Source organism: Ovis aries, chromosome X (genome assembly GCF_016772045.2).
Source record: "Ovis aries strain OAR_USU_Benz2616 breed Rambouillet chromosome X, ARS-UI_Ramb_v3.0, whole genome shotgun sequence".
NCBI classification, from domain to species: domain Eukaryota; kingdom Metazoa; phylum Chordata; class Mammalia; order Artiodactyla; family Bovidae; genus Ovis; species Ovis aries.
Genome location: NC_056080.1, coordinates 68,385,727 through 68,937,337, shown reverse-complemented (window position 1 = coordinate 68,937,337; position 551,611 = coordinate 68,385,727). Strand labels below are relative to the sequence as shown.

The window sequence follows — 551,611 nt, the reverse complement described above, 5'->3', positions numbered from 1 at the left end:
TTAATGTTAGACTAGTCATCAAAAACATCAACTTCAAGACGGTGTTCAGAGGCTTGAGCTTGTATCTCGCTCCACACTAGCCAGTACTTTCTGTTCCCTCCAGACTTCTTTTCTTTCATTTTTTGTTTCCTATTACTACCTACTGTTTAATTTTGAATTTTGGAATGATTTCAAGTTATGAGGAACGTTGCAAGAACAGTAAAAGGAATTCTCAATACATAGAAAAATCTGTAATAAAGCAAATTTAACAAATTGTTGATCATAGAATCTTGGCTGTGTGTGTTCAGAATACAATTATTTCAATATTTCTGTATGTTTCGACATTTTCATAATAAAATATTATCAAAACCGTGTCTCTTATATCTCCTGCATGGCAAGCGGTTGCCACCTTTAGTCTCCTATAAAACTGAAGAGTTCCTCCGCCTTTCTTTGTCTTTCATGATATTAATTTTTTTCTTAATTTTCAGTTCAGTTCAGTCGTTCAGTCGTGTCTGACTCCTTGCGACCCCATGGACTGCAGCACGCCAGGCCTCCTTGTCCATCACCAACTGCCGGAGCTTTCTTAAATTCCTGTCCATTGAGTCAGTGATGCCATCCAACCATCTCATTCTCTGTCGTCCCCTTCTCCTGCCTTCAATCTTTCCCAGCATCAGGGTCTTTTCAAATGACTCAGTCCTTCGTATCAGGTGGCCAAAGTATTGGAGTTTCAGCTTCAGCATCAGTCTTTCCAGTGAATATTCAGGACTGATCTCCTTTAGGATAGACTGGCTGGATCTCCTTGCAGTCCAAGGGACTCTCAAGAGTCTTCTCCAGCACTACAGTTCAAAAGCAACAATTCTTCACCACTCAGCTTTCTTTATGGTCCAACTCTCACATCCATACGTGACTACTGGAAAAACCATAGCTTTGACTAGACAGACCTTTGTTGGCAAAGTAATGTCTCTGCTTTTGAATATGCTATCTAGTTTGGTCATAGCTTTTCTTCCAAGGAGAAAGCATCTTTTAATTTCATGACTGCAGTCAGCATGTGCAGCGATTTTGGAGCCCCCAAAATAAAGTCTCTCACTGTTTCCATTGTTTCCACATCTATTTTCCATGAAATGATGGGACTGGATGCCATGATCTTAGTTTTTTGAATGTTGCGTTTTAAGCCAGCTTTTTTACCCTTCTCTTTCACTTTCATCAAGAGGCTCTGTAGTTCCTCTTCACCTTCACTTTCTGCCATAAGTGAAATGTCATCTGCATATCTGAGGTTACTGATATTTCTCCTGGCAATCTTGATTCTAGCTTGTGCTTCATGCAGCCTGGCATTTCACATGATGTACCCTGGTGGCTCAGATGGTAAAGAAGCTGCCTGCAATGCAGGAGACCCAGGTTCGATCCCTGGGTCAGGAAGATGCCCTGCAGAAGGTAATGGGAACCCACTCTAGTATTCTTGCCTGGAGATTTCCATGGACAGAGGAGCCTGGTGGGCTACAGTCCATGGGGCTGCAAAGAGTCGGACATGACTGAGCAATATTTACTTACTCACTTACTCTGCATATAAGTTAAATAAGCAGGGTGACAATGTACAGCCTTGTCATACTCCTTTTCCAGTTTGGAACCAGTCTGTTGTTCCATGTACATGTTCTAACTGTTGCTTTGTCACTTGCATTTCTCAGGAGGCAGGTAAAGTGATGTGGTATTCCCCTCTCTTTAAGAATTTTCCACAGTTTGTTGTGATTTGGTCAAAGGCTTTGGCGTAGTCAATAAAGCAGAAGTAGATATCTTTCTGGAACTCTCTTGCTTTTTCGACGATCCAACGGATGTTGGCAATTTGACCTCTGGTTCTCTGCCTTTTCTAAGTCCAGCTGGAACACCTGGAAGTTCTCAGGTACATACCATTGAAGCCTCGCTTGAAGGATTTGGAGCATTACTTTGCTAGCATGTGAGATGAGTGCAATTGTATCATAGTTTGAACTTGCTTTGTCATTGCCTTTCTTTGGGATTGGAATGAAAACTGACCTTTTCCAGCTTTGTGGCCACTGCTGAGTTTTCCAAATTTGCTGGCATATTGAGTGCAGCACTTTAAAAGCATTATTTTCTTACTATAGGTAAGCTTATTCTCCCTATTTTACATATGAAGGAAGTGAGTACAGTATCAAGATTAGGTGATTTTAAGCAACAGAACGGGTAATGGACCTTTTGACTATACAAGTTTATGCTCTGTAATATATTTGAAGAGTACAGGCCAGTTATTTTCTAACAGTTCCCTCAACTTTTGTGTACTTGACGTTTTCTTATAATTACTGCTACTGCTAAGTCACTTCAGTCGTGTCCGACTCTGTGCGACCCCGTAAACGGCAGCCCACCAGGCTCCTCCGTTCCTGGGATTCTCCAGGCAAGAACACTGGAGTGGGTTGCCATTTCCTTCTCCAATGCATGAAAGTGAAAAGTGAAAGGGAAGTCACTCAGTCGTGTCCGACTTTAGCGACCCAATGGACTGCAGCCTACCAGGCTTCTCCGCCTATGGGATTTTCCAGGCAAGAGTACTGGAGTGGGGTGCCATTGCCTTCTCCGTTAGATTCAGTTAAAGCACTTCTAACGGAAATACTACATAACAAGTGTGTTTTTTTAGGGTATCTTATCAGTAAGCCTATATATAATATTATTTTGTCTCATTTTTTAATTTTAATTTTCTTTTTTTTTATTTTTGGCTGTGCTGGATCTTTAATGCTGTGCATAGGCTTTAGTCTCGGCGAGTGAGGTTGAATGGGAACTACTGTAGTTGTGGTGCACATGCTTCTCATTGTGGTGCCTTCTCTTACTGCAGAGGGCTCTAGGGCACTCAGGTTTCAGTAGGACAGCACTGGCTTAGTTGTCCAGGGGCAAGTAAAATCTTCCCCAAGCAGGGGCGGAACCCATGTCCTCTGAATTGGTAGGTGGATACTTAACCATTGGATGACCTGGGAAGTCTTTGTCTCATTATTGATAATGCCAACTTTAATCATATGGTGAAAAGTGTGGCCTCCAAGTTTTTATACTAAAAAGTTACTGTTTCCCTCTTTCTAATTAATAAGTAGTATGAGAATACATTGAGACTATGTGTATATCCTATTCTTTATCGAACTTCTACCCACTAGTTTTTGTATTCATCGACAATTTTTCATCGTGGATGAAGCACCATCTGGAATCAAGATTGCCGGGAGAAATATCAATAACCTCAGATACACAGATGATACCACTCTTATGGCAGAAAGCAAAGAACTAAAGAGCCTCTTGATGAAAGTGAAAGAGGAGAGTGACAAAGCTGGCTTAAAACTCAACATTCAGAAAACTAAGATCATAGCATCTAGTCCCATTACTTCATGGAAAATAGATGGGGGAACAATGGAAACCGTGAGACACTTTATTTTCTTGGGCTCCAAAATCACTGCAGATGGTGACTGCAGCCATGAAATTAAAAGATGCTTGCTCCTTGGAAGAAAAGCTATGACTAACTTAGACACAGCATACTAAAAAGCAGAGACATTGCCAACAAAGGTCTGTCTAGTCAAAGCTATGGTTTTTCCAGTGGTCATGTATGGATGTGAGAGTTGGGCTATAAGTTCGATACAGGGTGCAGGATGCTGGGGGCTGGTGCACTGGGGTGGGAGGGGGGGTTCGGGATTGGGAACACACGTACACCTGTGGCAGATTCATGTTGATGTGTGGCAAAACAAATACAATATTGTAAAGTAAAAAAAATAGTAATAATAAATAATTTTAAAAAATCAAAAGAAAGAAAGAAAGAAAGCTGAGTGCTGAAGAATTGATGCTTTTGAACTGTGGTTTTAGAGAAGACTCTTGAGAGTCCCTTGGACTGCAAGGAGATCCAACCAGTCAATCCTAAAGGAAATCAGTCCTGAATATTCATTGGAAGAACTGATGCTGAAGCTGAAACTCCAATGCTTTGGCCACCCAATGCGAAGAACTGGCTCATTGGAAAAGACCCTGATGCTGGGAAAGATTGAAGGCGGGAGGAGAAAGGGTCAACAGAGGATGAGGTGGTTGGATGGCATCACTGACTCGATGGAAATGAGTTTGATCAAGCTTTAGGAATTGGGATGGACAGGGAAGCCTGGCGTGCTGCAGTCCACGGGGTCTCAAAGAGTCAGACGCGACTGAGTGACGGAACTGAACTGATGCTTTTTGCCTAAAAGAATTATTAGTATGAAAGTTGCAAAATGATGATTTTTCTAACTCTATCATTTCTTCCATATTTAACACTAGGTATTTTACTACAAGGAGAAATTTTATCTTCTTCCCTATTTATTTGTTTATTATCAGTTTGGATTCATGGATTCCAAAGGTTATAATCCATTGCTATCATGATTTGTTTTAAGGCTCAGTAGTCTCAGATGTAGTCAGTAGGATTCTCTTCTGACTTATATGCCTTATATAAGACATATTGCTTCAAACTGCTTAATCTTGATAGTGTGCTCACTTCCTTCATATGTAAAATGCAGAGAATAAGCTTACCTATAGTAAGGCTTATATGTCTTTTTTTTTAGGTCTCCATCATTTTATTTTTTTGAGGACTTCTTTATTTTCTGACATAAGGCTCACCTTGTACTTTCTTTACCCCAGCACTGGAATCTATCTTCCTAAGGAGCCTTGATTTCTTTTAGGGATGGCATTTATCAACCTACATTTGGCATTAGGTTTGCACATTTGTACTGGAGTGTCATTGCTTCTAGTCATTTCAGTGAACAGAGCTAGAAATATATGTTATGAATGATAAATTTATGCAAATACTGCCAATTCCAGTCCAACCCCCAAAAGTTCTTTTTCACTTTTCCTTATTTCATATTTGTATCTCCCTTATTACAGTGAGAATCCTAGCTCTCAACGTCAATGTTTTTACATATTACATTATACAAAATATAATTCCAGATTGTTATCTACGAAAAACAAATCTACTTAGTAGAGTTTAAAATTTGCTTGTAGTTATTTTTTTCTTTAGACTAATAGTATATAATTAAAGTAGTGTGTTCATAAATTATTCAGATTAGTTCTATTTTCTTTAGTGCAGTTGTTTTTCTTTTGAAATAGAGTTGCGCTCCCTTTTTTCTGTTTTGTATCAATTTCAGCTTTTTAACCCATTCTTACTGATGTCATTTTAAAATGTTTAACTTATTTTTAATTGTGGTAAAACATACATGACATAAAACTTACCCTTTTAACCTTTTTAAAGGATACAGTTCAGTGATATTAAGTACATTCAGATTTTTGTACAACTATCACTAACATTCATCTCCAGAACTTTTTTCATCTTGCAAAACCACATGATTTGCTCTTATATTTTATTTTAAAACCATTACCATTATTCGGAAAGTCAAAATTATACAAAATGGTATACTTAGAGAAGTGTCATTCCCTTCCTTAACTGTTTCAATCCATTGCCTCCAACTCCCGTAGGAAACCAATTTCATTAGTTTCTGATTTAAGCTTTCTGTGTTTCCTTTTGCGAAAATGGTAAAACATATATATTTTTTTCTTATTTCCTCTTCTATTTCATACAAATGTAGCATAATATGTACATACTTTTGCATTGGGCTTTTTCATTTTAAAAATAGATCTTGAAAATCCATATCATTTATACAGCTCTTCCTCATTTCTTTTCCTTAGAGTTGTGAAAAACTCCAAGGTATCTATGTTCTATAGTCATTCTCCTACATTTGAACGTTTAAGTGGTTTTGATAATATTTCAATTAGAGATAGCACTGAAATGAATAATTTTGTGCACATATATCTTATTATTGGAGTATATCCCCAAAAGCGGGATTGCTGAATCAAAGGATAAATGTATTAGATATTGTTAGGTTATCCTCCATTTTGCATAGCTACCAGCAATGTTTGAGGGTGCCTGCTTCCTCAAAGACTCAATAACAGCACGTATCGAATTTTTGCCAAAATGGTAGTTGAGATTTCTCTGTGTACTTTAAAACCTTAATTTTTTATTTGTTAAATTTACACGCAGTAAATTTCACGTTTTTTAAGTGTAATATTCTGAGTTTTGACAAATGCAAACAGTATGTAACCACTCCAACAATTAAGGAGAGAAAGGTTGCACCCTCGCAAAAAAAATCTCCTTGTGTGGCCCTTTTGTAGTCAATCCCTCTCCCCACCTCCAGTCCCTGATAGCTACTAATCTGTTCACTTTCTAGAATGTCACATAAATGGAATGATATGGCATATCCAACTGTTTTTTTTGTATTTTTCATATTAGTGTCTCTTAACATTTTAATTTCTTTTCACCTCTCTTATCAAATCAAATCTCTTCAGAACCAGTTCTTTTCCCTTTCATGCCCATCTCTGTCTCTCTAGCTTAATGAAATTATTTTCCTCTGTGTGTGTGTGTGTGTGTGTGTGTGTGTGTGTGTGTGTCCCACCAGGGCCTAAAAGAATGGTCATATGATATTAAAACGCATGAAAATAAATCCAAATTACAGGCGATTGATTTTGTTGCTGCTTTTCCTCTTGAATATATTATTCTTCTTCAATAAAAATTCCAGTTTTATAACTCACTATGATACCCACATAGTGGAGAAGGAAATGGCAACCCACTCCAGTGTTCTTGCCTGGAGAATCCCATGGACGGAGGAGTTTGGTGGGCTACAGTCCGCGGGTCACAAAGAGTCAGACACGACTGAGTGACTTCACTATGATACACACAAGACCTTTTAGAAGAAACACCCAAAAAAGATGTCCTTTTCATTATAGGGGACTGGAATGCAAAAGTAGGAAGTCAAGAAACACCTGGAGTAACAGGCAAATTTGGCCTTGGAATACAGAATGAAGCAGGGCAAAGGCTAATAGAATTTTGCCAAGAGAATGCACTGGTCATAGCAAACACCCTCTTCCAACAACACAAGAGAAGACTCTACACATGGACATCACCAGATGGTCAACACCGAAATCAGATTGATTATATTCTTTGCAGCCAAAGATGGGGATGCTCTATATAGTCAGCAAAAAAAGACTGGGAGCTGACTGTGGCTCAGATCATGAGCTCCTTATTACCAAATTCAGACTTAAATTGAAGAAAATAGGGAAAACCGCTAGACCATTCAGGTATGACCTAAATCAAATCCCTTATGACTATACAGTGGAAGTCAGAAATAGACTTAAGGGACCAGATCTGACAGAGTGCCTGATGACCTATGGACGGAGGTTCATGACATTGTAGAGGAGACAGGGATCAAGACCATCCCCATGGAAAAGAAATGCATAAAAGCAAAATGGCTGTCTGGGGAGGCCTTACAAATAGCTGTGAAAAGAAGAGAAAGTGAAGTCGCTCAGTCGTGTCCCACTCTTTGCGACTCGTGGACTGTAGCCCACCAAGCTCCTCCGTCCATGGGATTCTCCAGGCAAGAATACTGGAGTGGATTGCCATTTCCTTCTCCAGAAAAGAAGAGAAGTGAAAAGCAAACGAGAAAAGGAAAGATATCTGAATGCAGAGTTCCAAAGAATAGCAAGAAGAGATAAGAAAGCCTTCCTCAGTGATCAATGCAAGGAAATAGAGGAAAACAACAGAATGGGAAAGACTAGAGATCTCTTCAAGAAAATTAGAGATACCATGGGAACATTTCATGCAAAGATGGGCTCGATAAAGGACAGAAATGGTATGGACCTAACAGAAGCAGAAGATATTAAGAAGAAGTGGCAAGAATACACAGAAGAACTGTACAAAAAGATCTTCACAACCAAGATAATCACGATGGTATGATCACTCACCTAGAGCCAGACATCCTGGAATGTGAAGTCAAGTGGGCCTTAGGAAGTATCACTATGAACAAAGCTAGTGGAGGTGATGGCATTCCAGTTGAGCTGTTTCAAATCCTGACAGATGATGCTGTGAAAGTGCTGCACTCAATATGCCAGCAAATTTGGAAAACTCAGCAGTGGCCACAGGACTGGAAAAGGTCAGTTTTCATTCGAATCCCAAAGAAAGGCATGCCAAAGAATGCTCAGACTACTGCACAATTGCACTCATCTCACACGCCAGTAAAGTAATGCTCAAAATTCTCCAAGCCAGGCTTCAGCAATACATGAACCATGACCCTCCAGATGTTCAAGCTGGTTTTAGAAAAGGCAGAGGAACCAGAGGTCAAATTGCCAACATCTGCTGGATCATGGAAAAAGCAAGAGAGTTCCAGAACAACATCTATTTCTGCTTTATTGACTATGCCAAAGCCTTTGACTGTGTGGATCACAAGAAACTGTGGGAAATTCTGAGAGACATGGGAATATCAGACCACCTGACCTGCCTCTTGAAAAATCTGTATGCAGGTCAGGAAGCAACAGTTAGAACTGGACATGGAACAACAGACTGGTTCCAAATAGGAAAAGGAGTATGTCAAGGCTGTATATTGTCGCCCTGCCTATTTAACTTCTATGCAGAGTACATCATGAGAAACGCTGGGCTGGAAGAAGCACAAACTGGAATCAAGATTGCCGGGAGAAATATCAATAACGTCAGATATGCAGATGACACCACCCTTATGGCAGAAAGTGAAGAGGAAATAAAAGCCTCTTGATGAAAGTGAAAGAGGAGAGTGAACAAGTTGGCTTAAAGCTCAACATATAGAAAACTAAGATCATGGCATCTGGTCCCATCACTTCATGGGAAATCGATGGGAAAACAGTGTCAGACTTTATTTTTCTGGCCTCCCAAATCACTGCAGATGGTGACTGCAGCCATGAAATTAAAAGACACTTACTCCTTGGAAGAAAAGTTATGGCCAACCTAGATAGCATATTGAAAAGCAGAGACATTACTTTGCCAACAAAGGTCCATCTACTTGAGGCTATGGTTTTTCCAGTTGGTCATATATGGATGTGGGAGTTGGATTGTAAAGAAAGCTGAGCACCGAAGAATTGATGCTTTTGAACTGTGGTGTTGGAAAAGACTCTTGAGAGTCCCTTGGATTGCAAGGAGATCCAACCAGTTCATTCTGAAGGAGATCAGCCCTGGGTGTTCTTTGGAAGGAATGATGCTAAAGCTGAAACTCCAGTACTTTGGCCACCTCATGCGAAGAGTTGACTCATTGGAAAAGACAATGCTGGGAGGAATTGGGGGGTCAGGAAGAAAAGGGGACGACAGAGGATGAGATTGCTGGATGGCATCACCGACTCGATGGAAGTGACTTTGCCTGATCTCCAGGAGTTGGTGATGGACAGGGAGGCCTGGCCTGCTGCGATTCATGGGGTCGCAAAGAGTCGGACACGACTGAGCAATTGAACTGAACTGAACTGATGATAAACACAACTGGGACAAATAAAGGGAAAGTTCTGCTATGTAGGATTTTTGTTATTTTTTAGGAAAGGGATTTGGATATTTAAGGTAACCGATTATGAAACAGAAACTTAAAAAAGACCTAAGTGCTTTCTTACGACCTTAGTGTGCCATCCACCCCTCAAACTAATGACAAGTAAAAAAAAAAAACAAACAAAACAAAAAACCTTTGCTGTCTATAATCAAATTTAAATTTGCTGTCTTAAATCAAATTTAAGTCCTTGTTGGTGTCCGCCTCATACATCTAAAAGATTGCCATGAATAAGCACTTTAGAAAATAACTTTTGACATGTGCTCTGTTCAGCACACGTGGCACCGTCTTAAAAAAATTCTCTTTCAGCAATATTGTTTTTCCTTTCTTGCCTTTTTTACCTTTTTTGCATTTGAAACACTTTGGAGGCCAAACGACAGGCTCGGGATAGGTCTTATCAGTTACATGGCTAAGTAAAATTTTTCTAGAATAGTACACGAAAGAGGTGGGTTTCTTTTTTTGAAATTAATTTAGTTTTTTATATTCTTTTGGCTAGTCTGAGTCTTTGTGTCTCCCTTCCTGGGCTGGGGGAGGGGGGGAGGTATCGCGGTGGTGGTGGAAAGGGCGGGGTTGTCCGGCAGTTTCTCTGGTTAAGCGGAGAGAAGCTACTCTCTAAATGCGATGCCCGTTTTCTCATTATGGTGGCCTCTGTTGCTCTGGAGCACGGACTCTAGGGCCCGCTGGCTCGGTAGTTGTGGCCTGGGGCTTAGTTGCCCTCGCAGCATGTGGAATATTCCCAGACGGAGTAAGATCAAACAATGTCCCCTGCATTGGCAGGCGATTTCTTAAGCATTGGACCACCAGTGAAGTCCGGTCGATTTCAAAGACTTCTAAAAGTATCTGAGGAGAAAATATCCTGTTTTAGTAACCTTAGGCCATCTCCAACACTGAAAAGCCGCAATGCTTCACAACTGCGCAGGCGCGTTTAAAGAGCCTACACCCGCCATCTTTACGTTTAACGAAAGGGGTGGTCCATCATCCTTAGCGGACCAATGTAAAACCTCCAGATTATCGTTTTTGTATTGGCTAACGGAGACCAATTAGAAGTGAGCCGTCTTTTAGCGGGCCTTTGGCAGTACAGCGTCGTGACGTTTTGTGAGGGGACTACCGACAGGGCTGAGCTGGGCCAATGAGAAGGGGAGAGGGGGCTGGTTTGCCTGTTCTCACGCCCAACCAACCCTCAGACCCAGCCCTAGGAAAGTTTCCCTTCTAGGCGGGAGAGAAGACGAACATGGCAGCGCGTTGGTGGCGTTGGTGTGTCTTTGCAATCATGGCGGTGGCACTGCTGCTCGTTTTTGGGGTTCCCTCAGCCTCTGCCCAGAGAAAGAAGGAGGTGAGGACGCTGTTTCCAGCAACACGGGCTTTTCCGAACGAGAGGGGCTTGAGAGAATCTGTTTTTTTTTTCTTCCCGATCCCTTTCCCCGTCAGTTCTGTGTCTTTGGTGGCTTCAGTTCTGCCGTTTTTAGAATTGTGGGATTCGCAAGAGAAGAAACCGTAACACTTTTCCTTCTGGGATTGTCGAGTCTGATAGTGATGCGGAGTAGGTGACAGCCTGGCTTCTGTAGGCGTGTAGATAAACAAAACTACGAGTTTTGACACTTATTTGAATATGGGCCCCATCAGGTGGTGGAGGGAAGTTCGACTTTAGGTTCAAGGGGTAGAATATCTGACGCTGCTGTCAATAGAGGTAACTTCCTTTTAGACGTGTAAGAACTATATTATGTAGCATTTTCACTTCAGGAATGAGGATTAAACAGAAGAGCGGAGCTATGCCAAGTTTATTTCATTGTCCAAAAAATTGATTGAAAGCAATTTCAGTTCAGTTGCTCAGTCCTGTCCGACTCGTTGTGACCCCATGGACTGTAGCACGCCAGGTTTCCCTGTCCATCACCAACTCCCGGAGCTTACTCAAACTTACGTTCATAGATTTGGTGATGCTATCCAACCATCTCATCCTTTGTCGTCCCCTTCTCCTCCTGCCTTCAATCTTTCCCAGCACCAGGATCTTTTCCATTAAGTCAGTTCTTCGCATCAGGTGGCCAAAGTATTGGAGTTTCAGCTTTAGCGTCAGTCCTTCCAATATTCAGGACTGATTTGCTTTAGGATGGACTGGTTGGATCTCCTTGCCGTCCAAGGGACTCTCAAGAGTCTTCTCCAAAACCACAGTTCAAAAGTATCAATTCTTCCGGGCTCAGCTTTCTTTATTTACGGGAGTGAAGTTCTTAACCCATTTTCAACCATTTACCAAATATCAAGCGTGCCAGCCATTGTTCTGGGAACTTAGTATACATAAGTGAACAAAACTAAGGTCCATCCTTGTGGAATTTACTGGCTTTGACAAGTGGAGGAGATACAATGTTCTTTACTCACTGTTAAGCAATCCAAGGTGAGGATTTTTTAACATTATTGTTTTGAAACATTTGTGACTTAGAGCCGTTTGCTCTTAAGAGCTTTACAAATTACTAGCAATTGTTTATGCGCTCTAATTTTATAAATGAGGAAACCTAAGTCCTAAGCTTACACGGTTAACCATTGAAGAACGAAGACTAAGATCTTTGGTTAGTCTTATGCTATTTTCTGTACATTTTGTGCTTCCTTTTGTACACAATACCTATGTGTTCGTGCCTCCTAAGTCGCTTTAGTCGTGTCTGACTCTTTGTGACCCCATGGACTGTAGCCCACCAGGCTCCTCTGTCCGTGGAATTCTCCAGGCAGGAATACTGGAGTGGGTTGCCATGCCCTCCTCCAGGGGGTCTTCCCCACCCAGGTATTGGACCCCTCATCTAACATGCACTTTAAAAATGCTATTTAATCGGCTCAGATGCTTGTCAACTTGAGCTGAATTTTAAAAGAACCTGCCTTCTCTGTTGCTGAATATTTGTCCTATTCCATAAAAAAAGGTAGCATATTAAAATGAGTTACATATTAGATTGGCAAAAAGTGAAGTTAAAAATATACAAAGTGTACAAAATGAACAAGCACCTATACTGGAACTAGAAATCGATGGGCTTTTTAAGGAGGATTCCAAGCTATTTTTTACGTGGAAAACAAGATGTAGAGCAATACATAGTTTTATATTCTGGAGACCTTTTATGTTTAAAAAAAAATACAAGTTAGGTAGGTATACATAGAAAGAAACCTTTGTAAGAATATAGAACAGTGGCTACCTCTGGATATTTGGGATTGTTCATTAGGGGAAAACTTTAACTTTTTGCCTTGTATGCTGGTATTGTCTAAATTTCTACAACCACCACTTACCCTTTTTAAGTAAAAAAGTGTAGATTTTTAATAACCAGTATTTCTGCTAATTAAATTATTTATTCATTTGGCCTCTCACTAAACTAGCAGGGGTTAAAGTACTTTTAAAAGGGATCAGCAATGAATTGTGCACTTTAAAATTGTTAACACAGATTTTATGTTATGTGAATTTTATCTCAATAAAATATTTTAAGGAATCAGATTCTAACTCCCCTCTCACCATGCCCACTGTTCAAGACTGTTATGCTCTTGCAAATTTATTGCCATAACTGTCTAACTGATCGTCCTTGAACTCATCCTTCATAGTGTTGCCAGAGATGGTAAGGAGAAAAACTGAAAACCAAAAGGTTAAAAAAATGTATTTTGCAAAGTACAAAAGAACTTATATAATCTGTTTCTTCGCAGACTCATCTCAATTCAAGCTCCTCCCTATACTAGCTGCAAGTCATGTGGGATCTTAGTTCCCTGACCAGGGATCAAACCTGGGCCCCATGAGTGAAAGCACTGAATCCAAACCTATGGGCTGCCAGGGAATTCCCTGGAAAAGAGTCAATGCATGAAGCATACCGAAACATTAAAAAATGGTCTTAATAATACTAGGATGGCAGATAAAGTTTTCCCTCCGTTTACTCAGTTTTCAAAATATTGTGTAAAATTTTAAATAGCATATATGTTAATGCAATCCAGGTGATCTTTAGCCAGTTACTCTGAGTCTCATTTTCCTTAAAGTAGAATGGGAAAATGCCTATTTCTTTTCATATTGTGAAAATTAAAGGAGATGGACCCTGAAAAGTGCCTAATATATCTGGCATGTAGATGACATTAGATGAATATTATAAAATAAAATTGTGTTTCTCTGCAGTATACATTTTTTAGAAATTTATTTGGCTGTGTTGGGTCTTAGTTGTGGCCTGTGTGTTATGTGGGATCTTTCATTGAGGCAAATGGACTCTCTAGTTGTGGGAGCTGGCTCAGTAGTTGTGGCACATGGGGCCAGTTGCTCCACAACATGTAGGGTCTTAGTTCCCCAACCAGGGATCGAACCCACATCCCCTCCATTGCAAGGTGTACTGTTAATCACTGGACCACCAGGGAAATCCCAATATAAAATATTTTTCAATTGATCTTTTTGTGTCAAGATTTTATGAAGATTATTCAGAAAATAAAATTATCTGCATATTTTGGCAAGTCAGGCAATACTGAAAAAACTTCTATATTCTCTGACATTGCTTTGAGAACTGATACATAAAAATGTCACATGCAAAAAACCCCAGCAATTACTTAGAAAATACCTTATTACCAAGAACCAAAGACTCAGTAGCATTGCAAAACAAGCAAATTGAGACATCCTCCAAAAATAAAACATCAAGAAGAAGGGATAGTGGAATATTTTAGCCCTATCCAGGAAATGTGTAAACTGAGAATAGACCAGATAGCATTTAAGAATTACAAATACTCTCTTCTCTGTTTACTGTCTTTCTCCTTCAATCATTATCTACCAATTATGTTTCCAGATCTGTTAAGTCTCACTCTTAATTTAAGGATAGAATTGGAAATTTATTCCTTAACCAGGAGTTTTCTAAACTAACACTTGTAGACTAGTGGATTATCAGGAAAGCTAAAAATCAAGAATTTTTATGAATAAACCATGATGGTCTAGAACACAGATACAATGAAGTAAGTTTTGAGGGAAAAGGAGGTGCATTTTAGAGGAATTCAGACCAGTGATGCTTAGCTTTATTCTGAAATTTAAAAGTAATCTTAATGGCAGAATCAGAATTTAAATGATAGTGAATTCTTATATGCTATCTTTGATAAGTGATATTCATTGATAGAATTTGTAATTGTTAAAGCTTAATCTACTTTGCTAGAGCTAATTGAGATATTATGCAAGGAAATAGAATAAAATTAAACTGTTGTCACTGCAATTTCTTATATTCCTAAAAGATTCATCATACTTGATTATTACTAACAGAATTAGAGATATTAATTGACTTCCTGTTAGCAGGATTATTTTGTGGCTATACTAATTTATGTGTTTCAAGAGGAGAGAAAGACTTTAAGCTTACTACTTAACTTTGTTGGTATTATATTTTGATTGTGAATATTATCAGTCTTCTTTTTGTTTTATTTGAGTACTTGAAAGTAATGTACTCCAAGAAGGGGAGAAATAAATCTAATGTTTTTTCATAGTAAACTTTTGTTTTGAATAAATATATCCAGAGCACATTTTAAAACTGGATGGATATATTTTCTCAAATTTTTTTTAAAACAATTAGTGGAAAAAGTATTTGAAATAAAGTTGGTTCCAAATTAACTATTACTTTGAGTTGCTGAGTTCGGTTGATAAATCTCTTACCTTCATGTACTATCATCCTTGGAAAGTGTGTTTCTTACTAATAACTTTAAAGTATTGAATAGTAAGTCGGAGGACCTGAAGGGCGCAGGTGACATTTTAACTGTTTACGTTTTAAATATATATATGTGTGTGTATATATATATTTTTTTCTTTTTTTTTTCCTTTTTTTTTTTTTTTTTTTTTTGCTGTACTGAGTCTTTGTTGCTGCTTGGACTTTTTCTCAAGTTGTGGAGAGTGGGGGCTACTCTCTAGTTGTGGTGTGTTGGCTTGTCATTGCAGTGGATTCTCTTTATAGAGCACAGGCTCTAGGGTGCACAGGCTTCAGGAGTTGTGGCAAGTGGACTCAGTAGTTACAGCTCCTGGACTCTAGAGCACAAGCTCAATAACTGGTGCACAGGCTTAGGTGCTCCCTGGCACGTGGGATCTTGCCAGACCAGAGATCAAACCCGTGCCTCCTGCATTGGCAGGGTGGATTCTTTACCACTGAGCCACTAGGAAAGCCCCTTAACCCTTTACTTTTGATTATTATGACTTTGTAAGATAAAGGAATATCTAGAGAGTGATTAGTGGGACTTAATGTAGAGGCTATAGGAAAATGAAACTTTTGTTTCTGAGCCATAGCTTTCAGAAACAAAGGGCTCTTAACAATGGATGAGAAGCACCCCTAAATAAGAAGTTTCTTCATTACTAGAGATTTACTCCAATGAAGAAAACTTTTAACTCAAATATTAAGAGAAGAGAAATTCTTTTATAAAATCAGAAAAGACGATAGGAGTAGTAAAAGAAGTGTCTAGGAATTATTAAGGTATTATATGTGTTATATTTGAGTTATCTTGAATATATCACATTCATCAACCATTTCAGAAACATGTGGAGGTTTATTTTTAGGAATGGTGTATTTTTTCCTGTTGTTTATAACTTAAATTGCTTAATGCTTATTTAATTTCTGTATATAATTGCATATAAATTATATAACATGGGGTCCTTGCTCATAATAATTTTTTAAATATAAATTTATTTATTTTAATTGGAGGCTAATTACAGGCTAAATTCTGTAAAAGAATTTCTCTTTTCTTTACAATATTGTAGTGATTTTGCCATACATTGACACGAATCTGCCATGGGTGTACATGTGTTCCCCATCCTGAAACCCCCTCCCACCTCCCTCCCCATCCCATCCTTCGGGGTCATGCCAGTGCACCAGCCCTTAGCACACTGTCTCATGCGTCGAACCTGGACTGGCGATTTGTTTCACATATGATAATATACATGTTTCAATGCCATTCTCCCAAATCATCCCACCCTCACCCTCTCCCACAGAGTCCAAAAGACTGTTCTATACATCTGTGTCTCTTTTGCTGTCTCGCTTATAGGGTTATCATTACCATCTTTCTAAATTCTATATGTATGTGTTAGTATACTGTATTGGTGTTTTTCTTTCTGGCTTACTTCACTCTGTATAATCAGCTCCAGTTTCATCCACCTCATTAGAGTTGATTCAAATGTATTCTTTTTAATGGCTGAGTAATACTCCATTGTGTATATGTACCACAGCTTTCTTATCCATTCATCTGCTGATGGACATCTAGGTTGTTTCCATGTCCTGTCTATTATAAACAGTGCTGTGATGAACACTTGGGTACATGTGTCTTTGAATTCTGGTTTCCTCGGTGTGTATTCCCAGTAGTGTGGGATTGCTGGGTCATATGGCAGTTCTATTTCCAGTTTTTTAAGGAATCTCCACACTGTTCTCCATAATGGTTGTACTAGTTTGCATTCCCACCAACAGTGTAAGAGGGTTCCCTTTTCTCCGCACCCTCTCTGGCATTTATTGCTTGTAGACTTTTGGATAGCGACCATCCTGACCAGCATGAGATGGTACCTCATTGTGGTTTTGATTTGCATTTTTCTGATAATGAGAGATGTTGAGCATCTTTTCATGTGTTTGTTAGCCATCTGTATGTCTTCTTTGGAGAAATGTCTGTTTAGTTCTTTGGCCCATTTTTTGATTGGGTCATTTATTTTTCTGGAATTGAGCTGCAGGAGTTGCTTGTATATTTTTGAGATTAATTCTTTGTCAGTTGCTTCATTTGCTATTATAGTCTCCCATTCTGAAGGCTGTCTTTTCAACTTGCTTATAGTTTCCTTTGTTGTGCAGAAGCTTTTAACTTTAATTAGGTCCCATTTGTTTATTTTTGCTTTTATTTCCAATTTTCTATGAGGTGGGTCATAGAGGATCCTGCTGTGATTGATGTCAGAGAGTGTTTTGCCTCTGTTTTCCTCTAGGAGTTTTATAGTTTCTGGTCTTATGTTCAGATCTTCAATCCATTTTGAGTTTATTTTTGTGTATGGTGTTAGAAAGTGTTCTAGTTTCATTCTCTTACAAGTGGTTGACCAGTTTTCCCAGCACCACTGGGAAAGAGATTGTTAAAGAGATTGTCTTTTCTCCATAGTGTATTCTTGCCTCCTTTGTCAAAGATAAGGTGTCCATAGGTGCGTGGATTTATCTCTGGGCTTTCTATTTTGTTCCATTGATCTATATTTCTGTCTTTGTGCCAGTACCATACTGTCTTGATGACTTGCTCATAAGAATTAAAATGTAGAACAGCAATACTGAAACTTCAATGCATACAAAATCACTTTGGGTTTATGTTAAAACTCCACATTCTTGGAATCCACCAGAAGCTTAAGAACCGCCCCTTCCCCCAGAAAGAAAATGGGAAATCACAGCCTTGATTAAAGACTTAAAGGCATCAGAGATGGTAAGTGATGTAGTATCTTAGCCCTTAATGCCAGTTAAAAAAAAAAGACTTAACAGGAACTGAAGTCTTATAGCAGCTTATTAGCAGCTGATTGCAACTGTTGCTCCCAGACATTGTGACTGCAACTAAATCCATTTCATAGTCTGATGACAGGTGCTATACAGTCTTAGACATCACTAACACCTTCTTGTGCCATCTTACTGACATGTGAGGATCAAGGTCCGTTCATATTCAGGTAGCAAGGCCTCCTATATATGTTTATAGTCTCCCCTGCGAGTACCGAAGCTCTTCTGCCATTTGCTACTAGTTGGTGAGTCAGGATTTAGCATAAGTTCCTCTCCCTTTCCATGTTTAAAGAGTTCACTATATGGATGATGCCTTCTTGGCAAATAAAAGCCTCAGTCTCAGTGACTGATGGTGGTGCTATCTTACCATAGAGGTAGCCAGGAGCAGTAACTGATAAACCCGACAAAATTCAGCAACCTGCTCACCAAGCAGTTTCTTAGAAGTAAGTGAATGGATTTATAACACTCAATTCGTATTGGGTTCATGGAAAAACATCTGTGTTTTTGGCCCGCCAAACCAGACAGGAAACCCAGCACATTATTGGACAGACAATATGTCTTAATCAGGCATGCTGCTAGGTCTTTTATATCAGCTAACCTGCTAATCAGCATCCTTTGAGTGGAGTTTATGTAGATCTACTGAATCAGATTTACTGGAGGATGAAACCTAGAAGTCTGTACTTTTAATAGGCTCCTTTACATTAGCCACACTTTGGGAAACACAGGCCTAGGAATTTTATTATCTATCGTGCTAACGGCTTTCTCCAGGAAGTTTTTACTTACTTTTACTACCAAATCTTTCTTTTACATTGTGTTCTGATCAGTAATTAATACAAATATTTTTGAATACATAATAAAATTATAAAAGCTTGAGTTGAGCTGTTAAAATCCTTTTCAGTTTAGAACAATGTTTCTCAATGAGGGAGTGAAGAATTTTACTTCCCAAGGATTACCTGGCAGTGTATGGAGACATTTTTTGTTGGTGGTAGCTGGTGATGGTACAGACATCCAACAGGTAGAGGTCAGGGATGCTGCTTAGTAAGCAATGTGCCAGACAGCTCCCCACAACAAAGAATTACCTGGTCCAACATGTTAGTAATGCTGCTATTGCTTGATTTAGAATGATCTGTTTGAATCCTAGCTTTGTGTCTTACTAACTGTGACACTTTGTCCAAGTTACTTAACCTCTCTGATCCTGTTTACTCAACATTTAAATGAAATAAAAATAGAGTATTTAACCTTACTGTGTTCTTGTAGGAATTTGTGACCCCATGGATTGTAGCTCCCCAGGCTCCTCTGTCCATGGAATTCTCCAGGCAAGAATACTGGAGTGGTGGGTAGCCATTCCCTTCTCCAAGGGATCTTCCCAACCTAGGGATAGAATCTGGGTCTCCTGCATTGCAGGCAGATTCTTTACTTGTCTGAGCCACCAGGGAAGCCTCCCATTGAATTGAATGTTCATTCTGTAAGAAGAGAAGTTGCTACCTGACACATACATGGAAGGCATTCCAAATAGTAGCTTATATTTTCTCAATAAAACCAATTCAAGATGGGCTTACCATCTTGAGACATATTAAAATTTTAAAGGTTAGATCATTGTGAATAAGGATTATAACTTTTAATTATCATGCTCTGAGCTATGTTTATGTACTTTTTTTTGTAAAAGTTTAAAACTAGTTCACATTTTGTTGTGATCTGTCTTCAGTTCATTTGTCAAAAATGAACTCAGAAAGTAATTAATTGCCTCTGTATTAAGCAGTGTTTTGAGGTGATAATCCCATTTTGTTGTTGTTGTTGTTCAGTCGATGAGTTATGTCTGACTCTTTGGGAACCCATGGACTGCAGCATGCCAGGCTCCTCTGTCCTCCACTATCTCCCCAAATTCATGTCGGTTGAGTTGGTGATGCTATCTAACCATCTTATCCTCTGTTGCCCTCTTTTCCTTTTGCCTTCAATCTTTCCCAGAATCAGGGTCTCTTCAGTGAGTCAGCTCTTTGCATCAGTTGGCAAAAGTATTGGAGTTTCAGCTTTGGCACCAGTCCTTCCAATGAATGTTCAGGACTGATTCCCTTTAGGATTGACTGGTTTGATCTCCTTGCAGTCAAAAGGGATTCTCAAGAGTCTTTTCCAGCACCACAGTTCAAAAGCATCAATTCTTTGGCACTCAGCCTTCCTTATGGACCAACTCTCACAACCATACACGACTACGGAAAAAAACATAGCTTTGACCAGATTGACCTTTGTTGGCAAAGTGATGTCTCTGCTTCTTAATACTGTTTAGGTTTTTTCGTAACCTTCTTTCTAAGGAGCAAGCATCTTTTAATTTCATGGTGGCAGTCACCATCTGCAGTGATTTGAGAGCCGAAGAAAATAAAATCTGTCACTGCCTCCACTTTTCTCCTTCTATTTGCCATGAAGTGATGGGACCAGATGCCATGATCTTAATTTTTTGAATGTTGAGTTCAAGGCAGCTTTTTCACTATTCTCTTACCCTCATCAAGAGGCTCTTTGGTTCCTCTTTGCTTTCTGCCATTAGGGTGGTATCATCTGCATATCTGAGGTTGCTGATATTTCTCCTGGCAGTCTTGATTACAGCTTGTGATTAATCTAGTCCTGCATTTGGCATGATGTACTCTTCATGTAACTTAAATAAGCAGGGTGACAATATATAGCCTTGACAAACTCCTTTTTCAATTTTGAAATAGTCAGTTTTTCCATGTCTGGTTCTAACTGTTGCTTCTTGACCAGCATACAGGTTTCTCAGGAGACATAAGGTGGTCTGGTATTCGTATCTCTTAAAGAATTTTCCACAGTTTGTTATGATTTGATCCATACAGTCAAAGGCTTCAGTGTAGTCAGTGAAGCAGAACTAGATGTTTTTCTGGAATTCCTTTACTTTTTCTATGATCCAACGAATGTTGGCAATTTGATCTCTGGTTCCTCTGTCTTTTTAAACCTAGCTTACATCTGGAAGTTTTCGGTTCAACTACTGTTGAAGTCTAGCTTGAACGATTTTGAGTATTACCTTGCTAGCATGTGAAATGAGTGCAATTGTATGCTAGTTGGAACATTCTTTGGCATTGTCCTTCTTTGGGATTAGAATGAAAACTGACCTTTTCCAGTCCTGTGGCCACTGATAAGTTTCCCAGATTTGCTGACATATTGAGTGTAGTACTTTCACAGGATCATCTTTTAGGATTTGAAATAGCTCAGCTGGAATTCCATCACCTCCACTAGCTTTGTTTGTACTAATGCTTTCTAAGGCCCACGTGACTTCACACTCCAGGTTGTCCATCTCCAGGTGAGTGACCACACCATCATGATTATCTGGGTCATTAAGACCTTTCTTGTGTAGTTCTTCAGAGTTTTAAAGTGTCTGTAATTCCTTTGAACTAATCTCTTCTACTTGGTAAGTTACTTAGGGATTGTATGGCCAGAAATCTGGTCTCTCCAGTTATAAACAGAAAGAGGGATATCACAAAATTTTACCCAGACCTATTTGAGATTTTGTTTAACGAGACTCCAACTGTTTATCACTAATTCAAAGCATATTTATTTGTTTTGTTGGAATGATCATGTATTTATATGACTGAATAGAGATAGACTATGTGAAACTATATCTGCTGTTGCTTTACTTTTTCTTTTCTAAAATAGCTCCAAATAGAATCTGTAGTTAAAGTTAATAAAATAGCCAAGTTATGTTTCAATTTGCTGGTAACTGTCAAATTTAATTTGAAATATAAAGAAATTGATGACTGCTTTAGAATATTGAATGTGTATTTTTAAACTGTGAACTAATATTGTTCTCTCAGCTAAGAGGATCATTAATTCTGTGTCAGATAACAATTCATTTGTTTTGAAAAACTGAGTTTAATCTATGCAGCCTTATTTTAAATCAAATATTCTGTTCTTGACAATTTTTCGTAACTAATTCTATTGTTGAACTAGACTCCACCACTTGTTCCTTATCCTGTCTGCCTTCTGTTTCACTCTCTTCTACTGTCTTTACCACCAACCTGTTTCATTTTTTTAAAAAAAATTAAGTATAGTCGATTTACAATGTTGTGTTTTAGGTGTACAGCAAATTCCTAATTTATCCCTCCCTCACAGCCTGTTTCCTTAGTATCATTCATTGTTCCACAAGTCTTGTTAATTATTTGTTATACCAGTCTTTTGAGAGTGTATATATTTCTCTGTGGGCTTGTTAAAGACTATATTCATTTTTCCACATGTGACATATTCATTTTGAGACTCCTACTGGAATTATCTTTTATCTGCTACAAAACTATTTTCATTAAAATTTATTTATTTATTTTTACTGTACCGGGTCTTCTCTAGTTGTGACAAGTGGGGATTACTTTCTCATTGTGGTATATAGACTTCTCATTGCCCTGACTTCTCTTATGGAGCATGAACTCTAGGGTGCACAGTTTTCACTAGTTGTGGTGCATGGGTTTGCCCCATGGCATATGGAATCTTCCTGGACCAGGGGTCAAATTGAACTTGTGTCCCCTGCATTGGCAGGCAAATTTTTAACCACTGGACCGTCAGGGAAGTCCCAGCTGCAAAACTATCTTTCTATGCTATCTTTCTCTATTGTTCATAAAAGTGTACTCAGGAAATAAATACTTTTTTCAGTATTGGTTGAATTCAGACATGCTTTAAAGGTCAGTCCAGTTGCTCACTTGTGTCCAATTCTTTGTGGCCCCATGGACTGCAGCACACCAAGCTTCCCTGTCCATCACCAACTCCCGGAGCTTTCTCAAACTCATGTCCATCAAGTCAATGATGCCATCCAACCATCTCATTCTCTGTCGTCCCCTTCTCTTCCTGCCTTCAATCTTTCCCAGCATCAGGGTCTTTTCTGATGAGTCAGTTCTTCATATCAGGTGGCCAAAGTATTGGAGCTTCAGCTTCAGCATCTGTCCTTCCAATGAATATTCAGAACTGATTTCCTTTAGGATGGACTGGTTTTATCTCCTTGCAGCCCAAGGGACTCTGAAGAGTCTTCTCCAACACCACAGTTCAAAAGCATCAATTCTTCAGCATTCAACTTTCTTTATGGTCTGACTCTCACATCCATACATGACAACTCGAAAAACCATAGCTTTGACTAGATGGACCTCTGTTGGCAAAGTAATGTCTCTGCTTTTTAATATGCTGAAGTGACTTAGCAGGCATACAGTGACATCTGTCTTTCAAAGAATGCTGTTTCTCTATTAGATTCCTGATCTACTTTCAAAGTGAAAAGGCACATCCTAACATCTGTTCCTTGATGATTGAGTTTAAAGGGAAGGAATTGATTTTACAGTTTGAATGCCAGTGCCCTGGCCAAAGTTTAGTGTAAATAATGGGAAATGTAATTGGTCAGATGCTTCTGAATAGTGTACCACTCCATGATTTACCAACCATTAACAAACATACCCCTGTCTTGTAAAGAAGAACAAAACCATGAATTAGCATTAACCTTGCACTGAGATTCTTGTCTTCTGCACTTCTTTTTTATCTTTTCCCTTTTTAATACTTTTGCAAAGTTTGAACATAAGGGTAGAGGTGAGAGGAATGATAAATTAATATGATTGCATTTATTTCAAACTGAAATTCTCATTGACTAACCATGCTTCTTTTCCATTGCCTCATGATGACTGACTTATAAAAAGGAACAAACAAAATTTAGCTCTTTCTTTGTACAGACATACATTTTCATTTCTCTGAGATGTATGTTTGGGAATGCAGTTGCTGGATTATATGGTTAGTTCCCTGATAGCTCTGTTGGTAAAGAATCCACCTGCAATGCAGGAGACCATGGTTTGATTCCTGGGTTGGGAAGATCCTCTGGAGAAGGCATAGGCTACCCACTCCAGTTTTCTTGGGCTTCCCTTGTGGCTCAGTTGGTAAAGAATCCATCTGCAATGCAGGAGACCTGGGTTCGATCCCTGGGTTGGGATGATCCCATGGAGAAAGAAATGGCTACCCACTCCAGTATTCTGGCCTGGAAAAATCCATGGATTGTATAGTCCATGGGGTTGCAAAGAGTCGGACACGACTGAGCGACTTTCACTTTCACAGGTCACTTGCTTAATTTTTTAAAGAAACTGCCAAACTCTTTTTCAAAGACTGACCATGGTATATTCCTACCACCAATGTAGGAGAGGCCCAGTTTCTCTACATCCTTGCCAGCATTTGGTATTGTGACTATATTTTATTTTAGTAACAGATATGTGTTGATGGCTCATTGTGCCCTTAATTTGCATTTTAGTAATGACTGATGTTGAACATCTTTTTGTGTGTTTATTTGTCATCTGTAGATCATCTTTGATGAAGTCTCTTGATGTCTTGTCTATTTTGTTTGTTTTTCTGAATTTTGATGGTTTTAAAATATATTCAAACTACTAATCTGTTTTAGGTGTGTAGTTTCAAAATATTTTCTCCCACTCTATAGCTTGTCTTCATATCCTCCTTACAGGGTCTTTCACAGAACAAAAGTTTTTAATTTTGATGAGGTCCAGTTTATCTTTGTTTTTTCTTTTTTGAATTATGCTTTTGTTGTCAGCTTAAGAGCTCTTTGCCTACTCATTGATCCTGAATATTTTCTCCTAATTTTTAATACTTTTCATTTTTACATTTAATTTTGTGATCCATTTTTAAATTAATTTTGTATAAGGTGTGAAGTTCTGTTTGAGGTTCTTACTTTTGACTATGGATATCCAGTTGTTTCAGTACTGTTTATTGAAAAGGCTGAGTTGATCTTGCACCTTTGGCTATAATTGTGTAGGTCTATTTCAAGGTCTTATTTCTGTTCCATTGATCTATGTATCTATCCTTTTATCAGTATCACCCTGCCTTGCTTACTGAAGCTGAATAATAAGCCTTAGAATTAGATAGAATAGCTCTTCCCACATTCTTTGGAATCATTGGCCAATGAAAATTTTTATGATTTTATCTTATTTTATTTATTAGGAAATAAGTCATGCACATAAAAATGTAGTATATGTTTAAATCTCATCATGAAATAATATAATTTTAAGAATAATTATCATCATCAGGCCCAAGTACAAAATTTAATTTTTAGTTCTCTTATATTTTTTATGTACCTCTGCTTATTAGCTTGGTTTTCAGTGGCCTAGTTAAAAAAAACTTTAAATTCCAGGTTGAGAGTATTAATGGCATTCTTTATCTTTTTCTTAGATGGTGTTGTCTGAAAAGGTTAGTCAACTGATGGAATGGACCAATAAAAGGCCTGTAATAAGAATGAATGGAGACAAGTTCCGTCGCCTTGTTAAAGCCCCACCGAGAAACTACTCCGTTATTGTCATGTTCACTGCTCTCCAACTTCATAGACAATGTGTCGTGTGCAAGTATGAACTTTCAACTACACTTTAAAAATTAAAAAACTCAAAAGATTTTAACCATTTTTCAATCCCAGAAGAATGAGTTTAGTTCAGTGGGTACATAAACAATGAATGTGTATACCTTACTTAGTGTGTCTGTAGTAACACATAATGTGCTGTGCTTAGTTGCTAAGTCATGTCCAACTCTTTGTGACCCCATGAATTGCAGCCCATCAGGCTCCCCTGTCTATGGGGATTCTCCAGGCAAGAATACTGGAGTGGTTTGCCATCCCCTTCTCACTAACACATAATAGTACTACTCTTTTATAGTCTTTTTTTTTTTTAAGGTTTTGTTTATTTATTCATTTTGGCTGCACTGGGTCTTCATTGCAGCACACGAGCTTTTCTCTATTTGTGGTGTGCAGGCTTGGTAGCCCTGAAGCATGTAGCATCTTAGTTCCTTGACCAGGGATTGAACCTGCCTCCCCTGCATTGGACGGGAGATTCTCAAGCACTGGACCACCAAGGAAGTCCCCAGTCTTTGTCCGTATTAGTGGGGGAGGGACAAAAAGCAAGGATAAAGTATCATGGTAACCATCATAGAAATAACAGAAAATCTAAAAATCATAAATTGATACCAAGTTCTATAAATGCATGTTGATAGCATTGATGTAGTACTTTTGTGCTCTTGTTTTATGACAACAGTCCCAGAAGTTACGTAAAACAAATCTTTCATTTTTGGAAGAAACAGTTTCCAGTGTTTTAAATGCTATACTGAAAGCTAGAGATATTTATTAATGCAATAATGGTGACTGCATCCAAAATTTGGAATTACAGGAGAACTTTTAAAGAAAACAAAGATTCATGATGTAGAGGTATTTCTTTTTTCTAGATTATTTTGTAGTAATTTTAAACCTTAGAAATGGAGACTGATCTCACTTAAACTTTGATCAAACAATGCTTAGTTGATTTGATTTTACTATTTCTGAATGCTTTTAGGAAAAAAGGTATTTCTTTAAACAAAAACATTATAGATAATTAAAAATAGTGGATACTAAAAAATAAAATAGCTTTTGCTTTTTGTTATTCATTTACTTATATTTTTAGATCATATGTGTAGTCTGGGAAATCACTTTAAAGGAAATGATACAGCTACCCTGTGAAAAACTAGTAAAATCTTGAGAGGTTTTTCCAAATTCTGATAGCCTGAGCCCATGTGAAGGAATAGACAGCCTTCTTTCAGAATAATGTGTTACGCTTCCCCAAGCCTCTATAACACTTCTTAAAAGATTTCCTCCCCAGAGGTAGGAGATAGGCCAGATATTTGGTCCCAGAGTGCTGTTCTTCTTTTTCAGGCATGGGATTATGCTGAATATAAATTGAAAATAGGTAGAAGAAGGAAAAATAATAGTAAGTATTAACTATGAATAAACTTAAACTCTGCAATTACTCATAATTCAGTCAGTTTACTCACTGGCAATCATGAGTATACAAAAATGTCAGAAAACAAAGTCCTTCATAATTATACATTGAATGCAAATTAATGGAATTCTTAATGTTTTTAATAGTATCTTTTTACAAGACCGAATTTTAAATTAGCTCACATTTTCCTAAATTCATTCAAATAACTAAAATTAAGTAACAGTAATTAGTATAATACTATGTAGTTGGTGCTCTTAGGATGAGAAGTATAAGAGTGCTTGATCCCAGAGTGCTGTTCACTCTTATCATCTGGCTAGGGTAATGAGTTCCACATATGAAAATTTAGCTGTCAAAATGAGACAGTTTATGATTAAGTACTAAATGAATTGTGTACATAATAAATGCTATAAAATTTCAGGAAGGACATATAACAGGAATGGTTAGGTTTGGCCTAATAGAGAAGGTAGGACTTGTACTAGGGCTAGACAGACGGATCAGATTTATATGACGGTAGGATATTCTGTTTGGAAGTAATGATGTGTGGAAAGGTACAGAGATAGGAGTAAAGTGCTGGAATTAAGAGATCCTGTTTGAGATTGAGTAATACCAACCTAGACAGAGGCATTAGAAGGCAGAGACATTACTTTGCTAACAAAGATCCATCTAGTAGGCTATGGTTTTTCCAGTAGTCATGTGTGGATGTGAGAGTTGTACCATAAAGAAAGCTGAGCACCAAAGAATTGATGCTTTTGAACTGTGGTTTTGGAGAAGACTCTTGAGAGTCCCTTGGACTGCAAGGAGATCCAACCAGTCCATCCTAAAGGAAATCAGTCCTGAATATTCACTGGAAGGACTGATGCTGAAGCTGAAACTCCAATACTTTGGCCACCTGATACGAAGGACTGAGTCATTTGAAAAGACCCTGATGCTGGGAAAGATTGAAGGTGGGAGGAGAAGGGGTTGACAGAAGGTGAGATGGTTGTATGGCATCACTGACTCAATGGACGTGAATTTGAGTCAACTCCGGGAGTTGGTGATGGACAGGAAGGCCTAGTGTGCTGCAGTCCATGGCGTCGCAAAGAGTTGGACATGACTGAGCGACCGAACTGACTGAAGGTTGTGTAAAAGCTAGATGAATTATTTGGAAATAGATGATAAAGAACCTTGAATAACCAGTGAAAGAGCTTGGAGATTGTGTTCTGAAGGTAATAAAAAAGCACCAATGGTTTCTGAGAAGAGGAAGAGTATCAAGAAATAACTATTTAGAAAGATTGAGGTATATTGCAGTGTTTAAGGATTGGAGGAGGAGAAAGTAAAGAATGTTAATATTCAAATGTCAGATATTAAAGATCTAACTTTAGGTGACAGCAATGAAAATAAATGTGGAGGGATAGAATTAAAAGATAATCACACCCTGGAGAAGGAAATGGCTATGCACTCTGATATCTTGCCTGGGAAATCTCATGGATAGTGGAGCCTGGCAGGCTACAGTCCATGGAGTCGCAAAGAGTCAGACATGACTTAGCGACTAAAACAACAAACAACAATTGGAAACTGTAGAATAAACTTTAAGGTTTATTTCACAATCATGTAAATTCCATTTTGAGGGGGGAAAGCTGTTTTCTTATCTATTAGAATTCAGTGAAAATATTTTTTCTTATACTGTTACTCATCTCTTCACTTAATCTAATATTATGATTCCTATTTACACTCCTTAATCTTTCAGTTAACTTGTAACTGTCATTGCCAGTTGTTAGTGTTACCATATTTATGAAGTGAAAATGTATGATACTATTAAATTCAAATTTAAGATAAACCAAAAAAAGATAATCACAGATGAAAAAATGTCAGCTCTTTGAATTAAAAGCATATGGGAAATCAGGAAAAGTAAAATATAGCTTGAGCTTTCAACTAATCTCAATTCTTTGTCTTTGAACTCTTAGAAGTAATTTAGCCTATTACAAATTGTAGCTAGATTTTTTCCAGTGAATTTAGAAGGAGCTTTTTGATAAGAAACAGGCACAAAGTATGAAGCAGAGTCAGATAATCACTACTTCTTGTTGAAATCCCCAACTCTTGATATAAGATTTCTCATGCCAAAACAGTGGCAATGTTTTCCAAGGTTTGTCCTAACCCTATCAACAGAGCCTGACTTGCACTAGATTGTTCTTAAAAATGTTTTATATGTTATCTTTACAAATCCAATTGCATCCAGGCAAGCTGATGAAGAATTCCAGATTCTTGCAAACTCCTGGCGATATTCCAGTGCATTTACCAACAGGATATTTTTTGCTATGGTGGATTTTGATGAAGGCTCTGATGTATTTCAGATGGTAAGTTATTTGGTTATTCTGGTAAATAGAAATAGGTAAACTATATATAATGTGGAATACCTCTTTTTCAATGGCTGCAAGATGTTAAATAGGACTTGTCTTGTGTAAGATCTAGAGTAGTTGGTGAAATAAAAGCTGAACTTAAGCTAAACATGAATATGGTGGTAAATACTAACTTCTTAGAATATGGACATTGGGTAGAAATCATGTAAACTTATATATATATAAGTTTATATGTATATATTATGGTAAAATATAATAAAAAATGTACCACTTTGTTTTTAAGTGAACAATTTATCAAGTAACTTTTTGATTCAGAACAAGAATCCCACTATTGTGTAATAGTGGCAAGAATACACAGAAGAACTGTCCAAAAAAGACCTTCATGACCCGGATAATCACGATGGTGTGATCGCTCATCTAGAGCCAGACATCATGGAATGTGAAGTCAAGTGGGCCTTAGAAAGCATCACTACAAACAAAGCTAGTGGAGGCGATGGCATTCTAGTTGAGCTATTTCAAATCCTGAAAGATGATGCTGTGAAAGTGCTGCACTCAATATGCCAGCAAATTTGGAAAACTCAGCAGTGGCCACAGGACTGGAAAAGGTCAGTTTTCATTCCAGTTCCAAAGAAAGGCAATACCAAAGAATGCTCAAACTACTGCACAGTTGCACTCATCTCACATGCTAGTAAAGTAATGCTCAAAATTCTCCAAGCCAGGCTTCAGCAATACATGAACCGTGAACTTCCTGATGTTCAAGCTGGTTTTAGAAAAGGCAGAGGAACCAGAGATCAAATTGCCAACATCCTCTGGATCATGGAAAAAGCAAGAGAGTTCCAGAAAAAAATCTATTTCTGCTTTATTGACTATGCCAAAGCCTTTGACTGTGTGCATCACAATAAACTGTGGAAAATTCTGAGAGACATGGGAATACCAAACCACCTGACCTGCCTCTTGAGATTTCTGTATGCAGGTCAGGAAGTAACAGTTAGAACTGGACATGGAACAACAGACTGGTTCCAAATAGGAAAAGGAGTATGTCAAGGCTGTATATTGTCACCCTGCTTCTTTAACTTCTATGCAGAGTACATCATGAGAAATGCTGGACTGGAAGAAACAAGCTGGAATCAAGATTGCTGGGAGAAATATCAATAACCTCAGATATTCAGATGACACCACCCTTATGGCAGAAAGTGAAGAGGAACTCAAAAGCCTCTTGATGAAAGTGAAAGCGGAGAGTGAAAAAGTTGGCTTAAAGCTCAACATTCAGAAAATGAAGATCATGGCATCTGGTCCCATCACTTCATGGGAAATAGATGGGAAACAGTGGAAACAGTGTCAGACTTTATTTTTTGGGCTCCAAAATCACTGCAGATGGTGACTGCAGCCATGAAATTAAAAGACACTTACTCCTTGGAAGGAAAGCTATGATCAACCTAGATAGCATATTCAAAACCGGAGACATTACTTTGCTGACTAAGGTCTGTCTAGTCAAGGCTATGGTTTTCCAGTAGTCATGTATGGATGTGAGAGTTGGACTGTGAAGAAAGCTGAGCACCGAAGAATTGATGCTTTTGAACTGTGGTGTTGGAGAAGACTCTTGAGAGTCCCTTGGACTGCAAGGAGATCCAACTAGTCCATTCTGAAGGAGATCAGCCCTGGGTGTTCTTTGGAAGGAATGATGCTAAAGCTGAAACTCCAATACTTTGGCCACCTCATGAGAAGAGTCGACTCCTTGGAAAAGACTTTGATGCTGGGAGGGATTGGGGGCAGGAGGAGAAGGGGACGACCGAGGATGAGATGGCTGGATGGCATCACGGACTCGATGGACATGAGTCTGAGTGAACTCTGGGAGTTGGTGATGGACATGGAGGCCTGGCGTGCTGCGATTCATGGGGTTGCAAAGAGTCGGACATGACTGCGACTGAACTGACTGATAGTGTAATACTGTAGTTCTTGGTAAGAGCTAGGTACTTGCCTTTAACTTCTTGCAGCTTGTCTTAGTGAAAAGGATCCTTCTTGTTCAACACTTAACTTTTTCCTGTGCCCTATATCCCATACCACTGGCTCTATCAATCATGACCTCTCTTACCTGTGTTTTTTTAAATTAAAACTATTCTTTGAGGAGCTTATGGTTCACAGCAAATTGAGAGGTAGATACAAAGTTTTCATGTTATGTCTTATGCCCCTGCACATGAATAATAGCCTCTCCATTATCAACATCCCCCACCAGAATGGTATGTTTGTTACAGTTGGTGAACCTCCATTAATACATCATAATCACCCAATGTGCATAGTTTATATAGTAGTTCACTCTTGGTCTTGTACATTCTGCTGATTTGGACAAATGTATAGTGAGATGTATCCATCAATATGTATTCATAAATAGTATTTTCACTGCCCTAAAATTCTCTGTACTCTACTAATTCCTCCCTCCACACTAACCCTTGGTAATCACTGATCTTTTAGCTGTGTCCACAGTTTGGCCTTTTCCAGAATGTCATATACTTGGAATCATACAGTATGTAGACTTTTCAGATTGACTTCTTTCACTTAGTAATATGAATGTAAAGTTCCTCCGTGTATTTTCATGGCTTGATAGCGCATTTCTTTTAAGAGCTAAATAATATCCTATTGTCTGGATATACCAGATTTTGTTTATTCATTCATGTACTGAAGAAATCTTGGTTGCTTCCAAGTTTTAGCAGTTATGAATAAAACTGTTATAAACACCTGTATGCAGGTTTTTATGCAGACACAAGTTTTAACTCCTTTGCATAAATACCAAAGAGCACAGTTGCTGGATCATATAATATATTAAGGGCTTCCCTTGTAGCTCAGTTGATAAAGAATCTGCCTGCAATGCAGGAGACCTGAGTTCGATTGCTGGAGAAGGAAACGGCAACCCACTCCACTATTCTTGCCTGGAGAATCCCATGGACAAGGGAATCTGGCAGGTTACATAGAATCTATGGGATCACAAGAGTCAGACATGACTGAGCAACTAAGCAGTTATTTCTATCATACATTGTGTCTTTGATGTTGTATCTAAAAAATCATCACTATATCTGACGTCATCTAGATTTTCTACTATGTTATCTCTTAGGAACTTTATATTTTGTCTTTTACTAAGGCGTTTGATCCATTTTGAGTTATTTTCTTTTTTCTGTTTTTGACCATGCTTTGCAGCATGCGGGATCTTATTCCCCAACCAGGGATTCAACCCATGTCTCCTGCATTGGAAGCGCAGAGTCCTAACCACTGGACTGCCAGGAAAGTCCCATTTTGAGTTATTTTTTGTGAGCAGGATAAGGTCTGTGTCTAGGTTTTGTGGGGTTTTTTTGGTCTGTTTTGTTTTTTTTTTTTTTTTTGGCTCATGGATATCTAGTTATTTTAACACCATTTGTTAAAACTGTACTTTCTCCACGTAATTGCTTTTTCTCTTTTGTTGACAATCAGATGACTATATGTGGTTCTACTTCTGGGCTTTTTATTCTGTTCATTTGGATACCACACTGTTTTGATTGTTGTCCAGTTGCTAAGTCAAGTCTCACTCTTTGCGACCCCATGAACTGCAGCACACCAGGCTTCTCTGTCTTCACTGTCTCCTGGAGTTTGCTCATTTCTGTCATTCATTTCACTTATATATAGGTACATATGCACATACAGTTGAATACATTGCTGCTATTATTTTGAACAAACTGTTATATGTTAATTAAGAATAAGAAAAACAAGTTTTTATTTTACCTTCACTTATTCCCTTTTCAGTCCCTTTCTTTCTTTATGTAGATTCAAGTTTCCAGCCTACCTTATTTCCCTTTACTCTAAAGAACTTCTTTTAACATTTCTTGCAAGGGATTCCCTCAAGCTTTGTTTGTCTGAAAGTCTTTATTTCTCCTTCACTTTTTGGGGGAAGAAGTTTTTTTTTTTTAAATTTTTAACTGTGCTAGGTCTTCATTGCAGCACATAGGCTCTTTGTTGTGGTGTGCAGGCTTTCTCCAGTCACAGTGTGAGAGGGCTTCTCTAGTTGTGGCACATGGGCTTTAGAGTGTACAGGTTCAGTAGTTGCTGCACACAGGCTTAGTTGCCCTGCAGCATGTGGGATCTTAGTTTCCCGACTAGGGATTGAACCTGGATCCCATGCATTGGAACGTGGATTCTTAATCACTGGCCCACCAGGGAAGTCCCTCTCACTTTTGAAGAATAATTTCACAGAGTATTTTTTTCCTCTCAACACTTTAAATATTTCACTCCACTTTCTTCCTGTTTGCATGGTTTCTGAAAAGAAGTTGGATGTAATTCTTATCTCTCTTACTTTATGGGTAAAGCATTTTATTCCTCTGACTTCTTTAAGAGTTTTTTCTTTATCTCTGATTTCTTTGAGTTAAATTATATGCGTGGGTATAATGTTGTTGGCATTTATCCACTACTTATTCTTAGAGCTTTCTGAATCTGTGATTTAGAGTTTGACATTACTTTGGGAAATTTCTCAGTCATTAATATTTCTTCTGTTCCTCTCTCTTTCTTCTGGTATTCCCATTATGTATATGCTACACCTTTTGTATACCCACAGTCCCTGGATATTCTGTTTTGTTTTGTTTTTGTCTTTGTTCTCTTTACTTTTCAGTTTTCAAGGATTCTATTGATAGATCCTCTAGCTCAGAGATTTCACAGCCATGTCCTGTATACTGAGTCCATCAAAGGCATTCTTCATTTCTGTTACAGTGGTTTTCATCTCTGGTATTTCTTTTTGGTTCTTTTTAGGATTTCCATCTCTCATGTTATTCATCTATTTTTGCTTGCTGTCTACTTTATCCTTCAGCCCTAGTGTTGCTTGACAGCCCTTCTTAGAGTATACTTACTTATGGACAGAGCCAGTATCTTGTAGCTATTAGTGCTAAGCACATAATAGATGTTCAAGTAAATGTCAAACAAATGGCTTAATGTTCCATTTTACAGTATGTTACTGTGCTGGTCATATTCTAGTCTCACACAGCGCCATAAATCAAAATCAGTGTATTCATAAAACATGCTGCAACCTAAAAGATTAGTGCATTTAGGCTTTTTTAGACCAAAGGAAACAGTTTTTAGAGTTTAAGAAATTGCTTTCTCATTCTCTACTATTCAAGCAAGGATTGTTTTGGAAATTAAACATTGTAATTTCACTTATTTTACCAAGATACACATAAAGTTTTCTTCTACATCAAACACCTTTTAATATCAATGACCATTTTAGAGCTATATTTAGAGTTAGTGGTATAAGGATGTTAGTGTGTCCATCTGTGGAATAAATTCAAATCTTTCTCCAAAGAATATTGTTATATGCCACAGCATACAAAAGCCATGCATGGATAAAAAGTGATAAGCTACCAAAAACCATACATCTTATTTTGGCTCTTTAACATCTAAGGATTGTCAAAGCCTATAAGATTTAAAAACAAATTTTAATTGTGAGAAAATATATGTGTGTGCATGCTAAGTTGCTTTAGTCGTGTGTGGCTCTTTGTGATCCTATGAAATATAGCCATCAGGCTCCTCTGTCCACAGGATTCACCAGGCAAGAATACTGGAGTGGGTTGCCATGTCCTCCAGGGGATCTTCCCAACCCAGAGATTGAACCTGCATTTCTTGTATCTCTGGTATTGGCAGGCAGGTTCTTTACCACTAGTGCTGAAATGTACTATCTTAACCATTCTTGAATGTAGTTCAGTAGTATTTAGTACGTTCACATTTCTGTATAACCAATCTCCAGAACTTTTTTCACCTTGTACAATGAAACTGAAACTCTTTACACATCAAATAACTCTTTATTCCCTCTTCCCCCAGCCCTTGGAAACTACCATTCTGCTTTCTATCTCAGTGAATTTGACTGTTGTCAGTACCTCATATAAGTCAAATCATACATACTTGTCTTTTTGTGACTGTCTTATTTCACTTAGTGTACTGTCCTCGAAGTTGATCCATGTTGTTGCATGCATCCAAATTGTCTTGCTTTTGGGACTGCCCTAATGTGTCTCAGGGACTTCCCCAGTGGCTAAGACTCCACGCCCCCAATGCAGGGAGACTGAGTTTGATCCCTGGTTGGTAAAGTAGATCTCACATGCCACAACTAAAACTCAGAGCAGCCAAATAAATAAATAAATATTAAAAAATTTTTTTCCTTGCTTTGAAAGGCTCAATAATGTTGCATTGTATGCATATACCACATTTATTTATTCATTCATCTGTTGATGGACACTTGGGTTGCTTCCACCTTTTGGCTATTGTGAACAATGCTGCTATCAACATAGGTATGCAGATACCTCTTCAAGACCCTGCTTTTAGTTCTTTTAGATTTAAACTCACAGGTGGAATTACTAGCTCATATGGTAGTTCTATTTTTCATTTTTTTAGTAACATTCATATTGTTTTCCATAGCAGCTGCACCATTTTGCATTATTTTTTGATAGTAGTTATCCTAATGAGTGTGAGATGGTATCTCATTGTGGTTTTGATTTGTAATTCTTTAATGATTAGATGTAGAATATCTTTTCATGTGCTTGTTGGCAATTTGTATATCTTTTTTGAGAAATGTCTATCCATATCTGTTGCCCAATTAAAAAAAATTATTTGTTTATTTTTAGTTATGATGGGTCTTCATTGCTTTGTGTGGGCTTTCTCTAGTTGCGGTGAATGGGGGCTACTCTTTGTTGTGGTGTGTGGATTTCTCATTGTGGTGCTTCTCATTGCAGAGCACAGGCTCTAGGCACACGGGCTTTAGTAGTTGTAGCACATGGGCTCAGTAGTTGTGGCTCCCAGGTTCTAGAGCACTGGCTCAATAGTTTTGGCTCATGGGCTTAGTTGCTCCGTGGCATGTAGAACTTCCCAGATCAGGAATCAAACCTGTGTTCCCTGCACTACAAGGCAAATTCTTATCTACTGTGCCACCAGGGAAGTCCCTTTGTCCAACTTTTCTTTTCCTGTGCCCAGTTTTTAGTAAATGTGTTTTTTAGTTGTAGTTCTTTATGTTGTCTCAATATTAGCCCCTTATCAGATATATTATTTTTTTTAACCATTGCTTTTTCACTGTTGATTGTGTCTATAGATTACAAAATACTTTTAAAGAGCTGATTTGGTGTAAAGATGTTATACTAGTAATCATGGAAATACAAACTATAATAATGGTGTTATTATATAAATTATATAGTATATAAATGTTGTTATATAATTATATGTATTATATAAGTTAAATTATATATATTATTACAATATTTACCCATTAGATCAACTTTTGGCAAGAATGTAAGGAAACATACCTTCCTGTGTTGCTGGGTAGGAATGTTAATTGGTACAGCCACTTTTGAAGGCATGTTGGCTCTATCCATCTTCATTTAAAATGTTTCTGCTCTATGAACTAATTATTCCATTTCTAGAGAAACATTTTCACATATATACAGGAAAATATGTACACGACTATTTCTTAAAACATCCTTTTTGATTGGGAAAAAAGGAAAAAACTAAATTGCCAACAATAGCATAATTACTTAGTAAACTATGAGAGCATACATATATATGTATGTATACCAACCTCAACATATATATATATATATATATATATATATATATATATATATATATATATATGCATGCTGTGCTTAGTCACACAGTTGTGTCCAACTCTTTGTGTCCCCATGGACTGTAGCCCTCCAGGCTCCTCTGTCCATGGGGATTCTCCAGGCAAGAATGTTGGAGTGGGTTGCCATGCCCTCCTCCAGGGGATCTTCCCAACCCAGGGATTTAACCCAGGTCTCCTGCATTGCAGGCGGATCCTTTACCATCTGAGCCACCCATATTATATGGGGCTTCCCTGGTGTGTGTGTGTATATATGTGTGTCTGTGTGTGTGTATATATATATATATATATATATATATACACACACACACACTGTTATGGATAGATCTCAAACACGGTTCAATAAAAAAAGCAAAATGAAAGGTAGAATATTTAAGTTAATGTGATACCATTTTTGTTAAATAAGGCAGACACAAAACAATATTATGTTTTCTGCTAGTATATACACATGTATGTGAATAAATTCAGAAAGGTCTATAAATGGTAATAGTGGCTGGCAGAATGGACTGGAGTTGGTCCTTATAACCCTGTAATTTTTTGTTTTTAATTTCATACAGGAAATGGATTTCATATATTACATAGGTCTTTTAGACACATATGTATATATGTATATTTTAAATCCAAAGGTGGTATAGTAGTCCCTGCTTATCCACAGGGGATACATTCTGAGACTCTGAAACTGCAAATAGTACTGAACCCTATATGTAACTATATTTTTTCCTATACGTACATATGTACATACCTACCTATGATAAAGTTTAACTTATAAATTAAGCACAGTAAGAGTAGCAATAATAATAACAAAATAGAAGAGTTAAAACAATATAGGCTCAGATGGTAAAGCAGGTGCTTGCACTGCAAGAGACCCAGGTTTGATCCCTTGGTTGGGAAAATCCCCTGGAGAAGGGAATGACAACCTACTCCAGTATTCTTGCCTGGGAAATCCCAAGAACAGAGGAAGCTGATGGTCTACAGTCCATGGGGTCGTAAAGAGTCTGGGTGACTGAGAGACTAACAGATTCACTGTAATGAAAGTTATGTGAGTGTGGTCTCTCTCACAATATCTTATTATACAAATTTATCTTTTCTATCTTGATTAAGCACTTATCACTTACCGTAATTTTTTCAGTGGAACAGCAAAGTTAGCAGATTTCTTTTCCTTTACAATTTCACGAAGATAGCAACCTCAGCAAGTGATTTTTTTTCTGTCCTTATTGAGAGCTTTCACCTTTCCACTTAAAGGAAGCACTTCATGGCTTCTCTTTGGCATATCTCATTGCCAGCATCACTACTCTTGTGTTTTGGGGCATTATTAAGTAAAATAAGGGTTACTTGAGTACAAGCATTGTGATATCACAACAGTTGATCTGAAAACCAAGACAGCTACTAAATGACTAATGGGTGGGATATGCTGGACAAAGGGATCATTCACATCCTGGGTAAGATGGTGAGAGATTTCATCACACTGCTCAGAATGGCTGCAATTTAAAATTTTTGAATTGTTTGTTTCTGGAATTCTCCACTTAGTATTTTCAGACTGCAGTTGACCACAGATAACTTAAACTTTAGAAAGTGAAACTGTGGACAAGTGGGGACCACCATATAAATAAACAACTATTGAAGAGTTTGGCCTAAAATTTGGGAAGCACTTTGGCAGCATGAACACTATTCAGGTCTTAGTTTTGTGGACTCAAACTGAATTTTTAACAGCGTAGCCAGAATTTATCTAGCTCTGCAGACTTTGTGTACACTCGCCAAACCCTAAAAATCCATGGACATTGGTAATCAAAGAGCTAAATTTTTAAATTCACTAATTCAGCATCTTTTACTGCCAAGAAGGCCAAACTAATCATATACCTAATCGGTATACCCTCTCCCCTTATAGGAAAGTTAAAAAAAAAACTACTCTTAGAAGGGTTACTCTTAAGTATAGAATCAAAGCAAGGGAGTGGGTTATTTTATTGGTTGATGTCTTTAAAGTGAAAGTGAAGTCGCTCAGTCATGTCCGACTCTTTGCAACCCCGTGGACTGTAGCCTACCAGCCTCCTCATCCATGACATTCCCCAGGCAAGAGTACTAGAGTGGGTTGCCATTTCCTTCTTCAGGGGATCTTCCCAACCCAGGAATTGAACCTGGGTCTCCTGCATTGGAGGTAGACGCTTTAACCTCTGAGCCACCAGGGAAGCCCAAAATATTTCTTTGAGCCCCTTTTTGTTGGTGGGAGGCAAGAATACTGGAGTGGGTTGCCATTCCCTTCTCCAGGAGATCTTCCCTATTCAGGGATTGAACCTGGGTCTCCCACACTGTAGGCAGACGCTTTACCGTCTGAGCCACCAGGGAAGTCTTTAAGTTATAGTTACTTTATACAAGCCAATGTCTGTTAAAGGGTTACCTGCTGAGGGTACCTGAATGCTTGCATCTGTTGGTGATCATCTTTTCCCTGGACTTAACATTTTCTATTTTCTGCAAGTATTATCACATCAGGAAAGATACAATGCAAATGAGTAGGTCTTAGATTCTTTACCTTAGCAATTCCAGTGTTATCTTAAGAATATCATGGTCTCATGACAGAGAAATGTTATGCTTATCACTAAATACTTATGAACGTTTTAAATTGACTATTTCTGCTGATTGGTTACCATTTTGTATTGGTTTTCCCTACAATAAAGTACTCTCTTACCTGATCTTTCCTCCACATTGAGAATGTGCTCTATTTGAAGCTTACCTAAGCTGCGGCTGCTGCTGCTAAGTCACTTTAGTGGTGTCCAACTCTGGGCAACTCCATAGACGGCAGCCCACCAGGCTCCCCCCGTCTCTGGGATTCTCCAGGCAAGAATACTGGAGTGGGTTGCCATTTCCTTCTCCAATGCATGAAAGTGAAAAGTGAAAGTGAAGTTGCTCAGTCATGTCCAACTCTTTGTGACCCCACGAACTGCAGCCTACCAGGCTTCTCCATCCATGAGATTTTCCGGGCAAGAGTACTGGAGTGGGGTGCCATTGCCTTCTCCTATTACCTAAGCTACATGAGAATTTTAGTTCTCATAAATGTATTCTTTTTTTGCATAATGTCGGAACAGATTAATTGTGGTATGGGAAATTTTCCATTTTAAAGGAGTAAAATGTAGGTTTCTTAGCTAGGAATTTATATTTTGTCAGTAAAGTGTACTAGTTAAGGTCACAAGCAGCCTTGGGTTTGACTCTTGGATCACTTACCACTTTCCTTAGATGAATCACTTAACCCACCTAAACCTGGGCTTATTTGTCTTTGTAAAATGCCTAAATTTCAAGATATTTGCTGTTAAGATTTTTTTTTTTTTGGTAATTTGTATTCTCATGGACTACTTTTTATTCAGCTAAACATGAATTCAGCTCCAACTTTCATCAACTTTCCTGCAAAAGGGAAGCCCAAGCGGGGTGATACATATGAGTTGCAGGTGCGTGGATTTTCAGCTGAGCAAATTGCCCGGTGGATTGCTGACAGAACTGATGTCAATGTAAGTTTCCTTGCTTTGTAGAAAGTTACTTTGTCATTATCCACCTATTCTTCTGGGAGGTCCTAATTGGTCTCATCCTTAGATCACTGAGATGGTGATAGTTTGTCAGTCCCTTTATCAGTAGCATTTAACAGAATCATCCTGATGAAAGAGTGACGTTAAAACATACTCTATTACTTAGTCAATTCAGCATGGAAACCACTCTTTCGTCCTCATTAAATCCATGGAGTATCTAGTTGTACTTGGCAATACTTAGTAATACTTAGTAAATACTTAGTAATACTTCTTAATCTAAAAGATGTATATGTGTGCTCAGTCACTTCAGTCATGTCCAACTCTTTGCAACACCATGGACTGTAGCCCACTACGCTCCCCTGCCCGTGGGATTCTCCAGGCAGGAATACTGGAGTGGGTTGCCGTTTTCTCCCCCAGGGGATCTTTACAACCCAGAGATCAAACCTTTGTCTCCTGCATCTCCTGCCTTGTCAGGTGGATTCTTTACCACTAGCGCCACCTGGGAATTCCCTAAAAGATGTTATGTTGTGGTTAAAAAGAATATTGCATCCATACCGTTTTAGGATACATTGTAGGCTATTTTAATTAGGATGAAAAGAAAAAGTGTAATTTTTTCATGAAAGTAACCATACTAATTTTGATTTTCATTTCAAATTATTTTGATCTATATACTTAATGAATAAATTTCATATTTTAAAATGTTTTTCTCTCCTTTTCATTAGATTAGAGTAATTAGACCCCCAAATTATGCTGGTCCCCTTATGTTGGGATTGCTTTTGGCTGTTATTGGTGGACTTGTGTATCTTCGAAGGAGCAATATGGAATTTCTCTTTAATAAAACTGGATGGGCTTTTGCTGCTCTGGTGAGTGAATGTTGGAAGAAAAATTGTTTAGATAAAACTCCTAATATTACATTGTTAGGTGGCATTTTGTTTCTTTCTTATCTGTGGGAAAAGATTTTATATATTGATATTTTTATTTTTTACCGTAAAATCAGTTTGTTTCCTCCATTATCTCATTAGTAGCTTGTACCTAGTTTTTATTCAACCTGAAAGACTGTCACCCCTATGAAAATCTCCATTCTTTAAATTCTTCTAAAAGGCTTTTCAGTATTCAATTTTAAACTTGTATCAGTTTATTTGTAGTTTTAAAACAGTGCTTTCCTTTCAAAGTAAATATTGATTCTTGTGATCCTTATGATGAAATATAAGCTTTTTTGTCATTTATGGAAAATTTTTTTTCATGTATTACTTGAGAGGTATACTTTTCATATACCTGTTAATTTAATTAAAGTGGGACCATACCATATTATATGAGTATTTCATTTTTTTTTTGTTTCCTAGTGTTTTGTGCTTGCTATGACATCTGGTCAAATGTGGAACCATATAAGAGGACCACCGTATGCTCATAAGAATCCCCACACAGGACATGTGGTAAGGGAAGTCCAGAATTTCTTTACATTATCTACCAAAGTTAACCTTAATGATTAATATCCTGTTAGATCAGTGCTAGTATATGAAGGAACTCGATTTAGTTTTGACTTTTCAATCGCTCTGTATTAATGAACTTCGATTGCTAAAAAGACTATGCCATACTCTTAAAACGGGGAAGTTTTTTTTTAATCCTTTTTGATGAGTTCTTTTGAGTAAGCTGGCTAAGAATGAAAGTCAGTCTTCAACTAAATAGAATAATTGATCAAGTACTTGACCATTTACTGTTTCTAGGCAATGTACTAGGTATTATTAGATAGAGTGATACAAAAAATGTAGTCCCTGTTTTCATGGAGTTTATATTATTTTACCTCATGGTCTTGTACACTAAAATACTAGTTTTCTCATTTGTTGAAAACATAGTATAAGTATAATGAATAAGTACAAATAAATATAAGTATGAATAAATAATAAATAACACAGAGATAGCTTTTATTTTAGTCAAACTTTTTACAGGTGAATTCTACAGATCCAGTGTTTATATACATCAGATGAATTAATAATTTCATAGTATTTAAAAATAGCCAATTTTAGGATTACATTACCAAATTTTAACATTTATTTAAAGATTAAATTTTGTCTTTTTTTTTCCCCCAGAATTATATCCATGGAAGCAGCCAAGCTCAATTTGTAGCTGAAACACACATTGTTCTTCTGTTCAGTATCCTCTTTATAATAAGTTCTTGGTGCCACATTTTAATTTGTCTATTTTCTCACATTCCAGTATTTTCTCTGTAGCGTTTGGTTGAGGTTGCTGTCTTATTAATGCAAGGCATAATATCTTTGGAATTTTATTACTGTATTACTTGCCCTAGCCTTATCAGCTGAAGACCTCTAGGGACAAACCTGCAGTCTGATAAAGCCAAGTTTATTGGATCATTGCTACAAGGGAAACTAAATCAGAGGAACCATGGGATTTCTTATCTAAGGAAAGATAGAGTTGTTATAGGACTTAAGGAAAGATAGTGCTTAGATGAAATGTAAATGAAGCAATGTTTTGATGAGCTCAAAGCAAAGCCAGGCTAAGTGTAAAGAGGTCAGTGTCAAGTCTGGACTGAAGTGGATCCAGAATTTTGTTTCCTGGAAACTACAAAGTTCAGATAAATGTACAGTTTGTTTTCAGAAACTCCTTTTTTGAAGCTCTGTCACTTTGGTTCTGAATTGAGGCTACTTAGAAATTGTACTTGTAGATCGAGTGACTTAAATCCTCCAGGTAAGAATGGAATATTTCCTTCTTACTTATGTAGTTTGAATCAGTTTATTATTTTAGATTACAGTGTTCCTCATTGAGTAGGAAAGCAGTAGTTACTCAAAGATGGAGTTTGTTTTGACATTTACAGCTGCAGCATGTCCTAGGGAGAAATATTATTTCCTGTGAACTATGCAGCTACTTTATATGTGTGTTTTCCTGTTCTCTGTCCCATAGGACAGATTTTTACTTTCTCACATCTGAAAATAGATGTCTCTGTAAGCTGCAAGGGTAGATAACAGTGATATCAGATAGGTAAGAATATACATTTCTTAGTATTACTGAGTATAGTTTACCTACCTGAATGCATAAGCAGTGACTCTATGAAACAAATCAACAAGGTGAACAGATGTCATGTTCTTTTAGGTTGTGCTTCTCAGGCAAGGAGTCCTGATATTGACATATTGAAATCAGTTGTAGCCCAGACAGTTAGAGAATCTGCTCAGTGGCTTGATGGTAATGTTATTTGCCCTCCTTTGTGTCATCTGGATGATTTAGAGGAATTCCATATTTTGTATTTATAGATATACTTTTCATACAGTTTAGTTTTTTAATGTATTATAAGCATTTACTAAATTGTGTATGGCCTTCGTAGTTATGAAATGCATGATAATTATAGAAAAATAAGAAAATATAAGCAAGGAAAAGGAAAACAGTCACCATTAGCAAATGTCCTCCAGGGGATCTTCCCAACCCAGGAATCAAACCCAGGTCTCTCGCATTATGGGTAGATTCTTTACTATCTGAGCCACCAGGGAAGTCCATAATAGATATGTCATAATTCAGTTATTCTCTATTGGTGAATATTGCAAAAAATATTTTCTTGCACATAAAAATAATTGATGGACTTCCCTGGCAGTTCAGTGGTTAAGACTCTGTGCTTCCATTGCAGGGGGCACAGGCTTCATCCCTGACCAGGAAACTAAGATCCCACATACCTCACAGCACAGCCACCCCCCAATAGAGGGTAGGGAAATACATATGTGCCAGAAATACGTATGTACTCTGCTACCCCTGGCAAATCCTAATTATTGTTATGCATTATTTTTTAAAACTGCTTTTTCAGTAGGAAAAGAAATTGTTTAAATATAGTTTGGACAATAATAATCAAAGTAACTTAAACATTTCTTTAGAATTCTGTAAGTATGCTTTATTTTATACAAATATCTTTGTCTTTATCGTCTATGATACACTTTATTTTACTGGCTCTATATTTTTTATTGAGGTATCATTGAGTTATAATATTGTGTTGGTTTCAGGTATACAGGTAGTGATTCAGGTTTTTTTAGGTTATATTCCATTATAGGTTATTACAGGATATTGAATATAATAAATCCTTGTTGTTTATCTATTTTATAGATAGTAGTTTGTATTTGTTAATCCTGTACCCCTAATTTTTCCTTCCCTCCCTCTCCCCTTTCATAATGAAGTTTGTTTTCTATGCCTATGAGCCTGTTTCTGTTTCATACATGGATTTATATATATATATTATGTACCATGCTCATGCTTAGTTGCTCAGTTGTTTGTGACTCTTTTTGCGACCCCACAGACTGTAGCCTACCAGGCTTCCCTGTCCATGGGATTCTCCAGGCAGGAATACTGGATTGGGTAACCATTCCCTTCTCCAGAAGATCTTGATCCAGAGATTAAACCTGGATCTCCTGCATTGCAGGCAGATTCTTTACTATCTGAGTCACCAGGGAAGCCCTTTTTATGTGTGTGTGTGTGTGTGTGTGTGTATGTGTGTGTGTGTATATATATATGTATTCATATATGTGCATATACTCCCCTCCCCCACATTTTGTGATTTTGATGTCCTGTTTTACATCTTCATGCTCATCCTTTTACTGTTTATTTTAGTTATAATCACTTTTACAATTTTTACATTGTTTTTTAAATCCATTTACTGGTTTATTTAAGTGACCTTAAATCCTATATATTTGCCTTTCTTAATGTGACTGTTTCCCTTTCCCATATATACTTGCTTCTTTTCTATTTAGAAAAGACATGTCAATATTTCTTTTAGGGTAGGTTTAGTATTGCTGAATTCTTTTAGCTTTCACTTGTCTGAGAAGTTGTTTCTTTCTCCTTCTATTCTAAATGATAATCTTGCTGAGTATTGTACCCTAGGTTTCAGGTTTTTCCCTCACAGTACTTTGAATATATCATCCCACTCCCTTCTAGCAGTGTTTCTACAAAGAAATCAGCTGATAGCCTTATTGACATTCTCTTGTAACTGACCCTCTTTTTCCCTCTTGCTACCTTTAGAATCTTCTCTTTATCTAGTTCCCTGTTATAATGATCTGGATTTCTATCCATCATCTTTCAGTTCTTTTTATTACCACCTTTTTGAACTCGGGGTCTAGTAGACTGGTGAGCTCTATTTCATTATTTTTTCTTTCAGGGGATTTCTGCCGTTCTTTAATTGGAAGTAGTTCCTCTGCCTTGGGGTTTTTTGTGTGTGTGTGTGTGTGGTTTTTTTTGGCCGCACTTGCTGCATGCAGGATCTTAGTTCCCTGGCTAGGGATCAAACCTGTGCCCCCTGAAGTAGAAATTTGAAGTCTTAACCATTGGAATTTGCCTTTTAGTTTTACTTATCTTTCTCTGTCTCTATGACTTTAGGAGAAAAAATTATCTACTGTGATGTTAAAGGGATATTTTTAAGTGGGAGTATCCCTGTATAGACTGAGTATGTTCAGTGTTTCTGCTGCAAGGTAGTTTTGGTATGGACGCCAGCCACGTCTTCCCTCAGGGTGTGCTGGCCATTGTCCCCTTGATAGGGGATGTGATTGGTGTTGGAGTTTCTGGAGCCTGTGCTAGACTGAGGTGGAGCTTCCTCCCTGCTCTGTGGTTGTCACTGTCCTGTCAGGGATAGGTCTGCTCCTCAGTTGTTGGAGTAGAAGCCCTGAAGGTCAGGTTCAATCAGGCTCTATTGCCCTTGAATGCATGCCCTGCCCCAGAAGAGGTGATTGCTGAAGCAAGTGAGGCCTGTGCAGTCACAGAGGACTTATATGCTGTCTGTGTAAGTGTCTATGGTTCCACTCAAAGGCAGCAAAAGATTGTGTCCCTTGGTTGTGTTTGTCCCAGATCTAGTGCAAGGCTGTGGTGAGGAATAGGCTGGGGACTGGGGCATTGTGGCTGCAGGAATTGAGATGGCTGCACTGCCACAAGAGATCTGGGCTACCTCTGTGGCAGTCTTCTCCCAGGACCTGTCTGTCTCAGATCAAGAGCTAAGCTGGGGTGTGGAGTGGGTAGAGGCTGAGCGCAGCTGGGATAGAACCACTGTGTACACCCAGACCACACCCCAGGCCCTCCAGTCTGTCCTACATGAGTCCTGTCCCTGAGTCTCTCTGCTTGGTATTTCAGCACTTAGCTGCTGCCTGTTCTTGTAGTACCACCCCAGGCAATGTGATATGTCTCTGTATAGTTAGACCGAGTCTTTGCCCAGGTCTCATGCCAGGCTGTGGTGTGGAGTGAGCACAGCCAGGGTCTTCTCCGCCCCTTCAGTTTGGAGTCGTGGTTAGGTGACAGCCAGCAGTGCAAGGCTCTGTCCGCTCTGCCATCATGTGTGTGCTCCTTGCAAGTAGAGTCTAGGCTCCTCTTGCCCTTTTGTCTGCACCAGTGGATTTCCCAGAAGGCAAAGACTGGGATACTCAGATTGTGGCTCCACGTGATCGCCCCACCCCCCACCCCGAGTGAAGATCTGCCTGTGTGGACCTTCTCTTCCTTACAGATCCCTCTGAGGTGGGTAGGTCCTAAGCTGACACTGCTGGTTACATGGAGATCTTTCTTGCAATTTTGGTTGTATAGGATTTTTTCTACCAGTAACCAGTTAGTTTTCCATGAGAATTATTCCAGTATAGATGTATTTTTGGCATGTGTGTTGTGGAGAGGTGAGCTTTACATTCTCCTTCCTACTCTGCCACCTTGAACCACAAATCTACTAGCTTGTTTAATAGCCTAGTTCCTGTTTGTTATATAATAACACCTCCTCTATTTTCTATTCAGTTCTCTCAGGGTAAGATGATTATGTAATTATTTACTATTTGTTGTTTGTATCCCCTACTAGAGTGTAAACTTGTTCAAGGAATGGTCTATATTTCCTCTAACTTTGTGACTCCAACTAATAGTGCCTGCCTATAATAAAAGTAAAAGTTTAAAGAGTCTATAAATGAAATAAAGCAATACATATGGAAGTGCATCATAGCTCTTCATAGCTAAGAACAACAGCCCACAAAAACCTTGATGGTATAGTGTAAGATGGAAAGCTCTAGACCATGATACAGAAGCAAACTAGTCCAAAAACAAGTCTCGACCGTTAATCAGAGTGTCTATGGCCAGAGCCTTTAGAAATGATCAATCTCCATGCATGTGCATGTATTAGTAGCTCAGTTGTGTCCAATTCTTTGTGATGCCCACCAGGCTCCTCTGTCCATGGGGATTATCCAGGCAAGAATACTGGAGTGGGTTGTCATGCCCTCCTCCAGGGGATCTTCCCAACCCAGGGATCGAACGCAGGTCTCCCACATTGCAGGCAAATTCTTTACCAGCTGAGCCACCAGGGAAGCCCAAGAATACCACAGTGGGTAGCCTACCCCTTCTCCAGGCCATCTTCCCAACCCAGGAATCGACCTGGGGTCTCCTTCATTGTAGGCAGATTCTTAACCAGCTGAGCTACCAGGGAAGCCCATCTTTATGCATACCTGCATACAGGTATGCATCAGTTCAGTTCAATTCAATTCAGTTGCTCAGTCGTGTCCACCTCTTTGCGACCCCATGAATTGCAGCACGCCAGGCCTCCCTGTCCATCACCAACTCCTGGAGTTTACCCAAACTCATGTCCATTGAGTCGGTGATGCCATCCAGCCATCTCATCCTCAGTCGTCCCCTTCTCCTCCTGCCCCCCCATCCCTCCCAGCACCAGGGTCTTTTCCAGTGAGTCAACTCTTCGCATGAGGTGGCCAAAGTACTGGAGTTTCAGCTTCAGCATCAGTCCTTACAATGAACACCTAGGACTGATCTCCTTTAGGATGGACTGGTTGGATCTCCTTGCAGTCCAGGGGACTCTCAAGAGTCTTCTCCAACACCACAGTTCAAAAGCATCAATTCTTCAGCACTCAGCTTTCTTTATAGTCCAACTCTCACATCCATACATGACCATTGGAAAAACCATAGCCTTGACTAGACGGACCTTTTTTGGCAAAGTAATGTCTGCTTTTTAACATGCTCTCTAGGTTAGTCATCGGAGAAGGCAATGGCACCCCACCCCAGTACTCTTGCATGCAAAATTCCATGGACGGAGGAGCCTGGAAGGCTGCAGTCCATGGGGTCGCGAAGAGTCGGACACGACTGAGCGACTTCACTTTCACTTTTCACTTTCATACATTGGAGAAGGAAATGGCAACCCACTCCAGTGTTCTTGCCTGGAGAATCCCAGGGGCAGAGCCTGGTAGGCTGCTGTCTATGGGGTCGCACAAAGTTGGACATGACTGAAGCGACTTAGCAGCAGCAGCTAGGTTAGTCATAGCTTTCCTTCCAAGGAGTAAGCATCTGTTAATTGCATGGCTGCAGTCTCCATCTGCAGTGATTTTGGAGCCCAAAATAATAAAGTCATCACTGTATGCATAGGTGTATAATATACAGAATACTAGTAAGGTGTATAATAAAGAATCCTAGTAAGAAAAAAAAGATAACTGAAAAAAACAAATTAGCTAAGCAACAAAACTATGAATGAGTATCATCCCTAAAAAGAGACTATTAAGAAGAGTGTGTAAAATGGAAATGAAAGGATGAACAGACAAATTTAGAGCCAATTATAAATTCAGGCCTTATTTGAATACCTATTTTTCCCTTTCTGCTTATTTTTACCTACATGAGATAGCATACAATGTGCATGTGTATATGAATAATTAATATGAGCATTTTAAATTAATCTTTGTATTCACCAAACTGCAGGGTAAATCTGTCTTTTCTACTTGAACACATTCTATTTTGTTTCAGAATTTGATTTTTCTTATTTTACTGTTCAACCAAGCCATGTACTATCTATTTGCAAGAGTACATCTATTTTGTATTTATGTAGCTTCTATATTAAGGTGAATAAAAGTGAAGTCATGGCTCATAGGATTTTCTTTTTTTATTAAAATAGGACAATTTAAGTAGTTTAGTAGTAATTTGTGCTTTGAGGTTAATTGTTGAAATTCTAAAAAATATTTGTTAAGTTATTTTTCAAATAAAAGTTAGTTGATGTTCTCTGTAAATCATGTACATTTCAAATGTGTTCTTTTTTGGCAAGTAGTTGAAATATTCAAAATGGCTACTTAATTTATTTTAATGTATACAAAATTGACTCAATAATTGGAAGAATGTTTCAGAAGTTTATTTCAAAGTACAATTTTAGAGGAAAATTCATGTTTTATCTATAAGTTATATTGGGACATTTGTTTAAAATATCAGTTTTTATTTGTATAAATGAAGTAATTTTCTAACCTTAATTTTTTATTATATTTTCATAGTAAATAATTGTCATACTATATAGGCACATGATTACTTGGTTATTGGGAGGATAAATTGGAAGATTGAGATTGACATATACACACTACTATATATAAAATAGATAATAGGGACCTACTGTATAGCACTGTATGGGCTTCCCTGGTGGCTCAGCTGGTAAATAATCTGCCTGTAATAAAAGGAGACCTGGGTTTGATTTCTGGGTTGAGAAGATCCCCTGGAGAAGGGAAAGGCTACCCACTCCAATATTTTGGCCTGGAGAATTCCATGGACTATACAGTCCACGGGGTCACAAAGAAGCAGATGTGACTGAGGGACTTTCACTTTCACTGTATAGCACAAAGAGCTCTACTCAATGCCCTGTAGTGGCCTATATGTGAAAAAAGAATCTGAAAAAGAGTGGATATATGTATAACAGATTCACTTTGCTGCATACCTGAAACTACCACAACATTGTAAATCAGTTCTACCCAAATACAATTTTTTAAATTACTTAGTTTTTATAATTGAAGGTTTATATATTTATTCATTCTGTATTACTTTAGGAATATTAAAGTTTGTGTTATTTCTCTCTGAATTTTTCCTTAAATGATTTTTCTAAGATGGTGGGGTTACCTTAGGGATGGTGCTTTTATGTGAAGCTGCTACATCTGACATGGATATTGGAAAGCGAAAGAGTAAGTCATATCATATGCCAAGATGTAGCAGTTCTGCCTTTATACAGAAAAAAGCAATGTCCTCTTAATCACTTCTCCTCTTAGTTATATTATTTTACTTCACTATTATAAAAGTAATATGTGCTCATTGTAGAAAGTGTTGGAGGAAATAAGAGAATGAAACATTTGGAGGTAGAGTTACCCATTATTCCACCATTAAAAAGCTAATAATTTTAGCATTGTAATACAAGTTTCTTCTATTTCTAAAAACATCTTTTCAACTGTATGTATAATATTTTGAATCTTAATACCCCCTTTTTTAATTGGAGTTAAAATATTTCACTAATATTTTCCCACACATAATTTTTAATTTATTGTTTATGCTATTTGTTTAACCATTCTGGTTTTGTTAAACATTTAGTTTTTTCCTTTCATTATAATGAATAGTTATTTAGTGACTATTATGGTATATATTAAACTTTATCCTCTTTTCATATTAATTCCTTAAAGTAGTGTGACTGTGTGGTCCTGTGTATGAGTGTTTTCAGTTATCTTGATGTTTTAAGCTGATGATACCAAATTCTTTACCCAAATGTTTAATAGTTTAGATTCCTACCAGTGACATTTCAGAATGCTTGTTTTCACTGTAACTTTTTATCAACATTAGAGAACTTTATTTAAAATATGTATGCAAGTGTATATTTGCTTATCAGATAAAGGGGAGATGTTATATTATTTTGTACTTCTTTGTTTATTACTGTAGTTGAATATTTTCTTAGATGTTTATTAGCTGTTTTGTTTTCCTTTGTCTAAAATACCTTTTTGTCTTTTGCCATTTATGTATTAGAATGTTACTCCTTTTCCCATTGGTTTGCATGGACTTTTTATATATTAGAATTTTCATATGCTAATATTTGTTACAAAAAATGCTAACAATGTACTTTGCTTAACATGAAATCAGTTTGAGTTCTTATTTTATGGTTAAAGAGTTAAATGTCATCAAAATTAACCTAGGTTAATAAATCTATCTACTTTTTCCTTCTAGAAAAAAAGATGATATTGGATTTTAAATTTGGAAGATAATTTTTCTGTTGCATTGAAATGAAGTTTTACATATTAGAAAAATAGAGCTAATGCAGCAATTTTTTATCCAGTCAATATACATCCTTTAATTCATGACTTTTGAAAAAATGCCTATTTCACTATTCATTTTTGGAGAAAGGCCATCTGGGTGCTACTGCAGTGCTGGGATGAATTTAAGTTGTAAAACATTTTGGTGACATATATTAAGTTAGTCACAATTTGATCTATTTATAAGATTCTAATCTAATGAGATGATCACAAATATTACTAATAAATATTTCTTTAGCACTTATTATGTATCAAGAACTTTCCTAAGCACTTTTAGATATGTGAAAAAATTAGAATACAAATATATATTCTGGGTGAAGCTATATATACATGTATATGTGCATTTGATTAAGAAGAAAAAAAGACTTCTACAAAGAGCATGTGTTAATACTCATTAAAAAATTGTTTAAGATTTAAATTTTTGGCCCCTAATCATATTGTGTGAGAATTGTAAAGGGAAAATGGATTATTCTCTAAATATAACAAAACTAAAAATTGTCTTTAGTATTGTCCAATAAATATGTTTCCCTGAAGCTTCCATGCTTTTCCACACCTACCTCTCTGCTTCTTAGCCAGTCTTAGTCCAGGGATTTAAAAATCCTCATGTTATGGGAATCATACTTGAGCATTGTAGGGTCGTCATCTAGGGCTAAGGTTGGTAACTGCTATGCTGAACCAGAGCATGTGGGATTAATGGAGAGAGCTATGAATTTAGGGCTAGGAGTCAGGGGTTTTATCCCCTCATAATTCAAATAAGGAATCTGTGTTGAAGGATTTCCTCATACAAGCAGTGTTGATGAATAAAGTACTTTCAACTAAGGCTGTCAGAATGATATTACCAGATGTCTTTAAGTCAATATTTATCAATAATACAATAAGGCCATACATAATAAGGACTTAAAAGAAGTTGAAAAAGTGAGTTATATTAAAGCAATTATCCTTTGATTAAAAAACAAATTGTTTTAAAAGAGTGAGTTATTTTCTTGTTAGTTGTAAAACTGTTTCTAACACTAAATTCTGTGGTGATGTTTAATGGAATTCATTATTTCACACAATTAAATTACACAAGTATGTAAATATTATAGTGTTCAGTTCAGTACAGTTGCTCAGTCATGTCCGACCCTCTGCTACTCCATGGACTGCAGCACACCAGCCTTCCCAGTCCATCACCATCTCCCAGAACTTGCTCAAATTCATGTCCATTGAGTCTGTGATGCCATCCAGCCATCTCATCTTCTGTCATCCCCTTCTCCTCCTCCCATCAATCTTTCCCAGCATCAGGGTCTTTTCCAGTGAGTCAGTTCTTCACATCACGTGGGCAAGGTATTGGAGCTTCCACCTTAGTCCTTCCAATGAATATTCATGACTGATTTCCTTTAGGATTGACTGGTTGGATCTTGCATTCCAAGGGACTCTCAAGAGTCCTCCAACACCACAGTTCAGAAGCATCAATTCTTTGGCACTCAGCTTTCTTTATAGTCCAACTCTCACATCCATACATGACTAGTGGGAAAATCATACCTTTGACTAGATGGACCTTTGTCGGCAAAGTAATGACTCTGTTTTAATGTGCTGTCTAGGTTGGTCATAGCTTTTCTTCAAGGAGCAAGTGTCTTTTAATTTCTTGGCTGCAGTCACAATCTGCAGTGATTTTGGAGCCCAAGAAAATAAAGGCCTGTCACTGTTTCCATTGTTTCCCCATCTATTTGCCATGAAGTGATGGAACTGGATGTTCTTCTGTGTATTCTTGCCACCTCTTATTATCTTCTGCTTCTGTTAGGTCCATAAGGTTTCTGTCTATTATTGTGCCCATCTTTACATGAAATGTTCCCTTGGCAGCTCTAATTTTCTTGAAGAGATCTCTAGTCTTTCCCATTCTGTTTCCTCTATTTCTTTGCATTGATTGCTGAGGAAGGCTTTCTTAATCTCTCTTTGCTATTTGGAACTCTGCATTCAGATGGGTATATCTTTCCTTTTCTCCTTTTCCTTTAGCTTCTCTTCTTTTCTCAGCTATTTGTAAGGGCCTCCTCAGACAATCATTTTGCCTTTTTACATTTGTTTTTCTTGGGGATGGTCTTGATCACTGCCTCCAGTACAATGTCATGAACCTCTGTCCATAGTTCTTCAGGCACTCTGTCTATCAGATCTTATCCCTTGAATCTGTTTCTTACTTCCACTGTATAAATTGTAAGGGATTTGACTTACATCATACCTGGATGGTCTAGTGGTTTCCCCTACTTTCTTCAGTTTAAGTCTGAATTTGGCAATAAGGAGTTCATGATCTGAGCCACAGTCCGCTCCCCAGTCTTCTTTTTGCTGACTTTATAGAGCTTCTCCATCTTTGGCTGCAAAGAATATAGTCAATCTGATTTTGTTATTGACCATCTGGTAATGTCCATGTGTAGAGTTTTCTTTTCTGTTGTTGGAAGAGGTGTTTGCTATGACCAGTGTGTTCCCTTGGCAGAACTCTTTTAGCCTTTGCCTTGCTTCATTTTGTACTCCAAGGCCAAACTTGCCTGTTACACCAGGTGTTTCTTGACTTCCTACATTTGCATTCCAGTCCCCTATGATGAAAAGGGCATCTTTTTTGGTATTAGTTCTAGAAGGTCTTGTAGATCCTCATAGAACTGTTCAACTTTAGCTTCTTCAGCACTAGTGTTTGGGGCATAGACTTGGATTACTATGATACTGAATGGTTTGCCTTGGACATGAACAGAGATCATTCTTTCATTTTTGAGATTGCACACAAGTACTGCATTTCAGACTTCTTTGTTGACTATGAGGGCTACTCCATTTCTTATAAGGGATTCTTGTACCCATAGTAGTAGATGTAATGGTCATCTGAATTAAATTTGCCCTTTCCGGTCCATTTTAGTTCACTTATTCCTAAAATGTTGCTGTTCACTCTTGGCATCTCCTGTTGGAAGTGGCATCATCCACTTCCAATTTGCCTTGATTCATGGACCTAACATTCCAGGTTTCTATGCAATATTGTTCTTTACAGCATTGGACTTTACTTCCATCACCAGTCACATCCACAACTGGAGTTGTGTTTGCTTTATCTCTTCATTGTTTCTGGCGTTATTCCTCCACTCTTCTCCAGTAGCATACTGGGCACCTACCAACCTGGGGAGTTCATCTTTCAGTGTCATAATCTTTTTGTCTTTTCATACTGTCTATGAGGTTCTCAAGGCAAGAATACTGAAGTGGTTTGTCATTTCCTTCTTCAGTGGACCACATTTTGTCAGAACTCTCCACCATGACCTGTCCATCTTGGTTGGCCCTACTCAGCATGGCTAATAGTTTCATTGAGTTAGACAAGGCTGTGGTCCATGTGATCAGTTTGGTTAGTTTTCTGGATTGTGGTTTTCATTCTGTCTGTCCTCCAATGAATAAGGATAAGAGGCTTCCCGAAGCTTCCTGATGGGAGAGACTGACTGTGGGGGAAACTGTGTCTTGTTCTGATGGATGGGTCCAGTAAATCTTTAATCAAGTTTTCTGTTGATGGGTGGGGCTGTGTTTCTTTACTGTTGTTTGAGGCCAAACTGTCAACTGTGCCGCCACTGGAGACTCCTGGACACTCACAGGCAAGTCTGATTCAGTCTCTTATGGTCTCACTGCTTTCTCCTGGCTCCTGGTGTGCACAAGGTTTTGTTTGTGCCCTCCAAGAGTCTGCTCCATTATAGTGTAATAGAGCAAATTAAAGGTGAAGGCAGACTCCTGAAGATATAAAAATGGGAATGAAATTTGTTGTAGTTTAGATTTACCAGTAGATATAGCCCTTGCATTTTACTCTTAGTAGTGTAGCCTAAAATTTATGTTCTTACTCTTTACTATGTTTAACATGCTCATTTTACTCTCCTTTTATTTTTCTGCAGTAATGTGTGTGGCTGGTATTGGACTTGTTGTATTATTCTTCAGTTGGATGCTCTCTATTTTCAGATCTAAGTATCACGGATATCCATATAGGTATTATTTTTCATTTGTATAGTGATTACCTATGCTTTCAATGATTAGAGTTGATGTGCTTTATAATTTTTTTTTACTTTACCTCCAGATTACTCTAGTTTCTGACATAGAGATAGGCTTTAATTGAGTTATGTTGCATATAGAAATTATAGTAATTATGATATAGTGAATAAAACTATGTGATTTCTCAGGAAAATCATTCAGGACTATTCTGACATCACTTAATTTAACCTAGAAATCTATCAAACACATAATGATTAGAACATTTTATACCCTCGCACAGTTCCATATTTGCATACTTTATATCTTTTTGAGGACAAATTATTTTTTTAATGTTTTTTCCAAAACTTTTCACTCTACTTTTCAGGCTGTTTAGGTAGAATAAACAGAACATTTGAATTGAATCCAATTTGTAGACTGTAGAATAAGAGTGTTTAAGAAGGTCTAATTGACTTGAAATATTCTTAGTGATCTCTAAAGCTCAGAGAAGAAATTATTCTCCTAGTTATAACTTCTTGATTTTATTCTGTTAATAGCCAAAAGAAATGTACCTGTACATAACAGGCAATATCATGAGTTAGTTTTATAATCTGAGTGCCATTTACTACAATTCTAGCTTTAATACAACCTTGCCCTGTTTTATAAAGGACCATGAACACTAACGTAAAGTATATCAAGTGGTATTTTTGAGACACAAATTCATTTTTCGTATTTTCAACAGAAGTTTTTAATAGATAATTTTGAATAACTCCCTGGCCAGTTCATTATATTGTAACATTTCTAAATGTAGTTTAATCACTGAACAACTTAAATTAATCTCCTTTTGCATTTCTTGCAAACTTGTTTAATTCTGAAGATTTAAACCTATTAGAACTTTGATCCTTGACTAATAATACTCCAGCTCTATACTTTCATTCTTCTGTCTATATGTATTTTAAAATAATTTATTCCCTATAGAATACTAACTGGGATGCAAGGGTAATCTTTCTGGTACTTCTATTACTTATTTGATCGCTGTGGTTGATTCAGTTATTAATTGGTATCTCTTCAGGAGATATTTTAATTTGAGTTTATTTCTACTTCCTTTTCTCCTAAGACTACCTCAGCATCTCAGTGTCTCTTACTTTTTGTTATTGGTACTCAAAGTTTATTATACATGTACCCAGATGTTCTTTGATCTGATATGATAAAATCAAGATATTTATTAGAGGTAAAGACTGTTTTTCTTTCAGGTATTAATAGACTGGTATATATTTTTGTTTCAGCTTTCTGATGAGTTAAAAAGGATTCCGGAGATATGTAGACACTGGAGTAATGGAAATTGAAAAATGAAAAATATGTGTGTGAAAAGAAGAATGCAATTTATGTATTTTGGATTACCTCTTTTTTTTCCATGTGATTAAAATAGTTGATCATTTAACCAAAGAAGATGTATAGTGCCTTAACAAGCAATTTTCATAAAGTATTTGGATACAATTCTTCTCTTAACCTTCCCTTCCCAGTAAACTCTCTGGAACATTTAATTTAGTGGAATTTTATAAAAAATTTAAAACTACTACATTTAATTAGAACAAGGTTCAAAACTGTGTTGCTTAACTTTTGGCCATGTGGTTTTTTAATCTCATCCAAAGGTAGTTGGGACTGGTGACCAGGTGTTCTTGCATATGCCTGTTACTGATAACAGCGTCAGGAATCCATTCTTAGCTTTTCCATTGTTGCATGGATGTGTATACTTCACACACCTTTCCTTTTGAGCAGATAAATCATATATGCTATGTGTCTTCTGAAAATGGAACACCATTCTTCAGAGTTCACATCTAGACTTTAGAAAAAGATCACAAGCCAGTCCTCCATCTTCCCTCCTGAAATTCTGTGCAGACTATGTTTCTTGGTAGCTGTAGACATTAAGAAGTATTCCTAAATACAAGATTATGATTTCTTCATGAGTGTGGTGTTAGCTGCCTATATTTGGAATGATTTCAGGCTCATTCTGTTTACCTAATTTATTTAAGATGGGCCACTCTCTAATAAAAATGTAGCTTAGTATTAAAGTCAGTGTAAATTTAGAATGGACCAAAATGTTTCTGCAACTCAGAGATGATCACTTATTTCATTTGTACCTAAGAGAAAAAAATGGATTTATCTGGTTAAATCAATTTCTGTATTACAGTGACAACATATTTTATTAACCCTTGTATTTAGGAAAAGGACTCCCTTAGACTGGGAAAATAAAATGAAACGTTGTTGCTTATGAATAGAAAGTAAATTTTTCCTGTAAACTGTTCTGTTTTGTTGCTATTATTTTAACCTTAGTCTTCTCACTTTATGTGGAGAAACAAAGTAATAATTTGAAGAAGTTCTATTTGAATTTGATCTTTTCTCTGTCAGTGAAAATAAGCATATGTGCTAACCAAATTTCTGTGAAGAATAAAAGTTGATGGTTATCAGTAGATACAGCTATAATCTCCTCCATGACTGTAAAGAGTATCTGGAAATGCCACTATTATAGAAATATACAAATTCCAATTGTGAAAAATTTTTAAGAAATCTTAGAAGTATTACATTAAGATAATGTTGTGACTGCCTGCTACTATTTACCATCTAATAACTTTCCCTCAAGGTCTAGAAATCTTACATAATAGACGTTTGAAGAAGAGATGAATATAGTTGCCTAAGAAGAAATGTTCTATGTGGGGCTTTTTGGTGTTTGTTTTTTTTTTTAAGTAGATTTGGTGGGTGAGGTGATATTTACTCTCTACTGAAGCCCATTTTTGTTATTCCACTGTAACTTGCTTGATTCTAGATTCCTTATCTGCTGTTTTTGTACTTGTCTCAGGCCAAATAAATTTACGCTGTGATTCTTATGAGACTTGTATGAATATGCCCTGATGTGTACAGACTAACCAGGGGAATATTACTGCCATGTAACCTATAGCTCCAGATAATTTGCAATGAGCATTGAAGAATGACAGTTCTTTGTATTTTTTGTGTCTCTCTTAAGAGCACATTCTTCTTCTTTAAGGAGATAAGTTGTGTTCTGGCTAAACTCTGTAGAGGGCAGATTTACTATAATTAGAATAGTGTTACTTTTGTGGAAATGTTGAAAGTAGATTTCATCTAAACTGCCTTAAGTAGATTCTTAAATTTACTTTTCTAGTATTGATTTAAATATTATTTGTTATGCATTTTAAAATACTATTCAAAATTATACATTGTAGTGGCTGAGATAACCAAATGTCTGGCTGTTTGCTTTTTGATCATATCAATAAACTTTTACAATCTAAATTCTGAGTTTTTGGTTAACATCTAAAGAAGGGTGAATTGAAAACACTACGCTAGAAGTATAATATTAGGATATTCCATTTTGAAATTATAATTAAATATACTATTATCCTAATGGCAGTAAATTTGGTAGGCCAATTTACTTAGGCATTTCTCAATTTAAATAAGTTCTTCCAGGATTCTATTCATTATCCTTTATTAATGCTGTCACCCTCTAGATTAGTCACAACAATCAAGATATGTAAATGAATGACTGTTTCAATGGTTTGTTACATTTTGTCCTAGTCAGTAAATATTGTGACTAGATAACAGAATGGGAAAGACTAGAGATCTCTTCAAGAAAATTAGAGATACCGAGGGAACAATTCATGCAAAGATGGGCTCGATAAAAGATAGAAATGGTATGGACCTAACAGAAGCAGAAGATATTAAGAAGAGGTGGCAAGAATACATAGAGGAACTATATAAAAAAGATCATGACGCAGATAATCATGAAGCTGCGATCACTCACACTCACCTGGAGCCAGACATCCTGGAATGTGAAGTCAGGTGGGCCTTAGCAAGCATCACTACGAACAAAGCTAGTGGAGATGATGGAATTCCAGTTGAGCTATTTCAAAACCTAAAAGATGATGCTATGAAAGTGCTGCACTCAATATGCCAGCAAATTTGGAAAACTCAGCAGTGGCCACGGGACTGGAAAAGGTCAGTTTTCATTCCAATCCCAAAGAAAGGCAATGCCAAAGAATGCTCAAACTACTGCACAATTGCACTCATCTCACACGCTAGTAAAGTAATGCTAAAAATTCTCCAAGCCAGACTTCAGCAATACGTGAACTGTGAACTTCCAGATGTTCAAGCTGGTTTAGACAAGGCAGAGGAACCAGAGATCAAATTGCCAACATCTGCTGGGTCGTGGAAAAAGCAAGAGAGTTCCAGAAAACATCTATTTCTGCTTTATTGACTATGCCAAAGCCTTTGACTTTGTGGATCACAATAAACTGTGGAAAATTCTGAAAGAGATGGGAATACCAGACCACCTGACCTGCCTCTGGAGAAACCTGTATGCAGGTCAGGAAGCAACAGTTAGAACTGGACATGGAACAACACACTGGTTCCAAATAGGAAAAGGAGTACGTCAAGGCTGTATATTGTCACCCTGCTTCTTTAACTTATATGCAGAGCACATCATGAGAAAAGCTGGGCTGGAGGAAGCACAAGCTGGAATTAGGATTGCAGAGAGAAATATCAATCACCTCAGATATGCAGATGACACCACCCTTATGGCAGAAAGTGAAGAAGAACTAAAACCTTCTTGATGAATGTGGAAGAGGAGAGTGAAAAAGTTGGCTTAAAGCTCAACATTCAGAAAACTAAGATCATGGCATATGGTCCCATCACTTCATGGCAAATAAATGGGGAAACAGTGGCTGACTTTTTTTTCTGGGCTCCAAAATCACTACAGATGATGATTGCAGCCATGAAATTAAAACTGCACTGAGCTGAATTCCCTTTTGATACTAACTAATTTGAAACAGTTACCCAGAGAGATTCAGTTCACTTCAGTCAGTCAGTCGTGTCCGACTCCTCGCGACCCCATGAATTGCAGCACACCAGGCCTTCCTGTCCATTACCAACTCCTGGAGTTCACCTAAACTCCTGTCCATCGAGTCAGTGATGCCATCCAGCCATCTCATCCTCTGTCGTCCCCTTCTCTTCCTGCCCCCAATCCCTCCCAGCATCAGAGTCTTTTCCAATGAGTCAACTCTTCGCATGAGGTGGCCAAAGTATTGGAGTTTCAGCTTTAGCATCAGTCCTTCCAAATAACACCCAAGACTGATTTCCTTTAGAATGAACTGGTTGGATCTCCTTGCAGTCCAAGGGACCCTCAAGAGTCTTCTCCAACACCACAGTTCAAAAGCATCAATTCTTCGGCGCTCAGCCTTCTTTATAGCCCAACTCTCACATTCCTACATGACCACTGGAAAAACCATAGCCTTGTCTAGACGGACCTTTGTTAGCAAAGTAATGTCTCTGCTTTTGAATATGCTATCTAGGTTAGTCATAACTTTCCTTCCAAGGAGTAAGCATCTTAATTTCATGGCTGCAGTCAACATCTGCAGTGATTTTGGACCCCAAAAAGATAAAGTCTGACACTGTTTCCACTGTTTCCCCATCTATTTCCCATGAAGTGATGGGACCGGATGCCATGATCTTCGTTTTCTGAATGTTGAGCTTTAAGCCAACTTGTTCACTCTCCACTTTCACATTCATCAAGAGGCTTTTTAGCTCCTCTTCACTTTCTGCCATAAGGGTGGTGTCATCTGCATATCTGAGGTGATTGATATTTCTCTCTGCAATCTTGATTCCAGCTTGTGCTTCCTCCAGCCCAGCGTTTCTCATGATGTATTCTGCATGTAAGTTAAATAAGCAGGGTGACAATATACAGCCTTGCCATACTCCTTTTCCTATTTGGAACCAGTATGTTGTTCCATGTCCAGTTCTAACTGTTGCTTCCTGACCTGCATATAGGTTTCTCAAGAGGAAGGTCGGGTGGTCTGGTATTCCCATCTCTTTCAGAATTTTCCACAGTTTATTGTGATCCACAAAGTCAAAGGCTTTGGCATAGTCAATGAAGCAGAAATAGATGTTTTCTGGAACTCTCTTGCTTTTCCATGATCCAGCGGATGTTGGCAATTTGATCTCTGGTTCCTCTGCCTTTTCTAAAACCAGCTTGAACATCTAGAGGTTCACGGTTCATGTATTGTTGAAGCCTAGCTTGGAGAATTTTGAGCATTACTTTACTAGCATGTGAGGTGAGTGCAATTGTGCAGTAGTTTGAGCATTCTTTGGCATTGCCTTTCTTTGGGATTGGAATGAAAACTGACCTTTTCCAGTCCCGTGGCCACTGCTGAGTTTTCCAAATTTGCTGGCATATTGAGTGCAGCACTTTCACAGCATCATCTTTCAGGATTTGAAACAGCTCAACTGGAATTCCATCACCTCCACTAGCTTTGTTTGTAGTGATGCTTGCTAAGGCCCACTTGACTTCACATTCTAGGATGTCTGGCTCTAGGTGAGTGATCACACCATCGTGATTATCTGGGTCATGAAGATCTTTTTTGTACAGTTCTGAGTATTCTTGCCACCTCTTCTTAACATCTTCTGCTTCTGTTAGGTCCTTAGTATTTCTGTCCTTTATCGAGCCCATCTTTGTATGAAATGTTCCCTTGATGTCTCTAATTTTCTTGAAGAGCTCTCTAGTCCTTCACATTCTGTTGTTGCTCTCTATTTCTTTGCATTGATCGCTGAGGAAGGCTTTCTTATCTCCTTGCTATTGTTTTGAATTCTGCATTCAAATGCTTATATCTTTCCTTTTCTCGTTTGCTTTTTTCTTCTCTCCTTTTCACAGCTATTTGACAGCCATTTTGCTTTTTTACGTTTCTTTTCCATGGGGAAGGTCTTGATCCCTGTCTCCTGTACAGCGTCACGAACCTCTGTCCATAGTTTAACAGGCACTCTATATATCAGATCTAGTCAGGTTATATAAGACTGGGCCGCATACACTTGAAACATGGAGTAGAAACACTGGATAGGAAGTAAGGAAATCTGGCTTTTAAACATCTTTTAGTCCTTTGAACTAAATCTCCCTGACCACAGGCAAAACAGTGAGCCTCTAGACCTATTTCTTTATTCTGATGTGAGTGCATTGGATTAAATCACCTCACTCACTTCTAGCACTGCTCTTCCATGATGTAAAATATTAAAGATGCATTTAAATCTCACTGGGTATCATTTGTGATCATCAGAGTTGGTGCTGAATTAAATCAATTGAGATGTAGGATGGTTTGTAGTCAGATTTCTGAAGATGCTGTGAAGTGCTTGTGGGGGCCATTATATCTGAAAGCTTTAATAATATGCACTGAAATATTTTAGAAAGAATAAACTTGACATGATTATGGTAATATCAGATCTTGATTTAAGTTGGTTCTATTTAATTTTTAGCAAGAATGAGATGAACAAGTGTAATAGTATGCTAATATTATATAATATCAAAACCAAGGGGACCTTAGATACCATTCAATCATTACATCAAAAGCAAGGGGACCTTAGATACCATTCAATCATTACCTTCCTTTGACTACTAAAGAATACCTGCCCTAGAGAGGTGAAATGATTTCCTGAAGGTTATTCCAAGGAAATGCCTACAGGTTTCCTATTTTGTTGCCTATTCCCTGTGGATTGAATTTCAATTCAGGATGCATATTACTCCCTGACAAAATGGGAACCATAGTGAGTCTATCTTGATTGCTTCCTGATATCTAGGTTGTAGGGACTTGGGGAAGGGGGAATGGGAGCTGTTTATAATTAAGAGTTTCAGTTTTGCAAGATGAAAAGAATTCTGAAGGTTGGTCATACAACAGTGTGAATGAACTTAACAGTACTGAACTGTGCATTTAAAAATGGTAAAAAAGTATATTTTATGTATATTTTACTACAACTCAAAATGAAAACGTGTGCTAATGCCTTGGTGCCAATGTCATATTGACATATCCTTACTGACACCACTTTTTATTTGATCATTGTCCTGAAAATTGAGTACAGCTGAACAGAATGTGGCTCATCGTAGAAATGTTGAAATATGGTCTTTAGACTCTTTGGGTGACATTTTTAAGGACATACAGGTAAACTCTGAATGAAGAATCAGTGATTAGTATATTCCAATGAGTGCTCCTTAAACAATGACTTTCAGCTGGGGAAAAAAAAAAAAAAAACCCTCAAAGATATGTTGACTCCACCAAAACTTCCAGATTCAGAAATAATGCATTTGGTCTGAACCTTCCAACTTATTAATGTGCCTGGCTGTGGCTCCGTGGTCCGCAATTGTACCTAGAAAAGTTTGGGTCTGAAGTTCTTTTTATGATCTTCAAGTAAATGCAGTGTTTTCTCTATTCCAAACACAGCTCAAAAATTATTATTTCCAGGAAGCTTTCCTGACTTCCCAGTTTGAGTTTTATGCTGCTCTTTTTTTCTTTGGTGCATCTCTGTTATCCTATCTTGTAATTGCCCTGTCCCTCCCATAAACTGTAAGTTCCTTGGAAATGGAGGTGTTGTCTTATTCATGTTTGTATGTTCCTTTTAGAAAATACATGCAGAGTACACATGTGGTAAATTTTCACTGATTGAATAAAGAAGAAAAAACCTTTACTCTCAAGGTGTTTGCAGTCTTGTGATGAAAACAAGCATATAACCAAATGTAATCCCAGTAGGGAAAATCTGTGTTGTATCATGGATACAGAGAAGGGTTTGATCACTTTTTTGAGGTTAGGAGGTAGAGGAAGGGAGAGATTTAGGTACCAAAATGCCAAATTATTCTTATCAGTCTAGTATCATTTTGTTGTTCAGTCACTAAGTCATGTCTGACTTAGCATGTCTCTTCCAAAGAAAGCACAGCAGACCTTGTTCTCAAGAAATTGTTTGTTTTGACCTGTCTGTGGATTCCCTAACAAATGACACAGAGGCTTGCCTTAGTTTTGTCTAACTCAGAAGTCATTCAGGGCAGGAAAGCAGCTGTTCACACAGCATGTTCCTCAAAAACATTAAAAGACAAATGGACAAGCCACTGCTGCTTAGGTCAAAACATTGCTATTGTGGTACATAATAGATGTGTCAAAAGTGTGGGAGCAAAAGCTTGAGGAGAGACTTAACTTTGGGAAACAAAAGCTTTGTATCCCCATAATAGGATGCATGCCCAGAATAGACTTGATAGTTTTATAAGCTTTCACCTCTAATATTTATGCTCAGTTCTAGCAGGAAGTGAAAGCTAAGGCAGAGTTGTAAACAGACTGACTGTGTTACAGGACTGTACCAAAACAGGGCCAATCTACAAAGACTGAAAGACATTTTTTTGTTTTGCCTCCACGTGTTTAAGGAAATCACTCTCATATCATTAGATGACTGCTAAGCTAGTGAAACAGATTTCAGTGTCCACATATGATGAAGAATACAGTCTTTACAAAAATAGTTTAGGAAGTTCAGTAAGCAAAGCCTATAACTTGCAACATGCAGAAACACAATGGGAAAGAAGAATCTGATTTCAAGAGTTATCACATTATAATACTCAAAATGTGCAATTTTCAACAATAAAAAATTATGAGATAGATGAAGGAATAAGACAGTATGGCCTATTCACAGGGAAAAAAAGGGAATTAATAAAAACTATACCTGAAGAAGCCCAGACAATCAATGGACATACAAGAAAAGTATTTTAAATCAGCTACCTAAAATATGTTCAAAAAGCTAAAGCAAATCATGTCCAAAAAACTAAAGGAAACAAGGTAAACAATGTCTGATGAAACAGAATATCAGTAAAGAAATAGAAATAACAGCAAAATGGTAGTTATGCGAGATAGAGGATGTGTTAACCTTATTGTGGTATTTCATAATATATGTGTGTATATCAAATAATCATGTTGTACACCTTAAACTTACACAACATTATCTGTCAATTATATCAATAAAGCTGGAAAAAGTAGAACACATTCCTCTTGAGGAAAAAAGATGTAAAAAATAGAAATTCTTGGTCTGAAAGATACATTAATGAAAAACAATTTACTAGAGGGATTCAAAAACACATTTATGCTGACAGAAGAAATAAATAGTGAACATGAATATGAGTCAATTACAATTATCCTGTCAGAGAAACAGAATTAAAAAACAAGAATGAAGAAAATGGACAGAACCAAGAGACCTAAGGGACAACATCAAATACACCAGTATGCAAATAATTGAGAGTCACAGCACGAGAGAGAGAAAAGGCAGAACAAAAGAAATGATGGCCAAAACCTTCCAAAATTTGATGGAAGACATGAATTTACACATCTAAGAAGTTCATCAAACTAAGTAAAATAAACACAGAGATCCATACCAAGAAAGAGAATCTTGAAAGTACCAAGGGAGAAGTGATTTTTCACTTAGATCCTCAAGAAGATTAATAGCCAATTTCTCACATGAATAGATGTTCAGCATTGCTAATTATTAGAGAAATGCAAATCAAAACTACAATGAGATATCACCTCACACCAGTGAGAATGGCTATCAGCAAAAAATTCACAATAAATGCTGGAGAGGACATGGATAGATGAGAACCTTTCTACACTGTTGGTGGGATTGTAAATTGGTACAGCCACTATGGAGAATAGTATGCAAGTTCCTTTAAAAACTAAGATCTACCATATGACCCTGCAGTCCCACTCCTGGGCATATATCCAGAGAAAAACATGATCCTAAAGGACACATGCACCCCAATATTCACTGCAGCACTGTTTACAATAGCCAAGACACAGAAGCAACCTAAATGTCCATCGAAAGAGGAATGCTAAAGAAGGTATGCATATATACAATGGAATATTGTTGTTTTAGTTGCTAAGTAATGTCTGAATCTTGTAGCCCGCCAGGCTCCTCTGTCCCTGGGGTTTCCCAGGCAAGAATACTGGAGTGGGTTGCCATTTCCTCCTTCAGGGGATCTTCCTGACCCAGGATCGAGGATCCTGACCCAGGACCCAGGATCTTCCTGACCCAGATCCTGACCCATGTCTCCTGCATTGGCAGGCAGATTCCTTATACTGAGCCACCAGAGAAGCCCAATGGAATATTACTCAGCCATTTGAAAGAATGAAATAATGCCACTTGCAGCAACATCGATGGACATACCTAGGGATTGTCATACTGACTGAAGTAAGTCTGACAGAGAAGGAGAAATATCATATGACATCCCTTATATGTGGAATCTAGAAAGAGATGATACAAATGAACTTACAAAGCAGAAAGAGACTCACAGACTTAGAGAACGAACTTATGGTAACCGGTGGGACATATGAGGGGAAGGGATAGTTTGAGAGTTTGGAATGAACATGTACACACTGCTATATTTAAAATGGATAACCAACAAGGACCTACTTTATAGCACATGGGACTCTGCTCAATGTTATGTGGCAGCCTGGATGACAGGGAAGTTTGGGGGAAAATGGATACATGTATATATAAGGCCAAATCCCTTCTCTGTTCACCTAAAATTATCAGAACATGGTTAATCAGCTATATCTATAGAAAATAAAAAGTTTAAAGAAAAAAAAGATTAACAGCCAATTTCTCATTACAAACCAAGGAAGTCAGAAAGCAGTGAGATGACATATTTAAAGTGCTGAAAGAAAAAGATATTATATATCTGGCATAATAATCTTTTTAAAAATATTTATTTATTGACTGATTTACTGATTTGGCAGCATTGGATCCCAGTGGCGGCAGGGGAGATCATTACATCACGTGGATTTTTCACTACAGCACAAGGACTTTCTAGTTGCCTTGCATGGGCTTCAGTAGTTACAGCACACAGGCATAGTTACTTCCCAACATGTGGGATCTTAGTTCCCCAAACAGGGATCAAACCTGCCTCCCCTGCATTGCAAGGCGGATTCTTAGGCTCTGTACCCCTAGGGAAGTACCCCCTTAACAATCTTTTAAAAATGAAAGAAAGAACTTCCCTGGTAGTCCAAGTGGGTATGACTCAGTGCTTCCACTGCAGAGTGCATGGGTTTAATCTCTGGTCTGAGAACTAAGATCTCACATGCCACAAGGTGCAGCCCCCCAAAAAATAATTAAATGAAGGAAAAATGAAGACACTGGCAGATAAAGAAAAGCTGAGAAAGTTGATTTCCAGTAGATTTGTCCAACAAGACTTGTTAAAAAGAAAGCCTTCAGGCTGAAATTAAAGTATACTAGACTAACTCAAAGCCATTTGAGGAAATAAAGGACACTGATACACAGGTAATTATAAAAGCCAATATTATTGCATTCTTGGTCAATAACTATTTTATTATATGATTTAAAAGAATGTGCATAAAACAAAAATTAGTTAATGTGCATAAAATAAATTAGTTAATGAACACAAAGTTTAAAGATGTAAGTTTGATGGTAACAACATAAAAGGGGAAAAATGGAGCTGTATGGGATCAGTTTTACGTACTGTTGAAGTTAAGCTTCACTCTTATGGCAGAAAGTGAAGAGGAACTAAAAACCCTCTTGATGAAAGGGAAAGTGGAGAGTGAAAAAGTTGGCTTAAAGCTCAACATTCAGAAAACAAACATCATGGCGTCCGGTCCCATCACTTCATGGGAAGTAGATGGGGAAACAGTGGAAGCAGTGTCAGACTTTATTTTTTTGGGCTCCAAACTCACTGCAGATGGTGACTGCAGCCATGAAATTAAAAGACGCTTACTCCTTGGAAGAAAAGTTATGACCAACCTAGATAGTATATTCAAAAGCAGAGACATTACTTTGCCGACTAAGTTCCATCTAGTCAAGCCTGTGGTTTTTCCTGTGGTCATGTACGGATGTGAGAGTTGAACTGTGAAGAAGGCTGAGCGCCGAAGAATTGATGCTTTTGAACTGTGGTGTTGGAGAAGACTCTTGAGGGTCCCTTGGACTGCAAGGAGATCCAACCAGTCCATTCTGAAGGAGATCAGCCCTGGGATTTCTTTGGAAGGAATGATGCTAAAGCTGAAACTCCAGTACTTGGCCACTTCATGCGAAGAGTTGACTCATTGGAAAAGACTCTGATGCTGGGAGAGATTGGGGGCAGGAGGAGAAGAGGACGACAGAGGATGAGATGGTTGGATGGCATCACTGACACAATGGATGTGAGTCTGACTGAACTCCGGGAGTTGGTGATGGACAGGGAGGCCTGGCATGCTGTGATTTATGGGGTCACAAAGAGTCGGACACGACTGAGCGACTGAACTGAACTGAAGTTAAGCTGGCATTCATTCACACTGCTGCTGCTGCTGCTAAGTCGCTTCAGTCGTGTTCGACTCTGTGCAACCCCATAGACGGCAGCCCACCAGCCTCCCTGGTCCCTGGGATTCTCCAGGCAAGAACACTGGAGTGGGTTGCCATTTCCTTCTCCAATGCATCACTTTCACTTTCATTCACACTGGATTGTATAAATTTCAGAGATTTATTGTAGTTCCCAGGGCAACCACTATGAAAATAATGTAGAAGTATAAAGAAAAGGAAATGACAAAGAATTAAAATGATGCACTCCAAAAAAAAATCAATTAAATGCAAAACTAAGAAGTAATGGAGGAACTGAAGAAAAGAGTATATATGACATATAGAAAACAAATAGCAAAATAGCAGAAGTTAGTTTTTCCTTACCACTAATTGCTTAAATGTAGGACTTCCCTGGCGATCTAGCAGTTATGTATCTGCTTAGTAATTCAGGTTAGGGTTAGGTTTAGAGTTCAATTCCTGGTCTGGAAAGATTGTATATTCTGTGGGGCAACTAAGCCTGTGTGCCACAACTACTCAGCCCATGCTTTAGAGCCCACATTCTGCAGGTACTGAAGCCCACGTTCCTTAAAACCCTCACTCTGCAATGAGAAGCCATTGCAGTGAGAAGCTTGAGCACTACAACTAGAGAGTAGTCCTCACTCACCACAACTAGAGAAAGCCCATGAGCAGCAATGAAGACCCAGCGCAGCCAAAAATAAATAAATTTAATAACAACAACAAAGCCCACTATCCAAATATAGGCTGTCTACAAGAGACTCATTTTTTTCTTCATTGAGGTATAGTTGCTATACAACATTATATGTTGTTGTTATTGTTGAGTCTTTAAGTCATGTCTGACTGTTTATTACTCTGTGGACTGTAGCACACCAGGCTCCTCTGTCCTCCACTGTCTCCTGGAGTTTGATCAAATTCATGTCCATTGAGTCGATGATGTTATCTAACCATCTCATCCTCTGCCTCCCCCTTCTCCTTTTGTCTATGATTCCTCCTAGCATCAGGGTCTTTTCCAATAAGCCGGCTCTTTGTATCAGGTGGCCAAAGTATTGGAGCCTCAGCTTCAGCATCAGTCCTTCCAATGAATATTCAGGATGATTTCCTTTAGGATTGACTGATTTGATCTCCTTGCTGTCCAAGGGACTCTCAAGAGTCTTCTCCAGCACCACAATTTGAAAGCATCAATTCTTCAACACTCAGCCTTCTTTATGGTCCAACTCACATCTGTACATCTGTACATGACTCCTGGAAAAACCATAGCTTTGATTATATGAACTTTTGCTGCCATTGTGATGTCTCTGTTTCTTAATACTGTCTATGTTTGTCATAGCTTTCCTTCCAAGGAGCAAGTGTCTTTTAATTTCATGGCTGCAGTCACTGTCTACAGTGATTTTGGAGCCTAAGAAATTAAAATCTATCACTGCTTCCACTTTTTCCCCATCCATTTTCCATGAAGTGATGGGACTGGATGCCATGATCTTCGTTTTTCAAATGCTGAGTTTCAAGCCAGCTTTTTCACTCTTCTTTCACCCTCATCAAGAGGCTCTTTAGTTCCTCTTCTCTTTCTGCCATTAGTGGTGTTATTTGCATATCTGAGGTTGTTGATGTTTCTCCTGGAAATCTTGACTTTAGCTTGTGAGTCATTCAGCCTGGCATTTCCCAATGATGTACTCTGCATATAAGTTAAATAAGCAGGGTAACAATATACAGCCTTGTCGTACCCCTTTCCCAATTTTGAACTAGTCAGTTGTTCCGTGCCTGGTTCTAATGGTTGCTTCTTGACCCGCATGCAGCTTTCTCAGAAGACAGGTAAGGTCGTCTGGTATTCCCATCTCTATTACAGGTGTGTAGAATATAGTGATTCACAACTGTTAATGATTATACTCTATTTATAGTTATTGTAAAATATTTGCTATATTCCCCAAGTTGTAAAATATATTCTTGTAGCTTATTTCATACAGAATAGCTTATACCTCTTAATTCCCTAGCCTTGAAGTTCCCCTTTCAGCTTCTTTCTCCCCACTGGTAACCACTAGTTTGTTCTCTATATCTGTGAGAAGAGACTCTATTTATTTATTTTTCTGAACTTTAAACTTCCTATTAATATTTTGTATTTGTGTATAGCAAATTAAAAATATTGTGTTAGTTTCAGGTGAACAGCGAAGGGACTCAGCCATACATATACATGTGTTAGGGGAAGTACACTGACTGAAACTGTTCACCCCGGCCAGGCACCATAGTTACCACGTGCATGACTTGTTTTACGACAGGAGGTCCTGGTAAGGAACATGAAACTAATAAGCCACCACCAACTGGAAGAGTTCAGGAAGGGTCAAAAAGTGACACCACGTGTCCATCCACCTCTCAGAATCCTTCTCGCTGGCGTCCATCTTGGCTGAGCAATGTGTGGGCCACCAGGAAGGCCTCTGAATGAGAGTGATTGGCCAAAGACAACCTGGAAACTAATCCCATCACCATAAAACCCAAGACTGTGAGCCATGTGGCACAGACATGGCTCACAGAACTGCCAGAGCAGTTCTCCTGGGATCCCTGACCCTACTGCTCTCTGCCTGGGTGCCCTTCCCCAATAAAATCTCTTGCTTTGTCAGCACATGTGTCTCCTTGGACAATTCATTTCTGAGTGAGCTTTTGGGCCCTGGAAGGGGCCCCCTTCCTACAACAAATGTATCCATTCTCCCCCCAAATCCCTCTCCTATCCAGGCTGCCACATAACATTGAATAGAGTTCCACGTGCTATATGATAAGTCCTTTTTGGTTATCCATTTTAAGTATAGCAGTGTGTACATGAGCTTGTCAAAGTATATAATTATCCCTTCCTTCTTGCAACCATAAGTTCTTTTTCTAAGTCTGTGAGGAGAAGACTCACTTTATTTTAAAAATTAATTTATTTTTAATTGAAGGATAATTGCCATATATCAACATGAATTAGCTATCAGCATATGTATGTCCTCTCCCTTGAGATTCGCTTTAGATGCAGACACAAATAGATCAAAAATTAAAGGATGGAAAAAGATATTCCGTGTAAAATATAGTAACCAAAGGGAGCTGGTATAGCTGTATTGATATCAGGAAAAATAGACTTTAAATCAAAAATTGTTATGAGACAAAAAATGACATTATGTATTGATTAAGGGGTCATTTCAACAAGACAGTATAGTAATAATAAACATAAATTTTAAAGATTGAAATCATACTAAATATCTTCCATGATTACAGTATAACAAAACCAGAAATTAATAACAAAAGAAAATTTGTAAAATTCATGAATATGTAGAATAGTATTAATAGTATAATATTAAACAATCAATGAGTCAAGAAGAAACCACAAAGGAAATTAGAAAATACTTTGAGATGAGTGAAAACAAGAACATACAAAAACATGGAATACAGTGAAAGCATGACAGAGGGAAAATTATATCTGTAAATGCCTACATTAAAAAGAGGAAAAATATCAAATCAATCTGAAATCAATAACCTAACATTACAACTTCTAGAAAAGAGGATATAATTTGACACAAGTTAGCGAGTGGACAACAACAAAGAAATTAAGAAACTATAGGTATAGTAGAAACTAGATATAAAAGATTTATAGAAGAAGTTATACCCAAATTTAGCAGAAGGAAAGAAATGCTAAAGATTAGATTAGAATGAAGATACACAAAATAGAGAATAGAAAAACAACAGAGAAAATCAGCAAATAATATATTAGCTTTTTTAAGACACCAACAAATTATTAAATTGCCTTAAGTTTAGATTCTTCATAAAATATTGCACAATTTATTCAACTCCCATTGGTTTATGAGAAAGAAACATTATTTCATTTGGAGCTATAAGATTAATCTTGTCTGGTAGACTTCTTAAAATTAAGGTAAAACTGACATATGATGTTAGTTTCAGGTGAACAATATGATTTGATATTTTGGGATATCGTAAAATGATCACCACAATAAGTCTAATTGGTATCCATCAACATATGTAGTTACCATTTCTTTTCACTTGATGAGAACTTTCAAGATTTAGCAAGCTTCAAATATGCAATACAGTATTATGAACTATAGTCATCATGGTATACATTACAACTCCATGACTCATTTATTTTATAACTGGAAGATTGTCCCTGGTTTACTTTTAAATATTCTGTTCTTCCATATAATTTTCATAATGTGAATGAAGAGGTTATTTTAATTTATGTTAAAAAAAAATGAAAAACAAAAACTAGACAGGGGTTTCTCTAGTGGCTCAGTGGTAAACAATTTGCCTACCAATGCAGGAGACACATGTTCAATCCTTAGTCCTAGAAGATCCCACATGTCGAGGAGCAACTAAGCCCATGCACCGCAACTACTGAGCCTATGCTATGCTGCTGCTGCTGCTAAGTCGCTTCAGTCGTGTCCGATTCTGTGTGACCCTGTAGACGGCAGCCTACCAGGCTCCTCCATCCTTGGAATTCTCCAGGCAAGAACCCTGGAGTGGGTTGCCATTTCCTTCTCAAATGCATGAAAGTGAAAAGTAAAAGTAAAGTTGCTCAGTCATGTCTGACTCTTCGCAACCCCATGGACTGCAGCCTCCCAGGCTCCTCCATCCGTCAGAGTTTCCAGGCAAGAGTACTGGAGTGGGTTGCCATTGCCTTCTTTGAGCCTATGCTATAAGTCACCACAATAAGACTGCACACCACAACTAGAGAGTACCCCCTGCTGACCACAACTAGAGAAAAACTTATGCAGCAACAAAAACCAAGCACAGCCAAAAATAAATAATAAAAAACTAGACAGATCTATGAGAAAAAAAGAATTGCTATTTTATGATTTTTAATTATATTCATTTTAAATGGAATTTATTTTTCAAGCAGTTTTAGTTTTACAGGAAAACAGAGCTTTGTCATACATCACCTTATCCCCTCCCCCAGTTTCTCCTATTATTATTTGAATTAGTGTGATATTCTTGTGATAGTTGATAAACCTACATTGACACATCATTATCACCCAGAATCCATAGTTACATTAGGGTTCACTCCTGGTGTTGTACATTCTATGGGTTTGAACAAATGTATAATGACATGTATCTACTATTATAGTCAGTTCAGTTCAGTTACTCAGTTGTGTCCAGCGCTTTGCGACCCCATGGATTGCAGCACGCCAGGCCTCCCTGTCCATTACCAACTTCTGGAGTTTACTCAAACTCATGTCCATTAAGTCGGTGATGCCATTAAACCATCTCATCCTCTGTCATCCCCTTCTCCGCCTTCAATCTTTTCCAGCATCAGTGTCTTTTCAAATGAGTCAGTTCTTTGCATCAGGTGGCCAAAGTATTGGAGTTTCAGCTTTAGCATCAGTCCTTCCAACGAATATTCAGGACTGATTTCCTTTAGGATGGACTGGTTGGATCTCCCTGCAGTCCAAGGGACTCTCAAGAGTCTTCTCCAACACCACAGTTCAAAAGCATCAATTCTTCGGCATTCAGCTTTCTTTATAGCCCAACTCTCACATCCATACATAGCCTTGACTAGACAGACCTTTGTTGGCAAAGTAATGTCTCTGCTTTTTAATATGCTATCTAGGCTGGTCATAACTTTTCTTCCAAGGAGTAAGCGTCTTTGAATTTCATGTCTGCAGTCACCATCTGCAGTGATTTTGGAACCCCCCAAAATAAAGTCTCTCACTCTTTCCATTGTTATCCCATCTATTTGCCACGAAGTGCTGGGGCCATATGTTACAATCAAAGTGTTCTGAATGTTGAGTTTTAAGCCAACTTTTTCACTCTCCTCTTTCACTTTCATCAAGAAGCTCTTTAGTTCTTCTTCACTTTCTGCCATAAGGGTGGTGTCATCTGCATATCTGAGGTTATTGATATTTCTCTTAGCAACGTTGATTCCAGCTTATGCTTCATCCAGCCCAGCATTTCTCATGATGTACTCTGCATAGAAATTACATAAGCAGGGTGACAATATACAGCCTTGATGTACTCCTTTTCCTGTTTGGAACCAGTCTGTTGTTCCATGTCCAGTTCTAAGTGTTGCTTCCTGACCTGCATACAGATTTCTCAAGAGGCAGGTCAGGTGGTCTGCACCATCTCTTAAAGAATTTTCCACGGTTTGTTGTGATTCACACAGTCAAAGGCTTTGGCATAGTCAATAAAGCAGAAATGGATGTTTTTCTGAAACTCTCTTGCTTTTTCGATGATCCAGTAGGTGTTGGCAATTTGATCTCTGGTTCCTCTGCCTTTTCTAAAACCAGATTGAACATCTGGAAGTTCACGGTTCATATACTGTTGAAACCTGGCTTGGAGAATTTTGAGCATGACTTTCCTACCATGTGAGATGAGTACAATTGTACAGTAGTTTGAGCATTCTTTGGCATTACCTTTCTTTGGAATTGGAATGAAAACTGACCTTTTCCAGTCCTGTGGCCACTGCTGAGTTTTCCAAATTTGCTGGCATATTGAGGGCAGTACTTTCACAGCATCATCTTTCAGGATTTGAAATAGCTCAACTGGAATTCCATCACCTCCACTAGCTTTGTTCATAGTGATGCTTCCTAAGGCCCACTTGACTTCACATTCCAGGATGTCTGGCTCTAGGTGAGTGATTACACCATCATGAATATCTGGGTCGTGAAGATCTTTTTTGTATAGTTCTGTGTATTCTTGCCAGCTCTTCTTAATATCTTCTGCTTCTGTTAGGTCCATACCACTTCTGTCCTTTATTGAGCTTTATTTCATCTTTGCATGAAATGTTCCCTTGGTATCTTTAATTTTCTTAAAGAGATCTCTAGTCTTTCCCAGTCTATTGTTTTCCTCTATTTCTTTGCACTATAGTACTATACCAAATATTTTCATTGCTCTGAAAATCCTCTGTGGTCTTCCTATTCATATATCCCTCTGCCAACAACCCCTGACAACCACTGATCCTTTTATTGTCTCCACAGTTTTTCCTTTTTTAGAATATCAGATAGTTGGAATCATACAGTATATAGCCTTTATATTTTTTTATAATTTTTAGACAGTTAAAAATGTTTTAATTTTTGTTTTTCATTGTTTTATTTGGCTATGGCCCAAGGCATGTGGGATCTTAATTTCCCAACCAAAGATTAAACCCATGGCCCCTGCATTGGAAGCATGGAGTCTTAACTATCAGACTACCAGGGATGTCCCAGTATATAGCCTTTCCAGATTGGCTTCTTTCCCTTAGTAATAAGCTTTTATGTTTCCTCCATGTATTTTCATTGCTTGATATCTAATTTCTTTCAGGACTGAATGATATACCCCTGTATTTTGCACCACAGGCTAGTGAAGGACATCTTGGTTGCTTCCAGGTTTTGGCAACTATGAATAAAGTTGGTATAAACATATGTGTGCAGGTTTTTGTCTGGATGTCAGTTTTCAATTCATTCATGCATTCATTCTTGCAAGTATGGGGCCATACGGTAAAAGTATTTTTTACTTTAATTCTAGTAAGAAACTTCCAAAGTGGTTGCACCATTTTCCATGAATGCGAGAGTTTCTGTTGCTCCATGTTGTCATTAGCTTTTGGTGTAATCAGTGTTTTGGATTTTAGCCATTCTAATAACTGTGTAGTGGTATCACATTGTTCTTTTAATTTGCAATTCCCTAAGGCTATGGTTTTTCCAGTGGTCATGTATGGATGTGAGAGTTGGACTGTGAAGAGAGCTGAGCGCCGAAGAATTGATGCTTTTGAACTGTGGTGTTGGAGAAGACTCTTGAGAGTCCCTTGGACTGCAAGGAGATCCAGCCAGTCCATCCTAAAGGAGATCAGCCCTGGGTGTTCTTTGGAAGGAATGATGCTAAAGCTGAAACTTTGACCACCTCATGTGAAGAGTTGACTCATTAGAAAAGACTCTGATGCTGGGAAGGATTGGGGGCAGGAGGAAAAGGGGACAGCAGAGGCTGAGATGGCTGGATGGCATCACCGACTTGATGGATGTGAGTTTGAGTGAACTCCAGGAGTTGGTGATGGACAGGGAGGCCTGGCGTCTGCGATTCATGGGGTTGCAAAGAGTCGGACACGAGTGAGTGACTGAACTGAACTGAATGTTATGTAATGTTGAGCATTTTTTCATAAGTTTATTTGCTATCATTATATCTTCTTTGATGAGGGGTCTCTTTGATTCTTTTGAACATTTTAAAATTAGGACTTTGTTTTCTTGCTGTTGAATTGTAAGATTTCTTTGTGTATTTTGGATATCAGTCCTTTATCAGATATGTTTTGCAAATATTTACTCCCAGTCTGTGGCTAATTTTTTCATTCTCTTAGCAGTGTCTTTTGAGGCATAGAAGTTTTTAGTTATAATAAAGTCCAAGTAACCAATTTTTCTTTCATGAATCATACTTTTTCTGTTGTATTTACGAAGTCATTGCCAAACTCATGGTCACCTAGAGTTTCTATTTTATCTTATAGACATTTGATAGTTTTGTGCTTTTAATTTACATTTATGATCTACTTTGAGTTCATTCTTGTGAAATTTGTGAGATCTGTGTCTAGACTCATTTACTTTGCATATGGATGTTCAACTCTGCTAGATCCTTTTGTTGAAGACTTTTCTTTCTTCCATTGCATTGCCTTTGGTCCTTTGTCGTATATCGATTGACTCTTCTTGTGTGGGATTATTTCTAGGCTCTTTATTCCTCCATTGATCTATTTGTCTGTTCTTTTACCAATATCACACTGTCTTCATTTTCAATTAACATTCATTTTTTGAACAGGAAATATACCCACACATAGTGATAAAATATAAAGGCATAAAGAGTATATAGTGAAGTATAGTGAAGTTTCATCCTGTCCTGTTCCCCCTGCTCCCAGATTACCTTCCCCAGGTAATCACTATTATTAAGTATAATTTTCATTCTTTCAGAGTTATTTTGCTTCTTATCCTCTCTCACTGTCACTCTGTGGCTCTTTCTCTTCCTCTCACGTTCGTGCATGCATGCTAAGTCACTTCAGTTGTGTCCAATTCTTTGCAACCCTATGGACTGTAGCCTGCCAGGCTGCTCTGTCCATGGAATTCTCCAGGGAAGAATACTGGAGTAGGTTGCTGTGTCCTCCTCCAGGGGATCTTCCCGAGTGAGGGATCTAACCCACTTCTCTTGTCTCCTGCATTGGCCGGCAGGTTCATTACCACTAGTGCTACCTGGGAATCCCCCTCACTCTCCAACACAAGTATTAAAATACATCGTTATGCAACTTGCTTTTTTTTTTAAATTTAACAATATAACTAGAAAAAATCACATGTATGTGCGTGTATATCTGTCTTTTTAAAAAAGTATTTATTGTGGTTTAAAAGCATAGAATATTAAATTTACCATTTTAAGTGTAGCATTCAGCAGTGTTGAGTATACTTAAATTGTTGTGATCTCTAGGACTATTTAACCTTGAAAGATTGAAACATTATACCCATTAAAAACGAATGCCCCTCTCTCCTACCCATCTCCCTAATCCTTTCAATCACCTTTCTACATTCTATTTATTTGATTTGACTATTTAAAATACTTCATATGGAACTTCCCTGGTGGTCCAGTGGTTAAGACTCCATGATTCCTCTGCAGGGGACGCTAGTTCAATCTCTGCTTGAGGAACTTAGATCCCACATGCCAAGTAGTGTGACAAAAAAATAAAATGAAAAAAGAAATTTAAATACTTCATATGAGTGGAATCACACAGTGTTTGACCTTTATGACTGACATTTTGCTTAGCATAATATCCTCAAGGTTCATCTATGCAGGGTATGAAAAAAATTTCCTTTTTAAGGGTGCATAATATTCCATATTCTTTATCCATTCATGTGCATTTGCATTGCTTCACACCCCCTAACTAATGTGAATAATGCTACAGTGAATATCAGTGGGTATTTATCTGTTCAAGATCCTGTTGATTATTTTGGATATATACCCAGAAGTGAAATTGTTGGATCATATGGTAATTCTCTTTTAAACTTTTTGAGGAACCTCCATATTGTTTTCAACAGCAGCTTCACCATTTTATATTCCCAGTAACAATGCACAAGGAGGATCTTTATACCACATCCTTACCAGCATTTTTTTTTAAAGGAGTTTTGACTATACTTACAACATTTTTTATTTATTTGTTTTCACCTGGTCTTTTAGTTTCAGCGTGTGAGATCCAGTTCTCTGACTAAAAATTGAACTTGGGGCCCCTCTGTTGGGAACACAGAGTCCTAGCCACTATACCATCTGGGAAATCCCTTGAATTTCTCTTATGATTAGTGGTGTTGAGTGTGTTTTCCTGTTTGTTGGCCATTTGTATATCTTCTTTAGAAAATCGCCTATTAAATTCCTTTGTTGTTCATTTGCCAAGTTGTGTCTGACTCTTTGCATCTCTATGGACTGCAGCATGCCAGGCTTTCCTGTCTCTCACCACCTCCTGGAATTTGACCAAGTTCATGTTCATTGCATCGGTGGTGCCTTCCAGCTATCTCATTCTTTATTGCCCTCTTTTTCTGCTTTCAATCTTTGCCAGCATCAAGGTCTTTTCTAATGAGTCAGCTGTTTGTATCAGATGGCCAAGGTATTGGAGCTTCAGCTTCAGCATCAGTCCTTCCAATGAGTTCAGGGTTGATTTCCTTTAAAATTGACTGGTTTGGTCTCCTTGCAGTCCAAGGGACTCTGAAGAGTCTTCTCCAGCACGACAGTTCAGAAGCATCAGTTCTTCAGTGCTCTGCCTTCTTCATGGTCCAGTTCCCACAACCGTACATGACTACTGGAAAGACCACAGCCTTGACTATATAGACCTTTGTCTGCCAAGTGATGTCTTTGCTTTTTAACACACTGTCTAAGTTTGTCATAGCTTTCCTGCCAAGAAGAAATCATCTCCTAATTTCATGGCTGTACTCACCCATCTGTAGTGATTTTAGAGTCCAAGAAGAGGAAATCTGTCACTGCTTCTACATTTTCCCCTTCTATTTGCCATGAAGAAATGGGGCTGGATGTCATGATCTTAATTTTTTTTTAATGTTTAGTTTTATGCTGGCTTTTTCATGCTCTTCCTTCAGCTTCATCAAGAGGCTCTTTAGTTCGTCTTCACTTTCTGTTGTTAGAGTGGTATCATCTGCATATCTGAGTTTGTTGATATTTCTCCTGGCAATCTTGATTCCAGCTTGTAACTCATCCAGCCCAGCATTTCTCATAATGTGCTCTGTGTATAAGTTAAATAAACAGGGTGACAATAAAAATAGCCTTGTTATACTCTTTTGTCAATCCTGAACCAGTTGTTCCATACAGGACTCAAATTGTTGCTTCTTGACCCACACACAAGTTTCACAGGAGACAGGTGAGATGGTCTGGTATTTCCATCTCTTTGTCTTTCACTTCTCTTCTTTTCTCAGCTATTTGTAATGCCTCCTCAGACAACCACTTTGCCTTCTTGCATTTCTTATTTTGGGGGATGGTTTTGATCACTGCTTCCTGTACAATGTTACAAACATGAAATTAAAAGATGCTAGCTCCTTGGATGAAAAGCTATGGCAAGCCTAGACAGCATAGTAAAAAGCAGAGATATTACTTTACTGACAAAGGTCCATCTAGTCAAAGCGATCAGGAGTCGTGTATGGATGTGAGAGTTGGACCATAAAGAAATCTGAGTGCCAAAGAATTGATGCTTTTGAATTGTGATGTTGGAGAAGACTATTGAGAGTCCCTTGGACTGCAAGGAGATCAAACCAGTCTATCCTGAAGGAAATCAATCCTGAATATTCATTGGAAGGACAGATGCTGAAGCTGAAGCTCTAATACTTTGGCCATCTGATATGAAGAATGGATTCATTGGAAAATACTCTGATGCTCGGAAAGATTGAAGGCAGGAGGAGAAGGGGATAACAGAAGATAAGATGGTTGGATGGCATCACTGACATGAGTCTGAGCAAGCTCCAGGGGTTGATGATGGACAGGGGAGCCTGGCGTGCTGTAGTCCATGGAGTCTCAAAGAGTTGGACATGACTGAATGACTGAACTGAAATGATTCCTATCTCTTACTGAGAGTTTTCCACAGTTTGTTATGATTCAGTCAAAGGCTTTAGTGTAGTCAATGAAACAGAGGTAGATGATCCACATAGTCAAAGGCTTTAGTGTAGTCAATGAAACAGAACTAGATGTTTTTCTGGCATTCCCTTGCTTTCTCTATGATTCAGTGAATGTTGGTAATTTGATCTCTGATTTCTCTGCCTTTTCTAAAGCAAGGTTGGACATCTGAAAGTTGTCAGTCCACATAATGCTGAAGCCTAGCATGTAGGATTTTGAACATAACCTTACCAGCATGGGAAATGGGTCAACTGTCCGGTGGTTTGAACATTCTTTAGTACTGCCCTTCTTGGGAATTGGGATGAGGACTGGCCTTTTCCAGTCCTGTGGCCACTGCTGGGTTTTTCAAATTTGCTGATATATTGAGTGCAGCACTTTGATAGTATCATCTTTTAGGATATTAAATAGCTCTGCTGGGATTACATTGCCTTCATTAGCTTTATTGACAGCAGTGCTTTCTAAGGCCCACTTGACTTCACACTCCAGAATGTCTGGCTCTGCGTGAGTGACCGCACCATCATGGTTATACAAGTCATTAAAACTTTTTTTTGTACAGTTTTTCTGTGTATTTTCTCAGTCTCTTCTTGATTTCTTCTGCTTTTATTATCTTTATTATCTTTACTTTTTCTGTCCTTTACTGTGCCCATCTTTGATTAAATTTTCCTTTGATATTTCCAATTTTCTTGAAGAGATCTCTAGTCTTTCCCTTTCTGTTGTTTCCCTCTATTTCTTTGCATTGTTTATTGAAGAAGGCCTTCTTGTCTTTCCTTGCTATTCTCAATTCCTTTGACCATTTTTTAAAAAGTTTTTTTAAAAACCACTTTATTGGATATGATTGACATACGAAAGGCTGTACATATTTAATGTATACAAACTCAGCAAGTTTGGAGATAAACATACAACTGTGAGACTAAAATTAAAGCCATAAACTTATTCATCACCTATAAAAGTTTCCTTTTGTGTCTCCCACCCCACTTTTTTTCCAAATAAAAATGTTTTTGCAGCAAGAGCACATAACTAAGATCTACCCTCTTAGCAAAATTTAAAGTATATAATACACTACCATTAACTATATTCTTCTGAGTACTTAAAGTCTAATTCTCCAATCCCCCCCTCAAAAAAAAACCCCACTAAATGTCCCTCTGGTCACATAAGCACTACACAGCAATTCCAGGTAATTGTGACTCAGAGAGCTGGGAACAATCAAAAGATTTGGTTGGCCAAAAGTGGATGAGAAAGAATATAAAAAGTTTAAAATGTTGACCATCTATACAAAAAAGAAAGATAAATTTGTGCATAGTGCTTCTTGTCTTTGCTCTACTTCCTGTACTGTTACATTTCCTCACATATTAAAAATGAAAGTATACATGTAGATGTGTCTAGCACATGCCCAACAGAGTAGAAATTTAATAAATGTGAGCTGCCCCAGCACTGCCTTACCTCCTTCCCCTTTACTCAGAGGATGATGAGTAGCTGCAAGTAATATTTAAGGTAGTTACATAACTTTGTAATCTCATCATAATGTCACTGTATCAATAAATTTCTTCCACCTTCACAAGTTCCAGTTAGAACAGAAAGGTACAAATCTAATTTATGTTATTTCTCATTTTGAATAATAAAGATTAAAATGCACATAAATTACAATTCTTTGCTATAAGATCTCCACACTACCAGGAATAAAACAGTTATGTGTGCCTGTGTGCTCAGTCACTCCATTGTGTCTGATTCTTTGCGACCCCATGGACTGTAGCCTGCCGGGCTTCTCTGTCCATGGAATTTTCCAGGCAAGAATACTGGAGTGGGTTGCTTTTTCCTCCTCCATCCTTTGAAATTTTAAAATTTTTTATTTGTTGTTATTGTTTAGTTGTAAAAGTTCCTTACATATTCTGACTATTAAACCCTTATTGCATATAGGATTTGCAAATATTTTCTTCCATTCTGTAGGTTGCCATTTCACACTGTTGACAGTTTCCTTTGATGTGCATAAATTTTAAAATCTGATATAGTCCTATTTATCTATTTTACTTGTATTGCTTGTGTTTTGCTGTCACATTTAAGAAGTCAGTTGCTGAATCTAATGACCTGAAGCTTCCCCCCTATGTTTTCTTTTAAGAATTTTACAAGTTTAAGTCTTTAAGCCATTTTGAGATAATCTTTGTATATTTTTTAAGTTAAGGGTACTACCTCACTTTTTGCTACTGGATATCTTATTTTCCCAACACCGTTTATTGAAGAGACTGTCCTTTCTTAGTTGTGTCTTTCTTAGTCTTGGCACCTTTATTGAAAATCATTTGGCCAGTAATTCACCACATTAACAAATTGAAAAATAAAAACCATATATTATCTCAATAGATGCAGAGAAGGCCTTTGACAAAATTCAACATCCATTTATGATAAAAACTCTCCAGAAAGCAGGAATAGAAGGAACATACCTCAACATAATAAAAGCTATCTATGACAAACCCACAGCAAACATTATCCTCAATGGTGAAAAATTGAAAGCATTTCCCCTAAAGTCAGGAACAAGACAAGGGGGCCCACTTTCACCGCTACTATTCAACATAGTTTTGGAAGTTTTGGCCACCGCAATCAGAGCAGAAAAAGAAATAAAGGGAATCCAAATTGGAAAAGAAGAAGTAAAACTTTCACTGTTTGCAGATGACATGATCCTCTACATAGAAAACCCTAAAGACTCCACCAGAAAATTACTAGAGCTAATCAATGAATATAGTAAAGTTGCAGGATATAAAATCAATACACAGAAATCCCTTGCATTCCTATACACTAATAATGAGAAAGTCGAAAAAGAAATTAAGGAAACAATTCCATTCACCATTGCAACAAAAAGAATAAAATACTTAGGAATATATCTACCTAGAGAAACTAAAGACCTATATATAGAAAACTATAAAACACTGGTGAAAGAAATCAAAGAGCACACTAATAGATGGAGAAATACACCATGTTCATGGATCGGAAGAATCAATATAGTGAAAATGAGTATACTACCGAAAGCAATTTACAAATTCAACACAATCCCTATTAAGCTACCAGCCATATTTTTCACAGAACTAGAACAAATAATTTCAAGATTTGTATGGAAATACAAAAAATCTCGAATAGCCAAAGCAATCTTGAGAAAGAAGAATGGAACTGGAGGAATCAACTTGCCTGACTTCAGGCTCTACTACAAAGCCACAGTCATCAAGACAGTATGGTACTGGCACAAAGACAGACATATAGATCAATGGAACAAAATAGAAAGCCCAGAGATAAATCCACACACATATGGACACCTTATCTTTGACAAAGGAGGCAAGAATATACAATGGAGTAAAGACAGTCTCTTTAACAAGTGGTGCTGGGAAAACTGGTCAACTACTTGAAAAGAATGAAACTAGATCACTTTCTAACACCGCACACAAAAATAAACTCAAAATGGATTAAAGATCTAAATGTAAGACCAGAAACTATAAAACTCCTAGAGGAACACATAGGCAAAACACTCTCAGACATAAATCACAGAAGGATCCTCTATGATCCACCTCCCAGAATACTGGAAATAAAAGCAAAAATAAACAAATGGGATCTAATTAAAATTAAAAGCTTCTACACAACAAAGGAAAATATAAGCAAAGTGAAAAGACAGCCTTCTGAATGGGAGAAAATAATAGCAAATGAAGCAACTGACAAACAACTAATCTCAAAAATATACAAGCAACTCCTGCAGCTCAATTCCAGAAAAATAAACGACCCAATCAAAAAATGGGCCAAAGAACTAAATAGACACTTCTCCAAAGAAGACATATGGATGGCTAACAAACACATGAAAAGATGCTCAACATCACTCATTATTAGAGAAATGCAAATCAAAACCACAATGAGGTACCACTTCACACCAGTCAGAATGTCTGCAATCCAAAAATCTGCAAGCAATAAATGCTGGAGAGGGTGTGGAGAAAAGGGAACCCTCCTACACTGTTGGTGGGAATGCAAACTAGTACAGCCACTATGGAGAACAGTGTGGAGATTCCTTAAAAAATTGCAAATAGAACTACCTTATGACCCAGCAATCCCACTGCTGGGCATACACACCGAGGAAACCAGAATTGAAAGAGACACATGTACCCCAATGTTCATCGCAGCACTGTTTACAATAGCCAGGACATGGAAACAACCTAGATGTCCATCAGCAGATGAATGGATAAGAAAGCTGTGGTACATATACACAATGGAGTATTACTCAGCTGTTAAAAAGAATGCATTTGAATCAGTTCTGATGAGATGGATGAAACTGGAGCCGATTATACAGAGTGAAGTAAGCCAGAAAGAAAAACACCAATACAATATACTAACACATATATATGGAATTTAGAAAGATGGCAATGACGACCCTGTATGCAAGACAGCAAAAAGACACAGATGTGTATAATGGACTTTTGGACTCAGAGGAAGAGGGAGAGGGTGGGATGATGTGGGAGAATTGCATTGTAACCTGTATACTATCATGTAGGAATCGAATCGCCAGTCTATGTCCGATGCAGGATACAGCATGCTTGGGGCTGGTGCACAGTGATGATCCAGAGAGATGTTATGGGGAGGGAGGTGGGAGGGGGGTTCATGTTTGGGAACGCATGTACACCCGTGGTGGATTCATGTCAATGTATGGCAAAACCAATACAGTATTGTAAATTAAAATAAAGTAAAAAAATAAAAATAAAAAAATAAATAGAAAAAAAGAAAAAGAAAAAGAAAATCATTTGGCCGTACATGCAAGGGTTTATTTCTGGGCCTTCTTTTCTGTTCCATTTTCTATATACTTATACCAATACCATAGATGGGGAAACAGTGGAAACAGTGGCTGATTTTATTTTCCTGGGCTCCAAAATCACTGCAGATGGCGATTGCAGCCATGAAATTAAAAGATGCTTACTCCTTGGAAGGAAAGTTATGACCAACCTATACAGCATATTAAAAAGCAGAGACATTACTTTGCCAACAAAGGTTCATCTAGTCAAGGCTATGGTTTTTCCCGTAGTCATGTATGGATGTGAGAGTTGGACTATAAAGAAAGCTGAGCACTGAAGAATTGATGCTTTTGAACTGCGGTGTTGGAGAAGACTCTTGAGAGTCCCTTGGATAGCAAGGAGATCCAACCAGTCCATTCTAAAGGAGATCAGTCCATAGGACTGGAAAAGGTCAGTTTTCATTCCAATACCATAAAAAGGCAATGCCAAAGAATGTTCAAACTACCACACAGTTGCACTCATCTCACATACTAGCAAAGTAATGCTCAAAATTCCCCAAGCCAGACCTCAGCAGGTTGTGAACTGAGAACTTCCAGATGTTCAAGCTGGATTTACAAAAGGCACAGAAACCAGAGATCAAATTACCAACATCCTTTGGAGCATAGGAAAAGCAATAGAATCCCAGAAAAACATCTCTTCTGCTTCATTGATGTTAAAGCCTTTGACTGTGTGGAGCACAATAAACTGTGGAAAATTCTTAAAGAGATGGGAATACCAGACCACCTTACTTGCCTCCTGAGAAATCTGTATGCAGGTCAAGAAACTACAGTTAGAATCAGAAATGGAACAACAGGCTGGTTCCAAATTGGGAAAGGCATATGCAAAGGCTATATGTTGTCATCTTGCTTATTTAACTTATATGCAGAGTACATCATGTGAAATGCCAGACTGGATGAGACACAAGCTGGAATCAAGATTGCAGGCAGAAATATCAATAACCTCAGATATGCAGATGACACCACCTTTATGGGAGAAAGAGAAGAGGAACTAGGAGCCTAGTCACGAAAGTGATAGAGGAGAGTGAAAAAGTTGGCTTAAAACTCAACATTCCTAAAAAGAAGATCATGGCATCTGGTTCCATCGCTTAATGGCAAATAGATGGGAAAACAATGTAAACATTTTCTTGGGCCCCAAAATCTCTGCAGATGGTGACTGCAGTCATGAAATTAAGAGACGCTTGCTCCCTGGAAAAGAAGTTATGACAAACCTAGACAGCATATTAAAAAGCAGAGATATTACTTTTACGACAAAGGTTCATCTATTCCCAGCCATGGTTCTTCCAGTAGTCAGGTATGGATGTGAGAGTTGGACTATAAAGAAAGCTGAGTGCCGAAGAATTGATGCATTTGCATTGTGGTGTTGAAGAAGCCTCTTGAAAGTCCCTTGGACTGCAAGGAGATTCAACCAGTCAATCCTAAAGGAAAACAGTCCTGGATATTCATTGGAAGGAAGCTGAAGCTGAAGCGCCAATACTTTGGCCATCTGATGCAAAGAACTGGTTCACTGGAAAAGACCCTAACGCTGGGAAAGCAGGAGGAGAAGGGGATGACAGAGGATGAGATGGTTGGATGGCATCACCGACTGGATGGACATGAGTTTGAGTAAACTCCAGGAGTTGGTGATGGACAGGGAATCCTGGTGTGGTGAAGTCCATGGGGTCACAGACTCAGACACAACTGAACCACTGAACTGAACTGATAGTGCTGGGTGCTCAGACAATAACTAATCTGATTGCAATGCTGGAGACCCAGGTTCTATCCCTGCGTTAGGAGGATCCCCTGGAGCAGGATAAGGCAACCTACTCCAGTATTCTTGCCTGGAGAATTCCATCGACAGAGGTGACAGGCAGGCTCCAGTGCACGGGCTCGCAGAATCCCACATGACCCAGGGACTAACACACATAGTGTGGGTATATATTAAACGCTCAATAAACATATGTTGTTGTTATTGTTTTGTCAATATGTCAGGGAAAAGAGGATGGATTAAAAAGCATTTTCACAATAAAGTCAAAATACGTCACTAGCACTTTTCAAGTCAATGGGACTGAATTAGACCCCCAATGAAAAGGCGGAGGGGATCAAATGACGTAGACCCCCTTAGCAACAGGCCCCCAAAGAAGGTGAATTTCTGTAGCCAATAAGAATCTGCACTGCAGATAAGATAGCCAATGGGTGACTGAAAGAGGAAGAGGGAGGACGCGCCAATTCTGCTGCCTGAGCCTCGGCCCAACAAAATGGCGGCGGCGGCAGCGTCGCTTTGTTTCCGCGGCTCCTGCGGCGGTGGCAGCGGTGCCGGCCTTTGAGCTGTGGGGAGGATCCAGCGCCAGATCTAGTGACGACTAAGGGTCCAGTGCATTCTACCCTAACTGCGCGCCGGGGAGGGCAGAGTCGCGCCCTACGGTCGCTGAATCCTACAGGGCGTAGAAGCGAAAACATGACCGCTGAGCCCATGAGGTAAAACACAACTCCGTCTCACAGGTCCCAGCTGTCTCGGCCTACGCGTTTTCTAAACCTGGTGTTTGGGAAAGCTTTGGCTTGGTGGGTTAGGCCTGTGTTTTGCTGAGCGGAAAGAGGCATCGTTTTCTCTTTAGGTGAGGAGGGTTCGGAAGTAGGCTCCAGTCCGCGGTGTGGGGGGGTAGGGGTTGACTGGGGGCGCGGCCTGGTTTGTCGGGCGCTTTCTCAAGCCTCTCCAAACCCGCGGAGCTTAGGTGAATTCCTCTGTTTATTCTTCGCTGCCTGTGGAACTGAAACCCCCAAGTGGGAGGCGGTTTTTGGTATCCTGATAATTCTTCCTAATCTTTGGGCCTAGAAACCGCGTGGGTAAGAAGAGAGGGTAGGGGGTAGGCAGAAGAGGGGCGAGAGGTGGGAGGAGGGGGAGGGGCGGTGGGGAGGATGTGAAATCCTGGGAAGACCCAGTGGCGTTTGTACTGCTGGAGACGGGAATACCCCGGCCTTGCGGGAATTTTATTTTTTTCTGCAAACCCTGGGGACAAGCCCATTTTGGGGGGTGAATGGGTGGGTCTTGCCAGGGTTCCTTCTCTATTCCAGATCCTGAGGAGTAGCCCTGGATTTATCTTGAAGGCAAAGGGGTAATAACGCAGGGTTTTGCTTCCAGAGGACCCCAGTGTACTACTTTTTGTGTGGTCCAGCTTTAATGGGTGGTAAGGCAGTCATCAGATGTGTCTCCATTTTATGGGCAAATTTTGAGCAAAAATAATTAGGCCTTATTTTTGTTTATTTATTTATTCCAAGAGGGATGGGGAACACGTTAACTTGGTTTGATGGGAAATAAAATCTATTCCAAGGAAGCGGTGACTGGCAGGCCATCTCTTACTAATCAAGCACGTTTATTATTAGGTTGAGGCTGCTTTTCTCTTGTGCTTCTAATTTGGCTCTTGATAGTGTCTAAAAATATGGGTTGTTAATATGAAATGTATACCACTTTTACACAGGTGAATGGCTTGCTTTTCAGGCAGTTGATATTTGACTTTTCATCCCTTGTGAATACAGTAATTTTTTCACTGTTGTATTCTTGGCTCCTAATGGCAAAGTAAAATTACAGGGAGCATAGATCAGAAGTTCATATGTAGTTGGCAAAATGTGATTTTGAGTAACTATTAGGATCGTATATATTTATGTATGTGTATATATGTGTGTGTATGTATCCACCATCTTAATAGTATACAGGTATGTATGTTTTTATTTCCTTGGTGGCTCAGATGGCAAAGCATATGCCTACAATGCAGGAGACCTGGGTTTGATGCTTGGGTCGGGAAGATCCTCTGGAGAAGGAAATGGCAACCCACTCCAGTGCTCTTGCCTGGAAATCCCATGGACGGAGGAGCCTGGTAGGCTATAGTCCATGGGGTCGCAAAGAGTTGGACACGACTGAGCGACTTCACTTTATCTTTTTATGTATGTTTTTGGGCTTCCCAGGTGGCGCTAGTTGTAAAGAACCTGTCTGCTAATGCAGCAGACATAAGAGACGCTGGTTCAATCCCTGGATGAGGAAGATCCCCTGGAGGAGGGCATGGCAACCCACTCCAGTATTCTTGCCTGGAGAATCCCATGGGCAGAGGAGCCTGGTGGGCTACAGTCCAAAGGGTCGCAAGAGTCGGACGCGACTGAAGCCAGTTAGCACACACACATGCATGTATGTTTTTAGAGCATTTTAGCTAGTGTATAGAATTTGGTAATGAACCTATGATACTTATATGTCTATTTTCTGCATTAACAAGCAGTAGATGGAAGATGTGTTCCTTCCTTTGAGGGGGAAAAAATGGACTTTAGTTCTCAGATTGTAGATCCCTAGTTGTGTAAAGATTGTGGCTTTGTTTTCTGACTTTGTGTTCATTGTTCTGAGTGCAGTAAGCCTTTATTTAATTGATATTGGGCACATTAGAGGTACCCAGTACAACTTGTTCGCTAGTTATTATCAGGTGCCCATGTTGCTATACATGAAGGGTGTACCTTACAGTTAAATAGAGATTCTCCAGGCAAGAACACTGGAGTGGGTTGCCATTGCCTTCTCCAAAATATGACCTTTAGGTTTTACTAAATCTCAGAAAGTCTGCATTTAAAATTGTAGGTTGAACTTGGATTTTCTCCCTTTCTTTTAGGGTGAACAAATTAATTATGTATAAACATTCTGAATAGAATTAGTTTATGTGAGGGTCAGTTTTTCTTATGGGCCTTGAATTTTTGTATATATTGGTGTAAGAATAATAATCATAACTAAAATTGAGTGCTTATTGTTGACCTTTACCTTTGTAATTTTAATTAATTTTCAAAACAGCTCTATGGAATAAGTACTTGGTGTTCCCTGTTTTACAGATGAGAAAAGTGAGGCATAGAGAGAGCAAAGAAATTGATCAGTTATATAAATTGTAATCGATGGAGCTGGAATTGAACTGAGTCTTGACTCCAGAGCTTATGTTCTTAACCACAAGACATTAATACCTCCTTGAGCTACCAGAAAGAACGTGATTATGACCATTTTAATTTAGTTCAAGTATTACAATGGAAGAAGTTCATGTTAGCTGCTATTGTCATTTGTTGTAGGTCTTTGAGTTTGTAGGTGTTTATAATATTTTGCCTTTTATGTTCATATGAAATAGTAAGATAACTGAAACATTTAATTTCAGGAGAATCTTAAGCTATGTGAAAACCCCCTTGCAAAGAATACATATAATAGATATAAAGAATTAATTTTAAAAAGTGTGATGCTCTCTGATTATTTACTATGAAAGAGATCCAAGTGGGTGTTCAGAACTGTCTCAGTATGAAGTGTTATTCATCTCAAGTCATAATCATAGGTGAAGGATAATCTGACAGGTAATGCTTGAGTGAGTTAAATCCACAATACCACTCTTTTTAAAAAAAAACTTTTATTAGAGTATAGTTGATTTACAATGTTGTGTTAGTTTCAGGTGTACAGGAAAGTGAATCATTTATACATATACATATATCCACTCTTTTTTAAAGATTATTTTCCCATATCAGCCATTACAGAGAATTGAGTAGAGTTCCCTGTTCCTTACAGCAGGTTCTTATTAGTTATCTATTTTATATCTTAAATCATTCTTGATTTTCTTATATGTGAGGCAGAAATAATATGAACAATTCTATACATTGTCATTAATGTTATTTTAGGGAATTGTTCCAGATTTTCTCTTTTATCAGATCCTTTGGCACTTAAAAATAGGAGCAAAGATTAGTTTCTGATTTTTACTTACATTTTATAAAAAGGAACATTTCTGGGATTCTGTGGTGAAAAAATAGCCAAAAGGCAAGAGGGAGGAACATGAATTGGTGATTTGGCTAAATCTTATGTTGGGACTTCCCTGGTGACTCAGACGGTAAAGCGTCTGTCTACAATGTGGAGGACCTGGGTTTGATCCCTGGGTTGGGAAGATTCCCTGGAGAAAGAAACGGCAACCTACTCCAGGACTCTTGCCTAGAAAATCCCATGGATGGAGGAGCTTGGTGCAGGCTACTGTCCATGGGGTCGCAAAGAGTCAGGCACAACTGAGCCACTTCACTTCACTTCACTTCACTGTGTTCCTCCATTCAGTACTGGGGATTTCAGTCTGTGGTTGGTTGAATCCCAGGATGCAAAACTGAGGATATGGAGGGCTGACTATGGGACTTGAGCATCTTCATATTTTGGTATCTATGGTGGATCTTGGAATCAAGATACCCTGTGTGGATACCGAAGGACAAATATACATTGAAAAATCAGTGGCTCAGTAAAATTTTTGTTACTGTTTTTAAATAATTTTTTATTTGTTTTTGTTTTCAATAAGATTGTTTCTTCATTTTTTTGACCTGAAAGATCAGCCTCTTATTGACAGATAAACTTTCATTTATTTTCATGTAAAGATCTTAGAGATTTGATAGACTTGTCATTCTGAACCGTATGGCAATTTCTTACTTGAAAAGCTGAAAGCAGTATAACTAGTCATTGGTCTTAAATTTTAAAAAGTAGAAGTTGTCTAAATTGAGAGATGTTGAGAAAATGACTTAGAAAGTGTCTGTTATTGTGATAGTCTACAATCAGTTGCATACTAGCCTAATTTTTTAAAAATGTTATCTGTGAAATATGTGCATTCCCACTCTGCGGAAAGCATTAAGCCAGGCCTGTGGCAGGGGAGTACATGCAAATTTTATAAAGGGTTTAAACAATTTTTTAAATTAATTTTTTATGAAGTATAGTTGCTTTACAATGTTGTATTAGTTTCTAAGTGAATCAGTTATACATATATCCACTCTTCTTAAGATTTCTTTCCTATCTAGGTCACCATAGAGCATTGAGTAGTGTTCCCTGTGCTAATGAAAAGTATTGTAAATGTCAGTTCTTTGGTTATGTTATTGCTGGGGGTGAAAAGAAAGACTTTTTAAATTTTAATTGTGATCAGACCACTGCCCATTATTGGCATCTCTTGGCACAGTTGATCATGAGCTTTCAGTTTTATATTTAATTTCTAGAGATAAGATAAGTATAGTACTTAAAGGTATTTGTAGATAGATTTAGGTATGTGAAATAATTTTTTTGGTAAGAAATTGTGTTTATGTGCCTATTTCAGTTTTGAAATCTGAATAAGTTTAGATTGGGTGACAGAATACAGGCAGTTCTTGGATTTGCAAGAAGTCTGTTTTCTCCAGACCTTTTATGTTATCTTTGGACATTGGCAGAAGCTGTTCAGATGGGTTAAGCCATGGGAAATGAAATATAGATCTTCCTTTAGGAATGCTGAATATAACAGGGCAGTAAAAGGAGTGTCTAAGTAGGATCTCTCTGCACATGGTCATAACAGCGGTTCTTACAAGACAATAGACTAAAGGCTCTTTGGGGATCTTTGTTAATTTTTAAGTGTTTTAGGAGTGTAAAGAGTTCCTGAGACTAGATCTGCTGGTTGTGGAGGAATGAATGCTTAACTCTGAGCCAAACCTAGGTTTTCTAGTTGCAGCTCTATTGCTCAACTGATTGTAAACAAATCATGTATCCTTTCTAGGCCTCTGCTTTATCATTTGCAGAATGAATTTGTACTAGATGGTCCATAAAGTTATTAAAAGTCCTATTTATGTTAGTGTCTATCATTTTTTGACTTTGCCTTTTTGGGAGTAGGGAGAAGTAATGAGGGAAAATATCTTTCTTGAATTTGTTTGCCTTAAAACTTACGATTTTAAGATGTACGGTAGCCATTCTTGGTATCAATAGTCCAGTTTTCTTGTTAAGTGTTACATATAATATTTGTTTAAGAAATCACTGTATGGCAATGGTATTCATGTGTATATACCCTATGCTCCATTTTTTTGGGGGGGGTGCTTTATTCATTGATCAATGTGAGTATCAACTAGGTGCTAGGCACTGTTCTAGCATATGCAAAGGGTAAAAGACAAAATTCCTGCCCCCTTAAAGCATTTTTAACCTAAGGAGGGAAATAGTAAATAAACATTTACAGAGCAATGCTAAAATGGAGATCTATTGGTTGTGCTAGGGATCAGAATGAAGAAAAGCCTAATTTGGGGGATGTCTAGCAAAATTTTGCAGAGGAGATGATATCTGTATTGGGTCTTGAAGATAAGTTAGCAGTTAGGCATTGACTATGAAAAAGGGCAGTCCAACAGGGGGATTAGTATGGCTAAAGATTAGTCTTATTTTCTACATAGCAGAGGAAATAAGATATGTTCACAAATAAATTTGAAGCAGGATATAAAGGGCTAAATGCTGCGTTGGGTAAAAACTTAGTTGCTGTGGGAGTTTAAAGTAGGAAGACATTTCTAATGGGGTCCAGGAAAGGCTTAGAGATAGTATTTCAATGTGCTCTTGGAGGATACATACATTTTTGACAAAGAAGACTGGAGAAGGATTTCAGATGTGAGGTATAGCAGCTTGAGCAAAGAAATGTTATGTATATTAGAGTTTTCTAACTGAAAGGAGGTAAACTTAGAATCTTTAACTCAATTCCTGGGCAAATAATTGTATAACTAGTTGGCAACTAGTATTTTTTTCCAGCTTTATTGAGATATAATTGACATACAGCATTGTGTAAATTTAAGGTATACAGTGTGATGTTATGTTATGCATATATACTTTGAAGTGACTGCTACAATAATTACCTTTTTTAAAATTATTGTTGTGGAGAGAACATTTAAGATCTACTCTTTGGCAACTTTCAAGGATATAATACAGTGTTGTTATCTAGAGTCACCATGCTGTATACTGTATATCAGATCTTTAGAACTTATCTTATAGTGAAGTTTGTATGTTAACTTTTATGGCTTGATGATCTTATAAAAGCTTGTGACTGAGCCTGATAATTTTAGTTCAGCAGAGCTGTTAAAAGCATAACCCATTTTTCTTAAAGATTGTGTAGAATTTAGTGCACAGATTTTGAATGACAAGCATTCAAAATGTATCATTAGTTGTCTTTATTTTGGTCATTTGTCAGTTGACTTTTGGGTAACATTTGATTTCTAAAATCCAAAATCAAAAATAGTTTTTTTTTAATTTTTTAGTAATATTGGATTTATTTTGCTTATTTGAATATATCAGTTATTTTTTGGTTTATTTGATAGCATTCCAAATTTAGCTCTGCTATAATGTTTGTTTTGAAAAAAAAAAAGTTCATTTGTTCCAACAAGATTGATACAGTGGGTAACAATTTGAGCATAAGACAAAATTTGTATTTGCTTATTCAGGATTTTGTTTACAGGGTCAAGGTTCAGCAAACTATGGCCACCACAGTGACCTGTTTTTGTAAATAAAGTTTTGTTGGAACACACCAAACTCATTTGTTTACATTGTCCTGTGGCTGTTTTTATAGCAGAGTCTCAGAATTGGATAGTTGCAACAGAGACCCAATGGCCCACAAAGCCTAAAATATTTACTCTCTGGCCCTTTATAGAAAGTTTGCCCTAGGTAAATGCAGGAAGCTGAACTGAGCTGCATTAAAATACATGCATATATAGGCACATGCCTCAGACCTCTATCAGCTACCTCAGTTCACCCCTTGTGTTATGAGCCACACCCATCCACATCTATTGTTACAATTTTCCATCCGATTTCAGATAACCCTCCTTCCATCACTTCACAATAATTCATGAGCTGCAACCCTTCTGATGCCCACTTCCACAAGCAAACTTCAGGTCTTTTTCAAGGTAAAGTGCCATATTTATTGTTGTACTTGTGTATTTCTTAATCACTTAATGTATGTAAACTGTGTAAAATTGTGCTACTATTTCTATTAGGTTTTTGTCTTTTTTAAAATATGTGTCACTGATGAAGTTTTTGGAGTGTTGTGCTTCTAATCCCATTTCCTCCCAGAGTCCTATGGTGTTCATTGTATAATTTTGCATTACCTGGTGATTTTTAGGAGCTCATGTCATTGCAGAATTGACTAATTGTCATCCTGCAAAAAGTATTGATTCATTCCCCAAATATTTCTTGGACTGTGTGAAGTTTAAGTGAGTTAGTGGACCCAAAACACTTAGGTTAGTGTGACATGATAATTACTCAAAAATTAGTTGTTAATAATTACTATTACCATGTGCCAGGAACTGTTCTAAGTACTGCTTATGTGTACAAGACAAGTTAAGGCACCCCATGGACCTTACTTTATACTTAAAAAAAATCTGTACTAATTTGCATTTTCGCTTGTAGTCCCCCCCCCGCTCAAAAAAGATGTTTTGATGTTTTTATAAATGATATTTTAAAAATGTCTATCCATGAATCAAAGATACTTAAAATAACTTTCTAGTCAATATATTATTCATCTCCTGTACTGTTTCATTGAATGATTTTTTGAAATGTTTTTTATAACTATAACCTTGGGTGATGAATTTGATCCTACCTTCAACCAGATAAAGAATAATCATTGCCTTTTTACTATATTTCAAAATTAAAAGTTTCCCCCAAATAGGAATATTCTTCTATATAACCTCATTATAATTAGCAAAGTTAGAAATTAACTTTGATACAATACTATTTCTAACCTACAGACCTTACTCACATTTTGCCAGTTGATTCTTAATGTCTGTCATAGTGAAAAACAACGATTTCTTTTTTCTGGTCCAGGATCCAGTTCTGGAACAGGCATTGCATTTTGTTTTCATGTTTCTTTAATCTTTTTAAATCTGGAGCAGTTCACTTTACCTTTTTATCCCTTTCTATCCCATTTTTTGAAGAACACTGGCCAGTAAATTTGGGTTTGTCTGATGTTTCCCTGTGGCCGTGTATTTTGCTAGAAATAGTATGAAGTGATATGCTTTTCTTGGCACATTTTATCAGGGGGCACATCTTTGCTTTTACTGGATTTTAAAATGTTTTTACTTTTAACACTAATATTATCAGCCCAATTTAGAGATTTTAAAGCTAGGTTTGGTTAATTTCTATAGAGTTAGAGAGAATTTGCCCACCTTTTATTTTTTTGCCTTTCCCATTTCTAACTTTCCTCAGGTACCCCCAGCATTCAAATCAAAACACCCTATTTATGAATTTTCACTGTGTTTTCTGAGTATCTACAAGAATTAAGAATGAATGTTTCATATTAAAGTGACTGGACCTGTTAAGTATATGAAATAATACACTTCTTCCGAAGGCTGAATGTAGAGCATCCAAGAGAGCTTATTGAATATTTCAGTTTAGAGATAGAAGAAAAATATTTTATGGTACTAAATGACTTCAGAGCTTTTAAAAAATACTCAACAAACCACTATTCTTTTCTTTTAAGGAATCCCTGAGCAAGCATTATCATCATTTACATAAACATTTAGTATTCCTCTGTTCAAGGCAATTTGTTTTTTTTCTCATAAAGAAAAAAAGAGATGAACTCAGACCAGTTTCCTTCTTTGAGGAGTTTACACTCCAGTAGGGAGTACTCTTGGGTTTTAAAGAAGAAATTATAAGGAGAATGTGTTGCTGTTAAAGAGAAGTAAAAGAATGTTCAGTGGGTGAAGAGGGGAAAGAGAACCTTCTTTGAGGTAAGAGTTGTGGTTAGATAAGATTGGAAAGTCATGTGTGAATTATTTTGCAGAAAGCTTCAAATTCTTGCTTAGGGGTTTGTACCTTATCCTTATTTATAAACATGGGAAGCCTCTGAATATTTTGAGCATGGGGGTGACAGATACTTGAATCCATGCTCAGTTATGCCAAATCTGTGGATTCTGCATCAGCAGATTTAAACAAACTCGATTGAAAATATTTGGGGAAAAAATTTCAGAGTACCAAAGAGCAAAACTTGAATTTGAAACACATAGGCAATTACTTAGATACCAATTATATTATATTAGGCATTATAAATATTCTAGATAAGTTTTAAAGTATAGGTGAAGAAGATCATAGGTTATATGCAAATACTTTGCCATTTTATATAAGGGTCTTAGGCATCCTCAGATTTTGGTAATGGGGGAGTCCTGGAACCAATCCCCATAGTTACTGAGGAATGACTGTAAATTTAGGAGAATATAGTCATATACCTCTAACTCCCACCTCTTACCCCCTAAAATAATAGCACAAGCTAAGTATCAACTGAGACATTATAGGTATGATAATATAGTAGTTTAGTACTTGAATTGAAGTAGAATGAACTTGGGCAAAGATGGAATTTCAAGGCAGATAATAATGACTTTTAGGTATACTTCCCCCCCTTCCCCATTCCAAATATAATATTAAAAGATTTAAATAACTTTTATTTGTTAAGTATTGCCATCCACTTAATACCGTTTTCCGTGATTTGTCTCTCAAATCTGAATTCTAAACATTCACCTGATTATTCTGGATGGGAGCTAGGGCTACTTGACTTGAAGAATGAATTCTGGAATCGGGTCTGATTTTCTGATGTTCTGCCTGTAAAACCTAAACTTTTAAAAATTGTAACTTTTCCTTTTGCAGAGAGAGAGAATGCCAGTTCTCTCCTAAAGACCCTTTTCTTGTAACCGCTCACAACAGAATAAAACTTTTTGCTTTACTTTCTTGCTCTTACCACATTTTTTGCCTTCTGTCTCCATTTGAAGACTCTGCTGTTGAATGGGGATTGGATATGGCATATTGATGAAATGGACTGTATTTAATCACTGTGCCAAACAGAAGGAAGCATTTCTTGAAGTTCCTACTGGGAATTACTGGTTTGGCCCACATGAATGTAGTTATTGCAATTAAAAATCTTTGAATGTTTCTTAGAGATCACCATTTATACATATTAAGGTAAAATGTAGGTCTTGTTCAAATGTTGCTGCTTTATTACTCAGATTTATAACTTTTATCTGCATTAGAGCATTTGTATCTTTGTATTTAAAACAATAGGTCATAATTTGTTAAGTCCTCCATTCTTTCTTAAATATTTTAACATTTTAACCACTCAAGAGTGTATAATTTAGTGACATTAAGTACAGTGTTGTGCAACCATCATTATCTAATTCCCAAACATTTCTTTTACCCCCCACAAAGGAACCATATATCTGCCAATACTACTTCTCCATTCCCCTTGCAAACACTAATGTACTTTCTTTCTAGCTCGATGGATTTGGGTATTCTGAAGTTTTCATATAGGAGAAACTGTATAATATGAAGATTTATCCATATTGAATCATGTATCAATACTTAATTCCTTTTTTATGCCTGAATAATATTTTATTAGGATATCCTACATTTGTTTACCTGTTCGTCAGTTGATAGGCTTTTAGATTGTTTTTACCTTTTGGATGTTGTAAGTAGTGCTACTGTGAATATTTCGGTATATGTTTTTATTTGGACATGTGTGTTCATATCTCTTGGGTATATACCAAGGAGTAGAATTTGCTGAGCTATTTGGCTGCTCTCTGTTTAACTTACTGAGGAAAGCCAAACTATTTTCTACAGTGGCACATCTTAACATTTCTACCACAATGTATGAAAGTTTTAATTTTGCCACATCCTTGGCAGCATGTGTTATTTTCTGTTTTATTTAAAAAATTATGACCGCTATAATGAGTGATATATATTAAAGTGATATCTCACTGTGGTTTATTTTATTTTTTTTTATTTAAGCAAGTTTATTTGGAATCTGTTTAAAAATATTTTGGTCTTGTTTAAAAAGACCAAGCAGGTCAAGAAGGCAGTTAGAATTGGACATGGAACAACTCACTGGTTCAAAATTGGGCAAGGAGTACGTCAACACTGTATATTGTCACCCTGCTTATTTAACTTATATGCAGAGTACACCATGCAAACTGCCAGGCTGGATGAAGCACAAGCTGGAATCAAGATTGCCAGGAGAAATATCAACAACCTCAGATTTGCAGGTGATACCACCCTTATGGCAGAAAGTGACAAAGAGCTATAGGACTTCTTGATGAAGGTAAAAGGTGAGAGTGAAAAAGCTGGCTTGAAACTCAGCATTCAAAAAATGAAGATCATGGCATCCACTTCCATCACTTCATGGCAAATAGATGGGGAAACAATGGAAACAGTGAGAGACTTTATTTTCTTGGGCTACAAAATCACTATGAATGGTGACTACAGCCGTGAAATTAAAAGACGCTTGCTCTTTGGAAGAAAAGCTATGACAAGCCTAGACAGTATATTAAAAAGCAGAGACATCACTTTGCTGACAAAGGTCCATATAGTCAAAGCTATGGTTTTTCCAGTAGTCATGTATGGATATTAGAGTTGGACCATGAAGAAGGCTGAGTGCTGAAGAATTGATGCTTTTGAACTGTAGTGTTGGAGAAGACTCTTGAGAGTCCCTTTGACTGCAAGGAAGTCAAACCATCAATCCTAAAGGAAACCAACCCTGAATATTAATTGGAAGGACTGATGCAGAATCTGAAGCTCCAATACTTTGGCTATTTGATGTGGAGAACCAACTTATTGGAAGAGACCCTGATGCTGGGAAAGTTTGAGGTCAGGAGGAAAAGGGGGTGACAGAGGACAAGATGGTTGGATGGCATCACGGACTCAATGGACATGAATTTGAACAAACTCTGGGAGATGATGAAGGATAGGGAAGCCTGGTGTGCCACAGTTCATGGGGTTGCAAAGAGTCAGACACGACTTAGTAACTGAACAACTACTCAATATAAAAAAATAGATCCAACCAAGACATTTTTAGTATTAGATTATAAACTGTGTAAAATATGATTAGGGACAGGAGATGAATATGAGAAATAATTTCTTTACTAATAGTGAATAAAGTTTACTATGTACTGTTAATTCGTTTTGTGGATTCTTCTACACATTTGCAAGTATCTGCACTACGGAGAATACAGCTCTGTCATAGCATAAAAGTCAGTATTGCTTAATGGTAAGAAATACTTTGTTAAAATCTTAACTCAATTCCATGCTTACTTTGGAAACTTGCTTAGTCTCTCTGAATCTTGATGATTACCTTCTGAAAAATGGATGTTAAAAGTAGAAGAAATTGAATCAGTCAACATTAAATAAGATGCCATTTCCATTTTAAGTATTCAGTGTTATTGATCAAGGCAAATGCCCTAAGGTGGAACATTAAAATTTTTTACAAGACTCTATCCTAGTAGGAGGGAAGGCCATTCAAAAAACAGGGGCTAAGATCTTGTAGGACCTGCAATAAAACCTCAAGATTTTGGCTTTATTTAATTGTGATAAAATTGACAAACTGTACTAATTTAACCATGAACGGTGGTGTTGGAGAAGACTCTTGAGAGTCCCTTGGACTGCAAGGAGATCCAACCAGTCCATTCTAAAGGAGATCAGCCCTGGGTGTTCTTTTGGAAGGAATGATGCCAAAGCTGAAACTCCAGTACTTTGGCCATCTTATGTGAAGAGTTGACTCATTGGAAAATACTCTGATGCTGGGAGGGATTGGGGGCAGGAGGAGAAGGGGACGACAGAGGATGAGATGGCTGGATGGCATCACTGACTTGATGGGTGTGAGTCTGAGTGAACTCTGGGAGTTGGTGATGGACAGGGAGGCCTGGCGTTCTGCTATTCATGGGGTCGCAAAGAGTTGGACATGACTGAGCGACTGAACTGAACTGAAATGTACAATTTAGTGGCCTTACATAAATCACATTGTTGTACAAACATCACCACTATCTGCAGATCTTTTCATCATCTCAAACTAAAACTCCATATGTATTAAACAATTCCCCAGTCCCCTTTCCCTTAAACCTTGGTACTACTGTTCTACTTTCTGTGTGAATTTGACTCTTCTTGATACCTCTGAATAAGTGGAATTGTACAATATTTTTCCTTTTTTGTTTGGCTTATTTCACTTAGCATAGTGTCCTTATTTATCCATTTTGCAGCATGTATCAGAATTTCATTTCTTTTTAAGGCCAAATAAGATTCCATTCATTATATGTATGTACCACATTTAGTTTATCTGTTTATATGTTGATAGGCATTTGGGATGTTTCTTATCTTTTGGCCATTGTGCATAATGCTAATGTAAACTTCAGTGTGCAAATGTGTGTTTGAATCCCTGTTTTTAGTTCTTTCAGGCATATACCTTGAAGTGTATTTCTATCTTTAATCTCTTGGGGAACTACCAAACTGTTTTTCTCTGTGGCTGCACTATTTTACATTCCTGCCTGCAACGTATAAGGGTTCTAATTTCTCTAGATTCTTTCAAAAAATGGCTTTTATTTAAAATTTTTTTTGATAGCAGTCATCCTAATGGATGTGAAGTGTTTTTTCATTGTGGTTTTGCTTTGTATTTCCCTAATACAGATCATCTTTTAACATGTGCTTATTGGCCCTTTGTTTGTCTTCTTTGGACAAATGTCTATTGAAGTCTTCTGCACATTTTATGATTTTTTTTTAGTTGTTCAGTCACTCAGTCGTGTCCAACTCTTTGTGACCATGTGGACTGCAGCATGCCAGGCTTCCTTGTCCTTCACCATCTCCCAGAGCTTGCTCAAACTCATGTCCATTGAATTGGTGATACCATCTAACCATTGTGTTCTCTGTCATCCCCTTCTCTTCCTGCCATCAATCTTGCCTAGCATCGGGGTCTTTTCTAATGATAATTCTTGATAGTAACCCCTTGTTGTTCAGTCACTCAGTCATGTCCAAGTCTTTGCAACCCCATGGACTGCAGCATGCTAGGCTTCCCTGTACTTCACTATCTCCTGGAATTTGCTCAGACTCATGTCCATTGAGTTGACGATGCCATTCAACCATCTTATCATGTGTGGCCCTCTTCTCCTGCCCTCAGTCTTTCCCAGCATATCAGGGTCTTTTCCAGTGAGTCTCTTCCAGTAACTCCTTATTAGATATAAAGTTTGTGAATGCTTTCCCCCATTTTATGGATTGCCTTTTCACTCTCTTGGTAGTGTTCTTTGATACACAAAAGTTTTGACTTTTAATAAAGTCCAAGTTATCTATTTTTGCTTTTGTTGTATGTTTTTGGTACCATCCAAGAAATCATTGCCAAATCTAAAGTCATAAAGTTTTATCTCTCTGCTTTCTTCTTTTATTTTTAAAACTTTGTTTATATACTTTTGGTGTGCTGGGTCTTTGTTGCCACACACATGATTTCTCTGATTGTGGCTAGTGAGAGCTACTCTCTAGTTGTGGTGTGTGGGCTTATTGTTGCAGTGGCTTCTCTTGTTGCAGAGCACAGGTCTAGGCACGTGGGCTCAGTAGTTGTGGTGCGCTGGCCTAGTTGTTCCATGACATGTGAAATTTTCCTGGATTAGGGATGAAACTTGTGTTCCCTGCACTGACAGCCAAATTCTTATCCCCTGTAGTACCAAGGAAGTCCTTTGGAATGTTTTTGATTGTCAGTTCAAGTAAGGAGATTGACTAATTGCCCCCACTCCCTCCATTTGCTGAATGCTATCTTTGGCATTTAACCATGTATTAACTTTTACCATTGTTTATTTTGTACTGTAGCTCTGAGTTATACTGTGGTGTTCTTTTATTTCAGCCTAATGGACTCTGTTTAGCAGGTATGCCAGCAGTGAATTCACTCAGCTTTTGTTTTTTTGGCACATTTCTTTTGCATTTTTCAAAGATACCTTTACTAGATATAGAATTCTTGGTTGACATTTTTTTCCACAGCGTGTGAAATATGTTATCTCACTCTTCTCTGGTTTCCGTGGTATTTAACTATTTTGTTAATGAAAACCCTGTGTCTTGTTGATTTCAAGCTTTTCTTTGACTTTTGACAGTTTAATTATGTTTTGTCTCAGTATGGATCTCTGTCTATCCTGCTTGGAGTTAACTGAGCTTTTTGGATTCATGTATTTCATGAAATTTGGTAAGTTTTTGGCAGTTATTTCTTTAAATATTCATTCCATTCTTTTTTCTCTATCCTCTCCATCTGTGACTCTCATTATGAATGTGTTGGTAGGCCTGATGGTGTCTTAAAGGTCTCTCATACTCTTTTCATTTTTCTTTATCCTATTTTGTTTCAGCGTCTCATACTAGGTAATCTCAATGGGGCTTTATTTAAGTTTACTGAATTTTTCTTCTCTCTATTCAGATGATCTGCTCAATCTCTATAGTGGGTTTTTCACTATTGTACTTTTTCAGTCCCAAAATTTTATTTGGTTATGTTTTGTAGTTATTTTTCTGAATATTCTTTCCCTGGTAAGACTGTTTTCCTTTAATTCTTTTCTTCTTCTTTTTTTGCCATGCTGCGAGGTGTGGGGATCTTATTTCCTTGAACAGAGTTTGAACCTGTGCCCCTGCATTGGGAGTGTGGAGTCTTAACCATTGGGCTGCTAGGGAAGTCCCTCCTTTATTTATTTATTTTTTTTGTTCATGGTTTTCTTTAACTCTGTGAGTATATTTAGGACAGTTGTTTTAACATCTTTGCCTACTAAATCCAGCATCTGGGCTTCCTTAGGAGCAATTCTGTTACTATCTTCTTTTTCCTCTGTGAATGGGCTGTACTTTATTTCTTTGCATGCTTGTAACTTTTTGTTGAAAATGGACATTTTGAATATTGTAACGTGGTAACTTCGGAAAACATTCTTTCTTCTCCACAGGATTTGTTCTTGCTGTTTGTTATGGATTGTAGTTTTTGCTTAGGGAATTTTATAACCTATTTTTATTATGACTATTCTTTGTCAAGTGTGGACACTGAAGTGTTTGTTCTGGTAGATTATTCGTCAGTTAGTGGTTTGACTGAACTTCCATAAATGCACCAAAGCAAAAAATACAGACAAAACCCCAAATCCAGACAAAACTACTCTCTCAGTCTTTGGAGATTGACTTGGCATTGGGGCACTTCTCAGTGCTTGGCCATTTCATTTAAAACTCTTGCCTAGCCCTCCCTGCCTGATTGTGTGGAGGCTAAAGGTCAGCCATAGATGAACACTTATGGCCCTCTGTCTTTTCTGAGCATGTGTCCAGCCCTGGGTGTGTGTGGCCTTTCAAATTCCCTGCTATGTAGGAGCTTTTCAGAGTCCCTATTCCTTCTATGTATGTCTTTCTGTGTCCAGCTTTTTCTTTCTTATCCTTTTATGTCTGTCTAGTGTCTGGCCCGCTTGTTATTCCTTGCCCCAGGTGACTGTGGATAGTATATTTTCCTTTAAATGCTTTGTATAAAAGTTGCTCATTTCAGGAACTTGTTCTTCCTCCTGAGGTGGGTGAAAGAAATGGAAACCTGTGATGCAGTATGCCAGGTAACCACCAAACAGGTGAGAACACACAACTACCATTCTTTAAGAATAAGGTCTGTATTATTCCTTTTGACATCTGCAGGTTGTGCTAGAATTGTAGGCCACTGTCTTCATGGCCACCACCTAACTGAGGAATGAGGCATGGTAGGTGCATAAAATAAAATACCACAGTGCTCTCATTTCAAAGTTCAGCAGCTTTTTCTATTAAGTGCTCCCCTGGTGGTTATAGTGGTTTGATTACAAGATTCTAAAGTTCCAAAAAAGTTGATTCTGATGACAGTCTTTACCAGCATAATTGTTGCCACAGTAGAGGGACACAATTTTGGAGTTACTCACTCCACCATTGTGTATAATGTTCTTGGTCTGTCTGTTTTAATCCCTATGCAATGGCACATTTTCTTTAAAATTAATTTTTTTTAAATTGAAGTGTTGGGCTTCTCCAGTTGCTCAGTGGGTAAAGAATCTACCTGCATTGCCAGGAGACACAGGAGATGTGGGTTCGATCTCTCAGTCAGAAATATCTCTAAGAGAAGGGAATGGCAACCCACTCCAGTATTCTTGCCTGGGAAATCCCATGGACAGAGGAGCCTGGTGGGCTGCAGTCTATGGGATCTAAAAAGAGTTGAATATGACTCAGCATGAGCAAGGACAGATGGATAGTTGATTTATAGTGTTGTATTTTCAGGTGTATAACAAAATGATTCAGTTATCTATCTATATTTATTTTCAGATTCTTTTCCCATATGAGTTATTACAAAATATTGAGTATAGTCCCCTGTGCTATAGTAGTGTGTATATATTAATCCCAGACTCCTAATTTATCCCTCCTGCCACATTTTCTTAATAAGTGTAGCTTTTTATGAAGTCTTGATATCTACTAGGGCCTGAGTGCCCACATTGTTCATACTATCTTGGTTATTCTTATACTGTTCCATGTTATGTATCTTTTTCTTGTATTTCTAAATGCTTTGATTGGTGTTTAATTCTATTTTGATAAACACTTTGGAGGCCTACTGTGAGCCAAGCATTGTTTTAGATCAACTTTTCTCAAACTTGGCATTATAAACATTTTGGTCCAGGTAGTTATTTGTTGTGGGAGGCTGTCCTGTGTGTGCATGGACTCTCTGTTCTCTACCAATAGATACCAGTAACAACACCCCCTTCCCCACCCTTCACCAGTTGTGACAAGCAAAAATGTTTAGAGATGTTGTCAGATAGTTCCTGTGGGAGGTGATGGTATGGGGGTGACACAGTCCTCCCACTTGAGAACTACTATTCTAGATGATAGGGATTCACAGATAATTAATACTGAGCTAAGGGGAGGAGTAAATGGCTGAAATATTCTGTGATATGGTTAAGTATGTATATGAACCAAGAAATGTTAACAAACAGTAAAAATTGCCATGGAGTTGGGTCTTAATGCTAGATAGTGATGTTTTTTAGGAAGGGAGATGTTCTAGGTGGTAAGAAGTCTAGAGACTTGGTAAAAGGACGCTTACTTGAGCCTTGAGAGCAGAAAGAAATTATGTGATTGGAGAGGATATGGAATGTAGACTTGAAAAGGATGGGAGTTGGGGTCAGATTTGAAAAGGCTTTCTGTTTAATTTTTTTGTCTTTTCATTATAGAAAACCAACAAATACTTTAATGTTTTTAGAGTAATATGTTCAACTTTTGAAGCAACAATAATGAAATGATAAAAAGCATATGGTGAATGTTAAACTCAAGAAGATAACACTAAAAAGGGAATACTTGTACACTGTTGATGGGGATGTAAATTGGTGCAGCTACTGTGGAAAACAGTGTTGAGCTTACTTGAAAAGTAAAAATAGAACTATCATCCAGCAATTCTACCTTTGAGTATATATCTAGAAAAAAATAAGATGAAAGTGCATATCAGCAGACTGTTCGATTAAGAAGATATGTGTGTGTGCATGTGTGTGTGTGATGAAATATTACTCAACCATGTAAAAGGTTGAAATATGGCCATTTGCAGCAACTTGGATGGACCTACATAATATGATACTTAGTGAAATAAGTCAGAGAAAGACAATACTATATGATATTGTTTATATGTGGAATCTAAAAAAATAATAATACAAACTAATATATATAGCAAAAGAGAAAGCAGATTCAAACAGAAAACAAACTAGTTGTTACCAATTAGGAGTATGGGATTAACAAATACAAACTACAGTATTTAAAATAGATAACAAAGATATACTGTATAGCACAGGGAATTGTATCCATTATCATGTAATAATCTATAATTGAATATAATCTGCAAAAATACTGAATCACTATGCTGTGTGCCCTAAACTAACACAGTATTGTAAATCAGCTGTTTGTTGTTGTTCAGTCGCTAAGTAGTGTCCGACTCTGCGACCCCGTGGACTGCAGCATGCCAGGCTCCCCTGTCCTTCATTATCTCCCAGAGTTTGCTCAAATTCATGTCTGTTGAGTCAGTGATGCTATCTAACCATCTCATGCTCTGCTGCCCGCTTCTCCTTTTGCCTTCAATTTTTCCCGGCATCAGAGTCTTTTCCAGTGAGTTGGCTCTTCCCATCATGAGGCCAAAGTATGGGAGCTTCAGCTTCAGCATCAGTCCTTCCAGTGAATATTTTAGGGTTGATTTCCTATAGGATTGACTGGTTTGGTCTCTTTGCAGTCGGGAACTCTCAATAGTCTTCTCTAGCACCACAATTCAAAAGCATTAATTCTTCGGCACTCAGCCTTCTTTATGGTCTGACCCTCACAGCCATACATGACTACTGAAAAAACCATAGCAGCTTTGATTATATAGATCTTTGTCGGCAAAGTGATGTCTCTGCTATTCAATTTGCTGTTTAGGGCTTCCAGGTGGCACTAGTGGTAAAGAATGCGCCTGCTAATGCAGGAGACATAAGAGACCTGTGTTCGAGCCTTGGGTCAGGGAGATCCCCCAGAGGAGGGCACAGTGACCCGCTCTACTATTCTTGCCTAGAGAATCCTATGGACAGAGGAGCCTGGCAGGCTAGAGTCCATAGGATCTCAGAGTCCAACATGACTGAAGTAACTTACCATGCATGTACAGGTTTGTCATAGCTTTTCTTCCAAGGAGTAAGTGTCTTTTAATTTCATGGCTGTAGTCACGGTCTGCAGTGATTTTGGAGCCTAAGAAAGTCAAAACTCACCATTTCCATTTTTCCCCCCTTCTATTTGCCATGAAGTGATGGGACCAGATGCCATGATGCTAGTTTTTTAAATGTTGATCTTCAAGCTAGCTTTTTCACTCCCTCTTTCACCCTCATCAAGAGGCTCTTTAGTTACTCTTCACTTTATGCCAGTAGAGTGGTATCATCTCCATATCTGAGGTTGTTGATACTTCTCTAGCGTCTTGATTCCAGCTTGTGATTCATCCAGCCCAGCATTTTGCATGATATACTCTGCACAGAAGTTAAACAAGCTGGTGACAATATACAGACTTGTCATACTCATTTTCCAATTTTGAACCAGTCCACTGTTCCATGTCCAGTTCTAACGGTTGCTTCTTGACCCATATACAGGTTTCTCAGGAGACAGGTAAGGTGGTCTGATATTCCCAACTCTTTAAGAATTTTCTACAGTTTGTTGTGATCCACACAGTCAAAGGCTTCAGTGTAGTCAATGAAGCAGAAGGAGATACTTTCCTGGAACTCCCTTGCTTTCTCCATTATCCAACGAATGTTGGCAATTTGATCTTCTAGTTCCTCTGCCTCTTCAAAACCCAACTTGTACATCTGGAACTTCTTGGATCACATGCTGGTGAAGCCTGATTTGAAGAATTTTGAGCATAACCTTGTTAGCATGGGAAATGAGCACAGTTGTATGGTAGTTTGAAAATTCTTTGCATTACCCTTATTTAGGATTGGAGTGAAAACTGACCTATGCCAGTCCTGTGGCCACTGCTGAGTTTTCCAAATTTGCTTACATAATTGAGTGCAGCACTTTAACAGTATCCTTTTTAAGGATCTGAAATAGCTCAGCTGGAATTCCATCACCTCCACTAGCTTTGTCATAGTAAAACTTCCTAAGGCCCACTTGACTTCACACTGCAGGATGTCCGGCTCTAGGTGAGTGATAACACCATCATGGTTATCTGGGTCATTAAGACCATATATATATATATATATATATACATATATATATATACATATATATATATATATATATATATATTCTGTATTCTTCTGTATATTCTTTCCACCTGGTTTTTTTTTTTTTTTTGCTATAAAAATAGTAAGTTTATTGATTAAGAAGAATACTGTATTTGAAAAGTACCTTCCTTCTGGGATTTTCAAATAAATTTGCAGATATCATTTTATTCATCCACACAGCAGAAACTCTGGAAACAGGAAAATGGAAAAAAAGTATGGCTTTTTATACATTTAATGCTGTACAACCAGTTTAACTATTTCCTCATCTGGTGACTATGAGAATACAAAGGAACCATTTACTCTCTTCCCTTCTGGCATCACTCCTCCTCTTGGGGAAATTTATGGTAGGTGACTGTGGCTTCTTGGTCATATGATTCCTAGGGACAGGACAGGAATTCAGTGAGGGAGTTTAAAATGTTTCAGATAACTGCCAACATTCCATGGTTACCACCTCTTTTTTAATTTCTTCTGCTTCCATTAGGTCCTTACCATTTCTGTCCTTTATCATGCCCATCCCATCCTTGCATGAAATGTTCCTGGATATCTCCAATTTTCTTGAAGAGATATCTAGTCTTTTCCATTCTCTTTTTTTCCCCTCTATTTCTTTGCATTATTTATTTAAGAAGGCTTTCTTTTCTCTCCTTGCTATTCTCTGGAACTTTGCATTCAGTTGGGTATGTCTTTCCCTTTCTCCCTTCCCTTTCACTTCTCTTCTTTCCTGAGCTATTTGTAAAGCCTCCTAAGGCAACCACTTTGCCTTCTTGCATTTCTTTTTCTTTGGGATAATTTTGGTTTCCACCTCCTGCACAATGTTACGAACCTCCATCCATAGTTCTTTAGACCCTCTGTCTACCAGATCTAACCCCTTGAATGTATTTTAGTCACCTCCACTGTGTAGTTGTAAGGGATTTGATTTAAGTGAAAAGTGAAAGTGAAGTCACTCAGTTGCGTCTTGACTCTTTGCGACCCCATGAACTGTAGCCTACCAGGCTCCTCCCTCCATGGGATTTTCCAGGCAAGAATACTGGAGTGGGTTGCCATTTCCTTCTCCAGGAGATCTTCCCGACCCAGGGATTGAACCCAGGTCTCCTGCATTGTAAGCAGATGCTTTACCGTTTGAGCCACCAGGGAAGTCACACCTGAATGGCCTAGTGGTTTTCACTACTTTTTTCAAGTTAACCCTGAATTTTGCAATAAGGAGCTCATGATCCAAGCCATTGTTAGCTCCAGTTCTTGTTTTTGCTGACTGTGTAGAGCTTCTCCATCTTTGGCTGCAAAGAATATAGTCAATGTGATTTTGATATTGACCATTTGGTGATGTCCATCTGAGAGTCATCTCTTGAGTTCTTGGAAAAAAGTGTTTGCTATGACAGCATGTTCTCTTGGTAAAACTATGTTAGCCTTTGTCCTGCTTCACTTTGCACTCCAAGGCCAAACTTGCCTGTTATTCTGAGTATCTCTTGACTTCCTACTTTTGTATTCCAATCTGCTGTGATGAAAATGCATCATTTTTTGGTGTTAGTTCTAGAAGGCCTTGTAATTCTTCATAGAACTGGTAACTTCAGCTTCTTTGGCATTAGCGGTTGAGGCATAGACTTGGATTACTGTGATATTTAATGGTTTGCCTTGGAAAGAAACAGATCATTTTGTCATTTTGGAGATTGCCTTTAAGTACTGCATTTCAGATTCTACTACTCTTCTGCTGACCATGAGGGCTACTACATTTCTTCTAAGGGATTCTTGCCCATAGCTGTAGATATAATAATGGTCATTTAAAACAAAAACTGAATTAAAAAATATTGATTTATTTGGTTGCATTGGGTTTTAATTGCCACATGCCAGCTCTCCATTGTGGCGCATTGATTTAGTTGTCCCAAGGCATGTGGAATCTTAGTTCCTGGATGAGGGATTGAACCCACGTTCCCTGCGTTGTGGATTCTTAACCACTGGACCACCAGAAAAGTCCTGGTCATCTGAATTAAACTTGCCCATTCCCTTTCCATTTTAATTCACTGATTCCTAAGATGTTCAATCTTGCCATCTTCTGTGTGACCACATCCAATTTACCTTGATTCATGTACCTAACATTATATGTTCCTATGCAATATTGTTGTTTATAGCATGGGATTTTACTTTCACCACCAGACCCATCCATAACTGAACATTGTTTCTGCTTTGGCTCAGCCATTTCATTCTTTGTGGAGCTATTAGTAATTGCCCTCCACTCTTCCCCAGTAGCATATTGAACAGCTTCTGACTTGCGGGACTCATCTTCCCATGTCATACTTTTTCCCATTTTAATACTGTCCATATGTGCCCTGAATGGCATGGCTCATAGGTTCATTGAGTTATGCAAACCCCTTCGCCACAACAAGGCTGTGATCCATGAAGGAGAAATGAAGGTAATAGTACATATTTGAGGTTGTTCTGAGGATTAAATGAGATCATGCATAATAAGCATTTAGAAATAGCGCTTGGGAAATAATAGATGCTCAGTAAATGTTAGCTATGTTTTTTGTTTATATCAACATGTGTGTATATTAATCATGGTTGAATCTTCTGTGGGAACACCTAGTGAGGTGTCAGGGCAAGGGACACTTAAATGAATGCCTTGGGTGTGTTTATGAAGTGAATTCATAAATAAGCATTAATCCATTTTTCATTGTATATAACCAGAAGTGAGTTTAAACTCCAGATTTTTTTGTTGTTTTTTAACTGAAGTATAATTGATGTACTTCTTACTACTGTTGTAAATACTTATATACAAATTTGAGTCTTTATTGTCTACAGGCCACTTTTCTAAGGTATGACCCTGAACTGGGTATTAAAGTAATAGTCTCTATATATTTAACTTCTTTTGTTTTGGACAGTTGCAAGCATATTCAAAAGGAAGAAAATAGAACCGTCTAAGTATGTGATACCATCTTCAGTAGTTATCATCTCATGGTTAATTGAATTTTCTATTTCTGTTTAATACATACTGACCTAAGTACCCCCTTGCTGGATTAGTTTTAAACAAATTCTGGATGTCACATTATTGTATTGAAGTTAAAAAAAAAAAAACTATACTATGATGTATTTCCCTGAAACCAACTAGTATTTGCAAATGACAAGTGGATGCTTTTTTCTTTTGATACTAACACAAAAATCAGATTGCCTTCCTGACTTCTGTTAGATGATAGCATTTTAGATGTTTGGAGTCCATCCATACTTGAAGTTTAGAAGCTAGTATACTCTCACATTATTAAGGTATACAATTTTCAACATTTTCTTCTGAAATATTTCAGACTTTCAGGAATGATTTTACATATATTCACCACCTAGATTCTACCTTTAACATTTTACTACACTTGTTTTATCACATATTTTCCATGTATCTAACTCTAATGCAGCAGTCCATCTTGTTTTTTTTACTCATTTCAAAGTAAATTCCAACAATCAGTATAATTGAAGTTCAATTTTTAAAGCTGTTTTTTCAACTGTTTTTTTTTTTCAGATTTCTTTTTGTGTAAACTTTATTTTTGTGAATGATCTAAAGTTCTGAATTGTGGCTGCTCATAGTCTCTGTGGTTTCAGTGCTTCTCATTTTGAACTTTGCTTTCATATACTGTGAACCTTTATTAGAATATTTAGGTTACGTACCAGTAATTCATATTTAACCAAAACTAAAGTAGCATGAATAATGAGAATTTTGCATATGTGTTTTCACTGGTCTTAAATTATTTTAGGAAATAATTGTGTGTCCCATTGTGGTACATTAAACTAATATGTAATTTTAGTAATCTCTTTAAAATTTTTCTATTTAACAGTTACTGTCAGGGTCAGATCCCCTGGAGGAGGGCATGGCAACAACTCTAGTATACTTGCCTGGAGAATCCCATGGACAGAGGAGTCTGGTGGGCTACAGTCCATGGGGTCACTGAGAGTCGGACATGACTCAAGTGACTGAGCACACACGGAGGGCCATAAGTCACTGTTTTAGTGTTTAGCTCTTTTTCTTTGATCTTGGTATTCTGTCAAGTGTGTAAATATTGTTTGTTCTCCATATGACCTCATGACTTGTGACAGAAAAATCTTTTTACCACATTATGAACTTTCTGAATGCTCATAATAGCCACGTGGGGCTTCCTAGGTGGTGCAGTGGAAAAGAATTTGCCTGCCAAAGACGCAGGGTATGCCGGTTTGATCCCTGGGTCAGGAAGATTCCTTGAAATAGGAAATGGCCATCTGCTCCAGTATTCTTGCCTGGAGAATTCCACAAAGGAGCCTGGAGGGCTACAGTCCATGGGTTTGCAAAGACTTGGACACAACTGAATACACATTCAATAGCTGTATAGTAAATGCTGTTGAGCAAATAAATGAGATAATTTTATCAATTCATACCTTAAATTTGTTGAAGTTTTTCTTACCTTTTATTATCAAACTTACTGCATAAAGGACAGAAGGATGTTTTTGCTCTGTGTATATCAAAGTGAAGTATGACGTTTACATTCTAAATACTTCATTAGCATATTTCAGACTTAAGTGATTGAATGTAAATAGAAATAAGAAAGGAGAGTTTTGGAACATGCATATTCCAAATTAATTATAATTTGGAAACATTTCAGATAAGATTATAGTATGAACGAACACCTCTGCATCTATTACATTACTTTATGAAATCTTCTGTCATGTTTGTTTCAGATTTCTTTTAAAAAAGTAAAACAAAAAACAGCCAAACAAAAAAAGAAATAAAACATTAAAGGTAGAGGTGAGGTCTCATAGAATTTTAAATATTTTCTATGTAATATATATGTATGCATATATGTAGATAAGTTTCTACATATCCTTAGGCAGAAACATTATTTAGAATTTTTAGCTTGATAGGTTATTTAAGTGATAGCATATAGCACATATGATTTTGCAACTTTGCTTTTTTGGTTCAGTATTTTGGGGATTTTGAGGTAGCTTTAGATATACACTGTTCAGTACAATAGCCATTAACTGTGGATATTGAGCACCTGAAATGTGGCCAGTGTGCATTGAGATGTGCTGGAAGTGTATTTGCACACAGTTTGAAGACTTACTATGAAAGTAAAATATCTCATTATTAATTATTTTATATTAATTATATATTGAAATGATAATTTGGATATATTGGACTAAATAAGATTAAAATTAATTTCACCTGCATTTTTTAAAAAGTGACTTCTGCTGCTAAGTCACTTCAGTTGTGTCTGACTCTGTGCAACCCCATAGACGGCAGCCCACCAGGCTCCTCTGTCCCTGGGATTCTCCAGGCAGGAATACTGGAGTGGGTTGCCATTTCCTTCTCCAAAATGGCTTCTAGAAAATTTTAAATTATATTTCTGGCTTACATTATACCTCTGTTAAACAGTACTGATCTGGATTGCTCATTTTTCATTTCATTAGTTTTCAGTTGAATGGGTATACTACAATTTATCTGTATACCATTGGTGGATATTTAGAATATTTTTCTATTTTGGTACTGTTAAAAAATGTTACTGAGAACATTCTTAGATGTTTCTCTGCACATGTGCTAGAGCTTCTTTAGGAGGTCAGTTCTGTTTTTTATTATAAGATAATTGCCAAATTAGTATCCATAATGGTTTTACTAATTTACACTTCCATTGGCAATTTGAGAATTTTCTTATTCTATATTTCTTCATCCTGGCCAATGTGTTTTTATAGACAATTGTAACTTAACCCTTAAATTAACAGCTTAAGCAAGCAATGGTAATTCTTTAAGTTTCTCTTAGTGAATCTTTTGTAATAGTCACTGCACATAGCCCTTTTTTCTGTACTACTTATGTTCTGAATAAATAAAAATTGATTTTAAAATTTTGCAGCCATAATACAGACCCTATTAGTAGGCAGCTACAGTTCTTGCAACAAAAGTATATCTATCTTTTTAAGTGCTGTTAGCCTGAGGAAAAGATTCTGGCATCTTTCTTTACATGATGGGATACTATACTGACATTAAAAATTGTTTTAGAAAATAATAATGCAGAACATTATTTACTGTATATTAATGGAGAGGAAAGGTTGCAAAACAGTAAAGTAACCATTCAGTTTTGTTAAAAAAAAATAACCTGAACATGTATGCTAACATCAGCTGACATTATATTGTGTACTTCGTACTTTTTCATATTCCATTTTCTCTAGTGGACTTACTAGGGACAGAGGATGTGGAGGGTGTCCTTGGCAACAATAAGCTAAAACTTCCACACCTGGAATAATATTATAGGCTAGAGAGAGTGACTAAATGTGCTGTAATTGTTCCCATTTTAAATATTAAATATCAGGCTTTCCTTAAGGTATAAATGGACCCAAACTATATTATTCTTTACCTGTTGTTTTTTCAATATTAGAGAAACTTTTCCAAGAATTAGAAATGATCATTTAACTTCAATAAGAAGTCTATTTGCATTTGATGTTTTATATTTTTGGGGAAACAAAATAGTGGAAAATGGATTAATCTTCAGTCCTTTGGAATAAAATTTAGACGGTTTGAGCTCTGGTCTCAAATTAGTTTCATTTGGAATTACCTGATAAAAGGTTAGATTTGGGTTCACAGCCAGTTCTGTAACCTTTGAAAAGTTACCCAACAACCAAGTTGTTCTTTCACTTATATAGTGAACATGGTAATACCTACATGAAAATCTTTATCAGCTGCCTAGCATAGTGTAAACAGTTAATAAAATTGAGTTGCTTTATCTCTTCCTTTTCTGTTTTTCAGAGTAGGTACAATTAATAGCTGGAGACAGAATTGATTAGGTATCAGTTTCATGAAAAGAACTATGAATAGTTTTGATGTACATATCAAAAAAATAGAGACGTTACTATGTAAGTTGATTCTGATTTTTTATACCTTCCCCTCAGTTATCTATCACCTGGAGTATTGAGTTCATTACATTCTAACGATAAGCCAAACACTGTGTTTTCAAAGATGATCTCATCTGTTTATATATCTTTTGCTTCTGGAATGATAGCTTTGCTCTTGTAAGAAAGTTAATGCTATCTCAGACCTTAATGAGCAGTTATAAAAACTCCTTTTAGCTAGTGCTTGCATTGTAGATTTTATCTGATTCCATTTTTATTGATTAGGAACATAAGCTATATCTGTTTTTATTGATTAGGAACATAAGCTATATACTTTATCTGGAGAAATTTGCTATAACTCCCCCAGAATTGAATTGGAGTCCACAAACTAAATGATTGCCCTAATAGGTTGTAGATAGATTTTGTTAAAGCACTGAATATTTAGTTATAAATACAGGAATGTGTATGTGGCTTTGTCTTTTCTCAGAAAACCTGAATTTTGTTTTTCTCCTCTTTCCTCTTTACCAAAAGAGAAATGAGAATTTTATTTAAACTAAGTTTCAGTATTGTTTGCATTACAATATATAGGGATATAGATTTACTCTGATTCAAGTTCTAGGGGAAAATAGGTTTTGTTAAAATGGGCAAAGTAAAATTGCATTTCTGCTTTATCAGAGGATAGTTTGTATTTTATCCTACTTAAATCTAAATTCATTCCCTTTGAGCTACAATATACTTAATCTTGATAAAAACCTTCCAAAGGTTTCTTCTTTTGAAAGAATTAGTATGTTTTTTCTTAGAAAATACAGTGATACTTGTACTTATTTTTCTGTTACAGTGAATAGAATATATTGAATTTAAATAGATGTACCTTGAGTGGAGTAAATTTAAGCTTTTCAAATATTTATGCATATTTCTTATCCTCAACTGTTCTTTATTTTCTCTTGATTCTGTATAAAAGCATTACAATTTTCTCTTTTAATAAACATCCATGGTTCAGTGTTTGTTTTCCAAGGTATCCATCAGGAAATTCCTGATTCTATAGCAAAATTTGCTTTTTAAAATAGAGGTTAGCAGGTATTGGAAACAAGGTTAAGAGTTTTCACTCTAAAGGAACCTATAAAAAATTAGGTGGAAAATAATTACACATAGTAGAGATTTAAAAGTATTAGGAAATTCACAGTTATAAGCATGTTTCCCCTTTCTTCCATAGATTATTCCTGGGATATAGAACAGCCTTTTTCTCTGCCATTAGAGTTTGAATCCCTTAAGGTCATGTCTTATGTATTTATTTTTTATTGCAGTACTAAGTACTCAGAATATATTCAGCATTTGGTAAATATTATAAAATGAAATATGTGAATCTTATTCCTCATGAATAAAAAGTGAAGTCTGACTGATTTATGTTTAAAACTCTTTATGTCAGTTTGGGAAGAGTTTAAATGGAAGTTTTTTAGGCAAGAAGTATTTGTGAAGCTAACCTGAATAACCTTTGTACCTTTAATATATCTTGTTTTGGGACTCGTAGAGAAGGTCTTGTATTTTACTAGTGTCTTGGTTGTTGTAGTGCATTTTGGATACTATTTTCAGGAAAATAAAATTTGTTTTATAAGATGATTATTCTATGATGTCAGTGATAGATATGACCTGTCATCTCATATACTTAATTTTTACATCCTTAGATTGCTGGGAGGCCTGAGTGATTTTTTGAGATGATATAAAAGAGATACCAGTGTTATTTCCTGTTTTAGTATTTTTTGTTCACCTCCATTTTTTTGGTAATGTAACAGATCTACTACTGTGGGCAAGAATCCCTTAGAAGGAATGGAGTAGCCATCGTAGTCAACAAAAGAGTCCAAAATGTAGTACTTGGATGCAGTCTCAAAAATGACAGAATGATCTCTGTTCATTTCCAAGGCAAACCATTCAATATCACAGTAATCCAAGTCTATTCCCCAACCAGTAATGCTGAAGAAGTTGAAGTTGAATGGTTCTATGAAGACCTACAAGACCTTCTAGAACTAACACCCCCAAAAGATGTCCTTTTCATTATAGGGGACTGAAATGCAAAAGTAGGAAGTTAAGAAATACCTGGAGTAACAGGCAAATTTGGCCTTTGAGTACAGAATGAAGCAGGTTAATGGCTAATAGAGTTTTGCCAAGAGAACATGCTGGTCATAGCAAACACTGTCTTCCAATTAAGAGGGTAGATAGCATTTAATTCCCGTATTTGTGGCACAAGATTTTTACCAGACTGTGTGATACATTGATCCTTCCTATGTCCACTATAAAATTACTATTAAAAAGTAATCTTAAATAGAAAGAATAATAAAATAATAAGATTCAGGTAGGAGTCAACCAAAAAATATCTTATCATAGAGAATAGAGATTGTAAAACCCTATTGTAAAACTTTGTGCTCTGTGTGGACATAAAATGTGGACACTTGATTTTTTTTCTTAATAGTAAATGTGGAATTTTTCATAAAGCAGAGCTTCATGAAAGGCTTGATATTCTAGTGTGAGATCCTGGGTAGAGGAAACTTGTGCTTTTTCTACCTCATTTTTAATATTGTCAATCCTTGTTCACTGCTACTTGGCCTCAAAAGCACCGAAGTAATTATCTGGTTTGACAGATATAGTTTAAAAAAGGTATAGTTGAGAGATTTAATTTCTGTTTCCATCCCATAGTTTTATAATCTGTGCTGAACCAAAGAATTCAAGCATTAACATATTGATTACTTTCTAATCACTGCTTTTAAAGCTAAAGAAATTGAAGTAATATCCTCAGATCATGTTAAAATTTCTAGTGAGTCAGTTTTTTTCCTAGTTTTTGTTCAGGTTAAAAATTATATGAAAGGTCTAAATTCTAGTGCAATTGTTGTTAGAAGATCTCTTAAACAACTCAGTCAGTGTCCAAGTCACTTTTTAAAAGATAAAAAATTTATTGATATAAATCACATACTACAGTCCATTCATTTAAAGAGTACAATTTGGTGGTTTTAGTGTACTGTCAGATCTGTATAGCCTTCACTACAATATTCATCACTTCAACAGAAATCCTCTGCCAATTAGTGGTTACTCCTCATTTTCCCTTATATCCCTACCCCAGATCCTGTCAACCACTATTTTACTTTCTTTCACTATGGATTTGTGTATTTTGAACATTTCCTATGAAAGGAACCGTACAGGATATGATATTTCATGACTGAATACATTTATTTAGCATATTTTCAAGGTATATCCATATTGTAGCATGACTCAGAACTTTATTCATTAATATTGCTGAAAAATATTCACTTATTTAATGGATAAGTAGTTTCTATTTTTTGGTTATTATGAATCATGCTGCTGTCAACATTTGCATATAAATTTTTGTATGTTTAACTTTCTGAGGAGCTGTCAAAACTTTTTCAGTTTTGTATTATTTCACAGAGTATACTGTTTATCTGTTTTATATTTACATCAGTAGTGTATGAGGGTTCCAATGTTTCCACATCTTCACTCAGTTCAGTTCAGTCGCTCAGTTGTGTCTGACTCTTTGCGACCTTATGAATCGCAGCACGCCAGGCCTCCCTGTCCATCACCAACTCCCGTAGTTCACTTAGACTCACGTTCATCGAGTCAGTGATGTCGTCCAGCCATCTCATCCTCAGTTGTCCCTTCTCCTCCTGCCCCCAATCCCTCCCAGCATCAGAGTCTTTTCCAATGAGTCAACTCTTCGCATGAGGTGGCCAAAGTACTGGAGTTTCAGCTTTAGCATCATTCCTTCCAAAGAAATCCCAGGGCTGATCTCCTTCAGAATGGACTGGTTGGATCTCCTTGCAGTCCAAGGGACTCTCAAGAGTCTTCTCCAACACCACAGTTCAAAAGCATCAATTCTTCGGCGCTCAGCTTTCTTCACAGTCCAACTCTCACATCCATACATGACCACGGGAAAAACCATAGCCTTGATTAGACAGACCTTAGTTGGCAAAGTATGTCTCTGCTTTTGAATATGCTATCTAGGTTGGTCATAACTTTTCTTCCAAGGAGTAATTATCTTAATTTCATGGCTGTAGTCACCATCTGCAGTGATTTTCGAGCCCCCAAAAATAAAGTCTGACAGTTTGCACTGTTTCCCCATCTATTTCCCATGAAGTGATGGGACCAGATGCCATGATCTTCATTTTCTGAATGTTGAGCTTTAAGCCAATTTTTTCACTCTCCTCTTTCACTTTCATCAAGAGGCTTTTTAGTTCCTCTTCACTTTCTGCCATAAGGATGGTGTCATTTGCATATCTGAGGTTATTGATATTTCTCCCGGCAATCTTGATTCCAGCTTGTGTTTCCTCCAGCCCAGCATTTCTCATGATGTACTCTGCATATAAGTTAAATAAGCAGCGTGACAATATACAACCTCGACGTACTCCTTTTCTTATCTGGAACAATTCTGTTGTTCCATGTCCAGTTCTAACTGTTGCTTCCTGACCTGTATACAGGTTTCTCAACAGACAGGTCAGGTGGTCTGGTATTCCCATCTCCTTTAGAATTTTCCACAGTTTATTGTGATCCACACAGTTAAAGACTTTGGCATAGTCAATAAAGCAGAAATAGATGTTTTCCTGAAATTCCCTTGCTTTTTTGATGATCCAACAGATGTTGAAAATCTGATCTCTGGTTCCTCTGCCTTTTCTAAATCCAACTTGAACGTCAGGAAGTTCATGGTCCACGTACTGTTTAAGCCTGGTTTGGAATACTTTGAGCATTGCTTTGATAGCATGTGAGATGAGTGCAGTTGTGTGGTTTTTGAACATTCTTTGGCATTGCCTTTCTTTGGGATTGGAATGAAAATTGACCTTTTCCAGTCCTATGGCCACTGCTGAATTTTCCAAATTTGCTGGCATATTGAGCACAGTATTTTCACAGCATCATCTTTTAGAATTTGAAATAGCTGAACTGGAATTCCATCACCTCCACCAGCTTTGTTCGTAGTGATGCTTCCTAAGGCCCACTTGACTTCACATTCCAGGATGTCTGGCTCTAAGTGAGGGTGAGTGATTACACCATCGTGATTATCTTGGTTGTGAAGATCTTTTTTGCATAATTCTTCTGAGCATTCTTGCCACCTCTTAATATCTTCTGCTTCTTTATACCATTTCTGTTCTTTATTGTGCCCATCTTTGCATGAAATGTTCCCTTGGTATCTCTGATTTTCTTGAAGAGAGCTCTGGTCTTTCCCATTCTGTTGTTTTCCTCTACTTCTTTGCATTGATTACTGAGGAAGGCTTTCTTATCTCTCCTTGCTATTCTTTAGAACTCTGCATTCAAACGGGTATATCTTTCCTTTTCTCCTTTGCTTTTTACTCCTCTTCTTTTCACAGCTATTTGTAAGGCCTCCTCAGTCAGCCACTTTGCTTTTTTGCATTTCTTTTTCTTGGGAATAGTCTTGATTACTGTCTCCTGTGCAATTTCACAAATCTCCATCCATAGTTCATCAGGCACTCTGTCTATCAGATCTAGACCCTTTAATCTATTTCTTACTTCCACTGTATAGTCATAAAGGATTTGATTTAGGTCATACCTGAATGGTTTAGTAGTTTTCCTCACTTTCTTCAATTTAAGTCTGAATATGGCAATAAGGAGTTTATGATCTGAGCCACAGTCAGCTCTCGGTCTTGTTTTTGCTGACTGTATAGAGCCCATCAGTGTCTCTAAATAAGATGCTAAAAACAGAGGCAAGAAAAGAAAAATAGATAATATGGACCTCATTAAAATTAAAAATTTGTGGATTAAAGCACAGTCTCCAGAGTGAGAAGACAATCCACACAAAAAATGTTTGCAAATCATTTATTTGACAAGTGTTCAATTTCCAGAATATATAAAGAAATTTTACAACTCAGCAGCAAAAACACAACTCAGTTAGAAAGTGTACCAAGGACTTGGATAGACATCCATTTACTGTTTTAAAAAAATGTGATAAGGTACACATAAAGTATACATTTCAATAGTGTTATGTACATTTTTGCCATTTTTAGATTGTTGTACAGCCAATCTCCAGATCTTTTTCATCTTGCAAAACTGAACCTCTATACCCTATAAAGAATAACTCCGTATTTCCCTTAGCTTCCCTTTATTTATAGTCAATGTCTTTAAAGTGGTGTCTTTAAATATATATAAAGACAACATATATATGGGTCTTGGTTTAGTCAACTCTGACATCTTACTATATCCACCTCATGTTCTTGACATTCTCTGACTCTTAGTTGGTGAATTTAGATCATTCACATTTAAAGCGAATTCTGATGTAATTGGTTTAATACCTGCCATGTTTATAATTTTGTTCCTTGTGCTCGTTTTCTTCTTTATCTTCTTTTTTGTCTTTTGGTTTTAATTGAGCATTTCTATGATTTCATTTTCTTTCCTCTTATAAATTATACTTCTTTAAACATTTTATTGATTGCCTTATAGTTTGCAGTATACATTTATAACTAGGCTCAGCCCATTTTTAAATAACACTATACCACTTCACGAGAAGGGCATGGCAACCTACTCCAGTATTTTGTATAGAATCTAATGACAGAGGAGCCTGGCGGCATATAGTTCATAGGGTCACAAAGAGTCGGATATGACTAAAGTGACTTAGCACACACGCATACCCCTTCACAAGTAGTGTAGATCCCTTATAACAGTATTTCCAATTCCTCTTCTTATCCATAAGCTATAATCCCCCAATGCATTTTTTGCTATTACTAGTTTGGACAGTTGACTATTAAATCAGTTAAGGGTAAGAAACATGAGAGATGTTCTTTTACCTTCACTTATTTGTCGTCTAATGCTCTTCTTTTCTTTATGTAGGTGTGTACTTCTGACCTGTCTAATTTTCTTTCTCTTTGTAGAACTTCTTTCAACATTTCTTGCAGGGAAAAGCTACTGTCAACAAATGCCTTTGGTTTTTGTTTGAGAAAGTCTATTTTTCTTTTACTTTTAAAGAATCACTTTACTGGATACATTATTCTAGCTTGGTGAGGTATTTCATTCTGCTTTCTTCCTGCTTGCATGGTTTTGGGCAACACGTAAGATCGAATGCTTATCCTTGATCTTCTATAGGCAATATTTTTTTTCCTGGCTTTTTAAAAGATTTTTCTATTTGGCTTTGTTTTTCTGCTGTTTGCATATGAGAAAACTAGATGTAGATATTTAGTATTTGCACTGCTTGATATCCTTTTTCTCTGATATCTGTCATTAATTTTGGAAGCTTTTCCACCATTCTTTTATTTCAAACATTTCTTCTGCTGTTTTCATTCTTCTCTGTATTTCAGTTATATTTATGCTACAACTTCCGTAACTGTCCTACAGTTATTAGTTTTTCTGTTCCCTTTTGTTTTTTCTCTTTGCATTTCCGTTCAAAAGGTTTATATTGACATATTATCCTCACTGTTTCCTCTTCAGCCTCATTGATTCTTTCACTGGCCGTGTCCATCAAAGGCATTCTTTTTTATATAGTGTGTTGGATTTGTAGCATTTTCTTTTCTTTATTTTTCACCTTTGCTTACATTACACATCTATTCTTGCAAGCTGCTCACTTTATCCCTTAAGAATCCTTATTGTATTAGTTATAGTTATTTAAAATTTACCTATCTGATAATTCCAAAACTCTTTGTCTTCTCTGAGTCTGGTTCTAATGCTCTCTTTGTGACTTTAGATTGTGTTTTTTCTTGCCTTTTAGTAGGACTTGTAATTTTTTGAAAGCTGTATGTATACCGCTTTTACACAGGTGAATGGCTTGCTTTTCAGGCAGGTTGATATTTGACTTTTCATCCCTTGTGAATACAGTAATTTTTTCACTGTTGTATTCTTGGCTCCTAATGGCAAAGTAAAATTACAGGGAGCATAGATCAGAAGTTCATTTGTAGTTGGAAAAATGTGATTTTGAGTAACTATTAGGATCATATATATTTATATATGTGTATATATATGTGTGTGTGTATCCACCATCTTAACAGTATGCAGGTATGTATGTTTTTATTTCCTTGGTGGCTCAGATGGCAAAGCATATGCCTACAATGCAGGAGACCTGGGTTTGATCCTTGGGTTGAAAAGATCCTCTGGAGAAGGAAATGGCAACCCACTCCAGTGCTCTTGCCTGGAAACCCCATGGACGGAGGAGCCTGGTAGGCTCCATGGGGTCGCAAAGAGTCAGACATGACTGAGCGACTTCACTTTATCTTTATCACTTTATGTAATAAGAAATGAGGTAGTCAGGCTTTTAGTGTGAGCTTTTATGTTAACATGGCAAGGAATGAGGCTGTGTTTAAAGTTTGCTGTAGCTGTTTATGCCAGAGCCTTTATTTCTTCTAGTTTCCTCGTTTTAGGGTTTTTTTTTTTTTTTCCTTCCCTTTTGTCTTTGGGTATTCTTAAGAATTCCTTCTTAAACAGAATTCGTATCTTATAGCTTTCCCATTTGTAATTCTATTTTATTATATTAAATCCCAGGAGTTGGAGAGGGAAGCAGATCTTATGAATCATGTTTTTTTTTTTTTTTAAAGTAGGCCCTTGTCCCTGGGCTGTGACCTTCAGAAATGTTTCTTAGCCCTTCCCCTCCCTGCTTAGGCGAGGTAGGAAAGCTGGAGGAGGCTGAGGTTGTCTAATTGCTCTTCCACCAGGTAGAGAATGCTGTGGTGTAGTAGTTTACCTTGAGAGCATGACTTTGTTAAAAAGAGAATGTTCTGGGCATATTTTAATATGGTTACTTTCTCCTCCTCCTACTTAAGGTGCAGTACGATTTTTTTTCCCCTCAGATCTTTCTCATGAAAACCTGAAAACCTTTTGGGACTCCTGTAGGTAAAACCCAGCAAAGTGTGCCTCCCATTCCAACTGGGAACCCAGGATTGTTTTTTTAACTCTCAGGCTAATCCTTTTTGGCCTCCCGTAATTCATCAGTTACTGTTGACGTGTTCTCACTTTAGATAAAAATGTGATTTTCTGTATCTGCCTGTTTTCCATTTTTTTTTTCTTTTTTGGCGATTTGTTCTGTGTACTTGGGCTTCCCTGGTGGCTCAGCAGTAAAGAATCTGCCTGCCAATGCACGAGACACAGATTCAATCTTCAGGTGGGGAAGATCTCCTGGGAAAGGAAATGGCAACCCACTCCAGTATTCTTGCGGGAAAATTACATGGACAGAGGAGCCTGGCAGTCTACAGTCCATGCCGTTGCAAAAGAGATACAACTTAGTAACTAAACAGCAACCTGTGACCTCATTTCTATAATGGATCTAAGAAAACTTAGTGATTTTCAATTTATCTTTTTTCTTGTTGTGAGTATAGTAGTGAGACTTCTAAGCTGCTTACTTTTGGTAGCTCACTGGTTTTTTTCTGTTTGTTTTTGGCTTTTTAAAATAAATGAACCCATGTGAAATAATGTAACTGTGGCTTTTCCGGATGCTCTCCTTTGTTTAGAATGCTTGTGTAACATCTTTCTGGGCTTGATCTTTCTGAAAATCAGGTTCCAATTTCAGTTGGAAGTTTTAGAAATTGAGTTTAAAACGATTTGTTTTTCTTACTGTTAGCACCTTATGTTTAATTGCTGCTGCATCCAAATAAGGCTAGTATGGTAAGCTCAGTGGATTAATCATGCATAGTAAAACTAAAGAACTTAGGTAATTTAATGTATTCATAGTGTTTTTATTAAAAATTAAATGAAAAATTAATATATGCAAAATAATAAAGTAATGAACAAAGATGAAAAATTTTGGAGAAGTATGCTGTAGTAATTGAAGGTATCAATACTTTCGTGGACATCTTAGTTTATCCTTAGTCCTTTGAAATATTCTGAGTTTTGAGAATTATCTATTAACATAACTACTTTTCCTGTTCATTAAGTTAATTAGTCACTATGCCTTCACTTCTCTTAAAGAATGCAGTATAGGGTTGGCTTTGATTAGAGATAGAATTCCTGATTTTCCATTACAAGTGCAAGTTATTTAATTTGCTTTTACTAAATGCTTACTGCATTTTTTTTTTGTATCAGACAGACTTTTTTACACATATTTCAAGCAATGACCTGGAAAGAGTCCTGTCTGTGGAATCACCATTTAACAAGATGATTATTCTTTGGTGCCATAGGCATGGTGCTAACCTCCACTTTTCTTTGGTTGGTTTTGCTTTCTGGGGTTTGAGGATGGTGTAGTTTGCATGCATGTGTACTGATCTGACAGGAAGAGACACAGAACTTTGAAGATCTGGAAGCATCAAGGAATGGTCTGTAGGCCAAGTTAATCCATTCTTCTCTATTGGATGAATATTATGGCTCCTAGTTTGTTACTCTCATGGTGTCCAAATCCACTAGCATTTACTGATGTCAGTATATCTGGATGGCTCTTCTAGGTTCTGGTCATTCATATCAGCAGGAACAATCTGTAGGCCAGTGTTGCCTCTACAAAAGGTTTTGGTAACTGGCCTCTGAACTGTGATGGAACGAACTGAAGCTGCCAATTATTGGGTAGAAGGAAGCTGCTGGGAAATCTATACCATTTTTTTTCCTTTACAGACATTAACAGGTTGGCCTTCTGGGACAGTGTGGATGGTTGGGTCTGTGGCAGTTCAGTAAAATTCTGGATACAAATCAAGGAGCCCATAATACCTTCTGAACAGTGCCACAGAACAGGAAGAAGGTAAGAGTCTAAACAGGAAGAGTGTTCCTAACCCAGCCAATTTGATGTCAAACAGTATCATGCTCTAGGCGGTATTGCTGAACCACGAAGTGATAACATTTCAGAAGTGCAGAAAGTGTGATAGCACCACAGGGACATATAAATGGATATACAGGGAAGAGAACTCTCTCCTCTTTATGAGGCTGGATGAAGAAAATTATAAATGAAATATACATTGGAACCAAGTTTTAAGTTGCATAGTCGTGTCTGACATTGCGACCCCATGGACTGTAGCCCGCCAGGCTCCTCTGTCCATGGGATTTTTCAGGCAAGAATACTAGAGTGGGTTGTTATGTTCTCCTCCAGGGGATCTTCCCAACCCAGGAATCAAACCCATGTCATCTGTGTCTCCTGCATTATAGCTGGATTCTTTGCCAACTGAGCCACCAGGTAAGCCAGTGTCAGTTTCCTAAATTCTGATCATGAAATCTCTGCAGTAGGTATTCTGTAAAAAATGTCAGTGAGCGAAGACTACAATAAAATTCAGAAATTCATTAATTAAATAAAAATACCAGAAGTCTGTACCATAAAGATCAGGTCCATGAAGAGTAAAGACATTATACAAAACAATGTTGAGTGGTGCAGTCACCAAGTTTCTGTGATAGTAGCTGTCAGTGACTACCACAGTCACCAGAAAGAGCATTAGAGCAACCAACAACCAATGAAAGAAACTTCCAACCTGTTTCATGACCAGCAAATCAGAGGCAATAGGTAAACCAAAAGCTACACTGAATGGCCAGCCTAAGATAGCCCCAGTTGCTAATCCAAGTATGTTAATGGAAGTTTGTCCATATACCAGCCAGTCATAACTATCAAGGTAATGTACAAACAGAAACTTCTAGGAAGGAATGCTGATAATGAGCAAAAGATGTCAGTGCTGAGAACCAAGAAGGCTAACATTTGATGCACATGCAGCCCAAACTTCTTACACACAGCTTTGTAAAAGTAAAGTTCACATATATAGCTCACAAAAGCTAGTAGACATTATAAAATGTAAAATACAAGAATCTTAAAGTGAAATCACTCAGTCGTGTCCAACTCTTTGTGACCCCATGGACTGTAGCCTACCAGATTCCTCCGTTCATGGGATTTTCCAGGCAAGAGTACTGGAGTGGGTTGCCACTGCCTTCTCCAATAAGAATCTTAAAGATAAGCTGGAGAATATTCCCAAGCCTGAAACCCCTTCCCATAGATGAGGTAGTGTGTTGGTTCCCAGTAGTTGAGTGTTTCATCACAGTCAGAGATGTTGCTCTGGAGAGCAGCACATAACCTTGTTGAGAGCAGATACTTGAAAGCAGTAGATCCTTCTGGTACCCAGACTTGTCCTGCTTTATTCCCATATGTCCTGTACTCTAGGGTTTCTTCACTAGCAAAATGAGACCTGAGCTGGGGCATCTATTTAAGTCTGGTGAAGATCCAACATCCACCCACCCTGGTAGTGCAGAAGGAGCAGGGTGAAGAGGCTGTGGGCACTCCTGGCTGGAAGACTGGGCCAGGCACAGCCCCTCACTGTACAGGTATAAGCGCCTTTCTGAGCCTTGGTTCCCTGTAGTAAAGTTTTCATGAAGTTTAAATCAGGCCAGTGTGTATAAAATGGATGTTAAAATTTGTCATGGTTATGTAAGGAAACCCGAGACAGTGTGGGCTAAGAAAAATTCACCGTTTACCCTAATGTTTGATTTTCCATTGATTGGTATTCATTGGCATAGCAGCAACCTGTTTGGACCTTTATCACATTTGAGAGTAAAATCAAGGCATACAAAGTTTATAGAAAATTAGGCTTTATTTTATATGTTTACATAGTTAATATTTGCCAGCTGTTGAAAGGACTTCTTATAATTTTACTTGAATAAGGACATAAGTTAGTAGACATACTTGAATGAATAGTAAACTTGTAGTAAATGAAGTGTGGAAAATCTGTTGGATCAGTGAAAAGTCAATTGTGAATTACTATTTAATTTAAAACCTATATCTCCATGCACTTAGGAGTAATGCAATGAATTTATAATATTACAAAAATGTAGAAGAAAAAGTATCACGTACAATTTTATCATACAGGTAACATTAATATTTTTAGTGTACTTTTTTGCAAGATTTTTATTTAGTTTGAAAAATAGTTGTGATTATACTTCATGTTCAGTTCTTTTTTTTTGTTAAACATTGTATCATGAAGTATTTTTTATATTGTAATTGAACTTTTTGGAATTTAAATAGCTGGTATGATATTGTATGACTTAGGCATGACTGTTTAGCCATTATTATACTTTTAAGTATTCATAGTTTTTTTTAACTATTGTAAATAGCTCATAGATCAATGTCTTGTGATTAAAGTTATTTCTTTAGAATTATTTGTGTAGATAAAAAGATGCAGAATTATTCAAGAGAATATCAAAGACTTATTGCTAAGTTGTTTTCTAAATCCTTGTATTACCATTGGCCATGTATGATAATGTATATTTCATAGCATATTATTCTACAATGAATAGTCATTTTTCCATTGAATATTTGATAGATTAAAAAGAGGTATTGCATTTAACACTTAAAAAATTTTATTTATTTATATTAATTTTTGGCTGTGCTAGGTCCTTGTTGCTGCTTGGGCTTTTCTCTAGTTGTGGTCAGTGCTCGGGTTTCTCATTGCTTTGGCTTCTCTTGTGGAGTATGGCTCTATAGCACTCTATAATGTCAACTCTAGAGCACAGGCTCAGTAGTTGTGGTGCAGAGACGTAGCTGCTCTGGGGCATGTGGCATCCTCCCAGATCAGGGATCCAACCTGTGTCTCCTACATTGGCAGCGGACTCTTCACTGCTGAGCCATCAGGGAAGCCCCATTTAACACTTTTTATAGCATCTAGTAAGTTGCACTGTCGTGTTTATTTCTTTATGCATTTTGCTTACTTTTTAAAGGAAAATGTTCACAATTTTTTCAAGTTTCTATAAGGGAAATGGAGCAAAGTACTATATTTTGCATTGTTTTATTTATTTTTTGTTAGCTATAAATACATTTATCTACTAACCAAAGGAATGTTCCTGTTTTTGTCTTATTGAAGTATAGTTGATTTATAGCTTCCCTGGTGACTCAGTGGTAAGGAATCCACCTGCCAATGCAGGAGATGTGGGTTCAATCCCTGGGTTGGGAAGGTCCCCTGGAGAAGGAAATGGCAATACACTTCAGTATTCTTGCCTGGGAAATTCCATGGACAGAGGAGCCTTGCGGGCTACAGTCCATGGGGTCACAAAAGTCGGACACAGTGACTAAACAACAACAACATATTTGATTTATAATGTTGTGCCAGTCTCTGCTGTACAACAAAGTGACTCAGTTATACTCATATGTACATATTTTTTAAAAAGTTAATTAATTTGACTGCTTCAGGTCTTAGTTGCAGCAGGTGGGATCTTTGTTGCATCATGCAGGATCTTTCCTTATGGCTTGTGGACTCTTAGTTGTGGCACACAGACTCAGTGGTTGTAACTTGTGGGTTCCAGAGTGTGCAGGCTTCAGTAGTTGTGGCACGTGTGTTCTCTAGTAGTGGCTCATGGGCTCTTTAGCACTTGGGCTTAGTAGTTTTGGTTTGTGGGCTTAGTTGCTCCCTGCCATGTGGGGTCTTAGTTCTCTGACCAGGGATTGAACCTGTGTCCCCTGCATTGCAGGGTGAATTCTTACCACTGGACCACCAGGGAGTTCATATACATGCTTTCAAAATGTTCTTTTCCATTATGGTTTATGTCAGGAGATTAGGTATAGTTCTTTCTTCTAAACAGTAGAATCTTGTTGTTTATCCATTCTAAATGTAATAGTTTGCATCTACCAACCCCAAGTTCCCCTTGCATCCTTCTCACTCCTGTTCCCCCCAGCCTTGGCAACCAGAAGTCTGATCTCTGTGCCTATGAGTTTGTTTCTGTTTTGTAGATAGGTTCATTTGTGCCATATTTTAGATTCCTTATATAAGTGATATGATAAGATATTGTCTTTCTCTTTCTGACTTCACTTAGTATGATAATCTCTACTTGCATCCATGTTGCTGCAAAAGGCATTAATTTGTTCTTTTTTATGACTAAGTAGTATTCCATTGTATATATGTACCATGTCTTCTTTCTTCATTCATGGGTCAGTGGACCTTTAGGTTGTTTCCATGTTTTGGCTATTGTAAATAGTGGTGCTATGAACATAGGGGTGCATGTATCTCTTTGAATTATAGTTTTGTCTGGGTATATGCCCAGGAGTGGGATTGCTAGATCATATGGTGATTTTAATGTTAATCTTCTGATGAACTTTCATATTGTTTTCCATAGTGGCTGTACTAACTTACATTCCCAGCAACAATGTAGAAGGGTTCCCTTTTCTCCACACACTCTCTAGCATTTATTGTTTCTAGATGTTTAATGATGGCCATTCTGACTGGCATGAGGTGATATCTCATTTTAGTTTTGATTTGCATTTCTCTAATAATTAGTGATGTTGAACGTCTTTTCATGTGCTGTTTGACCATCTGTATGTCTTCTTTGGAGAATGGCTATTAAGGGTTTCTGCCCATTTTTTAAATTGGGTAGCTTTTTTTGTTGTTGAATTGTATGTGCTGTTTGTATATTTTGGAGGTTAAGCCCTTGTTGGTCGTATCAGTTGGAAATATTTTCTCCCATTCCATAGTTTTTTAAATTTTTTAAAAATAGTTGTAGGTCCCATTTATTTATTTTTTCTATTGCCTTGGGAGACTTATATTAAAGTCTTTAGGCTATTTGAATTTATTTTTGTGCATGGTCCGAGTGTGTGTTCTAAATTTATTGAAATACATGCAGCTGTCCAACTTTACCGGCAACACTTGCTGAAGATATTTTTCTTCCCATTTTATAATCTTGACTCCTTTGTCAAAGATTAATTGACTATAACTGTGTAGACTTCTGGGCTCTATATTCTGTTATTTTTATTTGTATGTCTGGTTTTGTACCAATACCATACTGTTTTTTTAATTACTGCAGCTTTGTAGTATTGTTTGAAGTATGGAAGAGTTATGCCTCCTGTTTTGTTTTCATTCCTTAGGATTGATTTTGTGGTTTGGGGTCCTTTTTGGTTCCATATAAGTTTTTGGATTATGTTCTAGTTCTGTGGAAAATATCATGGGTAATTTGATAGAGATCACATTAAATATGTAGATTGCTTTGGCTAGTCTTGGCCATTTTAACAATATTAATTCTCCCAATCCAAAAGCATGGCATATCTTTCCATTTCATTGAATCCTCTTTAATTTTCTATATTAATGTTTTATAGTTCTCAATGTATAAATCTTTCACTTTGTTAAGTTTATTCCTAGATATTTTATTATTTTTTGTTGCAAGTTTAAAGCAACTTTTTTTTCCATTCCATTTCTGACATTTCATTGTTCATGTAAAGAAATGCAAACAATTTCTGGATGTTAATCTTGTATCCTATTACTTAGCTGAATTCATTGATTAGATCTAGTAGTTTTTGTGTGGAGTCCTTAGGGTTTTCTATATATTCTATCATATCATCTTTATGTAGTGACACTTTTACCTCTTCCCTTCCAAATTGGATACCTTTTATTTCTTGTCTGATTGCTGTGACTAAGACTTCCAGTGCTATGTTGATTAGAAGTGGGATCCTTGTCTTGTTCCAGATTTTAGCAGAAAGGCATTTTGGCTCTTCCCATTGTATATTTTATTGGCTGTGGGTTTGTCATAAATAGCTTTTATTGTGTTGAGATATGTTCCCTATATACTCACTTTGCTAAGAGTTTTTTTCATGAATGGATGCTGAATTTGTCAAATGCTTTTTCTGCGCCTATTGAGATGATCATGTCGTTTATGACTCCAGATTTTTGTTAATGTGGTATATTATATTGACTGATTTGCATATGTTGAACCATCCTTGTGCTCTTAGGATGAATCCCACATAGTCATGGTGTATGACCTTTTTTTTTTTAACAGGTTATTTATTTATATTTATTTTTGACTGCACTGGATGTTTATTGTTGCACTTGAGCTTTCTCTAGTTATGCCAGTAGAGAAACTTCCTTGTGGTGTGCTGCCTTCTAATTGAGGTGGCTTCTCTTGTTGTAGAGCACAGGCTCTAGGGCATGTGGGCTCAGCAGTTGTGGCATGTGGGTTCAGTTGTGGTACATAGGCTTGGTTGCTCCATGGCATGTGAAATCTTCCCAGGCCAGGGATCAAACCTGTATCCCTTGCATTGACAGGCAGAGTGTCAGTCACTGGACCTCCAGGGAAGTCTCTGTATGGCAGTTTCTTATGTGCTGTTGGATTCAGTTTGCTAACATTTGTTGAGAATTTTTTCACCTATATTCATAAAAAATCAGTTCAGTTGCTCAGTCGTGTCCGACTCTTTGTGACCCCATGAATTGCAGCATGCCAGGCCTCCCTGTCCATCACCAACTCCCGTAGTTCACTCAGATTCACGTCCATCGAGTCCGTGATGCCATTCAGCCATCTCATCCTCTGTCGTCCCCTTCTCCTCCTGCCCCCAATCCCTCCCAGCATCAGAGTCTTTTCCAATGAGTCAACTCTTCGCATGAGGTGGCCAAAGTACTGGAGGTTCAGCTTTAGCATCATTCCTTCCAAAGAACACCCAGGGCTGATCTCCTTCAGAATGGACTGGTTGGATCTCCTTGCAGTCCAAGGGACTCTCAAGAGTCTTCTCCAACACCACAGTTCAAAAGCATCAATTCTTTGGTGCTCAGCTTTCTTCACAGTCCAACTCTCGCATCCATACATGACCACTGGAAAAACCGGTGTGGGCGGCTGTGACTGCGTGGTCGAGAGGAGCTACCCCACATCCGAGGTCAGGGGCAGCGGCCGAGAGTGCCAGGCTACGACGGCGCAGGAACGGCGGAGAGGAGCTACCCCGCGTCCGAGGTCCGGGGCGGTGGCCGGGAGGAGCTACCCCATGTCTGAGTTCAGGGGCGGCAGCCGGGAGGAGCAACCCCACGCCCGAGGAGTGGTGGCTTCGCGGGTGCAGGAGGGCCTGGAGAAGCTAGTCCACGTTCATAAAAAATATTGGCCTGTAATTTTCTTTTTTGGTGGTGTCTTTGTCTGGTTTTGGAATCAGTGTGATGGTGGCTTCATAGAATTATTTTGGTATTGTTTCCTCCCCTACAGCCTTTTTAGTAGAGTTTGAGAAGAATTGATATAAGTTTTTTGTGTATTTGGTAGAATTTGCCTGTAAAGCTGTCTGGTCCTGGACCTTTGTTTGTAGGGGATTTTTTTTTTTAAGTGGCAGATTCTGTTTCACTTCTAGTTATCAATCTGTTCAAATTATCTATTTCTTCCTTATTCAGTTTTGGTGGGCTGTATATTTCTGGAAAGTTGTCCATTTCTTCTGAGGTTTCAAATTAAAATTTTTTTCAGTTGATTTTAATCTAAGTTTTTATTATATGTGGACTTCTTAACCCTTCTTATTTATTTATTTATTTTTGGCTGTGCTGGTTTATTGTTGCTGCTTGGGCTTTCTTCTTGTGGTGACTGTGGCTTCTCTTGTTGCCAAGCACAGGCTCTAGAGTGTGTGGGCTCAGTAGTTGCAGCTCCTGGGCTCTATAGCACAGGCTATAGTTCTGGCATGTGGGATTAGTTGCTCCACCACATGTGGGATCTTCCCAGATGAGGGATTGAACCTGTGTCTCTTCCATTGGTGGGCGGATTCGTTAACACTGAGCCACCAGGGAAGCCATAACCCTTCTGTTTTGTAAAAAAATTATTAATTTATCTGTACTGGCTCTTAATTGTAGTAGTAGGATCTTCAGTCTTCATTTTGGCATGAGGGATCTTTAGTTTCGACTTGAAAGCTCTTCGTTGGAGCATGTGAACCCTTGCAGCCTGTGGGATGTAGTTCCCACAGAGATTGAACCTGGGCTCCCTGCATTGGGAGCACAGAGTCTTAGCTACTGGACCACCAGGGAAGTTCCTTGGTTGTCCAATTTGTTGGCATATAATTATTCATAATATTCTCTTATGTCTTTTTGTATTTCTGCAGTATCACTTGAGATTTCTCCTTTTTCATTCCTTATTTTGTTTATTTGGTTTCTCTCTCTTTTCTTCTTGGTGAGCCTGGCCAGAATCTTGTCAATTTTGTTTACTTTTTGAAAGAACTAGTCCTTGGTTTTGTTGATTATTTTCTATTTTTTAAATCTCTCTTTTTCTTATGTCCTGCCTGATCTTTATTATTTCCTTCTGTTGACTTCAGGTTTTGTTTCTTCTTTTTCTAATTTTTTTAGATGGTTAGGTTAAATTGTTTGTTTGAGATTTTTCTTATGTTTTTGAATAAGGCCTGTATTGCTTTGAACTTCCCATTTCTTTTCCTCTGGTTGATTGCTAGTTTCATTCCTTTGTGGTCAGAGATGTGATTGAAATAATTTGTGTATTCTTAAATTTGTTGAGGTTAGTTTTGTGCCGTAGTATGTGGCCAATCTTAGAGCTTGTCCCATGTATTTTGAAAAGAATATGTATTTTGTGTTTCTTTTTGAATGTAGTTTCCTGAAAATATCAATTAAGTGGTTTGTTGTATCATTTAGGATCTCTGTTGCATATTTTCTGTCTATAGTATCTGTTTATTGATGTGTATGGGTGTTAAAAGTTTCTTCTTATTATTGTTATTCCCATCAGTTTCTCCCTTATGTTTGTTAGTATTTGTTTTATGTATTTGGGTGCTCTTGCATTACATGTATATATGTTGACGAGTGCAAAACTCTTTTCTTGTATTGGTCTTTTTATCATTATATAGTTTCCTTGTTTTTCTTTATAATAGTTGGTTTAAACTATATTTTGTCTGATATGAGTATTGCAACTCCCACTTACTTTTCATTTCTGTTTGCATGAAATATCTTTATTCATTCCTTCACTTTCAATCTGTGTATGTTCTTTGCCCTAAGGTGGGTCTCTTGTAGGCAGCATATTGTAGGCTGTTTTTTAATCTAGTCTACCACTCTATGTCTTTTGATAGGAACATTTAGTCCATTGAGATTTAAGGTAATTTTTGATGCATATTTATTGTTATATTAAGCCTTGTTTTCTCGTTGATTCTTTGTTTCTTTTGTTCCCTTTTTCTTTCTGTTTTTCTTTTTGTGGTTTGATGATTTCCTTTTATCTTGATTCTTGTGTTCTCTTGTTTTTGGTTTTTGTGAATCTGCTGTATGTTTTTTAATTTGTGGTTACCTTGTTTTTCAAGTATCTTAACTCCTTCCTGTATCTGCTTGCTTTAGACATATAGGTTAAACACATTCTGAAAAAAAAGAATGTATTTTCTTACTCTTTCCCCACATTTTATTATTTTGATGTCCTTTTTTACATTTTCATGTTTATCCTGTTGCTCTTCCTTGTGTTTACCATTACTTTCACTAATAGGTGTTTTATTCTCTCTTTTTGATATATGTACTGGCTAATTTAAGTGATTTATTTTCAAATTTTGATTTCCTCCTTCTTATATCTTCTTGCTTCTTTTCTATTTAGAGAAGATTTTTCAATATTTCTTTTAAGATAGATTTAGTATTTCTGTAGACTTTCAGTTTTTGCTTGTCTGAGAAATTCTTTATTTCCCTACTGTTCTAAATGACTATCTATCTTGCTTGGTAGAGTATTCTAGGTTGCAGGCTTTTCCCTTTCAAAACTGAATATATTTTATCACTTCCTTCTGGCCTGCATTGTTTCTGTAGCGAAGTCCATTGATAGCCTTATGGGGATTCCCTTTAAGTACCTATGTTTTTCTCTTGCAGCTTTTAGAATTCTTTGTTTATCTTTAACTTTTGCCATTTTTATTATCATATGTCTTGGTGTGGGTCTTTTGGATTCATTTGTTTGGGATCCTCTGTGCTTCCTATATCTGGATATCTGTTTCCTTTAGGTTTGGGGAATTTTCAGCCACAATTTCTTCAAATACATGTTCAACCCCCTTTTTCTTCTAGAAATCCTAGTATGCATAGATTGGGATGGTTTATATTATCCTGTAGGTTTCTTATACCACTTTCCTTTTTTTTTTCATTTGACTTTGTGAATGTTATTTTGCTTCGGTGATTTCTATTATTATGTCTTTCAGGTCACTTATTCTTTCTTCTGCATTATTCATTGAATTATTCATTGCTTTTAGTTCAGTTTTCATCTCAGCAAATGAATTTTCTAATTTTTCTTGGTTCCTCCTCATACTTTCTAGCTCCTTTTTACAATAATCTGCATTTCTGTCAATAACCTTTCTTAATTCCTTCAGTATTTCCGTTACTTCCATTTTTCTTGGAGGGGAGGGCCTGTGGCATGCAGGATCTTAGTTACCTGACCAGGGATCAAAATGGTATGCTCTGCATTGGGAGTGCAGAGTCTCAACCACTGGATCACCAGGGAAATCCCATTACCTCCTATTAGAATAAAAAAGAATCTGTTTGTTTGTTCCTTCCAGGTAATTTTCTTGGTCTTTTAACTGAGAGTGGTTCATCTGCTTTTTCATCTTCCTTTTATTTATCTTATTCTGTGAGTTTAAGAGAAGCAGTCTTGGAGTGCTGTTATATGCTGGAGCATTCCTGTGTAGCTTGTGTGGGGTTAATGATTTTTTGGCATGAGGGAAGTTTTTGGTTTGGATGTTTGCCACCGCTTTCCTCAACATGTGCTGGCCATTATCCCCTTGATAGAGGGTGTGCAGTTGTGTTACCCATGCATGCTTCCAGGAAGGCATGGGCTGTGGTTGGCTCCCAGTTGTGGGATGCTTCGCAGCAGTGGTCTGTGTTTGCCTCTGGGGTCTGAGGTAGATAATGCCTGTTTCTAGAGCTCATATAGGCCACCTGAGAGTTTATCTGTGAGACAGCTGATTCTTAGATAGGTTGATAAGGAGTCCATGGTTCTCAAGGAGGAAAAAAGGAGCAAATGTTTTTTTTCTATATTGCTTTAGCTTAGTCAAGTAAGATGCTTTTTCTTAAACTCTTGAGTTGTTATGAAAACAGTCTTTAATACTAACTTTCTTTAAGCCCAGAGCTAATAATTACACAACAAAACAACTCATCTTGCTCAAGGGTGTGTTTTTCCTTAAGTTCTGTACTGATTATGTAATAACAATGTATCTTGCTGACTCTTTTGAAAAGACTCTGATGCTGGGAAAAATTGAGGGCAGGAGGGGAAGGGGACAACAGAGGATGAGATGGTTGGATGGTATCACCGACTCAGTGGACATGAGTTTGAGCAAACTCCAGGAGTTGATGATGGACAGGGAGGCTTGGCATGCTGCTGTTCATGGGGTTGCAAAGAAACTGAGCAACAGAACTGAACTGATCTTGCTTGAGGACATATTTCTCCTTCTTAACAGGAACCTTCCTTCTGACTAATCCTGTTATCTTAAAATATGTTATGTGGGTCTGGTAAGACCTTTCTATTGTTCTAATCTTGTTAATTTAAGATGTATGTTGTGGAAGTGATCTGGTAAAAGTATATAAGGCCTTGATAAGACTAGGTAGATAAGACTAGGTAGTGGGGCACTCTCTGTCCCCCTTCCTTTTTCACTGTAATAAAACTTCTGTCATGCAAAAGTTCTGAGTAATCAAGCCTGATCCCTGATGCCAAAACTAAATCTTTTTTTGAGATTATGAATTCGACACCATTCACTGTAAGCTATCACCTGGAGAGTGGCTGTTTTCTTGCATGCCCCCTGACAGTGGTGCCCTGACTCTTTGGCAGGTCCAGGCCTCCTTCCACAGTATCCTTATAGCCCCTCAGCCCCTCCATGCAGCCAACCCTAGTCCTCTCCCTTGGGTCTGATCTCTGAAGCTCTAGCCTTGGCACCCAGTGCCTGCCTTTTCCAGTCCCTTGCAGTGTCTCAGACTGGGAAGTGCTGGGTGGCCATCACCATCTGTGCAGATCTCTCTCTGCTGTGTTCTTAAAGCAATTCCTGCACTCTCTTCTGAGGCTCTGAATCTCCCCCTCTGTCCTGCTTGATCTCCCTGCCAAGTGAGTGGTATTTCTAGTGTGGAGACATTTCTTCTTTCACAGTTCCCTCTCAGGGTCACGGGTCCTGTCCCAATTACTTTTTCTCTTTCTTTTTCTATTTTCTTTTGCCCTACTGAGTTATGTGGATATTTTCCTGCCTCTTTGGAAGTCTGAGGTCTTTTGCCTGTGTTTTGTAGCTGTTATATGAGAATTGTTCCACATGTAGATATATTTTTGATATGTTTGTCAGAGAATGTGAGCTCCATGTCCTAATCCTTCGCCATCTTGATCTAGTCTCTGTTTCTAGTTTTTTTAATTGAATTATGATTGATTTATAGTCATATTAGTTTTAAGTATGCAGAATAGTGATTCACAGTTTTTATAGATTATGCTCCATTTAAAGTTGCTGTAGGGACTTCCCTTGTAGTCCGGTGACTAAGACTGTGCTCCCAATGCAGGGGCCCTGTGTTCAATCCCTGGTCAGGGAACTAGATCCACATGCCACAACTAAGACCTGGCACAATTAAATACATTAAAAATACATATGCAAAAAAGTTATTATAAAATATTGCCTATATTTCCTGTGCTATGTAATATGTCCTGCAGTTTAATTATTTTATATATATAGTAGATGTTACTTCTTAATCCTCACACCTATTTTGTCCCTCTTCTTTGCCTCTGGTAACTACTAGTTTGTTGTCTTTATCTGTGAGTCTGTTTTGTTTTATTCATTCATTTCATTTTTTTGGATTCCACATATAAGTGACAACATACAATGCTTGTCTTTCTCTGACTTATTTCAGTAAGCATAATACCTCCAGGTTCATCCATGTCTTTGCAGACAGCAAAAATTTCATTATTTCTTATGGCTGAGTAATATTCCATTGTGTAATATATATCATGTTTTCTTTATACATTCATCTATTGATGGATATTAGGTTGCTTCCGTATCCTTGCTATTGTTAAGTAATATTACTGTGAATGCTGAGATGCATGTATTCCTTCAAATTCATGTTTTTGTTTTCTTTGAATATATTCCCAGTCTTGGAATTGCGGGATGATATAGTAGTTCTAGTTTTAGTTTTCTGCAGAATCTTCATACTGCTTTTTATACTGGCTGCACCGATTTACATTCTCACCAACAGTGTACTAGGGTCCCCTTTTTTCCACATCCTTTCCAACATTGTGTTATTTGTAGACTTTTTCATGATAGCCATTTTACAGGTGTGAGATAATATCTCATTGTAGTTTTGATTTGCATTTCTCTGGTGATTAGTGATGTTGAGCATTTTTTCATGTGCTTGTTAGTCACCTAAATATCTTTGGAAAAATTTCTATTCAGGTTTTCTACCCATTTTTTGTCTTTTTTAAGAGAAATATTGAGTTGTATGTGAGCTGTTTATATATTTTAGATATTAACCCCGTATCAGTCATATCATTTGCAAATATTTTCTCCCATTTCATAAGTTGTCTTTTGTTGATGTTTCCTTTGTTGTGCAAAAAGTATTATGTTTAATTAGGTCCTATTTATTTTTGCTTTTGTTTCTTTGCCTTAGGAGACAGATCTAGAAAATATTGCTAGTGTTTATGTCAAAGAATGTGTTTTCTTTTAAGAGTTTTATGGTTTCCATCCTTACATTTAGGTTTTTAATCCATTTTACATTTACTTTTGTATATGTTGTGAGAAAATGTTCTGATTCTGTTCTTTTTGCATGTTGTTTCTCCAGTTTCCTGTATTACTTATTGAAGAGAATCATTTTTCTATTGCATGTTCTTTCCTTCTTTGTGATATAGTCATTAATCTTAAGTGCATGGGTTTACTTTTGGGATGTTTATTCTATCCATTGATTTCTGTGTCTTATTTGGTTATTACCATACTGGTTTGATTACTGTAGCTTTGTGGTATAGTCTGAAGTCAGAGAGTGTGATACCTCCAGCTTTGTTCTTCTTTATCAAGATTGCTTTGGTTATTCCAGGACTTTCATACTTACATACAAAGTAAGATTGTTTTTGTTCTAGTTCTGAAACCATTTACAACAGATTGGGACTTAAGCCAAGCCAAAACCCTGCTTGGGACTTGAACCCACGTGACTGGGACTCAAACCCAGCCAAAACCCACAGTTCCTGGTTTCTGGACCTAATGAAGCTCAGGTTCTTATTGTCTCATTGCAGAAAGAATTCAGTAAGAGACAAAGTGATAGGTAAGAAGTGGATTTATTCAGATACAGACAGAAGCACACTCCACAGACAGAGTGTGGGCCATCACAGAGGGTGAGTGCAGCCATGAAATGTGGTGGGGTTAGTTTTGATAGACTGGGTAATTTAATAGGCTAATGAGTGGGAGGATTATTCCAGCTACTTTTGGGAAGGGGCCGAGATTTCCAGGATTTGGGTGACTGCCCATTCCTTGGTCTTTTAACAGTGCCTTGGAACTGTCATGGCACTTCTGGGTGTGTCATTATACAGATCAGATTGAAGACCAAGGTCTAGTCTTATCTGCAATCTTGGTCCCTTTTGATTCTAATCATTTACGTCATGGCCTTGGGTGATGTTATTCTTTCAAAAGTTTTGTCCGGCCCCTTTCCCTCCTGTTACAGTTCTGTGAATAATGTCTTTGGTATTTTGATAGGGATTTCATTGAATATGTAGATTGCCTTGGGTAACATTGTCATTTTTTTCTCCAGTCCATAAACATGATATATCTTTCCATCTGTTTGTGTCATATTTTTCTTTCATCAGTGTTTCACAGTTTTCAGAGTACAAGTCTTTTACCTCTTAGTGAGATTTTTGGTGTGGTGGTAATTGGGATTGTTTTTTAAAGCTCCCTTTCTGATAGTTCATGTTATTTTACAGAAATACAGTAGATAGTTGTATCCCGTATCTTTACCAAATTGATGAGGTCCAGTAATATTTTTGGTGTGTTTTTAGGATTTTATATGTAGGGATGATCCTAATTAAGTCAGTGCTTGGAAATAGTTGTGTATAAAATATGTGTGATAGAGATACTAGAACACAGTGATGAAAAATAGTATTGTGGAGATTCAGCGAATTGAGCTTGTTTATTTTAATAGCTTGTTCCTCTAAAACGATGTTGGAATTTTTGTAATACCTTTTCATAGATCCTGGTACAGGTGACATTGTTCATAACACATTCTCAGTTGAAGACAGTTTGAGTTTTTCTACCAACAGCTGTGGTTTCTTCAAACTTCTCTTCTAGCTTTCAAGAAAACTGTGTTTTCAAAGATGCATTCAGTTTTTATAGTGAGAGATTGGCTGTCAGAAGTGATGACACAATCTGGCTTGACCATTGCATCCATTTTTCACAATGCCAGTCCCACTCATACTGCTTTTTTATATCCCTCAACATCTTTACTCATCCTTTATATATTCATCAAAGCCATTTTCCTATTAGCTGCTGAATGATAACTATGGTTGGCCTTGGGAACAAGGTCCTGTGTGGGAAGTAGGGCACTTGGTCCTGGGAGGTGTGCTTTACCTAACCCCTTTGTAACTGCTGGCCCCCATTCCCCTGAGCCACGAGGTGCAAACTAGCTCCCCTCAGGACTTCTCATGTCCTTTCTGCAAGATAAGTTGCTTTATTATTAAAATAATTTACTTATTAAATTATAGTTCTTTCACACTTTAAATTGTTAGAACATTGTAGCTAATGCTTAAGTTCCATTTAAACTATTTTTTGATGTAGTTTGATTAATATAGCACTAGTTCAACTGGTAAAATCTGTCATGTAAATGTATAATCTGTCCTTCCTGTTTTTTATGGTTAATTAGGTAATTTCCAAATTTTTTTCTGACACAAATAATACTGCAGTTTGTACATGTCCTCATTCGTAGATTTGTGGCCACATTCAATACCAGCTTTCTTTTAATATTTGTCTGATATATCAAATATCTTTTAAAAAATTACTATTTTAACTATTTTTAAGTTTACAGTTCAGTACCATTAAGTACAGTGGCAGTCTTTTGTAACCATTGTTACTCTCCATTTCTAGATCTCTTTCATCTCCAAAACAGAAACTCTGTACCCATTAAACAATAACTCTGCATTCCTTACCTCCTTCCAGCCCTATTCCACTTTCTATGAATTTGACTGCTCTAGGACCTTCATCTAAGTCAAAGTATACAGTGTTTCTCCTTTTGTTGTGCAGTGGCTTATTTAGTTAGTATAATGTTTTCAAAGTTCATCTGTGGTGTAGAATGTATCAGAAATTCATTCCTTTTTAGGGAGTATCATTCCTTTTGTACAGTACCATTTGTATATTACATTTTACTTATCCATTCACCTGTTATTATGGACATATTAATTATTTCCACCTTTTTGGCTCTTGTGAATCATACAGGTATGAACCTTGATGTATAAATTTCTGTTTGGGTGCCAGCTTTCATTTCTTTTGGTATATACTCAGAAGTGAAATTGCTGGATCATATGGCAATTGAGAAAAGGAAAAATATACCCATTTGAATGAAGAGTTCTAAAGAATAGCAAGGAAAGATAAGAAAGCCTTCCTCAGTGATCAGTGCAAAGAAATAAAGGAAAACAACAGAATGGAAAAGTCTAGAGATCTCTGCAAGAAAATTAGAGATACGAAGGGAACATTTCATGCAAAGATGGGCATAATAAAAGACAGAAATGGTATAGACCTAACAGAAGTAGAAGATATTAAGAAGACGTGGCAAGAATACGCAGAAGAACTATGCAAAAAAAATCTTCATGACCCAGATAATCACAATGGTGGGATCATCAGCCTATAGCCAGACATCCTGGAATGTGAAGTCAAGTGGGCCTTAAGAAGCATCACTACAAACAACGCTAGTGGAAGTAATGGAATTCCAGTTCAGCTATTTCAAATCCTAAAAGATGATGCTGTGAAAATACTGTGCTCAATGTGCAAGCAAATTTGGAAAACTCAGCAGTGGCCACAGGACTGGAAAAGGTCAGTTTTCATTCCAATCCAAAAGAAAGTCAATGCCAAAGAATGTTCAGAAACCGCACAACTGCACTCATCTCACATGCTATCAAAGTAATGCTGAAAATTTTCCAAGCCCGGCTTCAACAGTACATGTACCATGAACTTCCTGATGTTCAAGCTGGTTTTAGAAAAGTCAGAGGAACCAGAGATCAAACTGCCAACATCCGTTGGATCATCGAAAAACCAAGAGAGTTCTAGAAAAACATGTACTTCTGCTTTATTGACTACTCCAAAGCCTTTGACTGTGTGGACCACAACAAACTGGAAACTTCTGAAAGAGATGGGAATACCAGACCACCTCACCTGCCTCTTGAGAAATCTTTATGCAGGTCAGAATGCAACAGTTAGAACTGGACATGCAAAAACAGACTGGTTCTAGATAGGGAAAGGAGTAAGTCAAGGCTGTATATTGTCACCCTGCTTATTTACCTTATATGCGGAGTACATCATGAGAAATGCTGGGCTGGATGAAGCACAAGCTGGAATCAAGATTGCTGGGAGAAATATCAATAACCTCAGATATGCAGATGACACCACCTTTATGGCACAAAGCAAAGAAGAACTAAAGAGCCTCTTGATGAAAGAGAAATAGGAGAGCCAAAAAGAATTTTGGCTTAAAACTCAACGTTCAGACAACTAAGATCATGGCATCTGGTCCCATCAGTTCATGGCAATTAGATGGGGAAACAGCAGAAACTGTGACAGACTCTTTTTTGGGGCTTCAAAATCACTGTAGATGGTGACTGCAGCCATGAAATTAAAAGACGCTTGCTCCTTGGAAGAAAAGCTATGACCACCCTAGACAGCGTATTAAAAAGCTGAGACTATTAGTTTGCCAACAAAGATCTGTCTAGTCAAGGCTATGGTTTTTCCAGTAGTCATGTATGGATGTGAGAGTTGGACTATAAAGAAAGCTGAGTGACAAAGAATTGATGCTTTTAAACTGTGATGGTGGGAAAGACTTGAGAGTCCCTTGGACTGCAAGGAGATCCAACTAGTCCATCCTAATGGAAATCAGTCCTGAATATTCATTGGAAGGACTGATGCTGAAGCTGAAGCTGCACTACTTTGGACACCTGTTGTGGAGAACTGCCTCATTTGAAAAGACCCTGATTCTGGGAAAGATTGAAGGCAAGAACAAAAGGGGATGACAGAAGATGAGATGGTTGGATGGCATCACTCACTCAATGGACATGAGTTTGAGTAAACTCCACGAGTTGGCGATGGACAGGGAGGCCTGGCGTGCTGCAGTCCATGGGGTTGCAAAGAGTTGGACACGACTGAGGGACTGCACTGAACTGAACTATACTGTTTTTTCACAGTAAATGCACTATTTGATATTTCTAACAGCGTTACTCTCATGGTTTCAGTTACTTCCTTACCTACACTTGTTATTTTCCTTACTTTTTTTGAAAGGGCATAATAGGCTCCTAACAGGTGTGAAGTGTTACCTCTTTACAGTTTTGATTTTATTTCTCAATGACTAGTGATGTAGAGCATCCTTTTGTGTGCTTATGGATATTTTTATGTCCTCTTTGGAGAAATGTCTGTTCAGGTCCTTTGCCCATTACATTTTTTTTTTTTTTTTTTTTGCTGAATTGAATATTTTACATTTTTTAATTGAAGTATAGTTGATTTACAATATTGTATTTCTTTCAGGTATACAGAAAAGTTATTCAGTTATACATACTTATTTATATACACTTAGCATATATGTGTATACATATATATTATTTAAAGATTCTTTTGTATTATAATTTATTAGAATATACTGAATATAATTCCATGTTAATGTCAGTGCTTAGTCGCTCAATTGTGTCTGACTCTTTGTGACCCCATGGACTGTAGCTCGCCAGGCTCCTCTGTCCATGGGATTTTCCAAGCAAGAATATTGGAGTGGGTTGCCATTTCCTACTCCAGGGGATCTTCCCAAACCAGGGATCAGACCCACAACTCCTGTGTCTCCTGCATTACAGGCAGATTCTTTACCACTGAGCCATTGAGGATGCCCATAATTCCGTGTGCTATACAGTAAATCCTTGTTGTTTGTTTTATGTATAGTGATATGTATCTTGTTATCCCACACTTCTAATTTATTCTTTCCCCTTACCCTTTGGTAACCATAAGTTTATTTTCTAGGTCTGTGAGTTTGTTTCTATTTTGTACTTAGATTCATTTGTATTATTTTTTAGATTTCCCATAAAAGTAGAACAGTTAGTCCCCTACATACAAATGAGTTCCATTCAGAGAGTGTACTTGTAAGTCCAGTTTGTTCGTAAATCCAACAGTTATCCTAGGTATCCAACTAACACAATCGACTCTATACTGCTATACTGTAATAGGTTTGGAATAGATTCACATCTTTGAAAGTTCACAACTTGAAGGTTCATATGTAGGGGATGTGCTGTATTAAATAATATTTCTTTCTGTTTCTCACCTAACTTCAATCGGCATGATAATCTCTAGGTCTGTCTATGTTGCTGCAAATGGCATTATTTCATTCTCTTTTGTAGCTGAGTAATATTCCATTGTGTATATATACCGTATCTTCTGTATGTGTTCATCTGTTGATGGATAGTTAGATTGCTTCCATATCTTGGCTGTTGTAAATAGTCTTGCTATGAACATTGTGGTTCATATATTTTTCCAAATTATTGGGTTTTTGTGTTTTCTGGATATATGCCCAGGAGTGGGATTGCTGGATTGTATGGTAATTCTAGTTTTTATTTTTGAAGGAACCTCCATACTGTTTTTTATAATGGCTGCACTAGTTTACATTCTCACCATCAGTATAGGTGAGACTCACACCTTCTCCAGCATTTTTACTTGTGGGTTTTTTGGTGAGGGCCATTTTGATTGGTGTGAGGTGATACCTCATTGATTTGCATTTCTCTAGTAATCAGTGATGTAGAGCATCTTTTCATGTGCCTGTTGTCCATTTATTTTTTCAAGAAATGTCTTTTGGTCTTCTCATTTTTTCGATTGGGTATTTTTTTTCTATATTGAATTGTAATCCTATGTCAGTGACATCATGTGCAGATATTTCCTACCATTTCTTTTCCTTTTGTTTATGGCTTCCTTGCTGTGTAAAAGCTTTTAAGTTTGATTAGGTCCCATTTGTTTATTTTTTTTTCCAGAAGAGTCTTTTATTGAAACTGGGTGATATCGATAAGGGGACAGTACAAAAAAAATTTTGGTCCATGAAAAAAACATAATAATTCAGTTAATAAAAACAGTTATCTTCAACATGGACACTAGGAGTGCTGAGCTTCCTTTTCATGGTTCCAGCCCCAGGGATAGAGGTTGTCCAGTGTCACTCTGGGGAGAACCTTTCAGGGAGTGGGGGGATAATGACTGGAAGGAGAAGATGGGGAGAAAGTCCTGTTGTCCTCAGCATGGAACAGTCAGGGATACAGGGCTGGGGGATGTGCTCACAGGAGTCTTGAGGAAGGGGTGGGGAAGCAGGGGCTTTGTCAGTTCTGCAGGTTTACAGCCCATGCTGAATAGAATTTCCCGTCTGTGCCCAGGTGTCTCCCACCCTGCTGTGTTGAGTCTCTGAGCCTGGGATATGCTAACTTGGGGGTGATACAACCTGGAAGAATCTGAGACTCTCCTGGAAAGATACGAAACCATCTCAGTTCCAAGGGGCCAAGATTGCAGAGTAAGGTCCTGCTGCTAGCTGAGGGGTCTGAAGCTTTGAGGGTGCTGGCTGGGGAGTCACAATCCTGTGAGGCAGGGAGAAAGATGAGTCACAAACCCAAGTCAGAGCTCTCTCTATTCCTAGGCACTTTCACTCCTCAGTGCCCTAGAAGTCACCAGTGGGTGTCAGCTGGGCAGACAAGGGACAGAAAGACTGGGATGGTCCAGGGCTTTTACCTATTTGATTGCAGGGCTGTTTCTCCATGAAAGGATGGAGGAGGCAGGGTGGAGTGAATGAATGAGTCACACCTCCACGCAGGAAGGAACATCCTCTGCTGGCAATGACAGCACCCTAGGTTAGGTTTCCAGGGCTCTGACAGGGAAAGGCAAGATTCCCCCACCTGAATGCCCTTGGTTAGGACAGACAGGAGGAAATCCTTAACAGCAGCTACAGGAGTGTGCTGGGAGGGAGCAATACTACAGGAACAAACTCCGATACTGATGTGGGCCCCCCTCTGAGGAAGTGGAGAAGCACTGAGACAGCAGGCCCATCTGGAGGGCTGCAGACTGACCTGGGGCCAGGGTTCCTTTAGTGCTAGAGGGCATCAAGTGAAGGGAGAGTTTGCTCAAAACCCATGGAGGGAAGGAAGGAAATTGGATTCTGTTATCAGGAGATCCAAGATCAGCTAGCTTATAGAGTACCCCCAGGCCTGAGTTGTGGAGAAGGGGCTACAGCTCCTTACTCCTCGGTCTCTGAAGGGCAGGATCAGTGTAGTTGGTCCCCTTGAGGACCACTTGGCCTTAGGCCCAGTCCATTCACTGCACTAATTATCAAACTATGGGTTTTCTCTCTAATACTATCTAGAGATAGTATTCTCTCTATCTAATACTATCTATGCAGACCAGGGGAGGGGAGCAGACATGGGAAATTTGTGGGGCATAGGGAAGCTGGGGACAGGAAGGAATGGGGTGGGAGAAGAGGATAACTGCTGTCATGTGATATCCTCTTCATTCTGGTGTTGTCCTAGAACTGACAGCATCCCCTGGAAGGCCCCTGGCAATAGTATGAGGCACACAGCACAGGGCCCAAATAAAGAAATTGGTGCAGCCAAATCAGGGCTTTGTGGGTGAAGCCCTATGAATTTCAGATTCCCAGGGCTTGCTCTAATTTTTGTCATCTCTGCTGCACCTTGGAGTAGAAATATTGGCACACAGTCTCCTGGGTCCAAGGCTGGAAGTAGAACTCTGCTCAGTATTCCTCCTCTGGGTTACCCACCACATCAGTCATGGTCTTGAGGTCCTGGTACTGGGACTGAAGCCAGTCATTGATGAAACCTTGAGGGTCTCTGGCAAAGCTCAGCAAGAACTTTTGCTGGGTCTTCAGCAGATTGATCATTTCTGTTGTCTCATGGATCTTGTTGTTTAGAGTAGCAGTCTCCTGCTGGCTAGCATTAGACAGCAGAAAAGAATTCATCTGGTCTTCAAGGTGTCATCCACTTTCACATCAGTGTCATAACAAGCTGTCTTTTTCTGATTGTTTGGGTCAACACTGATGACATGATTAATGATGATGGGCTCAGGTGTCATAAGCAAGGCATGGAGCTGTTGGGGGACCTCTGAAAACTTCATAGGTTGAGAATCAAAGATCTGCTGGAGGCACTTGTCAGAGATGACAAACTCCCGCTCATGTCAGTCCTGGAGCTTATATGTCTTAATATATTGCCACAGTGCTTGAATGATCACTGGACGGGTCTGGGTGTGGATGCCAAGCCAGACAAGGGTCTAACTTAAACTGAGAAGGCTGGTAATTCAGTATCAGCAGGACAGTACACCGTACATTCACATCTCCTTGCTAGTTCACCTGGAAGCCATCCGTCTCCTGGGTAGTGGTGGTCCTGTGCCATTCTACCATATGGTTGTCTGGTCCATACAAGTCTTTGTCTAGTTCGATTACCAAGGACTTAAAAGAAGAGAACTTCCTCTTTTGTTTGGTGGCATCATATTTGGACAAGGCTGAATCCTCCAGGAGCTGTCCTTCTACCTGAAGCTCCCAGAAAGCCACTGTCCCTTCCCCATCCTTGGCATCTGATTTAGCCAGATTGAAAGTGTTAGAAATGAAAATTCACAGCTTTTGTTTTTGCTTGATGGGACGTTTCAAGGCTTCCTGGATATCTAGCCGTTTGCTCATGATAGTCTGGTCTAGTTTCCTTTCAAAAGCCAAGAGATCTATATAGGCTTAGGATTCTGGTACCATTTCACGAATCTTTTGAGATAGAATTTTGTCAGCCATTGTTTTTTTTCCAGTGTGATTCCGATTTTGGACTGCCTGCTGCTGGACCTGCTAGATCTTCTGAGGCGCAGGTCTCTTGCAGAACTGGTCCATCCCTGCCTGAGCCAGGCCAGGTCAGACTGAAGGGTTCCCCCATAGCCAGGGGGTCCCAAGGAGGGTCCCTGAAGTGTCATTTGGCTGCCTGGTAGCATACCTGGTCTCGGACAGGCTGCTTTGGGCACCCAGGAGCGGTACAGCCCTTGACTCTGGTGCTGGGACCATATGCACCAGACCCCCCAGTGCCCTGCCTAGGCCCAGGGCAGCCACCATGCCCACCCCTCCCTGAGGCTCCTAGGCCCCACTGGGAGCCACAGATTGGAAACCCGCCCAGGCTGCCATCTTCCCCAGAGCTGCTGCTGAAGCTGCACAAAGAGCTGAACTAGAACTCCTATTTTTATTTCTATTGCTTTGGGAGACTGACTTAAGAAAACGCTGATACAATTTATGTCAGAGAATGTTTGCCTATGCTTTTTTTAGGAGTTTTACGGTGTCATGACTATGTTTAAGTCTTCAAATCATTTTGTGTTTATTTTTCTATGTGGTATGAGGGAGTGTTCTAACTTCACTGATTTACCACTGATGAGGTTGTCTAGCTTTCCCATTGCCACTTGTTGAAGAGACTGGCATTTCTCCATTGTTTATTCTTGCTTTCTTTGTTGAAGATTATTTAACTGTAGATGTTTGAGTTTATTGTTGAGCTCTCTATTTTGTCCTGTTCTTCTATATGTCTGTTTTTGTGCCAGTGGCATGCTGTTTTATTACTGTAACTTTATACTATTGTCTGAAGTCTGGGAGGGTTATGCCTCCTGCTTTGTTCTTTTCCCTCAGGATTGCTTTGGCAGTTCTGGATCTTTTGTGGTTCTATGTTAATCATGATTATTTGTTCTAGTTCTTTGAAAAATGTTATAGGTAGTTTGATAGGGATTGTATTAAGTCTGTAGATTGCTTTGGATAGTATGACCATTTTACCAATATTCTTCCAATCCAAGAGCATGGGATATCTTTCCATCTCTCTGAATCATCTTCAGCTTTCTTTTTCACTGTTTTATAGTTCTCAATGTATAGCTATTTTACCTCATTGGTTAGGTTTATTCCTAGGTATTTTATGTTTTTGGATTCTATTATACTATTTATTAAAATTATTTTTATATTTATTTATTTATTTGGCTACACCATGTGGTTTGCAGGAACTTAGTTTTTAGAACAGGTATTGGACCCCTGTCCCAGCAGTAAAAGCACCAAATCCTAACCACTGGAACTCCAGGGAACTCCTTGGATGCTATTTTAAAGGGGATTCTTTTTACTTTCTCTTTATGAGATTTCATTGTTAGTATAAAGATATGCAACATATTCTGTATATTAATCTTATATTCTTTTTTTTACCTTGCTAAATTCATTTATTAGTTAATAGTTTTTGTGTGGAGTCCTTAGGAATTTCTGTATAGTATGTCATATGCATATAGTCACAGTTTTATCTCTCCTTTCCAATTTGAATATGTTTTGTTTCATTTTCTTTTTTGATTGCTGTGCCTTTGCTCAGTTTTGAATTTGGTTGTTTGGTTTCTTCCTAGTTGAATTGTAAGATTTCTTTATGTTTCCTGACTATCAGTACCGTTTCTGATATATAATTTAGAAATATTTTCCCCATTTTGTGGGTTGTCTTTTTATCCTCTTGATAATAGCATTTGATGCACAAAATGTTTACATGTTGGTGAAATCCAGTTTATTTTTTGTTGTTGTTGCCTGTGCTTTTGGTATCATATTCAAGAAAGCATAGCCAAATCCGATATCATGAAGATTCCCCTTCTATTTTCTGTAGAGTTTAATGGATGGTTTTAGCTACTCTTTTTAGGTCTTTGATGAATTTTGAGTTAATTTTTGTATGTGGTGTAAGACAAGGGTCCAATTCAATTTTTTTGCATGTGGATGTCCAGTTTTTTCCACATTGTCCTTTTCCTGTTGTATATTGTTGATACCCTTCTTGAAAATCAGTTGACACATATATGCAAGGCTTTATTTCTAGGTTCTATACTCCATTGTTCTATATGTTCTTCTGCCAGTACTACAATGTTTTAATTATTTTAGCTCTGCATTTAGATTTTTTAAGTTTACTTGATTTACTGTATTGTGTTTTATATATATATATATATATGTATGTTATATACATCAAAGTGATTCAGTTATGCATATAGATTTTCCACATTATTTTCCAGTATAGGTTATTGCATGATATTAAGTGTAGTTCCCTTTGTTATATGGTAAATTCTGTTGGTTTAGTAGTTAGTTTTGAAATTAGGAATTGTGAGTTCTTTAATTTTGTACTTTTTCATAATTGTTTTGGCTATTCAAAATTCCTCAATAATTTTAGAATTGATTTTTCTGTTTCTGCAAAAATATCTTGTGATTTTGTTAGGAGTTGAAAAGAATCTGTAGACCACTTTGAGTAGTATTGCCATCTTAAAAATATTTGTGTTTTTAACTTTTTCCAGCTGTGAAAAGATTGCTGTTTTGCAGCTTACCAGAAGTCTTTCACCTCCTTGGTTAAATTTATTACTAAATATTTAATTCTTTCTGGTGCTATTGTAAATGTAATTGTTTTGCCAGTTTCCATTTTGGATTGTTGGTTGTTAGTATAGAGAAATGCAGTTGATTTTTGTGTTTGAATTTTGTATCCACCAGCTTCAGTTTGTTTATTAACTGTGTTAAGAGTTTTTGTTACAAATTCTATTAAGATTTCCTACATGTAAGTTGTCATCTATGGACAGAGATAAGTTTACTCTTCCTTTCCAGTTTGGGTTATAATATGCTACTTTAAACAGTTGTTAAGTGAACATGAACATTTACCTCAGATTGGGACTTGACCTGATTTGGATAGGACTCAAACCCAGCCAAAACCCATGGTACTGGTTTCAGGGCCAGATAAAGCTCAGGTTCTTGATGTCTCATCACAGAAAGAATTCAGTGAGAGACAAAGTGATAGGTAAGAAGTAGATTTATTCAGATCCTGAGAGAAGCACACTCCATAGATAGAGTGTGGACCATTGCAGAGTGCTTGTGGGGCTGCAAAATGTGGCATGGTTAGTTTTTATAGGCTGGGTAATTTAATATGCTAATGAGTTGGAGTACTATTCCAACTATTTTTGGGAAGGGATGGAGATTTCCAGGATGTGGGGCACTGCCCACTCCTTGGTCTTTTAACAGTGCCTTGGAACTGTCATGGTACCTCTGGGTGTGTCATGTCACTTACTGATTGAGGACCAAGGTCTAGTCTTTGTCTGCCATCTTGGTCCCACTTGATTCTAATCGACTTACGTTATGTCCTTCAGTTCAGTTCAGTCACTCAGTCATGTCTTACTCTTTGTGACCTCATAGACTGCAGGCTTCCCTGTCCATCACCAACTCCTGGAGCTTGTTCAAACTCATGTCCATTGAGTTGGTGATGCCATCCAACCATCTCATCCTCTGTCACCTCATTCTCCTCCTGCCTTCAATCTTTCCCAGCATCAGTGTCTTTTCAAATGAACCAGTTCTTTGCAACAGGTGGCCACTGTATTAGAGCTTCAGCTTCAGCATCAGTCCTTCCAATGAATATTCAGGACTGATTTCCTTTAGGATTGACTGGTTTGAGCTCCTTGCAATCCAAGGGACTCTCAAGAGTCTTCTCCAACACCACAGTTCAAAAGCATCAATTCTTTGGCACTCAGCTTTCCTTATAGTTCAGCTCTCACATCCGTACATGACTACTGGGTAAACCATAACTTAGACTAGATGGACATTTGTCGGCAAAGTAATATCTCTGCTTTTTAATATGCTGTCTAGGTTGGTCACAGCTTTTCTTCCAAGGAGCAAGCATCTTTTAATTTCATGGCTGCAGTCACCATCTGCAATGATTTTGGAGCCCAAGAAAAAAAAAGTCTCTCACTGTTTCCATTGTTTCCTCATTTATTTGCCATGAAGTGATGGGACCAGATGCCATGATCTTCGTTTTCTGAATGTTGAGTTTTAAGCCACATTTTTCATTCTCTTCTTTCACTTTCATCAAGAGGCTCTTTAGTTCTTCGCTTTCTGCTATAAGGGTGGTGTCACTTGCGTATCTGAGGTTATTGATACTTCTCCCAGCAATCTTGATTCCAGCTTGGGCTTCATCCAGCCTGGCATTTCTCATGATGTACTCTGCATATAAGTTAAATAAGCAGGGTGACAAAATACAGCTTTGACGTACTCCTTTCCCAATTCGGAACCAGTCTGTTGTTCCATGTCCAGTTGTAAATGTTGCTTCTTGGCCTGCATACAGATTTCTCATGAGTCAGGTAAGGTGGTATGGTATTCCCATCTCTTTCAGAATTTTCTACAGTTTGTTGTGATCCACACAGTCAAAGGCTTTGGCGTAGTCAATAAAGCAGAAGTAGATGTTTTTCTGGAATTTTCTTGCCTTTTTGATGATCCAGCAGATGGTGGCAATTTGATCTCTGGTTCCTCTGACTTTTCTAAATCCAGCTTGAGCATCTGAAAGTTCATGGTTCACATACTGTTGAAACCTGGCTTGGAGAATTTTGAGTATTACTTTGCGTGTGAGATGAGTGCAGTTGTGCGGTTTCTGAACATTCTTTGGCATTGCCTTTCTTTGGGATTGGAATGAAAGCTGGCCTGTTCCAGTCCTCTGGCCACTGCTTAGTTTTCCAAATTTGCTGACATTTTGAGTGCAGCACCTTCACAGCATCATCTTTCAGGATCTGAAATAGCTCAACTGGAATTTCATCATCTCCACTAGCTTTGCCTGTAGTGATGCTTCCGAATGCCCACTAGACTTCACATTCCAGGGTGTCTGGCACTAGGTGGGTGATCACTCCATTGTGATTGTCTAGGTTGTGAAGATCTTTTTTGTACAGTAGTTCTGTGTATTTTTGCCACCTCTTAATATCTTCTGCTTCTGTTAGGTCCATACCATTTCTGTCCTTTACTGTGCCCATTTTTGCATGAAATGTTCCCTTGGTATATGTAACTTTCTTGAAGAGATCTCGAGTTTTTCCCACTCTGTTGTTTTCCTCTATTTCTTTACATTGATCACTGAGGAAGGCTTTCTTATCTCTCCTTGCTATTCTTTAGAACTCTGCATTCAAATAGCTATATCCTTCCTTTTCTCCCTTGCCTTTAGATTCTCTTTTCTCAGCTATTTGTAAGGCCTCTTCAGACAACCATTTTGCCTTTCTTTTTCTTAGGAGTGGTCTTGATCACTGCCTCTTGTACAATGTCATGAACCTTCGCCCATAGTTCTTCAGGTTCTCTGTCTGTCAGGTCTAATCCCTTGAATCTATTTCTTACTTTCACTGTATATTCGTAAGGAATTTGATTTAGGTCATACCTGAATGGTGTAGTGGGCTATGTCATTCTTTCAAAAGTTGTGCCCTGTACCTTTCCCTCTGGTTACAAGTAGATATTTAATTACCAACGATTTGTTTATAAAAAGACCAGTTTTGGTCACTATATTCATGATTCAGTTCAGTGCAGTTGCTCAGTCGTGTCCGACTCTTTGAGACCCCATGAACCTTGGCACACCAGGCCTCCCTGTCAATCACCAACTTCCGGAGTCCATCCAGACTCATGCCCATTGAGTTGATGATGCCATCCAACCATCTCATCCTCTGTTGCCCCAGGCTCCTCCTGACTTCAATCTTTCCCAGCATCAGGGTCTTTTCCACTGAGTCAGCCCTTGGCATCAGGTGGCCAAAGTACTGGAGTTTCAGCTTCAGCATCAGTCCTTCCAATGAACACCCAGGACTGATCTGCTTTAGGATGGACTGGTTGGACCTCCTTGCAGTCCAAGGGACTCTCAAGAGTCTTCTCTAACACCACAGTTCAAAAGCATCAATCCTTTGGTGCTCAGCTTTCTTTATAGTCCCACTCACATCCATACATGACCACTGGAAAAACCATAGCCTTGAGGAAATGGACCTTTGTTGTCAAAGTAATGTGTCTGCTTTTTATTTTATTTTTTTATTTTTTGCTTTTTAATATGATGTATAGGTTGGTCATAACTTCCCTTCCAAGGAGTAAGTGTCTTTTAATTTCATGGCTGCAGTTACCATCTGCAGTGATTTTGTAGCCCAGAAAAATAAAGTCAGCCACTGTTTCCCCATTTGTTTGCCATGAAGTGATGGAACCAGATGCCATGATCTTAGTTTTCTTAATATTGAGCTTTAAGCCAACATTTTTGCTTTCCTTTTTCACTTTCATCAAGAGGCTCTTTAGTTCTTCACTTTCTGTCATAAGGGTGTTGTCATCTGCATATTGGAGGTTATTGATATTTCCAAATTTCAGGCATACTGTGTGATCCATTGCTGTGTTTTAAAAATAGCTGCTTATCTGTTGGAGCAAGTAGGTGAATGGGTGAAAATTAAAAATAAGGGTTTTGGTTTTTATTTTGTGTTGTCTTTTGGCCATACCATGAGGCTTGTTAGTTCCCTAACAAGGTATTGAACCCAAGCCCATGGCATTGTGAGCACAGAGTTCCAACCAGTGGACCACAGGGAATTCCCAGTATATAGTGTTAGATGTTTCCATTGTGAAATACTAGGTAACACATACACAGAATCTTTCTTTCAACTACATGTAAATCTGTAAATATCTCAAAATGAAAAGTTTAATTTAAAAAAGGCTAGCTCTTTTACACATATGCTTATCCAATTAATAATGCAAAATGGTGAAGCACTAGTAATTTTTAGAACTCCTGAGTTCCTCATGGAAAAAAAAGTTGTAAAACATTCAAGGTAAAGAACATGGCCCATAGTTCAAAACACTGATATTAGAACTTAAAACTTGGTCTGAGATTCAGTCAGGTATGATATGGTTATCTTACATTAGCACTTTAGATTTTTATTTTGGTTTGCTTGAAGATAGATAGATTAGATCTTACTGGTTATTTACATCAAGCCCATGTTAACTGTGAATCTGTAAGTATAAAGGGTGATCACATTGGTCTAAAATAGATTTTTAACTGCTCTTTTTTTTAAGGTTTATTTATTTATTTTTGGTTGTGATAAGTCTTTGTTGCTTTACTCGGGCCTTTTCTAGTTGCAGTGAGTGTGGGCTACTCTTAGTTATAGTACGTGGGCTTCTCATTGTGGTGGCTTCTCTTTTTGTGGAGCACAGGGTCTAGGGTGTGCAGGCTTCAGTAGTTGCAGCTCTTGGGCTCAGTAGTTAGGGCTTGCAGGCTCTAGAGTGCAGGTTCAGTGGTTGTGATGCACAGGCTTAGCTGTTCTGCAGCATGTGGAATCTTCCCAGACCAGAGATCAACCTTGTGTCCCCTGCATTGGCAGGCAAATTCTTATACATTGTTCCACCAAGAAAGTCCTTTACTCTTAAAGGATCATTTTAAGGATATTTATCTAGTACCTTGAATGATATAATGTTTAGTACTGGGTAAGTTTCCCATTTTGGCAGAGGAGTAATAGAATGACAACCACATCTGGATTTAATAAAAATAACTTAAAATAGTTCACAGTTATAAAACTGATAAGTTAATGCTCGATAAAGGACACAAATGGTATGGACCTAACAGAAGCAGAAGATATTAAGAAGACGTGACAAGAATACACGGAAGAACTGTACAAAAAAGATCTTCATGACCCAGATAATCATGATGATGTGATCACTCACCTAGAGCCAGACATCTTGGAAAGTGAAGTCAAGTGGGCCTTAGAAAGCATCAATATGAACAAAGCTAGTGGAGGTGATGGAATTCCAGTTGAGCTGTTTCAAATCCTGAAAGATGATGCTGTGAAAGTGCTGCACTCAATATGCCAGCAAATTTGGAAAACTCAGCAGTGGCCACAGGACTGGAAAAGGTCAGTTTTCATTCCAATCCCAAAGAAAGGCAATACCAAAGAATGCTCAAACTGCTGCACAATTGCACTCATCTCACATGCTAGTAAAGTAATGCTCAAAATTCTCTAAGCCAGGCTTCAGCAATTCGTGAACCGTGAACTCCCTGATGTTCCAGCTGGTTTTAGAAAAGGCAGAGGAACCAGAGATCAAATTGCCAACATCCGCTGGATCGTGGAAAAATCAAGAGAGTTCCAGCAAAACATCTATTTCTTCTTTATTGACTATGCCAAAGCCTTTGACTTTGTGGATCACAATAAACTGTGGAAAGTTCTGAAAGAGATGGGAATACAGACCACCTGACCTGCCTCTTGAGAAATCTGTATGCAGGTCAGGAAGCAACAGTTAGAACTGGACATGGAACAACAGACTGGTTCCAAATAGGAAAAGGAGTACGTCAAGGCTGTATATTGTCACCCTGCTTATTTAACTTCTATGTAGAGTACATCATGAGAAACGCTGGACTGGAAGAAACACAAGCTGGAATCAAGATTGACAGGAGAAATATCAATCACCTCAGATATGCAGATGACACCACCCTTACGGCAGAAAGTGAAGAGGAAATAAAAGCCTCTTGATGAAAGTGAAAGAGGAGAGCGAAAAAGTTGGCTTAAAGCTCAACATTCAGAAAATGAAGATCATGGCATACGGTACCATCACTTAATGGGAAATAGATGGGGAAACAGTGTCAGACTTTATTTTTTTGGGCTCCAAAATCACTGTAGATGGTGATCGCAGCCATGAAATTAAAAGACGCTTACTCCTTGGAAGAAAAGTTATGACCAACCTAGATAGTATATTCAAAAGTAGAGATATTACTTTGCCGACTAAGGTCCGTCTAGTCAAGGCTATGGTTTTTCCAGTAGTCCTGTATGGATGTGAGAGTTGGACTGTGAAGAATGCTGAGTGCCGAAGAATTGATGCTTTTGAACTGTGGTGTTGGAGAAGATTCTTGAGAGTCCCTTGGACTGCAAGGAGATCCAACCAGTCCATTCTGAAGGAGATCAACCCTGGGATTTCTTTGGAAGGAATGATACTAAAGCTGAACCTCCAGTACTTTGGCCACCTCATGCGAAGAGTTGACTCATTGGAAAAGACTCTGATGCTGGGAGGAATTGGGGGCAGGAGGAGAAGGGGACAACTGAGGATGAGATGGCTGGATGGAATCACGGACTTGATGGACATGAGTCTGAGTGAACTCCAGGAGATGGTGATGGATAGTGAGGCCTGGCGTGCTGCGATTCATGGGGTCGCAAAGAGTCGGACATGACTGAGCGACTAAACTGAACTGAAGTGAATGCATGCAGTTTTGCCTCAGGAAAAGATCTTTCAATTTACGAAAGGGTTGATGTCGTGTTAGTTTCTACTATACAGCAAAGTGAATCAGTTATACATATACATATAGCCCCTCATTTTTGTATTTTCTTCCCATTTAGGCTAACACAGAGCACTTAGTTTAGTTCCTGTGCTATACAGTAGGTTTTCATCAGTTATCTATTTTATACATAGTACTGATAGTGTATATATGTCAGTCCCAATCTCTCAATTCATCCCACCACCCTCTTCCCCCTTGGTATCCATTTTGTTCTGTAAGTCTGTGTCTCTGTTTCTACTTTGTAAATAAGATTGTCTATACCATTTTTTTTCAGATTACACGTATATGTGTTAATATGGTGTTTATCTTTTTGACTTCACTCTTTAATGCTTCTGAAAAATTAAGAAGATATTCAAGAAAATAAATCTTAAGCAATACTATGGAATTTGTCAAAAACTAATGTTAGTGCACCTGAAAGTTTTTCATACTTTACTCTAAATGATGTTTGTCTAATTCCAAAATTCACATCTGCCCTTATAGAGAAAATTTTTCAAATGAATGGGCAAAATTTTTAAGTATCAATATTTTCTCACTATTGGACTTCTGGCTGGTCTTGTAATTCAGGCTCTTCTGTCAATGGGATTCTCCAGGCAATAATACTGGAATGGGTTGCCCTTTCTTTCTCCAGGGGATCTTCCCGAACCAGTAATTGAACCCACATCTCTTATGGCTTCTGCATTGACAGGCAGGTTCTTTACTCACTGAGCCATCAGGAAAACCCTAGTTTATAATATGACACAGATATGTTTATAGCTAAGAATGCCATCCTTCACAAAACAAAAAAGTTCTCCTGATTGTGTCCTCTTTAATTTTTACATATAATCATATTGTTAATGAGTTGCATTGATTTATCCCTAGTCTTGACATTGTTCAGCTACAGCATGAATTCATGTGATAGCCGGTTTTGTGGTTGGACTGCTGTGAGTTCTAGGAATGAACAGGATAATCATCATTATGCTGTATCATTTCTACATCATTTGCTATACTACTTTCATTTCTAAAGTACAGCTTTTTCAGTGTTTGCTAATCTGTAGATGGAACAAGATGTAGAATGACATTGTGCCTTCTTGTCTTGTCTTCTGGTTCCATTCTCTAGTTGAAGATTTAAGGACACTGAGTGACTTGATAATATTTTTGGACATCTGACTTATTTCCAAAGAAAGGTTATGGCAAAAATAGAAGCCATACCATCTTGATATCTATATTCTAGAGTCAAGTTTGTTTAAAGATTTTTTAAAACAGCCCTCTCCACCAACAACCAAATCTCACACAAGATCTCTAGTTGCCTGTTACAAGAACTGTAACTGCCTATTACAGTTCATTTCTTTTTCATTCCTTAAATATCTTGGATCTTCCCAAGCAACATAGAAGACTGGTACAGAGGGGCCACTGGCCTTGGAGTCCAGCACCCTGCTTGAATCTGGGAGGTGTCTGGCTTATGAAGGCCTCAGAGATATTACCTGATTTCTAGTGGCTTTTTCTTAAAGTCTTTTATTTATTTATTTTTGGCTCTGCTGGGTCTTTGTTGCTGAGCTTTTTCTAGTTGTGGAGAGTAGGGACTACTGTTTGTTGTGGTGGCAGGCTTCTGGTTGCAGTGATTTCTTCTGTTGCAGAGCACAGGCTCTAGGCACAGGACTTCAGTGGCCGTGGTACGTGGACTCAGTAGTTGAGGCTCGCAGACTCCAGAGCTCAGGCTCAGTAGGTGTGGTGCATGGGCTTAGTTACCCCGTGGCACATGGGATCATCTTGGACTAGGGGTCAAACCTGTGTCCCCTGCATTGCAAGGCAGATTCTTAACCAGTGAACCACCAGAGAAGCTCCACCTTAGTGTTTTAATGTACATTCTTTTGATGATTAGTGAGATTGGAGTGCTTTTCTCCCATTTTTTTTAACAGAGTTATATTCCATTAAAAATTTTTTTTGTCTTTTATTCATTTATATACTCATCGTGTCACTCAGTTGTGTCTGACTCGTGCGACCCCATGAGATTGGAGTACTTTTTCTCCCAGTTCTTTTTTTACATAGTTATATTCCATTAAAAAAAATTGTCTTTTGTTCATTTATATACTAGGAATTTATTATTATTATTTTTGGTCACACTGTATGGCATATGAAATCTTAGTTCCCTGACCAGGGATTGAATCCATGCCCTCTGCAATGGAGGCCTGGAGTCCTAACCATTGGACCATCAGGGATTCCCAGTTTTATTTAATATAATAAAAATCTTTTTATTTTCAGATGATTTTGCCAACTAAATTTTATTTATGGATTTTTTTGGGGAGGTGTGTGCACAAGTTCTATGTCTTACGTTTTATTACATACATTCTTAAATTCCATCCTCTACTTTTTATTTTCTATTGAGGTAAAATTCACATAAAACAGAATTTACCATTTAAAATCATTTTAGTATATAATTCAGTTAATTTTTTTTACTAACTTCACAATATTGTACAACTGTTACCACTTTCTAAAATTAGAATATTTTCATTGTCCCCAAAGATAACCCATACCTCCCAATTTCCCCCTTCCTCCATCCCCTAGGTACCCACTAATCTACTTTCTCCCTCTGTAGATTTGCCTACTTAGAAATTTTACATATATAAATAGAATCATCCAATATGTAGGAATTTGTGTCTACCTTTTTTTATCATAAAGTTTCCAAGGTTCATCCATGTTTAGTATGGATGAATATTTCATTCCCTTTTATTGGGGTATAATACCCTGTTGCTTATTTATCAGTTGATGGATATTTGGATACTCTTTGCTTTTGGCATTTATAAATATTGCTGCTATGAACTTTGTACAGTTTTTTGATCATGGGCATATGTTTTCATTCTCTTGGGTATATGTCTAGGAGTGGAATTGCTGACCACTAAAATGTTTTTCATACTGACTGTCCCATTTTACATTTCCATCATCAGTGTATATAGGTTCCAATTTCTTTACATCCTTGCCAACCCTTTAGTTTTAAAATACAATGATCATATTCATCATAATGTGTATAAAATAATATCTCATTGTGGTTTTGATTTATATTTTGTTCTAATGACTAATAATCTTGAGCATTTTTTCATGTGCTTCCTGGCCATTGTATTCTTTGCAGAATTATATATCTGAGTTCTTTTTTTAATTGAAGTATAGTTGATTTACAACTTAGTGTTGTATTAATTTCTGCTCTACAACAAAGTGGTTCAGTTATATATACATTCTTTAAAAAATATTCTTTTCCATTGTGATTTATCATAGAATATTGAATATAGTTCTCTTTCCTATGCAGTAGGACCTCGTTGTTTATCCATTCTGTATATAAAAGCTTAAATCTGCTACCTCCAGTTTCCCACTCTAGCCCCCCTCCTACTCCCCCGCCCCATTTAGCAAACAACAGTCTGCTCTCTAGAGCTGATTCTGTTTCTGTTTAATAGGTTCATTTGTGTCATATTTTAGATTAAACATATGGATGATATGTGGTATTTGTCTTTCTCTTTCTGAGTTACTTCCCTAGTATGATAATCTCTCGTTGGATCCATGTTGCTGCAAATGGCATTTTTTCATTCTTTTTATAGCTGAGTGATATTTCAGTCTGTGTGTGTGTACCATATCTTCTTTTTAAAATTTTTACTTATTTTTAATTGAAGGATAATTGCTTTACAATATTGTGTTGGTTTCCACCATACATCAACATGAATCAGTCATAGGTATACGTATGCCTCTCTCTCTCTTGAGCTTCCCTCCCACCTCTCACCCTATCCCAGCCCTCTAAGTTGTTTCAGAGTACAAGTTTGAGCTCCCTGAGTCATAGCTCAAATTTCCAGTGGCTATCTATTTTACATATGGTGATGTGTATAGATATACCACATCTTTATTCATTTGTCAGTGACCATTTAAGTTGTTTCCATGTTTTGGCTATTGTGAATAGGGTTGTTATGAACATTGTGGTGCATGTATCTTTTTGAATGCCCAGGTGTGGGATTGCTAAATCAAATGGTAATTCTGTTTTGTTTGAGGAGGAACCTCCACAGTGGCTGCACCAACTTACATTCCCACCAACAGTATAGGAGAGGTCCTTTTTCTCTACACTCTCTTTAGCATTTGTTATTTGTAGACTTTTTAATGATGACCTTTCTGACTGGTATGGTATTTCATTGTAGTTTTGGTTTGATTTCTCTAGTAATTAGAAATGTTGAACATCTTTTTTTTGTGCCTATTGCCCATCTATATGCCTTCTTTGGAATACTGTCTATTTAGGTCTTCTGCCCATTTTTTGATTGGGTTTTTTGTTGTTGAGTTGTTGTATATCTGAGTTCTTTAAAACTCATTTTACAGTTGGGTTTGCTTTTTATTGTTTAATTGTAAGAAGTCTTTATATTATTAAAAGGATATATATTATATAAAAGGATATTAATGCCTTTTCAGATACATGATTTGAAAATAGTTGTCCCCAGTTAAATGGGTTGTCTCTTCACTTTCTTGATGGTATCTTTTGATACACAGAGGGTTTGAATTTTTTGCATTTTAAACTTTTATTCTTTTGTAACCCTGTTGGATTACAGATGCACTTATTATTTATATACTGTAATAATACACATATAAATATTTCCATGGGAATCTGTGAGCTCTAAATCCCATTCTATGTTTTATTCATCCTTGTGTTTGTCATTTATAAAATTTCTCTCTTCTAAGCAGAAAATAAGAGTAATAAACAAAAAGCTACTGAAGGCTTCCAGAGAGTAAGTGCTCAGGAAATATATTTGAAAAATGAATGAATTATTATTGTAAATGATGTAAAGCAGAATCTCATACTATTAATATTTTCCTTGAATTATACTTTTTTATTTTAAAAATATTTTATTCATGTATAGAGTTTTAAATTTCTGTCATACAGCTCAGTGATACAGCTCAGTGATTCAGATATATATATATACACACACATATTCTTTTTCACATTATTTTCCATAATGGTTTATCACAGTCCTTAAATTATACTTTGTAGATAAGGGTACATGTAGAGTTTGTTATTCATGTTTTCATATCCTCAGTGAAATAAAGAAAACATATTTTAAGTTTTATTTTATTTGTTTCAGACCACTTACAGTGTAGATAGATTTTCAGTTTACTAAACTATGTATTTAATTCAATATATGACCTGGTAAATAAGGATATTCTTAAAACTTTTATTTTAACAGCGAAAGCAAGTTGAATACATTGGTGCAGAAGCTTCATGACTTTCTGGCACACTCATCAGAGGAATCTGAAGAAACAAGTTCTCCTCCAAGACTTGTGATGAACCAAAGCACAGGTAAATTGGAAAAAAAATTGCAATATCTTCTAGTCTTATTTATCTTTTATTTTTGAAGAGCTGAAGTTATTAAAGTTTTTAATAGCCCCTGTGTTTCTAGGAGTTAGATAATATCTGATACTATAGATTTTGATTCAGATAAGTAAAAAATGTAACGTTTTATGGTTTTAGGTGCTTAGAGAAGCATACACTGAAGATTTTATTTGTAATGGAAATGTTTTATAGAAGTGGGTGATGAATGTTAACTTTAAAATAGATAGGAGTGGGAGCAGTACAGAAATATGTTATTCTAAAAGTTATTCATGTATTATGAGTTATGTTTTTATGTTGTTTGATAATTCTTCAGCATAGATTTGGTCTATACATTTTTAAAATACAAAACAACATCTCCTTTCTACCTCCCTTTTTCCTTTTTAAGAGTATATTATATCATGTGATGATTACCATCATTTGTTTTCAAGTTTTTAAGGGTAGGCACATATAGAAGAGGTGGACATGCACATAGATGTGCACGTGCGCACACACACAAACATACACAGGCCTATTTGCACACAAACACAATATGTACAAGAAGTATGAAGAGTGGTAGATCACAGTGAAAAGTTCAACCGTATGTATAATTAGAGTCCCAGAAGGAAAGAAGAGAGAGAATGGTTCAGAATCTGAGTTTGAGGAGATACCCGCTGAGCATTTCCTAAAAGTGAAGGACATCGTGTAGATTCATGAAACACTGTGAACCTCAAACAGGATAAATGGAAAGAAAACTACAATTAAAAAATCATAATAAACTCCTAAAGAACAAAAACCAAGAGAAAAATCTTAGGAGCAGCTGGAGGAAAACAGTCATTGCTTTTTTAATGTTGAATGTTTTTGAACAATAACACTGATAGCTCATTTGACAACAGTAATGTTAGAAGCTGGATGATAAATAAATGATTTACTTAAAGGGCCAAGTGAAAATAATTGCTAGCACAGCCTGCTCAGTGAAAACATCTTTCACAAGTGAAGGTGGATAAAACTTTGTAGTTTTCCTGACAGTCCATTGGTTAAGACTCTGCCCTTCTACTGCAGGGGACATGGGTTTGATGCCTGATCAGGGAACTAAGATTCAGCATGCCATGAGGCATGGCCAAAAAAAAAAAAAAAAAAAAAGAAAGAAAGAATGATGTCAGCATATGTACACTAGGGGAAATACCAAAGGGTTTTCTTAAATCAGAAGGAAAATAATTTGAAATGGCAGCATCAAAATACAGGAAGTTATGAATAACAATGGGATCGATAAATAGGTGGAAAAATGAAATATGTACTTTTATCTAATCCACAATCTCTAGTCTTAATTCATAAATTGCCCAACAGTGTTTTCATAGGTAAGTCCTTTACCCTCCCAAGACCAGGATCCCGTTGAAGAGCCCACACTGTATATGTTACTTGGTCTTTAGCATTTTCAAATCTCAAAACAAGCTGGAACCATGGCATTTTTCAGATGTATAGATATATTATTTTGGTGATTGTCCCTCAGTGTATATTTGTCTGATCAGTTATAAAATTAGATTGAGGTTTTGAATTTTTGGCAGGATTGCTGTGTAAGTGGTGTATGTTGTTGTCCATACATCATAACACAAAGCACATGATGAAGTTTCCTCCTTTATTGGTGATGTTAACTTAGGTTATTTGGTTATGGCTGTTTTTCTAGATTAAACCACTGTAAAGTTATGATTTATTCTTTTGTACCTACGTAAAAAGTAATTTGTTGAAGATTACTTTGAAACTGCTTAGGTATTCTTTTCATCATCAAAAATTAGCTTTTTGTAAAATTGCAAATTATCACAAACTTGGCAGCTTAAGACAACCCAAATTTATTATCTCATGGTTCTGTGCATCTGGAGTCCAGGTGGGCTTTGCTGAGGTCTGCTCAGGGAATCACAAGGGCTAAGTCAAAGTGATAGTAAGACTGTGTTCCTTTCTATAGAATCTGGAAGAATCCATTTTCATGTTCATTCAGGTTGTTGGCAGAATTCAGTTCATTGTGCTTGTAGGTCTGAGGCCCTCATTTCATGCTAACTATTGGCCAGGATCCTCCCAGCTCCTTAATTTCCTCTCGCATGGCCCCTTCCAACTTCAAAGCCAGCAGTAGCGCATTGTGTCATTCTCATGCTTTGAGTTTCTCTGACTTAGCCTTTTGCTTGCTTCTTTTGCATCTTCTGCCATGAACTAAGGAGAAGGCAATGGGACCCCACTCCAGTACTCTTGCCTGGAAAATCCTATGAATGGAGGAGCCTGGTAGGCTGCAGTCCATGGGGTTGCTAAGAGTTGGACACGACTGAGCAACTTCACTTTCACCTTTCACTTTCATGCACTGGAGAAGGAAATGGCAACCCACTTCAGTGTTCTTGCCTGGAGAATCCCAGGGACGAAAGAGCCTGGTGGGCTGCCGTCTCTGGGGTCGCACAGAGTCAGACATGACTGAAGTGACTTAGCACTAGCAGTAGCCATGAACTAGAGACATTTTTCTATTTTAAGGGACCCATGTGATTAGATTAGGTCCCTTCCTTCTCACCTCTCCCAAATGAGCTCCCATTTTTTAAAGTCACCTGTGCCATTTCATGTAGCAAACAATGGGAGTGTTATTTCCTCACATTCACAGGTTTTGGTGATTCAGTTCAGTTCAGTCGCTCAGTTGTGTCTGACTCTTTGCGACCCCATGAATCGCAGCACGCCAGGCCTCCCTGTCCAGCACCAACTTCCAGAGTTCACCCAAAGTCCTGTCCATCGAGTCGATGATGCCATCCAGGCATCTCATCCTCTGTCGTCCCCTTCTCCTTTTGCCCCCAATCCCTCCCAGCATCAGGGTCTTTTCCAATGAGTCAGCTCTTCGCATGAGGTGGACAAAATATTGGAGTTTCAGCTTTAGCATCATTCCTTCCAAAGAACACCCAGGGCTGATCTCCTTCAGAATGGACTGGTTGAATCTCCTTGCAGTCCAAGGGAGTCAAGAGTCTTCTCCAACGTCACAGTTCAAAAGCATCAAAAGCATCAGATGCCATGATCTTCATCTTCTGAATTTTGAGCTTTAAGTCAACTTTTTCACTCTCCTCTTTCACTTTCATCAAGAGGCTCTTTAGTTCCTCTTCACTTTCTGCCATAAGGGTGGTGTCATCTGCATATCTGAGGTTATTGATATTTCTCCCGGCAATCTTGATTTCTGCTTGTGCTTCTTCCAGTCCAGCGTTTCTCATGATGTACTCTGCATATAAATTAAATAAGCAGGGTGACAATATACAGCCTTGACGTACTCCTTTTCCTGTCTGGAACAACTCTGTTGTTCCATGTCCAGTTCTAACTGTTGCTTCCTGACCTGCATACAGATTTCTCAAGAGGGAAGTCAGGTGGTCTGGTATTCCCATCTCTTTCAGAATTTTCCACAGTTTATTGTGATCCACACAGTCAAAGGCTTTGGCATAGTCAATAAAGCAGAAATAGATGTTTTTCTGGAACTCTCTTGCTTTTTCCATGATCCAGCGGATGTTGGCAATTTGATCTCTGGTTTCTCTGCCTTTTCTAAAACCAATTTGAACATCAGGGAGTTCACGGTTCACGTATTGTTGAAGCCTGGCTTGGAGAATTTTGAGCATTACTTTCTGGTGATTAGGGGGCATGAAATCTTGGGGGCCATTCCTAGAAATTCTGCCTGTCACCACATCCATTTATGATTCTTGGCTCAATGGTATGTTACTATGATGGTTCAAAATGGTGATGTCCTATCATTACTTCTGTCTTTTCTGTAAGGGAGATGTTTACATTTCTATGCTCTCTATTTATTTGTTTATGTTAGTGTATGCTAGCATTTTTTTCTTTTTCCATGAACATTTTCTTACTGTCATTATTTTAATATTCAAGTTATACCAATATTGGCTAGTGGGAACCCCTTTTGTATGGCTCTTATAGACATTTCCATAAGTCTTCATCAACCTTGAGCACTTTTCTTACTTTCTGCCCTCACAAGATGTTCATTGTTTACTTTGCACTGTCTGTTCCCCAGCCCTGGAATCAGTTATTTCTCCAAGAAGTTCTGATTCCTTTTAGTGGGGTATACTATTTAGAAAGCAATATCTGGGTGTATGATGTGCTCATTGCTGTTAGGATGTCTTCGCTTCCAGGCTCTTTAGCACGGAAAGCCAATATATGTGATGCATTTTCATGTGTTGATATTGATACTTTTAGTTTTACTTTGGACTGTAGACATCATTCTGATCTTCCTCTTTTCATATTTTAACTTCTTACTGCAACAGAGAGAAAGGTGGTTCCCATTATCCTCAGTTTATGTACTCAGTTACTTAGTCTTCATTGTGTCCACAGTTTCAACTTTGCATGCTAAATTATCACAATAAAGAAACCTAACTAGTGGTAAATACTTATTTAAAGTTCTGTCTTTAGACTGATATTATATTGTTACAGTTCTAAATTCAGTAGTTAGTTAGTTGGGGGAATTTTGCTTCTAGTCGTGGCAGAGTAGCTTTTTGGATAAGCAGATTATCTCCCACAGATACCAATTATAAATTCTGGCCAAAATACTGAAAACAATGATGAAGGAACTGATTAGTGGCACAAACCAGACACACACTGGAATAGAGTCAGCATATGGAAGAAAGTATTCTTTGCTTAATTCCCAATTGTTGAGCCTTTTTCTTTAGGACAGGTGCCAGTTAGCTCCAGCAGTGGAATTTCAGATTTGGATAGCCCTCTTCTGGATATGGTGTGTGAGCTTGCAGCCCTATTAATTTTGATAGCCTCCTTGTGACTAAGATTTAACCAGCATAAAACTTAGCATTTGGTCCAAGGTGGCGGTATAGGAATACCATGATCTCACCTTCACCCACTGCTGCTGCTGCTAAGTTGCTCCAGTCATGTCTGACTCTGTGCTATCCCATCGATGGCAGCCCACCAGGCTCCCCCACAGACACGCTGAATTTACAGCTATGTAAAGAGCAGTTCCTTCTACAGAAGAACTGAGGTGTGATTAAACAGCTTCTGCACAACAAACAGTACAGGTACCACATAGAGATTGGTAGAGAGAGACACAGTACTGATGAGAACCCCACTTCAATGTGGTATACAGCAGTGGAGAGGGATCACTAAGGGGCCTGTGTGCACACTTGCCTGCTCTGGGGCACAGAGATAAAAACAGTGGTTTAAAAGGGACCTAGACTATGCATGAAGGAAATCCTCTTACTATCCCTACCTAGAGTGTCTGCTAAATGGGCAGAGAACTGCTGGAAGTCTCTTCAGTGTTGAAGGTGCTAGAGAGCACCATTTTTTGTGTTCTCCCGTCACCTTGATGAGGTCTTCCCCTCATAGCTCAATCGGTAAAGAATATACCTGTAATGCAGGAGACCTGGGTTCAATTCCTGGGTCAGGAAGATCTTCTGGAGAAGGAAGATCTTCTGGAGAAGGAAGATCTTCTGGCTACCTACTTCAGTATTCTTCCCTAGAGAATCCATAGACAGAGGAGGCTGGCAGGCTACAATCCATGATATCGCAAGAGTCGGACATGACTTAGTGACTAAACCACCACCATCACCTTGATGAGATGAGTGGAATGTAGTCCAGGTTCTCTAGTTGGCCTGCCAAGGCACTTCAGCATGCTCCTGGCCCACACAGGGTATAGCCATAGTGCCAGGGCAGCGCAAGTGTGCAGTGCCCTAGGATCCCCCTGGCTGATGATATATTAGGCTTCAGCTGACCTACCAAAACTGCCTGACACATTCAGACTACACAGGAGATGCTCTTAGCAGAGATTATGCCTTCAAGACCAAGAGAGGTACCTGTTTTGCCAGATGTATAGCATGAAATACAAAGTCAAACAGAATGGGGACAGAAGAGTATATTCCAAATGAAAGAGCAAGATAATACTTTAGAAAAAATCTTAACAAAATGGAGATAAGTAATTTATCTGATAAATAATTGAAAGAAATTGTCATAAAGGCTTTCTATACTAGGGAGAAGAATGGAGGAATATAGTGAGAACTTCAACAAAGAGTTCGAAAATATAAGAAAGAACCAATTAGTACTGAAGAATAACTGAAATGACAAATAGAGACAATTGATAGCAAATTAGATGGTATAGTAGGACACATCAGCCATCTGGAACACAGAATAGTGGAAATCACCCAGTCAGAATAGAAAAAAAGAATTTTTAAAAATGAGAGTTTAAGGGAACTCTATGACATCAGGAGTACTAACATTCTCATAGTAGGGGTAGGGGGATTGCAGATGGAGAAAAGAGGGAGAGAAGGGGACAGAGACTTACTTAAAGAAATGTTTGAAAACTTCTCTAATCTGGAAAATGAAACAGACATCTAGGTACAGGAAGCACAGAGTCCCCCCCAAAATGAACCCACAGAGATGTACACCAAGACATGTATATAGAATGGCAAAAGATGAAGACAATTTTATAGACAGCAGGAGAAAAACAACGAATCATATACAAGGAAAACCACATAAGATTACTTGCTAATTTTTCAACAGAAGCTCTGCAAGCCAGAATGGAGTGGCATTATACATTTAAAGTACTGAATGTAAAAAACTTCCAACCAAGGATACTCTACCTGGTGAGTTTATCATTGAGAATTGAAGGAAAGATAGAGTTTCCCAGACAAGCACAAAACTAAAGGAGTTTAACACCATTAAAATGGCCTACAAGAAATGTTCAAGGGTCTTCTCAAGGTAGAAAAGCAAAAGCAATAGCTTGTTGTTGTTCAGTCTATGTGTCAATAAGTAGTGTCCGACTATTTGCGATCCATGGACTGCAGCATGCCAGGCTTCCCTGTCTTCCACTATCTCCCAGAGTTTGTGCAAACTCATGTCCATTGATGTCTAAACATCTCACCCTTTGCCACCTCTTTCTCCTTTTGCCTTCAGTCTTTCCCAGCATCAGGGTCTTTTCCAGTGAGTCAAGTCTTCTCATCTGGTGGCCAAAGTATTGGAGCTTCAGCTTCAGCATCAGTACTTCCAAAGAATAGTCAGGGTTGATTTCCTTTAGGATTGACTGGTGTGATCTCCTTGCAGTCCAAGGGACTCTAAAAGTCTTCTACGACATCACAGTTCCAAAGCATCAATTCTTTGGTGCTCAGCCTTCTTTATGGTCCAACTGTCACATCCATACATGACTATTGGAAAACCATAGCTTTGGCTGGACAGACCTTTCTCAGCAAGGTAATGTCTCAGCTTTTTAATATGCGGTCTAAATTTGTCATAACTTTCCTTCCAAGGAGCAAGGAACTTTTAATTTTGTGGCTGCAGTTACTGTCAGCAGTGATTTTAGAGCCCAAGAAAATAAAATCTGTCACTGTTTCCACTTTTACCCCTTCAATTTGCAATGAAGTGATAGGAGAGATGCCATGATCTTAGTTTTTTGAATGTTGAGTTTCAAGCCAGCTTTTTCTCTCTTCTCTCTCACTTCCATCAAGAGGCTCTTTAATTCCTCTTCATTTTCTGCCATTAGTATGGTATTATCTGCATATCTCAGGATGTTGATATTTCTCCTGGCAGTCTTGATTCCAGCTTGTGATTTATCCAGTGTGGTATTCCTCATGATGTACTCTGCATAGAAGTTAAGTAAGTGGAGTGACAATATACAGCTTTGTCACACTCCTTTCCCAGTTTTGAACCAGTTCATTGTTCTATGTCCAGTTCTTACTGCCGCTTCTTGACGTACATGTAGGTTTCTCAGGAGATAGGTAAGGTGGTCTTGATATTCCCATCTCTTTAAGAATTTTCCAGAGTTTGTTGTGATCGACGCAGTCAAAGGCTTTAGCATAGTCAATGAAGCAGAAGTAGATGTTTTTCTGGAATTCTCTTCCTTTTTCTATGATCCAACAAATGTTGGCAGTTTGCTCTCTGTTTCCTCTGCCTTTTCTAAACCCAGCTTCTCAATTCACATACAGCTGAAGCCTAACTTGAAGAATTTTGAGCATAACCTTACTAGCATGTGAAATGAGCACAATTGTATGGTAGTTGGAATATTCTTTGGCCTTGGAACTGACCTTGGAATTCCATCACCTATGCTAACTTTGTTCGTAGTAATTCTTCCTAAGGCCCATTTGACTTCACACTCCAGGATGTCTGGCACTAGGTGAGTGACCACCCCTTTGTGGTTATCCAGATCATTAAGACCTTTTTTGTATAGTTCTTCTATATATTCTTTGCCACCTCTTAGCTAGAAATAAGAAAATATATGAAAAAAATCTCAGTGGTAAAGGTAAATATATGGTAATGACAGTGTATCAGCCACATATAAAGCTAGTAGGAAGGTTAAAAGACAAAAAATCAACTATAAGTAAAGTAAGTAGTTAAGAAATGCATAAAGTTGTAAAATAATGTCAGAAAAAAAAATTGGGAGGGGTAGTAAAAATGTACTTTAGAATATATATGAACTTTACTAACCTGGTAGCTCAGATGGTAAAGTGTCTGCCTACAATGCAGAAGACCTGGGTTCAATCCCTGGGTCAGGAAGATCCTCTGGAGAAGGAAATGGCAACCCACTCCAGTATTCTTGCCTGGAAAATCCCATGGATGGAGGAGCCTGGTAGGCTATAGTCCATGGGGTCGCAAAGAGTCAGACACGACTGAGTGACATCACTCACTCACTCCTCAAGCAGCTATCAGCCTATATTAAATCATTGTTTGTGGGGTTCAACCTAATAGTAACTGCAAACCCAAAACCTGCTATAGATAAACAAAAAATAAAGAGAGAAAGGAGCCCAAACATAAAGAAAGCCATCAGACTGCAAGAGAAGAAAGGAACAGAGAAGAACTATAAAAACAAGTAGAAAATAATTAACAATATTGCAATAGGTACATAGTTAGCAATAACCACTTTAAATGAAAATTTACTAAATGCTTTAATCAAAATAGAGATGACTGAATGAATAGAAAAATAAGACCCATTTATATGCTGCCTACAAGAGACTCACTTCCAATCTAAAGATAGATTGATATTAAAGGGATGGAAAAATATATTCCGTGCAAAAAGAAACAAAAAAAGAAAGCTGAAGTAGTAAATAAAATGCTACAAAACCAGTGCATCAGGGAAGAAATCAAAGACGAAATTCAAAAATACCTTGAGACACATGAAAATGGTAACACAACTTCCCAATATCTATGACCGACTCTTTATAACCCCATGGACTAGTCTGCTAGGCTCCTCTGTCCCTGGGATTCTCCAGGCAAGGATACTGGAGTGGGTTGCCGTGCCCTTCTCCAAGGGGTCTTCTCCACTCAGGGATCGAACCCACATCTCTTACATTTCCTGCATTGGCAGGTGGGTTCTTACCACTAGTGCCACCTAGAAAGCCCTCTAATATCTATGAGATGCAGCAAAAGCGGTTCTCAGAGGGACGATCATAGTGAAACAGGCCTACCTCACAAAACAAGAAAATTCTCAAATTGAAAAAGAAAACAAAACTTTATACTTAAAGGAGCTATAAAAAGAGGAACAAAACAAGCGCAAACTTGGTAAAAGGAAGTTAATAATAAAGGTCAGACTGGAAATAATGAAACTGCTAGCTTGTCTTCTTCCTCTTGTCAGGGTCTTTCGCAGAGTAAAAGTTTCAAATTTTGAGCAAGTCCAATTTACAGATTTCCTTTGGAGGACATGCTTTTCTCCTTTATAAAGGAACCAGAAGAAGAACAAACCAAACTCTAGGTTACTAGAAAGACATAAACCATAAAGATCAGGGCAGAAATAAATGAAATAGAGAGTGAAAAAAAATACTAGAAAAGATCAGTGAAACTTATGAATGAATTTTTTAAAAAAATATGAACAAAATTGAAAAACTTTAAGTAAATGAGAAATGAAAGAGGAGATTTATCAACTTGTCTTATACCAGTGCAAGGAATCATAACAGACTGCTGTGCCAACAATGGGGGCTTCCCTGGTGGCTCAGTGGTAAAGAATCCACCTGCCAATGTAGGAGACGTGGGTTCAATCCCTGGGTTGGGAAGATCCCCTAGAAAAGGAAATGGCAACCCACTCCAGTATTCTTGCCTGGAAAATTCCATGGGCAGAGGAGCCTGGAGGGGTATTGTCCATGGGATCACAAACAGTCAGACATGACTTAGCGACTGAGCACCCACCATGCTAACAGTGGAGAACATCAAAGAAATGGATAAATTCCTAGAAACATACAATCTTTTAAGAATGAATCATGGAGAAATGCAAAATCTGACTGATTACTAATAAAATTCAATCGGTAGTGAAAAAGCTTCCAACACATAAAAATCAAACACCAGATTGCTTCATAGGTGAATTCTTTCAAACATTAAAGAAGAATTATACCCAACAATATTACAATAATTTTATATGGTGACAGATGGTAACTAGCCTTGTAGTCGTGAACATTTTGCAACATATAAAATATTGAATCACTATGTTGTTCACCTAAAAAGAATACATTGTCAATTTTATGTCAAAATGAAAGATTTGGATAGAAATCTGCATTCTTGATGAGGCATAACGGAATTTAAGAGATCCCAGTAGGTTTTGTAAAACGGATAAGGACATCCCACTTAGAAGAGAGCTACAGCTTGGGAGCTCCAGGACCTGCAAAAATTCTTACCATATCTGCTTGTATTACAAGTGCAGGCCAGTTAGGGCTAAAAGAACAGAATAAAGTTTTCAGCTGCCTACACCAGAGGGTATATATTAATATTTTGGGGTTTGATTTCAGCTGAATTAACTATCTGCTATTAACAGAATCATCAACTAGAATGGCATGCAGTGTTTTCACTATATTTTAAAATATGTCCAGTATCCAGTGTGAAATACTGGATTAGATATAAAGAGGAAACTGTGACCCATGCTGAAAAGGAAAGGCAATCAATAGAGACAATCCAAATGTCTTAAATTTTGAAATTAGCAAACAAGAATATTAAAGCAGCTATTGCAACCTTATTAACAAAGGCACTAATTTGCTTTAGTATAATAAAGCAAATAGGCCTGACGTGCTGCAATTCATGGGGTCGCAAAGAGTTGGACACGACTGAGCGACTGAACTGAACTGAATAAAGCAAATACATTTGTGAAGAGTGGACAGATGGAAAATCTCAGTACAAACATAGAAAATGAGAAAAAGGACCAACTTGAAATTCTAGAATTGAAAAATGTAATTTCTGAATAACAAATGATTGTACTTAACAGGAGAATAGAGATAGCTGTAGTAGTGTCAGTGAAGTTAATGATATTCTAACAGAAATCATCCAATCGGAGAATAGAAAAAATTGAAAAATAAAAAGCGAATAGAACACATGCTCTTCAGATCCTTTCCACAATTAATTTGTATAGTTATCAATCAAATACCTGAAGGTTAGGAATGCTTCAGTTCAGTCGCTTAGTCGTGTCTGACTCTTTGCTACCCCGTAAATTGCAGCACGCCAGGCCTCCCTGTCCATCACCAATCCTCGGAGTTCACTCAAACTCACGTCCATTGAGTCGATGATGCTATCCAGCCATCTCATCCTCTGTCGTCCCCTTCTCCTCCTGCCCCCAATCCCTCCCAGCATCAGAGTTTTTTCCAATGAGTCAACTCTTCACATGAGGTGGACAAAGTACTGGAGTTTCAGCTTTAGCGTCATTCCTTCCAAAGAACACCCAGGACTGATCTCTTTTAGAATGGACTGATTGGATCTCCTTGCAGTCCAAGGGACTCTGAAGAGTCTTCTCCAACACCGCAGTTCAAAAGCATCAATTCTTTGGTGCTCAGCTTTCTTCACAGTCCAACTCTCACATCCATACATGACTACTGGAAAAACCATGGCTTTGACTAGATGGACCTTTGTTGGCAAAGTAATGTCTCTGCTTTTGAGTATGCCATCTAGGTTGGTCATAACCTTTCTTCCAAGGAGTAAGTGTCTTTTAATTTCATGGCTGCAGTCACCATCTGCAGTGATTTTGGAGCCCCCCAAAATAAAGTCTTACAGTGTTTCCACTGTTTCCCCATCTATTTCCCATGAAGTGATGGGACCAGATGCCATGATCTTTGTTTTCTGAATGTTGAGCTTTAAGTCAACTTTTCGCTCTCCTCTTTCACTTTCATCAAGAGGCTCTTTAGTTCCTCTTCACTTTCTGCCATAAGGGTGGTGTCATCTGCATATCTGAGGTTATTGATATTTCTCCTGGCAATCTTGATTCCAGCTTGTGTTTCTTCCAGTCCAGCGTTTCTCATGATGTACTCTGCATATAAATTAAATAAGCAGGGTGACAATATACAGCCTTGATGTACTCCTTTTCCTATTTGGAACCAGTCTGTTGTTCCATGTCCAGTTCTAACTGTTGCTTCCTGACCTGCATATAGGTTTCTCAAGAGGGAAGTCAGGTGGTCTGGTATTCCCATCTCTTTCAGAATTTTCCACAGTTTATTGTGATCCACACAGTCAAAGGCTTTGGCATAGTCAATAAAGCAGAAATAGATGTTTTTCTGGAACTCTCTTGCTTTTTCCATGATCCAGCGGATGTTGGCAATTTGATCTCTGGTTCCTCTACCTTTTCTAAACCGGCTTGATCATCAGGAGGTTCATGGTTCACGTATTGCTGAAGCCCGGCTTGGAGAATTTGGAGCATTACTTTACTAGCGTGTGAGATGAGTGCAAATGTGCAGTAGTTTGAGCATTCTTTGGCATTGCCTTTCTTAGGGATTGAAATGAAAACTGACCTTTTCCAGTCCTGTGGCCACTGCTGAGTTTTCCAAATTTGTTGACATTTTGAGTGCAGCATTTTCATAGCATCATCTTTCAGGATTTGAAGTAGCTTAACTGGAATTCTATCAGCCTCCACTAGCTTTGTTCATAGTGATGCTTTCTAAGGCCCACTTAACTTCACATTCCAGGATGTCTGGCTCTCAGTGAGTGATCACACCGTGATTATCTTGGTCGTGAAGATCCTTTTTGTACAGTTCTTCCGTGTATTCTTGCCATCTCTTCTTAATATCTTCTGCTTCTGTTAGGTCCATACCATTTCTGTCCTTTATTGAGCCCATCTTTGCATGAAATATTCCCTTGGTATCTCTCATTTTCTTGAAGAGATCTCTAGTCTTCCCCATTGTATTGTTTTCCTCTATTTCTTTTGCATTGATTGCTGAGGAAGGCTTTCTTATCTCTCCTTGCTATTCTTTGGAACTCTGTATTCAGATGCTTATATCTTTCCTTTTTTCCTTCGCTTTTTGCTTCTCTTCTTTTCACAGCTATTTGTAAGGCCTCCCCAGACAGCCATTTTGCTTTTTTGCATTTCTTTTTCAAGAGGATGGTCTTGATCCCTGTCTCCTATACAATGTCATGAACCTCTGTCCATAGTTCATCAGGCACTCTGTCTATCAGATCTATTCCCTTAAATCTATTCCTCACTTCCACTGTATAATCATACAGTGTGGACCTTAGGAATGCTTAACAGTAGAGAAAAAAGTGCTGATAGAAACTCTCAGTTGGCCTAGTGTTTTATAGTTTTTGTTGTAGTGACTTTTGTTGTTAGCCATATACAAATTTGTTACATTTTTATCAAATTACTTCATTTTGGGGGTGCTATTTTAAATTCCCTGGGTTTTAATTCTCAAGTTCTAATTGTTCATTGCAATAACTCAGTTATGTTTTTTATGTTGACCTTGTATTTTGTGAACGTGCTCTAGGTAGCTTCTTTTTCATCTTTCAGATTTATTGAAATTTTCTACCTAATCCGGTTGTCTGCAAATAGGGTCATGTTTATTTCTTACTTTCCATCGTATGGCTTTTAATTCCTATTCTTGTCTCATTATCCTGGGTAGGACTTTCTATATTTTCTGTTATTATGTTGAAGAATGATAATAGACATCCTCTTGGTATTTCTGATATCAGTGGGAAAGCATTGAACTATTTCACCATTAAGTATGATGGTTCCTGTATAAGACTTTTGTAAATATTCTATCAAGTTGAGAAAGTACCCCCCCCTTACTTTCTAAGTTTTCTTTCCTAAGGTGATATTTTTACTGAGATAGATGTAGATTCACATGCAGTTCTAATATATGCACAGCTCTTTTGTACTTTGCCCAGTTTCTCACAATATCAGTGTTTTACAGAAGTATATTATCAATTAGCCATGTCACTGATATCTACCAATATGACTCAGTTTTCCTCAGTTTTATTGTACTTTGTATTTGTGTTAACTTCTACACAGTTTATTACAAACATGAGTTGGTTCATGTTTGCATCACCACAGTCAACATGCAGATTTCTCATCTTGCCCTTTTGTTATCATGTTCAGCTCTCTACCTGTATTCCTACCTGTGCCTAATACCTGGAAATCACTAATTTATCCTCGATTTCTAAAATTTTTTTCATTTTTAACATGTTCTATAAATGGAATCCAGAGAAGGCGATGGCACCCCACTCCAGTACTCTTGCCTGGAAAATCCCATGGACAGAGGAGCCTGGTAGGCTGCATTCCTTGGAGTGTCTAGGAATCAAACACGACTGAGCTACTTCACTTTAACTTTTCACTTTCTTGCATTGGAGAAGGAAATGGCAACCCACTCCAGTGTTCTTGCCTGGAGAAAACCAGGGATGGGGGAGTCTGGTAGGCTGCTGTCTATGGGGTCACATACTGTCGAACACAACTGAAGCGACTTAGCAGCGCCAGCATTAATGGAATCGTATAGTTTGGGATTAGACATTTTGGGATTGTGTTTTTTCACTTAGCATGATTTCCTTGGGATTCACCCAGGTCATTGCATGTGTCAATAGTTCTCTCCTTTTTATTGCAAGGTAGTGTTCTATGGTATGGATATACTACAGTTGGTTTAACCATTTACTTGTTAAAGGACATCTTGGATAATCCCAGATTTGGGCTATTACAAATGAGGGTGCCAATAAACATTTGTGTACAGGTTTTTGTGTCAGTGAAAATTTCATTTCTCTGGGATTAATGCTCAGGAGTATTTGGTGGGTCATTATAATGGTTGTATTTTTTTAAAAAAACACTCCTAAACGGTTTTCCAAACGGTTTTCCAGTCTCACAGCAATTTAAGAATGATCCATTTTTTTGTATTCTCTCCAGCATTTGATTTTACCATTGTTTAAAAAAATTAAAAAACAAATTAGACTTTCTGATAGAGACCTAGTTATAACTCAGTGTGGTTCTAATTTTCATTTCCCCAGTGACTAATAAAAATTTTAACACCATTATTGAGATAAAAATCATGAGTTTACAGTGTATAGTTCAGTAGTTTCTAATATGTTCACAGATACATGCAGCCATCATGACAGAAAATTTTATAATATTATTACCTGAAAAAGAAACCCCGTATTCTTTAGTTATCACCGTCTATGAGCAGCCTTAAGCAACCAGTAATCTACTTTCTTATGGTTTTCCCTGTTTCAGGCTTTCTTGTAAATGTCATTCTATTACATGCGGTACTTTGTGACTGGCTTCTTTCATTTAGTATAAAGTGTTCAAGGTATATTTATGTTGTAGTGTATATTAGTATTTCATTTCTTTTTATGACCAAATAACATTGTTTTATATAGATATATCACATTGGTTGTTTTGTTGATGGCCAATCTTGTTTCTGCCTTTGGCTATTATGAATAATGCTAATATGAACATTTGTGAACAAGTTTGTGTGTGGCCATATGTTTTCATTTCTCTTGGTTATATATATAGGGGTAGAATTGCTGAGTTATATAGTAACTCTGTTAAATCCTTTGAGGAAATATCAAACTGTTTCCCAAAGTGGCTACACCTTTGCATGTTCTACCCAACAGTGTATGAGGATTCTGATTTCTCTGCATCCATGCCAACAGTGGTTGTTATCTGACTTTTGATTTTAATTTTAGTCAGCCTAGTACATGTGAGGTTGAGTCTTATTATGATTTTAGTTTTCATTTTGCTTGATGGCTAAGGACGTTAGTATCTCTTCATATACTTATTGGTAGTTTGTATATATTCCTTGGAGAATTATCTACTTAGATCCTTTGCTCAGTTTTAATTGGGTATTTTGTCTTTTTTATCATTGACTGATAAGGATTCTTTATATCTTCTAGACTTCTATTAAGATAAAATAAAAATATATATAATGTAAAGGTTACTCTTTCAACTAATTTTTAATATACAATTCTTTGGCATTAAGTATATTCACATTGCTGTGTGTGTGTGAATCACTACCATCCATCTCCAGAACTTTTTCATCTTCTCCAACTGAAACTCTGTACCCTTTAAAGTCACTAACTTCCAAATCCCCTTTACCCCTAGTGCCTGTTGGCCACTATTGTACATTCTGTCTTTATGAATATGACTACTTTTGGAACCTCACATATGTGGAATCTACAGTATTTGTCCTTTTATGTCTGTCTTATTTTACTTGGCATATTGCCTTCAAAGTTATAGGCAGTGTTATAGCATAGATCAAAATTGTCTTCCCTTTTAAGAGTGGATAGCATTCAGTTGTGTAGATGTATGTGTTTCTTTAATTTTCTTGATGATTTCCTTTGAAGCACAAATGCTTTTAGTTTTTAAATGTCCACTGAATCTATTTTTGTTTTTGTTGCTTATACTTATGGTGTCATGTATAAGAATCTACTTCTAAATCTGGGGTCAGAAAGATTTACCTCAGTGTTGTTTTCTAAGAGTTTTTTTAGTTTTAGCTCTTATGTTTAGCTCTTTGATAACTTGAGTTAATTTTTGTATGTGGTGTAAGACAGGTCTCTAACTTAAGTTTTTGAATGTGAATACATAATTGTTCCAGTGCCATTTGTTGAAAAGACTATTTTCTCCTTATTAAATGGTTGTAGCATCCTGTTGAAAATCATTTGACCATAGATATAGGGGTTTATTTCTGAACTTTCAGATCTTTTCAGCTGATTCTTATGTCTGTCCTTTTGCCAGTACCACACTATACTGACTATAGTTGTTTTACACTAAGTTTTAAAATCTCTAAGTGTGAGTCTTCCTATTTTGTTTTGACTATCCTGGGTTCATTTTAATTGTACATGAATTTTAGAATTAGCTTATCAGTTTCTGCAAAAAATCCAGTGGGATTCTGACATGGATTGCCTTTTTTAAAATTGTAGATTCATTTGGGGAGTATTGCTGTCTTAATGTTGCTTTCTATTTAATGAGCATGCATTGTTTTTGCCATTGATTTAAATCTTTAATTTATTTCAATGATGTTTTGTAGTTTTCAGAGTATAAGTTTTAAACTTCTTTAAGTTTTTTCCTAAGCATTTTATTCTTTTTGATGCCATTATATAAATGGATTGTTTTCTTAATTTTATTTTCAGATCATTCTTCGCAATGTATAGAAATGTAATTGACTTTTATTTTTCTCATATCCTTCAACCTTTCTGAACTCTTATTAGTTCTACTATTTTTTAGTGGATTCCTTAGGACTTCTATATGCAAGATATATTGTCTCCAAAGACAAATAGTTCTACCTCTTCCTTTTCAGTCTTCTTGCCTTTTATTTCTTTAACTCGTGATTACTTGTTCTGGCTGGAATCTCCATTACAGTGTTGAATGGAAGTGTCAAGAGAGGATTTCCTTCTCTCATTCTGCCCTTAGGTGGAATGCATTCAGTCTTTTACCATTGAGTATGATATTGCTACTGCTGCTGCTGCTAAGTCACTTCAGTCGTGTCCGACTCTGTGCGACCCCATTGACGGCAGCCCACCAGGCTCCCCTGTCCCTGGGATTCTCCAGACAAGAACGCTGGAGTGGGTTGCCGTTTCCTTCTCCAATGCATGAAAGTGAAAAGTGAAAGGGAAGTCACTCAGTCGTGTTCGACTCCTAGCCACCCCATGGACTGCAGCCTACCAGGCTCCTCCATCCATGGGACTTTTTGTAGGTAGTTGAGGAAGTTCCGTTTGTTAAGTTTTTAAAAATAAATTTTATTTTTTAGAGCGGTTTTAGCTGCACAAAAAAATTGAGTAGAATGTACAGAAATTTCCTATTATGCACCCCCACACATGCACAGCCTCCCCCAGTGTGAACTTCCTGTACCACAGATAAACATTTGTTACAGTTGATGAATCTACAGTGACAGTCATTATCATCCAAACCCATAGTTTGCATTAGATTTTACTTTTGGTGTTGTAGGGATTTTGACAGATGTATGATGATATCTATCTATCATTATAGTATCATACAGGTTAGTTTAGCTGTGAAACTGTATACCCCAGATTGGGACTTGAAACCATTCCCACCTCAGATGGGACTCAAACCCAGTGATGCCTGTAGGTCCAGTTGGAACTTGGACCTACAATCTCTGACTTAGGAGAGAACTCGGACCTCCCAACCTGAAACCACACACCTGGTGTCAGAACTCAGTGAAACTCAATTTTTTTATGTCTCAGCACAGATGGAATTCAGCAAGAGGCAAAGTGATAGACAAGAACTGGATTTGTTAATATAGGATGTTTGTAAAGGGTACAAGCAGGCAGGCAAGAGGGCTTTGCCCTAGATCTTAGTGTATGACGTTTTTAAAAATCAAAGGAAAAGTGAGGAGAGAGAGAAGACCACCTTCTTCTGCTACTTTGTAAAGATGTTGCAGGAAAATGGAATACGAGAGGATGGTCACATCCCAGGTCTTAGGTAAGTTGCCAAGTGAGCTGGGATGAGCTGCTAAGTGAGGGTCCTTGGCTTTGCACAGGAAAGAATTCAAGAGTGAACTGTAGTTAAGTGAAAGCAGGTTTATTGAGAGAGATACACATTCCATAGGTGAGAGCGGCCCTGGGAGATAACACACTCCATTAGAGTGTGGTCCATCACAGAAGCTGAAAGGCTCTGGGGTGTGAGGGTGGTTTGTTTTTATGGGCTTGGTAATTTCATAGACTAACAATATTATTCCAACTATTTTGGTGCAGGGTGGGGATTTCTAGGAATTGAGCCATCATCACTTTTTGGCCTTTTATGGTTAGCCTAAGAACTCTTATGATGCCTGTAGGTGTGTCATGTAGCATGCTAATATATTACAATGAGTGTATAATGAGACTCAAGGTCTACTGGAAGTCAAGTTTTCCACCATCTTGGGCCTGGATGGTTCTTACCAGTTTTTGTTGTATCCTCAATGGCAGTGTCATTCTTTTAAATGGTTGTTCCTTACCACCTTCCCTCCTATCTCAACTTCATCGACACTAAAAATCCTCTGTTCCATTTTTCCATTCTTCCCATCCCCCAAATCCTTGGCAACCATTGATCTTATTACTCTCTCCATAGTTTTGTCTTTTCCCGAATGTTATGTAGTTGGACTCATACAGCATTTAACTTTTTGAAATTGGCTTTTTTCACATCAGTCAGTTCAGTTCAGTCACTCAGTCGTGTCCAACTCTTTGTGAACCCATGAACCGCAGCACGCCAGGCCTCCCTGTCCATCACCAACTCCCGGAGTCCACCCAAACCCATGTCCATCGAGTCAGTGATACCATCCAGCCATCTCATCCTCTGTCGTCCCCTTCTCCTCCTGCCCTCAATCTTTCCCAGCATCAGGGTCTTTTCAAATGAGTCAGCTCTTCGCATCAGGTGGCCAAAGTATTGGAGTTTCAGCTTCAACATCAGTCCTTCCAATGAACACCCAGGACTGATGTCCTTTAGAATGGACTGGTTGGCTCTCCTTGCAGTCCAAGGGACTTTCAAGAGTCTTCTCCAACACTACAGTTATAAAGCATCAATTCTTTGGCACTCAGCTTTCTTTACAGTCCAACTCTCACATCCACACATGACCACTGGAAAAACCATAACCTTGACTAGACGGACCTTTGTTGGCAAAGTAATGTCTCTGCTTTTGAATATGCTGTGTAGGTTGGTCATAACTTTCCTTCCAAGGAGTAAGCGTCTTTTAATTTCATGGCTGCAGTCACCATCTGCAGTAATTTTGGAGCCCAGAAAAATAAAGTCAGCCACTGTTTCCACTGTTTGCCCATTTATTTTCCATGAAGTGGTGGGACTAGATGCCATGATCTTAGTTTTTCACATAGTAATATAAATTTAAAGTTCCTCCATGTCTTTTCATGGCTTGCTAGCTCATTCCTTGTTAAAGCTGAATATTCCATTGTCTGGATGTACCACAGGTAGTTTATCCAATTTACCTTTTGAAGAATATCTTAGTGTTTTCACATTTTGGCAATTATGGAAAAAGCTACTTATGAAGGTGTTGATATAAATAAAAAATACTTATAAACATCATCAGTGTGCAGTTTTTTGAATGGACTTTGTTTTCAGCTTATTATGTTAAATTTCAAGGAATGTGATTGTTGGATCAGGTGGTAAGAGTTTGGTTAATTTTGTAAGATATTGCCAAAAGTGGGTGGATCATTTCCCATTCCTACCAACTGTGAATAGTTCCCGTTATTCCACATCTGTACCAGCATTTAGTATAGTCAGTGTTCTGTATTTCGTCCATTTTAATAGGTGTAGGGTGTTATTTTCCTGTTTTAATTTCTGATCCCCTAATGAGATATGATGATGTGGAGCATCTTTTCATATGCTCATTTATCATTTATATATGTTCTTTGGTAAAATGTCTTCACATCTTTTGCCTGTTTTTAATCATGTTATTTATTTTATTATTCTTGAATTTTTAGTTTTTAAAATTTATTTTAGATAATAATTCTTCATTAGATATATCTTTTGCCAGTATTTTTTTCTCAGTTTGTAGCAAAAATACATGTCTTATTCTTTTGAAGTTTGCTAGTATTTTATTAAGGACTTTCACATTTGTATTCATAAGTGGTATTGGTCTGTAGATTTCTCTTTTTATGGTATCTTTTCTGATTTGATATGATACTGGTCTCATTGAATGAGTTGAGATGTAGTTCCTCCATTTTTATTAGAAGACTTTATGAAAAAAATGGAGTTAATTCTTTTTTTCTTTTTTGAATGTTTGGTGTAATTTTGTGGTTAAACCATCTGGACGTTTGCTTATCTTTGTGGGTAGATTTTTTATTACTAATTCAGTCTTTTCAGTTACAGATCTGTTCACGTTTATTGATTCTTGTGTCAACTTCAGTAATTTATGTGTGTTTAAAAATTTGTCCATTTCATTTAGGTTATCTAAGTTTTTGGCATATAATTGTTCATGATATTCCTTTATAATCTTTTAATTTCTTTAAGGTAAACAGCAACATCTCCTTTTAACTTCTCGTCTGTGTCCTTTTTTCTTGGTCCATGTAGCCTAAGTTTTTTTTTTTTCCAGTTTTTCTCATCTTTTTAAAGAACTTATTTTGATTTCGTTGATTTTCCTCTATTGTTTTTCTGTTCCCTGGTTCACTAATTTCTGTTCTAATCTTTATTATTTCCTTTCCTCTGCTTTCTTTAGGTTTAATCTACTAAAGTCTTTACTGATAAAGGGAAATATATTGGGTTTGCCAAAAAGTTCATTTGGGTTTTTCTGGAAGATGTTATGGGGAAACCTGAATGAACTTTTTGGCCAACTCAGTGCAATTAGTTAATAGTATGTTTTTATTTTTAGTAGAAGATGGAATTTAAGTTTTCTTTTAAGAGAAAATCTTTAAAAGGTTACAATAGGAAATGTTTTGATTACGTACTGCTCCTTTCAGAAATGCCTTTTATAAAGGAATTGGTGTGTGTCAAAAGGGTGATTATAGGCAGAAAACATTTTTTAACCAAAGCAATATATTAAAAATATTTTTACTGGAGTATAGTTGATAGAAAACTCTTATATTTTTATGTGAGTAAAGTGTTACCAATACTGCCACACAGCATAGATTGAAAAATGGATTCACAGAATTGTAGGTATTGGTGTTCTGTTTGATAATGCACCAAAGAGATAAATAATGTTTTCATTTCTTGTCTTTTAAGATAAAGTCAGTGGGTCTGGCAATAACTCTGATATGATGGAAAACAGCAGGGAAGAGGTAAGAATAACTTGGAGCATTTAAAAGATATTTATTGCATACTACTAACCAACTAGAGTAGGTGTCATCAGTTTGCTTTTATTTAATATATGCATGCGTTTGAGTTTACTGTTATAACCAAGTATTATTATGATAACTTTATTTTCAGTAATTGTTCACTTTTTGATGGTGTTTACTGTTTTTGTTAGTGCTGTGGTTTGCTTCACCTAAAGTCAGACTACTGAACCTAGCTAACATGTATTTGAATGTTATTATATTGTAACAGTGGTGCTCAAGGTGGTTGTTATGGGCATAACCTTATGGTTCTGAGATGGATATTCAGAATCTCTTCAGCATTATTATCAGATCCCATCCTGAGGTCCTTCACCTGATAATGCCAGCCTACACTGTGTTTTAGGATTCTTTCTATCAAGTGTGAAAAATTGAATCCAATAAAATATACTGATTATATTGGCAAAATGGAGGTAAATTTAGTATCTCCGAGAAAATTGTAGAAGGTACTCTGTGCCATATATTAGGATAGAGAAAATGACACATTTTTAGATTCTTAAAACTGTCTATTGAGATCTGGTTACCTGTACATCTTCATTTTGTGTTTGTCAGCATAGGCCAAGATCGTGGTATACAGCAGTGTGTCATTTTCTATTCCTGAAAATTCAACAGTAATAATTTAACAAAAAGAGATAGTCTTGAATCAAGGAAACCTTGAGAGTAAATGAGAATTAGTTATTGATGTTTCTTTTAGAAAAATGTTTTAGGCATATAAATTATGTCTCATTCTACTATTATATTATAGATGTTGGTATAGGAAAATACTTGTAGGGATGTTTCTCAGAGTTTTACTCACTTTTGTACTTATTTCTTGCATTTAGGGAGCTAGCTCTGCAGAAAAATCCAAATCGTCAGGATCCTCACGATCAAAGAGGTTGGTTGATACTGGAGGGAAAAAAGTTACTTTCTTTTTCAGGTTGTTTTATTTCCTTTTTATTAGAATAATCTGTTTTTTTTCCTAAACTTCAAGCACTGTTGTTCTAAGTAAACTAATTTATACAAGCGTATATATTTTAAAAAGGGCTGTGTAATATAATGAATCCTCTTGTATCTATCACTTGACTTTTAATTTTAACTAAAATTTTCCCAGGAGAGGATTTATTATGTACTAGTGGCCCTGGCAGTATATAGGTAATTCCTTTCAGATAATATATATGCTTTAAAAAAAAAGAGAAAAGGAAAAATGAAATGTTAAATGTCTCATGAGGCAATATGAGTTTTTTAGGGTTATACGAAATTGTCTAGGATGGGAAATGGTAGCCATAATAGTTATAAGGAAGTTATAAGAAGATCAAAGAGTGGTTAAAATACTTATCTGTGTTAAATTGTCAAAGTGAATTGTACATAAAGACTGAAATTACTTCTAAGCATAATGTAATATGTAATATACTATGAAATATAGTTTTTATTAGAAGTTTGCTGTTTATTCTATTGGACTGTTTTTAAAAACTAATGGAAATAAATGTCTTTTAATAATCACAGTTTGTTTGTTATTTACTTATTCCCTAAAGTAGTGGTTCTTAAATAGGAGTTCCCCTCTAAATACTCTTTACTTTTTTTAGAATGCGCATGCCCTGGTCCTGCTGAAGACCTTCTAAATTGTAATGTGGTATAGAGATGTATGCTTCCCTAGGTGATTCTGATATGTATCCCTGGTTAAGAGCCACTGCTTAATCTAAACATGTTATTTATGTTATTTGGGTGTTTTTCAATTGTCAGAAATGTCTGTAATTCTATGGACTTAATTTTTTCATAGGAAACCTTCAATTGTAACAAAGTATGTAGAATCTGATGATGAAAAACCTTTGGATGAAACTGTAAATGAAGATGCTTCTAATGAAAATTCAGAAAATGATATTACTATGCAAAGCTTGCCAAAAGGTAAAGTGTATTAATTTTTTATATGAAGTTAAAGTTGAAAAATATCTTTAAATGTCATTACTGTAAAATTAGAAATTTATTATTGTAAGCTGTGTGTCAAGGACCAAACCTGACATTTTAGTAGCAGTGGTTTGGAAATGTATTAGTATGGTAACGATAATGTGTGTTCCTGAGGTTAAATATTTAGAATATATAGTCAGGTTTGAAAAGAAAACTTAGTGTCTCTTTCCATTGGCTTCTAGTTTCCAAATTATACTGGAATGTGGAAGTTGGTTTAAATGTTTAGTATGTTAAGTTTTGGTTCAGTGAATTTTAATATGCTTGCTTTATGAAAAACATAATGAATACTCTGAAAACGTCTTAAAAACATTTAAAGTTTAATTTATTCTTACTGCATTCTTAAATTCCCTAAGATTCAAAGTGAAGTTATGTGTTAAATTTGATTTGGATATATTTCTTGTAATTATCCTTTTTTAAAATGCCTTGTCACATTTCCTCTCAACTGTTATGTTTCTAATCTTAAAAGTTTCATTGATTAGATTGGGGCCAGGGCAGGGTTGATAGGGGAGAAGCCAAATGAAAATCTTGGACTTTTCATAGCTCAGGCCTAAGAGCAGTGTGATTACATGATGAGAGAATGACATGGATCTTGGTAATTTCATGGTGTTTCAGAATCAAAAGTTTTGATTTGTTTCTTTATTGAATAATATGTTCAAGGCTCTTAGATTTTTCAGATTTGTTATCACTGATCATTTGCAGCAATGTTTACTACTTTATTCTCTGTCTCTACTTATGTTTATGTGACACATATTTTGATTATGGAAGTTTAAAAAATGATGAGTAGGAGGATAATACATTTCTTGACTAGGAAAAATTAGGAGTTACAATAGATAAGAAATGAATGAGGAAAATAAATGAATGAGAGGAGGAAGAAAGAAGAAAAATTAATGGGCCTACCATTTACTTGGCTTTGAAAATCATTTTGTGTAATGGTTTTGGTGGCCTAAGGCAGAAACAGCTAACATGGCAGTCTGAGTTTCATAGGTAGTGATTCACTTTGGATTATTATATTCTCAGTGGTTGTTACTTGAAGTGCTTATGATGGCCACTGGGTGAGCTAAGAACTAGGTGTTCCAATCTTTCTTTTAGTGACATTATGGAAGAAAGTTAGTATGGGATGTTACTAACCTGAACTAAGGGTAATTCTCTTCCACCAAACCAAAATAGACCTGTTTCATAAGGTCAAAGTTGGTTGATTATCATTATTGTTATAATACTGAATATGTATAAGTACTGGACTCTTTAAAAATTAACTCATTTAATTCTCAAAGCAATGCTGTAAGGTATGAAGGAACAAATGCAGAGCTCAAGGAACTTTTTCAGCTTTAAATTGAAAAGCTAAGATTTGAACTCAGGTCTGCCTGAATCCAAAGCTAGTGAGTGCTCTTTCCACTCTGCTGCTTTGCTTTAATTTATAGAAGAATCTTCATAAAGAAATCTTTTTTTCCCCCCTGTGTGTGTGTGTGTGTGTGTGTGTGTGTGTGTGTGTGGGGGGGGTGGGTGGGGGGAGGATTATCTGTAAATCTTTAGCTTTTTTCAAATGCCAGGGCTTCTCTGAGAGTATATATGTGAAACGGTTGTTGTGAATAAAGGTTTTTTTTGTGTGTGTGGTATTACTTATATTTACCAGCTTGTAAAAATACTCAATCCTTTGTGCCCTATTTCCCCGTGTTTTTTCAGAGACTCAGAAATTCATTTAACCTCGGTTAAACCTCACTGCTGACTAACATAGACCTATGTTTCAGGGAAGCAGCCCCTGACAACTACCAGGTTTTACAGTTCACCCTCCATATCCGTGGGTTCTGCCTCTGCAGATTCAACCAACCTCAGATCAGAAATATCTGGGGAAAAAATTGTGGAGAGTTCCAAAAAGCAAAACTTGAGATTGTCATTTGGCAGCCGTTTATATAGGGTTTACATTGTGTTGGGTATTGTAAGTAATCTAGAGATGATTTAAAGTATACAGAAAAATGTGCATAGGTTATAGGCTATTTTATATAAAGGACTTGAGCATCCACGGAATTTGGTATCCAAGGGGTCCTGGAACAAATCCCCCATGGATACTGAGGGACAGTTATACTTTATTAATTTTTGTCAGTAATGCCCAGTTGGGCTTTTCTGGTGGCTCAGTGATAAAGGATCTGCCTGCCAACACAGGAGAAGTAGGTTCAATCCCTGGATCGGGAAGATCGCCTGGAAAAGAAGATGGCAACTCACTCCAGTATTCTTTCCTGGGAAATCCCATGGACAGAGGGGCCTGGTGGGCTACAGTCCTTGGGTTCGCAAGAGTCAGACACGAGTTAGTGACTAAACAACAACAATGCCTAATTACTAAGCCCAGCAATATAGGTAAAGTGAGACCTAGACCCTTTTTACCATGCCTCTACTTTATTTTCTCTTGAGAGATTAAAATGAAAAATTAGCAACCTCTCTCCTCAGTTCACATGTTTTATGGCTAAGAGAGTACATTCTTTCTAAAAGATTTTATAGGGACCAACAATTGATTTCATTCTGCAATTTATTGTTATAGCACTTGAGCTTAAGTACCTAAGGCAATATTTGTTTAAAACTCTGTAAGGACTTTCAGGGTACTGAATCTTTGACTTAACTATTTAGGAAATGGTACAGAATAGTACAGCAGTAATAGAATATAAAACAACATTTAAGAATATTTTGCTGCCTTTATGGTTTAGCTTATGAGAAGAATAAGATGTCTTTAAAGCTTTCTTTTCTGATCCTTTTATTTTTTAAACTGTGGAACTTAGCGTAGATGTTCATAGTCAGAAAAGCTTTTGTGATAGGCAGTATAAAAATTGAGAACTGGGCTAAAGATTTTTAACTTTATTCACACATTTCTGTTACAAATCAGTTCATAATACTTCCCCCCTCACCACCATTTTTTATGAACTATGTTCCAACAAGTAATTTGATTGTTGACACCTGGCCCTTTTACTATTTCCCTGTTTTATTTATTCTTGAGAGGTCCTTATATAAATATTGAAAGCTTGAAAGAAACAAAACTATGTTCCAGCAATGTTGGCTTTATCTGGAGTCTTGTACTTCACTTGCACATTTAATATGTGTAATGGTTTTTTAAATGAAATCATTCTAGGTACAGTGATTGTACAACCAGAGCCAGTGCTGAATGAAGACAAAGATGATTTTAAAGGGCCTGAATTTAGAAGCAGAAGTAAAATGAAAACTGAAAATCTCAAAAAACGCGGAGGTAAATACAAGTGAAAATGAAAACATGAGTTTAAATTGCTGTTTATGACCATATTGGAAAATCTGATGTGCTTACTAAAAATACCTCCACTTTTCTGCCCATTGTTTTTTAAAAGCACTACTTAAAAATAACTTCTGTTTCTTTCTGAGCTCTGAAGCAGAAAAGGTTAAACACCATTGATTAAAATACCTTTGCCTTCAGTGGCTATTAAGTTATCTCAAGAAGCTTAGTATTTCCTTCTTACACATGTTAGTTCTGAAATGCTTACATGCCAGAATACCATGTGTTCCCTCTCACATGAAAGAATTTTAGATTTGGACAAAGTCTTCCACGTGGCCTTCAGATAACTTTAGACATATCTAAAACATTGTTTCATAGAGTGATGGACATCTGCTTTAGTGTCACCTTGAGTGCTTATATTAAAAATGCAATTCCCTTGACTCCACTCATGACAATTTAGAATTTCTGGGGATGATGTCAAGACCCTGGTCCAGTTTGTTGTTATGTGCATTAAAGTCAGACATCTGTTGGCTTAAGGATATCAGTGTAGATATGCATAGAAAGGAGAAGGGAACTAGAGCTAGGGACCTTCCCTTCATCTGTCTCAGTCACCTCTTCCTTTGTCTGTCCACCCTCACTTATACACACAACCATTGGCTAGTCATCTGTAGAAAGTGAGCATGAGGAAGATTCATTTAAAAATTCACTGCAGTGAAGTTTGTGTCCTACTTGTTTGTGTGTGAGTTTAAAGTAGTGCCTGTATGTATTTTTGGGGCATATTAACAGAGCTAGAATCCGTTATGATAGAAAGAATGAGTCTCTAAAAGATAGAAATGACACAAAATTTCTAAATAGGAGTGTAACGGAAGCCTGTCTGTTTAATATTTATCATTTTAATTGTGAAATTATAGAGTAGTTCTTATTTTGCTGAAATTTTGTGTAGATTTTATTCCAGTGCTATATGATATCTTGGTGGTACCAGTAAAATATATCTGTACAGTAGTATATCGTATTAGATGTGTGTATAAATATATATGTAAATTTTCAGATTGAATTCATTATGTTTAGAGATCAAGAAAATGTAGTTTAGTCTTTTGTCCACCAGGGGGTGTTCTACCTCTTTCAAGCATAAGGAAGATTTTTTGAGACTAATTCATAGTTGGGAAACTGCCATAGCAGCAACAGAGCTCACCAAAGCTAAGTAGTAGTCTTTAAAATAAGAGAATCATCAAGTAGAAGATGATGATAAGGACCAGCAGTAAGAGTTTTCTTTCTTCTTATTTCTGATTATGGATCCTCTAGGAAGACAGATAACTAAGTATACTGTGCTGTGTCAAAATTAATATCTAGTGGTGTCTTTTGGGGAGGGACTCTGGAGTAGTCAGTGCCTCAGATATGGATAATGGCTAAAAGGAGAATAAAAAAGAGCTACAATTATTGGGGAGGGTGATTTCAGTGCTAATTTACTATGCTGCTGGTATTTGGTCTGAGCTGATACGTCTGTGGAACATTTTATTGAGTGTTCTGTGTAAGGATGTTTATATTGTGCTTAAGGGAATATGTGTGTTTATAGCCATATGATAGCTAAATCTTTCTTGTTAATTTTTGTCTTAATAATTTGCTACATCTTTAAGCTGTTGGAAATCACACAGGATTTTAACTATTTTTACCTATATACACATGTGTGAATGAACTAGTGATACAAGGTACTGAACTGTTAGTTAATATTCAAACTTCCTAGGAAGTTAGTTCTAAAATTGAAGTCTAATTTAGGAAACTGTCAAGAAGGTAAACTTTATACATAAAATAGTCTTATAATGATTTGAAACAAAATTAAATGCAAAGATATTGACCATTTAAGGAGCCATTGTTTTTTTTTTAATACCATAGCCGATTTTGACATCCTTTCCCTAGTTCACTTGTTAGAAAACATATTTTACATTTAATTTTTCTATATGACAGAATAATTCTCTCCTTAAGATTGATAAAATGTATTGAGGTCAGAAATGAAAATGCCTCTTTTCCATTTATATGCTGTATTATAACCATTATGATATTTCATAGCTAAAAAAATAAAACATACATCCATAGAAACAAGTATGTCTAGTAAAGTACCACTTAAACAGTTTACAATATTTGCTTCAGATCTCATTTAAATAAAGTATTGGTTTATTCCTATTTCCTCTTCTTTTTCACTTCAGGTTGTGATTATTTGAAGTTTGTGTGCATATGTGCTGTTTGCATGCATGTTTTTATATTTTTTTTTACCTAATTTTGCTCAAAAAGTATTTGTTTTTCATTTAAAAATATACAAAGTAGTATCTGTAGATATCCTTTTGCAACATTTTTTATTCAATTTTGATTTTGAAATGTATTCATATCAGTAAATGTATAATCAGTTTTTTACGTTTCACTGTTCTATAGAATTCAGTTATATAATTAAATCACTATCCATTTCCTAAATGTGAAATTATTTCTAATTTTTTGTTTTCAAATTTTTCCCAATTGCTAGTTAGTACTTCAGTGAATATCTTTTATGATTCTTTATGCACATTTGGGGAAAATTCTCCATTGGATCACCTAGCTTTTTAAAATTCTTGAGTGATATATATGCAAAAGCATAAAGAATATGCTTAATATTATCTAACATTGGATGAACATTCAGACTCTAGCTTTTCATTACTTTGTTAGCTTACATGAATGTAATCATTATTTGATATGAAAACACACTGTAAATTTATTTGTGTTTAAAGTACAGAATATATGAATACTCACAATCAAATGCTAATCCAGGATGGTATGATTTAAAATAAAATATAAGCAGCTTTATAGAGTGTGATGGTGCCCTTATACTTCAGTTAACCTTTTTTAACTTCTGCAAGTAAAAATATTTGTGCTGATACTTGGGTCCCTGGTGCTTTGGACCTTAAAACTAATAATAACACAAAATAGAAATTTAAAAGGTGAGAAATACATGTGTTGTTTTGTCTTTTTGTTAGTGATAGAGACAATTTTTTTTCCTTTTTTTTTTTTAAGTCTTAGTCCCCCCCCCCCTTTTTTTTCCTTCAGTGAATGCAGGCATTTTCACTGGCCTCTTTTGAGTCATATTCTGCCATCTTATTTGGGTAAGAGTTGTTTACACATCAGAGTCACCTGTAAAACTTTCAGTGGGTTAGGGATGGGAATGGCTGTCCCTATTTTTAAAAGATTCTTTGTCTGATTCAAATTTTCAGTTCAGATTGTGAAGCACTGTATAGAACTAGAGATGAGGGTGAGGCAAAAGTTCCTTTTGTTCTTGTGTAGGTTATCTTCAATCTGTTTTTCTACAAAAACCGTGGCATGGGGCTCTGTCAAAACCCAGCCATTCTGAGGTTTTCCTGCCAAGATAGATATAACTGCAAATCTTATTTGTCCATATTTGGAAATAGTGGATAGTGCTGATATGGACTTGACAATGGAGTAAATATAGAAAAAAGGCAGGTTAATGGGGATTGTGGATAGCATTGAAGGGACTCTGAGGAAGGAAATTGGTAACATAAAGTTGTCAGGTTTTTACATATTTTTGAAAGGATCTGTATAGAAAATTCCATTTTGAGAATAAAAATTTTATGGCATACCTAACTAAAGTATAGGGTTCCAAAAGAATCTATTCTATGTATTTCACTTGCTTCTCCATTCTTTAAGAACTGATGCTGAATTTATTTGTGAAGCAGTAGCAAAATGAAAAGAGCTCTTGATACCTATTTTTAGAACTTCTTTTATGGAATCTCTTCATGTTATATCAAGTTGTTGTGAGAAATAGGGTCTGCATCTGTAAAAGGGAACAAGGTAGCTCTGCAATTTGTCAAGGCTGTCATGTTTTTAGTAAGTCCATAAAATTATTAACCTTTTTATTTGTATCCAAAATGTCATTTTCCCAAGGATTATGAAGTATTTAATTTTCAATTTGAATGTTGGAAAATGCTAACTAAAATATATGTCTTTTTATATGTGTGTCTATGTGTGAATAATGGTCACTCTTTTCTTCTAGAAGATGGGCTTCATGGGATTGTGAGCTGTACAGCTTGTGGACAACAGGTCAATCATTTTCAAAAAGATTCCATTTATAGACATCCTTCACTGCAAGTACTTATTTGTAAGGTATGTAATGATCTGTTGATAATTCCACAGATATCTGAATGCTTAACATGTGTCAGACTTTTGATGCAGTGATGAAAATGGAAATGGTTTCTGCCATTGGAGGGCATATACTGGTAGTGGGGAAGACAGCCATGAAAGGGCCAATAAGTGCTACGATAGGGGGGATACTGTGTACTTTGGGAACACATGAGAAGCCATTGTAATTTGAAGTTGATATATAATGGAGATGATACAGCTGATGTCTGAAATATAAATAGGAATTAGCTTGGTAAAGTGGGATTGGTTCAGTATATTTTAGGCCAGAGGCAACATGATATTCAAAGACTCATAGGTGAGGGACAATGTGGTGTGTTGGAGAATTGCAGAGTATATGTGTATGCACACATATGTTTTATAACCTTTTCTCTTTACATACTCTAATTACTCAAATCTAAATTCTCCATGTAGAGTAGTGTTTTGATTTAATTTGGAGATTGTAGATTTAAAAAAAAATATTTTATATGTATTGAAGATAATTTTAACAGTCTATGTAAACTTTTTTATAAGTAATACCTTAGAATTAATTTTAAATATCTACTTTATCAAGCATATCATTTCCCTAACTCATGTTACTGCTAAATTAATCCTGTAGTAGTTTGTTTCCCAGTAAAATATCTACTTGAATTGTAGGGGCAGACCAGACTTTACTTAATTAGAGTTCCATTTGTAGATCTTGCATGAATTTTTGATAGATGTAGACCAACTGAGCGACTTCACTTTCCCTTTTCACTTTCATGCATTGGAGAAGGAAATAGCAGCCCACTCCAGTGTTCTTGCCTGGAGAATCCCAGAGATGGGGGAGCCTGGTGGACTGCCGTCTGTAGGGTCGCACAGAGTCAGACACGGCTGAAGTGACTTAGCAGCAGCAGCAGACCAACTTAAGCTAAATTTACTGCCTAAGAGGCAGTAATTTGTGTCCTTCCTTTTCTTGAATTCAGTTCAGTCAGGCTTCTAGTTTTAAATTGTGACAGCTGAATTTTGCATCTATTGGATTTGTAATGTGCATTCCTTTCTTCTTGTATATGTGATTGTTTTCTTTTTCAAAGGCCAGTCTGTTGAGCCCAGGTCAGTAATCAGTAGTTGTTATCAGTGGTCATGGAACCTTCCCTTTTCTTCTATTCCAGTGAGAAGGAATTTAAAGTCAGTCAGATTTGGATTTGAATATCAGTTTTGCCTTTGTAATTGTATGACTTTTGGAGATTTATTTACATATTAATGAACCAAAGCCTTGTCTCTCAAATTGGGCAGTAATAGTGCCTATCTTACACAGTAGGTATTGGAGATTTAAAGATAGCATAGAGCAGAAAAGGATACTATTGCTAAGCTCTACACACAGTAGCTGTTTATATATGATGACTATTAAATTAGTATTAAGTAACAACAAACCTAATATATTTTTATGTAGATCTTTGGTAGCTAGCCATATGAGATCAGAAATTTGCCTTAAAAATCTTCTATCAATTTTTATATAAGGAACAGTGGTACTTGATGATATAGAAGTCTGTTTTAATTTCTTAAGCTATTCCTGTGTCTCTAAAGTACTAGTTGGGGTGGTACAGTGTTTTTGTTTTGATTCTCTAAAACACACATACACATACACACATAGATGCATTCCCATTACTTTTTTAATGACTTAAAAATGAAGTTTTTCTCCTTTATGAATATTAAAAGTTTTGAATAAATTTCCCCTTTCTCTCTCTTTTTTTAATAGAATTGCTTTAAATATTATATGAGTGATGATATTAGCCGTGACTCAGATGGAATGGATGAACAGTGTAGGTAGGTAATAAATCAAGATGAACTAAAATTCAGTGTTGTCTACTTGAGGGAAAATTCTTATATAGTCTGTTATTAAATCTTTTTTTTTGTGGTATCATCATTGATATCTTCAATGGAAGGTTGTTCTTTTCCACATAGCCCTTGATTTATATCTTAATTTTCTAACAAAGAATAAGTAAATTACCTAAATTACTTTGCTATTAAAATTGTTGGCAAGAAATTTTAATTGGTTTAGTACTATAAAGATTTAAAATGAGTTTCATGTTTGAATAATATTTTAATCTTTAAATAATTGCAGATGGTGTGCAGAAGGTGGAAACTTAATTTGTTGTGACTTTTGCCATAATGCCTTCTGTAAGAAGTGCATTCTTCGCAACCTTGGTCGAAAGGAGCTGTCTACAATAATGGATGAAAACAACCAATGGTATTGCTACATTTGCCACCCAGAGCCTTTGTTGGACTTGGTCACGGCATGTAACAGCGTATTTGAAAACTTAGAACAGTTGTTGCAACAAAATAAGAAGAAGATAAAAGTTGACAATGAAAAGACTAGTAAAGTATATGAGCATGCACCCAGATTTTCTCCAAAGAAAAACAGTTCAAATTGTAATGGAGAAGAAAAGAAGTTAGATGATTCATATTCTGGTTCTGTAACCTACTCTTATTCAGCACTAATTGTGCCCAAGGACATGATTAAGAAGGCAAAAAAACTGATTGAGACTACTGCCAACATGAATTCCAGTTACATTAAATTTTTGAAGCAGGCAACAGATAATTCAGAAATCAATTCTGCTACAAAGTTACGTCAGCTTAAGGCTTTTAAGTCTGTGTTGGCTGATATCAAGAAAGCTCATCTTGCATTAGAAGAAGATTTGAATTCAGAGATTCAAGCTTTGGATGCTGTAAACAAAGAGAAAAATACCGAAGAGCATAAAGTCATAGATGCTAAGTCTGAAACAAAAGTAAGAAAAGGAGAAAAACCTTGTGTTTTGGAAAGGAAGGATATTTCAAAATCAGAAGGTAAACTGTCAAGAAAGCAGGTAGATAGTGAGCATATAGGTCAGAGTGTTGCAGTAGAGGAACAAAGAGCACATAAAAATGCCAGTACTGAACATAAGAAATCTGATAAAAAAGAACCTCAGTATGAACCTACTAACACTGCCGAAGACTTAGACATGGATATTGTGTCTGTTCCTTCCTCAGTTCCAGAAGACATTTTTGAAAATCTTGAGACTGCTATGGAAGTTCAGAGTTCATCAGAGTATCAGGGAGATGGCAACAGTGGAACTGAACAAGAACTGGAGACTTCTATAAAATTAAATATTACTTCAAAAGACAACAGAGGAGGTATTAAATCAAAAACAACAGCTAAAGTAACAAAAGAATTATATGTTAAACTCACCCCTGTTTCCCTTTCTATTTCCCCAATTAAAGGTGCTGATTGTCAGGAAGTTCCACAAGATAAAGATAGCTATAAAAGTTCTTGTCTGAACCCTAAGCCAGAGAACTGTGAACTTGAACAGGAAAAGAATGATAATGAGCATTTGGCTAAAAGTGAAGTTCCGTTACTTTCAGAAGAATCTGATCTTCGAAGATCCCCGCGTGTAAAGACTACACCTTTGAGGCGACAGACAGAAACCAACCGTACAACATCTAATTCAGATGAAGAAAATAATGAAACAGTTAAGGAGCAACAAAAACTTACAGTTCCAATGAGAAAAAAGGATAAGCGGAATTCTTCTGACAGTGCTATAGATAATCCTAAACCTAATAAATTGCCTAAATCTAAGCAGTCAGAGATTGTGGATCACATTTCAGATTCTGAAGAAATGCTGGCAATCCTCAAAGACGTGCCCAGTATGAGTCACAGTTCTTCAGATACTGATATTAATGAACCTCATACAAATAACAAGAAGACTTTTTACTCAGAGATTCAAAGAGGGAAAGATGATAAAAGAAAAAGGAAACGAAAAAGTTCTACTTCTGGCTCAGATTTTGATATTAAGAAAGGTAAATCAGTTAAAAAGTCTATAATTTCTAAAAAGAAACGGCAAAACCAGTCTGAATCTTCTAATTATGACTCAGAATTAGAAAAAGAGATAAAGAGAATGAGTAAAATTGGGACTGCCAGAACAACCAAAAAAAGAGTTCCAAATAAAGAAGATTATGATTCTTCTGAAGATGAAAAACACAACAAACAAGGAATGGATAATCAAGGTCATAAAAGTTTGAGGACTGCACAGGAAGGATCATCTGATGATGCTGAAAGGAAACAAGAGAGAGAGAATTTCTCTTCAGCAGAAGGCACAGTTGATAAAGACAAGACCAACATGGAATTGAGAGATTGCCTCTCTAAGAAGCAGCAGCCTGATGTTTCCTCAGAGAGTGCTGATAAGCTTTGTTCTGGGAAAGAGGAGAGTTTTAATTCTCCAGAAGATAAAAAGTTTGCTGAATCTAAAGGAAAGAGTAAGCACCAGCGAACCAGAATGTGTAAGAAAATACTGGGTGGCTTATGTGATGTTGCTGAGAAGTTCTCAGAGAAAGAACAGAGTGATGAATCCTCTGAAGATGATAACGAGCAGAGCAAAAAGGAAATTGAAGAAAAAGAAAAGAAGACTGCAGACTTGAGTGAAAAAGTGATGGAACAAGAGTATGAATCATCATCTGATACTACTGAGAAATTACCTGAGGGAGAAGAAATTTGTCACTTTCCTAAAAGGATAAAACAAAATAAGAGCTCAGCTGATGGGGAAAAGAAATGCAAAAAAAGAAAAGATAAAGCTTCTAAAAAGAAGGGTGAATTATCTGATAATTCTGAGAAGTTACCAGGGAAAAGAGAAAGTTGTGATTCTTCAGAAGATAAGAGGAGTAAGAATGGAACATCGAGTAGAGAGAAGAAAAGGTTCAACTTGCCTGAAAAGAGTTCGAGGAAGAGACAGGATTGTTCATCATCTGATACTGAAAAATATTCCATGAAGGAAGATGGCTGTGATTTTTCTGATAAGAGACCAAAAAGAATAGAATTAAGGGAAAGAAGGAATTTAAATTCAAATAGAAATAGCAAGGAAGTACAAAGTGGCTCATCATCTTCTGATGTTGAGGAAAGTTCTGAAGATAATAAAAACCTGAAGAAACAAAGAACTTCAGCTAAAAAGAAGGCAGGCAGTATGAAGGAGAAAATGAGAAACTCCTTGAGAACAAGCACTAAAAGGAAGCAGGCTGACATTACTTCCTCATCTTCTTCTGATATAGGAGATGATGATCAGAAATCTGTAGGTGAGGGGAGCAGTGATGAGCAGAAAATTAAGCCTGTGACTGAAAATTTAGTGCTGTCGTCACATACTGGATTTTGTCAATCTTCAGGTATGGGAAAACAAATAGAAAATTTATACTTTTCCCCTCTTGAATAACTACATTGTTTATTTTCTCTGTAGTCAGCCAAATGCAAGGTTACTTATTGTGTAGGAAAACACCATTTAAAAAATTTTTAGAGATTTTCTAGAACCTCTTTCTCCAATTTCTTTTGTCACCATTGGGAGGTATTTGAAACATTATTAGTGTTCTGTATCATGTGTACCAAATTTGTTGGGTAAATTTCTTTATTAATGTTTAATGCTTTTCTTTGGAGTAATGAAAAGTAATTTATGAAGGAAAATCAGACTGTTGATAGTAGTTCAGTGGACATTTACTCATGTAATGGAGATGAGTGCTTGTTATGAGTATGACATGTTATGTGAAAGTTTTAACTGCTTTGCCATGCATCTGACATTTTTTTTAAATTTAATTGGAGGCTAATTACTTTACAATATTATGGTGGTTTTTGCCATATATTCACATGAATCAGCCCTGATTTTTAAATTGGGCACATTAACTTTGTGTCTATGAAATCCTCTGAAAAATTTAAATTTACTTTATTGAAACCTATTGCTGATGCTCATCATTTTTTTTCTAATAACATGAACAGATGTTTCCATTTTTAACATTAACAAAATAAAAAAAGAAAAAACTCCAGAAAGTACATGGATTACTCTACCCTGATGAGATAGAGCACTAGGACAATAAGGGTATGGGTCAATGATACCCCTCAAAAAATTAAAAATATTTATCATTATGGCAGTTCTTTAAAAAATAGTTGTATACTAAATGTACGCTTGTTGCTCTTATTGTCTTTTTTTAAGTCAATAAAACCTGTCAGTTAACCAAGGACACTTCAAATTTATTTAAAAATTTTTGTGAAGGAGATTGCACTTACTATTGTGTTCCAGCAGAACATACGAACATTTGCATGTAAGAGGAATAAGCAGTTCAGATTAGATATTGCTGCCAAGTAAACTTTGGTACCACCTTACAAAATTTTTAATTTTGAGAATTTCTTAGATTTTTAAATTGCATATGAGATTGTGAATTTGTATTCAAAATATAATATAATGGTTGCTTTGATATCAATTCAATGTTTTGGTTATCAGGTAGGTTGAAAAAACTCTCATTAGGATTAGAGTGTGAGAATAATAAATTACATGGAGTATTCTCATTTGCAAATTCTAGACTGTTGGACTAATCAAACTTTGTAAAACTGATTTCCATGACAAAACAGCTTCCCTAGTGAAATCTGCATGTTTGATTTCAGATACTAATTTTCGTCTCCCCAAATCTCACTTGACACATATGAGAGTTTCTATGAGAATTACAATTCTCATGCTTAGAACTGTTAATAACTATTTTAATAAGTAATATGCATTGATTAGGTCTTAATAAGAGATGGCAACATATGGCTAATACTTAAGAGGGTTCATTTCCCTTTTATCGTGTTTATATCCAGAAAAGCCTTGAGAATTCTGCACTTCAGGCAAGATGCCAGTCTCTCAACTGTTGGAAGGAATAAAATTTGTTGTTCAAATTTTCTTCACTCTGGGTATTTCTTGGACTGATTATACTTTTAGATGTAGAAAAGGAGGACAAATTTGCTAGGGAATGAACTCATCTAACAATTGGACATTGTCAACTATACTTCAATAAAAAATTAAAATAAATAAAAATTGGACTTTGTTGGTAGAAATACTTAGTCAGAAAAAAATATTCGGGGAATTGCAAATAAGCACTATGTTAAAAGCACTGATTTCCAAGATAAGTTTGGGTGTGAGTCAATGATAGTGGCATTCCTTAAGAATTTGCTTGCCTGTATACAAAGCATGCTAAATTTATCTATTCTCCTAATACATCAGCTTAATTCAGGTGACAATTTTTATGAGCTCTTAAAAAGCCTACCCTGCTCCCATGAATTTAGAGGATTCCTATTTATTCAGCAATAGTTGGGAATCTATTACAGTGTACACCATTTTCTAGTTGGTCTCGGGAATGGCATGACTAACCATGATGAGGAACATGGTCCTAGGAGATTGCAGTCCAGTGAGCAAGATAGACATAGATAAGTCATTATTTGTTTTAAAAAAAAGAATACCAGGAGAAAGATGTAAAACTAAAATGAGTCTGTGTGATAAATAGTAGGTGAGCCAGTTATCCAGATATTGGAGGAAGACTTAAAAGAACAGATAGTATTTGAACTCAGATTTGAAGGATGGGTCAAATTTTCAAAGATGTGGTAAGGAGGAACAGCAGTAATATCGCTAGTAATATTTAATTTGAGGATTGAACTGTTTGAATGAAGTATTTATTGTGAGTTTGCTAAGGTTAATTGGAAGATTTACTTTTGTCTTTCTACAGTTAGCATATTTCTATCCTGCACCTGTAGGTATCTGTGTTCCTAGTGAATTTTTTTCTTCAACATTTTCTCCCAGTATTTTTTTATGAAAAAATGTTAAATATATGGAGGAATTTCTGCTGTTAACATTGTACTATATTTGCTTTATCACATACTTTAATTTATATATCCTATCTATCCATCAATGAACCTAACTTTTGCCCCCTCTTTTATTTTGAAATAATTATAAATTCATAGGAAGTTGAAAGAAAGTATACAGAAGGTCTTGGATGTCTTTCATTAATTTCCTCCAATGGTATCAATCTTTCATAATTATAGTACAGTGTCATAACCAGGAAACTGATGATTTATTCAGATTTCATCAGTTTTACATGCACTCCTTCATTTGTGTGTATGTGTGGTTGTGTGTGTGTAAGTATAATTCTGCGCAAAATTTGTATCATGTGTAGCTTTGTATAGCTACCACAACAACCAATATATTGAACTGTTTCATTACCACAAGGTTCCCTTGTGCTACCTCTATACACACTTCCTTCCATATCCCCATTCTTAACCTGTGGCAACTGTTAATCTGATTTCCATCTCTGTAATTCTGTTATTTTGAGATGGAATCATGAAGTGTATAGCCTTTCGAAATTGTCTTTCTTCACTCAGTGTTATTAATGCCCTTGAAATTTTTGATGCATTTGAATAATTCTCCCTGATTACTTCAGCATTTATAGTGTTAACTAGGGTACAGTGTTTGTTTCTGAGGCAAAATTTATATCCAATGAAATGTACAAATTTTCTTAATCTCTTTATGCTGCTGCTGCTGCTGCTGCTAAGTCGCTTCAGTCATGTCCGACTCTGTGCGACCCCATAGACGGCAGCCCACCAGGCTCCTCTGTCCCTGGGATTCTCCAGGCAAGAATACTGGAGTGGGTTGCCATTTCATTTTCCAATGCATGCATGCATGCTAAGTCGCTTCAGTCATGTCTGACTCTGTGCGACCCCATGGACAGCATCCCACCAGGCTCCTCTGTCCACGGGATTCTTCAGGCAAGAAAACTGGAGTGGGTTGCCATTTCCTTCTCCTAATCACTCTATAGTTTTAATCAAAAGATAGAAATGTTACTTTTTGTAAGGAAATAAGTTTTACTGTACTTTAATATATCTCTGGGTGATTCTACCCATGAGCACCATACAAATTCAAGTATATTTTACAAATTCAAGTATCACCAAGTATTGGTAGCATTTTAAAAAATTCTTCAATGATACAGAAAAAGTTAGACATCTGTTAACTTTAAATGGGTCAGTACAAAGCCTACTTCAGTGAGAAACTTATGCTAATATGATGGTGAATGATAAAATATTTGTTACTAGGAAGGATTGAGTTTTAAAATTCTTGTGCTGTGGGAAGAAACTTTGAAATATATAAGATCCAACTATTTATTATTTTGCTGCTGACACTTCTTAAATTCCACATTGTACTTTCCTTATAAATTATTTTTATTCATGTTTTGGATCCCAGAGCATAGTTTAGGACTCACTAGTTATTTTAAAATTTTTGGCTTTCAGTTTTATTTTACATGATTTTACTTATGTAGATAATTTTAAGTACACTTTTATTCCCTCAAGGAGACGAAGCCTTATCTAAATCAGTGCCTGTCACAGTGGATGATGACGACGATGACAATGATCCTGAAAATAGGTATGATTCCGTCTGTAAGGACCTTAAAAAGATTATAACACACCCTAGGCATGGGCACAAAGAGCAGCATCGGAATCGCAAGCAAGTTGTACAAACCAGGAGTGCCAGCTTTAGAAAGACTAACTCGCAGTCTTCCTCCATGTTTCAAAGAAAGGCCAAAAAAATGGGGTAACTCTGAAACCTTAAGAGAAAATAAATATAAATATCAACACATCCAGCATAGGGTGTGTTATAAATACAACACTGTCAATTTTTATGTTTCATGTAAACTGTGATAAGTTTTTGAGAATATTTTAATTTTGACAGATTATTTATTAGTGAAAGTGAATCATGTCTCAAAAATTGTTGACAGCAGAAATCTCTATCCTCAATATTGATTATTGTTTTAAATTGCCATCCAATGTGATGATCCTATTCATTAAAACCTGTTCAAAGTGAAAAAAGGAGACTGGTCAGATGATTAAGAAATTGCTTTCAAAATAAGTATCTATTTGCATAGTGTCTAGACTGATTTAGATTTTAACAGCTTTTCAAATAAAATAGAAGTAGACAGTTTGATAGTGTTAACATTAATAATACTTATATAATAGGTTTAAATGTGAACATTGTAGTCTGTACAGATTGACTTAACTAAGGGATAGCAGGGAGAAGAAAAAAAATAAAGATACACCCATATCTTAGCAATGAGGAATAAAGAAAGTAGAGATATTCAAAAATTTATGTTTTTTATATATCTTTTAAACCCTTCCTGAACTAGAAGATCCCACATACTCATAATCTTCATGGAGACAGTGTGGTGTAATGGATGGAATTTGGGGATAATGGGCATAAGATTATCTGACTTCTAGTTCTGACTTTTCTGTGTGATCTTGGAAAAGTGATTTTTGCCACAATTTTCTGTTTTCTAAAATGAAAAGATTGGATGAAATGTTCTCTGATCAATTCTGGCACCAAAAATATATGATAGACTTGAGATTTTACTATAGAGTACAATATTAATATCCATTTATTCCTAATAGTAAGCTCTAATAACTAAGAAAGCATGAAGATAAACATTAATTTTTGTGTCATAATTTTGTAAGGAATTAACTGAGTTATTAAAAGCTATGGGGCCAGCTGTCACTATAGTTTTGTTATGTCTTGTTGTTGCTGACAGGTTTTTCTGTTTCAAAGATCAGCATTCTCCTAATTACTAGGACAGCATTTTTATTAAGGTGAATGAACAATAATTTTTATTTTGTAGTTTTGAATAGAGCTTCAGCTCAGTTGCTCAGTCGTGTCCGACTCTTTGCGACCCCATGAATCGCAGCACGCCAGGCCTCCCTTTCCATCACCAATTCCCGGAGTCCACCCAAACCCATGTCCATGGAGTTGGTGATGCCATCCAACCATCTCATCCTCTGTCGTCCCCTTCTCCTCCTGCCCTCAATCTTTCCCAGCATCAGGGTCTTTTCAAATGAGTCAGCTTTCCGTATCAGGTGGCCAAAGTATTAGAGTTTTAGCTTCAACATCAGTCCTTCCAGTGAATACCCAGGACTGATCTCCTTTAGGATGGACTGGTTGGATCTCCTTGCAGTCCAAGGGACTCTCAAGAGTCTTCTCCAACACCACAGTTCAAAAGCATCAATTCTTCTGTGCTCAGCTTTCTTTACAGTCCAACCCTCACATCCATACATGACCACTGGAAAAACCGTAGCCTTGACTAGATGGACCTTTGTTGACAAAGTAATGTCTCTCTGCTTTTTAATATGCTGTCTAGGTTGGTCATAACTTTCCTTCCAAGGAGTAAGCGTCTTTTAATTTCATGGCTGCAGTCACCATCTGCAGTGATTTTGGAGCCCCCCCAAATAAAGTCTGCCACTGTTTCCACTGTTTCCCCATCTATTTCCCATGAAGTGATGGGACCAGATGCCATGATCTTCATTTTCTGAATGTTGAGCTTTAAGCCATTTTTTTCACTCTCCTCTTTCATTAAGAGGCTCTTCAGTTCTTCTCCACTTTCTGCCATAAGGGTGGTGTCATCTGCATATCTGAGGTTATTGATATTTCTCCCAGCAATCTTGATTCTAGCTTGTGCTTCCTCCAGCCCAGCGTTTCTCATGATGTACTCTGCATATAAGTTAAATAAGCAAGGTGACAATATACAGCCTTGTCATACTCCTTTTCCTATTTGGAACCAGTCTGTTGTTCCACGTCCAGTTCTAACTGTTGCTTCCTGACCTGCATATAGGTTTCTCAAGAGAAGGTCAGGTGATCTGGTATTCCCATCTCTTTCAGAATTTTCCACAGTTTCTTGTGATCCACACAGTCACACGGCTTTGGCATAGTCAATAAAGAAGAAGTAGATGTTTTTCTGGAACTCTCTTGCTTTTTTGATGATCCAGCAGGTGTTGGCAGTTTGATCTCTGGTTTCTTTACCTTTTCTAAAACCAGCTTGAACATCTTGAAGTTCATGGTTCATATATTGCCAAAGCCTGGCTTGGAGCATTTTGAGCATTACTTTGCTAGAGTGTGAGATGAGTGCAATTGTGTGGTACTTTGAGCATTCTTTGGCATTGCCTTTCTTTGGGATTGGAATGAAAACTGACCTTTTCCAGTCCTGAGGCCACTGCTGTGTTTTCCAAATTTGCTGACACTGAGTGCAGTACTTTCACAGTATCATCTTTCAGGATTTGAAATAACTCAGCTGGAATTCCATCACCTCCACTAGCTTTGTTCTAGTGGAGATTAGTCATAGATAAACTCAGGTGCTGTCATCTGCTTATTTTTTGATTAAACATATATATCCAGTTTTTTTCAAATTTCATTAAATTTTATGTTACAGGCATTTAAATTTTATTCTTTTTTAGCATGCTTTAATTCCTCTTCATTTATTTATGTTATTTGTTTTCTTGTAAATTATATGGTCTCAAATGTTATTGAAAGGCTAATAATGTTTAAAACTTGCTATATCCTAATTTACTTATGGGTTATGAACCTTAATTTCATATTTAACCACCAAATAAGTGTTATTAGGGTGCAATAATTTTTGTGTTAGAGCTTGTCAAAATATAAGTATACTTTTTATCTTTAAAGTTACTTGATCATATCTCTCTGTAACTGGCAGGTATTTTATTGAAAGGCATCTTTAATTCCATCGTTTATTTGTGATTTAAAAAGTACAACCATGTTGAGTACTTTCAAGAAGAATTTTATTTTGAGCATGTTTTTCTTTATATCCAGTTTAGTGTACTTTTATAAAATATGCCATTAATAACTTGTTTCATATGCAGTATACCAAAGAGGTATCTAATATCCATGTGTTATCTAATGATGGGGATATAATACCTTTTAAAATTATTTTAGTATAGACAGTGTACTTGAGCATATTTGAATATGTGCTAAGCAAGTTTTAAAAGTTTGCTTTTCAGATCATGAGAACGTCTTGGAGTTATTTTTTACCTTTTACATTTTTGAGTTGGATATATTTTAGTAGACAGCATATTGTAATGATGTATAAATTTGTACACAATTGTGTATAAATTTCATATGCTTTGCCTTTTTAGCAGTATTGTAACACATTTTTACTGTTGATATTTATGGACAGGTAAATAGTGTATTAATGCAAATAGTTAATTATTTGGATGCAATAAATGTCTGTAAAACTTTTCTCTTGTTCAAGCATTTAATTTTTATTATAATCGCTCTTTTCATGAGAGTTGAAACAATTTGGTAGAACCAAGATATGCAAGCTAGTTTGTAGTCAACTAAGTTTTGATATTTCTGAAATTGAGGAAGTGAATACTTTATAATTCTTTAAACATATGTTCTTATATATAACATATATATTTACCTATGTGTGTGAAAATTTTATGACAGATTTCATTACAATTTATCATTTTCATTTTAAAGTCATAATAGGTTTTGAGGTAATTTAAAGAACTTAGTCTTGTCCTGAATATTTTAGTAGGTGTGAAATAAAATAAGTTATTTTAGCATGCTATTATGTAGTATCATTCGTATTTGAAAGTAAATGTATGCTATTGTGAGATAGAGTGGTCTAACTTGTAAAATAATTTCTATTTAATTACCTTTAGTAAACAGTGATAAAAATTATAGGTTGAGCAGCAGTTTAACTTTTATAATTTTTGTTTCAGGTTTTTTGAAAAAATATAAATAGACTAACTTTATATTTTGAATTTGTATAACAATTTAATTCAGATTTTATAACAGGCTTTATATACTTTTTGGAAGGGAAAATGATATCAGTTTGTCAGATTATTTAAATTATACATGTAATTTTAAGGTCATTTATTTGAATTGTCCATTATGTTAATGTTTCCTTTCAAATATCTGTTTTGTTTTAAATTGATTCTTTCATTAAAAGGATATTTAATGTTTATTTTAATACCTGCACTGTGAATTAGCCTCAGTCATAACATAGTAGTGTATTTAAGTTCAGTAGTGATGGTGTTGAGGATTATTAAATCAGGTTTTTCTTCAGAGGTTGCATGTTAAACTATCACTGAAGAATCCAGCCCCTCCAGAAGTATTCAGAATATTCTTTATTTGTAATTTTTACAGGGTGTGGAAAATATTTAAAACTGAGCTTTTAAAGGAAAAAAACTAGATTGTCAGAATTTTTCCTAAATCTGCAATTTTAAAAATCCAAACTTAGCTTAAATTGAGGCTTTTTATATGTATATCCTTTATGGCCACACATATTAATATTTACTTTATAGTAGAAAAATGCTTAGTTAGGTTGACTAATATTGCATAGTTTTTCTCATAATTTCTGTCTCAGTGGGGCTAATTTTTTTTCATAGAAGTGAAATTTGATGTGGAGATTGCTTAAAGAAATTGCCCATTGTTAATAGAATTTGTGGGACTACGTTGTAGCCTTTGTTTTCCAGTTGTTATATCATTTGGTACTACTTTGCTTTTCAGACTGGAAAACATACAAATGATTATTTTTTTCCCCTACTAGTTTGGTGTATTCTGTTGATGCAGGCTCTGTGCTATTAATCAAGCATATTTTTGGAAGTGATTAATGAATGATTCCTGGATGTTTTTCATTCTAATAAAGATATTTGATGATTGTTTACTTGGTTTCAGCAAAGATTATTGGCTTGAATATATGTCAAGTCCCTTTGACATATGACTTTGGTTTCTTAAGCACGTTTACAAGTGTTCATCTTCTATATATGTCTTTAGCTGTTCTTTACAAATTTGCTAAACTGCAGTAATTTTTTTCTGTGAATTTTTTTTCATATTTGATTTGCAAAATTGATTTAGGTTTCACTGAGCTTTAAAAAGAAACATAGGTTTTAAATGAGTATTTTACTTGTTTCATGTTTGAATAAGGGTTTTAAATATCTGGCAATTTTAAGGCAATTGTTTTTCAATTTCCTTTGTCTTTCCAGTGCAGGTAAGTATTGAAAGTCAAGTATAATACAGGTGATCTAGCCACTGATATAATCTACCTGAGATATAAACATTATGTTCAGCCTTTTCCCCCTATTTTCTATTGTTTGGTGATAGTAGGACTTTGAGAAAATGAGAAAAAGCTCCCATCCCCACTCCCCAAAAAAGAGAGTGTTTTGAGTTTCTAGGGTGAGCAAAAAAGGTTGATTTTTATGACTATATAGTCTTTGGATTTTGAAAATAAAATTAAGGCAAATTCTTTTTTTTTCAAATTCTTTGATTTTACTTTTCAAGTATTAAATATTAAAAAATTGAACTAGTTCTTTAGTATGATCAAATTTCCTAAATTAATATCAATGTTAATAAATTTCTTATTAAAAGTTTCTCTAAAATTGGCTTAGATTTTTACATAAAATCAGGGAATACACATTTTGTAATTTGAGCCCATGCATAAATTGTTAATAAACTTTGAGTTCTTAATTTCATACAGCTTTTATCTTTCTACTCCTAAGATTTTTTTAAAAGTTATTTGATACTAATTTTCAGTAAACGGTGATGTTTTTTATTAAGTGCAAACATTATAGAACATGTGACTAAAATATTTCAAGGTGGTGTTTGGCTTTTTGGTTATTTAGTGACTTCATCATTATCTCATGAATAGCACTCTCTTCATTATGCCTTGGTTATATTTTTTTCATAGAAAGGGTCATATCAAGTTACTGGGTTGGTCAAAAAGTTCATTCAAGTTTAACCCAGTATCAATTTTGGAGCCTTCCCTGGTGGTCCAGTGGTTAGGACTCTGTTTCCACTGCAGTGGAGTTGGATTTGATCCAAGCTTAGCCAAGTGACCAAAAAAAACACAAAAACTAATTTTGAACCAGAGTTTAAAAAAATACTAATACAGATTTTGAAGATGAGGAATTCCTTTGTAGTTTTATGCAGTGTTTATCTTTTATTCTCAACCTGAAGTATATAATACTTGTTAAAACAAAGCGTCCCTCCATACTAGAGGGTTATGTGTCCCTCACCCTGTTCTCAAAAAAATTTTTATTGTGAGAAATTTTATTTATTCAACATTTTTGACTGTAGTTATTTGAATTGTTTTATAGATCAACCTTTTATATATGGTGTATTGTTTTAGTATTACATTTACTTAGTTGTTTTTTATCTCTAAAACTATAATCTTATTCAGAATTCTCTGTTTTAACTATTCTTTTGTGATATTATGCACAGAATGCAAAAAAAATTAATTTGTCACCTTTGTGTATGGAGCCACACTATTTTGGCTTTCTAAAAATGTGGTTTCATTTAGTAATTTTCTTCAACCCTGTTTTCAGAATCTCTTGAAAGATAAAGACAGTAGATTGTTGGGGATATCTGAAATGGTCTATCAGTATTTTAGCGATAGTGCATACTAGGTGAAAGATGTTTACAACTCTTTTTTTAAAAATCTTTAAAAATGAAAGCTTGAATTCTTTCATTTCTAAATACATAATCTTAAAAATCAATGAAATACAGATATCTTTAAGAATGTGACTTTAGTGTATTGCCCTAAGCACTCATTAATTAGCACAGTAGCAATGAATGAGTAGAGAATATAGGACTAACATAGTAAAATTAGTAGCAGATTGGGATTTAGGAGCTTAGATTGTACTTCTGGCTTTGCCACTTACTAGCTTTGTTTCTTTGGCCAAGTCATTTCCCCTTTTTAAGCCTGTTTCCTCATCTGTGAAATGACAAACTTGGACTCTGAGGTCCTTTCTTCAGCTCTAATATTTTGTGTTGCTTTTGTAATGACTGTTTCTCTAAAATTCCCTGGTGGAAGAGATTCTCTTGATTATTCCTTTTTTAAGAAACTGAGTATTTTGAATTATCGATTTTTCTACCAGCCAAGAGGTGGTTTACTTTCTTTTCCTGTTTGAGTGCTTAAACAAGAGGCATTACTGATTTCCTTTCTAGGAAGGATCAGAATTACTAAAGGCTTTCTTGTCTCGCTTGCTCTCTGTGTGATTGCTCATTTGTCTTTGCATTGTTGGCCTCATTCCTTATTTTATTTTTGCTTTATTTTAGTAGCTGATGGTGCAAGGATAATAAGGCATTATCTTATCTTGGTATTCATTATGTGATTTAGCTTGTTTGAGTTTTGAGGTTCTATTACTCTTTCATGCTACCACTTCTGATCATTGTTTGTGGGTTTTTATCCTCCTTTCCATATTGTTTTGCTTTCTTCCCCTCTCCTTTCCTTCCCTTTCAGGAAAATGGAGAAGTGGCTCCATTACTTCTGGTTCTGCCAGGTTTTCTGCCACAAGGTTGGCACAACTAGTGCCTCTGATGCTTCTGGTAGAGTTGTGACTGCTTTGAATGCTGTACCTGCCCCAAGATGTAATGCTGAGCATTGAGATTCTAGGGGCAGTACCTTGTTGCCTGGATGATTTTCTCAGAAACATCCTGGAAAACCTCAAGAAAGGAAACTTCAGAGCAAACAGAATCAACTAGGAATCATGACTATACATCCATCACATGCATTCCAGCATGGGTCCAGCTGAGGCCTCCAAAATGACGCTTTCCCAGCCTGAGCTGGTTCTCAAGTGATGATGTCCTTGAAGTTTCTGTGACCCGTGACTCAAGAGTTAATGTAGTGGAGTTTCCCTTGAAGAATCTCACTGCAGGCTTTGTAGATGGGACACCTCTCACCTCAACATGTTTGAATACTCAGGTTGAAGGTCAGCCTCAGCACTTAGGTCTTTCAAATTAAGTTCTAACTTTGAGTTGTATGTTATGTGATGGGCTAATTGTATGATACATTAAGTCTTTGACCTATTGGACTTGAGCCATCAGCCATTATTTATGCAAAATTATTTTACTTTATTATTCTTTTTAGGGCTTAATGTATATGGGTATTCATTAGGCTTTCTTTTGCTCAAAAGGGCAAATCTAAAACATCTTAGTGAGGTAAAGCTTAGGGAATCTCCATTATTCTGTATAACTTTCAGTTTGGAGAAAAATGAGCATTCACTTCTAAAGTGTCTGTGATTGTTCTGTATATTATGACTTTATTGAGGGTTGTTGATAAATCAAGTAATTCTTCAGTGTGTGGATCTCATTTCATTTTTTATGATTTATTGTGTGATTTTTCATGTGGTATAGAATCTTATTATCTTACATATTTTATGTTAGTTTCCTCATGACAGCCTAGAATTTTAGTATTTATAAGTTTACATGTTTTGACTTTTCATTTAGTAGACTAATTAGGAATCTAGAGTTCGAAAGAAGAAATATGTGGTTTCCTAAAATTAACAACCAAGTCTTCATAGATTATATGGAGTTTATGACATTTTTTAAACTTGTAAATGCAAACTAAAATCACGTGATTGAACTAACCTTTAGAGTAACTAAATTAATAATTGTGTTCTTATTTGCTATTATTATACCACTCAAATGGTGATATAAGATCTTGTAACTGCACGTAACTGTTTTTCTATTTGTAACCTAGTATCCAGTGCTTAATATTATATGTACACACACATGCACATACACTTATTCATTCCAAATCTGTGTTTTTACTCAAATTGGCTTGAAAAAGTCATTCCTTGTTCATGGGAAATGATGATGTGGTATGTATAAAAGATAATTTTAGAGAGTTTTTCCAGAAGGATGCTTTTAATTCATTTAAAGAGCCACCCTTTATTTTGAAACTGTTTCCTAATTTGTGGAGGGGTATGTTCATACTTTATAAAATGATGAAATAAATGATATTTGGGTTTAATTTTTTTTCTTGGCGAAATGTAAGTTGTCCCCATCTTAAAAACCTTTACTATGTATAGTTCAAACCATGTACAGTTAGGAAACCACTGATGTAGAAGTTTAAAGGTAGTATCTCTCAGTTGTGTCCAACTCTCTGTGATCTCATGGACTGTAGCCCGCCAGGCTCCTTGGTCCAAGGGATTTTTCAATCAAGAATACTGGAGTGGATTGCCATTCCCCTCTCCAGGGGATCTTCCCAACCCAGGGGTTGAACCCAGGTCATCTGCATTGCATGTGGATTCTTTGCCATCTGAGCCACCAATGCAGCTCTTGTAGGATTTGAATTGGAATGATCTAATCTCCACTTCATTAAAATGCATATCAAGTTAGAAATCCTCAGAAAAGCTAACTCATCTGTGGTTTCCTCTTGTAATTTGTAGCTCTCTGTGTTTTCTAAATGTTCCTTATCTATCTGTTTAGGAAGGAAGGACCAAAGGGCATATCAGCATTTATGAAAGTGATTAGCTGTTTTGTTTGCTTTAGTTTGTCTAGGTGCCTTTGCTATATATCTTTGAATATAAATTGCAATGAGCAATCTATATTTCAAATAAAATTAAAAAAACATTAACATACATTAACACCTCCTACCATTGAATGAATTCTTGATTTAATGTGAGTTCATGTTAATGAATAAAAATAATTTCAAATTTAAAAACAACAAAAGTCTCCTAATTCCAGCTCCAAGATTTTGACTGAGCTAGAGTCATTCATGATTACAGAGTAGATGTTTATCCATATAGAAGCTAGTTCAGGGAAAACCAAGAATCATGTCAACTTTTGAGCCTTTTTATAAGGTTTTGCTTTGTTATTGTGATTTATGAATTTATATCTAAAGGTGAAAATTACCTCATCTTACACAAAAACTGTTTTTATCTTACACTTCTTGATATCTTCCTTTAGTGCAAAGATGAAAATTTATTAGGAATATAGTAGCCATCGTGGTCAACAAGAGTCTGAAATGCAGTACTTGGATGCAATCTCAAAAACGACAGAATGATCTCTGTTCGTCTCTAAGGCAAACCATTCAATATCACAGTTATCCAAGTCTATGCCCTAACCAGTAATGCTGAAGAAGCTGAAGTTGAATGGTTCTATGAAGACCTACAAGACCTTTTAGAACTAACACCCAAAAAAGATGTCCTTTTCATTATAGGGGACTGGAATGAAAAAGTAGGAAGCCAAGAAACACCTGGAGTAACAGGCAAATTTGGCCTTGGAATGCACAATCAAGCAGGGCAAAGGCTAATAGAGTTTTGCCAAGAGAATACACTGGTCATAGCAAATACCCTCTTCCAACAACACAAGAGAAGACTCTACACATGGACATCACTAGATGGTCAACACCGAAATCAGATTGATTACATTCTTTGCAGCCAAAGATGGAGAAGCTCTATACAGTAAGACCAGGAGCTGACTGTGACTCAGATCATGAACTCCTTATTGCCAAATTCAGACTCAAATTGAAGAAAGTAGGGAAAACGAAAACCGCTATACCATTCAGGTATGACCTAAATCAAATCCCTTATGATTATACAGTGGAAGTGAGAAATAGATTTAAGGGCCTAGATCTGATAGATAGAGTGCCTGATGAACTACGGAATGAGGTTTGTGACATTGTACAGGAGACAGGGATCAAGACCATCCCCATGGAAAAGAAATGCAAAAAAGCAAAATGGCTGTCTGGGGAGGCCTTACAAATAGCTGTGAAAAGAAGAGAAGCGAAAAGCAAAGGAAAAAGGGAAAGATACAAGCATCTGAATGCAGAGTTCCAAAGAATAGCAAGAAGAGATACGAAAGCCTTCTTCAGTGATCAATGCAAAGAAATAGAGGAAAAGAACAGAATGGGAAAGACTAGAGATCTCTTTAAGAAAATTAGAGATACGAAGGGAACATTTCATGCAAAGATGGGCTCAATAAAGGACAGAAATGGTATGGACCTAACAGAAGCAGAAGATATTAAGAAGAGGTGGCAAGAATACACGGAAGAACTGTACAAAAAAGATCTTCACGACCCAGATAATCATGGTGATGTGATCACTAATCTAGAGCCAGACATTTTGGAATGTGAAGTCAAGTGGGCCTTAGAAAGCATCACTATGAACAAAGCTAGTGGAGGTGATGGAATTCCAGTTGAGCTGTTTGAAATCCTGAAAGATGATGCTGTGAAAGTGCTGCACTCAGTATGCCAACAAATTTGGAAAACTCAGCAGTGGCCACAGGAATGGAAAAGTTCAGTTTTCATTCCAATCCCAAAGAAAGGCAATGCCAAAGAATGCTCAAACTACCACACAGTTGCACTCATCTCACATGCTAGTAAAGTAATGCTCAAAATTCTCCAAACCAGGTTTCAGCAATTCGTGAACCGTGAACTCCCTGACGTTCAAGCTGGTTTTAGAAAAGGCAGAGGAACCAGAGATCAAATTGCCAGCATCCGCTGGATCATGGAAAAAGCAAGAGAGTTCCAGAAAAACATCTAGTTCTGCTTTATTGACTATGCCAAAGCCCTTGACTGTGTGGATCACAATAAACTGTGAAATTCTGAAAGAGATGGGAATACAGACCACCTGACCTGCCTCTTGAGAAATCTGTATGCAGGTCAGGAAGCAACAGTTAGAACTGGACATGGAACAACAGACTGGTTCCAAATAGGGAAAGGAGTACATCAAGGCTGTATATTGTCACCCTGCTTATTTAACTTATATGCAGAGTGCATCATGGGAAACACTGGGCTGGAAGAAACACAAGCTGGAATCAAGATTGCTGGGAGAAATATCAATCACCTCAGATATGCAGATGACACCACCCTTATGGCAGAAAGTGAAGAAGAACTAAAAGCCTCTTGATGAAAGTGAAAGAGGAGAGTGAAAATGTTGGCTGAAAGCTCAACATTCAGAAAACGAAGATTGTGGCATCCGGTCCCATCACTTCATGGGACATAGATGGGGAAACAGTGGAAACAGTACCAGACTTCATCTTTTTGGGCTCCAAAATCACTGCAGATGGTAACTGCAGCCATGAAATTAAAAGACTCTTACTCCTTGGAAGCAAAGTTAAGACCAACCTAGATAGTATATTCAAAAGCAGAGACATTACTTTGCCAAGTAAGATCTGTCTAGTCAAGGCTATGGTTTTTCCTGTGGTCATGTATGGATGTGAGAGTTGGACTGTGAAGAATGCTGAGTGCTGAAGAATTGATGCTTTTGAACTGTGGTGTTGGAGAAGACCCTTGAGAGTCCCTTGGACTGCAAGGAGATCCAACCAGTCCATTCTGAAGGAGATCAGCCCTGGGATTTCTTTGGAAGGAATGATGCTAAAGCTGAAACTCCAGTACTTTGGCCACTTCATGCGAATAGTTGACTCATCCGAAAAGGCTCCGATGCTGGGAGGGATTGGGGGCAGGAGGAGAAGGGGACAACCAAGGATAAAATGGCTGGATGGCATCATGGACTCGATGGACGTGAGTCTGAGTCAACTCTGGGAGATGGTGATGGACAGGGTGGCCTGGCATGCTGGGATTCCTGGGGTCGCAAATAGCCAGAGACGACTGAGCGACTGAACTGAACTGAACTGATATTTTAACATAAGATAGTATTAAATATTTTCTCATGGTTTGAACAGTTTATTTTTTCATTGGCAAATTAGTCTTTGAGGAGCATCTGGAAAAATTTTGGTATGCTTTAGGCTAATGCATTATCTACTTTTTTGGAAAGTAAAAACTTTTTGAAAGTAATTTGTGTTCTTTAACTATGTACATAGTAAATAGCACTCTTGCCCCTTTTCTGCCTTAGTTTGAATATTATTAGGGATTTTTTTATTGCTTTAGTATTTTAATATATGTTGTATATTTTCATTTGATTGGAAGAATTTATGCAGTAAATTGAAATATAAGAGCCAAAAATGTTATTTACTTGTTATAGGCACTGTTTCACATTAGTGGTTTATTAGACACTGATTTTCTAAGAATATGTTTTACTGTTGAATAAATACTTTCATGTGGAATTTTGTGTAGAAATACCATTTGTTTGAAGGAATTGATTTACTATTGTGGGCCTGTCTGATACTGTAGTTGTCAGATGGTGGCAGCAGAGCAAGTAAAAGATTGGAAGGATATCCAGCATGAAGTTGCAATTGGTGAAAATAGTAGAAACATCCCTGAGATTTTTCAGTATATTGTGAAATTGAATAGAACTGGGGGAAAATCAGTGCTAAGAGCATTTTCAAAAGTTTTGGTTAGTACTTTAAATTAAAATAGACTTTGATAGACATATTTATAATAAAATCTATTGACAAATTATTTCTATTTTGATACATATAATTCCGTTTGTTTTTAATTTGTAATACACCATCAAATATATAGTTTTTATTGTCTTTTTACTCTTGAGAATTGCCAAGAAGATGCTTTTAGAAGAAATTAAAGCCAATCTTTCCTCCGATGAGGATGGATCTTCAGATGAGTCAGAAGAAGGGAAGAAAAGAACTGGAAAACACAATGAAGAAAACCCTGGAGATGAGGGTGAGTTCCCCAGGGAGAAGTGTGAAGTGAAATGAAGTGAAGTGAAGTGAAGTGAAGTGAAGTGAAGTGAAATGAGTAGTTGCAGTCGTGTCTGACTCTGTGACCCCATGGACTGTAGCCTGCCAGGCTCCTCTGTCCATGGGATTCTCCATGCAAGAATACTGGAGTGGGTTGCCATTTCCTTCTCCAGGGTCTTCCGAACCCAGTGCTTGAACCCAGGTCTCCCACACTGCAGTCAGATTCTTTACTGTCTGAGCCACCAGGGAAGCCAGAGAGAAGTATAGTATGTCATAATTTGGTTGTTTGACCAGTTCAGTCTTTGAAGACTGTCTGAGCATGAAATCTCTTAATATATATGTTTGAAGTTTATTAAAACATTGCTACCATTAATCATTTTGAATATCTGGTAATAATTGTGCAAATTTTGTCAGTCACTGCCAATAAATAGATGGGTTATAAAGCAAAATATTTTTTACCTTTTAAAAATCTATAAATATATATTGGTGATATTTCATTGCTACTTAATGATAGTAATAGATCAAGTGTGATGTATGAGATTGCTTGTTATCAACAATTTAACAAGGTTAGTATGCAGCTCTGATCAGTTCCATAAATCATGATAATTATCTACAAACAATACGTAGGTGTACAACATTTTAAAGGAAAAAAGGCTGAAGGTTTTAATGATTTGTTTTCTCCATTTAGAAGTAAAAAATCAAGCCATTTCTGAATCAGATTCAGATTCTGAAGAATCTAAGAAGCCAAGATACAGACATAGGCTTTTGAGACACAAGCTGAGTCTGAGTGATGGAGAATCTGGAGAAGAAAAAAAGATGAAGCCTAAAGAGCACAAAGAAGCCAAAAGCAGAAATAGAAGGAAGGGTAAGACATTTTAATTTTGATAGTGAACAACGTACTGGTTCATACTGGTAAAGAACATATCTAGTCCAACAATTGACCACCTATAGTAGGTGAGTATCTGCACACTGAGAACAGCTATTCTGAGAGTAAAATAAAGAATTTAGAGTGGGAAGGTAACCCAGAAACTTGAAAGATGACAAAGAATATTTTTGACCTTTAGTAGTCATATACATCTAGATTAAAAAGATAAATATGACAATAAATAAAATATGCATAAGGTCATATGGAACATATAAGACTGCCTATAACTATAGGAAGAAATAATGCTTTCCTGAGGAAAGATAGAAGATATAGTTAATTTGGATAGATTTATGCAAGCTTACGTTTAAAACTTATATGTACCCAGGTTAAATTTTTATTACATTAAATTCTGTGTCTTTCTGCACTGAGTCAGTTACATGTTTCCAACATCATGGTGAACATTGAGGATATAAATGAATAAAGAAATCACTGTTTTATATGATAGTTTTCAACCTGGCTACACTTGCAGATCACTTGTGGGATTTAAAAATATACCTTCCTATGGCAGGGCTCCACCTTGAGCCAGTTGAAGCATAATTGATGGTGGTGGGAACCTAGGTATCCATATGTATTAAAAGCATCTCTGAAATGATTTTGATATGTAGCCAGTTTTGGCAGTCAGGTTTAATAAGAATTACTGACATTAGTATTATAAGAACTTGTAGTACCATGAGGGTTGTCTTGTGTAACAAATGTAAGTTAAGGTGTGGCATAAAGAGGATTTCTTTAGCTTCTTGAGGGGTGGAGGTTATCAACAGAGAAGACTTGACAAAGATGGAGAGTTTCATTCAGCAGATAAAGTTCTAAATGGGGAAAAAGTAGATTTGTTGTTAAAATTTATAATATAAGCAGGGAAAAAGTTTTAAAAACCTCTGCAAATTGTTTAGCTCATGGTGGAGGGGATGCAATTCATGTGGTTTGGCTGGAGTATAGAAGGGAGTAAGGAAAGGAACAGCAGGAAATTAGGCTGGACCAATAAGACAGAGATCAGATACTGTAGATCCTTGTAAGCCTGTTCCTCAAATTGGAGTACTTGACTGTGGACTCATGAGTGCATGAGGCTGTAGAGTGAATATGGTACATCTCTTTGGTGTGTTCATTTTACTTGAGAGTTGGTGGAGAGCATTCTTATATTAAATAATACTGAGCAATTAAATATGAACTTTTTCTGAGGATTTTGGCTAACAAGAAGGTCAAAGAAAGTTTTTTCTTCTTTGGGACAGACTTTGAAGACTTTATTACCCAATTCTTGTCAGGCAGATTAACTCTTCTTTGTGCCACTAGGAATAAGAAAGCATTTTTGGAAATATCTGAGAAGTACATTGGCTCTATAGAATGGAGAGCCATTGAAAAGTTAATTTTTTTTTAATTTTAAAAATTATTTTTATAGCTGTATTGAGACATAATTTTAAAATAATACAGTTTACTTGCTTACAGTGTACAGTTTGTTTTCAGTATATTCACAGAGAGGTGCCACTATTTAAAAAGCTGTTTAAGGTATATATATATACAGAAAAGCATATATTTCATAAGTGGACAGCTTTTAGAAAAATTGTTTATTTATTTGGTTGCACTGGGTTTTAGTTGTGGCAAGCAGTTTTTTTCTGGTTGCAGCATTTGGACTCTTAGTTGTGGCATGTGGGATCTAGTTCCCTGATCACGGATAGAACCCAGGCCCCCTGCATTGGGAACATAGAGTCTTAGCCACTGGACCATCAGGGAAGTCTCTGTAAGTGGAAATCTAGATGAACATGTTCAGCACCTAGATAAAGGCACAAGACATTTATTAGCAGCATTCAACATCTATAACTTCAGTACAACCACTCATTGTTCCATTGAAAGGTTTCAACTAAGGCTGTAATATGGTCAGATTAGTTGCCTGTTAAACTGTGAGACTGAGGGCTTTGATCCGATAACCAGGAGAAATATCAATAACCGCAGATACACAGATGATACCACCCTTATTGCAGAAAGCGAAGAGAGGGTAAAGAGCCTCTTGATGAAAGAGGAGAGTGAAAAAGCTGGGTTAAAGCTCAACATTCAAAAAACTTACATCATGACATCCAGTTCCATCACTTCATGGCAAATAGATGGGGAAATGATGGAAACCATGACAGAGTTTATTTTCTTGGGCTCCAAAATCACTACAGATGGTGACTGCAGCCATGAAATTAAATGACGCTTGCTCCTTGGAAGAAAAGCTATGACCAACCTAGACATCATATTAAAAAGCAGAGACATTACTTTCCTGACAAAGGTCCATCTTGTCAAAGCTGTGGTTTTTCCAGTACATGTATGCATGTGAGAGTTGGACCATAAAGAAAGCTGAGCAGTGGAGAATTGATGCTTTTGAATTGTGTTGTTGGAGAAGACGTTTGAGAGTCCCTTGGACTACAGGGGGATCCAACCAGTCCATCTTAAAGGAAATCAGTCCTGGGTATTCATTGGAAGGACTGATGCTGAAGTTGAAACTCCGATACTTTGGCCATCTGATGCAAAGAGCTAACTCATTTGAAAAGACCCTGATGCTGGGAAAGATTGAGGGCAGGAGGAGAAGGGGATGACAGGATGAGATGGTTGGATGGCATCACCGACTCAATGGACATGAGTTTGAGGAAGCTCTGGGAGTTGGTGATGGACAGGGAAGGCTGGCGTGCTGCAGTCCATGGGGTCACAAAGAGTCGGACACGACTGAGCGGCTGAACTGAACTGAAGGCTTTGAATCTATTTGGAGCATATTGCCATAGTTGATGTCAGGTTCAGTTGTCATAGTATATGTATAATAATGAGATTACCCAGCAGAGGTATAATATTGTGCAAATAGAAGGCTAGGGAAAGAATATTGGAATCCTAAGCATTTAAAGGGCTATGGGACAACAGCTATCCGTTAAAGAAGAGGAGGAAGGTACCCCTTCCCCACACATGCATATACTTAATATGCCTTGGACATTTTCATGTAAAGAAATAAATAATAGTACCTCATTTTGTGAATGCATTTTTCATAAATTTCTTTGCAACATGACTGCAAGCTGGTCTTTCAGATTCTATAAAGGAACTGAGTGATTTAACATATTAGAAAGCAGCATGATTTCCTATGCATCTTCAAGAGGAGAAATACTAATTTTGCCTCTTAGGCTTATTAGCTCAGGAATATAGAGTCCTTTACTAGGCCAAATAGGACTTACCTGGTGGTTCAGTGGTAAAGAACCCGTTTGCCAAGCAGGAGACATGAGTGTGATCCCTGGGTCGGGAAGATACCCTGGAGAAGGAAATGGCAACCCACTCTAGTATTCTTGCCTGGGAAATCCCATAGATAAAAGAGCCTGGTGGGTTATAGTCCATGGCTTCACAGAGTCAGACACGGCTTAGCAACTAAATAGTAGCGTTGCCAGCAGCTGTGGGCCAAATACATTTGAAATGTTTTATTGAATCCCAAGTTATCTGTGACCTGTGTTTCCACTGTCCTTTTCTGTGGGTTGCTTATAATCCAACTATTTTTTTTTTTTGGTCTGTTTGTGTAGAAGAAAGTAAACTAAAATTCCATCTTATTTATGTTTCTAATAAAGATGAATGTAATAGTGATTGATACTACATTCAGAATTGCACCATTTTCCAAGTTTTGCAAACTCTCGTGTCTCTATATTGTCTGGAAACTTATAATGGGCAATAGGGAAAAATCAGAAGCTAATAGCTTAAGTATTAAATGAAGTGTAGCATGTGAACATTTTCACCTGAATTTGAAAAAACTTGTAAAAGTTATTTTCGCGGTAATTTCAAGAATGCATTGATTGCATTTATAGTAGATTATATTAGTTCATGTTATTTTTCTCGTGTATTATCAGTCAGTCAGTTCACTTGCTCAGTTGTGTCTGACTCTTTGCGATCCCATGAACTGCAGCACGCCAGGCCTCCCTGTCCATCACCAACTTCTGGAGTTCACTCAAACTCATGTCCATCGAGTTGGTGATGCCATCCAACCATCTCATCCTCTGTCCTCCCCTGCTCCTCCTGCCCCCAATCCCTCCCAGCATCAAAGTCTTTTCCAATGACTCAGTGCTTCACATCAGTGGCCATAGTACTGGAGTTTCAGCTTTAGCATCAGTCCTTCCAATGAACACCCAGGACTGATCTCCTTTAGAATGGACTGGTTGGAACTCCGTGTGGTCCAAGGGACTCTCAAAAGTTTTCTCCAACACCACAGTTCAGAATCATCAATTCTTTGGTGCTCAGGTTTCTTCACAGTCCAACTCTCACATCCATACATGACCACTGGAAAAACCATAGCCTTGACTAGACGGACCTTTGTTGGCAAAGTAATGTCTCTGCTTTTGAATATGCTATCTAGGTTGGTCATAACTTTTCTTACAAGGAGTAAGCGTGGCTGCAGTCACGCTGTTTCCAGTGTTTCCCCATCTATTTCCCATGAAGTGATGGGACCAGATGCCATGATCTTCATTTTCTGAATGTTGAGCTTTAAGCCAACTTTTTCACTCTCCTCTTTCACTTTCATCAAGAGGCTTTTTAGTTCCTCTTCACTTTCTGCCATAAGGGTGGTGCCATCTGCATATCTGAGGTGATTGATATTTCTCTTGGCAATCTTGATTCCAGCTTGTGCTTCCTCCATCCAAATGTTTCTCATGATGTACTCTCCATAGAAGTTAAATAAGCAGGGTGACAATATACAGCCTTGACGTACTCCTTTTCCTATTTGGACTGAGTCTGTTGTTCCATGTCCAGTTCTAACTGTTGCTGCTTAACCTGGATACAGGTTTCTCAAGGAGCAGGTCAGTGGTCTAGTATTCCCATCTCTTTAAGAATTTTCCACAGTTTATTGTGATCCACACAATGAGAGGCTTTGGCATGGTCAATAAAGCAGAAATAGAAGTTTTTCTGGAACTCTCTTGCTTTTTCGATGATCCAGGAGATGTTGGCGATTTGATCTCTGTTTCCTCTGCCTTTTCTAAAACCAGCTTAAACATCTGGAAGTCCACGGTGCATGTATCGCTAAAGACTGGCTTGGAGAATTTTGAGCATTACTTTACCAGCATGTGAGATGAGTGCAATTGTGTGGTAGTTTGATCATTCTTTGGCATTGCCTTTCTTTGGGATTGGAATGAAAACTGACCTTTTCCATTCCTATGGCCACTGCTGAGTTTTCCAAATTTGCTGGCATATTCCGTGCAGCACTTTCACAGCATCATCTTTCAGGATTTGAAATAGCTCAACTGGAATTCCATTACGTGCACCAGCTTTATTCATAGTGATGCTTTCTAAGGCCCACTTGACTTCACACTCCAGGATGTCTGGCTCTAGGTGAGTGATCACACCATCGTGATTATCTGGGTCATGAAGATCTTTTTTGTACAGTTCTTCCATATATTCTTGCCACCTCTTCTTAATATCTTCTGCTCCTGTTAGGTCCATACCATTTCTGTCCTTTATTGAGCCCATCTTTGCATGAAATGTTCCCTTGGTATCTCTCATTTTCTTGAAGAGATTTCTAGTCTTTCCCATTCTGTTGCATTTGATTTCTTTGCATTGATTTCTTTTGCATTGATTGCTGAGGAAGGCTTTCTTATCTCTTCTTGCTATTCTTGGAACTCTGCATTCAGATGCTTATATCTTTCCTTTTCTGCTTTGCTTTCGCTTCTCTTCTTTTCACAGCTATTTGTAAGGTCTCCCCAGACAGCCATTTTGGTTTTTTGCATTTCTTTTCATGGAGATGGTCTTGATCCCTGTCTCCTGTACAATGTCATGAACCTCCATCCATAGTTCATCAGGCAATCTATCTATCAGATCTCATCCCTTAAATCTATTTCTCACTTGCACTCTATAATCATAAGGAATTTTATTTACATCATGCCTGAATGGTCTAGTGGTTTTCCCTACTTTCTTCAATTTACGTCTGAATTTGGCAGTAAAGAGTTCATGATCTGAGCCACAGTCAGCTCCCGGTCTTGTTTTTGCGGACTATATAGAGCTTCTCCATCTTCGGCTGCAAAGAATATAATCAGTCTGGTTTCATTGTTGACCATCTGGTGATGTCCATGTGTAGAGTCTTCTCTTGTATTGTTGGAAGAAAGTGTTTGCTATGGCCAGTGCAATCTCTTGTCAAAACTCTATTTGCCTTTGCCCTGCTTTCATTCCGTATTCCAAGGCCAAATTTGCCTATTATCCCAGGTGTTTCTTGACTTCCTACTTTTGCATTCTAGTCCTCTATAATGAAAAGGACATCTTTTTTTGGGTGTTATTTCTAAAAGGTCTTGTAACCGTTCAGCTTCAGCTTCTTCAGCATTACTGTTTGGGGCATAGAGTTGGATTACTGTGGTTTGCCTTGGAAACGAACAGAGATCATTCTGTCATTTTGAGACTGCATCCAAGTACTGGATTTTGGACTGTTTTCTTGACCATGACGGCTACTCTATTTCTTCTGTGGGATTCCTGCCCACAGTGGTAGATATAATGGTCATCTGAGTTAAATTTACCCATTCCAGTCCATTTTAGTTCGCTGATTCCTAGATTGTCGATGTTCACTCTTGTCATGTCCTGTTCGACCACTTCCAATTTGCCTTGATTCATGGACCGAACATTCCACGTTCCTATGCAATATTGCTTTTTACAGCATCGGACCTTGCTCATGTATTATAATGATATTTAATTATGTAGGATAGTGCCCTTATACTTAAGGGTGAAGTGTCATGGTACCATCACGTAATTTCAAATGGTTCAGGGCAAAAAAGGGTATGCATATATTTAGACAGAAATAAAGCAAATGTGGTAAAGCAAATCTACTTTAAGTGGATTTAGGAGAAGGGATACAGTTGTTCATTTGGCGATTCTTTGCAATTTTTGGTAGGTGTGAACATTTTCAAAACAACATATTTGATGAAAACTTAATACTAGGCTTAAAATTGCATTTAATCACAGAATTTGTGTGTGCCTGTGGACATCTTGTTCTCCCAAATTCCCAGTTGCTTAGCTGTTCTTTTTTTTAATAATATTTTTATTTATGTATCTGGTTGCAGCAGGTCTTACTTATGGCACCCAGGATCTTCGATCTTCTTTCCAGCATGTGAAATCTTTATTTGTGGCATGTGAACTCTTGGTTGTGGTATGTGGGATCTAGTTCACTGATGAGAGTTGAATCTGGGCCCCCTGCACTGGGAGTGTGGTATCAGCCACTGGACAACCAGAGAACTCCTTTATTGTTTTTTTGTTTGTTTTTTTACTGTGGCAAAATACACATAACATAATTTTTAACCATTTTTAACTGTTTGAAGCAATTCCGTGGCATTAATATATTTGCATTATTTGGCAACTATCAACACTCTCTGTCTCCAGAATTCTTTGATCATCCCAAACTGAAACTAAACAGTAACTCTTCACTCTCCTCTTCTTCCATAACCAATCTTTTTATTATTTATGCTTATCTATGTTTTTAAAGATAGACCAGACCTTTGATTTTGATGTCAGATCATAATAGTTATTCTAAAAATATTTTATTTTGAAGTAATTTTAGATTTATAGAAATGTCACAAAAATACCCTTTACCTAGCTCTCCTAATTTAACACCTTATACTTATTATAGCACAATAATCAGAATCAGGAAGTTAACATTGATACAATACTATTAATTCAGCCAGTGTTTGATAAACTACACCTGAAGGCTAAATCTGACCTTCATGGTTTTATAAATAGTTTTATTGGTGCACTGTGATAGTTACTCAGTTATTGCTTTCATGAGTTTACAGTGAGAAAGTTGAGTAGTGGCTGCAACATTGACGTTACAGCCTACAAAGTTGAAAATACCATCAGATCTCTGACCTCTGATGTAAATTATAGATTTTATATGGTTATCATTATTTTTCCCACTTGTGTTCTTTTTCCACTTTGGAATCTAGTCTAGGATCCTGCATTGCATTCAGTTGTGGCCTTAATCTACTTCTGTCTGTGACAGTTTCTTTGTCTTTTCTTTCATGACCTTGATACTTTTGAAGAGTGTTGATCAGTTATTTTCTAGACTGTCGATCTGTATGTATTTGTTTAGTGTTTTCTTATGGTTAGATTTAGGTTATTAGACATTGTGACAAGAATACTGCAAAAGTTATATTGAATCCTTCTTGATGTGTTATACTGAGTGTGTATGATAACAGTTTGTTTCTTACTATTGGTATTGTTAACCTGATTAAGTTACTGAAGTTGGTAACTGCTGACTTTTTCTACTGTTAACCCCTATTTTTTGTTCATATTTAATGAATATCTTATAGAGAGATAATTTGAGACAATGCAGATATTCCATTTCTCATCATACTTCTACCCACTAATTTTAGCATCCAACTGCCTAAGCAGTTTTTATTGTGTTGTATGTTTAAATGGTGATTTACAATTTGTTTCATTAATTCTAGGAAGAGTTGTTCCCCCCTATTTATCTATTTATCACATTACTTATATTGATATGGACATATAGGTGTTTTATTTTATTTTGAATTACAGTCCAGGTTTTCATTTTATTGCTCAGATTGTTCTACCTTTGGTTGCTGGGAGCTTCTTCAAGTTACATCATGTATCCTTCTAACATATCCCCATCAGTTTTTGGGAAATGCTTTACTTTCTGGTACCGCAAGATAGTCCAGGGTTATCTTGTATTTCCCCTGCTTGCCTTCCTCTGACCAGAAAAATACAGGTATTCTCTTGGGGTTTTAGATGCCTGTGTTTTACTGGCAATTTTGGTACAGAAAAATAAAATTTTGGAGAGAAAAAATAAAATTAGCTATTCATCTTATTTTCTTGGGATAGGCATGACTCAGCTCCTTTTTCCCAGTTCTATGGCTAGAAATGAGGTTCTCCCAGAGTTTTGCAGTCAGCACCCTTTGCATAATGTGCAATTCAGCCCGCCTTCCTGTCAAAACCAGGAAAGGAGTGGGGAAAAAAAACCCCCATGATTTTCATCCTCCCACACAATTTAATGAGGATTATTATTTAAGTTTTGATTTCAGTCCCCAATCTGCGTACTCTTATTCCCTTTGCAGAGTCCTTAGGTTGTTTATTTATATATTCTGTACATAGTTTTCAGTTGTTATAAGTGGCAAAGAATCTGTAATCACCCTTAAAAAATAACCAGAATCCTTGTATTGACTGATAATTTTTCATTTTGTCAGTTTACATACAGTTAATATACTTATATTTTAATGTAGAATCAGTTTTATAACCATTCTTGGTTTTCACTTGGATTTTTATAAATAGCAATTGAGTCATTAACTGGTCTAATGTATATGATGTCATATGTACTAGAGATATTATTCTCATAATACTCATAAGTGTTAATGTGATGTTATTGACAAAGTAAGCAAATTGAATTTGTATTAGAAAGCACTTAATAACCTTTAATATTTTTTATTCAAGTGAGTAGTGAAGATTCTGAAGATTCTGATTTTCAGGAATCTGGAGTTAGTGAAGAAGTTAGTGAATCTGAAGATGAACAACGGCCCAGAACAAGGTAAATAGATTATTTTTTCAAAAATTTTAGGAATTAATAACCATGCTTCAAATTATTCGTAGAAAGTTTGCTGTTATTAATAGTGAAAATCACTCCGTCGTGTTAGACTCTTTGCGACCCCATGAACTATAGCCCACCATGCTCCTCTGTCCATCAGATTCTCCAGGCAAGAATACTGGGAGTGGGTTGCCATTCTGTTCTCCAGGGGATCTTCCTCGCCCAGGGACCGAGCCCAGGTCTCCTGCATTGCAGGCATATCCTTTACCTTCTGAACCACCAGGGCATAGTAGTTAAGTAAAATATTTAACATTTTGATGTGAAACTATTAAAATTATTTATTTAAAAATAATAATAAACATTATATATAGTTGAATTGTATGTTCTGAAGTAGGTGGACTTTCAGTGTGCAAAAACACCTTTTAAAAAAAATTATATATTTGACTGTATCAGGTCTTAGTTGCCGCATGTGGGATCTTCATTGCAGCATGCGAGATCTTTCCTTGCAGTGTGCACAGGCGTCTCTCTAGTTATAACACATGGGCTGTAGTATGCACAGCCTCAATAGTTGCCCTGTGGCATGTGGGATCTTAGTTTCCTGATCAAGGATTGAACCCATGTTTCCTCCACTGCCTGCCATTGAAAGGCAGATTGTTAATAACTGGACCACGAGGGAACTGTAATATTTCATTGCTGTGGTGGAAAATTGTAGTGTAGTAGTTACAAGGCTCTGTAGACCAATTGCCTCAATCTAACTCCTAGCTTTACTATACTTCCTAGTTGTATGAATACTCTGTGGCTCAGTTTCATCAACTGTAAAAGAGGAAATTAACATTATTATTTCCCTTATTGATTATTGTGGGCATTAAATGAGATTAAAGGGCTTATAAAATAAAGCCTATTTTGGAGATAGTAAGTGCTCTGTGAATGCTAACTGTTATTGTTTCATAACACTACTAAATAGGACTTGGCCATGGAACAAAAACAACACTACTAGTATTCTATTAATTAAGATGTGTTTGTTCTTTCAGTATGCATAGATAACTGATCTAGATTACCAGCTGATTAAAATTTTGCTTCCTTCTTAGCATAGTATTTAATAATTCTGACCATTCTAAGAAGATTTTTATTTCCTCTGGAATAATATGATATGTCCATCAATTTGTGTTTGTGTGAGTGTGTATATGTATAATCTATATGGGTGTTTGCATGTGTAAATTTTAAAACATTTGAGATTGTTTTAGCTTAATAATTGTCAGGTTGTACCTGGCGTATAGCAGCATATTGTACTTTGAGTTCAGTCAGTCGCTTAATCGTGTCCGAATCTTTGCGACATCATGCACAGCAGCATGCCAGGCTTCACTGTCCATCACCAGCTCCCGGAGTCCACCCAAACCCATGTCCGTTGAGTCAGTGATGCCATCCAACCATCTCATCCTCTGTCGTCCCCTTCTCTTCCTGCCCTCAATCTTTCCTAGCATCAGGGTCTTTTCAAATGAGTCAGGTCTTCGCATCTGGTGGCCAAAGTATTGGAGTTTCAACTTCAGCATCAGTCCTTCTAATGAATACCTAGGACTGATCTCCATTACGATGGACTGGTTGGATCTCCTTGCAGTCCAGGGGACTCGAAAGAGTCTTCTCCAATACCACAGTTCAGAAGCATCAATTCTTTGGCACTCAGCTTTCTTCATAGTCCAACTCTCACATCCATACATGACTAATGGAAAAACCATAGCCTTGAGTAGACGGACCTTTGTTGGCAAAGTAATGTCTCTGCTTTTGAATATGCTATCTAGTTTGGTCATAACTTTCCTTCCAAGGAGTAAGTGTCTTTTAATTTCATGGCTGCAATCACCATCTGCAGTGATTTTGGAGCCCAGAAGAAAAATTCAGCCATTGTTTCTACTGTTTCCCCCTCTATTTCCCATGAAGAGATGGGACCAGATGCCATGATCTTCGCTTTCTGAATGTTGAGCTTTCAGCCAACTTTTTCATTCTCCTCTTTCACTTTCATCAAGACGCTCTTTAGTTCTTCACTTTCTGCCATAAGGGTGGTGTCATCTGCATATCTGAGATTCTTGATAATTCAGCCGGAAATCTTGATTCCAGCTTGTACTTCCTCCAGCCCAAGTGTTTCTCATGATGTACACTGTATATAAGTTAAATAAGCAGGGTGACAATATAAAGCCTTGACATACTCCTTTTCCTATTTGGAACCAGTCTGTTGTTCCGTGTCCAGTTCTAACTGTTGCTTCCTGACCTGCATATAGGTTTCTCAAGAGGCAGGTGGTATGTCCATCTCTTTCAGAATTTTCCACAGTTTCTTGTGATCCACACAGTCAAAGGCTTTGGCATAGTCAATAAAGCAGAAATAGATGTTTTTCTGGAACTCTCTTGCTTTTTCCATGATCCAGCAGATGTTGGCAATTTGATCTCTGGTTCCTCTACCTTTTCTAAAACCAGCTTGAACATCTGGAAGTTCATGGTTCATGTATTGCTGAAGCCTGGCTTGGAGAATTTTAAGCATCGCTTTACTAGCGTGTGAGATGAGTGCAATTGTGCGGTAGTTTGAGCATTCTTTGACATTGCCTTTCTTTGGGATTGGAATGAAAACTGACCTTTTCTGGTCTTGTGGCCACTGCTGAGTTTTCCAAATTTGCTGGCATATTGAATACAGCACTTTCTCAGCATCATCTTTCAGGATTTGAAAAAGTTTAGCTGGAATTCCATCACCTCCACTAGCTTTGTTCGTAGTGATGCTTCCTAAGGCCCACTTGACTTCCCCTTCCAGGATGTCTGGCTCTAGGTGAGTGATCACACTATCATGATTATCTGGGTCATGAAGATCATTTTTGTACAGTTCTTTTGTGGATTCTTGCTACCTCCTCTTAACATCTTCTGCTTCTGTTAAATCGTTTCTGTCCTTTATTGAGCTCATCTTTGCATGAAATATTCCTGTGGTATCTCTTATTTTCTTGAAGAGATCTCTAGTCTTTCCCATTCTGTTCTTTCCCTCTATTTCTTTGCGTTGATCGCTGAGGAAGGCTTTTTTTAAATCTCTCTTTGCTATTCTTTGGAATTCTGCATTCAAATCAGTATATCTTTCCTTTTCTCCTTTGTTTTTCACTTCGCTTCTTTTACAGCTATCTGTAAGGCCTCTTCAGACAGCCAATTTTCTGTTTTGCATTTCTTTTCCATGGGGATGGTCTTGATCCCTGTCTGCTGTACAAGGTCATGAACCTCTGTCCATACTTCATCAGGCACTCTATCTATCAGATCTAGTCCCTTAAATCTATTTCTGACTTCCACTGTATAGTCATAAGGGATTTGATTTAGGTCATATCTGAATGGTCTAATGGCTTTCCCCACTTTCTTCAGTTTAAGTCTTAATTCAGCAATAAGGAGTTCATGATCTGATCCGCATCAGCTCCCTGTCTTGTTTTTTCTTAATGTATAGAGCTTCTCCATCTTTGGCTGCAAAGAATAGAATCAATCTGATTTTGTTGTTGACCATCTGGTGATGTCCATGTGTAGAGTCTTCTCTTGTGTTATTGGAAGCGGGCGTTTGCTATGACCAGTGTGTTCTCTTGGCAGAACTGTATTAGCCTTTGACCTGCTTCATTCTGTACTCGAAGGCCAAATTTTCCTGTTGCTCCCGGTGATTCTTGACTTCCTACGTTTGCATTCCAGTCCCCTATAAAGAAAAGGACAACTTTTTTGGATGTTAGTTCTAGAAAGTCTTGTAGGTCTTCATAGAACCATTCACCTTCAGCTTCTACAGTGTTACTGGTCGGTGCATAGACTGGGATTACTGTGATATTGAGTGGTTTGCCATGGAAATGAACAGAGATCATTTTGTCTTTTTTGAAATTGCATCCAAATACTGCATTTTGGACTCATTTGTTGCCTATGATGGCCACTCCATTTTTTCTATGGGATTCCTGCCCACAGTAGTTGATTTAATGGTCATCTGAGTTAAATTCACCCATTCTGTTCGATCTTATCTTAGTTCGTGGATGCCTAGAATGTCGATGTTCACTCTTTTTATCTCCTGTTTGACCACTTCCAATTTGCCTTGATTCATGGACCTAAAATTTCAGGTAGCTATGCAATATTGCTCTTCACAGCATCGAAGCTTGCTTCTATCACCAGTCCCATCTACAACTGGGTGCTGTTTTTGCTTTGGCTCCATCCCTTCATTCTTTGTGGAGTTATTTCTCCACTGATCTCCAGCAGCATATTAGGCACCTACTGACCTGGGGAGTTCGTCTTTCAGTGTCCTAGCTTTTTGCCTTTTCATGGGGTTCTCAAGGCAAGAATACTGAAGTGGTTTGCCATTCCCTTCTCCAGTGGACCACATTCTGTCAGATCTCTCCAGCATGACTCTCCCACTTTGGGTGGCCCCACATGGCATGGCTTAGTTTCATTGAGTTAGACAAGGCTGTGGTCTGTGTGATCAGATTGGCCTGTTGTCTGTGATTGTGGTTTCAGTCTGTCTGCTCTCTGATGCCCTCTCCCAGTGCCTACCATCTTACTGGGGTTTCTCATACCTTGGATGTGGGGTATCTCTTCACAGCTGCTCCACCAAAGTGCAGCCCTGCTCTGTATCTTGGACATGGGTTAGCTCCTCTTAGCCGCTGCCCCCGGCCTCGGACCTGGGGTAGTTCCTCTCTGCGTCGCCTGTGCATCGTTGCTGCTGACAAGCTTTCAGTTCAGTTCAGTTTAGTCGCTCAGTCGTGTCCGGCTCGTTGCGACGCCGTGAATTGCAGCATGCCAGGCCTCCCTGTCCATCACCAACTCACAGAGTTTATTCAAAGTCATGTCCATCGAGTCGGTGATGTCATCCAGCCATCTCGTCCTCTGTCGTCCCCTTCTCTTCCTGCCCTCAATCCCTCCCAGCATCAGGGTCTTTTCCAGTGAGTCAACTCTTTGCATGAGGTGGCCAAAGTGTTGAAGTTTCAGCTTTAGCATCAGTGCTTCCAGTGAACACCCCAGAATGATCTCCTTTAGAATGGACTGGTTGGATCTCCTTGCAGTCCAAGGGACTCAAGAGTCTTCTCCAACACCACAGTTCAAAAGCATCAATTCTTTGGCGCTCAGCTTTCTTCACAGTCCAACTCTCACATCCATACATGACTACTGGAAAAACCATAGGCTTGACCAGCCGGACCTGTGTTGGCAAAGTCATGTCTCTGCTTTTTAATATGCTATCTAGGTTGGTCATAACTTTTCTTCCAAGGGGTAATCGTCTTTTAATTTCATGGCTGCAATCATCATCTGCAGTGATTTTGGAGCCCCCCAAAAATAAAGTCTGACACTGTTTCCACTGTTTCCCCATCTATTTGCCATAAAGAGATGGGACCAGATGCCATGATCTTCGTTTTCTGAATGTTGAGCTTTAGGCCACACTTTAGGGAAATATAAAATAACAATAGGATATAATGCGAATTTTAAAGAACTGAGATAGAATTCAGGTAACACAAAATTCACCATATAAAAGTGTAAAATATAGGGGACTTTTAGAATATTCACAAAGTTGTTCATTTACTACCACTATCTAATATCAGAACATTTCCATTATTTCAGAAAGGAACCCTATGGCCCTTGGTCATTTCCCGTTTTTCCTGTGTCTCATTCCCTGGCAAAAACTCATCTGCCTTGTGTATGGATTTGCCTATTCTGAACATTTCATATGAAAAGATTTGTAAATATGTGTCTTATTATGAATGGAATCTTTCAGTTAGCGTGTTTTCAATTTTGATCCATGTTGTAGCTTGTTTCTGTACTTAAATCATTTTTTAAAAACTTCATTGAAATTTAGTATATTTACAGAATACGTACAGAATAAATTTAGTATATTTACAGAAATTGTGTTAATTTGTGATATATAGCAAAGTGATTCAGTTATACATATTTATGTTGTTCTTTATATTCTTTCATTATGGTTTATAACGGCATTGAATATGGTTCCCTGTGCTGTACAATAGGGCCTTGTTTTTTACCCATCTGATATATATATATAAGATCCTTTGAGTCTGCTAATCTCAAACTCGCAATCCTTTTTTCCTTTACTGCTCCTTCCCCCTTTAGAACTAGAAATTTCTCTCTGTGAGTCTGTTTCTGTTTCATAGATATGTTCATTTGTGTTGTATTCTATATTCCACATGTAAGTGATATATGATATTTGTCTTTCTCTTTCTGACTTAGATCAGTAGTATAATCTTTGGGTCCATTCAAGTTGCTGCAAATGGAATTATTTCATTCTTTTTATGACGAATATTCCATTGTGTACACGTGTAGAACATTTTTATCCATTCATCTCTTAGTGGACATTTAGATTGTTTCCATGTCTTGTCTGTTGTAAATAGTTCTGTTGTGAATATAGGGATGCATGTATCTTTTTGAATTTTAGTTTTGTTTGAGTATATGCACAGGAATGGAATTGTGTATCATTTGGTAACTCTACTTTTAGTTTTTTGAGCACACTCCATACTGTTTTCCATTGTTTCAATTTATATTTTTACCAGCAGTGTATGAGGGTTCTCTTTTCTCTACCCCATCTCCAGCATTAATTGTTCATAGAATTTTTGATGCTGACCATTCTGATGGTTTTGAGGTGGTACCTTATTGTAGTTTTGATTTGTGTTTCGCTGATTATTAATGAATATGATTATCTTTTCATGTGCTTTTTGGCTTTCTGTATGTTTTTGAATTAATGTCTGCTTAGATTTCCTGTCCATTTTCTTGATTTTGTTGTTGTTGTTATCGAGCTGCAGTGAGCTCTTTGTATATTTTAGAATTTAATCCCATGTCAGTTGCACTGTTTGTAAATATTTTCTCTCATTCTGTGGGTTGTCTTTTTATTTTGTTTGTTGTTTCCTTTGCTGTTGAAAAGCTTTTTGGTTTAATTAGGTCCCATTTGTTTATTTCTGTTTTTATTTTCATTACTCTATGAGGTAGATACAAAAAGATATTTCTATGATTTATGTCCAAGAGTGTTCTGCCTGTGTTTTCCTTTAACAGTTTTATAGTGTCTGGTGTTACATTTAGGTATTTAATCCATTTTGAGTTTATTTTTTGTATGGTGTTATCGTGGAGAAGGAAATGGCAACCCACTCCAGTACTCTTGCCTGGAGAATCCTGTGGACGGAGGAACCTGATGGGCTACAGTCCATGGAGTCTCAAAGAGTCGGATACGACTCAGCGACTTCACTTCACTCACTTCATACTTTATCACTGGTGAAGGAAATGGCAACCCACTCTAGTATTATTGCCTGGAGAACCCCATGGACAGAGGAGCTTGGCTGTACATGGTCCTTGGTGTCGTAGAGAGTCGGACATGATTGAAGTCACTTAGCATGCATGGTGTTATTGAATGTTCTAATTTCATTTTTACAAGTAGCTGTCTAGTTTTACCAGCACCATTCAATGAAGATATTGTCTTTTCTCCATTGTATGTTTTTGCTTCCTTTGTCATGGGCTGACTGATCATAAGTGCTTGAGTTTGTTTCTGGGCTTTTTATTCTGTTCCATTGATTTATATTTCTTTTTTTGTGTCAGTACCATACTTTTTTGATTACTGTAGCTTTGTAGTATTGTCTGAAGCCAGGACACCTGATTCCTCTAGCTTTGTTTTTCTTTCTCAGTATCGCTTTGGTTATTCAGGGTCTTTTGTTTTTCTATACAAATTGTAAATTTTCTTGTTATACTTCTATTAAAAATACCATTGGTGATTTGATAGGGATTGCATTGAATCTGTAGATTGACTTGAGTAGTACAGTCACTTTGAAAATATTGATTCTTCCAGTCCAAGAACACAGTATATCTTTCCATCTGTTTCTGTCATTTTTGATTTCTTTCATCAATATCTCTCGTCGTTTGCCAGTTACCTTTAGTGTTGTGTTTGGATTGCTTTTTCTTTTTTGTGTCTGAATCGTTGATTTTTAGTTTGTGGTTCCCATGAGGTTTTGGTACACCAGTCTGTGTATTAACAGAATTGTTTTAAATTGCTGGCCTCTTAATTTCCAATCATTTCCAATAACCTGCATTTGTACTCTTCTCATAATTTCTGATTTGATACCATATTTGGGTGTGGATGATTTCCTACATTTACTTTATATTTGCCTTTACCAGTGAGGCTTTCCATTTATAATCTTCTTGTTTCTGGTTGTTTCCTTTTCTGCCTAGAAAAGTTCCTTCATTATTTGTTATAAAGCTGGTTTCACTGTGTTGAATTCCGTTAGCTTTTGCTTGTCTGTAAAGCTGTTGATAGCTGTGTTGAATCTGAACGCGAGTCTTACTGGGTAAAATATTCTTGGTTATGTGTGTTTCCCTTTCATCACTTTAAATATATCATGCCACTCCCTTCGGGCCAGAAAGGTATCTGATGATAAATCAGCTGATGCCTTATTGGGATTCCACTGTATGTTATTTGTTGCTTTTCTGTTGTTGGTTTTAAAATTTTCTTTGTCTTTAATTTTTGTCAGTTTGAATTGTATGTGTCTCATTGTGTTCCTCCTTGGTTTCATACTACATGGGACTCTCTGTACTTCCTGGACTTGAGTGAGTGTTCCCTTTCCTATGTTAGGGGAATTTTCAGCTCTTACCTCTTCTGATCTTTTCTCATGCCCTTTCTCTCTCCTTTCTCCTTCTGGGATTCATATAATGTGCACGTTGGTACATTTAATATTGTCCCTAAGGTCTCTGAGACTGTCCTCCTTTCTTTTCTTTCTTTTTCCTTTATGTAGTTCTGTGTCAGTGATTTACACCAATTTGTGTTTTAGCTCACTTATTCATTATTTTGCCTCATTTATTCTGCTACTGATTCTTTTGAGGATATTTATTATTTTTGTTATTGTGTTGTTCATTTGTTTATTTAAATCTTGTAGTTCTTTGTTAAACTTCTCTTGTATCTTCTTGATCTGTGTCTTCATTCTTATGTTTTCATTCTTCATTCTTGTCTTCATTCTTAGATCATCTTTGCTATCTTTACTCTAATTTTTTTCAGGTACATTGCCTAACTCCAATTCACTTGTACTTTTGAGGTTTTATCTTGTTCCTTAATTTGGAACATACTTCTCTGCCAGCTCATATTGTCTAACTTTCTGTGTTTATGTTCTCCATTTCACAGGCTGCAGAACTATAGTTCTTTTGCTCTGGTGTCTGCTTCTTGGTGGTTGAGGTTGGTCCAGGGACTTGTGCAGCTTTGCTGTTGGACAAGACTGGTGCCTGCCCACTGGTGGTTGGAGCGTAACCTTGTCTCTGGTGGGGAAGACCAAGTCAAGGGGTGTGTTTTAGAGTGGTTGTGGGCAAAGGAGGACTTTAAGCAGCCTGTCTGCTGATGACTGGGTCTCTATTCCCATCTTGTTTGTTTGGCCTGAGGCATCTGAACATTGAAGCCTGCAGACTGTTGGGTGGGACCAGTTGTTGTTTGCCCAAACGGCAACCTCTCCAGAGCTCTTGCTGATGAACATTCCCTGAGACCTCTGCCACCAGTGTCCTTGCCCCTACAGTGAGCCACAGCTGACTCCTACCTCCCCAGTTGACCCTGCAATACTCACAGGTTTATCTGGCCCAGGCTCCTATGGAGTCACTGCTTTGCCTTGCAGCCCAGTGCATGTGAAACCATGTATGTGCCCTCCAAGAGTGGAAATCTGTTTCCGCCCAGTCCTATGGAGCTCTTAAACCCAATCTCCATTGGCCTTCAAAGCCAAATGTTATCCCCAGGCTGATGAGCTTGATGAGGGTCTCAGAAGTCTCACTCCTGTGGGAAAACTTTTGTAATGTAATCATTTTCTAGTATGTGGGTCACCTTCCCTTTCATTATGGAATTTGATTATATGGTGAAAGCACCCCTTCTGCTGTCTCAGTTGTGGCTTCTTTGTCTTTGAATACAGAATATTTCTTGTAGTTTCTAGTGTTTTTTGTTGATGGTTGTTCAGCAGTTCGTTGTGATTTTGATGTTTTCTTGAGAGGAGGTGAGCTCAAGTCCTACTGTGCCATCTTGTCTCCTCCCTCATACCTAAATCCTAGAGTAAATTTCTAAAAATTACATTATTGGGTTAAAGTTAACACAGTTTTAGGACCTTTCATATATATTTTCACACTTACAGAGCTGAACATGTAAATGGCCATTGTCTCACTGGTTCAGCAATAAAGCAATGAGCAATCTGTTAATTAGAACACATGTTGGGGGAACTGCAATCCATTTTAGTTAATTTTTTAATATGTTTTAAGATAGGGGTTCAGATTCATCCTTTTGCATGTAGATATCCAGTAGTCTAAGTATTATTTGTGAAGACTGTTGTCCCTATTGAATGTCTTGACCATGTGGAAAATCAATTGACTATAAATGTAAAGTTTTATTTCTGGGTTTTAATTTCTCTGCTGTTGATTTTCATGTTTGTCCTTTATGTAGGAACATATTGTCTTATTTAATGTAAGCTTATATACCAATTTCTAGCCACATAAGTATTCTCACTACAAATTATTACTATTTTTTTTTTACTTTGTGTGTACTGATATGATGAAAATTGTATCTAACTTTTATAATCTATTTTTTTAAAGAGATAGTGAATAATTTTCATGTGTATATTGGCCAGTTATATTTCTGAAGGTGCTCCATCCATCTTATTACTCATATGCTAAACCTCCCTCTTGAATAACTTAAAATGTTGATCACTGAGTTTATTTTTTATTTTTTTTATTCACTGGATTTCAAATTAAGGGTTCTCCTTTTTGAACCCAGTGAAGATTTTTTGCTTTTTGTTTTTTCCTTTATCATTTTATTAAAGAATGTATGTAAAAGTGAAACAGTTCTAAAATAGTACATAATTCATGTAAGGAAGTTTATCATAAAGTATTTTATTTTGCATTTTAAATATTCTTTAGATCTACGAAGAAAGCAGAGTTGGAAGAAAATCAGAGAAGTTACAAACAGAAGAAGAAAAGGCGACGCATTAAGGTTCAAGAAGACTCATCTAGTGAAAACAAGGTAATAAATAATGAGAATTACTATGTACTTGGATTTATCACTGGTATAGTAGACCATAGTAAATATGTTATTACCTCATCTGTACTCTGTTCATAAGTTGAATTCTACTAGTTGATTTACATTTTAAGCTTTGTGGAAGAATTGACTAATTATTGAATATATAAGTATGCAGAAGTGTGAAGTTTAGTATATTATCAATTTTTTTTCTTTTCCTTCACTGAATTTGATGGAAAGTTTAAGCTTTCTAATTCATTATTTATATTCTTAGTGCTATAGAACTGATATGAAGTGTTCTGTTTAATTACATAAAACATAATAACTCATTAAATGAATAAATTTCTTCTAGCAGTGAAAGTAGTCAATTTCAGTTTCTTGTATATAAGCAGAATTATTCAGAGTACAAATTCTCCATAATTTTTTATCAATTCTATTCTTTTAGAAGAGTTCTGTTTTGTAATGACCCTTTTCACCATTTCTAATGTACAATGCAATGGCCTTAATTACATTCATAATTAGGAATTCTGTGCCCATTAAACAGTAACTCCCCATTCCTGCCTATCTGCAGCTCCTTGGTGACGTCTAATTCTAATTTCTGTGCCTATAAATTTGCCGATATTGGGTATCTCTTATGAATGAAGTCACACAATATTTGTCCTTTCTTTCTGGCTTATTTCATTGATATAATGTTTTCAAGGTTCATCCACCTTTTAGCATATATCAGAATTTCTTTTATTTTTAAGGTTGGATAATGTTCCAGTGTATGTATGATAACATGCTGTGTTTATCCATTCATCTTTTGATGGACATTTGAATTCTTTCTACTTTTGGCTATTTAGAATAACGTTGTTGTGTACATCGGTATACAAATGTCTTTTTGAGTCCCTGCTTTTCTTTTATGTGCATAATCTTTATTTTTTGCCAGTTTAGTTTTTTTAATTGAAGGATAATTGCTTTAGAATTTTGTTCTTTTCAATCATACATCAAGAATCAGCCATAGGTACACCCATGTCCCCTCCCTCCCAACCCTCCCTCCCATCACCCTCCCCTTCCCTTCCTTCTAGATTTGTCACAGAGCTCCTATTTGAGTTTCCATACAGCAAATTCCTGTTGGCTATCTATTTTGCATATGGTATTGTAAATTTCTGTGTTACTCTTCCCATACATCTCACCCTCTTCCTCCTCCCCTACCCCCGTGTCCATAGATTTTTTCTTTTTGTCTGTTTCTCCATTGCTGCCCTGAAAATGAATTCATCAGTACCGTTGTTCCAGATTCCATATCTGTGCATCAGTGTATGATATTTATTTCTCTTTCTGACTTACTTCACTCCATATAATAGGCTCTGCGTTCATACACCTCATTAGAACTGACTCAAATGCGTTCCTTTTTATGGCTGAGTAGTATTCTGTTGTATATATGAACCACAGCTTCTTTATCCATTCATCTGTTGATGGACATCTAGGTTGCTTCCATATTCTAGCTATTGTAAATAGCACTGCAGTGAACATTTGGATACATGTGTGCTTTTTAATTTTGCTTTCCTCATGATCTATGCCTAGTGGTGGGATTGCTGGGTCATATAGTGGTTTTATTCTTGGTTTTTTAAGGAATCTCAATACTGTCTTCCATAGTGGCTGTATCAGTTTACATTCCCACCAAGAGTGCAAGAGGGTTCCCTTTTCTATACACCCTTTCCAGCATTTATTGTTTGTAGACTTTTTGATGATGCTATTCTGACCACTGTGAGGTGATATCTCATTGTAGTTTTGATTTGCATTTCTCTAATAATGAGTGATGTTGAGCATTTTTTCGTGTGTTTGTTAGCCATCCGTATCTCTTTAGTGAAATGTCTGTTTAGGTCTTTTTCCCACTTTTTGATTGGGTTGTTTGTTTTTCTGGTATTGAGTTGTATGAGTTGCTTCTGTATTTTGGAAATTAATTCTTTGTCAGTTCTTTCTTTTGCTATTATTTATGCTCATTCTTAGAGTTGTCTTTTCACCTTGTTTGTAGTTTCCTTTGCTATGCAAAAGCTTTTGAATTTAATTAGGTTCTGCTTGTTAATTTTTGTTTTTATTTCTATTACCCTAGGAGGTGGGTCATAGAAGATCTCGCTTGATTTATGTCATCAAGTGTTCTGCCTATGTTTTCCTCTAAGAGTTTTATAGTTTGTGATCTTACATTTACATTGTTAATCCATTTTGAGTTTATCTTTTTGTATGGTGTTAGGAAGTGTTCTAATTTCATTCTTTTGCATGTAGCTCTCAAGTTTTCCCAGCACCACTTATTGAAGAGGCTATATTTGCCCCATTGTATATTCTTGCCTGCTTTGTCAAAAATAAGGTACCCATATGTGCAAGGGATTGTCTCTGGGCTTTCTGTCTTGTTTTTATCTCCTTCTATCTCTGGGCTTTCTATCTTCTATCTTTTTCCATTGGTCTGTATTTCTGCTTTTGTGCCAGTACCATACTGTCTTGATGACTGTAGCTTTGTAGCATAGTCTGAAGTCGGGAAGGTTGATTCCTCCAGCTCCATTCTTCTTTCTCAAGATGGCTTTGGCTTTTCGGGGTCTTTTGTATTTCCATATGAATTGTGAAATGTTTTTGTTCTGTGAAAAATGTCATTGGTAATTTTATAAGGATTGCATTGAATCTGTAGATTGCATTTGGTGAAAGAAGTGAAAGTGTTAGTCATTTAGTTGTATCTGACTCTTTGTGACTCCATGAACTGTAGCCTGCCAGGCTCCTCAGTCCATGGGATTCTCCAGGCAAGAATACTAGAATGGGTTGCCATTCCCTTCTCTGGGGATCTTCCCAACCCAAGGATTTGACCCTAGTCTCCGACATTGCAGACAGAGTCTTTACTGTTTGAGCCACGAGGGAAGCCCTTATATTTGATAGTATAGTCATTTTCAGAATATTGATTCTTTCTACCCAAGAACATGTACTATCTCTCCATCTGTTTATGTCATCTTTGATTTCTTTCATTAGTGTCTTATAATTTCCCATATACAGTTCTTTTGTCTCCTTACATAGGTTTATTCCTAGATATTTAATGGGATTGATTCCTTAATTTCTCTTTCTGATTTTTCATTGTTACTATATAGGAATGCAAGTGAGTCAATGCTTTTAATACTTTTGGTTGTAATCTGAGATGTGCAATTGCTTGATTACATGGTAATTCTGTGTTGAACTTTTTGAGAGAGTTACACTATTTTCCCAGTGCCCCAGCCTTCTAGTTTTTCCCCATCCTCACCAACACTTGTTATTTTCTGTTTTTTTTTCCAAAGGTATCATAATGGGTGTGAGATAGTATCTCATTTGTGGTGTTGATTTAAATTTCCCTAATAAGAAGTGATGTTCAGTGTCCTTTTATTTGCTTATTTGACATTTCTGTGTCTCCTTTGGAGAATTTTCTGTTTTGTCCTTTGCCCCCTTTTTAGAGTTCTTTTCGTAAAATACTGTTCTATATTGTAAAGTGTAATTCTGAAGCTTTTTAGTATGTCTTCTTCTACCTTTTCTTGGCATATTAATTGGAGTGAGAAATGGAGAAATCAGAAAACTTTGTATTGTAGTATTAATGTTTTGATCATTTAAATTCCGTAGAGTAATTCTGAAGAAGATAAAGAAGAAGATGAAGAAGAAGATGAAGAAGAAGATGAAAATGATGATTCGAAGTCTCCTGGAAAAGGCAGAAAGAAAATTCGGAAGATTCTTAAAGATGATAAGCTAAGAACAGAAACACAAAATGCTCTTAAGGAAGAAGAAGAGAGGCGAAAACGTATTGCTGAGAGAGAGCGAGAGCGAGAAAAATTGAGAGAGGTACACCACATTTTATTTATAATTTCTTTTTAATGTATGACTTTCATAGATTCACAGATTATAGTTCAGTTGTCCAAGAAGAGGATCTTGTAATCAACCAGATATTTTTTGTAAGTTACTTTTTTCTATTGGCAGTATTTTATGCAACTTAAAAATCTTCATCAGGTAATATTAATAGAATTAGGTACATGGGAAGGATTTAGATTGTTGAATGATCACCAGAGTGATTGTTTTTTATTTGAGGTAGAAAAACATTAAAAAATTATTGCTTAAATCCATGAACGATTTCAATGTTTTGAATAAACTTTTCATTATAAAATAAAGGTCCATCTAGTCAAAGCTATGGTTTTTCTAGTAGTCGTGTATGGATGTGAGAGTTGGATCGTAAAGAATGCTGAGTGCCAAAGAATTGATGCTTTTGAACTGTGATGTTGGAGAAATCTCTTGAGAGTCCGTTGGGCTGCCGGGAGATCAAACCAGTCAATCCTAAAGGAAATCAGTCCTGAATCTTCAATGGAAGGACTGATGCTAAAGCTGAAACTCCAGTACTTTGGCCACCTGATGCGAAGAACTGACTCATTTGAAAAGACCCTGATGCTGGGAAAGATTGAAGGCAGGAGAAGGGGACGATAGAGGATGAGATGGTTGGATGGCATCACCAACGTGATGGACATGAGTTTGAGCAAGCTCCAGGAGTTGGTGATGGACAGGGAAGCCTAACATGCTGCAGTCCATGGAGTTGCAAAGAGTTAGACACAACTGAGTGACTGAACTGAGCTGAACAGGCAGAAGAAATAGTATTATAAATCTCCATCTGTACAATACCCACCTTCAATAATTACCAACATATTCTGGAGATGGAAATGGCAACCCACTCCAGTATTCTTGCCTGGAAAGTCCCATGGACAGAGGAGCCTGGCAGGCTATAGTCCATGACGTCTCAAAGAGTCAGACACAACTTAGTGACTATACAGCAAATGGCAATTTAGCATTTTGTAGAAGGAAAAGCAAGGAAAGGAAGAAGAGAGATTCTGTTGGCACTGTAGGAGTGAGAGAGGAAGGGGCAAATACAAATAAGCTGGAACTTTGACTGACACACATGTAAAACAGCTTGCTCTGAACTAGTCAGTGTGTTGCAATTCAGTTACTGACTATGGTCTATTTTTCTGACTTTTGAATGACCAGGGCCAATCTTCATTTCTCATTGTGCTCAATTCGTTTATTCAAGAATTATTACATATCAGTCAGTAATTGTGGTCTTTATTTTGTCAAGTGGTATAGGAAGAAAAGACTAGATACATATTCACATTCAGATGTTTTAATTCTTTGACCCAAAGCAGTTTACCTCGGAGAAGGCAATGGCGCCCCACTCCAATACTCTTGCCTGGAAAATCCCATGGATGGAGGAGCCTGGAAGGCTGTAGTCCATGGGGTCGCTGAGGGTCGGACACGACTGAGTGACGTCACTTTCACTTTTCACTTTCATGCATTGGAGAAGGAAATGGCATCCCACTCCAGTGTTCTTGCCTGGAGAATCCCAGGGATGGGGGAGCCTGGTGGGCTACCGTCTATGGGGTCGCACAGAGTCAGACATGACTGAAGCGACTTAGCAGCAGCAGCAGTTTACCTAATCCTTCAAATCTCTTTACTCATGTGTGAAATAAGGCAAATTATATCTTCCTTATATGAGTGGTCAAAAGATTTAATGAAATAATCCACATTAAACATTTAGCACAATACCAGGCATATGGTAATAAAAAAGTAATTGTAGATTTTAGATGTTGATGATGATGTTATGTGGTTAGGGATTGCAAATAAATAATTTACTGAACTTTCAAAAAAAATTAGCAACACATGACTAGTTTTTTTTTTCATCTGTTTTCTGAACTGAACTGGACTGAACTGAACTTGTTCAATTGCTCAGTCATGTCCGACTCTTTGCAATCCCATGGACTGCAGCCCACCAGACTTCCCTGTCCTTCACCATCTCCTGGAGCTTGGTCAGACTCATGTCCATTGAGTTAATGATGCCATCTAACTGCCTTGTCCTCAGTCGTCCCCTTCTCCTCGTGCCTTCTGTCTTTCCCAGCATCACGGCTAGTTTTTTTTTTTTTTCATCTATTCTCTTACCTTCACAATATTTTTGATAAGTCTCAGATATCATATCATTTTGATTATATATGGTTCAGAATATATTGTTGAAAGATAACTTTTAAACATTACCACAGTATCATTATTACACTTAAACATTAACAATAATTTCATAATGTCAAATGTCTAGTTAATATTAACAATTCTTTCATTTACCTCACAAGCATAATAGTGGTTTATAAAAATATTTGTTATGAATCAGGAACCTAAAAAGGTCTCACTGTGTGTTGTGTTACATTTGGATACTTAGGTTTATCGTTAAGCTATTCCTACAGTGCCTGATTACTGTAACCTTATAGTAATTCTTGGAATGAGATACTGTAGTTTCTACAACTTGGTTCCACATTTTTAGAGTTGTTTTGGTATACTCCGTTATTCATATTTCCATATTAATTTTAGTATCCTTCCTGTCAATTTTTAATAAGAATCTTCCTGGAACTTTTATGGGGATTTTGTTGGATCTCTAGTGACATCTTAACAGATTTTGTTTACATTTAGGTAAATGTCGTATATTTCCCATTTATTTATCTCTTCTTTGATTTCTCTTAGCAGCATTTTATGGTTTTCATTGTACATAACTAGCATGTATTTTTCTAAATTTATCCTTAAGTAATCTATGTTTTCTGTTGTCATGGTAAGTGAAATTTCAAATGATTTAATGACCTTGTGTTCTGTGAGCTTACTATATTCTCCTACTAGTTCTAGTAACCTTTTTAGTAGATCCCTAAAGATTTTCTACATATTCAATCATGTTGTCTACCATCACCACCAGAAGGATGGTTAATTTCTTCAAATGCATCTTAATGTATCTGTGGAATGATCTAGAAAATGTCTTGAACTGCTAGGATAAGCCTTACTGGTCATCTTATATTACTCTTTTTATACATTGTTGTATTTCTTTTCTTATATTGTTTCACCAGGAGTTTTACCTCACTTTTAAGTAGGCATGTTGGGTTATAAATTGCTTTACTTGTGTATCTTTCTGGGTTTTTTATTACAGTAATACTGTTCTCATGTAAAATGAAACGGGAAATGCTCCTGTCTCCTCTACTTATAAGTATTTTTATAATATAGGTAGTATTTCACTCTTAAATGTTTGCTAGAATTCTCCAGTAAAGGTACTCTCCTGAGTTTTCTGAGTTTTTTAAATTTTTAGACAGATTGTATTTAATAAGTTATTACTGTTACTTTAATAAGTAGATGATCTGTTCTCTTTTGATCTCTTTTGGTAAATTTTTCTTTGAGATATTTGTCCATTTCATTTAAGTAGTCAAATGTATTGTTTCAAATAAATTTGTTTATGATATTCCTTTTTTAATGTTTTTGTTTTTTTGTAGACCCTGTTATGATAGCTCATCTTTCATTTCTGTCAATGATAATTTATCTTTTTTTCTTGATTAGTCTCTTTAGAGGTTTAGAGATTGTATTATCCTTTCAAAAAAACCAGCTTTAGATTTAATGATTTTTTTTCTTATTATTTTACCTTTTGCTATTTCATTGGTTTTTACTCTGATTTTATGTTGTCACTTTTTCTCTGGGTATAATTTGCTTTTTTAAAATAGCTATTTAAGGTGGCTTTTGGATGTTGATTCTTTTTTAATCTATAAATAATATAAAATTCCCCAATGTGCATACTATTTTAAATGTTGAACTGTATGAATTTTGATGTTTTGTGTTTTGCTTTTTACTCTTTCTGTTTTTCTTATGACCAAGAAAATGATGGTCCATGCAAATATTTTACTGTTGTGGTGTGAAATATTCTATAAATTTCAGTTAGGTTATGTTGATTTATTACATTCACATCCTTTATATTCTTAATGATATTTTGTCTCATAGAGCAAAGTTGAGGTCTGCAAGTTTAATTGTCAGTTTGTCATTTTCTCATTGCACTTCTCTGTTTTTTCTCATAGTTTGTTAAAGCTCTGCTAGGTACATCTACTTGTGGGATTATTATGTCTTTCTCATGAATTGATCCATTATCAGTATGTAAAGTCCCTTTTTAACACTGCTAATTTTTCATCTGAAATCTACTCTGTTTGAGTATGGTGTAGTCATACCATCTTACTTTTCAAGCATTTTGCTATGAAAAGTTCCAGCATTCTGCTAGCTTTACAGAATTTCACAGTAATTTCCCATAAACTCATGTCCTACATTCTTCTGTTGATATTTCACTATACTTGGTTATATAACATTTCTATTTATTTACTAAGCTCTCTATCCTTCATTATATTTTTATGCATTTGAAAGTCAGTTGCAAACATTATTTCACTTAACCTAAATGCTTTAGGTTGCATATCGTTAATTAGAATTGATATTTATTTAAAATTTTTCTTTTTATGAAACATTTACTTAGAGTGAAATATACCAATCTTAAGTTTACATTTTGGTTTTGACATACCATGTAATTGGGGAATGTATATATTTTCATGGTTTTCTTCACCTTGCCTTTTTTTCTTTTTACTTAATATTTGGAGAGTGTTCTTTCCTCAGTAGCTTGTGTCTGCCCTTAACTGTGGCAAAACTTATCTGTTGAATGGACTTATCACTGTCATCTTTGCCTTCCCCAAATCTTCTTTTGAGGTACAGTTAGGTTGTTTCAAGGTTTTCACTAGACTGGAGTATCCTGTTACATATTGGAATGACTTATTTTGTTTGTGCTTCTTTGGGTTCTTTTAAAAAATTTTCTTATTATTTTAACTATTTTTAAATACACAGGTCAGTGAAATACATGTGTAATCATCATCACCATCCTTTTCATTGCCTTTTTCATCATTCCAAACAGAAATTCTGTACCCATTTAAAACTAGACCCCATCCCCTTTTCCCACTAGTCTCTTATAACCTCTCTTCTACTTTCTGTCTCTTATGAATTTGCCTATTTATTTACCTCTTATAAGTGGATTTATTCAGTATGTTTTCAAGATTCATTCATGTTGTACCAACTATCAGAATTTCATTTGTTTTTAAGGATGAACATTGCATTGTATGCATATACCACATTTTGTTTATTCATTCATCTGTTTTTTTAAAAAATTGTGTATTTTAATTTTAAATTTGTTTATTTTTAAATTGGAAGATAATTACTTTACAGGATTGTGTTGGTTTCTGCCAGTCATTAATATAAATCACCCATAGGTAGACGTATGTCCTCTCTCTTTTGACCTTCTTTCCCATCTCCCTCCACATTCCACCCCTCCCCAGTTTGAGTTTTCATTGTCATATAACAAATTCCAATTGGCTTTCTATTTTATATCTGGTAATATAATTTTTCATGTTACTCTCTCCGTACATCCCACCCTATCCTCCCCACCCCCCTTGGTGATCCATAAGCCTTTCTCTGTGTCTGTGTCTCCATTGCTGCCCTGCAAGTAATTTCATCAGTACCATCTTTCTAGATTCCATATATATACATTAGTATACAGTATTTGTTTTTGTTTTTCTGACTTACTTCACTCCATATAATAGGCTCTGCATTCATCTACCTTATTAGAACTGACTCAAATGCATTCCTTTTTATGGCTGAGTAGTATTCTGTTGTATATATGAACCACAGCTTCTTTATCCATTCATCTGTTGACATCTGGGTTGCTTCCATGTTCTAGCTATTGTAAACAGTGCTGTTCTAGCTACTGGAATACATGTATCTTTTTCAGTTTTGGTTTCCTATGGTTTATGCCTAGTCGTGAGATTGCTGGTCATATGGTGGTTTTATTCGTAGTTTTAATAAAGAATCTCAATACTGTCTTATATAGTGGCTGTATCAATTTACATTCCCACCAAGAGCACAAGAGGGTTCCCTTTTCTCCACACCCTTTCTATCTGGGCTCACAGAATCACTGGGTTCCCTGTGTTATATAGCCACTTCCCACTAGCCCTCTATTTTATACATGATGATGCATATATGGCAGTGCTACTTTCTTAATTTGTCCTACCTTCTCCTTCCCCTGCTGTGTGCACAATTCCACTCTACATCTGGGTATTCATTCATCTGTTGATGGATATTTTAGGTTTCTTACACTTTCTGGCTGTTGGGAATAATAGTGCTAGGAACATGGATATATAATATCTCTTCAAGTTCCTGCTTTCCATGCTTCTAGATATATATGTTCAAAAGTGGAATGATGGAACATTGAGGAGTCATCACATCGTTTCCTCAACAGCTGCACCATTTTACATTTCCACCAGCAATGCATACAGGTTCCAATTTCTATACATCTTTACAACATTTCTTTTTTTTTTCTTTTCCTTTCTCTTCTTTCTTACCTTTTCCTGCCCCCCCACCCCATTTGTAATAGCCACCGTTATAGACGTGAAGTGGTATTTCATTATGGTTTTGTTTTTTAAGAAGTTAAATTTTATTTGGGGCAAAATTAGGACTGCACTGAGGGATACAGCACCTCAGATAGCTCTGAGACACTGCTCTAAGAGGTGGTGGGGGAAGGTGGTGAAGGGAAACTGAAATCAAGAACTTATCTTACAAAAAGTTTTTCTGCTTATCATGAGGAGATGATGTCACTATGAAGGAGTTTAGTGCTTTTCTAGATAAGACGAGATGCAAAAATTTGGATAATTAAGGTTTTGATTTGTATCTCCTTAATGGAAAAGGTCAGTTTTCATTCCAATCCCAAAGAAAGGCAATGCCAAAGAATGCTCAAACTACCACACAATTGCACTCATCTCACATGCTAGTGAAGTAATGCTCAAAATTCTTCAAGCCAGGCTTCAGCAATATGTGAACTGTGAACTGATGTTCAAGCTGATTTTAGAAAAGACAGAGGAACCAGAGATCAAATTTCCAACATCTGCTGGATCATGGAAAAATCAACAGAGTTCTAGGAAAACATCTATTTCTGCTCTCTTGACTATGCCAAAGCCTTTGACTGTGTGGATCACAATAAACTGTGGAAAACTTTCAAAGAGATGGGAATACCAGACCACCTGATCTGCCTCTTGAGAAACTGATATGCAGGTCAGGAAGCAACAGTTAGACCTGGACTTGGAACAACAGACTGGTTCCAAATAGGAAAAGGAGTACATCAAGGCTGTATACTGTCACCCTGCTAATTTAATTTATATGCAGAGTACATCATGAGAAACGCTAGACTGGAAGAAACACAAGCTGGAATCAAGATTGCCATGAGAAATATCAATAACCTCAGATATGCAGATGACACCACTCTTATGGCAGAAACGGAAGAGGAACTAAAAAGCCTCTTGATGAAAGTGAAAGAGGAGAGTGAAAAAGTTAGCTTAAAGCTCAACATTCAGAAAACGAAGATCATGGCATCTGGTCCCATCCATCACTCCATGGCAAATAGATGGGGAAACAGTGGAAACAGTGTCAGACTTTATTTTGGGGGGCTCCAAAATCAGTGCAGATGGTGACTGCAGCCATGAAATTAAAAGACGCTTACTCCTTGGAAGGAAAGTTATGACCAACCTAGATAGCATATTCAAAAGGAGAGACATTATTTTGCCGACTAAGGTCTGTCTAGTCAAGGCTATGGTTTTTTCAGTAGTCGTGTATGGATGTGAGAGTTGGACTGTGAAGAAAGCTGAGCACCGAAGAAGTGACGCGTTTGAACTGTGGTGTTGGAGAAGACTCTTGAGAGTCCCTTGGACTGCAAGGAGATCCAACCAGTCCATTCTGAAGGAGATCAGCCCTGGGATTTCTTTGGGGGGAATGATGCTGAAGCTCAGTACTTTGGCCACCTCATGCGAAGAGTTGACTCATTGGAAAAGACTCTGATGCTGGGAGGGATTGGGGGCAGGAGCAGAAGGGGTCGACAGAGGATGAGATGGCTGGATGGCATCACTGACTCGATGGACGAGAGTCTGAGTGAACTCCGGGAGTTGGTGATGGACATGGAGGCCTAGCGTGCTGTGATTCATGGGGTCACAAAGAGTCGGACATGACTGAGCGACTGAACTGAACTGAAGTGAATGACTAGTGATGTTGAGCATCTTTTCATGTGTGTATTGACCAGTTGTATATCTTTGGAGAAATGTCTATTCAAATCCTTTGCACATTTAAAAATTGTGTTGTTTTTGTTATTGTTGTATTGTAGGGGTTCTATATGTATCTGGATATCAATCTGTTATCAGATATGTGATTCGCAACTATATTCCTCCATCTCATGGATTATCTTTATTTCTGCTGATAAGTATCCCTTGCATAAAAGTTTGAAATTTTGATGAAGTCCAGTTGATCTATTTTTTTTTCATTGCGTGTGCTTTTTTATGTTTTATTTAAGGCATTGTTGCCAAATCCTGTGTCATAACAGTCTCTTTCTTTGCCATTTTGTATAATCCTGTGTAATATATACTGTTGAATTTTGTTTGCTTGTACTTTGTGGAATAATTTTGAGTCTGTATTCACAGAGAATCTATAGTTTTCTTATAGTTTATCTTTTAAATTTTAAATTAGGGTAATGCTGGTCTCATTGATTGAATTAGAAAATATTCCCTCCTCTTTAGTTTTCTTGAAGAGTTTGAGAAAAATTGGCATTATTATTATGTCTTCTTTGGAGAAATGTCTGTTTAAGTCTTATGCCCATTTTTTGGTTGGGTTGTTTGTTTTCTGATGTTGAACTTCATGACCTGCTTGTATATTTTGGAGATTAATCTATTGGCAGTTGTCTCATTTGCAATTATTTTCTCCCATTCTGAGGATTGTCTTTTCATCTTGTTTATGGTTTCTTTTGCTGTTCAAAAGCTTTAAGTTTAATTAGGTTCCATTTGTTTATTTTTGTTTTTATTTCCATTACTCTAGGAAGTGGGTCATAGAAAGACTTTCTTTCATTTATGCCAGAAAGTATTCTAGGTTTTCCTCTAAGAGTTTTATAGTTTGTCGTCTTACATTTAGGTTTTTAACCCATTTTGAGTTTATCTTTGTGTATGATATTCGAAAGTGTTCTAATTTGATTCTTTTGCATGTAGCTGTCCAGTTTTCCTGTCTTTTCTCCATTGTATAGTCTTTCCTTCTTTGTCGAAGATAAGGTGCCCATAGGTATATGGGTTTATCTTTGGGCTTTCTGTCATGTTTCACTGGTCTATATTTCTGTTTTTGTGGCAGTAGCATACTTTGTTGACCACCAGCTTTGTAGTATAGTCTGAAGTTAGGAAGGTTGATTCCTTCAGCTGTATTCTTCTTTCTCAAGATTGCTTTTTCTGTTCGGGTCCTTTTGTGTATCCACACAAATTCTGGAATTTTTTGTCCTAGTTCTGTGAAAAATACCATTGGCAATTCGATAGGGATTGCATTGACTCTGGAAGTTGCTTTGGGTAATATATTAATTTTCACAATGTTGATTCTTCCAATTCAGCAACATGGTATATCTCTCCAACTATTTGTGTAGTCCTTGATTTCTTTCAAAAATGTCTTATAGTTTTCTGTATATGCCTCTTTTCTCTCCTTGAAGCTCTATACAGTCATCAAGAACAAGACCTGGAGCTGAAGGCTCTAATTGAAGAAAGTAGGGAAAACCACTAGGCCATTCAAGTATGACTTAGATCAAATCCCTTTTGATTATACAGTGGAGGTGATTTATAGATTTAAGAGATTAGATTTGGTAGACAAGTGCCTGAAGATCCATTTTGATTTTAGGTTCATAACTTTGTATAGTAGACAGTGCCAAGAAGGCAAAGCATTTCTCTAAGGAGGCTTTAGAAGTTGCTGAGGAAAGAAGAGAAGTGAGAGGCAAGGAAGAAAGGAGAAAATATACCCAACTGAATGCAGAGTTCCAGAGACTAGCAAGAAGAGATAAGATCTTAAATGAACAATACAAAGAAATATAGGAAAAGAACAGAATGGAAAATACTACAGGTCTCTTCCAGAAAATTGGAAATATCAATGGAACATTTCATGGAAGGATGGGTATGATAAAGGACAGAAATGGTGACCTGACAGAAGCTGAAGAGATTAAGTAGAGGTGGCTGGAGTACACAGATGTATACAAAAATGGTATTAATGACCTGGATAACCACAAAGGTGTGGTCGCTCACCTAGTGCTAGACATCCTGAAGTGCAAAGTCAGATGGGCCTTAGGAAGAATTACTATGAGCAAAGCTATTGCAGGTGATGGATTTCCAGCTGAGTTATTTCAAATCATAAAAGATTATGCTTTTAAAGTGCTGTACTCAATATGCTGGCAAATTTGGAAAACTCAGCAGTGGCCACAGGACAGGAAAAGGTCAACTTTCTTTCCAGTCCCAAAGAATGGCAATGCCATAGAATGTTCAAACTACCGTACAATTGCTGTCATTTCACATGCTAGTAAGTTTATGCTCAGAATCCTTCAAGCTAGGCTTCAACAGTATGTGAATCAAGAACTTCCATATGTACAAGCTGGATTTAGAAGAGGCAGAGGAAGCAGAGATCAAATTGCCAGCATTTGTTTGATTATGGGGAAAGCAAGGGAATTCCAGAAAAACATCTGCTTCTGCTTCATTGACTACACTGAAGCCTTTGACTATGTGGATCATAACAAAGTATGGAAAATTCTTAAAGAGATGGGAATACCAGACCACCTTACTTATCTCCTGAGAAACTTGTATGCAGGTAAGAAACCAAGTTAGAACTGGATGTGGAACAACAAACGGGTTCAAAATTGGGAAAGGAGTATGAGTAGGATGTATATTGTCACCCTGCTTATTTACCTTCTCTACAGAGTTACCTCACGTGAAATCCTGGGCTGGATGAATCAGAAGCTAGAATCAAGATTGCCAGGTGGAACATCAACAACCTCAGATATGCAGATGATACCACTGTAATGACAGAAAGTGAAGAGGACCTAAAGAGCCTCTTGATGAGGGTGAAACAGGAGCATGAAAAAGCTGGCTTAAAACTCAACATTCAAAAAACTAAGATTATGGCATGCAGTCCCCTCACTTCATGGCAAATAGAAGGGGAAAAGGTGAAAGTAGTGACAGATTTTATTTTGGGGGGCTTCAAAATCACTGCCGCCAGTGATTGTAGCCATGAAATTAAAAGATGCTTGCTCCTTGGAAGGAATGCTGTGACAAATCTAGACAGAGTATTAAAAATCAGAGATATCACTTTGACAATAAAGGTCCATAAATAAAAGCTATTATTTTCCAGTAGTCACTTACAGATGTGAGGGCTGGACCATAAATAAGGCTGCATGCTGAAGAATTGATGCTTTCACATTGTGGTGTTGGAAAAGATTCTTGAAATTCCTTGTACAGCAGAAAGATCAACCCAGTCAATCCAAAAGGAAATCAACCCTGAATATTCATTGGAAGGATTGATGCTAAATCTGAAGATCCAGTACTTTGGCCACCTGGTGCAAAGAGCTGATTTATTGGATAAGACCCTGATGATCAGAAAGATTGAAAGCAAAAGGAGCAGGGGGCAGCAGAGTATGAGATGTTTAGATATTGTCACCAACTCAGTGGAGATTAATTTGGGTTAACTCCAGGAGATAGTGAGGGCAGAGCTGCAGTATCTGCTGCAGTCCATGGCGTTGCAACAATTAGGACCCAGTTTACCCCTGTTGAACAATAACAACAACAACAACACTGCCCTTGTTTTCCTTAAGTACATTCATTCCTAGGTATTTTATCTTTCTGTTTCAGTGGTGACTGGGATTGTTTCCTTAATTTCTTTCTGAGTTTTCATTGTTAGTGTATAGGAATGAAAGAGATTTCTATGTATTTATTTTGTATCCTGCAACTTACTAAATTCACTGGTTAGCTTTAGTAATTTTCTGATAGCATCTTTAGGGCTTTCTATTTATAGTATAATATCTCGAAACAGTGATAATTTTACTTCTTTTCTAATCCCTGAATTCCACAACCTTTAGTATTCTATTTTTATTTTAATTTGAAGGTGTTTTCTAATGTCTCTTGTGATTTCTTATTTGACCTTTTTGTTATTTAAGAGTGTCATGTTTAAATTATGCATATTTGCATTTTTCCCACTGTCCTTCTGTTACTGATTTCTAGTTTCATTCTATTGCGATTGGAGATTTTAAGTATTTATTTTTTTAAATTTTTTAATAAGTTAGTAAACTTTTTCATTTAATTTTAATTTTCTTTTATTTGAAGTGTTGTTAATTTTATGTTTTGGATGTTTTAAAATTTATTAAGGCTTGTTTTGTGCCCTATTATGTCTGTCCTTAAGAAGTGTTACATTAAGTTGAGAAAATTTGTACTCTGCTGTTGTTGAATGGAGTGTTCTCTTTGATAGGACTTACTGGTTGACATTGTCGTTCAAGTTCTGTGTTTCCGTCTTCAGTTGACTTATTCTGTTTTTTACTGAAAGTAGGGTATTATGTCTCCAAACTATTTTTGTAGAACAGTCTATTATTTCTCCTTTCAATTCTGTCAGTGTTTGCTTCATATAATTTGGGACTCTGATTTTGGTATATTTATCTTTATGATTGTTATATCTTCTTGGTAATCTATAGATGTTTTCTTTGTAGTTAACATGGGATGAGATGTAACCTCCTAAAATCATAATGTTATAGTTTGAATTTAATGAATTTAACTTCAATCATGTAGAAAAATACTGTAAATGTATTATACAGCCCCATTTCCCCTTGCATATAATTCGTGTTACACATTTTGTTTTTATATATATTTATGCCCCAGTAACATATAGTTACTTTTTATGGTTTGTCTTTTTAATTCTATAGAAAGTAAACTTGGAGTTACAAACCAAAATGTCAATAATATTGGGTTTTGTGTTTGTTCGTGTGTGTTTTCCATACATATGGATAGTTCTTTATCCATTTTTCAGTATTCTTTCATTTCAGCCCAAAGGCTTCACTTTAGCATTTCTTGTTGCGTAGGTCTATTTTTAATGAACTGTCTTGGTTTAAGAATGTATTAGTTTCTGCCTCTATTTTGAATGATACTTTTGTTTAATATAAAATTCTCAGGTGACAGTTACTTTCTTTCAGTAGTTTAAAATATATCATTGCACTGCCTTTTGATCTTCAAGTTTCTGATGAGAAATAAACTGATAATGTTATTGATGGTCCCTGTTGGTGATAGATCACTTCTCTCTTGATACTTTCAAGATTCTTTCTGTGTTTGTACTGTGAAGGTGTAACTATAATGTGGTTAGTCTGAGTCTCTTAGTTTATCTCAGTTCACGTTTGTTATGCTTCTTGGATTTGTAGATCCTGGTCTTTACTCAAATTTGGGAGTTTTGGCCATTATTTCCTCAAATAACCTTTTGCCTGTATTTTTCTTCTCCTTTGTCTCTCATAATATGTGTATTGGTCTGCTTGATGATATCCCACAAGTCCCTTGGTCTGTCACTTTTCTTAATTCTATTTTCTTTCTGCTACTTAGACTTGATAATTTCAGTTGACACCTTCATGTTTAATGATTCTTCTTCCTGCTCTTTTTCCTGCTTTTTTCTTTTTCAGTTCCAGATTTTCTGTTTGGTTCTTGTTTGTAATTTCTACTTTGTTGGTATTCCCCATTTTGTATCTTTTCTTGATCTTTTTTTTAGATTGTGCCCAGTTTTGCTTTGTGTAATGAGTCCATTGTTGAGTACCTCTTAGGGATGTTTTCTGTTATTTTAATTTCTTCTTTTGAATTGCCCATGTTTTCCTGTTTCATTGTTTGGTTTGTGCGTTTTTTTTTTTTTAATCACCATTGGGGGTTTAGCTATTATAATGTGATAACTCTGGAAGTTAAGTTCTCTCCCTTCCCAAGGATTTTTTTGTATTTTTTTCTTTAGCTGTTACTGGCTGATTGTTATGAGACTCTTCTCATTTAATTTTACAAAGTTTGTTTATTGTTGTACATCATTATGGAATGCTATTTTCCTTTCACTAGTGTTCTGTTAATATTTTGAGAGAGATTTCCTTGAATGCTGATTTATTCCCAGTCTTTTTAGATTAGCTCTGTACTGGGATACATCCCTAGTACTTAACTAGGCTTGCAGTTAAGCTAAGGATCCCTCTGAGGTTAAAACTTGAGGTTTGCTCAGTTTTGTTTTGTTTTTTTTTTCCCTGGGGAAACATGGCTTTTTAAATTATTCTGTATGTTTTGTTAGTTTCAGATGCCTTAAATTCCAAGAGTCTTATCCTAGCTTCTTTTCTGGGCCTTAGATGGTCAGTTGTATTTCTCCATGTATCATGTCTTGGCCCTGGCATCTGTGGGTTTACAATTGCCTTGTAACTATTTTTTTTCTTTTTGAGCATTTCCTTCTGTTTCTCCCATTAGAATTTAAGTTAGGTGAAATAGTAGTAAGAATTTTATGTCATTCCTTCAGTTACCCTCTGGCAGGTTTGAATAGCTATACACAATAACTAGCAAATAATTAATACTGTACTCCCTCTGGTTTGAGGGAAGAAACTGTCCACAAGGCTACTGCTGCTTCAAGAATAAGACTATCACTTCACTAAGAGGTAGTGGGGTAAGAGCAAGTAAAAATACTATAAAACTTTACTACCATTTAAAAAATGGCCTTTTCTTGATTGGTCATTTATTTGGTAGCTATAAACCTTTGACTGTTTTCCAGAACTCTGACAAAGTTGGTTCAAACAGTTTCTGATTTTTAAGTTTTTTCCTTTTTCATTTGTTTTTATATTTCTGTGCAAAAACAGGAGCTTAGAGCTTGTTTCTTGTCATTTTGCTGACATCTTACTTTTCCCTTAGTTTTTGAATGTTATAATCCATGAGTATAGAATTATAAGTTATTAGCTTTTTCTTTCATCTGTGTAAAGATGTTGCTTCTTCATGACATGTTGTTTCTTGTCTTTATTTTTGCCCCTCACCCACCCATGTGTATGTAATGTGTCTTTTTTTCTTTTTTTAAATGATTAGATGTTTTAATGGTTTGTGAAAAATTATCTATTTATCACCGACTTTCAGGAATTGATGGTTGTGATTTTCTTAGTTTTTATTCTGCCTGGTGCTCCTTTAAGTTGCTGGTTCTATGGACTTATAGTTTCTATAAAAATTTTTGAAAGTTTTGACCATTATTTCTTCAGACAAGGTTTTCTGTTCTTTGCCTATATGAGACTCTAATTACATATGTATTAGATTGCTGGGCATTTTCCCAGTAGTTTCTTCAATTCCTCCCCCTGCCTCCTCCCCCCTGTTTCATTGTAGGTAGTTTCTCTTGCTTTGTCTTCAAGCAAGATCTTTTCTTCTTTTCCATTATGATGCTAAATCTCATTCAGTGAGTTTTTCATATTAAATATTTATTTTTTACATTTTTATTATATAGAAATTACGTTTGGTTCTTTCTTATAGCTTGTATTTCTTTTCCCACTGTGTTCACATCTTCCTTTCAGTATTGGAACACATTTTACATCTGCTTTATTGTGTTTGTCTGCCAATTTGAACATCTCTGTCATTTCTTACCATTTTTGTTAAGTGACTTTTCTCTTGATTATTGTTCATATTTTTTTCTTGATGTGTCTAATAATGTTTTATTAAAAACTGCTGCTGCCGCTAAGTCACTTCAGTTGTGTCCGACTCTATGCGACCCCACAGATGGCAGCCCACCAGGCTCTGCCGTCCCTGGGATTCTCCAGGCAAGAACACTGGAGTGGGTTGCCATTTCCTTCTCCAGTGCATGAAATTGAAAAGTGAAAGTGAAGTCCCTCAGTTGTGTCTGACCTTCGTAAGCCCATGGACTGCAGCCCACTAGGCTCCTTTGTCCATGGGATTTTCCAGGCAAGAGTAGTAGAGTGGGTTGCCATTGCCTTCTCCTGTTAAAAACTAGACATTGTAAATTGGGTATTGTTGAGTGTATGTTGTATTCTATTGGAGAGTGCTGGCATTGTTCTGTATAGATATTTAAGGTACTTATTAGTTCAGTTTAATTATTCTTTTTAATTTTTGGCTGTGCTGGGTCTTCACTGCTCTGTGTGGGCTTTCTCTAGTTGTAGCGAGCAGGGGCTACTCTCTAGCTGTGGTGTGTGGGCTTCTTATTGCCGTGGCTTCTCTTGTTGTAGAGCATGAGTTGTAGGCTCACAGCCTTCAGTAGTTGCAGCATGTAGGCTCAGTAGTTGCAGCACAAGGGCTCTAGAGCATGGGCTCAGTAGTTGTGGTGCGCAGGTTTAGTTGCTCTATACATAACATGTAGGATCCTTCCAGATCAGGGATGGAACCCATGTCCCCTGCATTGGCAGGTGCATTCTTAACCTCTGTAGCAGTAGGGAAGTCCCCAGTTTAATTATTTTGATATTAAAAAAAAAAAACTCTTAAGGTGTGTCCCTGTAGTTTATGGATGGTTTTGCCCCACTGCCAAATGTGTGGCCTTTGTCTGGTTTCTACAGAATGCCCTGGGTTAGTATGAAGATCATACTCTACCTTGTTTAAAACTGAATGCCTTCCAGACCTATATGATCACTGGGGACTATTTACCTCATGACTTCTTGGTCACAATTTGTCTGGCTTTGTGGAATTTCATTCTTCATGTGCATTGTAATACTCAGCTAAGACTGAAGTGACTCCCATTTTGATTTCTGGAGGTCTTTTTGTATAGCTCTTTTCTCTCTGTAGTTTCTCTGTATTTTTTCCAGCTCTCTGAGCTTGACCTCTGTTTCCCCAACTCAGCACAACTCCAGAGTTCTGCTTGGGTTATCTTAAATTCTGAAATGTACCTTCTGGCAGCAATCAAGAGGGATTAGGGTCCTCCTTGTTGATTTTTCTTCTCTCAGGTATCAGTGTCCTGTTGGTTCCTATAATCCAAAGTCCAGAAATGTTTGTTTCATATGTTTTGTCTACTTTTCTAATTGATTACAGCAGGAAGACAGATTTGTTCCCTAATATTCCATCATGTATCAAGCTACTTAATCTCCATCAGCAGAAATGGGGCTCAGCCTTTTCAGTGTGTTGCTTAAATGATTTTGTATTCATGTTTTCTTTTCCTTTTTCAATTCAGACATGGGATGCATGTCCTTATTTATTCCTTACTATAGCTTAATTTATTTCTCCTAAATTCTCTCATTTCATTCCTGTCTGTCTATTATTAGTTAAATAAACTTTCCTTAAGTTGTACCTTTAGTGCATAAACACATGTACTTAGTCACAGATAAGTAGACCATTTCTTTGTAAATTATCTTCTCCATTCAGGTTGAAGATTCATTCATCTCTAATCCCAAAGATAGTGCTTAATAGCTAAAATGTCATCCATATCACATGAGCATATAGTTCAGAAGTCTTGGTTAAAGCCTTATATATTAGTTTTCTACTGTGCATTAAAAAACTATCACAGCTTAGCTAAAAACAAAGCAAAGTTATTATCTCACAGTTCAATAAATCAGGAATTTGAGAGTGGCTTAGCTGAGCCTGACTCTGCTGGGTCTTCTGCTCAATTTCTCACTAAGTTGAAATTGAAGATGTTCACCAGAGCTGCAATTTTCATCTAAGACTTTGTGCTTTTTTCTAGCTCACATGTTGGCAGAATTAAGTTCCTTGTGATTCTGGCAATGAGGTTCTTAAGTACTGTAGACTTCTCTATAGTGTGGCAGTTTGCTTGTCTTGGAGACCAGTAAGAGAACATCTCTTACAGATCAGCCTTTTAAAGGGCTTACCTTGCTTAAGCCTACCTCATCTAAGGGAATCTCCCTTTTGATTATGTCAAATCAACTGATTAGTTGCCCAGTTACGGGAATGATTATAGTTACAGATCTCAGTCACCCCCAAGGGAATGAAGTTATATAGAATGTTTACAGCAGAGGATTGGAATCTTGGAGGCCATTTTAGGGTTCTGCCCACCACACCTTGCTAACAGGACAAGACATTCAGATAATTTTCCATTTTGGCTTATGTCTTTGGCACAGCAGTATGAAGCTGGGATACATCCAAGCTAGAACACAATAAATATTTGTTGAATACTTAGTCTGTGCCTGATACTTTGTATTCTTTGCCTCATTTAATCGCCACAACAACCTCATGAGAGTTATTTATAAGCTTTCCTAGTTTCCACACGGACAAACTGGTTTCCACACGGACAAACTGAAGCTAAGAGAGTTTAAGTAAGTTGTTGAAATGGAGCTGGAATCTAAATAACCAGTGCTATTTATACTCTACCACATCTGGATTTGTATATAATTTTAGTTTTATCAAGGTAATATATTACAAATTTGTGACTTGTTTAAATAATTTTTACATATAATAATGATACTATAGTTATGATTTTAAAGAGAGAGAATGTCCTTTTAAAGAGACATTCTAAAACATTTACAGATGAAATAATATACTTGCTTGGGTTTGCTTCAGAATCATTTATGGGATCAGAAGAGTTGGAGAATGGGTGAGAGGCTGCCAGTGAAACAACTGGCCAGAGGTTGATAATTTTTGAAGCTGAATACTGGGTGATAGGGCTCATTATACTATTCTATATACTTCTGTTCATGTTTGGAAATGTCTATAGTGAGTATCAAGTAATCATTCATTCCTAGTTACAGTTCTAAATAAGGAAAAAAGTACCAGCTAAAATTTTATTCTTAAACATCATAATGTCCATAGTTTAAAGTCATGACTCTTTATTGATTTTCATGGAACCATAAACCTGTTCATATAAAATTTTCTTTATTAAACTATTAATGCATAGTGGTTAAGTTCATGGACTATGGAGCCTAGCCCTCTTGGTATAAGTCCTAGTATTGTGTTACTTAAGAGTTGCATGACCTTGTATAAGTTATTTAACTTCTCAGTCTCTTAGGATTTTTTTTTTAAATTTGTAAAATGGCAGTACTTGTACCTAGCTTATACAGTTCTTGAGTATACTATGTAATTGGGATGTAATTGGGATGAGACAGCAAAGAAATATATTCAGACACGTGTATTTGTATTTATGTATATGTATTTAAGTTTTCTTTCAAATAATAAACTTGAGGTGATTGTTTCCCTTTTGCAATTAAAGGGTGTTATATATTCTTGTTATGCTTTTGAGCCTGAGGTTCTCATACCAGTGTTTCTGAAAATTTTTCCCTTTCACAACACATATTTACAGTGGTTTTCAGTGGGAGCCTTTTGGAATCTTGGGTGGGACAGTTCTTGTTTGGGACTGTCTTCATTCACATTGTAAAACATTTATATTTACCTTCACTACTGCCTGAATTAAATACTAGTCATGACCAGTCATTGTGGTAACCATAAGTTTCCTTGCACATTTTCACGTCTTCTAGAAGAATATGAAGCGAGTGAAGCAAGTGAAGCTTGCTCAGTCGTGTCCGACTCTTTGTGACCCCATGGACTGTAGCCTACCATGCTCCTCCGTCTGTGGGATTCTCCAGGCAAGAATACTGGAGTGGGTTGTCATTTCCTTCTCCAGGAGATCTTCCCAACCCAGGGATCGAACCCGGGTCTCCCACATTGCAGGCAGAGGCTTTACCATCTGAGCCACCAGGGAAACTCTAGAAGAATAGAATCCCACATAATGGTGAATTTTAATGATGATGTCATAGGTTAATTTAGAGTGCTCCTTTTCTCACATCTCTACCTATCATGTGTTAAGGTGTTCAAGGTGAAAACCAATGAGCTATTAATAAATTACCAACATTACCACAGTGATTCAGAGTCTTGTAGAGGTTTTTTTTTTATTTTAGAAAACTTGTAAACTAATGATCCATCCTGGTCTTACTGAACAAAAATTACTGGATTTTAGTATGGAAGTAGACATGTCTGTATTTTGGAAAACTTCTTTTAGTAAGGTTCATATTCCACCATTGCTTAAAAGGTTTCTTTGAGCTTAACTATCTATAATTCCCTTTCTTATAGGTGATAGAAATTGAAGATGCTTCACCGACTAAGTGTCCAATAACAACGAAGTTGGTTTTAGATGAAGATGAAGAAACCAAAGAACCTTTAGTGCAGGTTCATAGAAATATGGTTATCAAATTGAAACCACATCAAGTAGATGGTAAGAAACCATTAGATGGTTAAAGTGTTTTTAGTTAAATTTTACCGATATTTGATGGCCCCAGTGTGCCTCAGGTTTCTGCTAAGACCTGGAGTTACTTTTACTGGTGAGCATAACAGATATGATCTCTGCCCTTATGGAGTGCATAAGCAAATGAGGAAGAACAAAATTGAACATTGCACAGAAAATGAGTTTTGTGAAATGGGAAGTGTGTGCCACTCATAAATGGGTATGTATAGCAAGTGGATTTCACCTAATCTGCAATGGTTAGCTAAGGGCAGCGGTGTGGTAGGGAAAGGTACAGTTAGCTAAAAGCCTTCTTTAGGAAATGCTTTTTCAAGTATTTTTGTTAATAATATTCCTTTATTGGTTTTGGAAAGATATCCAATTATCCCTATCTGCTTTGTCTGAGCAGAATCAATAAGTCAATTTTGAGGGTGTATGTGAATGAATACATTAAGCAAATTCTGTAGTTCCTACTTCTTAGGAAGCAAGCCCATTTCTTGTTGAGTTTTTAGTGTTGAATAAAGGGAGAAATGATAACTTAGCTCCTGAGGTTTCCCCTCCCGCCCTGGATTGACTCAATAAATCTGAAAGTATATTTGATAGGGATTTATTCTCTTTGGATAAAGTTTCTATTAGATTATTTATCTGTCTCTTTGGATCATCCCAGGGAATGGAGAAAAGGTCTGCTGTGATACCTGAGAGGAATGAAAGTTACCCTGTTGTGTGCCTGTGTTCACATTTTTTCTAATAAACCTTAGCGGTGGGTAGGGGGATTGTGTGTAAAACAAATCTCATTTACATTAAGAGATTTTTGTCTCTTTCTTTTTAAAAAATTCTGTTTCTTAGAAGTTTTAGTTATGTTTATGATGTATTTATGAAGGAAGATTTTTTAACTTGCACCTTTAAATTTGAACTTAACAAAGATATTATTTTTAGGTGTTCAATTTATGTGGGATTGCTGCTGTGAGTCTGTTAAAAAAACAAAGAAATCTCCAGGTTCAGGATGCATTCTTGCCCACTGCATGGGCCTTGGTAAGACTTTACAGGTAAGAACATGAAGGTATTCTGTTCTTGTGCATTCATGAATTAAAAAATGTATACTATGTTCTGTTAGGTTCCAGATGTGGTTGTAGGGGCTGGAGATAAAGCAGTGGATAACAAGATTTCTCCCCCAAGAAGCTTATATTCTGGTGGGTGAGAGAGATTTTATTCAAATGAAATAAGAAATATGTACTTTCAGATAATGTTAAGGAAGCATAGAGAGGTAAAGCATTTTTTAGGAAGCGATGTTTGAACAGAGACCCTAATGAAGTGAAGCAGTGGGATTATAGGCATAGCCAGTAAAACTGCAAAGATTCTGAGGTGGAAATGAACTTCCTTTACAATTTTCTTTTTGTCGTGCTGTGTGGCTTCTGAGATCTTAGTTCCTCTATCAGGGATTGAACCAATGTCCTCGGCATGAAAGCACAGTCCTAACCAGGGGATTCCTGACTTTAATAGTCTGTGATCCTGTAGTAATGAGAACATAATGTATTTTCACTATTAAAACACTACATTTCTGAATGCAGGAAGTTGCAGGAAGACTGCAGGAATTGTAGCAGAGTTGTGGAATTAGTGAAAAGATACATATATATATATATATATAATATATGTATCAAAATATATATGTTATATATATCTATATATATATGTAATTCCAAGCCATAAGACAGTAGATTCAGTGAGTCAGAACACTTTGCAGTGGGAAAATACTCTATGATATAATTCTCTTCTAAATGGGAAGTGGTATTTTCTAAAGATCATAGGAATGTTCTCTGGGGACTAAGGACTTAGTAGCTATTTTGCTGTGGTTATTGTTTATTATATTCATATTATTACTGATCATAAAATAATGGAGCTTTAGAGTTGGAAGGACGTTATGTATCATCTAGTTGAATTTCTGCCTTTTACATGTTATATCTCTTTGTACTTTTCCTCGTTTGGAAATTGTGACCTTTGCCTGGTTGCTTTATTGTTTAAACAGCAAAAAAAAAAAAAAAAAAAAAAATCCCAACTATTATAAGTTTGCTCAATTTATTTACTTTTTGAAGATATTTAAATGAAGGTGGCAACTTAATTTGTTTTCTTGTAGGTGGTAAGTTTTCTTCATACAGTTCTTTTGTGTGACAAATTGGATTTCAGCACAGCTTTGGTGGTTTGTCCTCTTAATACTGCTTTGAATTGGATGAATGAATTTGAGAAGTGGCAGGAGGGATTAAAAGATGATGAGAAGCTTGAGGTATATTTAAAATATTTTCTATTATGAAAATAACTGCATAAAATTCATATAGTAAAAAATAAGATTTTTAATTGTCAGTGATGCATGTTTCAGTGGGGATATTTAGTATTTATGCATTCCTACCTTTAAAAATCTTTATTTTCCCACCAAAGGTCTCTGAATTAGCAACTGTGAAACGTCCTCAAGAAAGAAGCTACATGCTACAGAGGTGGCAAGAAGATGGTGGTGTTATGATCATAGGCTATGAGATGTACAGAAATCTTGCTCAAGGAAGGAATGTGAAGAGTAGGAAACTTAAAGAAATATTTAACAAAGCATTGGTTGATCCAGGTAAGATATTAACAGACACTGAGATAACAAAGCAAGTTGAATGAAAAATGTGCTTATTATGTTTTATTTAACAAATACTAATTGACCAACTATTAAGTAGCTGGCTATTGTTTATCATTCAGGTTTTTGCTTTCTGTTTGTTTCTTAGTATAATTTCATTAAGATGAAATCATCCTTAATATTGCCAGATGTTCAGAATTCACTTGCTGAGTCTGAAAATGTTTGAGGTTTTCAATAAATAAGCAATTAAAAATGTACCAGGTATGTCACAATTGCAAATTCCTCTGACTGAATATTAGACAATCATGAGAGCTCTCTCCATTCTCTGAAAACACTTCTTTATGTTTCTTTTCCAACTTTATGTCATTAGAAGAATTGCTGCATTTTTCCTTTTTTTAAATGGTCATCACTGTGGAAGGTTAATATTTACAGTGGTGTTGACAATATCCTCATGATGCAAGATCCAAATATTTAATCCCTATTTGTGACTTGGAAAAGCAGCAAGTTGTACTGTCCCAGAGCCAATAAATATTTAGTTATTTGTATTCTATATTTTTTTCTTTTCAAACTTTATCTTGTTATATCTAATTACTTTAAGACACTGTTGAGGCTTTAGATGTTTGTTGAGAAAGTCTAATTTTTCACTGCCAAAATAATAGTATTATTTTGAATAGAATGATTTGAATAGAATAATTTGAATTTGAATAATAGAATCATTTGAATAGAATCCGTGGCTTTGCCCCTTTTAAATTTTATTTTTAATTTATTTTTTCAGCTTATTGAGGTTTATTTGAGAAGTAAAATTGTAACAGTTAAAATGTATAATGTAATCATTTGATACATGTATACATTGTGAAAGGGTAACCCCCTTTGTGTTATACATCCATTATCTCATGTAGTTTTCTTTTTCTTTTTGGTCATGACATTTATGCTCTACTCATTTTCAGATTTCAGTTATAGAGTGCATTGTTATCATCTATCGTCACCTTGTTATCACCATGTTGTTTATACATTAGATCCTCAGACCTTATTCATTTTATAACTGAAAGTCTGTGTTATTTTGCCTTTTTTTGGTAATGATGTAATCAACATGTACCAAACTAACTGCCATTATAAATGTTAAGTTTGTCCTTTTCTCATGACTAAAATAGTTGTCTAAAAGTCCTGTGGTGGTTTTGTTGTCAGAGAGGTATAAGCTAGTGAATAGTATTGCAGCATATTTTTCAGAAGGTTTCCTTGAAACAGTTTAAAACAAGTTTCAGATGTTTAATGTGATCATGAGGAAATAAATTAAAAAGAAATGAAAGCTTATAACATAATTAGTAGTGTTTGTTTTTCTATATAAGCTATTTAGTGACATTAAAAAAGCATTATTTTGAAATTTTTGTTTGTTTGTTTACAGACAAGTTAAAATGACAGTAAAGAAAGCTCCTATTTATCCTGGACCCAAATCCTCCATTGTTCATCTTACATTGCCATGGTAGATTTGTCAAAACTAAGAAATTGATATATTAGTAACTAGACTCCAAACCATATTTGAATTTTACCAGTTTAATATTACCATCCACTTTCTGTTCCAGGATCCCATCCAGGGTACCACATAGCGTTTGTCATGTCTCCACATTCTTCTCTGGTCTATGACAGTTTATTAGTCTTTCTTTTATTTTATGTTATCTTGTCAGTCTTGAGGAGTGTTATTAAAGTATCCTGTAGGATGTTCACTGGTGTCTGTTGTTTTTCTTGTGATTAGACTAGTGTTATAGTGACAGTATATGTGGAATATTGCCAAACAGGCGTATTCATCCGAGCCTTGGTGTCTGAAGTTTGGGCTTGGTCACATAGACATGGTTGACCACTCATGTGGGTCATCTTAGTTTCTAGTCCCTCCAGAAGTTGAGAAGATGCTACATGCCCAGAGCTGATCTCCCTTCAGCCCCATCACCTTGTTAGCATAGACTATCTCTAATGTTTCCCAAGCCATCTAGGTAAAGAAATTTTTATCAAGTTAGACATTACTGGAATTTAGAGGTTACTGCCCTAGAGCTGGAGGCAAAGGCTAAACTTTTTTTGGGGCCAGGTTAATCCTCTACTTCACTACATCTATGTGTACATAGATAAAAATTACCCTGTTTGAGGTGGTTATTTAAATAAAATGGGATCATAATGTAAATTTTGAATCTCTCTTCCTTTTGTTTAGTAACAACACATTTGACATATCTTTGAAGGATAGTACAAAGAAATGTACATCATTAATTTTAAGTACTGCAACATTCCATCATAGCATAGTTTTATGAACCCCTTTGACCAAGCTTTTAAGTTGTTTCAATTTTCTACCGTAACAATGCTTCAGAGAATATTTCATGTATCTTATGATACTTGTGGAAGTATATCTTTAGGATAAATTCCCGGAAGCTGAAATTTGGGTTAAGGGTACAACATATTTTATATTTTAGTAGATATTATGAAATTGTCTTCCACAGTGTTTGATTAACAGCTTGTGAAAAGTGAAAGTGTTAGTCGCTGTGTTGTGTCCAGTTCTTTGCAACCTCATGGACTATAGCCCACCAGTCTTCTCTGTCCATGAAATTCTCCAGGCAAGAATAGTGGAGTGGGTAGCCATTCCCTTCTCCAGGGGATTTTCCTGACCCAGGGATTGAACCCAGGTCTCCTGCATTGCAGGCAAATTCTTTACCATCTGAGCCACCAGGGAAGCCCCATTGATACTACCTTAGACTTCTACAAAGAATGTATGAGTACCTAATTCACCACACCCTCATGAACATGTAATATTAGATAGTAAAAATCATTTTAATCACTTGTATAAAAGATAATTTTTATATTTAGATAACTTTTAGGATTCAAAATAAATAATAAGTTTTTACATATAAAGCAAGATACTTATTTTCATTTTAAAAAAGTTGATTAGTTTAAAAATAACTCTCTTATTCTTCATGTAGCTCCATCTGAACATTGAATAGCAATTGTGTTTTTTGATCAATCATACTGAAGGAGTTACTTCTGAAATCATGTAGAAGATGCATTTTCTGTAATGCCTAAAATACAGGGGATGATTCGACAATTGCTGTTGTTTAAATCAGTGTTTAAGTAATTTATGTGTATATTAGCTCAGTTCAGTTCAGTTGCTCAGTCATGTCCAGCTCTTTGCAACCCCATGAACTGCAGCATGCCAGGCCTCCCGGTCCATCACCAACTCCCGGAGTTTACCCAACCCATGTCCATTGAGTCGGTGATGCCATCCAACCATCTTATCCTCTGTCATCCCCTTTTCTTCCTGCCTTCAATCTTTCCCAACATCAAAGTCTTTTCAAATGAGTCAGCTCTTTGCATCAGGTGGCCAAAATATTGGAGTTTCAGCTTCAACATCAGTCCTTCCAATGAACACCCAGGACTGATCTCCTTTAGGATGGACTGGTTGGATCTTCTTGCAGTCCAAGGGACTCTCAAGAGTCTTCTCCAACACCACAGTTCAAAAGCATCAATTCTTTGGCACTCAGCTTTGTTTATAGTCCAACTCTCACATCCATACATGACCACTGGAAAAAACATAGCCTTCGCTAGATGGACCTTTGTTGGCAAAGTAATGTCTCTGCTTTTATATTAATATGCTGTCTAGGTTGGTCATAACTTTCCTTCAAAGGAGTAAGCGTCTTTTATTTTCATTGCTGCAATCACCATCTGCAGTGATTTTGGAGCCCAGAAAAATAAAGTCAGCCATTGTTTCCACTGTTTCCCATCTATTTCCCATGAAGTGATGGGACCAGATGCCATGATCTTAGTTTTCTGAATGTTGAGCTTTAAGCCAACTTTTTCACTCTCCTCTTTGAACTTTCATCAAGGGGCTCTTTAGTTCTTCTTTACTTTCTGCCATAAGGGTGGTATCATCTGCATATCGGAGGTTATTGATATTTCTCCTGGCAATCTTGGTTCCAGCTTGTGCTTCCTCCAGTCCTGTGTTTCTCATGACATACTCTGCATATAAGTTAAATAAGCAGGGTGACAATATACAGCCTTGATGTACTCCTTATGAGAAGGCAAGAAGATAGGACATGGAAAGATGAACTCCATAGGTCTGTAGCTGCCCAGTATGCTACTGGAGATCAGTGGAGAAATACTCTAGAAAGAATGAAGGGATAGAGCCAAAGCAAAAACAACACCCAGTTGTGAATGGGACTGGTGATGGAAGCAGGGTTCGATGCTATAAAGAGCAATATTCCATAGGAACCTGGAATGTCAGGTCCATGAATCAAGGCAAAGTTGAAGTGGTCAAACAGGAGATGGCAATTGTGAACATCAACATTCTAGAAATCAGTGAATTAAGATGTACGGGAATGGGTGAATTTAACTCAGGTGAGCATTATGTCTACTACTTTGGGCAGGAATACCTTTGAAGAAATGGAATAGCCATCATAGTCAACAAAAGAGTCCAAAATGTAGTACTTGGATGCAATCTCAAAAATGACAGAATGGTCTCTGTTTGTTTCCAAGGCAACCATTCAATATCACGGTAATCCAAGTCTATGCCCCAACCAGTAACACTGAAGAAGCTGAAATTGAACAGTTCTATGAAGACCTACAGGACCTTCTAGAACTAACACCCCCAAAATATGTCATTTTCATTATAGGGGACTGGAATGCAAAAGTAGGAAGTCAAGAAACACCTGGAGTAACAGGCAAATTTTACCTTGGAGTACAGAATGTAGCAGGGCAAAGGCTAATAGAGTTGTGCCAAGAGAACGCACTGGTCATAGCACACACCCTCTTCCAACAACACAAGAGAAGACTCTACACGTGAACATCCCCAGATGGTCAACAAAGAAATCATATTGATTAGATTCTTTTAAGCCAATGATGGAGAAGCTCTATACAGTCAGCAAAAACAAGAATGGGAGCTGACTGTGGCTCGGATCGTGAACTTACTGCCAAATTCAGACTGAAATTGAAGAAAGTGGAGAAAACCACTAGACCATTGAAGTATGACCTAAATCAATCCCTTATGACTATATAGTGGAAGTGAGAAATAGATTTAAGGGACTGGATCTGATAGACAGAGTACCTGATGAAGTATGGATGGAGGTATGTGACATTGTACAGGAGATAGGAATCAAGACCATCCCCAAGGTAAAGAAATGTAAAAAAGCAAAATGGCTGTCTGAGGAGGCCTTACAAATAGCTGTGAAAAGAAAGGAAGTGAAAAGCAAAGGAGAAAAGGAAAGATATACCCACTTGAATGCAGAGTTCCAAAGAATAGCAAGGAGAGATAAGAAAGCCTTCTTCAGTGATCAGTACAAAGAAATAGAGGGAAACAACAGAATGGGGAAGACTACATATCTCTTCAAGAAAATTAGAGATACCAAGGGAACATTTCATGCAAAGATGGGCTCGATAAAGGATAGAAATGGTATAACAGAAGCAGAAGATATTAAGAAGAGGTGGCAAGAATACACAAAAAAGATCTTCATGACCCAGATAATCAGGATGGTGTGATGACTCGCCTATAGCCAGACATCCTGAAATGGGAAGTCAAGTGGGCCTTAGGAAGCATCACTATGAACAAAGGTAGTGGAAGGTGATGGAATTCCAGTTGAGCTATTGCAAATCCTGAAAGATGACGCTGTGAAAAAATGTCAACAAATTTGGAAAACTCAGCAGTGGCCACAGGACTGGAACAGGTCAGTTTTCATTCCAATCCCAAAGAAAGGCAATGCCAAAGAATGCTCAAAGTACCACATAATTGCACTCATCTCACACGCTAGTAAAGTAATGATTAAAATTCTCCAAGCCAGGCTTCAGCAATACATGAACCGTGAACTTCCATATGTTCAAGCTGGTTTTAGAAAAGGCAGAGGAACCAGAGATGAAATTGCCAACATCCACTGGATCATTGAAAAAGCTAGAGAGTTCCAGAAAAACACCTATTTCTGCTTTATTGACTATACCAAAACCTTTGACTGTGTTTATCAGAATAAACTGTGGAAAATTCTGAAAGAGACGGGAATACCAGACTACCTGACCTGCCTCTTGAGAAACCTGTATGCAGGTCACGGAGCAACAGTTAGAACTGGACATGGAACAACAGACTGGTTCCAAATAGGAAAAGGAGTACATCAAGGCTGTGTATATTAACCTGCAAGCAATTTGTGTTTATAGGATACTTTACCCAAGAGTGCATATGGTTATTTTTATAGAAAAAATCATATATATTTCTTTTGAAAGAGCCACTCTCTGGTATGAGATCTGTAGCCTGGACCATGTTTTTCTTCCTACCTCCATACCCATGTAACAGTCAGTTTAGCTGTCCTTTATCAGTTAAATTTTTTCCCAGCAATGACTACTAGTTATGTGAAGTAAGTCAAATGGGAAGTACTACTTGGTCTGTTGTGATTTCTATAGTGTTTCTTTAAATGTAGCTTTAGTAATTTGTCTTTTCTCGTATATATAAGTTACTCTTCGTCTCAAGTGGTAGTTTTAACTTATATTGTACTCTTATTCAGAGGCCCTTAAGTACCATCATAATAGCACTTTAATAAGATTAATACTGTTAGTACCACATTAACTAAATACAGCAACAGATAAAATATAACTGTTCTTATCAGGATGTTGTTTCCACAGCATCTTTCCATAAGAGCAGCACTGAAAAGTGATTAACTTTACCTAAATGGATTTTTCTTTTAATTTTATTATGTATTAAATGTTGTTTTTCTAGGACCTGACTTTGTTGTTTGTGATGAAGGCCATATTCTAAAAAATGAAGCATCTGCTGTTTCAAAAGCTATGAATTCTATACGATCAAGGAGGAGAATTATTTTAACAGGAACACCACTTCAAAATAACCTAATTGAGTGTGAGTCAATGTGTAAAAGAATGTATCCAGTTTTGGAGGAGTTACTGTTAGGAACTTGGAAAGAAATGCTGTGCTAAATGAAAGTTTTAGGAAGGTGGAGACTGGAGGAAAGTTGTGTTGAATTGATGTCAGGATACAGTTTGCTGAGGCTGAGGATAAATGATGAGAACCCAAAGAAGTGACTTGTGAGTTTCCCTCATTTTCATATGTGTGTGGTGACACTAAAGAGGGAACATGAGTTACGCAGCAAATAACAAATTGAAATATCCCATTGTAATCTGTTCTAATTGTTTTTTGTTATTTTTATGTTATTTCCATTCTCTTAGTATTTTTATAGTTACTGTTTTCTGTTTTATTATTTGTAATACTGGTTACTGTTTCACTTTATCTTTCTTTATATTTATCTATACTATATATTTTATCTTTAGTTTTGTCTGTTCCAGTTTCCCCTTTTTTCTTTCCCCATTTATAGAATGTTGCCCTGTTTCACATTGTGGTCCTGTATAGCATAGGGCAACTATTTAGGACTTCTTGAACTAAAATTAGTTAATTCAAAATTTGATCTAGTTGCTTATTAATTGATTTTATTATTTTGGTTCAGTATCTATGTTGTTTTCACATGATACCCTTGCTGATCATAAAGTCATGGGTAGAATTACAGAGCAGTTGTTGTGTACTCAATATGTATTATAAAGACTAGTGAGTTAGAATAAAATGTTCTAGGTGTTTTTCCTAAACAGTCTAGAATTTTGGATTGAGTTTTATTTGAATTTCTCATCTGGTTTAGGTAATCCAGTTCTAGATCAAACTGATAAACCAGTGTTTAGTCTACACTCAGTTTGGTGTTCTTTCTTTGTATCTTGATTCTAATGCTGCCATGGCATGCGTTTTTGACATGAGCTTTATGTCAGAGAATTTTTCTCAGTTCTTTTAGCTGTTACTGTTGTTAATGCACTAATATCTTCTTTCTTAGATCATTGCATGGTTAACTTTATCAAAGAAAATTTGCTTGGATCCATTAAGGAATTCAGGAATCGGTTTATAAATCCAATCCAAAATGGTCAGTGTGCAGATTCTACCATGGTAGATGTCAGAGTAATGAAAAAACGAGCTCACATTCTCTATGAAATGTTAGCTGGATGTGTTCAGGTACAAGTACATTCCACAGTAATAATATATTGTTACTTTTTTATATTGTAATCTTAAAATGTTTTCTGAATTTTAACTTGAATTATTTTGTGTTTTCTGTCTCCTTCTTTCAGTAGTTTTACAGTTAAATTTTCTTGCACTCTTTTCCAAAGTTTATTTAGTATTGAACTTTTAAAAATTTGCATTGAGAAGTTTAGAAAATACTTAATTAATTCATTTGCTGGATGTATAGCTTTATATGGTTATATGTTAATGTTTAGATTTTTTTCATCCTCAAGATAGGGGATGTGTAAAAGGACCACAGCTATTATGATTAGGAAATTTCTGTGCTCACCAGAATTTATAGTATAATATTCCAGACCTCATTTGTTTGAAATGGTTGTAAGAAAGGCACTTATGAATTATGAAAGAAGTAATCCTGAAGAAACAGTTTTATTAATTCCAAGTACATACAATAACTTTAATGGACTAATAGTGTTCTTTCCACACAGATCTTCAGTAAACCATTGTTAATGAGTAGATAAGTATTTAGAGACTAAGCAAGCAGTTAATAGATCTCAGTTCTTTATTTTTCTTAAGACACCAGCTATTAATGGATATAACAGATGAGATAGGCTGTCCTTTTGACTGACTGTACTACCGTTATATAAGGTAAAGTCTTTCTGTTTGTTTAGGTTACCCACAGGTACTTACTAGCAGGTACTCTTATTTCTGTATTACTGCTACTACCTAGGTGGCATTTTTCTGATTTAGGTAGTCATTTGTATCTATCACATTAGTGTTCTTTCTTTCCTGTTCCTATATTAAGAATGCCTATACATGGCTTGTTTTCTCAATTGGACAAACATTCCCCCTGATGTTATATGTTATCCTCTGGCATGTTGACACACTTTACCCAAAGGATAACCCAGACTGCATTGGACTTTGATTCATCCGTTTTACTGTATGATTAAAGCAATTCTTTTTGCTAGCACTACCTACTGTATCCCCTCCCCACCTTTTTTTTCTTTTCTTTTTTTCTATATAGAGGAGACCATTTGAAAACCTAAATTGCTCACTTGGTAGTATGGCCACTTCAATTTAAAACCTGCCTGGTGTGTTGCAGTATCTTTTTACCAGTGAGTCATACTATGTAGTCACATGAAATACATTAACTACAATTAAATGGGATCATTGTATGATTAAAGAGGGTAAATATATTTAAGTAAATGTTTTCTTATATGTCTGGTACCTTTTATTTGTGTGCACTTTTTAGTTGCAAGCAGTGATGATTCTTAGAGCAGTTAATTCCTGTCATATATTTAACTAATTTTCATTCTGTTTATTATTAATTACAGAGGAAAGATTATACAGCATTAACAAAGTTTTTGCCTCCAAAGCATGAGTATGTTTTAGCTGTGAGAATGACTCCTATTCAGTGCAAACTCTATCAATACTACTTAGATCACTTAACAGGTAACAAATAGACTTAGTTTATTGTTTTTTTCTTTCTTAAGACATTTCTGAAGAATGCTATCATGGTAATTTTACCACATCAGTTGTTCTTTTGCAATTTTGGATTTGTGTAAAATGGTATGTTTATATTATAAAAACAAAAAATATTTCTAATTAAAAAGCTAATATTCTCAAAATAAAATTAAGGAACAAATTAGTGAAAAAATATATAGAATATATCAATAATGCCTCAATTTGTAAAGAGCTTTTATTTCATAAAATATTATATATTTTACTAAATCCATAAAAGAAGATACAGAAAATTCCATTGTATTATTAAAAAATATCCAACCACATTAATAAAAGACCTATAAGTCAGACTAATGAAATTGCCTTTTAGGTATCAAATTGACAAATGTTGAAGTGAAAAAAGGGCAAAATACAAAGCAGGGCATATATTATGTCCCAGTGTTACAATAAAAATACACAGAAATGCCTAAAATACACAAATATGTTAATACCAGGTTATTTTCTGAGTGATTACATTATGAGGAACTTATACTCTTTTTCATATGCTTTTTTAAAATTGTTATTTAAACTTACTTATTTTTTTTTATCTTTGACTATATTGGATCTTAGCTGCGGCATGTAATATCTTTTGTTGCAGCACACAGGCTTCTCTTTACTTGTGGCATGTGAGTTCCAGAGTATGTGGGCTCTGTAGTTGCAGCATGCTGGCTTTTCTCTAGTTGTGGCATGTGGGCTGAGTTGCCCCACAGCATGTGGGATCTTAGTTCCTGGACCAGGGATTGAACCCATGTCCCCTGCATTGAAGGCAGATCTTAACCACTGGTCTACTAGGAAAGTCACTCTATGTGCTTTAAAAACATATAGCAGATAGATACTGTTTCATCATCAATAAATTCAGGTGTTTGTATGTGTGTTTGTCCAAGGTTGTCACCATTCACAGAGCAAAACGTTAGTTTCTGTTTGGTCTGGAGTGAAATTTTTTACTTGTTGGTCACTTTATTCTGGTACCTTTCCCCAGTGGATGTGCCAGATTTATTTAGGGGCTATAGGTTAGAAGGTGCTCTTCAGCTATTTTCAATACAAGTGATCAAAAAAAAAAATAGAGAGTGGAGATTTATACACACACATTACAGTGATGCTTCATATTAGTAGTTGAAATAACACTCTTTGTGACAGATAATTTCTATTTTAGAAAATAGAATAATGATTATGGTCCTGAACAGTTGTTCTACTTTGGGGAAAACAGGTTTCGAATGTTTGTATTTTATAGAGATTTTTTTGCTTTATTTTTAAAACAATTTTCTGACTGACTTTTGAAAGGAGATCATTTCTATTAAGTCACACATTTTCATTTGTATATTAATCATAAGCTATTAGACTTATTGTACCATGTGGACTTGAATGACAAAAAGTACAGACATCATTAACTAAATATAGTCATTCCAGTGAGAAAGAGAGGGATGTTGAGACCTGTCTTTCATTAATCTCTGAATAATAAAAGGTGCTAAATTTGGTCACTTAGTATTTTCTCCAAAATATTTAAAATTTTGTTTCATTGTGGGGAATGTACTGTTTAAAAATATTAAAGAATCAGTTGTGTTTAATAACCAACATCAAAATGTTAATATAGCTCATGTATAGATATTAAAACATATTCTTTCTAAGAGCAGTACAATATTTAAGATTTAAGGGGGTCTCATTTTTTATGACTTCAAGTGATAGGAGTAAATATCTAAAGTACTAACTGCTATAGCTTCTTAACTAAGAAAGGTATGGTTGTTAATTTATCTGGTGCCATGAATCTTTCAGTCATGAGAATGTCTTGGAATTTCCCCCTTACTAAATGTGATGTTTTATTTTCCTTAAAGTAGAATAACCTGAGTTAATAACCCCTTGAAAAAAACTCTCATAAAAGGCCAAATGGATTATATTAAAAGCTGCTTTATCTTGATTCTCACTAGAAACCATCAAAGTGTTTCTCCCAAAATGTCACCTGTCTCACTTGCAGTTAAAATCTTTGATACTTTATTGATTACATAGTCCAAAAATACTTTTGTTTCTTTGACTCTTTTTATATTCAACTTAGCTTTAAGAAGTTCATATAAATTCTTCTTTTAATGCTAGCAACAATTTGATGGTAATTTTAGTAGTAATAATTTATCATATATTTAATATTTGCAGAATTAAAGTCATAAGAGACTAAATTTAATGAATTTCAAGAAAATTAGTATCTTCTTAATTTTCCTTCATTCTCTAAAAAATACAGTTCTTTTCCTTCCTTTTTACCATCAAATTCTCTGGTGGCTCAGACAGTGAAGAATCTGCCTGCAGTGTGAGAGATGCAGGTTTGATTCTTGGATCAGGAATTTCCCCTGGAGGAGGGCATGACAACCCACTCCAGTATTCTTGCCTGGAGAATTCCATGGAGAGAAACCTGGTGGGCTACAGTCCATGGTGTCACAAAGAGTCAGACACAACCAAGGAGCTAAAACTTTGACTTTCCATCAGAAGTTTCAATTTACATGTAAGCCTCTGCTTTCAGTAGACAACTTTAGGTTTTATAAGTGTGAATACTTAGTTTTAAAACAGCCTGATTTTTAGCTTAAATCACTATTAAAATCCATACATTGTCTTAGGCATGCAGAAATGGAGCACATACAAAAACAGTCTACAGAATGGAAGAAAATATTTGTAAGTCATTTTCCTAAAAGGGATTAATATCCAGAACATAAAAAGAACTCTTACAACTTCTGTGTGTGCATGTGGTCATTTGCTTCAGTCATGTCTGACTCTTTGCGACCCTGTGCACTGTAGCCTGCTAGGCTCCTCTGTCCATGGGATTCTCCAGGCAAGTGGGTTGCCTTGCCCTCCTCCAGGGGATCTTCCGGTCCTAGGGATCCAACCTGGGTTTCTTATGTCTTCTGCATTAGCAGGCGGGTTCTTTGCCACTAGCGCCACCTGGTGAGCCCCTTACAACCTAACAACAACAAAAAAACAACAAAATTAAAAAATGGACTTAGGGGTTTTCAATAGACATTTTTCCAAAAAAGATATACAAGTGACTGATAAGCACATTAAAGATGCTCTACATTATCACTATTCAAGAAATACAAATAAAACCAAGAGATATCACATCACACCCAATAGGATGACTCTCAGATAAAGAAAGATAATAAGTGTTGGAAGTGATATGGAGGAATTAGAACACTTGTGTAGCTGCTGTGACAAAAGTGTGGTAGTTCCTCAAAGGGTTAAGCAGAGAATTACCATGTGATACAGCAATTGTACTTCTAGGTAAAATTCTACTTTCAAAATAATTGTAAGCAAGAATTCAAAACAGATACTTACCAATTCATGTTTATATAGCAGCATTATTCATAATAGCCAAAAACATGGAAGCAATCAATGTGTCCATCAAATAATGAACAGATTAACAAAATATGATATATGCAAACAATGGAATATTACAATCTTTTAAAGAAATTCTGACGTGAATGGTACTTGGAGACCTCATGTTAAGTAAAATAAGTCGAAACAAAAGGACAAATACTGTGTGATTACATTTAGAATTGACTAGAAGAATCAGATTCATTTAACGGGTACAGAGTTTCTGTTAACAATGATGGAAAAAGTTTTAGAAATGGAATGTGCTGATGGTTGTACAACATTTTGATTATACTTAATGCCACTGAATTGTACTCTTATAAATAGAAAACAATAAACTCCTGTTATCTTACAGGTTGATTCAATGGTTCTAGAGTAGGGCTTAGGCAGCTGCATTTTTATAATTCCTCTGGGTGATTCTGATGTACCCTCTGCCTGAGAATCACCTCTCTAAATGTTATTCAATATGATTAGCCATCAGGGAAATGTAAATCAAAACCAGAACAAGATATAGGCATACCTTAGCCTCTTTAAGTGTTCAGGTGAAAAGAAGACTCATTTATGTCTTTGTAGAAATAAAAGGATTATAAGGGAATGCTATCAAGAAATTAGATGCCTCATTTTCACAGCAATGATTTCTATCATACACAGTGGCAATACCTCTAATCAGGCAAAATAGCGAGTACTGGATTTTTATGCTTTTTTATTCATATTTCATATCATTACTGAATATACATCTTGTCCCTCATGTGTGGACAGAAAAATGTTATTGTTTAAATACTGTTCTTTTAAAAGATCAACTTTGTTCTTTTGTATTTTACCCCCTTGATAATTTTGTCATCTTAATGAAATGTGCATTCATTTTGTTTTTACTTCATTTTCATATAAAAATATATTGTTGAAGTTTCTCTGGGCAAAATAAATAATTTTTTTAACTTGAAAAACACTTTTTATAAATGCTGGGTTTTTGACGAGTTTTGCTTAAGTACTGCATACAGAGAGTGGCTTTATCTAAAGCAGGAATTTGTAATCTAGAGCACACGGATAGAATCTAGGACCTGAATAAGAAAATACTGCCTATTTTCACTAACCTTTATCAAAAATATGGCATTTTCCAGTTATTAAACCATAGTAGTATTAGTGATAGCTGTGACTTTGTTACCAATAGAAATAAGAAATATTTCTACATATTATTGTTGTTACTGATATCTCAAACTTATTTACCTTTATCAGTACTTCAAAATTTCAGGCCATTGTTAAACTTACTACTATATTTTGTTATTTAATGTATTAATAAGGTTGCATATCATTATACCACAAGTGTTTTTTTGTAGCATTTTGATGATTTCTGTATGTTAGATTTCTTTTGCAGTCCTGTTTATGTGTTTTGAAATAGTCTAAAAGTGAGGGCCTATTAGCTTCTCTACAGGGCCAGAGTATTCTGATGCACAGATCAAGCTAAGGTCCTAATACAGAAACACCTTAGTTGAACTAGAGAATTCTTATGTCTTAATGTTAGCTCTTTATTTGTTTTTTTCTTTTGATCAGGTGTAGGTAATAGCAGTGAAGGCGGAAGAGGAAAGGCCGGTGCAAAACTTTTCCAAGATTTTCAAATGTTAAGTAGAATCTGGACTCACCCATGGTGTTTGCAGCTGGACTACATTAGTAAAGAAAATAAGGTAAATTAACTAACCTAAAATTGATCAAAAGGTGTCTGTAGTAAGTAGAATAACTTTGGGAAAAGGTTGATCTATATAGACTTACTGTATATTCAGATTTCTTTTTCTTTGTGGTACAGTACTTCAGCCTATTTTATTTCTAGTTAATTACTCAGTGTTTAAATGAATTGTGATTATGGAAGGAGTGTTAAATGTTAATCTTTTAAAAAAATTTTAGTGGCATATAGTTGATTTACAATGTTGTGTTACTTTCTGTTGTATAGCAAAGTGAATCAGTTCTACGTATATCCACTCTGTTTTAGATTCTCTTCCCATATAGATCATTACTGAGTATTGAGTAGAGTTCCTTCTGCTATACAGTAGGTCTTTATTATAGTATTGTGTATATGTCAATTCCAATCCCCTATTTCCTTCCTGATGGTAACAATAAGATTGTTTTCTACACCTGTGACTCTATTTTTGTTGCTTAAATAAGTTCACTTGTACCCTTTTTTTAGATTCCACATATAAGCAATATCATACAATATTTGTCCTTCTCTGTTTGACTTCACTCAGAATGATAATCTCTAGATCCATCCATGTTGCTGCAAATGGCATCATTTCATTTTTTTATGGCTGAATAATATCCGTAGTATATATATATATATATATATATACACCACATATTCTTTATCCATTTCTCTGTCAGTGGACATTTAGGTTGCTTCCATGTCCTGACTATTGTACACTTGTTGAATTACAGTTTTTTCCCAGGTATATTCCCAGGACTGGGGTTGCTAGATTATGTGGCAACTCTACTTTTAGTTTTTTAAGGAACCTCCATACTGTTCTCCATACTGGCTATTCCAATTTACATTCTCACTAACAAGGCTTCCCTGGTGGCTCAGACGGTAAAGAATCCACCTGCAATGTGGGAGACCTGGGTTAGATCCCTGGGTTGGGAAGATCCCTTGGAGGAGGGCCTGGCCACCCACTCCAGTTTTCTTGCCTGGAGAATTCCCATGGACAGAGAAACCTGGCGGGCTACAATCCATGAGGTCACAAAGAGTCAGACACGATTGAGCGACTTAGCACACACACACCAACAGTATAAAGGGTTCCCCTTTCTCCACACCTCTCTAGTATATATTATTTGTAGAGTTTTGATGATTGTCATTCTAACCAGTGTGGCATAGTACCTCATTTTTGTCTCTGGTTTCCTTTGCTTTGCAAAAGCTTTTTAAATTTTAATTAAGTCTCATTTGTTTATTTTTGTTTCTATCTTCATTACTCTCAGAGGTAAGTCAAAAAAGATCTTGCTGCAATTTATGTCAGAGAGTGTTCTGCCTATGTTTTCCTATAAGGGTTTTATAGTACCCAGCCTTACGTTTAAGTCTTTAATCCGTTTTGAGTTTATTTTTGTGTATAGTGTTAGGGAATGTTCAAATTTCATTTTTACATATAGCTGTCCAGTTTTCCCGGCACCACATAATAAAGAGACTATTTTTTTTCAATTGTATGTTCTTGTCTCTTCTGTCATAGATTAACATCTTGAATAACCATAGTAAAATAGTCAAAATTAAGAAATTCACATAAGTACTAGTAACTAAACTTAGAGGTTAATTGGATTTCATCAGTTTTTGTATTTACATCCCTTTTCTTTTTCATGAGTCAATCTAAGACTTCATGTTGCATATATTAGTCATATTGTGATATTTCCTTTATTTTTTCTAATATATTATAGTTCTTCAGTTCTTTCTTATCTCATAACAATGAACTTATCCTTAAATGAAATAGACATCATCATTATGATTTCCAGTTTAAATTGAAATAAATTCTTAAACTGTTCATTTTTTTTCCTAGGGATATTTTGATGAAGACAGTATGGATGAATTTATAGCTTCAGATTCCGATGAAACCTCCATGAGTTTAAGCTCTGATGATTATACAAAGTAAATTGAATACTTTTTGTGCCCTGTGTTGACATGTTTAAAATCCCAACTTGCTGATTGTCCTCTAATAATTGGCACTTGTATTTTTCCTGTGTTTCCCTAACCATTTGAATTTGTTCTGTTTTTTAGAAAGAAAAAAGCAAAGGGGAAAAAGGGAAAAAAAGATAGTAGCTCAAGTGGAAGTGGCAGTGACAATGATGTTGAAGTGATTAAAGTCTGGAATTCAAGATCTCGAGGAGGTGGTGAAGGAAATGTGGATGAAACAGGAAACAATCCCTCAGTTTCTTTAAAACTGGAAGAAAGTGAGTCTAAAAATTCTTACATATATCATGGAACACTGATTTTAAAAATATGTCATTGTAAAGTCATGCTTCTTTCCAGTTATTATCCTCACCAATGGGCTCAAAGGAATATCTTTCCACAATTGGTAAGCATCTAGGATAATCATATACACATAATAGCAACAAATGTTTAATGAATGTTGAAGTAGAAGCAAACCATTGTCTCTCTGGTATTTAAGAAGGGAAAAAAGAAAAGCTAACATTTATTTACACGTATATGCCTGAAGTCTATATTATTTTTACTCTATGTGTTATCTAACTTAATTCTTGAACAGCCTCACAATATTATTATATCTTTATAAATGATCGGTAGAAGAGGATTCAGACCTAGATATATCCTATTTTAAACCCACCATGGTGATTTCACTTAACTACATATAAGTAACTGTAAGCGTTTCAGGTAATAAACAATGATTGTCATTCATTTTATACAGTAAAGCTAGTTTTGATGTTTTAGTCTTATTCCTTTGTAATTCTTCAGAATCTGTATTTATTGTCTACTTTAGATTTCCCTTGTATCAGGTACAGTTGTGTCATCTACTTCGCTTTCTTTTTCTTTCTCTTGTGCATGGGTATAAACTCAGTGAAAGTCTTCCATTGATCTTCCCAGTGGCTTAAGTTCTCTTTACTCATTTCTACATTTGAAGGATGAGTAGTCAGGCTGCACATTCTCCTAGAGCAGTCTGACTAGATGTTTAGAAACTCGAGTGCTAGGAACAGATAGCTGAATATTTAAAATATCTAGAGACACAACAGTATAAATAACTCTAAATATGTGGCATTTGTGAATCGTGGAGCAAAGTATAGACCATCTGTGAAGAGAAGGGAGTTGTGGCTGCCAGTTCAGTGAATGATCCTAAGAACAGACAGGCCTCCAGCTGAACAAATTTGGTGAATCCCTGATAAACATTTCTCTCTTCAGTACCTCCTTAGAATAGACAGATGGCAGCCTAACAATAGACCTTGGATTACTTCTCTGAGAAACCAGGGGAGTAGTATAAATTAAATTACAAAATTTCTTTTCTTCTTATTTTTAAAATTTAGTTAATTTTTTTTTTATTTTTGGTGAAATTGGGTCTTAGTTGCGGCACCTGGGCTCTGTAGTTGTGGTGTGCAGGCTTAGTTGCCCTGCAGCATGTAGGAACCTAGTTTCCTGATTAGGGCTTGAACCCATGTCCCCTGCACTGGGAGGTAGACTCCCAACTACTGGACCACCAAAGCAGTTCCTCTTTTCTTGTTTTTGTCCCCTGCTATCCCATAAAGATAGCTTAACAGTGTTCATCTTCCAGTTAGATTTAAAGTATACTTAAAGGAATGGTTAAAGTTTAAGGTAGTGGGAATCTCCTGCTATTTTCTCCTCTGGTCTCCTGATCTGCATTTCACTTAAATTTTCCTTAGTCTCTCATAATTAGAAATAAATAGCTCATAATTTATGTGTTCCTGGGAATGATTTTTCCTAAAATACTCTTGTTGAAGTTTTTCTTATAACTTATGGTTAAGAGATGGAGAAGGCAATGGCACCCCACTCCAGTACTCTTGCCTGGAAAATCCCATGGACGGAGGGAGGAGCATGGCAGGCTGCAGTTCATGAGGTCGCAAAGAGTTGGACATGACTGAGCAACTTCACTTTCACTTTTTACTTTCATGCATTGGAGAAGGAAATGGCAACCCACTCCAGTGTTCTTGCCTGGAGAATCCCAGGGACAGGGGAGCCTGGTGGGCTGCCGTCTATGGGATCGCACAGAGTCGGATACGACTGAAGTGACTTAGCAGCAGCATGGTTAAGAGAAGAGAGAGTAGACTAACCAGTATGTATCATACTGTGCTCCATATGGGTTGCATAAAAGTATGTTGAGGTATAGATCCCTTCATCAGTTGGAAGTACACATGGGGTCTAATGCAGCTGGGTTGCTTTCAGAAATGAGGAGCTTCTTCCAGTTTTCCTGTTGTGCAATTAAAAGTATTAGGTTGGCACAAATGTAATTAGTGGTTTCAGACAGTGAATTTTAAATCATTATAACAGGGCTCAAACATATTTTTATTAATCAAAATAGGAACCATTGAAATCAATGCAGTTTTGCCAACGAGAAATAAGTTTGCTTATTCCTGTAACATAAAAATCCATGCTTTGGGATTCGACAATCTCTTGGAAAGCATTTTCTGCCTCCTGCTGGTTGTGGAAACATTTTCCCTGGAAAAGTTGTTGAGATGCTGGAAGAAGTAGTAGTCTCTTGGCAAGAGGTCAGGTGAATGTGATGGATGAGAGAAAAACCTCATAGCCCAATTCATTCAACTTTTGAAGCATTGGTTGTGCAATGTGCAGTTGGGCATTGTCATGGAGAATTGGGTCATTTCTGTTAATCAATGCTACCTGTAAGCATTGCAGGTTTCGGTGCATGTCATAGATTTGCTGAGCATACTTCACAGGTGTAAATGATTTCTTTGGTATTCAGAAAGCTGTAGTGGATCAGATGTGCAGTAGACTGCCAGTCAGTAATCATGACATTTTTTTGGTGCAAGTTTGACTTTGGGAAGTGCTTTGGAGCTATTTCTTGGTCCAGCTGCTGAGCTGGTCATTGTCAGTTGTCATACAAAATCCAGTTTTTGTCACATATCACAATCTGTTTGATTAATGGTTTGCTGTCGTTGCATAGAATAAGAGAAGATGACACTTCAAAACGATGTTTTTTTTGATTTTCGGTCAGCTCATGAGGCACCCACTTATCGAGCTTTTTCACCTTTCCAATTTGCTTCAAATGATGAACGACCATAGAATGGTCGACGGTGAGTTCTTTGGCAACTTCTTACATAGTTGAAAGAGGATTGGCTTCAGTGATCCTCTCAGTTGTTCATTGTCAACTTCTGATGGCCACAGTGTTCCTCATCTTCAAGGCTCTCGTCTCGTTTGCAAAACTTCTTGAACCACCACTGTACTGTGCGTTCATTATCAGTTCCTGAGCCAGATGTGTTGTTGATGTTGTGAGTTGTCTCCACTGCTTTATGCCTCATTTTGAACTCAAATAAGAACACCGCTTGAATTTGCTTTTTGTCTAACACCATTTCCCTAGTCTAAAATAAATATAAAATAGTAAGTCATAACTCATTAGCAAAAAAGCATAAAGCAAGAAATGCACATTAAAATGATGACCACATTTATTTAGAATGCATTCCAGTATCAAACGGAGAAGGCGATGGCACCCCACTCCAGTACTCTTGGAAAATCCCATGGACAGAGGAGCCTGGTAGGTTGCAGTCCATGGGGTCACAAAGAGTCAGACATGACTGAGTGACTTCACTTTCAGTTTTCACTTTCATGCATTGGAGAAGGAAATGTCAACCCACTCCAGTGTTCTTGCCTGGAGAATCCCAGGGACAGGGGAGCCTGGTGGACTGCTGTCTATGGGGTCGCACTGAGTCGAACACGACTGAAGTGACTTAGCAGCAGCAGCAGCAGCAGCAGCAGCAGCAGCCAGTATCAAAAGGCAGATTTCAACAATGCAAAAACTGTAATTAACTTTTGCACCAACCTAATACTATCACTTGCCATATTTGCTGAAATATGGAAAAGACTATAAAGAACTGGAGCAAAGAGTAGGTTGTTACATGTTATGAACATAAAGGCAGACAGGGAAAGCTGTGGGTTACAAATGATGAACTTCACCTATTCCTCTAGTGTGTAGCTCTCTGTGGTCAAAAAGAAGTCATTCATATATGGATATATTTCAGTTTTTGCAGCTCTCTGCATGTATAGTTGATCAGAAACATTTTTTAGAACAAATCTGTTTTTGTTATTTAGATCTAAATCTATATAAGGCTGAGTAGATCACAGCATATGGTCATATATACCTGGTATATATTATTTATTTATTGTCCATGCTTTGTGGCTTGCAGGATCTTAGTTTCCAGACCAGGGATCCAACCTGGGCCCTGGCACTGAAAGTGCCAAGTCCTAACCACTGGACTGCCAGGAAATTTCCCCCCCAAATCACTTTCTTATAGTAAATGTAAAACCTGAATTGGAAGTATTAAGGAACCAACATGTTGCACCTGGAAATTGAAATGGATACTATTAATAAATAAGTAATGGCTGTAACTGAACTATCATTTTTCACTACATATTTCACTTTCCTTTAAAGAATTGATATCTAATTTATTTGCATTAGCTTTCTGGTCTTTTTGAGAAACAGGATCTTGAATAAGTCATTTACGTTTACCTTACAGCATCTATATCTTTGTGTTTTAGTTTAGTATCATATTAGGTTGTTTGTGAGGAGGAAATGACTGTATATAAACTACTTCAAAATATTTGATTTATTATTATTTCACAGCAAGCATACCTTGTTTTATTGTACTTCACAGATACTGTGTTTTCACAAAATGAAGTTTGGTGGCAAACCTATGTTGAGCACATCTATTGGCACCATTTTTCCAATATTTGTTCACTTTGTATCTGTGTGTCACAATTTGGCAATTCTCACAATATTTCAAACTCTTTGGTTACTATTAGGTTTGTTATAGTGCTCTGTGATCAGTGATCTTTGATGTTACGATTGTAATTGTTTTGGGGAGCCATGAGCCGCACCCAGGTAAGACAGGCAACTTCATTGATAAATATTGCACTGTTGCCGTTCTGAATGACCTACCAAATGGCCTTTCCCCTGTGTCTTTCCCTCTCCTCAGGTCTCCCTATCCACTAAGACACAAAGTATTGCAATCAGGCCAATTAATAACCCTACAATGGCCTCTAAATGTTCAAGTGAAAGAAAGACTCTTTTGTGTCTTACTTTAAATAAAAAGCTACAGATGATTAAGTTTAATGAGGAAGACATGTCGAAAGCCAAGATAAGCCAAAACTAGGCCTCTTGCACCAAACAGCTAGTAGCCAGGTTGTAAATTCAAATGCACAGTTCTTGAAGGAAATTAAAAGTGCTACTCCACTGAACACATGAATGATAAGAAAGTGAAACAGGCTAGTTGCTGATATGGAGAAAGTTGTAGTGGTCTGGATAGAAGATCAAACCAGCCATAACACTCTCTTAAGCTAAAAAGTCTAATCCAGGGCATGACTCTAACTCTCTTCAATTGTAAGAAGTGTGAGAGAGACAAGGAAGCTACAGCAGAAAAATTTGTAGCTAGCAGAGGCTGGTTCAGAGGTTTAAGGAAAGTAGCCATCTGTATAACATAACAGGACAAGGTGAAGCAGCAAGTGGTGATACAGAAACTGCAGCAAGGCATCCAGGGGATCTAGTGAAGATAGTTCATGAAGGTGGCTGCACTAAACGAAAGGCTTTCAGTGGAGACAAAATGATGTTCTATTGGAAGAAGATGCCACCTAGAGCTTTCATAGCTAGAGAGGAGAACTGGATGTCCAGCTTCAAAGTGCCAAAGAACAGGCTGACTTTTATTAGGAGCTAATGCAGCTGGTGACTTCAAATTGAAGACAGTACATTCTGAAAATCTTAGGCCCCTTAAGAATTTTGCTAAACCTACTCTGCCTGTGTTCTGTAAATGGAACAAAACCTGCATAACCTCACATCTGTTATCATTTACTGAGTATTTTAAGCTCACTGTTGAGACCGACTGGTCAGAAAAAAAGATTCCTCTGAAAATATTACTGCTCTTGGTCACCTAGGAGCTCTGATGGAGATGTACAATGAGATTAATGTTGTTTTCAAGCCTGCTAATGCAGCATTCTTTCTGCAGCGCATTGACCAGGGAGTCATTTCGACTCTCAAGTCTTATTATTTAAGGAGTACCCTTTGTAAGTCTATAACTACCATAGATAGTGATTCCTCTGATGGATCTGGGCAGTCAGTTGAAAACCACCTGGAAAGTACTTACCATTATAGGTACCGTTAAGAACATTTGTAACTCATGGAAAGGGTCCAAAATATGAACATTAACAGGAGTTGGGAAGAAGTTGATTCCAACCCTCATGGATGCCTTTGAGGAGTTCAAGACTTCAGTGGAGGAAGTCACTGCTGATGTGGAAATATTATAGCAAGATAATTAGAATTAGAATTGGAGCCTGAAGATGTGACTGAATTGCTGCAATCTCATTATAAAACTTTAAGAGATGAAGAGTTGCTTTTTGTGGATGAGCAAAAAGTGGTTTCTTGAGATGGAATATGCTCCTGATGAAGATGCTGTGAAGATAGTGGAAATGACAACAGAGACTTCAGAACCTTTCTTAAACTTAGTTGATAAATCTGTAGCGGGGTTTGAGAGGATTGACTGCAATTTTGAAAGAAGGTCTACTGTGATAAAATGGTGTCACACGGCATCACATGCTACAAAGAGATCATTCATGGAAGGAAGAGCTAATATTGATGCAGCAAACTTCATTTTTTAAGGAATTGCCACAGCCACCCCATTATCAGGAACCTGACTGTCAGCAGCCATCAACATGGAGGCAAGACTCTCCACCAGCTAGAGCGATTATGACTCGCTTCAGTGAGATGAAGTTTAGCATTTTTTAGCAATAACTACTTTTTAATTAAGGTATGTGCATTGTTTTTTTAAGAGAGAATAGTATTGCATACTTACAGACTACAGGATAGTATATAAGGGCTTCCTAGGTGGAGCTAGTGGTAAAGAACCCATCTGCCAGTGCAGGAGACGTAAGAGATGCAGGTTTAATCCCTGAGTCAGGAAGATCCCGTAGAGGAGGGCATGACAACTCACTCTAGAATTCTTGCATGGAAAATCCCACAGATAGAGGAGCCTGGTGGGCTATGATCTATAGGTTTGCACAGTCAGACACGACTGAAGTGACTGACGTAGCAAGCAAGCATAGTATATAAACATAACTTTTACAAGTGCTGGGAAACCATGAAGCCATGTGACTCACTTTATTGTGCTATTTGCTTTATTGTGATGATCTGGAACTGAACATGCAGTATCTTTGAGTTATGCACTTGTTTTCAGAGTAAGCTTTATCAGTGAGCATTTATATTTGAAAACATAAAGCAGATTGAGGAATATGGTGGCACACGAAGACCCTGTCTTTACCTACTCCCCTGAGCACACTGATCTACACCTACATATAGCACACTTCTTCTTGAAGAAGATCTGAGGGCCCAATATGCTGGTGCTGCCAATCGAAGATCCACATAGAAACTAGCAGCAAAGTCAGAGACACAGTATCCATGGGAATCTCTCCTCTTTCAGGATGATCTACAGTAGAAAGATATATTGCTGAGGCATCCAAATGCAGACACACTCACTCTGTGACACAGTGAAAAAACTTTAAAGGCACCTAGAGTATATGTAAAGGAACTATGTTTACTCACCCTGAAGTTGCTGCCAGAATGACAGGGAACTGCTGGAGGTCTGGCTTGGGTAAGAGGCACTGATGATCACCATTGTCTGGAGTTGCCTCCCAGGACTCCTCCTGGCCTATGACTGCTCTACCTCCAGCTGCCCCATCAAGGTAGCCTACAGCCCAGCACTCTTCAGGGGTTGCTCCTGGACCATGTCCTCTCCAGCTCCAGCTATCCTTCTAAGGCAGCCTTATACACAGTACTTCCCAGGGGGCTGCCCCTGGACTGGGCCTGCTTCAGGCTCTTTGGTCCCACCACTGCAGTATTGGGCATATTGTTCCCCAGGGATTAACCCCTGTTGGTGCCCACTGCAGCTCCAGCCAGCCTGCAAAAGCCTTTAGGCCCAAGTGGTCTACACAGGGAATGCTCCCATACAAGGCCTCTTCAAGATTAGGAGAGGTAGTTGTTTCTCTTAATTTATAGAAATGTAAAGGAAATAAAAATAATGAGATAGAGGAATGTGGTCTAAATGAAAGAACAAAATAAAACCTCAGGAAAAAATAAACCCCAGTGAAACAGATATAAGTAGTTTACCTGATAAAAGATTTGAAAGAAACTGTCCTAATGGTGCTCACCAAACTCAGGAAAAGATTGGAGGAACTCATTGAAAGCTTTAACAAAGACTTAGAAAATACAAGAAAGAATCAATCAGAGCTCAATACTGTAACTGAAATAAAAAACGTTACACTTTATGGAATCAGAAGCAGATGAGACGACATAAAGGGACAAGCAATCTGATAGATAAAATAGTAGAAATTACCCCCATATGAATAGCAATAAGAAGGAAAGGATTTTTAAAAAATGAGAGTATATGAGCCATCTGTGAAACATCAACCATATTCACATTATGGGGTTCCCAGAAGGAAAGAAAGTAACAGAAAACTTACTTGAGAAATAATGGTGGAAAATATCCGTACCTAGGGAAGGAAACAGATACCCAGGTATAGGAAACAAAGATCCCAAATAAGATGAACCCAAAGAGACTCATACCAAGGTACATCATATTTAAAATGGAAAAAGGTTAAGATAAAAAAGAGAATTTTAAAGACAAGAGAAAAACAGCTAATCATATATCAATTGAAGGGAACTCCCATACCAACATATGTCATATTTAAAATGGCAAAAGTTTAAGATAAAAAGGGAACTTTAAAGACAAGAGAAAAACAGCTAATCGTATATCAATAGAAGGGGACTCCTATAAGCCTATAAGCTGATTTTAATGCAGAAACTTTGCAGTCCAGAAGGGAGTGCCAGGATGTATTTAAAGTGCTGAAAGAATAAAAGTTTATAATCAAGAATACTCCACCTAACAAGGTTATGATTCAGGCTTGAAGGGGGTGATAAGGAGTTTTTCAGACAAGCAAACAACTCTAAAGAAGTCCATAACCAGTAAACTGGCCTTAAATATTAAAGGGTCACTTTTAAGGGTAAAGGAAAAGGTCACAACTAGAAATAAAATATATGAAAGAAAAAAAAAATCACTGGTGATGGAAAATATATGTTAAAGGAATTAGATCAGTCACTTTAAAAAACTAGTAGGAAAGTTCAAAGAAAAAGTAGTAAAAAGAATATCAGGTATCAGGTATAAGTAAGTAGTTACGGGATACACAAAAAGAAATTAAATATAGCAACAAAAAATAAAATGTGACAGGCAAGTGAAAATGGAGGTTTTTTTTTTTTGGATTGATTGATTGACAGACTGAAAAGAGGATTTAATGGTGGGCTTGAACAAGCAGTGGAGAACGCCAAGGCTGTTGTGATTCTGTGACCTGCCATTTGTCCAGGGGGCCATAATTAATGATGTATTTGACCCCACAGCCAAGTGGGATGAGTTGCTTTTCTGCCACCATCTGTTCAAATTCATTGACTTTAAACTTAGTAAATCCTCACCTTTTGGACAGGTGAACCTTCTCTTGGCCAGAGAACTAGAACTTGGCCCTCTGTAGGGCCTCAGTCATGTGTTCCTTATTCTTCAGCTTGGTGCTAATGGACATGATGACTTGACCAATGTGTACTGTGGCCACTGTGTCCTGGGGTGTTCCAAAGGCACCCGACATATCTTCTTAGAGCTTGTCAGCCTTGGCACAGGACACTGTCCTGTTGATGCAGATGTTGTGAAAGGGTGATGTGTTTGGACGTGGAAACCATCTTTGACATCGCTTTTCACTGTGTACTTAGCACAAGTAGGGGCAGCCTCCAATGCTGCTCATACTCATCTGACACCACATGACCACAGAGTGGGAACTTTTGCCTCATGGTAACCACAAATCAAAAATAAATACAATGGGTACACACAAAAATAAAAGAATCCAAATGTGAAACTAGAGAAATCCATCAAAAAACAAGGGAAGAAACAGAGTAAGACTGGAACAGAGAAGAACTGAAAACATAACCAGAAAACAAGTACCAAAATGGCAATAACTACATGCCTGCCATAATTATTTTAAATGTAAATTGACTAAACGCTTCAATCAAAAGACATAGGGTAGCTGAATGGATAAAAAAGTATGACACATCTCTATATGCAGCCTGTAGCAGACTCTTCAGATCTGAAGACACACATAAACCAAAAAAGAAGAGATTAAAAAAAGATACTCCATGCAAATGGAAAAGTAAAGAATGCTGGAATGGTAATACTTATATCAGACAAAATAGACTTTAAAACAAAAACTATAAGAAAAGACAAGGAAGGGCGTGCCATTGTGAGGTCGATCCAGAGAGAGGATATAAAATTTATAATTATTCATATACCCAACATAGGAGTATGTAAATATATAAAGAAAATATTGATAGAAATAAAGGGAGAAATATACAGTAATACAGTAATAGAGGACTTTAATACTTCAATGGATAGACCATCTAGACTCTAAATTGGTAAAGGACATATTCAGCAAGATGTATTTAATCAATATGGATCATTTCATTCAACAGCAACAAAATACACATTCTTTTCAAGTATACATGGAATGTTTCTCAGGACAGATCATATATTATGTCAAAAAGCCTTAAATGCTGGAGAGGGTGTGGAGAAAAGGGAACCCTCTTACACTGTTGGTGGGAATGCAAACTAGTACAGCCACTATGGAGAACAGTGTGGAGATTTCTTAAAAAACTGGAAATAGAACTGCCTTATGACCCAGCAATCCCACTGCTAGGCATACACACCAAAGAAACCAGAATTGAAAGAGACACGTGTACCCCAGTGTTCATTGCAGCACTGTTTATAATAGCCAAGACATGGAAGCAGCCTAGATGTCCATCACCAAATGAATGGATAAGAAAGCTGTGGTACATATACACAATGGAATATTACTCAGCCATTAAGAAGAATACATTTGAATCAGTTCTAATGAGGTGGATGAAACTGGAGCCTATTATACAGAGTGAAGCAAGCCAGAAAGAAAAACACCAATACAGTATACTAACACATATATATGGAATTTAGAAAGATGGTAATGATAACCCTATATGCGAGACAGCAAAAGAGACACAGATGTATAGAACATTCTTTTGGACTCTGTGGGAGAGGGTGAGGGTGGGATGATTTGGGAGAATGGCATTGAAACATGTATAATATCATACATGAAACGAATCACCAGTCCAGGTTCGATGCATGATATTGGATGCTTGGGGCTGGTGCACTGAGACAACCCAGAGGTGTGAAATGGGGAGGGAGGAGGAAGGGGGTTTCAGGATGGGGAACACGTGTATAGTTGTGGCGGATTCACGTTGATGTATGGCAAAACCAACTCTTTGCATGAGGTGGCCAAAGTACTGGAGTTTCAGCTTTAACATCATTCCTTCCAAAGAAATTCCAGGGTTGATTTCCTTCAGAATGGACTGGTTGGATCTCCTTGCAGCCCAAGGGACTCTCAAGAGTCTTCTCCAACACCGCAGTTCAAAAGCATCAATTCTTCAGCACTCAGCCTTCTTCACAGTCCAACTCTCACATCCATACATGCTGGGAGGGATTGGGGGCAGGAGAGGAAGGGGACGACAGAGGATGAGATGGCCGAATGGCATCACTGACTCAATGAACGTGAGTCTGGGTGAACTCGAGGAGTTGGTGATGGACAGGGAGCCCTGGCGTGCTGAGATTCATGGGGTCGCAAAGAGTTGGGACACAACTGAGCGACTGAACTGAACTGAACTGATGGCAAAACCAATACAATATTTTAAAGTAATTAACCTCCAATTAAAAGAAATAAATTTATTTAAAATAAAAATGGAAAAAAAGCCTTAATAAATTTAAGAAGATTGAAATCATATCAAGCATCTTTTTAGATCACAGTGGTATGAAACTAGCAGTCACGTAGAAGAAGAAAACTAGAGAAAAACAGTAACATATGGAGGTTAAAAAACATGCTAATAAACAGGTAGTGGATCAACAAAGAAACCAAAGAGGTATTTCAAAAATGCATTGAGACAAATGGAAATGGAAACAAAACATTACAAAATCTATGGGATGAAGCAAAAGCAATGCTAAGAGAAAAGTTCATAGTGGCACAGGCCTACTAGAAGAAATAAGAAAAATGTCAAATAAATCATGTAAATATACATTTAAAGGAACAAGAAAAAGGACAGGCAAAGCCCAGTGTTTCTGGAAGGAATGAAATAATAAAGATTAGAGTGGAAAGAATGGAATTTGAGACTAAAAAAGTAAAATTCAATGAAATTGAGTGTTGTTTCTTTGAAAAAATAAACAAAATCAAACATTTAGCCAGAATTATAAAAAATGAGAGCCCAAATAAATAAGAAATGAAAAGAGAAGTTACAAGTAACATCAACAAAATAAAAAGAATAATGAGAGAGTACTAAATTGCGTGGCAACAAATTAGACAACCTAGGAGAAATGGATAAATTTCTAGAATTGCACAATCTTCTAAGACTGAATCATGAAGAGATAGAAAGTCTGAATAGACCTTATACTAGTAACAATATTTAACCTATAGTTTAAAAACAAAAGTCCAGGTACAGATGGCATCACAGGTGAATTTGTGGGTTTGATCGCTGGGTCGAAAAGATCCCATGAAGGAATGCATGACAACCAACTCCAGTATTCTTGCCTGGAGAATCCCATGGATAGAGGAACCCTATGGCTATAGTCCATAGGGTCACAAAGAGTTGGAAGCAACTTAGAACAACAACAACAACAAATGGTAATTTTACTTTTTTTCTTTGAGGAACCTCCATTCTGTTCTACACAGTGACTGAAACAGTTTACATTCCCACCAACAGTTCAAGAGGTGATCCTTTTCTTCCCAACATCTCCAGCATTTACTGTTTATAGATTTTTTGATGATGACCGTTCTGACTGGTGTGAGGTTGTACCTTATTGTCATTTTGATCTGCATTTCTCTAATAATTAGCAGTGTTGAATATCTTTTCATATGTCTATTGGACACATGTATTTCTTCTTTGGGAAAATGTCTATTTATGTCTTCCACCCATTTTTTGATTGACTTGTTTGTTTTTTGATATTGAGCTCTATGAGTTATTTGTGTAGTTTGGAGATTAATCCTTTGCAAAGAGCATTGGGGTGTGTATATCATTCTGAATTAATTTTATTTGGATATATCCCCAGAAGTAGGATTTGAGAGCCATCACTATGAACAAAGTTAGTGGAGGTGATGGAATTCCAGTTGAGCTATTTCAAATCGTGAAAGATGATGCTGTGAAAGTGCTGCACTCAATATGCCAGCAAATTTGGAAAACTCAGCAGTGGCCATAGGCCTGGAAAAGGTCAGTTTTCATTCCAGTCCCAAAGAAAGGCAATGCCAAAGAATGCTCAAAGTACTGTACAATTGCACTCATCTCACACGCTAGTAAAGCGATGCTTAAAATTCTCCAAGCCAGGCTTCAGCAATACGTGAACTGTGAACTTCTAGATGTTCAACCTGGCTTTAGAGAAGGCCGAGGAACCAGAGATCAAATTGCCAACATCCACTGGATCATTGAAAAAGCAAGAGAGTTTCAGAAAAACATCTATTTCAGTTTTATTGACTATGCCAAAGCTTTTGACTGTGTGGGTCACAATAAACTGTGGAAAATTCTAAAAGAGATGGGAATACCAGACCACCTGACCTGCCTCTTGAGAAACCTGTATGCAGGTCAGGAAGCAATAGTTAGAACTGGACATGGAACAACAGACTGGTTTCAAATAGGAAAAGGAGTACATCAAGACTGTATATTGTCACCCTGCTTATTTAACTTCTGTGCAGAGTACATCATGAGAAATGCTGGGCTGGAGGAAAGACAAGCTGGAATCAAGATTGCCAGGAGAAATATCAATAACCTCAGATATGCAGATGACACCACCCTTACGGCAGAAAGTGAGAAAGAACTAAAGAGCCTCTTGATGAAAGTGAAAGAGGAGAGTGAAAAAGTTGGCTTAAAGCTCAACATTCAGAAAACAAAGATCATGACATCTGGTCCCATCACTTCATGGCAGGTAGATGGGGAAACAGTGGCTGACTTTATTTTGTGGGGCTCCAAAATCAGTGTAGATGTTGATTGCAGCCATGAAATTAAAAGACGCTTACTCCTTGGAAGGAAAGTTATGACCAACCTACACAGCATATTAAAAAGCAGAGATATTACTTTGCTAACAGAGGTCCATCTAGTCAAGGCTATGCTTTTTCCAGTGGTCATGTATGGATGTGAGAGTTGGACAGTAAAGAAAGCTGAGCGCTGAAGAATTGATGCTTTTGAACTGTGGTGTTGGAGAAGCCTCTTGAGATTCCCTTGGACTGCAAGGAGATCCAACCAGTCCATCGTAAAGGAGATCAGTCCTGGGTGTTCATTGGAAGGACTGATGTTGAAGCTGAAACTCCAATATTTTGAGCACCTGATGCGAAGAGATGTCTCATTTGAAAAGACCCTGATGTTGGGAAAGATTGAAGGCAGGAGGAGAAGTGGACGAGAGAGGGTGAGATGGTTAGATGGCATCACCGACTCAATGGACATGAGTTTGGGTAAACTCTAGGAGCAGGTGATGGACAGGGAGGCCTGGTGTGCTCCAATTCATGGGGTCGCAAAGAGTCGGACACAACTGGGCAACTGAACTGAACTGGACTGAGTGACTGACATACTGTTCTCCTTAGTCTCTGTACCAATTTACATTTCCACCTACAGTGTATAGGAGGGTTACCTTTTCTACACACCCTCTACAGCATTCATTTTTTAATTTTTAAAAAGAAAATGTAGATTCTGTTGATTTTTAATGATCGTCTTTTATATATTATTTGACTTATTGATTGATTTTTGACTGTACTGCGTCTTCGTTGCTGCTCATGGTCTTTCTCTAGTTACGGCAAGCAGGGGCTACTTTCTAGTTGCAATGTGTGGTTTTCTCATATCATTCGCTTGTTTTGCTGTGGAGCACAGGCTCTACTAGCACAGGCTCCAGTATTTTTGGCTGGCAGGCTCTCAAGCACAGGCTCACTGGTTATGGTTTACAGGCTTAGTTGCCCCATAGCATGTGTAATCCTCCTGGACCTCCAGGGATCGAACCTGTGTGCCCTGCATTGGCAGGCAGACTCTCAACCACTGGACTGTAAGGGAAGTCCTCTAGCATTTATTGTTTGTAGATTTTTTGATGCCAGCCATTCTGAGAAGTGTGGGGTGATATAAATTGTAGTTGTGATTTGCATTTCTTGAAAATGAGTGATGTTGAGCATCTTTTCACATGTTTGTGGGTTGTCTGTGTATTTTCTTTAGATTAATGTCTGCTTAGGTCTTCCACCCATTTGTTGGTAGGGTCGTTTGTTTGTTTTTTATTTTGAGCTGCATGAACTACTTGTGTATTTTTAAGATTAATCCTTTCTCAGTTGATTCATTTGCAAATATTTTCTCCCATTCTGACGGTTGTCTTTTCATCTTGTTTTTGGTTTCCTTTCCTATGCAAAAGCTTTTATGTTTAATTAGGCCCCATTTGTTTATTTTCATTACTCTAGGAGATAGAGTCTTGCTGTGATTTATGTCAAAGACTGTTCTGGCTATGTTTTCTTCTAAGTTTTTAATAGTGGCTTTGCATTTAGGTCTTTAATTCATTTTGTGTACGCTGTTAGGGAGTGTTCCAATTTTATTCTTTTACACATAGCTGTTCAGATTTCCCAGCACCACTTACTGAATAGACTGTTTTCTCCGTGGTATATACTTTCCTTGTTTGTCATAGATTAGGTGACCATAGGTGCATGGATTTATTTCTGGGCTTTCTATTCTGTTCCATTAATCTATATTTCTGTTTTTGTGTTAGTATGATAATACCTTGATTACTGTAACTTTGTAGTATAGTCTAAAGTTGGGGAGCCGCATTTCTCTGGCTCTGTTTTTCTTTTTCAAGATTCCTTTGTTTATTCGGGGTCTTTTGTGTCTCCATACAAATTTTGAATTATGTGGAAAATGCCATTGGTAATTTGATAGAGACTTCATTGAATCTGTAGATTGCCTTGAGTAGTATAGGAATTTTCACAATATTGATTCTTCTAATCTAAGAACATTGTATATCTCTCCCATCTGTTTGTGTCGTCTTTGATTTCATCAGTGTCTTGTGTATTTTGCATACAAGTCTTTTGCCTCCTTGCTGTGCTGTGTACTGTGCTTAGTCACTCAGTTGTGTCTGACTCTTTGTGACCCCATGGACTGTATGTAGCCTGCCAGGCTCCTCTGTCCATAGGGATTCTTCAGGCAAGAATACTGGAGTGGGTTGTGATGTCCTCCTCCAGGGGATCTTCCCAGCCCAGGGATCGAACCCGGGTCTCCCACATTGCAGGTGGATTCTTTACTGACTGAGCCACCAGGGAAGCCCTTTGAGTCCTTAGGTATGTTTATTCCTAGGTACTTGATTCTTTTTGTTGTGATGGTAAATGGGATTGTTTCCTTAATTTCTCCTTTTGATCCTTCATTATTAGTATAAAGGAATGCAAGAGATTTCTGTGCATTAATTTTGTATCCTGCAACTTTAATAACTCATTGGTTACCTCTAGTAATGTTCTGGTGGCATCTTGATGATTTTCCATGTATGTTATCTGTACACAGTGACAGTTTTACTACTTCTTTTCCAATTTGAATTCCTTTCATTTTTCTTCTGTGATTAGTATCGCTGTGACTTCCAAAACTATGTTGAAGAATAGGGACAAGTGTTGACACCCTCATTACCTTCTTTATCTTAGAGGAAATACTTTCAGTTTTTCACTATTGCATATAATGTTTGCAGTGGGTTTGTCATATGTGGACTTTATTATCTTGCAGTAGCTTCACTCTATGCCTACTTTTGGAGAGTTTTAATCAGAAATGAATATTAAATTTTATCAGTAACTTTTTCTGCATCTATTGAGATTTCAATTTGTTAATATAGTATATTGCATTGATTGATTTGTATATCAAAGAATCCTTGCATCCCTGGAAAACCCTACTTGATTGTGATGTGTGATTCTTTTAATGTGTTTGATTCTGTTGGCTAGTATTTTGTTGAGGAGTTTTGCATCTATGTTCTTCAGTGATCCTGGCCTGCAATTTTCTTTTTTTGTGATCTTTGTCTGGTTTTGGTATCAGGTTGATGGTGGCCTCATAGAATGAGTTTAGGAATATTGGAGCACCTCTGTACATAAGGCAAATGCTAACAGCTATAAAAGGGGAAATCGACAGTAACATAGTAATGGTGGGGAACTTTAACACCACACTTATACCAGTGGCCATATAATCCAGACAGTTCATAAGGAAACACAAGCCTTAAATGAGGCATTAGAGCATTTAGAACTTAATTGGTATTTATAGGACACTCCATCAAAAAGCAGCCAAATACACTTTCATCTCAAGTGCACACAGAACATTCTTCAGGATAGATCACATTTTGGGTCACTAATCAAGCATCAGTAAATGTATGAAAACTGAAGTTGTATCAAGCATCTTTTCCAACCACAATGCTATGAGATTAGTTATAAATTACAGGCAAAAAACTGTAAAAAAAAGAAAAAAAAACCAACACAAACACATGGAGGCTAAATAATATGCTCCCAGCTAACCAAGATATTACTGAAGAAATCAAACAGGAAATCAGAGAATACCTAGCAACAAATGACAACAAAAACATGACAACACCAAATGTATGGGACACAGCAAAGGCAATTCTAAGAGGGACATTTATGCAATATAATCCTACCTTAAGGAAATAGAAAAATCTCAAATGAACAACCTACCTTACATGCAAAGCAATTAGAGAAATAAGAACAAAAAACCCCTGAAGTTAGTAGAAGGAAAGAAATCATAAAGAGCAGAGTGGAAATAAATGAAGAAAAAAATGAAGAAAATAATAGCAAAGATCAATAAAACTGAAGGCGCATTCTTTGAGAAGATAAACAAAATTAATAAAACATTAGCCAAACTCATCAAGAAAAAAAAGCAGAGAACTCAAATCAATTAAAATTAGAAATGAAAAAGGAGAAGTTATCACTGATACTGCAGAAATACAATAAAATCATAAGAGATTACTGCAAGCAAATATATGCCTATAAAATTGGCAACCTGGAAGAAATGGACAAATATTTAGAAAGATACAACCTGGTCTTCCAGGACTGAACCAGGAAGAAATAGAAAATATGATGAGACTAATCAGAACCAGGGAAATTGAAATTGTGATAAAAAATCTCCCAGCAAACAAAAGTCCAGGGCCAGATGGCTTCACAGGGAAATTCTGTCAAACATTTAGAGAAGAGCTAACATCTTTCCTTCTCAAATTCTTCAAAAATTGCAAAGGGAGGAATATTCCCAATGGCATTTTTAGACTGAACTAGAACAATCCTAAAACTTGTATAGAACCAGGAATGTACTGAACAGCCAAAGCAATCTTGAGAAGAATTACAAAGCTGAAGATAACATGATTCCAGACTTATAAAATTATACTACAAAGCTTTAGTAATCAAAACAAGATAGTAGTAGCACAAAATCCAAGACATAGATCATTAGAACACAATAGGGAATTCAGAAAAAAAACTCAACCAAGCCTCTATATCCCATTATCTACAACAAAGGGAACAGGAACATCCACTGGGCAAAAGATAGTCTCTTGGTAAGATGTTGTTAGGAAAATTGGACAGCTATCTGCAAAAGAATGAAACTGGACCAGTTTCTTATACCACATACAAAAATAAACTCAAAATGGATTATAGACTTAATAAGACCTTAAATTTTAAAATTCTTGAAAGAAAGCATAGGCAGTAAGCTTTGTGACATGGGTCTTAGAAATTTGTTTTTGGATCTGTTTCCTTAGGCAAGGGCAATGGAAGTGAAATTAAAGAAATGAGACTACATCAAAGTAAAAAGATTTTCTACAGTGGAAGAAACCACCAACAAAATCCAAGGCAACTTACTGAATGGGAGAGCATATTGCATATGATATACCCTATAAGGGGTTAATATCCACAGTATATATAGAAGTCATACAACTCAATATCAAAAAACAATTAAAAACTGATTAAAAACTGGCCAGAGGACCTGAATTGATGTTTTTCCAAAGAAAACATACGGACAGTTGAGAAGAACATGGAATGGAAAAAAAAAAAAAAAGAACATGGAATGACCCTCAATATCACAAATTATCAGCAGAATGCAAATCAAAAGCACAGTGAGATTCCACCACACACCTGTCAGAATGGCTGTTATCAAAAATCAAGATACAGCAAGTGTTGGTGAATATGTGGAGAAAAGAAAACTGTTGTGCAGTGCTGGTGGGAATGTAAAGTGATGCAACCATTATGAAAATATGAAGGTTGTCCCCAAAATTAAAAGAACTAACATTCACCACAAGATCGAGCATTTCCATTTCTGAAGAATACAGAGACTAAATAAAAAATACATATGTAGCCCATGTTCACTGCAGCACTATTTGCAATAGCCAGGATATGGAAGCACATAAGTGTCTATCAGTTGATGAATGGATAAAGATGGTGTATGTGTGTGTCTGTGTCTGTGTGTGTGTGATGGGATACTATTCAGCCATAAAAAGTGAAATCTTGTCATTTTCGCAACATGAATAGACCTACAGGGCAAATGAAATAAGTCAGAGAAAGAAAAAAAATACTCTGTGATTTCACTTATATGTGGAATGTAAAAAGCAAAACTAACAAGCAAACAAAACTAATTAAGAACAAGATACTCATAGATATCTAGAGCAAACCGGTGGTTTCCAGAGGGAGGTACATCATGAGGGTGTGGATGAAATAGGTAAAGGGAATTAAGAGGTACAAAGAGATACAAACTTCCTGCTATAAAATGAGTAATTCATACGGATTTAATGTACACCTAGGGAATATAGTCAGTAATATTATAGCAACTTTGTACTGTGATGGATGGTAACTAGTCTTATTGTGGTTATCATTTCATAATGTATAAAACATTTCATCCCTGTTGTACACCTAAAAGCTAATTATAAGTCAATTAAAAGCAAAATGTCTATAATTTATTGTATGGGTATATTCTTTGTATATGATGTAATATCATAATGTTAGCAGTAACAGCACATTTATTCATTCAACAAATGCATATTGTATTCTTACTATGTGCCTGGTACTGCTCAATAAGCTTGGTTATATCAATGTACAAAATACACTTACAGAGTTTACCATTCTATTAGTACTGTTATTTATACATATAATATTTTAATGATATCCCACCTTTATTTCTAAGATTACAATGTAGCTTTTTAAGGAATATCCTTACTGTTCTTCATAGCGGCTATACTAATTTACATTGCCACCGGCAGTATAGGAAGGTTCTTTTTCAAACCCTCTCTAGCATTTATGGTTTGTAGACTTTTTGATGATTCCCATTCTCACCAGTGTGAGGTGATGGAGGTTCCATAAAAATCTAAAAACATATGATCTTACAATCCCAGCCCTGCACATATATCAGGAGAAAAACCATAATTTGCAAAGATATGTGCACCTCAGTGTTCATTGTGACACAATTTGCAATAGCCAACACATGAAAGCAACCTAAATGTTGATAAATGGATAAAGATGTGGTGTGTATATGTGTATGTTGTTGTTTAGTTGTTTAGTCAGTTGTTTAGTCGCTTAGTGTTGTCTGACTCTTTTGCAACCCCATGGACCATAGCCCACGAGGCTCCTCTGTCCCTGGGATTTCCATGCAAGGTAGAATACCGGAGTGGGTTGCCATTTCCTTCTCCAGGGTATCTTCCTGACCCAGTGATCAAACCTGCGTCTTCTGGATTGGCAAGCAGATTATTTACCACTGAGCCACCAGGCAATCCCATATATGTATATATAGTAGAATATTACTAAGCCATAAAAATTCATGAAATAATGCCATTTGCAGCAACATGAATGGACCTAGAGATTATCATACAGAGTGAAGTAAGTCAGAAAGACAAATACCATCTGATATAATTTATATCTGGAAACTAAGAAAAGAAAAATAATACAAATGAACATATGCAAAACAGAAATAGACCTACAGACATATAAAACAAACTTGTGGTTACCAAAACAGAAAGGGGGGTAAATTAGGAGTTGCGGATTAACATATACTTACTGCTGCTGCTGCTAACTCGCTTCAGTCATGTCCGATTTTGTCTAACCCCACTTTGAAGATGATGATGATGACTGATTGATAGATGAATTTATAGCCTAATTCTTCCAATCATTCTCTAGAATAAAAAATATATGGTGTATATCTAATATGCTGATACCAGGAATCAAAAGATAAGCAAAGGGGCCTGGTCTTCAGGGATGCTTAGTCTGGTAGGGAATATTCTTCACTAGACTGACAAATATGTTGCTTTTCCAATAGAACCACTGAGTATAGTAAGCGTAGAAACACTTGTGCTATCAAAACGGGATGGAGAGAGTATTCTTTAAGTTGCATTTAACAATAATCTACATTTCCAATGACTTCTCCCAATATTCATGTGTAGTAGAATTCTGGTATAAAATTAAATTCTAAAGAAAAAAAACAACTATAGTGTATCTTGCTGCAGATATGGTGTTTAAATACATATTTGCATTGCTTCAAGAAATTAGAGGTAAAAGTTTTGCTTTCTATTTGTATTTCCTTTGTACCATACCTTGTAAGCATGTTTTTGATATCCAAGGTGGATATTTAGGAATGGCTTTGATTTATTAATTCACTGTTAATTGTCATGTATGCCTATACAATATAAAATTATAACAGAAGGAATGATTATTCTATGTCGATGAAATACAAATATTCTGCATGTAGTATCTATTTGTAGGTTTTAATTATATATTCAGGATAATTATTAACTGGAGTATCCCATGTTTTGGGGGCCAGTTTTAATTTTTAGAGATTAAATATTGTCATTATATCCAATAGAATTAAAATTAGTATGAATCTGTTGTCTTTGCACAGAAATTTTCACCTGTGCTAAGTTTTGAGACTTCTTATTTTCTGCCACGTTTGAACCAGCTTTTTAATTTAATTGTTGACACTTTTACCATATATAAATTGCTTTTATTGAATTGGGTAACCATTGCTGAAGTTGTTTGCACATCTGTCAAAATGTAAAATTCCCAAAGGCACTGATTATTTGCCAGTTGACTAATGGTAGAAAGGAATTTTAGTCAACATATGCTTGATAAGCTATGTGTTAGGAGTCTTCCAAACCACCCCCAGGTTTGGTAACTCATAGGACTTAGCAGATACTCATATTCAGGACTATGGTTTGTTACAGCAAAAGGGCATAAAGCAAAATCAGGAAAGGGAAAAGGCATATATGGATCAAAGTCCAGAGGAAAACAGGCATAATCTTCCAAGAGTCCTCTTCTAGTGGAGTCACAGTCAGTTCAGTTCAGTTCAGTGGCTCAGTCGTGTCCGACTCTTTGTGACTCCATGAATCGCAGCACGGCAGGCCTCCCTGTCCCCACCAACTCCCAGAGTTCACTCAGACTCACGTCCATCGAGTCAGTGATGCCATCCAGCCATCTCATCCTCTGTCGTCCCCTTCTCCTCCTGCCCCCAATCCCTCCCAGTATCAGAGTCTTTTCTAATGAGTCAACTCTTCATGTGAGGTGGCCAAAGTACTGGAGTTTCAGCTTCAGCATCATTCCCTCCAAAGAAATACCAGGGCTGATCTCCTTCACACTGGATGTACTAATTTCTGCAGTAACATTTTATGGGAGTATGTGTGAAGTGTTGTCTACCAGAGGAGATCATTAAAAGTACCCAAGGATTTTTATTGGGGCCTGGTGACAACAGCACTGTCTGCCTGGCTTTTAGCAAATACCAGACTCCTGGAACAAAAATAGGTGTTTTTTTTTCTAGAAGCCTAGGGTCAGTGATCCCTTCGTTTTCAGGGAAAATTTTACGTTAGTACAAGGGACTGTTTACCATTCAAGTTCCCAGATGATAGACAAGGGTTACTCTCCTAAGAAGGCTGTTCTAAGATGCAAGTTTTGTTGACACTTGAAGGACACTAAAATATACATGGAAGTTTGTCAAGAAAAGAGGGAGGAATATAGTATAAGATACTCAAGGCATAGAATCATATTAAATATGTGACATATTAGGTAGTAGTTTATTGTGGTTTAAAGATAAATGCATAATGAGGTCTGTAAAAGTAATGGGAATGCCAAAGAATGTTCAAACTACTGCACAATTGCATTTATTTCACATGCTTACAAGGTAATGCTCAAAATCCTCCAAGCTAGGCTTCAACAGTATATGAACTGAGACCTTCCGGGTGTACAAGCTGGATTAGAAAAGACAGAGGAATAGAGATGAAATTGCCAACATCCCTTGGATCACAGAAGTAAGAGAATTCCAGAAAAGCATCTACTTCTGCTTCATTGACTACTCTAAAGCCTTTGACTCTGTGGATCACAACAAACTGTGGAAAATTCTTAAAGAGATGGGAATACCAGACCACCTTACCTGCCTCCTGAGAAGCCTATATGCAGGTCAAGAAGCAACAGTTAGAACCAGACATGGAACAACAGACTGGTTCCAAATTGGGAAAGGAGTACATCAGGGCTGTATATTGTCACCTTGCTTATTTAACTTATATGTAGAGTACAACATGAGAAATGCCAGGCTAGATGAAGCACAAGCTGGCATCAAGATTGCTGGGAAAAATATCAATAACCTCAGATATGCAGATGACAGCACTTCTGTGGCAAAAAGAGAAGAGGAACTAAAGAGGTGAAAGAGAAGAGTGAAAAGGCTGGCTTAAAACTCAGCATTCAGAAAACTAAGATCATGACATCCAGTCTCATCACTGCATGGCAAATAGATGGGGAAACAATGGAAACAGTGACAGATTTTATTCTCTTGGGTTCCAAGATCACTGCAGATGGTGACTGCAGCCATGAAATTAAGATATTTCTTGGAAGAAAACCTATGACAAACTTAGCTTATTAAAAGGCAAAGGCATTACTTTGCCAACAAAAGTCTGAATAGTTAAAGCTATGTTTTTTCCATTAGTCATGTATGGATGTGAGAGTTGGACCATAAAGAAGACTGAGTACCAAAGAACTGATGCTTTTGGAGTGTGGTGTTGGCGAAGACTCTTGAGAGTCCCTTGGACTGCAAGGAGATCCAACCAGTCAATCCGAAGGGAAATCAACCCTGAGTATTCATTGGGAGGCCTACTGTGGAAGCTGAAGCTTCAATAGTTTGACCACCTGATGTGAAGAAACAATTCATCAGAAATGACCCTATGCTGGGAAAGATTGAAAGCAGGAGGAGAAGGGAATGACAGAGGATGAGATGGTTGGATGGCATCACCAACTCAATGGACTTGAGTTTGAGCAAGCTCCAGGAGATGGTAAAGGACAGGGAAACCTGATGTGCTGCAGTGCGTTGGGTTGCAAAGAGTTGGAGATGACTTAACGACTGGACAACAATAACAACGAAAGTAATGGAAATTACTAGGACCCAGACAAAAAGAAGAAACTGAATTTAAACAGTAAGGTCAAGAAGATATGCTATGGAAGCTCTGGGGAGGGGCTAGTCTTGAGAGTAATTTTGGTTTTTACCTATCCAGGGTAAGATTCAAGCCCTCTATGAGGTGGAAAGTTCTTAGAACTCAGATTAAAGCTGAATCTATTTAAAGGATATTTACTCCATAGAAGAATAGGATACAAAAAAATTTGCCCATCAGTTCAGGGAGATGGCAAGAAATCTTATCTGTGTCACCCTGGGCTATGAGATTCAAAAGTAGTTCCCTTGGATTCATAATCACGGGCTTTCCCTCACATAGTTTATGGTTTCAGTTTATATTATCTATATAGTCTAAACATTTCAAGCTGAAATACTAATCTCAAAAGTAGTTCTGGGTTGGTGATCCTCTTGGAAGACCTTACAGATGCAGATGCAGAATCACTGTGGAATTGTATGATGTTAACCCAGGCTTAACATCGCCCATTCCAGTCCATTTTAGTTCACTGATTCCTAAAATGTCGATGTTCAGTCTTGCCATCTCCTGTTGACCACTTTCAATTTACCTTGATTCATAGACCTAACAGTATTCCAGGTTTCTATGCAATACAGTTCTTCGTAGCATTGGACTTTACTTCTGTCGCCAGTCACATCCACAACTGGGCATTGTTTTCGCTTTGGCTCTGTCTCTTCATTCTTTCTGGAGTTACTTCTCTACTCTTCTCCAGTAGCTTATTGGGCACCTACTGACCTGGGGACTTCATCTTTCAGTGTCATATCTTTTTGCCTTTTCATACTATTCATAGGGTTCTCAAGAAAAGAATACTGAAGTGGTTTGCCTTTTCCTTCTCCAGTGGACCACGTTTTGTCAGAACTCTCCATAATGACCTGTTCATCTTGGGTGGCCCTACATGGCATGGCTCATAGCTTCATTGAGTTAGACAAGACTGTGGTCCATGTGATTAGTTTGGTTAGTTTTTCATGATTGTGGTTTTCATTCTGTCTGTCCTCTGAGGGATAAGGAGAAGAGACTTATGGAAGCTTCCTGATGGGAGAGACTGACTGAGGGGGAAACTGCATCTTGTTCTGATGGGCAGGACTGTGCACAGTAAATCTTATATCTAATTTGCTGTTGAGGGGCATAGTTGTGTTCCCTCCTTATTGTTTGGCCTGAGGCCAAGCTGTTGACTCCTGCCTCCACTCACAGGCGAGTCTGGCTCAGTTTCCCACTGGCCTGTGAAGTCAAATTCCCTGGGTGTTCTTAGTCCCTTTGCGAGATCTCCAGGTTGGGAAATCTCTTGTGGGTCGTAGAACTTTCTTAATAGTGGGAGAATTTCTTTGGTATAATTGTTCTGCAGTTTGTGTGTCCTTTGCTCGGAGCTATATGGTGGGGGCTAGTGGCGACCTCCTCCTAGAGGGCTTATGGCACATGCTGTGTGACCCAGGTCTGCTGCAGCCAGAGCCCCTGTCCCCACGGCAGGCCACTGTTGACCTGTGCCTCCACAGGAGACACTCAAACACTCACAGGCAGGTCTTACTCAGTCTCTGAGGGGCCTCTGGGTCCTGGTGCACTCAAGGTTTTGTTTGAGCCCTTCAAGTGTCTCTGGCGGGTGTGGGGTCTGATTCTAAACATGATTTCGCCCCTCCTACCATCTTGTTGGGGCTTCTCCTTTCCGCTTGGATGTGGGGTATCTTTTTTTGGTCGGGTCCAACATTCTCCTGTCAGTGGTTATTCAGCACTGAATTGCAATTTTGGAGTTCTTGCAGAAAAAGATGAGCACCCATCCTTTTACTCTGCCATCTTGCTGTCAGGAAACTGGAAAAGGTCAGTTTTCATTCCAGTCCCAAAGAAAGGCAATGTGAAAGTATGTTCAGACTACTGCACAATTGCCCTCATCTCACACACTAGCAAAGTAATGCTCAAAATTCTCCAAGTGAAGCTTCAACAGTACGTGAACTGAGAAGTTCCAGATGTTCAAGCTAGATTTAGAAGAGGCCGAGGAACCAGAGATCAAATTGCCAACGTCTGCTGTATCATAGAAAAGGCAAAGGAGTTCCAGAAAAACATCTATTTCTGCTTTATTGACTACGCCAAAGCCTTTGACTCTGTGGATAAGAACAAACTGTGGAAAATTCTTAAAGAGATGGGAATACTGACCTTACCTGCCACCTGTGAAATCTGTATACAGGTCAAGAAGCAGCAGTTGGAACCATGGAACAACAGACTGTTTCCAAATTGGGAAAGGAGTACATCAAGGATGTATATTGCTTATTTAACTTATATGCAGAATACATCATGCAAAATGCTGATGTGGATGAAACACAAGCTGGAATCAAGATTGCCAGAACAAATATCAATAACCTCAGATGTGCAGATGACGTCACCCTTATGGTAGAAACCAAATAGGAACTGAAGAGCCTCTTGAAAGTGAAAGAGGAGAGTAGAAAAAGGTGGCTTAAAATTCAACATTCAAAAAATGAAGATCATGCCTTCTGGTCCCATCACTTCATGGCAAATAGACAGGGAAACAATGAAAACAGTGACAGACTATTTTCTTGGGCTCCAAAATCACTGCAGATGGTGACTGCAGCCGTGAAATTAAATATGCTTGCTCCTTGGAAGGAAAGCTATGCCAAATGTAGACAGCATGTTAAAAAGCAGAGACATTACTTTGCCAACAAAGGTCTATCTAATCAAAGCTATGGTCCTTCCTGTAGTCATGTATGGATGTGAGAGTTGGAGCATAAAGTAAGTTGAGTGCTGAAGAATTGATGCTTTTGAACTGTGGTGTTGGAGAAGCCTCTTGAGAGTCCCTTGGACTGCAAGGGGATCAAACCAGTCAATCCTAAAGGAAATCAGCCCTGAATATTCATTGGAAGGACTAATGCTGAACCTGAAGCTCCAATACTTTGCCCACCTGATGTGAAGAACTATATCATTGGAAAAGATCCTGATGCTGGGAAAGATTGAAGGTGGGAGAGGGGGACGACAGAGGATGAGATATTTGGATAGCATCACCAACTCGATGGACATAAGTTAGAGCAAGCTCCCTGGGAGCTTGGTGATGGGAGTTGGTGATGGACAGGATAGCCTGGCATGCTGCAGTCCATGGTGTCACAAAGAGTTGGACAGGACTAAGCGAGTGAACTGACTGAACTGAACCCAGGCTACCAACGATTCTCACATATTCCAGCCACATTAAAAGTGACATGACAGTAAAAAGTTATAGAATGCCTGAAGAAACAATCAACATTAGGAAAAGTTAGCAACAAAAATTATTAGTTAACCTGACAAAGTTAACACAAAAATCAAACAGCATGATCAGAATGTCAAGAACCTGAGATAGTAAACAATTTATAAAGTAGTAATGTTTAATGTAATATTTTATAAATCATAAGCATAACTTTATACCAGAAAATTTTAAACTTATATGAGATCTATACATTCTAGAAAAATAGAATACTGATAGGTTTATTGCAGTTATTTCATAGTATCCAAAAATGAAAAAGAACCTAAATGTCTGTGATCAGGAGAACTAAAAAATTATAATATAGTGATGCAGTAGAATACCATATATGGCAGAATTATTGAATCAGTCTCACTTTGAATGGAAAATGAAAACTATATTCAGTGAAAAAGTATATTCAGTATAAAAGTATGTATCTGTTCAGTTCAGTCTCTCATTCGTGTCCGATTCTTTGCAACCCCATGGACTGCAGCACACCAGGCCTCCCTGTCCATCACCAGCTCCCAGAGTTTACTCAAACTCAATGTCCGTCAATTCGGTGATGCCATCTAACCATCGCATCCTCTGTCGTCCCCTTCTCCTCCTGCCTTCAATCTTTCCCAGCATCAAGAAAGCATCTTTTTCAGTGAGTCAGTTCTTCACATCAGGTGGCCAAAGTACAACTATACATATATAGTTATACATATGTTCCATTTGCATCTAGTTTAAAAACATGAAGTATAATATACAGTTTGGTGACGTACCAGGGAGGGAGAGGAGTTCAGGATGGGGAACACGTGTATACCTGTGGTGGATTCATGTTGATGTATGGCAAAACCAATACAATATTGCATTAAATGGCATCTGAGAAGGCACAGAAATATGTTAAACCTGTACATCCTGTATTTGAAACTTAACTGTTTATCTTTCATAGCTATTTTGTTACTTGCTTCTCATACCTTTTTATAGTCAAAGTTTATGGGGAAAATAAGAGCAAAATAGTGTTTTCTTCTTTTTTTAAAGAGCAAAATGATTTACCACGAGATGATGATGCTGGGAACAATCCTTGTTTGAGTTTTCCAGAATTCTAGCACAGTGAAAGTTTTCCTGTCCCTAAAGAGCGTTTCTCTCTTGATCTCCAAGTCAGTCTCTCTTCCCTTCTCTCCCTCTCTCTTTGGGTCTCTCGGCCTTTTCTCCTGGTCCCTGTCTGTTAGGGTGTGCTTTGGGATTATACTGTCTCAGGGCCTGGGAGACTTAATTTCTTTGGGTCTCTATCTTTCTGAACCCCTCCCCCCACCCCAAATGCTGTTTCTCATACTTCCACTTTCTCAAGGTCTGTCTCTTGCTTACTCTGTATTTGGAGGCCCTCCCCCGTGTCTGTGTGCATATGTGTGTGTGTTTATGTGCCTTTGTATATGTCTGATTTTCTGTCTCTTTATTTTCTTTTCCCGCAATCCTCTCTGCCTCACCTCCCCCACCTCTTGTCTTTCTCTTAGAGTGTAGAGGTCTTTCTCTCCTATGGTTGTCTTTTTTCCTCTCTCTCCCTACCAGTCTCTTTCTTTCTCAGTCTCTCCCTGAATTGGTTGGTCTATATCTGTTTCTCTTAATCTCTTTCTTAATCCCACTCTGGAGTCTTTCAGTTTCTTCTCTTATTTGCCTACTTATTTATATTTCATTTATTTTGTTTAGGTAAAGCTACTTCCTCTTCTAATCCAAGCAGCCCAGCTCCAGACTGGTACAAAGATTTTGTTACAGATGCTGATGCTGAGGTTTTAGAGCATTCTGGAAAAATGGTACTTCTCTTTGAAATTCTTCGAATGGCAGAGGAAATTGGGGATAAAGTGTAAGTTCTTTCCTATTTCCTATTTTTATTATATTAAACAAATTTTTGATAACCTTTTTATTGTTTGAAATACTTAAATCTGTTTTGTTTTCTTCTTTTTTAAAGATGTAATTTCTTGGTTAGTTTAGTGACAACTATCTTCCTTCTAAGCCACTATTTCTGAGTGCATATTCTGGATGTTCCTTCAGTGCCATTTTCCCCTTCTGGCTGTAGAATCTTGAACTTATTTCCTTGAGCCAAGTCTCTACTTGGTATCTATATTTCATCATTTTCAGAATCATTTTTCAATCCATACAGTGTGGTTTCTACACTGTTACTTTACTGAGATTTCCCCCCACCCTCAAAGTCATTTTGTTGTTTTTATTGTTTAGTTGTTAAGTTGTGTCTGACTCTTTTGCACCCCCATAGACTATAACCTCCTGGCTCCTCTGTCCATGGGATTTCCCAGGCAAGAATACTGGAGTGCATTACCATTTCCTTCTCCAGTGGATCATCCCAACCCAGGGATCCACCCTGCATCTCCTGCATTGGCAGGTGGATTCCTTACTGATGAGCCACCAGGGAAGCCCTTTAATGTCACCTATTGACCTTCTAATTTCCAAATCTAGTGGATACCTCTCAGACTTTATTTTACCCCTTTTTGATTACTCTCTATAATTTCTCCTTTGTTTTTTTTTTCCTGTTTGTTTTACTTCTAGCATTTGTGCCCCAATTCCTTTCCCTAGATTCCATCCCCCAATCTTATCCTTCATTTTATTATTTAAAAATGTGCTTTTAAAATTTTGAACCATGCTTATCGTTTAGGCTTTTATAAGGCCCTATGTTCTGGTCATAAAATATTTTTAAAATATAATGCTTGTAATATAAGAATTTTTTGTTAAAAACTTTAAGCACTTTAACATAAGGCTGAAATAAAACAAATCTTCTATCTTAAAAAATCTAATTTACTTTCTTTAACTTTTCATACCACCTTTTAATGTACTTCTACTTTACTCTTAACACATTCTAATGTATTTATTTTTTTGCTAGACAGTGAGTTGTTTGAGTTAATCATTAATTATAAAAATATTGATTTTTATTAACCACTGTACATCACACCAAGTAAGTACTCACTGCAAGTTATTTTAGTTATAAATTGCCACTTACACAGAAACAAGTAGTTCAGATAAGGGAGGATATTGGCGTGGAATGGAATGGTAGTAGTGGAGATAAAGAGTGTGTTTTGGGGTAGAGAAACAATACTTGGTAGATTAAATGCAGGACAGTAAGATAGAGTAGTCAAAGATGACTCCCAGGCTTTCCCCCTAAGTGCCTGTGAATTATGTTGTTATTTACTAAAATGGAGAAGTCTAAGGGAGAACTAAGTTTATTACAGGTAGTAAAGAGTTCTACTGTGGTTTTGTTAAGTTTCCAAGGCATATTATATGTCCACGAGAGATGTCAAGTAGAAAGTAGATATTTGAGCTCCAAGTTCCTGAAGGGTCAGAAGAGACTGATGATTTAGACATGCTTATGCCTTTTTTTTTTCTATTAACTTTTATAGTTTAATGTTAATTTTTATTGGATACCATATAAGAATATTATGAGTGTATAGGAGATTTTTAGTAGTCTTTTAATTTTTCCTAACAAGGAATATCTTCTACCATGTTCATCATAGATGCTCTTCTAGTTTCTCCTGAGTAGAATATTTTCCATTTCAGAAGGCTCCCAAGAGTTGAATACTTCAAAGTGTTAGAAAATGTATGCTTATCTTTAGTTTGTACTGTATTCTTATAGCTATTTTCCCCTGGTCTAAAATAGAATATATCTATTGCTTTTTAAAAATACTGTTATAATGATCATTTTTAGTTATTAACCCAAGTGATAAATGTTATCAACATTAAGACATAAAGCTGTGCATTTCTGAAATTGTGATTACCACTATTCTTTGTCCAGTGTTTCATTATGGAAATTTTCAAACATAAAAAGCAGAAAGAATAAATAGAGTGAATACCTACATACCTGTTACCTAGAATCTATACTATACTTTATTATACTTTATTATATACCTATCTATCCATCCCTCTGTCCATCTTATTTTCCTGATACTTTTCAAAGTAGGTTGCAGACATCACTACTACTATTTCAATTGTCTCCTCTTCAGATAATGATGGGTTTATCTCTTGTCACTGTAAGCTTTTTTCTTCTCAGTTGATTGTTCTATTTGTATGGCTTAATTTCAGTCCTGACAATGGTCTTGAATATGCTTCAGTTTTTAGCACTCATCTCAAAATATGGTCACAGTAAACAAAACACTTCAGCTGAGTTTCTATTAACACATAATTATAGTGAGTCTGGTTATTATTTACTCTGGATCCTGTCATTCCATTCCTACAGTCTGATAGAATGGTTTTCCAACATCTAAACAACATTATTGCTTCATATTGACTTATGGTCAGTTAAGATTTTTTTTCTTTTAAAGAAAAACTTGTCAAATTAGATTCTTCTGTTCCCTATTTATGCAGCTGAGGCTTAGACAGAAATTTGTTTTTTAGCATATGAACGTCCAGTTTTGCCAAGACTATTGTTGAAAAGACTTCTTTCCATTGAGTTGCTTTTGCCTCTTGTCAAAAACTAGTTAAATGTAATGTGGCTTTATATCTGGATTATATTCTGTTCCATTGATTTGTGTTGGTTTCTTTGTCAGTGCTATACTATTTTGATTATACTAGCTTTGTGCTGAAATCATGTAGAGTTATGCCTCCAACTTTTTTCCTTTCGAAATTGTTTTGGCTACTCTATGTGCTTGGCATATCCATATAAACTTTAGAATCAGCTTGTTAATTTCTACCAAAAAAGTCCTACTGACGTTTTGATTAGAAATGTGTTGAGTTTGTTATTCATTTAATCTATGAATGCTGATTTGTTTTTCAGCCTTGTTTTCAGCCAATCTCTCATATCTCTGGACTTGATTGAAGATTTTCTTGAATTGGCTAGTAGAGAAAAGACAGAAGATAAAGATAAGCCTCTTATTTATAAAGGTGAGTTATGTTGTATATCATAATTTTTAAAATGTTCATTCAGACATGTAAACATTTTAACAATAGAAGAAAAAAATTACCTGGACTCACAACCTTTATGTATTTTTTCTGCACTTTCTTTTTGTCCTTTTCCCTATAAATATGGTCTTTGTTGCTGTTGTTGTAGCAAATTTTTTGTTTGTTTTTTTAAACAGTGTTGTTGAGATATACTTCACATAACATGCAATTTACCTACTTAAGGTGTACAGTTCAATGGTTTTTAGTATATTTTCAGAGTTGTACAACTATCACCATAGTCAATTTTTGAACATATTAATCACCAAAGAAGCACTGTACCCTTTAGCTATCACTCTGCTAACCTCCTTTCTACCACTTTACCCTTAAGCAATCACTAATCTACCTTCTCTTTTTATATAAATTGAGATAGACTTATTCTGGACCTTTCATATAAATAGAGTCATATAATATTTGGTCTTTTGTGACTGACTTCTTTTGCATAGCATGTTTTTAAGGTTCATCCAAGTTGTAGCAAGTGTCACTGCTTTATTCCTAATAACCTAATAACAAATTCTGTTTTATGGTTAATACCCACATTTTGATTATCCATTCATTAATTCATAGATAAAGTTGTTTTCTCTTTTTGGCTATTGTGATTAGTGCAGCTACGAGTGTTTGTATACAAGTTTTTATTTCTTTCTGTTTTATGGTTAATACCCACATTTTGATTATCCATTCATTAATTCATAGATATAAGTTGTTTTCTCTTTTTGGCTATTGTGATTAGTGCAGCTACGAGTGTTTGTATACAAGTTTTTATTTCTTTAAAATCTGTTTTTACCTGTTTGGGATATATTGGATAGTTACGAATGGAACTGTTGTGTCATATGCAATTCTAAGTTTAATGTATTGAAGATCGACCAAACTGTTTGCTATACTGGCTGCACTCAAGAAGCATTGTACAACAGTTTTCATTTCTCCACATCTTTATCAACATTTGTTTTCTGTTGTTGAATTATAGTCATCCTAGTGGCCCTGAAATGGTATCTCATTGTGATTTTGATTTGTATTTCTCTAGTGACTAATGATTTTGACCATTGTTTCATGGCCATCTGTATTTCTTCTTTGGAAAAATGATTATTTGGGTCCTTTGCTCATTTGAAAGACCTTTTAAAAAAAAATTTAAAAAAAATATTCTGTTCAGGAGGCCATTTTCAGATATATGCTTTGTAAATATTTTCTCTCATTCTTTTGGTTGTCTTTTTTACTTTCTAGGTAGTATTTCATTTTTATGAAGTCTAATTTACATTTTTTTCTTTTGTTACTTATGCTTTTAATGTCATACTTAAGAAACCATTGCCAAATCCAAGTTCATGAATATTTACTCCTATGCTTCCTTCAAAGAATCATAGTTTTAGCTCTTTTGGTTAGGTCTTTGATGCATTAATTGGTTAGAATTTTGATACATTAATTTTTATATATGCTATGAGGTTAAAGATCCAACTTCAGTCTTATGCTGTGGCTATCCAGTTGTCAAACACTATTTATTGAGAAGACTGTTCTTTCTCCATTCATCATTTCTGGGCACCCTTATTGAAAATTAGTTGACCAAAGAGACAGATTTATTTTTTGACTCCCCAAGTTTTGTTCCATTTATCTATATGTCAGTCCCCATGCCAGTAGCACACTGTTCTGATTACGTTTGCTTTGAAAGTAAGTTTTGAAATTGTGATTCCTCCTACATTGTTTCTGTTCAACATTTTTTTTTCTGGGGGGCTATTCTGGATCCCTTGCAATTCCATATGAATTTTAGAATTAGCTTGTAAAGTTTACAAAGATGTCAGCTTGAATTCTGATAGAATTGCATTGAACTTGTAAGTTCATTTTAGGAAGTATTGCCTTCTTAACAATATTAAGTCTTCTGATCTATGAACATGGGATGTTTTAACATTTACTTAAATGTTGAATTTCTTTCACCAGTGTTTTAGTTTTCAGTGTATGCATTTTGCATTTCTTATGTTAAATTTATTTTATTCTTTTTGATAATATTATGAGTGGAATTGTGTTCTTACTTTCAGTTTTGAATTTTCATTGCAAATGTATGAATTAAGTTTTGCGTATTAAATAATTTATTAGTTCCAGTAGTTTTTTGTGGATTTTAAAGGATTTTCCTTGTGCAAGATCATGTCATCTGCAAATAATGATTTACTTCTTCCTTTCCAATATAGATTACTTTTATTTCTTTTTCTTGACTATTTCCCTCCTTAGAACTTCTAGTACAGTGTTGAATTAATCTGACATAACCGGACATCCTTTTCTTGTTCCTAATCTTAAAGGGAAAGCATCTGATCTTTCACTATTCTGTATAATGTTATTTATATTTTTTAGTAGATAGCATATATGATGTTGAGGAAATTCTCTTCTATTTCCAGTTTTTTGAGTGTGTTTTTCTTGTCATGAATGTGTATTGAGTATTATCAGGTGATTTCTTACTGTCTATTGAGATGATCATGTGGGATTTTTAAAATTAATTTGTTAATTTTAAATTTTTCCCTAGGAATAATGTATTCTTATATACCTTAAGATGTGGAGCTTCCCACTTGGCTCAGTGGTCAAAGAATCCGCCTGCAAATGCAGGAGATGTGGATTGGGGAGATCCCCTGGAGGAGGAAGTGGCAACCCACTCCAGTATTCTTGCCTGGAAAATCCCAAGGACAGAGGAGCCAGGCAGGCTCCAGTCCATGGGGTTGCAAAGAATAGGACACCACTGAGTGACTGAGCATGCATACACCTTAAGATATATCCTAAGACTTTTAAACTTTTAATGTTATTTAATAATTAAACAACTAGGGGTTCAGGATTGGGAACATTTGTACACCCTTGGCAGATTCATGTTGATGTATGGCAAAACTAATACAGTATTGTAAAGTAAAATAAAGTAAAAAAAAAAAATTAAACAACTAAGGATTTCCCTGCCAATGCAGGGGACATGGATTTGATCCCTGGTCCTGGAAGATTCCACATGTGGTGGAGCAACTAAGCCCATGTGCCACAACAACTGAAGCCCATATGCCTTAGAGCCTGTGCTCCACAACAAGAGAAGCCACCACAATGAGAAGCCTGCATGCTGCAATGAAGTGTAGCTGCAACTGTAGAAAGCCCACACAAAAACAACAAAGACCCAGTGCAGCCAAAAATAAAGAAACACATCCTATTTGTGGGAATCATTAATATAGCTAGATCATTTATTCTAGACATCCTTAATATTTGAATCTTGTAGGATATTACAGTCCTTAGAACATAAATAAAATTTCACTTGATGAGACATACTTTGTCCTTTTGTTTTAGTCTAAATTCTCAAAGGAATGGATGTGTTAATTTTTTTAACACTGTATTAATTTTCGTTTTGGGTCTCTGGTTTGGCAAGATCCCCTGGAGAAGGAAATGGCAGCCCACTCCAGTATTCTTGCCTGGAGAATTCCGTGGACAGAGGAGCCTGGTAGGCTACAGCCCATGGGTTCACAAAGAGTCAGACATAACTGAGCGACTAACACACTTTTATACAGCATAGTGATTCAGTAGTTTTGCAGATTATACACCACTAAAAGTTTTAGAAAATAATGACTGTTATTCCCTGTGTTATACAATATACCCTTTTTAAAAAATCTATTTTATACATAGTAGTTGGTATCTTTTAATCCCTTACCTCTCTCTTACCCCTCTCCTCTTCCTCTCCCCCTTGGTAACCACTAGTTTGTTTTCTGTATCTCTGAGTCTGTTTCTGTTTTGTTATATACCTTTGTATGGGTAATTTTTTTGTATTTTACATGTAAGTGATACAGCGTCTGTCTTTTCTCTATCTGAATTATCTCACTAAGTAGAATATTTCCTGGGTTCATCCATATTGCTGAAAATGGAAGAATCTCACTCTTTTTTTTTTAATTGCTGAGTAATATTCATATGTCTGTGTTTGAGTGTATACCACAAATTTTTAATCATTTGTCTGTTGATGGACTTTTGAGTTGCTCCCATATCTTGACTATTCCTGTGTACATTGGGGTGCATGTATGTGTTTGAATTAGTGTTTTCAGACTTTCTGGATATATACCCAGGAGTGGAATTGCGAGATGTTGCTGCTGCTGCTGCTAAATTGTTTTAGTCATGTTCAACTCTGTGCGACCTCAGAGATGGCAGCCTACCAGACTCCCCCGTCCCTGAGATTCTCCTGGCAAGAACACTGTAGTGGGTTGCCATTGCCTTCTCCATGCTGGATGTTATGGTAGTTCTATTTTTAGTTTTTTTGAGAAACTTCCATACTGTTCTCCATAGTGGCTGAACCAGTTTACATTCCCACCAACAGGGTAAAAGGGTTTCTTTTTCTCCACATCTTCACCAACATTTGTTATTTGTAGATTTTTTGATGATAGCCATTTTGGCAGGTAGGAAAGGATATTATGGTTTCATTTGCATTTCTTTAATAATTAGTCAATTATTAAATTAAAAGATGCTCGCTCCTTGGAAGAAAAGCTATGACAAACCTAGACAGCATATTGAAAAGCAGAGATATTACTTTGCCTACAAAGGTCTGTCTTGTCAAAACTATATGGTTTTCCCAGTGGTCATGTATGGATGTGAGAGTTGGATCATAAAACTGAGTGCTGAAGATCTGTTGCTTTTGAACAGTGGTGGTGGAAAAGCCTCTTGAGAGTCCTTTGAACTACAAGGATATCAAACCAGTCAATCCTAAAGGTAATCAGTCCTAAATATTCATTGGATGGACTGATGCTGAAGCTGAAGCTCCAATACTTTGCCCACCTGATGCAAAGAACTGACTAATTGGAAAAGACCCTGATGCTCAGAAAGATTGAGGGCAGCAGGTGAAGGTGATGACAGAGGATAAGATGGTTGGGTGGCATCACTGACTTGATGGATATGAGTTTGAGCAAGCTCCAGGAGTTGATGATGGACAGGGGAGCCTGGTGTGCTGTAGTCCATGGGGTCCCAAAGCATCAAACATTACTGAGCAACTGAACCGAATAATTAGTGATGTCAAACATCTTTTAATGTCCCCATCAGCTCGTACAGTTGTACTCATCTCCCATGATAGTAAGGTCATGCTTAAAATCTTGCATGCTAGGCATGAACCAAGAACTTCCAGGCATCCAAGCTAGATTTAGAAAAGGCAGAGGAACCAGACATCAAACTGCCAACATTTGCTGGATCATAGAGAAAGCAAGGGAATTCCAGAAAAACATCTACCTCTCTTTTATCAACTACACTAAAGCCTTTGACTGTGTGAGTCATTACAAACTGTGGAAAACTCTTTAAAGAGATGGGAATACCAGACCATCTTACCTGTCTCCTGAGAAACGTGTATGCAGGTCAAGAAGCAACAGTTAAAACCCTCTATGGAACAACTGATTGGTTCAAGATTGAGAAAGGAGTGTGACAGGGCTGTCTTGTTTGTCACCCTGTTTATTTAACCTATATGCTGAGCACATCATGAAGAATGCCAGGCTGGATGAAGCACAAGCTGGAATCAAGATAGGCAGGAGAAACATTAACAACCTCAGATATACAGATGATACCACTTTAACAGTAGAAAGCAAAGAGAAACTAAAGAACCTGTTGATCAGGATGAAGGAGGAGAGTCAAAAACCTGATTTAAAACTAAATATTAAAAAAACTAAGATGATGGCATCCAGCTCCATTATTTTGTGGCAAATAGAAGGGAAAAAGGTGAAAGCAATGACAGATTTTGTCTTCTTGGGCTCTAAAATTACTGCAGATGGTGACTGCAGCCATGAAATCAGAAGATGATTGCTTCTTGGCAGGAAAGCTGTGACAAACCTAGACAGTGTGTTGAAAAGCAGAGACATTGCTCTGCTGACAGAGGCCCATATAACCAAGGCTATGGTCTTCACAGAGGTCATATAAGGTTGTGAAACATGGACTCTGAAGAAGGCAGAGGGCCAAAGAATTGATGCCTTCAAACTGTGGTGCTAGAGAAGACTGTTGAGAGTCCATTGGACAGCAAGGAGATCAAACCCATCAATCTTAAAGGAAATCAACCCTGAATACTCATTGGAATGACTGATGGTGATGCTGAAGCTCCAGTATTTTGGTTATCTGATGCAAACAGCTGAATCATTGAAAAAGTCCCTGATGCTGGGAAAGATTTAGAGCAGAAGGGGAAGAGGGCATCAGAGGATAAGATGGCTGGATGGCATCACTGTTTCAAAGGACGTGACCTTGGGCAAACTTCCGGAGATGGTGAGGGACAGGGAGGCCTGGCATGCTGCGGATCCTGGAGTCATAATGAGTTGGACATGACTGGGTGACTGAACAACAACAATGCCCTCTTTGGAAAAAATATCTGTTCAGGTCTCCCCATTTTCTGATAGTACTGTTTGTTGATATTTAGCTATATGAACTGTTTGTATATTTTGGATATTAACTCCTTGTTGGTCATATTGTTTGTGAATATTATCTCCCATTCCATGGATTTTCTTTTCATTTTGTTAGTGGTTTCCTTTGCAGTGCAAGAGCTTTTACATTTAATTAGGTCCCATTGATTTATTTTTGCTTTTATTTATTTCACCTTAGTAGATGATAGTATGTTTTTTGGCATATAAATAAGTATTCAGTCATTATTTGTTCAGTGAATGAATAAATGCATTCTATGTCTTTGATTTTTATCTCTTTAGTATCAACTTGTTAATAACAAAGGGGGAAAGCTTGTCATTTTTAGACAATTAAAAAGAATTTTCATGCAGCTTAAGTTTTTTTGGATTCTAATCAAGGATGAAATTTACATGTAGGTGAAATAGTTTTGAGAATACCTTTGCTATTCAATATGTGTTAGAAGGAAATCTGTGGTAAATTGTACTAGTAATACAATGTTATCTCTTGAATAAAAATTTGTCTTGCTCTGCAAATAGAGTATATATAAATAGCTCTTAAATGGCAAGCAAAAAAGATAAATTTTTTACTACTAGGATAATATATATATATATATATATATATCTTTTTTCTTGTTGAATTTTCAGGTGAAGGGAAGTGGCTCAGAAACATTGATTATTATCGTTTAGATGGCTCTACAACTGCTCAGTCAAGGAAAAAATGGGCTGAAGAATTTAATGATGAAACTAATGTGAGGTAAGAATCATTTTCTGAATGTATAATTTTTAAAAAATCATTCTAAATCTGCAGATAATAAAATTTACTCTTTTATTGTCTACTACTATAATTTTTGCCAAATACAAGATAAAGTCCAGATATAAAATGGTTTCATCATCCTTTAGGAAATTCACTCATGGGATCATGCAGTTTGTAGCTTTTTGAATCTTACTTTTTTCATTTAGCAAAATGCATTTGAGCTTCATCCTCATTGCTGCATGTTAATAGTTCCTTTTTATTGTTGAGTTGTATTTCATTATACTATTCTGTTGTGTGGGTATAAAGTTTGTTACCATAGTTTTCATTGTTTGAATATGTTCATTGTATGGATGAGTGGTTTGTTTAATCACTTCTGTTTGAGAGATCTTGGAGTTGCTTCCAGATTTTGAAATTAAAATTGAAGCTGTTTTAAAGATTCATGTGTAAGTTTTGTGTGAGTGTAGATATTTGTCCAAGTGAAATGCAAATCTAGGAGTGCAGTTGCTGGGCTACATGGTAAATTTATGTTTAACTTTGTAGGAAACTGCCAAACAGTTTTCCGAAGTAATTGTATAGTTTTGCATTCCCACCAGCAGTGTATGAGAGTTCTAGTTGTTCTACGTCCTTGGTATGATAGTTAAAAATAAAAATTTACCCATTCTAATAGGTGTGTAATGGAACCTTACATGGTTTTAATTTGCATTTCCCTAATGAGAAGCATCTTTTCATGTGTTTATCATCTTTGGAGACACAGCTGTTAAAGTTAAGAAGGTATCCTTGATCTCTTTATTATAGAAACTTGAATAATATACTTCAAACCACTGTAGGTAGAGGTTGTGTTATATATGTGTTACTGATGTTGCTTTTTTTTAAATATAAATTTATTTTTTTTAATTGGAGGTTAATTACTTTACAATATTGTATTGGTTTTGCCATACCTGATGTTGCTTTTAACTGTTAGCAATTAATATACTTGAACTGAATTTGTAAGAGAAAAATTTATGTGTATATGTACGTATAAATATTTGCACACACACACGTGTGTGTATGAAAACATTGCCTTTAAGAAAGTAATGAAGAGATGGGATTAGCTTTTTCTTAACTTTTGTTTTGTATTGGAGTATAGCCAATTAATGGGGCTTCCCTAGTGGCTCATGTGATAAAGAATCTGCCTGCAGTATGGGAGACCCAGGTTCAATCCCTGCTTTGGGAAGATCTGGAGAAGGGAATGGCAACCCACTCCAGTATTCTTGCCTAGAGAATTCCATGGACAGAGAAGCCTGGTGAGCTACAGTTCATGAGGTCTCAAAGAGTTGAACACAACTTAGCAACTAACACTCACACATAGTCAATTAACAGTGTTTCAAGTGGACAGCAAAGGGCCTGATGAGATTAGTTGAATGTAAAGATGGCTGATATATGCCTTAATAAATGTTCTAAAGTTTGAGAGGTAGTATATTGTGTGTAAAACATGTTTTAATTTTAGCAGAGTCCTAAACTACGTGTGTGCGTGCTATGTTGTTTCAGTCGTGTCTGACTCTGTGACCCTATGGACTATAGCTTGCCAGGCTCCTCTGTCCATGGGATTCTCCATGCAAGAATACTCGAGTGCATTGCCATGCCCTCCTCCAGGGTATCTTTCCGATCCAGGGATTGAACCTGCCACTCCTGCATTGCAGGCAGATTCATTGCAGGTAGCACACTGAGCTACCAGGGAAGCCCATCCTGAACTACACCTAGGGTTATAACTAGGGAAATTCCAGTTAGACCCTAGGAAAGAGTATATTTTTATTAGGTATTTAAAATCTGTAGAGTCTGGAAAGCTTACAAAGGGATTGAGTACAGTAAAGTTATGTTTTAATGGTTATATAACTATATAAAGATAAGTACATTTTGTATTCTGTTTGCCATGTTTTAAAAAGTTATTATTTGTGCATGAGTGTGAAGAAAGAATTCTGAGTAATCCTACTCTTGTCAAATTTAATCTGAACCTTTGACTTACTCAGTTTCCCAAATTTGTAAATGTCATAATAGCATATGATTTGTCCCATAAGAGTCATATTTGATAACTAGTTGCAGATGGTGACTGCAGCCATGAAATTAAAAGACACTTACTCCTTGGAAGAAAAGTTATGACCAACCTAGACAGCATATTCAAAAGCAGAGACATTACTTTGCCAACAAAGGTCCATCTTGTCAAGGCTATGGTTTTTCCAGTAGTCATGTATGGATGTGAGAGTTGGACGGTAAAGAAGGCTGAGCACCAAAGAATTGATGCGTTTAAACTGTGGTGTTGGAGAAGACTCTTGCGAGTCCCTTGGACTGCAAGGAGATCCAGCCAGTCCATTCTGAAGGAGATCAGCCCTGGGTGTTCTTTGGAGGGAATGATGCTAAAGCTGAAACTCCAGTACTTTGGCCACCTCATGTGAAGCATTGACTCATTGGAAAAAACTCTGAAACTGGGAGGGATTGGGGGCAGGAGGAGAAGGGGACGACCGAGGATGAGATGGCTGGGTGGCATCACGGACTCGATGGACGTGAGTCTGGGTGAACTCCGGGAGATGGTGATGGACAGGGAGGCCTGGCGTGCTGCGATTCATGGGGTCGCAAAGAGTCGGACACGACTAGTGAGTGAACTGAACTGATCTGAGCTGCAGTCAGCTCCCGGTCTTGATTTTGTTACCATATGGAGCTTCTCCATCTTTGGCTGCAAAGAATATAATCGATCTGATTTCAGTGTTGACCATCTGGTGATGTCCATGTGTAGAGTCTTCTCTTGTTTTGTTGAAATAGGGTGTTGGCGATGACCAGTGCATTCTCTTGGCAAAACTCTTATTAGCCTTTGCCCTGCTTCATTCCGTATATCAAGGTCAAATTTGCCTGTTACTCCAGGTGTTTCTTGACTACCTACTTTTGCATTCCAGTCCCCTATAATGAAAAGAACATCTTTTTGGGGTGTTAGTTCTTAAAGGTCTTGTAGATCTTTATAGAATCGTTCAGCTTCATCTTCAGCATTTCTGGTTGGGGCATAGACTTGGATTACTGTGATATTGAATGGCTTGCCTTGGAAACAAACAGAGATCATTCTTTCATTTTTGAGATTGCATCCAAGTACTGCATTTCAGACTCTTGTTGACCATGATGGCTACTCCATTTCTTCTAAGGGATTCCTGCCTACAGTAGTAGATATAATGGTCATCTGAGTTAAATTCACCCATTCCAGTCCATTTTAGTTCACTGATTCCTAGAATGTCAACGTTCACTCTTGCCATCCCCTCTTTGACCACTTCCAATTTGCCTGGATTCATGGACCTAACATTCCAGATTCCTGTGCAATATTGCCGTTTCCAACATCAGACCTTGCTTCTGTCACCCGTCACGTCCACAAGTGGGTATTGTTTTGCTTTGGCTCCATCCCTTCATTCTTTCTGGAGTTATTTCTCCACTGATCTCCAGTAGCATATTGGGCACCTACCGACCTGTGGAGTTCCTCTTTCATGCTATCATTTTGCCTTTTCATACTGTTCATGGGGTTTTCAAGGCAGGAATACTGAAGTGGTTTGCCATTCCCTTCTCCCGTGGACCACATTCTGTCAGACCTCTCCACCATGACCCGTCCGTCTTGGGTGCCTCCACAGGGCATGGCTTAGTTTTATTGAGTTAGACAAGGCTGTGGTCCTAATGTGATTAGAATGACTAGTTTTCTGTGATTATGGTTTCAATGTGTCTGCCCTCTGATGCCCTCATGCAATTCCTACCGTCTTACTTGGGTTTCTCTTACCTTGGACATGGGGCATGTCTTCACAGCTGCTCCAGCACTGAACACATTTTTTGAATTATATGTACATTTTCTACATTTACTGAGATATCTATAAATAAATATCTTGACTACACTGTAAACATGTGATTTCCATATTTATCTTTATTCCTATATCAGACTATCTCATGTTACAGCACTACAGTTCTTTTGGGGCGTATAAATCGTAACTCCAACTCCTTAGACTTGTCCTTTTCTTCAGTAAGCAAGTAATGAATTCTCTGAACTCATGATTGTTCAAAAAACTGCCTTAGAATTAAAAAGTCATATCATAAGTAAAATATCTGTTAATCACTCATCTCTAAACATTTTTTTATGTGTTTTCATTTTCAGAGGGCGATTATTTATCATTTCTACCAAAGCAGGATCTCTTGGAATTAATCTGGTAGCTGCTAATCGAGTGATTATATTTGATGCTTCTTGGAATCCATCTTATGACATCCAGAGTATATTCAGAGTTTATCGCTTTGGACAAACTAAACCTGTCTATGTATATAGGTTCTTAGCTCAGGTGGGCTTGTAATTTATATTCTCTTTTTCATATTGAAAGATTGGGTGAAACTGACAATATTTTTGAAATTCAGACTATACATGCATTGTAGAGAGGCAAACAAAGTTGAAAATATCATTCCTGTTCTTAAAGCAATATAAGTTAATTTTTACCTCTCATGATTTTCTATTTTGTAGTTTGTCTGGGTCTCTGATTTCTCAGATTGAGATGAATTTGCATGGGTATACAGATTTAGCAATTTCATGCTAGTTTAAGAAAGTTAAACATTTATAATTCTTTTACTTACTATGCATGGAAAAGCCAGTAACTAAATCTAATTTGCTTATAGATGTGAAGGTCAAATGATCATTGTTTTCAGTGGCACCAGATGATCTCTTAGTTTGAAGAGTGTGGTTAAATAAGAAGAAACAATGTATTATAATAACAAAGAATCATTATAAAGAATATTTAATATTTCTAGTCAAGAATATTAATTTCTTTAAAATATAAACTCAGGTATTAAGAAACAGAAACTGAAATTTAAGGAAAGGAAATGAAATCAAAGAAGTGGATGTAGTTCAATGTTATACAGGTTTATAGAATCAAGTTGCTCTTTTAACTGTTACATCTTCTTTGGGAACAGATGCTACCTTCTCTACCATCCTCCAAATCTGGGCTTCTCAACCAGAGACTGGGTTTTATTGGTAGATCTTTGGTCATACATAAGAGTACATAATATAGTTGGTAAACTACACTGTAAACTCTTTCCTGTTATTTAAGAGCTACTTTACATTCTACTTCAGAATGTTATATAGAATATATAATAGATATGGCATTATAGTTATTAATTTTTTGTCCTGAAGTTATAGGAAGTAAGACTTTACATAAAGTTAGTTTATAGTGATTGTTGAGAGCATGTTATATTCCACTGAAAAAGAATTAAACTGCCCTGTTGGATTCTTACATCAATAACCCCCTATAGTTTGATTTCATGTACTCTTATTCTGTTTACCTTGGTATCTGACTGCTCTCGTTCTTTCACCAAGTATGGAAATATATAAAGCAATACATGAATGCATATTGGTCAGAAATTTTAGGATGATTACCAGTAATATAGTTTTATTTCTCATCAACATAAACTACTCTGAAGAGTAAATAAAGTCTCATGAATTAAGCAACATTGCTCATAAAATTTGCTTCATGGCAGTATATTGCTATCAAGTTTTGCTATTTCATATAAATCAATAACTATATTTCTTCTTGATTAAGTTTCATGTTTACAAAATTTGTGTATTGTTCATTCTTTTTTACGAAGGGAACCATGGAAGATAAGATTTATGATCGGCAAGTAACTAAGCAGTCACTGTCTTTTCGAGTTGTTGATCAACAGCAAGTTGAACGTCATTTTACCATGAATGAGCTGACTGAACTTTATACCTTTGAGCCAGACTTGTTAGATGACCCTAATTCAGAAAAGAAGAAGAAAAGGGATACTCCCATGCTGCCAAAGGTAAACATCTTAGAATATTAGCTTAAAAAAAAGCTTAATATAGATCAAGGAAATTTTATTACTACTATGAAAGTTATTCATCTGACTAAGGCTATATTTCAGAATTTTTCAAAGAGAATAAAATTGTATTTAAATGAGAGATCAGTTCTCCACATAGTACCACAAAAGATAGTGTAATCTGAAATACATATTTTATGCCAAATAAAAAATTCAGCCCTGCAGAAAAGGATTTCTGAGTAGAAACCTTAAAGACATAGTATGGTTCTCTTTTAATAATCTTCAGTAGAGGGCATACATAATTTTAATAATATATATGAGATTTAATTGTCTCTTCCTTAACATTTTTTGTTGTCATATAACAATTAAGAATCAGCAAATGAGTGTCTCTTACTTGATATTTTTCACTGTCATAACACAAGACTTTCATACTTAGAAAAGAGACCTCATTTTATAGATGGAGAAACTTAGTGTCAGAGGCATTCAGTGACTTTCCTAGTTTTCAGCTAATAAGTGACAAAGCCAGGAACAGTATCTACATCTCTTTTCTGGTCCACTGTTCTTAGATAAGAGCCTGTTACACACTAGAGAAAACCATATGTTTTATATGTATTTAAACCTGGCTCAGACGGTAAAGCATCCGTCTACAGTGAGGGAGATCCGGGTTTGATCCCTGAGTCAGGAAGATGCCCTGGAGAAGGAAATGGCAATCCACTCCAGTACTATTGCCTGGAAAATCCCGTGGCTGGAGCAGCCTGATAGACTACAGTCCATGGGGTCTCAAAGAGTCAGACATGACTGAGCAACTTCCCTCACACTCACTCACTCAAACCTATTCTGATTGTCTAAAATGTCATTTCAGGGGGGATTATTAGGGGAGGTTCTTTTCCTATTGTCTTGGTTTCAAATTTAAGCATGTAAAGTTCCATATAGCTGTTAGGGGGTTCATGTTTGGGAATGCATGTAAGAATTAAAGATTTTAAAATTTAAAAAATAAAAAAATAAAAAAAAAATTAAAAAAAAAAAACACAAAGAGAATTGGGAAAGCAGCTAACAGGTTATAGTGTCTCTTTACCAAAGTCACTTCAATCATTTGTAAAAAAAAAAAAAAAAACAGGCAAATACTCAACAGTGTCTTAGTTCTTCATATGACTTGACCAGTTTCATTTAAAAAGGTAATAGGAATAAATATTTTGAATGTTAATATAAATCAGTGATTTCTTCAGTTAATTCTCAGTGTATATATGTCAGTTAAAATAACATGAATATTAAGCATTTAGGAAAATTTTAGTGACCTTTGTCTATATTAACAAATGTTTTGTTTTTTGTCTTTTTTTTTTTTGAATGGCCAAGTTGTACAGCATGTGGGACCTTAGTTTCCCAACCAGGGATCGAATCCATGCTCCCTGTAGTGGGAGCATGGAGTCTTAACCACTGGACTGCCAGGGTAGTCCCAGTATTTTGTTTTTCTAATCAGTGAGCTGTTTTTCCACTTAAAGTTCACTGATGGAGCATTTAGGAAAGAGTTTTTATGACAGTCTCTATCAAATCTCTTTGATAATAGCTTAGGGCCTCATGGGCTTCCCTGGTGACTCAGGTGGTAAAAGTCCGCCTGCAGTGCAGGAGACCCAGGTTCAATCCCTGGGTCAGATAGGTCCCCTGGAGAAGGAAATGGCAACCCACTCGAGTATTCTTGCCTGGAGAATTCCATGGACAGAGGAACCTGGTGGGCTACAGTCCATGGGTTGCAAAGAGTGAGACACTACTGAGCGACTTTGACTTGACTTCACTTTGCTTAGGACCACATGAAGGTTAAATCTATCATTTTTTTAATACTTTAAAGAATCATTTCAATTTCCATGTTATAGTATATTAAATTGATAGCAGTTTGGCTTCCTTTGTTAATTATATAACAGAATGTGAGTAGGGATATTGAATAGTCTTTGGAAAATTTTCTGTGTACAAACAGGTTTGTATATCTTTAAAAACACACAAACTCAAATGAACTCATACCATACACACTCTTTTGCAACTTGCTCTTTTCACCTAGATGTTTCTTGCAGATCTTTCCATATTGGAACATACACCTTTACTTTTAAAAAAAAAATTGCATAGTGTGTACTTGCCTTGTTTTATTTAACTTATATCCCTTTTCTATCAGGTACATAATTTTGTGTGACAAAGAGTATTCTTTTAAGGACTTGCACATATTTATGTTTATAATTTTAAAGATAGTGAAGTTTCCCTTTTCAGTTGACTTCATGTTTAATTAGCATTTTTCCTAGAATTACACTTTAACTTTAATTTTTTTGAGAAATAGCCCATGATTAGCAGTATTTCTCATAGGAAGCCACCATTCCAATTTGTAAAGGGATAGTTGCTTTGAAATTATTTGTTATGTGGTAAATTTCTGATTGTAGGAAATCTGTTTAATTTGATAAACATTTACTGATGACGTTGAAGTACATGGGGAGAGTGTATTTAAAAGGACAAGACAAAAAAGAAATGCTATTTAATTGTTATAGGATGTCTGGAAAGAAACCATCTGTTTTATAACTTGGCATGCTGAGTTGTGAAAGGTGTCATGTTTTTTCATCTACATTTTACTTATTGTGTTTTGTTTTTAGTGGTATGACCCTTTGCCCAAGAAAAAAAAGTAATGCTACTTTAATGCAAAGTGCTTCAACTCTCCCACAGCTCTTCCCAAGGGAGAATAATAGTTAACTTACTGGGTTTCATACTCTACTAAATAATTTTGTTCAGATTATTTTTCTTAGTCTAGCAGCAACTAAAAAGTTGATAGTGCTGTTTTCATTTTTCTAGATGAGGAAATTAAGGCTTGGAGAGAATTATGTAACTTATCCAAGTTTACTCACCTAATTAGTACTAAAGCTGGTCTTCAAGTCTGCCCAACTCAAAAACATATCCTTTAATCATTACACTTTATTGCCCCCAAATCAAGATTAAAAAGTTAATTCTAAGTACAAGAAACAAGGAAGAGGACCTGGGGTTCCCAGAATTGAATGATATTTAGAATGCTTTATTTTATTTTAAATAAAGCTGGATTTTAAAATATAGAATGCTTTCACAGTCAGTACCATTATGTCATGCAACTATTGTTAACATTGTATAATATAACCAGTTTAACTCATGGCTTGCAAAATAGTAAATTACTCATTTACATATATGGCCTTCAAGTTTACAAAGGCTTTTCTCATGCATATTCATTATCTTGGGAAACTGAAGCTTAGAGAGTCTGTGATTACCTTAGGATACGTGGCCAATAAGTGTCAGAGCTAGAACTTGACACAGTAGTTTTCAAATTGTATTCCAAGGAGCCCCAGAAGATTTACAGAGGTGTTCCAGGGCTACCCCGTGGCTAAGCGAGTAGGGGAAGGCCAGACAGGCAGCACTCTAAGCCCTATGCCTCATTTCAGAGTCCCTCCCTCCCCTTTTATTGCTTTTATGTATTGGGCTGTCACATAAGATTTTATTTAAAGAGAGGATGTTTTTTAGTTTAAAAAATGCTTTGGAAAATTTTTTTAAAACTGTACCGTATTATGATGGCTTGCTATCACAGTAACTAAGACTTGTCAGGGATCTGAAAGGAAATATAATAAGATGTATATATGATTTACCTGAAGGAAATGATAGTCTACTTGGGGAGAAAAAGTAACATTCTTAAAAGCAAAAGTGCTGATGTGACTGGTACTGAATGTATTTGATTTAAAAATGAAGGGGAAAGCATTCGGGTAAAGTTTAATGGAAAAAAAAAATAGACTGATTGGCCTATAAATGATGGTTAATATTTAATTGCATTAGGTAAGAATAAGGTATGAATGTGGGATGAAACAGTTGGGGTGAAAGTAAAGGTGAGAATTTAAGTGCCAGACTCACGATATGATGAAGAAATGGACCAGATGAAATTGGATTGAAATTGGATAGATAAAGGTAGGGCCAGCTTATGGAGAACCATTAAAGGCAAACAGAGGCATTTGGATTTAAAATATCATTCACTATAAGTTCGTGGATGGGGTTTTGTATGATGAATGTGGGCTTTTGGAAAGTCAGTGTGGCATTAAAATGCAGGATGAGGACTTATAATAGGGTGATGATTGTGGAGTTAAACAGACATTTCAAGTAAATGATGGGACTCAGTTACTGATGATCGACTGTAGCTTTTGGTAGACTGTGAAAAAGCTTTTTAACCTAAATAATGAAGCGTATTCATTAATTAGTTAAAATCTTTGCAAGTATCTGCAACATGCCAATCATTATGCTGGTTAGTAAGGATACACTGATAAATAAGACTAGGTTCCTGCTCCCAAGGAGTCTACAGTTTAATAAGCATTTTTTTTTGCTTGTTTGTATAGTCACTGAGTCGTGTCTGACTCTTTTTGCAGCCCCATGGACTATAGCCCACCAGGCTCTTCTGCCCATGGGACTTCCCAGGCAAGAATTCTGGAGTGGGTTGCCATTTCTTTCTCCAGGGGATCTTCCCAACCCAGAGGTAGAACCCTCATCTCCTGCATTGCAGTTTCATTCTTTACTGCTGAGTCCCCAGGAAGCCCCTAATAAGCATATCCTCACAATAAAGAAAATATTTATGTATTTATTATATATTGTATATACATATATTTATTATACATATGTAATAAATATATATATATATTTATTTATATATTGGGGCTTCCCTGGTGGCTTAGATGGTAAACTGTCTGCTTGCAATGTGGGAGACCTGGGTTCGATCCCTGGGTGGGAAAGATCCCCTGGAGAAGGAAATGGCAACCCATTCCAGTACTCTTGCCTGGAAAATCCCATGGACAGAGGAGTTCATGGGGTCACAGAGAGTTGGACACGACTGAGCGACTTTACTTTCACAATAAAAATTATGGATCCCGTAATAGAAATCTGTATAGGCACCCTGTACCATCCATTTCAAAGGATGGAGTATTCAGTTCTTTCTTGGAAAAGTTGGGGATGGGGAGTTGACATTAGGAGGATTTCAACTGATATTGAAAATAGACGTGGTAGCTGTTTGCATTGCTGTGAGGGCAAAAGACGAAGGCTTTTCAAGAGGATGAGCAGGAAAAAACAAACGCATGCATAAATCAGCATTGCAAATTTCAGGAACATCAGGTAGTTAAAAATAAATGGAGTGTAAAGAGAGAGTAGTATAAAGTAAGGGTGGTCATGGGAAGAGGTGAGAGAAAAGACTGGAAAGGAGGATGGGACTCAGGTCATAGAAGTTAAGAGAGTTTGGACATTGTGTTATAGGCTGTGGGATCTATTTAGTAATTCTAAACAAAAGACCAACATCAAATTTTCATTTAAGAAAAATCATTTTGGGTGTCAGTGTGCAGGATGGATAGGAGAAAAGAAAATGAATGTTAATGTGTAAAATAGATAGCTAATGGGAGGTTGTGGTATAGCACATGGAGACCAGCCTGGTGCTCTGTGACAATCTAGAGCAGAGGGATGGGATGGGAAGTGGGAGGGAGGTTCAAGAGGGAGGGGACATGTGTATACCTATGGCTGATTCATGCTGAGGCATGGCAGAAACTGACACAACATTGTAAAGCAATTGTCCTCCAATTAAAAACAAATAAATTTTAGAAAAAGGATGTTAAGATACCTGTTACCGTGCAGTGATCCAGATGAGAGAGTTAATGTAGGCCTGAAGTAAGGTGGTAGCAATGGGGGTAGAGAAGTACCAGGCATAATGTGGTTACTCAATAAATGTTAACTTTGTTCTGTGGGCTTGTAGTTTGAATTTCATTTAACTTTGTGCACTACTGTTTGGTTTTCCTTTAACAGGATTTTGAAAATTACTCCTCTCTGAACTGGGTACAAGTAGGTGTTTTTTATATTTGCAGTAGTGTTTGAACCTGCTCTTATTAAAAACATTTCAAAGTTGGTTCCTACTATATTATAGTACAATTGCAAACACCTGTCTTTATATATATATATATATATATGATGAAAGACTACTAAAAATGATACATTTTCATTTCCCCTTCAAATTACTATTATCTAACTGATGATTAAATTGTATGCCTTTTTGAGTTAACTTTTCTTTGTCCTTTGGTAGTTCTGTAAGTGGTCACTTTCAACTTACTTGATATGGGATTATTACATCTCTTTCTGCCTCATCACTTCCTCTAAGTCAATAATAACTCCTTTTCTGTATTTCTGTTCTTGTTTACTTTCTTTTACTTCTTCACTTTCTAATTAGATTTACTATTTCAGTTTATTAACCACCAGATTTTTTCTTGTCTTTTTATCTCTGCAGTTCTTTAAAGGCAAGAACTGTATTTTCTCCTTTCATCTGTAGTGAATAAAACAGTATTAATACTTTTATATGGTCTTTTTTGAAACTCTAGTCACCTTTATAGTGATATTTAACTGTATTTTTATCATTCCATATTGATCCATATATCGTTGAAAATCCATGTTAGAATTTGCCTTAACTTTCGCAAGCAGTAAAAATGAAATGAAGCAGGTGTGTGAAAGGAGGAAACTTAGAGCTTTAATTCATGTCTTCAGTTCTATATTCAATCAGCTACCTTAGTCAGCTCTATTCATCACCTCATCCCATGGATTATATTCTGTTAAATACCCTGATTGATTTATTGCTGTTGTTGGTACTGCTGGTTTTTCCTTTTTGAAATATAATGGTCTTGTAGTTCTGTGGAACCATTTTTAAAATATATTGATTTTAGAGTCTGCTGTGTCACGTCTACCAATGCATTTCTTAAGTTGTTCAGAGTAATAGTGTTCCTCAGACATTTTGCAACTTCATAATGATCTAAACCTATAAATCCTTTAACACAAGTTTCTAGTGATAAAGATTTGTTCACTGATTCTTTTTTTTAATTTATTTTTTAATTGGAGGAAAATAGTTTTACAATGTTGTGTTGATTGATTCTTAACTGTTTGTTTTTTGAATATCAGAGTAATATCTGACCTCTGTAAATGTTTATGTAAATTATATTAGGGGAAAGTACCTTTCCTGGTAATAAACTTATGAATTATATAGATATCAGAAATTAAAAATCTTGATTAAGGTCATATTTCATAATATTCTTCAGTGGATATACAGCCTAAGCTCTGTACCCTTTATTAAGAAAACAAAAGACAGTAAAACTGGCATAGAAATTTTTTTGCACTTCCCTTTTCCAGCATTTGCTACCTATGTCTTTTTAAATATGGACTGCATGTTGATAATTATAGGGAAAATAAAATGGGGATTTAAAGTAAAGTACTGAAAGTGAGGCTTTACTTCCTCTACGCTGGTGTTGTGTACAATTTTCTCCCTTTGTCTTTAGTCCTTTATTCAAGTTTTAATACCTCAAAGCATAGTTTTCTGAACAGAGATGTTATTGTGCAGTTTTATCAGCCAGCAGATGGTAATATAAGGTTTTACCTTAGTCATTTCTAACATTAGAGAGAAATATACTCTATTAAAATAATTTGATGTGAAGTGTAAAATAGCTAATTTACTGATTTCAGGAACTTGCTTGCATTTACCCTTTGAGAATAAAGGTTCAAAAGGACCCATTTAATTGTAGAGCAAGTATTAGTAACCTGTAGCATATTAACCGCATGTATGCACATGAATGCAGTTTTTGTTGACATGTACCTCTATGGGATCTTCCCAGGTGGCACTAGTGGTAAAGAAGCCACCTGCCAATGCAGGAGACATAATGAGATGCAGGTTTGACCCCTGGGTGGGGAAGAGCCCCTGGAGGAGGGTATCATGGCAGCCCACTCCAGTGTTGTTTCCTGGAGAATCCCATGGACAGAGGAGCCTTGTGGGCTACAGTCCATGGGTTTGCAAAGAGTCAGACACAACTGAAGCAACGTAGCACACGTGCACATACCTCTAAGGAGCCATGTTCATAATTAGCACATATATGAGCTTTGATGTCATTATCTCCTACTTTGCTGCCTCTTTGATCACAAGTGTAGTATGTTTCTTATTTAATACAGCAAATTTTAATTTTTTTTCTATATTTGTATTCACTGGCATAAAATTATTATTATTCATCTGTATAAGAGCAGACAACCAAAAATCATAATAAACTATAGAAAAATTGTTGTAATTTTACCATTTCTTTGTAGGTTGTAATAGTCTCCCACTCAGTGTTTGCTGGGATAGTTGATGCCCAGTAAAAAGAGCAAATGGTTTAAGCCCCGTCCCTTTTGCAAGTAATGTGCCAATCACCCTTTTGAGGTGTAATTTTAGGCAAGCCGCATATGTTTTCCAAGCCCTGCTTCCCTTAAGAAAGTAAGAAAATAGTAGTACATGCCTCACAGAAGAGATAATCCATGTAAAGCTCTCTGCCTAGCACATAGTAAGCACTCAAATGTTAGCTGCTATTTTTGCTTCTATAATTGTCATTAATAATGCCATTATACTGGTTCATTTTTCTGAAACAAGTATAGACTTAAATTTTTGAAATTTTAGAGAAGTCATATGAGATTTTGATCCTTAGAAGATTTAGCTTGACATATGACAGATCAGTAGAAGACTAAAAACATTTAGAGAGCAGAGGCAATAATCTCAGCTAGACTGCAGAAGAGATGAGTATTTGAGGCTTTAACTCCCCTAGAGATCAGTTATAATCTAGAAGAGATTATATAATAATATTTAATTACTAAACACTGATAATCACATCCCATGATGCTGTCATGCATTTGACTACAAACTATTACTCTAACACTCAAGGATTTCCCCCCCCTAAATAATACATACAACTTTAAAGGAATTGTCTACCTTATAGCCAGCTGTGACACCAGTGTAGTAGTAATTTTTAAAAATGAAGGTATGTTTCTAGTATTCTTTTACTAATACAAACTACAAAATAAATACATGTTAATAGACTGATCATTTTTTTTAAAAAAACAGTGCTGCTTTGTATCCTACTTTCACCTTATAACAAAAAAAAACTAAGGAGCCAAAGTCAACCAGCATTTTAGGGGAAACATTTGGATTAAAGAGATCATGATACCAATGATGTCCCTAAATGGCAACCTCCCTACTCTAGCAAGCTGTCTTACAAATCACTACAAATGGAAACATCAACAACTTACTGGCACAGTTGAGGGTGGAATGTGAAATTCCATTGGAAGTGAAGGGTGGGGATTGGGGGCAAACTTCCAGAAATGTCTCCTTTTGAAGCACTAGAAATACCTACCACTGTGGGTTTCCCTGTAGCTCAAGTGGTAAAGAATCTGCCTGCAGTGCAGGAGAGCCGGGTTCGATCCCTGGGTTGGGAAGATTCCTTAGAGAAGGAAATGGCAACCCACTCCAGTATCCTTGCCTGGAAAATCCCATGGACAGAGGAGCCTGGTGGGCTGCAGCCCATGGGGTCGCAAAGAGTCGGGCACAACCGAGTGACTAGCACTAACACTATGGATCATGGAAATTCTGAAATTGAAAATGCCAGGTTTGCATCTAGTAAATGTGAATTAAGTGGTACAACCTCTTTGGATTTATATACAAGTTAAAAGATACATCTGTTCTCTCTAGGTTATGTGCTTCTTACTAGCCTATGTGGGCAGGGATTGTATCAGTGTATGTTTATCACTGTATCCCCAGTACCTGGCATAATACCTAGCATATAGCATGTATTCAATAAAAGTGTGACAATGAACAAATACATTTTTGTCCTAAGCTAAGGCAATGGTTGACATGCCTTGAACTAACCTGCATCAGAATCGCCTGACAGCTTGATAAAAATGCAGATTCCTGGCTTATCCAAGACTGACTGAATCAGGGACTTCGTGGTGGTCCAGCAGTTAAGACTTTGTACTTCCACTGTAGGGGTACAGGTTCGATCCCTGGTGGGTAAACTATGCTTCCACCTGCCATGTGGCACATCTCTCCCCAACTCCACCACCACCACAAAAAAGCCAATGGTCAGACTTCCCTGGTAATACAGTGGATAAGAATCTGCCTTGCAATGCAGGCGACACTGGTTGGATCCCTGGTCAGGAAGATTACACATGCCTCAGGCAGCTAGGCCCATGCACTCTAGGGCCCACGAGCCACAACTACTGAAGCCTGTGTGCCTATGGCCTGTGCTCTGCAACAAGAGAAGCCACTGCAATGAGAAGCCCGTGCACCACAAATAGAGAAAAGCCCACAGGCAGGCAGTGGCTAGTGCAACCAAAAATAAATACTTTTTTTTTTAAGCCAATGGTCAAGACTTACTAAATCAATTTCTGGGTGTTGGACCTGTATTTTTAACAAGGTCCACTGCTGTTGTGAGTACAAGGTATATAGGAGTATGATTCACCTAGTTATTATCAGCTAAACTTTTGATTTAAGAATAATAAAGAACAGTAACAAATGTTTATTGAGTGTTTTTTATACCAAGTATTTTTTTACATAAAAATTTTACTTTTATTATTGCTTCCAATGTCAATTAAACATGGAAATTTTGAAAATAGATTGAGCACAATTTTTACGTAAATCATCAAAAACAAAGGCATTTTAATCTGATGGCTGGCATTTTTAAAAGGCATTCCTTCCCCTCCTACCAACTAAGGAAAAAGTCCTTCCACTACTAGATCAGGGGCAGTGTTTCTGAACTTGCGACATTTGCCCTTAATTTAGTTAAAAGTGAGAACAAATTAATTCACGGTTCCTTAATTCCAAACAAAGATGTGAAGCAGGCTGGTGACTATTTAATGCCTAGATCTAGGTTGGAATTTTTTAAAATTAGGCAGAAGGTGGGTGTGTGTTCATCTAATCTGTCTTAAAGAGCCTGAGTTATTCCCAGCTTTCAGAAATTATGAAAGAAGCTAGTGAAAACACAGTTTAAACCCTCTATTCATAGGATAAGAGGAGGGAGGGAGGAAGCTGACTTTTATTCACTTCCCCAAAATGTATTCTGTACCTATTATGTGCCAGGCACTGTTCAACATCCTGGGGTTACAGCAACACATAAAGCAGACAAAAAGCCCTGCTCTTATGAAGCTTCCATTGCAGTGTGAGTGGGGAGAGATGATAAAGAAGGTATTAATAAAGACATGGAGAAGGAAATGGCAACCCACTCCAGTATTCCTGCCTGGAGAATCCCATGGACAGAGGAGCCTGGCAGGCTACAGTCCATGGGGTTGCAGGAGTTGGACATGACTTAGCATCTAAACCACCACCAATAAATACATAAAATGTAAAGTATGACAGTGATCAATGCTATGAGAAGAAAAATAGGTACATGGTTCTGAAATGAGTGTATGTCAGAGTTTTTATTTATTTTCTATTGAAGTATAGTTGATTTACAATATTAGTTTCAGGTGCACAAAGTAGTGATTGAGAGATATATACACACACACACACACATAAGTATACGTGTTCCTTTTCAGATTTTTTTCCCTTGTAGGATAGATTATTATAAAATATTGAGTATAGTTCCCTGTGATATACAGTAGATCCTTGTTGGTTACCTATTTTGTATATAGTTATCTATATATGTTAGACCCAGTCTCCTAATTTATCCCTTCCCTGGTCCCCCTTTTCACTTTGGTAAACATAAGTTTGTGTTTTAAATCTTTGAGTCTCCTTCTGTTTTGTAAATAAGTTCATTTGTATCATTTTTTTTTTAGATTCCACAAATAAGTGGTATATATTTGTCTTTCTCTGCCTGGTTTAGTTCACTTAGTATAATCTCTAGCTCCTTCCATGTTGCTGCAAATGGCACTACTTCATTCTTTTTATGGCTGAATAATATTCGTGTGTGTGTGTGTGTGTGTGTGTGTGTGTGTGTGTGTGTGTGTGTGACATCTTTATCCATTCATCTGTCAGTGAATGGTTAGGTTGCTTCCATGTCTTGGCTGTTGTGAACAGTGCTACAGTGAACAGTAGGGTGTGTGTATCTTTTCGAATTATGGTTTTCTCTCCAGGAGTGGAATTGCAGGATCATATAACAGCTCCATTTTTAGTTGTTTAAGGAATATCCATACTGTTCTTCATAGGAACTGTACCAGTTTACATTCCCATCAACAGTATAGGAGAGTTTCTTTTTTCCCGCATCCTCTCCAGCATTTATTGCTTGCGGATTATTTGATGATAGCCATTCTGACCAGTGTTAGGTGATACCTCATTGTAATTTTGATTTGCATTTTTCTAGTAATTAGCAGTGTTGAGCATCTTTTCATGTGCTTTTCGGCTATCTGTATGTCTTCTTTGGAGAAATGTTTATTTAGAACTTTTGCTTATTTTTTGATCGAGTTGTTTGTTTTTTGATGTTAAGCTATATAAGCTGTTTGTATATTTTGGAGATTAATACCTTGTTGGTTGCATCATTTGCAAGTATTTTCTCCCTGTCTGTATGTTGTCTTCATTTTGTTTATGGTTTCCTTTGCTGTGCAAAAGCTTCTAAGTTTAATTAGGTCCCATTTGGTTCATTCTTATTTCCATTGCTCCCAGAGACAAATCCAAAAAGATTTTGCTCTGATTTCTGTCAAAGAGTGTCCTGTCTGTATTTACCTCTAGGAGTTTTATAGCATCTGGTCTTAACATTTAAGCCATTAATCCATTTTGAGCGCATTGTGCATGGTGTTAGAGAATGTTCTAATTTCATTCTTTAAACACATAGTTGTACAGTTTTCCCAGCAGCAAGGTACTGTATTAAGGGCTTTACTAGCATTGAATTCTTATAGCCATCTTACAAAGCTGGTAGAGTTTATTTCTGTTTATAGGTGATGAAATTATGACAGAGAGAAGTGGTTTCACCTGCATTTGATCTCAGTGTAGTGACTCTAGACCCCATACCCTTTAACTACCACACTGTGCTGTGCTCCATATGTTACATAAGTAACTTGTGAAAATATAGTGAATTGGGGCACTCTACATTGATAGGACATCACACTTCTTTTATCCTTCTTTTTTATATCTGGCTTTTTCCCATTGAGATATGATTGATATATAAATTTATGTTAGTTTCAGATGTACAACATAATGATTTGATATATGTGTATCTTGCAGAATGATCACTGCAATAAGTCTAGTTAACATCCATTATCGCACATAGTTAGATTTTTTAAAGAGAAGTTTTAAGATCTTCTCTCCTAGCAACTTTCAAATATACAATACAGTATTATTAACTATGTCCTTTTATACACTTCATGAGGTTCTAACAGCAAGTATAGTGGAGTGGTTTGCCATTCCCTCCTCCATTGGATCACATTTTGCTAGAACTCTCCACTATGACTCGTCCATCTCGGGTGGCCCTACACTATTCAGTTCAGTTGCTCAGTCGTGTCCGACTCTTTGCGACCCCATGAACTGCAGCATGTCAGGCCTCCCTGTCCATCACCAACTGCTGGACTCTACCCAGACCCATGTCCATTGAGTCAGTGATGCTATCCAACCATCTCATCCTCTGTCGTCCCCTATTCCTGCTGCCCTCAATCTTTCCCGGCATCAGGGTCTTTTCAAATGAGTTAGCTCTTCCCATCAGGTGGCCAAAGTATTGGAGCTTCAGCTTCAGCATCAGTCCTTCCAATGAACACTCAGGACTGATTTCCTTTAGGATGGACTGGTTGGATCTCCTTGAAGTCCAAGGGACTCTCAAGAGTCTTCTCCAACACCACAGTTCAAAAGCATCAATTCTTCAGCGCTCAGCTTTCTTTATAGTCCAACTCTCACATCTATACATGACTACTGGAAAACCATAGCCTTGACTAGACAGACCTTTGTTGTCAGAGTAATGCCTCTCCTTTTGTATATGCTATCTAGGTTGGTCATAACTTTCCTTCCAAGGAGTAAGCGTCTTTTAATTTCATGGCTGAAGTCACCATCTGCAGTGATTTTGGAGCCCCCCAAAAATAAAGACAGCCACTGTTTCCACTGTTTCTGAATCTGTTTGCCAAGAAGTGATGGGACAGATGCCATGATCTTCGTTTTCTGAATGTTGAGCTTTAAGCCAACTTTTTCACTCTCCTGTTTCACTTTCATCAAGAGGCTCTTTAGTTCTTCACTTTCTGCCATAAGGGTGGTGTCATCTGCATATCTGAGGTTATTGATATTTCTCCCGGCCATCTTGATTCCAGCTTGTGCTTCCTCCAGTCCAGCGTTTCTCATGATGTACTCTGCATATAAGTTAAATAAGCAGGGTGACAGTATACAGCCTTGACATACTCCTTTTCCAATTTGGAACCAGTCTGTGGTTCCATGTCCAGTTGTAACTGTTACTTCCTGACCTGCATACAAGTTTCTCAAGAGGCAGGTCAGGTGGTTTGGTATTCTCATCACTTGAAGAATTTTCCACAGTTTATTGTGATCCACACAGTCAAAGGCTTTGACATAAGTCAATAAAACAGAAATAGATGTTTTTCTGGAACTCTCACACCATCGTAGTTATCTGGGTCGTGAAGATCTTTCTTGTACAGTTCTTCTGTGTATTCTTGCCACCTCTTCTTAATATCTTCTGCTTCTGTTCAGTCCATACAATTTCTGTCCTTTATGTCCTTTCATGCCCATCTTTGCATGAAATGTTCCCTTGGTGTCTCTAATTTTCTTGAAGAGATCTCTAGTCTTTCCCATTCTGTTCTTTTCCTCTATTTCTTTACATTGATGGCTGAGGAAGGCTTTCTTATCTCTCCTTACTATTCTTTGGAACTCTGCATTCAGATGCTTATATCTTTCCTTTTCTCCTTTGCTTTTCACTTCTCTTCTTTTCACAGCTATTTTTAAGGCCTCCTCAGACAGCCATTTTGCTTTTTGGCGTTTCTTTTTCTTGGGGATGGTCTTTTTCTTTTTTTTTTTTCTTTTTTTACTTTACAATACTGTATTGGTTTTGCCATACATTGACATGAATCCACCACAGAAAGGGAAGAGAAATTAAAGAGCCTCTTGATTAGGTTGAAGGAGGAAAGTGAAAGAGCTGGCTTAAAACTAAGTATTAAAAAAACTTAAGATCATGGCATCTGGCCCCATTACTTCATGGCAAGTAGAAGGGGAAAGGTGGAAGTAGTGACGTATTTCCTCTTCTTGGGCTCTAAAATCACTGCAAATGGTGACAGCAGCCATGAAATCAGAAGATGATTGCTTCTTGGCAGGAAAGCCATGACAAACCTAGACAGTATGTTGAAAAGCAGAGACATTGTTCTGCCAGCAAAAGTTGGCATAGTCAAGGAAGGTTATGGTTTTCTCAGTGGTCACGTATGGTTGTGAGAGCTGGGCCATAAAGAAGACAGAATGCCAAAGAATCAATGCCTTCGAAGTGTGGTGCTGGAGAAGACTCCTGAGAGTCCCTGGGACAGCAAGGAGATCAAACTAGTCAATCTTAAGAGAAATCAACCATGAATACTCGGTGGAAAGAGTGATGCTCAACCTGATGCTCCAGTATTTTGGTAATCTGATGTGAATAGCTGACTCATTGGAAAAGTTCCTGATGCTGGGAAAGATTGAAGACAGAAGAAGAGGACGTCAGAGGATGAGATGGCTGGATGGCATCACTGATCAATGGACATGAACTTGGGGAAACTTTGGGAGATGGTGAGGACAGGGAGGCCTGGCGTGCTGCAGTCCATGGGGTTGCAAAGATTCGGACACAACTGGGCCACTGAACAACAGCAGCAACATTATTAACTGTGGCCAATACACTGTACAGTATATCACCAGAACTTGCTCAACAGCTTATAACTGTAAATGTGTACCCTTTGGCAAACATCTCTCCATTTCACATACACTTCAGCTTCTTGTAGCCATCATTCTACTCTGTTTCTATAATTACAGCTTTTTTATATTCCACATAAAGTGAGGTTGTACAATATTTTTCTTTCTCAGTTAGCATATTTTTATAGCATATTTCACTTAGCATAATGACTTCACCACCCATCCATGTTGTTACAAATGGCAGGATTTTCTTTTTTTTTGTTCAGCAATATTCAATTGTGTGCACCATTGTATATACCCATTTTTTTAATTCATTCATCCATGGATTATACTTAGGTTGTTTCCATGTCTTGGCTGTTATAAGCAATGCTGCATTAAAGTTGGATTTGCAAATATCTTTTTGAGTTAGTATTTTAGTTTTCTTTGGATAAATACCCAGGAGTGAAATTGCTGGATCGTATATATGGTAGTTTTATTTTTAATTTTTTCAGGACACTCCATACTGTTATCCATAGTGGTTGCACCAATTTACTTCCCACCAACAGTGCAAAAGGGTTCCCTTTTCTCTACTTCATCACCTTTCTTCTTAATACTGTGAATTTATGGAAAGGCATTTGCAGTGTTATAGAGGTGTGTAAGAAGCACAAGCTGGAATCAAGATTGCCCGGAGAAATATCAATAACCTCAGATATGCAGATGACACCACCCTTATGGCAGAAAGTGAAGAGGAACTAAAAAGCCTCCTGATGAAAGTGAAAGAGGCAAGTGAAAAAGTTGGCTTAAAGCTCAACATTCAGAAAACGAACATCATGGCATCTGGCCCCATCACTTCATGGGAAATAGATGGGAAAATAGAGAAAACAGTGTCAGACTTTAATTTTTTGGGCTCCAAAATCACTGCAGGTGATGAGTGCAGCTATGAAATTAAAAGACGTTTACTCCTTGGAAGGAAAGTTATAACCAACCTAGACAGCATATTGAAAAGCAGAGATATTACTTTGCCAACAAAGGTCCATCTAGTCAAGGCTATGGTTTTTCTTGTGGTCATGTATGGATGTGAGAGTTGGACTGTGAAGAAAGCTGAGTGCGGAAAAATTGATGCTTTTGAACTGTGGTGTTGGAGAAGACTCTTGTGAGTCCCTTGGACTGCAAGGAGATCCAACCAATCTATTCTGAAGGAGATCAGCCCTGGGTGTTCTTTGGAAGGACTGATGTTGAAGCTGAACCTCCAGTACTTCGGCCACCTCATGCGAAGAGTTGACTCATTGGAAAAGACTCTGATGCTGGGAGGGATTGGGGGTAGGAAAAGGGGTCGACAGAGGATGAGATGGCTGGATGGCATCACGGACTCGATGGACGTGAGTTTGAGTGAACTCCGGGAGATGGTGACGGACAGGGAGGCCTGGCATGCTGCGATTCATGGGGTCGCAAAGAGTTGGACACGACTGAGCGACTGAACTGAACTGAACTAAGAGGTGTGTAATAGTGGAGAGTATAGATTTTATCTTTTAGTTACTGCAAAATCCTAAAGTGGCACAGCTAATTCCAATCCTCCTTAATTATCTTTGATGCTGAATATATTGATCTTCCGTACTGAGTCACTATAGCATGGTGGTTAAGGTCAAGAGCTCTCAGGCAAGACTGAGGTTTGAATCTTGACCATATCAAGTTACTTGACTTCTCTGTGCCTCATTTTCTTGATCTGTCATTCTGGGAAATTAGTATCTACTATAAAAAACTCATTCTCTCCATTTTTATTTGCATCTCCTTCTGAGACTGTTTCGGAGAAGGCAATGGCAACCCACTCCAGTACTCTTGCCTGGAAAATCCCATGGACGGAGGAGCCTGGCAGGCTACAGTCCATGGGGTCACAAAGAGTCAGACACTACTGAGTGACTTCACTTTCTGAGACTGTTATTACACTTTCAGCTTCCATATCTTTTAGCTTTTCTTGTGCATTTCCTATTTCTTTATCCTTTCCTGCTATCTTCTGTGAAAGTGTCTCAGTATGATCTCCTAGCTAAGTTAGTCTTCTGCTGTACTTCTCCTGATACTTAAACTATCCATTGAGTTATTTATTTCAGTGATTATTTTTTATCTGAAATACTTCATTTGACACTTCTAAGATATGTTTTATTTCAATTTTGTATTGCTAATATCTTCCCTTATCATGCTTACTCTGAATTATTTTTTTAATAGATCTGCCTCAGGTGGCATATGATGCCCATTTTGTCACCCTCGTGATGTTGCACACACACGTGTATCTCTCTAAGTTCCTGGACTACATGTTTCATTTTACCTTCTGTAGTTTTTCCTGTAGGTTGATTGTCAGGAAGGGAACCAGCACCCCATGCTGAAATATGATCTTAGATTTTGCATCAGTCAATAAGGGGGTTAAAAATAGCGTGTACTTCATAGAGTTATTGTGACTAATTTGATAATTCATATGAAGTTCTTAGAACAGCGTCATCATGCATTTATGTATTCGGTTTAGGTTTTTCAAACATGTGTAGAGAGGTAACTTGGAGGAAACTTATTTGCTAAAATAGCGAGCTAACTAAGGCTAAAATGCATACAGATCCGCCTTTCCAACTTTGGGCTGTCCCAGAATTCTGCCATATAGTCTACTGTTTACCTTATTACAGAGAAAATATGTTTAGAAAGTTAATTAAAAATTATTCCTATTGTGAAATTTTCAAACCAGAAAAATGTAATGTATACCCATATACCCATCACCTAGATTTAATAGTTGTTAATATTTCACCACATTTGCCTCTATTTTTCTAAAAATTTTAAATTATAAGAATATATTTTAGTTGTAAATATTTTACTATAAATCTCTAAATTATGATCACAATACCATAAAATTAATCATTCTTAATTTCCTAGCATCATCAAATGCCACATCCATATTAATAGTCAGATTAACCAACTTGTCTTAAAAATGTTTGTTACAGTTTCTTTGTTCAAACCAGGATCCACTCAAGGCGTACTGTACTTGGTTGTGGTGTCTCTCTATATATTTCTTTAATTTAGTGCAGTCACCTTCCCTCCCTCTATTCTGGATTTATTTCCTAATGGTGAATTTGAAGTTCTAAATCTTATATATTCTGTAAACTGAAAATTAGATCCAAAAGTTTGATTAGATTCATGGCAGATGTTTTCTGGCAAGAATGTTTCATAGATGGTGTGTAAAATGAGATTAATATTCTTTAAAAAAAGATAAGGCAAGTTATGGGGAAAAGGAAGTAATGCATATGAAGTGCTTGTGCTATGTTCCTTTCAAAAACATAATCTCTTTTAATCCTTACAATAATCCTGTGAGTTTCAGGTGGTATTACCCCTTTGTAGTAAGGGAATTGGTTCTGAGAGATTACCCAGTTATTAAGGAGCAAAGTTAGAATTTCAAAAGAGGTTTCTTAGAAAACTAAAAATGGAACTACCAGATGACCCAGCAATTATACTTTTGGGTATATATCCCAAAAAATGAAAATAGCAATTCAAAAACTAGGTGCACCCCTGTGTTCATAGCAGCATTACTTACAATAGCCAAGATATGGAAGCATCCTAGGTGTTTATCAACAGATAAATGAATAAACAAGATGTGGTAATTTATATATACAATGGAATACTGCTCAGCCATAAAAAATGAAATTTTACCATTTGCAATAACATAGATAGGCTTGAAGGCTATTTTGCTTAGTGAAATAAGTCAGCCAGAGAAAGACAAATACTGTAGGATGTCACTTACATGTGGAATCTAAAAATATACCAGGCTAGTGAATATAACAGAAACAGACTCACAGATGTAGAAAATGAACTAGTGGTTACAAGTGAGGAGCTGGAAGGGAGGAGGAGCAAGATAAAGGTAGGGGGTTAAGAGGTACAAACTATTATGTATAAAATAAGTTACAAGGATATATTGTATAAGTGAAAGTGAAAGTGAAGTCGCTCAGTCGTGTCCAACTCTTTGTGACCCCGTGGACTGTAGCCCTCCAGGCTCCTCCGTCCATGGGATTCTCCAGACAAGAATACTGGAGTGGTTGCCATTTCCTTCTCCAGAGGATCTTCCCGACCCAGGGATCGAACCCAGGTCTCCCGCATTGCAGGCAGACGCTTTAACCTCTGAGCCACCAGGGAAGCCATATATTGTATAGTGCAGGGAATATAGACAGTATTTTATCATTATAAATGGAGTATAACCTTTAAAAATTGTGAATCACTACGTTGCACACTTGAAACATATGATATTGTATATCAGCTATACCACAATAATAATAATGAAATTAAAATTCTTTTAAAGAGAGAAGGGAAAAAATTCAACAAGGTACTTTAAATAAGCATAAGAAATTTTACTAACAATCATTTGCTCTTTGTGCTTCAGTCTCTGGTAAAACAAGAGCAATAAGTTGATTAGATCCTCACATAAATAAATTGCTTTGGCTTATTATGCTTTCTTTGTAGGTAATGAGAAGTATCCTTTAAGCATCAGCTAAAATTTATTTACATATGTATGTTCTTAGAACAGGTAATAACTTACTGGTCCTTCTATAATTATGACAGCCATATATCTAGAATTTTCTAGGACAATTCTGACATCAGATAATTTGTCTTGTCGATCTTGTCCAATGAATTTGTCATTAGAAAGACATGGTTAAGGTGTAAAAACTACTCTCTGTGTATGGGAATACATTGTTAATTTTTTTTAATTGAGAGTCTGCTTTAGACCTTTAGAAAAGGTATTGAATATAAGAGAAAGTGGTAAATAAAACCTGATAAGAGTCTTTTATTGATCCCAGTTAACTGACCAAGGAAAAAATATTAAAATCTTAGTTTCTCAGACACATTAGTCACTTTTCAAGTGCTCAGAGGCTACATGTGCCATTGCCTTCTCTGACATGTGACTAGTGGCTACCAAATCAGACAGTGCAGACACAGCACATTCCATCATTGCCCAGAATGCTGTTGGAGCAGTACTCTAGACCCTGTGACCCTTTACTACTACATGTAAAGCCTCCCAATTGAAAAAGTTATATAACTGTGTGTGTGTGTACACACATGCACAACACACACATATATGTTGTTTAGTTGCTAGGTCATGTCTGACTCTTTCATGACCCCATGAACTGTAGCCCACCAGGCTCCTCTGTCCATGGTATTTTCCAGGCAAGAATACTGGAATGGGTTGCCATTTCCTTCTCTGGGGGATCTTGATGACCCAGGGATTGAACTCGTGTCTCCTGCATTGCAGGTAGATTCTTCACTATTCTGCAATTAAACTTTCCTCTAAAAAGGCTGTCTTTTTCTTTTAATCAAATCAGTTGATTCCTGCAAAATTATACTGATGTTTATACATAAAATTGTTGTAGAGAGAAACATGGTAAGCAAGGCTATATGTCTGCTCAGTTTTTTTTTTTTTTCATTTTCATTTAGAGGAGTTCAGAAGGATATAACTAACATGTTGAAATGACAGTGATTGTGAATTACTCTAGATAACTTGAGTGCCACAGTATTTTAATACCCTAAAATATGTTATTGAGGTTGATTGGTTCAAATGTGTCTTGTAACACTTCCAGGAATAGGGACAGTGGAAAACTGAAACTGTAATACTTATAGGGAAATTAAGTAGGTGAATATCTCTTCATTGACTAAGGTTTTCATGACTAAGCTTTTTGTATCAAATTTATTACCTTAGAACCTTAAAAGGAGTATAAATTATGGGAGAGATTTGATCAAAATAAGATTCACTAGTTGATCTTACACCGTTTTTTAAACCATTTTAACATTTTAATGTTTTCTTTCTTTAAATGTAATTTGAACTGCCAAAAAAACTACTTTCCCTCCTATTTTCATATACTTTTTATAGCACGCCTATGGTTGAGTTAGAGGATGTAACACTGTTAATAAACTAAAGAAATGATGTGAACTCCAGATTGTATAATATAAGAATTGAGTTCCAATTCAGGCTCTTCTTGGAAAGCTGCAACCTCTAGAAAGTCACTCAGTTCAGTTCAGTCGCTCAGTCATGTCCGACTCTTTGCAACCCATGAATCACAGCACGCCAGGCCTCCCTGGCCATCACCACCTCCCAGAGTTCACTCAGATTCACGTACATCGAGTCAGTGATGCCATCCAGCCATCTCATCCTCTGTCGTCCCCTTCTCTTCCTGCTCCCAATCCCTCCCAGCATCAAAGTGTTTTCCAATGAGTCAGCTCTTCGCATGAGGTGGCCAAAGTACTGGAGTTTCAGCTTTAGCATCATTCCTTCCAAAGAACACCGAGGGCTGATCTCCTTCAGAATGGACTGGTTGGATCTCCTTGCAGTCCAAGGGACTCTCAAGAGTCTTCTCCAACACCACAGTTCACTACAGTCATATGAAAATATAGAATGGCACTCTTTACCTCACAGTGAATGGCCTATGTCATGTATAAGAATTGTAATGGATAACCAAATTTTAAAGGTTAAATGCTAAATATAGTATCTAGTTCTTTAAATGTTAATTGAGTATCAAACATTCTTATCAAAGGAGATTCTAGCTTTTAATCTCTACTGGTTTGATCCCTGGGTCAGGAAGATCCCCTAGAGAGGGAGATGGCAAAACACTCCAGTATCTTTGCCTGGAGAATCCCATGTACATAGGAGCCTGGTGGGCTACAGTCCATGGCATGACAAAGAGCTGGGCTCGACTAAGCAACTAAAAAGGACAAGGAAGTGTCAGTTTGGCAGGCCTGCCTTTTCTTTCCTTGAAAGTTACAAGTTCTACAGTTGTCACTTATTCTTACCTACAATTTGAGAATCTGGATTATATTTATAAATACTCTTTGTAAGGTTTATGTGGTGTTGGAGAAGACTCTTGAGAGTCCCTTGGACTGCAAGGAGATCCAACCAGTCCATTCTGAAGGAGATCAACCCTGGGATTTCTTTGGAAGGAATGATGCCAAAGCTGAAACTCCAGTACTTTGGCCACCTCATGCGAAGAGTTGACTCATTGGAAAAGACTCTGATGCTGGGAGGGATTGGGGGCAGGAGAAGAAGGGGATGACCAAGGATGAGATGGCTGGATGGCATCACTGACTCAATGGACCTGAATCTGAGTGAACTCTGGGAGTTGGTGATGGACAGGGAGGCCTGGCATGCTGTGATTCATGGGGTTGCGAAGAGTCGGACACGACTGAGCGACTGAAGTGAACTGAACTGACCTCAAAATCTGATATGAGGTGGTATGTGAACTTCATTTAATAGCTCTCTGCTGCTGCTGCTTAGGCTAAGTCGCTTCAGTCGTGTCTGACTCTGTGCTACCCCATAGACGGCAGCCCACCAGGCTCCCCCGTCCCTGAGATTCTCCAGGCAAGAAGACTGGAGTGGGTTGCCATTTCCTTCTCCAATGCATGAAAGTGAAAAGTGACAGTGAAGTCGCTCAGTCGTGTCAGACTCTTCGCGACCCTATGGACCGCAGCCTACCAGGCTCCTCCATCCATGGGATTTTCCAGGCAAAAGTACTGGAGTGGGTTGCCATTGCCTTCTCCTTAATAGCTCTCTAGTTACTTTCAAATATGTTGCATTTTCCCCCCTTGGGTAGTTAGGGAAGAAACGGGCTTTAAATTTGAAAGTAGAAACTTTTTTGACTAGGAATATTGACTTTCTTTATTAAGAATCTAGACTTATTTAATAAAAGGAATTTTTTTCATAGCTTTTTGAGTGGATCCTGTGGCATGTAAGTATTCTAGTGATATTTCTGGATATAATACTCAAATTCAAATTGAAAGCAAGTGAAATATTTTGAAACATGGCAAACCCCTGCCCCCACCCCTAGGCAAAGCTTGATTGTTTTTTTAAATTTTTATTTTCAAGGTTGAATCTCATAATTCATTAAATGGAAATTTTTATCAGCTTGCCAAATACTTTAAACTTCTAAGTGATTAACTTAAACTTGTAGTTTATCATTAATTTTCATTTATTAATTGGACTAGTCATTTTAAAGCTCAAGCTAATTTAGGTTGTTAGCTAGAATATAGACCATGGTTTTCCCAGCTTACAAGTTTTTCACTTATTTAAGGAGAAACAACGTTTAGACAAAGAAAAGTAAAGGTACACATTTGGATATAATTTAAACCTCATTTTGATGACTGTTGGCTGAGTGATTATAGATTCTGTTCCAGTATTATTTTCAATAGTAGTGTTACTATAGCAACTAATATAAATGCATGGTTTAAGGGGGAAATAACAAAAAAACCTCTCTCTGATCATATTGTATATTGGGATAAAATTTTTCTTTATTAGTTTTTATTACTTGCACTAGACTTTGCAAAACTTTTCTTCCCAAAGAAATACTCTGAGGATCCTGTTGCAGATATTTTTTGCCCTATTCATTTCATCATCTATTTCTTGTATTGACAGTATGTTGCAATTAATTTAAATGGGAAAGTTGTAGAAACAGTTTGTATCAGAAATCCTGTATCTTTTTTTTCCTCTTAGTGTGTCTTATACAACACTCTCGAAGAAAGATTTCTGCTTTCCTACTTCTGAAATGTATAAATGAATCTTGTTCCTTTAAAAGTCAGTTAGCTTACATGTAGTCTTTTCTTTGTTAAAATGAAGATAATGGTAAAGGTACTTGTCTAAGTCCTTGAGTATTGTTGGCATATTATTGTATGAACAAGTGGTTGATATACATTAAAATTTACCCATTAACCTATTTCATTGCAGATTTAGTGATAATTAAAAACTAGAAGTGACATAAACATATAATAAACTCTTGAGAATAATTAAATAGATGATAAATATATCTATATAATGTACACAATTAAAACCAATGAAGGTTTTGTAGTTTGTGTAAAATAATGTTCATGGAAAGATATTAAGGCAGAAAAGTAGGTTTTAAAATAGAGTAGCAAAGTATAGTACAATCCCATTTTTATGTGAAAATTTATATACACATACATGTGTAAAATATAAATGTGTGGAGGGATATACACAAATGTTACTGTTAGTTATCTCTAGGTTTTATAACCAGAATTATAACATCATTTCCATTAAAAATTTTAAAAATTCTGAAAACAAGGGAGTGTTGTGGCTAGTAAAAGCAATATGGTTATTTGGCTTGATGTTAGGAGGGAGGTTATGTTTTAGGAAAAGGGTCCAAAAGTTTTTAATGATACAAAGGTAAGTCACATGCACTTTTCCTCTGATTTGTTGGCATTTTAATTGACTGTGGGTCAAAATGAAAGTTATTGTGTGGGTGGAAGCCGAATCATAGTCTAACCATAATTAGGCAATCATGTTTGGCTTGATAGCATAGATCTTAAATCTGGTGGGGAGAAGACATTTAAAGGTTTCAGAAATGGGATTTCATAAAATGACTATCTCCTGAAGATGAAAATGGTAAAACAGTTCTTGTCAGGTTCAGGCTAAGCATGAACTGGCCTTTTATAAGTTTGTGTCTATATATTGTTTTTATTTAAGCTTTTATATTTTCTTTTATTAAAAAATTAACATACTTGTTTCTAAAAACTTCAAAAAGAACCAAAGTGTTAAAAGTGAGGGAAAAAAAAGACCTACCTAAGTTTCTCCTTCCTCTGGAATCCTTTAGGGAATTCTTTTTTAAAGAGAATAGATCTGGGAAATGGAGGAACCATGCCTCAAGAAAATGGTCATTCTTTACAGTGTGATAGAATGATCACTGGATAGGAGTCAGGAAATTTATCTTCTAATCCCAGCTAGTCTGTAGCTCTGTGATTGGAAAAAAAGTTATTTTGCCTGTCTGAACATTATTTTCTACCAATTTCAAGATGATAAGTTTGGACTTTGAAAATCAGAATACAGACACTTTTTAAAAAGGGTATATATGAGTGTCGTTTGTGTGTATATGTGTGCATGCATTTCTGGAAAGGCTTTTTCTCTAATCATAAAAAGTAGTTAATATATGAATCATGGCATTTATAATTGAGAAATAATTGCTATACTTAATTGACATAGTGTTACTTTTCAGAGAATTGGGTATTTCATTTATTCCTGCTATTCTTATATCATCCTGTTACACATGTAACTGTAGAGCATTTCATCCATGTTTAACTCACAGTCATAACTAGATTAAGTTATTATCCACTATTATAGAGAGAAGCATACAGCTGAAAAAAAAAATTCAATTTCTGCTGCTCTTTCCCTTAGGTTACTGTCTTAGAGAAATGAAGTGCTTTTTGACTACAGTTCTTTTAATAACATCACTTATTGTCAGACAGAAGTGTAATTGGGATTGTCCATAGGACATTTCTATTTTGTAATTTATTTGGTATTTTGTAGAACACCTTCCTAATTATATTTGGCATGGTCACTTGCTAAAAATATTAGTCAATGTTATCTGGTTTTATTACATGCCTTTCTTCTGAGTCACACATGGAGTGGGGTGGGGTAACCATGGGAGACACACATCTAAGGAAGCATTATCTTTTAACAAAATTTAATTCAGATTGCCCTATCTCTCTGCTTGCCTGGTTAGTAACTCTGAACTTTGGAGATCTATCTAGTTGTGATAAACATGTTCTGTATGCCATAGGCCAGAGAAAGTCAGCTTTGATGGCAGATTTCTATACTGGTGCAGAAGAGAAATGTTTAGTTAACATTTTAAAAGAAATAAACCAAAAAATAAAGAACTAAATCTATTAGCATATATGCATTCCACCAGTAGACTTTCTTTCTTGAACCTTGTATGGTCTTTTAATGTTTTCAACCAAAGAAATAGCACATGCATTCAAAATTAATAGTAAAATCTTAATTACAGATATATCCATTAAAAAATCATTTTCTTTCATGAAATTATGAAGTGATTCTTTCAAGTGTGTATTGATGTGGCAAGATAAAAAGTTTTTAACATAATACCAGGTATCAAAATAGTTGGAATTGGTGTCAGCATTTGCTTTTGTACAGAAAAAGCATGAGTTGAACTTTTCATCTTGAGTTATATAACAAACATTTGAGCTCCTGTCTTGTGCTAGATCGTATACTCTAGATATGGTTGAAGATGTAAAGACAAAATTCTTTGTGTGGGCTTTGTCTATGCTAAAACTTATGGAGGCATTAAGCATTATTTAATGTAGGTTAAATTTAATGTGCTATATGCTTCCCTGTACCTTCCTTTGACCAGTCATTATTTACATTCCTTCATTAAAATCACTCAGTTTAGAAAGTGTATTCTAAGGAAACTTGCTGTTAGAAGCTATAGAAAGTCCTTTTGTAAAGTGAATTAATTTGCTTTCTATATATCCAGGTTTTCATCTTTAATTTCTTAATAAACAGCTTGTGAATATTTTAAACTGTTTGTTAGCAAGTGACATACCCATGGTTCACTTTAACCTCCACACCCCATGATCTCCATTTTTGTGTGTCTCTTTTATAATCATAATCATACAGAGTTTGGGGTTCTTACTGAGTATATAAGTGATTCCAAGTTTTAAGCTTTTAGTTTTATAACCTTAAAAGACATCATGACTTTTAAAAATGACACTTTGATAATAAAACGATAAATAATGTATATCAATTTAAATTTGATCCTAGGTCCTTATAGTTTAATTTATATTTGAGTTTCTTACAATTGAAATATAAGGACTGTATGTTCCAGTTATGCAGATGACACCACCCTTATGGCAGAAAGTGAAGAGGAGCTTAAAAGCCTCTTGATGAAAGTGAAAGAGGAAAGTGAAAAAGTTGGCTTAAAGCTCAACATTCAGAAAACAAAGATCATGGCATCTGGTCCCATCATTTCATGGCAAATAGATGGGGAAACAGTGGAAACAGTGTCAGACTTTATTTTTTTGAGCTCCAACATCACTGCAGATGGTGACTGCAGCCATGAAATTAAAAGACGCTTACTCCTTGGAAGAAAAGTTATGACCAACCTAGATAGCATATTCAAAAGCAGAGACATTACTTTGCCAACAAAGGTCCGTCTAGTCAAGGCTTTGGTTTTTCCAGTGGTCATGTATGGATGTGAGAGTTGGACTGTGAAGAAAGCTGAGCGTGGAAAAATTAATGCTTTTGAACTGTGGTGTTGGAGAATACTCTTGTGAGTCCCTTGGACTGCAAGGAAATCCAACTAGTCCATTCTGAAGGAGACCAGCCCTGGGTGTTCTTTGGAAGGAATGATACTAAAGCTGAAACTCCAGTACTTTGGCTACCTCATGCGAAGAGTTGACTCATTGGAAAAGACTCTGATGCTGGGAGGGATTGGGGGCAGGAGAAGAAGGCGACGACCGAGGATGAGATGGCTGGATGGCATCACGGACTCTATGGACATGAGTCTGAGTGAACTCTGTGAGATGGTGATGAACAGGGAGGCCTGGTGTGCTGTGATTCATGGGGTCGCGAAGAGTCGGACACAACTGAGCGACTGAACTGAGCTGAACTGTTGTTCCAGTTAAACTGTTCTGTAGCTGTTTTGATTAATTTAGATTTGGTTTTTGTTAGTATAATGGTTGGTAGGTAAAGTGATTATGAAAATAAAGTTGTTAAGGGACTTCCCTGATGGTTCAGTGACTAAGACTCTGGTGCTCCCAGTGCAGGGGGCTCAGGTTCAATCCCTGGTCTGGAAACTGGATCCCACATGCTGTAACTTAGAGTTCTCATGCTGCAGCTATAAAGATGCCACACGCTACAGCGAAGATCAAAGATCCTGCATGCCGCAACCAAGAGACCTGGTGCAGCAAAATAAATAAATACAGGTGTTAAATATGTATGAACAGGAGTAGCCATGATTTTTAGCAAAAGCATCTCTGAATTTAGCAGACTTATGTTAGCCTTTTTTTTTAATCAACTTTGAAAAAAGCACAAAACAATGCATAGGAAAAAATTAGAAAAATGTTGGAGGAAGAGAGCTTGAAAGATGAAAAGTAGTTATTAAAAAATCGAACCCCTAAAACATGCTGTATAAATATGACATTCTTACATAAGAGGCTGGTATTGTATGTATTATGAATGTTTTCTAGGTAATTTATCATATATATCAGAAATATGTATTGTAGCGAGTTTCTAGTTTCTAGACTAACAGTAGGTCAAAGAACTATGGAGATATGATCCAGAGGGAGAAAATAACTATTATTTCAACCTTTCTAAACAGGACACCATACTTGCAGAACTTCTTCAAATACATAAAGAACATATTGTAGGATATCATGAACATGATTCTCTTTTGGACCACAAAGAAGAAGAAGAGTTGACTGAAGAAGAAAGAAAAGCAGCTTGGGCTGAATATGAAGCAGAGAAGAAGGTAGTTCATCTGAAATGCTTTTTGTTGTTGTTTTTGTTGTTAGTCGTTTAAAAGAACAGTGGAGGAAGAAAAGGGTCACATTTGGAAAAAGTAATAATATAGTAAATCTTCAGGAACAGAGTCCCCCAGGTTTGGGTGTCTGTTTATGGGCTTTGGCTACCTTTGATGTAGACTCAGAGTAGAGAAGAAAATGTTTCCCCTTAAACAGTAGTAACCTCATTTCTGATTAGCACTTGCTAAATTGAGAGATTAGTGGGAAGCTGTATATTTAGCATCACTTAACTTCCATCAACACCCTTATTGTAGTAACAGACATACAGGAACTTGAGTTTGGAGGTAGGGGTAAATGTTGCTTTAGCATGTGTACCAAACTCAAAGTTTTGACCAATTATCAGAACACAGAAATACTCCATTATTGGACATTAGTGTCAATCTCCAGCAGCAACTTTATTTAAAATAGTTCCACCTCTGTTTTAAATACCACCTCACTTGAGCAAAAAATGTGCCTAAGCATGGGAAACCTTGTCCTAATACCCGAATCCATTTTAAACACCTAATTCATTGTACTAAACTTCTTTAACATTGTGATACTAGGAGTCTCATCAGAATTCTCTGAGTTGTCCCATACTGTGGGAATTATCAGAAAAGAGTACACCTTTAGGGGTTAAAGCTTTCTATGTAATAAGATCTTAGTTTCAGATGAAAAGGGTGTTTTGTTTGTGTGTGAAAGAGTGTTAATAATTTCCTAGAACTGAGAATGTGGATTTTTTTCTCAACCAGTAGGTGATGTAGAATTTCAAGTTTTAAATCACAATGTGGAAAGTGCATAATTTTTTGTTTGTAGGGACTGACCATGCGTTTCAACATACCAACTGGGACCAATTTACCCCCTGTCAGTTTTAACTCTCAAACTCCTTATATTCCTTTCAATTTGGGAGCCCTATCAGCAATGAGTAATCAACAGCTGGAGGTAAGTTGTGAAGTACGAAAGTATTTTGCCTTGAATTAAAGGCAATTTCAAGTGCCTTGTTGTTGAGGGTTTCCTATGCAGGAATATCACATTCCCCAAAAGATTACCTCTGAATAGACCAAGAAATTTTTCTTTTATTTGTTGACCTTTTTGAACCAGCATAGTTATAATAAAATGTGGTTTGTTCAGAGTACAAAGAAATCAGGCCTCGAATTAATATAGTTTGAATTATTTTAATTAAGAAACAATAGGGTAGCTGACTGGCTAGAGAAATAGCACTTTCTTCAGTTATAAAATATTTTGAATAAACAAATTACTTAATGTTTGAAAGTGGGATAAATACACACATTGATCTACATTCTAAAGCAGTGAAGATGCAACTTTAAGTGTATGATAATGTACAGTATTATGAAATAATTTAAAAATAGGATCAATGATGAGTTAAATAAGAAAGACTGGGTTTTAATATACCAGTAATTAAATAATGTAATTGAATCTGTGATTTTCTTTTTAAAATGTGCTTATGGAGTCATTTAAATTATTAAATTATTGGTGCAATAGAACCCAATTTTTATCTTCCTAACCAAGACCCTCACTGATGAGTTTTACTCCATTTTATTGATGCTGAATTTTGCTGTACTTTTCAATTACTTAAAGATTTTTAAGGCCACATGCTATATATTGGCAAGAGAAAGGCTCTCTATACTTTTAAAACTAAGCTGTCTTTTATGTGCCCTGATAAAGTTATTTCTTGCATTCTTCTAGGACCTCATTAATCAAGGAAGAGAAAAAGTTGTGGAAGCAACAAACAGTGTGACAGCAGTGAGGATTCAGCCTCTTGAAGATATAATTTCAGCTGTAGTAAGTTAATTGGCAATTGTCTTACACCAACTTGGAATTCTTATTCCCACCATTCATTCTGATTTTTGTTTTTTGCTTCACTACTTCTGTGGGGGAAAGACTGTAATTCTTATAACTTGATTTACAATAGTAAAATACTAGTAAACCGTATAATAGTGCCAAGCTATATATCTCAGTTTTATCTAGATGTTGATACAAAAGAGAAATATAAAATCGAAGAATTGGGAAATCAGTTAATCATGGAAATGTATGTGTTGTTTATATAAACACAATTTAATTACCAGTTGCATGAATTAAATCCAAATAGTTTTTCTCTAGGCATAGCTAACCCTTGTACAACAGTGGACAGTTTAGTACCTTGCTTTTACATCATCATCTTCTTTAGAAGATTAAAGGAAAAGGGGGAAAGAAAACTTTAAAAACCCTGAATATCTTTAAGGACCATAAATATTTTATTTTCTTCAATTCTACTGCAATAAGTAGTAAATAGAAATTTTTCTTCTAGTGGAAAGAAAACATGAATCTCTCAGAGGCCCAGGTACAGGCATTAGCATTAAGTAGACAAGCCAGCCAGGAGCTTGATGTCAAACGAAGAGAGGCAATCTACAATGACGTGTTGACAAAACAACAGATGGTAAGAATTCAGAGTATCTCTAGGTTATGTTTAATTTTCTTGAATTTATAATAACGAGTTTGTGTGACATCTGTGTTGATATCTGTTCCCACATGTGGTTGGATGGATGGTCATTGGTTATTCCCAGAAGAAATTTTATTCATAAACCTAAGTAATGTCAAATAAAGGTAATATCTTTTGTTGCAAATGAGCAACAGCTTCCCAAATGAATCTCCTTGAAGTTTACATAGCATCTCTTCCATATAATTTTACTTTTGTATTCTGGACATCTAGAAAGGAATTTTTGCCAGACTTTTCTTACCACATTTACTGATTTTAAACAACTTCCAGAAATAAGTATACTTTTTAATATATTTAATTTGAGATAACAAGTGGAGCTATAAATGATATATGACACAGGTTCCTACTAAATTATGTAATTCTTTATAAGGCTAACATATTCCAGAATCCTTGATTATCTTTGTTAGCATGGTTGTTTGGCAGCCATCTACCTTGCACTGGGAAATTTCAACTCTTGACACCAGGGAATCAATTTCTGTGGCATGAATTTTACTTAGAAAGCACTGTAGAATTATGTGGTTTTAAATTATCTTAGGAAATCTGAGACATTCTAGGTAGGCAGGTAGGAATTACTCCCACTGCAAGTGCCTTTTCCCTTTGGTGTTTGTCACTAAAAGTGTTTATTTGTCTGTCATCATGTGAAATATTCAAAAGAAGGACAAAGAAAGAGACTTGACAAAAAAGTGCTGTGACTAATACTTGAGACTAATCACAGTGCAGGACAGGTTACTATAGCAACCAACTTAAATGCTGCTTACACTACAATAGTCAAGTCATTAAGAGAATTTAGCCCTAAATGGTGTTACTAACTGGTTTCTACAGTAATGGTCCTGTGAATACCATCAAATTAGTAATGGTGATAACAATAATATGTTTTTCTTTTGGTATGGTACCCCCTTAACAAATTGATTTTAACTCAAAATTTGATACTGCCTCTTTGAGACAGGTCATGCACTTGTAACAGCTCCCTTTTCTCTCCTTAGTTAATCAGCTGTGTTCAGCGAATACTTATGAACCGAAGGCTCCAGCAACAGTACAATCAGCAGCAGCAGCAGCAAATGACTTATCAACAAGCAACGCTGGGTCACCTCATGATGCCAAAGCCTCCGAATTTAATCATGAATCCTTCTAACTACCAGCAGATTGATATGAGAGGAATGTATCAGTCAGTGGCTGGTGGTATGCAGCCACCACCATTACAACGTGCACCACCCCCAATGAGAAGCAAAAATCCAGGACCTTCCCCAGGGAAATCAATGTGATTTTGCACTAAAAGCTTAAAAGATTGTTAAAATCATAGAAAGATCTTTTATTTTTTTAGGAATCAATGACTTAACAGAACTCAACTGTATAAATAGTTTGGTCCCCTTAAATGCCAATCTTCCATATTAGTTTAAAAATTTTTTTTAATAGGGCATACCATTTCTTCCTGACATTTGTCAGTGATGTTGCCTAGAATCTTCTTACACACATTGAGTACAGAAGATCTTTCAAATTGTTTTCAGTGAAAACAAGTCCTTCCATAACAGTAACAACTCCACAGGTTTCCTCTCTAAATTTTTATGCCTGCTTTTAGTGACCATAAAATTGTCATAAATTAATGAATTTATGAAAGAATACTGATTTATATATTCATTCTTTACATATAAAGACACACAGCTGAGTTCTTAGAGTTGATTCCTCAAGTTATGGAATACTTTTGTACTTATCCATTTCTTGACTAAAGTGATTGAAATGGTTTTAATGTTCTTTTGACTGAAGTCTGAAACTGGGCTCCTGCTATATCATCTCTGTGACTGAAAGTTAGAAACTAAGGGTTGGTTATCTTTGACACAGAATTGTGTGCAATATTGTTAAATACTACTGCTCTAAAACTTGGAGGAGTCTTACAGTTATCTTAGCATTGTATAAACAGCCTTAAGTACAGCCTAAGAAGAGAATTCTTTTTCTTCTTTAGTCTTTTCTGCCATTTTTATTTTCAGTTATATGTGCTGAAGTAATTACTGGTAAAATTTCAGGGTCGTGGATTATCTTCCACACTTGAATTTTCTCTCTCCTGGCACTAATATAAGGCACATCTCTTAACTGCTTGGTGCCAGTGCTAGTGCTTCATCCTGTTGCTGGCAGTGGGATGTGGACTAACAAAATCAAGTTCTAGCATTTTAGGAGGTTAAGGATGACGTTGTGGTTGTTAGCTTCACACCCTGTTTTATAAACAACATCAAAATGGCAGAACCATTGCTGACTTTAAGTTCACATGGGGAATGTGCTTTAAAACAATTCCCAGTACTGTCAGTATTGTGAAGTAATTCCTCCTAAAGATAAGGATCACTGGCTTCTATGCTCTTCCTCTTCTTTTCTCTCATCAGTATGTTGTTTTTCCCCAACTGTATTTTCTTACATAAATTCTGTTTTCAAGCTCAGTTTTTTTTTTTTTAGTTTAGATCTGTGAGGCAATTTTCTAATCAAAATTCATCTAATGCCCTTTTATGAGGTTTTACATTGTTGTTTTTCTTAATCCAGGCTTGTAAAAATGACCTATATGCTTATTCATGTACAATTTGGTTGCTTGAGTTTCTTAAAGAAAAAGATTGTTAGACTATGAGAGTCAACTCAACATGGCGAAACCATTTTTGAGATGGCGATATAACATGTAGTGGAAATAGCTAACAAATTCCCAAAAAAAAAGCTGGGTGGAGGATTTGCTCTAGGTATCACTGAGTTAGAATGAGTTTAACGTTAGCTAAAACTGTTTCGAGTTGTTTGGACAATTAAGAGATGTCCACTTTTATCTTGAAAGAACTAGTGGTAGAACATTCAAGAGTACTAAGTACTAAGAGTACTAAGAATTTCGAGGTTTGGTGGATCCACCCTCCACGTTCCCATATTTGGATATTATGCCAGCCATATAATCAAATTTATTTCACTAGGGGGATGTGTTTTTACTTTAGAAGAAATGAAAAAGACAAGATTTGTGAAATAAATATTTGAAGACAGTATACTCTGGCCAGCTGTTATCAGTTGGTATTTCTACAAGTCCAGAATACTTTAAACCTGATTTACTCAACCTGGGAACTTTCACCATGGTCTGATTACTTGCTCAAAGACATAAATGTCAAAATTTTAGGCAACCTTCTAAACCTTTTTCATCATGAATGAAACTATGACTTAAAGAATAATACATAGAAAGGTTAATTGGAAATAGTTTGGGATAAAACTTGGATCAGTTTGCATACAATCTTCACTTGACATTTTAGCTACATAATATGTACTTTGAGTATAACATCAAGCTTTAACAAATATTTAAAGATAAAGTCATGTCAATAAGATACTAAAAGGCTCATTTTTATATTTGTTTTAGATGTTTTAAATAGTTGCAATGGCTTAAAAAATGATTTAAAATGTTGCTTGTAATACAGTTTTGCCTGCTAAATTCTCCACATTTTGTAACCTGTTTTATTTCTTCGGGTGTAAAGCGTTTTTGCTTAGTATTGTGATATTGTATATGTTTTGTCCCAGTTGTATAGTAATGTTTCAGTCCATCATCCAGCTTTGGCTGCTGAAATCATACAGCTGTGAAGACTTGCCTTTGTTTCTGTTAGACTGCTTTTCAGTTCCGTATTGAGTATCTTAAGTACTGTAGAAAAGATGTCACTTCTTCCTTTAAGGCTGTTTTGTAATATACATAAGGACTGGAATTGTGTTTTTAAAGAAAAGCATTCAAGTATGACAATAATACTATCTGTGTTTTCACCATTCAAAGTGCTGTTTAGTAGTTGAAACTTAAACTATTTAATGTCATTTAATAAAGTGACCAAAATGTGTTGTGCTCTTTATTGCATTTTCACAGCTTTGAAAATCTGTGCACATAATGTTTCATAGAAAATGTATAGCTTTTTATGTGCTATTTAATGGTGATTCTTTTGCACATTTAGTTATTTAATATTGGGAGGTCAAGGAGTTTGTTTTTTGAATCTGTTATATACTAAATTCTGTAAAAGGAGATCTCAAACCTCAAAAATAATTTACATACCAGGAATCCTGTGTGTGTTTGTTAGTTTTGGTTGTCTGTGTGTAATCCAGCACCATTTCCTGCTTCCCAACAGCTGTGTCACTCATTTAAGTCAAGCAGATCTACCACTCCACAGTTGATACGAAAGCTGCTTATCATCCTGAAGCACTAGCAGGTTGATGGAAATTATCACCTGGCCTCCAAAGAAGCTGAATATTTTGCAGTCTTCCCTTAGCTATGCCCATTCTCCCTGTAATGTCGTAAAACCAGATACGTATTTCTGTACCCTAAACAAAACTTTCAAACAGTTACATATCCCAGTAAAAATTTTCCTTTGAGGGTGGCATGTTGTGTGATGTTTTAACAGTAAAATAGGTCATCCTTTTACATGTTTATTTCACTAACAATTACATTCAGGTTATTCCCCACCATGTTTCACCAGACTTAGTCTCAAGTGACTTTTGGCTATCTCCAAATCAAATCTAGCCTTAAAAGAGATGAAAATTCTTCCACCATTGATTTTTTTTGAAAAATATGTAATCTGTGCCAATCTAAAAGGAGTGACCAAGTTTCAGAAATGCTTTTTGTCTGTGCAACATTTTATATATGCTGTTATATGGAAGTGAATAAAAATTAAAAATCCAAAATATATACTGTTTCTAAGCTTAATATCTGTCAGGAACCAAACTGCCCACATCACTCATGTTGGATCTAATAAAAGAATGGTCCTTCTTGCCCCTGCCTAAGAGTTTTACTCCTCAAGAGTATGTGCTGATGTAAAATTTCTTTTCATATACACTGCCACCCTCTCTTTGGAATAACCTTCCTGATACATTATGCCCACTTCACTAACTATGGGAATCACTCTTCCCCTCAGTCTAGGAATCTGATAGTGACCACTGCATACCTTCACCAAGGGAGGTGTGACAAGGAAAGCAGCATATCAATTGAGGCCTTTGTTAAAAACAATAAAGATAAAGCTTTAATTGAAGGAATGAAAGGATGAGACGAATCCTAAAATACTGAAGAGCCTCTTAATATTCAGAACTGCCCCATATTTCAAGCAGACTACCCAGCAGCATTCTTCAACATTCTGCTCCTGAACGTTATCCCCTCACTTCTCCTCCCTGATAGAAACGGAGGGGGAGCTTGGCACCAATCTCCTTTATTAAATAGACTTAGCTCCCTCCCTGCAGACCTCACATCAAATATGTGTTGAGTTTCAATAAAGGTGAAGAAAGATGACATATGCAAGGATGGGGTTTGTTTCAGGTATATGAGGAGAAAGTGAATGAAAAGGAGCAAAGGTAGAGAAGGATCAGGAAGAGACTAAATTAGAGTGGATTGATGGAGGGTCTTGAAATCCTGAATGGGTAATTCAATACAGAGGATAACAAGGGATTGTGAGGCAGCTGATGTGTTCAAAGTAGCAGGTGAAGACGGTGATTTGGGCAGGGTTAATTTGAATGGTTTAGAATGTAACGTGAAGAAAGATTGCAGACAGGAAGATAGGTAATTAGGCATTCAGTGACCAGACTACTAACAATTTTAAGGACAAAAGGCAAAATCATTAGAAGTTGTATAGAACAGTGAACTTCTTAAATTGTGAGAAAAACCTTATTTCCTTTTACCCTTCCCCAAGGAGTCCGCTTTGTTCAGGATTTCTGACGTTACATGCAAAACTTCAGTTTTTGTTTACTTTCTCAAACCTAGTGGAAAATCCATAGTGGCGTTCCTGTTTCACAATTTTTCATTACTTCTAATTATCCTGTATACGTTTGCAGAAAGTAAGTTTGGTCCATTTAACTAAGCTAAGTATAATTCTACTTCTTCCTCAAGCTAATCTTCAAAGGGCTAAATCCATTCTTGTTACTTGTTCTTGAGACCCATCTAGTCCAAGGGCTAGTATCACAAGCTTCCCTTCGTATTTTCAAAGTACTTTGTGGTTATTATGTGTTAACCTGTATACCACATATGAGAAAAGTGAGGAGAATAACTACATTTTTCTCATGACAGTTAAGCTAAAAGACCAAATCTATTGCACTGAGGAGGCAGAAGATAAATTATAGTCAAATTATCTGAGTCTTTCATGTCTCATTTGGAAAATGGGACTATAATAATACCTTAACTTTCTTGAATGCAGGAGGCCTGACCAGTTGATTTCTTGAGGTCCTTTTCAGCTCTTATGGTTTAGACATGAGAAAACCACAGTTTGAAGCCAAAAGGCGATGTGTTTGTCTAAGGTTACACAGTTAAGTCTGATCAGAATTAGAAATCCCTTCCCTTTAGCTAGCCCTCCCCCATTAAGCTATACCTTTTCTTTTCCTCTGTTTAGAAAAATGAGAAGTCTGACAGGCATTTTAATGACAAAGCAGGTAAGTAGAGTTGTAATTGGCTCTAATTACTACTTCTACAAGCTGTAACCTCCTTTATCTTTTGCCCAGGGGCACTCAGAGCAATGTTTCTTATTCTGGAACTCTGCAGAAAATGAAAAAACATGTTTAAGGATCTGATTCTTACAGCTTGGTTACTTGATTGCGTTATATACATGACAAAACATCAAGGTAAATATAAATCCACTTTTGTTAAGTCAACTTTTAAGCAAATAATTGGTAGCCTCCCATTTGATTTTTCATAACTGTAAAGCCCAAATTAGGCCAATATTTAAATTGTCTGGTCTGGATAAAGTTTATAGTAAGTAGAAGGCAATATTGTCTTCTAGTAACTCTTATGTAACACATATGACATTTTTTGAGATGTAGGGTTTTTTCATAATGGTTTATTCTTGTGATGAAAACTACAAAAGCTAACAGAAGAGTGAAAGGGTGATTATTTTCTTTGTAGCTGCTTTTTCCTACATGCCAGTAGCAAAGCAAGTAGAAGCTTGTGTCTAGTTCGCTAAATACATTTCAGTGGGGGAAAAAAAGTGGTTAATATAATCATTTGCAGTCTTGTTAGTTCATTCTCAGTTCTTGGTAGGTTTTCAATAATAAAACATGGAGGTTGGCCTTCAAAGGCTTTAGTGATACAGGCTTGCTTGGACCCTATCCTTAGCAAAATAAACCTTTTATTATGTGTTTCCGCCCTCTCTTTGCATTATCTTCCACACTCTACTGGATGTGCTAAGCTCAAATGTACCTGCCTGCAATTTTTTCCCCTTCTCCAAACTACCATTTCACCACCCATACATCCCTTTATATTCTAATACCTCATTGTGTGTGTGTATATGTGTGTATCTGTAGGGGAGGCTTATAAAATCATACAATGCTAGAGATGGTACGGGTCTTAGAGACCCTGTAGACTATCTCTCTATAGTAAGAAAATAAAGGTCCAGAGAGGGAAATAGATACACAAGGGCACCTATATCTTCTAGCTTCTATTCCACTTCATTCCACTCTGTTCAGATGCCCCCTATTACACTGATGTCCCAATTCATTTTTTTTTTCAATCTGCCTGACCACAATAAGCAAATTTTCAGAAAAATTGGTTCTGAACTCAACTTTAAAATGAGAACCGTTTGTGGAAAATAGAGGGGTATGTGGACCAAAATGATAGGGAAACAAATTCCTGTGTGGTAACTGTAAAATGGGATATTTATTTTTCTTTTTTCACCACACTCAGCACAGTTAAGACCAATAGGATCTAGAAGCACTGTTCTGCTTTCTGGATCTCCGCATCCTTCAGAGTCAAAGATGGAATAATTCAGCCTTCCTCAGATGAGGTAAGTTGATGTACCAAGTATTTCAAAATCCTCTATTTCAAATGAGAAATGTTGCTGTACTCACAAGTAAACAAAACAGAAAGCTCTGTGTTAGTGTAGTGATGTCTGTCAGGATAGGGGCAACTAATGATTATTGAGTATAGAGATGTGCCAGAAGGATCATGAATAGTTTACATATGTTCAGAGAACTAAAACAGCAAAATGATTTTGATATGCTAGAATTTGGGGGTCTTGTTCTAGATTTATAAAGTTGTACAAGTTAGTTCACCTCACTGAATCTTCTTTTGCACAGCAATAAAGATTTATTGAATGCCTATTATGTGTCAGGCACTATGACTAGTCACTATCCTGTTTTACCAATGAGGAAATAGGTTTAAAATAATTATTCACTCAGTGTCACATGACTAACTGGAAGAGGCAGAATTCAAGAGCAGGTATCTGATTCTGCTTTTGCCATTAAACAAGCTTTTTTTCAAGGTACTTCCTTCTGTGTCTCTTCAGTGGTGCCTAGAGAGTTTGGCTTTATCCTCTCATTTCCTTCTGTGATCCAGATAGAAGTGTCTGAAAAATCCAGTGTGAGTACTTGGAAATACGTTTCAAGATACCCAAATTCATTTTTAATACAGTGGCTTCCTTACAAGTTCTTTGAGGCACCAACTGAGAATCCTAAAGATAGAACTATTCTGAACTAAGTTTACTTTTCATTTTTCCACCTGATGAAGTGTAGGTAACCATTCAAGCAAGGCCTTAAATGAGCTAGAATATGGACATGTAGAGATTAAGGAGAAGGGTATCTCAGAGGAAACAGCAAACACAAACACGTGTAAGCAGCAAAGAACAGAATTCAGAATAGGATAGTTTTAGGAAATGGCATACTTCTGTACTTGTGCACAGAAGGTCAAAGTCTCATTTAAGCCAATAGTTTCTGGAATACATAAATAATAATAAGTATGGTAGGATAATTCTGAAAGAGATGGGAATACAGACCACCTGACCTGCCTCTTGAGAAACCTATATGCAGGTCAGGAAGCAACAGTTAGAACTGGACATGGAACAACAGACTGGTTCCGAATAGGAAAAGGAGTACGTCAAGGCTGTATATTGTTACCCTGCTTATTTACCTTATATGCAGAGTACATCTTGAGAAACGCTGGGCTGGAAGAAGCACAAGCTGGAATCAAGATTGCCAGGAGAAATATCAATAACCTCAGATATGCAGATGACACCACCCTTATGGCAGAAAGTGACGAGGAACTAAAAAGCCTCTTGATGAAAGTGAAAGAGGAGAGTGAAAAAGTTGGTTTAAAGCTCAACATTCAGAAAACGAAGATCATGGCATCTAGTCCCATCACTTCTTGGGAAATAGATGGGAAACAGTGGAAACAGTGTCAGACTATTTTTGGGGGCTCCAAAATCACTGCAGATGGTGACTGCAGCCATGAAATTAAAAGACGCTTACTCCTTGGAAGAAAAGTTATGACCAACCTAGATAGCATATTCAAAAGCAGAGACATTACTTTGCTAACAAAGGTCCGTCTTCTAGTCAATGCTATGGTTTTTCCAGTGGTCATGTATGGATGTGAGAGTTGGACTGTGAAGAAAGCTGAGCACGGAAAAATTGATGCTTTTGAACTATGGTGTTGGAGAAGACTCTTGAGAGTCCCTTGGACTGCAAGGAGATCCAACCAGTCCATTCTGAAGGAGATAGCCCTGGGTGTTCTTTGGAAGGAATGATACTAAAGCTGAAACTCCAGTACTTTGGCCACCTCATGCAAAGAGTTGACTCATTGGAAAAGACTGATGTTGGGAGGGATTGGGGGCAGGAGGAGAAGGGGACGACAGAGGATGAGATGGCTGGATGGCATCACGGACTCGATGGACGTGAGTTTGAGTGAACTCCGGGAGTTGGTGATGGACAGGGAGGCCTGGCGTGCTGCGATTCATGGAGTCGCAGAGTCGGACACGACTGAGTGACTGAACTGAACTGAACTGATACCCTCTACAATAAAGTCAGAATCTCAGCCTTGGTAGGAGAAAGGGCTCGTTCACATTTGCTACTTTTGTATCATTTCCTTTTAGATTCTACATATAAGGGAAAGGGATGTCATATATTTCTCCTTCTCTGACTGACTGACTTGACTCGGTATGACACTCTCTAGATCCATCCATGTTCAAAGGACCATAGTAAGTTGAGGGTAATAGAATATGGTGTTTCATTCACTTTGCATGACAAATGGTTATAAATGAGTTCTTAGAAACCATTAACAAAGACATTGATATACTAAGGGAAATGAAAAAAACATAAGGAAATGAAGGAACACAAGTGATTAATAAGGATTAAGCATATATGAAGATGACTGAGTTGCCTGGGCTCTTAAAAACTATGTTATATGACCTCCATTAGAGTACATGCATGGCATCTTTTTTAGATCTCAGAGTCTCTCCTACCTAAAAATAAACAAAAAGTATCTTTTATTTGCTTCTTTCTCAAGCCATGACCTTATCTCTGTTCTCTTTTCTGCTAAACCTCTCAAAAGTGTGGTTTGTACTTGCTGCTTACAGTTCCCCTCACCCTTCTCTTCATTCCTTAGCTTCCTCAGCAATATGCTTTCTGCTCGTACTCCTCCACAAATGATACTTTCATGACAGCAACCCATGATATACTAAAAAGACCACAACTCTGTGGACTGGAGCTGCAACAAAGTTATAATCTCTAAATTCAGCTGTCTAGAAACCTTTCTAAGTGTCCCTAATCAGCTGCCTACTATCTTCCTCTCCAGGTTCAAGGAGATAACCTTGCCTCCTAGTTCTTTTTGAATGACAAAAGCATCAAGTCAAAAACCTCACAATCTCCTTTCCACCCAGTCCCCTTCACAAAGTTACCTTTCCTTCCCCCTTCTCTTGAGTTTCAATGTCAGTGTCTCCCTTCTGCCAATAAATGTATTCTTCCACCTGTGCTATAGAGCCAAGTTCCTCCTTACTCCTTAGAGATTTGGCTCCATCCATCATCATCCCTTCTTTCTCCTATACCTTTGACCTCCAGCTCCCCAACCCTGATCCCTTCCTAATGCTATAAGTACAGTAGCCTCTTAGTTTGTCTCCCCATCCATACAATCTATCTTCCATACTGCAGTCAGAATGATCTTATTTATTTTTTTAATATAAATTTATTTATTTTAATTGGAGGCTAATTATTTTACAATATTGTATTGGTTTTGCCATACATCAACATGAATCTGCCACGGGTGTACACATGTTCCCCATCCTGAACCCCCCTCTCACCTCCATCCCCATACCATTCCTCTGGGCCATCCCAGTGCACCAGCCCCAAGCATCCTGTATCATGCATCGAACCTGGACTAGCGATTCATTTCACATATGATAACATACATGTTTCAATGCCAGAATGATCTTACTTAAACACAAATGTGACCATGTTACATTTCCTTAGGTTGCTTCCTACCAGATAGAAGCAGCTCATATAACACATTCACCACTAAACTCCTAAAAGTTATCAAAACCACCAGAAGACTTGGCCTTATTAGCCTAGGACTTCTGCCCTCCCCATCTATATTTGCCTTGAGGAGTAGTGTGGGGAGAGGGGAAACTGGTGATTGTTTCCTCTGTCAGTTAGCTAAAAGGTTTGAGTCATGACTGTGCAGTCAATCACTGAGTATGGGGACAAACAATAGACTTCTGGGCAAGAGGATAGCAGACTACAAGAAAACAGGATTTCTCTCTGCTTTTTCAACCTCTATTACACTAGAGGCCCCCTCAAGTCAAGTTCACGAAAATTCATTAGCACCTACTAAGTACTGTGTCAGGTATGATTAAAAAAAATTATAGAGAACTTGCTGGTCTGGATCCTGGCATTAAGAAACCTGTGTATGCGTGTGTGTCCAACTTATGAAGTATCTTTGTGCCAGGCACTATCCTTGGTTATTTACACCCATATTGTCATTTAGTCCTGTATTATTGCCACCTTTTTGTAGATGAGGAAACTGAGCCTTGCTAAAGGGTCACAGAAGATTGTGCAACATACAGTTTGCAAATCCAAGTCTGCCATCTGCAAAGCCCCTTCTTTTACTTTTATGGCTCTTCTTGCAACCCATTTAGGAAGATAGAGCTGATGATCCTGATATGAAGAAAGCACACTGAAGCAGTGTATGATCAGGTGGTAATTTGTGATACAAGTAAAGACAAAATGATGTGATACAAAGAGTCTAGGATTCATGTTCAGTAAATTATGGAGCCAGTTTTGATTCTGTCACTAATTAGGCATGTGCCCTTAAATATATTACCCTTTACGGGTGTCAGTCTTTCTTTCTTTTTTTTTTTTTTTAATGAAGAGGTTGAAGAAATCCGAACGGTTTTTAAACAAATAGAAAGTCACTTTATCTGAGTCATAAAATGCAAATGAGCTAAACAAGTATAATTTTCATTTATATTTCATTGGCAAATATAAAACAATTGTTGATTTTGTTGATAAGATCCTGGGGAAACAGGCACCCTCATAAATTATTGATGGTAGTATAAGTTGGTACAACTTTGATGAAGGATCATTTGGCACTATCAAAATTTAAATGCCCATCGCATTTGTCCCAGAACATTTCACCTTTAGAAATTTATCTTACAGATATACTCACATACATACACAAAGATAAACGTGTAAGTATATTCACTTGAGTTGTTGGTCATAGCAGCAGAAGACTAGAAACAACAGCCCATTGATGGGGGACTTATTAAATACTATAATGGCCTCAAGGCATTATAGATAATTATACATGCCCACTGTAGAAAAGTTTAAAAAATATAGAAAAATGTAGAAGATAAAGATAATAAGAAGCTGCTCAGAGACAAGAGCTCATTATTTTGGCTCAATTATTAATACCTCTATTATTTTTTCTATTCATATGTTTGTATGTATGTATATTTACATAATTGAGATCACTGAGATCATCAGTTGTGTAATACAATTGCATATTCTGCTTTTCCCTTTAAATTATCCTGAAAGAATGTCTCTGTGTCATTAGGATTTCATCAACGTAGTTTTAAATGGACTGCATAATGATTGATCATAATAATGTACATATCTATAGCCATTCTTCTATTGTTGGAAAGTTAGTTTTCTTTTTCTCTTCTTTTTGTTTTATAAATATGTTGCAGAGAACATCAAATTGCATTATTAGAAGTAGAATTACTGGGTCAAAAAGCATGAAAAAGTTTAAAGTTCTGGATTTATATTATCAAGTTGCATCATTAGTATTTCCCCAGTATATGACAGAGCCTCATTCTCTGCATCTTCATTGGTTTTAAGTATTATTATGTTTCTAAACTTTCTTAATTTCACAAGGAAAATACATTTTATTGTTTTGCATCTCATTAATACTTTTTGAGGTTGAAGTATGTTTGTATTTTTTACAAGTTGCTATCGCCTTTTGTGAACTAACTGTATGTTTTATTTGTCCATATTTTATTGGAAGCTTGGTGTTTTTGTTATATATTTGTATGGGTCCTATAGTCAGTATATTAATGATAGTTACTTTTAAAAATTTTCGGGAAAACATTTTCCCAGTTTTTATAACCTTTAACTTTATTAATTTTAAAATATTTAACAGTTTATAAACTTCTTGATGTTTTGCTTCATGATTCCATCCTTTACATGTATGTCTACTGCTACTGCTAAGTCGCTTCAGTCGTGTCCGACTCTGTGTGACCCCATAGACGGCAGCCCACCAGGCTCCCCCATCCCTGGGATTCTCCAGGCAAGGACACTGGAGTGGGTTGCCATTTCCTTCTCCAATGCATGAAAGTGAAAAGTGAAAGGGAAGACTCTCAGTTGTGTCTGACTCTGCGACGCCATGGAGCCTGCCAGGCTCCTCCATCCATGGGATTTTCCAGGCAAGAGTACTGGAATGGGGTGCCATCACCTTCTCCATTACATGTATGTCTAGGAAGTTCTTTAAGAACTAGAGAAATTTGGACGTATTGAAAGGGAAAAGCTGTGTGAATGAGCTGGGATCGAGTGTGCAGAGAAAGGACATAACTTTCAGAGCCAGAGGAATACTCTTTGAAAGAGGAGGAAAGGAAAAATGAATGAGTCTAAGGCCTGCTTGAAAAAGATTAAAGGAGACCTAAATAAATGGAAAGACATCCCATGGTCAGGGACTGGAAGACTTAATATTGTTAAAATGGCAACACCATCTTGATTGATGGAAACAACCCCAAATTGATCTACAGATTCAGTATAATCTCTGTCAAAATCTCATGTGGTTTCTTTGTAAAAATTTACAAGCTGATCCTAAAATTCTTATGGAATTGCAAGGGACCCAGAATAGCCAAAAAGGCTTGAAAAAGAATAAAGTGAAAACTCCTAGAGGAGAACATAGGCAAAACACTCTCCGACATAAATCACAACAGGATCCTCTATGATCCACCTCCCAGAATTCTGGAAATAAAAACAAAAATAAAGAAATGGGATCTAATTAAAATTAAAAGCTTCTGCACAACAAAGGAAAACATAAGCAAGGTGAAAAGACAGCCTTCTGAATGGGAGAAAATAATAGCAAATGAAACAACTGACAAACAACTAATCTCAAAAATATACAAGCAACTTATGCAACTCAATTCCAGAAAAATAAATGACCCAATCAAAAAATGGGCCAAAGAACTAAATAGACATTTCTCCAAAGAAGACATACGGATGGCTAACAAACACATGAAAAGATGCTCAACATCACTCATTATTAGAGAAATGCAAATCAAGACTACAGTGAGGTACCACTTCACACCAGTCAGAATGTCTGCAATCCAAAAATCTGCAAGCAATAAACGCTGGAGAGGGTGTGGAGAAAAGGTAACCCTCCTACACTGTTGGTGGGAATGCAAACTAGTACAGCCACTATGGAGAACAGTGTGAAGATTCCTTAAAAAATTGCAAATAGAACTGCCTTATGACCCAGCAATCCCACTGTTGGGCATACACACCGAGGAAACCAGACTTGAAAGAGACACATGTACCCCAATGTTCATCGCAGCACTGTTTATAATAGCCAGGACATGGAAACAACCTAGATGTCCATCAGGAGATGAATGGATAAGAAAGCTGTGGTACATATACACAATGGAGTATTACTCAGCCATTAAAAAGAATACATTTGAATCAGTTCTGATGAGATGGATGAAACTGGAGCTGATTATACAGAGTGAAGTAAGCCAGAAAGAAAAACACCAATACAGTATACTAACACATATATATGGAATTTAGAAAGATGGCAATGATGACCCTGTATGCAAGACAGCAAAAAAGACACAGATGTGTAAAGCGGACTTTTGGACTCAGAGGGAGAGGGAGAGGGTGGGATGATTTGGGAGGATGGCATTAAAACATGTATACTATCATGTAAGAATCAAATCACCAGTCTATGTCCGATGCAGGATACAGCATGCTTGGGGCTGGTACACGGGGATGACCCAGAGGGATGTTGTGGGGAGGGAGGTGGGAGGGGGGTTCATGTTTGGGATCGCATGTACACCCATGGTGGGTTCATGTCAATGTATGGCAAAACCAATACAGTATTGTAAAGTAAAATAAAGTAAAAATAAAAATTAAAAAAAAGAATAAAGTGGAGGACTCTTAAATCGTGATTTAAAAATTTACTACAAATCTACAGTAATTATGACTGTGTGGTACTAACATAAGGATAGACATATACATCAATGGATAAAATTGAGAATGGAGAAGTAAACCCATACATCTATGATTAGTTGATTATCCACAAAAGTGCCAAGACTATTCATGGGGAAAGAATAGTCTTTTCAACATATGTAGCCATGACACTTAGCATAGACATGTAAAAGAATCTCTACCTCATACCATTTACTTGTGTACAGAATACATAAAGAAATCTCATAACTCAATAATAAAGATACATAAAACTCTACTAAAAATGGACAGATAATCTAATAGACATTTCTCCAAGGAAGATACACAAATGGCCAATACACACATGAAAAGATGCTCAACATCATTAGTCACCAGTAAAATGCAAATCAAAACTACAGTGAGATACCATTTCACAACCACTAGGATTGCTATAATAAAAAAGATGGAAAATAAAAAATGGTAGTGAAGATATGAACTGGACCCCCCATATTGTTGATGGGAATGTAAACTGGCACAGCCTCTTTGAAAAAGTGTTTGGCAGTTTCTCAAATGCTTGACCATAGATGTACCATATAACTCAGCAATTCTATTCCTATGTATACACTCATGAGAAGTGAAAACATGTGTTTACAGAAAAACTTGTACACAAATGTTCATAGCAACATTATTCATAATAGTCCATAATAGCTCTTTCAAAATTGAAAGAACCCAACTGTTCATCAATTGATTAATGGATAAACAAAATTGGTACATTCCATACAATGGAATACTATTTAGCTATAAAAAGAAATGCAGTAATCACACATCCTAAAATATGGATGAGCCTTCAAAACATTGTTACATGAAAGATGCCAGTCATAAAACACCACATATTCTATGATTCTGTTTATATGAAGTGTTCAAAATAGGAAAATTCAAATTAGATTACAGTGTCACCAGAGGCTAGGAGGAGGAGGTAATAAGGATTTATTGTTTAATGGTTTCAGAGTTTTTGTTTGGGGTGATGAAAAATTTTGAAAATAGATAGTGATGATGGTTCTATACATTGTAACCATAATTGTTGTTGTTTAGGTTAGTCGGACATGACTTAGCAGCTGAACAACAACAAAACTTGTTGTTCACTTGGTAAGTTGCATCTGACCTTTTGTGACCCCATGGACTGCAGCACACCAGGCATCCCTGTTCTTCACTGTCACCCAGAATTTGCTGAAATTCATGTCCATTGAGTCACTGATGCCATCCAACCATCTCATCCTCTGTCGTCCCCTTCTCCTCTTGCCCTCTATCTTTCTCAGAATCAGGGTCTTTTCCAATGAGTTGGCTGTTCCTGTCAGGTGGCCAAAGTATTGGAGCTTCAGCATCAGTCCTTCTAATGAATATTCAGTGTTGCTTTCCTTTAGGATTGACTGGTTTCATCTCCTTGCTGTCCAACGGACTTTCAAGTGTCTGCTCAAGTATCATTACTCGAAAGCATCAATTCTGTGGCACTCAGACTTCTTTATGGTCCAGCTCTCACATTTGTACATGACTACTGGAAAAACCAGAGCTTTGACTATACGGACCTTTGCTGGCAAAGTGACATCTCTGCTTTTTAACATGCTGTCTAGGTTTGTCATAGCTTTTCTTCCAAGAAGCAAGCATCTTTAATTTTGTGTCTGTAGTCACCATCAAGAGTCATTTTGGAGCCCCCCAAAATAAAATCTGTTACTGTTTCCACTTTTCCCCTATTTATCTGCCATGAAATGATAGAACCAGATGCCATGATCTTTGTTTTTTGAATGTTGAATTTTAAGCCAGCTTTTTCACTCTCCTCTTTCACCCTCATCAAGAGACTCTTTAGTTCCTTTTTGCTTTCTGCCATTAGAGTGGTATCATCTGCATATTTGAGGTTATTGATATTTCTCCTGGCCATCTTGATTCCAGCTTGTGATCATCCAGCTTGGCATTTTGCATGATGTACTCTGCATATAAGTTAAATAAGCAAGGTGACAATATACAGCCTTGGCGTACTGCTTTTTGAATTTTGAACCAGTCCATTGTTTCATGTCCAGTTCTAGACTGTTGCTTCTTGACCTGCATACAGGTTTCTTGGGAGGCAGGTAGGGTGGTCTGGTATTCCCATTTATTTAAGAATTTTTCACAGTTTGTTGTGATCCACACAATCAATGGCTTTAGCTTAGTCAGTGAAGCAGAAGTAGATGTTTTTCTGGTATTCCCTTGCTTTTTCTATGAGTCAATGGATGTTGGCAATTTAATCACTGGTTTCTCTGCCTTTTCTAAAAATCCAGCTTGTACATCTGGAAGTTCTTGGTTCACGTACCCTGTTGAAGCTAACTTGAAGGGTTTTCAGCATTACCCTGAGTGACTATAATTAATGCCCCAGAATTACACACTTAAAAATGGTTAAAATGGAAAAAACATGTTTTCTTTAAAAGAAAAAGGCCAAATTAAGCAATATTTTTTTTAATTGCTAGGAAGCAATTGCTAGATTGCTTGTTATTGTGGTTTAGTTGCTAATTCGTATCTGACTCTTTTATGAGACCCCATGGACAGAGGGTAGGTCTTAGTAAACCATGAGGGAGGTTTATCTACAGAGACAGACCAGAGAATACCTTATCTGGAACAGTCTGGAGCTGAGGGCTAGCGACAAATGAAGTTTCATAACATCTCACATGAACTAATGCAGTGTTTGCCACCTCTTTTCATGATAGGAAATCGCTGCTGCTGCTGCTAAGTCGCTTCAGTCGTGTCCAACTCTGTGCAACCCCATAGATGGCAGCCCCCTGTGCTCCCCCGTCCCTGGGATTCTCCAGGCAAGAACACTGGAGTGGGTTGCCATTTCCTTCTCCAATGCATGAAAGTGAAAAGTGAAAGTGAAGTCGCTCAGTCAAGTCCGACTCTTTGCGACCCCATGGACTGCAGCCTACCAGGCTCCTCCATCCATGGGATTTTCCAGGCAAGAGTACTGGAGTGGGGTGCCATTGCCTTCTCCATAGGAATCACTAGGGTACCTAAATATACAGATCAGTGATTCTCAAAGAGTAGTCTAAAGATTCTTGGGGGTTCGTGAGGTCCTTTGTTTTGTAATTACAGATCTAGGAGAGGCCAGATTTTCTCCCTATACTTTAGGCAAAATAACTTATATTAATAGTTAACGGACTGAATGCAGAAGCAGATATAAGAATCCAGCTGTCGTCTATTAAGGCAGACATCAGAGAGGTTGGGGAAAATGTAAAATATTACCACTCACTAAATTTTTGAGAATAATGTTTTTATAAAAATGCAATTTATGTTAATTTCAATGGATTTGTTATTACTTTAAATGAAATAATAGATAATTAAAATTTATGAATTTTAATTTCTAATATGCTAAATACAAATAACTATAACCCACATAAATAAAGCTCTTTGAGGTCTTCAATAGTTTTTAAGTTTGTAAGGACACCTCAGATCAAAAATATTGAGAAACATTGATGTAGATAACCAAGTCTTTCAGTTGGAAATTTTGATTTAGGAAGTCCTATAGAGCATAGAAGTGTGGCCGAGAGGAACTACCCCTTGCCCAAGGTCAGGTGAGGCGACCGAGAGTGTCAGGCTGCATTGGCACAGGAGCAGCCTAGAGTAGCTACCCCATTTCTGAGGTTAGGGGCAGTGGCGGAAATGAGCTACCGCATGCCCGAGGTCAGGGGTGGCAGCCGAGAGGAGCAACCCCAAGTCCGAGGAGCGGTGGCTGTGTGGGCACAGGAGGGCCAAGAGGAGCTACTCTACGTTCAAGGTCAGGAGGGGCAGCTGTGAGGAGATACCCCTCATCCAAGGTAAGGAGCAGCGGCCACGCTTTGCTGGAGCAGCCGTGAAGAGATACCCCACGTCCAAAGTAAGAGAAACCCAAGTAAGATGGTAGATGTTGTGAGAAGGCATCAGAGGGCGGACACACTGAAACCATAATCACAGAAAACTAGCCAATCTGATCACATGGACCACAGCCTTGTCTAACTCAATGAAACTAAGCCACGCCATGGGGGGCCACCCAAGACAGGAGGATCATGGTGGAGACATCTGACAGAATGTGGTCCACTGGAGAAGGGAATGGCAAAACACTTCAAGATTCTTGCCTTGAGAACCCCATGAACAGTATGAAAACACAAAATTATAGGATACTGAAAGGGGAACTCCCTGGGTCAGTAGATGCCTGATATGCTACTGGAGATCAGTGGAGAAATAACTCCAAGAAGAATGAAGGGATGGAGCCAAAGCAAAAACAATACTCAATTGAGGATGTGACTGGTGATAGAAGCAAGGTGTGATGCTATAAAGAGCAATATTGCATAGGAACCTAGCATGTCAGGTCCATGAATCAAGGCAAATTGGAAGTGGTCAAACAGGAGATGGCAAGAGTGAACATCGACATTCTAGGAATCCACGAACTAAAATGGACTGGAATGGGTGAATTTAACTCAGTTCAGTTCAGTTCAGTCACTCAGTCGTGTCTGACTCTTTGTGACCCCATGATTCACAGCACACCAGGCCTCCCTGTCCATCACCATCTCCTGGAGTTCACTCAAACTCACGTCCTTTGAGTCGGTGATGCCATCCATCAGATGACCGTTATATCTACTACTGTGGGCAGGAATCCCTTGGAAGAAATGGACTAGCCATCATGGTCAACAAAAGAGTCTGAAATACAGTACTTGGATGCAATCTCAAAAATGACAGAATGATCTCTGTTTATTTCCAATGCAAACCATTCAATATCACAGTAATCCAAGCCTATGCCCCAACCAGTAATGCTAAAGAAGCTGAAATTGAACGGTTCTATGAAGACCTATATGACCTTTTAGAACTAACACCCCAAAAAGATGTCCTTTTCATTATAGGGGACTGGAATGCAAAAGTAGGAATTCAAGAAACACCTGGAGTAACAGGCAAATTTGGCCTTGGAGTATGGAATGAAGCAGGGCAAAGGCTAATAGAGTTTTGCCAAGAGGTGGCACTGGTCATAGCAAACACCCTCTTCCAACAACACAAGAGAAGACTCTATACATGGACATCACCAGATGGTCAACACTGAAATCAAATCGATTATATTCTTTGCAGCCAAAATGGAGAAGCTCTATACAGTAAGCAAAAACAAGAGCAGGAGCTGACTGTGGCTCAGATCATTAACTCCTTTTTGCCAAATTCAGACTTAAATTGAAGAAAGTGGGGGAAAACCACTAGACCATTCAGGTATGACCTAAATCAAATCCCTTATGATTATACAGTGGAGGTGACAAATAGATTTAAGCGACTAGATCTGATAAACAAAGTGTCTGATGAACTATGGACGGAGGTTTGTGACACTGTACAGGAAACAGGGATCAAGACCATCCCCATGGAAAAGAAATGCAAAAAAGCAAAATGGCTGTCTGAGGCGGCCTTACAAATAGCTGTGAAAAGAAGAGAAGCGAAAAGCAAAGGAGAAAAGGAAAGATATAAGCATTTGAATGCAGAGTTCCAAAGAATAGCAAGGAGAGATAAGAAAGCCTTCCTCAGCGATCAATGCAAAGAAATAGAGAGAAAAAAGAGAATGGAAAAGACTAGAGATCTCTTCAAGGAAATTAGAGATACCAAGGGAACATTTCATGCAAAGATGGGCTCGATAAAGGACAAAAATGGTATGGACCTAACAGAAGCAGAAGATATTAAGAAGAGGTGGCAAGAATACACAGAACTGTACCAAAAAGATCTTCATGACCAAGATAATCATGGTGGTGTGATCACTCACCTAGAGCCAGACATCCTGGAATGGGAAGTCAAGTGGGCCTTAGAAAGAATCACTATGAACAAAGCTAGTGGAGGTGATGGAATTCCAGTTGAGCTATTTCAAATCCTGAAAATTGATGCTGTGAAAGTGCTGCACTCAATATGCCACCAAATTTGGAAAACTCAGCACTAGCCACAGGACTGGAAAAGGTCAGTTTTCATTCCAATCCCAAAGAAAGGCAATGCCAAAAAATGCTCAAACTACTGCACAATTGCACTCATCTCACACTAGTAAATAATGCTCAAAATTCTCCAAGCCAGGCTTTGGCAATACGTGAACCGAGAAATTCCAGATGTTCAAGCTGGTTTTATAAAAGGCAGAGGAACCAGAGATCAAATTGCCAACATCCACTGGCTCATGGAAAAAGCAAGAGAGTTCCAGAAAAACATCTATTTCTGCTTTATTGACTATGCCAAAGCCTTTGACTGTGTGGATCACAATAAACTGGAAAATTCTGAAACAGATGGGAATACCAGACCACCTGACCTGCCTCTTGAGAGACCTATATGCAGGTCAGGAAGCAACAGTTAGAACTGGACATGGAACAACAGACTGGTTTGAAATAGGAACAGGAGTATGTCAAGGCTGTATATTGTCATCATGCTTATTTAACTTATATGCAGGGTACATCATGAGAAATGTTGGTCTGGAAGAAGCACAAGAGGGATGGTATGGGGAGGGAGGTGGAAGGGGGGTTCAGGATGGGGAACACGTGTACACCCATGGTGGATTCATGTTGATGTATGGCAAAACCAATACAATATTGTAAAGTAATTAGCTTCCAATTAAAATAAGTAAATTTATATTAAAAAAAAAAGGAAGCACAAGCTGGAATAAAGATTGCCAGGAGAAATATCAATAACCTCAGATATGCAGATGACACCACCCTTATGGCAGAAAGTGACGAGGAACTAAAAAGCCTCCTGATGAAAGTGAAAGAGGAGAGTGAAAATGTTGGCTTAAAGCTCAACATTCAGAAAATGAAGATCATGGCATCTGGTCCCATCACTTCATGGCAAATAGATGGGGAAACAGTGGAAACAGTGACAGACTTTGTTTTGGGGGCTCCAGAATCACTGCAGATGGTGATTGCAGCCAGGAAACTAAAAGAGGCTTACTCCTTGGAAGGAAAGTTATGACCAGCCTAGATAGCATGTTAAAAAGCAGAGTTATTACTGTGCCAACAAAGGTCCATCTAATCAAGGCTATGGTTTTTCCAGTGGTCGTGTTTGACTGTGAAGAAAGCTGAGCGTCAAAGAATTGATACTTTTGAACTGTGATGTTGGAGAAGACTCTTGAGAGTCCCTTGGACTGCAAGGAGATCCAACCAGTCCAATCTAAAGGAGATCAGTCCTGGGTATTCATTGGAAGGAGCGGTGCTGAAGCTGAAACTCCAATACTTTGGCCACCTCATGCGAAGAGTTGACTCATTGGAAAAGACCCTGATGCTGGGAGGGATTGGGGGCAGGAAGAGAAGGGGACAACAGGATGAGATGGCTGGATGGCATCACCGACTCGAAGGACGTGAGTTTGAACAAACTCCAGGAGTTGGTGATGGACAGGGAGGCCTCAGTTCAGTTCAGTTCAGTTCAGTTGCTCAGTCGTGTCTGACTCTTTGCCACCCCATGAACTGCAGCATGCCAGGCCTCCCTGTCCATCACCAACTCCTGGAGTCTACCCAAACTCATGTCCATCGAGTTGGTGATGCCATCCAGTCATCTCATCCTCTGTCTCCCCCTTCTTCTCCTGCCCCCAATCCCTCCCAGCATCAGAGTCTTTTCCAATGAGTCAACTCTTCTCATCAGGTGGCCAAAGTACTGGAGTTTCAGCTTTAGCATCATTCCTTCCAATGAACACGCAGGACTGATCTCCTTTAGAATGGACTGGTTGGATCTCCTTGCAGTCCAGGGGACTCTCAAGAATCTTCTCCAACACCACAGTTCAAAAGCATCAATTCTTCGGCACTCAGCTTTCTTCACAGTCCAACTTTCACATCCATGCATGACTACTGGAAAAACCATAGCCTTGACTAGGCGGACCTTTGTTGGCAAAGTAATGTCTCTGCTTTTGAATATGCTATCTAGGTTGGTCATAACTTTCCTTTCAAGGAGTAAGCATCTTTTAATTTCATGGCTGCAGTCACCATCTTCAGTGATTTTGGAGCCCCCCAAAATAAAGTCTGACACTGTTTCCACTGTTTCCCCATCTGTTTGCTATGAGGTGATGATACCAGATGCCTGGCGTGTTGTGATTCATGGGGTTGCAAAGAGTCAGACACAACTGAGCGACCGAACTGACCTAATAGAACCTAGAGTCTGTATTCTTAGATAGTTATACCAGGTGCTTACCAGAGAAGTTTGGTTAACACTGAACCAAAATAAAGGTTTTAAGATATTAGGGATTTTTATGATGGACTATGGTGAATGCAAGATTAAATGTATAAAAAGACATCAAGTCGGGAAATGCTGGTCTATTTGAGGTAGATAAGACTATATTTATAGCAGAGTCATTTGATGACCCAATTTTCATAACTTTATCTAGCAATGTTGGCAATCCAGAAGCAGAAGCAGAGAAAGTGGGCACTTTAACATGAGTTGGATGGGGCTTTGGGTGTGGACCCTTCAAGTACATCTGTCCTAGTTATATACATGACATTCAGATTGTAGAGTGAGGAGGCTGTGCCCTGAGTTTATATTGGAGGAGTGTTGTGGAATCTATTGGGTGTGAGTGTAATAGCTTAAGGTGGGAGCCTGGAGAAACCTATAGAATATAGTGTTAGGTGGTTAGGATGGTATAGTGGATTTTAGAAAGTTGGATGACACAGGGAAATTGAAAACAGACAGGGAAACATGCATCTGCCACCACAAGTTTACTAGGGGTCTCAGTATGTAGCATGTTAAAGAGGACTGGGATGGGGCTCACAGTGGACAACTATAAGGAAGAAAAATGAAGATGGAGGTTCCTGGATATGTGGGACCCAGGTGATACCATTTATTCATGATGTGGTCATGGGAATCTATAGAAGGGAGGCTCCTGGGACCCCAGAATGCACTGCTAAAATGTAACTAAAATAGAAGTTGGGTGAGGGCTGACAGATTCTGTTGGTTTGCTTCATACCAGATGCATTAGATGGTGGAGTTTCCAAGCGGGTGCTCTCATTATGTGTTCTTAGTAGGATGCCAGCGTTTGCATGGCATGGCTGTCTCAATATACCACCTTACTTTATGGTATTTGTCCTTTGTAAAATCACAGCAGAATCATACATAGAGAGAGGGGATGGAGTGATACATATGTTCATTCAGAAATATGTCTTCAAATTAATACTACTTATAACAAGTAATGAACTAAATATAATAGCAATAGCTACCATTTATTGAGCACTTGCTATGCACCAGGAATTGTGCATAGTAAGTACTTTACACTTTCCATATATCATCTTATTTAATCTTCACAGAAACTGCCCTTGAACTTTGTTGTTGTTCAGTTGCTCAGTCCTGTCCAACTCTTTGTGACCCCATGGACTGCCAGGCTTCCCTGTCCTTCACTAGCTCCAGGAGTTTGCTGAGATTCATGTCCATTGAGTTGGTGATGCTCTTATTTATCACAGCAACTGCCCTTGAGGAAGGTTCTATGATTATTTTTATCTTACAAAGGAAGGCCTGTGGCTTATTACAATTTAGCCATATCATGTTCTTGTAGTTTTTTGATCATGCCTGACTCCTTCTTGACTCTGGACTTCTACATATTCCTTTTCTCTCTGCCTGGAAAGCTATTCCTGCCCTCAACTAAATTAACTCCTACTCACCCTTCAGGGCTCACCCTAAATATAATTTTTCAGGAAGCCTTCCCCTAACACCGTTAATAGGTTATCTGCCTTGGTATATACTCTTATAGCACCTTGTATTCCTTCTTTATAGCACTTATTACAATTTGTAGGTTTAACTTGTTTATATTTGTCTTACCGACTAGACCATGTGAGGAGGAGAGTAACTACATCTGTCTTATTTACTGTAATGTTTCTGAAGATGTAAAAGTTCTCAATAAATACCAGTTGAATTAATGAATTTATTCAGGGTCAAAGAGGAAGTACAGGAATCTGGATATAAAACAAGGTTGGTCTGACTTCAGGACCTGCAGAACAAGTTATTGCATGTCTTTTGCTACATTGCCAATGATAAGGAACAGAGTTGACCCCATACTTCGTCTGGGAATTGGAAAGAAATTTAGAGGGGCAACAGCTTGTGCTGGGTTGGAAGAGTGGAAAGAGACTGTGAGAGTCAAGGAGAGACAGTTGGCTCTGTAATTAACACCAGAGCCCTTGTGTAGAGGCCTATTAGAAAAGTCTTCCATTTTCTGTTTTGAGAACAGAAGGAGCTCTAGGAATGACAATCTAAATTATATTCTTTTCCTCCTGCTAAACAAGGAAGTTGCTTAGATGACTGACCATGAATGTGTGTGTTTCCAAAAGACAGTGTCTTTCCTCACTGGTCCCTTTTTCCCTAACCTTCCATGTTCCTCCTCAACAGCTCCCTGTTCATGAAGTGCTGGTGAAAGGCAGTGTAGCTCCAGCTACTCCAGAGAGAAGAAAAGCAGCAGTCCCCAAAGATCAGCTGAAGAGTCAGGAGGAGGAAGGTGAAGCCTGTGCTCTAGGCAACTTGGACAAAGCCTATGTCACTTGCGGCCCCACCAGAGCCTGGAACCTGAATTGGATTTCTGTGTAGCCAGGGATGCAGTGGCAGAGCACCACAGTGACCTGAAGGTAATATAAACTTGGGTTCTTTTATTATTTTAAGCCTTTGATTAAATTCCTTTGGGGAGGGAGTTTCCTCTGATGGCTCTGATAAGCTCCTTGTGTCTGGACCTGGTGGGTTCAGTCTCTCATTGTTTCTTAACCATGAATAACATTTGGCTGTGGCAGTGGAAGTGAAACGAGGGCTGCACAGGGAGGGGAAAGAGAGTCATGCTGCCATCAGAAATGTTGTCAGGGCTGGTCCTGGGTTGAACTTTGTTCAGAGTCACTGAGCAGTGAAGCCCGCCCAGCTCCTCCCTCCCCTCACTCCCACTTCTCTGTCGCCAAACTTAAAGTGTAGTGGTTCCTAACATTTGGGAGGAAACTTTGAGAACTAATAGAAGATTAAATGTATGTACACATAAAAATTTGCATACTATTCTGGGAGTTCAAGCCCAAAGGGCCTTCTGTGGACCTTTAAGGACCTTGTGAACTCCAAGTTTGGAACCTCTGGTGTACAGTCTTTCTCTTGGTCTGGAATAGCAGTTGTGTATAGAAGTTATAGCATTCCTAGGTCTTATATACTCTTTTTTGAAACACTACAGGTGCTTGTGAGAAATCTGGGGGTCACATGGAGTATGTAGTTCATAAATAATGCTACCACATTCTGTCACTTGTATCTAACATTCACCTTGTTCTATGCAAATGATAAAATATCCTTGCAAAAGTTTGTCTAGCCTCAGCTTAAGCACTTCCAGTGATGGGGAATTCACTGTCTTTCCTAAGATAGAGTCTAGTTTGTCACCGTGCATATTTAAGTGTACTGGAAACTTAATAGTTCAGATGATTGTTATATAATGCATTTGCTCTCTCTAGCCCGGCATTTGCATCATATACCTCTTTGCTGAAAGTTTCTATGTCTTTGTCTATTCACTCATTTACTCATTCATTCTTTCAACCAACCATTGTCTATTCAACAAACATTTCCTATATGTTTGTTTTGTTCCAGGAACACCATAAACACTGGGAGCAGATGAAAAGAAATTGTCTCTGTGCATGTTTTCATCTAAAACCAGAGGTCCAGAGCTTATGACTCTACAATCCCCTCTCATTCAGTTCAGTTCAGTCGCTCAGTCGTATCCGACTGTTTGCGACCCCATGAATCACAGCACGCCAGGCCTCCCTGTCCATCACCAACTCCCAGAGTTTACCCAAACTCATGTCCATCGAGTCGGTGATGCCATCCAGCCATCTCATCCTCTGCCGTCCCCTTCTCCTCCTGCCCCCAATCCCTCCCAGCATCAGAGTCTTTTCCAATGAGTCAGCTCTTCGCATGAGGTGGCCAAAGTACTGGAGTTTCAGCTTCAGCATCAGTCCTTCCAATGAACACCCAGGACTGATCTCCTTTAGGATGGACTGGTTGGCTCTCCTTGCAGTCCAGGGGACTCTCAAGAGTCTTCTCCAACACCACAGTTCAAAAACATTCTTTGGCGCTCAGCTTTCTTCACAGTCCAACTTTCACATCCATACATGACCACTGGAAAAACTATAGCCTTGACTAGGCGGACCTTTGTTGGCAAAGTAATGTCTCTGCTTTTTTAATATGCTATCTAGGTTGGTCATAACTGGTTGGCACAAAATCCATTACTTTAACACTTTGGGGATATGGTGTCATTAGCTGCCGATTGATCTAGTGGTACTAGGTCATCCATATTTTCATTTCCAGAATTTATCTTTTCCTTCTTTCTGACCAGGAGAACGGATGCCTATTGACATTTTCTAGCAACGTGCCCTATTCATTGTCATTCCTAAAGTTCCAAGAATGTCTCCCATTTGACCGCCTTCTGCATCTTGGGATTCTTCTTCCGTTCTTTTGCCCTCTACTTCCACTCACAGGAAAAAGGTAAGTCTTGACCCTAGGCTTTGGAATATTTTCCTTTTCATTACATTGGCATTTTCCTTGTAAATCCCACCCTGTAATTTGGTGCTTGCAGCCTTGCCAGGCCCATGTCAAGTGCCTCGCTAGAGTAATACTGGCTCTACTCACAGGGAAGTGCCTGCTTCCTATTGGTTAAAACAGATCTCACTTATCTCACAAGCCCTCAGAAGTTGGGGCTATGTATCTAGGTAGTTGACCATAGCGAATATAGTAAAATTTTGGCTTTAAAATAAAGATATAATGCACATTAAAAATGCGATAAAAAATGTCATACAGCTGATTTTTACCCTCCTCCCAGAGAAGAAGTGGTGTTTCTTCCCTGTAGCCCAACACGGACATTGCCATCAGCCTCTTGGCTCTCCAAACCCTCCTGTTGGTTCTTCAAAGTGGGGCATTACCCCTTTTAGGAAACTTTCCCTACTCACCCCAGCCCTGTGTAATCTTGGCCTTGGTGGTTCCATTGGCAAGCACTCTAGTCTCCAATCACATACATGGTGCAACTTAGCACTTTCTATCATACAGCCTTATTTGCTCTTTCATGTATGTATTCTGTTGGGTACTTACATTTGGATGAACTTCTATAGAGTTTATGGTTTTGACTTTTAAGTGAGCTGCTATCTAAACTATTTGTTTCACCAATCAGTTGGGAAAATAGTGGATGTCACTGAGGAGCATCAGGAGAAACTATCCTAACCCCAAACCTTCTACGAGACTTTTATTCCTCTGGTTCTTGTGTCCAGACAGCATTTGCTTTGAAAATGCAAATAGCCCTATACTCCCACCTCAGTAATTATCAGTAAAGGGGTCAGGGATTTTAAAGCAAGATATCTAAGAGGCTGTTCTGGAGAAGAGAGAGCTCCAGGAATGCCTTCCCCACTTCAACTAAAGCCACTCTTCTTTTATGGACTGAAGTTATCCTAAAACTTTATGTATAAGTCATTCAGATACAAAAAGCTTTCTGAAAACTATTATTTTAGAGTACTAGGTTTCAAACTTTATTGTGCACAGGAATCCTCTGGAAGGCTGTTAACATGCAGATGGCTGGCCCTTACCCCCAGGGATTCTGACTTGGCACGTCTGGGGTAGGACCTGATAATTTCCATTTCTCACAAGGACACAGATGGTGCTGCTGGTGAAAAGGCCATATACTCTCAGAACTGTTGCTTTAGGAAAATGTGTTAACAGATTCCCAGAACTCTCTAGGAGAAACACTGGTAGAGGATAGGGGTAGGGGTTTGGAGAGGGAGTGGGAGAACACCTCTGGAAGGGAAGGTTGACTGGTTCAAAAGATCATTCTCCCTATTGATTGGTGTTTATTTCAAATCACCTCATCTTCATATGTTAAGTAAGAAGCCACCAATTAGAGTTGCTCACCTTTGGGCTTTGGGCCCTAACCAAATTCCAAAGGAGGGTTTCTCTATGCTTAGTCCTAAGTACAAATGGGAGCTTCCATAAGAGCTGATGGTCTAGGCCTTTCTGAAGCTTTGATTCACCACTAAGTTTAAAGTCACAGAACCAGAAAGAACTTCAGAAAGGGCTCCTAGATAATGCTAATATTGTAGATAGCAAGTCACCTAGGCTAGGCAGTGTGATGCCAACATCAAGAGATTCTAATGAGTAGCAAAAAAAGCCAACAAACCTTCTAATCTTACTAAGTGTACAAATCAATAGAGTTAGACAGTGGTTACAATATAAAGACAATTTTATTGCCAATAAAAGCCTTTGATAACTCATTTATCCTGTTTCAGTAGGACCTTATTCTTTCTGATGAAAATCCAGTCATAGCATCTCTCATTAAAAATAAAATTATTTTGAAATAAATAAATATATAAAATAAATAGCATATACATTTCATAAATAGTTTGTCTTTATGCACAGTATCCATGCTTACATTTTAATATCATTTTCTTACAACCTACCCCATCTCCCACTTTCAACGTCAGGAAAACTGCATGTCAGGACAGATGATAAATCTGCAGAGCCAATACAGGAATGGCTTGCAGCAGGGCTGGAGCCCCAAGGATTTTCTTAATGAGACTTCTCCAAAGCTCTGTAGGTAGCATCTATGGCAGATTCCTTGGTCTTTCATTTACCCACTTTAAGGTATTTGGGTAGATTGTGGGGCAAGACACCTCTGGCCCTTGGTAGGGGGCCCCATTCTTTCTTGTGCCACCTCAGGGGAAAGAACGTGAGTAAAGAAAAAAGTATATACAAGATTCCCTCTAGACCTCCCCATCCCCCCACACCCCTCCCCAAAATAACCCAACCTTGATATATACTTTTGAACAATGAGGGAACAGCTGGGTCGAGTTGAACAGTAAGTGCTTCTTTGTTATCTAAATTGATAGGAAAGAGGATTGAAAAGATATGAGTATAGTGCTTCCAGAGACAACTGTGGCCGCAGAGTATAAGGGTCACAGAGGTCACACTAGGGGTCCGTTACCTATAGCGGAAGAGGTCTCTGGACATGGTGGGCAACTTAGAAGGATCTACTGGCCTGGGTAAAAAGTGGGTGAATTTCTGGTGTCGTTTAGTCCTGTATCCCTCCCGGGGTGAGCCGTCTTTATTCAGGGCCACATAATACTGTCTCTCCGAGTCCGAGTGTTTGTACAAGGTGGAGGCATAGGTGTTGTACCAGTTTTCTTCAAACTGTTCCCGGAAAACACATTCACGTGTGAGTTTCTTCTGTGAGGGTGAGAAAATAAAGTAGAGCCCATTATATGACTATTTCTCCCATCCCAGCTTGCTGGTGGAGAAACTAAAATAATAAATAGCACATTTATATTAGAAAATTTCAGGCCTATCTCCTGGTATTACTGAGACATCTTCTTTCCAAATAGCATGAAACAGTCTTGTCTGTATTGCTTTCACCCTCTTTCATGAGCCACACAAAAATATTTCAGGTGAGATCTTTTCTGAAAGCAAGAGACTAGAAGAGATGGGCTCACCTGGTACTCTGAGCCTGAGAATTTCTGCTTCCCAATGCCCAGTGACACCTCTGAACTTTCTCCCTATTTAGGGCTAAAGATGTTCAAATCCATTGAGATTGCCGTCAACCATGTCAACTGACAGGCAAAGGCCTCGAATCTATATAAAGCTCCATGGGAGGCGAGCTGTGATCTCTCCTAATGAAGGGTCTCAGGGCCTGTCAGTTGGAAAGCCAGGAAAAAAATCTCCTTGAGAAGTTCCTCCAATCTGGCTAGTTCAAGCTGGCAGCTCCTGGGTCTCTTGCCTCTATCCCTTCTCACACTTGATTCAGCCACAATACTACTTGCTGGGTTTGCCGATACCGAGTGCTGGGGACGGGCCTATCTCTTAGGTGTCAGGGAAGAATGTGCTCTGATTTCATGGGATGCAGGCAGCCAGAAAGTATGCTGTGTGACTCAAAAGCCAAAGCCAGGAGTTGGGATCCCCCAGAAGGGTTAAGATCAGCAAAGTCACTTACCATTCCCCAGCTCTGGGCTGGCTTCCAGAACAGAGAACATGTCCTGCAGCCAATACAGTCCTAGCTGGGGACTTAGGGCTGTCACCAGACCCTGGAATCCTCACTCGTTTGTTTGCTTCATTTGGCCTTTGGGATTCAGCTGAAGCGATTTGGACATCAAGGACTTTGTTCTTAATTTCAGAATCCTCAATCTCAAGGCCAGCTCTCACTGCCTATTTTTGTGCCAGCTAGTTGGCTACTCCTCTGGGTACCCATCACAAATCAGATATACTCCTTGGGAGGGTTAATGCCTCAAACCCTTACCATCTACTGACAAACCAGTACAGCTTCCTATTATTATCAGATGAGCTGACACTCTAATGGAGAAGGCAGAAGCAATTATACCACATAAAAGCTTCTGTTTTCATGGGGACTGAATGAGTGAAAGTGTTATGTAGCAAGTTCCTGGGCAGTCAAGAATTGACTAGAAGACACTAATCCTTTAAAGTTGACAAAAGTGCTTTCAAGTGCTAGATAAATGTTTTGCCTTACATTGTCCAAACACTGGTGGTAATAGCTTCTGAGAAAAAAAATTAAAAAAAAAAAAACACCTTAAACTTACCGACCCATAGAGTTCTCCTCGCTCGTTCATTCCTAAATACAGGCCAGAGTCCACTCCCCGGATGCTGATCAGCCCTACAGCCAGGCTGATAAACTCCAGAATTCCTAGAGCAAAACAGTGAATGCCATTTCCATCACTGATATCAAGCTAACAGAAAGCTATCAAGGTGACATGAGCTGGTCCTTTATCCCCAACTGAAGGCCAGCACTATGTGCCTTTGGTGAATTACCTGATGAAACCGTCTTTTGCAGCAAGAATGGAACCTCAGAGAAGAAACTGAGTCTCTCTGGGCTCAGTCAGTCCATATGTAAAATGGGGGACAATCTCTACCTCTACTCAACACTCTTAGGCATATAATAAGGAAGAGACTGTGAGAAGGCTTTGGCTACAAAAGCTTCATAATTTCAAGGTACTGTTAAAGGCCACCATTTCAAGAAATAGGAGGGCAGCTTTCGAAATGAAACAATGTGGCCAAGTTTCTCTATCTTCCCAAAGTCACTTTCTGATTCCCCAGAGCTCACAGCATTACCTTGCTGTCCTCTAGGCTGAACTTGTTTTGTACCCTCTTAGCTCCCATGTCCTTAAAGCCACATGAGGCTGTCAACTGCCTGTAGCTGACTCTAACAAAGGCCACACAGGCCACTCACTAAGTTTGTTCCTCTGTCCTATGGTAGGAAGCAAAACTTGGCCTGGTGAGAGCTTTCTCCTCAAAAGTAATTTTAGCCAGTGCAGCCGCAGGCCGACAAGCCTGTCATTCTCCCCTTCTCTCTTGTGGATTTTAACTCTATCTACAGCAAAGAGTTGGCAGGTAGTATTAGACTTGATACTGATTTGAGATGTTGCAACTTTAAGGGGAAGAGGAAGATATTCAGAAATGTTCCTCTAGTTGACAAGTTAGAGGTGAGGATTTGAAAACGTTTTCATTTACCTAGCAGCAGCAAGGGGGAAAAAGACATTGAGTACTAAGTGGGAAAAAGGAACCATAACTGAAATCCTGGGGATACTGAAAACTTAACAATTTTTTTCTAACATAACACATCTATTATATGGATACAGATGCACTGGTCAACTAGATATTTTATATTCTCTAACCATATTTTTCAATGTATAGATTAAAACTTGATACAGCTGACTCCAGAGGCATCCAAAGGTATGAAATGAGCTCATATCTGGCTGTCTTATCAAAAAATGTAATTCTTAAGGGTAGTAATATTCTATGTAATCTACACAGGGAATAGGACTGATTCTTTAAAGATCACTTAAAAAAATTAAGTGGTCAATTTTGAAATCAGGTTCAAGAGCCCAGTGGGAAGTCTTCTGAAGAGCCCCAGTGACTCGGGCTAGTGGGTAGGCATTCAGGTATGGAAGCTTTTAGGGCACACACAGACCTTTTCAAAGAATGTAACTCTCTTCTGCTGCTACTGTACAGAACACTCAAAGCATAGCCTTTGGCCTCTAGCATTGACATCCTCCAAGTTTTATTCTCAGTCTGGTGGTTACTAACTCTCATAGCACATACACACACAAGAGTTTTGGAAAAGGAGATTGACACAAGATGGTAGGAGGGGAAGGGAAAATTACCCGGTGCCAAGTAGGGGTTAAGCAGATACTGATTTAGTGGGCCAAGACCTTTAGTTACACTGAACAGGGTTCTGATTTTGGTGCTGCTCTGTTTAACATTTTAATAAATGACTTATAAGAGGACATGGGGACTGTTTACCCTAGTTCCAGAAGACATACAGCTGAGAGGGTAACAATAAAAGTCCAGAGATTTTAAGAGAATGGAAAAATGGGCTGACTCCAACAAAATAAACTTTGATTAGAATAAATGTAAAGTCTTGCACTTTGGTCCAGAAACCAGTTAACCAAGATGTTTTGTGTTTGGAGTTGTATTGAGGGAGGGTGAGCCTCAAGTATTAATCATGAATTTATCTATTTCTTTATTTTTATTTCCATACTCCTCCCCCTTCCAGGCAACTATGTATATTTTCTTGAAAACTTTGGACTGTTGGACTACTCTTTTGTGTTCCTGTGCATTTTTATTAAATATATCTCCCCATCTTTGGGATGGGGAGATGTGGCTTAGCAAAACATACACAACAACAGCTTATAGAACCTGATTGAACAAGGTAAGCTCAGTATAGCTGAGTCACGAGATTTTAAAAAGCTAATGTGAAGTTATGTAAAAATTAAAAATTACTAAAAAGCTAATTAAACAAATAGAAAAAAGGAAATAAAAATATGATTTAAGACTGTATTGATTGAGATCTAGTAACTGGCATAAGGGCAGGGGTTGCCCCATTCTACTCTGCCTCAGATCACAGTAAGAATACAGTTTTGAATTCTACTATGTTTAAAAAGAGCCACAGAAAACCAGGAGGGTGTTCAAAGGAGAGTGGCCAGTATGGCCAGGAAATGAGAAGTCAGGTCATGATTCAGTTCTGGGTGGTAAACATTGAGGGATACCAACCTGCTGGAGCCTTCAGTTCTTTGCTTTGCTTAGGCAGTTTACTTCTGAGCTTTGAGTCTTGGTTCCCTCATTCTCTAAGTATCTCATGTCTCTGACCACCCTGAGCTCATTAAGTAGCAGAGGGCAGCTTGTGATCTCACCGTCCAAGACCTGGTGTGAGAACAAATCATGAAACCCAAGAGGTGTGGCCTTTGAGTCACCACGGTTTTTCTCCAACTCTGTTAACCCTGGTGCCAAAGGACAGATCATACAGGAAGTCACTTGGGTTGTGTCCAGTAACCAGGGGTCTCTAACAGTTGGAATCATCCCTGCCCAGCTGTCTTTGGGCATCATTTCCCTTTGCCAGCTTTCCTATTTGCTGGATTCAAACTGTGGGAACCCAGTGGCACATGATGATGGAACAGATATTCCTAAACCTTCTCTTGAATTCCAGCCAGCATGAAAAGAGAGAGAAAATAAGCCAGTTTCACATTTTCCCAACTACAGCTGGAGAGGGGTGTTAACAGCAAGATGTTGAAGCAAAGTATTAAGTAGACAAAATTTGTCCTCAGTACTTTCACCCCCTTCAAAGCCCAGGACCTCCCTCTGCTTCATCTTGATCCGCCCACCTCAGGCTCTGGCCTGTGTTTGATAATTTCCAGATTCTTCTTATACTTTTTCTCCCATGGCTTCATTCAAAATGAATCTGTTCTGGGTCCCACTGCTTCGGAACCTAGCTAGATGACTGGCTAATATGTCATTTAATCTAGTTCCATAACTCGCCTGAATGCCCTCAGCCATCCTTTCAGCCCTTCAGGGCCAAGGCAATGCTGTTTTGGTACCTGGCCAAATAAGAACCAGATAGCTCAAAAACCAAAGCAGCTGCATAAGCCTGTTCCATCCCACCTGGCAAGAGGCCTCTCCTCCAGTCTGGCTCCCAAGCTCTATTCTGCCAGCCCACAGGTGCCCCTCAGGAATGTCAGTATCCTTGTGAACCTCATGTAAACGCCACTAGCCAGGCAGAGATTGAAATACTCCTGGCTACTGATTGTAGAATGGGGGATGGGTGGGGAGGGGGAGCATAGGCTGTGCCAACAGGTTATTATTTGGAGTCAAGGCTGCTCTTGGGCTCAGCCTGACTCTTTCTGAATGCATGGATTCCAGGGTAATCCTTGGGGGCCCTGCTCTCCAATTACAACAAATAGCTATTTACTTTACATGGCCTTTGGAGACTACCTCTTCCCCCCAAGCAGAAATCTATAATATTTTATATCTTAGGTCTGGCCTATTTTACCCTGCTGGAATGTTGACTGCTAAAGCACTTATGGAATGTTAAAGTTTCGATTTATTGAATACCCTGGCTGATTAACTCAAATGTGGAGCAAGGAAAGAGTCAGCAAACTCAAACACCACCTCTTTCTTTGCCAAAAGCTAAACTGAGGAAGAGTAAATGTGTGCTTGAAAGTTGGTAAGGGATGTTACAAAGAGACAGCTTTGACCACGTATCATTTCCTGTACAGGAAATACACAGATCTGCCAGGAAGCCAGGGAAGGAGGGAAGGGAAAAGGTGATGCAGAGGTGGTCTCTGTGAGTAAGTGAGTGAGTGAGTGTGTTTTAGGCAAAACCCAAAAATGAAGCAGTCAGTTAAACAGCAGTGAAAAAACCCCTTCCTCCTGCCAGGTTTATTTCCTTTGGTTTCTCCTTAAACTTAACACCCTTAGCAGTTTGAGAGAGAAAAGAAATCAAGATGTGTCCTTAGGGAGGTAATTAAAGACCACTTATCCCAAGAGCCTATTACTGATTTACATTGTAGGTTATTAGGCTGAGCTTAGGCACAGAGTCAGACAAACACTTGTAACTGCTGGGAGTCAAGGTCATAGTTTCTCCACCTCTGTCCCCCCACCTCACATTTCTCCATCATTTCAGGATTTTTTTCTATAGCTCAGGGATGGGCTACCCAATATCTTTAGGCCATTTCTGGGAGCTTTGGGGGGCTCTGAGGCCAGGGTGGGAGTCCCATTCCTTCTGAAGAGGAACAAAATGGGACTACAAAGTCACTGGCAATGGAAGGGAAAGGAGCCAAGTTAACCCTCCCTCTCCCCTCACCCCACCCCACCTTATCACCCTTTTGAGAATCTGCTGCAAGTTTATACAGACACCTGTACCCTTCCATTACTCCCACCCCACACACAACCTACTGTACTCCAGCTCTCCAAGTACATTTTTCCAAGATGACATAGACCTCATTAGGGTTCCTGTTTGCTCCACAAGGAAGACCAGCCCTGGCCCAAGATGTCTGCTAGACTTAGCCTTGCCCAGCTATAGGCCTCTGTCCCCCCACCACCCTCATCTACCCCCAACTTCTTACCATGGTGCACTTGGAGGCAGCTCTAGCAAAACATGGCAGTTTGGGGGGAGTGGAGGAGGATTGGGGGTGGAAGGAAAGGGTGTCAGACCTGCCAGTAGGCAAAACTTTTCACTGGCTTAGGGACAGAAGGTATCTTTGGCCTATAGGGTCCTTGGGGAGGAAGTGAGGACATTGGGGGATGCTGGGACCCAGGGAAGGGTAGCTGTCACAGCACCTGAATAGTTAAGTAGAGGACAGGAAATTGAAAATAAAACCGGCCAAATTATTGAGGAGTGAAGACATTTGGTTGGTAACACAATGATCTCTGTCCCAGATCAAGGTTTATATTAATTGTGTTCTGCATGTGAGACAGGCAGCTGTGCCCTTTGAACAGGCAGAGAAAATCCTTGATAGAGGTGGGCTGTTTTCTGCCCTGGGCCCAGGAGACACCTGTTTGGGGGGCTGGGAGTGGGCCCAGGATTGTTTCCTCACTGAGGCAAGGAGTCCAGAGGTAGCTGCCGGGCAAAATGTGCCCCAGGGCTTGTGCTCTTACACGCTGGCCACCGGGAGGCTTTCCTAGTTTCTCTAATACCCAGCTCCCGCCGTGCTGTCTGGGTTGGCCCCTAACCCAGGCAGAGCAACACAGAGACAGGCAGGTGCCAAGGCTGCCGCGTCCCCATAGGCCAAAAGCCACTTGGGCGCTGGCCGTCCGCACACAGGGTCCACGGCCGACTAAGGCTCCTGCTTCAGGTAATCTGCCGCGACAACCTTGCTGCCGTCAAGGCTCAGCCTCACGCTGTAGCCACGTTCCCGGATCTCCTCGGTGGATGCTCCTACTCCCCCCCCCCCCCCCACCCGCCCACCCAGCTCCACCTGCTTTCCTTGAAAGGGGAAGCGCAGCGTCCAGGTCCCAGAACAATCCCTCTAGCTCCCGGAGGAGGTAGGGTGGGGTGGAGAAAGGAGAGGACGCATCTCAAGGTGCCCCCGCCTCCTCCTGAGAGCATCCGAGGGTGCCAGGCGCCCGGACGCCGCAGCCCGGCTCAAGTCCGCACCCTCACGTCCCGCCTGCCCGCGGCCTCCCTCCTCGACGAGCCCAGACAGCGCCAGGCAGGGCGGGAGCAGCTGGTCCTCCGGCCCCAAGCCGCAGCCTCGAGCCGTCGGCTCCCTAGGGCGCCGTCCGCTCGCCCCCCGTCCCTCCCCGCCGCGTCCTCACCGAAGCGGCTGTGGTCGTGGCGGGTGCCGTGCACCGTGCCGTTGGGGAAGATCTCCAAGTGGAAGCCGGTGCGGCAGTACAGCTGGCGGCGTCGCAGGATCCCCTTCAGGTGGGCGAAGTCGGTGGGCGAGCCGCGCTGCAGCTTGCCCTCAATCTGGCCCAGACGCTCGTTCAGGAAACCCGGGGAATCAGCTAGAGGCACGTTTCCCAGAGACGAGGAGAAGCCGTGCAGATCCCAGTCCAAGGAGGCGAAGACCCCCCCGACCTCCGCCATGGCGGGGCGCGCGGGGCCGAGCCGGGCCGCGGGGCGCGAACTGCCTCTCCCCGCCGCGGGCGCGGGCGACTCGGCGGCGCTCGCTTCCTCGCTCGCTCCGAACTCTACGGAGCTGCAGTCGACGTCTGTTCGCGTCCAAGGAACTTCTCAGCCGCGGGGAGCGTGGGGCAGCGCGCTCCAGACCTTGCGCTCAGTCAAAGTGCCGCTTCCCCTCCGCATCCATCTCCCCAGGCCTTTCATAGCTGGCTTCGTCGAGCTATCAGATGCAAACGGGACTTTATATACATACCCACTCCCCTTACATTGACATATTGGATATTTAAATACAAGCCACACCTCAATGGCATCCCCTCGGAGATTGGTGTGTGTGTGTGTTTTCCCTCCTCGTATCCTTTTGGCTCTTTTTGGGAGAGGGGGGTGGAGGGGGAGAGAGCAAGCGAGCTTCACTCCCTCTTTTATTATGAAAAAATGGCAGGAAAAAGCTACACATTGCAGTGAGGCATAACTGCTTTTGGCAGGTTTTTCTGAAACTGCTGATGAAATAACTGGAGCCCAGTGCGTGGAGGCTGTTGGCGTCCACTGCCGCTCGGGCCTGTTGCGTGGAAGTCTGTCTGTTGCGCGGGGGCAGCACCCACCTCCCGCGCGGCCTCCGGCTGCTTGCCTTTCGAAAGTGGTGTGAGACCTGTGGTGGGGGGTTCACTAGTTCGTGAGTCCCCTCTTGTTCCCCGGCTGGTCGGAGGCTGCAGAGGGGCACCTGGCCTGGGTCCCTGGTTTCTTTGTTCTGTTGACCCCCAGTCCCACTCCCCACCTGTATGTAGGCAGGGGGCTGAGGAAGTGAAGAATCTGGAAACGCATGCAGTTGCAAAATGTGGGATCTGGGGGGTTTCGCTGTTCCTGCAGCCACCCAGGCGGGGACCTTAGTTGCAAAATGTGGGATCTGGGGGGGTTCGCTGTTCCTGCAGCCACCCAGGCGGGGGTCCTTAAGGGGTCTGGGAGGAGCGGGAAGCCCCACAGAAGAAAGCAGGCATTTTTTAAAAAGGGACGTTACAGCTTAGGAAAAGGAGGGGGGAGTAAGAAATAGCGATCTTTTTGAAAAATGATCTCCTCTGGCTTTCTGGGCGCGCTTTTACAAGGCTCTCGAGAACAAGCTTGATGAGAGGCCACTGAAAGTCTGGTGGGGGTTTCCCTCCACCTCTTTTCTTGTTGGAAACAGGTGTTTCCTCGCTCTGTCCCGTGCCCTCCTTAGAGTCTATCAGGAAGAGCGGTAGTTGGGGCAGGAACTGGAGGCACCCAGGGGAACAGGTAGCAGTGAGGAGGCTTGGGGAGCTGGTGCCCGGCCTGCCCTACGCCCCGCGCCCCTGCCTGGCACCTGAACCCTGGGGCCCCTCTCAGGGCCTGGCGCTCAGCGTCCTGCTCGCCGACTAAATTGCGTTGTCTACAGTTCGCACCCGCATGGGTGCTCTGACTGTCTTCTCTGGCTCTGACTGCAGCAGGAGAAAACCGAACTGAGAGCGCCCCCCATCCCCGCCACTCTTTTGCAGCGCCTCCTGCTGGAGAACCTGTGTCTCCCGGCGAGTTGGAATTCAGTCTCTGGAAGGGAAAACCCTTTCAGTTTAATTGTATGTGTTAGTCACTCAGTTGTGTCCGAGTCTTTGCGACCCCATGAAGTGTATCCCGCCAGGCTTCTCTGTCCATGGAATTCTCCAGGCAAGAATACTGGAGTGGATTGCCATTCCCTTCTCCAGAGGATTTTCCTGACCCAGGGATTGAACCCTGGTCTCCTGCATCACAGGCAGAATCTTTACCACTTGAGCTACAGGGAAATCCTGCAGTTCAATTGAGTTAGTGCAATTAGAGGTCCTGCTCCTGGGTTCTCAGTGCTCACTCTCAAGAACGGCAGCAATTCTTGGTGTGGGACACCGAGGCTTGGTCATGGTGTGCCTCTCTAGCTCAGACAGAACCTCCACAGCAGAGCGCAAGGTCTGGCACATAGTATGTGCTCAGAAATCATCTTCTGATGTGCACCGAGTAGTGGGAAACACAGATGCAAATAATCTTCTGACTGTACAGGACACAGAAATGCGAAAGTTAGTGGCTGTATTGGAGTATATATGGAGTATATATTTCTGCAGGTTCTCCAGCAGAAATGACAAGCTATCTGTGATTTGTTTCAAAGTAATCTAGAGTGAGAAGGTGGAATGGAACTATAGATGAGATAATAATATTGTTCATGTTACTAATTATTGAAGCTGGGTGATGAGTACATGGGTGCTCATTATGTATTTCCTCTATTCTCTCAGTAAACACACAAACATGAAATGTCCATAATAAAAGCTTTAAAAAAAAAAAGGGACTGCTATAAAACAACAAAGAAATCCTTCTTTTCTTCTTCATTCTTCCCTTCAAAGAGTTTTTGGATTTAGTGAGAAGGTGGGGGAGGTGGGGCAGAGGTTAAGACAAGAATACAAATGGCTAGAATACGAGGCAGTTTAAGGTGTACAGTGCTGTGTGGATTCAGAAGGCAGAGAGACTATTGTTCTGGGGGTTTAGAGGGGGTTGTGGACCAAAGAGGCCTTTGTGATGGATGGGCCTGGAAGGGAAGATGGGGAAGATTTTGCAAATTCAGATGGGCCACTTCTAGAAAGAGTAAAATAGTGATAAAGCAGGTGGAACAATTTTAATTGGTACACACTAATTCTTGGGGGTTTTGGTGAATGTCATATGAAATAATGTTGATAAAATGGCTTTGAGAAGTACGTGATGTGAAGGAGTTAGATGTCTCTATGATTATATAAATCACACATTGATAATGATCAAAGGCCATTTCTTTAGCAGTCACTTCAGGGAATTTCTACATTCTTTGTCTCCTAACATTCCCAAAGTCACCAACCCCAGTTGCAGATCTGGAGTCTTACCTGTTCGAATGTCAGCATTACATTATCCTTCTGGGGTTCTTTTGAGATTAAGCTGACTGATAATTCTCTTTTAGTAATGTTTCCATGAAGTATCCCAATTGACAGAGCCCTTTCATGAAAGTTATTTAATATTCACAACCTTGTGGAGTAGAAGATACCACTCTCCCCATTTTAGAAGTGAAGTTAAGTGATTAGCACAAAATCATATAGCTAATAAGGAAGACAGTCATCATTTAATCTCGGATCCACTGGGGGCAATTTACTCTCAATGTATGGGCTTTGGGATTATGCAAAGATTGGCATGTGAAGGATGGTGACATTTCAGAATATATTAGTTTTGCAGAAAATCCTCAGCAGGACACAACCTTAGGGCAGCATTGTGCTGGATGTATGGAATGGGAGGAAAGTGTACATAAAAAAGAAGCAGCCCTCTCTGGATTCAGGATGTTACTTTTAAAGTAAAGTTAACTGTACCCCTTCACAGTGGTATTGTGAAGATGAAATGAAATCACTGGTGGAAAGTGCCCAGCATTCTGTCTGGCATACAGAAGATACTCAATACATCTGAGATTACATCCTCCTTTCCCAACACCTCACAGGGAAAATGTGAAAAATTAAGCAACCCCAAAGAAAGGCAATGCCAAAGAATGCTCAAACTGCCGCACAATTACACCCATCTCACACCCCAGCAAAGTAATGCTCAAAGTTCTCCAAGCCAGGTTTCAGCAATACGTGAACTGTGAACTTTCAGATGTTCAAGCTGGTTTTAGGAAAGGCAGAGGAACCAGAGATCAAATTGCCAACATCTGCTGGATCATGGAAAAAGCAAGAGAGTTCCAGAAAAACATCTATTTCTGCTTTATTGACTATGCCAAAGCCTTTGACTGTGTGGATCACAATCAACTGTGGAAATTTCTTCAAGAGATGGGAATACAGACCACCTGACCTGCCTCTTGAGAAACTTATATGCAGGTCAGGAAGCAACAGTTAGAACTGAACATGGAACAACAGACTGGTTCCAAATAGGAAAAGGAGTACATCAAGGCTGTATATTGTCACCCTGCTTATTTAACTTATATGCAGAATACATCATGAGAAATGCTGGGCTGGAGGAAGCACAAGCTGGAATCAAGATGGCCGGGAGAAATATCAATAACCTCAGATATGCAGATGACACCACCCTTATGGCAGAGAGTGAAGAAGAACTAAAGAGCCTCTTGACGAAAGTGAAAGAGGAGAGTGAAAAAGTTGGCTTAAAGCTCAACATTCAGAAAATGAAGATCATGGCATCTGGTCCCATCACTTCATGGCAAATAGATGGGGAAACAGTGAAAACAGTGGCAGACTTTATTTTTTAGGGCTCCAAAATCACTGCAGATGGTGATTGCAGCCATGAAATTAAAAGACGCTTACTCCTTGGAAGGAAAGTTATGACCAACCTAGATAGCATATTGAAAAGCAGAGACATTACTTTTTCAACAAAGGTCCATCTAGTCAAGGCTATGGTTTTTCCAGTGGCCATGTATGGATGTGAGAGTTGGACTGTGAAGAAAGCTGAGTGCCGAAAAATTAATGCTTTGAACTGTGATGTTGGAGAAGACTCTTGAGAGTCCCTTGGATTGCAAGGAGATCCAACCAGTCCATCCTAAAGGAGACCAGTCCTGGGTGTTCATTGGAAGGACTGATGTTGAAGCTGAAACTCCAATACTTTGGCCACTTGATGCGAAGACCTGACTCATTGGAAAAGACTTTGATGCTGGGAGGGATTGGGGGCAAGAGAAGGGGACGACAGAGGGTGAGATGGCTGTATAGCATCACCAACTTGATGCACATGAGTTTGAGTGAACTCCAGGTGTTGGTGATGAACAGGGAGGCCTGGTGTACTGTGATTCATGGGGTTGCAAAGAGTCGGACACGACTGAGCAACTGAACTGATGTGAAAAGGACATGGGAAAACAAAACTCTTTATGAAAAATGGGAATTCTGACCCAGGCTATAAGTGACCAGAGGCTGAGGGCAGCCTTTTGGGATCTGTTCCTTGAGGAAGGAGATGCTGCAGCTAATACTGCTGATGCTCACTTCTGCCTCCCCCTGCCCCAACACACAGCTAGGAAAGGGAATAGGATGTGTGAAATTGTTGGTCTACCCACTTTTTCATTTCCCTGACAGCTTATAAATGTTTTTTCCCTTCCTCATGTATTTTCCCTGATAAGGGGCAGCAAGAGCTGTACTGCTGGCAAATACAGCAGGGAATGCAGTTAACTCTATCAGTTGCTCCTGTTTATGGAGTCTTAACCTCTGGACCACCAGGGAATTCTCCTCTAAGAAATAGTTTTTCTTAAACAAATTTAATTTTATTTATTAATTTATTTGACTGAGCTAGGTCTTTGTCATTGCGTGCAGACTTTTCTCTAGTTGCAGCACACAGGGGCTACTTTCTAGTTGTGGTGTGAGGGCCTCTCATTGTGGTGGCTTCTCTTGTTGTAGAGCACAGGCTCTAGGGCATGCAGGCTTCAGTAGTTGCAGCGTGTGGGCTCAGTAGTTCTGGCTTGCGGGCCCTGAAGCACAAGCTCAGAAATTTAGGTGCATGGGCTTAGTTGCTCCGTGGCATGTGTGATCTTGGTTCCCCAACCACAGGTTGAACCTGCATCTCCTTCATTGGAAGGTGGATTCTTTACCACTGAGCCACGAGGGAAGCCCCTAAGAAATAGTTTTATTCCCATTCTACCGATGAGGAAACTGAGGTTCAGAAATGTTCAGGAACTAGAAGCAGAGGTAGAACCTCTGATCTTAAGAGATAAAACTTTGATCTTAAATTCAGATCTAATCAGGACACTACGCTGTCTCAATCTATATACTTCAAATGTATTGCTCCTTTGTCTTTTGTTTCTTTTCCCCCTTTCCTGCTTTCCTTGTAGGCAGCAGTATAATGCAGCAGTTGCACATTCTATCTCTGGTGTCAGACTGCCTATTTCAAATCTCAGCTTAAAGCCATTCTAGGTGTCAGAGCTTCAGTTTTCTCTTCTGTAAGATACTGGTAGTAATGATCATCATAACCGCATAGAGGTGCTGTGAGGTTTAAGTAAAATAATACACAGAATGTACTTAATATGTGCCAGGTACATATTAAGTAGTCATTGTTCTTAATATTATTTGCATCCTATCTGTCCCCAGTCTTATTTCCTCCCTGTGCTAAGTTGCTTCAGTTGTGTCCAACTCTTTGCGACCCCATGGACTATAGCCCACCAGGCTTCCCTGTCCATGGAATTCTCCAGGCATGAATACTGGAGTGGGTTGTCATGCCCTTCTCCAGGGGATCTTTCCGACCCAGAAATCGAACCTGTGTCTCTTATGTCTCTTGCATTGGCTTGAAAGGTTGTTGCTGAACCACAAAAGATGCCGGGATTCTTGGCCTCTGGAGGAGAAGAATTCAATCTGAGACCAGAGACGAGGCTTGATCACTCAGCGCTTTTGTGTACTAGAGTTTTATTAAAATATAAAAGGGATAGAGAAAGCTTCTGACATAGAGATCAGAAGGGGGCAGAAAGAGTGCTCCCTTGCTAGTGTTAGCAATGGAGTTATATACCTTTTAATTAGTTATTACAACAAATCAAAAGAATGTCTGAAAGTTGTAAAGACCTTACTAGACCCACTCCCATAATTTATATTTTAAGATAATAGGATTAGCCAGAAGGTATTTTCCAGAAACTGTCCTCAAGCAGGATACATTATTGTTATATAATCCTAAGGAATGTAGAGGAAAAAAAGTTTGTCCTTTCCTCCTCCTTGAGAATTCCAGACCCCTCTCTCCTTGGGAGACTTCTTATCAACCTGCCTAGGAATTGACTCTCTCATTCCCCCCTTTTCTTTTAGGAGAATTATGTTGCCAAGGGAAAGGGGCATCTTTTTTGTTCCATAACTACTTCCTGCTGATGAGGGGTGTGGTCCCTAAATTGTTTAGGCAACATATTCTCCTAAACCTTATATTGAGGGTCTCTGATTCAGGGGCCCCAAGTAATAGTTGGAGGAGGCTGTGGCACTCGTAGGAGCTTGGGCAACCATTTGTAACTTAAAGGCTTTCAGACAGTTAGAAACAAACCCTGTTTTATAGTTACAGATGTCATTAAGCCAAGTTAAAACCTAATCAAAATTAAAAATTACATTATACCCATAGTTACATCAGCCCATCTTAGGGGTTGTTAGATGTCATCACAGAGTTGAAGAGAGTCCTTTCCTTGAAGTGGAGAAACCCACCAGGGAAGTCTTCAATTGATGAGGAGGGGAGTGTTCCACAGACCCAGCAATTAGACAGATTGTGGAATGTGGTGTAGGAATGAGCCCAGGACAGGAAGTTGTTGTCTTGAGGGTCAAATGCCAGACTCAGGACCTTTGGATTCAGCAGAAGTAGGCTCACAAAGATTATCAGGCCCATCTGAAAAGTGCAAAGTCAGAGCAAATGACATCACTTAGTTCTGGTCAGGGTGCCACCTCTTGACTCGAGTGTGATGCACCCACGAATCAATTCCTGGCACTTTGAAAGATGTGGGAGAAGAAAGAATAACCTGGTAAGGGCCTTCCCAGAGAGGCTTGAGGGATTGGCCCCCAGATCCCAACGTTTTTATCAGGACTTCAGTTCCTGGCTCAAATAGAGGCTTGCTTGACTCAGAGGCTGGGTTAGGAGTCACCTCCTGGAGTTCCATTAATGCCTGTTGAAAAGCTGAGAGCTGAGTTACATAATTAGTTAATTCCAAGACTTTAGGAAAATTTTTCCATTGAGCATTTTCAGGAATTAGTAATCGTCCATCCGCGGACTGTAACCATCCTGTATCAGTAATCTTCACTCCTCTTTTCTCATATCTTTCTAATTCTTCCTCAATATATTGTGGTTTTTCCTGTTCCACAGGACCTGTTCAGGTCAAAGGTGTCTGCAGTGAAGGGGTTTCATAAAGTGCCGCTTTTCTGGCTTGACAGTCAGCCAGCTGATTACTTTCGGCTACTTTACTCCCATCCCTTTATAATGCATAACAGCTACTTCTTAGGACAATATATAACAGTTTAAAGTCTCTCAATTTCTCTGAAATGCTTAGTAGGTTCTCCGGTTGCCAATTGATTTCTTTATACCCAAAATAGGAGTGTTGCATAGACTGTTACAGGGAATTAATAGCCCCTGCTCATTTAAATACTCAATGATGTTTTTTAACCCTTCCTTAACCTCAGGTTTCCATGGATACTGCTTCTTAATGTGGAAATAAGTGCGGGTCTTTGAGCTTGACAACCACAGGAATAGCACTTTGTGCTTGACCCACAGATTTTCCATCAGCCCACACTCTAGGATTTACATTTTGTTCAATTAAAGGGAAAGAAAGGAAGGGTTCCATATTCATGAAAACAGAGGTATAGACCTTGTTCAGTATATCCCTCCCCAAAAGGGGTGAGGGAGACTCTGGTGCTATCAGAAACTGGTGTCAAAATAGCCTAGAGTCCCAGTTACAGCTTAAAGAACAACTGAAGTAACACCTTTTGGCTTGTCCAGACAGTCCCACTACGGAAGCGGATCAGGAAGAAAGTGGGCCAGGGGCTTCAGTAAGCACAGAGTAAGTTGCCCCCGTATCTAAAAGGAAATAGATGGATTGGCCCCCCAGTTATTAATACCTGGGGTTCAGTTCAGTTCAGTTGGTCAGTTGTGTTGGGCTCTTTGTGACCTCATGAACCGCAACCGCCAGGCCACCCTGCCCATCACCAACTCCCGGAGTCAACCCAAACCCATGTCCATCAAGTTGGTGATGCCATCCAACCATCTCATCCCTGTCGTCCCCTTTTCCTCCTGCCCTCAATCTTTCCCAGCATCAGGGTCTTTTCCAACGAGTCAGCTCATCACATCAGGTGGCCAAAGTATTGGAGTTTCAGCTTCAACATCAGTCCTTCCAATGAACACCCAGGACTGATCTCCTTTAGGATGGACTGGTTGGATCTCCTTGCAGTCCAAGGGACTCTCAAGAGTCTTCTCCAACACCACAGTTCAAAAGCATCAATTCTTCAGCGCTCAGCTTTCTTTATAGTCCAACTCGCACATCCATACATGGCCACTGGAAAAACCATAGCCTTGACTAGACGGACCTTTGCTGGCAAAGTAATGTCTCTGCTTTTTAATATGCTATCTAGGTTGGTCATAACTTTCCTTCCAAGGAGTAAGCGTCTTTTAATTTCATGGCTGCAATCACCATCTGCAGTGATTTTGGAGCCCCCCAAAATAAAGTCTGCCACTGTTTCTACTGTTTCCCGTCTATTTCCCATGAAGTGATGGGACCAGATGCCATGATCTTCGTTTTCTGAATGTTGAGCTTTAAGCCAACTTTTTCACTCTCCTCTTTCACTTTCATCAAGAGGCTCTTTAGTTCTTCTTCACTCTCTGCCATAAGGGTGGTGTCATCTGCATATCTGAGGTTATTGATATTTCTCCCAGCAACTTGATTCCAGCTTGTGCTTCCTCCAGCCCAGCATTTCTCATGATGTATTCTGCATATAAGTTAAATAAGCAGGGTGACAATGTACAGCCTTGACATACTCCTTTTCCTATGTGGAACCAGTCTGTTGTTCCATGTCCAGTTCTAAGTGTTGCTTCCTGACCTGCATACAGATTTCTCAAGAGGCAGGTCAGATGGTCTGGTATTCCTATCTCTTGAAGAATTTTCCAGTTGATTGTGATCCACACAGTCAAAGGCTTTGGCATAGTCAATAAAGCAGAAATAGATGTTTTTCTGGAACTCTCTTGCTTTTCCCATGATCCAGTGGATGTTGGCAATTTGATCTCTGGTTCCTCTGCATTTCCTAAAACCAGCTTGAACATCTGGAGGTTCACAGTTCACGTATTGCTGAAGCCTGGCATGGAGAATTTTAAGCATTACTTTACTAGCGTGTGAGATGAGTGCAATTGTGCAGTAGTTTGAGCATTCTTTGGCATTACCTTTCTTTGGGATTGGAATGAAAACTAACCTTTTCCAGTCCCGTGGCCACTGCTGAGTTTTCCAAATTTGTTGGCATATTGAGTGCAGCACTTTCAGAGCATCATCTTTCAGAATTTGAAATAGCTCAACTGGAATTCCATCACCTCCACTAGGTTTGTTCACAGTGCTGCTTCCTATGGCCCACTTGACTTCCCATTCCAGGATGTCTGGCTCTAGGTGAGTGATCACACCATCGTGATTACCTGGGTTGTGAAGATTTTTTTTTGTACAGTTCTTCTGTGTATTCTTGCCACCTCTTCTTAATATCTTCTGCTTCTGTTAGGTCCCTACCATTTCTGTCCTTTATTGAGCCTATAATTAGGATGGGAGCTTGTGTGGAGACCTCCGGGCACCTTCAGTCCTGATTGTCTTGAGAGTCCGAACCTTGAAACCTATGCCTCTGGGAGCAGTCTCTCCTCTAGTGTGGTCCCTTGCAGACTGGACATGGAGCCAGGGGCGGCTTAGATGCCCGAGGGCACTCCTGCTTGATGTGCCCCTCCTTTCCACAGTAATAGCAAGCCCATCCTTTTTCACCTGGGTCTCTCTGGGCATTTTTCTCAGGCTGTTTAAGAATGGTTCTGACAGCCATTACAAGGGCTTTCACCTGTTCCTTTGTCTTTTTCTGCCTTTCTTTCTTTTCTTCATATTCCCTACCATAATAGACTGTTTGAGCCAGTTGCAACAGATTATCTAAAGACTGATTTGGTCCATACACCTGTTTTAATAGCTTACGGAGGATATCTGGAGCCGATTGAGTGAGAAATCTGTCTTTTAAGATCACTCTCCCCTCTTCACTTTCAGGATCAATCTCAGTGAATCTGCGAAGGGCTTCTCTCAGTCTATCTAGGAATTTACCAGGAGCTTCCTTCTCCTCCTGTTCTATGTTTGCCAATTTGGCATAGTTTAAAGTCTTAGCACGTGCTTGCCTGAGTCCTTCAAGAATACATCTGACAAAATGACTCTGATTCCATCTTCCTTTAGCTGTGTTATAGTCCCAATCTGATTCTATATTTGGGACCACCTGAATTCCAGTGGGGCGGGCGGCTATCTCATCCTCCCTCTTCCTTACTGATTTATTACTAAGCCATTCATCTCCAAAAGCAACAGCTTTCCCCAAAACTCAGGTTTTTGAGTCAGGAGTCAGCGTTTGTCCCCAGATATACATCACATCCTTCCAAGAAAGGTCATAAAGCAGAGTAACACCTTTAAAAGCTCTAATATATTTTTCTGGGTCCTCTGAATAATCTCCCAGATCCTCCTTGATTCTTTGCATTTCTTGATAGGAAAAGGGCTTATTAACTCTCATAGACTGATTATTTCTTCTGGTGGGTGCTTCATGAAGAGGCAACAGCTTGTGTAGCTGTTCCTCAGCCTCTCTGGCTGCTCTGTGCATATGATCCCAGGGATAGATTGAAGAAACCTGCTTTTCTCGATCTCTCTGTCTCCTGTCTTCCATCTCATCTCTTACTTCGATGGTCTGAGTTTCTATTGAAACCATAGTAGTCTGAGGTCGTGTTAATACAGGGGTTGTTTGGACCTCTACATGGGCAGTTTGAATCTCAGTTTGGGTTTCTACTGAGACCAAGGCAACCCTTCTTGGGGAGGGTGGTGGTTTCTCTGACTTTCAGTTTGCTCAGTTTGGAGCCCCAGGTATGGGGGTAGAGTAGGAGGACAGGAGAGAGCTAAAGGTTTCACACCCAAATCTATACCCTTAGGACATAAGTCTGGCATACCTCCAAGAGAGAAAAAGGGCAACACATATGCTACTTCTAGCTATTTTCCTTGTTTTCTACAGAACTGGCCTAATTGTAAAATAGTAATAATTGAGATCCTTCAACAGGTCAGTGTTCCTCGTCTTCTAAAGGATACTGTGGCCATTCAGTATCACAGAAGAAGATCAGGAGGAGTGCCTTCTTTAAGCTCCAGGGATCAAATCTATCCCAGTTTTTCAGAATACAGTTCAAAGGAGTGAGGCTGGAATTGTTAGCTCCCATCTATAAGAAGGGACTTCTCTGGTGGCTCAGATGGTAAAGTGTCTGCCTAAAATGTAGGAGACCCAGGTTTGATCCCTGGGTCGGGAAGATCCTCTGGAGAAGGAAATGGCAACCCACTCCAGTATTCTTGCCTGGAAAATCCCATGGACAGAGGGGCCTGGTAGTCTACAATCCATGGGGTTGCAAAGAGTTGGACACGACTGAGCGACTAAACTTTCACTTTCACTTTCCTCTGTAAGAGAGAGAAAAAGCGACAAGCACCATCTTTCTACCAGAGGTGTCCCTCCCTGCTCTAGATGGGGGTGTAGACAGACTACACTGAAGCTTTACTTCCCTGGTCGGACTTAGTCTATCCCTTGCTGATGCAGGTGCTGTACTCGTCCCTCCCGATTCTACCACCGGGGTGGTAATGCACCAGGGGTAGACCTGATGGCATCCCAGACTGATGTCCAGTTCCTCACCATTAAAACCTTGCTTGTTTCTGATGCCACCTGGGGTGCAATCAGAGTAATTTTCTGGAATGCCTCCCAAGCTAAGACCGCTGAGGGAAACATTCATCACCTGAGTGCCTGTGTACAACCCTGAGTATATTCCTGACCACAATAAAACCAGTATGAACATAAAACTGAAATGTTCCTTCCAAGTGTCACCACACCAGTATAGTGATAGCAAAAGAGGTGGTGAAAGGCTGGGCAGTGAGGAAAAAGTGATTTTTGTCCTCAAGTTATTAGGGCCAGTCCTTCCAGTTCATTCCCACAGATTCTACATAAAGAATATCTAAGGAGTTGGGACAAAAGCCACTGGAAAGCCTCCTGTGGTCCACTAAGAGCTAGTGTTAACAAAGGAAGAAACACATTGCACTTCCAATCTAAGTAACCTTTAAATTCAGGGATGCTTTTGGAGCTAGAGCTCCATCTAACTTCCGAACTTTCAACTCCTAGCGAGGCTAGGCACTTCCTGACTACCAATCCAAGTTTGGGACCTAAGTAACAGTACACAGTAACAGCATAGATCACAAGTCCCTTGAAAGTCTATGATTCGACAGATAGGTTAGTAGTTCTAATTCCTAAGAAGTTATGAAATGGTCAAAAAGACCAGAAAGTTTGACCTAGAAAGGAGAGTTTAGTCCACATGCTTTGCCCATTTCTGGTCAGTCTCTGAAGGAGACATTGGGTGCCTCCTAGCACTGGAAGGTCAGTATAATCCCCTGACAGGTTTCTGTCATAAGCCATATGAGGTTACCGCGGAACTGCAGAGCAGGGCTCCTCACTTGCTTCACACAGGGCATGTCATTCATTCACACAAGCACGCTGTAGTGTTAGTAAAGTACAGCGGAAAACGTGTTCACTAGGAGATCAAAGAACTAGAGCTCCAAGCATCCTTACCTTGTCCTGAAGAATCCGCGACGAACCCCCAACCTGAAATGTTGTTGCTGAACCATGAAAGATGCTGGGATTCTTGGCCTCTGGAGGAGAATTCAATCCAGGGCCAGAGACAAGGCTTGATCACTCTGAGCTTTTGTGTAATAGAGTTTTATTAAAGTATAAAGGGCATAGAGAAAGCTTCTGACATAGAGATCAGAAGGGGGCAGAAAGAGTGCCCCCTTGCTAGTGTTAGCAATGGAGTTATATCCTTTTAATTAGTTATTACAACAAATCAAAAGAATGACTGGAGGTTGTAAAGACCTTACTAGACCCACTCCCATAATTTACATTTTAAGATAATAGGATTAGCCAGAAGGTATTTTCCAGAAACTGTCCTTAAGTAAGGATACGTTATTGTTATATTTAGTTCAGTTCACTTCAGTTGCTCAGTCGTGTCTGACTCTTTGTGACCCCATGGACTGCAGGACGCCAGGTCTCGCTGTCTATCACCAACTCCTGGAGCTTGTTCAAACTCATGTCCATCGAGTCAGTGATGCCATACAACCATCTCATCCTCTGTCATCCCCTTCTCCTCCAGCCTTCAATCTTTCCCAGCATCAGGGTCTTTTCAAATGAGTCAGTTCTTCACATCAGGGGGCCAAAGTATTGGAGTTTCAGCTTCAACATCAGTCCTTCCAATGAACACCCAGGACTGATCTCCTTTAGGATGGACTGGTTGGATCTCCTTGCAGTCCAAGGGACTCTCAAGAGTCTTCTCCAACACCACAGTTCAAAAGCATCAATTCTTTGGTGCTCAGCTTTCTACATAGTCCAATTCTCACATCCATGCATGGCCACTGGAAAAACCATAGCCTTAACCAGACGGACCTTTGTTGGCAAAGAAATGTCTCTGCTTTTCAATATGCTATCTAGGTTGGTCATAACTTTCCTTCCAAGGAATAAGCATCTTTTAATTTCACTGCAATCACCATCTGCAGTGATTTTGGAGCCCTAAAAAATAAAGTCTGACACTGTTTCCACTGTTTCTCCATCTATTTGCCGTGAGTGATGGGACAAGATGCCATGATCTTCGTTTTCTGAATGTTGAACTTTAAGCCAACATTTTTACTCTTCTCTTTCACTTTCATCAAGAGGCTTTTTAGTTCCTCTTCACTTTCTGCCATAAGGGTGGTGTCATCTGCATATCTGAGGTTATTGATATTTCTCCCGGCCATCTTGATTCCAGCTTGTGCTTCCTCCAGCTCAGCATTTCTCATGATGTACTCTGCATGTAAGTTAAATAAGCAGGGTGACAATATACAGCCTTGATGTACTCCTTTCCTGACTTGGAACCAGTCTGTTGTTCCATGTCCAGTTCTAACTGTTACTTCCTGACCTACATACAGATATCTCAAGAGTCAGGTCAGGTCGCCTAATATTCCCATCTCTTTCAGAATTTTCCACAGTCTATTGTGATCCACACAGTCAAACGCTTTGGCATAGTCAATAAAGCAGAAATAGATGTTTTTCTGGAACTCTCTTGCTTTTTCTATATTCCAGTGGATGTTGGCAATTTGATCTCTGGTTCCTCTGCCTTTTCTAAAACCAGCTTGAACATCTGGAAGTTCACGGTTCACATATTGCTGAGTCCTGGCTTGGAGAATTTTGAGCATTACTTTACTAGCGTGTGAGATGGGTGCAATTGTGCAGTAGTTTGAGCATTCTTTGGCATTGCCTGTCTTTGGGATTGGAATGAAAACTGACCTTTTCCAGTCCTGTGGCCACTGCTGAGTTTTCCAAATTTGCTGCCATATTGAGTGTGCAGCACTTTCAGAGTGTCATCTTTCAGGATTTGAAATAGCTCAACTGGAATTCCATCACCTCCACTAGGTTTGTTCACAGCGATGCTTTCTAAGGCCCACTTGACTTCCCATTCCAGGATACCTGGCTCTAGGTGAATGATCACACCATCGTGATTATCTGAGTTGTGAATATCTTTTTTGTACAGTTCTTCTGTGTGTTCTTGCCACCTCTTCTTAATATCTTCTGCTTCTGTTAGGTCCCTACCATTTCTGTCCTTTATTGAGCCCATCTTTGCATGAAATATTCCTTTGGTATCTCTAATTTTCTTGAAGAGCTCTCTAGTGTTTCCCATGCTATTGTTTTCCTCCATTTCTTTGCACTGATGGCTGAGGTTTTCAGTCAGTTTCCTGCAGTAACACTGAACCACAAGTTTCCTTTGTCTCTGCTGTCATTCTTCTCCAGGTCTACCTGTAGTGGGGGTGGATAATGGACCATTTATTCTGGCTGTAACTTGCCATTAGTCGGCAGGTGATGACACCTTTGTGAAATGATCTGTTAGTTCTCTGAGAGGAATGGGACACTGTGGAATGTGGCTCCAAACCTGGCAGTCTGGGTTACTTTTTAACCTCATGTATGTGACTGTGAATGTGGGCATAATGGTGGCTGTGTATGTTTGGGGCTGGATGTTGGTGGAAAAGTATGGACAGAGAGTATGATTGTATTGGTTTTTCCAGTACAAATGTGTGCTTATGTTTGTGTTTATGACAGGATGCAGAAGTGTTTGCATATGTCTGTGAAACAACAAGAGTTGTGGGTTTAAGGTGTGAAAAAGTAGGTGTAAATATGTGAATCTACAGGCAGCCCCTGCTAATTTGCAAAAAGAATATATATGATGTTTGTGAAGCTGAATTCATTTGAATCTGAAGTCATTTCCTTTTTTATTTTTAACCTGAGATGATTGTTCTAGGTCTACAGCCTGAGGGTACAGTTCACCTCAGGAGATAGGAAAGCCAGTTGGGGTGCACCGCTGAGGGCCCAGTTTCCTTAGAGCCTTGAGGAGGTGGCTAATATTATGTAATTTTGTAATTCTTACATAAACCAAGGAATAAAACAGAGTCTTAAGATCGGCTCTTTGCTTCCTGCCTATGGCCTCTGATTAGCAGGACCTCCTTCCCTGCTTTGCCTCTTTCTCCCTAAAACTATGAACTTTATCTTGTTTCTGCAAGGGATTTTCATCTCATCATTACACTCTGATTTCTGGGAAATGCAGCATTATTCACTGCATTTGAAGATTTAGAAAGGGACTAAAAGTTATTGCCTGCTCTCAGAGATGCTGGTGCCACAAATATAGGTGATAGAACCCTTGGCAAATTCTAAAAAAATGTTGAAGAGTACAAAGGGTGGAACAGAGTTAGCAAGGAAGTGTAGTTCACAGTCAGTAGTCACCTGAGCAAATCACTGGGAAGAAAGATACATTCTGAGGGGGTGGATTGTGGTCCTAGCTCCCCCTCAACTCACTGTCTGGGGCTTTGGCCAAATTATTTCTCATCTGTGGGCCTCAGTTTTCCTACCTGTGAAAAAAGAGGGTTGGACTAGATCAGTCTTCTCAAACGTTTATTTCTTAAGTAACCCAATAACAGAGGAGAGGGAGAATGAAATCCCCAGTATGAGTAGAAGAGAGGGGTGGATTGCATTATCCAAAGCAGCCTACTATAGTCAAAGTGTCCTAGAGGTTTCATGTTTTATTCTAAAATTGTGTTCAAGATTTGCATTCACTACCATGATATAGCCATATTTGTTTTGATATAGAAATGTTTTAAGTTTCTTATATTCAAGTAAAATTGACACTCTAAGAACATGCTATGTGTATCCTGTGACTTTGTGGACCCTCTTGGCACACTGGCATGGACTGCTGCCCCCCCAGGGGTATGCATACCCCAGTTTAAAAGTTTGGGAGTAAATGATTACGATTCCTTTCCACTCTAACACTAGTTCAATGACCTAGGAATACCTGTGGTGTCTTTGGTAACTGCTCTTCAGGATGCTACAGGTTTTTTGTTTGTTTGTTTGTTTTAAATGGCTCCATCTCAGGACTCCATTTGCAAGCCAGTTATCCAAAAAGAATGGAAACCTCTGATTTTGTTTCTAGAACAGTCATCTCCAGTGTTTCTTTGCTGAGCCCCAAATACAAGCCCAGGCTTATTCTAAGTTGTCCTGCGGATTCTTATGGCACTACTGTGGAGCTTAGCCTAACTTTCATGAAGCAACAAGGGTTAAGAGTTTGGTGAGTTAAGTACTAAACTGTGTGGTGTAGATTTTAAGTGCAGCATGAGATTGAGAAGTAGATAAATATGATACCTGGAGGAGTTTGAAAAATGAGCATAGTTCAGATAAATGGAGTGGAGGTAGAGGGGCAATCCAGGTGGGAGGAGGGTAAGAGTTAAGGTCTAGAAGTTGTCAGGATCATAGCCTGGGTCTTGCTCAGTGGCGGGAAGCACAGAAAGCTGAAATGGGAATTTCTCCCCCTTGGCATGAATCATTATCTACTTATCAGTTCACTATCTTTTTTTCTTATTTTTTTAATTATGAAAGTATGATAACACACTTATAGAGGACTTAGAAAATACAGAACAAAGTTACATATAGTTCTACTATATATTACAATTATTTTTAAGTAGATAAATTAAGATTTTTAATTGGTGTTTTAACATCAAGCTCTCAAAAATTAATAGAATGAATAGACAAAAAAGTAGAAGGATATAATAGACCTGAAAAGCACTAAAAACCAATTCAACATAATTAAAATTTATACAATTTTCACACAACAGCAGAATACAAATTCATTCAAGTCCCCATAGACTATAAACTAGGAGATACTGTAACATAGCCAGAGACATAAAACAAGGAGCAAAAAATTCATGGTCTAAAGATATTAAAATCATACAGAGTTTGTTCTCTTTTCACTGTGGAATTATGTTAGAAATTAATAGAAATCAAGTGCAATGTGATATTTACCAAGAGAGATCTTTGATTTAGCCATTGAAAGCCTTAATAAATTTAGAAGAATGAAAAACACACAGAGGGTGATTGTAGAAAAGAAAGCATTTAAGTGAGAAATTAATATCAAAATAAGAAATTAATATCAAAGATACTTTAAACAAAACCCTATGTATTTTGAAATTAAATGTCCACTTTTAAATGATGTGTGTATCTAAGAAACCATAACAAGTTCAGTTCAGTTCAGTTCAATTCAGTTGCTCAGTCGTGTCCAACTCTTTGTGACACCATGAATCGCAGCATGCTAGGCCTCCCTGTTCATCACCATCTCCTGGAGTTCACTCAGACTCATGTCCATCGAGTCCATGATGCCATCCAGCCATCTCATCCTCGGTCGTCCCCTTCTCCTACTGCCCCCAATCCCTCCCAGCATCAAAGTCTTTTCCAATGAGTCAACTCTTCGCATGAGGTGGCCAAAGTACTGGAGTTTCAGCTTCAGCATCATTCAAAGAAATTCCAGGGTTGATCTCCTTCAGAATGGACTGGTTGGATTTCCTTGCAGTCCAAGGGACTCTCAAGAGTCTTCTCCAACACCACAGTTCAAAAGCATCAATTCTTCAGCGCTCAGCCTTCTTCACAGTCCAACTCTCACATCCATACATGACTACTGGGAAAACCATAGCCTTGACTAGACTGACCTTAGTCGGCAAAGTAATGTCTCTGCTTTTGAATATGCTATCTAGGTTGGTCATAACTTTTCTTCCAAGGAGTAAGCGTCTTTTAATTTCATGGCTGCAATCACCATCTGCGGTGATTTTGGAGCCCCAAAAAATAAAGTCTGACACTGTTTCCACTGTTTCCCCATCTATTTGCCATGAAGTGATGGGACCAGATGCCATGATCTTCGTTTTCTGAATGTTGAGCTTTAAGCCAACTTTTTCACTTTCCTCTTTCACTTTCATCAAGAGGCTTTTTAGCTCCTCTTCACTTTCTGCCATAAGGGTGGTGTCATCTGCATATCTGACGTTATTGATATTTCTCCCGGCAATCTTGATTCCAGCTTGTGTTTCTTCCAGTCCAGCGTTTCTCATGATGTACTCTGCATATAAGTTAAATAAGCAGGGTGACAATATATAGCCTTGACGTGCACCTTTTCCTATTTGGAACCAGTCTGTTGTTCCATGTCCAGTTCTAACTGTTGCTTCCTGACCTGCATACAGATTTCTCAAGAGGCAGGTCAGGTGGTCTGGTATTGACATGTCTTTCAGAATTTTCCACAGTTTATTGTGATCCACACAGTCAAAGGCTTTGGCATAGTCAATAAAGCAGAAATAGATGTTTTTCTGGAACTCTCTTGCTTTTTCCATGATCCAGTCGATGTTGGCAATTTGATCTCTGGTTCCTCTGCCTTTTATAAAACCAGCTTGAACATCAGGGAGTTCATGGTTCACGTATTGTTGAAACCTGGCTTGGAGAATTTTGAGCATTACTTTACTAGCATGTGAGATGAGTGCAATTGTGTGGTAGTTTGAGCATTCTTTGGCATTACCTTTCTTTGGGATTGGAATGAAAACTGACCTTTTCCAGTCCTGTGGCCACTGCTGACTTTTCCAAATTTGCTGGCATATTGAGTGCAGCACTTTCACAGCATCATCTTTCAGAATTTGAAATAGCTCAACTGGAATTCCATCACCTCCACTAGCTTTGTTCATTGTGATGCTTTCTAAGGCCCACTTGACTTCCCATTCCAGGATGTCTGGCTCCAGATGAGTGATCACATCTTCATGATTATCTGGGTCGTGAAGATCTTTTTTGTACAGTTCTTCTGTGTATTCTTGCCACCTCTTCTTAATATCTTCTGCTTCTTTTAGGTCCATACCATTTCTGTCCTTTATCGAGCCCATCTTTGCATGAAATGTTCCCTTGGTATCTCTCATTTTCTTGAAGAGATCTCTAGTCTTTCCCATTCTGTTCTTTTCCTCGATTTCTTTGCATTGATCGCTGAAGAAGGCTTTCGTATCTCTTCTTGCTATTCTTGGGAACTCTGCATTCAGATGCTTATATCTTTCCTTTTCTCCTTAGCTTTTCACTTCTCTTCTTCTTCTTTTCACAGCTATTTGTAAGGCCTCCCCAGACAGCCATTTTGCCTTTTTGCATTTCTTTTCCATGGGGATGGTCTTGATCCCTATCTCCTGTACAGTGTCACGAACCTCATTCCGTAGTTCATCAGGCACTCTATCTATCAGATCTAGGCCCTTAAATCTATTTCTCACTTCCACTGTATAATCATAAGGGATTTGATTTAGGTCATACCTGAATGGTCTAGCGGTTTTCCCTACTTTCTTCAATTTCAGTCTGAATTTAGTAATAAGGAGTTCATGATCTGAGCCACAGTCAGCTCCTGGTCTTGTTTTTGTTAACTGTATAGAGCTTCTCCATCTTTGGCTGCAAAGAATATAATCAATCTGATTTAATATTTGTAACAGAATAAAATGAAAAGAGAATTTATCAGAATTTGTTGCATGCAGCTGAAGTTGCTCAGTGCAACTAAATATAGTGTTGAATCTTTAATAAGATATGAAAACAAATAATGGACACTAGCATAAAATGTTGTGAAATTAGAACAAAATCTATACTTTAGTTAATGCTGTATCACATGTTTATTTCCTATTTTTTTTACCATATAATATTTCTTTATATTTTCAGAATTGGATTAGAAGTTTCAAGCCTGATTCAAATTTTTAAAAATCATTAAGATAATAAGCTTCCTAGACTATTAGCAGTAATACTAGATGCCAGAATAAATGGAACTATATAAAAGTTCTGAGTGGATATCTAGCATTCCGTTAATACTTAGTGAAACTGTCTTTTTTTTTTTAAAGGAAGTTGTGACTAGGGCTGAACCTCCTCTCCTTCAGGGAGTAGGAAATCCCTGGAAAAAACCCCAAAACAACTTTCCAAAAGGGATCTATGGGAGAGAGTGAAAGATAAAAAGAAATCTAAATGACCTCATATATTGTCATCCCATCCAATCTGTGATTAAATGTATGTTTATAATGTTCTGTAAAACATTACATTTCTGGTTTTTGGGATGCATGCTACTTCTGTTCTTTTTTTTTTTTTTTAATTTAGTGGTAAAAATTTACTTTAAGGGGGCTTGGATAGTACCTGCACAGCATCTATGGTTCAGGGGCAGCCTAGAGTATGGGGGAGCTTCCAGCTCCTGTCTGCAATAGGAGCTCCTGTTTGCTCCTGTCAGAGCAGAGGGTGAGGGCTGGAGTGAAGGAATCTGCCTAGGATATGCTGGTGGCTGGAGATGGTGATGCCAGCACTACTTCAGAGCCTAAGGAGAAATACACCCAAGGGGAGCAGAGTTGGTGGCAATCAGATGTTTCAACAGTAGGTCCAGGTAGAATGAGGTTTTAGGCCAGTGGTCACAGGACCAGGGAGTTAGGCAGCAGGCAGTCACAGGTGCCCCTACAGGGAGCAGAGGCAGCATCCTGGGAGTCTGGTGACAGGCTTCAGACAAGTGTCTAGGAGATGAGCTAGTGTCAAGGAAGTATATTTGCAAGTGGCAGGGACACATTACCAATAGGTTCGAAATCCAGAAAAAATAAAAATACTAACATGACTAGCAGAAATAAGGAGGTAAAGGAAAATAAAATAAGCAGAAATGAATGAGTGCTGATTTTTTAAAAAGTACTTTATTGAGGCATGATTGACATGCAAAAACCTGTACAAATTTAGATATATATGACTTGATGTGTCCAGAGATAAATATATGTACCCATGAAACCACTACAATCTATGCAATAAACCTATCCATCACCTGCAATAATGTCTTCCTATCCTCTTGATTATTAGTATTCTTGCTATTAAGAATACTTAACATAAGATCTACTGTCTTAACACAAATTTAAGTATATAATATAGTATTATTAACCATAGGTGCTACCCTGCAGAGTTGTCCTCTAGGACTTATTCATCTAGCATAACTGAGTATGGATTTCTTAATCTTTCCTACTAGGGAGCCAATTTGTAACATCTAAAATTGAAATATATAAGTTTTAAAATTTCAAAGGACTCCAATTCTCAGAAAGGCCCTAGGTTGGGTAGGCATTGAAGGGATTGGCAAGAAAGCCCTCTCTTTCCTAAGTGCTGGAAGAATTTGGGGACCTAGGGAATTACAGGGCCTCTGATATAGAAGGAATATGACAGGAGCCCAATTGCAGGAACTGGGTACAAGGCAGAAACCTGTACAAGATCCCTGTTACTGAAACTGAAAATATGAGATCAGAGTAGGGCCAGATGCCACTCACTTGAGCTGGTAAGGTATGGATGGAGATATTTCCCTCCTGATTCAGGGCAGAATGAATGCCAGAGTCCAGGCTTTGTAGAAATGGGGAGAAATCTATAGAAATCTATAGATAGAAATCTATCTATCTAGAAGGGCCATGGAGCTGGGCAGTGTGACCCATACTGCTGCTCAAAATCTCTGCTACATGATCCAGAGGCATATGTTTCTTCATAGCCCCCTGCCCCTGCCCCTGTTGACACCACTCCAAGAATGGAGCACCAAATTGTCCTTTCAGGGCGTTAAGTTCACTGGCTCTTTCCTGTCTGGACCTCCCTAAACCCAGGCCTTTCTTGATTAGCATCTCAGGCCCACAGTGGAGGATTAGGTCACCCTGGTGTGAGATGAAATGACAGTATCATGACTTGGCTGGCCATAAAACAACTGCTTTTAAAGCTAAATTTTGTAATCTCAAAGTTTACCCAAGGGGTTGTGTAATTCAAAGCAATGACCATGAAGCTATTTGTAAAATTCTGACTTTCTTATGAACCAAGAGTGGATCAGGGGATGGTTATGGTGGTGTGGGAGTGGAAGAGCTGAGAGCTGAGGGAGGCAAGCAAGGCCCAGATAGTTCAAGGTTGAGACCAACACTCATGGTTTCCCCTAATGTGACAGGGGTCTCCTCTTCTGGAGATATAAAAAAAACTTTTGTCTTTTCAAGTGTGTTGAAGATTTCCAAAGCAGAGGGTGCTTAACCTACTGACCCCAACCTGGAAAAAAGTAGTAAGAGAAAGAGAAAATCCCAGCAGAAATTGCTCAGCCTCCTAAACCATAACTGGGGCCAGCTGGCTGCCTGCATGGGGCAGGATGACTTGCCCTCCAACAAGGTTTTGGGGCTGGGCCATCCTGGGGGGTGGCAGTCTTAAAATTAGATACACATGATAACTGGTGAGTTTCAGGCTTTCTCTGAATCCAGGAGTGAATATGTGGAAGGTATGATATATCAGGTAAAGCATTAGTAAGCAGTGGAATGTGCTGGATGTAGAATCAGACAGATTTGAGTTTGACTCCTGGTTCTATCACTGACTTGTGGCTTTAGGCAAGGCAGTGAGTCTTCTCTAATTTTGTCTCTTTTTTTCTTTTCCCTTGGCTGTACCTCTGCAGCTTGTGGGATCTTAATTCTCCCACCAGGGGTCAAACCTGGGCCACCAGCAGTGCAATTGCAGAGTCTTAACCACTGGACCACCAGAGAATTCCTTCCAATTCTGTCTCTTGCTGTAAAATTGAAACAATAACTGAAGCTACCTCTTAGACAATGTCAAGTCTAAAATATAACTAGATATATTTGTCTGAAGATCTCACAGTGACTAACACAGTTATAAAGGCTTATGTATGCCAGGGACTGTGTCGTTCTACATTAATAGATCTTTTGATTCTTGTTTAATAAACTTTTTATTTTGTTTTGGAGTATAGCTGATTAACAATGTTGTGATAGTTCCGTGTGAACAGTGAAGAGACTCAACCATGCATATACATGTATCCCTTCTCCCACAAACTCCCCTCTCTTCCACAGGTTGCCACACAAACTGAGCAGAGTTCCATGTGTGATACAGTAGGTCCTTGTTGGTTATCCATTTTAAATACAGCAGTGTGTACGTGTCCATTCCAAACTCCCTAACTATTCCTACCCCTTGTCTTTCCCCTAGCATACATAAATTCATCCACTAAGTCTGTGAGTCTCTTACTGTTTTGTAAGTTAAGTTCATTTGTATCATTTCTTTTTAGATTCCACATATAAGGTATGTCATATTATGTTTCTCCTTCTCTGTCTGACTTACTTCACTCAGTATGACAATCTCTAGGTCTCTTTTGATTCTTTTTTATTTCCATGATTGCTCACTATAGTGTCTTTTTTAAAAAAATTAGCTCTTGAAATTGGTTTCTTTTTTAAAAAAATAATTTTATTTATTTTTGGCTGTGCTAGGTCTTCATTGCCAGGTGGGCTTTTCTTTAGTTGTGCCAAGTGTGGGCTACTCTCTAGTTGTGGTGTGCCAGCTTCTCATTGCACTGTTTTCTCTTGTTACAGAGCACAGGCTCTAGAGTACTGGCTCAGTAGTTGTGGCGCACAAACTTAATTGCTCTGTGCCATGTGGGATCTTCCTGTATCAGAGATTGAACCTGTGTCTCCTGCATTGGCAGGTGGATTCTTTACCATGGAGCCACCAGGGAAGCCCAAAATTGGCTTCTTTTTTAAAAAAAATTTTTGTTTTTAGTATTTATTTGGCTGTACCAGGTGTTAGTTGCACCTCACAGGATCTTTGATCAAAGGCATTTTGTGTGGCAAGAGTCTTTAGTTGCAGCACTTAGGATTTTTCTTTTTTAGTTGTGGTATGCAAACTCTTAATTGTAACATGTAGGATCTAGTTCCCCAACAAGGGATGGAACCCAGGCCCCCTACATTGGGAGGGTGAAGTCTTAGCCGCTGGACCACCAAGGAAGTCCCTATAGCAAAGTTTTTGAGAGGTGGGTTAGAGTGATTGCAGTAATGGAGAACTCTTTTACAAATGCGAGTTTCTTCCTTGTTTGGCTTTTTCCATTCTATTCACCCATTATATTTTCAAAGAATGAGAAGCAGCATGGTGTGGAGCAGGAAAAGTTGGACAAATGGGGCTTGAGCCCCAACTCTGTCACTTATAGGCCATAGAACCCCAGATAAGTCATGTTAATGTCTCTAAACTCCAGTTTCCTTGAAGGATTTTTTTTTTTTGAAGAATCAAAAGAGATAATGGGTGTAACATGCCTGGCACTTAAATATACAGAGAAGTTTTTATTCTATCAATCCTTGTTCAGAAATTTTAGATTTTTAAAGATGTGCAGGTTAGCTAAGACTGTGCAAGGCTTATTATTGTTGAGTCTCTCAGTCATGTCTGACTTTGTGGCCCCATGGACTGCAGCACACCAGGCTTCCCTGTCCTTCATTATCTCCTGGATCTTGCTCAAACTCATGTCCATTGAGTCAGTGATGCCATCCAACTATCTCATCCTGTGTCATTCCCTTCTCCTCTTGCCCTCAATCTTTTTCAGGATCAGGGAGTTTTCCAATGAGGTGGCTCTTTGCATCAGGTGGCCAAAGTATCGAAGCTTCAGCTTCAGCATCAGTCCTTCCAGTGAATATTCAGGGTTGATTTCCTTTAGGATGGACTGGTTTGATCTCCTTGCAGTCCAAGAGACTCTCAAGAGTCTTCCTCAGCACCACAATTTGAAAGCATCATTTCTTCAATGCTCAGCCTTTTTTATGGTCCAACTCTCACATCCGTACATGACTACAGAAAAAACCGTAGTTTTGACTATACGGACCTTTGTTGTCAAAGTGATATCTCTGCTTTTTAATACACTGTCTAGGTTTGGCAAGGCTTATTAGTACTTCATGATTTTGAGGATTTGAAATGTTGATTTTTCAAGAAGATCCACTTTGAGAAATTATGCCACAGAAACGTGCCTCCCAACGAAGACCCAGACTCAAAAGTTGCAGGTCTCCTCATCTGACATCTAGATACCTTAGTTGCTCATGTGACAAAGACTGCTGTTTGCTACTGAATTCAATATCTTCCCTTCAGAATTTTTGTGGCTCGTGGTTTTTTTCAGAGCTGTATGAAGATCTCCATAAAGCTCTGAAAAAACCCAAGAGGCACCATAAGGGCTTCTTCTTTGCATCTTTAAGGTTCTGTGGTGAACTGACCTCAACAAATTTGGTCCTGTACAACTTTTAGTTTTATGAGTGTGTCTTGGTAGTTACAAACAGTTGGGGAAAAGTGAAGGGTTTAGCTACCTCCCCACAACCTTGCTGCCAGTTTAGAATAAAAGCAAGTGTTGCACCAAAATCTGCCACACATATAAACATTTATTAGCAGGCAGGTACAAAACAGTCATAAAACCTGTTCTAGAAGCTCACTGATATTCAGATCTCTGTCCTTTTTGGTTACTCTTGCATGAAATGTTCACCTGAGGCAAAGGTAATAATATTCCAGCCATAGATTCAAATAAACATTTATTGGAGTCAGGGAACCAAGAATTATCTGGAAACATCAGCAGGACTCAGGACTCTTTAAGAATCAATTCAAGAGTACCCTCCCTAAAACATACAGACTACTAGATTTTAATACCCTGCTCAAGGTAAAATATTCTAGTCTGTCCATATATTTTGAATACCACTAATCTTAGAGTTGGACTGTGAGGAAAGCTGAGTGCCGAAGAATTGATGCTTTTGAACTGTGGTGTTGGAGAAGATTCTTGAAAGTCCCTTGGACTGCAAGAAGATCCAACCAGTCCATTCTGAAGATCAGCCCTGGGATTTCTTTGGAAGGAATGATACTAAAGCTGAAACTCCAGTACTTTGGCCACCTCATGCGAAGAGTTGACTCATTGGAAAAGACTTTGATGCTGGGAGGGATTGGGGGCAGGAGGAGAAGGGGACAATGGAAGATGAGATGGCTGGATGGCATCACTGACCCGATGGACGTGAGTCTGAGTGAACTCCAGGAGTTGTTGATGGACAGGGAGGCCTGGCGTGCTGCGATTCATGGGGTCGCAGAGTCGGACACAACTGAGAGACTGAACTGAACTGAACTGAACTGAATCTCACCAATAACCCATTTTAATAAGTATCATATTAATTAACATGTCTCTGTTTTCTCCAATGAAGATTTATTTCTAAAACTTTTTATGCTAATTACTGTAGCCTCTGGTATTATTAGAAAATAATGATAGTTGAAGCTGGTAGCTGTAGTAGCCATCTCTGGAGTGTGCTTTTGAGTGAGAGGTCTTGATATACACTACAGAGTGTATATTTAAACTAATCATGCAGAACATCACACTGTCTCTGCTTTAATATTTTAAAGTAAATTATAGACATCATAGCAGATGTCTCATTCTGATGATCCTGGAATCGATAGAAGATGAAGAAGCAGAAACTTCAGGGTTTCAATATGAGTGAAAGGAGAGAAATATGAAATCAGTACCACAAAGACTGCTGGAGTATATCTTCCTCAAGACAACTCAAGAAATCAAGCTCTTGCTTTTGACTTTCCAGAGGCTCCTTGGCTTCTGCTGGGTTTTTCTTCCCCAAAAGGCAACTGTAGCTCAAAATGTGGAGAGTTTCTAGAATATTAAGCACTTGATAGTTGGACTCTGCTGGTATTAAAGATTTCTTACCTCTGAGGCTTTTCCTCTAGAGAGTGGAGTCTGATCTGGGTGGAAACCCCAAATGCCAAAAGTCTTGTGGTGACAATTGCTGGTGGCTGATTGCTAAAGAACAGTACTGTGTACTTTTCAACTAAAAGAGGGAGCCATGTGCTTAATTGCAGTTCAAGACTCCAGGCATGTCTTCAAGGCAGGAAGAATTCCACTTAGGCCCATGCCCTCAGCCTCTATAGTTCTTTCACTGTGCTGAAATGCCAGCCCCAGGACCTCTCCTTCAGTATATTAAGCCACTTGCAGATTTCCCTGACTTAAAAGTGAGTGCAAGATAAAAAGGAATGAGCTATCCAACACACAACAACTTGGATACATCTCAAGGGAATTAGGCTGAGTAAAAAAAAGTCATTCACCAATGGTTGCATACTGTATAATTCCATTTATATATCATTCTTGAAATGACAAAGTTGTAAAAATAGAGAACAGATTAGTGGTGGCCAGGGTTTAGAGAAGGAAGAGGGAGTGAGGTCAGTGAGAGGGATGAGGGCTACCTGAGGGATTCTTGTGGTGATGGAACCATTCAGCGTCTTGACTGTGGTGGTGGATACATGAATCTACACAGGTGATAAAATAGCATAGAATGAAACACACATACAAATAACTACAAATAAAACTGGAGAAATCTGAAAAAGATGGGTAGATTGTACCAATGTCAATGTTCTGCTTGTGATATGGTTCTACAGTTTTACAGGATGCTACTGTTGAGGGGAAACTGGGTAAAGTGTACAAAAGATCTCTTTGTTTTATTTCTTACTACTATACATGAATTTACAATTATTTCAAAATAAAAATTTAATTTAAAAAGTGGGCAATTTGTGGCAATCACTGGGCATATACTAAAACAGAGTGAATCATACACTTTAAATAGGTGAACTGTATGATATGTGAAGTGTATCTCAGTAAAGCTGGTAAAGTGGAGGCAGCATTTTCAGAGAAGCTGACTAAGAAATCCAAGGTAAATTACTGGCCCACAAAGGATTGCCCTAATGGTGGAATTGTTATTTGCTCAAGAAGACTACAAGCCTCTGCATTCCCCCAGGCTTTTCTAGTCCCCCTGCCCCGAGCCATTCTTGAATGGGGTATGGGGACACCTCAGCTGTCCCAGCCCTCTGGTGACTGGAGTGAGCCACAAGAAAGACCCAAGTACCTTGAAGCCCTCTTATGACAGCCATTCTTTATTTCCCACTGTGTGGCTCAGTTCATTTGCCTGGGTTCTGGCTCTCTGCTTGGACTAAGGCCCATTTTGGACCTTAGTTTGGGACCTTAATTCTCTACCTGGCTCTGGCCAAGTTCTTCCTCTGGAAGCTGAATGCTTTTTCCTGTCCTCTCTTGCCAGTGGCTGAAGTTCAGCTGTGAATGAACTCAATGCTGCTGCTGCTAAGTCACTTCAGTTGTGTCTAACTCTGTGCAACCCCATAGACGGCAGCCCACCAGGCTCCCCTGTCCCTGGGATTCTCCAGGCAAGAACACTGGAGTGAAAGGGAAGTCTCTCAGTCATGTCTGACTCTTAGCGACCCCATGGACTGCAGCCTACCAGGCTCCTCCATCCATGGGATTTTCCAGGAAAGAGTACTGGAGTGGGGTGCCATTGCCTTCTCTAGAACTCTATACTACCATCTGTCTAATTTAGAGGATTGCTATCTGTTGCTTGTTTCTCTAGCTGTGATTGTGAGGGGTTGCTCCTGGGCCTACCTGCCCTCTGAGACCCTACATTCTGCACCTAACAAATACCAGAGAGCCACATGCCCTTTAGCCAAGTTGCGTTGTCCTGTTCCACTGCTTCAGGGCCCAGCCTAAGTGGTCAGGATGGCGACTCCTAGTTCTCATCTCACCTGCTACTAATGTCTTCCTCCTTCCCACTGGTCAATATTGCATGTCTCACACCCAAACCCACTCAAGTGACAGTAAAGTGTAATCCTGTTATCCTGCCCTTTCTGCAAAGAGCATACCCAGAAACCATTGATACTAGCTGCTCTGGGTAAGATTCTAGTGCTAAAAGCAACATTGACAGACAAATGTAGAGCAAGTGGAGCTATTTGGTCCAGCCTTCAGTTCAGCACTTTTCTTTCCAGGGTAAGTCTCTGTGGAAAGCTACAAATCAGCTACAGTGATTTGGCAGGACTGTTCCAGGGAAGAGACTCATGTCCTGTTTGTGGTAGCTCCTTTTCTAAAGAGAGTCTGATTCTCTGAATCCCATCCCAAATGTCCTGCAATCAATCACACCTCTGGGCTCCATCATTTCTTTCTTTCTTTCTTTTTTTTTTTTTTTACTTTACAATATTGTATTGGCTTTGCCATACATCAACATAAATCCACCATGGGTGTACACGTGTTCCCCATCCTGAGCCACCTCGCATCTCCCTCTCCATACCATCCCTCTGGGTCATCCTACTTCAAGGCCCCAAGCATCCTGTATCCTGCATTGAACCTGGACTGGTGGTTCGTTTCACATATGATATTATACATGTTTCAATGCCATTCTCCTGAATCATCTCACCCTCTCCCTCTCCCACAGAGTCCATAAGACTATTCTGTATATCTGTGTCTCTTTTGCTGTTTTGTATACAGGGTTATCATTACCATCTTTCTAAATTCCATATATATGCATTAGTATACTGTATTGGTGTTTTTCTTTCTGGCTTACTTCACTCTGTATAATAGGCTCCAGTTTCATCCACCTCATTAGAACTGATTCAAATGTATTCTTTTTAATGGCTGAGTAATACTCCATTGTGTATATGTACCACAGCTTTCTTATCCATTCGTCTGATGATGGATCATTTCTGACAGTGAGGCTGGGATTTACCTTAGCTGGGCTTAAGGAGTTTTATTTTATTTATTTTTAATTTTTAAGAACTTTTTATTTAAGTATAAGAAATAAACCCACAAACATAGGAAATAAGCTTATGATTACCAAAGAGTAAGTGGGGGAGGATAAATTAGGAGTTTGAGATTAACATATATACAGTACTATATATAAAATAGATAACCAACAAGGACCTACTGTATAGCACAGGGAACTATACTCAATATTTTATAATAACCTATAAGGGAAAAGAATCTGAAAATGAATATATATAGTCAGACATGACTTAGCAACTGAACAACTATATATATATATATATATATATATATATATATATATATGTCATGTTAGTCACTCAGTCATGTCTGACACTTTGTGACCCCATGGACTGTAGCCTGCCAGGCTCATCTGTCCATGGAATTCTCCAGGTAAGAATACTGGAATGGGTTGGAGTGGGTGCCATTTCCTTCTCCAGGGGATCTTCCTGACCCAGAGATTGAACCCTGGTCTCCGGCATTGCAGGCAGATTCTTTACCTTCTGAACCACTAGAGATGTTCATATGTATATGTGTGTGTGTGTGTGTTTATAAATCTGAATCACTTTGCTGTACAACTGAAACTAACACAGTATTGTATTTATTTATTTATTTTGTAAGAAGGAAACTTAGCTGATTCGTCATCATCATAACTCATCACCCTCAAGCAAATGGTCGGGCTGAAAGGATGGTCTAGAGACAATTAACAGTGCCTAAAGTGGATAGCTGGGCAGGGTGGCCAATAAAACCTGACAAATTTCTTGTTGCTCAGCAAATTGCTACATCTTTGACAACAGGAGTCAGTCATGTTGTATTATTAAGAGGACAAAACCTTAAGGCTTTGATTCATTGTCTACATCTATATTCAACTGTCACTTCTGCTTCCTTACAATTTGCTGATTCTCATTTGTTGTGACTATGAAAACAATAAGCACCCTTGTAAGGATTTAGTCTGAAGTAAGGTAAATTGGCTTCTAGAAAGATTATGTGTAAATGCTGAAAACTTCATTGTATGGATGCTGACATCTATTTTGACTTCTTGGAGGCTGTTTTCCCCTTCTCACTTCTTTATTCTCTGCTTTGTTCCAGATATATGAGGTTACCAGAGAAGTGACCTCCAGATGAGTGAGATGTTAGTCATTTGGGTTCTGGAGAGTGGCTCTCACCTTCCTTCAGCAATTTTATGGTTGGCTTTTACCACTTTCTCCTCTGTAGGCAGTGAAGCCCCACTGGTAAGGGTCAAACCAGCAGTCAGATTGTAAGGTTGTAGATGTAGTTTTAGTCCAACTCTCTAGGTGAACCTTCCTCAATGGGGTAGTCTCTAGAGGCATAGAAAAGAGGCCTTTTTCTTTTGGTAGTAGATGGGAGTTATGGGGATTAGGAGATGTGACACCTTTCCTTTTGATTATAATGAAACCCTTTTTGGTATAGATGTTTTCCTGCTAAGCTGTTGCTGCTCAGGTCCCCTGGGGAATGGCAGAGGGAACTAACATCTGTGAAGTACATGGGTCAAGCAGCATACAGGCTGGGCTGGCCCAGAAATCCCTTCACCACAGTTGAAGCCTGAGCTCTAGAGCCTGAGCCAGCAAGTCTGCAAAAGAAAGGGGCAGGCCCAAGGGAGACTAATGAAAATGAATGTGTGTGTGTGCATGCACCCAAGACAGTGCAGAATATAGGGAGGGAGCGACGAGAAAGGGAAGCAACCTGGGCTATAACTTAGGGCCCTAAACATCCTGGCATGGAGTGTTGTTCTTTTTCAAACATCCTTTCAGCCACCTTTTTTTCTTCCATATCTTTCCCTCAGCTTCTTTCTTCTTTTCTCCCCCACTTCTACCTCTCCTTGTCTCCCTCTCTACCCTCTTCTCACTCCCCTCCTCCATTCTTTCCAGGATAGTGAAGGACATCTGGAAAGTTAAAGTGGCCCAATCCTGGAGCAGCATCTTTGAAAAGTCACCTTGATGCCCATTACCTCTACAATTCAGGATTTCTAGTGTATCCATTCAGGCCTTGTTTGTGTCTCTCCTTCCTGTTCATTTTGGGAAGGCTGAATGAAAGCATATGAACTGTAACCTTCTCCTCTGATAACCCTGTTTCTCTCATTTTCCCTGACTCACTGGGGAGAATCACACATCTTTTTTGGATGGAGCACTTGGCTGGAGACAGGACCTGGCTCCTGTTACCAAGCTCTAAGTAAGTAAGTAAGTGAAGTCGCTCAGTCATGTCCGACTCTTTGCGACCCCATGGACTGTAGCCTACCAGGTTCCTCCGTCCATGGGATTTTCCAGGCAAGAATACTGGAGTGGGTTGCTATTTCCTTCTCCAGGAGATCTTCCCAACCCAGGGATTGAACCCAGGTCTCCCGCATTGTAGGCAGACGCTTTACCGTCTGAGCCACCAGGGAAGCTCACTCTATACTTTTGGTGTGACCTTCAGCAAGTTCCTGCCCTCTTAGAGGTCTTAGCTTCCCTTCCAATTAAGTTGATAAATAGAAAGGAATACCTTTGGAGCCCACACTCAAAAGTGATGCTAATTAGAATATTGGAACTTCTAAGATCTTCCTAGCTCTTTCCCCACCCTGCTCCTTCCTATCTCTCCTCCTCCCAGGAAGTAGTTAGTTAACTGAAAGGCCACACCCAAGGGTATTGTCTGAGTAGAAGGACTGACTTATTTTTCACTTTTTTATTGTAAACGATACAATCACAGAGTTACCATGCAAGAAGAGAGCAGGGGTAGGATTCTAGGATTTTTGTGAATAATGCACATAGTTATCCCCCTGATCTTTCCTGAGGCCTTCCACTCACAGATCCAGGATGAAATATTTGGATTGCTGTTAAACTCAAGAGTCAGGTCAGGAAGCTACCTGTTTCTGGGTGGTAGTTGGAGGTAGGTAACTGTCAGTCTAAACAAAACATTCTTAACTGTACTGTGTGGGGATTTGTTGGCCCAGCGACTCTTTACATATGACTGGGCACCTAGCAGCAGGGTTGTGGGTCTTTCATTTGTCCAACTGTGAAAGAAGAAATAACGGGAGTCTCCACAAAGGCCTGCAGCTGCCTTCCAAGGAATTTCAGTGTATCTGGGAGCACAGAGGCTGAGTCATATTTTGGGAGAGGATTGTGTTTTTATACCCGCAATACAGGGTGTTGCCATAATATTAATCATTATTATGGTTAAAAACAAATAAACTCATCCTGCAGTTATGACAAATCTGTGTCTTGGCTCTTTCTTGCCCCTGCATTGTCTTTCTTTTAGCTCTTGCCTTAGGGAACTAGAGTTTAACTCCATATTGCCAGAATAGGCCACTGCCTTTCTAATATCAGTTTTAGGGATGCGGTAAAGCACATAATTAAAAAAAAACACGCACACTTCCACATTTATTTCCTAATTACCTACATTCTCAAAATTCAAATGCCTCATTAGTCACTTTAATCTTAATATTAATGGGGTTTTACTATTGTTTCCTGAGAGAAGGAGATGGAGCTGAAAGGAGTAGACCATGAAGGTCCTGGACATCTGGTCAGGTATAGATCACCCTCAAGGGAAGAGAAAGCCATAGAAAGGGGATGTTAGGACACTGTAAACAGGTCACCAATCTGATGGTTTTTCCACAGACCATTTGTTTACAGAGGTCATGGCTACCACGGCAGGGGTTCTGTGCCTGGGGTGGGGAGAGCAAGAAGGGAAGGGGGTAAAATGAAGTTTCACACTTAAGAGTTTAATGAGCCATTTTCCCAGCATGGGCTTCAGACCCTGGTTCTAGAGTGACAGATCCCGGTCTCAAAACAGGAGAGAGAACTGCCTGCTCATGCATTTGGCCCAGTTTAGTTGAGCCCCTGGGCACTGGGCAAATCCTGTGGATCAGGCTTTGACTGTAGGACCTCTGATTCCCACTGAGTTGAAAGAGATGAACCAACTTGGGAACGTCTAGGTATTTTGGGGGAGGAGGAGAGTGTGTGAGGACTTGGGTTCAGTAAGAGACCCGAATGTCTAGGCAAAGTGTGTCTTTAGATGTAGCCCATTCTGCCAGGCTAAACCCCTAGCCTGACTTTATCCAGTGATCCAGGAATATATTTTGCCTTTTTCTTGACCCCACTCTATTTTTAACAAATAAAAAAAACAGGTTCAGTGCTATCCTACGTATTTTTCACTTGGGCTTAAATGAAAGCTAGGGTGGAGAGACTCCAGCTACAGTATCAATGACCATTTTTGCTATCATAGTCTTCACTGCTCTCCTGCATCTACCTTTATTGCAGTTGTGGCAGAAGTGACACCTTCTCAGAGGCTTTCCCCCATTTCACTAGTTTGATAGCTCCACCAACACTCAGCCATATCACTCTGTTTATTGTCTTCATAGCACCTATTACTATCTCAAATCTCCATTTGGTTATTTGGTTGTTTCTTGTCCCTCCCCATCCTCCTGTCCTATGTATGTACCATGAGAGCAGGCACTGACTATGTTTGGTGCCTGCTATGTCCCCTGAAGAAATAAAGGAAAACAATAGAATGGGAAAGACTAGAGAGCTCTTCAGGAAAATTAAAGATACCAAGGGAACACTTCATGTAAAGATAGGCACAATTAAGGACAGAAATGGCATGGACCTAACAAAAGCAGAAGATATTAAGAAGAGGTGGCAAGAATACACAGAAGAACTACACAAAAAAGATCTTCATGACCCAGATAATCACGATGGTGTGAACACTCACCTAGAGCCAGACATCTTCTAGTATGAAGTCAAGCTAGGCCTGAAGAAGCATCACTATAAACAAAGCTAGTGGAGGTGATGGAATTCCAGCTGAGTTATTTCAAATCCTAAAAGATGATGCTGTGAAAGTGCTGCCAGCAAATTTGGAAAACTCAGCAGTGGTCACAGGACTGGAAAAGGTCAATTTTCATTCCAATCCCAAAGACAGGCAATGCCAAAGAATGCTCAAACTACTGCACAATTGCACTCATCTCACAAGCTAGCAAAGTAACGCTCAAAATTCTCCAAGCTAGGCTTCAACAGTATGTGAGCCGAGAACTTCCAGATGTTCAAGCTGGATTTAGAAAAGGCAGAGGAATCAGAGATCAAATTGCCAACATTCGTTGGATCATAGAAAAAGCAAGAGAGTTCCAGAGAAACATCTACTTCTGCTATATTGACTATGTTAAAGCCTTTGACTGTGTGGATCACAACAAACTTTGGAAAATTCTGAAAAGAGATGGGAATACCAGCCCACCTCATCTGCCTCCTGGGAAATCTGTATGCAGGTCAAGAAGCAACAGTTAGAACTGGACATGGAACAATGGACTGGTTCAAAATTGGGAAAGGAATACGTCAAGACTGAATATAGTTACTTTGCTTATTTAACTTATATGCAGAGTACATCATGCAAAATGCTGGGCTGGATGAAGCACAAGCTAGAATCAAGATTGCTGGGAGAAATATCAATAACCTCAGATATGCAGATGACACCACCCTTATGGAAGAAAGTGAAGAGGAACTAAAGAGCCTCTTGATGAAAGAGGAGAGTGAAAAAGCTGACTTAAAACTTAACATTAAAAAAACGAAGTTCATGGCATCCGGTCTCATCACTTCTTGGCAAATAGATGGGGAAACAAGGGAAACAGTGAGACTTTATTTTCTTGGCCTCCAGAATCACTGCAGATTGTGACTGCAGCCATGAAATTGAAAGATGCTTGCTCTTTTGAAGAAAAGCTATGACAAACCTAGACAGCATATTAAAAAGCAGAGACATTACTGACAAAGGTCCATATAGTTAAAGCTATGGTTTTTCCAGTAGTCATGTATGAATGTGAGAGTTGGACCATAAAGAAGGCTGGGCACCAAAGAATTGATGCTCTTGAACTGTGTTGTTGGAGAAGACTCTTGAGAGTCCCTTGGACTGCAAGGAGATCCAACCAGTCAATCCTAAAGGAAATAAATCCTGAATATTCATTGGAAGGGCTGAGGCTGAAGCTGAAGCTCCAATACTTTGGCCACCTGATGCGAAGAACCGACTCAGTGGAAAAGACTCTAATGTTGGGAAAGATTGAAGGCAGGAAGAGAAGGGGATGATAGGGGATAAGATGGCCGGAGGGCATCACCCACTCGATGGACATGAGTTTGAACAAGCTCCGGGAGCTGGTGATGGACAGGGAAGCCTGGAGTGCTGCAGTCCATGGGGTTGCAAAGAGTCGGACACAACTGAGTGGCTGAACTGAACTGATGTCCCCTGAAGCTGGCATAATTGAGCAGGCCTCTTCTCTGTCTGCTGAATACAACATGCAGGTCCTCATGTTGTACCTTTGCTCAAAGTACTTCCCATTCCTGGAATGTATTCTTACATGTTTGTCCAATCCTTGTCCTGCAATACTGGACTCAAGTCCTACCTCTTCCAGAAAGGCCTCCCTGATCACCTCAGCCCACAGAGGACTTTTCCTTCTCTGACTGCTATAGCCTTGACTGTCTTTGCTATATATTTCACTAATTCTTTGTTTACTGTCATGTATTCCTTCCCAATTCTTTCCTTTCTATTGATGTTACCTCTCCAAGTAGATTGTATCCACAGCATTTTCTGCTTTTGATCTGGTCTAACTCTTCTGTCTCACTTTGGAATAAAAATGAGTTTGTGCTTATTCAGTGATACAAATGATGCAGCAGGACACAGGAAACAGTTTTATCTTTGTGTGGTCCAAGGACAACACGCAGCTCTTCTTTTAATTCAGATTCCCAGATACTCCCTCCACAGGTTCAGAATGAATAGCTTGGGGTGGACCTCTGGAATCTGCATTTGAAAGAAGACCCTTCTGATACACAAAGTTTGAGAGCCAATGATTTAGGGAGACTCATCTTCATCCTGGCTCAGTCACTAACCAACTTTGAATGACTCGTCCTCTCTGGCCTTTTGTTTCCTCTTTTTAAGATGAAGAGGTCAGGAAATGTGACCTTTTTAAAAATTTTTAAAAATCAGCAAGTTTTTATTCTATGAAATCCTGGAAGGTAAATTCCTTGGCTGGTATATCTTAGAATCTCAATTACAACATATTCAAGTGTAGTACCTTAAATGTAGGAGGGCTTAATAAAAACCTATGAGTGACTGAATGGAGTGAGTGGTGGGAGACAGGAGAGTGGAATCTTCTGACAATTCAGAGACAGCAGCATAGTGGACCAGAATACAGGCCTGGGTTAGAATCCCAGTCTCTGCCAAGTCATGTGATCTCTCCAACTCTCCATTTTCTCATCTGTAAATTGGAGGTGTTAATAGTACCTACTGCATATGGCTGTTGGAAGATGAAATGAGATAATGTCTACAAAAAACTTAATACAGTGTCTGGCACATAGTAAACACTTAGTACCTCTGTTTTTAATTATGTCATCCCAATGAGGAGGGAATAATTAATTTTCAGTGAGGCAGAACATGAACTTCAACCATATCCTAGACTCCTCAGGTCTCCCTCTTTCCCACTGATCACAAATCAAAGGGGAAGAAAATCAATGTTTTGGGAACTCCACAGAGGCCCCGTCTCTGAGGGCAGGGTCTGGAAGCCTGGCTCTTCTGACAGCCACAACTGTGAGGACCTGAGTTAGAACTTGGGAATGATGGCCTGGGATTTCAGGACATGCTATACCTTATCTGTGGGCTGGGGAAACTGAAGTGTCAAGGCATTATGATGTTTATCATCAGTGATATGGAGAGAGTATGGAATTTGGAGTGAGAATGTTGTGTTCAAGTCTTAGTTTTTGCAGGAAGACTTCCTTGACCTTGCTGTATCCCACCTCCTTATATGGGTCAGGTACCTCTTTTGTGCTCACAGTGTCTACTATTTCCCTTATCATTGTATTTACTTTTGTTGTCACTACCTTCTGTCATCCACAGTAGGCTGAGCTCCTTGAGAGTGAGGACAATGTCTCGACCATCTCTGTATCCTGGACAAAGAGCTTATTGCCTGAGTGGAGCAAATGTATAGGGAATGTTTATAGAGCTCATCTCAAATGATGAGCTGATGTATTGTTGAGTTTTGCCATTGATTAGACTTGGGCAAACCAATTAACCTCTTTAAGCTTATAAGAGGAGGATGGACAAACAATTTTCAGTTCAGTTCATTTCAGTCGCTCAGTCATGTCTGATTCTTTGCAACCCCATGGACTGCAGCACTCCAGGCTTCCCTGTCCATCACCAGCTCCTGGAGCCTGCTCAAACTCATGTCCATCAAGTCCATCAATGGTAAGGTGATGCCATTCAACCATCTCATCCTCTGTCGTCCCCTTCTCCTCCTGCCTTCAATCTTTCCCAGCATCAGGGTCTTTTCCAATGAGTCAGTTCTTCACATCAGGTGGCTAAAGTATTGAAGCTTCAGCTTCAGGCTCAGTCCTTCCAATGAATATTCAGGACTGATTTCCTTTAGGATTGACTGGTTGGATCTCCTTATAGTCCAAGGGACTCTCAAGAGTCTTCTCCAAAACCACAGTTCAAAAGCATCATTTCTTCAGTGCTCAGCTTTTTTTATGGTCCAACCTTCACATCCATACATGACTACTGAAAAAACCATAGCTTTGACTAGGTGGACCTTTGTCAGCAAAGTAATGTCTCTGCTTTTTAATATGCTCTCTGTGTTTGTCATAGCTTTTCTTCCAAGTACCAAGGTTACTGTGAGGCCCAACACTCTGTAACCTGTAAGAGAATCATAGTTACTGACTGCCTTTGAGGCCTCTTACCCACCTCTTCCCTCCCAGTCCTGCTGACCTTTACCTAAAACTACATCCTTTTAGGACTCTATTTCCTGTCCTCTAGGTTATTTTGTTATCAGATCAGGAAGAGGATTCCATGCTAATATGTTAATGGGTGTTAACTGGATGATATATTTACATTTCAACAGGGAGCTTTCCCTGCTTCAGAAAGAATGTGTAACAGAGGATTCCAGGTACTCAGGTGCAGGAGGGCTGGGTTTTTTGTTGTTATTAGGGGGCCTCTTAAGACATTTCTCAGACTGCCCTGGTAGGGCCACTACTTTCCCTCTACACAGGGCTTGCTCTGCAACACATATTGTGGTTTGCCTGCAGAAAATGCCTAAAGCCTCTAGGACCATGCTGGGAGCTTCTCTCTTGTGAGGGCTCCAAAAGCATAAAGAACGAATTTCTAGCAATTTACCTGCTCCTTCCCTGAGTTTTGAGTCACACCAACTCACGAAACCTGATGAGCTCTGTTCCAGTCTTGGAGATCAGACCTGGGGCCCAGAAAAGCCATTAGGCTGGAAAGATTATTTCTGTTAATCCCCTAAGCAGCTCCTAAGGCTTTTCACATGCTCACAGAATAGCCTGGGGGCCTTTGCTGGGGTTCAGTTCTAAACTCCTTTGGAGAGAGGTGTAATTCCTGGTTAAAAGTTCCTCTGGTGCTATTAATGTCTAACAGAAATAAGTTTTAATGCCTGAAATACCAATGCCAAGGATCTCATGAGTGTTGAGGACCAAGGGATGAAGCTGAGGGGTTTACTGACTGAGGCTAGTTTGTAGGAACGGGCAGGGCAAAGGAGCAGGGGAATGCTCCTTTGTGGGTTGTGGGCATGTGTGTATTATGACTATGTATGTGCTGTGAAATGATCTGCAAATTTGCCCTTTGGTTCTTTTCAGGATTCTCTAATATAAGAGTTTGCTGTGAAAAGAAAGCGTTCATCCTTGCCACCTTATATGTAAGTAAAGTCACTGTCTAATCTTCTTGGATCATTGTTCCTGATTGTGTTGAGGTCTGAAAATACCCAAGGCATGATAGGTTGCCACTCTGGATATCAATGTTCTCTGTTTAGAATGTGGGGACCTTGGATATATTTTGGGAAAATGAACCAGGAGACGCTGAACCAGAGGGTCTGACCTTTCCAGGGGCTGATTGTCTTGTGGCTTGGTGGGTTATTGTAGGGCTTGTCTTCCATTTTTACCGGTCTGTTTCTTGGTCACTTCTCCTCTTGCTCAATTACTCAGAGGAAGAGTAAAAATGAAAAGAGGTGAACATCACTTCCCTTCAGTTGGAAAATGTCTCATTCCCAGTCTTTGTAGGGTCAGAGGTCACCAGGTTGCCACCCACTTCGGCTCCTTCCAGAAGGGCCATATTTGTACTGGAATTGTACCTTCTCTCTGTAGTAGACTCAGATGGATGTATTCTCTGAGTGGGGCAGGCTTAATATGTAAATATGGATACTAATGTTTTTGATGGGCCAAGAGGGGATTGACAGGTGATTTGCTTTCAGTGCAGTGGGATTGTAGGTTAACTCCTTGTTGTGCCAAAGACATCAGAACAGGAGCTCAGAGCTCTGTTGGCAGGTGGGGTATGGGTTGGGAGCAAGTTAAGAGGAGCAGGATTTGTTGATGAGAGTAGTAGTTGCCAAGTGGGAATCTGAAGGCCAGCATTCACACCCCATGTGACTTGAACAGTGTTTTAAAACATTTGAATTGTTTCCCCCATTTAAAAATTCAAAAACTTGAAAATATTAAGATCACATAATGCTGTGCAGGTTGCCTGCTTAACAGTAATCAGTTGTAACGAGTAATGGCTGCCACATTTGGGCAGGATCTGTGTTTTCCAGTTTGCTGTAGTCCACCATTTCTTTATTGGTTGCATTATACTCTGTGTGATTCTTTCACTTAGACTACCTTTCTGGCTCCTATAGACCAGTCTTTGATCCATGAACTTCCAACATTCATCATGGTGGAATAGGCCTTTGGGGGAGATTTTGCTGCAGGGAGTGGGAGATCAGGTGAGTAGCAGGGCTGGAAAATAATCAGAAAGCCTGAGAGAGGCAGCCAGATGTTATGATTTGGCATTATTTCTGCTTTACTGACTATGCCAAGCCTTTGACTGTATGGATCACAATAAACTGTGGAAGATTCTGAGAGAGATGGGAATACAGACCACCTGACCTGCCTCTTGAGAAATCTGCATGCAGGTCAGGAAGCAACAGTTAGAACTAGACATGGAACAACAGACTGGTTCCAAATAGGAAAAGGAGTACGTCAAGGCTGTATATTGTCACCCTGCTTATTTAACTTCTATGCAGAGTACATCATGAGAAATGCTGGACTGGAAGAAGCACAAGCTGGAATCAAGATTGCCAGGAAAATTATCAATCACCTCAGATATGCAGATGACACCACCCTTATGGCAGAAAGTGACAAGGAACTAAAAAGCCTCTTGATGAAAGTGAAAGAGGAAAGTGAAAAAGTTGGCTTAAAGCTCAACATTCAGAAAATGAAGATCATGGCATCCGGCCCCATCACTTCATGGGAAATAGATGGGGAAACAGTGGAAACAGTGTCAGACTTTATCTTTTGGGCTCCAAAATCACTGCAGATGGTGACTGCAGCCATGAAATTAAAAGACGCTTACTCCTTGGAAGAAAAGTTATGAGCAACCTAGATAGCATATTCAAAAGCAGAGACATTACTCTGCTGACTAAGGTCCATCTAGTCAAGGCTATGGTTTTTCCAGTGGTCATGTATGGATGTGAGAGTTGGACTGTGAAGAAGGCTGAGTGCTGAAGAATTGATGCTTTTGAACTGTGGTGTTGGAGAAGACTCTTGAGAGTCCCTTGGACTGCAAGGAGATCCAACCAGTCCATTCTGAAGGAGATCAACCCTAGGATTTCTTTGGAAGGAATGATGCTGAAGCTGAAACTCCAGTACTTTGGCCACCTCATGCGAAGAGTTGACTCATTGGAAAAGACTTTGATGCTGGGAGGGATTGGGGGCAGGAGGAGAAGGGGATGACAGAGGATGAGATGGCTGGATGGCATCACTGACTCGATGGACGTGAGTCTGAGTGAACTCCGGGAGTTGGTGATGGACAGGGAGGCCTGGCGTGCTGCGATGCATGGGGTTGCAAAGAGTCAGACACAACTGAGCGACTGAACTGAACTGAACTGAAGGCAGAGGGATCACAGTAATAGGGAGCCCAGAATGTAGCATCTTGTAAAGACCTGGGTTGGAAGCATTGAGGGAAGGGATATTCTGAAAGGAGGAGGATAGAGCCAGATGGTCTGAGGTCAGTTGACTCCACCATAGTCCTATGTAAACTATGGATGAGTTTCCTTTGTTCTAAGGATAAAGACAAACAGCCTTATCATGGTCAGCAAGGTGCTGTATGGTTTGGCCTGATGATGTTGACCTTTATCTTGAGCCCCATATTTCTAGAAAACCCCTTATCCTTTTGCAACTCTTTTGTGTTTTAAGAAATAGCTAACTGCAAAGGACCACTTCACCCTCATAAATAACGAGACACTTGCTCCTTTACCCTTTCTAAATGACTCAGCTAAGATCTACCCTAAGTTTTCTCCCTCTCTTTTGATATAATCTTAGTTCATGAACATTATTCCCATTGTAATAACCTAAATAAAATCATCACCTTAATAATCTGTTGCATTTTGTCTTTCATGGTTTTGGTGCCATGACTTGAATGGGATTGGACCTCACCTTCAGATCCATATTTACTCCACTCAGGTAATAAGACCTCTCAGAACTGCTTATGCTCTTCTGACTGGTGGCCAGGAGCCCCAACAGTGACTCCAGTTCCAGATCCTGGGTTTCAAACTCTTGTCTACTGTTAGCACTCTAAGGATTTGATTTTGGTTATTTTTGAGTGTTTGCATGATATCTAGTGTTTCCTTCTTTGGTTTCATGGTCTGACCATTCAGTGATCTCTGTAGTGGATTATAGCTCTCAACTTATGATGGGGTTGTGATAGTGGTTTAGTCGCTAAGTCATGCCCGACTTTTGTGACCCCATGGACTATAGCCTGCCAGGCTCCTTTGTCCATGGGATTCTCCAGGCAAGAATACTGGAGTGGATTGCCATTTCCTTCTCCAGGGGATCTTCCTGACCCAGGGATTGAACCCAGGTCTCCTGCATTGCAGGCAAACTCTTTACTGACTGAGCTACAAGGGAAGCCCTTATAGAATCATGGGGTTACATTCTGATTAATATTACAAGTTGAATATACATTTAATACACCTAACCTTCTGAACATCATAGTTTAGCCAACCTTAAAAACATGCTCAAAATGCTTACTTTAAGGAAAATCATCTAATATATCTATAAAGCCTACACTTTATAATGAAGTGTAATTTATTGTAGTTTATTGGATACTGTAGTGAAAATGAAAAACATAATGCTTATAAGTTTGTCAATTGTTTACCCTCATGATTGTGTGGCTGACTGCGAGCTGTGGCTCCCTGCTGCTACCCAGCATCATGGAAGGGTATTGCGCTACATATTGCCAACCCAGGGAAAGATAAAACATCAAAATTTGAAGTATGGATTCTTCTGAATGTATATTGCTTTCATACCAAAATAAAGCCAAACAAACAAACAAACAAAAAAAACCGTTAAGGTGAACCATTAAATGTCTGGGACTGTTTGTAATGGTTTATAGAGATCTTGTCTCTGTTGGGTGAAAGATGATAGTATCTGGTTAGTCTTTTCTATTTCAAACTCAAATCAATTAAGAATTCCATGCCCATCAGGAAGAGAAGAGCTGGAGCTGTTTAATATGGATCAGTGAGTTTTGTAATCCGTGTTTATACTTGACCAATGGCTAAAATTTTAGGATTAAACCTATAGATTGTCTTTCTATTTATGTATGTTTACACATATATCAAAAAGTCTGTATCTTTCATTATGTGACCATGTAATATATTTATACTTCTGGATGGTATTACCAAATTAGATTGTAAGATCTCTTTTGTTGTTCAGTCATTCAGTTGTGTCTGACTCTTTGCAACACCATGGACTGCAGCATACCAGGCTTTCCTGTCTCTCACTGTCTCGGAGTTTTCTCAAACTCATGTCTATTGAGTCAATGATGCCATCCAACTATCTCATTCTCTGTTGTCCCCTTCTACTCCTGCCCTCAGTCTTTCCCAGCATTAGGTTCTTTTCCAATGAGTCAGCTCTTCATATCAGGTGGTCAAAGTATTAGAGCTTCAGCATCAGTCCTTCCAATGAATATTCAGGGTTGATTTCCTTTAGGATTTACTGTTTTGATCTCCTTGCTGTCCAAGGGACTCACAAGAGCCTTCTCCAGCACCATAGTTAGAAAGCATTAATTCTTCAGTTCTCAGCCTTCTTTATGGTCCAACTCTCACATCCGTACATGACTACTGGAAAAACCATAGCTTTGACTATATGGACATTTGTCAGCAAAGTGATGTTTCTGCTTCTGAATACACTGTCTATGTTTGTCATAGCTTTTCTTCCAAGGAGCAAGTGTCTTTTAATTTCATGGCTGCAGTCAACATCTGTAGTGATTTTAGAGCCAAGAAAATAAAGTCTGTCACTCTTCCCATTTTTTCCCCATCTATTTGCCATGAAGTGATAGGACTGGATACCATGATCTTAGTTTTGTGAATTTTGAGTTTTAAGCTAGCTTTTTCACTCTCCTCTTTCACCTTTATCAAGAGGTTCTGTAGTTCCTCTTCACTTTCTGCCATAAGGGTGGTATCATCTGCATATCTGAGCTTATTGATATTCTCCTAGCAATCTTGTCCAACTTGAGCTTCATCCAGCCTGGCATTTTGCATTATGTACTCTGCATAGAAGTTAAATAAGCGGTGTGACAATATACAGCCCTAATATACTCCTTTCCCAATTTTGAACCAGTGTGTTTTTCCATATCTGGTTCTAACTGTTGCTTCTTGACCTGCATGCAGGCAGGTAAAGTGGTCTGGTATTCCCATCTCTTTAAGACTTTTCTACAGTTTGTTGTGATCCACACAATCAAAGGCTTAGTGTAGTCAATGAAGTAGAAGTAGATGTTTTCTTGTAATTCCCTTGTTATTTCTACAGTCCAATGGATGGCAGCAACTTGATCTCTGATTCTTCTGCCTCTTCTAAATCCAGCCTGTACATCTGGAAATTTTCCATTCACATACTCCTGCAGCCTCACTTGAAGGAACTCTATTCTGATTGGCTTAGAGATAAATTAGTGCTTGTATAAATTGACATCATGCGAAATACCAGGCTGGATTAAACATAAGCTGAAATAAGGTTTGCCAAGAGAAATATCAATAACTTCAGATATGCAGATGATACCACCCTCATAGCAAAAAGTGAAGAGGAATTAAAGAGCCTTTTGATGAAGGTGAAAGAGGACAGTGAAAATCTGGCTTAAAACTCAATATTCAAAAAAATTAAGATCATGGCATCTGGTCCCATCACTTCATAGAAAATAGATGGGGAAAAAATAGAAACAGTGACTGGGCTCCAAAATCACTACAGATGGTGACAGAAGCCATGAAATTAAAAGACACTTGCTCCTTGGAAGAAAAGCTATGACAAACCTAGACAGTGTATTCAAAAGCAGAGACATTACTTTGCTCTCAAAGGTCCATCTAGTCAAGGCTCTGGTTTTTCCAGTAGTCACGTATGGATGTGAGAGTTGGACCATAAAGAAGGACAGAGGAGCCTGGAGTGCTGCAGTCAATGAAGTCACAAAGAGTCGGACACAACTGAGTGAACAACAACAACAAAATAAATTGAATGTTCCTAGAATTCCCAGAAATTAAGGAAATTGTGTTGGACATTTTCAATATGCTAAACAAAATTGTTCTTACAGAAACTAATTCAAATATTTTAAGAATTCAAGTTCATATAATTTAGGTAAATATAGCAAATGAGAATAGTTTAATATTTTTGATTTAATAAAATCAGCTATGCTTTTTCTGATTTATCAGTATTGAATATGCTATAAGTATACATTTTTAGTCTACTTGGATATGTTCTTACTAAATTTTTGTAAATTTACATATCAAATAAGCTATTATGGCTTCAACTGAGTGTTTATGAAGAATGGAAATTTGTATTCAACCAAATCACATCATTATTCTGACGAAGTCTATTTCTGACGAAGTCTAATTTTAATTGGAATAACAGTTCCAATTAAAATAAATAAATTTATTAAAAAAAGAATAACTGTGTTTTGTAGCATATCACCTTGAAGATAATTTATAAAATATTTAGGAAACTTAAAATCTTAAAAAAAATACTTGACGTGATACTAAATTGAGTTGACTAATGAATATTCATTTCAGTTCAGTTCAGTCGCTCAGTCGTGTCTGACTCTTTGCGACCACATAAATCACAGCATGCCAGGCCTCCCTGTCCATCACCAACTCCTGGAGATCACTCAGACTCGCGTCCATCGAGTCAGTGATGCCATCCAGCCATCTCATCCTCGGTCGTCCCCTTCTTATCCTGCCCCCATTCCCTCCCAGCATCAGAGCCTTTTCGAATGAGTCAACTCTTCGCATGAGGTGGCCAAAGTACTGGAGTTTCAGCTTTAGCATCATTCCTTCCAAAGAAATCCCAAGGCTGATCTCCTTCAGAATGGACTAGTTGGATCTCCTTTCAGTCCAAGGGACTCTCAAGAGTCTTCTCCAACACCACAGTTCAAAAGCATCAATTCTTCAGCACTCAACCTTCTTCACAGTCCAACTCTCACATCCATACATGACTACTGGAAAAACCATAGCCTTGACTAGATGGACCTTAGTCTGCAAAGTAATGTCTCTGCTTTTGAATATGCTATCTAGGTTGGTCATAACATTTCTTCCAAGGAGTAAGCGCCTTTTAATTTCATGGCTGCAGTCACCATCTGCAGTGATTTTGGAGCCCCAAAAAATAAAGTCTGACACTGTTTCCCCATCTATTTCCCATGAAGTGATGGGACCAGATGCCATGATCTTCATTTTCTGAATGTTGAGCTTTAAGCCAACTTTTTCACTCTCCTCTTTCACTTTCATCAAGAGGCTTTTTAGTTCCTCGTCACTTTCTGCCATAAGGGTGGTGTCATCTGCATATCTGAGGTGATTGATATTTCTCCCGGCAATCTTGATTCCAGCTTGTGCTTCTTCCAGTCCAGCATTTCTCATGATGTACTCTGCATAGAAGTTAAATAAGCAGGGTGACAATATACAGCCTTGACGTACTCCTTTTCCTATTTGGAACCAGTCTGTTGTTCCATGTCCAGTTCTAACTGTTGCTTCCTGACCTGCATATAGGTTTCTCAAGAGGCAGGTCAAGTGGTCTGGTATTCCCATCTCTCTCAGAATTTTCCACAGTTTATTGTGATCCACACAGTCACAGGCTTTGGCATGGTCAATAAAGCAGAAATAGATCTTTTTTCTGGAAATCTCTTGCTTCTTCCATGATCAAGCAGATATTAGCAATTTGATCTCTGGTTCCTCTGCCTTTTCTAAAACCAGCTTGAACATCAGGAAGTTCACGGTTCATGTATTGCTGAAAACTGGCTTGGAGAATTTTGAGCATTTCTTTGCTAGCGTGTGAGACGAGTGCAATTGTGTGGTAGTTTGAGCATTCTTTGGCATTACCTTTCTTTGGGATTGGAATGAAAACTGGCCTTTTCCAGTCCTGTGGCCACTGCTGAGTTTTCCACATTTGCTGGCATATTGAGTGCAGCACTTTCATAGCATCATCTTTCAGGATTTGAAATATGTCAACTCGAATTCCATCACCTCCACTAGCTTTGTTCGTAGTCATGCTTTCCAAGGCCCACTTGACTTCACATTCCAGGATGTCTGGCTCTAGATGAGTGATCACACCATCATGATGATCCGGGTCGTGAAGATCTTTTTTGTACAGTTCTTCTGTGTATTCTTGCCACCTCTTCCTAATATCTTCTGCTTCTGTTAGGTCCATACCATTTCTGTCCTTTATTGAGCCCATCTTTGCATGAAATGTTCCCTTGGTATCTCTCATTTTCTTGAAGAGATCTTTAGTCTTTCCCATTCTGTTCTTTTCCTCTATTTCTTTGCATTGATCACTGAAGAAGACTTTCATATCTCTTCTTGCTATTCTTTGGAACTCTGCATTCAGATGCTTATATCTTTCCTTTTCTCCTTTGCTTTTCGCTTCTCTTCTTCTCACAGCTATTTGTAAGGCCTCCCCAGACAGCCATTTTGCTTTTTTGCATTTCTTTTCCATGGGGATGGTCTTGATCCCTGTCTCCCGTACAATGTCACGAACCTCCTTCCATAGTTCCTCAGGCACTCTATCTATCAGGTCTAGGCCCTTAAATCTATTTCTCACTTCCACTGCATAATCATAAGGGATTTGATTTAGGCCATACCTGAATGGTCTAGCAGTTTTCCCTACTTTCTTCAATTTGAGTCTGAATTTGGTAAAAAGGAGTTCATGATCTGAGCCACAGTCAGCTCCTGGTCTTGTTTTCATTGACTGTATAGAGCTTCTCCATCTTTGGCTGCAAAGAATAGAATCAATCTGATTTCGGTGTTGACCATCTGGTGATGTCCATGTGTAGAGTCTTCTCTTGTGTTGTAGGAAGAGGGTGTTTGCTATGACCAGTGCATTTTCTTGGCAAAACTCTATTAGTCTTTGCCCTGTTTCATTCCATATTCCAAAGCCAAATTTGCCTGTTACTCCAGGTGTTTGTTGACTTCCTACTTTTGCATTCCAGTCCCCTATAATGAAATGGACATCTTTTTGGGTGTTAGTTCTAAAAGGTCTTGTAGGTCTTCATAGAACCATTCAACTTCAGCTTCTTCAGCATTACTGGTTGGCACATAGACTTGGATAACTGTGATATTGAATGGTTTGTCTTGGAAACGAACAGAGATCATTCTGTCTTTTTTGAGATTGCATCCAAGTACTGCATTTCGGACTCTTTTGTTGACCATGATGGCTACTCCATTTCTTCTGAGGGATTCCTGCCTGCAGTAGTAGATACCTTAGATAACTTCTAAGATTGAATACTGAAACAATTACTAAGTACAATTTTAAGATTGTATACCTTTTTTCCTTATTTTTACTGCTACAGAGAGGCTATATATACTTGGGCCTATTAATAAATGTGTTTGTTCTTGCTACTTTGGAAAGTTGCAATGGGGTTGTATACAGATATAGAAAGTTGTAGAATGTTCATGTAAAGAAAATTTATTTTGTTAAGTTCAAAGCTGGCTGAGGCTGGATGTGCTTATTTATAAGATTTTCAAAAGGAGCTTTTAGTGTTAAATATCTTTCTGATATAAAACTAGAATTGGATTTTCTTCCTATTAAAACATCAAATTTTTCTTGGATTGTTGGTCTGCTCTTAATAAGAGTTTGTAAAAGATTATTCTTTACTTTCTATGTATTCTGCTTAGAAGATAAAGATTCTGTGTCTTACTAGAGTAACCTTCTCTGGTATATGTTGACTTTTTTATTTTTTTTATTTTTTTATTTTTTTTATTTTTTTAGTTTTTTATTTTTTAAATTTTAAAATCTTTAATTCTTACATGCATTCCCAAACATGAACCCCCCTCCCACCTCCCTCCCCACAACATCCCTCTGGGTCATGTCCTTGATTATCAAAGAAAATAAAGTATTTCTCTTCTTAGGAAAGAGCTATGGTTTTTTACAATCATGTTATATCTTATGTTTACTTTTTAGATCTTTTATTATCAGTTTGGTCATATAGGCATCCAAGTACTGTTTTTCAGTAATGCAGGATCCTAAGTGTTCAAATATCCTGACAACTCTTGATATTTTGGATTCCCAGAGTCTAATCCTAAATGATATCTTTTGCACCTACAATTGTCTTTCAGATTTTCTAGAGGGCCCCTGGGGGAAAAGGTTTTGTTCTTTTATGTTATAAAATAGAATTGATAGTGATAATCTGGTTTCTTTGATGAGTTGGACTGTGAAGAAAGCTGAGCACCGAAGAATTTATGCTTTTGAACTGTGGTTTTGGAGAAGACTCTTGCAAGTCCCTTGGACTGCAAGGAGATCCAACCAGTCCATTCTGAAGGAGATCAGTCCTGGGTGTTCATTGGAAGGACTGATGGTGAAGCTGAAACTCCAATACTTTGGCCACCTCATGCGAAGAGTTGACTCACTGGAAAACACCCTGATGCTGGGAGGGATTGGGGGAAGGAGAAGAAGGGGATGACAGAGGATGAGATGTCTGGATGGCATCACTGACTCGATGGACATGAGTTGAGCGAACTCCAGGAGTTGGTGATGGACAGGGAGGCCTGGCGTGCTATGATTCATGGGGTCACAAAAAGTCGGACATGACTGAGCGACTGAACTGAACTGAACTGATATAGTATTATTGATGAGTTGCCTGAGGAGAGTGGTTAAGTCAGAGGAGATCCTCAACCTTTCCTAGGTTAAAGTGGTATAGGTAGTTCAGTTTAGTTCAGTTTCCCAGTCATGTCCAACTCTTTGCGACCCCATGAACTGCAGCATGCCAGGCCTCCCTGTCCATCACCATCTCCCGGAGTCCACCCAAACCCATGTCCATTGAGTCGGTGATGCCATCCAACCATCTCATCCTCTGTCGTCCCCTTCTCTTTCTGCCCTCAATCTTTCCCAGCATCAGGGTCTTTTCAAATGAGTCAGCTCTTCGCATCAGGTGGCCAAAGTATTGGAATTTCAGCTTCAAAATCAGTCCTACAGATGAACACGCAGGACCGATCTCCTTTAGGATGGACTGGTTGGATCTCCTTGCAATCCAAGGGACTCTCAAGAGTCTTCTCCAACACCGCAGTTGGAGAAGAATTCACCGCATGAATTCTTCGGTGCTCAGCTTTCTTTATAATCCAACTCTCACATCCATACATGACTACTGGAAAAACTATAGCCTTGACTAGATGGACCTTTGCTGAAAAAGTAATATCTCTGCTTTTTAATATGCTGTGTAGGTTGGTCATAACTTTCCTTCCAAGGAGTAAGCGTCTTTTAATTTCATGGCTGCAATCACCATCTGTAGTGATTTTGGAGTCCCCCAAAATAAAATTAGCCACTGTGTCCATTGTTTCCCCATCTATTTATGGTGCTCCAATTTTTGTGGCTGCAACCAGGGGATGCCTCTTTATCACCTGGATTTGGAGGCCAAGGTAACTTGCATTCCTGGTCATATGGAACTGTAATAGTCAGTATCACCCAGAAAGCTTTTTCCACCCTTGTTTGGTGCCCCAGTTTTTTGACTCCTGGCAGAGGACACCTTTACATCATCTTGCTCTGGTGGCCAATGGGGCCACTTGTGGGTCCCTCAGGACTGTAACCAAGGGAGAAAGAATTCTTAAACAGCTATCATCCTCAGTCACAGCCAGAGGCAATTAACCTAAGAGCTCCATCTTTCTGTGAGGGCATATTAGCTAACCATCATGACTGCGGCCCAGGGGGCAGGGTTCTAATTAAATATGTCTCTAGGTGCTGACTATAATTCTTCCCAGAGACCTCAGAGGGTAGATACTATCTTTACCCTAACCCTCTGGTATGCTCCACAACACCAGTGTCTCCTGGATGGGAGTTTTACATGCATCTAATGCCAGGGTTTTGTGGCTGATGCCCAGGGGACATTCCTTGATCACCTGGCTTGGGCAGCCAGAGGGGTTTGTGTTCTTGACAGAACTGTGACAATCAGAGGTATGGTTCTTGGCAGACTACCTCCCCCAGGGCACAGCACAGACTGTGAACTAAGGCATGCCCTCTCCCCTAGTCTTTCTGTGAAGGAGGCCACTTTGCTCATCTTGGAGCTTTGAACTAAGGGCAGACTTCTGGTTTTGCACACATTTAGTGGCCTATGGAGCTTTTCTCAAGGAACATAGGGCTGTGTACACCAATCTTTGTGCTCTCCCTCTGTCTTACTCCAGCTTGCCAATATCTCCCCAAAAAGAACTTATACACTTGTTTGGAGACCCTAGTTTTGTGACTGCCACCCAGGGGACATCTCCAAGATCACCTGGTTCTGGCAGCTGGTGTGGCTTAGGCTTGTGGTCCCCCAGGACTGTATGGATTTGCATACTTTTAAAAGCTTTTGCCTTAGCATCTGGCTTCCAGTTAGCCTGGATCAGGTGCTGAGATCCTCCCTTTGGGACACTGACAGGTTTTGGCACATCCTCAACTACTGGGAGCTATTACAAATATAATAGAATGTTTGGAGAAGCCCAGAAGTTTGACAGATGACAAAGGAATTGTGCAGGGCTGAATGAAGTTTCATCTTCTACATGAGAACACTCCTTCAAGACTGGCAGAAGTGGTTGTTTCATCTACTGCACAGAAACCAACACAGAGAGTCAAGCAAAATGAATAAACAGAGCAATATGTTCCAAATGAAAGAATAAGATAAAAATCTCAGGAAAAAAATCAATAAAATGGAGATAAGTAGTTTACCTGATTAAAAGTTCAAAGTAATGGTAATAAAAATGTCCACTGAACTGGGGAGAAGAATAGATGAAAACAGTGAGAACTTCAACAAAGAGATGGAAAATATAAAAAAAGTATCAAATAAAAGTCACAAAACTGAAGAATCCAATGACTAAACTAAAAAATATGCTAGTGGGGTTCAAGAACACAATAGATGAAGCAAAAGAAAAGATCACTCAACTCAAAGACAAAGCAGTAGAACTCACCCAATCAGAGCAGCAAAAAGACAAAAAAGAATGCAAAAAAGTGAGGATAGCTTTAAAGACATATGACAAAATCAGACAAATGCTTGAATTATAGGGTTCCCAGAGGAGAAGAGAGAAAGGGGCAAAAATATTATTTGAAGAAATGGTGATTGAATGCTTTCCTAACTTGGGGAAGAGAAACATATATCCAGGAAGTTCAGAGAATTCCAAAAAGATGAATCCAAAGAGACCCACACCAAGACACATTATAATTGAAATGTCAACAATTAAAGATGAGGAAGAAATATTAAAAGCATCAAGAGAAAAAAATTTGTTACATGCAATGGAACCCTAATAAGACTACCAGAAGTTTTTTTCAGCACAAACTTTGCAGGCCAGAAGGGAGTGGCACAATATATTCAGAGTGCTGAAAAAAAGAAAGCCTTCCAACCAAGATCACTGTGTCTGGCAAAATTATCATTCAGAATCGAAAAGGAAATAGAGTTTCCAAGAAAAGCAAAAGCTAAAGAAGTTTATTACCACTAAAATGCTGAAGGGACTTCTTTAAGCTGAAAAGAAAGGGTGCTAATTATGTTAACAAGAACACAAAATGAAAGAATGAATCTCACTGGAAAAGTGAATACATAGTAAAGGTAGCAGATTAATTAATTATAAAACTAGTGTGAAGGTTAGAAGACAAAAGCAGTAAAAATATTATTGTGCCTCACAATTTTTTTTTTTTTTTTACAAATTGGAGAATAACAGGAACTCTATGTCAAGCAAGTCTATTGGCACAATTTTTCCAACAGCATTTACTCACTTTGTATCTCTCTGTCATGTTTTGGTAATACCTGCAATACTTGAAAATTTTCATTACTGTTATGTTTATTATGGTGCTCTGTGATCAGTGATCTTTGATGTTACAATTGTAATTGTTTTGGGGAGCTATGAACCACATATGTAAGATGGGCACCTTAATCGATAAATGCTGTGCTGTGTGGGTTCCGACTGATCCACTGACTGGCCTTTCCCCATGTCTCTCCCTCTCCCCAGGTCTCCCTATCTATTAACACAGCAACATTGAAATCAGGACATTTAGTAATCCTACAATGGCCTCTAAGTCTTCAAGTGAAAGGAAGGCTCATTTGTGTCTCACTTTAAAAAAAAGCTAGAGATGATTAAGCTTAATGAGGAAAACATCGAAAGCCAAGATAGGCTGAAACTAGGCCTCTTACTCCAAACAGCTAGCCAGGTTATGAATTCAAATGCAAAGTTCTTGAAGGAAATTAAAAGTGCTACTGCACTGAACCCATGAATTATAAGAAAGTGAAACAGGCTTATTTATTGCTGATATGGAGAAAGTTGTAGTGGTCTGGATAGAAGATCAAACCAGCCACAATATTCTCTTAAGCTAAAGCCTAATCCAGAGCATGGCCCTAACTCTCTTCAATTATAAGAAGTGTGAGAGAGGCAAGGAAGCCGCAGCATGAAAGTTTGGAGCTAGCAGAGGTTGGTTCAGAGGTTTAAGGAAAGAAGCCATCTGCATGACATAATAGGACAAGGTGAAGCAGCAAGTGGTAATGTAGAAACTGCAGCAAATCATCCAGAGGATCTAGCTAAGATAATTCATGAAGGTGGTTGCACTAAACAACAGGCACAAACAGCCTTATATTGGAAGACAAACAGCCTTATATTGGGAGAAGATGCCATCTAGGGCTTTCATCATCAGAGAGGAGAAAGTCCATGCCTAGCTTCAAAGCCTCAAAGGACAGGTTGACTCTTGTTGGGGGGCTAATGTATCTGGCGACTCTAAATTGAAGCTAGTGCTCATGTACCATTCGTAAAATCCTAGAGCCCTAAGAATTGCGCTAAATATACTCTACCTGTGCTTTATAAATGGATCAACAAAGACTGGATGACAGCTCATCTGTTTATAGCATGGTTTACTGAGTCTTTTAAGCTTACTTTTGAGACTTACTGACTAGAAAAAAAGATTCTTTTTAAAATATTACTGCTCATTGACAATACCCCTGGCCACTCAAGTGCTCTGATGGAGATGTACCATGAGATTATATTTGCAGGCCTGCTAACACAACATCCATTCTGCAAGCCATGGATCAAGGAGTCAGTTTGACTTTCAAGTCTTATTGTTTAAGAAGTACATTTTGTAATGTTATAGATGACATAGAGATTCTTCTGATGGGTCTGGACAGTCAGGTGAAAACCACCTGGAAAGGATTCACCATTCTAGGTACCATTAAGAACATTTGTGACTCATGGAAGTGTCCAAAATATGAACATTAACAGGAGTTGGGAAGAAGTTGATTCCAACCCTCATGGATGCCTTTGAAAGGTTCAGGACTTCAGTGGAGGAAATCACTGCTGTTGTGGTGGCAATATTATAGCAAGAGAACTAGAATTAGAATTGGAGCCTGAAGATGTGACTTAATTGCTGCAATCTCATGATAAAGTTTTAATGGATGAAGAGTTGCTTCTTATAGATGAGCAGAGAGTGGTTTCTTGAGATGAAATCTGCTCCTGGTGATGATGCTGTGAAGACTGTGGTGGAAATGACAACAAAGGATTTAAAACATTTAGCAAACTTGGTTGATAAAGCAGTGGCAGGGTTTGAGAGTTTTTACTCTAATTTTGAAAGAAGTTCTATTGTGGGTAAAATGCTACCAAACAGCATTGCATGACACACAGAAATCTTTCACGAAAGGAAGAGCCATTATTGATGTGGCAAACTTCATTGTTGTCTTATTTTAAGAAATTTCCACAGACTTCTCTGGTGGTCCATTGGTTAAGGCTCCAAATTTCTACTGCATGGGCATGGTTTCCATCTCTGGTTGGGGAAGTTTCACATGCTATGTGGTGCTGACCAAAAAAAAAAAAAAAAAGGAAAAAGAAAAAAAAAATTGCCACAGCCACCCCAATCATCAGCAGCCACCACCCTGATCAGTCAGCAGCCATCAACATGGAGGCAAGACCTCCACCAGCAAAATGATTACAGTTTGCTTCAGTGAGATGATGTAAGCATTTTTTTAAGTAATAAAGTATTTTTAAATTAAGCTATGTACATTTTTTAGACATAGTGCTATCGTATACTTAACAGACTATAGTATAGTGTAAACACAAATTTTTTTATGCACTGGAAAGCCAAAAATTCATGTGACTCACTTTATTATGATATTCAATTTATTGCAGTGGTCTGGAATCCTAAAATATCTCTGAGGTGTCCCTATAGTTAATAATACTGTATTGTATACTTGAAATCTGCTATAAGAGTAGATCTTAAGTGTTGTCACCACACACAAAAAATAATGGTAGCTATGTGAGGTGATGGATGTGTTAACTTGATTGTGGTAGTAATTTCACACTGTATATTAAATCATCACATCATATACCTTAAAAATGACATTGTACAACACAATATATCAATTTTTATTTGAGAATCATACTTCACTAAAGCTGAAAATAAAGTCTTTTAGAACACTGCAAAAAGAAAGAAGCTACATTGCCACATCTCAAAAAACCCCAATTCTGGGCAAATCAGAATGGTTGGCCAATTTAAGTTTGCATTTACTTTCAGTTCAGTTCGGTCTCTCAGTTGTGTCCAACTCTTTGCGTCCCCATGGACTGCAGCATACCAGGCTTCCCTGTCCATCACCAACTCCCAGGGTTTATTCAAACTCATGTCCACGGAGTTGGTGATTCCATCCAACCATCTCATCCTTTGTAATTTACCTTATCTCTCAGATAAATGAATTTGGGCTACTAGTCCCTAGAGCCAATAAGGATCCTCCAGTCAAGATCTTCAAAACCATTCTGGGGACACCATTTCCTCACCCATTACCAATAATAATACATCTTAACTATTTCTGGGATGTACTGCTTTTATATCTAAGTAGCCTGTCTCTCTCTCACATACACACCACTCAAAAAACTCCTCTATCTCTCACAAGTACACAGTTCATGGAGTAAGAAGCAATGTTTGACTTATCTGTTCTGGGTCTGTTCTCATTACTTCAGATCTAGGATTCATGGCCCTCATGACTTCTGGGCAAGAGTTTTTGTTGTTGTAATTTTAAAAACTGAGATAAAACTTGTCATTTACAAGTGATTTTAGTGTGTGTGTGTGTTTTAGTATATTCACAATGTTTTACAACCATCACCTCTTTTTATTCCAGACCATTTCCATTACCCCTCAAATAAACTCTGTATGTGGGAAGAGATCCTTGAGATCCCTCCCCCACTATTGAATAAACTTGTTTTCAAATGTGAAAATAGTGATAAAAATAATAGATCTTGCATTTTCAATTCTTTATTAAGTGGAAATGGGATATACCAATCCAACATGCTGTATCCCATTTGCAACCAAAGACATCACATCTGAGGTTAGATTACTAAAAATAACACTTTCCTACATTACATAATATAAGCAATAGTGTTACCTGCTTTCATTTATATGCCATCTTACAGCTCAGAAGGAGTTCTCATATATTCCCTTTCCCTTTTATAACTCTCAGACTCATGAAAGATCTCACAGCTGGTCAAGAGCAGAGCCAGAGCCAAACCTCTGACTTGACTCCTAGTCAAATTCTCTTCCCTGAATTTATGCTGCTTCTCTGGCTGGGCTGATTGTTGACCTAGCCAGTATTTATAGAGTCAATCTTCATCTTGATATAAAGCTGATTGGCTTTTGATATGACTCTAACTCCTGAACTTGGTTTTATTTGCCCGCTCAAATTCCAATCAGGCAGAGAGGCAACTGAGGATGAACCCAAAAGAGAGTTATGACCCAAACTGATGGCCCAAGTTGGCACCTGAGGACAAGGTGAAAATATACCCAGGAGAATAGATAACACTGGAAGAGCTCTAGCCTCACCAACCATACATTTCTCCTCTTTAAAGGTCACCCAGACTAAAATAGACTCCTTTATATTTCCCTCTTGATCTTGGGATTTCCTTATTCTCTCCTAGAGGTGCTAGGTAGAAACCAGACCACGTGGTAATAACATTGGCTCCTTATATCTGTACCAGTCTTTTTGTGACTTTTTAATTTTCTCAACAACCATGTGAGGCAGATTAGCATCATCCCCATTAAAAAATATTTTATTGAAGTAGAGCTGATTTACAAAGTTGTGTTAATTTCTGCTGTACAGCAAAGTGACTCAGTTATACATATATGTATATATACATATATATTCCATTTCATATTCTTTTACATTATGTTTTATCCCAGGATATATATTTTTGATTAATTGATTTTGATTAGAGGATAATTAGTTTACAATATTGTGGTGGTTTTTGCCATACATCGACATGAGTCAGCAATGGATGCACATGTGTCCCCCCACCCTGAACCCTCCTCCCACCTCCCTCTCAACCCCATCCCTCTGGGTTGTCACAGAGCAGCAGCTTTGAGTGCCCTGCTTCGTGCATCAAACTTGCCCTAGTCATCTATTTTACATATGGTAATATACATATTTCAATTCTATTCTCTCAAATCTTCCCACCCTTGCCTTGTCCCACAGAGTCCAAAAGTCTGTTCTTTACATCTGTATCTATTTTACTGCCTTGCATATAGGATCCACATTACCATCTTTCTAAGTTCCATTTATATGTGTTAATGTACAGTATTGGTGTTTCTCTTTCTGACTTACTTCACTCTGTATAATAGGCTCCAGTTTCATCCACCTCATTAGAACTGACTCAAATGCATCCCCTTTTGTATCACTCAGTAATAGTCCATTGTGTATATGTACCACAATTTCCTTATCCATTTGTCTGCTGATGGACACCTAGGTTGTTCCCATGTCCTAGCTATTGTAAACAGTGCTGCAATGAATATTGGGGTACATGTGTCTCTTTCAATTCTGGTTTCCTTAGTGTGTATGCCCAACGGTAGGATTGCTGGGTCATATGGCAGTTGTATTTCCAGTTTTTTAATGAATCTTCATACTGTTCTCCATAGTGGCTGTACCAGTTTGTGTTCCCACCAACAGTGTAAGAGTGTTCCCTTTTCTCCACACCCTCTCCAGCATTTATTGTTTGTGGACTTTTTGATGGCAGCCATTCTGACTAGCATGAAATGATACCTCATTGTGGTTTTGATTTGCAGAAGTAACAGTTAGAACTGGATATGAAACAACAGACTGGTTCCAAATAGGAAAAGGAGTACGTCAAGGCTGTATATTGTCACCCTGCTTATTTAACTTCTATGCAGAGTACATCATGAGAAACGCTGGACTGGAAGAAGCACAAGCTGGAATCAAGATTGCCGGGAGAAATATCAATAACCTCAGATATGCAGATGACACCACCCTTATGGCAGAAAGTGAAGAGGAACTAAAAAGCCTCTTGATGAAAGTGAAAGAGGAGAGTGAAATAGTTGGCTTAAAGCTCAACATTCAGAAAACGAAGATCATGGCATCTGGTCCCATCACTTCATGGGAAATAGATGGGGAAACAGTGTAAACAGTGTCAGACTTTATTTTTTTGGGCTCCAGAATCACTGCAGATGGTGACTGTAGCTATGAAATTAAAAGATGCTTATCCATTTGTCTGCTGATGGACATCTAGGTTGTTTCCATGTCCTAGCTATTGTAAACAGTGCTGCAATGAACATTGGGGTACATGTGTCTCTTTCAGTTCTGGTTTCCTTGGTGTGTATGCCCAGCAGTGGGATTGCTGGGTCATATGGCAGTTGTATTTTCAGTTTTTTAATGAATCTTTACACTGTTCTCCATAGTGGCTGTACCAGTTTGTGTTCCCACAAACTTTGTGACTCCTTGGAAGGGAAGTTATGACCAACTTAGATAGCATATTGAAAACCAGAGATATTACTTTGCCAGCAATGGTCCATCTAGTCAAGGCTATGGTTTTTCCTGTGGTCATGTATGGATGTGAGAGTTGGACTGTGAAGAAAGCTGAGCACTGAAGAATTAATACTTTTGAACTGTGGTGTTGGAGAAGACTCTTGAGAGTCCCTTGGACTGCAAGGAGATCCAACCAGTCCATTCTGAAGGAGATCAGCCCTAGGATTTCTTTGGAAGGAATGATGCTAAAGCTGAAACTCCAGTACTTTGGCCACCTCATGCGAAGAGTTGACTCATTGGAAAAGACTCTGATGCTGAGAGGGATTGGGGGCAGGAGGAGAAGGGGACGACAGAGGATGAGATGGCTGGATGGCATCACGGACTCGACGGACGTGAGTCTGAGTGAACTCCGGGAGATCGTGATGGACAGGAAGGCCTGGTGTGCTGTGAATCATGGGGTCACAAAGAGTCGGACACGACTGAGCGACTGAACTGAACTGAACTGAACTGAATAAAGGGTGATGTTGAGCATCTTTTCATGTTTGTTAGCCATCTGTATGTCTTCTTTGGAGAAATGTCTGTTTAGTTCGTTTGCCCGGTTTTTGATTGGGTGTTTTGTTTTTCTGGTATTGAGCTGCATGAGCAGCTTTATATTTTGGAGATTAATTCTTTGTCATTTGCTTCATTTGCTATTATTTTCTCCCATTCTGAGGGCTGTCTTTTCACCTTGCTTATTGTTTCCTTATAGTGCAAAAGGTTTTAAGTTTAATTAGGTCCATTTGTTTATTTTTGTTTTCATTTCCATTACTCTGGGAGGTGGGTCATAGAGGATCTTGCTGTGATTTATGTCAGAGAGCGTTCTGCCTATGTTTTCCTTTAAGAGTTTCATAGTGTCCGGTCTTACATTTATATCTTTAATCCATTTTGAGTTTATTTTTGTTTATGGTATCACAGGGTATTTTATATAGTTCCCTGTTGTTTCTCCACTACACACACACACACACACACACACACACACACACACACACACACACAAAAAAACTATTAGTAGGTGCAAATTATTATATATGTAGTTTGCATCTGCTAATCCGAAACTCTCAATCCTTCTTTCTCTAACCCCCACCCCCAACTACTGCTTGGCAACCACAAGTGTGTTTCTCTATGTCTGTGTATCTCTTTCTGTTTTGTAGAAATCATCCCCATTTAATATATAAAGGGCAATCAGGATCCAGAGGACTGATCAGAAATGTTTTTTGTCCCAGAGTTAGGTGGAAGAGCCGAGTAAAAGACAGGTGCCTTGACAGGGACACGTGTTGAATATCCAGCTTCCATCCTGTTAAAACTTGACTAGAGGGTTGGTCTCCTGGTACAGTCTTGTGACAGTTAGCTATGGGATCCCTAGGCCAAGGAATTTATATCTTTTTATGCTCCCAGCCCCTAATTCCAAGGCACCCAGTGCCTTGATATTGTGTGTCCAATCCACACCCCCACCCTCTAAATTCAGTCGTTCCCAGAAAGAGAAATAAAATTATTAAATACATTCTAAGCAGCATTTTCAGCCTCCCACTCCACCTTTGAGTATACCTGCCATTCTATCTGGGGTCTTGACAATTATAGTTCTTTCTGCTGGTTTATAAAGGGTCAGGGATCCTCTCCAAGTTCCAAAGTCCTTACAAGAAGAGGCAATCAGACTTGAAACCGATAACTGGTTCTGTTTAGTTCATGACCAGAGACCTGGCTCCAGCTCTGGCTCTTGGCTGGCCTTTGTGAACAGAAAGAAGGAAACTCGTTTTTCATCCTCTCTTTCCAAAGTCCCATCTAACTGTCTGCATTCAAATTCCATGACGGAGTTAGGCATTTTAGGCGGCAGCAGGTGGAAAGTGTTTCATTCCTGATGGGAATTCCTGGGTCCAAATCCCAACCCCTCCTCCCCTAGAAACTCACAGGCCCTTGTTCTCTAAATGCCAGGCTGTCTCCTAAGCAATGGAAACAGAATCCTAGCTTAGCCTGACCCCAGCAACATCTCCCTTAAGTGCTGATTGCTTACCTGAAATAGCAACCAGGGTCTCCAGGAACTGATTGAACTTAGTGTGTGGGTGCAGTGATAAGTGCCTTGGGCTGGAGATAAGTACTCCTAGGTTTACCTCTATCTCAGATCACTCCTTGTGGGGTCTGAGTTTTCTCATCTAGAAATCAAAGGTAATAGTGGCTTCTCAGCCTGCCTCTACAGAGTTTACACAGGAAATGAAAAATCCTGTTAAAAATTACAGAAGGTATGGAATAAATTTGTTAAGCCCACAATCCATTAGCCTCAGTCCCAAGGCACACTCAGTCCTTGATTAGGGAACAAGAGTGCTCCAAGGACAATGGAACAGTTAAAACATCCAATGCCTTTCCAGAACCCTCCACTCTGTCCCCCGAGTCTGAAAGTTATTTAAATTGAGGCTGTTGCAGGTGGCATGTGAAGACAATGTGTGTGTAGAGTGCTTCCCAAGTCGACATGAGAAAGGTCTGGGCATGAGTCCATTTGTGTATGAGCAAGCATTGGAATAGGGGAATTGGGATGCCAAGAATTATAATGACTAATGTGCCTAAAGCATATGAGTCACATCCATGTACAAAGCACAGAAGTGCCCATTCTCATCCAGCCCTCTTTTCTGCCTGTTATTAACTAACTCCTCCAACAAGACACCCTTTGCTGAGGCTTATGCAGGGAACAGATCCATCTTCATTGTGATGCTGGCTTGGCTCCAGTTTATGAAGACAGCCAAGGAGCCCAGGTTATGCACTCCAGGAGCTCATACCTGTAATGAGGGAAAGAGACACTCATAGACTTGAAGACATGTCTCACTGTTTAAGACATGTTTGATTTGAGATATCTAAGGGACATCTAGATGGAGGTTTCACTAGCCAATTGAACATCTGAAGCTCCAAGAAAAGGTAAAGTCTGGAACTAGAGATTTGAGACTCATCTTTAAAGAGATGATTGCCAAAGTCAAGGGAGTAAATAGGATCTGTCAGAGATTGAAGGGATACCTTCTAGAGCAAGAATGGAAGAGGGTCAAGGATGGACTCTTGAGCCCAGTTATTTTGAGAAATGGGAGGAAGAAGTAAAATAGTTCAACCAAGGAGACTGAGAAAGAGCAGTTAGAAAGTGGAAGGGAAACTAAGAGAATGTCATCATGAAAATCAAGGGAAGTTCTTAGAAGGGAAGCACAGTGAAAAGTGGTCAAGGAAATGAACACAGAATACAAGTTTGATTTGGTAAGCTTTGAAAGAATTAAGCCTTGAGGGAAAAATCTAGACAGCAGAGAACTAATATCTGAGAGGTAGGATTACCAGAGCTGGTATCCAGGTCTGAAAGATTTGTGGAGGACCAATGATAGGATGGTGGGAACAGCCAGATTCTTACATGAATAGCAATATCAAGCAGAGGACTTTCAAAGGGTGAGAGAGCTGAACTTTTTGTCCTTTAGACTCCTTGGTATCCTTCCTGTCTTCTTCTGAGCTTATCCCACTTCCTGCCCTTTTTTATCCTGTTTCTGATAAGCTACAATGAACTTGACTAAAGAAATATAAGACCACAGCAAACACTTGCCTTCTGATACCACCTGGGATCTGCCTACATTTTCTAGCTATTTCATGTTTACTCCCCAAAGTGATGGTTTTAATTCTTGTCCACTTTTCTTAACTCACTAGCTTTCACCTATTCTTTCTTGGAAGATAATTTCACCTGCTATACCTACAAGGTGGTCTTATCAGGCCCAAATTCTTACTGCTCTATGTCAGATATCTCAAACCCTTCTCACGCGCCTCTTTCCTCCTGTCTTTGAGAACGTCTGTCCCAATCCATGCCTTTGATTCAGCTCCTCTTAGTTTCCCTCCAGGGTTCTGCTCTCTCATTTTATCCCTTCTCAGACTGATTTAAATGTGTGCATCTTATCTCCTCAACAAGACCCTGAGCTCCTTGTGGCAGAGACTGTATTACATTGTTCCATAGTTTCCGCAGCAAAGCTTATAAAGAGCAAATGATTTGAGATAGAAACCTGACTTCAAGTATGTGATATATTAAGTCCTTGGAAAACCAGCTTCTGAGTAGCAGTTTAGCATAGTTGTTAAGAGCATATACTTTGGAGCCAGATTATTTGAATTAGAATCCTGTGAGCCATGTTTCTGAAGAAACTTGCCTAACAATCCAATCTCACTCCTTGTTATTATATATAACTGAGTGAGATTAGTCTTAGCCCAAAGGAACACAATTCACCGACTTCCCTGAATAATTTTCTCTCTGGGCCCCATTGTCACACTTCTTGACCAAGTTGTATGTGGCAAGCAGAATTCTAAGATGGTCCCCCAAGATTCCTGGCTCCTGGTGTACACATTTTCTCCCACTCATTCAATCAAACACTAATTTGGGTGTTTCTGTGAGAGATTTTGCAGATGTTATGAAGGTCCCTTATCAGTTGACTTTATTTTAGGGAGATTATCCTGAGTGAGCCTGACCTAATAAAGTGAGTACTTAGACTATGTCAGAGGCATTCAAACCAGTGTAGATTCTCCTATTTGTCTGGGAGAGGCAAGCAGCTATGTTGTGAAGTGCCTGTAGAGGAGGCCACATGGCAAAGACATGGGGGGCAACTTAGAGGAACTGAGAGTCATCTCCAACTGATAGCCAGAAGGAAAACAGAGACCTCAGTCCTACAGCCACAAGGAAAAAAAATTTCTGCCCCAAATTAGTGAGCTTAGAAGTGGACCCCAGGCCTCAAATAAAATTGCAGCCTTGGGGACACCTTGATGTCAGCCTGATGAGACCCTGAACAGAGGACCCAGCCAATCTGTACTTGGATCCTAACCATGGAAGCTGTGGGATAATAAGTTTGTATTGTTTTTAAGTCACTGAATTTGTGGTAATTTTTTTACAAGGCAATAGGAAACTAATACAGTGTGGAAAATTCTTCTTTTTCTTTAGTTCAGTGAAGACAAGTTTGGAATTTGTCAGGAAGAGTTTTTACCAGGAAACCAAGTGCAAACAAAACAAATACTAACACAGGCCCAGCTGATTCTATGTAACACTGAACTCTGATCCCAAAATAACTCAGACGGGTTGGCCTGTCTGACATAGCAAACAGGACATAACATCCCAGCCCCTTTTTCTTATACCTCAGTGCTGCTTCTGGGAGTGAAGGAGTCAGTGCAAAAACAAGTCACTGAGACATAGAACCTAAGGTTATGGGCCATATTTTTTACTTCCAAAGTCTCCCTAGCCTTCTTGGACAGAAAGGCCTTTTCTGTTTCTGTCCTGAAGATTAGTCTTTGGGGTTATATACCCTTCTGCACCAAACTTGCAGTCACTTCTCCAGCCAATCAGAGAGATTTTCAGGATTTTGGCCACTGGAAATCTTACCTTCTATCTTGATCTGGTCTGCCCTCTGGTCTGTGGACAATTGACTGAAGTTTATTCACCAGGCAGTTTGTAGATTTATGCTCTTTAGTGAAGTGAAAACAACTGTGAGTTGAAGCTTTGAAGCTGCCTCCTTCCTTGATAATCAGATCAAATGTGCCTCCAGAAGCTGCTTTATTCTCTTGGAATAAGGTGACATTTTTAAACTCCATGCTATGAAAAAAATTCCATGAAAATTTCCTATATCATGCATAGAGATACAATTCCAGTTTGTGTAATATTTTCCAGGATAAATAGCAATGTACAATCACCAACTATTAGAGACAGAAGGGACCTTAGAGATCATATCGTTTTGTGGTATCCAAACATGTCTTGTTAAGAGAATGTACTAGAAAGTTTGTTTGGTACAGATCCTGTGTCCCACACCTAGATATCAGCATTCAGAACACCTAGGGTATAGTTACAGATTCTGTACTTTCAAAAAAAAGTCTCCAGATGATTCTGATACTCAGCTAGCTTTGGAAATCAATCCTATTTTATTCCTTCCAGGTATGTGGCTTTCTTCTCCTATACCACTGTGAATTATAGCACTGTTGAGGGCTGCTGGCTCTACCCTTGGCTCCATTCACTGTCATCTTACTTTTTCAAGCCATGAATGGTAAAAGCAATGGTTAGCAATAATGATTTTAGGAAGAAGAAAGATATTTAATCCTCACAAATCTTCAGTGGTGTGGGAGTATTATTGTCTCCACTTTATGGATGAGAAAACTGAGGATTCGGTAACTTGTTCAGAGTCACATAGTTAATAACTTATGGACCCAGCAATGGAAAGCAAGCCTCCTAAGTCTAGACTTCCCCGTGCTACTTCCTTGATGACTTTATCAGCCAAGTGATGGTGACTTCCCAGGGAGGCTGGGGAAGGGCTGGAGTAGAAGGGAATATCCAGCAGGGACTAGGGACCAAGGCAAGATCTTCAATGTGGGGCAATTTTTGTCCCCCAGGGGACATTGCACAATGTCTGGAGACATTTTAAATGGTCACTACGGGAGCAGAGTCTGCAACTGGGTAGGGAGTGCTATTGGCATTTAATGAGTAGAGGCCAGGGATGCTGCTAGACATCATATAATCACAGGACAGGAACTCCTCCCCTGCCAACATACACACACCAAAGAATTATGTGGCCTAAAGCATTGAATGCTAAGGTTATAAAACCTTGACCTAGAGTGTAAGAAGTGGTTGAAGATGGGAGATTATGCTTATTTTGGCTAAAAAAATAGGGAATATTGTAGGAATGAGGTAGAAAATAAGGTCAGGGCCCAGACACCACAATGTCCAGCCCCTGCCCAAAGGGATCTCACAAAGTTGTGGAGGCCTTTTGCTCAAGAGCCCAAAGTGATATACCAATTCTTCCTTTGTTTGGAGTTTTGAAAGAACTCTTTAGAACCACAGTTCCCATCAACTTTTAGAACTGTTCAGACTACTATGAGTGAGAATTCAGTTCAGTTCAGTCACTCAGTCGTGTCCAACTCTTTGCAACCCCATGCAGTGCAGCACCCCAGGCTTCCCTGTTCATCACCAACTCACAGAGCTTGATCAAACTCATGTCCATTGAGTCAATGATACCATTCAACCATCTCATCCTCTGTCATCCCCTTCTCCTCCTACCTTCAATCTTTCACAGCATCAAGGTCTTTTCAAATGAGACAGTTCTTCACATCAGGTGGCCAAAGGATTGGAGCATCAGCTTCAGCATCAGTCCTTCCAATGAATATTCAGGATCGATTTCCTTTAGGATTGACTGCTTGGATCTCTTTGCAGTCCAAGGGACTCTCAAGAGTCTTCTCCAACAATGCAGTTCAAAATCATCAATTCTTTGGCTCTCAGCTTTCTTTATGGTCCAACTCTCACATCCATACATGACTACTGGAAAACCATAGCCTTGACTAGATAGACCTATGTTGGCACATAATGTCTCTGCTTTTTAATATGCTGTCTAGGTTTGTCAAACATTTTCCTCCAAGCAGCAAGTGTATTTAATTTCATGGTTGCAGTCACCATCTGCAGTGATTTTGGAGCCCAAGTAAATATAGTCTTTCACTGTTTCCATTTTTTCCCCATCTATTTGCCATGAAGTCATGAGACCAGAAACCATGATCTTAGTTTTTTGAATGTTGAGTTTTAAGCCAACTTATCCACTCTCCACAGAAGAAGTGTACAAAAAAGATCTTCACAACCTGGATAATCACGATGGTGTGATCACTCATCTAGAGCCAGACATCCTGGAATATGAAGTCAAGTGGGCCTTAGAAAGCATCACTACGAACAAAGCTAGTGGAGGTGATGGAATTCCAGTGGAGCTATTTCAAATCCTGATGGTGATGCTGTGAAAGTGCTGCACTCAATATGCCAGCAAATGTGGAAAACTCAGCAGTGGCCACAGGAATGGAAAAGGTCACTTTTCATTCCAATCCCAAAGAAAGGCAACGCCAAAGAATGCTCAAACTACAACACAATTGCACTCATCTCACACGCTAGTAAAGTAATGCTCAAAATTCTCCAAGCCAGGCTTCAGCAATACATGAACTGTGAACTTCCTGATGTACAAACTGGTTTTAGAAAAGGCAGAGGAACCAGAGATCAAATTGCCAACATCCGCTGGATCATGGAAAAGCAAGAGAGTTCCAGAAAACATCTATTTCTGCTTTATTGACTATGCCAAAGCCTCTGACTGTGTGGATCACAATAAACTGTGGAAAATTCTGAAAGAGATGGGAATACCAGCCCACCTGACCTGCCTCTTGAGAAATCTGTATGCAAGTCAGGAAGCAACAGTTAGAACTGGACATGGAACAACAGACTGGTCCCAAATAGGAAAAGGAGTACGTCAAGGCTGTATATTGTCACCCTGCTTATTTAACTTCTATGCAGAGTACATCATGAGAAACGCTGGACTGGAAGAAGCACAAGCTGGAATCAAGATTGCCAGGAGAAATATCAATAACCTCAGATATGCAGATGACAACACCCTTATGGCAGAAAGTGACAAGAAACTAAAAACCCTCTTGATGAAAGTGAAAGAGGAGAGTGAAATAGTTGGCTTACAGCTCAACATTCAGAAAACAAAGATCATGGCATCCGTCCCATCACTTCATGGGAAATAGATGGGGAAACAGTGGAAACAGTGTCAGACTTTATTTTTGGGGGGCTCCAAAATCACTGTAGATGGTGACCGCAGCCATGAAATTAAAAGGCACTTACTCCTTGGAAGAAAAGTTATGACCAACCTAGATAGCATGTTCACAAGCAGAGACATTACTTTGCCAACTAAGGTCCGTCTAGTCAAGGCTATGGTTTTTCCTGTGGTCATGTATGGATGTGAGAGTAGGACTGTGAAGAAGGCTGAGCGCCGAAGAATTGATGCTTTTGAACTGTGGTGTTGGAGAAGACTCTTGCGAGTCCCTTGGACTGCAAGGAGGTCCAACCAGTTCATTCTGAAGGAGATCAACCCTGGGATTTCCTTGGAAGGAATGATGCTAAAGCTGAAGCTCTAGTACTTTGGCCACCTCATGCAAAGAGTTAACTCATTGGAAAAGACTCTGATGCTGGGAGGGATTGAGGGCAGGAGGAGAAGGGGACGACAGAGGATGAGATGGCTGGATGGCATCACTGACTCAATGGACGTGAATCTGAGTGAACTCCAGGAGTTGGTGATGGACCGGGAGGCCTGGTGTGCTGCAATTCATGGGGTCACAAAGAGTTGGACACAAATGAATGACTGAAATGACTGACCTGATCCACTCTCCTCTTTCACTTTCATCATGAGATTCTTTAGTTCTTCTCTTTCTGCCATAAGGGTAGTGTCATCTGCATATCTGAGGTTATTGATATTTCTCCTGGCAATCTTGATTCTAGCTTGTGCTTCTTCTAGCCCAGCGTTTCTCATGATGTACTCTGCATATAAGTTAAATAACCAAGGTGACAATATACAGCCTTGACAGACCCCTTTTCCCAATTTGGAACCAGTCTGTTGTTCATGTCCAGTTCTAATTGTTGCTTTTTGACCTGCATACAGATTTCTCAGGAGGCAGTTAAGGTGGTCTTGTATTCCCACCTCTTTAAGAATTTTCCACAGGTTGTTGTGATCGTCACAGTCCAAGGCTTAGGTGTACTCAAGGAAGCAGAAGTAGATGTTTTTCTGGAACTCTCTTGCTTTTTTGATGATCCAATGGGTGTTGGCAATTTGATCCCTGGTTCCTCTGTCTTTTCTAAAACCACCTTGAACATCTGGATGTTCTTAGTTCATGTACCATTAAAGCCTAGCTTGGAGAGTTTTGAGCATTACTTTGCTAGCATGTGAAATGAGTGCAATTGTGTGGTAGTTTGAGCAATCTTTGGTACTGCTTCTCTTTGAGATTGGAATGAAAACTGACCTTTTCCAGTCCTGTGGCCACTGCCAAGTTTTCCAAATTTGCTGGCATATTGAGTGCAGCACTTTCACAACATCATCCTTTAAGATTTGAAATAGCTCAGCTGGAATTCCACCACCTCCACTAGCTTTGTTCATAGTGATGCTTCCTAAGGCCCACTTGACTTTGCACTCCAGGATTTCTGGTTCTAGGTGAGTGACCACACCATTTTGGTCATCTGGGTCATTAAGATTTTTTTTTGTGTGTGTGTGTAGTTCTTCTGTGTATTCTTGCCACCTCTTAATATCTTCTGCTTCTGTTAAGTCCTTACTGTTTCTGTCCTTTATTGAGCTCATATTTGCATGAAATATTCCCTTGGTATCTCAAATTTTCTTGAAGAGATCTCTAGTCTTCCCATTCAGTTGTTTTCTCTATTTCATTTCGTTGATCACTTAAGAAGGCTTTCTTATCTCTCCTTGATATTCTTTGGAACTCTGCATTCAGATGGATATATCTTTCCTTTTCTCCTTTGCCTTTTGCTTCTCTTTTTCTCAGCTATTAGTGAGGCCTCCTTAGACAATCATTTTGCCTTTTTGCATTTCTACTTCTTAGGGATGGTTTTTATCACCACCTCCCGTACAATGTTATGGTCCTCTGTCCATAGTTCTTCAGGCACTCTATCTATCAGATCTAATCCCCAATTGCTATTTGTCACTTCCACTGTATAATCATAAGAGATTTGATTTAGGTCATGCCGAATGGTCTAGTGGTTTTCCCTATTTTCTTTCAGTCTGAATTTTGCAATATGGAGTTCATGATCTGAGCAACAGTAAGCTCCTGGTCTTGTTTTTGTTGACTGTATAGAGCTTCTTCATCTTTGGCTGCAAAGAATATAATCAATCTGATTTCTGTATTGACCATCTGGTGATGTCCATGTGTAGAGTCACCCCTTGTGTTGTTTGAAGAGGGTATTTGCTATGACCTGTGTGTTCTCTTGGCAAAGTTCTGTTAGCCTTCCCATGCTTCATTTTATACTCCATGGCCAAACTTGCCTGTTACTCCAGGTATCTCTTGACTTTCTACTTTTGCATTTCAGTCTGCTATGATGAAAAGGATATTTTCTTTGGTGTTAGTTTTATAAGGTCTTGTAGGTCTTCATAGAACCATTCAGCTTCAACTTCTTTGGCATTAGTGTTTGGAGCACAGACCTAAATTATCATGATATTGAATGGTTTGTCTTGGAAATGAACAGAGATCATTGTCATTTTCGAGATTGTACCCAAGTACTGCATTTCAGACTCTTTTGTTGACTATGATGGCTACTACATTTCTTCTAAGGGATTCTTGCCCACAGTACTAGATATAATGGTCATCTGAATTAAATTTGCCATTTTGGTTCATTTTAGTTCACTGATTCCTAAAATGTCGATGTTCACTGTTGCCATTTCCTGTTTGACCACTTCCAATTTACCTTGATTCATGGACCTAACATTCCAGGTTCCTATACAGTATTGTTCTTTACAGCACCAGACTTTACTTCCATCACCAGTAACAACCATAACTGAGCATTATTCTCACTTTGGCTCAACCTCTTAATTCTTTCTGGAGCTATTTCTCCACTCTTCTCCAGTAGCATATTGGGCACCTACTGACCTGGGGAGTTCATCTTTCAGTGTCTATCTTTTTGCCTTTTCATACTGTTCATGGGGTTCTCAAGGCAAGAATATTGAAGTGGTTTACCATTCCCTTCTCCGGTGGACCATGTTTTTTCAGAACTCTCCACCATGACCTGTCTGTCTTGGGTGGCCCTACACAGCATGGCTCATAGTTTCATTGAGTTAGACAAGGCTCTGGTCCAAGTGATCAGCTTGGTTAGTTTTCTGTAATTGTGGTTGCCATTCTGTCTGCCCTTTAATAGATAAATATAACAGGCTTGTGGAAGCTTCCTGATGTTGAGTGAGAGTAACTTATGAGTGAGAGTGACTTATGAGTTATGAGTGAGAGTAACCTTACCCTAACAAAGGAGAGAAGATTCAGCAGAAAGGAACATGGAGAAATAAAGTAGAGAAACAAAAACAGAGACATGGGTAGCACGCAGAGAGAACAAGCCTCAGAATATGCACAGGAAATAGCCAAAAGGGATTCTACTTGGATGCTCAGGAAATAGTAATGTAACTGGGAAAAATTAATCTAAAAAAGTCAAATGTTTCTGAAATAGGAGGAAGCTGAAGAACACCAGGGTTGAGAGTTATCTGGCCTTGCTAACCAATTAGCCAGGGGTTGACCTTAATCTGTGGTGAATTGCAGAGGTCATTCTGGTGATGCCTGGACTGTTCCTAGGTCCACCTGGGGCACATAGAAATCTAGCTCTTTATCCTGGGTTCTAGTCACTAGGAAAAATACCTTGACTTTTGGCAGACTGGTAGTGGGAGACCTAGAGAAGATCTTGAAATGTGATCCTGGAGAACCAACCAGGATGATTGGAGAAGATAGGTGAAAGAAACTAAGTCTGGACTGGGGCAACCACGAGGACAGAAATGATAGCAATCTGCATGTATTTGGACTGTATAAATACAACTAAATGGAATGGACAGCAGTGGGGGGTAAGAGGATCATGAGAAAGAAGGTACTGAATCTCAGAGGTGAAAGGGCCAAAAAGGGATTTCAGGACACTAAAGACCATCTCTACCTGCATTCCAAATGTGTTTGGGCTGATTCAGGTGCCAAAAACAACTCTTGTTTTGTCAATGGAGAAGGTAAATCCCAGGTCATGATCATATATCTATCAGCCCCTACCACCCAAACTTTCTTTACCCAGAGTTATCTCTAGAATATAGCAAACTCTCAGGGCAATATAGTTATCTAGGGAAAGAGAAGTCCCTTCCAGGTAAGGTGAGCAGAGAAGGCTTCACAAAAGTTGATATCTTGACTTCATTTTTGAACAGATTTTTACTAAAGGTCAAAACGTACAGAAGATTGTGCCAGGAAATGTTGAGAATACAGAGGAAATGCTGAACATTGTCCCTGTCTTCCAATAGCATATAAAATCCTTTAGAAAGACATGTCAACAGAGCCATTCAATGTTAGTTGCATCACTGTTTATCACTGATAAAGGCCGTCAGTACATGCAAAGAAGTCCTATGATGCCTGGAAAGTGTGACAGTTGAATTCAGAGAGGGCACTGAGACCTAATGTCAAGTGAGACTTCTTGGAGGAACAAGGCCTTGAATGATAGGTGAGATTTAATGAGGTTGAAAGAAAAAAAGAAAGGTTAGTCCAGAGGAGCAAAACAACTGAGACATAGTTTGGGTGTAAAACAAGATCTCATTAAGGAATGAGGGTGGGAGTACTTTTCCTGATGACCCTCAAATCATTCTCCAGAGGTGACCATAGAATAGGTTACTTACCATTTCTTCTTAATTAATTTATTTTTTATTTGAAGGATAATTGCTTCATAGAATTTTGTTGTTTTCTGTCAAACCTCAACATGAATCAGCCATAGGTGTACGTAAGGTCTGCCTACCCATAAGGTCAGCTTTCAAACGCTCCTTACTAAGTTGGATAAAGCCTTCCTTAATTTGTCCTGTGTTTCTTTTGACTTCCTTTCCACAATGGCCCAACTAGCTGCCTCCTCAAGATGGCTTTCTGATAGGTGGATTATGTTCTATCATCCATTGTCTGGGGTTACTAAATGAATACATATCTATCTAGCTGTGTTATGTCAGGACACCTAGAAAGGCCTGAGTGATTCAGTTTCAATACACATGATGTGGAGATGCATTCTGGCCTCCTGCATGGGGAATGTTAACAGACCTAAACCCCCAAAAGAGTTGTGACTGAATCTGAGAGCCAGTTTAAGGCTTCCCATAGAAAGGGGGAAGAAAACCCCATGCCCCTTCTAAATCTGTCTACTATTTGTAGCCACCAGATTACAGGAACTGCTTTTGACTTTTTTCACTATCAGCACAATGAAAGGATGTTAAACTACTTAGAGGAAGGTGGCGTTTTGCTTTGACTCCTGAAATGTCTTACTCTCAATGGAAAATCCTTCAATTATGCATTGAGTATAGTCAACACTATAGGACAAAAGCTACTATAATAGAAAATGGGAACAAATCAATGGTCCCTCCTACCACAGTCTGCAACCTCTCTCTGCAATGATCTGCTTGACTCCCTGCCCAGGTATTCCTCTGTGCCACATAACTACAGGCACTTTACTCATTCATTCATTCATTTAATTTTCCATTCAACAATTTTTACCAAGCATGAGCTATGTACTAGGCACTGGGGTAACAGGTACTGGGGGTCTAATCAAATGAAAAAAAAAATCCTAGTCCCTGTTCCCCTGAAGCTTATAGTCTGTTGGAGGAGACAGAGATTTAAAACTTATACAAATAAACATATACTTATAATGTGTGATCAGTGCTGTAAGGAAACGACCAAAGTATGGTTGATTCTCATTATTTACAGTAGCTATACTCTATAAAGTTGCTGCTAACACGAAATTAGTGAATCCTGAATCACTGCTCCCAGTGAAATGCAGACTTAAGTTCTGTGATCAGTTGATCAGTATATAGCTTTGTTTTATGTGTGCCTCTGTTTAAAGATAATTTATTTAATATAAATTGTTGGCTCATTAATATTGAACTCATGACCAGCATCATTGTAACTCAAGCCTGAATAAAGCTTATCAAACACACATAATTTTTCTGTAAGATATCACAGTCTTGTGCTTAGGAACACTAGACAGAGCTTCAGCACTATGCATGAAGGCCATTTTAAATAGCAAAATCCTCAGGGGAAAAAAAAAAAAAGGACCTAAGGGGGAGAAAATATGGCAGTAAATATTGGGTTGGCTGAAAAATTCATTTGGGTCTTTGCATAAGATGATTGCAAAATGGACTCTTGTTTACATTATGAGAGCTGAAACAAGAAGACAGAGTATTGTCCTGTTCAACCTCAACTGGGAACGCATACCTTGGACAACTCAAACTTTTCACTGCTCTGTGCCTGTTCATGAATGATTTCCAAAGTACCATGAATATTTAAAAAATTTTAAATTCCATGCATCTCACCCACCTGTGGCTGATTCAGGTTGAGGTTTGACAGGAAAGAGCAAAATTCTGTAAAGCAATTATCCTTCAATAAAAAAAAAAATTTAGATTCAATTTACTTATATTTAAAAAAATTCACCCATTTCTCCTACCCTCACCACACCTCTTGCAATCACCATCTGTTTTCTGTATCTATGAGATTTTTTTACGATTCCACATGTAGAAGAGATCATACATTATGTGTCTTCCCTTGTTTGACTTATCTCAGTTAGCATAATGCTCTCAAGGTCCATCCATATTGTAGAAAATGGCGAGATTTCATTCTTTCTTATGGCTGAATAATATTCTGTTCTATATATAGACACACACTTTCTTTATCCATTCATCCATTGATAGACACTTAGGTTGTTTTCATATCTTGGCTATTGTAAATACTGCTGTTATGAACATGGGGGTGCAAATATCTTTTATTATTATTTTTAAAAAATCAATTGCTTTTATTATGTGACTCTGAAATATCAACTCTACTGCCTCAAATAATGAACGAATAATTACTTTTATAACACTAAAATCATTTGTAAACACAATATCTGTCTTGCACTTATGACTAATCCATTATAAACAAATGCCAATCTTAAAAACACAACTCCAGAATAAGTGCAGTTACACGGAGTGCAGATAAGAAAGTAAGGAGCTCATTGGCTATGCTACATCAAACGGATGAAAAGTAAAATTGATTTTATATTGGAGGTCTATATAAATAAATTAAAAAATCCTTTTTTCCCCTGAATGTATGCATGCTTAGATTACTTGTACAAATAACTGAATATTCCATTTCATTCACTTCAATGGGATGAACTCTAGAAAAAGAATGAAAAGTGATTTGATAATCAGCTCCCAAATTTTATGCTTTTTTTTTTTCTGTTTCCATCAATTTCCTGACATAGTTGGCATAAGCAGGAAAATCTCAGTAAATCGAGCAATTGAAGACTCAAGTAAAGCCTCAAAGTTCTTGCAGAACTCTGGCAAATCACGTATATCCTATGTTGCTTTTGGTTTCCCACCTCTTCTTTGCTTCAAATCTCCAGGAAAGTTCCTTTTTTCATGAAAGCTGTGAATTTTCAGCATCCTTCTTGGCTTTTACAAAGTTGTGGCAGGCGATTGCTTTGGCAATTTTTACACCAAGCTCTAGAGTAGCTAGCTGATTGTTGAGTTTCTCGGCCTTCTCAGTGTTCCATGCTTCCACAGCCTGGTCTATGCTCTTTTCAAGGCCCAAATTTTCATTTTATTCTTTGCTTCAGATTGTTTTTATTTATTTATTTTAATATAAATTTATTTATTTTAATTGGAGGTTAATTACTTTATAATATTGTATTGGTTTTGCCATATATCAACATGAATCTGCCACAGGTATACACGTGTTCCCCATCCTGAATCCCCCACCCTCTTCCCTCCCAGTACCATCCCTCTGGGTCGTCTCAGTGCACCAGCCCCAAGCATCCAGTATCATGCATCGAACTTGGACTGGCAACTCATTTCATATATGATATTATACATGTTTCAATGCCATTCTCCGAAATCATCCTACCCTCGCCCTCTCCCACAGAGTCCAAAAGACTGTTCTATACATCTGAGGTTTTTGCTGTCTCGCATACAGGGTTATCGTTACCATCTTTCTAAATTCCATATATATGCATTAGTATACTGTATTGGTGTTTTTCTTTCTGGCTTACTTCACTCTGTATAATAGGCTCCAGTTTCATCCACCTCATTAGAACTGATTCAAATATATTATTTTTAATGGCTGACCTGCCTCTTGAGAAATCTGTATGCAGGTCAGGAAGCAACAGTTAGAACTGGACATGGAACAACAGACTGGTCCCAAATAGGAAAAGGAGTACATCAAGGCTGTATATTGTCACCCTGCTTATTTAACTTATATGCAGAGTACATCATGAGAAACGCTGGACTGGAAGAAACACAAGCTGGAATCAAGATGGCCGGGAGAAATATCAATGACCTCAGATATGCAGATGACACCACCCTTATGGCAGAAAGTGAAAAGGAACTAAAATGCCTCTTGATGAAAGTGAAAGAGGAGAGTGAAAAAGTTGGCTTAAAGCTCAACATTCAGAAAACGAAGATCATGGCATGTGGTCCCATCACTTCATGGGAAATAGATGGGGAAACAGTAGAAACAGTGTCAGACTTTATTTTTTTGGTCTCCAAAATCACTGCAGATGGTGACTGCAGCCATGAAATTAAAAGACACTTTGAATCAGTTCTAATGAGGTGGATGAAACTGGAACCTATTATTCAGAATGAAGTAAGCCAGAAAGAAAAACACCAGTACAGTATACTAACACATATATATGGGATTTAGAAAGATGGTAATGATAACCCTGTATGTGAGACAGCAGAAGAGACACAGATGTATATAACGGACTTTTGGACTCTGTGGGAGAGGGCAAGGGTGGGATGATTTGGGAGAATGGCATTGAAACATGTATACTATCATGCAAGAAAAGAATCGCCAGTCTATGTTCGATACAGGATACAAGATGCTTGGGGCTGGTGCACGGGGATGATCCAGAGAGATGATATGGGGTGGGAGGTGGGAGGGGCGTTCAGGATTGGGAACTCATGTACACCCGTGGCTGATTCATGTCAATGTATGACAAAACCAATACAGTATTGTAAAGCAAAATAAAATAAAAATAAAAAATAAAAAAATAAAAAATGCTTACTCCTTGGAAGAAAAGTTATGACCAAACTAGATAGCATATTCAAAAGCAGAGACATTACTTTGCCGACTAAGGTCCATCTAGTCAAGGCTATGGTTTTTCCAGTAGTCATGTATGGATGTGAGAGTTGGACTGTGAAGAAGGCTGAGTGCTGAAGAATTGATGCTTTTGAACTGTGGTGTTTGAGAAGACTCTTGAGGATCCCTTGGACTGCAAGGAGATCCAGCCAGTCCATTCTGAAGGAGATCAGCCCTGGGATTTCTTTGGAAAGAATGATGCTAAAGGTGAAACTCCAGTACTTTGGCCACCTCATGGGGAGAGTTGACTCATTGGTAAAGACTTTGATGCTGGGAAGGATTGGGGGCAGGAGGAGAAGGGGACGACAGAGGATGAGATGGCTGGATGGAATCACTGACGCAGTGAACGTGAATCTGAGTGAACTCTGGGAGTTGGTGATGGACAGGGAGGCCTGGCGTGCTGTGACTCATGGGGTCACAAAGAGTTGGACACAGCTGAGAGACTGAACTGAACTGAACTGAACTGAACTGAACTGAATACTCCATTGGGTATATGTACCACAGCTTTCTTATCCATTCATCTGCTGATGGACATCTAGGTTGCTTCCATGTCCTGGCTATTATAAACAGTGCTGCAATGAACATTGGGGTACACGTGTCTCTTTCAATTCTGGTTTCCTCAGTGTGTATGCCCAGCAGTGGGATTGCTGGGTCATAAGGCAGTTCTATTTCCAGTTTTTAAAGGAATCTCCACACTATTCTCCATAGTGGCTGTACTAGTTTGCATTCCCACCAACAGTGTAAGAGGGTTCCCTTTTCTCCACACCCTCTCCAACATTTATTGCTTGTAGACTTTTGGATAGCAGCCATTCTGACTGGTGTGAAATGGTACCTCATTGTGGTTTTGATTTGCATTTCTCCGATAATGAGTGATGTTGAGCATCTTTTCATGTGTTTGTTAGCCATTTGTATGTCTTCTTTGCAGAAATGTCTGTTTAGTTCTTTGGCCCATTTTTTGATTGGGTCATTTATTTTTCTGGAATTGAGCTGCAGGAGTTGCTTGTGTATTTTTGAGATTAGTTGTTTGTCAGTTGCTTCCTTTGCTATTATTTTCTCCCATTCTGAATGCTGTCTTTTCACCTTGCTTAGAGTTTCCTTTGTTGTGCAGAAGCTTTTAAGTTTAATTAAGTCTCATTTGTTTATTTTTGCTTTTATTTCCAACATTCTGGGAGGTGGGTCATAGAGGATCCTGCTGTGAAGTATGTCAGAGAGTGTTTTGACTATGTTCTCCTCTAGGACTTTTATGGTTTCTAGTCTTACATTGAGATCTTTAATCCATCTTAAGTTTATTATCATGTATGATGTTAGAAGGTGTTCTAGCTTCATTCTTTTACAAGTGATTGACCAGTTTTCCCAGCACCACTTGTTAAAGAGATTGTCTTTAATCCATTGTATATTCTTGCCTCCTTTGTCAAAGATAAGGTGTACATAGGTGGGTGGGTTTATCTCTAGGCTTTCTATTTTGTTCCATTGATCTATATTTCTGTCTTTGTGCCAGTACCATACTGTCTTGATGACTATAGCTTTGTAGTAGAGCCTGAAGTCAGGCAGGTTGATCCCTCCAGTTCCATTCTTCTCTCTCAAGATTGCTTTGGCTATTCGAGGTTTTGTGTATTTTCATACAAATTGTAAAATTATTTGTTCTAGCTCTGTGAAAAATACCGTTGGTAGCTTGATAGGGATTGCATTGAATCTATAAATTGCTTTGGGTAGTATACTCATTTTCACTATACTGATTCTTCTGATCCATGAACATGGTATATTTCTCCATCTATTAGTGTCATCTTTGATTTCTTTCACCAGTGTTTTATAGTTTTCTATATATAGGTCTTTAGTTTCTTTAGGTAGATATATTCCTAAGTATTTTATTCTTTTTGTTGCAATGGTGAATGGAATTGTTTCCTTAATTTCTCTTTCTATTTTCTCATTATTAGTGTATAGGAATGCAAGGAATTTCTGTGTGTTGATTTTATATCCTGTAACTTTACTATATTCATTGATTAGCTCTGGTAATTTTCTGGTGGAGTCTTTAGGGTTTTCCATGTAGAGGATCATGTCATCTGCAAACAGTGAGAGTTTTCCTTCTTCTTTTCCAATTTGGATTCCTTTTATTTCTTTTTCTGCTCTAATTGCTGTGCCAATGCCCAAATTTTCAACTTTATTTCCTCTTAACAGTGGAAGTCAAACCTCTCATTGACTCCAAAATAGTAAGTTCCTTCCACTGGATTTCACTTGAAAACTGTTCATTACGAGAGTCTTCTTCATTCTTTAATTTGCTTTTTCTGGAGTGTTTTCTTTTTTTCTTTCCTGTTCTTGAAGTTGAGATTTTTCTGTTCAGAATGCATTTTATGCAATTCTTGAAATTTATTCCACTGTTTAAGGGAATTCCAGAGGGATACTCTTCATGTGTATTTACATTTGCCTCTGCTTCAGTGTTTGGTACATCTGTAGGAATCTCTGAGATCTCTGTCTTTGTAAAGATCTCATCCTCTTTACTCTCTTATAAGTTAATTTCAGAGTTGTCTTATATGATCTCATCAGAATTCAACTCAACATCAATTTTACTTAGGTCAGGAGGTAGCATCCCACTCTATATCTTAAGACCTTGCAGATATCTTTTAAATTAGTGTTTTCAAAGAACTATTTAAACTGAAATTGCTGGATCATATGGTAGCTCTCTTTTTAATTTTTTGAGGAAACTCCTTACTGTTTTTTTTTTTGTAGTAGTTGCACCAATTTACACTCCCACCAGCAAGTGCACAAGGGTTTCCTTTTATATAGATCCTTGCTAACATTGCCATTTCTTCTTTTTGATAATAGTCATTCCAAAAGGTGTGAGGTGATATCTCATTGTGACTTTGATTCACATTTCCTTGATCATTAATGATGTAGAACATTTTTTCATGAAATTTTTGACCATCTGTTTGCTTTTTTTGGTAAAAATGCCTCCTTAGAACTTCTATTTCTTAGTCAGTTTTTAAAAAATATTGAGTTGTATGAGTTTTAAAATTTGTTTTGGATATTAGCCCCCTTATCAGATATATGATTACAATTATTTTCTACCATTCAGTAGGTTGCCTTTTCATTTTGTTGATGGTCTCCCTTGCTATTCAAAAGCTTTTTAGTCTGTAAGCCACGTGGTACAGCCAAAAAAAAATGTCACTCAGAATGCTAACTATCATCTTGCTGAAGTGTGTTGTAATCTTTTCACTGGTGGAGGAGCTTGCCTCCATGTTGATGGTTAATGATTGATCAGGGTGGTGGTTGTGGCTGATGGCTGATTGTTGGGGTGCCTGTGGCAATTTCTTAAAATAAGACAACAATAAACTTCACTGCATCAACTGACTCTTCCTCTCATGAAAGATTTCTCTGTGTCATGTAATGCTGTTTGATAGCATTTTACCCACGGTAGAACTTCTTTTAAAATTAGAGTCAATTCTCTCAAACCTTGCCTTGGATTTGTCAACTAAGTTTATGTAATTTTCTAAATCATCTGTTGTCATTTCCACAATCTTCACCAGGAACAGATTTCATCTCAAGAAATCACTTTCTGGTCATCCATGAGAAGCAATTCCTCATCTATTAAAATTTAATCATGAGATTGCAGCAATTCAGTCACAACTCAGGCTCCACTTCTTTTTAATTTTTTTTTTAATTGAGGGAAAATTGCTTTACAGTATTGTACTTGTTTCTGCCATACAACAATGCAAATCAGCAAGAAACATACTTACATCACCTCCATCTTGCAAGCTCCATTTCTAATTCTAGTTCTTTTGCTATTTCTACTGCAGTTGATGTGACTTCCTCCACTGAAGACTTGAACCCTCAAGGTCAGCCATGAAGGTTGGAATCAACTTCTTCCCAACTCCTGTTAATGTTGATATTTTTATGCCTTCCCATGACTCATGAATGTTCTTAATGGTACCTAGAATAGTAAATCCTTTCCAGGAAGTTTTCAATTGACTGCCCAGATCCATCAGAAGAATCACTATCTATGGCATCTATAGCCTTACAAAATGTACTTCTCAAATCATAAGACTGGAAAGTTGAAATGACTCCTTGATCCATGGGTTGCAGAATGGATGTTGTGTTAGCAATTTAAAAACAACATTTATTGTTTGTAGACTTTTTGATGATGAACATTCTGACTGGTATGAGGTGATATCTCACTGTAGTTTTGATTCGCATTTCTCTAATGAGTAACATTGAGCATCTTTTTATGTGTTTGTTAGCCATCTGTATGTCTTTTTTGGAGAAATGTCTGTTTAGGTCTTTCCCCCACTTTTTGATTGGGTTGTTTGTTTTTCTGATATTGACTTGTATGAGCTGCTTGTATATTTTGGAAATTAATGCTTTGTCAGTTGTTATTTCATTTGCTATTACTTTTTCCCATCCTGAGAACTGCCTTTTCCCCTTGTTTATAGTTTCCTTTGCTCTGCAAAAGATTTTAAGTTTAATTAGATCCCACTTGCTTATTTTTGTTTTTATTTACATTACTCTAAGAAAGAGAGGGGTCATAGAGGATCTTGTTGTGGTCTATGTTAGTTATAGAGCATTCTGCCTGTGTTCTCCTCTAAGAGTTTTATAGATTCTGGTCTTACATTTAGGTCTTTAATCCATTTTGAGTTTATCTTTGTGTATGGTGATAGGAAGTGTTCTAATTTCATTCTTTTACATGTAGCTTCCCAGTTTTCCAAGCACCACTTATTGAAGAGGCTGTCTTTGCCCCATTGTATATTTTTGGCTGCTTTGTCAAAAATAAGGTAGCAATAGGTGTGTTGGTTTATCTCTGAGCTTTCTATCTTGTTCCACTGGTCTATATTTCTATTTTTATTTATTTAATTTTTTAATAAAAATTTTTTTTTTAATTTTAAAATCTTTAATTCTTACATGCGTTCCCAAACATGAACCCCCCTCCCACCTCCCTCCCCATAACATCTCTCTGGGTCATCCCCATGCACTAGCCCCAAGCATGCTGTATCCTGCGTCAGACATAGACTGGCGATTCGATTCTTACATGATAGTATACATGTTAGAATGCCATTCTCGAAAATCATCCCACCCTCTCCCTCTCCCTCTGATCCAAAAGTCTGTTATACACATCTGTGTCTTTTTTGCTGTCTTGCATACAGGGTCGTCATTGCCATCTTTCTAAATTCCATATATATGTGTTAGTATACTGTATTGGTGTTTTTCTTTCTGGCTTACTTCACTCTGTATAATCGGCTCCAGTTTCATCCATCTCATCAGAACTGATTCAAATGTATTCTTTTTAATGGCTGAGTAATACTCCATTGTGTATATGTACCACAGCTTTCTTATCCATTCATCTGCTGATGGACATCTAGGTTGTTTCCATGTCCTGGCTATTATAAACAGTGCTGCGATGAACATTGGGGTACATGTGTCTCTTTCCATTCTGGTTCCCTCAGTGTGTATGCCCAGCAGTGGGATTGCTGGGTCATAAGGTAGTTCTATTTGCAATTTTTTAAGGAATCTCCACACTGTTCTCCATAGTGGCTGTACTAGTTTGCATTCCCACCAACAGTGTAGGAGAGTTTCCTTTTCTCCACACCCTCTCCAGCATTTATTGCTTGCAGATTTTTGGATCGCAGCCATTCTGACTGGTGTGAAGTGGTACCTCATTGTGGTTTTGATTTGCATTTCTCTAATAATGAGTGATGTTGAGCATCTTTTCATGTGTTTGTTAGCCATCTGTATGTCTTCTTTGGAGAAATGTCTATTTAGGTCTTTGGCCCATTTTTTGATTGGGTCGTTTATTTTCTGGAATTGAGCTGTATAAGTTGCTTGTGTATTTTTGAGATTAGTTGTTTGTCAGTTGCTTCATTTGCTTATTTTCTCCCATTCTGAATGCTGTCTTTTCACCTTGCTTATATTTTCCTTTGTTGTGCAGAAGCTTTTAATTTTAATTAGATCCCATTTGTTTATATTTGCTTTTATTTCCAGAATTCTGGGAGGTGGATCATAGAGGATCCTGCTGTGATTTATGTCGGAGAGTGTTTTGCCTATGTTCTCCTCTAGGAGTTTTATAGTTTCTGGTCTTACATTTAGATCTTTAATCCATTTTGAGTTTATTTTTGTGTGTGGTGTTAGAAACTGATCTAGTTTCATTCTTCTACAAGTGTTTGATCAGTTTTCCCAGCACCACTTGTTAAAGAGATTGTCTTTACTCCATTGTATATTCTTGCCTCCTTTGTCAAAGATAAGGTGTCCATATGTGTGTGGGTTTATCTCTGGGCTTTCTATTTTGTTCCATTGATCTATATTTCTGTCTTTGTGCCAGTACCATACTGTCTTGATGACTGTGGCTTTGTAGTAGAGCCTGAAGTCAGGCAGGTTGATTCCTCCAGTTCCATTCTTATTTCTCAAGATTGCTTTGGCAATTCGAGGTTTTTTGTATTTCCATACAAATCTTGAAATTATTTGTTCTAGTTCTGTGAAAAATGTGGCTGGTAGCTTGATAGGGATTGCATTGAATTTGTAAATTGCTTTGGGTAGTATACTCATTTTCACTATATTGATTCTTCAGATCCATGAACATGGTATATTTCTCCATCTATTAGTGTCCTCTTTGATTTCTTTCACCAGTGTTTTATAGTTTTCTATATATAGGTCTTTAGTTTCTTTAGGTAGATATATTCCTAAGTATTTTATTCTTTTTTTTGCAATGGTGAATGGAATTGTTTCCTTAATTTCTCTTTCTATTTTCTCATTATTAGTGTATAGGAATGCAAGGAATTTCTGTGTGTTGATTTTATATCCTGCAACTTTACTATATTCATTGATGAGCTCTAGTAATTTTCTGGTGGAGTCTTTAGGGTTTTCCATGTAGAGGATCATGTCATCTGCAAACAGTGAGAGTTTTACTTCTTTTCCAATTTGGATTCCTTTTATTTCTTTTTCTGCTCTGATTGCTGTGGCCAAAACTTCCAGAACTATGTTGAATAGTAGTGGTGAAAGTGGGCACCCTTGTCTTGTTCCTGACTTTAGGGGAAATGCTTTCAATTTTTCACCATTGAGGATAATGTTTGCTGTGGGTTTGTCATATATAGCTTTTATTATGTTGAGGTATGTTCCTTCTATTCCTGCTTTCTGGAGAGTTTTTATCATAAATGGATGTTGAATTATATTTCTGTTTTTAAAACAGACATTTCTCTAAAGAAGACATACAGATGCCTAAAAATACATGAAAAGATGTTCAACATCACTCATTGTTAGAGAAATGCAAATCAAAACTACAATGAGATACCACCTCACACTGGTCAGAACGGCCATCATCAAAAAGTCTACAAACAATAAATGCTGGAGAGGATGTGGAGAAAAGGGAACCCTCTTGCATTGTTGGTAGGAATGTGAATTGATACAGCGAGCATGGAAGACAGTATGGAGATTCCTCTAAAAAACAAGGAGTAAAGCCACCATCAGTTCAGTCAGTTCAGTCGCTCAGTTGTGTCCATCTCTTTGCAACCCCATGAATTGCAGCACGCCAGGCCTTCCTGTCCATCAACAACTCCCTGAGTTTACCCAAACTCATGTGCATTGAGTCAGTGATGCCATCCAGCCATCTCATCCTCTGTTATCCCCTTCTCCTCCTGCCCCCAATCCCTCCCAGGATCAGAGTCTTTTCCAGTGAGTCAACTTTTCACATGAGGTGGCCAAGGTTTCAGAGTTTCAGCTTTACCATCAGTCCTTCCAGTGAAAACCCAGGACTGATCTCCTTTAGAATGAACTGGTTGGATCTCCTTGCAGTCCAAGGGACTCTCAAGAGTCTTCTCCAACACCACAGTTCAAAAGCATCAATTCTTCAGCGCTCAGCTTTCTTCACAGTCCAACTCTCACATCCATACATGACCACTGGAAAACCATAGCCTTGTCTAGACAGATTTTTGTTGGCAAAGTAATGTCTCTGCTTTTGAATATGCTATCTAGGTTGGTCATAACTTTCCTTCCAAGGAGCAAGCGTCTTTTAATTTCATGGCTGCAGTCACCATCTGCACTGATTTTGAAGCCCCCCCGCCCAAATAAAATCTGACACTGTTTCTACTGTTTCCTCATCTATTTCCCATGAAGTGATGGGACCAGATGCCATGATCTTCGTTTTCTGAATGTTGAGCTTTAAGCCAACTATTTCACTCTCCTCTTTCACTTTCATCAAGAGGCTTTTTAGTTCCTCTTCACTTTCTGCCATAAGGGTGGTGTCATCTGCATATTTGAGGTTATTGATATTCTCTGGCAGTCTTGATTCCAGCTTGTGCTTCTTCCAGCCCAGAGTTTCTCATGATGTACTCCGCATATAAGATAAATGAGCAAGGTGACAGTATATCACCTTGACGTACTCCTTTTCCTATTTGAACCAGTCTGTTGTTCCATGTCAAGTTCTGTTGCTTCCTGACCTACGTATAGTTTTCTCAAGAGGCAGGTCAGGTGGTCTGGTATTCCCATCTCTTTCAGAATTTTCCATAATTTATTGTGATCCACACAGTCAAAGGCCTTGGCATAGTCAATAAAGCAGAAATAGATATTTTTCTGGAACTCTCTTGCTTTTTCCATGATCCAGCGGATGTTGGCAATTTGATCTCTGGTTCCTCTGTCTTTTCTAAAACCAGCTTGAACATCAGGAAGTTCACAGTTCACGTATTACTGAAGCCTGGCTTAGAGAATTTTGAGCATTACTTTACTAGCGTGTGAGATGACTGCAATTGTGTGGTAGTTTGAGCATTCTTTGGCATTGCCTTTCTTTGGGATTGGAATGAAAACTGACCTTTTCCATTCCTGTGGCCACTGCTGAGTTTTCCAAATTTGCTGGCATATTGAGTGCAGCACTTTCAGAGCATCATCTTTCAGGATTTGAAATAGCTCCACTGGAATTCCATCACCTCCACTAGATTTGTTTTTAGTGATGCTTTCTAAGGCTCACTTGATATCCCATTCCAAGATGTCTGGCTCTAGGTGAGTGACCACACTGTCATGATTATCTGAGTCATGAAGATCTTTTTGTACAGTTCTTCTGTGTATTCTTGCTACCTCTTCTTAATATCTTCTCCTTCTGTTAGGTCCCTACCATTTCTGTCCTTTATCGAGCCCATCTTTGCATGAAATGTTCCCTTGGTATCTCTGATTTTCTTGAAGAGATCTCTAGTTGGGAATTCGTGAATTCCCATTCTGTTATTTTCCTCTATTTCTTTGCATTGATTGCTGAGGAAAGCTTTCTTATCTCTCCTTGCTATTCTTTGGAACTCTGCATTCAGATGCTTATATCTTTCCTTTTCTCCTTTGCTTTTCACTTCTCTTCTTTTCACAGCTATTTGTAAGGCCTCCTCAGACAGCCATTTTGCTTTTTTGCATTTCTTTTCCGTGGGGATGGTCTTGATCCCTGTCTCCCGTACAATGTCACGAACCTCTCTCCATAGTTCATCAAGCACTCTATCTATCAGATCTAGTCCCTTAAATCTATTTCTGACTTCCACTGTATAATCATAAGGGATTTGATTTAGGTCATACTTGAATGGTCTAGTGGTTTTACCTACTTTCTTTAATTTAAGTCTGAATTTGGCAATAAGGAGTTCATGATCTGAGCCACAGTCCAAACCACCATAAGTAAGTAAGTAAGTAAATAAGTAAGTAAGTGAAGTTGCGTCCAACTCTTTTGGACCCCATGGGCAACAGTGTACCAGGCTCCTCTGTCTATGGGATTTTCCAGGCAATAGTACTGGAGTGGATTGCCATTTCCTTCTCCAGATGATCTTCCCGACCCAGGATCGAACCTGGGTCTCCCGCATTGTAGACAGATGCTGTACCGTCTGAGCCACCTGGGAAGTCTGACCATAAGACCCAGCAATTCCACTGCTAGGCATATACCCTGAGGAAACCAAAATTGAAAAAGACATATGTACCCCCATGTTCATTGCAGCACTATTTACAATAGCTAGAACATGGAAGCAACTTAGATGTCCATCAACAGATGAATGGATAAAGAGTTCTAATGAGGTTCTAATAAGGTGGATGAATCTAGAGCCTATTATACAGAGTGAAGTAAGTCAGAAAGAGAAAGACAAATACTGTTTAATAGCACATATTTATGGAATCTTGAAGGGTGATACTGATAAAATTATTTGCAGGGCAGCAATGAAGACACAGAGATAGAGAACAGACTTATGGACAATGGAGAGTGGGGAAGAAGGAGAAGGTAGGATGTATATAGAGAGTAACATGGAAGATTACATTACCATATGTAAAATAGCAGATGGGAATTTTCCATATGACTCAGGGAACTCAAACCTGGGCCCTGTAACAACCTAGAAAGGTGGGATGGTGAGGGAGGTTTAAGAGGGAAGGGGCATGTGTATACCTATGGTCGATTCTTGTTGATGTTTTGAGAAACCAACACAATTCTGTAAAGCAATTATCCTTCAATTAAAAAATAAATTGAAAATGCAAAAAAATTTAAACTAAAAACAACATTAATCTCATTGTACATTTCTACCCGAGCTCTTGGGTGACCAAAAATAGTAATATTTTGAAATTACTGTCAATGTGCTTAATCATTTCTAGCTTTTGATTTAAAATGAGTAAAGTGTGGAGCTTTACTCCACCAGGGAGCTGTCCTGGCAGCTCAGATTGTAAAGAATCTGCCTGCAATGCAGGAGACCTGGGTTTGATCCCTGGATTGGGAAGATTCCCTGGAGAGAAAAGTGTGACTCTTCCTTTTACTTGAACACTTAGAAGCCATTGTAATTAATTAGCTTAATTTCAAATTTTTGTCTCTCAGGGAATAGAGAGGCCTGAGTAGAGTGAGAGAGATGAAGGAATGGCTGGTTGGTTGAGCAGTCAGAACACACACAACATTTATTGATTATTAACTTCAGCATCTTATGTGGGCATGGTCTGTGGTGCTCCAAAGCAATTACAATAGTAACATCAAAGATCACTGATCAGATCACCATGATCAATATAATAATAATGAAAAAGTTTGAAATATCGAGTGAATTATTTTGATAATATGAGAGACATGAAATGAGCAAATGCTTCTGGAGAAATGGTGCCAATATACTTGCTTGGATGCAGGGTTGCCATATTTTTCACAATTAGTGAAAAACACAGTACCTGTGAAGCACAGTAAAGCAAAGGACAATAAAACAAGATATGCCTGTAAAATCACCATGCTCTATGTTAGATCCTCAGAACTTATTCACTTTATAACAGAAAGTTTTCACCCTTTGACCAACAGTCCAAGTGTCCATGAATTCATGAATGAGTAAAGAAAATGTGGTATAACTATAAAATTGAATTTTAGTCAGCTATGAGAAAGAAAGAAATTCTTCCATTTGTGACAAATGAATGGACCTGGAAGATATTATGTGTGAAGTAAATCAGAAATGGAAAAATGAATACTATATTACTTATATGTGGGATCTAAAAAAGTCAAACTCACAGAACCAAAGACTACAATGGTGGTTACCAGGGGCTGAAAGTGGGGGAAATGGCAGATGGGGGACTTTCAATGTTAAAAGTAAGAATGTCTTGGGTCTAGTTGTCCTAAACCAAGTTGCCCTAAAACTAGCATCCTTCTTAGCAGGTAGGGTGACAGGGCTTGAGGAATGCTTTATAACACTTTGGTTAGATGAAAGTCATATGTTATCCCTAATTGGGATAGTAGAAAACCATTCAGAAAGGAAGACAGAAGGAAAAAAATTCTGAGGTTTATTGGGCAATTAAAGCCATTGTCAAGATGTCAGTGAATGAGAAGCTGTCAGGGATGACAAGGAATGTCTTTTAGTATAAACATGGACATTATAAGTGATAATCCATAGAAGAAATTTTTGGAAGCAGTGGCAGTTTTTCTTCAGAGCATAAGGAGTGCTCATATAAACTAGGAAATGGGGTAGGATTGGGTTCCTGGCTCTCTTAGTGTAGAACTAGATTGGTGACTCACTCCATTTTGAGGCTGATAGAGGTTATTACACCTAGATTTGAAATGACCACTTGCAGTTAAATTTCCTTTGTGACCTGTATTCAAGATAAGGCATTCATTCGATTGTTTACTGAATGCTTATAATAAACTTGGCCATATGCTAGAGTGTGTTAGGGATAAAATGATAAACAACATTGATGTGACCCTTACCTTTATGGTAGGTAATTATTTAAATGCTGTAAGAGAAGTATCGGGGCTCAGAGAGAATATATGACAGACATCCAATATGCCTTGTGAATCTGGGAAAGCTTTCCAGGGGAAACGAGGTCTAAGCATAGGCCTGGAGAACAAATGAGGGTTAGCTAGGTGATCAGATGCATGACAAGCATCCCAGGCACAGGGAACAGTTAGAGAAAAAACAAGGAAGAGAAGCCATGCATTTGGAGAATTATGGTATGGTCCAATATAACTAGAGTAGGCTGTAATTCTCCAAGTGTGATCCACAAACCATTTGCATCAGAGTTACATGGACTGCTTCTTAAAAAATTGAAGGGTCCTTGTAGGGGTGGGGAGCTGAATGAATTGAGAGCTTGAGAGTGACACACATGCAGTATTGATGCTATGTATAAAATAGATAACTACTGAGAGCCTACTGTATTGTATAGTTCAAAGAACTATACTCAGTGTTCTGTGGTGACCCTAAATGGGAAGGAAATCCAAAAAAGAGGGACTATATTTAAACATATAGCTGATTTGCTTTGCTGTACAACAGAAATTAACACAACATTGTAAAACAACTGTACTCCAATAAAAATTAATAAAAAATGAAGAGTTCCAGATTTACTGTATCTCCATAGTAGCATCTGTAAATCTGGATTTCAGTTTGTTTTCTTGGTGATTATGATGCACTATAATGTCTATACAATAAGCATCCATACATTCACGTATCAAGAAAAATAATATGAATGTGAACCTCTGTGTGTGTGTGTGTGTGTGTGTGTGTGTATTTAGGAGCTAACTCTTCTATCTTTCTCATAATTTGAAAGACTTCTCTTCCTAAGGCCAAAGTCTCTAGGGCTCAGTTACCCTAGGTCTCTCTGCTAGGCTGGGGTGATCAATGTCTGGGTACACTTATAATCCATTTCGGGCACACTGATTGGGAAGCTCTGCTGTTGACTATAAAAAGGAGTAGATTTTGTCTAATAGGCAATGATCCACTGAAAGGTTTTAGGAAGAAAGTGACTTGAACTGATTTGTTGTTTAGAAAAATTATTCAGTTTACAAGAGACTGGATTAGAGTAGGGGCAAAATTGAAAATGTGGAGTTTTTTAGGAGGATATTGCAATAGTAAATTCTTCAACTCATCTGGCTTGATAAATAAAAATGCACTGTTTTATTCAAGAGTTAGAGGTTAGCAACACTTTCCTCATCCCTCTATTTTCTTTGTGGCTGATAAAATCAGGCACTGTCCTGAATGTTAGGAGCTGCAAGGAGAAGATTTTGTTTCATAGTTGAATTTAATTGATTACGATGGCCAACATTCATCCTCACACCTAAGGTTTTTTAAATTAGAAATATGTTCGATGCAGGATACAGGATGCTTGGGGCTGGTGCACGGGGATGATCCAGAGAGATGATATGGGGTGGGAGGTGGGAGGGGGGTTCATGTTTGGGAACTCATGTACACCCGTGGTGGATTCATGTCAATGTATGGCAAAACCAAAACAGTATTGTAAAGTAAAAAAAAAAAAAATGAAGTTATGTGAGGAGAATAAATATCTTATTTAGACACTGTAAAAAAAAAAAAGAAATATGAGAAACTGAAGGTAATGGAGGTCTTCCCTTATGATTGGCTCTGGGTTCTGTCCACGGGACCCCCTTCATTGAATGGGAGAGGTAAGATCAGAATCCCTGAGATAGAACACAAAATCAGAATTCAGGAAAATGCCTATTGGTGCATAAACCTGCAGAAGCAGAAGTGCCAGGGCGTAAGAGATAGCTGGCAATGGGGAAAAAGTACCCAAGATAAATGAGACATATTCTGGCTGACCCCTCTCCTGCTCTGCCAGTTCCCTTGAGATCTGTGGACGGTGATTCCTTGCTTCTGTGAGTGGTAACCAAGACTAAGGTAATCTCAAGGTCACAAAGGGATCTGCAGAGGGCAGTGGTATATGAGCCTAGGGGTTTGAAAAGCTACTTGTCTATGAAGCATTTCTCATTTGGAGAGGGACTGATTCATTTGGGGGAGGAATCTGGCTTCTGGAGATGTGTGGTGTGGTTTGACCCCCTGGAGCCTGCATGGCCTGCTCAGGGGCAGTCTTCTCACCCTAATTAAGACTTTTGCTGCAGGTAAAAGAAACAGCTCCTGCTATCCAGAGTAAATTAGTCACAAAGAAACCTGCTCCTCATTCTGTCTCCTGGCTTCCCATAAATGACTGAAGCCCAGTCTTGGAATTGGTATGTACTTTTAATTATTTCAAGAGCTGGCATTGCTTGCCTCATAGTAAAAGTGTCATGAAATTACTGTAAGGTTGCATGAGTTTGGGCCATAAATCTTATTCACTTCGGCTACATCTCACATCTTAATTCACTAGAGTATAAAATGCCATTTACACTGGTTCATAGTTCACTTAATCATAATTAAATGACCTTAGAGAGTAGTAATTTGTTGAGGCTCTGGCTTTGATGTGACACAAAGAACAAAGTTGGCTAGTCATGTGGACAGGTTCCTCTATACTTTTACACTGGCCACAGACCTTGTGGAGTATATAATGTTGGCTTTTTGGTGTGGGCATATACTCTGGTTACATGGAACATCTGGGCTACAGATGTGGTTGAGGGGACCAGCTAAATTGTCCCCTCTGGAATTTTGTGGAAACATCTTCAGGCCTCTCTAGGACTTGCCTTGTTTCCTTTCAGGTCTTCATAGAATGAGTGTTTACCCAGTGTTGAGCCTAGATAAGAGATGATGAGGGCACTTCCTTTTTAAGCTTCTCATCCTTGTGTTATTTATTCTCTTTCTAAAATGATGAAAGGATCAGTGGCTCAAGGGCTTTCAGACTACTTCCAGGTGTAAGTCTCCCTAAGCTCATGTCCCAAATCATGATGTGTTTTTTGGGATCTAGATCCTCAAGACCAACAGCTCTGGGTGCCATTACTATTTGGACACTCCACTTAACTTGGCACAACTTTGTTGTATTCCCATCAAAATGGATTCGTCTCATCATCTCCATCATCGTCAGTGGCACTTACCATCCTTGTGACCTCCCAAGTTCTAACCCCTGAAGCTCGTGTTAAGTAGAATAGTTCTTCCAAACCCCTGTAGATGTTTGTCCCCTAATCTCAGAAGCTTTGAATATGTTAAGATATATGAAAAAGAATTAAGGTTGCTGGAGTTAAGGAATTAAGATTGCTATTCCACTGGTCTTTAGATGGAGAGAGTCTTCTGGATTATCTGGTGGGGCCAATGTAATCACAAGGGTCCTTAAAAGTGGAAGAGGAAGGCAGGGGGAGAGTTACAGGCAAGTGGGACTAGAAGTTCAGACAGAAGCAATGCTGCTGGCTTTGAAGGTGGAGGAAGAGGGTCATAAGGCAAGGAATGTGGGTGGCTTCTAAAAGGTGAAAAGGGCAAGAAAAGAATTCTCACCTAGACCTCCCAAAAGAAATGCAGCTGGTTTATATCTTGATTTTAACCCAGTGAGACCCACATTAGACTTTTGACCTACACAACTGTAAGATAATAAATATATGTTGTTTTAATTCACCAAGTTTGTGGTCATTTCTTATAGTAGCAATAACACAAAAACACTTTTGACTTTTTTCTTTTATCGTATCTAACTAAATGATACCTCTTATGAATCTCTTTTCAGCCACATCTCTCAGATTCTTATCTGATATTTTCTACTTGCTATACAACTTGGTTTTCTTCATGGACTCCAAGATTCTTTGCTCCAAATGATCCTATATATTGATACTAGAAAAATTGTCAAATATGATTTTCATCATATCATTCTTACTCAAGAATAAGTTATGGCCTTACATTGCCTCAATTCCAAAATTCTTATTCTGGTCTCCAAGGCTTCACTGTTGGAGTATGAAATTTATAGGAAATCTCCTTGCTATTGGTAAGTCATTTATATCAATGTAAGGAATTGCTGTTAAAAATATTGCTTGCTAATGAGGCCAATATCTTGCTTTCTTCCTTGTTCATTGAAGTTAGTTTCACACAGGGAAGACATCTAAGACACAACTCTGCTTACATCTACCATAATATTGTTTTGTAAGTGCTATCAATAGCTCAGTTTTTTAAAAGCTTTTTTTTTTAAAGAAAAGCTTCCTGTTTCAGTTATCTATTACTACACAGTACCCCAAAACTTGGTGGTTTTAAAAAACAACAATTTATTCTACTTATGATATTGTGGGTTGTCTGGGTGGCTCTTTTCCAGTGATATTTGTTGGAATCGTTCTTATGTCTGAGTTCAGCTGGTGTTCAAGTTGGGAGATTCTCCTTCATGTCTTTTCTCTCTTTGTGTGATGTCTTATCTTTTAAGGCCTTCCTGTGCCCCCTGCAGTGGAAACTCGGGGTATTAACCTCTGGACCACCAGGGAAGTCCCTCAGGGCCTTTCTAAATAGCCTCTTTCTTTCTCCAGTAGGATTAGCCCAGGCTTTGTTACAGGCTGGGCTCCAGGAAGGAGCATTCCAAGAAGACAATCCTCTATTTGTATCATGCTTGCTAATATTCTATTGGCAAAAACAAATCATGTAGTTAAGCCCAGAGTTAATACTGAGAACCACCCAAGGCCATAAACACTGGGAAGAGTGGTCCATTGGGAGTTAGCTATCAATACAAGTCTACAATAGTTCCCTCTCTCTCTTTTTTTACATATTTTTTTTTTTTTTGGGTCTTGTGGCCTGCAGGCTCTTGGTTCCCTGACCAGGGATTGAACCTAGGCCATGGCAGTGAAAGCAGTCAGGGAATTCCCCTACATTTGTTCTCTTCTTTTTAACCAATAGACTCTTTTTAGAAGATTTAGGTTTATAGAAAAGTTGAGCCTATAGTGTAGAGAGTTCCTGCTTACTCCTCCCCAACAGTTTCTCTTTTTCTTATTTTTTGACAAATAAAATTATATATATTTAAGGTATTCAATGTGATGTTTTAATATGTGTATGCATTGCAAGATGATTATGGCAATCAGATTAATTAGCACATGCATCACCTCCCATCATTACAATTTTGTGTGTTTATCATGGGAACACTTGAGATCTATTCTTTTTTTTTTTTTTTTTGCAATTTTTAAGTGTATAATACTGTATTACTAGCTATAATTACCATGTTGTACATTAGGTCTCCAGCACTTACTCATCTTATAATTGAAAGTTTGTGCCCTTTGATCACTATCTCCTCTTTCTCCCCACGCCTGAGACTCTGGTAATCACCCTTCTACTATATGTCACTGTAAGTATGACTTTTTTTAAAAAAATACTACATGTAAGTGAAATCATGTGGTGTTGGTCTTCCCTTGTCTGGCATATTTCACCTAGCGTAATGTCCCCTAGGTTTATCTATATTGTCACATGGATTTCCTTCTTTTTAAAGGTTTAGTAGTATTGCATCAGTGTGGTCACTTGTTACAACTGATGAACCAATATTGATACATTATTAACTGAAATCCATAGTTTACATCAAGTTCACAGTTTGTGTTATATAGAGTTCCATGGGTTTTGACAAATGCACAATGTTGTATATCCAACATTATAATATCATACAAAGTAATTTCATTGCCCTAAAAATCCCTTGTGCTCTACCTATTCATCCCTCCCTCCACCCTCAATACCTGGCAATCATTGCTCTTTTTACTATCTCCATAGTTTTGCTTATTCCAGTATGTTATATTGAAATAATACAGTAAGTAGCCTTTCCAGGTGGGCTTCTTTCACGTAGAAAGATGTACTTAAGTTCCTTTTCCTTTTTGTTGGCATTTGATGTTACAAGCATGCCAGAGGTAGACCTGACTATAGCCTCAGGGACTTCTCCCACTTTCTGCTAGGCTTTGTTTTTGAAAGACATTTGAATATCTTTTCATGAGGAACCCAGACAGGATGGGAAAATAAGCAAACAATTGTGCCAGCCACTGGATGTGCCTGCCTAAATTCTGAATAACAGCTGTGGCAGATTGTTAAAGTAATTGTCTCTAATGAGTCATGTCTCCTGGGATCTATGCACTTTTATGGTTCTTTCTCATATTGATGTTTGGCTAAGTAACTTGCTTTGGCTACTAGAATATTAGCAAATGTGACACAAACAGAAGCTTGAAAAATCTTTGTGATGTGTGGTTGTCTCTCTTGCTCAGGGAACTCTTTTACCACCATAAGAAGACCAGATTTTGAGGATGAGAGATTTTGAGGATGAGTGACCACACTGAGCAGCCTAGCTCACAGGCAGTACCCACTGCCACAAATACGAAGAAGGGCTTCTTAGACTATCCAACCCAGCTATTGGATAGCTATAGCCACATGAGTGGCCCAAGAGAATCCAGCAGAAACATCACCCTGCTAAGTTCAGCTCCAATTTCTGATTCCCAATATTTGTGGACAAAATTAAATGGTTACTTTTTGTTACTAAATTTTGAGGTGGCTTGTTACATAGCAATAAATATTTGCTACAATAGCTATCTAAATTTGAGTTATCTGTTATGGGTCATTGGCTAGAACTGGTTTGCCTGTAAATGTCCTGCCAGAACCTGTCTGAGTAATCAGAGAATCACAGTAAAACACTAAAGGAACCCAAAATTTATTTGTAGCTATTGTGTTTCTGCTTCCATATCATAGCATAGTGGTTAAAAGAACATACCTTGGAGTCAGACTTCATGGATTTTTATTGCAGCTCCTGTATGTACTTACTAGCTGTGTGAACTTGTACAGGTTATTTAACTTCATTGTGCTTCAATTTCCTCATCTGTAAAATGAACTTTATCACCTATCTCTTAAGGCTGAGATGAATAAGATTATATGATTCATATAAAACACTTATAATAGTGCCTAGCACATATTCTCAATCAATATTGACTTTTTAAAATTATGTAATATAGACAGGGTTTCAAAGCCTAAAGGCAGGTTCTTGCTGGACCAGGCCTCTCTTAGAGAGAACTTTTAAAAATGGGTAAGTGTTTATTAAGACCCTACCATGGGCAAAATCCTCTGCTAAGGGTTTATTTTTTTAAATATAAATTTATTTTAATTGGAGGCTAATTACTTTACAATATTGTATTGGTTTTGCCATACACCAACATGAATCTGCCACAGGTGTACACGTGTTCCCCATCCTGAACACCCCCCCCCCCCCCACCACCTCCCTTCCTGTACCATCCCTCTGGGTTATCCCAGTGCACCAGCCCCAAGCATCCTGCATCCTGCATCGAACCTGGACTGGCCATTTGTTTCATATATGATATTATACATGTTTCAATGCCATTCTCCCAAATCATCCCACCCTCTCCCTCTCCCACAGAGTCCAAAAGAATGGTCTATACATCTGTGTCTCTTTTGCTATCTCACATACAGGGTTATCGTTACCATTGTTCTAAATTCCATATATATGTGTTAGTATACTGTATTGGTGTTTTTCTTTCTGGCTTACTTCACTCTGTATAATAGGCTCCAGTTTCATCCACTTCATTAGAACTTATTCAAATGTATTCTTTTTAATGGCTGAGTAATACTCCACTGTGTATATGTACCACAGCTTTGCTAATGGTTTAAAAACAGAGCTTTTGTAGGGAGCATGGCCACCTGATATTCTATTTCTGTGCCAAAGCCCCTGTTCAATTAGTTGGTGAATGAGTCATTATAGATTGCTTGCTGTGGGTCTGCTGTGGACAATATGGAAAAACACTACACACTATGCTTTCCTCTCAAGGAGTTTCCAGGATAAATTAAATAACTGATAAAGATGAAAGTACAGGATATGATAGAAGACAATTTATGCTAAGTGCCAAGTGACAGTAAGTGTTGCAGAATTTCAGAGAAAGGAGAGATTTGTGAGGATAAAGGAGGAAAGGCAGGCTTCCCAGAAGAACTAATGCTTGAGTCAGGCCTTGAAGGATTTATTAGATAGAAAGAAGAAAGGAAGCCATTCCAGGCAGGCTATACAATCTAAGCAGAGCAGGAGGCTGATGTGGCTAAGTGAATTCAGGTAACTGTGAAGAGACCACTAAGGATGTACCCTCAACTTGCAGTGTTTGAGGTTTCCCCATATTTACCCTCCTCTTGCTCTTCTCTTCTCCTTCTGTTACTTGCTACTTCTAGCACAAGTGGTTCCCTCCAAAACCTCTGCCTAATAAGATAGCACATTGGGAATTTATTTAGCCTGGCAGGTAGAAAGTTTATTCAACCTAAGTTCAGGCTCCCTAAGGGCTGTTACAAAGTTTCTATCTGGCCAGGAAAGTTCTGTGCATATTCAAGCATGTATTTACTGTTTATTGTATAAAATGAAATGTCTTAGGGAAGAAGAAAGGTGTGGCTTTCTGTAAGAAGTTGGTGGCAGAAGTCAAATTCTAAAGCTGATAAAAAATGTTGGGATCTTTCAAAGATGATTTTGAGCAGCCTAAGGCAAATTAAGCTTTTATACAGATGTGTTCTAAAGAACAAGGAAATTAGATAGGAGGGAAAACAGGTGGAGAGATTTGACAAGAAAGCACAATCATGGGGCTTGATTTGTAGACATTTGGGGGCATCTAGCCTAGGTAATGGAGAAGGCAATGGCACCCCACTCCAGTACTCTTGCCTGGAAAATACCATGGATGGAGGAGCCTGCTGCTGCTGCTGCTAAGTCGCTTCAGTCATGTCTGACTCTGTGCGACCCCAGAGACGGCAGCCCACCAGGCTCCCCCGTCCCTGGGATTCTCCAGGCAAGAACACTGGAGTGGGTTGCCATTTCCTTCTCCAATGGAGGAGCCTGGTGGGCTGCAATCCATGGGTCACTAAGAGTCAGACACGACTTGACTTTCACTTTTCACTTTCATGCATTGGAGAAGGAAATGGCAACCCACTCCAGTGTTCTTGCTTGGAGAATCCCAGGGATGGGGGAGCCTGGTAGGCTGCAGTCTATGGGGTCACACAGAATCAGACATGACTGAAGTGACGTAGCAGCAGCAGCAGCAGCCTCGGTAAGCATGTGGAATTGTGATGTGGAAATTTTTCTTTATGCAACTGAAACAGAGTGAAAGCAGAGAAGACTTACATGGAACTGAAAGCAGTTTTTTTCTCTGTACAAAAAAGATGCAGGACAAGTACTTGGGAGGTTCTGAAATCTAAATGAGGGCCTACTAAGAAGGCCATTCATGATTTTTTATCTTGCAATATCTAAGAATATGAAGCAGCAGAAATTTAACAGTCACAAATCAAATGGTTCTTCTTTCCTTTATATTGCAGAGTTCAACTTTGCTCAGATCCATACAGTGATTTTTTCCCCCCAGAAAGTATTATATCAGACCACTTTGTCTTTTGCGCATCCTGTATTCTACTTGCTGCTGAGGACCTTAGATGTTGCCAAGCCCCGTTCAGTCAGGAGGTCCTGGTGCTTTGGCACCTCCTTTTCTGACTCATTGGGCTTCCCAGGTGGCACTAGTGGTAAAGAACCTGCTTGCAAGGTAGGAGACATAAGAGATGTGTGTTCAGTCCTTGTGTCGGGAATATCTCCTGGAGAAGGGAATGGCAACATGCTCCAGTATTCTTGCATGGAGAATCTCATGAACAGGGGAGCCTGGCGGGCTATAGTCCATAGGGTCACAAAGAGTTGGACACAACTTAGTGACTTAGCATGTATGCATGCACTTTTGACTCATTAATCATTCTTTTAGTATTTCTATGGTCCCCTTCTCCCAATGGGGACTGAGGAAGCCTCCAATTCTTTCTCCACATCCTGTATGAGTGTACAAGGTCCTGCAAGACTGCCCTCAAGCCCACCTGCCTTGCCTCAAATTTTAATCTTAGCTACTCCATAGCTTTTACACCATATTATATGAAGCAGCAGGGGCTTCAGGGCTACTCCTTGAGGCTTGTAGTCTCCTTAGGCTGTGGCTGGGGAAGCAAAGGCACAAGCCTTAGATGTTCTTTTATTTCCCTAAACTGACCTAGGGTCTTCCCCCCGTGCAACTCCATGTGAGTGTTTCGATCCTGTGGGTCAAGACGAGAGAATTGATTCTCGATTCTTTTCCTTCCTTCTGTCCCCATTCCTTTCCTTCTCAGTTCTAGAAGGCTTATCTTTTTCCTATGGGGTGGGAAGTTTCCTTATGTTATAACTTGCAATCTCAATTCTATGATTTATTTCATGGTGAGTCCTCCAAGTTTGGTTATTGAAATGTAAAAACTCAGCTTTTTATAGTTCTGAGAATAACCATTTTTCTCTTTAAAAGGCTGCATTGCAAGATTGTTGTCTCTATACGGACTTTCAAAATCCTAGTTGGAACCTTAAAGTTGAGCAATGACTTTCATTTTCAGTACTGCCTGTCTTTCTTCAGAAGAAGAAATCACAGTTATTGGGATCTAGGCTTAATCATAAGAAGGTTTAGGCTAGTGGTACTCAATTAAGGTTGATTGTGTCCTCTAGGAAACATTTGACAGTATCTGGAGACATTTTTGATGGTCACAAATAGAGGTTGGTGCTACTGGCATCTAGTGGGTAGACACCAGAGATGCCGCTAAACATCCTGCAATGTGCAGGATGGCTCCCTACAATGTCAAGAATGCTTAGTTTATTGATATGTAGTTGTTCTTTTCTTTTAATTAATTTTTTCCCAAGTTTTTCAGAGCTGTACTGTGCTGCAAATATTGCTTTGAGATTTTTCTTTATTTCTTTTAAAAATAGAATCTTTTATCTTAAAAACTGTTGTATAATTAAATATATTTTCTTTTTAATTCTGAATTCTGAGTTTTCTTTCTAACTTTAAAAATTTTCCTCAGCTCAAAGGTTACATATCTTCCTATTATTTCCAATATTCTAGTATTCCACTTTTTATACTTACATTTTTAAACCAGGATTAAAATCAATCTAATGCCCATTTTTCAGATTTTGAAGTGCATATTCTAATTGTTTTCTTTCAAAAATATAATAAAAAAATTTTGGCAGAAAAAAAAAAAAAGAATACTTAGGTTGAGAAACCCTGGTCTAGGACCAAGAAGCAAAAACCTATTGAGTGATATTTTAAGATGTTTCCATGCTGCTTTTACTGTGAAAGGTCTAACTTTCTAAGGAGGGACCAATGTCTTACTGTGCTAAACAAATAAATGGAGAAGTATGACATGGGGGTTGAGATCTAATCAAGTTGATAGTAGCAGTATTTTTAAACCTCATTCTGCACCGTAGCCTTTAAACTTATGAACCTTTCTGAGTGATTAGTTAGTATTTAAACTTTTCAGTTTAACAACTATTACATCACAAGTATTGCCTGTGTTCTAGATTATATCCACCAATCCCTATCTGCCTGAAAGTTTTCTCATGAAGTCACATGCTAGCAACACTGTCCACTTATTGGGAGCCTTCTAAATGGTGAGCATAAAGTCTAGAAAGAACTAATCAACCTTAACAGTGTTAAACTTGGTAAATTCAAATATATAATAAGAGGAAAAAATGTTATGGCTAAGATGACCACATAATGTATCTCCCAAACTGTAACACTGCTGCTGCTGCTAAGTCACTTTAGTCGTGTCTGACTTTGTGCAACCCCATAGATGGAAGCCCACAAGGCTCCCCCGTCCCTGGGATTCTCCAGGCAAGAACACTGGAGTGGGTTGCCATTTCCTTCTCCAATGTGTGAAAGTGAAAAGTGAAAGGGAAGTCGCTCAGTCGTGTTTGACTCTTAGCGACCCCATGGACTGCAGCCTACCAGGCTCCACCATCCATGGAATTTTTCAGGCAAGAGTACTGGAGTGGGGTGCCATTGCCTTCTCCAAAACTGTAAAACATTTGAGAGTAAATGAGGGTGTTATTAAATAATGATATTAGGACAATAGGTATAAACTGAGATGATCCGGAGCAAATCTTTGTCATATTGTTCTTAAGGTTACTGCCAAAAATATTTATTTAATTCCTCATAAAGTGTTAGCTGCTAACAGCTTACAGTAATGTCTCCTTCTAGAGGCAGTTGTGTTTTCAGATGGGGCTTTAAAACACTTTAAGAGCATTTCAGATCTAAAATAAATGCAGTTGTGATGATACTAGGGTTGACTAGCCGTGGGGAAATTGGGAACAGGAAATAACTTTCTTCTTGTTATTCAATCACTCAGTGTCTGACTGTGACTGCATGGACTGCAGCATGCCAGGCTTCCCTGTCCTTCCCTATCTCCCGGAGTTTGCTCAAATTCTTGTCTATTCAGTTGATGATGCCATCCAACCATCTCATCCTCTGTTGTCCCCTTCTCCTCATGCCCTCAGTCTTTCCCAGCATCAGGGTCTTTTCCAGTGAGTCGACTCTTCACATCAGGTGGCCAAAGTATTGGAGCTTCAGCTTCAGCATCAGTCCTTTCAGTGAAATTCAGGGTTGATTTCCTTTAGAATAGACAGGTTTGATCTCCTTGCTGTCCAAGGAACTCTCAAGAGTCTTCTCTAGCACCACAGTTTGAAAGCATCAATTCTTCAGTACCCAGCCTTCTTTATAGTCCAACTCTCACATCCACACACGACTACTGGAAAAAACAAAGCTTTGACTAGATGGACCTTTGTCGACAAGGTGATGTCTCTGCTTTTTAATATGCTGTCTAGGTTTGCCATAGCTTTTTTTCCAAGAAGCAAGCATCTTTTGATTTCATGGCTTCAATCACTGTCCACAGTGATTTTTGAGCCTGAGAAAATAAAGTCTGTCACTGTTTCCATTTCCCCCCATCTATGTGCTGTTAGGTGATGAAACCAGATGCCATGATCTTAGGTTTCTGAATGTCAGGTTTTAAGCCAGCTTTTTCACTCTCCTCTTTCACTTTCATCAAGAGGCTCTTTAGTTCCTCTTCTCTTTCTGCCATTGAATGGCAAAGAATGCCGTTAGGTGATGAGACCAGATGTCATGATCTTAGGTTTCTGAATGTCCTCTTCACTTTCTGCCAAAGAATGGCATATCTGATGTTATTGATATTTCTCCTGGCAACCTTGATTCCAGCTTCTGATTCATCCAGGCTGGCATTTCACATGATGTACTCTGCATCAAAGTTAAATAAGCAGGGTGACAATAAGCAGCCTTGATGTACACTTTCCTAATTTTAAACCAGTCCATTGTTCCATGTCCAGTTCTAATCATTGCTTCTTGACCTGCATACAGGTTTCTCAGGAGGCAGGTAAGGTGATTTGGTATTCCCATCTCTTTAAGAATTTTCCACCATTTGTTGTGATCCACACAAAGGCTTCTCATAGTCAATGAAGGAAAAGTAGATGTTTTTCTGAAATTCTCCTGTTCTATGAGCCAATGGATGTTGCCAATTTGATCTCTGATTCCTCTGCCTTTTCTAAATCCAGCAGGTACATTTGGAAGCTCTTGGTTCATGTACTATTGAAGCCTGGCTTGAAAGATTTTGAGCATTACCTTATTAGCACGTGATATGAGCACAATTGTGCAGTAGTTTGAATATTCTTTGATTTGCCCTATTTGGGATTTGAATGAAAACTGACCTTTTCCAGTCCTGTGGCCACTGTTGAGTTTGCCAAATTTGCTGGCATATTTGGTACAGTACTTTAACAGCATCATCTTTTAGGATTTGAAATAGCTCAGCTGGAATTCCATCACCTCCACTAGCCTTGTTTGTAGTAATACCTCCTGTCACACACTTAACTTCACACTAGAGGATGTCTGACTCTAGGTGAGTCACCACACACCATTGTGGTTATATTTTTTTGTACAGCTGTTTTGTTTATTCCTGCCACCTCTTTTTAATCTCTTCTGCTTCTGTTAGGTCCTTACTGTTTCTGTCCTTTATTGTGCCCATATTTGCATGAAATGTTCTCTTGATATTTCTGTTTTTCCTGAAGAGATCTCTAATCTTTCCCATTCTGTTGTTTTCCTCTATTTCTTTGCATTTTTCACTTAAGAAGGCTTTCTTATCTCACCTTGCTTTTCATTGGAACTCTGCATTCAATTGGATATATCTTTCCTTTTCTCCTTTGCCTTTCACTTCTCTTCTTTCCTCAGCTATTTGTAAGGTCTCCTCAGACAACTATTTTGCCTTTTTGCATTTCTTTTTCTTGGGGATGGTTTTGGTCACTGCCTCCTGTACAGTGTTACAAACCTCTGTCCATGGTTCTTCAAACACTCTGTCTATCAGATGTAATCCCTGGAATCTATTTGTCACTTCCACTGTATAATCACAAAAGATTTGATTTAGAGCATACCTGGTCTAGTGATTTTCCATACATTTTTCAAATTAAGTCTGAATTTTGCAATTAGGAGCTGATGATCTGAGCCACCAAAAAAAGTGGATCCCACCAAAAAAAGATACCCCATGTCCCAGGGCAAAGGAGAAGCTCCAGCAAGATGGTAGGAGGGGTGAAATCATGTTTAAAATCAAACCCCATACCCACCAGAGAAGCTCAGAGAGCTCAAACAAACCTTGTGTGTACCAGGACCCAGAGACCCCACAGAGACTGAGCCAGAACTGTGTTTGAGTGTCTCCTGTGGAGATATGGGTCAGTAGTGGACTGCTGCAGGGGCAGAGGCCTTGGGAGCAGTAGACCTCCTATTGGAGAAGACTTATGTCATTAACCCCATCACAGAGCTGCCAGAACTTACACAGGACTGGGGAAACAGACTCATGCGGGGCACAAACAAAACCTTGTATGCACTAGGACCCAGGAGAAAGGAGCAGTGACCCCACAAGAGACTGACCCAGACTTGCCCTTGAGTGTCCGGGAGTGTCCAGTGGAAGTGTGGGTGGGCAGTCGCCTGCTGCAGGGTTGGGGGCACACAGCAGTGCATGCATGGGACCTTTTTAAGAACATCACTATTATCTTCATTACGTCCATCATAGTTTGGCCTCAGGTCAAACAACAGGGAAGGAACACAGCCCTGCCCATCAAAAGAAAGTTGGATTAAAGATTTACTGAGCATGGTCCTACTAATCAGAGCAAAACCCAGTTTCCCACTCAGTCAGTCTCTCCCATCAGGAAGCTTCCATAAGCCTCTTATCTTTCTCCATCAGAGTGCAGACAGACTGAAACCATAATTACAGAAAACTAGCCAATCTTATATGGACCACAGCCTTGTCTAACTCAATGAAACTATGAGCCATGCCTTATAGGGCCACTCAAGATGGACAGGTCATGGTGGAGAGTTCTGACAAAATGTGGTCCACTGGAGAAATGAATGGCAACCCACTTTAGTATTCTTGCCTTGAGAACCCCATGAACAATATGAAAAGGCAAAAGATATGACACTGAAAGGTGAATTCCCCAGGTCGATAGGTGCCCAATATGCTACTGGAGATCAGTGGAGAAATAACTCCAGAAAGAATGAAGAGATAGAGCCAAAGCAAACACAACACCCAGTTGTGGATGTGCCTGGTGATGGAAGTAAAGTCTGATGCTGTAAAGAGCAATATTACATAGGAACCTGGAATGTTAGGTCCATGAATCAAGGCAAATTGAAAGTGGTCAAACGGGAGATGGCAAGAGTGAACACTGACATTTTAGGAATCAGTGAACAAAAATGGACTGGAATGGGTGAGTTTAACTCAGATGACCATTATATCTACTACTGTGGGCAAGAATCCCTTAGAAGAAATGCAGTAGCTATCATAGTCAACAAAGGATTCTGAAATGCAGTATTTGGATGCAATCTCAAAAACGATAGAATGATCTCTGTTCGTTTCCAAGGCAAACCATTCAATATCACAGTAATCCAAGTCTATGCCCTGACCAGCAAAGCTGAAGAAGCTGAAGTTGCAGAGTTCTATGAAGACCTACAAGACCTTCTAGAACTAACACCTCAAAAAGATGTCCTTTTCATTATAGGGAACTGGAATGCAAAAGTAGGAAGTCAAGAGATACCTGGAGTAACAGGCAAATTTGGCCTTGCAGTACAAAATGAAGTGGGGCAAAGGCTAACAGAGTTTTGCAAAGAGAACACACTGGTCATAGCAAAACACTGTCTTCCAACAACACATGAGAAAACTCTACATATGGACATCACCAGCTGGTTAATACTGAAATCAGACTGATTATATTTGCAGCCAAAGATGAAGAAGCTCTATACTGTCAGCAAAAACAAGACTGGGAGCTGACTGTGGCTCAGATCATGAACTCCTTATTGCCAAATTCAGACTTAAATTGAAGAAAGTAGAAGTAATCACTAGACTATTTAGGTATGACCTAAATCACATCCCTTACGATTATACAGTGGAAGTGAGAAATAGATTCAAGGGATTAGATCTGATAGAGTGCCTGAAGAACTATGGATGGAGGTTTGTGACATTGTACTGGAGGCAGGGATCAAGACCACCCCCAAGAAAAAGAAATGCCAAAAGGCAAAATGGTTGTCTGAGGAGGCCTTACAAATAGTTGAGAAAAGAAGAGAAGCAAAAGGCAAAGGAGAAAAAGAAAGATATACCCATTTGAATGCAGAGTTCCAATGGATAGCAAGGAGAGATAAGAAAGACTTCCTCAGTGATCAATGCAAAGAAATAGAGGAAAAGGATAGAATGAGAAAGATTAGAGACCTCTTCAAGAAAACTGGAGATATCAAGGGAACATTTCATGGAAAGATGGTCACAATAATGGACAGAAGCAGTATGGACCTAACAGAAGCAGAAGATATTAAGAAGATGTGGCAAGACTACACAGAAAAACTATACAAAAAAGATCTTCATGACCCAGATAACTACAATAGCATGATCACTCAACTAGAACCAGACATCCTGCAATGTTAAGTCAAGTGGGTCTTAGGAAGTATCACTACAAACAAAGCTAGTGGAGGTGATGGAATTCCAGCTGAGCTATTTCAAATCCTGAAAGATGATGCTGTGAAAGTGCTGCACTCAATATGCCAGCACATTTGGAAAACTCAGCAGTGGCCACAGGATTGGAAAAGGTCAGTTTTCATTCCAATACCAGAGAAAGGCAATGCCAAAAAATGCTCAAACTATTGCACAATTGCATGCATCTCACACTCTAGCAAAGTAATGCTCAAAATTCTCCAAGCCAGGCTTCCACAGTACATGAACCGTGAACTTCCAGATGTTCAAACTGGTTTTAGAAAAGGCAGAGGAACAAGAGATCAAATTGCCAGCATCTGTTGGATCATCGAAAAAGCAAGAGAGTTCCAGAAATACATCTACTTCTGTTTAATTGATTACACCTAAGCATTTGACTGTGTGGATTACAAGAAACTGGAAAATTCTGAAAGAGATGGGAATATCAGATCACCTTTCCTGCCTCCTGAGAAATTTGTATGCAGGTCAAGAAGGAACATTTAGAACTGAACATGGAACAACAGACTGGTTCCAAATTGGGAAAGGAGTATGTCAAGGCTGTATATTGTCACCCTGCTTATTTAAACTATATGCAGAGCACATCATGCAAAATGTTCGACTGGATGAAGCACAAGCTGGAATCAAGTTTTCCAGGAGAAATATCAATAACCTCAGGTGTGCTGATGACACCACCCTTATAGCAGAAAATGCAGAAGAACTAAAGACCCTCTTTGTGAAAGTGAAAGAGGAGAGTGAAAAAGTTGGTTTAAAACTCAACATTCAGAAAACTAAGATCATGGCATCTGGTCCCATCTCTTCATGGCAAATAGATGTGGAAACAACAGAAACAGTGAGAGACTTTATTTTGGGGGGCTCCAAAATCACTGCAGATGGCTACTGCAACCGTGAAACTAAAAGACGCTTACTGCTTGGTAGGAAAGTTATGAGCAACCTAGATAGCATATTAAAAAGCAGAGACATTACTTTGCCAACAAAGGTCCGTCTAGTCAAGGCTTTGGTTTTTCCAGTAGTCATGTATGGATGTGAGAGTTGGACTATAATGCTGAGCGTCTAATAATTGACAGTTTTGAACTATGGTTTTGGAGAAAACTCTTGAGAGTCCCTTGGACTGCAAGGAGATCCAACAAGTTCATCCTAAAGGAGATCAGTCCTGAATATTCACTTGAAGGACTGATGCTGAAGCTGAAACTCCAATCCTTTGGCCACCTGATGTGAAGAACTGACTCACTGGAAAAGACCCTGAAGCTGGGAAAGATTGAAGGCAGGAGGAGAAGGGGCCGCCAGAGGATGAGATGGTTGAATGGCATCACTGACTCAATAGATTGAGTTTGTGTAAGCTCCAGGAGTTGGTGATGGACAGGGAAGCCTATCGTGCTGCAGACCATGGGGTCTCAAAGAGTCAGACACAACTGAGTAACTGAAGTGAACTGAACTGATATGAGCCACAGTCAGCTCCTGGTCTTGTTTTTGCTGATTATATATAGTTTTTAATTTTTTACTCAAAGAATAAATCAATCTGATTTCGGTATTGACCATCTGGTGATGTCCATGTGTAGAGTTGTTTCTTGTGTTGTTGGAGGGGGATGTTTGCTAGGACCAGTGTGTACTCTTGGCAAAACTCTGTTAGTGTTTTCCCTGCTTCATTTTGTATTGCAAGGCCAAATTTGCCTGTTACTCCAGGTATCTTTTGACTTCCAACTTTTGCATTCCAGTCCCCTATGATGAAAGGGACATCTTTTGGTGTTAGCTCTAGAAGGTTTTGTAGGTGTTTTATAGAATCATTCAATTTCAGCTTCTTTGGTATTAATGGTTGGGGCATAGACTTGAATTACTGTGATATTGAATGGTTTGCCTTGGAAACAACCCAAGATCATTCTGTCGTTTTTGAGATTGCACCCAAGTACTGTATTTCAGACTCTTGATGAATATGAGGGCTACTCAATTTCTTCTAAGGGATTTTTTTCCCACAGTAGTAGATTTAATGGTCATCTGAATTAAGTTCGCCTGTTCCCTTTCCATTTTAGTTTGCTGATTCCTAAAATATCAATATTCATTTTTGCCATCTCATGTTTGACCATGTCCAATTTACCTTGAGTTATGGACTTTATATTCCAGGTTCCTATGCAATTTTGTTCTCTACAGCATTGGACTTTACTTTCACCACCAGACACATCCACAACTAGATGTTGTTTCTGCTTTGGCTCAGCCTCTTCTTTCTTTCTGGAGGTATTTCTCCACTCTTACCCACTAGTATATTGGAAACCTATCGACCTGGGAGGCTCATCTTTCAATGCCATATCTTCTTGCTTTTTCATAATGTTCATGGAGTTCTCAAAGCAAGAATGCTGATGTGGTCTGCCATTCTCTTCTCCAGTGGATCATGTTTTATCTGAACTCTCCACCATGACCCATATCCTTGGGTGGCCCTATATGACATGCCTCATGGTTTCATTGAATTACACAAGACTCTGATCCATGTTAGTTTTTTGTAATTGTGTTTTTCATTCTGGAGGCCATGGGGTTGAAGTTCTTGCTTCTTCTGCCTGCCCTCTGATGGATGAGAATAAGAGGCTTGTGTAAGCTTCCTCGTGGAAGGGACTGGTTATTGGGAAAACTGGGACTTGCTCTGGCAGGCAGGGCCATGCTTAGTAAATCTTTAATCTAATTTTCTTCTAATAGGTGGTACTGTGCTCCCTCCCTGTAGTTTGGCCTGAGGCAACTGAGTCCTGGAGTCTGCAGTCTCTATGGTAGAGCTATAGGCTCTATGGTAGGGCTAATGGTGACCTCCTCCAAGAGGACTTATGTCAACACTGTGCACCTCCAAGGACTGCTGCTGTCAGTGCCCCTGATCCCATGGCAGGCCACTGTCAAGTTACACCTCCATCAGAGACTTTTAAACATTCACAGACAAGTCTGGCTCGGTCTCTTGTGGGATCACTGCTCCTTTCCCCTGGGTCCTGGCACACACAAGGTTTTGTTTGTGCCCTCCAAGAGTCTCTGGCCAGTATGAGGTTTGATTTTAACATGACTGCACTTCTTCTACCATCTTGTTGTGGTTTCTCCTTTGTCCTTGGATGTGGGGTATCTGTTTTTGGTGGGTTACAACATCCTCCTTTCAGCAGATAGTTGTGATTTTGGTGTTCTCACAGGAGAAGATGAGTGCATGTCCTTCTACTCTGCCATTTCTCTTCAAATTATATTAGGCAGGTGATGATTTTTCCTGCAGATCTTTTGGGAGAAGTCAGGAGTTCTGGGCTCCTATGAAACCCTTCTTTGATGACAAGTCTCTTCTTTACAAGTGAATCATACAAAGTGACCATATAATTGAAACAGGCAAGTCACCTTGACTAATTAGTGCCAGAATATGGCCAAACTTGCAAGTAAGTAGGTAGTTGGCATTTGGTTTTCAGAGCTAATATAACACCAGCAGATGGTGCTAAAATGTAGCTTCTCCCTCTTAAAATAAATATTCAAGTTTTCCTTAAAATCAGATATTAGTTAAATGTAGGGATATTAATTGCTCTGAAAAGTTCAGATGAGAGTTATGTTTGTCATTATTTAACTTTCTTGAGCAGAGCTTCACTTGAAACCTAGGTGCATCTTCAACCCATACATCCAGACTTCTTTCAAGCTAAATCAGTTTTCTTCCAGTTGGAATCTCATTCATAAGAATGTAACTAAACTACAGAAGATTTTAATCTCTTGCTGCAGTTGGCAGGCAAAATGCAACCAAAGATCTAACTATGTAGCTCAGCAACAGATGATTATTTGCTACTTCTTGGGGTTTTGAGTACTTCTTGTGTTTTCTTCCCAGCAGAGAACCAATCTCCAAAGAAAAAAATAGTTCTCAATTTATGACTCTTTCTTCATAGACATATAGAACATTAGAGCTTGTAGGACACTTATCAAGTATGCAAATCAGTAGCTTTCTATTTTTAGCATTAGAATAGTTTTTCTTTTTCAAATGGAATCTTTTGTGGAAGCCTGATATATAAAACTGATAGAAGCTGAATTACTCTGTCAAAATGTGTGTTAGAAAGGTCCATATATCTGCTCTTTTGGCCTCTTTCTGTCTTTCTCATCCGTGAAGTTGCCCCTGAGCCATGAACCCAAACCATGCCCTTGAGTGTGAACCCTAGGGCTGCACAGAATAGTTTGAAAACTATGATTGCATTCTAACCCTTCATTTACATACCAGGAAACTGAATCTAGTGAGGGAAAATGCTCAAGGGTATGAAAGATGGCTGGAAAGGCCAGTTAGTCTGGACAGCAGGGCCAGAGTTCATGTGCATGCAGAGTTCATGTTCATATAGTAGAGCTCTAGTTCTCTGGAACCTCTGGTGGATTGGTGTAGATGTGTGCACAGGTCTTATAACAATATTTGATATTCCAATGAAGTTTATTCAGTTCATTCCCCTGGGAGAAATGTAACCTCTCCACTTCTGCCAAAGATACCCTTGGGGAAATACCTCATGACCCTCTGATACATCCCACAGCTGAGTATATGTGGTGCACTCTTGGTTTGGCTCAAGGAAATTTGTGAAATCTTCCACTTAGCTTGAACATATTCTAATCTTACCTTTACATGACTCCTTCTCCCCTAGGCACTTAAGAATTTTATGCTAGGGAGAAAAAGGTCTGTTGATCTTATTCAGGCCAAGATGGTCCCTTCAAGTGTTCTATTTTTAACAAAATTGAACCTATTTTTCCTTTTATGTAATGCAAACTCTCCATTCTTTGAAGAGAGAGGCCACTCCTCATTGGCCCTACATCTTGGATAAGGAAAGGAGACCAAGACAGATATCTAGAGAGTTGTTCTTTCTCACTGAAGAAGGAACCTGAAGTTTTGAAGTGGGAACTCTTTTGCCAAAGGTTAGTGGTGAAACAGGCTTCCCAGGTGGCTCAGTGGGTAAAGAACCTGCCTGCAATGCAGGAGACACAGGATACTTAGGTTTGATCCCGGGTCAGGAAGATTCCATGGAGGAGGGTATGGCAATCCGCTCCAGTATTCTTGCCTGGAGAATCCCATGGACAGAGGAGACTGGCAGGCTACAGTCCATGAAGTTGCAAAGAGTTGTACACGACTGAAGTGACTGAGCACTAAGGGGGAAACAGGCTTTAAACCAGTATGCATAGTACAAGACATATGTATGCCATGGCAGGTATTTATACTTTAAAAATCTGTGTCAGGTTCTCAAATATGCTGCCAGGTGATTTTAGGGCCTCAGGTATCTCCTACAATGTGAATAGTACTGTTTGGAGTTGTGTAACCCCAAGGTACTGAAAGTGAAGTCGCTCAGTCTTGTCTGACTCTTTGCGACCCCATGGACTGTAGCCTACCAGACTTCTCTGTCCGTGGGATTTTCCAGGCAAGAATACTGGAGTTGGTTGCCATTTCCTTCTCCAGGGGATCTTCCTGACCCAGGCATCGAACCCAGATCTCCCACATTGTAGGCAGACACTTTACCCTCTGAGCCACCAGGGAAGCCCTTAAGGTACTAAAGATGATCTTAATTAAACTTTATAGTCCCAACTTCTGGGAGAGTGCCTTCTAACATGGATCTGTTTGTGTGGACAAATCATGAGTATTAAAACCAAAAAGACCCTTAGAGATTACCTAAGATTACCTACAGATTACCTAGGATTACTAGATTACCTAGTTCAACCCTGTGGTTTAAAAATGGATGGATTTGAGAGGGATGGGTTTTAAGATGAACTTTAAAAGTCCAAATAATAGAAAGGGATTTCTTTTTCTTTTTAATATTTATTTATTCAGCTGCACCAGGTCTTAGTTGCAGCATGTGGGATCTAGCTCCCTGACCAGGGGTCGAACTCAGGTCCTCTGAATTGGGAACGGGAAATTTTAGCCACTGGACCACCAGAAAAGTCCCAGAAAGGGATTTCTTAAGGTCACACACATGGTGACAGAATTTGGACCAGCAACCAGTGTACATTCTGCTCTTCAACATATGTGAGAACCACGAGGCCAGCCCCCTTGTGGAAAAAGAAGTTCCATGAATGGAACTGAAGCATTTACATTCTTTGCTCGTTTTTTGAAGGGTAAAGAGCAAGGTGAGGGGATTGCTAGAGAAACTGGTGTATCCGGAGGGTCTGGGCAACACTATCTGGTTTCATTACATCAATCCAGGAAGATCTAGGCTCAGGTAAGTGCTGGAGCCTTTGCTAAGAATAAGGTGAAAGGAAAAAAATAGGCTTAGAAATTTAATAGGAAGAATGTGAGCATTGAAAAAAATGTACCACATTGCTCAGCAAACTTGAAAGCTACCCTCATTGCTGGTAGAATAACACCCAAGCAATGGCAGATGTTCTTCTCACAGTCAGACTTGAGTACCTGCAATAAACTTAATATACTGAAATAGTGCAATTAAGCAGACTCCTCATGCCGAGCTTCCAGTTTCACCCACTTTAACAAACATAATTTGGGTGACATCATGAAAAACAACATTCTTCTTATGAGTGAATGTAGATTGCAAGGAAAATGATCACATGGCTTAGCTTTGGCAAGCAAAAAGAAAGCACTAAGTTTGGCCCTTATGAAAATGTATTCTGAAAATGATTGGTGCTTACACAAGTGATCGGGGTTGTTCAATACAGTATGTGTGTGTGTGTTTGTGTGTGTGTGTGTGTGCATGCTTGCATATATCTACCCATGCATGTCACTGCTCGGCATCCCCTTAATTCTAGGTCATAGAATTATAAATGTCAACTCTCAAAGCAACCTTAATTACCCCAAGCCCATTGTTCTACAGAAGATAAACACTGAGAATGAGAACTGGACAGTGACTTGTCCAATGTCATGCAATGCATCAATGACAAAAGTCTGGACTAGAACAGAAGTCTCATGACTGCCAGTTCTATACTTTCCTCTCCCCCTCTTACTTAGCACTATGCTGATATGATTGGGACACTCCTCCTAAGAGCCATCATAGTCAACTTTTGTTATTTCTCTACAAAATTTATCTCTGTTTTCTTTAAACAGTGACTTTTGCCTGTTGTCCTGGAAACAGTGGCTTGAAATCCCTGTCCCACACCAACAGGAATTGTCTGAAGCCTGATTTCTGGCCTGTATTAAGTTGAAAAAACCTCTACTGCTCTGGAGACAAATCCCTGATGAGACAGAAAGAAGTGATCAGGGGAGGAGTGTGCATTTAGTCAAAAGAGACTCTATGATGAGTAGCTCCAAAGTTGAAGGCATATAATCGTTTGAAGTATATGACAGTGGCAGAAAGGGAGTTAGGTGTGACCGTTGTGATTGATTCAACAACTATTAAGTATCAACTTTATATCAGGTACTTTGGTATAGTAGAAGAACACAGCCTTTAGAATCTGAACGTACAATTTAAATTCTACTTGGACCACTTGCTAGTGGGATCTCAGTCAAGTTATCCCAACTCCCTGAGACTTAGTTTTCATCATTTATTAAATAGGAATAGTAACAGTATATACTTTCTAGGTTGTTGAGAGAGGACTTTAGATAAAATAGTATATGCTAAGTACCTATACAGTTTTTGGTATGTAGTGAATGTGGAATAAAGATTCTTTTTTTTTTTTTTTTGCTGAACATGATAACAGATAATTTTAATAGTTTCATGAAAACCGAATAAAATATTCTCTCCATCTCCAACAGCAGGATTTGAAAAGATCAAAGCACTTCAATTATCTTGACTGAAAGAAATTTTCTATTGATAAATCAGGCTTAATCAATGCAAGAGGTGGTGGTCAGAGGCTAGGTTCAACATTTTTGGATCTGTCTTACCACAGGCTTGTTTGTTTTCTACTTCATTCTAATCCACTACATTTGAGAGCCTTGTTCAGTTTAAATAGCATCATAAAATTCTTTCCTCTTCAGCTTTAAATTGGCTCTCCTCAGGAAGCTTTTGTGTTTGGACTGTATATTAAGGGTGTAACATAAAAACGCAATGCTGTGTGTACTCATACAAAATAGAAGGTCACAGGACCTTGCTCCCAAATGCCAAATTCTTCTAATCACCAGCATAAAATACCAGTGTTTAAGGGGAAGGCTGCCTCACAAAGCACGGTGCAGTCAATTGAACTGCTTGCCCCTGTGGCTTCCATGGCAGCTGTTGAGGGAAGAACTGCTCTCTCTACTTGTATTGCCAGTATTCCTAGAGCCAGAATGCTGGGTCAAACCATCAGATTTTATCTTATTTTTTAAAAATTTATTTATTTTTAATTGGATGCTAATTACAATATTGTAGTGAGTTTTGCCATACATTGACATGAATCAGCCATGGTTGTACATGTGTTCCCCATTCTGAGCCCCCCTCCCACCTCCCTCCCCATCCCATCCCTCAAAGTCATCCCAGTGCACCAGCCCTGAGCACCCTGTCTCATGCATCGAACCTGGACTGGTGATCTGTTTCACATATGATAATATACGTTTCAATGACATTCTCTCAAATCATCCCACCCTCGCCCTCTCCCACAGAGTCCAAAAGACTATTCTATACATCTGTGTCTCTTTACTGTCTTGCATATACGGTCATCGTTGCCATCTTTCTAAATTCCATATATATGCATTACCGAAGAATTGATGCTTTTGAACTGTGGTGTTAGAGAAGACTCTTGAGAGTCCCTTGGACTACAAGGAGATCCAGCCATTCCATCCTAAAGGAGATCAGTCCTGGTTGTTCATTGGAAGGACTGATGTTGAAGCTGAAACTCCAATACTTTGGCCACCTGATGTGAAGAGATGACTCATTTGAAAAGATCCTGATGCTGGGGAAGATTGAAGGCAGGAGGAGAAGGGGATGACAGAGGATGAGATGGTTGGACGGCATCACTGACTCGATGGACATGGGTTTGGGTGGACTCTGGGAGTTGGTGACAGACAGGGAGGCCTGGCGTGCTGCAGTTCATGGGGTCGCAAGGAGTCGGACATGACTGATTGACTGAACTGAACTGAACTGAACTGAACACTGTATTGATGTGTTTCGTTCTGACTTACTTCACTCTGTATAATAGGCTCCAGTTTCATCCACCTCATTAGAACTGATTCAAATGTATTCTTTTTAATGGCTGAGTAATATTCTATTGTGTATATGTACCACAGTTTTCTTATTCATTCGTCTGTCGATGGACGTCTAGGTTGCTTCCATGCCCTGGCTATTATAAAAAGTGCTGCGATGAACATTGGGGTACACGTGTCTCTTTCAATTCTGGTTTCCTCAGTGTGTGTGATCAGCAGTGGGATTGCTGGGTCATATATCATTTCTATTTCCAGTTTTTTAAGGAGTCTCCACACTGTTCTCCATAGCGGCTGTACTAGTTTGCATTCCCACCAACAGTGTAAGAGGGTTCCCTTTTCTCCACACCCTCGCCAACATTTATTGCTTGTAGACTTTTGGATAGCAGCCATTCTGACTGGTGTGAGATGGCACCTCATTGTGGTTTTGATTTGGATTTCTCTGATAATGAGTGATGTTGAGCATCTTTTCATGTGTTTGTTAGCCATCTGTATGTCTACTTTGGAGAAATGTCTGTTTAGTTCTTTGGTCCACTTCTTGATTGGGTCATTTATTTTTCTGGAATTGAGCTGTAGGAGTTGCTTATGTATTTTTGAGATTAGTTGTTTGTCAGTTGCTTCCTTTGCTATTATTTTCTCCCATTCGGAAGGCTATCATTTCAACTTGCTTATAGTTTCTTTCATTGTGCAAAAGCTTTTAAGTTTAATTTGGCCCTATTTGTTTATTTTTGCTTTTATTTCCAATATTCTGGGAGGTGGATCATAGAGCATCCTGCTGTGATTTATATTAGAGAGTGTTTAGCCAATGTTTTCCTCTAGAGTTTTATAGTTTCTGGTCTTACATTTAGATCTTTAATCCATTTTAAGTTTATTTTTGTGTATAGTGTTAGAAGGTGTTCTAGTTTCATTCTTTTACAAATGGTTGACCAGTTTTCCCAGCACCACTTGTTAAAGAGATTGTTTTTCTCCATTGTATATTCTTGCCTCCTTTGTCAAAGATAAGGTGTCCATATGTGTGTGGATTTATCTCTGGGCTTTCTATTTTGTTCCATTGATCTATATTTCTGTCTTTGTGCCAGTACCATACTGTCTTGATGACTGTGGCTTTGTAGTAGAGCCTGAAGTCAGGCAAATTGATTCCTCCAGTTCCATTCTTATTTCTCAAGATTGCTTTGGCTATTCGAGGTTTTCTGTATTTCCATACAAATTGTGAAATTATTTGTTCTAGCTTTGTGAGAAATACCATTGGTATCTTGATAAGGATTGCGCTGAATCTATAGATTGCTTTAGGTAGTATACTCATTTTCACTATATTGATGCTTCCAATCCACGAACATGGTATATTTCTCCATCTATTTGTGTCATCTTTGATTTCTTTCATCAGCGTTTTATAGTTTTCTATATATAGGTCTTTTGTTTCTTTAGGTAGATTTATGCCTAAGTATTTCATTCTTTTTGTTGTAATGGTGAATGGGATTGTTTCCTTAATTTTCCTTTCTGTTTTCTCATTGTTAGTATATAGGAAAGCAAGGGATTTATATGTGTTAGTTTTATATCCTGCAGCTTTACTATATTCATTGATTAGCTCTAGTAATTTTCTGATTGACTCTTTAGGGTTTTCTATGTAGAGGATCATGTCATCTGCAAACAGTGAGAGTTTTACTTCGTCTTTTCCAATCTGGATTCCTTTTATTTCTTTTTCTTCTCTGATTGCTGTGGCTAAAACTTCCAAAACTATGTTGAATAATAGTGGTAAGAATGGGCACCCTTGTCTTGTTCCTGACTTTAGGGGAAATGCTTCAATTTTTCACCACTGAGGATAATGTTTGCTGTGGGTTTGTCATATATAGCTTTTATTATGTTGAGGTGTGTTCCTTCTATGCCTGCTTTCTGGAGGGTTTTTTTTTTTTAATATATCATAAATGGATGTTGAACTTGTCAAAGGCTTTCTCTGCATCTATTGAGATAATCATATGGCTTTTATTTTCAATTTGTTAATGTGGTGTAATTACATTGATTGATTTGAGGATATTAAAGAATCCTTGCAACCCTGGAATAAAGCCCAGTTGTTCATGATGTATGATCTTTTAAATATGTTGTTGGATTCTGTTTGTTAGGATTTTGTTAAGGATTTTTGCATCTATGTTCATCAGTGATATTGGCCTATAGTTTTCCTTTTGTGTGTCATCTTTGTCTGCTGTTGGCGTTAGGGCGATAGTGGGGTCATAGAATGAGTTTGGAAGTTTACCTTCCTCTGCCATTTTCTGGAAGAGTTTGAGTACGATAGGTGTTAGCTCTTCTCTAAATGTTTATTCGAATTCAGCTGTGAAGCCATCTGGTCCTGAGCTTGTTTGCTGGAAGATTTCTGATTACAGTTATTTCAGTGCGTGTGATGGGTCTGTTAGGACTTTTCTATTTTTTCCTTGTTCAGTTTTGGAAATATATACTTTTCTAAGAGTTTGTCCATTTCTTCCAAGTTGTCCAATTTATTTGCATATAGTTGCTGATAGTAGTCTCTTATGATCCTTTGTATTTCTGTTATCTGTTGTGATTTCTCCATTTTCATTTCTAATTTTGATGATTTGATTCTTCTCCATTTATTTTTCTTGATGATTCTGGCTAATGGTTTGTCAATTTTATTTATCTTCTCAAAAAACCAGCTTTTAGCTTTGTTGATTTCTGCTATGGTCTCTTTTGTTTCTTTTGCATTTATTTCTGTCCTAATTTTTAAGATTTCTTTCATTCTACTAGCCGTGGGGTTCTTCATTTCTTCCTTTTCTAGTTGCTTTAGGTGTAGGGTTAGGTTATTTATTTGACGTTTTCTTGTTTCTTGAGGTAAGCCTGTTTTGCTATGAACCTTCCCCTTAGCACTGTTTTTACAGTGTCCCATAGGTTTTGGGATGTTGTGTTTTCATTTTCATTAGTTTCTGTGCATATTTTGATTTCTTCTGTGATTTGTTGGTTATTCAGAATCGTGTTGTTTAGCCTCCATATGTTGGAATTTTTAATAGTTTTTCCCTGTAGTTGAGATCTAATCATATTGCATTGTGATCAGAAAAGATGCTTGCAGTGATTTCAATTATTTTGAATTTATGAAGGCTAGATTTATGGCCCAGAATGTGATCTATCTTGGAGAAGGTTCCGTGTGCACTTGAAAAAAAGGTGAAATTCATTGTTTTGGGGTGAAATCTCCTATAAATATCAATTAGGTCTAACTGGTCCATTGTATCATTGAAAGTTTGTGTTTCCTTGTTAATTTTCTGTTTAGTTGATCTATCCATAGGAGTGAGTGGAATATTAAAGAATCCAACTATTATTGTGTTATTATTAATTTCCCCTTTAATACAGGTTAGAATTTGCCTTATATATTTTGGTGCTCCTATGTTGAGTGCATATATATTTATAATTGTTATATCTTCTTCTTGGAGTGATCCTTTGGACATTATGTATTGTCCTTCTTTGTCTGTTTTCACAGCCTTTATTTCAAAGTCTATGTTATCTGATATGAGTATTGCTACTTCTGCTTTCTTTTGTTTCCATTTATGTGAAATATCTTTTTCCAGCCCTTCACTTTCAGTCAGTATGTGTCCCTTGTTTTGAGGTGGGTCTCTTGTAGGCAACAAATATAAGGGTTTTGTTTTTGTATACATTCATCCAGTCTTTGTCTTCTAGTTGGGGCATTCAACCCATTTACATTTAAGGTAATTATTGATAAGTAAGAAGCTGAAGTTGAACGGTTTTATGAAGACCTACAAGACCTTTTAGAACTAACACCCAAAAAAGATGTCCTTTTTATTATAGGGGACTGGAATGCAAAAGTAGGAAGTCAACAAACACCTGGGGTAACAGGCAAATTTGGCCTTGGAATGCGGAATGAAGCAGGGCAAAGGCTAATAGAGTTTTGCCAAGAAAATGCACTGGTCATAGCAAACAACCTCTTCCTACAACACAAGAGAAGACTCTACACATGGACATCACCAGATGGTCAACACTGAAATCAGATTGATTATATTCTCTGCAGCCAAAGATGGAGAAGCTCTATACAGTCAACAAAAATAAGTTCAGGAGCTGACTGTGGCTCAGATCATGAACTCCTTATTATCAAATTCAGACTTAAATTGAAAAAAGTATATAAAACCACTAGACCATTCAGGTATGACCTTAATCAAATCCCTTATGATTATACAGTGGAAGTCAGAAATAGATTTAAGGGCCTAGATCTGATAGATAGAGTGCCTGATGAACTATGGAATGAGGTTCATGACATTGTACAGGAGATAGGGATCAAGACCATGCCCATGGAAAAGAAATGCAAAAAAGCAAAATGGCTGTCTGGGGAGGCCTTACAAATAGCTGTGAAAAGAAGAGAGGCAAAAAGCAAAGGAGAAAAGGAAAGATATAGGCATCTGAATGCAGAGTTCCAAAGAATAGCAAGAAGAGATAAGAAAGCCTTCTTTAGCAATCAATGCAAAGAAATCGAGGAAAACAACAGAATGGGAAAGACTAGAGATCTCTTCAAGAAAATGAGAGATACCAAGGGAACATTTCATGCAAAGATGGGCTCGATAAAGGACAGAAATGGTATGGACCTAACAGAAGCAGAAGATATTAAGAAGAGGTGGCTAGAATACATGGAAGAACTGTACAATAAAGATCTTCACGACCCAGATAGTCATGATGATGTGATCACTCACCTAGAGCCAGACATCCTAGAATGTGAAGTCAAGTGGGCCTTAGAAAGCATCACTATGAACAAAGCTAGTGGAGGTGATGGAATTCCAGTTGAGCTATTTCAAATCCTGAAAGATGATGCTGTGAAAGTGCTGCACTCAATATGCCAGCAGATTTGGAAAACTCAGCAGTGGCCACAGGACTGGAAAAGGTCAGTTTTCATTCCAATCCCAAAAAAAGGCAACGCCAAAGAATTCTCAAACTACCTCACAATTGCGCTCATCTCACATGCTAGTAAATTAATGCTCAAAATTCTCCAAGCCAGGCTTCAGTAATACGTGAACCGTGAACTCCCTGATGTTCAAGCTGGTTTTAGAAAAGGCAGAGGAATCAGAGATCAAATTGCCAACATCTTCTGGATCATGGAAAAAGCAAGAGAGTTCCAGAAAATCATCTATTTCTGCTTTATTGACTATGCCAAAGCCTTGACTGTGTGGATCCCAATAAACTGTGGAAAATTCTGAAAGAGATGGGACTACCAGACCACCTAACCTGCCTCTTGAGAAATCTGTATGCAGGTCAGGAAGCAACAGTTAGAACTGGACATGGAACAACAGACTGGTCCCAAATAGGAAAAGGAGTACATCAAGGCTGTATATTGTCACCCTGCTTATTTAACTTATATGCAGAGTACATCATGAGAAATGCTGGACTGAAAGAAGCACAAGCTGGAATCAAGATTGCCGGGAGAAATATCAATAACCTCAGATATGCAGATGACACCACCCTTATGGCAGAAAGTGAAGAGAAACTGAAAAGCCTCTTGATGAAAGTGAAAGAAGAGAGTGAAATAGTTGGCTTAAAGCTCAACATTCAGAAAACGAAGATCATGGCATCTGGTCCCGTCACTTCATGGGAAATAGATGGGGAAACAGTGGAAACAGTGTCAGACTTTATTCTTGGGGGGCTCCAAAATCAGTGCAGATGGTGACTCCAGCCATGAAATTAAAAGACGTTTGCTCCTTGGAAGAAAAGTTATGACCAACCTAGATAGCATATTCAAAAGCAGGGACATTACTTTGCCAACTAAGGTCCGTCTAGTCAAGGCTATGGTTTTTCCTGTGGTCATGTATGGATGTGAGAGTAGGACTGTGAAGAAGGCTGAGTGCCGAAGAATTGATGCTTTTGAACTGTGGTGTTGGAGAAGACTCTTGAGAGTCCCTTGGACTGCAAGGAGATCCAACCAGTCCATTCTGAATATCAGCCCTGGGATTTCTTTGGAAGGAATGATGCTGAAGCTGAAACTCCAGTACTTTGGCCACCTCATGCGAAGAGTTGACTCATTGAAAAAGACTCTGATGCTGGGAGGGATTGGGGGCAGGAGGAGAAGGGGACGACAGAGGATGAGATGGCTGGATGGCATCACTGTCTCGATGGACATGAGTCTGAGTGAACTCTGGGAGATGGTGATGGACAGGGAGGCCTGGTGTGCTGTGATTCATGGGGTTGCAAAGAGTCAGACATGACTGAGCGACTGAACTGAACTGAACTGAACTGAACTATGATCCTGTTGCCATTTTCTTTGTTGTTTTGGGTTCAAGTTTATAAACCTTTTCTGTGTTTCCTGTCTAGAGAATATCCTTTAGTATTTGTTGGCAAGCTGATTAGGTGGTGCTGCTGAATTCTCTTAGCTTTTGCTTGTCTATAAATCTTTTTATTTCTCCTTCATAGTTGAATGGGATCCTTGCTGGGTACAGTAATCTGGGTTGTAGGGTTTTCTCTTTCATCACTTTATGTATGTCCTGCCAGTCCCTTCTGGCCTGAAGAGTTTCTATTGAAAGATTAGCTGTTATCCTTATGGGAATCCCCTTGTGTGTTATTTGTTGTATTTCCTTTGCTGCTTTTAATATTTGTTCTTTGTGTTTGATCTTTGTTAATTTGATTAACGTGTGTCTTTTGGTGTTGTGCCTTAGATTTATCATGTTTGGGACTCTCTGGGTTTCTTGGACTTAGGTGACTGTTTCCTGTCCCATTTTAGGGAAGTTTTCAACTATTATCTCCTCAAGTATTTTCTCATTGCCTTTCTTTTTGTCTTCTTCTGGGACTCCTATGATTTGAATGTTGGGGCATTTGACATTGTCCCAGATGTCCCTGAGGTTGTCCTCATTTCTTTTAATTCTTTTTTCCTCTCTGCTTCTTTTATTCCCACCATTCTATCTTCTACCTCACTTATCCTATCTTCTGCCTCAGTTATTCTACTGTTGGTTCCCTCTAGAGTATTTTTGATCTCATTTATTGTATTATTCACTATTGATTGACTCTTTTATTTCTTCTAGGTCCTTGTTAAACATTTCTAGCATCTTCTCAGTCCTTGTTTCCAGACTATTTATCTGTAACTCCATTTTGTTTTCAAGATTTTGGATCATTTTTACTATCATTATTCTGAATTATTTTTCAAGTAGACTCCCTATCTCCTCCCTTTTTGTTTGTTTTGGTGGGCATTTATCATTTTGCTTTACCTGCTGAGTATTTCTCTGCTGTTTCATCTTGTTTAGATTGCTGTGTTTGGGGTGGCCTTTCTGTATTCTGACAGTTTGTGGTTCCTCTTTATTGTGGAGGTTCCTCCCTTTGGGTGGGGTTGGACGAGTGGCTTGTCAAGGTTTCCTGGTTAGGGAAGCTTGCGTTGGTTTTCTGGTGGGTGGAGCTGAATTTCTTCTCTCTGGGGTGTAATAAAAGTGTCCAGTGGTGAGTTTTGAGATGTTTATGGGTTTGGTGTGACTTTGGGCAGCCTGTATATTAAAGCTCAGGGCTATGTTCCTGTGTTGCTGTAGAATTTGCATGGTATGTCTTGCTGTGGAACTTGTTGGCTCTTGGGTGGAACTTGTTTTCAGTGCAGTTATGGAGGCTTTTGGATGAGCTCATATCGATTAATGTTCACTGGAGTCAGGAGTTCTCTGGTGTTCTCAGGTTTTGAACTTAAGCCTCCTGACTCTGGTTTTCAGTCTTATTCTTACAATGGCCTCAAGACTTCTCCATCCATATAGCACTGATGATAAAACATCAAGGGTAATGGAGAAAATATTCTCCACAATGAGGGACACCCAGAAAGGTTCGCTGAGTTACATGAAGAAGAGAAGAGGGAGGAGGGAGATAGAGGTGACCAAGAGGAGAAGAGGGGGAATCAAAAGGGGAGAGAGCAATCTAGCCAGTAATCAAATCCCTATGTGCTCTCCACAGCCTGGAACACCCAGAGAGGTTCACGGAGTTACACAGAGATAAGAAGAGGGAGGAAGGAGATAGATCTGACCAGGAGGAGATGAGGGTGGGGATGGGGGAGCAAAAGGAGAGAGACAGATCTAGCCAGTAATCAGTTCCCTAAGTGTTCTCCACAGCCTGGAATACCCAAAGAGATTCACAGATTTGGGTATAGAAGAGAAGGGGGAGGGAGGAGATATAGGTGACCTAGGGGAGAAAAAGGAGAGTAAAAGGAGGAGAGGGCAATCAAGCCAGTAATCACACTCCTAGGTAAAAATGGGTACTGAAGATTGGATTCTTAAAGGTACAAAATTGATAACAAATACCAAAAAGCAAAGATTAAAAATCTAGAGTAGAGGTTAGACTCAAAAATACAATATTGAAAAAAACAAAACAAAATCACAAAGATTATTAAAAAATATGAAGTTTACTTTAAAAATAGGGTCTTTTGTTTGCAATGTAATAGTAGGTTATAAAAATGAAAACTAAAGGAGTAATAGAGGACTTAAAATAAAAAAATAAAAAATTAAAAAATGATAATACTAAAAATATATCTAGGAATTTCTCTGGAGCTGTTGCAGGCTGTGTGGGGTCAGTTCAGTTTCAGATAGTTTCTTGTTCCAGCTTATACTTCTCAAGATCTATAGGCCCATTCCAATGTAGTCAGTGCTAACTATAGGGTTTTAATCTATTGCACCTGTCACTTCCAAAGTGGTTCCCTCTGTTTTAGCTTCTTCTGTTTGCAAGTCTCTTCAGTGTCTACTTTCCACCCTGACACAAGTGGGCGAAGGTGGTCACTTATTTAGGCTCACTTGTTCAGTCGTGCTGTGGGGAGGGAGGGACACTGCACACAAATATCACTGGCGTGTGTGGGGAGTGCTCACAGTGTCTTGGCCACACTGGGTTTGCCCCCGCTCACAGCATGTGTGCTTTCCCAGTCTACACTGCTTAGGCTCCCGGTTGCTCTGCAAGGGATCTGTCTAAAGGGGGCCCTGGGTTGTGTGCAATTCCCAGGTCTAAGCTGCTCAGGTTCAGGTTCTTGGGTACTCCACAAAGGCGCAGATTTGGTTGGGCCTGCGTTTTGTGCCCTTCCCAGGTCCGAGCAGCTCAGGTGACTAGGTGCTTGGCAAGCGCACTCTCCTTAAGAGCCATGCGTCTTATTACCTCCCCAATCCCAGCTGCTCGGGTTTCCGGGTGTGCTGTCTCAGGTGTGCCATGTGTCTCTTCTGCGGAGCTAATCTCTGGCTGCAACTCTCCCAGCAGACGTCATCCATCCAGGATCCCAGGAAGGCTTGATTGGCAACTGGGAGCCTGCTCACAGTTTGGTGGAGGATGCCATCTCTGGGGCTGAGTTTACCCCTTTCCAGCTCTGGCTGTTGCCCGCCTGCCTCCCTGCCTTCAGCGGGGGATGGGCCGGTCTACTACTGGCTAGCTTTCCTCCAGTATTCACTCAGTCCTTTGTTCTGTGAACCAGCGGGCAGTGCCATAGTTTAGGGCTTTTTTGGGGGGGGGGGAGTTCTCTCTCTCTCTTTCTCTCTCTCTCTCTGGCTATCCCACAGTTTGGGCTGCTATCTCATGTTAGCTCACTCAGATTGCCCTCAGGGCATTCAGTCACAGTCCTCACCCTAAGCAATGCTGCCCACATCTCCCTGTTCAGCCCCACTTGCTGGTGGTGGATGTGAGCGTCTGGGCTACTTCTCTGCTGGGAATTGCCATTAGGCACATAATCTGTGGGGTTTATTTATTTATTTATTTTTCCTCCCAGTTATGTTGCCTTCTGAGATTCCAAAACTCCCCACAGACCAACCGGTGAGAGGGTTTCCTGGTGTTTGGATACTTCTCCTCTTTCATGACTCCCTCCCTTGGATCTCTGTCCCTAACTCTTTTGTCTCTCTTTTTATCTTCTATATTTTGTCCTACCTTCTTTTGAAGACAATGAGCTGCTTTTCTGGGTGCCTGGTGTCCTCTGCCAGCATTCAAAAGGTGTTTTGTGGAATTTGCTCAGTGTTCAAATGTTCTTTCAATGAATTTGTGGGAGAGAAAGTGGTTTTCCCATCCTATTCCTTCGCCATCTTAGGACCACCCCCCCCGCCCCCCGCACCTCGGAATAAAGGTTCTTTACCTGCTGTGTGAAATGAATAGATGAAGATATAGTCACCAGCTTTAGGGAAAGTACAGCTTAGAAAAGGAAATAAACCATTTACTCAAATGACTGTTACACATTTTTATAGTTTTGATCCCTTTGACCTGCTTATAAGGGGCACAACCCCATGGACTGTAGCCTGCCAGGCTCCTGTGTCCATGGAATTCTCCAGGCCAGAATACTGGAATGAGTAGCTATTCCCTTCTCCAAGGGATATTCCCAACAGAGGGATCTAACCCAGGTCTCCCATGTTGCAAGCAGATTTTTTTTTTTTTACTATTTGAGCTACCAGGGAAGCCCAAGAATACCAAAGTGGGTAGCATATCCCTTCTCCAGTGGGTCTTCCTGACCCAGGAATCCAACTGGGATCTTCTGCATTGCAGGCAGATCCTTTACCAGGCGAGCTACCAGGCGAGCTGCCCCTTACAAGGGGCAAACACTACTAATTACCTGCTTAATAGGTAATTAAAAAAATACAAGTTTGTGCCTTTCAAAATTTTATTTATTTGTTTTATTTTTGGCTGCACTGAGTCTTTGTTGCTACATGTGGGCTACTCTCTAGTTGCCATGCACAGGGTTTCTCATTGTGGTGGTTTCTCTTGTCATGGAGCATGGGCTCTAGGGCACTTGGGCTTAAGTGGCTGGACTCTACGAGATTCAGAAGGTCACTGAAGCTCATGTTTGGGGTGTCTATAAATCAGTGGATCCACTGACAATAGGAATTTTGCTGTAGTGTTATCTTTGTTCCAAGTGTACTGACAGATTTATTATGGGAGGTAAAAGGTGAGGCCTTGGCCTAACTAATGAACAGTCCAGTAATAATGGTGCTAAAGACTGAAAAGAGAGGTTCATTGTTTAAAATATATTGATGATGGAAACGAATATAGAAACAACAGGGAACACTCTTGGAATTCTCTGTCTTTGTCCCTGACCAGCGCTCTTAGGGACCCAAATCTTTTCCAAGGTGTCTTGGTGTCTCAGATTGTGGGGTGCCAGTATAAGCATCAGTTTTCAGGATAGCTTTTGTGGTTTGTATCTCCTTTATTCTGGTCCTTCTTCAAAGAATATAGTCTAAGGTAGAAAGTGCTCAGTGCCCAAGGAAGGCACAGAGAAAGAGTATGGGAATTCAGATGCTGGGGAAACCCAGAAGACTTCTCAGAAATTGTGACTTTAGAATTAGAACTTAAAGGATGCACTGTGTTTGTACATGGGTGAGAGATAGTGGGAATGGTAAAAGAATATTCCAGGAAGAGGTGAAAAGAGTGAACAAAAACAGAGGTGGGAAGTATGGTCTTGTATGATGAGCAGGGCTTATACTTTCAGAATTTAGAGACATTAAGAAAACCTCAAAAGGACCTTATATAGCTTCATTCAGAGGAGTTTTCCTTGGGGTTGACAATCTATTCTAGTCCTAGGCAGCATGCAAATCAGATATGTCACCCCCTTCCCCAATCCAAACCACCATGGCCTTTCCTCATATTTATAACAACATCCACTTTCCATAGTATGGAGGTAAAAAAAAATTTGTGTATACTATTTGTATCACTCATGTAAATTCTCTTTGGGGGAGAGTTAACAAAATACTAAAGTCAGTTTCTAGACACTACAGATTGAAAAACTAGATGTCAATGCTCAGTGGCATTTTAGAATTGATTAGTAAACTGATGGCTTGTGAGGGTCCAGAAAAGGTAAGGGATCACTAGGAGCCAGGCTACCAAAGGAAGTCAGTTTCTTCTCTGGATGTGGTTACTAGACTTCTAGACAAAGAACTCTTTAGTAATAATATATATTGACTCACCGCTCCAGTGCTGTGCAGCTGTCACTCACTGCTGTAAAAACCACCATCACAGAAAACTAACCAATCTGACCACATGGACCACAGCCTTGTCTAACTCAATTAAAGAATTTAATATATATTGATGTGGAAAGATACATTATTAGATTTTTAAAAAGTATTTCCAAATGGAATATTTATCAATTAGGCAGACTTTTATTTAGTATCTACATTGTACCAGGCATTGTTCTAATAACTAGGAAGAGAATGGAATTTAATTCTAATAGGATATATACTATACTCTCATTTATATAAACTTTTGAATATATATGTGCTTCAGTTCAGTTCAGTTGCTCAGTCGTGTCTGACTCTGTGGCCCCATGAATCCCAGGCCTCCCTGTCCATCACCAACTCCCGGAGTTCACTCAGACTCACGTCCTTCGAGTCGGTGATGCCATCCAGCCATCTCATCCTCTGTCATCCCCTTCTCCTCCTGCCCCCAACCCCTCTCAGCATCAGAGTCTTTACCAATGAGTCAACTCTTCGCATGAGGTGGCCAACATACTGGAGTTTCATTCCTTCCAAAGAACACCCAGGACTGATCTCCTTTAGAATGGACTGGTTGGATCTTCTTGCAGTCCAAGGGACTCTCAAGAGTCTTCTCCAACACCACAGTTCAAAAGCATCAATTCTTCGGCACTCAGCTTTCTTCACAGTCTAACTCTCACATCCATACATGACCACTGGAAAAATCATAGCCTTGACTAGACGGATCTTTGTTGGCAAAATATTGTCTCTGCTTTCGAATATATGTGCTTATATCTGTGTAAAGAGAGAAACGTCTGAAAGGAAGTTCACTATAAAGCTAATGGTCATTCTTTTCTGAGTGGTAAGGCTTTAGTTAACTTTTACTTTTTTACTTTTTTTTTCTTTTCTGCAGTTTTGGAACTTTTAACATTAAGCATACAATATTTTTATAATCAAAAGAAACAACAAAGTTATATCCACTTGTGGAGAAAATTCCCAACCACCATCCTTCACCCCTAGTTATTGTCCAAGAAAAATCTCAAGTCTCTCAGGAAGAACAACTAAGCTATCATCAATCATCAATACCCCTTCATGAACTTATTTCTTTGTTCTTTGAGGGGCTGGTTGGCTAAAGGAAGATATTCCTAAGGGTTAAAGTAGGGTGGTTGAAGGTACAGAGATGACCACTGAAATGAATCTGTTTATTATAGTTCTCCAAGAAGTTGGGTAAGGCACCTATATCTAAGTCTGAAGGAAGAGAAAGATCCACCTAATGCCAAAAATATTTCTGACTCCCATACCTTTCTTGGCCTCAAAACCTCATCTTCACAGCGTTATAGTAGAGCTGTACTATAGTCAGTAGACTGCCAGGAGCCCTCTGGCATTCAGGAAGTTCATAGAGGAAGAAAGTTCTCATCTGTGTAAATAATTGTCCTCTTTGTTTTCTCCTCCCTGCAAATAGACTCATTAGGCTTTTGGCATCCCCTAAAGAGTTGGAGCCAGCCCCTCACTACTGACAATTCTCATTAGTATGCCATCATTGCAGTTCTTTTATTGCACTTATCAAATTACTTTTTCGAAGAAAATTCCCCAGCTCTCGAAATTAAGTTATGTACTGAAAATGAGCATCTGGGAAGCTCTAATGCTTTTTATCCAGCACACTGGATCCCAGAAATAGGGCAAGGTATAGTACTCCATAACTAAGGCTGTACTCTCATCTCCTTTACCAAAATCTATCACAAGTTTTAATTTAAAAACAGATATTTACTTAAAAGTATAGCAGAGTGTTTAAGGTTTAGTTTACAGTCCAGGAGAACTGGCAGATATGTACATAATAAACATTAAAAGCAACCAGGAGGAATGAAATAATATAACATATAACAAAGATAACATATAAGCAAAGAGCTATGGGATTAAAAAGAAAGTACCATTCAATCTGAGAGGGAGATCATGGCTAACATTATAGAGAAATAGCATTGGAGCTAAGGATTGAAAGATGAGTTTGATTTCAGTAAATAAAAATAGTGACAGAGATCAATCCAGGCTGAGAGAACATCACAAGCAAGAAGATGAGGGCAGAGAAGTATGTGAAGTATTGAGCTAAGAGTGATTAATCAGCTGTGAATAAAGGAGATGGCACTGTAGCCCTGGCCTACAGTGCTCACTAGATATTGAATGATTACATGTAGCATTCCTGGAGAAATGTAATGAGAGATGATATCAGAAAAAAGTAATAGTGGCCAGATTGTGAGGGCCCTTGAATGCCAGATTCAGGCCTTTAGAGTTAATTGTTTAAGAGTTATTAAAGGAGGGGAGTGACAGGGTCTAGCCTCTGACTTAAAAGGACAACCCTAGTGTTTATATAAACAGTGGAATAAAAGCAATGGGAATGGTACAGAAGGAAGACAACTAAGTGGCTACTTCAGTAGTCTAAATAAAAGACAATAAGGGCCTGGACTAAGATAGTGATGATGACAATGTGGGGGATGAGGATTTGGGAATCCTCAGTATATGGGAGACATCCAAAGGTATGGAAATAGATGAACTTACCCTCAGAAAAAGTATAGACTGGAAAGAGACGAGAATTAAACATCAAACTCTGGGGAAAGACTATGCTAATTATCTTGATTGTGGCAATCACTTTACAATGAATATATACATCAAAATATCACATTTTACCCCTTAAATATATGTAATTTTTATTTACCAAATAGTACTTCAATAAAACATGGGATGGGAGAGAGAGACAAGGGAAGATTTCTCAAATGAGAATGAAGAATAACCAGAGGAGCAATAGGAGAACCAGTAGAGTACAGTGCTCTAAAAACCAAGGGCAGAAAGTCTCTGAAGGTCTACATTACCCTGCAGCTAGCCTTCCTTTGATCTGCATATTGAAAAAGCAGTCTGTGATTGCCACGTCATAATTTTGGCTCATAGTGAGTTTGTTGTCGACTACAACTCCCAAGTCGTAGCTACAAGAATTGAAATCCAGTCAGATTTTGCTGTCCTAGACATTTGCAGCTGCAAAAACAAGATCTATTATGTTATTAGTTAGTGTTATTGTGTTTGTTTTGACTTGCTATTCCAGCTTGTCCAAGAATTTTTTATATCTTGAGTTTGACATTCAGCATATTATTATCCAAGTTTTATGTCATCTGCAGTCTGATCAGCTCACTGTCTAGGTCTTCACCCATATACTAGATTAAAATGTCTAGAAAAGAACCAGCTCCAATGTGGCACTAGAAATCTCCTTTAGGCTAATATAAAACATAAATCAATTATTTGAGGGCTCAAATTATTAACCTAGCCCTGCTCCATCATTCAGGCCATGTTTCTGCATTCTGTACACAAAGATGTCACAGAGAAAATCCACTGAAGTCAATATCAGTTCAGTTCAGTGTTCAGTCATGTCCGACTCTTTGCGACCCCATGGATTTCAGCATGCCAGGCCTCCCTGTCCATCACCAATGCGCAGAGTTTACCCAAACTCTTGTCCTTTGACTCAGTGATTCCATCCAACCATCTCATCCTCTGTCATCCCCTTCTCCTCCTTCCCTCAACCTTTGCCAGCATCAGGGTCTTTTCAAGTAAGTCAGTTCTTCACATCAGGTGGCCAAAGTATTCGAGTTTCAGCTTCAACATCAGTCCTTCCAATGAAAACTTAGGACTGATCTCCTTTAGGATGAAATGGTTGGATCTCCTTGCAGTCCAAGGGACTCTCAAGAGTCTTCTCTAACACCACAGTTCAAAAGCGTCAATTCTTCAGTACTCAGCTTTCTTTACAGTCCAACTCTCACATCCATACATGACCACTGGAAAACCATAGCCTTGACTAGATGGACCTTTGTTGACAAAGTAATGTCTCTGCTTTTTAATATGCTGTCTAGGTTGGTCATAACTTTCCTTCCAAGGAGTGTCTTTTAATCTCATGGCTGCAATCACCATCTGCAGTGATTTTGGAGCCCGAGAAGATAAAGTACATCACTGTTTCCACTGTTTCCCCATCTATTTGCCATGAAGTGAGGGACAGGATGCCATGATCTTAGTTTTCTGAATATAGAGCTTTAAGCCAACATTTTCACTCTCCTCTTTCACTTTCATCAAGAGGCTCTTTAGTTCTTCTTCACTTTCTGCCATAAGGGTGGTGTCATCTGCATATCTGAAGTTATTGATATTTCTCCTGGCAATCTTGATTCTAGCTTGTGATTCCTCCAGCCCAGCGTTTCTCTTGATGTGCTCCCCATGTAAGTTAAATAAGCACATTGATAATATACAGCCTTGACGTACACCTTTTCCTATTTGGAACCAGTCTGTTGTTCCATGTCCAGTTCTAACTGTTGCTTCCTGACCTGCATAAAGATTTCTCAAGAGGCAGGTTAGGTGGTCTGGTATTCCCATCTCTTTCAGAATTGTCCACAGTTTATTGTGATCCACAGTCAAAGGCTTTGGCATAGTCAATAAAACAGAAATAGATGTTTTTCTGGAACTCTCTTGCTTTTTCAATGATTCAGCAGATCGTGGCAATTTGATCTCTGGTTCCTCTACCTTTTCTAAGACCAGCTTGAACATCTGGAAGTTCACTGTTCACATATTGTTGAAGCCTGGTTTGGAGAATTTTAAGGATCACTTTGCTAGCGTGTGAGATGAGTGCAATTGTGCGGTAGTTTGAGCATTCTTTGGCATTGCCTTTCTTTGGGATTAGATTGAAAACTGACCTTCTCCAGTCCTGTGGCCACTGTTGAGCTTTCCAAATTTGCTGGCATATTGAGTGCAGCACTTTCACAGCATCATCTTTCAGGATTTGAAATAGCTCAACCAGAATGCCATCACCTCCACTAGCTTTGTTCATAGTGATGCTTTCTAAGGCCCACTTGACTTCACATTCCAGGATGTCTGGCTCTAGGTGAGTGATCACACCATCATGATTATCTGGGTCATGAAGATCTTTTTTGTATAGATCTTCCGTGTATTCTTGCCACCTCTTCTTAATATCTTCTGCTTCTGTTAGGTCCCTAACATTTCTGTCCTTTATTGTGCCCATCTTTGTATGAAATGTTCCCTTGCTATCTCTAATTTTCTTGAAGAGATCTCTAGTCTTTCCCATTCTATTGTTTTCCTCTATTACTTTGCACTGATCACTGAGGAAGTCTTTCTTATCTCTCCTTGCTATTTATATTCTTTGGAACTCTGCATTCAAATGGGTATATCTTTCCTTTTCTCCTTTGCTTTTCACTTCCCTTCTTTTCACATCTATTTGTAAGGCCTCCTCAGATAGCCATTTTGCTTTTTTGCATTTCTTTTTCTTGGGGATTTTCTTGCTCCCTGTTTCCTGTACAATGTCATGAACCTCTGTCCATACTTCATCAGGCACTCTATCTATCAGATCTAGTCCCTTAAATCTATTTCTGACTTCCACTGTATAGTCATAAGGGATTTGATTTAGGTCATACCTGAATGATCTAGTGATTATCTCTACTTTCTTCAATTTAAGTCTGAATTTGGCAATAAGGAGTTCATGATCTGAGCCACAGTCAGCTCCCATTCTTATCTTTGCTGACTTTATACAGCTTCTCCAACTTTGGTTGCAAAGAATATAATCAATCTGATTTCGGTGTTGACCATCTGGTGCTGTCCTTGTGTAGAGTCTTCTCTTGTGTTGTTGGAAGAGGGTGTTGGCTATGACCAGTGCCTTCTGTTGACAGAATTCTGTTAGCCTTTGCCCTACTTCATTCTGTACTCCAAGGCCAAAATTGCTTGTTACTCCAGGTGTTTCTTGACTTCTTCCTTTTGCATTCCAGCCCCCTATCATGAAAAGGACATTGTTTTGGGGTGTTAGTTCTAGAAAGTCTTGTAGGTCTTCATAGAACCATTCAAATTCAGCTTCTTCAGCATTACTGGTTGAGGCATAGACTTGGATTACCGTGATATTGAATGGTTTGCCTTGGAAATGAACAGAGATCATTCTGTCATTTTTGAGATAGCATCCAAGTACTGCACTTTGGACTCTTTTGTTGACTATGATGGTACTCCATTTCTTCTAAGGGATTCCTGCCCACAGTAGTAGATATAATGATCATCTGAGTTAAATTCACCCTTTCCAGTCCACCTTAGTTTGCTGATTCCTAGAATGTCGACGTTCACTCTTGCCATCTCTTGTTTGACCACTTCCAATTTGCCTTTATTCATGGACCTGACATTCCAGGTTCCTATGCAATATTGCTCTTTACACCATTGAACCTTACTTCTATCACCAGTCCCATCCGCAACTGGGTATTGTTTTTGCTTTGATTCCATCCTTTCATTCTTTTGGAGTTATTTCTCCACTGATCTCCAATAGCATATTGGGCACCTACCAACCTGGGAAGTTCACCTTTCAGTGTCATATCTTTTTGCCTTTCCATATTGTTCATGGGGTTCTTGAGGCAAGAATATTGAAGTGGGTTGCCATTCCCTTCTCCAGTGAACCATATTCTGTCAGACCTCACCACCATGACCTGTCCATCTTGGGTGGCCCCACATGTCATGGCTTAGTTTCTTTGAGTTAGAGAAGGCTGTGTTCTGTGTGATCAGATTGGCCTGTTGCCTGTGATTGTGGTTTCAGTCTGTCTGCCCTCTGATGCCCTCTCTCAGTGCCTACCATCTTACTTGGGTTTCTCTTACCTGGGTTGTGGGGTATCTCTCACGGTTGCTCCAGTAAAGCCTTCTCTTTTACTTAGCAATATATCATGGGCAACCTTCCAAGTCAATATTCCTTGTTCTTTACAATGACTTCATAGTAGTCCATAGTATAGTTAGACTGTAATTTATGTAACTAGTTCCCTATCAGCGGACATTGTGCTTGTTGCTATTACATATAATATTGCAGCAAATGCCTTTACACAGTACACTGTTGCAGTTTAGTCACTAAATCATGTCTGACTATTTTGCAACCCCATGGAATGTAGCCTGCCAGGCTCCTCTGTCCATGGGATTTTCTCGACAAGAATACTAGAGTAGATTGCCATTTCCTTCTCCATACCTATACATACTGGCACTTTAATTTCTGAGAGTTAAATGATCACAAGTGAGATTTCCAGCCCAAGGGGCATGTGAATTTTTCAGCTGTAATAAATACATGTAGAGGACTTCCCATTAAATATGACAGACTAAATCTATGTTTATCATCTCTTTTAAAATTGGAACAAAATGAAAGAGAATGGACTTTTTAAGGACTATAAACACACAAAGACAAATAGGACAGGAATGAAGACAGCAACAGACAAGATATGCCTACACATTTTTGAAAGATGCAAAGCAGATTCATGTTAGCTCAACTGAAAGAGCTGAAGAGCAGGTGCTTCTAGGTGGCAGATGCAAAATGAGAAGCAAGACAATTCATGCAGCAGAATGTCTGCAAAGCCCAGCAACTGGAAACACCAATGGCCAAAAAAAGGCAGAAGTGTGTCAAGAGGCTGAAAACAGAGGGTTTAGTTGCATGTGTGTGAGAAATGTGGTTAGACCAGTCTTAGATCCCTTCCCTCACCCTGCTCTGCCAGGAAAATACTTTTTACCTACTCTGGCAGAAGACTGAAAGTTTGTTCAATCCACAGGAGACCCAGAGCCAGACACCTCAGGTAGAGTGAAAGATAGGAAACGGTGTCATACTGAATATAGAGGTACTAAATGAAAGGCTATAATAAGATTATTTTCCCTCTCCTCCCCTCAAATACCTTGGTTCCAAAGCAGTCAAGTATATATTTTTCAGACAGAAAATTAAAGAATTCTTCTCTGAAGAAATTAAAACTGTTATCTGAGAAAAGACCTATAAATATTGTAATTTTGGGGTCATGATTGAGCTATCCATTCTCACTCAATAATCTTAGAGTGAAGATCTCTAGTTGACAAGTCCGATTCTTATACAAAGACCTTCTATATGAAAGATAAAGAACAAAACAAATCAAATGAAACAGTAAAATGAAGAGATCAAAAGAAAATTTTTTACTATACTCAGATATAAAATATTATAACCATGAAATAAAAATAAGATACTGAAAAAACAGAAAACCAAAGAGAAGTCATAGAAATATTCTAATTTTCTTATGATACATTTTATAGCTTACTTTTTACATGCCTGTCTCAAATTCTATGAATTTTTTGTGCATGGTACAAGGAGAGGATCGGAATGTATTTCTTTATAAATTGATAGCTGTCCAAATATCATTTATTAAATAATTCATATAGCTAGACCTTTGTTCACATTATTTCTTCAGGATAAAAACATAAGTGAAACTATTGGCTTTAAGGGGAAGAACAATTTTGAAATATACTGTTGAATTTTTCTCCAGAGAAATTGTACCAGTTCTCTTTCCTTGAGCAGTATATGAGTGTTTCTGACATCCATGTCAACATTCAATATTCTTATATTCAATAATTTTATGAGCCAACAATGGTATTCTTTTATTTAATATTTTTCTCCTATTTTGTTTTTTTTTTCCAGTTTCATTAAGATATAAGTGATATAAGTCACTGTATAAGTGCAAGGTGTGAGTTTCATTAAGATATAAGTGATATAAGTCACTGTACAAGTGCAAGGTGTGAAACATAATGATTTTATTTACATACATCATGAAATAATTATTAGAATAAGTTTAGTGAATATCAGTCATCTCATGTATTTAAAATATTTAAAAATAGGAAAAAAAATATATGTATTTCCCTGTCATGAGAACTCTTAGGATTTACTCTCTTAACATTCACATAAAACATTCAGCAGTGTTAATTGTATTTATTGTGTTGTACATTATATTCCTGTACATTTATCTTATAACTGGAGATTTTTACCTTTTGACTGCCTTCATCCAATCTCCCTCCTCCTACCCCAACCTCTGGTAATCACAAATCTGATCTCTTTTTCTATGAGTTTGCTTGTTTCTTTTTCAGGTATAATTGACTTACAACATTGTGTTAGTTTTTGTGACCCCATGGACTATAGCCCATTAGTCTCCTCTGTCCACGGAATTCTCCAGGCAAGAATACTGGAGTGGGTAGCCACTCCCTTCTCCAGGGGATCTTCCCAACCCAGGGATCGAACCTGGGTCTCCTGCACTTCAGGCAGGTTCTTTATCATCTGAGCCATGAGTGAAGCCCTGTTACACAACATAGTGATTTGATATTTCTATATGTTGCAAAAGTGACACCATGATAAGTCTAGTTACAATATGTCACCATACAAAGTATTACATAGTTATTGACTATATTCCCCACACTGTACATTTCATACCCATGATTCATGTATTTTGCAACTGGTAGTTTGTACCTGTTAATCTGCATCACCCATTTCTTTCCTCTCCTCATCCTCTTCCTCTCTGGCAACCACATATGTGTTCTCTATATCTATAACTGTTGCTGTTTTACTATGTTTATCTGTTTTGTTTTTTACATTTCATATATAACTGAAATCATACAACATTTGTCTTTTTCTGTCTGACTGATTTCACTTGGCATAATACCCTTTAGGTCCATCCATGTTGTCACAAATGCCACAATTTCATTCATTTATTATGGCTGAGTAAAATTCATATATATATATATATATATATATATATATATATATATACATATACATACACATATATATACATATATATACCACAACTTCCTTATCCATTAGACTATATATGAGTATTTACATTGCTTTCATATCTTAGTTATTGTAAATATTGCTTCAGTAAACTTTGGAGTGCATGTATCTTTTCTTTTTTAATTAATTAATTTATTTTAATTGGAGGCTAATTACAATATTGTAGTGGTTTTTGCCATACATTGACATGAATCAGCCATGGGTGTACATATGTCCCCCATCCTGAACCCCCCTTCCACCTTCCTCCCCATCCCATCCCTCAGTGTTGTCTCAGTGCACTGGTTTTGAGTGCCCTGTTTCATTCATCGAACTTGGACTGGTGATTTATTTCACATATGGTAATATACATGTTTCAGTGCTATTCTCTCAAATCATCCCACACTCACCTTCTCCCACAGAGTCCAAAAGTCTGTTCTTTATATCTGTGTCTCTTTTGCTGTCTCGTATATAGAGTCATCATTACCATCTTTCTTAATTCCATATATATGCATTAATATACTGTATTGGAATCAGTTCTAGTAAGGTGGATAAAACTGGAGCCTATTATACAGAGTGAAGTAAGTCAGAAAGAAAAACACCATACATCTTTTCTAACTAGTGTTTTTGTCTTCTTAGGGTGAATAAACAGGAATGAAATTGCTGGGTCATATGGTAGTTCTATTTCTAATTTTTTAAGGAACCTCCATAGTATTTTCCATAGTGGCTGCACCAATTTACAATCCCACCAACAATACAAGAGAGTTCCCTTTTCTTCACAGCCTTGCCAAAAATGTTATTTGTTGTCTTTTTGATAATAGCCATTTTACAGGTGTGAAGCAATATCTCATTGTGGTTTTAATTTGCATTTACCAGAGAATTGGTGATTTTGAGCATCTTTTCATGCACCTCTTGGCCATCTGTATATCCTCATTTTTAAAATGTCTATTCAGTTCTTCCACCCATTTTTAAATTGGATTATTTATTTTTTTGTATTGAGTTGTATGAGTTCTGTGTATACTTTGGATGTTAACCCCTTATTGAATACATTGTTTGTAAGTATCTTTTCCCATTCAGTAGACAGCTTTGGGGGTGGATTGATAGTTCCCTTTTTTTGTTGTGCAAAAGATTTTTAGTTTGATGTAGTCCCACTTGTTTATTTTTTTTAGCTTTTGTTTCCCTTGCCTGAGGAGACATGTCCCCCAAAATATATAACTAAGATCAATATAAAAGAGATTACTGCCTATGTTTTCTTCCAGGAATTTTTTGATTTCATGTCTCACATTTAAGTCTTTAATACACTTTGAATTTTTTGTGCATGGTGTGAGAGAGAAGTCCAGTTTGATTCTTTTAAATGTATCTGTTCAGTTTTCCCAAAACCATTATTGAAGAAGCTTTCCTCTCCACATTGTATATTCTTACGTCTTTTGTTGTTAATTAGTCAGTTAATTGACTGTTTAAGTGTGAGTTCCTTTCTGGGCTCTCTATTCTGTTCCACTGATCTATGTGTCTGTCTGTCTGTTTTTGCCAGTATCATACTGTTTTCATTACGATAGCTTTGTGGTATTGCCTGAAATTAGGAAGTGTGATAACCTCAAGCCTTTCCCTTCTTTCTCAAGGTTGTTTTGACTATTTGGGTCCTTTATGTTTCCATACAATTTAGAATTATTTGTTCTCGTTCTGTGAAACATTCCAGTGGTATTTTTATAGGACTTGCATTGAATCTGTAGGTTGCCTTAGACAGTATGGTCATTTGAACAAAATTAATTCTTCCAATCCATGAAAATTATATTTCTTTACATCTATTTATGTCATTTTCAATTTCTTTCATCAGAGTCTTATAGTTTTTGAAGTGTAGATCATTTACCTTCTTGTTTAGATTTATTCCTAGGTATTTTTTACTTTATGATACATTTGTAAATAGGATTGATTTCTTAATTTCTCTTTCTGATAGTTTGTTGTTAGCATATAGAAATGTAACAGATTTTTGTACATTAATTTTGCATCCTGGAAATTTACTGACTCATTGATGAGTTCTAGTAGTTTTTGGTGCCATCTTGGGATTTTCTATATAGCATAATGTCATCTGCAAATAGTGACTGTTTTGCTTATTTTGATACAGTTAGAATTACTTTTATTTATTTTCTTGTCTGATTGTGGCAGATGGGAGACTTCCAATACTATGTTGAATAAAAGTGGCAAGAATGGATATCCTTGTCTTGGTCCTCATCTTAGAGGGAATACTTGCAGCTTTTCACCATTGAGTATGATGTTAGCTAAGGACTTGTCATATGTATCCTGTATTATGTTGAGGTATATTCCCCCTAAAGCCACTTTGCTGAGAGTTTATTATTATTATTATTATTTTTTTAATCACAAATGGATGTCAAATTTGGTCAAAAGTTTTTTCTGCATCTATTGAAATGATTTTATGATTTTTGTTCTTCAATTAGTTAATGTGGTTTATTATATTGACTGTTTTCTGAATATTGAACTGCATTTTCATACCCCCGTTGCAACAGGGTTCCACTTGATCATGGTAATCCTTTTAATGTATTGTTGAATTTGGTTTGCTAACATTTTGTTGAGAATCTTTTGAATCTATGATCAACAGTGATATTGTTGACCTGTAATTTTCTTTTCTGTGATATCTTTGCTTGATTTTGGTATCAGAGTAATGCTGGCCTTGTTAGAATGAGCTCAGAAGCACTTCATCTTCCACAATTTTTTAGGACAGTTTGAGGAGGATCGATGTTAATTCGTCTCTAAATATTTGATAGAATTCTCTGAAGCCATCTGGTTCTGGACTTTTGTTTGTTGGTAGTTTATTTGATTATTATTACTGATTCAACTTCACTACTTGTAAATAAGCCTATTTATAATTTCTGTTTCTTTGTGGTTCAGTCTTAGGAGATTTACATTTCTAGGAATTTGTCCATTTATTCTAGATTGTCAATTTTATTGGTGCATAATTGGTTGTACTAATCTTTTTCTGTAGTGTAAGTTGTAACATTGCCTTTTTCATTTCTGATTTCCTTTATTTGGGCTCATTCTCTTTTTTTTTCCTGATGAGTCTGACTAAGGTTTATCAATTTTGTTTAATTGAAGAACCAGCCCTTAGTTTCATTGATCTTTTCTGTTTTTTAGTCTCAATTTAATTTATTTCTGTTCTGATCTTTATTTCTTTCCTTCTACTAACTTTGGGTTATTTGTTCTTTTTTTTTTCTAGTTCCTTCATGGGTAAGGTTAGGTTGTTTATTTGAAATATTTCTTGTTTCCTGAAATAAGCTTGTATCACTATAAATTTCCTCCTGGAACTGCTTTTGCTGCATCTCATAGATTTTGGATTGTTGTATTTTCCTCTTCATTCATCTCCAGGTATTTTAAAATTTTATCCTTGTAACTCATTGGTTGTTTAGTAGTATCTTGTTTAGCCTCCATGCATTTGTGGGGTTTCTTTTTACAGTTTTCTTTTTTAAAATTTTATTGGAATGTAGTTGCTTTACAATGTTGTATTAGTTCCTGCTGTACAGAAAAGTGAATTAGCTATATGTATACATAGATCACCTCTTTTTTGGATTTATTTCCCATTTAGGTAATCACAGAACACTGAGTGCTGTAGTCCATGGGGTCACAAAGAGTCAAACACAACTTAGCAACTGAACAAAAACAACAGAGCTATACAGTAGGTTCTCATTACTTATCTATTTTATGAATAGCATCAATCCTCTCTCTCTCTCTCTCTCTCTCTCTCTCTCTCTCTCTATATATATATATATATATATATATATATATATATATATATATATGTCAATCCCAGTCTCTTCATCCCACCCCTCCACCCCTCCTTCCCCCTTTGATAACCATAAGTTTGTTTTCTACATCTTTCAGTTTCCTTATAGTTGATTTTTTTAATCTTAAAGTGTTATGGTCAGAAACAATGTCCGACATTATTTTAATCTTCTTAAATTTACTTCACACTTGTTTTGTGACTTAGCATGGACCTATCCTGGAGAATCGTTCTTTCAGGAGTTAGTTCTCCATTCTTCTCCAGTAGCATATTGGGCACCTACCAACCTGTGGAGTTCATCTTTCAGTGTTCTATCTTTCTGTCTTTTCATACTGTTCATGGGGTTCTCAAGGCAAGAATACTGAAGTGGTTTGCCATTCCCTTCTCCAGTGGACCACGTTTTGTCGGAACTCTCCATCATGACCCATCTGTCTTGGGTGACCCTACACAGTATGGCTCATAGTTTCATTGAGTTAGACAAGGCTGTGGTCCATGTGATCAGTTGGTTAGTTTTCTGTGATTGTGGTTTTCAGTCTGTCTGCTCTCTGATGGAGAAGAATAAGAGGCTTATGGAAGCTTCCTGATGAGAGAGACTGACTGAGGGGAAAACTGGAAAAGAACCTGATGCTGGGAAAGATTGCAGGTGGGAGGAGAAGGGGACAACAGAGGATGAGATGGTTGGATGGCATCACTGACTCGATGGGCATAAGTTTGAGTAAGCTCCAGGAGTTAGTGATGGACAGGGAAGCCTGGTGTGGTGCAGTACATGGGGTCACAAAGAGTCAGACACAACTGAGCAACTGAACTGAACTGATCCTGAAGGAAGTTCCATGTGCACTTGAAAAAAACTGTGTATTATGCTGCTTTTGGTTGGAATCATATATACATATATATGAATGCATGTGCATGAAGTAACTTCAGTCATTGTCTGACTGAGGCTGTTTGCGACCCTATGGACCACAGCCCACAAGGCTCCTCTGTCCATGGTATTTTCCAGGCAAGAATACTAGAGTGGGTTGCCATGCCCTCTTCCAGGGGATCTTCCCAACCCAAGGACTGAGCCCAGGTCTCCTGCATTGGAGGCAGATTCTTTATCATTTCAGCTGCCAGGGAAGCCCACGCTCCTTTCAAATTATTGCTTCAGCCCTGGGTCCCAGAGCATGAGAGATTTTGTGTGTGTCCTTTAAGAGTGTAATCTCGATTTCCCACAGCCCTCTGGGTCTCCCAAAAGTAAGCCTCCAGGCCTTCAAAGCTGAACAGTCCTGGGGCTCATCTTCCCAGTATAGGTCCCCCAGGCTGAGGAGCCTAATGCATGGGTAGATCCCTTACTCCTTGAAAAGACTCTACAATTGTAATTACCCTGTGACTTGTGGGTTGCCCATCTAGGGGGTGTGGGTCTTGACTATATCCCTTCTCTGCCCTTCTTTCTCATCTTGTTGTGGTTCCATCTTTATATCTTTATTTGTAGATCTTTTCTGCTAGTCTTCCAATTTTTCTCTCCAATGGTTGCTCTGTAAATAGTTATAATTTTGGTGTGCCTATGGGAAGAAATGAGTTCAGGGTCTTCCTACTCTGCTATCTGGTCACTGTTGCCTAATAATTATTTTTGGCATGGCAAGTTGTTGTTGTTCAGTCACTCAGTCATGTCCAACACTTTGACAGCCCATGGACTGCAGAAAACCAGTCTTCCTTGTCTTTCACCATCTCCCAAAGTTTGCTCAAACTCATGTCCATTGAGTAGATGATGCTATCAAACCATCTCATCCTCTGTCGTTCCCTTCTCCTCCTGCCCTCAATCTTTCCTAGCACCAGGACCTTTTATAATGACTCAGCTCTTCGCATCGGGTGGCCAAAGTATTGGAACTTCAGCTTCAGCATCAATCCTTCTAATGAATATTCAAGGTTGATTACCTTTAGAATTGACTGGTTTGATCTCCTTGCTGTCCAAGGGACTCTCAAGAGTCTTCTCCAGCACCACAGTTCAAAGGCATCATAAGAGATGGGGCTAAATTCTAGTGATCTGATAATTTTGGCAGTTCCATGTGACTTCTTTCCTAGGCTTCTACTTTCTTTTTCTTGTGCTAACTTTGTCCCCTTTCACATATATTCCTGCATGTTGTTTTTATATATTAGCCCTAGAATTCTAATACTGGCCTTACAATTAGTTGTGTATTATAAAACTTTGTTGATTAAAAATCTTCACACAATTTGTAAAATTAAGTTTGACAATGTATTAAAATTCAAAATACACATACCTTTTGACATAGTGATTCTCATTAGGAGAATGTGACCTAAGGAGAAGATAACCAGAGAACTGTGCAAAGATGTAGGTGTAAAACTATGCATGCAGCTACTTTGACACTAGTCTTATTGCAGAAAATAGATGTGATAACTCTTCTGTAATGAATTTAGAGATATGTTTAAAATCACATGTACTCAAGATGCTTATAATAAAAAGGAAACAAAATAAAGAATAAAAATGTGCATCCAAGATTGTTTCTAAGAGCAAAAATTTAGACAAACTTAAATGCCATAAATAGGAAACTAGTTAAATAAAATATCCATGTTCAACTAAATGACTATAAATAAAGCTGAATGCCAAAGAATTGATTCTTTTGAACTATGGTGTTGGAGAAGACTCTTGAGAGTCCCTTGGACTGCAAGGAGATCCAACCAGTCCATCCTAAAGGAGATCAGTCCTGGGTGTTCATTGGAAGGACTGATGTTGAAGCTGAAACTCCAATACTTTGGCCACCTCATGTGAAGAGTTGACTCATTTGAAAAGACCCTGATGGTGGGAAAGATTGAGGGCAGGAGGAGAAGGGGATGACAAAAGACAAGATGGTTGGATGGCATCATCGACTCAATGGATATGGGTATGGGTGGACTCCACAAGTTGTTGATGGACAGGGAGGCCTGTCGTGCTGCGGTTCATGGGGTCGCAAAGAGTTGAACATGATTGAGTGACTGAACTGAACTGAACTGAAAAGAGAAGGCTATTGTTGCCACATTTTTTTGTGAAAGAAAATACATTATATATTTATATGTTTGTGGGCTTCCCAGGTGGCTCCGTGGTAAAGAATCCACCTGCCAGTGCAAGAGGCACAGGAGCCACAAGTTTGAACCCTGGGTTAGGAAGATCCCTTGGAGAAGGAAATAGTAACCCACTCCAGTATTCTTGCCTGGAGAATCCTATGGACAGAGGAACCTGTAAGGCTACAGTCCATGGGGTCACAAAGAGTCAGACAAGAGTGAGCGACTGAACACACATGTATGTTTCTATATGTGAAGAAAAAATTGTGTAAGAATTCACACTAGATTTTCTTTAAAAAAAAGACATATGTTTATTTTATTTTTGACTGTGCTGGGTCTTTGCTGCTGCACACTCAGGATTTCTCTAGTTGTGGCAAGCGGGGGCTACTCTCTAGTTGTGGTGTTTGGGCTTCTCATTGCTGTGGCTTCACTTGTGGAGCACAGTCTCTAGGCACATGGGCTTCAGAAGTTGTAGTGTGTGAGCTCAGTAGCTGTGGCTCATGGGCTCTAGAGCACAGGCTCAGTAGTTGTGGCTCATGGGCTCTAGAGCACAGGCTCAGTAGTTGTGGCAAGGGCTTAGCTGCTTGGAGGCACGTGGGATATTCCTGGATCAGGGATCCAACCTGTGCCTCCTGAATTGGCAGGCAGATTCTTTACCATTGAGCCACAAGGGAAGCCCTATAACTTTTGGATCTTTTTTATGGAATTGTTTCAGTTAACCTATGATGCTTTTGTCATTCAAATGACAAAGTAAACATGCTTTGAAATGAGGTGTAGATGCAAGAATGTTTACTGTAGCTTTATCTATGATAGTGAAAAATTAGAAATTAATATATTTCTCCATCTATTAGTGTCCTCTTTGATTTCTTTCACCAGTGTTTTATAGTTTTCTATATATAGGTCTTTAGTTTCTTTAGGTAGATATATTCCTAAGTATTTTATTCTTTTCATTGCAATGGTGAATGGAATTGTTTCCTTAATTTCTCTTTCTATTTTCTCATTATTAGTGTATAGGAATGCAAGGGATTTCTGTGTGTTGATTTTATATCCTGCCACACTACTATATTCATTGATTAGCTCTAGTAATTTTCTGGTGGAGTCTTTAGGGTTTTCTATGTAGAAGATCATGTCATCTGCAAACAGTGAGAGTTTTACTTCTTCTTTTCCAATTTGGATTCCTTTTATTTCTTTTTCTGCTCTGATTGCGGTGGCCAAAACTTCCAAAACTATGTTGAATAGCAGCAGTGAAAGTGGGCCCCCTTGTCTTGTTCCTGACTTTAGGGGAAATGCTTTCAATTTTTCACCATTGAGGATAATGTTTGGTATGGGTTTGTCATATATAGCTTTTATTATTTGAGGTATGTTCCTTCTGTTCCTGCTTTCTGGAGAGTTTTTATCATAAATGGATGCTGAATTTGTCAAAGGCTTTCTCTGCATCTATTGAGATAGTCATATGGCTTTTATTTTTCAATTTGTTAATGTGGTGAATTACATTGATTGATTTGCGGATATTGAAGAATCCTTGCATCCCTGGGATAAAGCCCACTTGGTCATGGAATATGATCTTTTTAATGTGTTGTTGGATTCTGATTGCTAAAATTTTGTTAAGGATTTTTGCATCTATGTTCATCGGTGACATTGGCCTGTAGTTTTCTTTTTTTGTGGCATCTTTGTCAGGTTGTGGTATTAGGGTAATGGTGGCTTCATAGAGTGAGTTTGGAAATTTACCTTCCTCTGCCATTTTCTGTAAGAGTTTGAGTAGGATAGGTGTTAGCTCTTCTCTAAATTTTTGTTCGTGGATCAGAAGAATCAATATAATGAAAATGAGTATACTACCCAAAGCAATCTATAGATTAAATGCAATCCCTATCAAGCTACCAACGGTATTTTTCACAGATCTAGAACAAATAATTTCACAATTTGTATGGAAATACACAAAACCTCAAATAGCCAAAGCAATCTTGAGAGAGAAGAATGGAACTGGAGGATCAACCTGCATGACTTCAGGCTCTACTACAAAGCTACAGTCATCAAGACAATATGGTACTGGCACAAAGACAGAAATATAGATCAATGGAACAAAATAGAAAGCCCAGAGATAAATCCACGCACCTATGGACCCCTTATCTTTGACAAAGGAGGCAAGAATATACAATGGAGAAAAGACAATCTCTTTGACAAGTGGTGCTGGGAAAAGTGGTCAACCAGTTGTGAAAGAATGAAACTAGAACACTTTCTAACACCATACACAAAAATAAACTCAAAATGGATTAAAGATCTAAATGTAAGACCAGAAACTATAAAACTCTTAGAGGAGAACATAGGCAAAACACTCTCCAACATAAATCACAGCAGGATCCTCTATGACCCACCTCTCAGAATATTGCAAATAAAAGCAAACATAAACAAATGGAACCTAATTAAACTTAAAAGCTTCTGCACAACAAAGGAAACTATAAGCAAGGTGAAAAGACAGCCTTCAGAATGGGAGAAAATAATAGGAAAGGAAGCAACTGACAAAGAATTAATCTCAAAAATATACAAGCAACTCTTGCAGTTCAATTCCAGAAAAATAAACGACCCAATCAAAAAATGGGCCAAAGAACTAAGCAGACATTTCTCCAAAGAAGACATACAGATGACTAACAAACATATGAAAAGATGCTCAACAGCACTCATTATCAGAGAAATGCAAATCAAAATCACAATGAGGTACCATTTCACGACAGTCAGAATGGCTGCTATCCACAAGTCTACAAGCAATAAATGCTGGGGAGGGTGTGGAGAAAATGGAACCCTCTTACACTGTTGGTGGGAATGCAAACTAGTACAGCCACTATGGAGAACAGTGTGGAGATTCCTTAAAAAACTGGAACTGGAACTGCCATACAACCCAGCAATCCCACTGCTGTGTATACACACCGAGGAAACCAGAATTGAAAGAGACACGTGTACCCCAATGTTCATCATAGCACTGTTTATAATAGCCAGGACATGGAAGCAACCTAGATGTCCATCAGCAGACGAATGGATAAGAAAGCTGTGGTACATATACACAATGGAGTATTACTCAGCCATTAAAAAGAATACATTTGAATCAGTTCTAACGAGGTGGATGAAACTGGAGCCTATTATACAGAGTGAAGTAAGCCAGAAAGAAAACCACCAATACACTATACTAACACATATATGTGGAATTTAGAAAGATGGTAACGATAACCCTGTGTGTGAGACAGCAAAAGAGATGCAGATGTATAGAACAGTCTTCTGGACTCTGTGAGGGAGGGAGAGGGTGGGATAATTTGGGAGAATGGCATTGAAGCATGTATAATATCATATATGAAAAGAATCACCAGTCCAGGTTCGATGCAGGATACTGGATACTTGTGGCTGGTGCACTGGGATGACCCAGAGGGATGGTATGGGGAGGGAGGTGGGAGGGCACTTCAGGATGGGGAATACGTGTACACCCGTGGTGGATTCATGTTGATGTATGGCAAAACCAATACAATATTGTAAAGTAATTAGCCTCCAATTAAAATAAATAAATTTATATTAAAAAAAGAAAAAAGTTATTACAAAGGAAGGAGGCAAGATGATGGAGGAGTAGGTAGACATAGAGTACATCTCTCTCCACAAAACATCAGGAATACATCTTCAGATATATAAGATCTCACAGAACAGCAACTGAGAGCAGGCAGGAGTCTCTGATCACCATAAAGGAATATATAGATCCATGCAAAACCCAGTAGGATGAAGGAAGGAGGGAAAAGAAGGAGAGTGAACAAGACTGGACCTGCACTTGGGGGGTGGTGTAACTGAAGCAAGGGTCAGATCCTCACATTGGGGCAATTTTTTGGGACAGAGGGGAAGCCTTTGAGGCTGTTGGAGAGTGAAGCACTCATCTGTGACAATCTGAATGGAACGAGATTCACAGAGACAATCCTTGCTGAAGCCCTAGCTGGGAGCTGGAGTATAGGGATTAGAGAGCAATCTCAGGGAGAGGTCTGCTGTTGACTGTGGGGAGACAGTCCACGGGGATGTGAGGGAGGAGATCACAGTGGGAATGCCTTTGGAGGAAAGCCAGGCTGCCATGGAGGCAAGGCAATACTGCTGAGTCACGGGCAGGGGGCGGAGCCATCACTATAGCCTCTCTCTCTCTCCCTACATGCTGCTGCTAGCAGTTAGTCAATAGAGGAAGGTCCCAGAGAGGGTGGCCCTTTGAGTGTCTGTTGCACCAAGCAACAGAGAAGGACCAGCCAGGGTGGCCCTTTGAACACCAGCTGCCACAGGCTAGAACAAGACTCTAATAGTGCCATACTGCCAGTGCTTGAGGCCACCAGCATTCCTGCACACTTGATGCTGCCAGGGTCCTCGTGATCCAAGCAGCTGTGCTACCTCCATGCTCGCTCCCCATTGGGGCAGAGCTGCCAGAGGCTAGACAAAACCCTAAGTTCAGCACATCTACTCTGCCCATGGCTTCTGGCTGTCCGTGTACCTGGTGCTTCCAGGGTCCTTGCGATCTAAGCAGTTGCACCACCTCCACACCCGGTCCTCACTGGGGCGGACCCAAATCCTCCAGAACAGCCTCAGGGGCAAACTCCTATGAATGGCCTACATGCAGAGGTGGCAGAAGAAACCACAACTTAACTGTAAAGGCAGTATGGAAAGAGGATCAAAAACCTTTCTACCAGCTGTAAAACCTGCAGATTAAATCCACACGATCAACTAAGCAGACTCTGTGTCTATGGAATATGTAAAAGGACAATGAGAATTCCCACAAAAGAAATGCCCTAGATCTGGCAGCTGTGGACATTGCAGGCAAGAACATTAAGGAGTAAAGCCAGATTACAGTCTAAGCTGTCCCCACAGCTGGTCTAGAGACCAGCCCAGTATTGGAGGCCATCTTAGAAAGGTGGACTGTGACTCAGAGTCAGGGAAAGGACGGTGACAGCTGAGATCTGAGAAAAACATTTATTATGCTTATATTTTGATTCATTCTGTAGTTGGCTTTTAATTTTTTTCTTTTTCTCTGTTACTGTGTTGGTTGATTTTATCATTACTATTAACTCTTAAGTTTTGAGGCATCTATAAGCAATAAATGCTGGAGAGGGTGTGGAGAAAAGAGAACCCTCTTAAAGTGTTGATGGGAATGCAAACTAGTACAGCCACTATGGAGAACAGTGTGGAGATTCCTTAAAAAATTGGAACTAGAACTGACATATAACCCAGCAATCCCACTACTGGGAATACACACTGAGGAAACCAGAAATGAAAGAGACACATGTACCCCAATGTTCATCGCAGCACTGTTTACAATAGCCAGGACATGGAAGCAACCTAGATGTCCATCAGCAGAAGAATGGATAAAAAAGCTGTGGTACATATACACAATGGAATATTACTCAGCCATTAAAAAGGATACATTTGAATCAGTTTTAATGAAGTGGATGAAACTGGAGCCTATTAAATATACAGAGTGAAGTAAGCCAGAAGGAAAAACACCAATGCAGTATACTAATGCATATATATGGAATTTAGAAAGATGGCAACGATGATCCTATATGCAAGACAGCAAAAGACACAGATGTATAGAACAGTCTTTTGGACTCTGTGGGAGAGGGCGAGGGTGGAATGATTTGGGAGAATGGCATTGAAACATGTATATTATCATATATGAAACGAATCACCAGTCCAGGTTCGATGCATGAGACAGAGTGCTCAAGGCTGATGCACTGGGATGACCCAGAGGGATGGGATGGGGAGGGAGGTGGGAGGGGGGTTCAGGATGGGGAGCACATGTATACTCATGGTGGATTCATGTCAATTTATGGCAAAACCACTACAATATTGTAATTAGCCTCCAATTAATATAAATAAATTTATATTTAAAAAAGCCTACCTGGTATTTGTAAAAAAAAGAAAAGATCATATAATGTTTCTCTTTAGATCTTTCAATTTGATAGAATATAATAAATTTTCTACTAATGAGAAAAAAAGATTGTTTTAAAGAAAAGTTTTTACTTCCTTTATATACTTCTACCTCCACATTGACTTTTTGCAGTTCTGTGAGTTTTTTTTTCTTTTTCAATTAATTTTTTGTTTTGTTTTTCTTATTGTTCCTTTCCTGCTGCAGTTATTCTTTAATATATGTAAATCTTTTTAATAAACTTATATTTAATCTTGTTTTTTCTATTTTTTTCTTTTCTTCCTTTTCTTTCTTTATTTCACTGTTATTTAGTTTGTTTCATTTTCTTTGCTTTATTTCCCAGTTGGCACTTTGAGTTGGTCTTGTCTTCTGGTTTGTGTTTTAGTTAGTTTTGTTTTTAATTGGTCAACATCATTTTTGGTTTCTTTGCTCACTGGGTCACTCTCACTTTCTTTGTATTCTTTGGAATGTTTTGGTTTTGTGTGTGTGTGTGTGTGTGTGTGTGTGTTCCTTTGTTTTTGTTATTAGTTGTCTAATTTTGTATGTACCATTTCTCTGTTTTTTTTTTTTTAAAATTTCTTGTTTTGCTTTTTGTTATCATGTTTTTGGTTTAATCCCTTTAATGCCACAGCAAATGGCTTGCAGAATCTCCCTGACCAGTGATCAGACCTAAGCCTCTGGAGTGGGAGTACTGAGTTCAGGACGCCAGACTTCCAGAGAACTCCTGAGCCCAGGGAGTATTAACTAATGAGAACTCCCAAGAAGGCCTCCACCTGTACCAAGACCTGGCATCACCCAACTGTCAACAGCACCCAGTGCAGGTTGCCTCACCCAAACAGGCAAGACAAAAACACAAATGCAATCATCATCAGATAATCTTCCCACAGTCACCACAAAATATACTACCTCATACAGCCCTGCCCATCAGAGAGAAAAAGCCTTCTCCCACCAGGACACAGGCAAAAGATCCTACCAACAAAAAACCTACACAAACCACTGGACCAAACTCACCCACTGAGGGCAGAAAACAAAAGGAAGGAGAAATACAACCCTAAAGCCTGGGAAAAGGAGATCTCAAATACAGTAAGTTAGAAAAATATGAAAAGACAAAGAAATATTGCACGAATGAAGGAAAAAGGTAAAAACTCCCAAGACCAAAGAAAAGAAGAGGAAATAGGCAAAGTATCTGAAAATGTATTTAGAGTAATGATAGTAAAATTGATCCAAAACCTCGAAAACAGAATGGAGAAAGTGCAAGAGTTAATTAACACATGTAAAGAGGACCTAGAAGATATAAAAAAAAGTGGGAAGTCAAGAGATACTTGGAGTAACAGACAAGCTTGGCATTGGAGTACAACGTGATGCATGGCAGAGACTAACAGAGTTTTGCCAAGGGAATACACTGGTCATAGCAAACACACTGTTCCAACAACACAAGAGATGACTCTACACATGGACATCACCAGATGGTCAATACTGAAACCTGATTGATTATATTATTTGCAACCAAAGATAGAGAAGTCAGAAGATAGATATACAGTCAGCAAAAACAAGACATGGAGCTTACTGTGGCTCAGAGTATCAGCTCCTTATTGCAAAATACAGGTATAAATTGAAGAAAATAGGGAAAACCACTAGGCCATTCAGGTATGATCTAAATCAAAACCTTTATGATTATAAAGTGGAGATGACAAATAGATTCAAGGAATTAGATCTGGTAGAAGAGTGCCAGAAGAACTATGGACAGAGCTTCAAAGCATTGTACAGGAGGGAGTGACCAAAACCATCCCAAAGAAAAAGAAATACAAGAATGCAAAATCTAAGGAAGCCTTACAAATAGCTGAGAATAGAAGAGAAATGAAAAGCAAAGGAGAAAGGGAAAGATATATCCATTTAAATGCAGAATTCCAAAGAATAGCAAGGAGAAATAAGAAAGCCTTCTTAAGTGAACAATGCAAAGAAATAGAGGAAAACAATAGAATGGGAAAGACTAAAGATCTTCTTAATCAAGTTAGAGATATCGAGGGAACATTTCATGCAAAGATGGGAACAATAAAAGACAGAAACGGCAAGGATCTAAAAGAAGAAGAGGTGGCAAAAATACACAGAACAACTGTGCAAAAAAGGTCCTAATGACCTGGATAAAACCAAAATGATGTGGTCACACATCTAGAGTCAAACATCCTGGAGTGTGATGCCAAGTGGGTCTTAGGAAACATTACTATGAATGAAGATAGTGGAGGTGATGGAATTCCAGTGGAGCTATATCAAATCATAAATGATGATGTTAAGATGATGCACTCATTATGCCAGGAAAACTCAGCAATGGCCACAGAACTGGAGAAGGTCAGTTTTCATTCCAATCTCATAGAAAGGAAATGCCAAAGAATGTTCCAACTACCGTACAATTGTGCTCATTTCACATGCTAGCAAGGTAATGCACAAAATCCTTCAAGCTAAGGCTTTAACACAGCATGTGAACTGAGCACTTCCAGATGTACAAGATGGACTTAAAAAGGACAGAGGAGCCAGAGATCAAATTGCCAACATCTGTTGGATCAGAGAAAGCAAGGGAATTCCAAAAAAACATCTACTTCTGCTTCATTGACTATGTTAAAGCCTTTGTGTGGATCGTAACAAATTGGAAAATTTTTAAAGAGATGGGAATACCAGATCCTCTTACTTGCCTCATGAGAAATCCATATACAAGTCTGGAAGCAACCGTTATAACTGGACATGTAACAGTGGACTGGTTCAAAGTTGGGAAAGGATTATGTCTAGGTTGTATACTCTCTCCCTGCTTATTTAACATATATGCTGAGTACATCATGTGAAATGCCAGGCTGGATAAATCAAAAGCTGGAATCAAGATTGCTGGGAAAAATGCCCTTAGATATGCAGATGATATCACTCTAATGGCAGAAAGAGAAGAGGAGTTAAAGAGCTTCTTGATGAAGGTGAAATAGGAGAGTGAAAAAAGCTGGCTTAAAACCCAATATTAAAAAAACTAAGATTATGGCACCTGGTCTCATCACTTTATGGCAAATACATGGGGAAAAAGTAGAAACAGTGACAGATTTTGTTTTCTTGGGCCCCCAAATCACTGTAGATGGTGCCTGCAACCACGAAATTAAAAGAAGCTTGCTCCTTGGAAGAAGAGCTATTGCAAACCTAGACAGTGTATTAAAAAGCAGAGACATTACTTTATCAAAACTATGGTTTTTCTAGTAGTCATGTATGAATGTGAGAGTTGGACCTTAAAAAAGGCTGAGCACTGAAGAATTGGTGCTTTCAAACTGTGGGGCTGGAGAAGACTTTTGAGGATTCCTTGAACAGCAGGGAGATCAAACCAGTCAATCTTAAGGAAATCAACCCTGAATATTCATTGTAAAGACTAATGCTGAAGCTGAAGCTCCAATATTTTGGCTACCTGATGCAAAGAAGTGACTCATTGGAAAAGACCCTGATCCTGGGAAAGATTGAGGATAAGAGGAGAAATGGATGACAGAGGATGAGATGGTTGGATGGCATCACTGACCCAATGGACATGAGTTTGAACAAACTTCAGATGATAGTGAAGGACAGGGAAGCCTGGAGTGCTGTGATTCATGTGTCACAAAATGTTGGACATGACTTAGTGACTGAACAACAACAATAACAATTTGAAAAGGTATTAGCACATTTAATGAATATTATTTACCTATGGATGCATAATAATATATCCCAAGTCTTGTTGGCTTAAACAACATTAAACATTTATTACCTCATAGAGTTTCTCTGGGTTAAGAATTTGAGAATGACTTAGCTGAATGATTCTGTCTTATAGTCTTTAATGAGGTTGCTGAAAAAATGTTGGTTAGAGCCGCAATTTAACTTTTCTCTTCCCTCTGATGACTAAAAAATATTCATAACCAAAACATGGAGAGTTATGTTTTATTCAGTGGGAAATTTTTAGGACTTTAAGCCCAGGAGGCAGCTTCTCAAGTAAGCCTGAGCAAACTGTTCTGAGCAGGTGGGGAGGGAGTTAGGATATATATGAGTTTTGCAACAAAGGGCAGGTAACAAGAACAAAAGTTTCCTGTTAATAAAAGAAAGCTAGATATCTCAAGTTAAGGAATTTAGCACTTTTCTATATATGGGAAGATGCAAGACCCTGGGCTCACTGAAATCATTCCGTTGATATATACTTTAGCTTATCTGAAGTCAGTATCCTGCATTTTTATATACTGAGTTTCCTCAGGGTCACCATGGGGAATGGCTGTAGTCTGATGGTTGCTAATTGGCAAGCATTCTTTGTTTCCTTCTTGAGTTTCCTCAGGGCTCACCAGCTGAACATCAACATTGATGACTGTGACATCCTTTGTTTACTGATAAGTCAGACAATATTCCATTTGTCACACCCTTTGTTGAGATACAACATTGTGTAAGTTTGATATAAAACATGATGTAACTTTAAGATGCACAATGTGATAATTTAATACACACATAGATTTCAAAATATTTACACTAATAAGATTAGTTAACATAATCTTTACCTCACATATTTATAATTTTTTATTGTTGTTGGTATGATGATAATATTAAAACTCTACTCTCATAGCAACTTTCAAGTATACAACAATACTGGTAACAGCAGCTGGCAACCACCATTATAATCTCCTTTTCTATGAATAGGATGTTTTTAGAGTCCACATATAAATAATATTATACAGTATTTATCTTTTTCTGTCTGATTTATTTCACTTAGCATACTGTCCTCAAGGTCCATCCATGTTGTTATAAATGACAGAATTTGCATATACACACACCCCCCCCCCACATTTTCTTTATCCATTCATTTAGCAATGGATGCTTACATTGCTTCTATGTCTTGGCTGTTGTGAATAATATTGCAATGAATATGAGAATGCATATACACTTGAAATACTTAAAGATTCACAGAAGTTAAAATGATAGTGCAGAAGGGTCCCATGTACTCTTCACTCAGTTTACCAATGGTGATATACAGCTATTTCACACTCCTCTTTCACTTTCATCAAGCGGCTTTTCAGTTTCTCTTTGCTTTCTGGTGTAAGGGTGGTGTCATCTGCGTATTTGAGGTTACTGATGTTTCTACCAGTGGTCTTGATTCTAGCTTGTGC

At 38.2% G+C, this 551,611-nt stretch overlaps 3 protein-coding genes, 1 non-coding gene and 3 pseudogenes across 23 annotated transcripts; 2 read left to right on the top strand and 5 right to left on the bottom strand.

Annotated features, from left to right (window-relative positions):
* The first annotated feature begins 10,561 nt into the window (after nucleotides 1-10,561).
* Nucleotides 10,562-58,297, top strand: MAGT1 (magnesium transporter 1). 4 transcript variants are annotated; one of them, XM_060408307.1, is made up of 10 exons: nucleotides 10,562-10,683; nucleotides 24,983-25,000; nucleotides 28,763-28,880; nucleotides 39,849-39,989; nucleotides 40,727-40,867; nucleotides 41,348-41,437; nucleotides 42,092-42,155; nucleotides 49,859-49,933; nucleotides 54,922-55,012; nucleotides 56,278-58,297. In XM_060408307.1, the coding sequence occupies exons 3-10, from the start codon at nucleotides 28,842-28,844 to the stop codon at nucleotides 56,291-56,293; spliced, it is 657 nt and encodes a 218-aa protein (XP_060264290.1). In that variant the 5' UTR covers nucleotides 10,562-10,683; nucleotides 24,983-25,000; nucleotides 28,763-28,841; the 3' UTR covers nucleotides 56,294-58,297. The 4 variants fall into 4 exon arrangements, with proteins under 4 accessions (XP_060264290.1, XP_004022260.1, XP_060264289.1 ...); XM_004022211.5 differs by having other exon boundaries at nucleotides 24,983-25,152; XM_060408306.1 differs by having other exon boundaries at nucleotides 54,922-58,297.
* On the bottom strand, nucleotides 38,607-38,678 carry TRNAW-CCA (transfer RNA tryptophan (anticodon CCA)). Its single transcript has one exon. It is a non-coding gene; the product is annotated as a tRNA-Trp (tRNA).
* Nucleotides 58,298-87,229: 28,932 nt separating the features above from the next.
* Nucleotides 87,230-362,844, top strand: ATRX (ATRX chromatin remodeler). 17 transcript variants are annotated; one of them, XM_060408294.1, is made up of 37 exons: nucleotides 87,230-87,604; nucleotides 94,587-94,676; nucleotides 125,628-125,751; nucleotides 163,109-163,221; nucleotides 185,054-185,109; nucleotides 185,982-186,034; nucleotides 186,917-187,041; nucleotides 190,214-190,327; nucleotides 194,358-194,467; nucleotides 196,218-196,285; nucleotides 196,584-199,648; nucleotides 203,622-203,694; nucleotides 217,284-217,414; nucleotides 218,120-218,296; nucleotides 227,759-227,852; nucleotides 238,740-238,842; nucleotides 242,443-242,658; nucleotides 262,530-262,671; nucleotides 263,614-263,723; nucleotides 264,809-264,955; nucleotides 265,108-265,285; nucleotides 272,010-272,147; nucleotides 273,121-273,296; nucleotides 274,634-274,751; nucleotides 279,693-279,823; nucleotides 281,666-281,754; nucleotides 281,884-282,056; nucleotides 311,248-311,401; nucleotides 314,315-314,421; nucleotides 321,468-321,576; nucleotides 325,727-325,904; nucleotides 327,199-327,393; nucleotides 356,131-356,280; nucleotides 357,125-357,250; nucleotides 358,016-358,111; nucleotides 358,617-358,745; nucleotides 359,789-362,844. In XM_060408294.1, exons 2-37 carry the CDS (start codon nucleotides 94,619-94,621, stop codon nucleotides 360,065-360,067), a joined length of 7,605 nt encoding a protein of 2,534 aa, XP_060264277.1. In that variant the 5' UTR covers nucleotides 87,230-87,604; nucleotides 94,587-94,618; the 3' UTR covers nucleotides 360,068-362,844. The 17 variants fall into 17 exon arrangements, with proteins under 17 accessions (XP_060264277.1, XP_060264284.1, XP_060264283.1 ...); XM_060408295.1 differs by lacking the exon at nucleotides 87,230-87,604 and having other exon boundaries at nucleotides 94,592-94,676; nucleotides 194,361-194,467; nucleotides 196,584-197,632; nucleotides 197,720-199,648; XM_060408301.1 differs by lacking the exons at nucleotides 94,587-94,676; nucleotides 125,628-125,751 and having other exon boundaries at nucleotides 87,230-87,467; nucleotides 194,361-194,467; nucleotides 196,584-197,632; nucleotides 197,720-199,648.
* LOC105605513 (SWI/SNF-related matrix-associated actin-dependent regulator of chromatin subfamily D member 1-like) lies at nucleotides 147,485-148,824 on the bottom strand (annotated as a pseudogene).
* LOC106990342 (large ribosomal subunit protein uL16-like) lies at nucleotides 291,130-291,979 on the bottom strand (annotated as a pseudogene).
* Nucleotides 362,845-388,359: 25,515 nt separating the features above from the next.
* On the bottom strand, nucleotides 388,360-397,154 carry FGF16 (fibroblast growth factor 16). The gene is made up of 3 exons (XM_027962882.3): nucleotides 396,732-397,154; nucleotides 390,722-390,825; nucleotides 388,360-389,360 (listed from the first exon to the last, which is right to left on the bottom strand). The coding sequence occupies exons 1-3, from the start codon at nucleotides 397,003-397,005 to the stop codon at nucleotides 389,115-389,117; spliced, it is 624 nt and encodes a 207-aa protein (XP_027818683.1). The 5' UTR covers nucleotides 397,006-397,154; the 3' UTR covers nucleotides 388,360-389,114.
* A 75,406-nt stretch (nucleotides 397,155-472,560) lies between these two features.
* On the bottom strand, nucleotides 472,561-544,958 carry LOC101105221 (protein FAM204A-like; annotated as a pseudogene).
* Nucleotides 544,959-551,611: the final 6,653 nt, after the last annotated feature.

Excerpts from the sequence above, each read along its gene's own strand:
- MAGT1 (XM_060408305.1), top strand. The coding sequence starts at position 10,582 with ATGGCAGCGCGTTGGTGGCGTTGGTGTGTCTTTGCAATCATGGCGGTG. Across the intron at positions 28,881-39,848 it reads GCTCTGATGTATTTCAGATG|CTAAACATGAATTCAGCTCC; the intron begins GTAAGTTATTTG and ends CTTTTTATTCAG. Across the intron at positions 39,990-40,726 it reads CTGACAGAACTGATGTCAAT|ATTAGAGTAATTAGACCCCC; the intron begins GTAAGTTTCCTT and ends CCTTTTCATTAG.
- ATRX (XM_060408294.1), top strand. The coding sequence starts at position 94,619 with ATGAGCTGCAACCCTTCTGATGCCCACTTCCACAAGCAAACTTCAGGT. Across the intron at positions 190,328-194,357 it reads AAATCTCAAAAAACGCGGAG|AAGATGGGCTTCATGGGATT; the intron begins GTAAATACAAGT and ends CTTTTCTTCTAG. Across the intron at positions 321,577-325,726 it reads AATGATGAAACTAATGTGAG|AGGGCGATTATTTATCATTT; the intron begins GTAAGAATCATT and ends TTTCATTTTCAG.
- FGF16 (XM_027962882.3), bottom strand. The coding sequence starts at position 397,005 with ATGGCGGAGGTCGGGGGGGTCTTCGCCTCCTTGGACTGGGATCTGCAC. Across the intron at positions 390,826-396,731 it reads CCACGACCACAGCCGCTTCG|GAATTCTGGAGTTTATCAGC; the intron begins GTGAGGACGCGG and ends GTTTTGCTCTAG. Across the intron at positions 389,361-390,721 it reads GAGGAGAACTCTATGGGTCG|AAGAAACTCACACGTGAATG; the intron begins GTAAGTTTAAGG and ends TCACCCTCACAG.